Source organism: Lissotriton helveticus, chromosome 8 (assembly GCF_964261635.1).
Source record: "Lissotriton helveticus chromosome 8, aLisHel1.1, whole genome shotgun sequence".
Taxonomy (NCBI): domain Eukaryota; kingdom Metazoa; phylum Chordata; class Amphibia; order Caudata; family Salamandridae; genus Lissotriton; species Lissotriton helveticus.
Window position 1 is genome coordinate 1,021,046,852 of NC_136069.1, and position 576,716 is coordinate 1,021,623,567.

The following is a 576,716-nucleotide window of genomic DNA, read 5'->3' on the forward strand; positions in this document are numbered from 1 at the left end:
ACTTTCAAAACTCGATTTTTAATTGGTGGACTTGAATTCTCGACTAATTTGGTAACGAAAAGGTGAGGATATGACTCACTACTTGTCTTGAGGCCACTGTTGATACTAAAGCACTTTTCAAACCTAGAATAAAAATCACTAATATCTTCATCTTGTTTCTGTTTACAGGCTGAGATTGCATCCCAGTCTTCTTTTCTCGTTGTTAATAATCTGGGTAAAACTTGAATTAATAATTCTGGTAATTCTTTACATTTCTCTCCAAGACCAGTACCTGGTACACGTATCTTATCTTCTGCTTCTAGGACTGCCCAATCGATCTTTTTCTCTCCCACCTCCCATTCTTTTTCCTTTAGCTTTTCATACACCCCTGCGGGTAGCAGAACCTTTAACATTTTAATGATATCTGGGTATGTGTATTCTCCCATACAGAGCATGTCTTTTAATTCTCTATGGAACCCTGCTGGATCTTTGTCATGACAGGGAATTAATTTCTTCATTTCGAGGAGTTCCATCTTTGTGATCGGAGTGTATACAAACACTCGTTGCATTTCGCCACCCGCTCCTCTGACTGGGTGGACTTCTCGTAACGGATTCTGTCTGTCTATGTAAAATGGTTTACTTTCTGGGGGTGAGACATGAACAAAATGCGGGTTCAAGAATGTTCTATATTTATGACGTTGTTCTAAAATGACACTAATTAAATCGGTACCTAGACCTCTCCATCTATACTGGAGTAACTCGTTCAGGATATCATGTAACGGGCCTGGATCAGAATGTTGACCCTCATACAGAGTAATGAGGTGCTGAATCATATACATACCCACCAGTCGCTGCTCGGCTGGGGGCAATTTCAGAAACATTTGTGCCACTATTTCGTCTGGAAAAGTGGTAGAATCAGTAATCCATCTGACTGCTGATCGGGCTAGTTCTTGTTCATGCATAGTACTTAACTCACTATAACCGATTCGTGATTTCAGAATGTGATCGGTAGCTTGAAATACTTGTTCTAGGGAACCTTGTTCTGGTGCTGAATGATGGAAAATAGACTTGTGTTCTAGACGTAAATGGCGATCTGGAAATCTGGGTTTTCCTACATACGCTATTCTGGCAGTATTCTCGTCGTCTTCCTCTTCAGGATCAGAGATACTTTCTTTCTCGCTTACTTGTGCTGCTTTTCGCTGTTCGTGTATCCTTATTATCTCTCTACGGATTTTCTTGTACATACTTTCCATGGCACTAATGGTATTGTGCTTACCCTCGGCTATATTATCACTCCACTTTGTTAGAGTTTTCATTTCTTCCGGGTCTTTAGACGGGTAATCTTGTTCTCTTATTAGACAGTTAATTAAGAACTTTAATATCATGCGCTGAATCTCGGCTTTCCTTTGAGACATGGCATCACTAATACTTTGTGGGTCATCCCCTGTACGGATGAAACGATATATCCTGTCTAGATCTTCTTTCATATTCGGCAGGGTGACTAGATACTCGGTCACTCTCCTTACGCGTACGGAATATAAAACCATATTAAACTCGCCTGGAACTGGGTCATAGACACATTCGCCAAGGGTTTGCCTGATCTCTGCAACAGACTTATTACTCTTGGGAGTACGCTGTGATGCTTGAGCATGTAATTCGAGTGCTGATAAACGCTTGTATGGCGGCGGGGTTTGAGGAAGACCTCCTCCTGCGGCCCCTAAACTAGAATCATCAACTGATGCTTTTCGTCCTGGCAGGGTCGGTAATTGTAACGTGGGCTGGACTTGTATGGCGGGCTGACCCGGGGGAGCTGTTAAGGGCACCCCGGTGTCTGGGGGAGCAGGAATTACCTGATTTACAGGGACTGGCGGAGTGCGAACAGGATTTGCATATTCGGGGACTGTGTCGTCCAGATAGGACGAAATAAAAATATCAGCTGCGGTCGGTTTGTGACGTAGCTTGGTCGGAACTAGTGGTGGCGGAAAGTTACTGGATGCCTCCGGGGTCGCTTTTGGCAAGCCCTCAGCAAGAAGAGGATACATACCCTTAATGAGGGCATTCCTCTGTCTGTCTGATTGCTCAGTTCTAACTCGTTCACCTATCTCGATTAATTCTCTTTCTTGGGCTCGTTCTTGGGATTCTCTACTTAGTTCTGACTTTCTGATTTCTTTTTCGGTTCTTTTATGAGCTTCTTTGCGCCATAGCTCGATGGCGTCTTTCTGTGATTGTCTGGCTTTCTTTTTCCATAATGCCTCCTCTACTCGCATGATGCATTCGGCATCCCATGTACCCGATACGGGCCATCTATACTTTTCTTCTAACTGTTTGGTATACTCTACCCATAAATCTAGATACAATATGGCGCTTATGCCATGTTTCTGATACATAAAGTGACCTGGACTGTCCCTGGGCGGGACGGGAACTGCTGCTTCCAGCAGACCCTTTCTAGTTTTTAACTGACGTAACTTGGAAAATATAGGCATGACTGAACTGTAATCTAGACACAATACAATACACAATAAACACGACACTTATTTCCCATTCATACCACGACATTAAAATACATGAAGAACATTATGAATAACAGTTCGAACAGAATACCACCTGAAAATACTTGAAATTTCTCGAGAACAGAACTGACTAGAACAGAAACTAGATGCACTGCTGAAACAGTACGAAACTTACCGGTCTCATAAAGAGACACGTCAGGACCCGCATCCACCGAAGTGGACACTTCGTTTGTGGGACTGTGTACCACCAACCCACAGACCAGAGTCAATTAAATTGACCCTGTCTAGATACCACCCCAGTAACGGTACTCACCGGGCAGCAAGAACGGAAGGCCTCGGACTGGACTGGACTGCTACGACGATGACGACGAACTTCGGACTTCGGACTTCAGTTACGGGTGGACCTCCGGATACCTCGGACCTTGGACTCTTGGCTTGGGCTCTGGGCGGGACTCGCCGCGTTCCTCCACCGTCTCGTCTGGATGCTGGACCGCCTCCTCCGTCTCCTCCGTGGGCCTGAGGGATACTTGAGCAGAAATATCTGCCGGTGCGCAGAAGAGTTCCGTCACGACTGCAGAGGGTCAGGGGGTCGGCGTGGCTTCACCGACGCGTGGGGAAAGGGCAAGTCCCTATTCGGGCGCCATTATGTGGTAAATAAATAAATAATACCCTATTTTTGACTGGGCATATATCATAACAGATAGCTCAATAAATAAGAGTCAAGATTCGAGGTAGTAGGAGTTTTGCAGGTTTAATACAGCATAAGGACAGGAACAGGACAACCTGCATAGGAATAGGATGACAGGGCCCAGCAGCTGCTGGGGCTGGGTCTGGGATGAGCGCGCTAACTTTTAATAACAATACACGAGCATATATACATAGCGCAAACACATAGCATTACATTGCAGTAGGCGTAGCAGTGGGTGGAGCAGAAGGCGTGACGCGTAGCAGTCGCGAAAGATAAGAGTAAAAAGAGGTGTAACTGGGCGTATACATAGACATGTGGTGCAGACGTAACAGAATATGTCATGAATGGGCGGAAACATAGGAGGGGGCTACCTAAGGAGCCGGGACCTCTAACCTGATGGTGCGCGCAAACTGGCAATGACGTATTACTAGGAGAAGCTGGGGGCTATGAACTCTGTGCTAGGAGCAGAGACTAAAGTCTGGAGGGTCGGAGCGACATGTACCTAAACCCTATCTAGTATCTGATGTTTAGGGAACATGTTGATATAAACTAGAAGTCATGAGGGGAAAAGCTAACTGACTCTAAGACTGGAGCATGCATTTATTCTACATATAGTGCGTGATGAAGAATATTAAATGACCATTAAATGCAGTATTTCTCTAACGTGGAGCCGCATAGGCTAGACAATGACGGAAACTATTGATGCAGTTCAGTAGCTTAGGAATGCAGAGAAGGAGGACTAAACTGATAGCTGGAATCATAACATAGTCTTGGCAGACTCAGAGGCAGAGCCAAGCTGCACCGGGCACTGCGAGGCAGGAAGTAAGTGAAAGGTCGAGGATACAGGTGGGGGCTGTATCGCTCCTCAGCGAGGCTTCAGGAGACAGGAGCTGAATCTGATGTCCGGGCCCTTTTGGGGCCTAGAAACGGGGACTTTATAATGAAATAACGTGCACACTGAGAAACGTGGCAACGTAACTTTACATAGGCCTGATATTCGTAGTATTCACGAGGACTGGAAACTAGCATACTAGAGGTGGACACAACTGTAATTGCGTCATTAATCGGACATGGGGAATAACATATGCATATTGGTCATGCACACATAACATATGATGGATGACACGTAGAGACACAGAACATGGCAAAATTTACTTTTCCACACCACCATAAGCGTGGAAGGGTATACTCAGACATGAGTCCCTTGCTCACTGCTCCATCAGGATTCAAGCAAGCCGGGCCGACGACGCCTGGAATGGCAGAAACCGGTCCCCGGAAGCTTGTCTCCTTTCTGGTGAAGAATTGGCTTGGTAGTTTGGTCTGCCCTGTTCCCATGTTGCACTGGGCCAGGGACAGACTAATTTGCATATAGCCAGGTTCTGAGCTGGGATGGGGCAGTGAGCTAAATAACGGTGATGGATCAAGCCCTGAACTTTGGACTGGGTAAGAGTGGTCTGCTTAATTCAGACACTCTGTTCATCACCACCCCCTTTTCTGAATCATTTTGTCCACCATAAGCGTGGAAGGGTATACTCAGACATGAGTCCCTTGCTCACTGCTCCATCAGGATTCAAGCAAGCCGGGCCGACGACGCCTGGAATGGCAGAAACCGGTCCCCGGAAGCTTGTCTCCTTTCTGGTGAAGAATTGGCTTGGTAGTTTGGTCTGCCCTGTTCCCATGATGCACTGGGCCAGGGACAGACTAATTTGCATATAGCCAGGTTCTGAGCTGGGATGGGGCACTGAGCTAAATAACGGTGATGGATCAAGCCCTGATCTTTGGACTGGGTAAGAGTGGTCTGCTTAATTCAGACACTCTGTTCATCACCACCCCCTTTTCTGAATCATTTTGTCCACCATAAGCGTGGAAGGGTATACTCAGACATGAGTCCCTTGCTCACTGCTCCATCAGGATTCAAGCAAGCCGGGCCGACGACGCCTGGAATGGCAGAAACTGGTCCCCGGAAGCTTGTCTCCTTTCTGGTGAAGAATTGGCTTGGTAGTTTGGTCTGCCCTGTTCCCATGATGCACTGGGCCAGGGACAGACTAATTTGCATATAGCCAGGTTCTGAGCTGGGATGGGGCAGTGAGATAAATAACGGTGATGGATCAAGCCCTGATCTTTGGACTGGGTAAGAGTGGTCTGCTTAATTCAGACACTCTGTTCATCACCACCCCCTTTTCTGAATCATTTTGTCCACCATAAGCGTGGAAGGGTATACTCAGACATGAGTCCCTTGCTCACTGCTCCATCAGGATTCAAGCAAGCCGGGCCGACGACGCCTGGAATGGCAGAAACCGGTCCCCGGAAGCTTGTCTCCTTTCTGGTGAAGAATTGGCTTGGTAGTTTGGTCTGCCCTGTTCCCATGATGCACTGGGCCAGGGACAGACTAATTTGCATATAGCCAGGTTCTGAGCTGGGATGGGGCAGTGAGCTAAATAACGGTGATGGATCAAGCCCTGATCTTTGGACTGGGTAAGAGTGGTCTGCTTAATTCAGACACTCTGTTCATCACCACCCCCTTTTCTGAATCATTTTGTCCACCATAAGCGTGGAAGGGTATACTCAGACATGAGTCCCTTGCTCACTGCTCCATCAGGATTCAAGCAAGCCGGGCCGACGACACCTGGAATGGCAGAAACCGGTCCCCGGAAGCTTGTCTCCTTTCTGGTGAAGAATTGGCTTGGTAGTTTGGTCTGCCCTGTTCCCATGATGCACTGGGCCAGGGTCAGACTAATTTGCATATAGCCAGGTTCTGAGCTGGGATGGGGCAGTGAGCTAAATAACGGTGATGGATCAAGCCCTGATCTTTGGACTGGGTAAGAGTGGTCTGCTTAATTCAGACACTCTGTTCATCACCACCCCCTTTTCTGAATCATTTTGTCCACCATAAGAGTGGAAGGGTATACTCAGACATGAGTCCCTTGCTCACTGCTCCATCAGGATTCAAGCAAGCCGGGCCGACGACGCCTGGAATGGCAGAAACCGGTCCCCGGAAGCTTGTCTCCTTTCTGGTGAAGAATTGGCTTGGTAGTTTGGTCTGCCCTGTTCCCATGATGCACTGGGCCGGGGACAGACTAATTTGCATATAGCCAGGTTCTGAGCTGGGATGGGGCAGTGAGCTAAATAACGGTGATGGATCAAGCCCTGATCTTTGGACTGGGTAAGAGTGGTCTGCTTAATTCAGACACTCTGTTCATCACCACCCCCTTTTCTGAATCATTTTGTCCACCATAAGCGTGGAAGGGTATACTCAGACATGAGTCCCTTGCTCACTGCTCCATCAGGATTCAAGCAAGCCGGGCCGACGACGCCTGGAATGGCAGAAACCGGTCCCCGGAAGCTTGTCTCCTTTCTGGTGAAGAATTGGCTTGGTAGTTTGGTCTGCCCTGTTCCCATGATGCACTGGGCCAGGGACAGACTAATTTGCATATAGCCAGGTTCTGAGCTGGGATGGGGCAGTGAGCTAAATAACGGTGATGGATCAAGCCCTGATCTTTGGACTGGGTAAGAGTGGTCTGCTTAATTCAGACACTCTGTTCATCACCACCCCCTTTTCTGAATCATTTTGTCCACCATAAGCGTGGAAGGGTATACTCAGACATGAGTCCCTTACTCACTGCTCCATCAGGATTCAAGCAAGCCGGGCCGACGACGCCTGGAATGGCAGAAACCGGTCCCCGGAAGCTGGTCTCCTTTCTGGTGAAGAATTGGCTTGGTAGTTTGGTCTGCCCTGTTCCCATGATGCACTGGGCCAGGGACAGACTAATTTGCATATAGCCAGGTTCTGAGCTGGGATGGGGCAGTGAGCTAAATAACGGTGATGGATCAAGCCCTGATCTTTGGACTGGGTAAGAGTGGTCTGCTTAATTCAGACACTCTGTTCATCACCACCCCCTTTTCTGAATCATTTTGTCCACCATAAGCGTGGAAGGGTATACTCAGACATGAGTCCCTTGCTCACTGCTCCATCAGGATTCAAGCAAGCCGGGCCGACAACGCCTGGAATGGCAGAAACCGGTCCCCGGAAGCTTGTCTCCTTTCTGGTGAAGAATTGGCTTGGTAGCTTGGTCAGCCTTGTTCCCATGATGCACTGGGCCAGGGACAGATTAATTTGCATATAGCCAGGTTCTGAGCTGGGATGGGGCAGTGAGCTAAATAACGGTGATGGATCAAGCCCTGATCTTTGGACTGGGTAAGAGTGGTCTGCTTAATTCAGACACTCTGTTCATCACCACCCCCTTTTCTGAATCATTTTGTCCACCATAAGCGTGGAAGGGTATACTCAGACATGAGTCCCGTGCTCACTGCTCCATCAGGATTCAAGCAAGTCGGGCCTACGACGCCTGGAATGGCAGAAACCGGTCCCCGGAAGCTTGTCTCCTTTCTGGTGAAGAATTGGCTTGGTAGTTTGGTCTGCCCTGTTCCCATGATGCACTGGGCCAGGGACAGACTAATTTGCATATAGCCAGGTTCTGAGCTGGGATGGGGCAGTGAGCTAAATAACGGTGATGGATCAAGCCCTGATCTTTGGACTGGGTAAGAGTGGTCTGCTTAATTCAGACACTCTGTTCATCACCACCCCCTTTTCTGAATCATTTTGTCCACCATAAGCGTGGAAGGGTATACTCAGACATGAGTCCCTTGCTCACTGCTCCATCAGGATTCAAGCAAGCCGGGCCGACGACGCCTGGAATGGCAGAAACCGGTCCCCGGAAGCTTGTCTCCTTTCTGGTGAAGAATTGGCTTGGTAGTTTGGTCTGCCCTGTTCCCATGATGCACTGGGCCAGGGACAGACTAATTTGCATATAGCCAGGTTCTGAGCTGGGATGGGGCAGTGAGCTAAATAACGGTGATGGATCAAGCCCTGATCTTTGGACTGGGTAAGAGTGGTCTGCTTAATTCAGACACTCTGTTCATCACCACCCCCTTTTCTGAATCATTTTGTCCACCATAAGCGTGGAAGGGTATACTCAGACATGAGTCCCTTGCTCACTGCTCCATCAGGAGTCAAGCAAGCCGGGCCGACGACGCCTGGAATGGCAGAAACCGGTCCCCGGAAGCTTGTCTCCTTTCTGGTGAAGAATTGGCTTGGTAGTTTGGTCTGCCCTGTTCCCATGATGCACTGGGCCAGGGACAGACTAATTTGCATATAGCCAGGTTCTGAGCTGGGATGGGGCAGTGAGCTAAATAACGGTGATGGATCAAGCCCTGATCTTTGGACTGGGTAAGAGTGGTCTGCTTAATTCAGACACTCTGTTCATCACCACCCCCTTTTCTGAATCATTTTGTCCACCATAAGCGTGGAAGGGTATACTCAGACATGAGTCCCTTGCTCACTGCTCCATCAGGATTCAAGCAAGCCGGGCCGACGACGCCTGGAATGGCAGAAACCGGTCCCCGGAAGCTTGTCTCCTTTCTGGTGAAGAATTGGCTTGGTAGTTTGGTCTGCCCTGTTCCCATGATGCACTGGGCCAGGGACAGACTAATTTGCATATAGCCAGGTTCTGAGCTGGGATGGGGCAGTGAGCTAAATAACGGTGATGGATCAAGCCCTGATCTTTGGACTGGGTAAGAGTGGTCTGCTTAATTCAGACACTCTGTTCATCACCACCCCCTTTTCTGAATCATTTTGTCCACCATAAGCGTGGAAGGGTATACTCAGACATGAGTCCCTTGCTCACTGCTCCATCAGGATTCAAGCAAGCCGGGCCTACGACGCCTGGAATGGCAGAAACCGGTCCCCGGAAGCTTGTCTCCTTTCTGGTGAAGAATTGGCTTGGTAGTTTGGTCTGCCCTGTTCCCATGATGCACTGGGCCAGGGACAGACTAATTTGCATATAGCCAGGTTCTGAGCTGGGATGGGGCAGTGAGCTAAATAACGGTGATGGATCAAGCCCTGATCTTTGGACTGGGTAAGAGTGGTCTGCTTAATTCAGACACTCTGTTCATCACCACCCCCTTTTCTGAATCATTTTGTCCACCATAAGCGTGGAAGGGTATACTCAGACATGAGTCCCTTGCTCACTGCTCCATCAGGATTCAAGCAAGCCGGGCCGACGACGCCTGGAATGGCATAAACCGGTCCCCGGAAGCTTGTCTCCTTTCTGGTGAAGAATTGGCTTGGTAGTTTGGTCTGCCCTGTTCCCATGATGCACTGGGCCAGGGACAGACTAATTTGCATATAGCCAGGTTCTGAGCTGGGATGGGGCAGTGAGCTAAATAACGGTGATGGATCAAGCCCTGATCTTTGGACTGGGTAAGAGTGGTCTGCTTAATTCAGACACTCTGTTCATCACCACCCCCTTTTCTGAATCATTTTGTCCACCATAAGCGTGGAAGGGTATACTCAGACATGAGTCCCTTGCTCACTGCTCCATCAGGAGTCAAGCAAGCCGGGCCGACGACGCCTGGAATGGCAGAAACCGGTCCCCGGAAGCTTGTCTCCTTTCTGGTGAAGAATTGGCTTGGTAGTTTGGTCTGCCCTGTTCCCATGATGCACTGGGCCAGGGACAGACTAATTTGCATATAGCCAGGTTCTGAGCTGGGATGGGGCAGTGAGCTAAATAACGGTGATGGATCAAGCCCTGATCTTTGGACTGGGTAAGAGTGGTCTGCTTAATTCAGACACTCTGTTCATCACCACCCCCTTTTCTGAATCATTTTGTCCACCATAAGCGTGGAAGGGTATACTCAGACATGAGTCCCTTGCTCACTGCTCCATCAGGATTCAAGCAAGCCGGGCCGACGACGCCTGGAATGGCAGAAACCGGTCCCCGGAAGCTTGTCTCCTTTCTGGTGAAGAATTGGCTTGGTAGTTTGGTCTGCCCTGTTCCCATGATGCACTGGGCCAGGGACAGACTAATTTGCATATAGCCAGGTTCTGAGCTGGGATGGGGCAGTGAGCTAAATAACGGTGATGGATCAAGCCCTGATCTTTGGACTGGGTAAGAGTGGTCTGCTTAATTCAGACACTCTGTTCATCACCACCCCATTTTCTGAATCATTTTGTCCACCATAAGCGTGGAAGGGTATACTCAGACATGAGTCCCTTGCTCACTGCTCCATCAGGATTCAAGCAAGCCGGGCCGACGACGCCTGGAATGGCAGAAACCGGTCCCCGGATGCTGGTCTCCTTTCTGGTGAAGAATTGGCTTGGTAGTTTGGTCTGCCCCGTTCCCATGATGCACTGGGCCAGGGACAGACTAATTTGCATATAGCCAGGTTCTGAGCTGGGATGGGGCAGTGAGCTAAATAACGGTGATGGATCTAGCCCTGATCTTTGGACTGGGTAAGAGTGGTCTGCTTAATTCAGACACTCTGTTCATCACCACCCCCTTTTCTGAATCATTTTGTCCACCATAAGCGTGGAAGGGTATACTCAGACATGAGTCCCTTGCTCACTGCTCCATCAGGATTCAAGCAAGCCGGGCCGACGACGCCTGGAATGGCAGAAACCGGTCCCCGGAAGCTTGTCTCCTTTCTGGTGAAGAATTGGCTTGGTAGTTTGGTCTGCCCTGTTCCCATGATGCACTGGGCCAGGGACAGACTAATTTGCATATAGCCAGGTTCTGAGCTGGGATGGGGCAGAGAGCTAAATAACGGTGATGGATCAAGCCCTGATCTTTGGACTGGGTAAGAGTGGTCTGCTTAATTCAGACACTCTGTTCATCACCACCCCCTTTTCTGAATCATGTTCCTGACCAGGCTGTGTAATGCAGCCTGGTAGGAACACGCAACCCATCAATTAGAGGGTTTAAAGTGTGCTACTCATCTGTGAGGGTCTCAAGGCTCTGGGGTGTACAGCTCCGGTTCAGCCGAAGAGCCAGGTCTTGAGGCTCTTCCTGAAGGTGTGCAGAGTAGGGGAGTATCTGATGTTGACTGGGAGCTCGTTCCAGGATTTTGCCACGGTGTAGGAGAAGGCTCTCCCACCTGCTCTGCTTCTGCAGTGGTGCGGGGTTTCTGCCAGGGTGAGGTCGGCGGAGCGAAGGTTCCTTTTGGGTACATGGAAGGAGACTCTTTCATTGAGGTATATGGGTCCGATGTTGTGGAGGGATTTGTAGGCATGGGTGAGTAGCTTGAAGGTTACTCTCTTCTCAACGGGGAGCCAGTGGAGGTCTCGTAGGTGTTGGGTGATGTGCTCATATTGTGGGATGCCAAGTACGAGTCTGGCTTTGGTGTTCTGGATGGTCTGGAGTTTGTGTAGAAGGGATGTGTTGATTCCAGCGTAGAGGGCACTTCCGTAGTCCAGTCTGATAGTTATAAGTGCATGGGTGACGGTCTTTCTGGCTTCGGTGGGCAATTCATTTGAAGGTCTTGCGGAGGATGAAGAGGGTGTTGAAGCAGATGGAGGCGATGGTGTTGATCTGTCGGTTCATGGTGAGGGAGGAGTTGAGTATGATGCCGAAGAGCCACAATTGCTGGCTAAACAGTTAATGCGCATTTAGGGGGTGCACACCAATCCTCCCCTTCTCTGGCCAGCCCCGCCCCAAGCACCCACTGACTGCAATAGGGAAAATTAAATGATAATAACGACACATTATTATCAATTTAGTATTATTTTTGAGCAGTGGGGCGACTCTTCTTCGCCTTAACAAAGGAGCCTCCACTGGCAACCTGTTTATTTTGAAAGAGGTCATTACAGGAAGAATAAAGGGCCATATGTATCATTCAAAATTGCAATCGCGAATGCAGAAATTCTGAGAATTTCGGCGTTTTCGATAGCAATTAGGCTTAATGGTATGATTTAAAGACAAACTGCCTCGCAAAAAAGGAATCGCAGAATTTGCGATTCCTTATTTTGCGTATGCATTTAAGGAATCGCAAATTGCGATTCCTTAAATGGAATGTATGAAGCACCCATGTTGGGCGAATATGGCATACGGAATCGCAAATTACCACCAACTACAGGTTGGTGATAATTTGCAATTTCTTTCAAAAATGCAAATTTTTTGCATTTTAAAGTGGAATGTGGCGCACACACATGTCCTTAGGGAATGTATGTGCGCCACATGTGCACCCAGGGTGTTCATTTGACACCCTGGCACCCTTGAAATTGCATTCTCAATTTGCGAATCTCTAATTGAGAATCGCAAATTGAGAATGTCTTCCTATTCATTCCTATGGGCCTCTAGGCCCATAGGAATGAATGGGGAGGTGTTCCTTAATTGCGAATCGCAATTTGCAATTCACAATTAAGGAATATGTAGGCTTCGCAAAATTATTTCCAAGTCCTACATACATAGCGTTTTGCGATTCTCAAATAGCGATTCGCAAAAAATCGCTATTTGAGAATCGCAAAACCAAAGTTTCATACAAATGGCCCATAATCTCTCCATCTGTTTCTTCACATTGTGAGTTGAGTGTTTGTCAATCTGAATTACATTAATCTGATTCTAAAATAGTTTGCAACAAATTACTAAGGGTTTGATTTTGAGTTTGCCAGATGGGTTAATTTGCCACAAATAAAGCGGATATCCCACCTCCCATAATACAAGTGCCATAGAATTTAATGCCATTGTAAGAAGGTGAACAGGACAGCTATCATATTTGTGGTGGAGTAACCCGTCTACCAAACTCTAAATCAAGTCTAGAAAGCCCAATTGGTCACACACTGCTTGTCCTACCAGCGTGTTGCCCCAAAGCATTATGGTCCATGAAGTAAGCATCAGCGGGTGCGCCTCTGCCAGGGTCTTGAGCAAAAAATCACTGTCGCGTTGGCCATCCCTGGACACGTGTTTCGAGGTTGTTGCCTCTCGTCAGCAGGGAATAGGCATATATGTAGGGGTGCTGCGTAGGCTGCCAAAAAATGTTCTCAGGTCCGGTACCGCTCATGGCACGCAGGTACGTAACCCGGGCTCGTCAGCCCCACCAGCTCCAGGGAGCCTGAATATAAAAGAAAGTCCAATTGGTCGCACACTGCTTGTCCTACCAGCGTGTTGCCCCAAAGCATTATGGTCCATGAAGTAAGCATCAGCGGGTGCGCCTCTGCCAGGGTCTTGAGCAAAAAATCACTGTCGCGTGGCCATCCCTGGACACGTGTTTCGAGGTTGTTGCCTCTCATCAGCAGGGAATAGGCATATGTAGGGGTGCTGCGTAGGCTGCCAAAAAATGTTCTCAGGTCCGGTACCGCTCATGGCACGCAGGTGCGTAACCCGGGCTCGTCAGCCCCACCAGCTCCAAGGAGCCTGAATATAAAAGAAAGTCCAATTGGTCGCACACTGCTTGTCCTACCAGCGTGTTGCCCCAAAGCATTATGGTCCATGAAGTAAGCATCAGCGGGTGCGCCTCTGCCAGGGTCTTGAGCAAAAAATCACTGTCGCGTTGGCCATCCCTGGACACGTGTTTCGAGGTTGTTGCCTCTCATCAGCAGGGAATAGGCATATATGTAGGGGTGCTGCGTAGGCTGCCAAAAAATGTTCTCAGGTCCGGTACCACTCATGGCACACAGGTGCGTAACCCGGGCTCGTCAGCCCCACCAGCTCCAGGGAGCCTGAATATAAAAGAAAGTCCAATTGGTCGCACACTGCTTGTCCTACCAGCGTGTTTCCCCAAAGCATTATGGTCCATGAAGTAAGCATCAGCGGGTGCGCCTCTGCCAGGGTCTTGAGCAAAAAATCACTGTTGCGTTGGCCATCCCTGGACACGTGTTTCGAGGTTGTTGCCTCTCGTCAGCAGGGAATAGGCATATATGTAGGGGTGCTGCGTAGGCTGCCAAAAAATTTTCTCAGGTCCGGTACCGCTCATCGCACGCAGGTGCGTAACCCGGGCTCGTCAGCCCCACCAGCTCCAGGGAGCCTGAATATAAAAGAAAGTCTAATTGGTCGCACACTGCTTGCCCTACCAGCGTGTTGCCCCAAAGCATTATGGTCCATGAAGTAAGCATCAGCGGGTGCGCCTCTGCCAGGGTCTTGAGCAAAAAATCACTGTCGCGTTGGCCATCCCTGGACACGTGTTTCGAGGTTGTTGCCTCTCGTCAGCAGGGAATAGGCATATATGTAGGGGTGCTGCGTAGGCTGCCAAAAAATGTTCTCAGGTCCGGTACCGCTCATCGCACGCAGGTGCGTAACCCGGGCTCGTCAGCCCCACCAGCTCCAGGGAGCCTGAATATAAAAGAAAGTCTAATTGGTCGCACACTGCTTGCCCTACCAGCGTTTTGCCCCAAAGCATTATGGTCCATGAAGTAAGCATCAGCGGGTGCGCCTCTGCCAGGGTCTTGAGCAAAAAATCACTGTCGCGTTGGCCATCCCTGGACACGTGTTTCGAGGTTGTTGCCTCTCGTCAGCAGGGAATAGTCAAGAAAAATCAAGTCTAAACTGCTTTTTGCTGTGTTTAAATTTGCACGATAGATTTCGCTTTTATTCTGCAGGTCTACAACCATGCTATCTCTTTCATGTGAAAAAGCAAGACACTTTGGATTTATAAAGTTTGTTGAAGGGATGAGGGTGACTGTGTATTATAAGAAATAGCATACTCTCTGCCGCACGTTAAAAGGATGATGCAAGTCAGTTCGTTCCATGACCTCATAAAGGAACTTGGTTTTTGGCCTTGTTCCTCTGTACGGCTTTAAACTCCATGATGGCTTGCAATCTTCTTATAATGTACGGCACAGGGGACGTTATTCCATATACCATGCAGATACAAGGTGCCAGTGCCACAAGGGATAGATGGGTTAATATACGACAGAAAGAGATAGATAGATAGATAGATAGATAGATAGATAGATAGATAGATAGATAGATAGATAGATAGATAGATAGATAGATAGAGAGATAGATAGAGAGATAGAGAGATAGATAGATAGATAGATAGATAGATAGATAGATAGATAGATAGATAGATAGATAGATAGATAGATAGATAGATAGATAGATAGATAGATAGATAGATAGATAGATAGATAGATAGATAGATAGATATGTGAGACTTCAAGATTTTATGTCATGTGTTTCATATGGCATTGTGTACTTAACAAAAAGGAGCAACAGAGCTCACGACATGAACATTTTAATTTCAGCAGAAGCAAATCTGATTTAAGGCACTGAACACACAACAGCATTTAGTGCGTGTGGCCTGTTTGCAACAGGTTTACATAAAAAAACGGAATGTTATGGTTAGGAGGGGAATGGCAACTTTCTATTGGAACATTTCTATTACACATTCACAACATGAGCTACAGGTAAATACATCAGTTTGCCTATTATCACTCAACTTTGTTCTCCTGCCAAAACCTTGATTAGAGCCACACGTGTATCAGGGGCCTTGGGGCATCACACCGCCCTTATAAGCATGTTTTGCACTGACAGTCGGGTCTTGGCACACAGAGATGGGCGTTGTCAAAGTGACGTTTTGCAGCAGTACTCATTGCAAAGGTGCAAGCATGTGCACCGTTTCCTTTTCAGTGTGTGTTTTGAACTACACATCCTCCTACAGGTCAGGGAAAACAAATGCGTCACACACATGCTTTGAAACCTGGTGAGACTCTGTGATACGTTGCAGAGGAACCTTTCACTCTCCAAACTCTGCCTCTCGCATTTCTGATCTGGAATTCATGTTTTCTCTTATTTATGTTCTAATTAGGTACATGAATGAACATGTACAAACAGGGGCTGATTCACATATCACAGTTGCACATGTGTAAACGGCACAATTTACAAGTGAAAATTGGGAATACGTGTTCACAAAAACTATTCGTTTGCAATTGTACATCGTCTAAATTACGTCATTGCTTAAGTGGAGCATTAATTAGGAGTAAATCTGCTCTCATAGGTAGGTGAGGGCATTTCAGGATGGAATGCACTGGAATGTTAGTACACATTCACGCATTTGTTATCCTGTAGATGCTCCACATGCCCACGCCCTCACATTGGAAATGGTCAGAGATTTACAATTGTAAAGGGGTGGAATAAAACTGTTTATAGGGTGGGAGATTGAAAGGGTACACCCTACAATTGGTGGGATAGTGAAGGGCACAAGGTTTCCCCACTGGGAAAGTTGTGTTTCCGAGGAAGAAAAAAGAGGGAAAATATGTTACAAAAGCAGTTGTGATGATGCAAATGTCTTCACACACGGAATTGCAGGTTATATACAGTTATGAACCTGGAAATGCCTATATAATGGGATAAATATTGGCAATTCTCCATCGTTTCTCTGGAAACGTGCAATTGTCAAACCTACTCAAGAGCTCTCCTGGCCACATCTGAGAATTTCAGAAATGTTTAAATCTACGCCGAGATTGAATATGCTGGGTTGTCAACCACCACTTCACCTCTAGTACAGGAAGGTGTTTACACTCTTAAAGCACCTGAGTGTGTTATCTGTGCTACTTTAGAGTGTTATCCCTCTGCAAGAAGACTTCTCCAGACAGATTGTGATGACGTTTTCCTGGCTCTCGGGCAGATGAAGGCCATCCCGAGAAAACTGCTGTGCAGTTTTCAAACACCCAAGACGAGATATTTTCATCCGTCATGAAACACCTGTGCTGTTTCAGATGGCAAATGCTTTTCAAACTGAAATGAAGTCTCACTCAGAGGCACAGCTGTAGGAAATCCATGAAAGTTCAAAAGGAAGCATCAGGGAAATAGCCCCTTCCCCCGCCTCATTTATAGTTGTAGAAACCAGTCCCCGCGCAAGGTTGAGAGAGGTCAGTGTCTTGATAACTAAATTCTCACACTGGCCAAACCAGAGGTCCCTTTGAAGCCAACCTATTTCACCAAGTGCAACCTTGACTTATCTTTGGTAAATTAGTAGAAAAGGGATTGTAGGTAGCGGTGTAATGCCATGGAAAGGCATTACACCGCCACCATCGTAATATGGATGGCCTTTTCCCCCTTGTAAGCAATCGTGACAATTGCCTACCAGCGGAAAAGCGGCGGACGGTCTTTCCATCCACCACAGTACCCCAAGCCATGGTAATGTAACAGGGGTAAAAGGCCGTCCGGCGGGGTGTTTTGGCAGGCGGATCGCATCCGCCCGCCATCCTAATAGACCCCATAGTGTACACATGAAAAACAAGCAATATCATCTACCACCGTTCTATGCCCTGTTGTCAATTGCTTTTATAAATAACAAAGAGTTTTGTCGGGCAACACAATTCTAGCGCAAGAATTGTGAAAAATATTGACCAATTCAACATTAACGCCAAAGGGTCACAAAATGATCCCTTTAAAGAAAAATATCGACTTTTTTGAGAAATTAATTAAACAAACCTCTAAAATGATAAACCACAATCACGACACAAAAGCCAGTTTCTAATCAGATATGTTTTGTGTGTGAACACTGGGATTATTTCACTTTTATCATGTATATGTTTTTGTGATTTATCGTCTGTGCTTTATGTGTTATGGGCCGTTTATTATAAAAAATCAAAAAAGTGAACACATATGTATCATATGGAAGAAATATTGGATATATGACAATGATCATATCTAATTATAAACTGACTTTTGAGTCGTGATTGTGGTTTTTCATTTTCAAGGTTTGTTTGATTAATTTCTCAAAAAAGTCAATATTCTTCTTCAACCCCTTGGCTGCAGGGTGTTTTCCCCCCACTGTGCAGGGGGGGGCCGCGCGCGGAGCTGCTGTGCTGTTGACGAGCTCAGCTCATCATGAGGCACAGCGGAGCTGCCCTCGTGACGAGCTGAGCTCGTCACACCACACCCGTCTTTAGAACGTTCAGCACAGCGGGGTAATTATCCCCGCGTGCAAACGTTCCAACGGCTGTGACGAGCTCAGCTCGTCTTGAGGGCAGCTCAACCGTCACTCATGACGAGCTGAGCTCGTCAACAGCACACAAGGGGTTAAAGGGATGATTGTGACCCTTTGGCGTTAATGTTGAATGGCTAACATTTTTCACAATTCTTTTGTGCTAGAATTCTGTTACCAGACAGAACTCTTTGTAGTTTATAACTGTATAACCAGGTTCTGAGTGACACAGGGCAACCCCGTTATATTTAACTGTTCCCAATTGCAGCAAATGTTATTTCCTCGAGCAAACGACCCCACTCTCTTGACGTACGTAGCTTCACAAATATAGTTTTTTGCATCTTTGAGATCCGTCGAGCAATTGTGGGAACCAAATCAGATTTCCGTGTAGCCAAAACTAACGATCTAACCACTAATCTCGAAATTAATAGCATTTGGCGCTGCCTTATCGTCATCCCTATGGGGAAGACTGCACTGCCAAACCCTGCCCCATTCGCTTCCGGGGCAATGGCGCATTCCAATCTTTGGCTTACCTCTACAACAATACCCTGCCAAAAGTTTTTAAGACACAAACATGTAAACATCATATGCAGCCAATCCCTGTTGGCCTGGCTGCACCTAAAGCAGCTGGATCCCGACCCTGGGTACATTTTGGGGATTTTGTCTGGCATATAACACACCATTTGTTTACTGTAGAAAGCCATCCGTCTTAAATTAGCTGCAAGCACCGCCTCGTGACTTAACCGATTGTAGAACTGCCATTAGGAATTATCTAGTCAACACCCTGTCAAGCTTCTATAGATGGAAGCAAAGCCACAACCATTTCCTCCATGTTGTTAGGGTGAAGTCCCCATACCAGTTCCCTCTGCCTCGTAGTTTGGTGACAAAATACGCTTTCCCTAAATCATCCATAAATGATTTTTCCCCATCTTATATCCCAAACAAAAGGGATGTACGTCATTACGACGCACACTTTTACAACGCGTTCCATTACAACACGGTTGTAACAACGCAAGTCGTTGCAACGACTTGCGTTGGGGGGGGCGCAAATTAAAATTTTTTTATTTACTATTCCAACACCAGTCCCCGTGGATAGTAGGGAAGGTGTTGGGATAGTAAATTAAATGATTTACTATCCTTGAGCGCCCCCCAGCGCAATTCGTTGTAACAACTTTCGTTGTTATGACCGCGTCGTAATGGAACAGCGTTGTAATGGTTGCGTCGTAAACGTCGCATACCTTATAAATGCAATCCTGCACCCTTTTATACCCCAAGTGCGACCAAAGATTGCATGTGGAGATTGGTAAATGCAGCCCCCATGGAATACAATCTACAAGTTTAGCTGGTGGTGGAGCCGAGGGATGTTGTATTCACCCCAGATCATGTTAAAATGCTCCATTGTCGTTCTTGGGGTCTTGTACCTGGATGTTTTAGGTAACCTTGGAATTTTCAAAAAAAAGGGTGAAGGCCTAATTCAGATGTCTCCAGCATAAGCTCTAAGTAAAAGTTGCCTTCCCTCAAACAAGCTGAAACGACCCATTCAACCAATCTAGGAGAGCTTCCTGATAGTAGATATTTATATTAGGAAGTGTTAAACCCCCTTCCTCCAAATCGAACCGCAGTGCCTGGATCTTCACCTGAGGTTTCTTACTCTGCCCAACAAATTGCCACATTTCTGAATCTACTCCTTTAAAGAATTACTGAGGAACTTCCATCATAATATTTGAAAACAGAAAAAGCAAAAGCGGGAGAATACTCATTTTGATTAAGGCAACTCGTTCTATAATAGATATAGGGAGGTTATGCCATGACTTAAGTAATTTAACAATTAAATCAAATGTAGTATTAAAGTTAAGCACAAACAGATCATTTAGTTTAGAGGTTATATAGATCCTAAGATAACTTATAGGTGTGGTTGCAGAATAATGAGCCTGTAATTTGACCGGCAACACTACAGATGAGCAATTGAATGGTATTGCCTCTGATTTCCCATGGTTTAGCTTATAACCCCCGAATCTTGTAAATTCCTACATCTTAGAGAGGGCGCATGCTATATTGGCCTTATCGGCTGCTAAATATAACACCATATCATCTGAGAATAGTTTCAACTTCAATGCCATTACCACAGGCAGTTAGCTAGTTTGGTCCTGTCTTATTGCAAAAGTTAATGGCTCTATAAATAAAGCAAAAAATGTAGGGGAAAGAGTATAACCATGACGTATCCTGCGGCTTATAGCGATATTGCCCGCCGTTTCCCATTTATAACTATTGCCACCTTCGTATTAAAATAGAGATTCTTTGGTACCTTGAAAAATCTAGAAGGAAATGCCAACTTTGTTAAAACAGCAAAAACAATGCGCCGTTGAACCTGGTCAAATGCCTTCTCTGCATCTAGTATTATAATTGCTGCTTTAATTCTCTGTGTGTTAAGAAAAGTTGATTGCTTGTGTAAAATATTGCATATTATTTGCCATATTCCTCCCCACAAGCAACCCATTCTGGGACTGCTAACCGGTTTGCCCAAATTTTCGTACATAGTTTGCAGCCACAGTTGAGCAGGATGATAGGTCTGTAAGAGATCATATCTTGTCTGGCTTACCTTTCTTTAAAAAGCTTACAACCACCGACTCCGTGAAGGAGTCAGGGACTCCAGTTCTCTGCAGTATTTTGTTATACAGTCTAACTAGAATCCTTTTAGCTGTGGCAGAAATAGTTTGTATACTTCTGCTGGAATACCGTTGGTGCCACAAGCTTTAGTAGTAGGGGAGGACTTAACCACCTGTTCTACCTAGACCAAAGTGATAGGATTGATCATACCCAATCCCTGATGAACCGTTATCAAAGGAGTGCTAGGTTTTTCAAGCCACTTTCCACCATCTCAGGTGTCGCATGCTGGGAGTCAGAGTACAGTTTTATATAGTGTTTAAGAAAAGCATTAAGTATCTTTTGGGGTTGGGTTACCAGTCTATCTAAATCTGGATCCTGGACTTGCTTGATAGAATTGGGGTTGGACCTACTCTCGGCAGACCATACCAGGTATCTACTGATATGCTCATTTTCTTGATATCTCTTTTGCATTATCAAATTGTGGTTCAGAATCTCTTTAAAGATGAAGTGCTCCTGGAGGTTCTGCTTAGCTTGGGCCACTACTCACTTAGACTCTTTAATTGGAGACAACAAATGTGCCGATATTGCTTGATTCAAAGCAGACTGCATAAACTTGACCTTAAACTTCTCACTCTTGGCTCCACCTGGAATGCTATTGCCTCTCCCCTAAAGAAGGCCTTCAGGGCCCCCAAACTGCAAAATCAGTAGCTATATCTATATTAAGTTCTAAGAAGGCCTCCAAAGTCTGACAAATCTAGGTCACCCATTGATTGTTCACTAGTAGTGATTTATCAACCACCCATCTCGGGGTCTCATATTGATAACCTATTTGAGGAAGATTCAAAGAAATCAGTGAATGATCCGAGAATGGATTGGAAAGTATCTTTGACTGTGCCCTTTGAAATGAATAAGAAGCCAGACTAAATCAGTACGTGAAATTGATCACTTCGCCACAGAGCTACCAAAGCAAATCACGTATTAAAGCACACAAAAGCTTAATTGATTTTGGCTTATTAAATCAAGAGAGGTCTAAGGCTGTATTAGGAAGAATGTTAAAATCTCCTCCAATTACTAAAGTAACAGACTCGTCTTTTTGAAAGTTGTACAAAGACTCTAGAGTCTGTAGTGAATCCTCAGTGGGGCCATGTAATCTTACAAAATGTTAGACCCTGCTTAAAACCTTTATTCTCACCCATATCCACCTAGCGCTTGAGTCCCTAGGTACCTTTAGGATCTCACACTGCACTTCTTTGTCCACCAATACCGGAACCCCCCTAATAGCTGCACAAGAAGAAGCAGAAAAGTCATGTTGCACAAAACCAGGAACTCTCAGCGAGGGGGACCCTTTCTGTAAGGGCATCTCCTTAAGTATAATTATATGTGCACATAAAGATTTGAACCAGGCTAATATAACCCTCATCTTCATCCTATTATTAAAGCCATTCACATTGCATGAAGCTATTTTCAATTGCCTAAAAGCCATCTTTTACAATGAGCTTTACATTCCATTCTTCTTTTCTGCCACCCTCTGCTTTTCATACTGTGCTTGCTTCCATCCCTTTTATAACTATTTGTGCACACACTCTTTTTATCCCATCAACGGTTGCCTAGACCCTCCGTCTCCCCTCCTCCACTTCATAGACTACCTTAGAGTGGCATCTTCCTGGGCTAGACACCTCTGAACCACACGTACTTGATAATGGACCCTTTATTTACTCTCTATATGAACCCTTGCGTTTGTTCACAGGCAAATATCCAACACTGCAAGTTCCTCTAGTTCATTTATCTCACACTCTTTTTGATACTGCTGCTACAACAGTTCATTTGCTTGTTTCACAGAACATTTCTATTTGGAATTGACCTCCTATCAACACTTTCAATTTTCGATTGTTGGACCAGAGCCAATTGTATACCTTGCTTTTTAAAGAGGTCAATCATTGACTTAAATGCACATCTGCGTCAAGCTGCTGCTGCTGACATATCAGAGAAATTATTAAAGCGTTGCTTGTCCCCTACCTGGAAACCTTTTGACTTTATAGCCTCAGAGAGAATTCTTTCTTTACTTCAATAGTCACCGAAATTGACTAAAATGTCAGAGGGTACCTTGAATTGGATGGCTGACAAGAGGGAACTCAGTAGGCACAAATAATTGAAAAGTGTAGGAAGCTCCCGTCATACTCCACACCTAAGCGCTTCTGGAGTGGCCGCCGCAGTGTCAGGGATGGATTGGAATGGCGTCCAAGCTTGGGCTTGCAAAATAGAATTTAGGAGAAGCAATGATATTTCTCGGTGTGAGGAGAGGTGATCAGTAAGCTGCAGAACTGTTGGTATTAAGGTGAGGCGACAGTGAGATGCCTGCAGTGCAACTCGGCGAAATACTTGACTAAAATCCTAAGCTCCAAGCAGCCAAAATAGAGGGTGCTTCAGGATAGCTGGGAAACTCCAGAGGGCCACGTAGGGCTTCCCTCGGAGCACAGCAAGAGTTGGGGCATCCGTGGAAGCAGCCTGCCTAGGTGCAGGTGTAGCTTGCGGCTGCTCAACTCTCCTATGACCAAGCTTCGATATAGACGCCTGCACATGCCAGGACAATATCTCTCCTAAATAGTAATGCATTAGGAGACAGCCACAAAGGATAAGAAGAAATGTCACCCACACCTGCAGAGGCGAATTAAAAAAGGCGAAGGAGACTTTAGAATCCAGAGCCCGATGACAGACTTATGCAAGCCAGCGAAAACGGTCTGGAGAAGTAGATCGCGGATATTAGTGTTCCATCTAGCTGGCAAAGGCAAAATAGCTTTTCAAAAGCTTTCTAAAAAAACAGCCCAGTTCAATTTAGGAGGAAAAAAAATACCCCCTGGGTGTTTTTGCGCCAATGAAATGACTGGCGCCCCGGGAGATAGTGTTGAAAAGTCGTACGCCTGGCAAATCTAACTATACAAAATATGTCAGAGTGCATTAGAATCTTTCAATGGAGGGAAGTTCCAAAACCATAGACTCTGTGAACTGCCAGAACAGGGCGAGGTAGCAGTCTGATGTAAAGAATTGCTGTAGAGCATCAGCAGCGGGGTAGAGGAACCCCTGACACAACACACCATCAATGCACACAAGACAGGCCATCGTCATTAGATACCAACTAGCTCGCCGAAGTGCGGATGAGAAAGCGCAGGATGCTGCGATGGCGTGGGCAATGTTGGTTCAGGCTCTGAGGGACAGCACAATGGAGGAACTGGAGGGGGAAGAGGGTGAGGACGCACTGACCCCATTGGCACCCACTGTTGACCCGGCACTAGCACCAGACGCACACACACAGGGAAGTACATAAAACTCCTTAGTCCAACACCACGGCTACACGTTCCAGCACCAGGCATAGGCGTAGACACATGGGGGGGGAGGGACGGAACAACAGCAGGGGCATTGATATTGCTAGACAACTAATGGTTGGGGTGGGGGGGAGAAAGAAAAGATGTAAAGCAGAGGGCGGAAGAACCAATCATTCCCTGCACGAGCCAGTACACTTGGAAGTATAACGGGACCACGAGTACCGCCGCCCGACCTCCGGGATATGGGCTCAATGGCTGTGTACAATACTATGGTTGGGAACGAGATTGAAAGACTCTGGGCAAACTGTTTGTAACTGGATTGATTCATGAAGTGTGTAACTCTGCAATAAAAATTGTTTTACAAAAAAAAAAAAGACAGGCCATCGTCATCCAATCAACAAAGGGGACTTGTATCCCCCAATTCTTCTGAGCAGCATATATTTACTAGTGATCAGGTCCAGCTGCAAGAATGGGTTAACCCGGGTGTGTTGAGACCTAATGAGGATACTCATAGTTCAATTCAGCTTTCACTTATGATGGCAGGGCCTGAGATGATTTAAATAAATGAATTATTAAGGGTATCAATGGCATCAGTCATAAATACAGAGATCGGAGGTATGCTCCAGAAAATCCTAGATGAGGTGCATCAAATTCAAATTACACACAATAAAGCAAACTCCGAAGTTCAGGTTCAGCTAAGCTGCATCAATGTCAATCTGCTACAGATTAATTCTAGGTTGATAGCTGCAGAACAAGGTATCTCAGATCTGGAGGACTCCCAAAGAAACTCTGAATCTTTCACAGCAAAACCCAACTGGCAAATTCTGGCGATGCAGATAAAAATTAATGAAACGGAAAACAGATCTCTACATATGAATCTGTACTTTGTGGGGATCCCAGAAGGGCGAGAGACCAGGACATAACATTTATTGTGGATCTGGTTCATATGTGCGTCCTCCCAGGTCATAAATCTGGGTCGGAGGACTTCCAAGGCCATTTGCAATAAAAACCAGAGTGAGCTATTTCTATTTTCAAACATTCAATCCCAATCAATACATCCTTGGGCCTAATTGTGATGTCAGCGGATTTTCCTCAGCCCAAAATCATCTTGGTCAAGGGACCGACTGACACTCGGTCGGCGATCCCGGCTGACTAATTAGGATGCGACCGAACACTGCTCGGGCACACTTTGATTATTTACAATGGGAGCATGCATTCCGGCCGGAGTGCATGCTACTATTGTAAAATGCGAGGTGCAGTTCATCCCTACACCCCGTGGGGGGCACCTCAAGGTGCCTGCCACAAGTTGCACAGATCAACAGGGGGGCACCATAGGTGCCAACTTGGCCTTCAACCGAAGGCCACGCACCAAAGGGGGCCCTGCTGGGGGCAGCCAAAGTCGAGTTCCGACAGCCTTCGAAAAATTGTTGCCTGTACTTCTCATTACCCGTGTCCAGTTATTTGCTTAATCTTTGTATTTTGTGTATGCAGAATCTGAAAGGCAAGTCACCCTAAGGTCTAAAAAGGGAAAGGGGATTTCAGGGATAAGTTTCCATATCACCCATTCAATTCTAAGTGGTATGTAATCAAATATTCTCCTTTGGAACTGCTTCATAGTTGCCTCGAGTATTTAACTCTGGATTATGCCACATAACTATCCCACACTTCTACTTGGAAATCTGCAAAGACACACACTTTAAAAGCCTTGAATGTATTCTTGATTCTTTGTATACTCAAATAAGCCCCAGAAATAATTGACCTACATCCTGAAAATAGTTCATAATTTAAATAAAGTAGCATTGTAAACAAGAAGACTACATTCTTAAGAAGGCATTCATTTTTAAAGATGTCAAATGGCCAAACAATGAAATCTATGGCACATCCCGTCAGTTAATAACATTCATTTACATTTTAACAAGACTGGATACTGCTTGTCATACAGAATACCAGTGTCTCTCAGTAATCACGTGCCAAATCATTTCAACTTTCCTAATTTAAGATGCATACTCCTTTCTTGCAGTGCAGGTCATGATACATCATAAAGTTACAGTGCCCTCCCGGCATTCGATTACCACTATAATAAAGTTAACTTCTTTAGCATCGCATAGGAAACCGAATTTGATCTTGAATAGACATAAAATTGACCACAAGGGCGCCATTTCATACCCAACCTTGTCTTAAGGAACAGGAACAATACCCATCCTCTCCGTCCTTCCTTATTGCTTACAGTTTTAAGCAAGCAACTCGCCCATCAAAATTGTCCACACCATTGTATTGCAGAATCCCAATGTCTGGAAGCCTTGGTCAACCATGGTATGTGTCAGAGAAAACTCATTAGCTCTTTAAATTGAGTTTCCTTCGGAACACAGATATCGATTCCTCACAGCCAGAATTCTCTCTATACGAATGAACCTTTTTGGGCCAATTAGACCCTGGAAGATTCATGAGAATCCACCCTAACATCTCCAACTTTTATATCACCAACTGAAGCTTTCCAACTTTGATCACACCTCCCATTTTACACAACATCTATGGTGCACTAATTAGATCCCTGAGAAAACACAGTACCGAAGAATAGAAAAACAAAAAACACATGTTCTTTCTCAAATCTTTAGTCTCTCCTCTCAGGTCTCCCCATTATCCCTCTTTTTTTCACCATTCTTGGGAGACATCGCCATTACAACATAGCTGTTCAACTACCGCATTGTTACATGTCATTCGATTACATCGCAAGTCATTACAACAACTTACTGTAGGGGGTAGAAGGTGTTGGATTTACTATCCTACACCTTCCCTGCTGTTGCACGAACTAGAGTAGGAATAGTAACTTATACTGTTCCTAAGTCCAGCGCTCCCCCTATAGCAAGTCGTTGTAATGACTTGTGATGTAATCGTATGCGACGTAACAACACAGTCATTGTAACAACCATATTGTAATGGCATGCGATGTAACGCATGCATTATAACAACATATATTCCCATTCACAAACGTCATCATGCGCCACATCATTTATTTTCTGAGATGCAGCGCATCCTTTGATGAGCACACAAAAAAAAATGCATTTAATTCCCCCTAAAGACTAGGAATAATCAGACAAACCAGAGAGCAAATGTACCACCACTCCAATGAATCGCCTTCCATGTAGGCCTCAATTGCATGTCTTTGTATGAAATAGAAATTAAAAAACCTGAACAATGGTGTGTGTTTATCAGGCTTAATAGTTTCAAAGACAGACTGTATTCCATTTAACTTTACATAGTAGATGGCCCTGTTTTGTACCTCTCAACCTCCTGAAAAAGAGCCACATCCTCCTACCAACAGCAGGCTGTTGTAAAGGACGTTTTAGCAGGGTTCCTCTCCCCGCTGCTCTAAATTGTCATTCTGAGCTATCTAACCACACCATCTCACCATCATAATATGATGACTTTGGAAAAGGGTAGAATATTCAAACTCTTAAACACCTTGGTCTCTTCTGAATTACATATGGTCCATCTTTCTCCCTCCCTTTCTCTCTCTCTCTCTTACTCCCTTTATCCGTCCCCTCACTTTGCCAGATGACTTTGTCCTCAGACGGTCAGTTCTTTTGTGGCATCTTCAATCTCCTACTGGCTAGAACATATTATGTTGGGCAACATCCACTTAAAATATGAAGGCAAATTGATATCCTTAATTTCAGTGAATTGCTTTTTCATGCATCCACTATTTCGGTGGGCTGTGATATCTCCTGTAAGTCAGTGTTACGGTAAACAGGCCAAGCAGAGTGTCAATCTTTTTACATGAACTCTCTCCATCTACCGATAATTGTAACAACAATCATTACATTTTTACAAAATAATGCTTTTAATCTTGCTGAAGTCTTTTGTGAGGTTCTATCAATTTTTTATTTCAATTTATTTTTTTTATTATGATTTGGAATTCCATGGAATTCCACATAAAATACAGAATAAAAACAGCTTTTTCATACAAAGCAAAAAGATAAAAAACAATTTCACAATTACACCTATCGATACAATATAATTAGCCTCGTAAATCTGGTTTACTAAAAAACATCAGTTGTTAAGATACAAAAATTAAAACCTCATTTTCACTAAATTTCAACTGCGAGGGTAAGTAATCTAATACGTCACATTGAAGGGCAAAAGTATCATATCAATCGACTTTTAGGTTAAAAATCATCGGTTATCAGCAAAGACAAACATTTCGAAAGACAATGGATGTTAAAAAAGTTTTTTTGTTAGGAGATGAACTTATCAAGAAGAGAATCAAAAAAAGCAGCAATTATTTTCAACAGTACTAACTAAAGTGCTAATGCATTAATTAAAGTGCAAATGTTTTACTAATACTTTGTAATACAACACACATAGTTAAATAACATTCCCACAAATATGATCTGGAGCAGTAAGGGTTGAATGGTGTTATTATTTTTAACGGTCTAACAAAGTGCCAATAGTGCTTCTATAAAATACTGATGCAAAAAAATGATTACACACAATATTTTTTTTTTATATCTACAATTCACCCATACCCATTCATTTTTCTTTTAATAAACATTTAAAAATTCTTTAAAAAAGCAGAAGGTTCTATCAAAATTCACTCCTATACGTGCTCTGTCCAGCGCTACCTCAAAGGCCTAGCTCTTTGAGAAGAAACAATTTAAATACAAGAAGAAGAAAGAGATTAGAATGTGGGGTAAAGGGAAATCTGCAGCAAACAAAAGAGACAACATTCACATTTGTTTCTTCAATCCTCCAACTTATCACTCATCTGCTTAGCACCACGATCACAGGCTCTCATGAGGTCATAGCCAGTCAAATACAACTACTTCAGTCCGACTTCTATAGCATAGGTATAGCTTCTGCAGCTCTCTCGCTCCTGCCCTTTTCAAATCCCTTGCCTCCATGTTCTTTTCTGGCTTAGGTAATGTGGATTTTCTGTTAGATTTTGTTCTTGCCCATATGTTTGGTGTCTTTGGAATTGTGGTGAAGAGCCCTATTTAATCATAACATCGGGGTTTTTATCACAATTATAAAAATGTCACTTTTAAAAAGATGCAAAAACAAGAATTGATTCGACAGAATGCAAAACAATGTCATACATTCACCCCAGTACAGAGAGCTGGGCCTAAATACATCGTTTTTTTGCACTCCACACCACCCCAGGTCAGACATGGCCATATGCAAATCAGCCTTGACCCTGTGCTTCATGGGAAAAGTCCAGCCCGAACTGCCAAGCCATGTCTTTCCTGGACCGGAATCAAGCATCCAAGGACCGGTTTCTGGCTATCAGCCTTCATCAGCCTGGATAGCTTGACTCCAGTGGTGTGGAGAGCATGGGACTCACGTCTGAGCATACCCATCCCACTCGGGGTGACAAATGCAAAAACAACAATTGATGGACAGAATGCAGAACAATGTCATACATTCACCCCAGTACAGAGATCTGGGCCTAAATCCATCGTTTTTTTTGCACTCCACACCACCCCAGGTCAGACATGGCCATATGCAAATCAGCCTTGACCCTGTGCCTCATGGGAACAGTCCAGCCCGAACTGCCAAGCCATGTCTTTCCTGGACCGGAATAAAGCATCCAAGGACCAGTTTCTGGCTATCAGCCTTCATCAGCCTGGATAGCTTGACTCCAGTGGTATGGAGAGCATGGGACTCACATCTGAGCATACCCATCCCACTCGGGGTGACAAATGCAAAAACAACAATTGATGGACAGAATGCAGAACAATGTCATACATTCACCCCAGTACAGAGATCTGGGCCTAAATCCATCGTTTTTTTGCACTCCACACCACCCCAGGTCAGACATGGCCATATGCAAATCAGCCTTGACCCTGTGCCTCATGGGAACAGCCCAGCCCGAACTGCCAAGCCATGTCTTTCCTAGACCGGAATCAAGCATCCAAGGACCAGTTTCTGGCTATCAGCCTTCATCAGCCTGGATAGCTTGACTCCAGTGGTGTGGAGAGCATGGGACTGACGTCTGAGCATACCCATCCCACTCGGGTGACAAATGCAAAAATAACAATTGATGGACAGAATGCAAAACAATGTCATACATTCACCCCAGTACAGAGATCTGGGCCTAAATCCATCGATTGTTGGCACTCCACACCACCCCAGGTCAGACATGGCCATATGCAAATCAGTCTTGACCCTGTGCCTCATGGGAACAGTCCAGCCCGAACTGCCAAGCCATGTCTTTCCTGGACCGGAATCAAGCATCCAAGGACCGGTTTCTGGCTATCAGCCTTCATCAGCCTGGATAGCTTGACTCCAGTGGTGTGGAGAGCATGGGACTCACGTCTGAGCATACCCATCCCACTCGGGGTGACAAATGCAAAAACAACAATTGATGAACAGAATGCAGAACAATGTCATATATTCACCCCAGTACAGAGATCTGGGCCTAAATCCATTGTTTTAAAAAGATGACATTTTTCTACCCTTAGCCTGTTCGTGCCCATAGCCTGAACTGGGTCAAATGACTTGGTGTAACTGACGGACTTTGTGAATTCCTCCCAGACAGCCACAAAATAGTGGGATTAGGTGTGCCTGGGTGGGCCATCAGCTGGCTGGATGGGGGAGTGGAGCTGAGCACAGCCCCACTTTCAACTGAAGAGAATGTGCTCGGTCTTCAGACAAAGGCCCTAACGACTCTACCTTGTTACTCCAGTCAGCTTGGAACCAGGACAGGGGAGGCAGGAAATTCCATACATTTCAAAGTTACTGTCTAGAAGCTTTTCCCACCTTACAGATCCAGGGCACCAGGGTATAAAAGTATGACTTCAGACACTAATTCTTCAGGACAACTGTTGTTTTTGCATTTGTTACCCCGAGTGGGACTGGTATGCTCAGACGTGAGTCCCGTGCTCTCCACACCACTGGAGTCAAGCTATCCTGGCTGAAGACGGCTGCTAGACAGAAACCGGTCCTAGGATGCTTGATTCCGGTCCAAGGAAGACATGGCTTGGCAGTTCGGGCTGGACTGTTCCCATGAGGCACAGGGTCAAGGCTGATTTGCATATTGCCATGTCTGAATTGGGGTGGTGTGGTGAGCAAAAAAACGATGGATTTAGGCCCAGATCTCTGTACTGGGGTGAATGTATGACATTGTTCTGCATTCTGTCCATCAACTGTTGTTTTTGCATTTGTCACCCCGAATGGGACGGGTATGCTCAGACTTGAGTCCCGTGCTCTTCACACCACTGGAGTCACGCTATCCTGGCTGAAGACGGTTGACATTCCAATCAAGTGTTACAGTGCACACCTTTCTTTTCTTTTTATGTTCCATGTACTCACAACTAGACTGTTGAGCGTGCAGCCCGGGCTGCGTGATCCGCCCAAGTTCACGCTTCAAGTAATTTAATAGAATTGGAGCGTATTTGCGTTCCTTGCACGGGCGCACAACGTTGCTTTGATTTAACACTTATTCTCCATATTTTCAAACATTAATCCTTGTACTCTTAATTTTTTTTCGAAAGTTTCATTTATTTCCGATGGTAAATCACACGTGAGACAAAATGCGTTCAACTGCTTCTCATGCCACAGATAAGCTAATCCAAGCCTTTTTCTGGACACGCCGGAAAACATTAAACATCCTCAGAAGTGACTCATCTTATACCCAATGCATTTCAAGCTTTCTTTAGCTCTTCTTCAGGGGTTTCACTATAATTAAAAAACATAAGTCTATGAATTGTTATTCCAAACCGTTGAAACATACATAGTACATCTTTTCTAAAACAATGCTATATATATAGGATTCATGCCGAGTATTGCTACTAACCCTCACGCAGCGTTTTCCCTCTAAAATCATAACTGTATGTTACACAACAACATTGCCTTGAAGCCCTTCATATTCCTGCCCCTTAACCATCCACGTAGTTGTAAAAAAAAACTTTACAATAACTTCCCATATTCCTTTCCTTTAACCCAACTCTACGGTTCACCTCCTCTGGGTCACATACCTTCATGTTACTGTGCATCTGTGCTTCGTAATGCATCTTTCTTAGTTGCGGCACCTGCCTTCCTCATTTCCATTCCCTTTTTAAACTCGTTAAAGTGACGTGACCCCTCCTCTCTCATTAAACCAATAGTCATCAACCATCCCTCGGGCTGCTGTCAAACTGACTACATCCCCCACAATCCTGTCTTTCAAACCCACTCTCCTACAACAACTAATCCAGCACCTTCACCTCGCGGTCAAAATGACCGTTTCTAACTACCCGGTTCCCCCAAGCACATTACGTTACATAAATATGGGTTGAAATCAGTTTTTCATAGACATCTGATTTCAACCCATATTTATGTAACGTAATGTGCAGCGTACTATTTAACACCAAAGGGGAGGGCGGGGTAACTTTTTCATTGCTTGGGGGAACCGGGTAGTTAGAAACGGTCATTTTGACCGCGAGGTGAAGGTGCTGGATTAGTTGTTGTAGGAGAGTGGGTTTAAAAACACAGGATTCTGGGGGATGTAGTCAGTTTGACAGCAGCCCGAGGGATGGTTGATGACTATTGGTTTAATGAGAGAGGAGGGGTCACGTCACTTTAACGAGTTTAAAAAGGGAATGGAAATGAGGAAGGCAGGTGCCGCAACTAAGAAAGATGCATTACGAAGCACAGATGCACAGTAACATGAAGGTATGTGACCAAGAGGAGGTGAACCGTAGAGTTGGGTTAAAGGAAAGGAATATGGGAAGTTATTGTAAAGGGGTTTTTTACAACTACATGGATGGTTAAGGGGCAGGAATATGAAGGGCTTCAAGGCAATGTTGTTGTGTAACAGACAGCTATGATTTTAGAGGAAAAACGCTGCGTGAGGGTTAGTAGCAATACTCGTCATGAATCCTATATATATAACATTGATTTAGAAAAGATGTACTATGTATGTTTCAACGGTTTGGAATAACAATTCATAGACTAATGTTTTTTAATTATAGTGAAACCCCTGAAGAAGAGCTAAAGAAAGCTTGAAATGCATTGGGTATAAGATGAGTCATTTCTGAGGATGTTTAATGTTTTCCGGCGTGTCCAGAAAAAGGCTTGGATTAGCTTATCTGTGGCATGAGAAGCAGTTGAACGCATTTTGTCTCACGTGTGATTTACCATCGGAAATAAATAAAACTTTCGAAAAAAATTTAAGAGTACAAGGATTAATGTTTGAAAATATGGAGAATAAGTGTTAAATCAAAGCAACGCTGTGCGCCCGTGCAAGGAACGCAAATACGCTCCAATTCTGAAGACGGCTGATAGCCAGAAACCCGTCCTAGGATGCTTGATTCCGGTCCAAGGAAGACATGGCTTGGCAGTTCGGGCTGGGCTGTTCCCATGAGGCACAGGGTCAAGGCTGATTTGCATATGGCCATGTCTGAATTGGGGTGGTGTGGTGAGCAAAAAAACGATGGATTTAGGCCCAGATCTCTGTACTGGGGTGAATGTATGACATTGTTCTGCATTCTGTCCATCAACTGTGGTTTTTTCACTTTTAAAAAGATGGCATTTTTCTACCCTTAGCCTGTTCGTGCCCATAGCCTGAACTGGGTCAAATGACTTGGTGTAACTGACGGACTTTGTGAATTCCTCCCAGACAGTCACAAAATAGTGGGATTAGGTGTGCCTGGGTGGGCCATCAGCTGGCTGGATGGGGGAGTGGAGCTGAGCACAGCCCCACTTTAAACTGAAGAGCATGTGCTCTGTCTTCACACAAAGGGCCTAACGACCCTACCTTGTAACTCCAGTCAGCTTGGAACCAGGACAGGGAAGGCAGGAAATTCCATGCATTTCAAAGTCCCTGTCTAGAAGCTTTTCCCACCTTCCAGATCCAGGGCACCAGGGTATAAAAGTATGACTTCAGACACTAATTCTTCAGTACACTTCTGGGTCTGGGGGCACCCTGCCAGAAAGAAGGACTGCTATGATGCTACAACGACTGCCACTCTGCTGGACTGCTGCTCTAAAGAAACTGCTACCCTGATCTGCTGCCCTCTTGACTAGGGAAGAAGAACTGAACATACAACTTCATCTTAAGCATAGGCACCCAGAGTGAGGACTAGTCTGCTGAGCTCCTGAGGTGAGCCTCTGGGACATAAGAGTCTCCCAAACAGATCTTGGACTCAGCTGCAGCCAATCCGCCGTGACCCCCAAGTGGTGTCTCTCAGGTTGGGGGTGTGACTTAGTGCTGATGAAATGAGCAATGCAATCCCTTGCTCCCAAGGGACCCATAGCCACAGCCTCAATTTTGACAGAGCTGTCTTCCCCACTGTTTACCTGTGCTGGTGGGCCCCTTTGTTTGCTTGCTGCGTGCTTGCGGAGGCAGCCGGGTCCATGGATAGGCCCTGACCAGAGCCTAACAGAAAATCAAGATGGCAGCCTGCATAGCGGAGAATAGTGAGGAGGGTCAGTAGAGCGACTGAATTGTTGCCGGACCTGCACCCGCCGCCTGAGGGGCACTTAAATTGCCCAAGAGCTTCCCTTGGTGCCTGCCACTTGCTCTGTTGCCCAGCTTAGGGCAAAGTGGAGGTGAATGGAGAAACAGCCTTCGCACCTTATAGCGCTGCCTGACCTCATCCCTGGTAAAATGAGGGCATCTTGCCGGCCATTTTGTGATGCTGCTGGTGAGCAGCGGGACCCGATCATTGTGGCAGGCAGGAGCCGTGTTGCAAATGAGGCTGCGCCCTGACTGACTATTATCTGCAATGGCTCCCCATGGCCAGGAGTAATCACTCGACGGACTGCCGGTTGCAGGTGCAGCCGTACAGCACTACCTATTGTTTAATATAGCTGGGGGCCCAAACCCTGACCTGCTGAGGATCCTCCCGTGCTGGGCAGAGAGGGGACACTGTAGGTAAAGGGGACCATGGACCCCTAACAGAACACTGCTGCGGGGAAGGCTGACCTGTGCAGGCATTGTGCTCTCTCAAATAAGTGGGCTCCCCCGCCCCTGGGGCGGCATGGTGAATATTTGAAGGAGTAAAAGACCTCCTGGGGGGCCCTCCCATTGAACTGCAACCTGTGGGCCAGGTTTTGGACTTGGTAGCAGTGGAGAGAGTGATGCACTCTTCTCCCACTTTCCCATCAGGGGCAGAAATGTGGAATCTCATCAATGGGTGGCATACTCTGTAACTTTACACGGAGGTGATATGCATTCCTCCGGGGTGCCCTTGCACTCCCTCGCCTGGAGCTGCTTGACATGTGGTGATTAAAGGGAGACACACAAGCCTCGGAATGGAAGGAGGTGCTGGACAGTTATCCCAACCTGTCAGGGATGTGGAAGAGGGAGTCACTCATGCTCCCGCACCACCCTCCAGAGCCACATTGGACTCCATCCTTTTCACCATTAATGAATCCAGGGAGGCATTAGAACATAAAATCTATACCATGGTGGAAGACTTGAGTAACCTAAATTTTACTTTGGCGGTACAGAAACAAAGGGCCTCTTTTGTGGATGCCAAAAAATACCTATGCCAACTGGGCATCAAATATGGCATGCTATTTCCTGAAAATATGAAGGTGACGACAGCTATCAACACCAAGTTTTACTTGATCCTCAGGCAGTTTTGGACTGGATGGATTCATTGCTGGGGGTGGAAGCATCCCGCAGCCCTTACTGAGGGGGCCGTGCCAACCGCATTCTACCACCCCAAGCACGCCCATGAGAAGTAACTTGCCCTCGAGAGAAGAAGACCAGTGGGATCAAAAGAAGGTGGTCGAGGCTGCAGCTAATGTTGGATCGTCCAATGCCCCATCTGCTAAGGTGGGGATTGAGGGGTCCATAGACACTACACTATATACATCCTATGGAACTGAACTGCCACAAATCACAGCGAGATCAGTGGATGACCTAGGCTGAGATTGGCCTTGTGAGGCTGCTCCACCATGGGAATACACCCTTGAGACTGGAAAGGCACAGTGCTACTACTAGATGTTGTTACATGTTGGGAGAACTGAGGGGATGAGCAACTTACCCATGTGGTACATTACTGTTCTTCTAAGACCGTTCTTCTAATTTCAGCTGGCATATTGGGGCTTCTCTCCATGGAGCTGGCCTATACCCTACCAGAATTCGTCCTGTAATTTACTCTTAAATTGTTTGTTGTTCTATTTAGTTTGGATGTGAGGGTCGTTGCATCTCTGTTCTGAGGTGAGGGTAGGAAACCTACTTGCCGTGAACCAGTAACATGATGCCTGTCTATTTTACACAACTGTCTTTTTGAGGGGGGCTCATATAAGTGCCTCTGCTGCCACCCCTGGCTGATCCCATGTCACTCATTTGACTCCAGTGGCTGGATGTGGCACAGGCTATAAATTGATAACGTGAAATGTCTGGGGGGCTCAATACTATGGCTGGACACATGGGAGCTAGCACATCAGGCCGTTAGTGAATACTCCTTTCATTTCTCCTTACATGACTTAACGAATGATTAGACATCTTCCTATGCCCACCATCTGTACATACCCTAGTGACTCATTTGAGTGTTTGGCTAGAACCATATTTGATCATAACCCACCACTCCTGACATTGGCTTGGGTACCAACCCAGCCCAGTATCACGGCGCAGCAACTCAAAAATGAAAAATCTAGACAACCCAGCTTTTTGTCACACTTTAGAGGAGGAATTCGTCAATATTTCACTGAAAATGTGCAAACAGCTTCCTCTGCTTTAACGGAATGGGATGCCTTTAAAGTAGTGATCAGTGGGTAGTGCATTGCACACTCAGAATGCACAGGAATACTCCCTTAGGCAATTAGAACAAAATAGACATGAGAAAAACTAGTTGAATCAATGTCAGGAATCCTCTGTTTTGATTATCGAGAATGCATGGCCCAGGCACATGCGGAACGGGATAAGTCAGGATCTCTGTTGGCCTGGCTATCAAACCACTGGTAAGTAAGGCTAGACAGGGTATACACTATGAAGGCCTTAACACCCTTGGAGAAATACATCACATAGCATTATATGCAGATGACATGCAGCTCTTTCTCAATGATAAAAGAACTGACATTGATAGAGCCTCCCGATTCCTGGATGACTTCAGAGATCTGTCAGGCTGTGAGTAAATTGGCAAAAGAAATGCTTTATGCCCTTATGACCCATGGGTCATAAATCCATAGCCCATGAGGGACCGCGATGGGAACTTACCTTGCTCTGCTATTTGGGGTTCCAACTTTATAGACATTAACTTGATATCCTGGAAGATAACGGAAAAGCAATTGCGGCTCTTCGTGCCGGGGTGGGATTCTGAAATCTCAGTAATGGGTAGGATTGTAGTGGACACAATGATAGCCCTGCCCAGACTACTGTATTTCTTTGCTATCCTCCCCATAGTCAAACCCAAAAGTAAATTTAGAGAACTAAGCACACTGATCAGATTTGGAATAAGTGCTGGCGTAGACTGGCACTCGTGAAACTCCAGCCCACTAGCCTCAATGAAGGCCTAGTGCCCTTAGATTTTGAATCATATTACTTAGTGGCTTAGATGAAGTGAGTGACACTCTGGACAGCCTCCAGTATTCGGAGGGGGGGGGAGACGGAGGCAGGAGCATACCTACCTTCACCACATTGGCTGTTTCAGATGATCCTAGCACCCAAGAAACTTAGAGCAGGACCCGGGAGCTTGCAGTTCATGGCCAAAAACTGCTGGATACAGTACCAACAAAAAACCAAAACAGTACCTTCCTACTTACCAGAACTTCCCCTCAGTTGGAATTCGGTCCTCTTACATACAGGAGACTGACCGCAACTGATGGATTGGATGGCATGGGGCATTGAGACACTGTGTGACCGATATGCTGGAGGACAACTATAGACATTTGAGGACTTGCAACTTGTGTATGATCTACTGGCAGGACAGTTCCTGCTATATGGGACGCTTTCACCGATATTGCATAGAAAATGGGGGATGGCAATGCTGAACCAACAACGTATAAGGGATGTCATAATCTGTGAACAACCATGAGGAAGCACAAAGCTATAACAGGCCTCTATTACACACTACAGGATCTTTGGACAAATGAGGGAATGACATTGTAACTCCCATATCAGATGCAGACTGCCCACGGATCCTCATTAATTCCTCCCGGGAATCACAGAACGCCCATATCAAGTTCAATCATTTTTTCTACTTCCATAGAACATATCTCACACCAGGAATAATAAACCAATCTTTCAACTTTACCCAGACGGTGTGCCCTAGACGTGGTGAGGGGTGTGCTTACATATTACATATGGTATAGGACTGCCCATACCTCAGTGGCTTCTGGGTTGATGTATTGACATTTACTTATGACACCTCTGACCGCAATATAGAACTATCACCCTCAGTGTGACTTTTGGGCCTTGATCCAAGACCAGCCAAGTGTAAGGTAACTACCAAATGTATAGACCTTGGCAAGATATTAACCAAAAGACAAACAACTATTAACTGGAAAAACGCCAGGGGCCAACAGTTAGCGAGTTAGCATAGCAACCTCACCCGTTGGGCCGAATATGAGTACGACCCTTGTGAGTGGTGCCCAGCTGCTCGCTCCTGGTGAGAAGCAAGATGAGAACTCTGACCTCGACAGCTCCACTACACCATAGTTTACCCCGTTCACAATATCTATAGATTCCATACACTTACCCGGACCGACACAAGGCCCGACCTGCTGCCATTCCCTATAGCACCATAGGCATTGGCCAAAACGAGGCCCCCATCTGCCTTAGCACTTGTTTTACACTAGACGTTGGCTTTACAACACCACATTGGTGCTATCTCCACTGGGCAACAGCAGGATGGGGAAAATGGGAGTGGGGTTTTGAATTGTTGTTTCTCTTTCATGCATGTTATATTTAATAACGGTGCTACAACTTACAGCTGGAGGAACTAAGGCTACACAAGCAATGGTAGAAAAATGAGACACCTCGCACAGATTGTATGTTTTAATATTCCCACATGCACTGAAAATATTCGCATAGTATGAGATTGCGCTTACCATGTTTCCTATTTTTTTCCTACCACAAATTACCAATAAATTGTTTTTTGTTAAAAAAAAGTGGTGCCTTTCAGGTCTTGGACACTTGGTGAGGTTCACAGGTGCAGAAATCAAGCTTTTGGGCTCTTCATGACCGTAAATCAGCTCCAGTTGCCACCAGTGCGTCTCTTCGTACTGCAGCATCCACCGCTCATGGGGGACAGCCAATGTGAAGCACCAGCCCACCTGTCCGCGACATCCAGCTTGCTCTTCGCAACACGCAGACAGCTTCCCAAGACACTCTCCTTGCTCCTTGAGCCCTCTCCAATGCGACACTCTCCTTGCTCCTTGAGCCCTCTCCAACGCGAATGGGACTCTTGGCACAAAACTTAAGAGGGTAAAACTTCAGCGTACTAATCTGGGACTGTATCCGACCCCCACTCCATCTTGATCAGCCTGAACTTTTGACTTTGCCCAGTGCCACCATATAGCTGCAGTTGGCACTGTATGCTTTTAGGTGCTATTTTACACTTTAATCTTTAAAAATTCATAACTCCAGTTCTACTGATTGGATTTTTGTCGCTTTGGTCTTGTTTTATTTATTAAATTCAGATGTATTTTTCTAACCTGTGGGATCATTTTGTCTAGTGCTTTCACTGTTTTATTGTTTGAAGTGTTGCACAAATACTTTACACATTGCCTCTAAGTTAAGCTTGACTGCTCTGTGCCAAGCTATCAGGGGTTGAGTACAGGTTAATTTGGGGTTTGTTTGTGCCTCACCCTGACGAGGATTGAAATTGTTGCTTGACTAGGGCTCACACCACCGTAAACCAGTAACCCAATGTTTTACATGCTGGAACCAGACAAGAATAGTCTGTCACCTAGCTGCATAACATCCATCTTTTGTCCTACAATTTACTATTTGGCTCCCAGCCTTCTATGCCTTTAGAAAACATCCTCAAAACTGCAATAACAAGTAGAGCACTTAAGTATTTTCCAGCTCTTCCAACCACATGAACATGTCTGTGGGGAGGTTGGTCCCAGGTGAACATTATCCTGGCTCTCTTGAGTATAGGGATGTCAGGCATTTATATTTATGTATATGGGTTAAGAAACCTGGTGCGGGCGTGGCAAGGACACCAATGGAGCGAGACTTGTGAAACTGAGTCTCTGCTCCACTGCGACCCGTCACAGCTACTGATCCCGCCAACCGGGTCTGCTAACTGGTACTGGTTGCTTCTTATGGCGGTGGAGACGCCGCGGAACGCTTGGCCCAGGAGAAACTGCCCTACTGTGTGCAGGGCCGTAATCTCCGTGACCCCTCTCCGGCGATTCCTTCTGCCGCCATTTATCAGGTCAGTTAAAGAATCAACGCTTACCTCTCTCTGCTCTTAATGCGTTCCCTGAGCAGCATCTACTTGCAGCGTGCATCGAAGGCAGAACTCAATGGTTAGAGTCAATCACAAGTGGCAGCGATGGGTTGTCTCGCCTCCACCACCTCACTCTTCAAGCCCCAGGGCCCCAGTTAGCAGTGAGGTCCCCCTCTGTCTGTAGAGTGTCCTTCGATCTTCCCCTATCCTTGAAACACTTCCAACTCCGACCAGGATGTGACAACAAGACCCATCAGCCAAGCAACAGGGAGATCAACCATCTCAGATCCGAGGCCAGCCCAGCAAGGTATGGTTCCAGGGGTGGAAGAGACACCAATATTGTTATTTATGTCCTGGTGAGGAAAGGTCACTCTGCGCACTCTTCAGTCCCCCGGAGAGTTAACCGCAGTCCCAGGCACCCTCCCACACTCACTGCACCAGGGATCCAGGGTTGCGCGGTCCACCTTGCCACCCTCGTGACACCGGATCAAGATGCAATCACACATTCGATGTCCCAACTTAAAGTCCATGAGGTCTAGGGCCTCACCAGCAGGTCATATCCGTCTGACTTATTCCTCCTCTCTAAGGATCACGATCACAGGCCCCACAACTGAGGTCCGCTGCAGACTTCGATGACAGGCGACTCCAGAGGAGAGGGAAGCAATGGCGCAGATGTGCAGGGCTAACCAGAGGAAGTCAGTCCATTCCCGTCCCACCAGCTCTATACGGGCAGGAGCAGGCAAAGGCATTGACCAGCTTTTCTCGTGCCAGGAATCCAAAGCTGCGTCATCCACCCTGCCTAGTAGGTGATAGAGATGTAGCGAGCCGGGTACAGGGGGATCAATCAAAGGTGCCAGAAAATGTCAACTTGCCCTCCCCGAGAGCAAGAATTGATGTGCAACCTTCATCAGCGCTGCCCCCCCACTCACCGCTGAACCACTGCACAGCGTCAGCCATAGCGCGCCGGACTCAAAATGGCGGCGTGATTCATGTGGCAGATATCCGGAAAGAGATAGTGGCCTTTTTTGTAGTAAATTACATTATTTAAACTTCTGAAGCAGGTAGGTGGGACGCCTTTAAGTCTACCATATGAGGGGTTATTTCATCTATTTCAATAGCCAGACTTTGTGAATCCCGATTATTAGAGACATCCCTTTATGCAGACATTAAGACTCTAGAAAGAAAAGACCTAGTACAACTGTCTCTCCATAATAAACAACTACTTGTGGATTTACGGGGTCAGCTACGACTGCATCACACTAATAAGGCAGAGAGACACCTGCTTGCCCTTAAACAGAACTTATAAACTGGGGTACAAAGTTGGGGCATGCCTAGCATGACGTCTTCAACCTAAGACATCGAGAACACATATTGCCAAACTCAAATGCCCAGATGGTACATGGGCTATTTCGGAGCCAGATAAATGCTTGACTCTGTCGAATTTTTATAAGGAACTTTATGCGGATACACCTTGCTCCCATGAGGCAGTTACGGGATTCCTCGACTCTTGTTCTTGGGACACAATTGATTCTTATCATAGGGAACTGATGGAGGAACCCATTTCACAGGAAGAATTAGCTAGGCCCTGAAATAGCTCCAAATAGGGAAGACGCAGGGTCCTGATGGTCTTCCGGTAACATTTTATCAAATTTTTTACCCACAGCTCCGCGACCATCAATTGCAGCTTTTCAATAGTTTCTCAGATGTCTCAGGCCTCACCCCAACCATGTCCGAAGCGGAGATAGTTCTCATTCCAAAGCCAGGTAAAGATCACTCCCTGCCTACTTCTTATTGTCCCATCGCCCTTTTCAACACCATCGCCAAAATCTTCACCAAGATCCTAGCGAACTGGCTGGAACTTCACCTTCCATGCCTCATTGATACTGACCAGGTGGGGTTTATCAACCATCGCCATGGGCCAGATAACATTGGCAGGATTGCCCACCTCGTGGAAAAAGCACAGTATAGGAACATACCTGCCTGCTTGGTCTTCCTTGACGCCAAGAAAGCCTTTGATCGGGTGGATTGGGGCTTTCTCCAGGAGTTTTTATGGAAAGTAGGCTTGGGACCCGTGATGGTTTCCAGGCTGATGACCTCTTATACACACCCCACCACTCGCATTCGCCTTAACAGGCATCTCTTTGCCCCATCCCGATCTATTGCGGCACTCGACAGGGAAGCCCCCTATCCCCGTTGTTATTCGCCCTAGTAGTGGAACCTTTGCCTATCACTATTCGACACGATCCTGCAATTCAGGGCATACCTGTGTAGTCGGATGGGTACGATCATAAAATATCCCTCTTCGCAGACGACCTTCTTCTTGCTCTCTCTCTTCCCTGTCTACTTCTCTTCTTAATCTCACACTTTCCGGCTGCAGAGGTCCTGGAATTGCAAAATATTATCCAGCTGAATTGGTCTGACAAGTCGATAAGATACTTAGGTCTAGACTTGACTCCCTCACTTTCAACCTGGACTTCAGCCAAATGATGCTTCTCCTAAAGATACTATATCTATTCCGATCCCTCCCCACCCCTAAACCGCAAACTGACATTGTGTCTCTACAACAAGACTGTACTGATTTTATATGAGGAAAGTCCCATTCACGCTTCTCTAACAGGACCCTTCCGCTACCACATGACCGAGAAGGACTGACATGCCCTAATCTTTTGGAGTACTACTGGGCCTGTCACCTCCGATACATATCGGAGTGGGGTTTTTGAGAGAGCGAGAAGCTTTGGTTCCACATGGATCGAGCAGTTTCATGCAGACCTTTGTGGGATCTGGCTTGGCTCCCTCAGGGGGCATGCCTCTGTAGTGCATATATAGCTACCCCCACTAAAACAGTCCTAGAGATATGGGAAAAACTGTCAGTCTCTCATAGTTTGGCTATGTTTCCATCTCCGTACACACCTATAATCCATAATCCCATGTTCCCTCCTGCGCTGCAACCTCGAGCATTTAGTGTGTGGTCTGACGGCGAATGTCGAATTACACAAGATCTGTTCCAGGGCGGTAAACTCCTTACCTTCGATCAATGCATAACAGCTTTTCATCTTACTGAGGGGGCTCGGATGCAATATTATCAAATTCAACACTGGTTGCTTTCGCAGAAATATATCCATGGTGCAACTAGAAAACGTACTGCCTTTGAATCCTTAGTTCGCAGTTATGGGGGAGTCAAAGGGTCTGATCTCTCACACTTATACCATTTTGCAACACGCACAACAACCCTTGCCCCACACATATCAAATGCAATGGAACTTGGACCTGGGTGGGGAGATCCTCCCGGAGGTCTGGGACCAACTGTGGCAGGAAATTCCAAAAGTATTTCATAGCATTCCACAACGCGAGTCGGCATATAAACTCATGACGCAATGGTACTATACCCCAGCCCGCTTTCAACAAATGTTACCAAACTTTCACCTGACGTGCTGTTGATGTCAGGGTGCCAAAGGTGATCTCATACATATCTGATGGTCGTGTCCAAGTCTCACGGTCTTCTGGAAGAAGATCCTTAGCCACATTAAGAGCGTGGTGGGGTTTCCCATTCCCTCCTCCCCAGCAGTTAGGCTTTTAGGCACTAGACCTCTGACATTGGCTGATATGACACATACAGATTGGCATCTGATTTTACAAATGTTGGGTGCTGCCCAGCAGACTATAGCCCTATTCTGGAAGAAGTCTCAACCTCTCCCTGTAGCTACATGGTTTCTTCGCCTATGGCACCTTTTAGCCCTTGAACTACTTACTGCCCGTATCAACCACACAGACGCTACGTTCCCCCGTAATTGGCAGGCATTAATACACTACTTTTCCAGGATTGAACATTCCAGATTGGTTCCCCCTCGGCTGCGAGCTCTACAACTATTTGACAACCCTATTGAACCCTACTTTAGAGGTCGACAGCTGTAATCCCCAGGGTCACTGTTTTAGCAGAAGAGACTCTCCCTCTCTCGCCCTGAAGAGACCTCATACCCCCCTCACACTTAGGCATTTACAACGCATCTTCCCTTTCCTCCTTTCCTTTCCCTATGAGAATTTGACTTCTTCTTTTTCTAACTAAAGCTATTGTTATACTCCTGTTAATACCAAGCTCAGACTAAGGCATGCAGTTAGGAAACAGTACACGTGTATAAGACCTTATAAACATAGCCGAACACTTACTACTCGACCTATGCGATAAGAACAGCTCTTCAAATAACTCTAGTATTACTATGCATTCTACTTTGACCCTTCTTGACATGACAAGAGTTCCACAATAGCCTTGCTGAGGATCATTCCATATTGCTTTTGCTTACAGTTCAGCATTTCTTTCATTTGCAGTTTTAGATTAACGATGTATGGTGCTGACTTTGTCCTACAGATTATTGTTGATGGACTGTGCTGGTGATACTGGATTGTGTATTTAATCTTACGTGCCGTGACAAGAATGTATATCTTCAACCTGGTTGATTCTCTTTGGTTGTCATAATTTCAATATACAGATTTGAAACAAAAAAACCTGGTGCTAAAAATGTGAGCAGATGGCAGTTTGGTGCATAGTAAATACATTGTGCATAGTTAGTATGGTGCTTCTCCTATGAGCTACATTAAAATAACCACTTTGCTGGAACTTTAATTTGCAAATGTATATTTGTCACGTTCGTATCAACGTCTTAATGGAATGCTTGATATGGGCGCTTTGTAGATCTCTGAACTATTGGGTGCTCACAAATGTCTAAGTTAGTTATTGTGTGGTTTGCAAAACTGTGTATATGTGTGTGCGTTTGTGTGAGAGTTTGTATGTATATTTAAGTTTTTTATTTCTGCTTGCATGGTTTGCTAGGTGTAAGGAGGTGAAGCGTCTGTTGAAGTTCGGGCGTGTGGCTAATTATTGATATACGTTTTATCTTTGGGTATGTGCATTTATCCAAGGATCATAATTTTGTGTGGTGCCAGATTTCTGGGTTAGTTAATGTATGTTGGGGATTAGGGTATGCTTCTGACATACGCATACTCAACTTCCTTTCACATAGTTTAGGATGGGAATGAGTGTGTGTTAATGTACATGTTTGGTGGATCTATGTGTTCAACCCAAACAAATGGATTTACAAAATGCATGCAAGCATTACCATATGTGTTTTTGGGTGCTTAATATTTTGAATATGGGGTGTGAATGCATGAGCTGATATGTGTGTGTGTGGGTGTAGAATACATTAATATTTCACCCTATATACAGCCCTATGTGCACATTTACTGCACGTTTGTGTGATATCACTTTGAATTTTTGTAGGAGCAAGTGTGGGTGTTGATTTTGAACTTTTCAAGACCTGTTTGAGCCAGGATGTGTGTCTTGCATGCTTACATTTTTGTTTTTGAGGGCTTGTTTGAGGGAGGATGTGTTTCTGAGAGTGTGTTTGTGGGAGTATGTATCTGTGTGTGTATACCTTCCAAAGAAGAGAGTTTCCCAGATAAACCAGAAAGGACTGGGTATAGATAATGTAAAAAAGGGGAGTTTCCTTTCTGTGTTCTTCAGTTAATTCGTGATCATTTAGCACATAGCAGATATTCTCAATCCATTTTTACATGACATGTAGAAATATCAGGTACAATTGATTGCATATTGTTTCCATATTGTTTTTAATTGTGTATTGTAATTTTAACTAGGTCATTTCCTAATAATAAATTTGTGAGAAATGAGGAATCTATAGAGTTTTTGTACCTGATATTTCTACATTTCTACTCGCATTGCACTGCTCGACTGCTGGGTTTTGTTATTTAAAATTATTCATAGCGTTGTATCATTGCTCGACTGCTGCTGGGTATCGTAGCGCTATATCACTGCTGTTTGTGCTTTAAATTTACTCATTGCGCTCTATTGCTCGCACTGCTGTTACACATTGGGCCCCAATCTCACCCTGCTTCGCTTTGTTATTATTGCTGCCATTTTGTTGTTGTGCCGTCCCAGCCCGCCTCCACCCGCCTCCACCCCGCTCCCGCCTCCCAGCTGACCCTCCCTCGCTCCGCCCCCCCACTATCCATTTATGTCAGTACAAACTACGCGCAGCGTTCTCGCGCAGCGGACGCGCCGAAGGTGCGCCAAAGGTAAGCCCGTCTACGCCAGTCCGCGCCTGCACTGCGCCCAGCGCCAGACCCCCTGGTTCCCGCAATATACTCCCTGCCCCTCTCAGCCCTTAACCCCGGTCGCCCACCTATCTGCTACCAAGCAGCCCCAGGACACACCCATGGACCCTTCGGCTGCCACTCCTGCAAGTTCGACAGTACCAGGACCCACACCAAATCCACAATCTCCAAACAGAGCTCCAACACTAACCACCTGAAGTGCATCCTACTCAACACCCGCTCGGTCCACAGACACTCCATCGAACTCTGGAACCTACCCGACACTACATCGCCGGACGTCGCCTTCCTTACAGAAACCTGGATGAACGCCTCATCAGCTCCCGACATCGCCATAGCCATCCCGGACGGCTACAAAATCATCCGAAAGGACCGCACCAACCAAACAGGAGGAGGAATCGCCATTGTCCATAAGAACACCATCCGCGTCACGACCAGTTCCGACGATAACCTCACTACCGCCGAACACCTTCACTTCCAGATCCACACCGACCCCAAGACCACACTCAGAGGCACCCTCATCTACAGACCACCAGGACCCCGCACACAATTCAGCGAAGACATCGCAGACTTCATCAGCCCACATGCCCTCCCCTCAGAGAACTACATTCTACTGGGAGACCTCAACTTCCACCTGGAAAAGAAAAACGACAGCAACACCACCACCCTTCTGGACAACCTGGCCAACCTCGGACTCGAACAACTTGTCAATACCCCCACCCACTATGCCGGACACACGCTCGACCCAATCTTCACCTCCAGCAAGCACATCTCCTTCGATCACACCACAGCTCTCCATTGGACGGACCACAGCTGCATTCACTTCAACTACAAAAAACCACGACCCACAACCCCCCACAACCTATTCCCCGAAGAAACTGGAACAAAATTACCACCGACCACCTCTTCACATCGCTTCACCAAAACCCTCCTGCCAAATCATCCGACCCAAACGAAGCAGCCACTAACCTCACACAATGGATCACCCACAGCGCCGACGAACTAGCACCCTTGAAAAACCATCAAATCAAGCAAGGTAGCAAAAAAGCCCCCTGGTTCAACGATGACCTTAAGAAATCCAAGAAGTTCTGTCGTACCCTCGAGAAAGCCTGGAGAAAAAACCCAACCACGGACAACCTGGCCACTTTCAAGAACGCCACCCGCAAACATCACCAACTGATCCGATCCACCAAGAAATTAGCATTCAAGGATCGACTTGATAACAACGCCCAAAACAGCAAGGAACTATTCAACATCGTCAAAGAATTTACCAACCCCACCGCCAGCACCAACGACATCACCTCCTCCCAACACCTCTGCGACTCTCTGTCCTCATTCTTCCACAACAAAATCGTCGACATACATAACAGCTTTGAAAACCAGTCCGAAGACCAGCCCACTCCACCCACCTCCGAACCAAAACCGCGCTCTAACAACCTTAGCACCTGGAACCCAATCACCACTGAAGACACCATCTGCCTGATGAACTCCATCCATTCAGGATCGCCAACCGACCCATGTCCCCACCACATTTTCAACAAAGCAGATTCCATTATCGCACCCCATCTCCGCGACGTCATCAACTGCTCCTTCAACTCCGCCACCTTCCCGGAAAGCTGGAAACATGCCAAACTCAGCGCCCTTCTGAAGAAACCCACAGCAGACCACACTGAACTTAAGAACTACCGCCCCATCTCGCTCCTCCCATTTCCTGCCAAAGTCATTGAGAAAGCCGTCAACAATCAGTTCGCCGCCTTCCTTGAATCCAACAAATCCCTCGACCCCTCACAGTCCGGCTTCCGAGCCAAACACAGCACTGAGACCACCCTCATCGCAGCAACAGACGACATTCAAACTCTACTGGACAATGGAGAAACTGCCGTCCTCATCCTACTTGACCTCTCCGCAGCTTTTGACACAGTCTGTCATAGCACCCTCATACAACGCCTCAACAATGTCGGAATACAAGGAAAAGCATTAAACTGGATCATCTAGTTCCTCGCCGGAAGAACACAAAGAGTCCGCCTCCCCCCTTTCAAATCAGAGGCCACCGAAGTCATCTGCGGCGTACCACAAGGATCATCACTCAGTCCCACCCTCTTCAACATATACATGAGTCCCCTCGCATACATCGCGCGCCAACACAACCTCAACATCATCTCCTACGCAGACGACACCCAGCTGATCCTCTCACTCACCAAAAACCCAAACACCGCCAAAACCAACTTACACGAAAGAATGAAAGAAGTAGCCGAGTGGATGAAAAACAGCCGTTTAAAACTAAACTCGGACAAAACGGAAGTCCTCATCCTAGGTTCATCCCCCACTGCCTGGGATGACTCATGGTGGCCATGCCCTGGGTATCGCACCCATACCTACGGATCATGCACGCAACCTGGGCTTCATCCTGGACTCCTCCCTCTCGATGACCAGACAAGACAACGCCGTTTCATCATCATGTTTCAACATCCTACGCATGCTCAAAAAAATCTTCCGCTGGATCCCCACTGAAACAAGAAAGACGGTCACCCACGCACTAGTCACAAGCCGCCTGGATTACGGAAATACCCTTTACGCCGGAACCACAGCCAAACTACAGAAAAAACTCCAACGCATCTAAAACGCCTCAGCCAGACTCATACTGGACATCCCCCGTCAGGCTCACATTTCCGGTCACCTTAAAGACCTCCACTGGCTCCCCGTCAACAAGAGAATAACGTTCCGTCTCCTTACCCACGCACACAAAGCCCTCTATGACCTAGGACCCGAATCCCTCAACACGTGACTATCCTTTTACACACCCACCCGCCATCTACGATCGTTCAATCAAGCCCTCGCCGATATTCCGCGCATCCATAAATCCACCATGGGGGGTAGATCCTTCTCCTACTTAGCGGCCAAAACATGGAATTCTCTCCCCACCCACCTCCGCCTTACACAAAACCACCTCCCCTTCAGAAAGCAACTAAAAACTTGGATATTCGATAAGTAAAGCACCCCCCCCCCCTCCCTCAAGCGCCTTGAGACCCTCTGGGTGAGTAGTGCGCTATACAAATTTCTGAACTTGAACTTGAACTACATGTCATGTAAAAATTGATTGAGAATATCTGCTATGTGCTAAATGATCAAGAATTAACTGAAGAACACAGAAAGGAAACCCCCTTTTTTATATTATCTGTGTGTGTATATACATGCTGATGTATGTTTGGAGAAAAGTTAATCAACATAAAGTTAATCTACATGTCAAACATATTCCCATTTCCTCCTAACAGCCATCATATATATATATTTTTCCCAGATCCCCTTTTGAACTTGATTTTTTAATTTCTCCCTTCTTTATCCTAGATGTCTTCCTTGTATGCCTCCTACTTTGACATCTACTCCCTGAATGGTCTCTCATTTTCCCATGGCTCCCTGCTCTGTCCATGATTCTTTCCATGTTCTCTGTGTACTTTCTGCTGTGTATCCATATTCCCAATTGCTCAAACTTTCTTAACTGTATTGCCTGCTCTGAATTCAACTCTTTCACAGTTCTCTCTTCTGCCTCCTACTTCACACCCTCCCCATTGTAGTGTGTGGCCCACTTTGTCTAGTTCTGCATGGAAAGTTTTGGAGTGATCTATCAAGCAAGGACCGAGAAAATGTGGGGGTCTAAAAAAGTTACATTTCCCATAGTGACTTTTAACACAATTACAGCCCGTACAACCAGCATACTTGGCAGAGAGGTAGCTGTTAGTCCAGAAAGAGCCCTTGTTGATATCTGGCGTAAATATGTTCAGTAGTTGTGGAGTTATTAAAGAAAAAAACTAATTTATATATCTAGGGATGCTGACCCTCTGTGCTGAGATCTGATTGGCTGCCAACATTTCAACCAGGAAGTGTTGGAAGCCATTTTGGGACACCGAATCAGTTGAGTCCCCAAAGAACACTAGAAAAATAAAAAGAAGGAGGCAGGGACACAATACCCTCTCCCCAAAGACTTGGTAGGGCCAAAAAGCATTTTGTTCAATTTTGCCACAAGATTGCAGGTGGATCAGTGAATTTGTGGCAACGTTGAAAAAAAAAACAAGCGCAGTCTCCCATGCTTATTTCTAGTTGAGCCTCCAGGTGGCACACTTTCCGGGGGCATATATAAATATGTAGTTTGGGGAGGAGGGCTCATGGATGATGGATGATATCGGCCACGGGGACCACTACTTCCCTGGGAAAAGGCCATTACAATATGGAGGAGGGGCCCATGTGGACCCCCCCTCCTGGGCCTATTACAGCCCCAGGGACTACCCAATTACAAAAAGGGGAAGGAGGCAACAAGGGTCCCTACTCCTAGGCCATTAAATGCCTCGGGGACTACCACTTTCCATGAGCCTGGCCCTATTGTTAATGGTGCGGGGGTTGCACAACCCCCTTCTCGGGCTGTTTATGGTCCCAGGGCCCGCCACTTCCCCAGGGCAGGCCCTGCTATAAGAAAGTAGGAGGCAGCACGGCCCCCTCCTGGAACCATTAATGGCCCTGGAGATCACCAGCCCGAGGGCCAGCTCTCTATTTCCCGAGGTGCCCACCCTCTGGGAATAGTAGTTTGCTGTCACTTGGCGGGAGCTATGACTGCTTCTACCTAGTGAAAGCAAACAGTAAGTCTACTTCCAGTAGGCAGGAGCAGGAAAACTGCTCCTGCCAGCTGAGAGCAGACTTTTCATTAGTTTTCCTGCCTGCTGTCAAGTGGGCAGGAAAAAAGATGAAGGAATTGCCCCAACACACAGGGAGCAGCAGTTTTGGCTGCTCCCTGAATGAGGGATCAATGCCGGCTCCCACTGGAGGTGGGGAGCCGGCAGGGACCCCAGCATCAAGTTGCGGGGCCCTGGGGGATGAGAACCGGGGGCCAAATTCTGCTCGGGGTTGAGGGCCGCAAGACACCCCACCCCTTCCAGTAATTGGCTGGGCCTTGGGGGATGGGGTCCCCACGGCCAAAATCAGTACAGGGATGAGGGCCATGAGTTCCCCCTTCCCTTTTGTAAAAAACAAATGGCCTTAACTTACTGGCCTTGGTGAGGGAAAAGCAAGTATGTTTTCCCTGCAGTTCTACAATGAAAAACAATCTGAAATCGTTGGTGGATTGGAATGCATCACTGATCTACAAGAGAGCAATCTGTAGTTACTGTGACAAGTGGGTTCATTCTTGTCCCATCCTGGTGAAAACAGAGTATGCAAATGTGCAAATTCACCTGGGAGTTCCACCTAATTGGCCCCACCCCGTCCACCTTAGTAGTATACAAAGGTATTCCCTCCTTTTGCCAGGATGATGGACAAATTGCCAAAAGACCCACCCCAGCATGCTTTACACCGATTTTAGTGACGTGTTCTTGAACCTGAAGAATATGAGGACATCGCCACCAAACAAAGAAGCACTTACTTTATATAGTCAAGAGTAAGTACCCTTATTTGATGGAGATTCAGATCTTTGTAGTGTGATTATCTTCTCTGCAGGAGAATTCATGTTATCACAGATTTCTGGAAGAAGGCGCATGAGGAACAATCACATTGCCAAAATTAAACAAACAGAAGCTCACTGGAGACATTTCCTCCTGGTCCATTACACATCTGTAGTGCAGAGTATGCACCAGACATTTGCCCAACGAGTTAGCACGTACTAATTAACCAGTAGAAAGTGCTCTAGTTGGGTAGACACTTTGTGCAAAACTGTAGACTCTTGTTGGAAAATGGGACAGGTTCTGTTCTGTTCTGACCCAGTCACTTACACAACTACTGATATATCTATTCAGGCACTCTCACACCCACTCACAGACCCATACTGCCACTCATACACCCAATCACTGACCCATAGAGCAACTCACACACTCACTCACAGACCCATACAGCAACTCACACACCCACTCATTCACCTACACAGCCACTCAAACACCCACACTCAAAGGTTACAGTTAGAAAATACAATTTAAAAACCTTCGAAATTCACACAAAAAACAACAAAGGTTACAGGGATGTTATAGTTAGGAAATAAAATTTAAAAAAAACCTTAGAAATTCACAGAAAAAAGCAAGGGTTGCAGTAACGTTATAGGTAGGCTCAGATTTCACATGTAAACCGTAGCAATTTAGCAGTTAGAGTAACCTGAGCTAACCAAAGCTTACACCCCTGCAATGTACTGCTTAGGATCTCACAAATTACATCACTCATGACATGGTCAGTAACATCACTGATAACATCTCAAATTACATCACCGATTATATCACTGATGACATCATGCAGTAACTGTGAGTGTTTTCTGAAGGTTTACGAGTGTTAAACATATTTACTAAGCTACTAAAAAGGTTAAATTTGTATACTTTGTGTACTACTAATGAGTGATACTACTTCTAACATATATTATGTGAGTGGCTGTGGGACTGTAAATCCGTTCCCTGGCCAGAAATAAAATGTGTTGTTTGCTTGTTGGGGGGTCGTTGCAGGGTGACAGCAGGAGAGGTAAGAAAGATGGGAGGAGGGCTAGGGGTTGATGCGGTGCTAACAATTACGCGGAGGTACATTAAGGGATGATTACAAAGGTCCCGATTCACACTGGTAAACTGACACTTTTTTGTAAGCTCACTACTTTTCGGTATGCAGAAAAGGTAAACTTACACCAAAAGTCTAACATTACTAGTAGTAATTTACCTTTGTGAATGGCGTAAAGTAGTAAACTTACACAAAAGAGTATGTTTACCTTTGTGATTTGGGCCCAAGGTCTTTCACTTGGCCCTATTGAGACCAAGTGAGATGGACAAGCTGCTGTTTTCATGACATTGTCAGGTAGCTCCCTGCTGCGCCCCTGGAAGATTTGGCGCCCTGCTCACCCATGCCCAAGGCCGGCCCTGGTGGCTGGTTACTCCTGTTTCAGTATTTCTGGGTTTGAAGAAGTACTGCCCCATGTGCCAGGTCACTCCTGGTGAGGGCCACAAAGGTAGAAGTGGGACGCCATAAAAAGAATACAGAGGATGTTAGGCAAAATTTTAAGTATCAGTTTTTGGTCCATGCAGATTCACAAAGAAACAAATGGTTGCTCTTTTTCTGACAGATAGGTCACATCCCTAACTGAAGAAGAGTAAAAACAAAACCGCAACATCTGTGACCACAGTATTTAAACCTACAGATAAATGTCTGGTTTGTAGAGTGCAGAATGATCATTTGTATTGAGTCTTTTGTGCACAATGTTATAAATAAATAAATAAATAATAAAATAAATGTGGTAATTTGGCATAGCTGGAATTATAACTCGGGTCTCCAGGGGCCCCACTGATAATCCTTACCCTATAACATCCCTTTTAAGATAGTACAAGACACTGTTCCACCATGGAAACTAACAGGAAACACGTGATATGATGCACGGTCCATTTTCAGTAACAGTAAAAAAAAAAGTGCTGCAGAAAATAATAAGCATATGTTTTCAGTGTTATTAAAGCAATTTAACTGGAACTTCGGCAAAGAGATTGCAGTGAAATAATTTCCACTCGTGGAATTTTCCACAGAAAAGTGATACCCTTTGCACAGAAGCGCTATGAGCCTCTAGGATGTCTGTTATAATTAGTTTCCACACCAATAAACTACATTTTTGGAAGGAAGCATATGTAATATGCAGAAGAGCAGACCACTTTCCTTACCGCCTAATAATCTAGAGACAAAAGATACATTCAACTTGTAATAAGCTGTAAAAATATCGTGAACATTTTATTACATTGCAATTTCATGCTTTTTGTAAGGAGATGGAAATGTAGCGTGCGCTGCCATATAAGGAGAAAGTATGTTGGCGCCATGTTAGCAGGCCACAAATCATAGAGCGCACCACTAAAACACTCCATTGAAAACACAGTACCACAGCACGGTCATTTAACACCGCTGTAGGTTATTAAAAATATACCATATATTTTTTGTAACAACGCCCGTGGTATTAACTTGTCTCTGAAATGTTCTAGCTGTACAAGTACAGTCCATGTATCACACGAACGTTTTTCAACACTTAAACCAAAATTAATCATTTGTTTAGAAACAGCTTGCGAGGGAAAATCCAGGCCATTTTTTTTCAGGTGTCTGCCCCTTCAGCAACATTGCTGCTGCCTCGTTAACTTCCAGGGTGCACACATTGGGAAGGGCTGAATTTATTAATGTATTGTTCGTGATCGTTTGGAATGTTTACACACGGTTGGTGACCTCGCAGTGTTCCTTTGAGGGGAGTGAGTTTGAAGTTGCCACTATGCTTTACCTTTTATATACCTCGTTTACAGTTGTGCAAGTGAACATTTATTTATATTCGCATATATTAAGGAAAAAAATCATATTACTTACTATCTCTTCTTTGATAAAGATACAAAATAATGTATTTTAACACTACACTGCAGAGCGATATAGCTGGTGTAGACCAAGAATCAAGTTAAAGAGGCTGGATTTGCATTGTTCATGTGAAAGTGGGAGCTCCCAACAGCATGATTGATGGCTGTCCTGGTGGGATTCTCCTTCAACACGTTTTTAATCCACTGCCATCAAACAGACTTAAACAAAATAGGTGTTTGCTTGTAGAAGAGAGCACGTGCTTTATCAAAAGGTTAGCGCACTGCTGTAAATCTGCATGGCTTCTGCCCCACCAAACTAGCACTTGCCATGCTACATTTACATGTGGAAGAGTGTCAAGTGTATGACAACAAAACCTCTGACCTGGCACTTTATCCTGTTTAGGACCACTAGCTTCCAGTGATGGTAGCTCCACCCTGTTTAGTGTTTAGGACCACCATATGAGGCATGGAGCTCCTGGGCAGGACAATAGGACACTAGAAACATGCAGGAAAGACTACTTTTGCATCAGGGATATCATTTTGGTCTAGAAAATGAAACCGCATCCACAAAAGCTTTGAACAAAAACGCATATTCTGCGGGTCCCGTAAACACTATGCTCTCAGATGTGTCTTAAGCGCATCTGCATTTACACTGGAATGACTGCTAGTCTTTATACATTGTTTTTTCTCAATACGGTCTATTGTGTCAGACAATTCTTCACTCTTCTGATGTCTTCACATCTGTCTATCCCTATTACCCTGTATCTACTTAGGGCCTGATTACGAGTTTGGCGATGCGGCACCGGGTCTGCCCTGCCACCCACCGCCAAACCTGTGGTCGGGCCGTCCACCAGATTACAAGTGTTTCTCGTGCCTGGCAGGTTTTTCTTTTTTCGTTCCCACGGCAATGCCTCAGAAAATGGGCGCCACAATGGGAACTCCAAAAGCAGTTCCTGCACGACATCGACCTTAAAGTACATGCCGCGCAGGAACTAGGGTACATGCACACAGGAGGGCACATGTTGTGCTCCCTGCATGCAACCTATGGCCCTGAGACACAAGGGGGCCCTGTAGGGTCCCATTTGTTTCCTCTCCGCCACAGTTTTCACTGAGGAGGAACTGCCATGAAAACTGTGGTGGAGAGGAAACTTGTAATATGCTTGCCTCAAGACTGCTGCAACACTGCGTTCCCCGGTTACTGCGGCGGGGCAATGGCGGTCTGACTGCCCTAATTGTAATAGGGCGATTGGAAGACCGCCACGCCCACGCAAGTCTGGCAGTCCATGGACCCCCAGACTCTTAATCAAGCCCTTAGTATTCATTGACTGCCTATCATGTATTGATTTCAATGTTAATTATGTATTATTTTGTCAATCATCAACCTCTTGCTCCTCAACATCTTTCCATTTTCTCAGTCTAAATAAGCCTGCTGTTAATCTTCATTCTTTGGGACAAGGTCTTCTGTGTCAACTTTTCTTCCTTGTGCTCTAGATTATTTTTAGTTCTTACCTCTTCTAGGCTCTGTATTGACACTTGGGCTATATTCAGAAGTGTGTCTACTGCCATCTCATTTTGTGTTTAAAAAACGACTTAAGAGACATCTCCTTATTCCTGCATTTTCCCACTCATGTCATCTTGTTTATGCAGGTGGTATTTTTTTTTATTTTTTACATTTAATTGTTTTGTACTGTGTTATGATTTTTGTATAATTAGAACTTTGCATACAAGCATTTTTACATTTCATGAATAGCTAAATACATAACGAAAATGTGGTCGCCAAGGGGCAGATTCTCAGAATCTGCCCCTTTGCGACCAGTATTTTTGCATTTAGGATGCATCATCCCAAATGCAAAAATCGCAAAATGAGAATTTGCTAAATTGCGATTACTTGCATTTAAGGAATCTCAAATTGAGATTCCTTAAATGCAATGCATTAAAGTTTAACCCCTTCCACGCTCATGACGAGCTGGGCTCGTCATGAAGTAGCCTCCTCGCACGCTCATGACGAGCCCAGCTCGTCATGTTGGGTGGGATTTCCGATTTCTCAGCACAGCAGGGGAATATGCTGAGCATCCATGGGGTTAAAAAATAGCGATTTCGCTAATAGGTCACGCAAATTACCATGAAGTACAACTTCATGGTAATTTGCAAAAACTTTGAAAAATGCACTAAATTGCATTTTTCAAAGTTTCATGTTGCGCACACACATGCCCTAAGGGCATGTGTGTGCGCAGCATATGTGCACAGATCAATTTCAGGGGTGCAACAGGGTGTCCTTTGGACACCCCTGCACCCTTGAAATCGCATTCTCATTTTGCGAATCGCTAATTGCGATTCGCAAATTGAAAATTCTTCCCATTCATTCCTATGAGCCTCTAGGCCCATAGGAATGAATGGGGAGGTATTCCTTAATTGCGACTCGCAATTTGTGAATCGCAATTAAGGAATTTTAAGAAATCGCAAATTTTTAAAGTGATTTATTCTTGCATACCATTTTGCTATTCCTTATTAGCTATTCCTTATTTTTCGCTAATAAGGAATCGCAAAATGGATGCTTAATGCATCTGGGGGTAAATTAATAAATAATAAAACCGGCCCAAATAGGGACAGTGCAAAGGGAAGATGACCTATCGACCCTTCACTTGGATCCCCGGACTCTGTACTCTGGGAGGAGAGATTTTGGTGTGTTTTGGTGTAGGAAGGGGTCACACCAACATTCTTGCTAGTGGGAAATGGACTATTGCAATATCAGGCTTCTAGCGAGAGGCACTCAATAAAGAAAGTACTCTATCTACTAGGAAGGAAAACAACCAAGTACAAAACACCAACAATCCAATCTGCTAAATATGCTCAATTTACTCTCCTAGACACATGGTTTTAATTCATAGTATGATGAAAAACTGGCAGATTTAAAAATTCAGTTCTGAGGATTGGGGCACTTCTGCTGCAAGCCTGGTTACCTGTATGTGCGAACTTTGTCAAGCAGGAGAGAAAGGGATGGAAAGAGATTGCAGGTCTCTTTCCCTTTGCGGTAACCATCTGAAAATTCTCAAGCATACCATATCTGGCTGCTGTCTGTCACAGGTGCTCTCCTTTCAGTTTTGCAGTGTCTGGTCGCAGTAGAGTACCATCATTTGGGACACTGAGAGTCAATGTACGGCAGTGGTTAATTTGTGAAAATATAAGTGCAGGGGCTCTCGTCAGGGGGCAGGTTAACCAGCCCACTACTCCTATTAGCGCCGCCTATAACAGAACTAACTACTAACCATGAAACCCTATAAGTGGGGAGAGGATGTAACGGCCAGAGCCACCGACTTTGGATCTGGGGAACTAGGTTTGAGTCTCGGCGTACATTCAACGTGCTGTGATTTTGGGCAAATCGCTTAATCTCCCCGTGCCTACAAAAATGAAATCGTCCTTAACTGGTGCTCATGAAAAGTGCTCCAATGCATTGACCTTTGGGTTGTGTTCATGCTATAAACGCTGGTGTTGACGATTAAGTGCCGGTGTCGAGCACCTGGAACCACAGGCTCAAATTAAGCACTGATTCTTCTGTAGTGCATTTACTAAACCTTAGGTCATCTCAGATGCCTGTCTCCTCCCACCTGTTCAGGTGCAGGGAAGCGCCTCTAAGGACCTCGGCTCTCTATGTTGCCCCTGCCTTGACTGGCTGTGCCACGGCCAGCATTGGGGAGGGTATGCCATCCTATTGTCACCGGTAATGGACCAGATCAATGACATAATATCGATGAAAGCAATATCAGTACTCACATATATAAGAAATTACATATATGTGACAAATATTGCTTTCCTATACCTAACTACCATATCTATTTGTACCGATGTTGATAACACAAATGTCGGAATATTGTTACATTTAAATGAAGACATAAAATGTAAAAAATATTGAAACACCCAATTTAAACTCAATTAATTTCACAAAAAAATTAAGCCAAATATTATAAAATACTGTTTAAATCTATATTACTTGAAACAAAAAATTAAGTTAAACCCCCCTAAATTAACGAATCATCTAACAATGTTATATTAATTTGATAACATTAAAATAAACGTAAACGCATAAAAAATATACACTACAACACATCAAATAATTCAGAAATTAAAAATACTTGCAACTAATTTAATATAAAAACTAAACAACAATAAATTAAAACATAAACCTAAATCATACACTCAGAATAACACAATTAATATTGACATGGATTTGGCATTAAACAGAATCACTAATTAGTGTCCACCATAAAAGGCAATAACTGATTTAAAAAAAATCTAATTTAATTAATACGAACCAATAAAAGCAACACAGCAATTAAAGACATATAACTAATTAAAAATACAACATAAAAGAAGCACTACATTTTAACACTTACCACACCAAAAAGACTAAAGCTGCAAAACGACGAGAACCTGCTTGATTGTAAATAGAAAACAAAAAAACAAAAGTAGAAGAAAAAATATTGGGACCTTCAGAAGTAAGTAAACCATTTATATAAACATACTTAGAAATAACTTATTTAACACTGTAAATATACAAATAACAAACAAACACTTTTTATTTCTATGCCAAACTTTAGAAACTACAGAAAAATTACAGCACCATCAACAAACTAAAGTACCAACAATAAAATACAGCAATCGAATATCTAGAGAAAGGCACTTCTAAATATTAACTAATCCTTAAACGTAAATAAAATAAAACTAAAAGCCCTCAGCCCCCACAAACAAATGTTTAATATAAAACTAAAACAACTTTTCCCCCCAACAGAAAAGAAGCCACACGATCCACGTCAAACCATCTTACATGGAAGACAGAAAAAAAGAACTGCAATAACTATCAGGAACATTTATGTAGGTATTAAATGCAAATCGATTGCTCATAATGTTTTATGTACATGCCAAATCTAAAGTTAAATGATTACAAAGTATTTAAATATAATATTAAAATATTTTCAGACATAGGGCATGATTTAGACAGGTAACTCCGTCACTCCGTCACAACGGCGATGGATATCCCATTTGCCAAATATAAATCCCATTGGAAATAATGGGATTTATATTTCAGCGGACAGGGTATCCATCGCTGTTGTGATGGAGTAACCCGTCCACCAACATCTAAATCAGGTCCATAATGGCAGAAAGAGCAAAATGCATCACATCACAGAAAGGCAAAGAGTTACTTTCAAACATGTGTACACTTACAGCCAAGCAAGCACAAGTACTGAAAATGTCAATTGTAAATGTACAAAACATTACTTTAATGGTTGTTATAGGAGGGCTGCTACAAAAAATTATGTTGTTATTCATTTGAGAGTACACAACAACCATCCAAATATCACCAAAATAGAAGTAAGACATGTCCTACAAGCACTAGTATCGAAGAGCCCACTACTAAAGTCCTAAAAGATATACTCCCTAAAGTACCTAAACACATCACAGGTCAGCTACCAGCTATTACCACTTTGTAAAGCTTAATAGCACTAAGTAAAAAACCTCTAGTGATACTCTTCCTGTCCCTAGAAGATTTGAAGATATCCAAATTCCTGAACACATAACCACCAAACATAAGGCTCGATTAAAATGTCGGGTGGATGTTGATAGCGGTCCGCCCGACATCTAGGACATCGATCCAACAACCGGGTTATGATACCGGCGGTAGGAGCACAGCGGGTGGGGGAAAAGACCGTCTCTGATAGGCTCCAGCAGCCCTTCGGGTGGTGGTCACAGCCTAATTCCTACAACCAAGTGGGGCCTGTGGAGACAATGTCGTAGGGATTAGGATGTCAGTGTCCGACATCCATTACATGGCGGTCTGACCGCCATGGAAAGACTTTCAGAAATGAACTCTGGGGGCCCCATCCCCTGTAGGCCTCCATTATGTGGCCTGGGGGCACATGTGGTGCCCCCCCAAACATTCATTCACTGTGTGCCAGGCACCACATGGTGCCAGGCACACAGTGCATTGATGTTTAAAAACATCCCTTTTTCTATTGAGGCTTGCGCTGCGACTCTTTTCCGGGTCGCATCCTAAACTGGAGACAGATCTTCCACTAGGGGGAAACTGGAATACTCATCAACAACTACTACTATTAATTGATGACCATTGTCAAGAGGTCCAAAGAAATCAATTGCAATCTTCCCCCATGCATGCTTTGTAAGATTAGATATGTTTAATGGATGTGGGGTTGTTTTGGATGACCAGCAGTTGCAAAAATGACATGTACTTAATTCCTTTTTAACTCTTACATCAAGACGAGGAAACCACACTCAGTCCCATAGAGTTAGTTTAATAAAAACAACTCCACGATGTCCCTCATGTGCCAGTTGAACAACTTGTTGTCTTAGGCTCTAAGGTATAATAATTCTCAACCTCGTAATATTATGCTTTCTGGGTACTGGGGTAACAGAAAGTTATTCCTGCATAGTTTTGAATTTCTGGCATTCGAGGTCATCATGAAGAAAGTCAAGTATGTTTTCTCCAAGATTGATGTGTAATAATGTCTTTGAGTATTAACAAATTTCTATCAATGCTCCTGGCAGCAATAATTTTCTGCACTGATATGGCAGTAGGGATACTGGATTTTTTAATGAAGTTAACATAAGCATCAGCCACTTTAGAAGTGATGCCATGACACAGTATTGGTACACATGAGAAGCAGTCAGCAGGGGTTCTATCTTTTCTTGGACGATGCACAATTGCATAATCATACTTCTGCAGTCGTAGCCCCCACTGTTCAATGCGAGGAGACATCTTGGTTTTAGGATTGCAAAAAATGGCGACTAATGCTTGGGGGTTGGTGACAACTGTGAATTGCTTTCTATACAGGAACACATAAAAATGTGCACAGGCCCACATCATAGCGAGGAATTATTTTTCAGGTTGTGAATAAGTACATTCCATCTGGGACAAACTGCTGCTAGCATAAGCCTTAATGTGTCTCTGTGCATTAGGATGTCCGTTATGTTCGGCAAGTATGCACCTAACCCCACTGGGCTGGCATCAACAACTAACTCGGTTTGTAGTTTTGGATCAAGGTATGCCATTTCAGTGGCATTCTCAATCACATGTTTGATTTTCTTGAATCTTTATTCACATTCATGTGACCATCGAAGTGGAAAATTTTCTTTTGTGGGGCACTTCAGTGGCAGAGTCACATATGTACCTTGAACATTAACTGGCGATGCAAAGGGAGGACCACAGCATAGTTACACCTTGTGGGGAAGAAGTGGATGTACTTTATTTGGATCCGGAGTCATTCCCCCATCAGAAAACACATGGCCAAAGAACTTGAGCTTTGTTTTATCAAACTCACACTTTGATGCATTTGATTCACACTTTGATGCATTTAAACTGAGACCTGCATCTGCAAGTATACAGCACACTTGTGTCAGAACTTTATCATGTTCTTTTTGTGTGGGTGTATTATGCGACGAATGACATCCTGAAAGAGTTCTGCAGCTGATGACACTCCGAAATGTAGTCTTTTATATGTAAATAAACCAACATGAGTCGAAAAGGTAGTAATGTACCTGTAATTTTCTTCCAGTTCAAGTTAGTAATACCCTTTGTTCAAAACAAGGCGGGAAAAAACTTAGGCTCCATTCAGCTGCGTAATCATGTCAGTAATATGCAGACCTGGATGACATTCTATTTCAATCACCTTGTGAGGTTGGCCCATATCAACACAGATGCACACAGCTCCTCCACTATTTTTCTTAGGCACTACAACTATGGGTGACACCCATGGCGACGGACCAGTGGATCGTTCAGTGATGTCATGCTTTAATAGCGTCTCAAGTTCTATCTCAATAGCCTCTTGTAAATTAAACGCAATTTGACGATGTCGCTGAGCAACAGGACAGATGTCCTCATTTATGTGAAGTTTCACTTTCATTGTCTTAAGTTTTCCTAATCCATGAAACAAAAGTGGAAACAGATTAATTATCTCATGATAAGCATTGACGTTATAGTTTGCAGAAATCAGCCCGATGTCAGCAGTAGTGCTGAAACTGAGTAAACATGCATTCTATGAAGTGCCTCGCAGGATATGAATTGGTGCTTGGACTTTCGTCTTTTTATGCTTCACAGTTGCTATAAATGAACCTTGACTTTGCAGTGGCTTTGAAGCAGCCCACGTATACATTTTGGTTTTCGACTCGGTTAAAGAGGGCACTGGAGAGAGTCCATTGTACTTTTCTGCTGGCATAATGTTTACCCACACGCCACTGTCTATCAGGGGTGGTTTCTTTATATGGGCGTGGGGGCTGCGCCCCTCCGACAATTTCTGTTTTCTACTTTGTTTTAGGCAGGAAGTTTGAACGTGCCCGAGGTCGCAGAGCCAGCAGACTCGACCCAGTTTCCACTTTGTGTATAATAAAAAGAACTTTCAGTTTCAAAACAAAAATAACAAACATGAAAAGTCCCTCTGGCCCTCGCTCTATGCAAGGGTCATCAGGCAAAGTCAGGGAACTGTATGACACGCAGGTGCAATAAAGCGCATGTGCTGTGTCGCATATTATCCAGGGCTTGCCTTCTTCCAGTCCTGGCCTACTTCACCTCTTAGGACTGTAGGGCCACCCCCCTCCGTGACGTGTGCACCCTCGCTGATTGAATGCACCCTGGACGCTTTAGGTTTAAGCCCGTGCTGCCCGAGGCTGTATTTTGGGAAAATTAGTGCTGACCATACAGAAAGTTTGTGACTTCTCCTTATTTGGAGTAACAAATCGACTTAAATTCAAGATTTGTATGGTATTGTATCTTTATACCCTTTTATTTTTTGATTTTTAGGTTAGAAAAACGATTTGTACGAAAAAGACATACCATACACATTTGACATACACTTATTTAAACAACATATACTTGATCACAAAAACATCGTATATAGACAACAAAACATGAATGAAAACATATCATATATACATTCGCACAATAATTTGTGCAACAATACAAATATTCATTACTTGCAATATCGTTCTTTAAATGCAATGTATTAACAATCAGATAGAAAAAATCAGATGGAGAAAAAAATCAATATCATAAACAATGTAAATGAGACTGAAGGACTTAATCAATAATTCAGTCATTCAAGGAGCAAATTGTTCCTAGCTGTTTATCCAATGCTTGTCTCCATTTGGCCGACGCGTTTCGAACTCGCTATTTTAGTTTGCGTGTTCTCATCAGGGCTATATGACTTTTTCCTGCAGAATTAGTGCAAAATGTAAATGAAAGGGAAAATTACGTCAGAACCTTTATGTACTAACTAGCCTCATATTATCGCTCAAACATATATATTGGCTGCAAGGTTCATACCTTACAAGGGTCGTCGCAGTTTGGTGGGATTCAGTTATTTTATACGGAAGTCCCTGCCGTAGTTTCTAAAATTGAAAAAAACCAAAGGGTTGGAATCGGTACTCTGTTCCACGCGCAGGCTGTTTACCTGATGCCAAAAGAACGCACTCCTAACTCATACCTTATTCGTGTTATCCCCTCTTTTTGCTCGAAGTTCTGTAAGAATCCAACATTTTCTCAAAGGCACCCGCGAGGGTCCTGTGTGCCTGCCCGGAAAAAGAGTAATTCTTAGATCGTCCTAGTTTGCCCTGTTGCCATGTACTGTCAAAACCCTTCTATTGCAAAGCAAATGTACCTGCTCTCCCAGCTCGGAGGGGTTCGTTCTCGCTTCTTAAGGCGGAGTGCGCTCAATGTTAGTTAGAGCGGTCCGTTTCCTAAGGGAAGACAAGCGTACCGTTACATACAGCTTGTCAGTTTTATCGCATTTATGCTATTTGGACACAAAACGGGGAATTCACCTACCCAATATCTTCAGTTCAAAGCTGCAATCCTTACTCGCAGTGGCTTTCCATCAGTGCGCCATTTTGGAAGGGGGCGTGACGTTATAAACGCATCACATGATTTTCGGGAATTGTGGTATATGTAGTTCATTCCATCCGTCCCTTAAAAAGTTTGTAGTCCAGGCGATTAGAGTATACCATTTTTGGGGCATCTAAAGTCTAGAGATTTCTGACATAGAATTCAACCCAGTCTGTAGGCTGTTGAATCGCAAAATCAGATAGGCTTCTTTTTTCAGTAAGGCATCATCCACATCCTGGACTTTTTTGTATGCCCTATTGTATACAGGACTGTCCATTTAAAATCCATTTCTGAATGACCATGTTCGATAAAATGTTGAACCATGGGGGCAGACGCAACTTTATTTTTGATGCTCGATCTATGTTGTGTGATGCGAGTATTGATTTGCTGATTCGTTTTGCCAATGTACATTTACCACAACCACAGATAATTGCGTAAACCACATTTTTGGTTTTACAATTACTGAAATCCTCATTTTTTCATCTTATATTCCTGTGAAGGAATTCACTGCCCTCAATTGTTGTCTCGCACGATACACAATTTCCACATCTGTGGTGACCTTTGATCTGTTTCAGCCCCCAAGCCGACAGCAGATCATGTTTGGGTTTTTCAATCATTACATCTGCCCGAACGATCTGTTGGCCTATGCTTCGGTTTTTTTTAAAAGCAAAGATTGGTCTTGGAAATGGGCATTCCAGCTCTTCCAATAGATGCCAGTTTTTAAGTATGGTTTGTCGCACCTGATGGGTATGAGGGCCAAACGTTGTAACACAAACTATTTTTTCTAATTCGTGTTTCTCTTTGCGTTCAAGAAGGCACTCACGTGGAGTGTATCGCGCCCTCTTACGTGCATGTTTCAGTAATTTTTTGGGGTAGCCCCTAGTGATCATTTCTTCGCAAAACTTTTGAGAGTGCAGATCGTAATCATCGATCTCTGAGCAGTTTCGTATGATTCGAAGAAGCTGCCCGTAAGGTAGATTGGTCCTCAGGTTTCTTGGATGTGCACTCCGATGGTGGAGGATGGTGTTCCTGTCTGTCTTCTTCTTGAAGAGAGACGATTTAAGACAACCATCAGCACAGCTTATCTCGACATCTAAAAAGGTCATCTTTGAGTTGCTCTGCTCCATGGAGAATTTAATGTCCTGATGCTTATTGTTTAGCCAGTGGTGGAATTCTATCAATTCGGTGTGGCTCCCTTGCCACAGGAGCCACACGTCGTCAATATATCTTAGCCACTGCTTTATATGTTTTTTGTAGGGGTTGTTGTTCTCCACGAACTTGTTCTCATATTCTGCCATAAACAATATGGCCATCTCCGGCGCATAAGGACAGCCCATGGCTGTCCCCTTGATTTGTGCAAAAAACTCATAATTGAAGCGAAAATAATTTTTCTTCAATGTCAGTTCTGCAATTTCCAGAATAAATGACGTTGGGACCCTATGAGGTCTTATCCTCATATCCAGGTACAACTCCATTACCTCAAGTGCTTCACTTTGAGGGATTTGCGTGTACAGAGATGTCACGTCCATAGTGGCCATGATCTCAGTGGAAGGATTGAATTCCATACCTTCAATTTTGACCAAAAAGTCAGTGGTGTCTTGAAGATAAGACTTCACATTATTTACAAAAGGCTTCAAGAAGTAATCGACGTACTTTGAGAGTGGTTCCAAGCACGAGTCACACCCTGAGACGATTGGTCGTCCAGGGGGCTCGGCAGGATTTTTATGTATCTTGGGGAGGAAATATAACAGTGGTATGCGGGGGAATTTTTTAAGAAGGAAATCTCTCTCTTTATGTCCCACATAACCACTGTCAAATCCCATTTGGATCAAATCAGCTATTTTAGATTGTATTTCTTTGGTTGGGTCCACTGATAATTTCCTATACCAGGTTTGGTTGTTAACCTGAGATTCTCCTTCCATCAGATATTTGTCCCTAGGCCACAACACAGTTGCTCCGCCTTTGTCGGCCGGTTTGACTATACTTGTACGATCCTCACTGAGGCCTTTCAGTGCTGCCTGTTGGCCTTTACTTAAGTTCGGCTTGACAAACTTGTTATTTTTCTCAAGCTTATTTATTGAAGATAGGACCACTTGCTCGAAAGCATAGATCTGTTTTGGGATATTCTGATTAGGGATGAATGTGGACTTGTTTCTTAACCCTGTTGTTTCCTTGTCAGTTGTTGGTGGCTGATTATTGAAAGAGGCCTTTAGTCGTATTTTACGGCAAAAGGCAATCATTTCCATTTTTATTTTTGTGAAATCCGTTTGTTTATTGGGAACAAATTTCAATCCCAAGTTTAACACAGAATCTTCATCTGTTGTTAAAATTTTTGTCGACAAATTAACTATAGTCGACGGAACCGCTATGATTTGTAGGTGTTTTTCCGAGTACGCATCTCCCATGGTATTTTTTGTCTGGGTTTGCCTTGCTGGCCCTTCTCTAAAAAAGAGACCTGCTTCTTGTTGTTACTGCCTCTTGCTTCAGGGCCGGACGAGTCCAATGAGGATGATGTCTCTGAAAAGGTTTTGAACCTATTTCAGGAACGCCCTTGGTAATTATATAGGGCCCCCCTAAAGTCTGCCTGAGAGTAGTAATCGTCCTTCAAGAACGGGTATGCTTTTTCAAGGGTAAAAGATTTAGAGTCCCTTTCGTATTGGATGGTATGTCACTCAGCGAGGATGCAACTCCCAACTCGTCACAGGCTCAGTTGGGATTCAGCCTGTGATGAGTTGGGAAAGAGGGAAAGAGCGAAGGAGAGAATTCAGGAGGGAAAACCACGGTGCGTGCAACAAGTGTCAATAATGACACCTCGTCGCACATTTGAAACATATTAGTATGCTGGTGTTCGTGTTTGTCATGCTGTTACATTGGCCTGGTCAAGAAGATGAAAAGCGGGGGGCGTGGCCAAGATGGCGACGGAGTGAGACGTGAGTGAGACGTGCAACTGAGTCCCTCCGGCGCCACTTCCAGCTTAGCTTTGTTTTAGCCCCCAGAGCTGTGGAATATCGGAGCCCCCCCCTGTCTACCGTGACTACCCGGGCGGGGAGGCTTGATCCGGTGGCCGAATTTGGAGCTGTAGAGGAGCGGGAGCGGTGGTGTTCGGCCTCGTGGCTGCAGCGGTGTGAGGCCCAGCAATCCCCGGCCTCGCGTGTCTCCTGGGCTCAGCACATCACCTAAACCTAAGGACGATGACGCACCGGCGACCAAGGCGTTTATGATGGAACTGTTCGCGGCCATCAAAGAGGACATCTCTGACCTCCGTTCCCAGCTGGCTTCGGACCTTCGCGAGGTGAGGAGGTATGTGGATAGCGTCGGGGAGCGGGTGGCTACCCTGGAGGATCATGACCTGAACGTGGCGAATGACGTGCACCAACTACAGCAAGATGTGATACGCCTCACGGAACAGAACCTGGACCTCCAGGCTCATGCAGAGGACTTGGAGAATCGTTCCCGCCGGAACAACATCCGCATACGTGCTGTGCCATGGGAAGGGGAAGCTGGTGATCTAAGGGGACATGTGGAAGCGCTCTTCTTGCAGATCCTCAACGACGACGACGTGACCGCCATCAGGATGGACAGGGTTCATAGAGTTGGTCTGCCTAGACGCGGGGGGTCCTCCCCCCGATATTTTGGTCTGCGTCCACGACTTCCAGTTAAAGGAGCGCATCCTACGGAAGGCTCGAGAGACACCTTCCTTGCAATTTCGAGACCACCGCCCCCAGCTTTATCAGGACTTGGCAGCCTCGACACTCCAGAAGAGACGTGACTTTCGGCCGGTGACCACCTACCTACGTGAGCACAATGTGTCATATTACTGGGGCTACCCTTTTCGTCTCATCTTTTGATGGCAGAACAGACTAGTGCAGATGCGATCTCTTCAAGCAGCTATGGACCTCCTGGGCCTCTCGGATGCCGCCCCCGCCCCGGGAGCTGGGAGCTCCCCATCGAGGCAGAGGCGTAGGTCGCCTTCCTGGCAGAGAGTGGGGAGAGAGACGACTCTGGGGAGGCCTGACCACACGACCAGCCTGCAGGAAAGGGGTGCTGCGGTGGCGTCTGTCGCTTCTGTGACAGTACCATCCTCACAGGAGAGCTCTGGGGCAGCTTGAGCCCGGCACTGGAACTTGCCTAGCGTCGGAGGGGCCACTCTTCGTCAGGTACTGTGGGTAAATTGTACTCTTGGGAAGACACCCCAGTACGGCCCTTGGAGGGCACACCTACTGGTGCCTCCTTCCCCTCCCCAGGAGGGCAATTACATTTGTCCACACATGGGGACTTTTCTCAGTTTTGGGGGGGGTTGGATCCGGGAGGGAATGTTGTGGGTGGGGGGAGGTTGGGGGTTGGGAATGGTGACGGGGTTGCTCTAGGGAGTGGTGGTGACAGGAATGCGTGGTTTGACTTGGTTGTTGAGTTTGAATGGAGGATTCCTATCTGTTCTGTGGATTTGGGCCCCTGCATTGTGGTTAGTTCTGTACTTAGCTCTGGTGATGCTGACCTGGAAATGCTGCTATTGGCGCGGCCCGTGGTTGTGTTGGGGGAGTGGACCTGGAGGTTGCTTGGGGAGGGGGGGCGTCACGGCGAGAGGGGTTGTGAAGCCTGGAGTCGGGGGGGATTCGGGCTGAGATCCTGGGAGGTGAGAGGGAACGCATTGACGAGATGAGTGAAGTGAGAGTGATCCCGATTTGTTGCAATGACACTTAGTATTGGTACTTGGAATGTGAAAGGTCTGAACTCCCCACAAAAGCGTCAGAAGGTTTGGAAATACCTGAGTGATCATCACCTAGATGTGGTGGGCCTTCAGGAAACCCACCTGGCGCGTAAAGATGAGCTCCGCCTCCGGCACAGACACTTCCCCCTCATTTATAGGTCCTCTGCCCCCACTAAGCACAGGGGTGTGGCCCTTATGTTTCGTGCGACCCTCCACTTTCAGCCCATGGGGATGAGCTGCGACAAAGATGGCCGCTGGCTGATGGTTAAGGGGTTGATGCATAATAGGCTCTGTACTTTTGTGGTGGTGTATGTTCCCAATTCAGGACAAAATAGCTTCCTCCAAGACCTGCTGCGTAGAGTGGAGACCTTTGTTGAGGGACACTTATTTTTTCTGGGAGACTTTAATTTGATCTGGGACAAAGACCTGGATAGCTCCAGTGCTCAGAGATCTGATGCCGGCTTGTTCTCTACTGAGACGCAGCGCAGGGTGGGCGAATTTGGTTTGATTGACAGCTGGTGCTCTTTGCACCCCCAGTCCCGAGACTACACCTTCTTTTCTTCTGTCCACCACTCCTATTCCCGCCTAGACCATATCTTTTTAAGCCAGGCCCTCCGGGGCGATGTCCGCGACTCCAGCATTTTTCCGCTCTCTGTATCTGATCACAGCCTGCTAGTCCTTGGGATACGCTGGTCAGCGAAAGGGGATGGTCTGCGCAAATGGTACTTTCCAGCTGCCCTAGTTCGGGATGATACTTCCCGTACGGCACTACGGAAGGCCATTCAGGACTTCCTGACCCTCAATCCCGTCTCGGACACGTCCATCTTCAATACCTGGGATGCCTGCAAGGCTTCCCTGAGAGGCACCTGCCTCGCCCTTAACGCTAATCTTAACAAATTAAGGAGAAAGGAGCGGTAGAGCCTGGAGGCGGAGCTTGCCGCTTTGAAACGAGCGCACAAATTGAACCCCTCTCGCCTAACCCTTCGCCCGCTGACGGCGGTTAGGGGGAAGCTGAGGGCCCACTACAATAACAGGGCAGAATTCACCCTTTTGCGGCTACGGCACGTCTCGTACTCCCTAGGAAATAAAGTGGGGAGACATCTAGCTCGCCAGCTCCGAGACAAAGGAGAAAGGGACTACATCGGGGGCATCCGGGATGCGACGGGAGATCTACAACATCGGGATGGGGATAAAGCGGCCCATTTTGGCCGCTTTTATGCAGCCCTTTACAAAGGAGATGACCTCGATCCTGAAACGCAGAGGAGCTACCTTGCAGGCTTGCCATTACCCCAGGTTTCTACAGAGCAGAATGATATCTTGGCTGCCCCCATCTCCAGAGCGGAGGTGCTGGATGCTATCAAAGCCCTGAAGCTCCATAAGGCGCCGGGGCCTGACGGGTATACCTCCCTTTTTTATCAGACCTTCGCGACAGAGATCTGTGACTATTTGGTCTCCCTCTTCAACGCAATGGCGGAGACAGGTGAAACCTCTGGCTCTATGGCCGAGGCGGTGATCTCCGTCATTCCTAAATCAGGGAAGGACCCATCTAGCTGCTCCTCCTACCGGCCGATCGCCCTTCTAAACATCGATGCTAAATTATACTCCGCTATCATTGCACGTAGACTCCAAGATCTGATGCTGGTCCTCATCCACCCGGACCAGTCTGGCTTCATCGCGGGAAGACAGACCCACGATAACATGAGACGGGTGATTCACTTGATTGAAAAAGCCAGTAGATTCCACATACCAGCGGTGCTGGTGGGCCTAGATGCGGAAAAGGCCTTCGATCGCGTGGACTGGGGGTTTTTGTTCTGCACCCTGGTCGCCTTCGGGTTTTCCGACAAGTTTATCACAATGATATGGGCAAACTATAGTGCTCCCCGCTCCAGAGTGACGATTAACGGTCACCTGTCTCCCTTTTTCTCCCACTCCCGCGGTACCAGACAGGGTTGTCCCCTTTCCCCCCTACTCTTTGCGCTGAGCATAGAGCCGCTGGCGCTGGCGGTGAGGGGGCACGAGGAGATCCGGGGCTTCCCTTCACTGGGGAACAGCACAAAATTTCCCTCTTCGCGGACGACATTTTGCTATCCGTTGGAGATCCGGCTCACTCATTGCCACACGTCCAGGCGGTTTTGTCCGACTTTGAAGAGGTGGCCGGTTTCAAGGTTAACTTTGAGAAATCGTATATCCTTAATCTCACACTTCCCCCTGCTGAGAAGGAGCGAGTGCGTCTCTTAACCCCTCTGTCCTGGGCGACCTCCTCTCTCCTATACCTGGGGTTTCGGCTGACACCTACCATAGGGGGCTTGTTCTCTGCGAACTACCCCCCGCTGCTAACATCCATCCGAGCGGACCTGGACCGCTGGAAACCTAAATACATCTCGCGGCTAGGTAGAATCCATGCTCTCAAGATGGTCCTCCTCCCTAAATTTCTATACCTCTTCCAGGCCCTTCCTATTCCGCTGGATCTGGACTTCTTTCGGCGCCTCAAGACCTTGATGCTCCGCTTCATCTGGCAGAATGGGCGAGCCCGCTTTTCCATCTTTACGTTGCGACGACTGCAAGCGGAGGGGGGAGTGGGTTTCCCCGATATGCACCTGTACTATAAAGCTGCGAAACTGCGAGTCCTTGTGGAATGGTCCCAGCAACTCTCGGAAAAGCACTGGCTGCACATGGATAGGAGTGTCGCAGGTCGGTCCATCTGGGACCTGGCATGGAAACCTAAAGTGGATAGGCCCAAGAACGCTTATATCAGTACGCCCACTAGCACGGTCCTGAAAGTCTGGGACACGGTCTCTGGCGACGACCGCTGGACTACGTTCCCATCGCCCTTCACCCCTATACACTTCAACTGGCCTTCCCACCAGCGATGCAGGAGGGCCCCTTTCGACTGTGGAGGGAGGGGGGCTGTAGGGCCCTTACGCACTTGTTCCACGGTTCCGCTCCGCTTTCCTTTGCCAACTGTATGAGGGACTATGGGGTTCCGCCGTCTGAACGGTTTCACCACCTCCAGGTCCTCCACTGGGCTACCTCCACTGGGGTTGGCGACGCGGCCACAAGACCACCGTCCACATTCGAGGCCTTTCTTCTGCGCACCAACACTATGAAAGGGGCTATCTCCTTCCTCTACAAGTTGCTCCTCACAACGACTGTGTCACCCCGTCCCCGCTACATGGGTCAATGGGAGGAATTGCTCGGGAGGGACATTACGGAAGCGGAATGGTCGGGCCTTTGGCGAGACATTACGGCGCACAACCGCTCTGTGGCCCTACGAGAGGCCCATATTAAGACTCTTATGGATTGGTACTTGTACCCATCCAAGTTACATCGCATATTCCCGACCTCCTCGGATCGTTGTTGGAGGGGCTGTGGTCTGCTGGGGGACTTCTGCCACATCTGGTGGGACTGCCCGGTCATCCGCCCTTACTGGGAAGAGATCTTCTCCCATCTCAAGGACATTTTCGGCTACCCAGTCGCTGACTCAATAGAACATCTTCTGCTGGGGCTCCGGGACCCAGGTCTCGAACATCAAACGAGAGCTGACAAGCAGATTCTTTGGCTCTGTCTTGGAGCAGCCAAGCTCACCCTAGCAGCGGCCTGGAAGAAACCGGACGCCCCGGCAATTTCCCTATGGCACGCTAGACTGTGGAGATTACTGAGCGTGGAACGAGTGGCGGACATCTTTCTAGGCAACTTCAAGAATTTCATATTTCGATGGGGTCCCCTGGTCCGCTTTCTCTCCCGGGGCTTGCCCTCGGCGGTTTGCCCTTCCTCAGTGCACGCGCTTCACCTCTTTCAGTTATAACTCTGCTGTGTGAATGTATGAATGATTGCTTAGTTGTCACCACCACTTGGGGGGTGGGGTGGGAGGGAGGTTGGGCGGGGTAATGTTGTTTGGTTCTTTGTTGCGACACCTCCGGAGCAATTGGAGGCCTCTGCATTCTGTCGCGCCTGTGCCCGCCCAAATCAAACACAGCACACAGAGCTCGGCTGAGGGTAACTTTCTTTATTCCCTGCCAGGAAGCAACTGGCTTACAGGCTACTCGCTCCTCCTTTTCCTGTGTGTCCATTTCCTGTTCCTCATTGCCTGACCTGTCTGGAAGGTCAGGCATAACGACGTGACATCTCCCCCTTTTGTACAAAGAGCTGATACTACATTTCTTCGACGAGTCGCCGTGGTTTCCTCACCAGGCGTCTGGGGCGAGTCTCTCTCTCTGGTGCTTGGCTGCGTCGCTCAGGACTGGTAGTCATTCTTGGGCGTTGATGGTGTTGAATCTCTGCGTGGTCGCCTGGACTAGTGGAGTCACTCGAGGTGTGTCCAGAGGAGGAATCCTGCCTGTTCACAGGATGGTGTCTTTTGAAATGAGATATATTTCTCGTTATTTGCTTGTGATCAGCTGTGGCAGTAATCATGGTTCCTTTCCTCTTGTGAACTTGTAAGGGAAGATTCAGGTATCGGCTGTCTGCTTTCGTTCGCCGGTCTCCTCTCACTATGACCCAGTCGCCTTCGCGGATATCAGTTTCTTTGGCGTGTCGGCGATTGTCTGCATATGTTTTCATTTTCTGTTTCTTTCTCGTGTCAATATCAACAAGTGTTTCGTGGTCAACGGTAACAGTCTTTGAGTGAGGCGTGGTGCTTATCATGGGCACTCTTGTCCTCGGTGTCCTTCCCAGCATTAGTGTGGCCGGGCACTGATTCGTGGTGTTGTGAGGAGTGGTCCGGTAGGCTCTCAGTACTTCGTTCAAGGTTTGCTGGACATCTCGGCGTGTTATCTCTGCTTGTTGGATGGCTCTCTTTAATGTTCCCATGAACCTCTCCACCATGCCATTGGCTTGTGGCCACAGTGGAGTTATCTTGTGATGTTTGAAGTCGAGATGCTTCGCGAATTCCGCGAACTCATGGCCGTTGAACGGGGGCCCGTTATCGGATTTGACTCTTGCGGGAACACCCCATGCTGCAAAGATGTCATCTAGTACGGGGATGACGGCTGTTGCTCTGGTAGACGCTATCATGTGTGCAAAGGGAAATCTTGAATATTCATCCATGACAACCATGATGTACTGTCCTGATTGGAGTGGTCCAAAGAAGTCAACTGCTACTTGCTTCCACACCTCATCTGGCAATTCAGACATTTGGAGAGGTGCTGGGGGTTCTTCACGGCTCACTAGTTGGCACGTCATACAGTCTTTTAGAGTTGTCTCCACCATGGAGTCGAGAGAGGGGAACCAGACTCGTTCCCTCAGAGTCTTCTTTGTGGCATTCAGGCCCCTGTGGCCTTCATGGGCTAGATTGATGATGCCTTGGCGCAGGCTGTGAGGAATCACGATTCTTCCCCCTCGCAAAAGAAGTCCAGTGTCACTGATGGACAGTTCATCATGAACACAATGAAACGCTGTGAGGTCGTGCAAGGGAGGATCCGATCCAGGCGCAGTGTTCAATGCGTGCCGCCAGGAGTTGTTGCGAACGTGGGTCATGACTGTTTGAATCAGCGGGTCAGAAGCAGATGCATTCTGGATGGACTCCAAGGGGACTGCAGGGGGACACGCAGCATCAATGACGAAGTGGATGTAGTCGTCCGCTAGAGAGTCAGGTTTCGTGACAATCGGCAAGGGATGCCGGGACATATAATCCGCAGGGTTTTCAGCTTTGCCTGGTTTGTGGACAATTGTGTACACATAGTCTTGGAGTCTCAGACCCCATCGTTCGATGCGAGGTGGCATCTTTGCGTTGGGATTGCCAAAGATTGTGAGCAAGGCTTGATGATCAGTAATGATGGTAAAATGTTTTCCATATACGAACAGGTGAAAGTGTTCGCACGCCCACACTACAGCTAGGCTTTCCTTCTCCGGCTGGGAGTACGCCCTCTCCGTGTCCGTGAGACTACGGCTCGCGTAGGCGACTATGTGTCGTTGGTCAGAGTGTTCACGGTATTGGGCTAGAATGGCACCCAAACCCACCGGACTGGCGTCGACAGTGATTTCTGTTCTTTTATTTGTATCAAAGTATGCCAGGTTGATAGCAGACCCAACAGCTTGTTTTATTTCTGTGAAGGCTTTGGTGCACGCTCGTGACCACTCAAAGGGTTGTCCTTGACGTGTCAGTTCTCGGAGCGGGTAGCTGATGGTGGCGTAGTCACGAATGTATCGCGCGCAGTAACTTGCCATCCCCAGGAAGGAGCGGAGATCGCTTACGTCCTGTGGTGTCGGAGTGTCAGCAAGTGCGGCCACCTTGTCGGGGTCAGGCGTCATGCCTTCACTGGAGAAAGTATGTCCATAGAATTTGAGAGTGTTTTTGTGGAATTCGCACTTGTTCGCATTCAGGGTCAGGTTGGCCTGCAGCAGTGCATGGCACACTCTATCCAATGCGGTGTCATGTTCGACTTGGTCTTTTCCGAAAACGAGCAGGTCGTCGCTGTAGTTGAAGGAATTCGGGATCCCTTGTATGACCTTCCTGATGGTTTCCTGGAAGATTTCGGCGGCAGATGAAATGCCGAAATTTAGGCGCTTGTATCGGAATAGGCCTTGGTGCGTGGTGAACGTCGTGATATAACGTGACTGTTCATGGAGCTCTAGTTGGTGGTAACCTTTGTTCAGGTCGAGTTTGGAGAATATTGTGGCCCCGTTCAGTTTTGTGATCATATCACTGATGTGCGGCCCTGGGTGGCGCTCGCGCTCGATGGCGGTGTTGGGCGCTCTCATGTCCACACACAACCGGACTTTGTTGTCCTGTCCTTTCTTCGGGACCACCACCACCGGTGATACCCATGGGGTGGGTCCAGACGTGCGCTCTATGATGTCGGATTGTAACAGGTCTTGTAGCTCATCATCAACGGCTTGTTGCAGGTGGAAGGGCACTTTCCTGTGATGCTGGGCAACAGGTGTGATGTTCTCATTGATGTGGAGCTTTACTTTGAAATGGGTCAGTTTGCCCAGTCCTTTGAACAGTTTCGGGAACTTTGCCACGATGTCAGGGGCATCTTCCGTCATGTACAACAGTTCCACCAGCTTCAGTCGTTCTGCCGTTGGCAGACTGAGCAAACAGTCAGCGAAATCGGGTCCTTCCACGACGTGAACATATGCTGGAATTTTCCTATTCTTGAAGGTCAGTGTGGTATGGAATCGACCAAGGCAAGGCAGAGGTTTCCGGCACATCCACGTGAAGATGCGGACTGCCGCTGGCTCTAATTTGGGTCGATTCTTCATTTTCTGGTACTCCAGTGCACATATATAATTCAACGAGGCACCCGAGTCCAGGACAAATTTCGCTGGATGCTCTCCTATCAGGATGTCTAGCTTCGGATATCGTTTGAGTCTGTCTGGGTCGGCCACCATGCATATATATTCGTCACTGTCCTGCATCGTTGTGGATGAGTCAAACACTCTGCAGACATATGATTCACTGTCTTGTGACACTGTGGTGAGTGCCGATGAGCTGTTGGATGAGGAACGGTGAGCCTGGCGTGATCTCGTTGAGTGATGACGAGAGCGAGGCGTACTTGTGGATCGACTGTGCCGTTGGTGGGAGTATGTCGAGCGGGTGCTGGAGCCTGAGGAGTCTGATGAATGACTTTCTTTTCTCGTCACGGCTCGGGCATGGTGCCGAGTGCTAGCTCGTGGAGTGGGTGACCTTCGGGTAGATTGTCTGGCTTGGCAAGCTATCTCAAAATGATTGTCCTTACCGCACCGGTGACACCGTTGACCAATGGCCGGGCACTGCCCTGAGTGGGGGTAATCTTGGCCACATCGGTAACAGGCAGGTGCAGGTTTAGTGTGTTTTGTTTGTCATGAGTCTCGCCGGGGTGATGATCTCCGGGGGCTACGGTGGTGCTTGCTTGTTCTATGTGCACTCGACCTTGGGCGGATGCTTGTGCGCGATTGTAGTCGAAAAACCTGCTCTTTATGGTCTTTGTCTTTGTGTTCAGGCTTGTGTGTTTCCATCCGTTTGGCGTGATCTTCTGCCTGGTCGTTGATCCTTGTAAGTTCTTCGATTTGTTCTAGTGTGTAGGATTTCTTTAGGAGGCGTCTACGTAGTGATTCTGAACGGCATCCATCGATGATGCGGAGCCGTAGTGCATCTTCCGTCTTGAAATTTTCGAAGTCGCAGTGACGCGTCATCCTCTTGATGCGTGTGATGATATCGCCCATGCACTCCCCTTTTTCTTGAGACGCTAAGTTGAACACATAGCGCTCGTAATCGACATTGCGCTTGTGTAGGAATCGCCGATCAAGGGCAGCCTTCACTTCATCATACGTGGCCGTGGCAACATTGGGCATTTCTTTGATTATTTGTGCAATTTCTTGGCCAGCAAGATTCCGCAGCGCAAACAGTTTGCGCTTAGAGTCCTGTACAAGGGACCCTTCCATGTAGTCTTCAAAGTCCTCACTCCAGGTTTTCCAGGCAGGCCCCATGGTGTTTCGAGGCGTCAGCACCAGTGGCTGCGGTTGTCGCATGAATGGCGCTCCTATGGACGTAACTTGAGGCACCGTCGTCGTGTTGGGTTGCGTGGGTGCGCCTCCAGTCGAGGACGTGCTTTGAGCATCAGTGTCCGACATGGTTAGCCTGTATTCCGTTACAGTAGCTTGTAATCCCTTTTGCTGAGTGAGGGTAGTCTTTGCTTGTTTCTGCGCTCTTCGCGGTAACTTGTGGTTATTATTATCTTAGTTTTGCTGTTGGCGGCAGTCTTTGCTTGTTATCTGCACTCTTTGCTCTAGCTCGTGGGTATTATTATCTTCTTTTGCTGTTGGTGGCAGTCTATGGGCTGGTTACAGGTCTTATTAGGCCTGAGTGTGAGGTTAGAGGCGACGTTCCCGCTTATTTTCTCATTTATAGTCCTTGCCTGACTCTAAGATGGCCGCCGTGATGGAAGCGTGGGTTTACTGGGGGCTGGCGCCTGACTTAAAGATGGCCGCCATGTTCTCCGGCCCCGACAGCCTCTGACACGTGCACAGGCCGCGCTTTCACTTCTCTAGCGGCCGCAGACGCTGCGGGACTCACCCTCGTGGTCCTCTGGCCTCGGCGGTGATGGAGCGCTCGCGCTCACCTTGCTGCCGCTCTGCAGGGCTCTTCGCGTCTTCGGCGGGGGTGGAGCACTCGCGCTCGCCTCACTGTTGCTCTGCTGGGCTCCTCACTTCTTCTGCGGCGGGGCGCCGTCGCGCGAGCACTTTCTTGTGTGCTCTCCTTCACTCCGCTCCAGTGGTGAGCCAGGATGGCGCTGTAGGCGTCGGTCCGTTTCGCGCTCTTTTCTTGTGGCGCTTCTGGAGCTGCAGGCTTGTCGTTTGGGGCCGTTTCTTGGCTGGGCTGCGCGACGTTGTGTGTGGGATCGACTTATCCCACCCTCGTCGCCATTGTCGCGCCTGTGCCCGCCCAAATCAAACACAGCACACAGAGCTCGGCTGAGGGTAACTTTCTTTATTCCCTGCCAGGAAGCAACTGGCTTACAGGCTACTCGCTCCTCCTTTTCCTGTGTGTCCATTTCCTGTTCCTCATTGCCTGACCTGTCTGGAAGGTCAGGCATAACGACGTGACACATTCCTGTCCACGAGAACATTTGCTTTGATTCGGCTACCCCTTCCCTACAGGGCTTCTACTCCTACGGACTTCTGGAGGGGGATTGACTTTGGGTACCCGCCACATTTCCCTCTGAGACTGTTTTGAACTGCACTGTGGTTACTCTCTATGATGCCCTATCACTGAGTTGTGCCTCTCCACCATACCCCATTTGTGGGATGCATTGCGGGTCTGTCGCATATTTGTATTTTCTCTTGTTCTTCTCATAAAAAACAAAATACATTTTTTTTTTTTTAAAAGAAGATGAAAAGCCATTCCTTCTTCGGTGGGTGATGTTGCTGGTTTTCATGTAAAGCGCTCCAATCCTTTCAGATCGATTTAGCGCTACATAAGACCAAAAAAAAAATAGATTACTCCTCTGCCAATGTCCTGATAACTTAATTTCGTCTAGCTGGGGGCTAGTGGGGGCTGGCGGCGAGGCCTCAGGGCAGTGAATGTTGTTTGAAACTGACCGATATCCATGTCAGCCTTGCATTTTATAAAGAATGTTTGTGGTCCATGGCCTGCTGCCTGCCACAGAAAGTCTTCATTTTTTTATGCTAAATTATGGTATTGCGATAATTAATCACAAAACAAAACCCATGAAGATTTGAGTCAAGTCGATTTACAGAGGGAAGACAAGATATTCCCAGTTCGCTGTGCAGTTTATTTTCAAGCTTTGCAAAGCAGCAGCAGTTTGCTTTTTCTACTACAATTGTTCTCTACAGTCTGGCAGCTGGAATATCTCTGGAGTAGGGGAGCATCCCAGTGAGAAAGACAAAGGGATGGAAGTAGTTAAGGAGTGGGAGAAGTAGACTGTGGGAGTGATAGAGGCATAAGGCAGTTGCCTTAAGAAGTAAATGCATACACAGCAAAAAGAGAAGGGTGAGTAAGAAGTGGAGGTAAGGTGAAAAGGGATCCGAAGAAAGAACCAGAAGGGAGTTGTAGAGAGATAAGGGGAAGAGAGTTGAAGTTCTGAAAAGTGCAAGTAATCCAACTGGTTTTCCTTTGCATCCTGGTATTTGTAGTATTCATTTTTTATTTGCAAACAAGATAAGTAGGGGAATGTAAAGAAAACAGGAATAGACTAACTGCTTACACCACACTTGTGGCCATTTGAAATACCTAAAGTGAGAGATCCAATGGAAAAGAGGAGGTTGGAGACAATAGTAAGTAACTGAGTGGAAAAGGCAGTGTGAAGAAAGGAGTGAAGGCTGGAGATGAATTGGGACAAGGAGGATGAGGGAATACAGAGGATGTACCAAAAGTCAGAAAGAAGGAAAACAGAGGCAGGGGTCTGAAGTTTTGTCAGATCTGGTGCGAGGAGTTTAAATGAAATGAAAAAGTTTTTGTCTTTACATTTTGGAGTTTGTAATTTTGCATTCTAAACTTAAATTCACTTCTGAGATGGGGCAACTTGAAATTTTGAGGAAAAACGATTGGAAAAACCACTGGTAAAGGCAAGACGTAAGGACTGGGTGTGAGAGGGAACATACTGAGCAAGGAAAATGGAAGGAACGGAAAGGCATGTTGATGGAGACAAAAAGGAATGCAAAAACTAGTAGGGAGAGGCGTGGGCATATAGAGAAAGAGAGGTATAGAGGAAGGGAAGGAACAAAGAGCGTAAAGGTCACAGAAGAGGGAAGGCCCTCTCCTAAACCCTTTTCAATCACACCAGCATCAATCCCGTAACTCCTTTCTCTTTATATACCCCATGTCCATTTGTACACATCTGCTAATAACAGCCACCGAGCAGCATAGCAGAGGGATGGTTAGTGCACTACACAAAGGTAACAATATGTGTACTGCCCACATGACCCAGACATGGCCCCTCACAAAGAAAGGTATTTGTGGGGATTTATGATCAATTTCTTTTAGACAGTGTGCTAAAATATGCACTACTTTACTCCATTTAAAATATATATATATATATATATTCACAGCAGAAGATTTCCCATGAACCTCTCTTGTAGCAGTCATGCTCACTTAGTGCACTTCCTCGCACAGTATAAGTCAGGACTTGGTCTTGCGCCTCACCAATTTCAATGTTCACCAGCCGCCACTGCTGTCTATGATAAAAAGTATGGAGCACCAATTCACCTTCATTGTGATTTTGGGACAGCGCCCAAATGAATTTCGCACTTTCACTTGTCGATCTTGCTGCGACCAGCATTCTTCCTTGCAAGAACCTAATCCTACATACGCACGTTGGCCAGTGGTCAAAATTGACATCAGACACCCTTGTTCCTAACCGACGCTTGACAATGATGGTGACAAACTATGAGACGAGGAAACGGATAACAAGTAACGCTGTTCAGTTTCTACTTGCCTCAGCTGATGTAGTTACTTGGCCTTGAGGGTGTGGTTTGAACGTCTCTGGAACTTTCTGGCATCTATTTTATTTTCTCGATGTGATGCACTTGATTTTTACTTCGCTTTACAAACCGTTACAAAATGTTTCTTTTTCCCATAGCCTTTGCATATTTGTCCAATGGCGGGACATTTACCTTAATGTGGAAAGGCAAATTCATATCGAAAACACAACTTCTTTTTCTTAGAAGTTATCACTTTGTGGCCTTCTACCTTGTGTTTCGGCTTACGCGCTTATTTATTTTGGGACGTTCCGGCCTCCATGTTAGTGGCTTGTCTGACAGCTCTTTCTTCCTTTGAAGTAGCCATGAGTGCTCAGTCCAAGTGGAGTGTCTCTTTCAGCATTCGTCGTCTGAAGGAATCAGAGAGACAACCATCTATTACTCTGAGGCGCATGGCCTCTTCATCATTGAACTCATTGAACTTACAATGCTTGATGAGCAAATCAGGTCTTCCTACAAACTCATCCATCGTTTCACCAGCTTTCTACCTTTCTCGACTGAAAATGTACCTTTCATAATCGACATTTGGCATTGGATTGAACTTGGTGTCTAAAGCCTCTTTGATTTGACGGTATGTCACTTAATCACCACGTGGTATTTTCTTTATCACTTCTTTTATTCCTTCACCCGTGAAATTCTTTCGGTATTTAATGATCTTTTTATAATTTGCTTTATCTAGCCCTTCAATGAAGTTATCGAAGGATTTAATTCAGGCAGTCCATCGATCACCAATAGTCTGCTTTTTGGCAGTATTGAAGGAAGGGCATGATTTTAAGAAGTCGGCGGTGCCATATTTTGCACTCTTATCAGCAGCCATTGAAAAGCTTCACTATTCCGGCCACCACCTAAGCCTTTCAATCAGCCCTACGTGATTCACTAGATTCATTAGCACAACCCTAATGCTTCCACTTGGGTTGTGGTACCTGGGGCTGAGGTCGGATGGCTCTCTTTACTCTGGTTCTGGTAAGCATAATTGTATTCTCTATACCTCTGGTTATCACCACCTCTAATATTTCTCTGCATTTCTCTACTTATGGTCACAGTATTCTCTTGCACCTGGCTGTTGCTGCTCATTGCACTTTTATACCAGGTTCTCACTGCCTTTAGAATTCCTTTGTGTCAGAGGGTTTCAACTTTTAGCACTTCCTTGCTCTTAGTAATCACTGCTTATGATGAGTTTACTGCCCGTACTACATCATGAGGGTTCTTAAAAACATCCAATCACTTATGTCACTATTCTACGGAGTCCATCAGGGACCAGAGGGGCCCTGCTATCTCCAACATACACACTACATCCACAGATCAACTTCTTTGCAGGGATGTCTCCTCACCCTGCACAAATAGAGATATGGGTGTCACAATTACTATACAGCTTCACAGTGACATACTTACCTGGGGATCAGGGAATCCTGCTGATTATTTGTCTAAGAATCTGCAGGATGAGATCCCATCACCAAAAGAGGGAGAGGACGTAACTGAAGCTTATTTTTAAAGCATTACCAGAAGTGCCTGCCCAAGCCCTATGACAGCTGCAGAGATATTGCAAGTAATGGCTAGCGACGAGTAAACAAGCAATGTATGGTAGCACCTGAAAGACATGCATGTAGAAAGTGAGGAGACATGCCCTGCAATTTTGACACAGCCTGTCTCAGTTGTGGGGAGTATGAGAAGGTGTTTAGCATGACACTGATGCTGAGAGGTGATCGAATTGAGGTGCACCAAGGCATTGCTAAGACAAAAGGTAAGCTGAGAGAAAAAATATGGTTTCCTGGAATTAACCAGGTGATAGAGGTGACGTTCATGGGCTGCTGACCATGTCAGCTCAACAGCGAACTGGGGTGAGCCACTCTATAATAACTGAGGAGCACATTTCAGAACCCTTGATGAAAGTGAGAGCGGTTTTATGTGCATTCCAAGGTGGGCTGCAGGCCTTTATGTTGATAGACACTTGTATCAAGTTTCCAGTTGTAGAATAAATAACATCCATTGTGTTTGAGCATGTGAACCCACAACTTGAAAACATGATTGATGCTTATGGAGTGCCTAAAGAAGTCAAAGCTGATAATGACCCACAGTTCCAAGGGACAGAGTCCAGCAGCATCTGTGACAACTGTGGATACAACACTACAAAAACACACAAGCCTTGCCTAAGGCTAATGGGAAGTTGAGTGGTTTAAGAGAACACTGAAAAAGACTTTCTGCATGGGAGCTGAACAAAATGAAGATGAGGAATGGGCCATGCACAACTTCCTGAGGGGTTAGAGGAAGATGTCACACTGCACCAACTCTAGTGCTCTGGCTTTTCTGCTGTTCAGAAGAGCTGCGCGGGATACCATTCCTTATGCACTGCACTGGAGACCACATGCACTGGGCATTGAAGCCTGTCATCAAAGCAGGAGAAATTCCAATGATCCATCACTGTAAGGTTGTGTCTGAGTAACACAGTGTTGATCTGTGATTGCCACCCAAGGTGGTACTTAGTTCTGAACCTTATATGAAAATAAAACAAAACGAAAAAGTTCTGCAGCCCCCGTATTTTACTCTCGTTACCATGAATGGTAATCAGGGTAAATTGAACAATACTTAGGCCCCCATGAGGATGGCGGGCGGACTTTGCCCGCCCGCCACCCTTGCGGAAAACGGGACCGCCCGCCTTAAGGGCGGGAGTCCCGACGTTAGCATTAGGATGCACCCACCACAGTGACGGGCGCATCCCTCATTTCTAAAATTGTGGTGGGCGGTGCTCACTGCACCGCCCGCCACAATGTCAGCAATGCATGCATGCATTTGCATACACGAAGCGGCAGGCACCGCGCGGTGTCTGCTGCTTCGTGTATGCAAATGTTGGGGGGTACCACAGGTACCCCCCGTGTGCACCCCCCCACCTCTCCTTCACTCTGGGGGCCCACAGGGGGCCCTCAGAGTGAAGACCGCATGCTGCCGCCACGGAACGGCATCTGAATTGGCCCATCGTAATATGGCTGGCGGTGTCTATTAGACACCGCCACCATATTAATCCTTTTCCAACCTGGCCGCAAGGCGACCGGGGTGGAAAAGCGGACGGTCTTTCCGTCCGCCGCGGTCCCCCCCGGCATACTAATATGGCGGGGGAATTCACTTGCGGATGTCGAGCGGATTGCCCCCGCCAGGCCGGCGGTGGCTACCGCCAGCCTGGCGGGGGCAATCCGCCCGACATCCTAATGGGCCAATAAGTGCCCAAAAAGGGCTAGAGAGTATCACATTAACTGTATCTATGCTTAGGCGGATTCCAGCTGTCTGGTATGATGAAATGGATATCTTTGTAATTATCTCTTTAGAGATGGTGAACTGCGAAGTCCGGAGTTGGAATGGACTGACAATCACCAAACACCTCCCAGCCTGGACTTAAGTACTGTGGCTACGAGAAATGAAAAGAGTGTTCAACAGAGCAGGAATCACAATATCTTGCCACCCCTGGTTGTCGAAGAATCACACATCCAAAGCGAAAGGTATGAGCTGTGGCCAAACCAGGAACTCTGAGACTATGTTTGTTGAGATATTGTTTTTACATTATAAGCTGTTCCCATGTGTGTTTTTTTATATATTCCAAAGTGCGGAGGAATGTGGTGAGGCATTGCCCACTACGGTGGCATGTTCTTAACAAGCACCCTGAAGACAGGGGGTGGCCATGGGGATAAGTAAAGTAGGTTGGGACTGCTTGGGTCTCGCCGAGTTGAAGAGCAAGCAAAGCTGTGCATGTTGTTTGGTCTGGCCTATGCATGATGGTCTAGATAGGTCACATTGTAAGAGGAGCCACGCTTTTGATCCCTTGCACTACATAAGACTGAGCAGGTCAATTTGGAAATGTTTCAAATTACTCATTTGGGACTGTAATGTTGTGTGCCCTAGGCCCACATACTAGTAAATGAGGGACACATACACAGTGGGTATAGTTACTGAACAGGCCTCGAGCACGTGCATTCAGACTCTTTTATTGGCAGGGTCACCGGACCGGTGACGCATGTGTTGGATGGATGTGGGAATGGGTGTAAAGGCCAGCCCTCAAGGGAGTAGCTGGTAAACTAGTACATGATGGGACACTAGAACATGTCCAGCAGGACACTACATTCCTCCCAAAATGTATTAAAAACAAATCCAACCTGTGGGAATAAACAAAAACACACTAGACACCACTTAGTCTATCAGCTTCGAGAGGCAGTCTGCAGGACAATAGTGGACAGCTAGCATTTCTGCCCGCGCTCAAAATTAAACCTGATTCCTCTGGACACGAACACAATGGAGATGAAGTCCGGATTCCTTGACAGCCTATCAGTTGGGTCAATGTCCACTCACGCACTGTTGGTTGGTCCTGTGTGCTCTTGCAGTGATGTGGTTGGTATCAAACAGTTCAAACTTGGTGCATCAGGAGTGGAGTCCGCTGCGGATCTTACTCTTGGGGGCCCCTGGCTCTGTGAAAGCAAGTCTTGTCAGGACTGGGATGGTGTCAACGATGCTTGGGACGTCCTTCTCTGATGCCCTGGTGCCTCCCAGTCCTCTGTCGGCGGAGCAGCTTCCAGACCATCTCCAGACCATCTCTTGTGTGGGGATTCCCTTGAGGCCCATTCCAAAGGGTTGCCACAGGACCGTGTGGACTGGGCAGGGCTGCATGTGGGCTGCCTGGGACCCGCTGAAGGATTGCCGACAAAACCACAGCCAAGTCATTCACGCAACCGAAAGGGTGGATGACATATGGTCGAGGTGCTTACCAACAGGACCCAGGTGCAGGTGGGGCTAGCAGATAGTCTCTGGTCCCTCACGGTGTCAGGAGTGTCTTCTTGGTGGTTAGCAGGTGTAAGGCTCCACATTTGTGGGAAGGTGCTCTTTTGGTGGTTACAGTGATGCACATGCCTTTTTCGTCTTGCTCAATAAAGTTGGATCTGGTTCCCCGACGGATAGCTGTCCTCCCTATATCCTTCAGGAAATATGTTTGCACTGTCCAGATCCTCCTTTGCTGCTTCTCAACAATTCCCTTGCTCAAGGAACTGTCCCCAATCTATTTTTTTTTTTTTTTTAGGTGTTCAAATTGCTTTATTGATAAGAGTACATAAGGATACACAGCTTGAGGCGCCTACAACCCGGAGGCCGGCAGCAATAGTGGAGCAACATTACACAGCCTAGTAGCCGGTATCCCGGGGGCCCGGCGGCACATCACAGTAATAAAGCTTTTCACAACGCCGTCCGGTGGAGCAGGCCAAGGAAGGATATGCTGCAGTCGAACAGGTTTTGTGTGAGCAAGTAGTAAATCTCACTCCTATTTTTTGTAACGAGTAGAACCAGAACCAAGAAATAAGGAGAGAAAAAAAAGAAAAAAAAAAAAAAAAAAAAGAGAACCCCAACTTCTCAACGAGGTTACGTGTATGTGGTGGTGCATTACCGTGCGACAACAATGTATGGTAGTGGTGTAGTGTGGTGGCTCTGCTAGGCGCCAGTGCGCGGGGCGGTGAATGTCCCAGGCTCAAGGATCTAGGTCAGTGGTAGTCCGTGGGGTGACAGCGCAGAGCTCCTAGTGGTATGCAGGATAGCACTCTCCGGATGGAGGGGGGGACACCCTGTAACGCGTCTGAGGGGGAAGGTAGTCGCAGGAAGGGGAGGCTAGGGGGGCAGTACCGTGGAGGCTAGTGCCACACACTCCACGAGGAGACTGCAGGGGCATAGGGGTCACTCAAATGGAGGAAAACAGCATGTGTCTGCCATAGCCAGGCATCAATAAGGTAATCAAAAGTGTTAATGTGATTGGGAAGCGATGAACTCATCGCCCGACATCGTATCATCGTCCGAGCGTTTGAGCAGGTAGTGTACCAGCGGGTCCCAAACGTTCCTAGGTCTACTCGTGAGAGGCAATAATTCAGAAAAGGTGTTGTGTTGATCCTGGCAATATATTAGGTCGGTTAGCCAATCTTTGAACTTGGGCGCTCTGCCTCTGCTCCAGCGGCAAGCGACACGTCGCTTGGCTAGGAGGAATGCTATATCGACGAATTTTCTGCATTCCTTAGATATGTGCTTTGTGTATCCAAGGATAGCCACCAGAGGGTCCGCAGGAATCTCCTTATCCACCATCTGCGCAACAGCCTCGATGACCTGTCGCCAGTAGTCAGCAACCTGGGGGCAGGACCATGCCAAGTGGAGAAAGTCAGCGTGTTCTGCGCGACATCGTTCACAGCGGTCACTATCGGCCAGCCCGAATCTATGTTTCCGGACCGGTGTGTAGTAGACCCTCTGCAGGTATTTATAATGTATTATTTTCAACCTGCAGCTGGCAGAGATGCGGGAAGTCAATGTGCAGCAGTATTTCCATTGGTCGTCCGAGACTTCGGTGTCAAGTTCCGCTGACCAGTGCTGTCTGGCAGCAGAGACCGGTAGGGGAGCAGCTCCGCGACATTGACGGTAGAGCCCAGAGACCAAATGGGCCCCATCCTGTGATTCTAGGAGGTGGTGTAGCGGTGGTAAGGTCGCAGGTTCAGCAGGGTAATCCGGAAGGACGTCCCGCATCCCCGCGCGCAAACGAATATAGTAAAATAGCTCAAGGGGCGTGTGGGCTTGCGATTTGAAGAAAAGATCCGCTGTTTTGAAAAGTCCGTTGTGGAACAGGTCACCCCATAAGGTGATATGGAGTCTGCTACAGAGCTGACGAAACCCTAGTTCCGATAGCAAGGCAAGTTTTGGGTGATAGGCCAGAGGAAGTTCAGGAGAGTAGGGCAGCGCGCAGAGGAGCCGCCGGGCGATGCGTCGCCACGCGTCTAGGGTGCAGGAGATCGAGGTATTCGCTGTAGGGATGGAAGTCTCGGGGCAATATATCAGGCCGTTCAATGGGAGTGGGTGCGCTATCCAATCTTCCACTGCTATGTGAGGCATGAAGGGGGTAGGAGCCATCCAGTGGTAGGCAAAATGCGCCTGTGCGCACAGGTAGTACGCCTCGAAATCAGGGATGTCGAAGCCGCCTTGGTCATAAGGAAGGGTCAACGTGGACCACTTTAGCCGGGGAGATTTGCCACCCCAAAAGAGTCTGCGCAGTTCGGCGCGGAGCGTCCTGAAGAAAAAAGCGCCTGGGTAATAGGGGATATTTAGGAAAAAGTATAAAAAGCGGGGCAATATCACCATCTTTATGAGGGAGGCTCTGCCAGCCATGGAGAGTGGCATCGTAATCCATCTGTCGACGGAGGCGGCCAATTTGGTTATGGCCACTCCATAATTGGAGCGAAGTGTCTCATCTTTATCTCGTGCCACACGGATCCCCAAGTAGCGAAGATCATCTGGGCACCACATCAACGGGTAATCCAGTGGGAAAGCGCTCACCGCATCAGTAAGGGGAAAAAATTGCGATTTGGACCAGTTTATATAAACACCTGATAGTCCTCCGAAAAGGACGAATTCACGGAGTAGGGGGTTAAGGTGTAGCTCCGGGAACTTGACATATAGTGTGATGTCATCCGCATAAAGGGACACATCGATTTGCCGCTGCAAGCATTGAATCGCTCCCTCTCGGTGTAATTGGCGCAGGCGGCATGCTAGTGGTTCGACCGCAATAGCAAACAATAGGGGTGAGAACGGGCACCCCTGGCGGGTGCCTCTCGTGAGACTGATAGGTGACGATAGTTTCCCATTGATCAGTACTCTCGCTGTGGGGTCCGTGTAAAGGAGGCGCACCCAGGCCAAGAACAGTTTAGGGAATCCCATGCGTCCCAGGACCGAGAAGAGGTAGGGCCACTCGACAGAGTCGAACGCCTTGGTGGCGTCAAGGAAAACAGCCGCCACTGGGACATCAGGATGGACCGAGCGAAGCAGAGAGAAAAGGGTGCGTAGATTATGGGAAGTGGACCTGCCTGCTACGAAGCCAGATTGGTCGGGCAGGACGATTCTAGTCATTAGCAGTGAGAGTCTCGTGGCGAGAACTTTGGCAAGGATCTTCACATCACAATTTAGAAGGGAGAGTGGACGGTAGGAGTCACAGGAAGTAGGGTCCTTGCCAGGTTTCAGAAGGGAGGTGATAACCACTTCGCGCATAGATCGGGGTAACCTTCCATCAGCTAACGATTCAGTGAAGACTTCGCGAAGCACGGGTGCCATAATATCAATATAAGCTTTGTAGAATTCGGCTGGGATGCCATCGAGCCCTGGGGCCTTCCCATTCTGTAGGGACATAATAGCCTCGCGAACTTCCTCGAGTTCAAAAGGCGCCGCCAGGAACTCCCTATCGCCATCACTGAGCCAGCACAGTGCTACGTCGTTCATATAGTCAGCGTATGGAGCATCCGCTTCTGCCTTGGAAGTATATAGTGTTGAATAGTGCGTCGTGAATGCAGTCAGTATCTCATCCGATTCTCTAGTGACAGTGCCAGTCTCATCAGTAAGCTCTAATATGGTGTTGTGTTCTCGTGGCGTGCGCGTGAGTGAGGCGAGCACCTTACCAGGCCTATCCCCCTCACAGTATTTCCGGGCCACCCAGTGTTTGCCCCGGTATTTCGCCTCCCTGGCAGCCTCCTCCTCATACTTGGATAGTGTGTCCCTAAAGGCCAACTGTAGGTGTGGGTCATCATTTGCCACCATTTGGAGCTCTAGTGTTCGCAGCTCACTTTCCAATGTGGTAATGGTACGTAGAATAACCCGCAGGACCCCGTGGCTCTTAGAAATGCAGAAGCCCCTAATAGTGACTTTGAAAGCCTCCCATATGTGTTCCACTGACTCTACTGAGCCCTTGTTTCTAGGGAAGAAGTCCCTGATCTCCTCACCCAACTCCGTGCGAAAAAGCTCATCAAGGAGCGTATCTGGGCTCAGCCTCCACTGCGGTCTTGGACTATCCCACCCAGGAGTACGGAACTGCAGTCTAACAGGGCTGTGATCTGAATAGGTTCTAGGCAAATGGTCGACTTTTAACAGTTCCCTAGTGACGCCCCGGGTTACCAAAAAATAATCCAAGCGCGCCCAGGTCCCGGTGTGATGTGTAAAGTGCGTGCCCTCCCGCCCGTGGGGATGTAGCTGTCGCCAGGCGTCAAACAGCCCACCCTCTTCTATCACTCCCTCCAAAGCCTCTCTAGCTCGGGGCTTGTAAGAGTTAACACCATCTGCCCTATCTAGTGAGGGCACCAGGGCCAGATTAAAATCACCTCCCCAGATGACATGTCTCGCCCCGATTGAAACAATTTTGCCCCACAGTGTGGAAAAAAAAACAGGTGAGTCAATATTTGGTGCATACATTGAGACAAATAGATAGGTGTCATGTCCCACCCTCCCCCACAACAAAACATATCTCCCCTCTTTGTCCGCCACCTCCCCCATGTGAAGGAAAGGTATACAACTGTCCCCAATCTATTTAAGATGGCGAAAGTTGTCCCAGTTCTCAAGAAACCTAGCCTTGATCCATTAACACCTGGTAGCTACCGCCCCATCTCCTTGCTACCCTATCTAAGTAAGGTCTTAGAATCTCATGTCACCACCTGTTTTAGTTCCTTTATTGAAAAGACTCATTACGTGGACTCCCACCAGGCAGGCTTCAGACCCGAACACTCTACTGAGTCAGTTATTTTGGCAGTGAGGGATGAATTGAGAAGGGGGGCCGATCAGGGCTCCACCCAGGCCCTGGTGCTACTTGACCTGTCGGCAGCCTTCGACATGGTCGATCACCATCTTCTGATCGACCGTGTCGGTCACGCAGGGTCCAGGGTCTACCTTTGAAATGGATTACTTCCTTCCTTACCAATCACTCCCAATCAGTACGCCTGGTCAGCTTTAGGGCAGAGCAAAGAAAATTAACCTGTGGGGTCCCGCAGGGCTCTTTCCTTTCACCCCTACTTTTCAATCTATATGTGTTCCCCTTGGTTTTGGCCCTGTGTAAAAGAGAGGTTGTAGTCTTTAACTACGCTGTTGACCTTCAGTTAATATTTAACATCAACACGTCTGTATCAGTTTCCAATCTACTATAAACTTCATCAGGGATTGGATGAATACCAACCAACTTAAGTTAAACCCAGACAAAATGGAGTTGATCCTTACTGGCTGCCGGGACAATCCCTGGAATTCCAACTTTTGGCCATTGCCACTAGGAAGTCCCCCCTTCCAGTCAGCTTGGTAAAAAGTCTGGGAATTATCATCAGCCATGATTTAACGAGGAAGGCTCAGATTAGCTTGGTGGTCTCTGCGTATTCTTTCCATCTTCACAGATTTCGGAAAATCAGCAGATTCCTTTCCACCGCAGCCCTGACCCAAGTGGTTCTGGCCTTGGTTGTCTCATGTATTGACTACGCAAACTCCCTGTACGCCGGTATACAGGCCTACCAGTTGCATCGGTTTCAAATGGTCCAGAATCAGGCCGCCAGGCTCATCTTTGGTCAGCCTAAACATCGGCGTGTGAGTCCATTGCTGAAAAGCCTTCATTGGCTCCCTCTACTCCAAACCTGTCTGTTTAAGCTGGGCAGTACCATTTATAAAGCCCTCTCAGGACGCGGGCCCGTTTTCATTGACTCCAATATTCAACGATACACCCCCTCCCGTGACCTACGTTCCTCAAATAAATACTTGCTGGTCTCCCATTCTTTTAAATGTAAAAAACATGGAGGTCTTAGATACACGACCTTATCCCCCCAGTTTTGGAACTCTCTTCCCTTAGATCTGTGTTCTTCTGAACCTTACACTAAGTTCAGGAAATCACTTAAGACCTGGTTATTCACCCAGGCACACAATTGAAAATACACTTTCTATTTTGCAACCGCTGCTGTCCTCTCTTAGCGCAAAGAAACCGTCTGGTGTATGTGCGCTCTATAAATCACGTTTAACATAACATACATAACTGATTGTGTTGTTGCCATTTAACAACCTGTACGACAGATGGCGATGACTTGCATGGAGAAAGGGTGGTTGGACGGACTTGGCAGCCACATGACTCGTTGAATAGTTGGTGTTGTTCTTCTCCTTCGGCATGTGCCATTGCTAGCAGGAATGCCATTTGCTTCAAGCAGCCGGTGACAGGGGGCTGGAAGGACGCATTGTGACGCATGGGCAGATACATGGTTCGCTGATGCAGGCGTGTTACATTTGGTACTCCCGATGAGCTGTCTCCAGTGTTGTTGATGCACCCCAGAGACTGGCTTGTGTTGGTAGGTGCACTCTCAGATAGTGGTACAAGTCCTTAGTATTGTACCCTTGTTCCTTTCTTCTGCGCACCTATAGTCATCAGGGACTTCAGTGTGACAGGATTGTCACACTCTTTTCTCTGCTCTCCTTTTCATTTCTTCTTCACGATGTGGCATCTTGCCATGCTCTCTTCTACTTGCTTGCTGTGTGATGTGGCATCCGGCCACATGTCTTCTCTGCACTTGCTGCGAGGTGCTATCAGGCCACGTGGCGCCAGGTCTATTTGCAATTGTCGCTTGCCGGTCCTGTCCTGTCTGTAGGACTGGGCATCTTCTCTTCGGGTTGGTGTGGTGGCAGCTTGCCACTTGCGGTGTTGGACTCTTGTCTTGATGCAATGGGCCACTGGCATCTCCGTCTTAAGGCAGTGTGGGGAGGACACTCTCTGTATAGTCTTTGGCAAACTGCGGGCGGTGCTACTTTCCTTAGGGGCGTGCATTGCCTTTCCCACCTACTGATTCTGTACTGGTGGGCAGTGTATCAGAGAGCAGTGGGACGTCCTTCACTTCTTCTTTGCACGGGGCAGCAGGGTGTCTTGCACTTAGCATGATTCTGCATTCTTTTCTGGTGAAACTCTTCCAGTGTCAGCCTTTCTGGACGGAGGCAAGAGCTGGAAACCTCCAGCATGGACTACTCATTATCTCAGATTCTGCCGCTTTGGGGCATGCTGCCTTGTTGGCTTTGCTGGACTCTTCACAGCTTTCTTGGTTGGGGCAGCTTTGGGCTTCCTGGGGGCTCTATGCTGGGGTTTACTGTTGTTCTTCTAGGAACACGCAGCACTCTCAGCGCCATGGTGGGCTGACATGCTGGACCAAGTTACTGTTGTTGCTGGATCGGGGCAGCATGCGCTGGTGGCAGGCTGGCTGATTAGCAGGGCCTAGCAGAATTTAAAGGTTATCCTTAGGGATCGGTAGGGAGTTGCCTCCCCCTTCTCTGCTATAAAGTGCCTGCAGCAGCCAGCACCATTGTTTATTGGCCCTGCCCTGGGTTTCTGGTCAGGTATGAGGTCTCCCCAGGGACTGTAGAGAACACCAGGGGCTACACAAAACCTGAAGCCTCACTCCTTATAGTTCTTTTGTTCCTTCCTGCTGCCGCACCCTGCCTGCTGCTTCTTCACTGTCTTTCAATATACTGTTAAGACATTGCAGTTGCCTTACATGAGTTCCTAATGAGCACGGTTTTCTCTGGACAGTGCGGCGGGCAGACCACTCCAGGCAGCCTCTTCCTTGGGCTCCAAGCCTGACAACCGAGTTTACAGCCACACTTGGGTGGAGTGGGGGGCAGCAGGCCTTGAACGATTCTGGATGTGGCACTCCCCCCCTTCACGAAGCTCCCACTCTCTTCCTCCCCATGGCCGGTCTGTATGGCAGATGGGAGCCGCTCTTGCATAAGTGCCTCGCTGGGGGTTTGCATGGGTTGCTCCCTCTTTGTTGGGAGGGCACTCCTCTCACCTCTGGCCGGTACAGATGACAGTGACAGGCATGAGGGGCTATAGGTGATTTACCTAGTGTGGGGCATATCATGTCGGGGGCCCTGGCATACCTAGCTTGGATCATCCTTCACACTCTCATACTGGATGGTGGCTGATAAAGTGAGGGATAGGAGGCGAACAGTCTTCATTCTCTCCTCCTTCATGGCAGAGGGTCGCAGCTACATTCCTGGTCCTAATATACTCCTCAGGGCAGGCGATAGCGGCAGAGCTGATGCACTCCTCACCATGCATGGCGGCGAACTGCTAAGTGGGAAGGCGTGGGGGTTCAGAATCCTCATTGCCATTGTACTGTTGTGGGCCCTAGGCCCACATACTAGTAAATGATTGACACAGACACAGTGGGTATCGTTACTGAACTGAGCACATGCACGGCTCTTTTATTGCCAGAGTTTATTTATTTAGTTTTATATAGAGCAAACATGACCCTTTCGAGTATCAGAGTGCTGTACATCAGGAAACCAAAAAGGTAAACAGATAAGAGTATACAAATTTGGGAGAACAACAAAATAAATATAAGAACTTAGGCTGACATTTGTAGAGTCTGGATTTGGAATGTTCATTTAAATAATAGGTAGAGTGTCTTCATAGACCATAAGGAAGGAGTATGTAGTAAGGCCAGATAGTCTTGTGGAAGGGCGGGCCATGGAAGTGAAAGCCTGGGAAGGCAGCATCTTCAGTTGGGAAGGAATCTGGTCATTAGTAGTTGTTTAACTCTTCTTCTGAAGAGGGCAGTTGAGGGGTTGGATCTGCTCTCAGGAGGAAGTGAGTTCCAAATTTTGGGGGCAGTTCTGGAGAAGGAACGCCTGTAGGTTTTCTTTTTTTTTATTTGTAGAGCTGCAATAGAAGGGAGCCTGTGCTTCTTAAAGTTCTATTCTCAGCAGTTAGGACGAGTTTCTTGGCCAGGTACCTTGGAGTGTTGTTGTGAAGAGCTTTATGAGTCAAGCAAGGAATTTTTAGATTGGTCTTTGCCTCATAGGGTAGCAAATTCAGAGCTTCGAGGTCTGGGGTGATGTGATCGCTTTATTGTTGTTTTTTGAGTCTGTGATGAGTCGAGGCGACATGGTAAAGGTTGCCTTCAAAAGCGCCAGTTTTGGTTTTGATAGTCCCACTAAGGTAGCACTACTGTAATCTAGCTTAGAAATCACTACCGCCTGATCCACTGTCTTGAGATTTACTGTTGGAATGAAAGGTTTTAACTTCCTTAGTGAGGGCAGTTAGTGGTTGGCACCTCTGGTGGCAGTGCTGATGTGATTCTGCATAGAAAGGTGATTGTCTAGGATTATTCCTAGAGCTTTTGATAAAATTATGATGAGTTGGGTAGAATTCAAAGCTGTTAGATGGGTGAACCCATCTTTGATGTTAGGAGTGTTGTTGGGTGGAGAGATTAAGAGGAATTCAGTTTTTAAGGCTTGCAGATTGAGGAGGTTTGGAGTCAGCCAGTGTTGAGTTTTTTGTCCTCAGGGTGTTGAGGATGCAGATGTCGCCTGGAGAGGCGATTTTCAGGTAGAGTGGAGTATCTTCAGCATACATGTGGTCTGAGATGTTAGAGTTTGAGGGTTTCAGTCAAGGGTTCCATTAGCAGGTTGAACAGGCTGGGTGGGGAGAGGGAAGAGCCTTGAGGGACCCCAATTGTGACTGGCATCTGGATGGATACAGCATGGTTGACCATAACTCTTTGAGATCTGCTGTGTGAGAATAAGGAGAACCATGTTAACATGGTACCAGAGAGTCCTATCCTGCATTCTAGGTAGATCATAAGGTTCTTGTATTTGACTGTGTCAAATAATTTGGTATCATGGTGCTGGTAGGACGTATTTAAGCCCCCAGTACTGTGCAAGCCTACTATGTGTACAAGCTATCTACCACATTTTAGAAATCGTCTCTTTCACCTTGGATATTAAGCATCAACTTTAATTATGTATTGGATCCCATTAATTATGTATTGAATTGGGTCTACATTGAGCCCCCTGCTTTTTAATTTGTATTTGACTCCCCTGATCTATCTTGCAGAGTTTTTTGGGGCAAAAATTATAGCCTACGTCGACGACACCCAACTTTTGTTCACCTGGCCAGACGATAATTTGGATACCTCGGTTGTGCAGGACTGTCTTACCTCAGTCTTTCGTTGGCTGGCCCAAGCACAGCTTAAATGTAATGAGGAAAAATCGGAGGTCCTCTTCTACGGAGCCTTTCCAGATCATTTTAGTACCCTTCTCTGGCCTCGTGATTATCCCCTGTCCAAAATCCATGGGTGGCCCGGCTAGGAATTTGGGAGTCTGATTTGGGGATAATCTCAAATTTGAAGACCATATCAGAAGACTTACTGGTGTCTGCTTTGGCACCCTAAAAACCCTGAAAAGATTCTTCCCTTTGCTCCCGAGAGATGCTAGAGAGACAGTATCGCGGGCGCTCATTCTCTCCAGGTTAGATTATGCGAATGCGTTGTTCATTGGCATACCTGCCTATTTGATCAAAAGGCTGCAGGTGGTGCAGAACGCGGTCGCTAGACTCCTGTTCAACATCCCTAGGAGGTCGAGCATCCGCCCCCACCTGCATAGCCTGCATTGGCTCCCAGTGATGCAACGTATTCTGTTTAAGGCTCTTGTTCTCTCCTTTAGGGCCACCCATGAGCTTGGGCCTCAATATTTAAGAGAACGCTTTTCCCTGTACTTCCCTAACCGTGCCTTGCGATCTGCTAACCAATGCAGGATGGTCAACCCCAGATTTAGATATGCCAGGCTGGGAGGTCAGTCTATATCTGTTCTGGCGGCTAGAGCTTGGACCACCCTTCCTCTTTCGCTCCGCTCTTCCCAGAATGTTGCCATCTTTAAGAAAAACCTTAAAACTCATCTGTTTAAAGTAGCCTTTTAGCTTCCTCTCTCCCCCTCTGCACGCCTTATCCTCTGCCTACCGCGCCAGGATACTTCCGAGTAACAGAGCGCGTTACAAAACCCTTAAAATAAATAAATAAAATAAATCCCAACATAGCAGCTACCACCCACCTTTGCACCACACTTCAACCATAGAAAACGCAAAAGCCCTGACATGATGGGCATCATATTGGTCTTTAAGTGACACTTGGTTTGTCAAAAAAGTGTACATCAGGGGGTAGCTATGCAGGCCAGGGAGGCAATCCAGACCAGATAGGGTCCCGCAAGAAACCACTACCGGCGGCGGGAACACTGGAAGCACCCACCATGGGTAAAATTCTGCAAAAAGGATGTGTGATGATTGGGCACACCTTTTGAAATTACGAACCGCCCATTAGAGGAAAGAGGTTGTGGGGACCAAGGAGTTCAAAAGAAGGCATGGGCCCCCTCTTGGCTACTGCTGACCATCACCTCATCACCTTGGAATCCACCCCCCACACCAAAAGAATACGGTGTCGCAGCCAGAAGGATAGTGGAGAAGGGCAAGGGGGCGGCAGTACAGAAAGAGACCCAAGGAAAAGAGTAACATGGGTAGAAGAGCTGCTCAAACAATGTCCTTGGGATGCCTCACGACAGGGACACGAGGGAGCAGGTGACAGCGCACAATGACAGCCAGAATAGATGAGCTGCTCAGACATTGTCCTTGGGATGCCAAACGGCAGGGACATGGGGGGCAGGCGAGTGGTCAGCAAGGGTCCAGGGAAGTGGAACGCCACTTGCAGATCGGGCTGGGTCTGACGGCTGCCCACAAGGTCGGTAGCAAGGTAAGCCTAGAACTTGCAAACTCCCGAGACACCTGCAATAGGGGCCATCGCGCATGGTCTTTGCTGTCAGACAGAATGGAGATAAAGCCATTGGAACAATGTTTCGACTGATATGTGGAGCTGTAACACACACACATGGGTCTTGAATGACCAAGCAGTAAGTTGCAAAATGTATGATCCATGTTTTGAAATAAACTGCGGCCGTTATGCACCATAAAATGTTGCCCCCTGAATGATTAGAAGGGGGGATGGTGCATGGCTAGAGGGAAAGCTGTGAACTCGCATGCCTGGGAGGGGTTTTCATTTTACTTGACACCTCACAACCTGTGTGTGCTATTGCACTACATTTTCTGCTCCTGTGCATTGCAACCACTTGCAGCTAATGCAGAATAAGTGGGAAACATAACATTAGACCACATGATACTACAGGGACACTTGAAAAGGATGATTAAACTGCTCAGATTAAAAGCACATTAAAATATGCTTCCCCTCAAACACACTAAGGAGTGGGATCCCGGAAGGTTGTGCAAACTTCCTCAGCAGCAATTGAGCAACAATTATTTGTGATCCGGGCATAAACTTGGGTGGCCGTAAAAAACGCGCTCCTCGTATTCACACTTAACGGAGTTCGAAAAAAATAGATTATGTGACAGTAGTTGACGTGAAGAGAAAAGAACGGGTGGAATTGGCACGGCGGGTGCAACGTTACCAAACATTCCGACTGTCAAGGAAGCACATTGAATTTGACAGGTTTATGTTTGTTTCCCAAAGAGAAACTTGCGCGGAGGTAAAGTCTGCCGGCTGAGTACGTCGCGGGGCCGGCCAGGGAAGCCTCCCCCGCCTAGGCGCGCGGGGCGGTGACGTCACACTCCCCTCAGCAGCCTCCCCAGCAAGCGGCTGATGTCTGAAGGGAGAGCTGAGGCGTGAGAGTTGCTTGCACCGTCCGGGACTCCAGCGTCTTTCTTGCACTCCTACGACCGAAACAAGCTCCGCAGAACACCAGGGACCGGCACCGGAGTCCGCGCACTCAAAAGGCCAGACATGGGTAAGCGCAGATAAGAGTATTGTGCCCCTGTTGCAGTTTTGCCCCGGATAGAGACAGCGTTGGGTAGAAGGGGCGTGCGAGGCAGTCGATACCAGGCAAGATCCGAAAGTGCCAAAAACTTTGCAAAGAGCCCTCCTTTGACAGGGTGCTCTGCAACGAGGTGCAACGGAAGCTCTGCGGGTGTTCGCGCGCGGCAGGAGATAAAGCCACAGGTGTGCAGCATTAGCCCCGGTAATCCCAGCGGATCAGAGAGCCGCGAATAGCCCGGGGTCAAGGTGCAGGGTAGGAAACGGGGAGGTCGCACACTTGAACGCTAGGAGAGCGTCAGTGCCCCTTCTTCGCTGGCGGTGATTTGAACCCCACCGAGACACTTCCTTCTGTTTACTTTGTACTGGGAGAGTCGGGTTGAAAAGGAGTGGAGTGCAGGGAGCAGCAGAACCACTAAACCTATTTCAATATAGAATGCGCTGTCGATGAGCATCAAGCTGGAAAATCATGTCTTATTTTCCAGAGTGAAAATGAGTGGGAGTAGAACAATTATTTCGACATGTGTTGGAACGCCCATCCTTCTCGGGGCGAGATTCCATAAAAAGTTCCAAAAGGAGATGCCAAACTTTATGAGTCTCTCTGAAGAACAGACTTCCCCCATTTTAAGTAGACTGTCCAGATTGAGAGTCACGCGTTTTGAGTTTAGTGATCTGGCTGGAACTCTGACCTTTTAACCAGTGCTTTAAATGGAAATACAAAAGTGCTGGAAGAGAGTGCCTGTTTGCCCCTGAAAACTGCCGGTACTCTTCCATTAAAGTATTGCAGCAGAGCTAAAAAGCAAGGTACTCTCGCTTTCACTTTAAAGAAGTGTCGGTCCTCAGTACGGACAGCAATTCCGATGTACAGCACTACTGTTAACTAACTTGGCTGGACGCGTTGGCTTTTTTGGAACCTCCACTCTTGCACGCACCTCTGAGTTGTAATGCTACCTGAGCAACCTCCAGGCTTGCGATGCCCGCCTCTTAAAATGTTCTAGCCTAGAACAGAGAAGGAACGAGAAGTCTTCCCGGAAAACACGTCAGTGCCATCTCATTTTAAAACATGCAAGCACCCCCCCCTTCACGCCTGGGAAGTTTGGACAGAGCCTCGCCCCTTTTTAATGCTTTCATACAATTCACTTTTCTGCAACAGCAAATCACTCGTATAACCACTGTATCGCTTCCTCAGATGGCTCCCAGGTCCTTATAGGCTGAGCGTGTTTGTGCAACTGTATACCAGGTTCTCCTTTGTCCAGCCCATTCAGTCCTGCTTGAGCATTGTGAAAAGTGAGGTTCAACCATTGGTTAGTCCAGTGCTTAGGAGTATAATGTTGGAAGGTGTTTACAGCAACTCAGATCTCTTAGTCAGACGTGTCAAGTTTCACAGTTCCATTTGTGAATAGGGCATCCAATTAAGGTCTTTTTGGTATTCTGGGACTTTCAGTGCTAATTTTGTAAGGTACTAGCATGACTACAAATCCTACAGTATACAGTAAAAACCTGGAGGATGAGGTACTTGGGCATGGATTTCGAACATTTGAGAGCCTAAATTAGTGAAAGGTCCATGGGTGTGATATTTCAGGATTTAGTGGCAAACATATTTTATTATGAAATTAAACCATGTAGTTTTGTTGAGCCATGCAGGTTTCCATTTCCAGTAAGCAGCACTGGAGGGATCAGCCCCAACAGATTTCAAATAGTTTTTTCTTGTGTGTGAGAAGTTCCCCCAGTCCTGTTTTTTTCGTTGCATAGTAGTATCTATGCTCCACTGTTCATGATGGTAACAACAAAGGTGCAAAGACAAGGCATGTGTTGGGCGAACTTCTGATATCTACTTTGGGCGATTGAGATCTTTGCAGAGCCGTCTCAAATCTTAGAGACTTATATTTACCTATTCACCAATTTGAAGTATCCATGCCGTCTGGAGAAATGACTGTGCCTTTAGAAATAAAGAAGTGCATCTCAGTACCATAGCATAGCTGCTCCTTACCAACAGTTATCTTATCTTCCTAACGAGGATCAGGAGTCCTTCTGTTGACTTCCCATCATGGCCTTCTATCATCAGAGGTCTGCTTGAGATTGTTGGCGAAGAAACCAACTTTGGCATTGGGTGTGTGGCAGCAGGAGAAGAAGAACAACAAATGCCCCTCTCTTGGAGGCAATGCAGCCAATTTACACAATACCTAAATATGGTGCACAAAATCGTCACTTTCTACATTTTAAGGGATTACATGTGTCTGGAATGCTGGAACCATATACCTTGGTTGCGTTATATTATGTGCACTTTGACTGATCTTGGTAGACCTGACATTTTTTCTACCCAGACTGTATGAACAAAGCAGACATTCTGTGAGTCAAACATATTTTTTTCCCCAATGGGCTTGTGGATAGTGAAGCCTTTGTTCTGACTAAGAGTTTACTGACCCATTATATATGGTCAAAATAACAAGTAACATAGAATTTTATCTGACCTTAGATATGCCTTGTCATCTTAGAAACGTTTGACCTATTTTAGATTGACTTTGTTCCCTCCGCTTAGGTTAGGATAGCACACGATTTCTGAGCTCCCTCTATGCACATGTGACCTAGCCTCATCACTTATACTCTGCATGTCATTTTTTTGTTTTAAATATACCATATTGAGACATAATTTTATTCAGCCGCTTTTGTTGATGAATCTCAGTCAAGTGCGGCCAGCCTTAATATATATTTGCAATTTTTACCCACTCCAAATGTATGTTTTTATTTATTTTTATTTGTTTTTTTTTAATCTGGAGTTTTGAATTCGAGTCTTTGAGATGCAATGTTTTATCTGCGGTCTAAACTGAACATGTCTCCTCAAGTCATAATGAATTGTATGTTTTTACGTACATTTATAATTTGCATTGTTCAATTCGAATAAAGTGATACCTATAATATACTAGATAGGTTATATGCAATGGGAAGGACAGGATTTTAGTTTGCATGATTTAAGCCACACCCTTAGTTATATAAGCCACACCTCTTGGAAAGTATTCCTAGTTATGCTTCTTAAGCCGTGCCCCTTTTAGAGACCCCACCCCCACTTTTTCATAATAGGTGATCAACAGCCCCCCACGCAGTGTGTGTTTCCATCAGATTGTGTGAAGTTCTGTACTGACCTGATCCAGTTGCATTTTTACAGTCTCCCCAAGATATGCGTGGCACACTCCGATGTCCTTAATTTGTTGGTTATGAAGGTAGTTGGTTTCTTAGGCATTGGTGAATGCCTTTTGTCACAGTTGTGTCCTTCTTGGAAATAGGTGTTATAACCACAGATGGACACTCTCACGCCTTTCTTACACATTTTAGTAGTACTTGAGGGAGACCAGTTAGTAAGCATTCAATAATAAATTCACTAGTCAGATTCAAACAATATATTTGCATGTTTGGTTATACATCCCTAGTTGTAAAGAAGACCAGAATTATGTCAAATGTCTGGCTGCATTGAAATCTAATGTTGCAAGATATTTAATCCCCACATTCAACGGAGCTTTAGCCAGTCGTATGGGCATTGCGTTGTAGGATGTTTATTCTAGCTTACTTCATAAGGTAAAGAAGACCGTGCCTGGTGGTGGGTTAGAACAGTACTTCTCAGCCAGGTTGCAGTCTTAGTGCTTACTGTTTGCGTTTCTCTTGGTACACATTTTTGTTTCTGATTGGCACACATGCACCTTGGAAAGCATCAGACCTGTAAGTAGTAGAATCTCCCTTTCAGAGCTGACTCTACAGTCTATAAAATCAAATCAAAGTAAGTGTCTACAAGGGATTTTACTAGCAATCCAACATAATTTTAACAAATTCACAATAAGTTAGAGTCAGTTAGAAAAATCAGACTCAAAGGTGTCATACTAGACAACCAAAAGCAATGTAATTACAATGGCACAGAAAGAAGAAGAAGAGAGAAAGAAGCACACGGAAAGTCCTAGTTGTGGAAATTGAATTGATCTGATTTTGACATATACTTAAAACGCTGAGAAGGGTACAATTTAGACACAGTTAATATCAGCAGATACAGTTATGACAGAGATGTACAAATAAATTTGGGCATACAATTCATAACCCAACGTCAGTTCCAATGAATCACTAAGCAAATATTATCACAATACTAAATAAATATTGCTTAAGAAAGAAAACTTTTTCGTAGAGTTGACGTAACTGTCGACGTTTCGGTCTATGTAGCTTCAGTCCATAAGACCATCCTCAGGACAATTAGCTTTATGCAGGATATATGACCTTCTATATTGGACACAGGGGAGCACTAGTTAGACCTTGAATCAAAGTGACGCTATGAACAACCAGCAAACAGGTCACTTGTTAGATTGAGCGAACATGTGCAGAGGAGTGAAGCCAACAACCGGTCTTCCTATGTTCTTCGAAGGTACAAAAAACCCTTCGATTTATTTGTTAAAGTAGAAACACGTACAGCTAAGAATTCGGCCGTGGTGCATCGGAGCAGGTCTAACTAGTGCTCCCCTGTGTCCAATATAGAAGTTCATATATCCTGCATAAAGCTAATTGTCCTGAGGGTGGTCTTATGGACTGAAGCTACATAGACCGAAACGTCGACGGTTCCATCAACTCCACGAAAAAGTTTTCTTTCTCAAGCAATATTTATTTATTATTGTGATAATATTTGCTTAGTGATTCATTGGAGCTGACGTTTGGTTATGAATTGTATGCCCAAATTTATTTGTACATCTGTCATAACTGTATCTGCTGATATTAACTGTGTCTAAATTGTACCCTTCTCAACGTGTTAAGTATATGTCAAATCAGATAAATTCAATTTCCACAACTAGGACTTTCTGTGTGCTGTGTGTTTCTTTCTCTCTTCTTTTTTCTGTGCCATTGTAATTGCATTGCTTTTGGTTGTCTAGTAGGACACCTTTGAGTCTGATTTTTCTAACTGACTCTAAATTATTGTGAATTTGTTAAAATTATGTTGGATTGCTAGTGAAATCCCTTGTAGACACTTTTACTTTGATTTGATTTATTGCCCAAGCCTACAAGGGTACTTTGGGTCTGCCATTCTTTTGAAACATCTACAGTCTATAAGCACAGCCCTGAAGAAACCTATGTTTAAGTGAAACGCGTTGGCTGTGTGAAGTAGAAAAGAATTAAGAAGAACATTTTCAAGCCAAAACTAACTCGCCTGGTTTCTTTCCTTACATCTCGGCAAAAGATTTGGCTGTTATTATTTGGAAATTTTTGGTTGCCTCTCATTTTAATGTGTCAAAAAAATGTCCCAGCGATGAGGGCTAAAGAACGTGCGCACAGGTGTGCAATCTGGGTAATTTGTAAATCTCCTCCCACTTTGCTCAACTTCGTGTGGTCTCACCGCCACTGGGCCACTAAAAATCACACAACAACCTATACAGGAAGGAGCACACAATCACTAAGTTTTTCACAAGCAAAATGCTTTGTAATAGTTATTTTTAGCATCACAGTTCAAAAAATAGGCCTTAGAGAGTCCTTGTGTATTTCCAATTTGTTATTTTATTTAAAAAATCCAATGTTTTCAATAGAAAAATAACACAACATCCAGCTGAAGTTTAGTCCAAAATGAACATCATCAAGACTTCGTATTTCACATAGAACGCATATTCCGTAATGCCAATTTCGGATATGATCCCAGGCCCCGTGTTAAGGTCCTTATCTGTAGTCATCCGCGTTCTCTCCAGACACTGTTCAGTCCCCGGTCGGTTTGATAATTCCCACTGTCTTTGAACTGTGATGCTTAACTTAGTGATTGTGCGCACCTTTCTGTATAGGTTGTTGTGTGATCTCATTTTTATGTTATAAAATGTCTATAGTGTAAGCAATTGGCAGCAGGTCACTTGAGGTGGGCAGTGATCATTACGTGTCAAATTTGGGATCCCTTCGGGTGGTGCAGTGACTGTGTTCCCTTGTTGGCAACATTTCTTTAGCTAAAGCTAGACAGTGCCTGCTTGAAGGGCTAACGAAGCAAATCGGAGTAGCTTTGCAAGTTGGAGTGGAAAAACACATAAACCCACCTATTACCTGCCAGTAGATCTGAACTTGCGAAAGTAGGGTCCAAGTTCTCAGAGTATGGAAATGTAAGTTCAGATTCACCTTTTAAAAAAATTCAATTAAGATCCGTCAAATGTTTTATAAAATGTTTCTCATATATCACACATTAACTTCTCAGTATAAATGGATGAGTTTATTGGTTCAATTAATAAAGTTTGTTACAATAAATACAACAGCAATAGAATGAATAAAATATACATAATTACAGACAATTTAAAATAGAATAATTACTACTATGAATAATGTATAGTGCGCAGTTAACAAGGTTTACTCTGCGTGGTCTTCCAGATAGGCATATGTTCAATCATCCCATCATGTAAGAGATTATTATTAAAAATGATGTTCAAGTATTTACCAAACCGAGCTCGTTTTATCATATCGCTTGTCTTAAAACTGCTGCTTACTAATATCACTAGTGTTAAAACCGTAAACTGCTCAGTAGTACAGTCCCACACTAGGCATACTTCATTTGCACTTTCTCTCCAAAATGGTACTTTAACAGCTACTCCTTTCAGACTCCCAAGGCCATATACAGCCCTGGGGCCATCCCATGCTATCTCCCCAGGTGCCCCCTTCGGGAGCCATTAATGGTCCTGGGGAGTACCACCTACCACGGTCGGCTCTATTATCTCCCAGAGTGCCCTCCCTGGGGAGATAGATGTTTGCTTTTGCTTGGTGTGAGCTGTGACAGCTCGCATCAAGCAAGAGCAAGCACTAACTCCGCTCCCAGCAAACAGGAACTGTCAAACTGCTCCCGCTTGCTGGGAGCGAAGTTTTCATCTGTTTCCCTGCCTGCTGTCATGCGGGAAGGGAAAAAGATGAAAGATTGCTCCCGCATGCATGGAGATACAGATTTAACAGCTCCCTACCCGCAGGAGCAGTGCTGGCTCCCCCAGGAGGTGGGGAGCCTGCTGGGACCATGGGGACATTAAGGCTCACCCCACGGTCCCAATCAAAGCACACTGGGTCCCCTGGGTGGGGCCAGGGCACCGGGGTAGACGTTGCTGGGCCCCGGGGATGGGATCCCTGGGAACCAAATCGGCCCGGAGAGGGGAGGCCACGCACCCATTAAGTTTTGGCAGGAAGCACATACCTATATAAATATAGCTGGTGCCCCAATTGAAGCTCCATTTCTAAAAAGGACAAATTATCCTGACCTCCTGGCTTGACCAAGGCAAAGCAAGTGTGTTTTCTCGGCAGTTCCACATTGAAAGATGATCTTAAATGCTTCGTAGAGGTGAATACATTGTTGATCTACTGGAGCTGATCTGTAGTGACTAAGAGAAGTGGATTCTTTCTTGTCCTAACCTGGTGAGAGCAGAGTCCATGGTTCTCCTTTGAAATGATTATGACAAACAAATGTGCAAAATCACCTGAAGCTCTGTCTATTTGGCCCGCCCCATTCACCTTAGTAGTATGCAATGGTCTTCCCGCCTTTGGTCATTGACCTACAGCAAGCAGACGGATGCGGTCTTGCTGACCGCACGTAGCACTGTCGCGTTCCCATGGAATTCTATCCCTATCAAGGGATCTTTGCAAAAGCCCATAAGTGATGAGGACTGATTGGGTGGACGAAAAACAGACAATTTCTGACTTGCAGTATGGCCTCCGAGAAGGGCTAGGCACCATAGAGCAAAGCCTTAATCTATCTATTTTTATAGGTATATACGAGCAAAAAAAGGTTGTTTGTACCTGGCGTTCATTGACCTTACCAGAGCCTTTGATTCGGTAAGGCACGAGAGACTGTGGGTGATCTTAGCAGATATGGAGGTGGATCCATATATTCTAATCTTCCTGCAGTGTTTATATAGAGGAGCTTCAGCCAGTGGCAGTTATGGACAGGGTGGGGAACGTACTAGATCCTTACCCATCAGAAGAAGGGTCAGGCAGGGTTGTGTCCTGGCCCCTTTATTTTTAGATTGTATACAAATGGCCTTGGCAAAGTACTGCTTAATCAAGGTCAAGATTTCCCTGAAGCTGGTGGGCGACCAATCCCAACCCTTCTTTACGCGGACGACTCAGTTCTAATGGTGCACACGCAAAATGGCTTGCAAAAGGCCTTGGATACATTTAATGATTTTATGAAGGACTTAATGTTAAGCATTAATGTCTCTAAGACATTTATCATGAGATGTGGTAAAGGGATCCAGAGGGTGAGGGAAACTTTTCTGGATGGAAACAAGTTAGCCATCACCAAGAATTTTACTTATCTTGGCTTTCTAGTAAATCAAAAAGACACCTGGTCTCAGATGTTAAACGCAAAAAGGCTGGTGTTTACTAGAACGACAATGGTAAGTTATAACGGGGTGGGCCCCAAAACTAACCGACCTGGGTTGTATCCTCACAATTTGTACCCATACTAGAACGACAACAGCACTAGTACCCTTTGCTAAGAAACTAGGGAGGAAGCTGCCACTGGAGCTTTTGCAAATATACAAAGCAAAGTGTATCACAGCTACAATGTATGGGGCAGATGTCTGGGGTTTTGCTAATACCAACCCACTACAGCTGGTGGAGAATTCTTTTTTGCGTTATATTTTGTCAGCCCACCATCCACGCCCTCCTACAAATGCCATGAGGAGCTTGGTCTCCTTTTTATTTCAGTCCTCATCAAATTGGAACCAGTGATTATGGTATAGGATTTAGACTAAGGAGCAGACCAAGTTGAATAGAGAGATTTTAAATGATAGCAAGAGCTTGGATGGGGCCGCCAAGATCCCTTGGATTAAATATATATGTAATTTTATGAAAGTCCTAGGGTATCCGGTATACTTTGTGGACCCCGTTACTATACTGTCAGTATCGAGAAAGACAGGAAAGTTAGAGGGTCTTCAATTATTGAGTTCAATACGACTGGCAGAAGAAGTGCTAAAACCTACCGTTAGTCAGCATCAATTAATGCTTACATGTATGGGGATGGAGCCCTACTTGCTATATGTCCCAGGAATATTTGATAGGACACTTTTAACAAGATTTAGATTGGGAGTCATACATAGATTATAGTCAATTCCAACTATTAATGACTGGTCACAAACTCTGATACCCTGCCCATGTGACAAGCACTCTGAACAGTCTATGATCCACCTAGTCCTATTCTGTAAATTTTTTGTAGGGTTGAGGAAAGTCTATTTACTTCCACTTTTAAAACATTTGGGCGTAAGGCAATGTCGGCCAGCTTTTATTTGACTGCAGCTTCTGATAGATGAACACACTGCGTGGAGGATGGCCACGTTTTTAAAAAAGGCGATCCAGCTGAGGAAAAGTATGGTATTTGAGGTGTAAATTGTGGGCATTACCTCCCCTGATGGTGCTGGATCAATTTTTTTATGTGTAATTATATCAAAATCTGTTAAGCTTATAATGACATTTTTATTTGTTTTTATCGTATGTGCTTTTATGATTGGTATATTAAGAATCGAATAAAGCTTTCCTTGACTTGACTTGATGCGGACTACTTGCTGCGGATCTACTCGCATTTCCATATCGCCAGTAGACTACAAGCCACACTTTGAGTTCCTATACTGATTCCGGCTCATACCCGCCGAGGTATATCACCATCATCAGAGCTGTTTTATTCTTTGATTGCCAGCCAACACCCTCACCAGGGAACCCAGCTGGGTCTCCCTGTGAGTACTTTTCCTATATCACCATACCCACGGTTGGCCCACTCCCCTCACTCAGCTGAGCAATTGAAAGTCCAGATGTCCCTATAATTATAGGTCCTGATGAGACTCTACATTCTATAAAGTGTCGAAATGCCGTCGAAAGTAAACCACTGATTCAGCACTTACGATTGTATACAGTTGCTGTGCATTTTTGTTTAAATTCAGAAATGGTCGCTTTCTGTAGAAAGAATCCTTGAAACCTTGTCACAAGTTGTCACGTATTTTTTAGGTTCATGTTTCACTTGGGACACTATGCATAACTGCCTATTTCAGTTTATTATTTGAGTAATACATACATATGTCAACAAAACCATTGGTGTATGTGTTTTTTCTTTCTGACATCACCGCAAACCCTTGTATCGCGATTACGCACTTCTGCATCTATATATGACTATACTATTCCACAGGAACCGCTGTTTGCTTGTATTGCTTTCGACAGGATGAGGGCAGCTTACCAAAAGGCTCCCAGCGCGTTTCCCCAACTATTTTAGTGACTCGTTCTTAATGCCGAAGAATATGAGAAAACAACAATTGATGGACAGAATGCAGAACAATGTCATACATTCACCCCAGTACAGAGATCTGGGCCTAAATCCATCGTTTTTTTTCACTCCACACCACCCCAGGTCAGACATGGCCATATGCAAATCAGCCTTGACCCTGTGCCTCATGGGAACAGTCCAGCCCGAACTGCCAAGCCATGTCTTTCCTGGACCGGAATCGAGCATCCAAGGACCGGTTTCTGGCTATCAGCCTGGATAGCTTGACTCCAGTGGTGTGGAGAGCATGGGACTCACGTCTGAGCATACCCATCCCACTCGGGGTGACAAATGCAAAAACAACAATTGATGGACAGAATGCAGAACAATGTCATACATTCACCCCAGTACAGAGATCTGGGCCTAAATCCATCGTTTTATTGCACTCCACACCACCCCAGGTCAGACATGGCCATATGCAAATCAGCCTTGACCCTGTGCCTCATGGGAACAGTCCAGCCCGAACTGCCAAGCCATGTCTTTCCTGGACCGGAATCAAGCATCCAAGGACCGGTTTCTGGCTATCAGCCTTCATCAGCCTGGATAGCTTGACTCCAGTGGTGTGGAGAGCATGGGACTCACGTCTGAGCATACCCATTCCACTCGGGGGGACAAATGCAAAAACAACAATGACATTGTTCTGCATTCTGTCCATCACCTGTTGTTTTTGCATTTGTCACCCCGAGTGGGACGGGTATGCTCAGACGTGAGTCCCGTGCTCTCCATGCCACTGGAATCAAGCTATCCAGGCTGATGAGGGCTGAAAGCCCGAAACCGGTCCTTGGATGCTTGTTTCCAGTCCAGGGAGGACCTGGCTTGGCAGTTCGGGCTGGACTGTTCCCATGGGGCACAGGGTCAAGACTGATTTGCATATGGCTGGGTCCAAACTGGAATGGCATGGTGAGCAAAAAAACAATGGATTTAGGCCCGGATCTCTGTACTGGGGCGAATGTATGACATTGTTCTGCATTCTGTCCATCACCTGTTGTTTTTGCATTTGTCACCCCGAGTGGGTCGGGTATGCTCAAACGTGAGTCCTGTGCTCTCCATGCCACTGGAATCAAGCTATCCAGGCTGATGAGGGCTGAAAGCCCGAAACCGGTGCTTGGATGCTTGTTTCCAGTCCAAGGAGGACCTGGCTTGGCAGTTCGGGCTGGACTGTTCCCATGGGGCACAGGGTCAAGACTGATTTGCATATGGCTGGGTCCAAACTGGAATGGCATGGTGAGCAAAAAAACGATGGATTTAGGCCCAGATCTCTGTACTGGGGTGAATGTATGACATTGTTCTGCATTCTGTCCATCACCTGTTGTTTTTGAAGAATATGAGGTTATCTCCACCAAACAAAGAATTACTTACTTCATATAGTTAAGAAGAAGGATCTTTGTTTGGTGGAGATTTAGCTCTTTGTAGTCACGTTATCTGCTCTATAGAAGGATTCATGTTATCACAGATTTCTGGATAAAGACGCATGAGAAACAATCACATTGCCAAAACACACTCCAGGTCACTGGAGAAGTTTCCTCATGGTCCATTACGCAGCTGTAGTGTATACTATGCAGTAGTTATTTTTCCAACCATGTACCACTTACTAATTAACCAGTAGAAAGTACTCCAGTTGGGTAGACATTTTGTGCAAAGCTGTGGAGTCTTGTTGGATAAAGGGGCAAGTGTGATTTTGTTCTAGCGCAGTCCCTCACACAGATACTGATACACCCATACAGACTCTCAGACAACCAATCACACACCCATTCTGCCTCTCTCACATCTACTCATAGAACCAGTCAGTCAGTCAGACACTCACAAATCTGCTCACAGACACATACACCCACTCACAGACCCATACAGCCACACCCCCACCCACTCACCAACCTATACAGCCACTCACACACCCACTCTCAAAGATCATAGTTCGGAAATAACATTTGAAAAACCTTAACAATTCAGTAAAAAAATCCAAAGGTTAGAGGATTTGTTATAGTTAGGAAATAACATTTAAAAAGATGTGGATATTCACTGGAAAAAAGAAATATTACAGGGACGGTATAGTTACGAAATATAATTTTTTTTAAACTTAGAATTTCACTGGAAAAAAACAATGGTTACAGGGATGTTATAGTAAGGAAATAGAATATAAAAAATACTTAGAAATTCACTGAAAAAAACGAAGGTTACAGGAACCTTATAGTCAGGCTAAGATTTCACTCGTACAAAACCAATGAAATTCAACAGTTATAGTTACTGCTCGCAATACACTGCTTATGATCTCACATATTACATCACTCATGACATGGTCAGTGACATCACTGTAAGTATTTTGTTAACGTTTCTGAGACGTAAAGATATATACTAAGCTACTGCATAAGTTAAATTACTATTCTTTCTGTCAGTCTAATAAGTGATACTATTTATAACATATGTTGTGTAAGTGGCTGTATGGGTGAATAAGTGGGTGTGTGAGTAGCTGTATGGGTGAATGAGTGACTGTATTGGTGAATGAGTGGGTGTGTGAGTGGCTGTATTAGTGAGTTGGTGTGTGAGTGGCTGTATACGAATGGCTGTATTGGTGAATGAGTGGCTGCATGAGTGTCTCTGTTGGTAGGTGAGTGGTTGTGTGAGTGCCTGTATGGGTGACTGACTCGGTATGTGAATGGCTCTGTGGGTGAGTGACTTGGTGTGTAAGTGGTGTATAGGTAACTGAGAGGCTGTTTGAGTGGGTGTTTTACAAAGTGTCTGCGAGTGGATGTATAGGTGAGTGAGTGGGTGTGGGTGCTTGTATGGATGTGTGAATGTGTATGTAAGTGGTTCGTGGATGTGTGAGTGGCTGTATGGTTGAGTAAGTTGGTATGTGAGTGGCTGTATGAAGTAAGGGCTCTAAGGCACCTGGCCCAGACGGGGTTCCCATAGATCTATTTAAAAGTATTCCATCTCTGTGGGCGCCCCTTCTGGTCCAGGTGCTTAATGCCAGTTGTGCTACTGACTTCCTCCCCACCTGGGTGGAATCGGTCATTGTACCGATTTATAAAAAAGGAAATAGACAGGACCCAGCCTGCTATAGGCCCATTTCCTTACTGGATTCCTTTACTAAAATAGCGGGTAGAGTCATTCTGGACCGTCTTTTGGACTGGGCGGATGCAAACTCCGTCCTGTCCGATCTCCAGTATGGGTTTCGTTCCGGCCTGGGGACGGTAGAACAGGGACTGAATTTGATGATGCTGGTCGGGAAATACACGAGGGCTAAACAAGGTAACTTGTTTCTGGCCTTCGTGGATCTCTCGACCGCGTTTGATTGTGTGGTGCACTCTAAACTGTGGATGATATTGGAAAAATTAGGGGTTGATCTAAATATTATTTATTATCTTAAACGTTTTTACAGTAACGCGTCGGCCCGCGTTCGCTATGGCCTTAAGGGAGAGTGCACAGACCAAATACCAATCAGGAGTGGGGTCAGACAGGGCTGTGTCCTGGCCCCTTTCCTTTTTAATTTGTACATAAATGGATTGGAAGAAGCCTTGTGCAAAGACAGTTTGGATCCCCCATTTGTAGGTGGTCGCCCAATACCAGCACTTTTGTACGCTGACCACGCTGTGCTCATGTCATGTACGCAAGTGGGTTTACAGCGGGTGGTTGACAGCTTTTCCCGCTTCATGAATGAGTTAGGCCTGAAAGTCAATACTTCAAAGACTTTCACTATGTATTGTGGCAGACAAATTAAATCTAAGAGGCCAACTTTTATAGCGGGACAGAAGCTCGAATTCGCAAAACATTTTTCTTACTTGGGGATACTTTTTGCCCAAAACGAGATATGGTCTCAAGCTGTCTCTGCGAAAAAACTTGAGCTTACTAGATCAACCGCTGCTCTTAAAATCTTTTCTAGTAAATTAGGGACCAGACCCCCTGTAGAATTGATAAAAATATATAAAGCCAAATGTGTAGCAGGTGCTACCTACGGTAGTGGGGTCTGGGGTTTTGCAAACTCATTACCAATTCAGGTTCCTGAAAATTCCTTTTTAAAATATATATTGGCACTCCCCAAAAGCTCCTCCAATTTTAACTGCCATTCTGAACTGGGCCTCTGTTACATCTCAGATCTGATTAAAGTAGAGCCAGTTCTGTTATGGCACAGACGCTGGACTCAAGAGGCAACACACTTAAACAGAGCTGTTCTAACAGACATTTTGAAATTGGAAGGTGCTACCAAAATATCTTGGCTGAAGTATGTTTTTAACTTTCTGAAAGATATTGGGAGAGAGGAATACTTCACGAACCCCTTGGATATTTCAGAAATCTCACGAAAAGATTTAAAAAAGGAGTGTTTAGCCCTCTTAGAATCTCATCGGGTTGCTGTGGAGACTTTAAAACCTTCTGTCCAGCAGCACCAATTGGTTTTAGCAACTTTTAAGATTCAGCCCTATTTAATTTATGTAAATAACAATTATGAGCGTTTTTTTACTTTCACGCTTCAGATTCAATATCCTCCACAGATTGGTTAGCTTCCCTACGATTAACAACTGGACGCATGATCTACTATGTTGTCCCTGTGATAATGTCTCTCCCCAGAGTACCATTCATGTATTTTTATTTTGTAAACTATATCATGAAATGAGGAAAATTGTCCTATTGCCATTCTTAAGAGTTTGAGGATTTCGTCATTGCCGTGCGGCGATGATTAGCATGCAAATGTTAGACAATCATGTATCTGTAGCGACAACAGCTTTGTACCTAAGGAATGTGATGATCATTAGGAAACGTATGATTTCATAACTGCACTTTACAAATGCTTTTATAACTGTAACTGCACTTTAAAAATGTAATTGTCTTTGTGAATCCAATGAATTACTGTATTTTTATATATTCTCTTTTTAACTTGTATATCTGTAATTTACTTGTACTTTTATGATTGCACACAACAATCGAATAAAGATATTTTGAATTGAATTGAGTGGCTGTATGAGCAAGTGAGTGGGTGTGTCCGTTACTGTACAGGGGACTGTGTGGCTGTGTGAGTGACTGTATTGGTGTGTGAGTGATGTATGGATGAGTGGGTGTGTGATTATTTGTATGGGTCTTTGAGTGGGTATGTGTGTGGTGTGGTGTGGGTGTTTGAGAGTCTGTACAGGGTGTTGGTGGGTGTGTGAGTGGTTTTCTGGATGATGTCATTTGAGATGTCATCAGTAGTGTCACTGATTGTTCTGAGGGATGTAATATGAGGTCCATAGCAGTGTATTTCAGGGGCATAAGTTATAGTTAGCTCATTGGTTTTGTATGAGTGAAATCTGAGCCTTACTAGAACGTCCCAGTAACCTTTTGTTTTTTCAGTGAAAAAAATATATATGTTTCACTTACCTGAGATATACTTACATTTTCATTGTAAAGGTATTGCCCGTTCCGTCATATATTCGTCTGCTGGGGTCCTGCTGCATCGTTGAGATAGTACATTCTTGAAATCTGCCGACAACTTCATGTCATGGAGGCAATTTTTAAAACTTCTTTAAAGGTGCATTTGCTTATCTCGGAGTGTCAGACATAATTACCACTCTTTTGCTATAAAGTTCTTTGAAATGCCCATCGACTGCTCAGTTGTATAATGTGCATATTTCTCGAAGTAGCTATTTTCTTTTCTTTTTGTTTCACTTGTAAACTTGTAAACATGCAACTTTCAGAATTATAAGTGGATTTAGAATAGTGTTTTTTTCCTTTTTTTTTTTTTTTTTAAGTATTTTCAATTTGGCATTTACCAACTTTTTTGTAAAGGCTGAAGCCAAACAAACAAACCGTGTATATGAGTTAACGTACGCACATGCACATATAATCAATCACAAGGATCGTGTATTACTGAAAAAAATTGACAAGTACTAAAGACATTTTAAAATGGTTAAGAACGGGCCCCAAATATGAAGAAGTAAAAGTGCTGTGCATCTGTGGAAAGCAAATAATGCTGGATTTACCTCAAGTAGATGGCAAGTATGTAGTCTTTGGGTGCAGAGGGAAGGGTCCCGTGCTCAAGGAGTTGGGTGCTTGGAGAGCGGAAGGCTACACCAGGGGCTTGTGTGTCAGGTGCCTGGGTGTTTGGGTGATGTTGCCTGGTGAGTTGGGGTTTGGGATTCCTTGTAACTCAATTCTTTATTAAAACGTTTGAGGTAGAAAGAAACAGTACAGCCCCATAGGAATTTGCGAGCGGTACGATCATCTGAAGAGCTGGACTGAGGTCAGAACAAGCCCACTCAATTTAGGGAGTAAGGAAGTTACATAAACCACCTATTAAGTCGTGGTTCAAGTCGTACAACATGGGCCAGGAATAAAGAACTTGGAGACCGTGAGTAGGGCATTGAGCAGTCTCACATACACTGTCCGCTATTGATGTGAGGGAAGCTGTATTAAATCAATGTGGGCAGTGCCCTTGAGTCGGGTCGAGATAGGAGAAAGAAGGTGGGGCTCTGGTCCTCATTGCAGAGAGTGGGCATCATGGATGCTGGGGTATATGTGGAAGTAAGATGCCTTGGGCTGAGTCGGTTTCGATTTAAGAACAGAGATGTGTGGGTGGGCAGAGTGGTGTGGGGGTGAAGGGCAGGGAGAAAGACTTGTGGGTGGGGGCATGAGGAGTGGTACAGGAAAATTGGGGTGAGGAAGCTTGCAGGGCTTTGTGGGTTTGACGCCCAAGCTCCAGATAGGGCCCTTAGATGTTTCTCACGGATCCCTCCAGCCGGCCACGGAAAGTACCTGTTTTCTATATTTTCACCAACACTTTTTCTGGAAACCCTGGAAAAAAAAAATAAGTGCATGTGAAATGTAAAATGCCTTTTATTGCCATTGTTTAGTATGGGGAAGGGCCATGCTGGACTAGTCTGTGTGGGTAGCACCCTAGATAGAGCCAAATGTGGCACTCTTGGTGCTGATTGTGTGTAAAATAAGCAACATGAAGTCTCTCTTGTGTTCACAGGCTAGTCTTTGGCTGATTACATCAGAACTGTGAGTGACCTCTGAACACAAACATATCTGCCCCGGTGCTTAATTTGAGCTGCTGGTTTCCAGTAGGTACCACCAGCACTTATTTTTTCCTGTTCGGACGTTTCTCAAAGCAAAAAAGGAGAAAAACACACAAACGGGAAAGAAGGAGGAAGAGAGACAGAAAAACTTAAAAATGGAGAAAGCAGGAATCTGCAAGAGTGAGATATAGGGGCTGAGAGAGTCTGGTGGTTCATTAAACAGGCATGAGGTGGATTCAGGACTACGCAGCTAATATTGTCAGTTGCAGGCCTTTGAGCAGTGCTTTGGGCACTGGCACTCGTTATTTTACCAGTTAGGCACTGCTCTGCCCCGACCCGCCACTCCGCAGAATGGCGCATAGGTCTGCTGCTTCATGCTGGTGCCAAGTTGTTGGTGAGGGGCGGGCTAGGGGATGTGGTGTGGGGGGTTCGAGGTAAATGGGCGTGGAAGGAGGTTAGGGTTAAACCCAGGTATCTATAGAACATAAAATAACTTATTGAAAGAAGATTAAGTTGAATCCCTAGCTCGATCAAATCTTCTAAGTGCATGCCTTAATGGAGGTAGCTCCTGCTCGGCACTTCCTTCTGTAGGTTGTCTCCCTTGGCATGGTCCCAGGACAAATGCCCGTTTCACACAAGTGTGATGATTCTCCTCCCCCATGGGTAAGCCATGCAGTGAGCTAAAAATCTAATTAAATGGGCATTGGTTTGTTTTCACTCTGAAAATCAAAACTAGTGTGGAGTATGTGAGACAGTAAGAAGTGAATTCTCAAGTTACGTAAATTGTGTTATGGTAGAAGCATGGGATTGGTCGTCTTCTACTACAGTAATAAATGTGCCTGTTAAGTACATTACTTTTTAAAAAACGTTTTTGTTGCCCTGATTGATTTCACTGGTATGTCATAAATACATACAATTTCTGCAAGAGCCCCTCACTCCTGAATTCTTATTAAAAGCAATGCTTTGTATTCTGTTTCTATACACTAACACACATCAATGCAAATACCTGTCGTTGTGACAAAAGTTGTGGTGGGAGGCGGGGTGCCGAAGGTAAGACCATATGAATGTATTGTGTAATACGACAGCTGTTTGACTTTTGCTACATGCTACTCAGTCCTGGAGTCTGAAGAGCTGTAACAGAATAGCAGTGCTCGCGTAATGTTTGTGTTCACATCCTGTTGCCAGCAGGGTCCATTTTTCCAAGATTAACGCATGCTTTAGCATTTTGAGTTCTTGCCATGGAGCCGGAAAGATGCCCAGATCATGTGTGTACCAGATGTTTTTGCAAGTCACCCATGGGCCTTTGGTTGAGTGAAAGACCGCAGAGTGCAATAGTTCCTGGGACCCTTGAGACTGCAGGATTTAACGCGCATTACATATGGCCGGTTTACAGTGTACAAAAGGCAAGCATTGTTAAAATCAACTTTTCTATCTTGAGTCACACATTACATCTATTTAGTAGGTATTTCTGGTATGCTAATGAATGTATTGCATATTAACAAATATATATTCTGGGAAGAGTTCCTTCTATCAGTGGGTCTTAAATGGGAGTCCGCAATGCCTACTAGAGTATTTAGAAATTATTAGCATATTAATAAAATACATACACATAAAAAACAAAATTGAAAGTGTTGTAACACTGTAAATGTGAAGAAATTAAAAAAGGGAAGCAATATATATTAAGTTGGTATCCCTGTCCTGATTCTGGGAGCAGCACATGTACAACAGAAGTATGGGTGACTGGTATCCTCACCTGAAGCCACACTGACGTGCAGATAAAATTGAAAGCATGCATTAGGAGCTAAAAAGACAAAATGATAAGGTAGAGTCTAGTATATTGCTTCCACTTTTACAAATAAAATAGCAGTTTGAAAAGCTCCATCCTTCCCATTATATAAAAAAAAAAACTTTTTGATTTTTCACAATTTGTTTGTTAGTGAAATAAATATATCAAAATGTGGGTATTTGTTTAATGTGTAGTTGTTTCTCTATTTTTGTGTATTGTTCTGAGTTTCAAATGACGGAACTTGCTTAGGCAGTGGTCTCTTGCTTCCAGTAGTGATCTAGTGGAGGTCCACCAATGTCAAAAGGTTAAGAACCGCAGCCTTTTCTTATTACAAGACCCATACAAACTACTGTTCTATGGGACTCTCACTTGTTTGAAAGAGGAACCACACTCGCTCACTCTGTTCACCTTCCACAAAAACATATTTTTCCTTCTGCACATCATTCAACTGTATGTTATTTTTGTGGCATTAATTTTAAGAATGTGGCTATTAAAACGACCACTGGTGCATTGATTATGTTTGAGTGGGCTGTACCGTAAAATAAGTTGTTTTGTAAGTGACAACACACTGGTTACTTAACCTTGATTGCAAATAAACAATACTCTTGAACTCTGGGATAGGCAGGTTCTTATCCCTTTTTCTGTAACAGTAGAATGCAGGTTTCCTGTAATATAAGTTATCATAACCAATACAATGATGTTAGTGTTGTAATGGACCATTTATCAGCCTTGAGAAAATAGTGTGAGAGCCTTGGGGCATGAAGGGTTTGGTTTTAGATGGGTTAGAAGTGACAATTTTATTGCGATGCTCACTGGCGTACCAGTAGTTCATGCCATGCAGTAGCAGCTCCTGGAGGCAGTGTTGCGGGGGAGGGGCAGGGTAGGGGTAGGGGTAGGGGTAGGGGTAGGGTGGGGGGTAGTAAACTCTGGATTAAGGCCGAACGGAGTTCAGTAACTAAATAAATTCTTAAAACGAATTACATTGCGCTCTGCATCGCCGGTTTGGGGTTGCAGCGCACGCAATGTAATTCGTTTTATTTATTTATTCAGTTACTGAACTCCGTTCTGCCTTAATCCAGAGTTTAATACACCCCACCCTGTCCCTCCCCTGCCTCACCTCCCCGCAGCACTCCCTCCAGGAGCCGCTACTGATCCCATAGAGGTCAATTAGATCCTGCAATAATTCTTCTTACCTGTATTCAACTTCCCTCCCTAAAAATGTTTTTTGAAATATAAACATTACAAGACTTTTCATAGTCCTTAACCTACTAAAGTGATAGTGAACTTTTGGCATATTCTTTTGGACTAGAAGAAGGATTTTGAAGTTGATGAGTGTTATTTGTTCTCTGATTGAAAAAAGAATGGCTATTTGGGAGTTGTGCTTTATGTAACTGGCTTTCTCTGTGCTACTGAAGCCAGCACCTTTTAAAAGACATTTTGAGTATTTCAGACACAGTTTGTGTCTTAGTTGATTTAACATAAACTAGAGAAAGGTGCATGCTACCTACTAAGCGAAAATTGAACTTTTAAATGAAAGGCAATTACCTCGCTGAAAATCGACCAGTATTTTATTGTTAAATTAAATGAAAGGTGCAAGGACTTTATCTCCCACAATGCTATTGGGACATGAAGACAAACACCTGTAAAAATGCTTTGCTTGAGCGCACCACAATCTGTGTTTTTTGGGAAGTAGCTTGCCTTTGCAAATCTCTTTAGGAAGTGTGTAGGCAGTACACATTTAAATGCTGCCAAACCAAACTATCCCTTAGAACAAGGAGCCAACCAAAGCTCATTTGTCTGACTGCAGCTCCGTTCCAGATCTGCCAGGCAACTAGCTACCCCTGCTTGGAATTTGTATGGTCAGTCTTGAATACATCTCTTAGTTCATCTGGGGGAGACCTGTTTTGTCCAGCCCTGGGAACTGTCTGAAGACAGAATATGCCTGACCTGTTTCCTGAGATTATACATTAATTAGACCAGTTGATACTTGCCTCTAATTTGCATTATAGAATTGTCTACAGAGGCATTGGCACACACTGATTTGGCCAGAGTTTGGTATTTTGAGCATGGACAACTATGAACCTCCCTACTCTCTAACCAGTGCTCCCCTGAACTCGGAGCGCACATACTACACAGACACTGAGATACTCTGCCATTTATACCTGCTGACACACTTTGCATACCCACCCACAGCAGGCCCATAGAATATAAAGTAGATATAAAGTAGACTGTTGCCCTGCATTTAAGGGCATGTCTTTAAGGTTCCATGGGCACAGTTTATGTTGCCAGACCCCCACCTCACACAATGCTCAGACTATATATTATGGGTGTCCAAGTTAATTTTTAGTAAAAAAAACAAAACTTCACAGTCTTCTCAAAGTGTGTTAAAAAGAATTGACTGAAATCTGACCCACAAATGCCATACTTGACCAACTCTGTGAAGTTTGTCAGCTTCACCACTTCTTGAAGGCAGAATTCAAAACACAACCAATAACCACACACACAAACAGTGCAACTCACGCACAACACCAAACTTTACTGGCACAGTTTGCTACTTATAATAAGTGCAATTTATAGAGCGCACAGCTACCTCCAACTGAGGTGTCACGGCGCTGGAATGCAGATTCACAGTGAGGAGGGAAAAGGGGTGAACTACGGGATGTTAAAAAGCCAGGTTTTCAATGCTCTATTAAAGGCCGGTTCTGACTCCGTCATGTGGAGGTAGAGAGGCATAGCATTCCAGAGTGACACAGCTCTCACCGAGAATGCTCTGCCGCCTATCCTAGCCTTAAAAAGCGAGGAACCCTGTGCAGTTTCAAGTGATTAGATCTCAGAACCCGGTCCTTATGGTAGTTTTGCAGTCTATGTCTTAAGAAGCCGGCCCCGATCTCTAGAGGCTCTGTAGGCTAGGGTGAGCACCTTAAATTAAATCCTCCTATTGACAGGTAGCCAATGGAGGTTCCGCAAGTGTGGGGAACTGTGATGGCGAAACAGCACCTTCCTAATTAACCTGGCCGCCGCATTTTGTATTATTTACTGAGCTAATGCTCCATATGCGGGACAAATATAAGAAGAAGGCAACCAAAGCACGCAAAAGAAACCAAACAGTGGTAAGCAACAAGAAGGCTGTAAACTCCTTTAAATTCCTGCCATGCCCACAATAGGTCTTTGGCAACCACACAGCTTGTACTGTCTGCAAGAGACCAAAAAAGGGGAATTGTGCACTTTTCACAATCTGATAGCCTGTGAATTTCTTTTTTAGACGATACTTACTGGCGAAAAATAAGAGATGTATCTCGAAGAGACATATCCAGTCAAGGAAGATTTGTCATCTGCTGGTTTTCTCTCCCCCCTATTATGTGTTCTCGGGTATTGGCTGCAGCTGTTGCCAGATATTCTAAAAGTTCAGCTTCCCAAGGAGTTCAAGTGGGGGTCTGTGTACTTTCAAGCCACCCTGCGGATTTAAACCGTGCATATTTTCATGCAAAGCTAAGCATGCTAGTAAAGCCTTTATGCCTAGAAAACATGATAAAAAGAAGAAACGATGGATTAATGTCCTGAGGCGATAACACTGTTTCTTCATTGGTTCTCGAAGTACTTCCAGCAAAGCACGGAGTGGTCTCTGCATTTTGAGCTAAATAATCAGAAAACGTAATTTGGTTTATTTAGATTTCCAACAAACCCAATAACTGCCTCAGTTGTCACTGACTGAAAACCATGCTGCAATTATCTGTTTTGCTGAGACTGTTTTGATGCTTTTTTACTGGCAAGCATGATGAGTACCTTTCTGTAAGTGTGGATGCAGCTGTTCAGAATTAGGGCCAGTAAAGATTTGTGTGTACAGAATATGAAAACTATTTGTGCTTACACGCCACTTCATGCTTGGGAAAGTTACAGTGCGTCAGAAAACCCATAGATCATTCAGCGTTTGACTTTTTCTGTTCTTCTTCACATTCCCCTTGAATATATTCACTTTTAACTTTTAGGAAAAAAGAAGCATATACCACAGTTATATCGAGTTAGTGAAAAGTGTATTTCCCCAGGCATCAAGTTACTGAATAGTCCATTATGCTTAACAAACAAACTTTATTTGTGTGCAAGTTTTGCTGCTTAGAGGTTAAATTCAATAAAAAAAAAACCAAATAAGTTGAAGCATTCATCTGTGTGCTTGAACGCATTTTTTCTTGAATCTTCCTGAAAGGGAATCTACTATAATCAAAACAAAGACAGTTGCACAGAGCGCAGCACTATTTATTTATTTGATTCCAATCCCCATTGTAAACATTTCCCAAGGGTACCCACTCTATTTTCACAAGTCTGTGGGCTCTGGGCAAGGTGAATATGAGTTATAAACGAATACATTTTAATACAAATTTTTTTGTAATCCTAATTTTGTCATGAGCTGCATCATTTAAATAAGTAGTCGAGGCACTATGCATGCGATAAGGAATACAACATTTTCCAGCTAGCATGACAAGAATTTTAGATTCTATTAAGGACACGGAGGCGAGGATTATTCTTCTCAATTTCTTCACTACTCAAACAGCAGCCAATAAAAACACAGTAAATATGTAAAAACACTACATATCCCAAGAACCACACCTCCTTTAGCAACCAATCAAATGTGTCCTGAATTCACAAAATAGTGAGGCACCATCTTGACTGCCTCTTTCTTTGCAATAAGCAGTCTCAAAAGTCCTGTAAACAAAATAAGCAACAGTTCTGACTCTCACCGGACAGAAACTTCAAACGAGTCTTGGACGAGACAACTATCCACCAGGGACGCCAGCATCCTTGTCATGAGAAAAAGCATATTCAACTCCGTTTGGAATCCGTTCCTGAAAGTAGAAACAAGTTTGAAAACATGGAACCACCAATATGGTATCAGGGTAGGGCAAAAAACATCATACATTTAATGTATCATAAACAACATAACAGTTGTAACTGTTACCTGTCCCAACGGGTGGGATTATCCTCTTCTCCGTGTCCTTAATAGGATCTAAAATTCTTGTTGCGATAGCTGGAAGATTTGTTGTTCTATGGCAGGACCGGAGGCTCAGATTATGCTGGTTCAAAGCTGACCAACAACAACAGAAGAAACATGAGTAATGGGTTTATAATAAAATATTTTAAACATTGAGTCCGAAGACCAATCTGCAGCTTTCAAAATATCTTCTAAACGAGAGCCCATAATAAAAGCCTTAGAAGCCATAGCACCTCTAGTGGAGTGCGCACCATACACAGAAATATCAATACCAGCTTCCGCCATCACCCACTGAACCCAACGTGCCAGAGTGGGCGCTGAAACTGGGCGAAAAGGTTTCTGGATTGCCAAGAGTAACTGACCCAGCGGGTCCGATCTGTGAGCTAAAGTACGTTCTTCATACATTTTTAAGCATTTCAAAACACATAATTTCTCATTATGAGGGAAAGCAGGATACTCAACCGAACGAGACATCGTCTTAGTTCTCCCAGAGATGATGAAAGAAACCCCTTGGGGAGAGAAAACTCTTCCTCCCAAGTCTAAAGCATAAACATCAGATGCTCTTCGACAGGACATAAGACACAACAACATAGTGAGTTTTTAGCAGATAATTGCTTCGTAGATAAGTCTTTATTGTCCGGCCATGATTCTAACAAAGAAAGAATTTTTGAAATACCCATAACGTAGTGTATCTGGGTCGTGGCGGGCGGGCAAGCGATTCTGATGCCTTTCAACAACTTGCACACCAACGGGGGTGCATTCCCACTGGTCTTTCATCAATGTGATTATGTCTGGCCGATAAAGTCGACCTGAAATTATTACAGACCTATAAGACAGACCTGATTCAGCACATTCAGACAAAAAATTTAGAATTTCCTTCAAATCAGATCCCTCGGAATCCACCTGTTGTTGAAGGCAAAAACCCACCCATCGCTTCCAGGATGCAGAATATCGCCTGCGGGTGGATGGAGCCCAAGCTTGCTGTATAAACTCGGCAGCCGCAGATGAAAGGCCCTCAATTCGTTCATGTCTCCTGAGAGCGTCCAAACCATGAGGGTTAACTGATTCTGTAGGACCAGAGGATGTGGGGAGCCCACTGGGTCATGGAGCAGCATCGGGAAAACAGGCAGTTGGAATGGCAGGTTCACTGACAACTCCAATAGAGTCGGAAACCATGATTGTGTCTTCCATAATGGTGTGACTAATACTAATGACGTTGCCTGGTGCCAGACCTGAGCTGCTACTCTCGGAATCAACATGAAGGGTGGAATTCCATAATTCCTCTGGGAACCCCAGTGATGGAGAAAAGTGTCCTTTCCCAGCGCCATCGGATCCGGTCTACTGCTGTAGAAGCGGGGAAGCTGAGTATTGAGACGAGATTCAAAAAGATCTATCGGGCAAGGGCCTCAAATACCGATGATCTCTCGAAACACAGAAGGGTGGAGTCTCCAGTCGCTGAAGTCACTCAGAAACCTGGAGTTCCATTCCGCCACCTGATTGCTCTTGCCGGAAATGTATTCTGCCACAATTCTGATCTTCTGTGCCAGGCAAAAGTGCCAAAACTCCCTTGCGATATTGGCCAAAAATGTTGTTCCTAGGTGATTTATGTAGAGTACCACAGAGACATTGTCTGTCCGCAGAAGGATGCAACAATTGCTCTTCAGTGGGGAGATTGACCTGAGGGCAAACAATCTGGCTCACTACTCTAGACAGTTGATGTGCCATTTGAACTCTTCTGCGGACCACCGACCTCCAGTGGCATAATCCCCTCATCTTGCGCTCCAGCCCCATCGACTGGCATCTGACTTGACAATTGCTTTGGAAGAAGCTCCGAAAATGGCCTTGCCATTCCAGGCCTCCATGTGAGTGAGCCACCATTGCAGCTCCTCTTGCGCGTCTAGAGACAGAGCAATCGGATGGTCGTACGAGAACCTTTTCTGCAGGCGTTGTAGCGCCCTTTAATGCAGAGGCCCTGGGAAGATAGTCTGAATCGAGGACGCCAGAAGACCCACAATCTTTGCCAGGGACCTTAAGAGACCCTCTGCTTTGACAGAGTCGATCAAACCTCTCTTTGTATGGATTTGATCTTGGGGGCCAGGAGAAGCAACTGGGCATTCAACAAGTCGATTTGAAAACCTAGAAATTCTACTTTTTGGGACGGAATAGTCATGGAGTTGATCACAAATCCCAACTCTTGTAACAGAGAGACCATCCATTGTAAGGAGTGCACAGCAGTGTGGGGTCCTGTGCCAGGAGAAGCATGTCCTTGAGATAAACGATCATGCGGATGCCCATCTCTCGAAGGCGAGTGGTCACAGGCTTCAGCAGTATAGTCAAACCAAGGGAATTGAGGAAAGGCCGAAGGGAAGGGACAGGTAACGGAACTATTGCTCTTTCCACTGAAATTCAAGATATTTCTGATGGGATGGGCGAATGGGGACTGTCAGGTAAGCGTCCTTTAGGTCCAAATGGACCATACAAACCTTTTCCATTAGTAAATCTCGTAAAAGATGGATTCCTTCCATCTTGAAGTGTCTGTAGACAACAAAAAGTTTGAACTCCCTGAGGTTCAGCACAAACCTCTGTCCTCCTCTCTTCTTTTGTACCAAGAAGATGTTGCTGCAAAATCCTTCGGGAATGAAGGGTCCCACACAGATAGCCTGCTTTGCCAAAAACTCTTGAAGTTCTGAGTTTATAAAAGCTTGTTCCTGTAAGGAAAAATGGAGAGGAGTAGGGGGAATTGCCTGAAAAGGAACATCGAGTAACTCTATTTGATACCCCTGAACAGTGTGAATGATCCATGCATCTGATGTGATCTGTGTCCAATTGTACAGAAAGTGCATTAGTCTGCCCCCCAGAGGAATCCTAGGAAGGAGAGGTGGAGTTACCTGAGGATTGGGCATAGTTGTTCCTGTATCCTCTGTTGATGCCCCTTTTATACCGGCCACGGAAACCCCTGGATCTGGTGGGGTGAAAGCCTGCCTTGTCCGGTTCCTCAGTATAACCTCTTTGCGAGGAGCGAAGCCACGTTGAGGCCTTGGATTACTGTATCGGCCGGCCGAGCGTCCCCTGCCTCGACCGGCCCTGCCAGAGAGGGAATGGAATACCCTCTTGAGCGAGGACTGCGACTTATCCAATGATGCAAACGTGTTGACATATTTTTCTGCCACTGTCGGTCGGGAGCCCAATCCGAGGAGCGGGGTGCACAATAATGGAGGGATCAAAGTTGAAAGGGGAGGGTTGGACAGGGGAAAGAGGATGCTTACACTTTTTGGTGCGCTTACGTGGGCGCGTTTCTTGGGCAGAATCAGTATCGGTATCAGTGACAGTCGGGGAAATAGGGACTGTAAGGACCGGAACAGGGGAAGGGAGCAAGGGATTCGCATCATATTAATGTTCTTTGGTTTTCTGTAGCTTAGAATAAACCTGAATATGGAGCCAAGAGAGACCAGGGGAAGGAATAGGGGAGGAGTTAGGAGTGCCAGCCGGGGGGTAGTAGTGGCACCTACTAATTGGTCAAGCCAAAGAGATCTAGGCAGTAAGGCGGAGATAAGGGCTTTGTCCAATTTCTTATCGATAAAGAGTGTCCATGTAATCATCATAATAGTAGTCTTCGTCCTCTGCAGGACCATTAGCAGCTAGTTCCTCCTTATAGACCTTGCATTCCGACATTTCTGGCGAATATCTTTATATTGTCCTCCAAATCCCCAGTGGGAAGCCAACTTTTACAACCCAGGCTCAGCACTGAGAAAGGGCGCCAAGTGGGAGTTAGTGCTAGGACAGTGAGGCCAAAGAAGAAGGTACCACCCCTTGAAGAGTAGAACTAATGGGGAACTACAGGCCGCTCCTGCCTAATTCACTCACGGGGATTTCCAAAAATGATCTTTAGCAATCAGCTAAAACACTGCAATGGTTAATGCCCAGACAAATGCTCAAAAGTTGCCAAACTTGGATTAAATCGAGCCCGGTACCGGCAACTGCACTATCGAGCTGCTTCCCCTGTTGTCCTGGTCCAATGAAAGGCATCAACCAGCGGATGTGAGCGAGACTTGCCAGAGCTTTGTAGGCGTGTGCAGGCTCCCAAGAGAATCAATGCAAGCGGGCCGAGCGGGGCCGTGCATGTGACCTCACTCCGGGGGGGCGGGGAGCAGACCTGGGTAGCACGTTTGTATGCGGAGTGCACCGCTCGCAACAGCGAGCGAGTCACAAACAGCAGAATAAAGACAGCGTGTGGAATAAAAGGCTACCTAGGGGAAGCGCAACACGCGCATGAGTAAAGATGCCAAAAGGGAAATCGAGCGCGCGCGAAACGGGGTGCAAGCGCTAAACTGCTAGTGAGCAGATATGCATTCAAACATCAGTAAACATGAAATCATTTAAACTCATTTAAGATAGCATAAAAACAAGGCCAAATAACTTTAAGCCATAAGCAAAATAACGAGCCACTTATCGTGACTGCGGAGCAGCAAAGAAAGAGGCAGTCAAGATGGTGCCTCGCTATTTTGTGTATGCAGGACACGTTTGATTGGTTGATAATGGAGGTATGGTTCAAAGCCTCTTGGGATATGTAGTGTTTTTACATATTTACTGTGTTTTATTGGCTGCTGTTTGAGTAGTAAAGAAATTGGAAGCATAATCTGAACCTCCGGTCCTGCCATAGAATTAATTTTCTTTCAAGATGATAATCGCTCATGTTTGTTAACGTCTATTTTAAGCTTTTCGGAGAACACATGGAAAAAACGTGGACTGCACTGTGTATAATATACCACAACTTGTTGTCTCTCGTTTTTTTTACCTGGGTGGGTGTTTCCCTGCATACCTTTCTGGTAGACGAAAGTAGGTGTTTGTGTGCTACCAAAGGTAACTACAAATTATTTTAGATATTAGATCAATGAGAGAGTCTCTGCTATGCATTTGGGAAATAAAAATAGAACTGCGCATTCCCATATCCATTTGTCTGTAGTGCGTTTGAATCCTTGATTACCAAAAGTGTATGGTGGAGCAATCTAGCGTGGACTAGTCCTCAACAGTGTCTCCCATACTTTTAGTTCTGTTGTTCCTGTCACGAATCTGAAGGAAATCATTCGATAGATCTGTATTATGTTAATGCGTACATTTGAACGCCGTTGTGTTGGCAGTGGGCGTGTAATAAACCCTGGCAGGTCATGGATCTAACATTACAATCTGCAATATGCCATGCTAATGCCAACATTCGCCTTCAATACACTACTGCTTTGGACTCTCAAGTAGGCTAAATGAATGGGAAACAACTTGGTACACCCCATAAGGTGGCCTGCAGGCTGCCCGATTAGTTATGTCCCAAAGGGCTTTGCATTTTGTAATGCTGAGTAACTGGAACTGATGACAAGTGGCTAATGTGTGCAGGGCTGTTTGCAAAAGTAGATTGTGAGAATCTCTTAATATTTTAGCCAAGGCTGTTGATATGGCATTGTATCTTTCAATGTCTGAAGAGCAAGAATGATGCAAGGGTGTGGAACCAAAAACAGTCCATTTCCCCATGCACAAATTGCTTTGGTCCTTCTGTTTTTTCGTAAAATAATTATCGAATAAAGGTTGTGAATCAGTGATCAGTTGGAAAGAGGTGTGCAGGCGCATGTGATATTGGAACTGTAAACTGAGCAGGAGTGTTCGTCAAAAGCACAGTAATGGCTGCATAATGGTGTTGGACAAAGGTTGGTGGCAGATATTAATGAGCGATCAGGGAAACTGGTTCTAATGAACATGATTTTTCAGCTTTCAGTTTGACATGATAGTGATCGTAACTGTACACACAAATATGCACGAGTCACTAAAGTGCTTCCGTCCAGAACCCTATAGCTGGAATACTGTTGGATGCCAAAATGTATCCATATATCCCAAAACGCTGAGCAGCATTCCCCGCTATACCACCCCCCCTCCCCCCAAACAGGGTTTAGATTTCAATTCATGCCCTTTTGCATTTCACATTGAGCATTTCTTTGTTTCAACTCCTGTCTTTGAAACTTGAGGGCCGCCTCTCACGTCGGAACCATCATTTTGAGCACAACATCTTAAAATTTGAAAAGGAATTGTGTTATATTAGGACTTGTGTAGTATGTTGCTTCCACTTGTGTGACATTCTACCACTTTATAGCTCTTGCATGTATTTGACGCACGCCCAAGCTTCTGAGAACTGCTGCTTTGTCTAATGTGGTGCAAGCCGGGCTTGCATGCAAGAAAGCATTATCCATATGATGCAAGCCAGAACGCGTGCACTTGCCAGGCCTAATCTCATGCAAGCTTAAGCTTTATTTATATGGATGCCTTGACCATTTCTGACAGCCTAAGCTTGCTTTTTATTTGATAGGTCATACCATAACTGTGCAATCTATGTAAAAAGCATTGTTTTGTAGTTCGTGAAGTCCTTAGAGGTGTCCCAAACATTTTGCTACAACCTGAAGATTCATGTATGCGAGTTTGTGGTATGAGAAGGATAGAAAAACAAGTTTTCAGCTGAATAATACAAACCATTTTGGTTTTGTCTTTGGGTGTAATCGTGTGCTGCGTTGTACTTAACCAATCTGACACAAACATGAGTGGCTTGTCTGAGTCAAGATGAAATGGGTTTTGCATGCTTAGTTGCTTTGTCCGACAACATGCAAGTTGAAACCTATATGCATGGTAAAATATAGTTGCTAAGCTGGCTGCCGTCTTTGGATCTGCCTTTTGGTATTGCAGAATGATCTTGCTCAATTGGGAAAGACATAGTTTAAACAGATTGTCTTGCCCACTGTGGGGTGACATGACTATAGGGGACTTCCCAACAGGTCATAAATGTTCATTACACAGCACGATAATAAAAAGCTGGTATGACTCGTCCCCCCTGCCTGGCTTCTAGATGGCCGATTCAATGAGACCCTCTGCGATGCTCTTTCCTCCCCCAGTCTATAATCATTGATCATCGTCGGGACCTCGACCAGCCTTCACCCGTCCCTGTTTGAGCCCACCCACCAGGACCTTTACTCTGCGAACTTCCCTCGACAGCTGAGACCTAGGCATTTTGACTGATGCCCGGTGGAGCTACCTCGCGAGCTAAAGGGGAGATGGACTTTGGATTCCCTCCTTGACCATCGCCTACCCTGCCGGACTTTGGGCAAACTCTCCTGCGTCTCTCCTGACCTTATCTCCCCCTTCACCCAACTCCCACCCTTCTCCGCTCTACTCTTTCCAGCTCCTGACCTTTGTCCTCAGCTGTCCTTGCCCTTAGTCCCCCCCACCTTGTTTTTCTGTGAACTTTTTCCCTCGCCACTTGACTTAGCTATTTTGTCTGATGCTCGATGGAGTTACCTGGTTTAGCTAAAGGGGAGACTGGCCGTGAATTCCTCCTTGGACGTCACCTACCCAGTCGGTCTTTAGACAGACTTCCTTTCGTCTCTCCTGTCGTCTCTTCCCTCATCCTCCATCTTCTCACCTCCCCTTCCCCCTCCACTATTTTTTTCTCTCTTTTCGCTCCTCTCTTAATGTATTACTTATTTTTTGACAAAATGTGTAATTGTGATAATTTTCAGTTACATTGTGGAACCTAATGTAAAGCGCTCTGATACCTTCGGGTCTAGCCAGGGCTATATAAAACTTTTTAAATAAAGAAAAATAAACCTATGGACCCTGTTGAGACCTGAACGTAAGTAAATAGCTCAGTACAAATCGCAGTACAGTGATTCTGAAGCAATTTGAAGGACCAAATTTTAATTTCAATTCAGATTGTAAAATCGTCTGTGAGTTTCCTGATTCACATCAGTTGAGTAGTCCAAGGTTTGGCAATCTGAACAGAGAAAGCAATGTTGTCCGTTTGCCTGTTCCTGGACCTGATTTCAAAATGATCACGGGCAAGTTAGACCTGAGATTTCACATGGGTTTTAGGAATCAGAGCTTTTTGGAAAGACTAAGACGGCCTACCCCATTACCTGTGTTCCTGGACCTGATTTCAAAATGATCACGGGCAAGTTAGACCTGAGATTTCACATGGGTTTTAGGAATCAGAGCTTTTTGGAAAGACTAAGGCGGCCTACCCCATTACCTGTGTGATGCAGGATGCCTCAAATGAAAACTACGAATCAGTGCAGATCTTGTATGAATTTGGGATGTGGTTCCAAGATAAGAGGTGGGAAGTAACCTTGCCGCTGTATTCTGGACTCCCTTCTGAAAACTGGTATGACCTCCAGGTGTATTTGGGTAGAATTATTTAGCCTGGACAGTATGAGGGTGATTGTTGCTTTTATTGCTGGGGGAAATCAGGCGGGGGAAATGCCTTACAGTATCCTTGGATATTGGAATTAGAATGTGTTTACCAGGGTGAGTTAAAGCATTAGTGAGATCTGGATGCCAATTCTGACACCACAGTTTCTGTAGGTACTGGCCAGAGAAATTGGGCCTATAAGGTCCTTTCACCATTAAGCACATGGCTCTGCAGTTGACAGGTTCCTCCATTTGAAGACTTCCACTTTTGCTGAAATCAGTTTGTTAATGGTTGCTCACCCATTTTTCATCTGTGATAAAGCAGAGCACAGTCGACATAACAGTTGAACTAGGAGCAAAAGCAGCGGAAACCAAAGGTCTTGATGTCCCGTAGTGCTGGTCAGCTGTTGACTTAAGGTCCTACGAGATGACACAGTGAAGAATGCGTCTTGGTACTGGTTAAATAGATGGAGCAGAGGGATTTACTCTCCTGGTATACTCTGTCTCTAATGACCACTCCATTGAAAATCAAAATCATGCAGCAATTAGGAAGGCTGTAAAACATGCATTTCCCAATCTAATTTCATTAGTCTGTACTAATAGCCTAATGCTACAAAAGGGCATCATGTGAAAGTAGGTTCTCTCATTGTCAGAAAGATAACCAGTTTGACTTCTTTTGATGTGCCACTGTGCCAGAATAACTATACAAACACTAGCAATCCAATACATTTCATCCATGCTATATAGACTTTGCAGATCCTTGGTTCTTTGTCTCCTAGATGGTAGCAATCAATGTGCACACTTCTATGGCCCTCGTTTTTTAATGGTATTTCTTAAATTAATGAGTTCATTTAAACATGGCCACCCCAGATGCACATGCATTCATGATGGCCATCTTTGAATGACGTGTTTTTATACTTTAAGAAAAGCTATTCAATTCAAAGATGGCAACAACGGATGTGTGCATGTCTGCAGGGCCCATCTTTGAATTCGTTTTTTTTTTATGACAAAATGCATAAAGCAGTTGGACATGTTATGTGGACAGCCATGGTCATCAACCAAAATAGGGGTGGACTCTACTGAAAGTGTGAGGGGGTGTGGGTCAAGCTACTACAGAGAGCTTTTAATAAAGAATGGGGGCATGAAAGGGGAGTTTATACAGAAGGGTGGTGACAAAGAGAGGATGGGGAGGAGTAGGAGCAGAAAGAGTTCTGACTTCACCAGTGGAAAGTTGCAGGACCTCATAAAACAGTAGGCTCAAGATGCCCCTGGGCTGGGCAACACAAGAATGTGAATAATATCCAACAAGTGAGGAGCAGAGAAGGGAGATCGACAAGAAAGGCATCTAATCATGAGCAAAGGGCTGAAACAAACGTCCTCCGTGTTTGTATTGTTAACAATAGGTAATTGAAAACAGACAGCTAATGCTGTTTGTATGCCAGGCCTAAAAAGAAAAATATATTAGTCCATTTATTTAGACAGATCAAGTGACCTACACAAATCTTGACACTAAAGCAAATATAATGTATATTTATATCTGCAACAGTGGAACAATTCTGTACACCCGGACATCTCAGCTTGGTTATCAACAGCGAGTTGCCAATTTAAATGCAACTGGAGTAGAATGGCCATAAGTAAAAAATAACAATGTGACCTAAATGGTGTGCATTTTTTGATGTGGATCCCTATCTGTGCATAAAACATGTTTTATTGCTTTGAGGTATTTTCTTTCACTGTAGAATGTGGATTCATTTCATTTGGCCAGCTGATTGACCAAGACAAACTGTACAAAGTTTCACTGAAGTTCCATGAACGTTCTATGGACCTTGGTTTTATCAATATTTTGAATACTGAGCTTTCTAATCGTGTTTGTTTTGAGTGCTTATGCAGTGGCTTTGATTCATTTTAGAGGATTTAACTCGCATACCAGAGGACAATCCTTCAGATCCTGTAATTGGTTCAAGATAGAGTTTTCTTGCATTTATTGATACAATTTCATGATCTGCAGAGAAATTCCATCCATTCATTGCACCTTAGTTGAGTACATGCGCTCTTTATCAGCATTGCCTTAGGATATTTTAAACATTTTAAATCCCATGCAGTAATGGAATAAATGTTTGTCTCGTATAAGGAGAGCTTTAAGAGATTTGATAGTTAAGATTTCGACAATCCCTCCAAAATCAGAGCAAAATGCAGCATTGGTCCGTGAAAATAATCTGTGGTATGCGCTGTGTTGGCCTCTAAATGGTTGCTTGATCGCTTGAAAGTTCTCTCCGCGGTGTTTGTCAGCACACCCAGCTCCTATTTGGCGAGATTCACATTGGTTGCCATAACAACCAAGGATGTGTGGGAAGGTGCCATGTTATTTATGATATTTTAATTGCAAGATAAACCTTGTGGTATTTTTTGTGTGCCTTGGAACCCTTTACATCTAGGCGAGATGTTGTATAGCAAGGCCCGATTTCTTGTACCCCTGAGGGGTAAATGGAATTTATTGTACCCTAGAAAATACAACTCCCCCTGGGCTCTGAATTTATCAAGTGTGGTAAATTCCAGCTACCAGGAGATTTGTCTTGAGAGTTGCGCATAACGTGCTGATTTTGGCACTTGCAACACCAAAACATGAATGTCCTAGTAATTATTAAGCATGTTTTCACGTTACAATTTTGAAGCTTTAAGCTGCTGGATTTTAAAGGCGTGTTTGAGCAAGGAAACACAATTTTCTGAGGCACTCACAACTGGTCACAATAAAGCTATCAACTATTGGGCATGAACTTTTAACGTTTGCGACCCTTACCAATCCATACTTTTTTTTTTATTAGCATTTTCATTAGTTACAAAACAATACTACCACAGAACTAGCCAGTTTGCAGTTACATCAATGATGAGTCATGGTGTAGACTTATGTCATATGATAATACCAATATACAATAGTTGGTCACGTTATGCTTGCAATAAGAATGGTACACGTAGTTAACGTCTGTATAGGTTCGAGGGGTCTCTGACACAAAACAGAAAATTAGATCATACACAGGTATGGAAGCTGAGAGTATCAGTTGGTCCCTACAAGAGACATACAATCCTTTATATATACAACCATTTGCCCCAGCTCGCTGAAGGAAGTGAGATACAACCACCCTTACCCGCCCGATGGCTACGTAGGCTGCACAACTGCATTTCCTTCAGTTTCGGCAACTTCTGTTTGTGATTGGACCCATTGTATATAAGGTTCCCAAATGTCCTGAGGTCGGGAAGCAGGTGGCATTAGCTCCCAGAATGTTTCCAATTGTGTTTGGCCATATGCTACAGCGGCCAGCCATCCTTTAATCGATGGCGCACTTCTCCTACCCCAGTGTATCGCCACTCGTCTCTTAGCAAAAAGGAGAGGTAACGCATGCAATTTTCGTGATTTGGGTGGTGTATTTTTGACATATCCCAGTATCAATCAATCAATCAATCAATCATTGTACTTGTAGAGCGCACTACCTACCCGTGAGGGTCTCAAGGCGCTGAGGGAGGGGGTGCTGCTAGTGCTCGAAGAGCCAGGTCTTGAGGAGTCTTCTGAAGGTGAGCATGTCTTGGGTCTGTCGAAGGTGGGTAGGGAGGGTGTTCCAGGTTTTGGCAGCGAGGAAGGAGAAGGATCTGCCGCCGGAGGTCGTTTTTTGGATGCGGGGGACAGCGGAGAAGGCGAGGCTGGCGGACCCGATCTGGCGGGTGGGGGTGTAGAAACTGAGTCTGCTGTTGATGTAGGCTGGTCCAGTGTTTTGGAGTGCTTTGTGTGCGTGGGTGAGGAGCTTGAAGGTAATCCTCTAGTTGACGGGGAGCCAGTGTAGATATCTCAGGTGGGGTGTGATGTGGCTACGGCGAGGGACGTTGAGGATCAGTCGGGCAGAGGTGTTTTGGATGCGTTGCAGTCGTTGTCTGTGGTGTTTGGCCGGGATTCCTGCATAGAGTGCGTTGCCATAGTCCAGCCTGCTGCTGACGAGGGCCTCTGTCACCGTTCTTCTTGTTTCGGTAGGGATCCACTTGTAGATCCTGCGGAACATGCGGAGGGTGTTGAAACAGGAGGAGGAGACGTTGTTGACCTGCTTCGACATGGAGAGCGAGGAGTCAAGGATGATTCCTAGGTTGCGGCGTGGTTGGTGGGTGTTGGTACTGTTCCCAGCATGGTTGGCCACCAGGAGTCGTCCCAGGCTGAGGGGGTGGGCCAGAGGATGAGGACCTCCGTCTTGTCAGAGTTCAGTTTTAGTCGGCTGCTTCGCATCCATTCGGCGATGGCCTTCATTCCCTCGTGGAGGTTGGTTTTGGCGGTGTGTGGATCCTTGGTGAGGGAGAGGATGAGCTGGGCGGCATTGGCGTAGGAGATGAGGTTGTGCTGGCGGGTGACGTGTGCGAGGGGGGCCATGTAGACGTTGAACAGCGTTGGCTGAGGGATGATCCTTGGGGTACGCCGCAGATGATATCGGTGGCTTCGGATCGGAAGGGTGGGAGGAGGACGCTCTGGGTTCTGCCGGAGAGGAAGGACGTGGTCCAGTCCAGGGCCTTCTCTTGGATTCCGGCTTCTTGGAGGCGTGTCTTTAGTGTGTGGTGGCAGACCGTGTCGAAGGCGGCTGACATGTCCAGGAGGATGAGGGCTGATGTTTCACCGTTGTCTAGTTGGAGCCTGATGTTGTCTGTGGCAGCGATGAGGGCCGTCTCGGTGCTGTGGTTTCTTCTGAATCCGGACTGGGACGGGTCTAGGATGTTGTTGTCCTCGAGGTAGCTGGACAGTTGCGTGTTGAAGATTTTCTCGATGACCTTCGCCGGAAACGGGAGTAGGGCCGGAAATTCTTGAGGTCCTCGGGGTCCGCCTTGGGCTTTTTGAGGAGGGCGTTGATTTCGGCGTGCTTCCAGCTTTCCGGGAATGTAGCTGTCTCGCACAGTTCTCATGAGGGCGGGATGTCGTTGGCGCTTACCAATCCATACTTGAAGAATCTAAAGCATCTGTAAGAATTCAGTATGTTTGGGTGTGTTTTTTTCTTCTTTTCATTCTTTTTACTTTACTAAATGATTTTATAAAAACAATATACACCATATTGAGTGCATTCTTAAAAGTTGGTCACACAACAACTAAAAACGGGAATCATTCAAAAGACTAAAAGGCAACGCATTCAGAAGATCAAAATAAATTAATGAATATTTAAAGTGCAATAGGCCAATGTATACAGCACATGGGGCGGGGGTGTAGTTTATTTTCTTTCTTGGTATTAACTTACAAAGCTTAGGCCCTTCTGCACACGCTGAGCTGGAGTGACTCAAGCTTTTATCCAAGAACCTTTTGTTTTTCTTGTCAAGGTAATCTGATTGATTAGGAGTGGAGAAAGATTAAACAAATTCCCACTCTTTAAAACATTGCACACATTATTAACTGCTTTATCGGGAAATATGAACTGCAGTACTCCTGTCATGGAATTCCAGCTGGATAACAATGATTACCCTTAACCTGGATCAATGTACAATGTGCTATGTTGCTCAAAATATTTGAAACTGCTGTCTTCAGAAGTCGAGAATCACATAAAGGTCTGTGTTTTTTTTTGGTTTTTTTGCATCTCGTCTTTGGCTGTTCTGGACCTTGGACTGGCACAGAATCAGAATTGATCCGTCAGCATTGTCAAGTTGGTCTTGTGTACTATTTGTGAGTCTTTTGGTGATTGTGGCTTATGTGGATTCTCATAGTTCAGACCAGGCATACGGGACCAACCTCAAAAAATAACACATGCCTCAAGAGTAGTTGAACTAGAACTACTGCCCCAGCTGTAGCTGTAAATCTATGGGTAAATTCTAAGGTTTTCATTTGTGCATTTTGTACATTTTATTCCATATTGTCTGATTTAAAATTTACCTTCAGGTGTTGAGATGCTGCTTGTGGTATGAGTAAGCCAGGAATCGGTTGAGATATACAATTAAGCTTGGCAAGCACTTGATCGCAAGCCGAAAGTGAATAAAAAGATGCCCTACAATGAATAGGTGCAAGCCTGATCTTCAATACTCCTGCATTCAGAGTGAGTTGACATGAAGAAGAAACCACTGCAATCTTTGGTATATTCCAACAGTTTTTTTTTTTTAAAACATCTGCAATGCTGAAATTGGATTGTTCGGATGAGGTAAGCTTCCACACTTCAGTGGGGATGATGTTGGAGATACTAGAACAAGTAAGAAATATTGATGCAGGCTATATACACTATGTAGACAACCTAAGCAATCATCTGACTGTGACATGGAAATGGAACTCTGCATCTCATGGGCTGAACTTCAATGAAATTATATTTGTTTTGTACACATGCAATATTTAAATTGTCTCATTTGTGAAGTATTCAGTACTGCTCGATGCATGGCTTAAATTATACCTCTGAACATGTATATGTATAGAATGAAATGGATCAATGGTGAAAATTGTTCAGGGTGCAAAGACTGTTGGCTCATGGGCATATGATGTGAATTTGCCCTAACTTTCATGCCTACTGCGAAAAATGAGTTCATGGTGTTATTGGCTCTGTTAGGGTGCCTGCCCTGCTTAGGATTAGTTTGGAGAATTCCATGCTACCGAGGACAGTGAAAAGTCTTTATTGTTGTATTTGTTCTATGACTGCTAAGGCATCCACCTCAGAAAAGTGGACGGGGAAGCAGAGCCATATCATGGAGGAACAGGTGAAGTATTCACAAAAATTAATATACTTAGACAAATGTTATGTTGTGAATGGGGGCTCTGAGGTCTGATCCCAAGGTTTCGGCCTGGTCTTTAGTAATTGACAAATGTTTCAGAAATTAACTCGCCAACAGCACTCAAGTGTGCTTGGGGAAAGGCTGGAAGGAACAATGGCATGTAATGCCATCAACACTGTTATTGATTTCACAGTCATCCTTGACAGCACTTCAATGGTTACTGCTTGAAAATTGTGATTTTGGCCAGTAAAAAAATGAGGAAATCAGGAAAGGAAAAAGACTGGGTAGTGGCTGGACTGATGAACTCATTTGATCTTTAGCAACCAGCGAGATCATTTAAAGCAAACATGTGTTTGACTCTTGCTCTTCTACCCAAAAGTTGCCCAGCCGGATCGGAGCTAGACCTTTGGCTAGAGTAGACCTCAACCATTTTTTTTGTCTTTCCCATATAACTCCAAGAGGCTGTGAATGCTGCTTTAGTTGATGCCAGCACCCCACTTTGAATATCATTGCAGCACCCACTAGCATAAGTGCTTTTACAATTCAGAAGGTACAGTCTGATCTTCTTTCACTGCAAAGAAGACAGTGGTGGAGAGCTTCCATTAACAGCATGGCTCCTCCATGATCTCTCCACCTCTCACAGAGCTACTGGTCCCCGCTTAATAAGGTACAGAGTTATATATCCTTTCAGTCTTCAGTTTTGTAACGTTTCCATTGGTTTCTATGGCAACTACAGATACTAAGGAGAATGTTATGCTATTTTTGTTCCTCTCCATGCAGCGTAGGTGTTTTCATTTGTTGCCGCGTTTAGTGCAAGTTGTGAAGATGAATGGGAGTGTCTGCATATCAATGCTATCTGGATAATAAGTAGGCTCAATCTGTAGGAGAATCTCGACCTACCTGGAAGCCCCTAAGCAGCCCTCTGTTGAGAAGCTCCATCTCTGAAATCAAGGAAGATGTGCGTCAACCGATGCATGTCTATTGAATAGCATATAGTCGGCGCAAGTGTGTCGAAGGCTTTAAAAGTGCAACATGTTTGAAGAGAAATTTATATTAGAACACAAATAACTCGTATCTGTGACTCACTCCTATTACTCGTGACAGGTTGTTTTCTTGTGTAATTCGACTTATAAAAAAGATTTGCAAATTGGTTGTTGTTATTCTTCTTGTTTGTTTGCCATTGAAATATATATTATTCAAGCAAACTATATTATAAGAATACACATTTTTGTTTTCTGCTGTTACATAATGTAACCATTTTATTTGAAATAAGGAAATGTATCTTTGAGCAAAAATTTGAGATTAAGAAAAGAAAAAAAATATTTTTTTAAATATCGTTTGGAGATTACATTACTATTTGGTCTCGTGTTGCCTTTGGAGCTGGGTAAACTTGGCTTTTCAGATCTAGGGACATCTGGGTCCTCAGCAGAAGTACGGTTCATGGACATATAATCTTAGCTCTCTTCACTATGATGTACCTGTCTTCCCAGAAAGAGAAGGGTATTGAGACATTGTTTACATGAGCAATCCAACAAGTCAGTGGCGAGTGGAAAAGGAATGACACCACATTCATGTACAATAAGGTGTATCAGTTGAAATCTGCCTTTGTTTTGGTAACTATTCCAAATGTACTCCTCACCACTATGTCCTGAAGGCCAATACTCTTAATTTAAGTTACTACCTGGATCTCATGGGGTAGTGATGGACATCAGCATAGTATTGGAACTACAGCCATGGTGATGTCCAGACCATTTAGGTACCTCTGCTGCACTCCCTGATGGAACTTGGTGATGGTGGCTCTCATCAAGGATGGGTCCCTGTCAGCCTCTTGGCAGATGCCCCCGTGCCAGGAAAATCATTAGGGTTTCCCTTTTGCTTCCATGCCTTTTCATGTGCGGAGGAAAATAAGAATCTCAGTGATTCCATGCATGCTATTATGAGAGAGAGAGAGAGACAGATGTAGATTACTCAGAAAAGGGAGGAAACAGTGGGAAGTGGGAAAAGTGGTAGCTTCTTGGCTCCAGCTGCTTCATGAAAGTAGGATGTTATTCAATGTTTTGGTAGCTTCTTGGCTCCAGCTGCATCATGAAAATAGGATGTTATTCAATGTTTTGACCTGAATGGATTGGAGAGCCAAAGCTGTATACCAAAAAAAACATTCTCCTACCCTTGTACTTTGTTTTTTTCATGTTGGGATAAAAAGGAGATAGGTCTGGCATCATCTGAAGGTCCTAGTCACTTGATACTTTTAGAAACATGCACTGCGGTAGACTGGAAGGTTATTACAAATTTCTGCATGGCTAGTGCTGAGAATTTTGCATTTTGTACAGGCTTTAACTGTGAGCCAGTAGAGGCACCTCAAGGCTGGCCCTGCAGGTCCATAGGTGTAACTTGTGCTTGCCGGTGCAGTTGTGGACGTGCCATGCCATGCATGCTGCAGTGGATGCACAGCATTGTGGGGAAGCAAGGTTCCAGGGATTTCCCCCTAGAAGCATGGGCAGTCCTAAGTGTAACCACCTCATTGTAAGCAGAGGGGCACTAATGGAAGAATGTAGGTTATCTACCCCGCACCTCGAGACTACCATGAAGATATAGTAAGTCAGAAGAGCAGAAGGGGGGGCATAACTGACATTTTGAGTAATGGGGAAGGGAGTCTCCTTGGTAACTATAGCCAGGACTTAGTTGTTTTTTTATTTACTATACCCACCCATCTGCTCCCTGATCGCTCTTATTCACTGTGCTCCAAATTGTCCATGTCCTACTATTCGAACATGTGGAAGTTCCACCTCTAGCTTGGGTGATTGCCTGCATCTCCCCTGCTAAATCTGGGGGCAGATTCAGGTGAGGAGAGCGGCGCATAGAGGCACAAGATTTGTTGGTTTGAATTGTGGCCCTTTCTTTGCAACATCCACCCACTCCACCCTAGATTTGTGCACAGAACAGATCCCAAGTGTAGAAAAGCATGCTTTGATATCACTTTTTGAACGGTGCTCGAGGAAAGTATCAGAAAAAATCTATATCATATGCATATAGGAGAAATATAATTCATTGTGATAAATAGGCTCTGTGAATCAGCTGTTGGGGGCTTCAGCAGGCCATCTGCCTTTCTCCTCCCGTGTCCCGCCGGTAATCTCGACGGTCCCCCCGCCGCTGCAGCACCTTCCATCAGTGCAGCGCGGCCGAGGGGGGGGGGACTGCAGCTACCAGGAGCCTTAGCAGGGAAAGCTGCCACCGCCCACACCGCGCCCAGAGGCGCTTAAGTTTGGAGAGAGCCCCGGTGGAGCGGGGCTCTGTGAATCAGCTGTTGGGGGCTTCAGCAGGCAATCTGCCTTTCTCCTCCCGTGTCCCGCCGGTAATCTCGCCGGACCCCCCGCCGCTGCAGCACCTTCCATCAGTGCAGCGCGGCGAGGGGGGGACTGCAGCTACCAGGAGCCTTAGCAGGGAAAGCTGCCACCGCCCACACCGCGCCGGAGGCACTTAAGTTTGGAGAGAGCCCCCGCGTCGCGGGACCGCGCGCGGGCTAAGCCCGGGCAAAGGGCGGGCCCTCTGTGGCCCTCCGGAGGCCAGAGGAGGCCGGGACGGGCCACCCCCCTTGGTTCCCCGCGACAGAAGGAGGTAAAATAGACTCATCTATACACAGCTACTGTCGCTTCATACCCAAGGGGCACTATTATGTGAAACATTGGACATCTTAGGTGCTGTTGCCATTCTCATTACAAACCTGAGAAAAACTACCACATCATGACTTGTAAGGGGGAGCCCAAATATACAATCCCTCAGAGGGTTTCGCGCAAGGGGACACTGGACCACTATGTGAACAGGGCAACACTTCCCTCTGCTTGTGAACTAGAGAGTCCAGTACAATGCCCGTCCACCGAGAGCATACCTAGCATGAGATCTCCTCGACAGACAACAAACCTAGCAGAAATTCCATCTTGGTTAGAGGAACTAAACATTCTATGTAAATCTACGTTTGTTCCTGTGGAGGCAGGAAGTATGCGGACTAGAACCCCCAGCACTCCTACCTGCTCCACAGATAACACAAGTCCCAAGACTACTACCCCCTCCCAACCATATGTAACATTGTCGGGTACTCCCCCCTTATTTACCAGTAAAAGCTATTAGGCAACCTTTAGTGTCTCCGCAGGTTTCCTCCACTAAAAGAAAGAGAGCAGAGACTAACCACACGGGGAGCCAACCTAAACAACAAAAGCTGCACCTAAGCCCACCAACGCTCATCACTACCACCCCAAAACCCTCTAGGGTACTTGCTAACCCAGATTCTCCTGTACCCCCTATTCAGCCAACACTCTTGGCCCAGATCGCAAATATGGTTACATCCATAATATCCCCCTTGCTAGAAAAAATAAACAACTTAGGGGACAGGATGACAGGTTTAGAGGAAATGATTAAAGCCAATTCGCCACACTTAAAAAGCATGGAAGGCCTCAGCCACCCACAATCTTTTTAGTTGACGGGGAAGTGCCCAAAACAACTGCATGTTGTAACACTGTTAAAAATCACCCTGCAGTAGCGCAAATGCGAACCTCAAACACTCTGAAGGCTCTAATAAAACCCCCAAAAGCACTGAGCACCTCCCCCAGAGTAGGGTTGAATAAAGATCCCACATCCCATAAGGAGAGAGCTGTAAACCGTGGCATCACGACACAAAAAGCTAATCGTATACACTTACCGCCAGAGGCCGCTCCATTTGTGTGTATACTTTCGGGAGTGCCAGCACTCACAAATGGAAAATCGGAAAAACAAGAGGATCTAAGAAATAAGGTTGCGTTTTGGTTATCTAAAAACAGACCCCTACCTGCTAACATCGATGGTAGAATAGCAAGTGTTAAAAGGGTGGGCTGGCTGGGTCCCCTTCGTAAAGATATACCAGGTGACCTAGTTTTAGTCAACTTCAGGAACAAACACGTTGTCCAACACCTACACAACTGGCAGCCAAGAATAGGAGATGGCCCCATATCCACCTGGGATCTACGTGATTTTTACCCGAGAGCATCATTCTTCCCCCCTCTGAAACCATATGTAGTGAGTAACCGTTCCCTGGGTAGAAGTAGTCTTGTCTCAAGTGGTTATACCATTCCCACCCTCAATCGTTTTGACATAATTTCGGTCTAATTTGGATGAACTGAACAGATATGGTCCTTACCTTAAATGAAATTGTTTTCTCTTCTTTTCCAACATGTAATGAATTATCCTATTTTTTTTTTCCAATCAAATTGGATAATTTGAAATGCGTATCCATAGGGAAAACTTGTATTTTATATTGTAAAGTAAATTTTAATGCCTTGTTGTTTTATGCTTTTATGGTTATACATTCTAACCGAATAAAGTACTTGATACTGGTGATAAATAGTATGATTGAGTGTACTTTTTAGATGTAAAATAGACCCTTATGAATTTCAATGGAACCACTTCCTAGAAAGCGAATTAACACATCAAACAGTAATTGCATGCGAGAACTACTACTTTGGCTGTAGCCAAAACAGTGCTCTAGTTTAAAGAATTGGTAACAATAGTTCCGGCAAACAACTGTGCTGTCAAGCCATACTTTAAAAAAAAGTACGCTCGATAATCTTTTAATTGCTCTTAGTTTTCAGCCTTTAACATACTTCTGCCTTTGCATAAATCAGTTGTTTTTATTTTGCTAAAAATATCTGCCTCTTTTTGACACTGCAGTGATAATCACGCGCCTGCCCCTTGAGCTAGTCTGATTTGGCAACTGTTATTAAAGCAAACAGTCAGGAGTGTTTGTGTAATCCTATGATAGTTCACTAGATAATGAAATCCACCCGCTTAATATAACGCATCGAGATTCACACTTTTGAGAGAGGTGAGAGGCGCCTGTTTGCTGAATGTTTTTTTCAGCAAGTGTTCGATGAAGTAGGGGTTGTTTAGCAAGAATATTGCATTGCATCATCCTTCTGCACACTGCAGCTGCAGTGATTTCCCCTCGAGTCGCGATAAGTGGGCAATTATTCTTTTGAGTGCAGTTGTTTCCAGTAGCCTCTCGAAGAGGCTGTTTAGAATCAGCTTCAACTTTTCAGTGTTGCTTACTCTGAGGAAAATATTCAAATTACTTGTTGTCAAAGTGCCGTGGGCCATTGCATGCTGCTGTTTTTGCCTTGGTGATCCATTTTGTGAATGTACGGACGCTAACTTACTCCCCCCACCCCTAATCTTTACAGCTTCTTCCTAAATTTCCAACTGTAGAGTTAGTCTGGCAGGTTAATGATATGCTGCACACGTGGTAGGTTTAAATTCACTTTATTTAGTCTCCGGGAGAGCGCCGGGGTCATTCCCACACATCGATCCCTCTGTGTGGAAGATCGCCTCCCGCAGTCCCAGCATGCCCTGCTGCGTCACGTGAAAAGAACACTAGAGCGCTACACCACATATCTCCCCCTTTATGACACATCACAGTAAAGGAACAGTAACAACAAAAGGAAGGCAAGGAAGGGGATCCCTGACAAATGTGAGCGGCAATATCAAAGGCTCGCTGCTAATAACGGAGGTGAGGGGACAGGATATACAAGAGTAAAGATATTATGAATTCATACCGTACTCCCTGTATCTTTTGGGTAATACCACTGCTCTGCCCATGCATGTGCGTGTAGAGGGTGTTTGTGTTACTTGTGTCACCCTCATGTGTGCTCTGGTCTCACTTGTGTTTCCGTGCTGGTCACTGAATTGTGACCAGCACGGAAACACACGTGAAACCAGAGCACACATGAGGGAGACACAAGTAACACAAACACCCTCTACATGCACACGCACACGCTTGGGCAGAGAAGTGGGGTAGCAGCGGGTGGTGAGTAGTAGAGGGATGCCTTAATTTGGTCTTCAAGTAAGCACACACTGGCACTTACTGTGAGAGCACTGGGAGTTGTGGCTTCTCCTGCAGGGCGGTAGGTTGGGGGTAGCTGTGCTCAGCTCCTGTACTCAAAACCTGGATTGCAGGTCCGGTGGAGAGCAGCTGTGCCCTGGTCTTATGCTGCTGGTAGTGTCTTCTCGCCTGGATTGTCGGTTCACCACACTTGCGTGAGGCTCTGCAGTAAAGTGGCTGTGCAGGAATGAGGGCCGGCGTTGAACCAGCCTCGTGTCCCTCTGTCGCGCTCTCCCGTAAGGGGCCGTCTGCCCCGAGGTCCGTGGCCTGACCTCTCGTGCACGCGTTCGGTTCACTGGAAACAGTGTGCTGATTTCCCCCAGCCTCGTCAAAAATGTGTAGAGTTAGTCTGGCGAGGTTAATGATATGCTGCACACATAGTAGGTTTAAATTCACTTTATTTAGTCTCTGGGAGAGCGCTGGGGTCATTCCCACACATTGATACCTCTGTGTGGAAGATCGAGGCCCGCACTCCCAGCAAGCCCTGCAGCATCACGCATTAACAACACTAGAGCGCTACACCACACCAATCTTTTCGATACCAATAATTTATAACTTTTATAGCACGCTTAATACTGCAGTTCTTATGTTTGTCAGTGCGGTTAATAACCTGTGTTATAGAACCCAGTTTAATGGTGCTCAGTTTACCCACCTTGGAAGGACTGAAGGGCTGAGCTGGGCTTCCTTGCATTCAAACCGGTGTCCTGCAGGTCGCATGTTTCATCAGGAAGGGTTCAAATCACTGATCTGTTCTGCCGACCTAACAGTTAATGGTCTGCTCTCCTGCTCCAGAACAGCGAAGCCGCTCCCCCCATGTCACTTTATAGTTTCTTGTAGTTCCAATTCCTGCGTTTCCCTCTTTCCGCCCCAGTTTCCCCACTTCCCTCCTTTTAGAATCAGTCTTCCTGGGAAGAGTTTAATCTCAAAAGCGTTACAGGAACCACTGCGTTCCTGGTTAGTACACTTTAAGGGTGTCAAGCGCATGCTTCCATCTTCTAGTACCTTTACTCCGAGTGACGTGTTATGAGGAAGAGGGCCTTCTGGTAATGCCTGAAAGCAGGCATGGATGAGGACCAGAAAGTATGCCTGGCCACAGAGGCCAACTAGTAGCTCGTCTATGCTCTTTTTGCTGCCTGATGAGAATCTCACTATCGTTATTTTGGGAGAGGCAAAAAATGCTTTTCTATAACCCCTTCTCCTAACTATAGTCCTTAGCCAAAGAAAGTGGCCCACATGTGCGGACTGCAGCTTCATGTGCAGTGTTGTTTGGTTAGTGCATTTATAGGGGGTCATTGAGGCTGCACAGAGCGACCCGATGGGTAGCAGTGTGTTTGAATAGGGTACACCGCATCAGTGAGGGTGAGCGTAATGAGTGAGGTAATGAGAATACATGTGCATCACTTCTCAACACCTTACGTGTAGGAGTATGAAATCTGAAAATGTCCTAATTAAATATATCCCCACCTAGAGTGTAACTGAGCTGAGCAAACCAACAAGTCCCATTTTTAACTTGTATATTGCACACTTGACAAGGGTTATTAGCTACTTGCAATAATGTATTTGGCATTTGAAGATCTGATGCAACACATAATCAGTCATTTCTGAAAGCTCTTTGTTTTTTAAGTAGTATGTAGAAAATATTTATTTTTCAGGCAGCGTAAGAAAGCATGTATGGTTCAATTCTCTATATTCAGCTCTTGGTCACTTATGATTGAAAGCACAGTGTATGGTAGGAGTGTGTGACAGACCCTCTGGCCTTTGACATCTGCAACCTGCCCGGAAACTTAACGATCTAAAATAAAAGAGATGGTTTTAACTGCTAGTCATCTGGTCATCAAGTGTCTCGTTTATCCACTTTGTACTCCATTCTGAAAATCTCACTAGCCTTATTTTGGGAAAAGCAGACAATATGCCTTATTTGACGAACCCCCTTATCCAGCTATAGACCTTAGTGGGAGTTCCATCATGGCTTGCTGATTGTCACTTTTTGTGTGACAGTGAGCTGCCTGGCAGTGTTTGCGTAGCCCTTTGTGGTAGCCAAAGTGGGCGAAGGGGAACCAATGCCACAAATTAACTGTGGCCGGGTCCTCAGGCATTCCATGATTGGCTGTATGTTTGGTTCGATGGTGGGGGGGAAATCAATGATTTGCAGAGGATAGGCTTGCTGGCGTGTGTGACTGGTACCTCTCAACATGAAAGCGACATTTCCTCAAAGTGCTAATGTAATCAAATCATTTTGGTGAGCAGCTGTCATAAAGTGCACCAATACCAATTGGACTGAACAATTATTGGAAAAGGCATAATTTGGAGATATCTGCTTTCTTTATGAAATAAAAAAACATGCAGTCCTAAGATTTAAGTGGTTTCATGCAGTTGGTGGTTAAAGTGGTGGAGCAGACCGAGCGAGATTAACGAACTTCACAGCCACTTGGGGCCACCTGATCCCAATGCGTGGTAGTTTTAAATCTGTTGAGGTAGATCAGGGTTCTCTTCCAGTTTATGTCCCTAGCAGCCTTGATTCTCCAGCTGATGACCAGACTTAATCTGAGGACTGACCAATGCTTAATTTATGGTGGTGATTGCATGTGATGGGCACCTGCGCTCATTTTTGTGGACCAGGACATTTTTTCATAAACAGATTTTAACCCAGCGCAAGAGAGAATCAGTCCAGCAAGGGCGACAGAAGGAGGAAGAGAAAACCAAAGACAAAGCGAGGATAAAATAGAACTTCCAAGAGTGAGATACTGATGGACTTGTCGCTCTCTGCAAGGTCGTCCCCAAACTTTTTGGCTTAATTTCTCCTATTTTCAGAATTTCGCTTTTGGTGGCATTAGGACTCTGTGTACTTTCCCACTGCTTGTGTGCTCTACTTAAAACATGGTATTATTGGCTTACAGCTGATTGACATGTTGAATTTACTCTCAGGTCCCCAGTATATGGGACTATGTGTACCCCCGGGCCGGTAAATTAAATTGTACTAGTGGGCCTGCAGCACTCATTGTGCCACACATTAATGTAGCACTCTAAAACAAGTCTCTGCCTCCAGTTCAAATTTAAACTGGCATTTTGACCTGGCAAAATAAACCATTTTGTCGAGGCAAAATCATGTTTTTTAATACGTATAAGTCATCTCTAATACAGGCGCGAAACAGTGTTTTTAAGCCTTACATGTTTTGTGAGTGAAAAAGTCCTAAATTATTTTTTTTACTACCTTAATAGGTAGCCCTCTCCCATTGAATAACATTGGGTTACCTTATTACCATTGATAAGTGGTAACATTTGATTGGGGTACAAAAGGGGGTGGTGACATTTGATTGGGGGCAGGTAGGTGCATCAAATGTGGAATCAAATTAATTATAATTTAAACCCCTCTTTAATGGTAAAGTCCGATTTTAGGTTACAATTCTGAAAATGACACTTTTATAAATCTGACATTTTCTTGTCCCAACCATTTGGTGACTGTGTTCTTGGTCATATGACTGTGAGTAGCTTGGCAGTTGAATCAAATCAAATCAAATAAGCTTTATTCGATATTTCATAAAATATCATACAAGCATACAATTACAAAATAATTTAAAACAAACAATTTGATCAAATCAATAAAATAAGTAAATGGAAATGAAAAAGTGTATCGGAGAACCATTACCATTTAAAAAGCAAGATCAGAAGAACCAATCTTAGCATGATTTAAAGTTAATTAAAAAAGAAAAAATCCAAAAAAAACAGCATATTTGGGTAGGGCCTTGCAGAGATTTCCTACAATAACTATTTCCAATCACCAAAGCTGGTCCAACAAAGTTCAAAACGGCATCACACACGCGCGCAGCCGACATGGACAACAAGCAATCGCACGCTTCTCCACCACAACACGCCCCAGACGATAACCCAAAATACTCAGATTCCCCCTTGTTCACCCGCTTTATGGTAATTTGATGCTCGGGGACAAGGGTAAAAGTCATACAGGTCCCAGATACGGATGGAGCCATCGCCACGTTTGGGCTGAGTAGATCGCAAGTAGGGGGCAATGTTCCTATGTTTAAACTTAACCAAAATCAAGTCCCCTGGAACATTTTTGGGCAGAAGACCAAGCCACCCCACCCTTCTTACGCTCAGTATCCCACCGTCTAGCGCAGAAGGTAACGGTCTATTATTTTGGAGCCAAAAGATGGCTTTGTTCAGTAGGTCCTGATGCAGTTCGCGTTTTCCTGGTCTGAGTGCGGGGACCCCAGAGAGAACAGTGATGTATGGGGCTGCTTCAGGGGGTAAATCAATGCAATGCTTTCTTTTTAGTGCGATCACAGGAGCTCTATGTGGGGGGTGATCGAGATTAAGAATATCATTGCGACCACTTTGGATAGGTGGTATAACAGGGGAGTCACAAGTTTGCAGTATCGTGGGGGCATTGATCATAGACCTTTCCTGAGTGTTAGTGGGAGTAGGGCTTATAGGATTAACAGGGTTTCCGGTTTGTGGGTGTGACCGAACAATAGTTTTCTCGATCCTGCACAGTCTGTCCCCCAAATCATTAATTTTGACTACCAGTGGAGATAGAGCATTGTATATCAGTCGCTCGATTTGGGCCAGTAGGGTCGATTGTAGAGGGGATCGAGTCACAGCCTTATCCGATGGTAATGAGGCAGGGTTCGGGCCATATACAGAGGGGCTGCAGTTGTTAGATGGAGAGAGAGTTGTATTGGGGGTTGGCTGGGGATTACAAATTACTTGATCAGTGTCTCTAGTCACTATAGGAGTGATTGGTGCATCCGGGATATAGTTTGTGCCACAGAGGGCATTCAGCTCTTCCCAGATGGACATTGTAATTTGGAGATAATATCCTGGTGGCAAAAGAAGACCACTCCAAGGGATAGAGATATGAGATAAAACCTGGCTTTACCTTCTCCAAATGATGATGCCAAGTGTGGTGGCCCGTCCCGTCCTCCTCGTGCCTCTGAGGGCCACAGAGGGCCCGCCCTTTGCCCGGGCTTAGCCCCGGGCGCTGACCCGCGCGCGATCCCGCGACGCGGGGGCTCGCGCTGGCCTTATGCGCACCTCCGGGGGCGGGACAGGATGCGCGCCCTCCTTGGCGCAAGTAATGCTGGGGGATGTAGTCCCGAAACTCCGCCTCGCCGCAATGGCCGGGAGGCGGCAGGCAAACGGAGGCAGCAGGTCACCAGAAGAACCCGGTGGACGTCGGGGCCCAAGGAATGCCCTCCCAGACCTTCCAGGTCAGTGGATATTGGCAGTTGAGTATTCCTCCTTACAGTGATAAGAAGGGGGACTGGGTGTTGGTAGGATTGACCATCCTGCCAGGATGGATGGGGAGGAGCTGTTACCTGCCCTACTTACATTTCAAAGGGCTGCCTCCAGCACACTTACACAGGAACTTGAAACCAGTCTTTTGTCACCCCAGACTAATTGGATCCTTGACAGAAGAAGAGAAGAACTTTCCAGAATCAGATGTGGGGGTAGCCAAGATGTCACCCCCACTTCTACAGTTGACACCAGGTATAAATATTGGACCTCCTGAACCTTTTCAGTATACTTTTGGACCTGTGGAAGATTCAGAAGGACTGCTTGGGGCCCTGCTGACTGAAAAAGACCTCTTGAGCCCTGGACCACCAGAGTGACTCCAAAGGCTAGTTGGCTGGCTTCCTGTGTGAGCTACATGGACATAACAAGCTCCAGAGACCTTGAACCCTGTACCTGGCCTCTGCCTGGAGTGAGTTTTCATCTCCCAAGTAGTGCCCTCCAGGTCCTAGACCCTTGGTAGTGGCGTTAGAGGTACTGCTCCTGCCTAACCCTAAACCTTTAGACTTAGAAAAAGTCCAGCAAAAAGTGCCAGAAAAACTGACAATCCACTCTAGATGCATTGCTGGTCGGCTTGACTTTGTTATAGCTCCCACTATGTTCTTCTCCGCAGAAGCAAATCCTGTTAAGCGGTGCCTCTCACCGAAGGTATCCGGCCCTGTGGAGCCCTCGTTGGCTACTGCCTGCAGCTTCTTCCCACTGGAGGTTTTCGACTTCCAAAAAAAGTGACAAAGTCCAAAAATAGAAATCTACATCACAAACTCACCCAGCGGCTCCCCAACAGCGATGCAACCTTCTCTGACACCGCCGGCTGCCCTGCCCTGCCCTGCCGCTCTTTACCTTCTTAGGAACTTTTCTTCAAAAATTCTTCTACGTCCGAAAGTAAGCCGAGACTGGTACCCAATCACCTTGTGTAGCCGAACCGCACTCCATCATGGTCAGCCTTAACTTTTGAACTTTGCCTCAGTCTCCGGGACGAGATGCCCTTTTTTGGCGCTATGATTTTTTTAAATGCTATTTTACACTTAAAACTTTAAAAATATATAACTCTGGTTCTACTGATTGGGTTGGATTCAATTTGGTGCCATTTTATTGATTACAATTTACTATATTTTTTAAATTGGTTTGGTATTTTTCTTGTGCTGTGTTTTCACTTTATTGCTGTTTGAATGCTGCATAAATACTTCACACATTGAATCTGAGTTAAGCCTGACTGCTTTTGTCCCAAGGTACCAGAGGGTTAAGTACAAGTTAATTTAGTGACTTCTGTTGTTCACCCTGACAAGGGTTGGGGTTGTTGCTTGAGAAGGGTCTTCACCCTCCTCAATCAAAACCCCAATTTGATATAGATACCGAGTTGTTAAAGTGTAGGGTGGGTGAGCTAGAGTCAAGGCTAGACAGCTTGATATTTGTCAACTGTCATTCTGTAGTACAGGCAGCAGGCTCCAAAGAAAAACTTTGCATATGGGTGGAGATCTTGTGAAGATATTTATATATAATATGTCAGCACAATTAGCTCTGGGACTGCTCATACAATCTATTTCAAATATACAAGCTCCCCGCAAATTAAATAGGAAGGTGCCAAATACATGTATTAACGAACACCTAAAAACAGGAAAGAATATTCGGCAAATTGTGGTATTCTTCATCTAACATACAGTAACCTTTTTCCCTGAAGATTTCTAATGGAGCATTTTAAGATTTACTGGAAATGGGTTTTACACTGTAGCCTAACAGAATGCAGATCTGAAATGCAGGCTCATAAACACTACATTTTTTTAGAATTATCATGGTAAATTAGTTGGTCTATTTTGGGCTCTGGCCCTTGAACTGAGAGCATGAGAGAGACACTTGGAGACTTTTTAAAGCAGAAAAAAATCAATTTAATCTCGTTTGGTGTTTTCATTTCACCCTTCCCTTTTCTTTGGCGTCTTCCCACCGCTTCCCCTGCGGACAGCTGTCTTTCGAAGCAATGAAATCATGTTATCTTTAGAGTGAAATGGGTCAATTAGTTAGTCACAGTTTACCAAAATAAACATTCCAGAGTCTTTTTTTAGAGGACGGGAATATTTATTTGCGTGTAATACCTTTTTATTTCATTTGTATGTCTTTCTGCTGAAGTTTTAATATTGCAAAATAATAATAGTTTGGTTGCGCCTTTAAGTGTGTAAAACTTCACTCTCCTAGACACGCATATGCACTCAACCGCTGGACCAGACGGCGTGTAGTTTGCCCAAGCTGTGTAGCAGACCTGGGAAAGTGCTTGAGAAAATCCCAGAGGCCACATTAAAATGGTCTCGCGACTTCGTGAGGTGATTACCTAAAATTCTAGTTTGCTACAAAATGTTCCACACAACCAGCGTATTTTGTAAAAAGTTCTGACGGAAAAGGAAGTCCACTTATTTTAATTAAGGAACACTTACTTGGAGAGGGCCATAAACTGCCTGAGAGTATCCACAGCAGACGGGTAACAAATGCCTAACAACACAGCTGGATGGGAAACTCCAAGCTTTCCCTTCACAGTAGAAAGCAAACGTAAAAAAGAAATTCTTGAATATGTAATATTTTTGTGGAAAGAAACAGAGAACACCAAACACAATACTTGCAAAATAACTCCCTATGTCCCAGAATGTTTCTGTTTTAGTCAAGACGGTTCGCTTTTGGATCACCAGGCCTCTCTCGGGGAGCCTGATTCACAAACGGCCTCCACACCCACGGGGGAGTCTCCGCCCTCGGGACGGAGTCTCCCCTATGATCTCATGGCGGAGATTCAGCCTCGATGGCGGAGACTCCCCCATGACTGCGGAGGCCCTTTGCGAATCATGCCATGGGTTTTCAACAAAGATTCAATTTAGCCAACTCTCAGAAACGAGGATCGATGTATTTTTTTTCAGTCAAGGTATATAATATCCACCCTCCACCCCACCCCAACATTTTTCTGTCTCTGTAGGTGCACCCATTGACTAGGTGTAGGTGCACCCATTGAATAGGTTCACCAGTAAAGGCCCCATCCATGAGTTTTGGCTTGTGTGGCATATTTCTACAAACGTCCTTGTCTGTTAGAAACATAATTCACGTTGTATAAATACACAGGTGTGGAGGACTAAATTGTAAAATACTAATGTTAGTGGAATTGTACTGTACATTGCTTCTTATATATTTTGAGCCAATTTCAGACCTCAAGAAAATTTGTGATTGCTCTAGTAGGCTACATTGGGCTTTAAGTGGCAGCTATTTGAAACCCTGGAATTTGCTTAATGCCCACATCCTCGAGGTGAAGTCAGATCATTTGAAGCTCTTTGCTTAACAGGAAGTGGCCCCAGATAATTGTTGGTGCCTCTCTCCCCTTTTCCACTTTTATTTCAACATAATCTTATTGTTGTGTCGATTTTTCATTCCTACCTTTCCATTTTAACCTGAACAGATATCTGTAGCAAGGATGTTGCTGGGTCTAACCTGCCAGGTTCCAAAGATGTGACTTACCCTGACCATCCAGTCCTACCACCCTTTCAGAGGCACTGGCTTGCTGACAAATTCTCCATTTTCACTGTAGTGTCTTCCGAAATCATTTTTCACTAGCTCTTCGGCAAGTAGCTAGGCTGCGCATTTCCATTCAATTCGGATGCATATTAAGAGGTCTGACGAGCCCTTTATGAATGCACACATAAGCAGTTACCTGTGCACATTACACACACCGGAATATTTTCAGTGCTATTTCGAGGATGTGAATTTGGGAATTTAAGTCCTTACCAGAAAATTAGACTGAAACTGATGAATCCACTCCATATGGCTATAGGATGGGCGTAAGTTGTAGGCCAGTTCTGAAGGTATTTTAGGAATGTGAACTTATTTGGAGCACCTCTGCAGTTTTCACTTCCTGTGACACCAATTACAGTGCTGGAACTTTGTGATGTGACATCACTTCTAGTGACGTCATTGAAAATGTATTGCTAATTATTTGTGTATGGAATGACTCCTGAACAAATCCATATAAAACATTTTTCTGCCGAATTTATGAACTCTTGCAATTAGGGGCAGGCATTGTTGCTGTCTGTTTGCAGGTCAGGCACACAGACCAAAACACAGATCCTCTGTCAATGCTTGACTTTCGTAGGTGCGGATGATTCACGAGATGGAACATCTTCAGGAAAATCTTAGGGAAATGAGAGAGTCCGCACTTAAAAGTATCCCAAATCGGAAAAAACATTGAACCAACCATGAGGAAATTGGTCTCAAGTCTCTCCCCTACTCCGCAAGTAAATAGCATAGCGTCCTAAGTTCTATCACCGGTGAACTTTGAAAACAACCAGAGTCCCCCAACTTCCTTCCTTCCTCAAAAATTGTATTGCCAGTCTAGTCTGGGATGTTAGCTGATAAAATCAAGCTGTCAGCCTCCCAGCCCTCAATTTGCCCATTGACTGTCTCCGTTTCAAAGCCATAGCTCGTAACCATAGTGATGCTGCCCTAAAGAAAGCTTTAACTGCAAGAAAGACTCATTACTCAATCAGACACATATGAAAGCAAGCTACTTAAAGATGTCACAGTGCAAACCATTTAAACAAAATCCCTGGACCTGAACCTTTTCTGATACTACATTATCTCTGGAACTGTCGATTCAGAAAAGATGCCAGACTACTTCAAATCCGGATTCTTTTCTGAGCAGAAATCTTCAAGTATACCTTGTCCTAGAACCTCTTTATCTTTCTGTTTATCCTATCTGTGGACTGTGGATTATATTCCCTGTTACTTGTACATTTAAGTGTGAAGTTGAGTGCTGAACCACGCGGTGTGTTATGCTTTGGGGATTCTTTTTCCCCGTATAGAGGCATAGGGGATCACGTCTCAGGTTAATTGCATCACACTCTAGATACATTCTTACTGTCATTACTCTGTTTTGAGGAGTGCAGGACTTGCGTGCCTTGACCCTTCTTTGTGCCTTTTGTTAACCTCTAAATATTGTCTACTTCCATTCTACCTCCCTTCCACCTTTTTCAAATATATGAATTCAAGTAAACTTTTTATGGGGCATACTGGATACATTTCTGGGTTTAATACTATTTTTTTTTCCTAATGTGAACTAAAGGTGGTATTGAGAAGGTGCGAGAGAAAAGAGGCTCTTTTCTACAAATTATTCTCAAATTGATTTTCGGCAAGACCTCAGTACAGCTCTGTGCGATAGCTCTGGAACATCCATATTTAGAGCCTTTCCTTTTGACCCCGAGCATGGCCAGTAAGGTAGATCAAGCTTCGATCCTGGTTTCACTTCCTTCATTAGCGTGTTAACTAGTTCTCTTGTTTTGTCCTTTGGAATTTGTAGAGGTTACTTCTAAACACATGTTGCATCAAAAGGTTACTTAATGCTATTTTTATTTTATATTTCTTCATTTTAAATACTAACTTTTGCAGTGTTTATGCCGACTGCCACTCGCTGAAAGGCACTCAAGCTTAAACTGTTTTAAAGTCCATACGTGCTTAGTAAAACATTTTTGTACATGGCTTTACATTTTTGGGCTTTTGAAACAGGAACGTTTGGTTGAACAACACCCATTTTTAATGAGTTTTTTTAAGGTGCAAGATGCGCTTACTTGTAGCAAGGCAACTCCTGTTTTTTTGGGCTATTTTATAAGTTTTCCTCGAACAGCATGCATAACGTGGGTAGGGTGTGCATCTGAAGGTTCGACAACATATTTGTTTGTTTCATCTTGGAGCACTGCTCTGATATGAATTTCAAAAGGGGAAAAGAAATAACCATTGGCAAAGCCAATCGGTCTGGCTTGCATTTTCATTCTATACTATTGTATTTGTTTTTAACAGGCTGCTGCGGAAGACAAAACACCAAAAGGTAGCTTTTAGTATTCATTGCATCTGATTAAATGATTTTAATGTCTCGTGATTCATTGGACATTTCAGATGTAAACTATTCCCTCATGCTGCATTGCGATCTATGCAAGACCTTCATTGGAGGCAAAATGATACACCAAGCAGCCAGTAGCATAATGTGAGAGATGATTGATTACTCCTTTGGGTGTATCCAAAGCCAACCTCATTTAAATATTCAAGAACTAGCAACAATAACTAATTGGACAGTTGTGCTGTTTTCCAAGACCAATTTATTGCAAATTTAATAAGTAGTAGGAATATTATACTTACACCACCAAATGTTACCAAAACTAATATCCGATGTAAACGGTCCTATGAAAATTTGACTTTTACGGGTGACATGACTGCTTAGGAGGTTTAGCTTACTTGTAAAAATATGGCCCTTTCAGAACTGTTCTTCAGCCAAAAGCAACTTCTCAACCGCTGTAAAAATAAACCATGCTGACAGGAAGCCAAAGGAAACATTGATACAAACTTCCCTGGGTTGACGCATGCCTTGCTCTGCTGGTACACTAGGGTGACGGGACATTCATGCAGACAGATACGCTTGTTCAAGAATAAAACACAGTTTACAGTTTCTGCACAATATTTAAATATAAATACAATTCTTGTGTTTTATGACAAATCTATTGCAATCCTTGTTTGAAAATCGCACAATTCATCCTCACTAAGGTAGTTGGATACCAAAATAGATTTCAGCAAAACATATCAGATTTCGTAAAATGGCGAAGGGGTCAAATGAATTAATAATCACATCTGTGGTCTTTGATTTTCAGTCATGTGATCCCGTGTTTTCACTACAAATATAATTCCAGTCAAAAAAAACTCACCGAATATTAAAATTATCGAAATTAGAATATTAAGCTAATTAATGGGGTCAGCATAATTTTCTGTTATAGAATCTGGATCAGGATTGGGAACAAAGAAAGGGCTAAAATAAGAGTTAGATTAGACTGTGAGTGAAGGTTACGATGCAGTAAAGAGTAAAGGTCAAATTAAGGCTAGGGCTGGGGTATAGCTAACGTTATTTTCAGATTTCATAGAGATTATTCCATAGGTTGGTGTAACTTACTCATTAAAAAAAGCTTGGTGACTCGGCCCACCGTGAGAGCTAAGGTCACGGTGCCAGTAAAATAGGACACAAGTCACAAAGAAATTAGCGATCGACGTGAGTAGATCGAAGTCTGCTCTTGTCTTCGATTTATACATTTACTGTGATTCACAACCCATTTTTACACAGGTGTAAGTCCCTGTATTAGATTTTAGACAGATTTTCTCCCAGTATAGACCAACCTTTTTAGGGTTGGTGGAACAGTGTATATTTCCTGACTTTTCTTAGAGGAAAATATAATTTTCCCTTTAGTGAAACCTCTTCTACTAAATCCCTATGACATTTGGGGTTGACCTTTCCAGACTACATTCACATGCTCACATTTTGTTGATACACTTTTAACATGTGTTTGCAGGTTTAGGAAACGAATTACCTGTATGTGTATTGATTTGCAATTACAAGTTTTATGGCTCTTCATTCAACTTATGAGGTGCCAAAGTACTTTTGGTAGCGCGACACCATACAGTTCACTATGAGTAAGTGGGAATCCCATTAAGGTCCAACTCAGTAGAAATTCCCAAGGTGTTGCATGGTCACCCCATCTCAATATTATCCTTTCCCTTTCCAACACTTACTCAACTGGAAAGCCCGAATGGTGGGAAGACATTTCTACTTGTTAGTGCGTGTCTACTGAAAAAAAATCCTTATTCTCCAATTCAGGATTTCTAGTTTCGGAGCAGATATTAGTATCTTGCCCTGTGGTTGAAATTGGCTAGGACAAAAATGCCTGAGAATCAACCAAAGGTTTGGGGGAAGGCCTCACTGTGACCCCAAACCAGGCAGTCAAAATAGTTTAAAGCAGCCCCGCAGTGCCACAGTCCATAACTAAAATCGGGCTGTAGGGGCATGGTTGGGTCAAGGGAGCTCATCATATTCTTGAAAGCAGACTCCTCGCCTGCATCACACTGGGAGTGTACCACAGTGACAAAACGGCTGCTCCAGCCTGAGCTTTGTTTTTCTGATGTATGTGTCCTTGTCATCGGACAAACTCACAGGTGCTGGAAGTAGGGTGCTGCAGCACCCCCAAAATAACCATGCTGGAGTTCAGAAACTGAATGTACAATAAAGTTGCCTTTAAATTTTGTTTTAATCTTGTCACATTTGCTGTGTTCAAAGCCAGATCAAATGTGAAATTGCTCGTAATTCTATTAACATGAAGGTTGGTGTTTACTTTTCTTTCTCTGACTGCAAAGTGAGAGGATTTAGAAAAGTGAACAACCTGACATTCTTTCTAGGCGGCATGGCTTAGGAAAGGAAAGTCTGTAGGAAGTTAGTTTTTTTCTAAAGTGCAACAAAATTGAAATAACTAAATGAACTGTACAAATATTTCAAATTATATCTGCAGTTAAGAATACACAAATAAAGCACTTTTTTGTAATTCTGAAGTATGATGGAAACCAAGCTTTTAATAGGATCATGACATTTAAAGGCACTTTTCTTCATTATGTGCAAATGATAAATATTTGCTGGAACACGATTTCCCCCACATTCTCGTTGGCGCCATTGACAGTGTGCTCCAGAATTTACCACTGGCTACATACCACACCTGTACTGCTCTCCTGCTGAATGGGTGTGGCTCATTTGCTACACTTGTTCTTTGTGTGAGGCTTGGATTTTTGCACAATCCTTATGACTTCTGGTATGTAACTTTTAATTGTAGCACCCCCAGTATGAAAATTATTCCAGCACCACTGGAGGGGTGGCTTTCCAAATCCTGTTAGATATATTCTCTTTTGTTAAACGAAAAGAGGACCAAGCCACCAAAACACGGACATGTGCAAGTTGTTGCTCCGTTTACCTGCATACTAAAAAGAATTTGGAAATGACTCAAGTTTTAGTTACTTGTTTTTTAGGTTGAGCCTGGGCAGCGCATGCGCTGCTCTGCGAGGCATGCTGTATTCAGGTAGTGTCTTGAAGCTCCGCCCATATTTTTTCATTGGCTTGTATTGTAATTGCATTTATATAGCGCTTACTACCCCTGATGAGGCGTCGAATCGCTTTTCCGGCGAGTAGCATGCTATTTCAGGACCCATAGAGGATTAGTGTTGAATTAGTATAGTGAAACATGGCAGTACATTTTAAGTGGGGAATAGGTTAGTCAGTTATTTGGATTCGGAAGGATAGCAGAAGAATAGAAGAGGAAAAAAAAAAGGTTTGTTTTAATATAGCGCTTGTTACCCCTGATGGGGTGTTGAAGCACGCTACTCCGGAAACCCATAAAGGATTAGTGCTGAATTTGTATGGTGAAATATGAAAGTAATTTGAGTGGTGGATATTTGTCAGTTATTTGGAGTGAGAAGGGTAGCGGAGGGATAAAAGGGAAGAAAGGTTTGCATTCATGTAGCATCTGCTACCCCTGATGGGTGTTGAAGTGCTTTTCTGGCGAGTAGGACGCTACTCATTGTCCACTGTAAACTGTGACTGTTCATTGGTCAATAGGCTAGTAGTCCCTCCTTAGTACCGCCTTGTCTCATTTTGTAAGCTCCCATGGCGACACCCCCTGTTATGTGCGTTGTTACTCAGTAGACTTTAATTACAGCCTCCGAGCACTATTTACTCAAATAGCTATGTCCTGCCAGCTGTTGGACACGCTCTCTCCTAACACTTTATGGTTTAAATCTAAGGGGCCTGTTCTTATTCTCCTAACACTTTAAAACAAGCATTTACAATGCAATGGTTTCGCCTTTGGAAAAGTTTGACCTATTGGCATTGTAAATGACAAAATGTGTATTTATGTGTTGGTTTTGAAAACAGATAAATAAATGGCATTGTCATTTACATTGCCATTAGCTTAATCTCTCGCAAATGGCAACAGCATGGCAGGATTTTCCGTTTCTGCTCTTAAGGTCAACACCAGGTACCTTAGCCCAAAGGCGAGTGTCGTGGACAAAGTTGTGTCACAGAAGGCAGACATTTAGTCTGCCCAAAACGGAATACAACACTGACTGTATGCTCCATCTGTGCCTACCTTAATCCTCTAACTGTTCCATATTCACAGACCTCATCTGTGAGAAATCTAACACCAACAAAGCCATCAAGCTTTTCTACTCGGCCCTATGAGCGGACAGCTGTTCCCCCACCCTCCTCCTGGCGAGCAGGGCACGGAGAGCCCCCGCCCACACCCTCGAACACCCCGTCCTACAGATAGCGAGCCCCGAGAGTCTCTGACCGCCCACACGGCTACTTGTTATCTGCTGACTTTTCAGCGTCAAGATACCCATCTGGGTGAACGAGCACTTTACACAAATACATGTTATATTTGGAGACCCACCCAACTTTACATCCATTTTAAAGCCCTGGCTGACGTGTAGTATCGTCAGTCAATGTTAGTACTTTGCATATGGGGATTTTTAAATTCATACCCCACTTTATGTACCTTTTTCAACGAAAATCGCCATCAGGGTGGAAACTTTGTGTCATTAAACAAACCTGACTTTAGCCAGCGTCAGATCCCAGTAAAGTGTGGAGGGGGGCGGGGTCGAAATAAAAAAACATCAAATCATGTGTCTCCTGTTGTGACTTAGGGCCATATATTCGCCATTACATACTACACCATGAAAAAGTAATATTACACGTCCTACGTGGACGCTAGCTCACTGATTGGTCTTGTAATCCTATTCAATCAGCTCACATTTGCTGGTTTTGTGCACTTTTGGTCGCAAGCCCAGAGAGAATATTCACACGCATTAGAACAAAATTTCATATAGGAAATACCAACCCCAAAAAAATGACGTACTCACACGTTACCCGAGCCTCTGAGAGGATGACGACCAAAGGGAAACAGGAGAGAAAGCCAAAGCAGCGGACGCCGAGGAACCTCATCCTCGGATCTAGGAAGCGAACTTGGCGGGTCAAGGTATCAGCGGGAGGGGCACGGGCACACGAACAGCGGGAGGGGGGGGGCAGGAACGGGCACACGGACAGCGGGAGGGGGGCGGGAACGGACACTGAGAGGATGACGACCAAAGGGAAACAGGAGAGAAAGCCAAAGCAGCGGACGCCGAGGAACCTCATCCTCGGAGCTAGGAAGCGAACTTGGCGGGTCAAGGTATCAGCGGGAGGGGGGGCGGGGACGGGCACACGGACAGCGGGAGGGGGGGCAGGAACGGGCACACGGACAGCGGGAGGGGGGCGGGAACGAACACTGAGAGGATGACGACCAAAGGGAAACAGGAGAGAAAGCCAAAGCAGCGGACGCCGAGGAACCTCATCCTCTGAGCTAGGAAGCGAACTTGGCGGGTCAAGGTATCAGCGGGAGGGGGGGCGGGGACGGGCACACGGACAGCGGGAGGGGGCAGGAACGGGCACACGGACAGCGGGAGGGGGGGCGGGAACGGAGAGCGGGACATCGCGCAACCCACCCCTGCAAAGGACACTTCCGAAATGGTGGGGAAAAAAGCTGTAAATAAATAAACACCGCTCACCGCCGCATGACGATTGCAAAGGGGCGGGATGAGTAAAAATGGCCGGAACGCCCACGAATCTGCTCTGGCCATGACGGACAGATCTCTGTTCCAATGGCTAGCCTCCATTTATGGAGCTAGCCAATGGAACAGAGGGGCGGGACATGAGTACACATCTCTAGACATAAGCTTTCGCCTTGCACGGAAAGTCTGCTGCGCAGCCTTTCGGCGAGGCGAAACCTAAAAAATATATAGCACAAATGCATTTGCACTGTATTAGGTCTCGCATTTGCGGGAATTTAAGATATTGGCATTTTAAACATCAATGTCTTTTATTTATCTGCTTTAAAAACAACACATAAATAAAAGGTATTGTCATTTACAATGCCAATACCTCAAACTCTCGTAAATGAGACCTATTGCATTGCAAATGCTTGTTTTTAATAAACTCTGTTTCAGCCATGAAGGCCGTGGTACATTAGTGTTACACATTACAAAAACACGTGGACTTGAAGGAGGTGGAAGAGTGGCTCTCGGTTGAAAACCACCTCCAGCCCCCTCGAAGGTGCACCCATGTCTCTGTCCTTCGTTTCAGAGGTTCAACTTCTTCGTTTGTTCTGGGTGCTCAGAATGCGCCTGCGTTCCTAATGACTTTTTACGATCCTTCAACACTAGTCTCCCCAAGTTATATGAATATTTAACTCTGGAGCCTTTGCCTGTTTACAATTCTCTCCCCATCCTTCTTATGCGGCCTCCCGAACCTTGGCAAAAAATAGTAACTAGCCCAGTAAAAATGGATTGTACCCAGTGGATCCTGTTCTCAAATATATCACCGGTGGTTGAGCACTGTATAACTTTGTCAAAAAGAAGAAAAAAATGTGCATTGGGGAATACACATGTCCACAACCCCCTCCATACAACCTCCGTGTCATGAGAAAGTTTAGGGTCATATCTTTGTTTTTGGATTTCTGCTCAGGAGAGTCTAGATAAATCCGTTCTGCCTAAGGTCCAGTGTGATGGCATGGATCAGAAAAATATGAATGTGTAGAGCCGTACTCGAGAGTCCATTATTTATTTTCACATAGCCTCCTTTTCGAATAGATTGCAAAGCGTATACGTTAGAGTGGGACTATATAAACGAACTACTCTTTCTGTAGATTTTGAAATACTCTCTGACAAAGTAAGTGGCATGCCTAGATTGTACTTAGAATGTAGAGCCTGCCGAAAATGTGGCAAGAAGGCGTGCAGCAGCAATGCAGCGCTACTTCATAGCTGCCTCTGACCATCGGAGGTCCAGAGGCCTTGCTCTGAGAAGACTGAGTGATTGGTTAGAGGGTGGCTATGCACCCGAGCAAGAACGGACCTTTAGTAGTGCTGGAAGCTTCTATAGCCCATGCATTAACGATCACAAGAGCCAGCTGTTGCAACCTTTGTATAGTGTGCATGAGGCACAACATTCATTTGTTTTTTTACGGTGTTTAGTACTGCAGTTTTACTGTTTGTTGCAGTGTAAAAAGCAGGTGTCGTCATTACTCATCCGTGTCTATCAATGTACTCATTTTATTGTTCTTTGAAAGATGAAAGTCTGTGTTGGCCCTGCAGGGGTTCTAAATTGTGATCTGTAGTTTTAATGCATATCTTATCACCGAGCCCGTAGTTCAGCGTGCCATTAATGCCAAAGTCCACCTGACATTTAATGTCTTACATTAAGTTCGTGCTCCACAAGCAATGTGAATTTTATATAAATAAGCAAAATATGTTTTAAATGATTTTGGGGAATTAACTTGGGCTTAAAATACTCGTGTAGGAGACCATGTTTTTTTTAGTAAAGCCAAGCACAACATCTGACATTTACTTTTTTCTTAAACGATAGGAAGAAACATGAGAAATGTAAGTTTAGCCCTTAGCTCAATTACTGACTTATACACATAGACTTTTCCATATCAAGGGGTGGCGTCTTTAACTGCGCCTAATGTAAACTGCTTGAGTTGGCCAGATGTCTTCTCTGCCTCTTAAAATAAGCATTGACTAAGCTAATAGATTTGGCCTCTTGTCAATGGACAGTCGGGTGCTGTGTGTTTCCTCCAGCTATCCTAAACAGAAAGTTTGATAATGAAGCAACGCCTTAGGTTACAATAATATGCAAGGGGCAGGGGGCCTCTTTTACTGATCAGGATGAAGCTGCAGTTAAGCATTATCCTCAAAGAAGAGTGTTATGGGAAGGAGTCAGAAGACGACGGTTGTGTTGCAAATAATGAACTTAATAGACATACGCAGCAACTAGATACTTTTGGCAAAGGGGGAGTATTTTTGTTTCATCTTTAAGAAATCCTGTGTGTCTGTATTTTATGAACCAATAAGCTTAACATGCGATGAGGGTAAAGTAAAACAAACATGCAAAAGCTAACACATCCAAACTGTAACACTTCTAAACAAAAAGCAAATCAATCAGCAATTAAAATAATGTTGTTTCAAGAATGTACAAAAACACGGAAGAAAACCACAGGGCCCTCAATTGCAAGATACAAGTCTTGCTGAACTTGCAGACTAACAAAAGAACAACTTGAAGCCTCATCGCCATAACCAAACGGAAACACATATAGAACAGTGTAATCATCCACGAAATGACATGGCTTTGATGGTCAGGACAAGTGAGCATTTGCAAACCATAAAAATCACATGTATGTTGAAGCTCGTACAAGAATGCACTTGCCTAAAGACCATGGACCCTATGTCTGACCATCAATGCATGGCGCAAATAATTAGTCATTTGGTGCTGCAAATGATTAGTCATTTAAACACGCAGTACATCATTGCTTTGTGCCGATCTGCTGGCCTACTGCTGCTCCCACATCTCTTGTGATGACTGCACCCGCAATATTGGGGATTGAGCGTATTATTCTAGTAACTGAGTTCTCATCAGTTTTATACAATTCAGGAAACTGAATCCAGAAGCTACCACCGTTCCGGAGATGAAGCACTCAGTGACCATGCCAAGAGTTAGTATTAATAACTTGAAGAGGCCATCTAAGAAAAGTGCACTTTGAAATATCTTTTGTTTGTGTTTCCATCTGTTGCACAGAAATTGGTAGGACTTTTTTCTAGATCCCCTTCTCTATTTGATGAAAGTAAAGGTAATTCCTGCACTATCCTACAGTAGAAAAAAAGACTGGACACCATACTAGACAAGCACATCACTCGCATTTACAAAGCTCCCCTATGTCTGCCAAAGGGAGCGTCCCCGGCGCCAATAACGTTTGAGTTCAACATAGTAAAACAGCACTTGGCCAGAAGTAGTTCATTTTTAAACTTCTGTCACAGGCTTAGACCTTCTCCACAAGACTCTATGCATGGCTTAATCTGGCTTGATTTAGCAGGTGCGGGTTCCACCTTGATTTAGAAGTGATATCTCAATGCCAAACTAACTGAACTCTCACTCACTGAGCATGGGGAAAGCACTTTGCACAGCAGGCATTTCCAAAGCTCACAGCAGCAATCTCAAAACAGCTGTCAAGACTAGAGCATATGGCAGCCCTGAGCAAGCGTTCTCCCGCGTGTTCAGTAATTAACTCCTTAACTCCTACACCCCCAGTAAAAAACAGAATTACATTACCGGCACATGTTCGTTATGTATAAATTCTAGGGTAGTTGCACTTACACTGGGGGAGTAGAATTTATGGGTTCACCTCCCAACTTGGCGACGCACAGAAACCTATGATGTAATGTGCCTACTCTGTGGATAGGAAAAAGGAAACCATCATTCATATTTTATGCATCTGCCCCTCCTTACTACAGTAAATACAAATTCTCCTCTGTAGTGATTTAATTAGACTAGGAGTTCGACCTGTCGCCAGGCGTTATTTGCTATCCTGAACCTGGTTAATACCACACTGAACACTCCACCGCTACACGAGGTTGATATGGTGGCTGATGCACCCAGAAATGAAGAAATTGGGTCTGGGCGCATACAGCATATAATTGCATGTCAGGGGCACCCAGTCCGCCCTGCCTCAAAGAAAGAGTCAATAGGTCCCATGAGACCCTGGCCTGCCCTCCGGCCCACACCAGGGATAACAGTTGCGATCTCGGGCATGAAAAAAAATGTTGTGTAAGGGGATTGGCACATTCACAAACAGATAGAGGAACTTCGGCAATACAACCATTATCGTCAGCGCTATCTTCCCAGCAATGGACAAAGGTAATCTAGACCAAAGTTCAACTTTACCCTCCAACCATGTGGATGCCCTGCCAAAATTTAAGTTCCAAATCTCCTGCAGATCTTGGCTTAGCCACACCCCCAGATATTTGACTGCCTCAGCCTCCCACCGCAGTGGGAATTCAGATGTCACTATGGGAGTACCATCCGTCAGTGGGAAAATTACTGATTTCACCCAATTAATGGAGACACCCGCCTGTCCTCCAAATCTGATGAATTCTCTGAGGACGGGATCCAGATTTTCTTCTGGGTTGAGAATGTACAAGTTCACATCATCCGCATAAAGCAAAATCAAGAGGCTACATGTGCTGAAACTAATACCCCGCGCCGTATGATGCTGTCAAATTCTTGCAGCCAGGGTTTCCATGGCGATGGCAAAGAGCAGGGGCGAAAGGGGGCATCCCTGTCTTTTACTGCGCGATATTTGGAATGAGCTAGATAGCAAACCATTGACTCTGATCTGAGCCAGCGGCAGCGTATACAATAACTTTATACGATTTATAAACTGGGGGCTTAAGCCCATGCGTGCTAGTATTGTGAACAAGTACGGCCACTCAAGTGTATCAAACGCTTTTGTCGCGTCCAAAAAGATGGCCGCGGCGTGTACGTCCGGGTGAAGGTAGTGTAGCACAGAGAACAGTGTCCGCAAGTTGTTTGACGTTGACCGTCCAGGGATAAACCCAGATTGGTCCGGGAGTGCAATCATTGTAAGAAGTGGTTGCAATCTATTCGCCAACAGCTTAGCGTAGATTTTGACATCCACGTTAATCAAGGAGAGTGGCCTTGTAGGAGTCAACTTCCGTTTCTGCCTTCTCTGGTTTCAACACTGTTATGATTATGGCTTCCCTCATTGACGGTGGCAAAGCGCCCACCTCCAATGCTTCCTCAAACACAGCATGCAATCTGGGGGCCAGTTCCCCCACATATGTCTTGAAAAAAGCAGTAGTCAGGCCATCAGGCCCAGGGGCTTTATCAAGCTGTAAGCTTTTAATGACCTGGGCTACGTCTTCCACCGTGATGGGGAGGTCCATGTAAACTCTGTGTATTATTAAACCAAAGCAATGGAGTCTAAAAAGTCCTGCAGGCCCTCTGGACTTGAAACCTGGGTAGAGGTGTACAAGGATGAATAGACGTTTGAGAACTCGTTAAGGATCTCTGATTGTCCCCTAATAGTGTCTCCATTAGCGTTGTTAATCTCATGTACATATGCAGTGGATCTGGATGGACGAATCATGCCGGCCAGCGTACGGCCCGGTCAGTCGCCCTCGCCATACCTCCTTACCTCAGCATATGTGTCCAAAAATATAACCTCCCGCTGCGATTCCTCAACAAATTCCAAAAGTTTTGCCTTTCAGCCGTAACGGAGTCACTCCTAGAATAGAATTGCTTCTCTAGTTCCCTTATCTGTCCCTCCAAGGCAACAATAGTACCCCTGATGGCCTTCAACACTCCAGCCTGCCATGCAATGCATTGACCCCTTATGACGACCTTGACGGCCTCCCAGAGTGAGGCTTCAGTGTCTACCCACCCAGTATTGAGAGTAAAGTACTCAGAAATGTCAGATCGAATCTCCTCCTTGAAGGCTTCGTCCAAGAGCGCATGTGGGGGTAATCGACACGTGAAAGCACGCCGAGGCGTGTCCGGCAAGTGCAGTCTGAGCAAACAAGGGGCGTGGTCTGACAGTGAGCGGGCCAGGTGTGTCACCTCTAGCGTCCAGGTAGCAACGTCACGCGAAACTAGCCAGTAGTCTAGGCGGGACCAGGCGCTATGATGGCTTGAGATGCATGTCCCCTCCCTGAGCCCCGGATGACGAACCCGCCAGATATCCAGCAGATCCCCGTATGCCATGTCTTGTAGTGTCGCGCTGGCCTACGGATGTAAGGTCCGAGCCAAGCCCTGTCTATCAACGTCGTCATTCAGTACGGCATTAAAGTCGCCGCCCCAAATTACCGTACAGCAACCGATGGCTCGAACTCAAGACAAGAGATCTCGGAAGAACTCTGGGGAGTCCATACACAGCCACTAATACTATTGCCCTTCCGCCCAGTCTTCCATGTAGGATTATACACCTCCCCTCTGGGTCAATATATGTAGTACCTTCTCACCAGTCTACCCCTTTCCGAATTAACACCGCCACTCTCCGTGCATAATTTGAATAAATAGATGAGTGAGTTTCCCCCCCTATTGTGGCGCTGTCGGTTTGATAGTTTCACATTTAAATGCGTCTCCTACAGAAAGCATATGTCCATGTTGTGTCTAGCTAAATATGCATGGACAAGCCTGGCCTTCCTACCATCGTTCAAGCCTCTAATGTTCCATGTGAGAACATTCAATGCGCTAGCATGTGATCATTCCCAAAGCGAGTGCACCCCTCCTTTCCACCTAAATCATGCAGCTGTCTCCTAGGCCAATGAAACACTCCAAAGTACCCTGTACTGGCATGTTGGCATAGAACCAATAAACCAAACCCATACTCCCACCCGCCTCCCACTTCAACCCCCCAATCAGGTTGTAGCATACCCTTCCCAATTCTAACCTCTGAAAGCAGCAAACATAATACAGGGAAACTTCCCATGAGGGCGAGGTGAAGCCGGCGGTCTACCCTGCTTGCACAGGGTGGCCGGGAGTAATGCGGACAGGCATTCAGCAGTACCCAATAGTCATAGAGAATCAGTCATATACGTGCCCCAGGGCTGACAGACACGGACAACCAGATATGTGGAGCTAATGTATTACAGAGCACATCAAATAACCAGCTTTGTTAGGCAAAATGTAATACCTGCACATCATGCTAACATTTCAACAGGTAAGCTAAGCAGGGATCAAGGAATAAATCAATCATTGTCGCTGAGTCGGCCGTTTGAGGTTCCCCCAGCAGCACCGGTGTCCTTAGATCTCCTTCCGCCAACATGTTTGGTAAGCTTCAGAGCAGATTTCGCATCCGTAAAGTAGTAGGCAGTGCCATGGTGCGAGACCTTCAGTTTAGCTGGGTAAAGCAGGGAGTAAGGGATCTGTGCCTGCATAAGGATGCGCTTGGCTGGGAGAAACTCCCTGCATGCCGCCTGCACCGCCGGAGTAAAGTCAGGGTAAAAGGAGATAGTATTACCTTTTGTGAGTTATTTGTCCCTTCTCCCTTGCCAGGCGCAAAATGAGGTCCCTGTCTTGGTAGTTCAGTAGTTTGGCCAGGATTGGTCTTGGCGTCCCACCAATAGGAGGTGTCGTGCCCAGGGATCTGTGAGCTCTCTCGATCACGAATACTGAGGACAAGTGAAGGTCAAACAGCTCGTGCAGGAGGTCCAAAACAAAGACCTCCATTTTGGTGATAGCAGTGGTCTCCGGAATGCTGGTAATTCGGAGGTTATTTCTTCGAGACCGCGCCTCCAAATCATCGTTCTTGGCCCTAATAACCCCCAGCAGTTTATCCATATGAAGCAACTGCTCCCTGGTTTCCACCCGGAATTCATGGAATTCTGTGTGCCTATTCTCAAGACTGTCCAACCTGGTCTCGTGGGTGGTTACTTGGGTTTTCATGGAATCTAACTGCACGGTCAAGGTATCCAACTTTGTGTCGATGTTATGCAAGCTGGAGCGCATTTCCAGCATTAGTGTCCTCAAGTCTTCCCCCTGATCATCAGCCTGAGAGCTTTGATGCGATTCGCTCTGTGTGTCAGGGTCTGGGTCTGTGTGTCTAGTAGAGCGCTTATTCTCGAAGTTCAGCTTGGGCTGCTTCGTGTCCGGTTTGCCCATGTCGCCAGTAATTAGTAGTCAGCACAGAGCCCGAAACCTCCATTCCCTTATTGTTGACCACCCCCCTGTCAGCTGTAGACCAGCAGGTCAGATCCAGCTCCAAAAATTAAAGGCCCCCCTCTGTAGCCTCGCACTCTGTAGCATTTAGCCGTGCCCTGCTGGTGAGCTAGTTGCAGCAGATCAAGTGGCGGGTACCCCACAGACAGGGCCTCACTTTAGGCAGCGTCAGCATCCTATGCACTATGTTATGTTATTAACATTTTTAATGCGCACAGATGCTCCAGCGAAGGAGCGTCCTTGCGCAGGGAAAGGAGAACATAACACAACACTAAAACCAGCAACAAAAGAGGCGGGGATACTAAAACAAGAAAGAATTAAAACAAGAAGGTTTTCAGGGCCCTACGAAAAGATAATAGATCGTCCGAGAGACGGATTTCCAAGGGAAGCGCATTCCAAAGAATCGCAGCTTTCACTCGAAAAGAGCGTCCACCCATCCGGCTGAGTCTGAAGCGGGGGACAACCACAAGGGATTGACCGAGAGATCTGAGTGAACGAGTTGGAACGTAGGGAGAGATAAGTTTATTAAGAATCTCTGGTGCCGACTCTTGCAGAATTTTAAAGACCAGGCTAAGAGCCTTAAAGTGAATTCTCTTTTTTATCGGTAGCCAGTGCAAGGACCGAAGAGTGTTAGAGGTGGAACAGGTCCTAGGCAAACCGACCACCGCCCTAGCCGCTGCGTTCTTTACCCGTTGTAAACGAAGAATCTCAGCTTGGTTCGCTCCAAGAAGGAGTGAACTAGCGTAGTCCAACCGGGAAATAATCATTGCTTGGATGACCAGCTGTCTTGTTGGAGCGTCAAAAAATTTGCGCAAAGGTCTTAGGCCACGTAATACACCAAAACAGCCTGCCGCCACTCTCTTGGTATGGGTCACAAAGCTTAATGTGTGGTCAAGCCACACTCCCAAATTCCTGAGTTCCAAGACTGGTGCCGGGGCCGGCCCCAGCTCAGGTGGCCACCATCTGTCCCCCCAGTGGTCCGCATCTCTTCCAACGATCATCACCTCCGTTTTTTTCGCGTTCAGCTGGAGACAGTTGTTATTCATCCAGCTGGCCACCTCTCTCAGTCCGTTTCGGAACCTGGGGGCATCCTGCTCGGCATCCCCGCTGATCGTAACCGCTAGCTGAGTATCGTCGGCATAAGAGACCATGGTTAGGCCCCAATGCCTGGCGACCTCAGCCAGCGGCTGCACGTACAGATTGAAAAGCGTGGGACTCAGCGAGGAGCCCTGGGGAACCCTCAGGTCCAAAGGATGGTACTTGGACTGGAAAGGAGGGGTGGCAACGCAGAAGGAGCGGTCACTAAGGAAGGAGCGGAACCATTGCAGAGCCGAACCACAAATGCCAATGTCCTGTAGGCGGTGTAGAAGGATGCGATGGGAGACAGTGTCAAAGGCAGCGCTAAGGTCTAATAAAATAAGCGCTGCCGTTTGACCTGCATTCAGCACAGTCCTCAGATGCTCAACCATAGCCAGAAGGGCCGTTTCCGTGCTGTGACCAGCACGGAACCCATTCTGCATGGGATCAAGGACATTAGCTCGGGTCATATGCTCCGCGAGGGCCAGATTTACGTGGGCCTCCATGACTTTGGCCGGCCAGGGAAGCAGAGAAATAGGGCGGTAGTTCTCTGGTTTTAGAGGATCCAAAGATGGTTTTTTTAGGATCGGGGAAACCACCGCTTGCTTCCACTTGGCGGGAACAAGGCCCGAGGTCAGGGAGAGATTAATCAGTGAACACACTATCGTGCGTCCCTGAAAAGCAACATCCCTGAAAAGGGCAGATCTTAGCGGGTCTGCAGGCGAGCCAGATTTGACTCGCAGTGCCCACTTGGCGAACTCCTCATCAGAAAGAATGGGGAGAGAGTGCAGCGACGGACAGCTACTGGAGCCCCTCGAGGGGATCACAGGTAGCGTTGTACTTGGAAACGCCTGGTAGATGTTCTTAACTTTGTCCAAGAAAAAAGTGGCTAGGGTTTCGCAGTGGGAGATGGAACTATCCAACTGCGGAGCAGCTCTCTTTGCCATCAGATCTTTTATGGTTTTAAAGATGGTCTTGGTAGGGTTGAGGCTGCTACGGAATTCAGCCGCGTAGAACGCCGCCCGGGCTCTGCATATAGCTCGGTGGTAGAGCTTAACAGAAGCCAGATAAGCAGTTTTTCTGACGGCGTCATACGTCTTACGCCACTCCCTTTCTGCCCGTCTACAGGAGGCCTTCAACGCGCGAAGCGCGCCATCGTACCAGGGGCTAGCCTGCCGGGAACTGGACTTACTAGAGATGATAGGTACCAAGGCGTCCAGCGCCTTAGTAATCCAGTTACAAAACAGGTCATAGCCCGAAGAAGCATTAAGCAGAGGGCCTAAAGGCTCGACAGCCATGATGTGATGAAGGTCCTCTAGCCTAAGCTTGTTCCAATGGCGCCGGGGGATCCGCTTAGAAGAGGGAATAGTAGGGATAGCAGGAAGGGGTAGCCAGACGGACACCAAAAAGTGGTCAGACCATGCCACAGGAGCAACCGCCACAATTTGGACGTCCGATAGGTTCGTAAAAAACGGATCCAAAGTGTGACCGGCCACATGTGTAGGTTGAGAGACCAGCTGGATCAACTGCAGGGCCTCTAAGTCGGCCAGAAAACCACTGATGGCCAAAGTCTCTAACCTGTGAAAATGGAGGTTGAGGTCACCTAGTATCGAGAAATTAGCGCAGCCACTAGCCAATGTGCTCACTGCCTCCGGAAAGGCACCCCTAAAAGCAACATCGCTGCCTGGGGGGCGGTAGACAACCATCCCTGACAGCGAGAACTGGGGACTGATGGTGACCTTAAACAGCGCGCTTTCACATCCAGCAATCTGCAAGACCGTCCAGGTACACGCGAAAGCGGATTTGATAAATAAGGCGATACCTCCACCTCTAGACCGGCGATTAGATGTAAAACACGAATAGCCCGGAGGACAGGCAAGATTGACTATGGCATCATCAGTGTCCTGAAGCCAGGTTTCAGTTATGGCCAACAGGTCTGGCATCTCATCCAAGATAAGATCTGCAACGGACAAGTGGTGTTTTACCAGAGATCTGGTATTAAGATTAAGGAATCGTAGACCATGCCCCAAGCTTCCAATCGCAGGGGAAACACCAGAAAGAGCTCGAAGAGCAAGGGGGGTGGCAGGGTCGCGAATACCTACAGGCCGATCCAGCGACCACCTCTTACAGACACACTGACACGGGCCACACAGCGGATGGTATGATGCAACAGAGCAGCGCGGGAGGGAGTCCCCGATAGCTCGAAGCGAGGCACTAGAGTAAACCATCATCCTTTCACTCGAAGGGTAAGGAGAAGAGAGACCCGCGACGCCCCGCGCGTCCTTAGCGCGGACGGGCGCAGACGGGCAGACTCTGGCTCGACTCCGGCGCGAATCAGGCGCTACCGCTGTGCGTCACCGCTGCGCGGAGAAAGTGAGCTTTAAGTACCAGCTCACCTGGGCTACTGGAAAGCGCTAGAGCGCTCAGACAAATGGCGCGTGGAGGCAGAGACCACCCCCAAGATGGCGGGCAAGCGCCACGAGGAGGCTGCAAGAAGACAGCAAACTCCAAGAAGGAGTGAACTAGCGTAGTCCAACCGGGAAATAATCATTGCTTGGATGACCAGCTGTCTTGTTGGAGCGTCAAAAAATTTGCGCAAAGGTCTTAGGCCACGTAATACACCAAAACAGCCTGCCGCCACTCTCTTGGTATGGGTCACAAAGCTTAATGTGTGGTCAAGCCACACTCCCAAATTCCTGAGTTCCAAGACTGGTGCCGGGGCCGGCCCCAGCTCAGGTGGCCACCATCTGTCCCCCCAGTGGTCCGCATCTCTTCCAACGATCATCACCTCCGTTTTTTTCGCGTTCAGCTGGAGACAGTTGTTATTCATCCAGCTGGCCACCTCTCTCAGTCCGTTTCGGAACCTGGGGGCATCCTGCTCGGCATCCCCGCTGATCGTAACCGCTAGCTGAGTATCGTCGGCATAAGAGACCATGGTTAGGCCCCAATGCCTCACGAGGAGGCTGCAAGAAGACAGCAAACTCAGCGCTAAACGCGGTGAGGGCACGATTAAAGTGCAAGAATGTGGGCACAACAGTTTTATGATTAAAATCAGGGGAAAACGAAAATAAAAATACACAAATAGAAAAACGGGTTTTTAAAATGGTAATAATAAGCGCAGCACGCTTAAATGAAGACCAGCATAGCGCGCATGCAGGCACCTTTCCCATGGCCGAGCAGCAGAAGAGCTCGCCTTAAGTACCAGCTCACCTGGGCTACTGGAAAGCGCTAGAGCGCTCAGGCAAATGGCGCGTGGAGGCAGAGACCACCCCCAAGATGGCGGCCAAGCGCCACGAGGAGGCTGCAAGAAGACAGCAAACTCTGCGCTAAACGCGGTGAGGGCACGATTAAAGTGCAAGAATGTGGGCACAACAGTTTTATTATTAAAATCAGGGGAAAACGAAAATAAAAATACACAAATAGAAAAACCGGTTTTTAAAATGGTAATAATAAGCGCAGCATGCTTAAATGAAGACCAGCATAGCGCGCATGCAGGCACCTTTCCCAAGGCCGAGCAGCAGAAGAGCTCGCCTTAAGTACCAGCTCACCTGGGCTACTGGAAAGCGCTAGAGCGCTCAGGCAAATGGCGGGTGGAGGTAGAGACCACCCCCAAGATGGCGGCCAAGCGCCACGAGGAGGCTGCAAGAAGACAGCAAACTCCGCGCTAAACGCGGTGAGGGCACGATTAAAGTGCAAGAATGTGGGCACAACTGTTTTTTATGATTAAAATCAGGGGAAAACGAAAATAAAAATACACAAATAGAAAAACGGGTTTTTAAAATGGTAATAATAAGCGCAGCACGCTTAAATGAAGACCAGCATAGCGCGCATGCAGGCACCTTTCCCAAGCGGGACTGCAGCATGGGTAATAGGGCAGGCCGTGCGCAGTCTAGGCCAGAGCCCCCATCCGGTGTTTAATCCTCGCCGTCCCTACTCAACGTCACAGACATTCAGGGGTGCAAAGTGGCGTATCAATTTCCCCAACTGTGTGCCTCCTAGAGACCCCAAGTTCAGTGACTCTATCCTCCGCGATTATGCCTCAGTGTGTGTACTCAAGCCTCGATGCAGGATACTGGAGACACAGACTCACAGTGTCAGAGAAGACATGGTGGCTCCATCTACCTCAGTAGAACTGTATGCAACAAATAGCACCCAAGTTGTACTTAACTGCCCCCACTTCCATCTGCCAGGCGGGTCTTACTATCTCAGCAATCGCCTTTAGTCTCTTCATCAATGGGCCGCAGCTCCGATCCGCAAAATGGCGGTCGCGACCTCCCGAGCTCTGCACTTTCCTAGCTTCCCCGGTGAGCCGCTGCCTCCCAGTGATGCCGTTGGGCCCCTCGTACCTGTAGAGCTTGCTGTTTGGGCGGCTGCCCCCAACGATCGCCAACTCTGCCCTCCGCCGTTTCTCAGGGCGCCCCGGGCGCAGTGGGCCTCCACAGCCGCGGGCTCAATTTGCGGGTCAGCCGACCTCCACAGGGGTCCGGCTCCGATGTTCCAGCCGCCGCACAGCTCAGCCTCCAGTGCCCCAGTCAATCTATGCACTCTGCACACAAAGTAATAACCGAGTGGAAGTCGGTGTCCCCACCGCCCGTGGGTGAATTTTCACACTGCTACAACCCCTCAGAGTGCAGGATTAGGATTAGTAAGGATATTCACCCGGCCGGCGGAGCATGCTTACGAAGTGGCCATTCCGCGGCTCAGCCAGCCATGCCCCCGATCAATACCCATTCTGGTTTCATTGTTCTTTTTCCAGGCAACCACAATAGGGCATAAACGAAGAAACAACGCTGTTGGCTCAATTAATCCATCTTTGCACATATTACCCAACACCATATTCAAACTATCTCTCACACGCAATGGTACCCCCGTAACTTGTGTTTCACAGGAACACTCCCCTCTTAATCTGAAGATCTGTTCAAAACTATTCAACATCCCAATTGTTCTTTGAAAACATCTTTGTGATTCTTAAATAAGCCCTCTAACATGTCAACGTGTATATCAGGTTGATTTTCAGCAACAGTTAATATTTAATGCACACAACCAGGTATAATTATTGTATTGTACTGTAATTGCATTGATATAGCGCTTACTACCCTGATGAGGCGTCAAAGCACTTTTATAATACCTAAACAGGCCTAATGATGCCAGCCAAGAATGTCTGACCCACAATGTGAGACCTACACCTTTCCTTGCACTTCACAACCCCTGAAGCACATCCCAGTTTCAAAGAAACCCACCAGGTCCATCTTGGTGCCATTATATCCCTGAGGGTGACATCAGGTGGCAACAGTACCTCATTAATATTGTTATTCAGAACAGTATCTTTGGAAATAATAGTCATTATTGACCCAGAGTCTGTTAACAACTGAATCTTTAGATCACCCACTTTGAATGTTTCTACTGATCGTCTGATTTAGGTACATCATCTTCATGAACACAATGCAATTAATTCCTCCTATAATTCGTCATGGTCTCTTGTGTTAGCACTGTACCCTCAGAACTGGATACCTTGTACCCTTACACACAATAGCACATTTTTCATATCATCAGCTAGATTCTAGTCACAATCTTCAGTCACCAAATTCACTTTTTTGTTTTTGATATTCAAACGACACATTCTGGCAAAAAGACCAGTGACCTTACACTTATTAACCCCTTCGCTGCTTGCCCAATTCCCCTGCTGTGCTGGGGGAAGGGGGAGTGCGCACAGCGCCCCGGTGCTCATGACGAGCTCAGCTCGTCATGACCCGCGGTTCTCGTGTGCTCATGACGGGCTGAGCTCATCACGGCCACACCTGTTTCAATAGAACGCTCAGCACGGGAATTATCCCTGCGTGTGAGCGTTCTAACGGCCGTGACGAGCTCAGCTTGTCATGAGCACACAAGAACCCGGGAGGGGTTAAACTCTTTGGTGAGAGCCACACATTGCTTGAAAGAAGCAATGTGGCATTTGGTTCCTCACCTATAACACATGTTCCCAGGACTGAAGGGATTTCTCCTGTCAGTGGTTTTGTTCTTATCCATAGCCTTGTTCATATAATCCTTGTTGTCTTTAACTATTAAAATAGTATCATCTGTCTTATTAAGTTTTTTTACTGAATCCTGGATAGCGTTGGTTATGTCTACTGCTTCATCTAAGGGTGGATTATTACAGCTGAGTAATCACCCTTGTATCTTTTTGTTATGACATCTAGTTACTTGTTGATCTCTGATCAACTGATCAGTGAAATTTCCGATTTTGCCCTTAGCTGCCAGTACTCGCAATGAGGCTATATACATGTCTATAGACTCAGTGGCTGATTGTTCCCTAGAAGAAAACGTGTGTCTCCTTACAACGAAATTTGGAGGCTTTGAGAAAAATGTCTCTAACCTCTTTACCGCCTCCGTATACTTATCTAGGTCTTCATCATTCTCAAATGTATATATAGGAAGATGAACAAGTATTTACTGACCCTTTAGCCCCAAAGAGTGTTCAAGTAACCATCTGTTCCTGACTGGTTTGGATTAAAAGCATCAATAGCTCCAAGATACGCATTAAACGCTCTAAATCACTCCTTCCAAGGAATTGTGGGATCCCCTGGCGATTGCAAAAATTATGCAGGAGGTTTAATAGCCTGCATGGGCACAATTACTACAATATAGATTTGATAAAAAAAAACTAAAATTTCAGGTGCCCCAATTAATGAATTACTTGTGCCAATAGCAGTAGTTGACAACCAAGAGCATTGCCATCATGTTAGCATACAAATGACGAAAGTGTGCCTTTCACCGTAAAACATGTTTCTAAAAAAAATAAAGCATATTGAACAGGTGGCACAAATGTTGAAAACACCTCCTGAAGGTGTGCCTGTCACCGCAACACGAAACACATGAATAACACGACCACCATGTATTATCTAAACAAACAGAGTGGTAAGCGCTCTCGCCCTCTCTCCCTGGAGGTTCAAGTGATCTGGCACTGGCTTCTGGCTCGGAACCTCTACATAGTGGTAGTGCACCTTCTGGGAGAGCAGAATGTCAAAGCAGACGCCCTCAGTCGGCACTTCGAAGATCAGCCAGTCTGGGTGCTGCACGACAAGGTGGTGGCATATATTTTCCAACAGTGGGGTCGTCCATCAATAGATTTGTTTGCAGATGACAAAAACAAAAAATGCCACGCCTTCGCATCCAGATTCCACCGTCCAGGGACAAGGGGGAATGCGCTTTTGATGGATTGGTTAGAGACATTTGCTTACACCTTTCCTCCTCTGCCTCTGATTCTGAAGGTGGTGTCCAAGCTCATCAGATCCAACATGAAGATGATTCTGATAGCTCCAGACTGGCCACGGCAGTGGTGGTGGTACCCGGAGCTTCTTCAGTTATCTGTACTCCCCCACAGGAGGCTGCCGTACAGAGCGGACCTGCTGACCAAGATGGATGGGAGGATTCTCCATCCCAGCCTTCCCTCCCTGAACTTGGCAGCATGGCTCCTGAGGTCATACAATAAGGACACTTGACTCTGCCGCAGGACTGCATGCATATTCTGAAAGAGGCTAAGAGGCCCTCCACAAGAACGTCGTACGCTTTTAAGTGGAAGAGGTTCTACCTATGGTGTGTTGAAAATCATTTTGACCCTACGAAGGGGCAGGAAGATGCCATTCTTCCTTACCTTCTATATTTAGCTAAAGCGGGTTTGAAATATGCCTCTATCAGGGTTCATTTGTCAGCCATAATGGCATACAGAAAGTCACCCAGCCAACCTTCCTTTTTCCAATTGCAGGTGGTAAAGGATTTCTTACAGGGGTTGAAGAAAGTGTATCCCCGGTTCGAAAACCTTCTCTTTCCTGGGAGTTGAGTCTGGTGCTGTCTAGATTAACGGGTCCTCCTTTTGAGCCCATTCATAAAGCCTCTTTGCAGCACCTGACGTGGAAGGCCGCTTTTCTGGTAGCGATAACATCAGCGTGCAGAGTAAGTGAGATCCAAGCGCTGTGTGCAAAAGAACCCTATACTGTGTTTCCCCACAACAGGGTAGTGTTAAGGGCTCACCATGCCTTTTTGCCAAATGTTATATCTGATTTCCATATCAAACAGTCAATCTCCCTACCGTACATTTTTCCAAACCCCACGACTCCTGCGGAGAGGTTGCAACATTTCTTGGACCTCAAAAGAGTGCTTAAATTCTATCTGGAGGGTACCAAGGGCATAAGGAAATCGGATCAATTGTTTCTGAATTATGGTGCTATGAGAACAGGTTTCCCAGCCTCCAAAAGATCCATTTCAAGATGGATAGTGTCCTGTATACAATTGGCTTACCAGTTGGCGCATAAACCCTTGTTGTTGTCTCCTAGTGAAGTAGTGTGGCTCACTGGTTAGAGGCGGCAGACCCGAGAGCAGAGGACGGCCCGGGACCAGGGTTCGATTCCCGGCGCGGCAGGTTTCTGGACCAGGGTCAGCGGACTCGATAATTCTCTCGCCTCGGTGCCCACTCTGATCAGCGTTCACACTCGGCAACTCTGGGCATTAGCTTGCCTCATCTTCACTAACGGCCCCACCAGACCGCCGGGGATGCCTGGTCTCACCCTGGAGATACCCATTAAGGGACCATCTCTCAGGGAAGCCAGGAAGGGTTTCGCAGCGGTCGAAGCGCCTTGGGACCCTACGGGTAAGTAGTGCGCTATATAAATGCCTATACATTTACATACATTTATACATTCCTAAAGCACACTCCACTAGGGGAAAAGTGGCCACAGTAGCTTTCTTGCATGATGTTCCAATGTCAGAAATGTGCAAGGCTGCAACCTGGAGATCGGTTCACACTTTCACAAGGCATTATTGTCTAGAATCTGATTCCAGGGTGGATACTCAAGTGGACCAGGCCTCCTTGAGGAATCTATTCGATAGTAATCTATCTATACAGGCTTGGTTATCTGAGCTGATTGGTTAATTTACCGTTATGTTTCCTTTGCCCGCAGGTGGATGAGGTGAGGCTTGCTATTCTATTCTAGTGCTTATAACTATTGATGAGGATCCCCTAGAAGAGAAGGATTAGTTATTTACCTGTAATCCAAGTTCTCTTCCAGGGGTATCCTCATCAAAGTCATAAGCAACCCTCCCGCCTCCCCGAGCAAAGGATCATTGTGTTTTTTAATGAGGTAATGTCAACTCTTTGTGTCATGGCTTTTTGAGTCACCATAAAGAACAATTGACCTAACTGTCACCCCTGAGGTATGATGGGAAGCTGGGGGTCATGCCTGCCTTAAAGGCACAGTGCCAGTTTATCTCTATGTTGCTATGAGTTAGTTTTTTAGTCTTTTTAGACTGTTTCTGCGATGCAGCCTGGGAGCTGTATATGCTTTCAGTCCTATGTGAGAGTTTCTTCTGACTGCTAAGCATTAAAACAGATTCAAAACATATTTTGCTGTTGTTTTTCTCTGTTTCTAATGTATGCTTTTATGATATAATGGGGAGTCCTTACAGCATTATTCAGCTCTGGTGTGTATAAGGCTGCAGTTGCTTATTTTATATATAAATATGTCTATATGGAGATATGGGGCACATATATGATTGTGTTTCCGGGGTCCTGCGCATAGGCGGTAATATTCTATTGCTTATGACTTTGATGAAGATACCTCTGGAAGAGAACTAGGATTACAGGTAAGTAACTAATCCTTTGTTCCCAGGGGTTGTATGGCCCTGGGTGCAGATTAGTGAGGTTCAAACTGCAAGGCCCACCAAACCTTGATGGGGTACTGAGTTCACTTGAGGAGTCATTATCAATCATCACACATTCTGCCCAAGTCCAGCCCTGAATGTTTCTTTTTTTAGTCTTCCTAGTCACTTCCATGTTTGCATTCTGCCCCTTTTCCCCCATCATCTTGAGCCATAGCTCTCCTGGCTGTTGTGTGAGCAGTAGGGGAGCATGGGCAGTTTTGTAGAGCAAAGGGCTGGATAATATTTTGCCCAAGGTTACTGACCCGTGTCGTAACACAGCCACTGTCCTGGAATACACCAGCATCCATGTGTATAATAATTCGTAGTGACCAGGAACAGCTATTCATTCTATTTTTGGGGCTGTGGGTGCAGGAAATTTTGCCACCACGCTTAGTCGAAGCAGTGCTGCCTGTTACAACCGAGAGGGATAGTCAGTAGCTGCTTTTGCTTGATTTAATTAACAACTTGGAGAGCAGCATAATTTAATCAGTCAGTCAGAAAAATATGTATTTACATCACTTGGTCCTTAAATACATTGAAACATCCATAAATACAATCCCTTAGATCTCTATATCATCAAATAATAAAACCTAAATAAAATCCTTAATAACTACATCTTGAAATGCAGAGTATATTTCATCATTGAGGTGTCTAAAGAGTCCAGATCTATACACTTTTAGAAACTTTTTTCACTTTGAGCATAAATCTCCCAATAGCAAATGGTGTGTCCAAAGTACACATTTCCATTAACGAATTAACAGCTTGTGCACATTTCCAATACCATATTTTAGGAAAATTGGATGTAAAAAATGTTTCCGTGTGGCAAAAACTTTCAGTCTAATATGTGTAAAATATTGCATTTTGTACCTAAATTGCATATGCCTTTAATGTCAATCATGCCCCCTTTTATCCCGTTGGCATAGCAAGGATTGATTCGAATCCTTAACCTTAAAATTAAATTTCTAAGCCAACGATTGGGTATTTCATCTAAATACTGTAACTGTTGTTCATCTTGCCATGAATTAATCATAAAACACACTGATTTTTCCTCTCAAGATACTGTTGATCGTGATCTTGAGATATTTCTTTTCCCAATGCCCTAAGTTCTCTCTTAGCAACCTCAATTTGTAAATTCTGTGGACACGACTTGACTCTCATGTCCCTGCGAGCCTTTATTATAGTTTCCTTAACACCATTTTCCCACTTTAATTCACTTTGCAGTAACTCGGTTTTGCACCATTGTGATATTTTCTGCTCCACTACGCAATCCAATCGTTGCCAGAATTTTATTTGCGCCATTCGTGCCATCATATCCCATTTTTGCCCCAAACCTGGCCATTCTGTTTATGGACCACCTTGAAATGTCTTCCATTCTGACTTCCTCCAATCCCTTTTTCTCGGGTATCACCCTGTGGGGCAGATATATAGATTACATTTTTGTCATCTGGCGACATAACACTGACTGTCTGCACCAGTTTCTACATTGGCTAAATAATAATTGTTTGGCCTCACATTTACGATCACTGTTGACAAACTATCGATTGCGTTCTTAGACCTCACCATTTTCCATTCCGAAGGTGAATTACTTACCCGCCTCTACAGGAAGACCACTGAACGCAATACACTACTCAGTTATTCAAGCAACCACCCTAGAGCCCTTAGGGATTCGCTTCCTTATCCTCAATTTTTAAGAATAAGGTGTAACTGTTCCACCAAAGAGGATTATTTTAGAGAGGCAAACACCCTGTCTACGAAACTATAAGATCGAGGATACCCCAAAAAGTTTGTTCGGAATGCATCCAAAAGGGCTTGGTATTGCCCACGTGAAATTCTTCTAAGTCCCAAACCTAAAAAAGATACAGATAGGATTGCATGTGCCGCCACATTTTCACCAATCTCCTATAAAATCAGAAAATCCATACCCCAACACTGGTCAATACTAAATGTAGGTAGCCTCAACATCCAACGACCACTTTTTGCATTTCGCAAAAGTCGCAACCTCAAAGATCATTTAGTGAGAGCAGCGCTTCCCAACCCCAGTCCGTCCACCACACTTGACTCACTGTGGGGAATGGCCCCTTTGATCGGTCACTCTAAGTGTGGCTGTTGCAATGTATGTGAATTTTCTATGGAAGGCAAATCCTTCACATTCAATAACATTACTGTAAATTGCCGCACCTTTTCGAACTGTAACACCTGCAATGTTGTGTATTTGATTCATTGTCCTTGTTTAAAACTGTACATCGGCCAGACAACTCAGAAAATAAAAACAAGGATCTGCCAGTACCGAAGCAGGATTAGGTGCAAGACACCGAATGCACCCTTGGTAGAACATTTCTCCATGGCTAACCATAATGAAGATGACATCCGGTGGACAGTTATCAAAGTACTGAAACTCCAGCAAAGAGGCGGTGACATGGCCCAATTTTTGAACAGGGAGGAACTCAAATCAATAATTCTCTTTGACACCATCCGGAGCGGGCTCAATAGAAATGAGGACTGGACATCGTTATTATGAATCTCTCTTCACAATGACTCGTGACTTGTACTAATTGAACATTGATGTGAGATGTCCTAAAGCGTTACAAATCCGTTTTTAAAATAATGTACTACACATGCTGTGACTTTTGCACGCTGAATTATCCACCTTCCACTAATATGCTTACTAAGTGGTAATGACCTCATCCTACAAAATGTCCTACTTGCTTTGCTCTATTTTTGTTTTTCAAATCTAGTGATTAATGCTTACAGTGACTATTGCATGCTGCAGTCTTCGCAATCCACAATAATGTTTAAATAATATTACTAATTCATGTTGCAATTTCTAGTAAGCTTTACCAATTGTGTCTATTTCTATTCAGAGGGGTTGGTTCATAATAATGTTTTTTAATACTCCCAAACACTGCATTGTTTGAAAGTGCACTTAAGTTCAAGTTCAAGTTCAGGCATTTATAAAGCGCACTACTCACCCAGAGGGTCTCAAGGCGCTAGGGGGAGGGGATCACTGTTTATCGAATAGCCAAGTTTTCAGTTCTTTTCTGAAGGAGATGTGATTCTGAGTAAGGCGGAGGTGGGTGGGGAGTGAGTTCCAGGTCTTGGCAGCCAGGAAGGAGAAGGATCTGCCACCCATGGTGGTTTTTCGGATGCGCGGGACTGCGGCGAGGGCTTGGTTGAATGATCTTAGTTGGCGGGTGGGATAGTAGAAGGACAGTCGGGTGTTGAGGCATTCGGGTCCTAGATTATAAAGGGCCTTGTGTGCGTGGGTAAGAAGGCGGAAAGTGATTCTTTTGTTGACGGGAAGCCAGTGGAGGTTTTTTAAGTGACCGGTGATGTGTTCTTGGCGTGGGATGTCTAATATGAGTCTCGCTGATGCGTTTTGAATGCGCTGGAGCTTTGTCTGCAATTTTGTTGTAATTCCGGCGTAGAGTGTGTTGCCATAGTCCAGTCGACTTGTGACCAGTGCATGGGTGACAGTCTTTCTTGTTTCGAGGGGGATCCAGCGGAAGATCTTTTTGAGAATGCGAAGGACGTTGAAGCAGGAGGACGATACCGCGTTGACTTGTCTGGACATTGAGAGAGAGGAGTCTAGAATGAAGCCAAGGTTACGTGCATGGTCTGTGGGTGTGGGCGCTGATCCCAAAGCGGAAGGCCACCAGGAGTCGTCCCAAGCTGAGGGGGTGGATCCAAGGATGAGCACCTCCGTTTTGTCTGAGTTGAGTTTTAAGCGGCTCTGTTTCATCCATTCGGCTACTTCTTTCATACCTTCGTGAAGGTTGTTTTTGTCGGTGTTGGGGTCTTTGGTGAGGGAAAGGATTAGCTGGGTGTCGTCGGCGTAGGAGATGATGTTGAGGTTGTGTTGACGTGCGATGGAGGCGAGGGGACTCATGTAGACGTTGAAGAGGGTGGGACTGAGTGAGGAGCCTTGAGGTACGCCGCAGATGACTTCGGTGGACTTGGAGTAGAAAGGGGGGAGTCGGACTCTCTGGGTTCTTCCGGCTAGGAACGAGATGATCCAGTCCAAGGCTTTTCCTTGTATGCCGATGTTGTAGAGGCGTTGTATGAGGGTGTTGTGACAGACAGTGTCGAAGGCGGCGGAGAGGTCGAGTAGAATGAGGGCCACTGTTTCACCGTTGTCCAGGAGTGCTCGGATGTCGTCGGTCGCCGCAATGAGGGCGGTTTCGGTGCTGTGTTTGGCTCGGAAGCCGTTTTGTGAGGGATCCAGGGAGTTGTTGGATTCGAGGAAGGCTGCGAGTTGGTTGTTGACGGCTTTCTCGATGACTTTGGCCGGGAAAGGGAGGAGGGAAATGGGTCGGTAGTTTTTCAGTTCTGAGGGGTCTGCTGTTGGTTTTTTCAGAAGGGCGCTGAGTTCGGCGTGTTTCCATATTTCTGGAAAGGAGGCGGAGTTGAAGGAGCAGTTGATGACATCGCGGAGTTGGGGGGCGATGATGGAGTCAGCTTTGTTGAAGATGTAGTGGGGACAGGGGTCCGAGGGTGAGCCAGAGTGGATTGAGTTCATGAGGCGAATGGTATCTTCAGTGGTGATTGGGTTCCAGGACTTGAGGTAGTTAGTTGGAGGGGTGGGAACAGAAGGGGGTGGGGTGAGTTGGTCATTGGGAGTATTCATGAAGCTGTTGTGGATGTCGGCGATTTTGTTGTAGAAGAAGGAGGATAGCGCATCGCAGAGGTCCTGGGAGTTAGTGATGTCGTTGGATGCTGCGGGAGGGTTGGTGAATTCTTTGACGATATTGAAGAGTTCCTTGCTGTTATGGGAGTTGTTGTCGAGACGGTCCTTAAATGCTGATTTCTTGGCGGATCGAATCAGTTGGTGGTGTTTGCGGGTGGCTGTCTTGAGGGAGGCCATGTTGTCTGAGGTTGGTTCTTTTCTCCAGTTCTTCTCCAGGGTGCGGCATGTCTTCTTGGATTTTTTAAGGTCGTCATTGAACCAGGGAGCCCTTTTGCTGAATGATTTCAACTGGTGTTTTTTCAGGGGTTCTAGCTCGTCCGCACTGTTGGTGATCCATTGCCTGAGGTTTGTGGCCGCTTGGTCTGGGTCCGTTGTTAGGGTGGGAGTGTTTTGGCTGAGTGATGTGAGGAGTTGGTCGGTGGTGATATTGTTCCATTTTCTTCGGGGAATGGGTTGTGGACGGTTGTGGGTCAGGGTTGTTTTGTAGCTGAAGTGAACACAGCTGTGATCCGTCCAGTGGAGAGCTGTAGTGTGATCGAAGGAGATGTGCTTGCTGGAGGTGAAGATAGGGTCGAGCGTGTGTCCGGCTGTGTGAGTGGGGGTGTTAACAAGTTGTTTGAGTCCGAGATTGGACAGGTTGTCCAGAAGGGTGGTGGTGTTGTTGTCGAGAGTGTTGTCAAGGTGGTAGTTGAGGTCTCCTAGGAGAATGTAGTTCTCGGATGCGAGGGCGTGCGGGCTGACTTAAGTCTTTCTTAAGTCTTTCTTTCCTTTCTACACCTTCACTCACCCAATATGGCCGCTAAATCACTGTCTATTTCAATACCGTTGACACACGAGACACTCAGTTCCCGCCATCGAGCATCGGAACCACAGGCGCATCACCGCCCTCATTTCCTACGGTAAGCGTGGCTGCGTTGGCTTCTCCGTCCCCACCCCATCGCTGTATGACCACACGCCCTGTGTCTCACCCCCTCCCCACCTCTCCCTTCACAGTTCAACAGAGCCCAGTGTCGAGATTAATCACATCTCCACTCACTCGTATCTACCCGGAGTCGTGTGGTTGAAGTTGGCTCCCGGTTTTGAATACTGGACCAGCCCCATTACATTGAGACGCATGGCTAAGGTAATCCCACTGATGGGTTGGCGCATTCAGATACGCAATTTTACGGTATCCACCCTTCTGCTAACTTCGTATTCCTTTCCAATTCTAGTAGTGGCAGCCAGTCCTCCCGTCATGTCAACTTGAGCGAAACCACTTGGCTGTTCTCGGAGGCTTCTTTATTCACGATTTCTTTTTCACTCTACACGTTTTCACACAAATACCCTCTGCGTGCGATGCCAAGCTTGACCCACATTCAATTCGGCACAGTAATCATGCACCCCAACGGCCACCATCGCCATAATCACGCTACCTTTCTTTAGAAACACCACTGTGTGCGATGCCGAGCATGACCCGATCTCCGCATGTAATTAGGCGCAGTCATCTTGCGCCCCAACCGCTACCATCGCCCTTACACTCTTTTCACCGTTCTCTTTTTTCTAACGCTCAACGATATGTAACACCATATATTCTATAGGCCTTGTCACAATCATTGTTTTAATTCACACTCTCATCATATTTTTCGTCTGAATACCACAGGTTGTTCAAGTGCATGGTTTTGCTGACAAGTTTAAGCTTTGATTCTTAAAAGTTCCTTGACAGGCTCCCCTGTTTCTCTTCCTGTTTTTTTCCCTAACAGGCATTGTGGTTCTTCCCAGGCATTTAATTTTGTAGTCCTGATGATGATCCCTCTATCTAATGAGCATGGGATCGAAACGTCGTCGACAAACTAAATAGTGCCACGTTTTACCAAAGTGTATGAATAATGTGGTCACTGTTGTGGTTAGCTTGATTTATTCCCTGATTATTCCAAGCTTCCAAGCTCCAGTTGTGCCTGAAATCTTTTGTGTTTAATGTTTTTTTGTTTCCTGTCTTTTGTATCGGATGCAGGATTGCGTCCTGCTCTATTGTTGTTCTTTTCTACTTATGTTAATTTGATTGCATTGTATATTAAAAATTCGAATACATATAGCACCCACTAAGGTCTATATCCTATTTGTTTTCTGTATTTGCTCTCTAAGGACCATTGTTCTATAATATCATATCCCAATATATAATTCAAGTCTCCCTTCTTACTGCCATAATCATTGAGGCCTTTGGTAATGAAAAACATTTTTTTAAGCATTTCCCCTCTTCAACATCCCACCCATTTTTACCGCTTATATATAACAATTCCACTTGCAACTGGGGTGTTATCACGGCCATGTAAGCGTTCAGAGCAGGTCTAGCAAACATTTCTCCGTTATCTTTATTACATTTTTGCAGACTGCTAACTGAAGCAAGGGCCCTTACTCTCAATACGTCCAGATGAGTATACCATTTTAGGAATTTCTCAAACCACATCCCTAAATATATATATTAATTTACCATTTCCAACTTTGTAGATCCCAAGAACTAGCTAAATTTTGTCTTCTTTTTGCCAAAGCTCAGCACCTTAGTTTTTTCCATATTTACTACGTTTTTTGTAGCTGCAATATTTACTAAACACATTCAGCTTTCTTTGCAGACCCAGCTCTGTTTGATCCACAATTACAAGATCATCTGCGTAAAGTAAGCATACAATTCGTTTCCCATCTAGCTTAGGTCTGGCACCTCGAGCCGCACCCAGGTTAGACGTAAGTCAGAAAAGAATTGGTATACAAGTAGAGAGGTCAGGACGCACCCTTGTTTTAGCCCATTTCCAATTAAGATCTTCTGCGACAATGTCCCTTCTGTATCCAGAATAACCTGGGCCCAATTATCGCTATGTATTTTTTGGATTATGGCCAGGAGACCTAGATCAAAGCTGCCTGGAAGTCGACCTAGCAGTAGAACAAACTGCCCCTTTGCTCCATCGACTTTCGCTCGATGGACCAAAGTGAGAAACAATGATCAAATTTAGGGGCCGATTAGGATGGCGGACGGACTTTGCCCGTCCGCCATCCCTGTGGAAAACGGGACCGTCCGCCACATGGGCGGCGGTCCCGCCATGCCAATTATGATGCTCCCGCCACACTGGCAAGCACATCATGCATTTTTAACGTTGCGGCGGACGATGCTGAAAGCACCACCCTCCGCAATGTCAAAAATGCAGGCATGCATTTGCATACACAAAGCGCGCGGTGCCTGCCACTTTGTGTATGCAAATGCAGGGGGGTACCACAGGTACCCCCCATGTCCACCCTCCTCTCGCCTTCACCATGGGGGCCCTCTGGGCCCCCAAAGTAAAGACCGCATGCCTTCTTGCCACGGAAAGGCATCTGCATGAGGCCATCCTAATATGGCTGGCGGTGTCTGGAAGACACCGCCAGCCATATGAACCCTTTTCCGCCGCAAGGCGACTGGGGCGGAAAAGCGGCGGACGGTGTTTCCGTCCGCCGCGGTCGTCCCCCCCCGCCATTGTAATATGGCGGGGGGGAAATAGGTGGTGGACGGGCACGGATGGCGGACGGATCGCCACCGCTTGCATGGTGGTGGTGATCCGTCCGCCATCCTAATCGGCCCCTTAGTGTGGTCCTCCTTAAAACCTCCCTGTTGAGGAGGCACAATCTGATTTACTTCTGCCCATTTCTTAAGTCTTTTCCAGAATAATGTTTCCAAATACTTTTTCTCCCACATCCAATAGGTTAATTAACCTATAATTCTTCAGGGCCTTTATGTCTCTGTTTGTGGCTAGGTCAGATAATTGCCTCTCTCCAGTTTTCACATATCTGCCCGAGTATAACAACAAACATTTGGGAGAAGAATTCTGCCCACCAATTGGGCTGTGTCTTTATAATCGCTACCGGGAGGTTATCTGGGCCGGCTACTCGTGTCGGAGTTAATTTTGCTTTAGTTTGTTGGACATTACTTGTCGTAAAGAGGAACCTAATATCCTCCTCACTGCCTGGTCAGCATGTCATTTTCTGCCTAAGTGGTTCTACCCCTTCCCCATATATTTCTCTTAGATACCCCTCCCAAGCGTTTTAAGTTACCACACAGTTCAAAGACCCCTGTATCTTACCGCACACTTCAAAGACCCCTGTATCTTACCGTAGCCTTCATGCACTAGCTTCCAGAACCTTTTTATTTTTTTTATTCTAATGCTGCCAAAAGGTTTCCCCTGCAGCTCTCCTTATGCATTCTTTTTGGTTTCCTAATAACCATTTTATATTTTTTCCTTAACTTCTGAATTGAACACCTCTAGATCATACTTTAGCCTCAGTCTTCTTTCCCCTTTTCTTATACTCACTTTTAATTTCCGGTATTTCTCATTGAACCAGTCCTTATCTTTACTCTGCAACCTCTTCTTAATACATACTCCAGAACTGTTTTATTTTATTTCGACCCTTAGACATTGGACCAGTTGGCCGATTATATTTTCAAACCATCCTATATTTTTAATATTGGGGATACTTTCTAATATTTTACTCTTCTGGAAGGCCAATTTTTCCATATGTTCCTCTGACATGCGGGTGGTAAGATACCTAGCGTAGTCCATTTATACTGGGATAACTTTATCTCTTTGTTTTTTATTTCCTCCTGCTATTTCCAGTTTTAAGGGGAAATGATCACTCCCCTCTGCTCTTACCACCTCGAAGCTCCTAATTCAAAATTCCATGCATCCAGAAAAATATGGTCAGTAGGACATAGTTGATGGTCTATCTTGAATGTACGATTGGCTGGCTGATCTTCCTTTATCCTCCCAATATGCAGACTAAACCCATGGAGCCCAAACATTTTCCTAGGGCCATCTCTTGTGCTGCCAAATCAACCTTAAGGAAGCTGCCAGTATTCATCTTAAATGATGACAATCGCTCCTTACACAATGGATCGACACTACACGGGTCTAGTTTGTGATTAAAATCAGCAATCACAATGAGCAAATCCCTCTGAAACGTCAGTCATAGCCTCTATATCTTCTTTGAACCTTTCCAATACTAGCTTATATTCCTTCTCTCTGCCCCCCCTGCATATAGACATTAACTATGACTATTCCATCAACACTCTACAAGCCACTATCTATTTACGTTTGACTTCCATTATGAACAAGGTTACTGACACATGTTGTCATGCAGGTGTAACACAGCCAAGTCATGGTATACACCAGCGTCCATATGTATAATTACTCATGATCAGGAACAACCATTCTATTTTTGGGGGAGTCGGTGCAGAAAATGTAGCCACCACTCTTAGGGGAAACCATACTAGTGCCGCTACAGAGAGGGATAATCAGTAGCAGCTTTTGCCTGATTTAATTAACACCTTGGAGAGCAGCATAATTTAGTCACATTCTTTCAGGGGCCTAGCTTCTGATCATAGGTTGGTGGCAGAAGGTATTCATTAGGGTGGTGTGACATTTTAAATATGTAAGTATTAGCTTGTAAAAAATGTGATTATTGTTTGCCGCTTCATTACTTTAATTTCTATTATACTTGCGCTGTTTGAATATTTTTTACTCGTAGAAGACTTAGTTCAAGCAGAGTTATAACACTGGTTGTGCACTTAGCAGCTGTGTTAGCATTCATTGTATGACTTTAGAAAGTGAAGGGACAGTACATTGAACTGGTATGTCTTGGGCCTTTTGTACAGGAAGATAGACAAAGCACACAATTGTCATGCAGAAGGTCACCAAAGTTATTTTCCCATAATACTCATAATTCATGTGTGTAACATATGCAGTTGGCACCCTCAGGATCCATAACTGAACAGCCAACATTGAAAGAGACATGCAGTAGCTGATAACAATGATAAAAGAACAATCTAGTGATCCTGCCCACAGTTAGGCCATCTAAAACCACAATTAGATTATTATCTAGGTCTATCTGCCTGGTCGGTATATGTTAGAAGATATGCATACATTGTTTGGTTGGTGGGCTATCAGTTGTACTGCTAACCTCCTTTCAGGAAGCCTCTGTTTTCAGTTTTTTTGTCTGCTTTCATTGTTTGAAATATTAGCGCAGTGAAAATAGATGGTTTCAGTACTATATGTAGCCATTCCACTCATGTTTTTAGCGTAAGCATGCAAAAGCTGTTATTCTTGGCGTTCCAGCTTGCAGGAGTTGCCTTCTCATTTCGCTGAAGCTTTAATTGCACCAAGCTCTTGGAACATATATAGGGCCCTAGGGATACCCGTTGTTTTCAAGGACGCAATGCAGCCCAGCCAAGAGCCGCTGTAATGCTTCCACTGCTATAGATTCGCTTTGACCTGTTACAGAGGTGTGTACGATAGATAGTTGCAAATGTGTCGCTCAGCATAGAGGCTATCTGCACCCCGAGATAAGAGATAGAGGAATGGGACAATGCAAATGGGTACTGTGTAGCTAGCTGTGCCTGATGGGCCAGTGTGTTAGAGAGATTGAGGGCTTGAGACCTATGCAGATTTATTTTAAAACCTGATGCCCTCCTGAAAAGCTACAGCTCTCCCATGAAGGCGAGTAGGGAGTGTGTGGGGTCGTCAAGAGAAACTAGGACATCATCAGTGTACAAGCTGATAGTATGCGTGTCCCCTCCAAACCAGACTGCAATGGTTCGCGATGTAGTGTAGTTCCTATATTCCCAATAGGCTCTGCGCATTGGAATAATATATCCTGCAGCGTAGACGTAGGACTTAAGTCGACTAGGTCTCTACCGAATATATTAGACTTAATTGTGAGTGCCAGCTAGCTCAGAGGTCACTAGAAACTTTCTCGAAAGTACAAGAAGGGATTAGTCTCTGACAACCATATAACATGACAACTTTGTTTCCCTAGAATGAAATGTATCTCTAGAGTCGCGGAAACAATAGACGGCTATTACACTCAGTCAGAGGTGCATGCTTCGTTTCACCAGAGTTGCTCAGAAATAGAGAGACTGGCGTTTTCAATAAAAGTATTTATTGAACAGTCTTATTTCTTAAGCATAAGAAATGCACTGCTACAATTGAAATGCTAGTTAAGAAATGCAATTCATATAATACGAATAGTATTATAAAATAGTACCGTAAAAGCATGATATTGTTTCTAAGCCATAAACATAGAATACATAAAATGCATAAAATACATAGTGATCAAATAGTGGCTAAAAGTACTCAACTGGTGCTTCTAAAATACGCCTATCCCGGTGTACCTAACCTAAGTCTAGTATGAGGGAGGAGTAAGTGTGGTGTAGCTTAAGTCTAGTCATTTTCTGCCAAGAATCTGTTCCAAGAATTCTCTAAGGGTCTAATCAGCTCCGTACCTTGGTTTTAGAATGATAGAGGTCTTGTATCTCTCAGGACTCGATCTCCCAGCAACCCGCAAGGGTAGCCTGGAAACATCGGAGCTGGATTTCTCGGCAAGAGAAAAGACAGCGTCTTCTCAGTGCGTCAGTTGGAGGGTCGGCTTCCTTCGGCACTTGCAGCAGCAGGGCGTCGGGCAAGTAGTTAGTCGATCTGCTCCTAAACCACCGTGTGTTTGACTAGGCAAATGTAGGCATGTTTATACTTTGAAGGTGTCGAGTTTGACGTAAGATTGGACATAATATCGTCACTAGTGCCTCAGTTCCTTGAAAACTCCAGGAGTTCTTGGATAAATTAGTATTCAAGCAGGGGGGGGAAGTCCCTGACTGCTGAAGGCGGGTTTTTCCAAGAAATCGATCTGGATTCTTGGAGTTTAGTGGAAGTAGCCATGCCGTATTTGGGCTGCATAGGCTAAGACTAAATAAGGTAATGATTCCTATGCCTATATAAGGATTTGGTGAATTATACCTATATATGGGCATGAATCGGGAAAATTACACTAGGAACCTAGATTCCTACATAACAGCGGATCATCCTGAACTCACTGCCATTGGTTCCAGGTAGAGGGTGAAAAGCAGGGATGACAGTGGACACCCCTGCTGCAATTCCCCATGAAAAGGGACTGGGTCGGACATGACAATACTGACCCTCACCATCTCATGTGGTTCACTGTTGCTGTGTTATATCCAGATGCAGAATCTGCACCTGAAAATGAATTGTCTCAGGATAGCGGTGAGAGAGGGCAAGTAAACTCTATCGTAGGCCTTCTCCGCATCTACTGCCAGGACTGTAACCTCTCTTTGAGGGTATTTGGCCTTATCTATCAGGTGTAGGGTCCTCTAGATGTTGTCACCGCATTGCTGGTGAAGGACGAATTCCACCAGATCATAGTCAAGTAGCGACGGCATGAGTAGGTTAAATTGTGCAGCTAGGATACCTGTGAAGAGTTTGGCATCAACGTTTATCACTGAAATGAGGCAGTATGAGCTAAGTTGTAGTCCATCTTTCCCAGGTTATGGGATTATAGTAATGGACACCTCAAGCATGGATCGTTGAAGAATATTCATGTCCACAAAGGAGTTGAACAAACTGTTAAGTATTGGAGACAGGACCTCCCAGATAGTCTTACGGAATAAGGAGGTGAAACCATCTGGGTCAGGGGATTTCAAAGGCTTCAAGCAGGCAATGGCTGAGATGACTTCCTCTATAAAATAGGTTTATTTAATGACTCAGCCCGTTGAAGGTTCAGTTGTGTAGTGTGCGTCCCTAGTAAGTACGTTAGGCAGTCCTTGAGGTATTGGGTGTCTAAAAGGGTGTTGTATAAGTCCCAAAAGCAGGCCACAATACTGGCGTTGCCCGTCGCATATGAGCCATCGACGTCTGAAGGGCATTGATACTCTCGGCCTAGTCTGCAGCTAGGCCCTGTGCCCAACCCACCATGAGGCAGCCAACCCCATGCTGTGCACAACCCATCCCCGGGGCCATATTCAATTAAAAAGCAGAGAGGGGGCCACAATACCCCCCAACCCTATTAGGACCCAGGGATCCCATCTCCTGGGGCTGAATAGAACAAAAAAGTGAAGGGGCATGGGTCCCCCACCCTGAGTCTTTTCTCACGCCACAAGTCACGCTGTTCTCGCACCAGTAACGACTCAAGCTGTTTGAGTCGTTACTGTCACAAGAACAGCGTTTTTTGAGTAGAAAGACCACAAAATTGAATCTTAAAAAACTGATTTATGAAGCTTGCAAATTGAATTTTAAAATCGTTACCTGCTACTTTAAATTGCACTGTTGCACTGCTGCATGAACTGCTCACTTGCACTGTGTGGGAATCGAGGGGGGAACTTTTTGCCTGCATAATTTGTCCGCCATCTTGCAAGTCAGCGCTCTAGCCGCTGAGCTCCCCAGGGCTATATTAAGTCCGATGACTCAACCGTGCAGCGGACGCGGGCAATGGGCGCGCCAAGGGCAAGCCCGTCTGCGCCCGTTCGCGCACATCCGGGACCAGAACCCCTGCCTGTTTCCCATTAGGAAAATTCCGGTATAGTACAAACCAACTTAAACATCTGAACTCAACCCCAGATCCCGCTTGTCTTCATTCTATAGCTCCTGAGTGTTGGAACTATAGATTTAAATACTGCTCTTATAATTTTCAGAATCCTAGTCCTACCAACTCATATTTAGCTATACCACACCAAAGTTTTAAGCTATTTTTATTAAACTTTCGTTCCCTACCAAAACATGCTGAGGAAGTATCCCTGCCCTTATGGAGGAAAGCCCGGATGCTCTGTTCCTTACGGAAACCTGGCTAAATACAGCCGCTGATCCTGACATAGTTCAAGCTCTTCCTCCCGGTTACATAATACAGAGACTAGATCGAACTAATGGCAAAGGGGGTGGAATTGCCATCATTTTAAAGAATCACCTCATCTGTAGATTCCTGGGGAGCCATCTCTCAAACTGCGAAAACCTTCATTTCTCAATAGGATTCACACCTACGTTAACTCTCTCAGGGATCCTGATCTATCACCCCCCCCCCCCCCCTCTGGATCTATATGCCAATTCTGTAACTCAATTACAGACACAATCTCCAAACTAGCAAGTTCCACTGCTAACTTTACCATTCCTGGAGTTTTTAATATTCATTTTGATGATGTAACCTCTAAAAATGCAACCGAATTGATCTTAGATCTAGCCGCCTTACAGCTTACTCAAAAAGTTCTGTCAGCAACACACTTAAAAGGACACCTCCTAGACCCTATTTTTTCAGGTCTGAAGGAGCTATCCTGTCAAGCCCTAATACCTATTCCCTGGTCGGATCACTTCCTCATCCCCTTCTCCTGATCTCCTACCCAAGCCATTCCCCCAACCTAGTAGAGATCTAGGCCTGCTCCTGACTCTGATATGATAGTGGCCAATGAGAAATTTGGCAACTGGATTAATAACTCACTGGATTCAGTCTTTCCCAAAACAACCATCAAGCTGCATAAAGGACCTAATAAAGCGGCTTGGTATACTCCAAAGCTCCAAGAACTGAAACAAATTTGTAAAAAGCCAGAGAGAGGCTGGAGAAGGAATTTTTCCCCAGACAAGAAGCAGGAATACAAGAATGCCATCAAAACTTATAAAACAGAAATCAGAAACACCCACGCTCTCTATTATGAGAAGATCATAGCTTCTTCTGCTAACTCCTCTCGTAAAACTTTTCAAATTGTCAAGAAATTAATGAATGTTCCCTAACTCCCCGACCCCCCCGCTACCTCAGATCTACGCTGGAATGAAATGGCGGAATTTTTTCACAACAAAATTAAGAATATCTATGGATCCTTCTCTTCCACTGAAGACCCCAATCATATCTATTACCATAAGCCCTATACAGAGGACAAGGAAACTTGCCTAGAAGCCTTTCCTAAAATGGACTATAATAGTCCGTAAGCGACTGCTGGCCGAGTACAAAGCGGATCACCTAGTGACCCTGCCCCACTTAGGATTCTCAAAGAAGCAACAGAGACAGTTGGCCCGGTCATTCTAGACTTGGTTAATTCTTCCATCTTATCCGGAGTAGTCCCCCCTCCTGGAAAAAAGTTATGGTCTGGGCTCTTTTGAAGAAATATACCTGAGACCCTGACTGCTTGGCCAACTATCGTCCGATTTCCCTCCTCCCGGGAATAGGTAAAATCCTAGAGAAATATGTATATATTACACTCTCTGCCTATCTAGAATCCAACCATCTCCTCCACCCAATCCAAACAGGATTCCGCCCGGTCACGGCACAGAGACAGCTCTTTTAGCTGTCTTGGAAGAATCAAGAAAAATTCTTGATTCTGGAGGATCATCTGCCGTGATCCTTTTGGATCTGAGCGTGGCCTTCAATACGTTGAATCACCATATCTTGATTGACCGTTTCAGAAGTTTGGGTGTGTCTGGAACAGCTTTAACTTGGCTGAGGACATTCCTGGAGGGGTGATCCTTCCAGGTATTTAAAGGTGAAACCACTTCCAAGCCTTGGACCCTTTTATGTGGAGTCCCACATGGCTCTTCTTTTAGCCCAACGATTTTTAATGCCTATATGGCTCCACTGGCAGAGATCATACAGCCCAATGGAGTGAACATCGTAACATACACTGATGATACTCCACTAGTGGCTTCGCTTAACCATCCTGATCCATCCACACCCCGCCTCTGTACTTGTCGCGAAGAAGTGGCTACATGGATAAACTATTCCTATTTGAAGCTGAATGGGGATAGGACAGAGCTCATGCTCCTCGGTAACCCGTCACTATTTAGACCAATTTAGATGTGGCCGACTGCAATGGGACCAGCACCCGTTCCCAAATCAAATATAAAGAGTTTGGGGTTCTGGCTGGACTCAGACCTTACTCTTGAAGTCCAAACCAGAAAGGTAGTCGCCGTCTGCTTTAGCATGCGTATAATGCCACATAAAGTACTTCCTCTACTTCCCTTTCAAGCCAGGAAACTTGCAGTCCAAGCGCTTATTCTATCACGCTTGGACTTCAGCAATGCTCAATAACTTTATTTCGGCCACTGAGAGCCATAAAAGTACAAAATAAAAGACATACGTATGGGATAAGATAATAAATACGAGAACATTAAAAATGATAAAAATACAGATTAAAAATACAACTCTATATCACGCTAAGAATAGATTAAACATGGGTTATAGTATCGAACACAAACATCATACTAAAAGGGTGGGAGCTACTGAGTAGTGGCTGCTTTAATCAGGGTCCTACGTCTGCACCACATAGCATTCAAAAAGCGGTAAACAACAAAAAGGATGGGTGGGTGAGTGTCGTATTTAAGCACTTGAAAAGCTTGGGCACACTGGCGGAAACCAAGATTGCTACAAATTGCTAACACCCAGTAATTCCGTGCAGCCTGGTAAGCTGGACAGAAAAAGAAAACATGGATTTCATTTTCCAGGGGGGATCCACATGCAGGGCAATCTGTGCTCTTGTTAGTATCCCATTTACAAGTAAATGCCTTTAGAGGCAGAGTGCCCATCCTAAATTGCATGTATAATTTCCTGGCTAAAGCAGGGTATATCAGGTCTAAGAATTCCTGCTTTTGTATTCTGTTTTAACTTGCAGGAATTCGATGGTTAATCTTCCCCCATCGGTGCTTGCGTGTAGGGATGCTAGGTTGTGTTTCCTAAAGTGGTGTGCAAATTAACTTTGGATAGCTCCAAGCAGTTTACGTCCGGGGTTGCCCACAATTCCGGTAGGCCAATACGAATGCTAATAGACTATGTGTGTCAGCCACCGGATATTCTTCCTCTTCAGGGAGTGCCAAATATCCCTGAATTCGTTCTTATAGCACACAAGTTCGGGCACAGACCATAATCTCTTCTAGTATGCTAGGGGACGAAATGTCATTACCTCCTCAATGGGGAGTAGTCCCAAATCCAAACGGAGGGGTACGAGAGGGGTGCTCACCGGTAGGCCCAGTATGTTTCTCATAAATGTATGCTCTACCTTAGCTAGACTATTGGATTACTGATGGCCCCATAGTTCAGCCCCATATAGGGCTGCTGCTCTAGCCTGGGCGTTATAGATTTCAATTACTGGGGCTACCGGTTTGAACTCCGACTCTCTATGCAGTCTCTGGATCCCCCCACCACTTTAGTTAGCTTAACTGCAGCTTTCGCCAACTGCTAGTCCCAATCCAGGTGTTCACCCAGGGTAATACCCAGGTAATCGAAGATCTTGACTCTCTCCAGCGGGGTGCCACCCAGACAGGGATTCGGGCGTTTCTGCATCGGGGGGTTAAAAACCATGAACTTGGTTTTATCAAGGTTTATCTCCAGACCCCTGGATACACAGAAGTCGGCGAAGCCGTCCAAGGTTCGTTGAATGTCCGTTCATGTCTTGGACAACAACAGAGTGTCATCCGCGAACATCAAAGCGGGCACTCGTCCAGTGATTAACCTCGGGGCATCAATGTCTTTGACTCCGAGAAGATGGTTGATTAATTCATTGATATACAAACAGAACAAAGTTGGAGCCAGAACACAGCCCTGGCGTACCCCTTCATTTACCGGAAAGCGAGCTGACAGGTCACCTAACCTACCACACCTGACCTGCGCATAGGTACCAATATGAAGCCGCATTAGGACATTCAAGAGGTAACGAGGGAGGCCAAGTTCGGGAAGTACCCCCCACAGTTTGTTCCTAGGAACCAGGTCAAATGCTGACCGCAGGTCCACAAAGATCATGTAGAGGCTGCCACCCTCTACAATCACCATTTTCCAATAGAGGACCTGGAGTCTGAATAGCTGATCCACAGTTGATATTCCCCTTCTAAAACCAGTCTGGAAAGGTGATATAATCTCTTTCTCTTCCATCCAGCTCTGTAATCTATCTAGAATAATCCTGCCCATCAGTTTCTGGGTAACATCAATCAGGCTAATAGGCCTATAAGTGGACAGTTTGAAAGGGCAGCCTTTTTTAAAAATAGCAACTATTTCGGCACCACCCCAGGAATCAGGGGGATTCATGCCATTAAGTATGGCGTTGTAAAGGACACATAGGTAGGGGGCCCAAATTTTCAGTTGGGTCCGCAATAAATTCCCCGGTAGCTTATCTAAACCGGGCGCCTTATTTGGAACCAGCTTGAAAATAGCCCCTTCCACCTCCAGAAGAGTAATCTCCCAGGCTCCCTCCAGTCGATACTCGTGGAGGAGGTATGGGAGAGAAACTACTGGGCCATCATCAGGCGGAGAAGTGTATAGAGCCTAAAAATGGGCTTCCCAAACAGCCGCGACGATATTAGGTTCGTTGGCTTGATTGCCCGCCCTGCTTCCACAGCTGACAATTGTCCAGAAAGGATTTAGAATCCTTTGCCTTGAGTGCAATTCTAAGTTCTTCCCAGTTTCCCGCCTCCCACTCTTTCCTTTCCCTCTCAATAACCCGTTTATAGATATACCGTTAGTATGTGGTCCTTGTCTTGTCCTGTGATTTTACCGCTTGGATCAAGTCCTTTTTGGCTTTCCTGCAGTTGGCATTATACCAGGGGTGCGCCGGAGCAGTTTTAGGCCTAAAGCTTCCTACCGGATTAAAAACCTCAGCTAAATTCGGAAGGAGCCCCCGATGGATATTCAAAGGCTCATCACCGAGACATAGGTCCGGAGCATTGCCCTCCCACTTGACCATATCACTAAGATATGGCAAAGCCCTTTGATATAGGTCGGCAAGCTTTTTAGGGGATCCTAATATCTGTGGCCATTTGACCCTCCTCCTGTTGTTGGATAATAGAAGCGGAGGGTCTAGATTAAGGTGAGAGGCAGATTTCGACAGGCCCAGACTCCCTGGTTTCAATGTCAGGACCAACGGTTTATGGTCACTGTCATCCCTGGTGTGAATCTGAAAATCCTGGACCAACCCCCATGTTCTGGGTTCCACCATGATGTAATCAAGAATAGAACTATGGCCTACTCTGTTAAAAGTCATTTGTCCCGGTCTATCCGAGTGTGTCCGTCCGTTACAGGCTCTAAGGGAAGAGGAAAGAGTGAGAGAGTTTATTTGAAGAACCAGTGGAGTCCAGGCTCTGACTACCGGGATCTGTGGTTAGGGAATATGCCAGAACTGGTCCTCACCGTCAATGCCCTCTTCGATTACATTGGTGAGTGGCTCATACTGGCAGTTAAAATTGCCGCCAACTATTAGAATGGTGGCCGGGTTAAGGGTCAGGATAAACTGCCTGAGTTGGTCAATAGCGACAGACTCCTTCCCACTTGGACGTGAATAGATATTTTATCAAGGCTAATTGTCTGCTATCCGGCACAGTGAGAAGGACACACTGCACATCCAACGAGTCGGTGGTAATAGACACTGCATGGGCCCCCAAATGGGTACCTACCCAGATGCTAAGTCCCCCTGAGGGCCTGCCCCTGCCCCTCGTAGTTGCCGGAATATTAACCCCTACCGCGATACCGCGTTTTCCCGCTGTACGCGGGAATTTTAAAAATGTCTTGTTTATGACAAAGCCAGCTCGTCATCCGCGCAGCGCAGGTAACGCTGATGACGAGCTGGCTTTGTCATCAGCGCCAAAGGGGTTCAAGGTGGTAACCCCCTCCTCTGGATATCTCCCAAGGCCCATGTTTCCTGAAATAGACAAACATCATTTTCCTCCACAAAGGAGCCCCACTCTGGGCACGGCAGCTTGTTTTTAATTCCGGTCACGTTCCAAGAAAGAATTTTGATAGATTCCCTTGTCTGCCCCAGCCCTGTTTCCTTTTGGGTGATATTAGGGCATGCCTTGCCGTTATTCCCGCTTGGCAGAGGTCCCGACTCCACTAGCTCTCCTTCATGCATCCCACCCTCATCGACCAGGGAGGCTAGGGAGCTAGTGTTCACCGGCCTTTGTGATTGGGGGGGGGACTGGTTAATTCCGCTCACTCCCCAACCCTAACCCCGATATCGGGTTGCACAGAATTAGATCTATTATCACAAGCAAGCAAAACCGCTACACTCGGGGTTTGAACTATCTCCTCCAACTGACCTTCTAAAGTCCCACCCTCATCCGCCGCAAGGACTGGAATAGTAGCATCCCCCGAATTTAACAGTAGGGGAGTACCAAGTGCTGCAGTTGCCCTATGATTCTCATTGGTTCCCCCCCTACCCGTTCGCCAGGGGTTCTTAGTGAGTAATTGGCCCCGTTGGAGACCAGTTGCATTGGTAGAAGACCTAGAACTATCAGCTCCAGGACATACGTTAGATGTGCCCTTGCCTTCAGCATAAGAAAGTTGGGGGGTTAGCTGTCAGTCAAGTTGGTCCAAGACACTAAATCTATTGCACAGAGGGAGCCAGTCACTACTGGGGATGTTGAAATTATTTCCTACACGGGTGCCTTGGGGAACTCGAGTCCCATGACCCCACAGATCGAAACCTCCCCGGGAAGGAAGCCCTCTTGGAGCACTAGGGGTGGGGTAGAAATAGGTCAAAGGGAGAGATTGAATTTGCGTACCAGGGGTGGCCGAAGGCCAGTTGCATATGTGGTCCACTGCCCGTCCACTCCTGAAATTAATAACTACGCAGTCACCCTCTACACTTTTCACCCTTGTCCCTACCCAGTCCACGCGACGCGCAAAAATAATTTCGCTGGTTGTGTGCGGGGGTAGTGGTCTGTTGGAATACAACCAGTGGATGCACTTGTTCTTAAGATCTCCATAGTCTTCCCTTTTCTCCCGATCCAACGGCGGAACCCCGGCCAGGACTATTACATACGGGGCGGACTCGGTGGGGGGAGATCTAGACATTTGGGTGCTACAGCTAAGAGGTCACAGCCATTTTCCCTGGTTGATAGGGATTGAAAATTAAGCAGCCCTCTGCCCCCCTCATTCACATTGGAGTTAGCCCCACCCCGATTACTGCCTACGATGTTTTCCCTCGACTGCACCGCATGGGCCCCTCCCACCACACTTTGGGTAGTCAAACCTGCTGAATTGTTTGTTGGGGGTAACACAGGGGGATGGGAAAATACAGTGTCACTCACGTGTGGCCCAGCAATGTTGACATTTGCATCAATAGCCTGTAGAATAGCCCCCTCCCCAGAGACGACCACATATTGCTGTTCTAAACATAAAAGTCTATTTTCGATGGCAGTAAGTCTATCGTGCAGAGGGAGGCAGGACTTGGTGAGGATGTTTTCCAGTTTGGACCCGAACTCATCCCCCAGATCCATAGAACGTCCAGCTTCAGGGACCAGTTGGATCAGTGGCACTTGTTCGGTTCTTTGGTCAGTAACCGGGCTGCCATTAGTTGATGGCATTTGTCCGTCCTGTACGTTGGTGCATTTCTGATTTTTGGCTTTCCTACTATTTATGGAGGCACCAGCGTGCTTCCTTTTGGTAGTAGTCACAGAAGATTCAGGGCCAGATTTTTTGCTCGTAGAGGGCGGGTCTGCAATTTCCGGGGAAGCGAGCCCGATGTGTCAGAATTTTGAGCGGGGGTGCAATGTAGACTAAGTGCGCTATCCTCACCATCTGATAAAACCGCAGGTCTGATTTCAATTTGGGCCTAATGGAAGCCCTGGTTCCCAGCACCTGAAGGGATAATAACAGGGGGTCCCTGTAGGGTGGGCGATGGTGCCTGCGCCAAAAGTCCCAGAGATGAACGTTTATCTAAAGTCGGGTCCAGGGAAAGCCTCTTTTCGGTTATGTCAATTTGGCAGGCCAACATGGAGGATGCCCTAATGAGGAATTGATCCATGGTACCCGCAAACGACCCCCCTAGATGCGATTTTTCCCCTTTTCCTGCTTTAGAACAGCGCAGCGGGATCAGATGCTTCCCTAAGTACTTCCGGTGCAGGGAGGAGGGGCAGGGCGGTCTCTTGGCGGCCCCCGCGGCTCTCTGGGCATTGAAGTCCTCAGCTCCCGGTCAGAGGTCAGTAGCAGGTACAGGCCCAAGAAGTTAAAATACCAGCCCAACACAGGGAGGAGGGGCAGGGCGGTCTCTTGGCGGCCCCCGCGGCTCTCTGGGCGTTGAAGTCCTCCACGCCCGGTCCCGGTCAGCGGTCAGTGGCAGGTACAGGCGCAGCGTCTCCCCACTTCAGCAATGTACTTTACCTGGGTGCCCCAGAGGCAGTACTTTCTAAACGCCAAATGATTCAGAACTGTGCGGCAGGAACCCTTATGGGAATTCCCTATCGACAGTCAGCCAAACCTGCCATGAAAGCTCTACACAGGCTGCCCATTCAGGAGAGAGTCCATTTTAAAGCTCTTTGTATCACTCACATTTTGCTTGGAGGGAATGGACCCAAGATTATCTCCCCTTCAGTCAAACCCAATCAAGCCAATAGGCCTTTACGATCGGATGAACTGCACCTGGCATTTGTACCAAGGATCAAAAGAGCCAGAAGTGGAGGTCGGCTTTTCTCCTATAACGCCGCCAAGCTCTGGAATTCTCTTCCCCTTCAGCTGCGGAAACAAACCAACCATCTGACCTTTCGCAATCTGTTGAAAACCTGGCTCTTTCCCAGATAAGTTTCATAAGCTTCTTTCACTTCCCAGCGCTGGGATGCCCATGGGTAGCCATGCGCTCTATAAATGCCACTTCTATTCTATTCTATCCAGTGGACCCCATCCCCTGGGGCCAAAGCCAAAAACAATGGGGAGTGGGGCTGCGTGACCCCCTCTACAAGCCTTCTTAGGCGTTGGGACCCCATCCCTCGAACCTGTTATTAAAAAGGAGACAGAACAGAACACAAGCCTGCTCTCCGCCAGCTGGAGCGTATTACGCTTTTTCACAGGCTGGGGGCAGACTTGCATGCTTGCTCCTGTTTCGCTAGAAATTTAAAAATGCTCCCACCACGTGGGAGCAAACATATGTTTCCCTGCCCCTGGTAGCGTGGGCTGGGAAACTACTGTGTCCTGGGGTGGGCTCCCCAGGTCACAGTAACTGAGCCAGCCCCGGAGGGATGGGGTCTCCAGGGCCTTTTTAGATTCGGGGAGTGGGGCCATGTGGTCCCCGTCCCCTTCTTTAATACATCCCACCCCTGGTGGATGGGGTCCCTGGGGCATTATAAGGCACCGAAAGCGGGGCTGCTCACCCCCTTCCCAATTTACAATATGCGCCATCACTCCGAGGCCCTTACTCACCCAGAGTTTTTTTTTTTTTTAAAAAGAAGCATGAGAGACCACTCTTTTTTTCCTTTTGTTGCGTATTGCTGCAAATTTGTTGATCCTTCGGAATTTTGCTGCAAAATTTAAAAAAAACATTTTTGGCCCCTAGTGTGTCGACCTCGAGGCCTAGGGGGTCAGGGTATCCTGCCTCGTTATACATATATTTTTACCTTTTTTTTTTGTACTGAGGACTGAGTCATTAGCCCTAATATGGTTACCGCCCCATCGTTGTTGATGTGGTGGCAGCTTATCGGATCTCTCGAAGAGATGTGTAGCATCCACAGATCCTCCGCGGTATGAAATATATATTTTTAAAAAATAACATTAATTGTGAAAAACTATTGATCAGATTACACCAAATCACAAAAAGCACTCTTTCTAGACCAGGACCTAGCTTTCTGCCAAGTTTCTTGTAAATCCATTCAGTGGTTTGGGCTGTAGCTGTGTCTAAAAGAATGGCCCCTAGATGACCCAGAAACATTCCATGCGCAGACTAGTCAAAAAGCAGTTTGTAAACTTTAAAGTACTTTGAAAAGTTTTGTGGAGGTTGTCAAACGGGGCCAAAGTTATTAGCAACACAAAAAATAATTTCCAATTGGAATACGATCCTTCCTATAACTACCCAGAGGTTACATGTATATATTTATTTATTTATTTTAGGAGTTCCTGGCTGCTGCAATTTGCTACCAGGGTGCTTCTTTGATTACGTCATTACGTGTTTTATTTTAGCCGATGCTGAACAGCATCAACAAAAGAAACACTAGCAAAGTCAAATGCCAGAACTATTCTTGTTTACCAATTCATGTTTACCTTGAAGATGCCTTTACATTAAATTGCATTCCCTTTACATTTTTCCAAGAGTTTGTGTCAAAAACGACTTAGAATGTTAGTACTTGAACATATCCGAGTCACACGTAGGATTGCCATCAAATTTAAAAATGCGTTCAGAGTAAACCCTTACTTACTTCCAGTGATTTTCCAGGACAGCAAATACTTTCGGTGTTCCTGATTTCGTTGCCGCGGGTAATTGTGAGAGGCCTCGTTGAGTGTTGGGCACCATAACAACGTTTGCAGTGTTATATTCTTTTTCCAACAAAGTGTGTGTGTGTGTGTTTTTATAATGTATTCACTCTAAACTCATCTCTGCTACAGCAAATATTTAATGTAACGTTGAAAAGATAAAATAGCCTCCAAGGCTAGAAATGTTTATTGTATTTGCCCATAGCGAATTAAATCTTTAGTTTCCATAAACTGCGCACCATAATCAAATTGACCAATAATATATTCCATTTTCGAGCTGATGCTCTACTAGGGGTCTTTGGAATTAGATCTGGCAACATTCCCAGACACGTTCAACAACGAACAAGTGTTGCTTTGTGCTCTGGCACCCCACATGCCCACCCGCATCTTTGTTGCTTGTGGGGAGAGGAGGCTGACGGGAGGGGATGGGAACAAAACACAAAAGCAGCTGCGGAGAGCTAAAAGATGAAGCCAAATAATAAAGCAAAGACGACAGAAAGAAACCCGCCGCCGCAGCTGCTACTGTCATTATGAAAGAAACTCCTTATTTCAAATTTTACTAGACCTCTGCTTTTATTTCAGGGAGCATTTTTGGTCCTTTAATTATTTGAATGGCAAGGGCTACTTTCCTCCATTTTTAAGAACGCGTAGTGCCTGACGTTTGCACGCCACTCTTAACGGGTTTGAAGTGGAATGGAATATGTTGTGAGTAGATGTAAGGCCCAGGGGTCTTGTGAGTTGACCTGCTATGAGCACCCTCGGCATTTTACCCATGGCTGTCCGCAAATGCCACCCGCATAGTGTACATCAACACTAATGGTATGAGATAATCCATAAGGAACCCGTGGATTTTTTTACGGCACTCGGACACATATCTTCGCCCCAGTGATCTCTTTCCCTCCCGCATTTCATGATCAGCATTGTGGGTTCAATGGTGTAGGTGTAATAAGGAGTGCTGGGCATACAAAGGGACTACTGAGCATCCCAGAAGCTGTAGGTAGACCAAAAACAGTTCTTTCTGGTCGCAGCAGATAGGCGGCTATGCTCTTGGACCCCCACCGGCCGAAGTAGTTGGTTTCACCTTTAAAACCAAAGCAAATGAATTGAAGATGCTTGGCAATAGCTTGGGTGTTGCTAGGAAGCAGAGGCTGCAAGATGCATTGCCACATCAGAACCCGTTCTGTGGTTTTACTGTAGCGGGGAGGTGGTAAGAGTACAAAACCTGTGAGTTCAAAACCTCTTCCTCTCTTTGGCAATGGCTTACATCTGATGTTTTGTGCTGAACAAACAACAGTTCAGATGCTTCTTGAGTGGGAGCTGTCCTCCCTTTAGAAGCAAGATGCTTAAGCTATGGTGCTCTTCTTCAGAAGTGTATCCACCGACTTATTACATTTGTAAGCCTGGTCTTCTGCATTTAGTGAAATGAGAAGTGCTTATTTTTCATGTTTTCCGCTGCTCTGTGCACTGCCACAGTATTTGTGAATCTAAACATTCCTATTGGGTCAAACATTTGGGTCTCTTACAGGTTTTATAGTACAGTGGTCACGTACCTAGGCTTTCTATAGTAATAGGTTGAAGATAAAATACCTCTTTTCCTTGGGTAACCCAGAGACAGTGTGGTACATTAAGCATTAGTATAGTCCGTGAAAAATGGGCTTATTCCATTTTCAAGCCAATGATTAGATGGCTAAAGTGGTTTATGTGAAGCTATGCCCACATATCATTCAGCATGAACTGGACTGTTTTTCAGAGCTTTGGGAATTAAGTGTAGTTAAGCAATCCTAACAGTTTTGCATGGTGTCTCTAGGCCTTGGCACTTAGGAGCTTCTGGACATTTAGTGAGCTTTCAGTCGGGGTAGGGGCGGACTTTAGGCTTTGTTTATTTCAGTTATTTTTTATTTGGGGGAGGGTGATCATTTAACATAGTCCCTGCACCCAACTCACCCCTCGAATCTGCATGAAATTGGCAGATCTTTAGCATACTTAGTTTTCTGTTGGTATGCCAAGTTTTATGCATACGGATCATGGGGGAGCAAATTGGAGGGGGGTGAATAGAAAATTGATATTCAAATAAGTTTATTGCCTTATTACAGATCTGCACACCATGTGACAGATCCTCATGTTTAGCTTTCTCTTGGTTTATTGAGGTTGATGAAAATCCATCAATGTGGGGCAGAGTTAAATAGGGAAGCTAAAAAAAGAGTTAATTTCTAAAACAATTAGCACTTGTTAATGAATCCGCATGAGGTTCACAGGCTGTTATCAATTTTAGCCTGTTGTGCAGGAATCTCCGGTTTGAGGCAGATGTGACAAAGGCAGCAAAGTTAAATTGGGAGTCAAAAATTATTTCCTTTGCTAATGTCTTTGGCTTCGTATCACAATGTATGATATTTAGCAGACCCTTAGCATGTTTCGTTTACTCTTGTTGTTTGGAGTTCCATTCAAAACTATCAACAGGGGGCACAGTTCCAGGAGAACAAAAAAGTATAAATGTGTTAATACTTTGCTAACTTGCTGCAGACTGCCAACTGCACTGTGTACTTCAAACATGCTTCGCATAGGTTGGCCGTTGGGTGGAACCTGTAGCCTTGCTGGGATTTTCTTGGATTTTTAGACCCTGTTTTAAGGGGTTCAGATAGAGAATATTGGTACTTACGAGTCAAAATATACAATAGGTGCTAAAAGATTCCTTTTCCAATGACTGGGGGGGCTTATTTATAAATCTAAATATTCTGAAAGCCTTGTTTCAAGGACCATATGCAGACTAACGATCCAGATATCTCGAACGTATAACCCATTTCTAGCTCACTGACAATTTATTATTATGCTGTTGTTTGGAAAACCACAGAAAGGATTTATTGCAATCTGAACAACTGCACTTCATTGAATAAAGCTTTAGTTTCATGCTGAGTGTTCTATGATTCCATTCAAGTATTCTTCCTGTAGAAGAGATCAAATATTCTTTTGGGTGTTAAAATGGTAAGTGCGCTTTCAGCCTCCCCATTTAGAGTTATTCCTTTTTACAGGTTTGTATGAAAGTCAAATTATCACAAGTAAGCTGAGCATGGTAAGTGTCTGCCAAGTGTTGTGCAGATCTGTAAACAGCGCTAAAGTTAGTAAATGAATGACATTTTGATCCAGCCAATTTACCTTCATCCCCTCTTTTCTGTATCTGCATGAACCCTGAAATTCCTGCACTGGTTTAACAAGCTACCAGCCTGCCAAATTTCATGAACATTTAAGTAAGAGCACCAAAGTTATTAGCACATGAAATAGTTTTTGCCCCCCTAGCCTTCAACTTTGCCCCCACCCCCCCACCTTTGATGGTTCTGCTGGAAACTTGCCATATCCACACAGGACTGAACATACTAATCATCTGCCAAATTTCATGTGGAGTGCCATAGTTCTTAGCAAATGAACATTTTTACCTCTCTTTTTGAGACAAATACGGCCTCGGATGCCGATGTGGTCCGGGCTCTCCCACCTAACTACACTATTGTCAGACAAGATTGTGACAGTGGCCGGGGTGGGGGAATTGCCATTATATACAAAAATACTTATAGTTGTAGATCAACTAGGTGTCTTCTATCGGACTGTGAGAGTGTTTCCTTTGCTATTGGCTTCTCTGATACCTGTACTTTTTCAGGAATCCTTTTGTATCGCCCACCAGGAGCACATGCCAATTTCTGCAATGATCTTCCAGACATTGCTAAAAATTGCGCCAGTCTCGCGCCCAATTTTTCTATTCTTAGTGATTTCAACATTCACCTTGATGAACCCGACACCTCCCCTTCACATGATCTCATGGCAGGCCTTGAAGCTTTTCAATTGAAACAAATTGTTACTGGCCCTACCCACAAATTAGGCCATTTGCTCGACCATTTTTTTACTAATCCCGACAATATTATTTTGGCGGAGACCATTATAGTACCCTGGTCGGACCATTTTTTGTTATCCTTTGTTTGGACCCCCAAGATCTGTCACAACCTTCTATAAGGACTAAAAAATTGGGTCGTACATGGTCTAAACTTTCAGTGGAAAAATGGGCAACTAACCTTAATAACTCTACCCCTGCATTCTGCTCTAATCCTACCAGGGCGAATGCGTATTTCAATAGTTGGCTGGAGTCTTCTTTGGACCTCACCCTCCCTAAGAAAGAATTCTGCCATCGAGTTGGCTTTAATAAAAAAGCGTGGTATTCTCTCGAACTCAGACTGCTTAAACAATCATGCAAGCAGTCCGAACGGAAATGGAGGAAGGATTTTTCTGAGGCCAGTAAGTGCAATTACAGAACTGCACTTAGGCTCTATAAAAGTAAAAAAAAGTTGCCCAAGCCAGCTACTATCAGGAGAAGATTGTCTCTGCTTCCAATTCCCCTTGGGAAATTTTTTACATTTTTAAATCCCTGATTACACCTCCCGGTCCTCTTACTGAACCGGTGAATGCTCAAAAACGCTGTGATGAACTAACAAATTTTTTCGCCACAAAGGTTTTTAACATCTATTCGCTGTTTCAGCAAACTGATTCTGAAGTACAACTTCCTCCACCCGCTCAACAAGCTAGGTTGGAGGAATTTGCTCTCCTTACCCTATCCAATCTGCAGCGACTCTTGGGGAATCTTAAGTCGGGATCTCCGACCGACGCTGCGCCTCCCCCCATTCTTAAGTTGGTCTCAGAGATTGTCTCCCCAGTTATTCGGGATGTAATTAATTCCTCCCTTGTAACCGGACTGGTCCCGCCTTTATGGAAACAAGCAAGAATTAAAGCTCTACTGAAAAAAACCAATTTAGACCCTGAGGACTGGGCTAACTATCGCCCCATCTCTTTACTACCAGGTATTAGCAAACTTGCTGAAAAACATGTTCATTCCATATTAGCAGCGTTTGTGGAGAATAACAAAGGCCTACCCCCCCCCCCCCAGACTGGCTTTAGAAGCAAGCAGGGCACGACGACTGCCCTTCTTGCCGTAGTTGAAGAAGCCAGGATAATCGTGGATACCGGAGGCCGTGCTTCCATTATTTTGTTAGATCTCAGCGCAGCCTTTGACACGGTAAATCATCTTATCATGATTCAAAGAATGAGGGAGGTGGGTGTAGCAGGGACTGCCCTTAAGTGGCTGCAGTCCTTTCTCTCTGACAGATCTTTTGCGGTGTTTGAAGAGGATGTTCTTTCGAAACAGATTCCTCTGCAGTATGGCGTCCCCCAGGGATCTTCATTAAGCCCTACCATGTTCAATATCTACATGAGGTCACTTGCGGACGTTGTGCTTCCCTGGGGGGTCTAGCTGGTCACCTACGCTGATGACACCCAGCTGGTGGTGTCCCTCAGCCGACATGATACTTGTGACAAGAACCTTATATCTTGTCTGAGCAAAGTATCTGAGTGGATGGATTCATCTTTTCTTAAACTCAATGGCTCCAAGATGGAAATTATGATGCTAGGACACGCGGCCCCGATGAATTTAGATCCCTGGTGGCCTAGCTGTCTTGGCCCTCCCCCTCTACCTAAGAAACAAATTAAGAGTCTAGGCGTATGGTTGGACCCTAATCTTAGCTTCTTAGTACAATCACGTAAAGTTGCTGCTACCTGTTATGGTCTGATTAGATTGATTAGGAAGATTCTGCCTCTCCTTCCTTTTACAGCTAGACGTCTGTTGGTTCAAGCCCTTATTTTATCGCGGCTAGATTACGCACCTCAGGGAACAATTAAGATTCTGCAGATTGTTCAGAACTGTGCTGCCCGACTTTTAATGAATGTACCAAAGCGGAATTCTGCTAAGTCGGCACTCTGTCAGTTGCACTGGCTGCCAGTGCAGCAAAGGATCTGGTTTAAGGCCATGTGCACTGTTCATAAGTCCATTACCGACAACGGACCCCCTCTGATTCAGCCTATGTTGCAATTATATCAGGTCTCCTGGACTCTTAGATCTAACCATAAAAAACTTCTGACAGTCCCTAGGATTAAACGGGCACGGATGGGTGGCCGACGTTTTTCACTTCATGCGGCAACATTTTGGAACCAGCTCCCTGACTCTATTCGTATTAAACCTAACTATCTCCGATTCGGGAAACAGCTGAAAACCTTTCTTTTTCCTTGATCAGTGAAGAATGATTAGGTGTCACAAATGCGCTGGGATGCCCTTGGGTAGCCATGCGCTACATAAATGCGTATTCATTCATTCATTCATTTTATAAGTGCCCCTCTTGATGAGTCTGAACAAATTTTAATATCCAGAGTAAGCTTAAAATTCTAAACATATGCCAGATATCCTGAAAATTCGTCTAACAGCAGAAATATTATAGGCAAACCCAAAATCAGCCTTTCAAACTGTCAAGATATCTTTGAAAAATGTGTTCATACACAGAATGGAACACGTTTTGGACCGCCACTTGCACGGATTTACCCGGCGACTGATAGCGATCGGATACTACTTTGGCTGCTCAAAACTTTGAATTTTGAAGCAAATCCGGAAAATAAGCAACCTCTGCTAAAACATGCATTTGTTTATACATGATGATTAGCCTTGAGAAAGCCCTGACTATTCTTGCCACATAGGGCGAAACACGTGTCGGCTGTTCCATTCTATAAAATCTGGCTGTACAAAAAAAGCAAATGAGCGAAATGGATCTATATATTAACTGATGCAAATAAAAGAACCAACTTTACCTTAATCAGCGTGGATCTCTGTGTTGTATTTCAAGTAAGGAATCATCCTTCTGCTACTAAAAGAACGCTTAGGAAGAGAGGAACATTTGCTTACACCTTCACTTTACTGGCTCAATAAGAGGTTGGAAGGGTCCAGAGCCTCAAGCAAAAGTTCCTCCTGCAATTTTAGGAATTATTGTCCAGTACCAGGACCTCTGGACTTTTTCACTTTTTTCAGAAACGTTATACATGCTGTACCACGTTGCCTTTTTTTTATTGTGAGTTTTATGGTAATCTGTGAAACTGGGCCAAGAAATAAAGAAGGGGATCCCAAAACATTCCAGTTTTAATTCCCACTGGAGAGTTTGCACTCTGATTAAAAAAAACCCCCAAAAAAAACAGTAAAATGAAATCCATTTGAACAAGGGAGGAAACAGGTAATAAGGCTACCCGACTGTTACACTAGTACTTATCCATGTTTTTCAGTAATCTTGTAATAGACGCTCAACTGGTTGTGATCTATTTACCAAAAAATTCACACAAAAAAGGGCTGTTGAAAAAGATAACACAGGAACGTCTGTTATCTATACATATAATATTCCTACAAGTAAGTACTTGTTTCATAACAATATTACATAAAGGAATCACAATTTAATGACCACAATATTTATAATCAGTCCAACCCAAAGCATCAGGAGTTATCATTAATTATGCAATGGTGTCACGTGGTATGTGATGAAAAGCTTCTTGATTTATTTGTATTCCTTTTGCAGTATCCTGTTATCTTTTTCAGTAGGCCAAATGGAATTATGTACCACAAAAATAGAACTTTACTCAGGAAGCATGCTTTTCATTATTTGGTGTCAATCCATTCATTTGTTTTCAATAAATTTGCATTTATTTGAAAATGTGCTCAGGTTGGTCATGAATGGTTGGATCTCCTAGAAAAGTTAGAGATATCTGGACATTGGTGTCCAGATATGATCTGATCAACCAGGAATAGTCAGTCCTGATTGGCTGACCACAACCTGAACAATATGTTGCCGCAGCCAGTACAGGACTCGGGGACATAGTCCCCAGATCTTGAAATAGACTTAAACAATTATAAGAGGCTATGGTGAGCATATCCTGATTCTCCACAGGGGCTCGTTGGGTGGGATCTCTTCAAGGAACACCACCCCCATTTGACTTGCTAGACACAACATGGACAACCTGTTGTGCCACCCATTGGTCCCCATTGAAATGCATTTTAGTGAATGCATTGTTTTGAGGGTCACAAAACACAGCACATATAAAGGCTGTTAACCAATTGTATTCACTATTTAAATAATTTGCTGGTGGTGTTACTCACATTTTAGTAAGTCTGGTGAGTTTCCAAGTGAGGTGATTTTACCCTGCAAAGAATGCTTACCCTCTGCTGGGATTAGATGAATCGTATCGTGCAATAACCTCTTCTCCCTTAGCGATTTCCTGAGCTGTTTCTACAATGCTTCAGGACTTTGACACAGGCATCCTCTTCTATGCGAGGTCTTCGCCACAGCATTTTTATTATTTTAGGGGCAGAGAGATGATTGAAGTATACCTTTATCAGTAATAAATCGTGGACGATTTATACTTTGTATTCACATTTATTTGAGGCGAATATTGAGTTACTGGTTGAAAGGAGCGAGAAAGATTTAAAGTCACCTGACGACATGCAGAATGTAAACGAGTTGACTGATCACTACCTAACCTCAATTGGAAATATTGTCAATGACACCATGCCACTAAAAATGAAAAGAGTCGCAGAAAAATCAAAAAATCCTTGGTTCAATGGATCACTAAATGAGGAAAGACGCAAATTGAGAACGGCCGAAAGAAATTGGAGACGACACCCTTCCTCCCCTGAGCTAAAAGCACTCAGGACCACCAGAAGGCATTATAACAAAAGGATAATCAATTCCAAGAAAGAATATATAAGAGCAGAACTTGACAATGCCAAAAACAGACCACGAAAACTCTTCGAGATCTTAAAACAACAATCAGACAAACTGGCCAAATCGGCACTAGAACATTCAAAGACTCCCTTAAGCGGCGAGGAATTCTCCGCATTCTTCACAGAAAAGACCAAATCGCTAGAGGTAGAGCTCTCAAATGCCGCGGCTATCCTCCCGACCCAACATATGCCGACAAACGCGGCCCCTATGACAACAGAGAGGATAAAGGCGAAAAATAAAGCGAATTGGGACACATTTGAATTATATGACCAGGTCGAGATCGCTAAAATACTCTCGGAAATTAGACCGAATAACCATTATCATGACCCTTTAACCGGCAAAGTGTGTAAGAGAAATCAGTCACATCCTGGTCCCAATCTGGACCAAAATAATAAACGCGTCTCTTGCACAAGGGATCCTCCCAGACTGCCTAAAAACAGGACAAGTAGTGCCAATAATCAAAAAACCGACCGCAGACACAACAGATCCGAATAACTATCGTCCAGTAACCAACATCCCTTTATTGGCCAAACTTATTGAGAAATGCGTGCAGAGCCAATTGAATCAACACATCACCAAGTTCTCCTTACTAGACGAATGCCAATCAGGCTTTAGAGCAGGGCATAGCACGGAAACAGCGATCCTGCACATTGTCGATGATGCGCTACAAGCCCTAGACCAAAAGCAAGCCTGCCTACTGATTCTTTTAGACCTATCAGCTGCATTTGACACGGTAAATCACGAAGCATTATTGTCCAGACTACAGGACAGGATGGGATTGTCCGGAATTGTGCTGAAATGGTTTAATTCTTTCCTAAGCAACAGAACACAGCGATTCCTGGTTAACCAAACAATCTCACCCTCATGTCCTAATACAATTGGGGTCCCGCAAGGCTCAACGCTATCCCCAGATCTATTCAACCTATATGTCGAACCTCTTACAGACATTCTACGGAATTCACAGATTTCCTACCACATGTATGCAGACGACACGCAAATATACTTGAAGATTGCCAATCTTGAGGACATTGACCTAATGAATGAGACACTAAAGATGGCTCTGGAATGGTTAACGTATAACCATCTGAAACTAAATGCCCATAAAACAGAATTCTTGCTAATTTCACCACCAAGGAGCAACTCTGAAACAAAGGAATGGACCAAACGGCTGACGGCACTAAACTGCACCCCAACGCTAGTCAACTCAGCTAAATCACTAGGAATTACGTTAGATGAAAATCTCGACATGAAAGTCCATATTAATTCAATGGCGAAAAGTGCCCGCTTCCACCTGAGCTACTTCAGAAAATTAAAACCATTCATTTCGGAAGCAGATTTAAAATTGGCTATTCAATCACTAGTTATATCAAGGATCGAATATGGTTGCTCCACATTAGCCGGCCTACCAAAATCATCTACAGTACCTCTAAAAGCCTGTCTCAACGCAGCGGCAAGACTCATCACGGGGTCTAGGAAATTTGATCATATTTCTCCTCACTTGAAAGCACTAAATTGGCTACCTTACGAGGCTAGAATTCAAATGAGGATAGCATGCATTACCCACAAAGCGGTGCATTATAACACACCAAGATATCTAGCCAAGAAAATCAAGCTATCGGGAGGAAACAGACCAACCAGAAGTGCCAAGGAGTTATTGCTACGACCTGCCATCTTCCGAAAGAAAAAGTCGTATGATCGATCATTCTCTGGAGCTGCCCCTAGAGTCTGGAACTCTCTCCCCCCAAGCATCAGGAAGATTCAAAATATTGTTCAATTCAAACGGGAATTGAAAAGCCATATGTTAAGGATATACCTTGATTAGGGAAGCCAACGGAACTCTTGGTCGAATATTCTTAATCCGATGAAGGGCGGCCATCTTCATGAACGATATCATCGATGAGTGAATGTCTCCACCCACATACCTGAACTCAACTGTGTCCTCACTGCCATCTCCTACTAGATGAACCGATAATTATGTGATAGCAGAAACTATATAACCTCTACCTCTTATTTATCTGTATAGATAGGGATATAAGCTATGTCTTATCCACCTTTTACTGTTAATTGCACATGCGTTTGGAATATATATATTTATGCACCCCCCCTTAGCCATAAGTTCTTCTACCTCTTATAGGTTTTGTTCTATAATTCTATAATTGTTATTGTATTGCCAATGTGTAACCATTCTTGATGTTAAGCGCTCTGATACCCACGGGTCTTGTTCGCGCTATAGAAAACTCTATAATAATAATAATAATAATCCTATTTCTTTAAGGTGGCAGCTGCCAAATAATTAACTGGGTGTGCTCTTCTTTTTGTGATTTGAGTGCACATCATACACTGCTTTATCACTGCACTACAGCAAATGAGTCTGTTAAAAAGATTAAATGTAGCCTAGCCTCTTCCAAGTGCAGGAGGCTACAATTGATTAATAACTCCCTTCAGCCATGGTAACAGATATGCTATGAGAGATGAATAACCCAGAGGAAAAACAAACAAAAAAAATCAGCATTTGTTAAAACGGCTTTGAAGAATGGTTTGAATATTTGCTTTCAAGGTGTCTGCTACAGCTGTGCACAATTGGTGCCGGTGGTTGCAGATGATGGACACACGCAATCATTTGTAGGGACTGGGACTTATTTGTCAACATCAGACTTTGACTGTAACCAAGCGAGAGAAATAGGAAAACCATCAGAAAGGGAAGGAGGAATGAAATATAACTCCGAGAGATAAAGAGGCCTGAAGTGTAGGTTGGTGGAAGATGGAGGCACAAAATGGGATCAAAACAAGGTGACATTTGTATTCATCAACTCTTGCATTCAACAGCACAGAAGCGGGTTCCCCAACAAAAAGTTGGACCCCTGCACCTACCTTCATTCATATTATTTTTTTATAAATTGTAAGGAAGTGCCTCTTTTTGCATGATCACCCCCATGTTTTCGGACTGATGCTGCTAGTTTTTCGTAAGTGCACGGAGCCCTGCCAAACAGGCCTCAGTGCCAGTGCTCTGACCCTTTAAAGGATATTTTTCCAATTGGCTCATCCCTAATTGGCATAAGTTACCATACTTATAAGTTCCTAGTATATTGTACCAAGGGTACCCAGGACCTGTAAGTTAAAGTGTCCCTCCTGGACTTGTGCACGTTTATTGCCACCTCCAGTGTGAAAAGGCAAAACATGACTCCCGCCCACCATTACTGGCTGGCAGAGCAGTCTCGTACTGCAACTCGACTTTGCTATTTAAAGTATTGGCAAAGCTCAAACCTTTCTTTATAATTTACATAATTGACCCCTAAGACAGGCCTAACAAGCCCTAAGGCTGGGTGCTATAAATGTAAAAGTAGGATATGTGTTTTAACATGTCCTAACAGTAAAATCCCTTATTGTCATTTTTACAGTTGAAAGGCTAGTAGCCCCAGCGGCGAGCACAGGGTTACGCATTGACAACTCAGCAGTGCTAACATCTGAATGGAACTACTAAAGTTGATATTTCAAGATATCAAAATAATTGTTGCATTAAATCCAACTTGTTGCTCAAGTCGAATTTAATGTATGATTGCACAAATGGTAACTTTAGAAAGTTGCCACTATGTTGACCAAAGTTTTCCAGTGACCATTTAGGGTGGCACAAAGTTGCTGTCCTCGAGACTGCTTTCTGCTCTCCTAAGGGGAGGTCTGAACTTCTCTGAGGAAGGAATAAAAAGGACCTGCCATTGCATTGCAAGCGGTGAAATCTCCTCCTGCCAGGATGCCCAAACGCTGTGAGAGCTCAAAAGGCGAGCTTCAAAGGGGAATTGGCAGTTGAAAGTCAAATGGTGGTCACACACGAGACAGACTGCTCTTTTGTTTTAGCAAACAGGCCGGCATCTTGAACAGGGAGGGAGAAGCTGTTACCAAACCCATTTTTTCCATGGGCATATAGCGTCCAGGTAGCCACACCTCTGGAATGAGCTAAGGAGCTCCACTGTTGGGAGCATTCTTTGTTAGCAAGATGCCACCCTTCACATGAAGTTGTCACTGGGCTGGAGGGGACCCAGTAGTCCATTAGTAGTCACTGCACCCCTCAAGGGCAAGAACTGTTCATAAAAGTGGCACCCCTCTCACCTAGACCTCATATCATGTCTATACTGGAGAGAGGACCAAAGAAAGACTGCCCTGCTGTTACTAGCACAGAGAGTCTGCACCAAAGACTGGACTGCACATGCTGCACCTTAGAATAGCAAGGAGAGGACTGTTCCTGTGGTGTCATGCGCGAGGAAAAGTTGTCCTGAGCCCCAGGCAGAGTAGTTGAATCCAAGAGTCAGATGACTCCATGTTATAGCAGCATGGTCATGAAAGCTGAAGAAACCAGCCTTGACGGGTTGGTAGCGAAGATCGCCTGGTCGCCGAACTGCAGCCTGAGAGACAGAGTCCCAACCCTCAAAAGTTACACATGAGTCTGCTGGAACCGGGAGAGTTGTGAAAGTGCAGTTTAGTCACCCAGCAAGGTTATTACTGCTCGTCAAATAGAACTGCTTGTTTCTCTGTAACTGGAGACCAGTGGTAACTCGTTTTGACTGGACTTCGCCCAGACTTCAAGGCACATCGATCCCCTGCCCACAAAGTTGCCCCACTATGTTCGCGAACCAACGGGAGGCCCCAGGAAGACCTCTGACACTGGCTCACCATGCTCAGCATCCTTGAGCATCTTCGCCATCCTGCATCAGGACCACTCTATGGATTCCTATGGTGATTCACCCATAGACACAAGAACAGAACTGGAGACTGCTTTATTTGTGAGGTAACTGTTGGGCCTTATTTGTCCATCTGACTGTCTCCCTGCAGGAGTTGGTCACCACAGGAGTGCCTTTATAGCCGATTTCAAGTTACTTGTCGTGGATAACCCTAAACCACCAGTCTCAGTAGATTACAATGATTTATTGTGCTAAGTAAAAAATCTTTGATTTATTATTTCTTTAAAAATGTGTATTTCCAGAAACCTCTGGTAGATTTTTTTATATTGAGGTGGCTATTTAAAGATAAAAATATATATATTTTTTTATTAGTGGTGGATTTTTATCATGTGGAGTTTTTGTCTTATTCTGCTAGTTTACTTCTTAATGCCTTGCACTTGTTTCCTTGATAAAACCTGACTGTTCTAAGCCACAGCTACCCAGGGTTGACCTAAGTTTTTTCAAACAAAACTAACTGGACCCTTTAAAGATTTGTGACTTTATTACACAGTGAGGTCACACCACCAGACCATATACTAAACCCTTTTCATCACATGTATAAATCAGTGGGCAGAGAGTAGGGGGTGAGGAAAGTCACGCTCCCAGCTTTGTATTCTAACATGCTCAAAATGAGTCTCCTTCATTTTAAGCCATTATTTACCTTCTTAATATTCATAGTTCAAAGGAAGTCGTAGAAACTCTGTATTGAGGACAAGATAGTCCTCTTTAGGGTGACCGTGTTACTGATCAAGTTGGATGTTTAATAGTATCTTCCTAATATAGAGCTGCAGAGGGCGTTTTTTTGTGTCAGAAAGACTCTTGCCTTCCCATATCTACAGTTTTGCTCCACTGATGTGAACTTGCTCTGCTTTTTCCTAAACCACTGGTCAGTGGTTTCTCCATGGCAGGCTGCTTTGAAAGCTAATAAGGTTCTCATTATCAGCTTCTCAACTCTTGTACCAGTGACCACCACAGACGGTTGTTCAGAACTTTGCATAGTCTATGAATGTTGCACAAGTTTTTCTACTGGATGAGTATCCTGCAACGAAATGTTCTGTCTACAATGTAAAATCTTTTCTAGAGTGGGTCATTGCTAAGGAAATAGGAATGAGAATGGTTCTCGCAGATGACTAGCTTTAAGTTGAACTGGCAAGAAGAATTCGGAACTTAATGGTGGGTGAGGATAGGGAGGGAATAGGAGAAGAGGGTGCCTCCCGTGAATAATCAATGTCAATGTATTAGTGTGCTGCATTCATCCATGCTCTATATTAGAAGGCATCCTGTTAACATGGTTGTTGAAATGTATAAATAAAATATTTAGTAAAAAAAAATGCAAAATGTAAAAGTGGGTTTTGCATCTATATTTCTTTTTAGGTTTACCAATTGCGTCTTGATTAGGAAGGCGGCAGAGTCTTTTTAAAGACTTCCCAGTGTAGATGGCTTTTACTACCCTATTCTGACCACCGGTCATCTGCCTCATGACTGCTGCTGTCCACATCTTATAGTACTTTATATGATGTAAAAAGGTGCCAACTAGTTTGCCCATCTGAGAAGCTATCGGAAGTTGCATCCAACAAGTCACTTGCAAAAAAAGCACATTTTGAAGGGTTTATAGATGGTAAAGAAAGTCATAGTTAATCTTTCACTGTATTTAGATTTCATTTATCTTTGGTGACACTTTTTCTCAAAGCTTCTTGCTTCATTTAAGCAACCTGCATTCATGAACCAGAAAGAACTGTGGGAATCTGTGCTAGGTTCAGCATCTTTCCTTTTCCAGTGTATGAGGGCGGTCTACAGTTGGTTCTGCTACTGGGTATTTCGATCACTGATGATGACTCATGTTTGCATTGGTCAGTTTCTCAGTCGCTGTTTTGTCACACTGCTCCCTCACTCTAGGCAGCATCATCTCTGCTCTATTTTCTGTGCCTCGCTGCTGCTTGGTGTCCACTTTTTTTCTCAAACTGGTGCTTTAAAGTACGGCAGCTGTTGAAAAGTGAGGAAAAACATCTGGCTCTTTTTGGAAGAGACATACGAAATTCTCTGCACCAGTATCATGCAGCAGCTGTGCAGCTAAGCTGTACTTCAATGTGACAGAGTACGTCCATCATAAACGGCTTACTTGTACATGCCTTGGGAAAGTGATCCATTGGTATTCACATAATGCTCCCTTTTTTCAGGCGATTAGCTTCTCGGGCAGCAGACACATGGACTAATCTATAATTCCAGTGAGACTAGACGGCTATGTCAGTTTGCGTGTGCAGTTGTGTAAACTTTTATTATTGGCAAATATCCTGATGATCTCAATACATTGGCTCTATCTGATAACTACCCCAAATGGATGCCATCTGTCAACTATGGTTACAGATGTATTATTTCATCAGTTTCTCGAGTACACAAAAGGCATTGAAGGAATCATAGAGCTTTGAAATATTGAGCAAATCGAGCACTTTATACCATAATGCTTGGGAGAAACATTTCAAACAAGTGGGTGGTTTTAGGTAGGATAAATGGAGCAGCTGAAAAGAAAGAGAGCTGCAAGCAGCAGAATACAGGAGAAGGTGGTAGGTAGGGTGCAAGGATCAGGTGTGCTTGGTACGAAATGGTGGTGGATTGATGAAGCTAGTAGGAATTAATTAATAGAAGATGAATATCTGAGACACCTATTGGAATGGAAAATAACTTGTGGTGATCGCAGTTGGTGGGCGAAAGTTCCAAGTGCATTTGAAATTAGTTTTAAACAAAGATGATGGCTTGCCTTTTTATGGTATCTAAATTGAGTCTTTTTTTTATTCACCCAATACATTTGAAAAGTGCACATTATAAAAGAACTGCAAGAAATGTACTCTTTTCCATTTATTCGAGATGTGGGTATTGCTAATTTGTTACGTCCTTTCATGCTTGTCAGTGCTATTTCAGGGCATATATCTTGGACATCATTCTCAAAGGTCTTTGAGCTTCATAGGAACTCGTAAAAAAGATGGTTGGTAGAGTCATTATTTTTTAACTGAAGTTGTGTGTGTGGTCCACTCCTAGAAAAGGATGGACACTACATTATTTGACCATAAAGGAACAACTGTTGTTGGGCAGGTGTAAAGGTAATATTTATATATCATATTCTCAATCAAGATCTATGCTGCTTTCCACACCACGGATTATGTGACACTCCTAAAACAAATGGTCAGGATCTAAGGAACGGTTGGCATGGACCTTCACTGGTTCAATTCCTTTGTGGAAACGGGACTAACCTTGTTGCACTAATCGTGGCAAACCATATTCTACTAACACTTTCTCCCTGAAGTTAACTTGAAGAGCATTAACCAGCCACCATCATTTCACTTCTCAAATACAGAAATTTGTGTGAAAATTGTGTCCTTCTGTAACGAAACTGATGCTCATGTAAAGCGCTCTGATACCCGATATCTCTGGTCTAGTTTGCGCTATATAAAACCCCCCAAAAAATGGCGTACTCTCAGGACTTGCCATAAACAACTGAAACCCATCAAGGTAGTATTACACTGTTGTCTGACTCACTTCTTGAACCAGAAACTTTGATTACGTTATGCCAGTCTTGGCAAGCCTGGAGTGGCTATCTCTAACGGCACTTGGTACAGACAATGCAACATATATCCCTTTTAAGGCTCAGCACCTCTGAACACCTGAATGCCTGGCAAACAAAATCATCACATCAAGAAAGAGCAGGGCTTTTTAAAGCAAATTTGGATTTAGAATTCAGGGCCAACCCATACCCACCTTGCGGCCTCACTAAGCAAATGTAAAAGAGACTTAAAGAGCCACATATTGACTATTCACGAATAACACTTGAATGATACTTTAAATTGTATACTTGCTACAGCACATATCTGAAGTTATTTAATCAAAGAATGCTACAGAATAGAGAGGCACAAATTTTGCCGTAGTTTAGCAATCTACATAGGACAACACCACACTAAATTCTGCAGAACTGTTGTCTAATAGTCATTTTTGCCAAATTGTATATATTTCGTTCCCATATTTTATTAGTTTCTAGTTATGTTGTATATCATTTCCAACACGATTACCTCACGGCATAAGAAACAAAACCTGTTCCCCAACTCCTCCCACCCCCCTGATTGCTGATGTGAGTATGAATTATGCTTTTGTTAATATCAATGGTTCACATAACTAGGATCATGGGGTATTGATCCCAACACCCTTGCTGCGGACGGGCATATCTCAATTTCGTCTGGCCTCTTGTTCACCTTCCAGTCAAATCCTTGCGATACAACCACATTGTCTTCACCCTCTGTTGTGTCCCCTAATGTCCTGACATAGTGTATCAATCGTTACACCTCATCAGAGCCATCCTTCGCCTCCACATTCCGCAGTTCAATCGGCATCTGTCTCTATGCCAACAGGTCGTCTTCCAGACGTTCATCTCGTCTCATGTGCTTCATTTTAATCTCCCCAGCCACTGCCCATTTATACAGATCTCGCAACCATTCCGCATATGTGGGCGTGTGTGCACTCATCCACCTAATGGCAGTCCGTGGCTTTCCCAGCACCAAACCTAGGACTACGTTTCCTTTTAGGAGGGGCTTATTTCAGACCTGCAATGCCACAGGTGAGGCCAAATTGTGTATTTGTATGTCTTCACCACAGCTTTACTATATCATCAGTTGATAACTTCATGTTTTTGCCTTTCTGTAAAGTGCTCTGGCATCCAAGAAGAGATGCAGAACAAAGTATATGAAAACAAATCGACTTTTAACCCCTTCGCTGCTAGGCATTACCCATGCACTAAGCCTTTTTTTGGCTATTTGGGGTTGTTCACGCTTAGGCCCCTGTACCTTTTTGTCAACATAAGGTATCCTCACCAAATTTGCATCCTTTTCTTCCAACATCTTGGGGATTCTAAAGGTACCCAGGGTTTGTGGATTCCCTGGAGGGGATCGAGAAATTGGCTAAAATGTAGCTAATTTTAGTTTTTTTCTGCAAAAATAGGAAAAAGTGCTGCAGAAGAAAGCATCTTTTTTTCCCTGCAAAAGGTAGCAACAAAGTGTTTTTGATGCTAAAATCACCTTCTATCCAGCTTTCAGGAACAGGCAGAGTTTTGTCAGAAAACCAAAATTTTCTACACAGTTTTGCCATTTTACTGGGACATACCCTATTTTTCGTATTCTTTGTGCTGCTTTCAACCTCCTTCCAGTTAGAGGTAGAAATGGGTGTGAAATCAATAATGGATTCTGGAGAACAATACATTTCTGAAAAGCAGACCGCATTCTAAATTCATCAAGGGTTCATGTGTGTAGATCCTTCAAGGTTTTTTTTATAGAAATTAGCAATGTAATTACAAATTATTGAAATTGAAATTGAGATGGAAAAAACAGCCATTTGGGCTAACGTATTCACTTCTTCTAAGTATGGCAGATTTTTTAAAGCAATATACTGTATGTCCGCTAGACCCTTCTGGTTGCAGATATATATAGGATTTTTAGGTTCACCAAGAACCTGAGGTACCCAGAGCCAATAACTCAGCTGCGTCTTGCGATGGTTTTTCACTGTGCACCGGGTTTATAGAAACTCATGTAGTAAAATATAAAGAGTGAAAAATAGGTACCAAAGAAACCTATATATAATATATATATATATATATATATATATATATATATATATATATATATATATATATATATATATATATATATATATATATAACCAAAATGGCAACAAAATATAGAGATTTGAAGCAGTGGTTATTTGCACATCTCCAAAATTGTGGGTACTCATACAAGCATGTGAATTAGAGGGTATTTTTCAAAATGACTTCTTTTTTTACACATTGGCTTACATTTGGAAGGCAGAAATGCAATGAAAGTCAGTCAGTTGGTAATAACACTTTTTCTACTATGCTCTGTTCCTCTAAGTCTCCCAATAAAATTGTACCTCACTTGTGTGGGTATGCCTATTGCTTGCGACAGGAAACGCCCCAAAACGCAACGTGGACACAAACTGACCCTTATTTTGCAAAGTGCCTAGCTATGGGTTTGGGACCATCCCTTAGCCAGCATCTAGGGAAACCTAGCAAACCTGTACATTTTTAAAAACTAGACACGCAGGGGAATCCAGGATGAGGTGACTTGTGTGGCTCTCACCAGGTTCTGTTACCAAGAATCCCTTGCAAATCCCAAACTTTGTAAAAAAAAACAAAAACCGACATTTCCTCACTTTCTGTGATGGAAAGTTCTGGAATCTGCAGGTAGCCACAAACGTTCTCTCACCCAGCATTTCCCCAAGTCTCCAGATAAAAATGGTACCTGACTTATGTGGGTACAGCAAGTACCGTGACAGGCAAGGGCCCAAAACTTATTGTGGAGACATAAAAGATATCTATCACAAAATGACCTGGTTTTGCAAGGGGGGCACCAGTGTTTTTGGTCCCAAGCTTGGTGGCCATCTAGGGAAACCTACCAAACCCACACATTTCTGAAAACTAGACACCCGGGGCTGTGCAAGGAGGTGTGGCTTTCATGGATCTTCCAAAGGTTTTCTACCCACAATCCCATGCAGACCTCCAATGTAGGCCACTCACACAAGTGAAATATTATTTTACTCTGGAGACTAAGGGGAATGCTGAGTGGCAGGACATTTGTGCCGGTGCCATGATCCCAGACAGAAATGTGTAGAAAATGTGATTTTGTTTTTTAGCTAAATTTGAGGTTTGTATGGAATTCTGAGTAGGGAAAATATCTGGAGATCCACACAAGCTATCACTCTCTGAACTCCCCTGGATGTCTAGTTTTAAGAAATGTCTGGGTTTGGTAGGTTTCCCTAGACGGCCCTCGAACCCGGGACCAAAAACGTAGATGCCCCCCTTGCAAAACCAGGTTGTTTTGTGATAGATAATTTTGATGTCTCCACAATGCATTTTGGGCTCTTCCCTGCCGTTGTTACTAGGCCAACCCACACAAGTGAGGTACCATCTTTATCAGGAGAACTGAGGGAATGCTGGGTGATAGGATAGTCAGCCTGGTGATCCCACAACTTTCCCACACAGAAATGTGAGGAAAATGTGATTTGTTTTTCAGCTAAATTTGGGGGTTGAAGGGGATTCTGGGTAAGAAAACGTTGGGGGATCCACGTAAGCCACACCTCCTTGGACTCCCTCAGATGTCTAGTTTTTAGTAATGTCTGGGATTGGTAGGTTTCCCTAGATGGCCGCCGAGCCCGGGACCAAAAATGCAGGTGCACCTTGCAAGACCAGGTAGTTTTGTGATCAATAGGGGGCACTTGCATTTTAGATACCAGGTTTGGCAGCCATCTTGGATAACCTACCAATCCCAGATATTTCTAAAAACTAGACACCATTGGGAGTCCAAGGAGATGTGGCTTGCGTGGATCCTCGCAGCTAAACTCACATTTTCCTCACATTTCTGTCTGGGATTACCGTGCCGGCACAAATTACCTACTATCTAGCATAAAATGATACCTTCCTTGTGTCTCTGTGGGCCAAGGGCCTGAGACTGGGATGGGGCCAAAAACCTAGGGATTGATGGGATAGCACAGCGAGTTCTAAGCACTGTATTGTTTTTTTACATGCGTTTGTAGGCTGACTCTGCATTACACCCACACAAATGAGGTATCATTTTTATCAAGAGACCAAGGAGAACTTTGGATGGTAAGACATTTGTGCCAGCGCGTTGATCCCAGGCAGAAATGCAGGGAGAATGTGATCCTTTTCCAGCTAAATTTGAGGTATGCAGGGGATTCTGGGTAGGAAATCGTTGGGGGATCCACGCAAGACGCACCTCGCTGGACTCCTCAGGGTGTCTAGTTTTCAGAAATGTCTGGGTTTGGTAGGTTTCCCTAGATTCCCACCGAGCCCGGGACCAAAAACGCAGGTGACTCCCTAGCAAAACCAAGTCTTTTTATGATCGTTAATTTTGAAAGTCTCCACAGTATATTGTGAGCATCAGTCTGTCACGGGCTCTGGGCCTAACTACACAAGTGAGGTACTATTTTAATCGGGAGACTTGGGTGAATGCTGGGTGGGTGGAAGTTTGTGGCTCTCCGCAGATTCTTAAACTTTCCCTCATTGAAATGTGAGAAAAATGTGTTTCTTTTTACAAAGTTTGAGGTTTGCAAGTGATTCTGGGTAACGGAACCTGATGAGAGCAACAAAAGTCACCCCATTCTGACTTCTCCGGGTGTCTAGTTTAAATAAATGTACAGGCTAACTCTGCATTAGACACCCACACAAATGAGGTATCATTTTTATCGAGAGAACAAGTTTGTGGCTCCCCGCAGATTCTTAAACGTTCCCTCACTGAAATGTGAGAAAATGTGTTTGTTTTTACAAAGTTTGAGGTTTGCAAGTGATTCTGGGTAGCAGAACCTGATGAGAGCCACACAAGTCACCCCATCCTGACTTCTCCGGGTGTCTAGTTTGAATAAATGTACAGTTTTACTAGGTTTCCCTAGGTGACTGCTGAGCTAGGGTCCAAAATCCACAACTAGGCACATTGCGAGAAAAAGGTCAATTTTCAGTGGAAAAATGTGATGTGTTCCCGTTGCATTTTGGGACGTTTCCTGTTGGTTGCACTAAGCCTACCCACACAAGCAAGGTACAGTTTTTATCAGGAGACTTAGGGGAATGCTTGGTGGGTGGAAGTTTATTGCTCCCCGCAGATTCCAGATCTTCCCATCACAGAAATTTGAGGAAATGTGTTTTTTATTGACAAAGTTTGAACAAAATCCACAGCTAGACACATCGCAAGAAAAAGAGTCAATGCCTAGTGGGCTTTCTGCCGCCCTGGAGTGGGGCAGATTGAGACTATTGCCCCTATATTCCTCTTTGGGGGTCAGAAAGACTGGCAATTTTTTTTTGTGTGGGGACATTGGCATACCAATCCTGGCCAGCCCCCACCTGTACTTATATAAACAAAAATCCCTGGTGCCTAGTGGGCTTTCTGCCCCCCCACGGGGCAGATCCGGGGCTATTGCCCCCATTTGCCTCCTGGATGAGGGAAGAAAGACTGTGGTATTTTGTTCGGGGGGTAGGGGCATTCGCAGAACAGTTCTGGGCAGCCCCCACCCTTAAACTTTGAAAACAAATAATCCCACGTGAAGTCATGGAGGCAGAACCTTGAATCAGAGATGTCCTGGTCTGAGAAACTGGATATTTTATATTAGCAATTTGTCTATCCTGCTGTTGTGAAGGTGTTTGTATCTGGGCTCTTCCAGGCCCTGATCTTCTACATCTTCCTAATGTATCTACTATTCCTGAGGACTTTTGTTTGTTTGACTAGTGTTCACATAAAGATTTTTCCAGCTAGTAAAATGGGTTGAGTTTTTCGGATAGTTCCCAATTCATAGATTTCCGCCCTCCTAGTTTCTTATTAAAACGTATTATTGTAGCTGTATTGACTATGGCATTCTAGGTAGTTGCATCAAGAAGCTATGGGATGAAAGCTTAAATTGCTAGCCTTCTGCTTTGAGTTTTGGTACACTGATATCAAGAAAGTTCTTTAGCTGAACAAATCACCTCTGATTTGGTAGATCCCTTATGTGAGTACATTATACTGCTTCATTTGAAACTGGGTTCCTACCCGGCAGTTCACAAACTGTATCAGCAGGAGCGCCCTGATTAAGTATTCGTGCACTTCATCAAAGACTCCATCAATGGACAGACTTGGGTTCTTAGAACAATACTGACTAGTATCTTTACCAGGAGAACACTGAGCCTACTGGCCTAAAAGATCCAGGTGGGCAGTTAAGTGGCAGATCAAAGAGATCAGAAACTAAACGAGACTCTCATATTTGGAACGGACTTCAGCCTTTTATATGAGAGCCTGCAAAAATCTATTCAGAGATGTCTTTTCAGCGGCAACAGTAAACGGTGGCATACTGAAAGGGTTTTGATTGCTTTTGAAAGTTCTTGCTAAAGTTATTTTTTTAACAATGTTCTTATGGTATTGGGTTTTTATTTCCTTTGGACCCTGCATGGACCATCTTTCTCCGCACTATCACTGGTGAGTGTTCACATCACCTCGTCCGTCTCAGCGTGTGTTAATTTAGTAAAAAGTAAACAGAATAAGCTTTTTAGTGAGTATTTGTGAATGAGCACAGAAATGCCTTTAACCCCTTCCCTGCTGGGCACATTCCCCCGCTGTGCTATGGGGAGGGGGCATGCGCAGCGCCCAGTTACTCATGACGAGCTCAGCTCGTCATGCAGCATAGTGCTCGTGTGGTCATGATGAGCTGAGCTCGTCATGACCACAACCGTTTCTTTAGAACGTTCGCACAGCAGGGGAATTAGCCCAGCATGCAAGCGTTCTAAAGGCGATGACGAGCTGAGCTCGTCATAAGCACTGAACCACAGTGGCTCATGACGAGCTGAGCTCGTCATGAGCATGCAAGGGGTTAAGACTTCAGGTTTGTAGTTTGAACACTGATTCCTCATGGTTATATATGTTTGAGTTTGTTTATCTGATAGAGACTACTAGCCGCAGATTCCTTAACGTAGAATTATCCCCAAGCCTGAGACTGGATCCGGAAAACTTTTTTGCCACAAAATTCCTGCGCGCCGGGGGGACGGCACCACGTGACTCCGCCCTGACGTCGTCCGTGCTCGTGACGTCAGCAAGGATAGAGAAGTCCCACCCCGGCACGCCTACATCAGTTTTTTCTCTTTCCCGCGTGCAACGCGGATCCGGATTGTGTCCTGGCCTCTTTTCAGGTCTTCTATTCTCTTACACGCTTTGGCGTTAAAGTGGAACAGTGTGCAAATGCCTTCGGACTTCAAAACGTGTACCTCCTGTGAGTGTCCCATGTCGGCGACGGACCCTCACACCGTTTTGCATGTGGTGCCTGGGTGAGCACCACGACTCGGAGAGCTGCAACGCCTGCCAGCACCCTAAGTCACGGCCGGAGCGCCGGATGAAGTTGCGTTCGGTGTGCTTGTCCAGGTCGGTGTCATCCCAGCGTCCGTCCCCTACCTCGGAAGCAAGGAACCGCCGGTTTTGTCTGCGAAATCGTCTTTCACCTCGAGGGCGTGGCTCACCGGCTGGTAGGTCCTTCAGTTTACCTCCGATGCCTTGTCCTCCTCTCGTGGTGGGCTCCCCCTGGGACAGGCGCCCCCGCCGGTCGCCTTCCTACCCTCTGTTTCCTGGCGTAGAGGCGACTAGGACCCAAATGACAGCCAACGCGGCGGGACTGCAGGCTTCTTTGGCCCTCCCTCAACCTCCTGAGATGTCCGCAGATCCCTTGCCTCGCACGGGGTCTTCCGTGGAGTCGCTGGCGGCTTCGGCCTCGGCCCCGGGGCCGGACTTTTCGGCGCCAGGTCATAGGAGAGTGGTGTCGTTGAGGTGCGGTCCTTCGGGGGTTTCCCTCTTCAGCGCCTGGCGTCACTGCCTTGCCGCAAATCCCTACAGGGCTCCCTGTGGCGTCGCAGGAGACCGCCGGGACTCCGGGCTTGTCTCCGAGTCCCCCTCGGTCCTCTGAGCAGGCAGCTGCCTCACCAGAGGTCAAGCCGGCGCCGCTTTGGCGCCAGGGGCCCTTCTCCCCGGCTCCGGTGGAGGCACGGGTAGAGGCAGGGACCTGGGGTGCTTTCCCGAGTCCCCCTCAGTCCTCGGCGTGGGCGGCTGCCCTGTCTGAGGCCGAGCCGGTGACGTTTCGGCACCGAACCCTCACCGTTCTGGCATCGACCCTGCCCCACCCTCATGGTGAGCACGTGGTGGCAGGAGTCGGGCCGGTGCTACGAGTGCCCACTCTGGCGCCGCCTGACCTTGATCAGGTGCCGGGGGCGGACTCCACGGAGTCGCGCCGGCATCTGATTCTGGATTCGTCCCCTAAGGTCCCTTCTTTCTCCAGAGGTCGGCCATCGGTTGGTGTGTTCTTCCCCGGAGACAGGGCGCCGTGTTGTTGCCTTTTCACCTGCATCTTCTAGGGAGGGCTTCTCGCCGTCCCCACGGCCTAAATCCTGGAACCCTTATTTCCGTGGCTCGTGGGTGGATTTTTCCCTGGCCTCTCTGCCTTCGGGGCTCCTCAGGTTCCTCATTCATCTGTGGATCCCCCACTATTACGGGGCTGGCCGCTCCCCTCCCCTGGACATGGGGACGGGCGGCTCAGCCTGCAGCCTTGGCCCACGGAGGAATGACCTTCTCCTCCGCAGCGCCCTACAGAGGCTACTTTTGCCTTTGTTTGGGCAATCTCCACAGCCGCTATGCTGCGGTTGGGTGAATCTGTTACTCCGTTTCCTACGGACAACCTTCAGGAATCTGGTGAACGGGAGTTGTTCCTTCCCTTTGAAGCGTCACTCCACAATTCTCTTATGGGGGCGCCCTGCCACGGGTGATCCGGTGCCTCAGGCACTTCTGCATCGTCACCGCCCTCCTCTGCAGGACCCTGTTTGTCTTTCCTTCCACCCTTCTACTCAAGGCACTCTTCTGCGGAATTGTTTGCCTGTGGTGTTGTTTCTTCCATCTCTGGAGGCCCGGTGGTTGGATTCATGGGGGCGTAATGTCTTCGCTTCTTTTAGCCCTGCCTTGCGGGCGCTTAACACGTTGTGTGTCTTGACCAGGGCTACTTCCAGTCTGTGGGACTCTGTGGAGTCTCTTCTTTCTCATGTGTCTCATGAGCGTACCCATGTAGACATACCGAGCCATGTGTTGGATGGTAGGGAGTTGGCAGCATTTATTCTTCGTGCGGCTTTGGATGTCGTCGATGTTCTAGGCCGTGCTATTGCCACTTCTATGGCTCTCCGTCCCTGAGTCCCTGAGTTTCTAGTCTCTTTCGGGGGGGGGACTGGGCTCTTTCCCCTGTCCCTGTGGCTCATCCCCTGTTGGGGAGGATTGGGTGTTTTCCCTGTCCTGGTGATTGTTCCCTGTCAGGGTCTTGGGTTCGCCTGAGCTGGGGAGGTCCTCTCGCAGACCCCCCTTCCCCTTGGGTGTGACTAGGCTATCTATTCTACATTAAGAAATCTGCGGCTAGTAGTCTTTATCAGATGTACGAGTTACTTACCTTCTGTACCGATGTATTTGGTAGAGACGTTTCTAGCCGCAGATTCCTTCACGACCCGCCCTTCCTCCCCGTTCTGCGAGGGCCCTCTTGGTCTTCTGCACTCGCCTGTCTCCGGGTGGTTGTTGCCTTTTCTTACTCCCTCCTTCGGGGAGGCTCGCCTTGTTGTTGCTCCATTCTTGGATTTTATAGGCGTTTCTGTGCCCCTGCACCCTGGTCTCCAGTGTGGGGTTCGCTCGTGCTCTTCTTCCCTTTGTTGCTTGCACTTCTAACTATTGTTAGCCTTTGGGTTGAGGTACCTTGGGTGGGACTCGACCCGTATCTTTTCGAGAGACTTCTCCCTGCTGGTGTTGTCTGAGGTTGAATGGTCATTCCTCACCATTTGTATCCTCCCTTCTGTTACGCGGTTTTTCCGCACACTGTTCCGGTATTCTCACAGTTTTGTTGGTGATGGCTCCGCTATGTGGCGCGGGAAAGTTCTCAGAAGAAAACTGACGAGGCGCGCTGGGGTGGGACTTATGCATCCTCGCTGACGTCATGAGCGCGGATGACGTCAGGACGGAGTCACGTGGTGCCGTCCCCCAGGCGCGCAGGGATGCTGTGGCAAAAAAGTTTTCCGGATCCAGTCTCACGCCTGGGGATAATTCTATGTTAAGGAATCTGCTGCTAGAATTGTCTCTTCCAGATACATCTTTACCGAAGGTAAGTAACTAGTACTTTAATATCATTTAAACAACTGCAATTTTTTTGGGGCATGGCTCTAAAATAGGGGCAAGATTTAAACAATATTCATGTTTTTATTGGTTAAAAATAATAATGCTGTCCGGGTGGGATGGAGTCTGGGAGGGTTGGGGGGGATAGGAGTTGGGAAGGGGAAAGTTGAGTTATGTACATTGATCCCGATGTATTGATTATGCACATAATGATGGATTGCGTTATGGTTTATGTATGCTGGTGTCCTGCAGATACCTCTGGGGTACAGGGGTCTGCGACTTTTTTATGTGCTCTATCAATAAAAAATGTGTTTTATAAAAAATAAAAAAAATGCTGGAATGTGTTGCAGAGCGATTTTCATATTGGTGCCTTTATTGAGCATTTTTTATTTACATTGCATGATTTGAATTGGGTAACAAGACGACAGTTTTGTTTGAAATAAAGCAGCCATTTTCACTTCTTTCTTACTCTGTGCCGTCACTGGCTGCGTTTTCTTTAACACCGATTTCAAATGATTTTACTAGGTATTTTCAAATAAAAGAACACAAAAGAAACTATTACTTAACGTCAACCCACCTCCAAGTCTCTCCCATCCACCCTTTAGATCAGAATCTTTACTCAAAATAACACTGAGGGGTGGCGTTGGAGAGCCTTAGGGACTCGACAAGCTGGCACAATTATAAAAGATCATGCGCTATTTTCAAGGCACGTCTTCCCACGTGCATCATTCACGTGGTATGTGTTTGTGCGCGTGGGCGCGCGGAGATGGCTGCATCAAGACGCTCAGGCGTCGTGTTCCTCTTGCCAGCAGAGGCTGCTGTGTGATCATTTCTTTCACGTCCTGCGCCTTCCCACACCAAGCGATGCCTGCCCCTCTGCAAAGCATGCGCCTGAAAGTCACAGTCCGTCTATTACTTGCCTACGTTCAAATTGTGTACAACTTCAGAATACAACGAGTTTCCCTTGCAAGTAAAAAGTGTTTTCACACTGGTTGTCTGTCTCTAGCACTGTCCATGTCCTAATCCTAGCTTAGACTTCTTTTCAACCGGTCCAAATTTATCATCTTCATCCTCACATAACTTTATTTTCCATCATTAAGATCATAAAAGTATATACTTCAAAAATAAATAGTTAATATTTATAAAGGTCCAACAAACAAATGGCTAAAAATGTAATATTGTAAATGCTGTTTTATAAAATCACAGTTAAACAAGCATTTGCAATGCAATAGGTCTCGCATTTACGCGAGTTTGAGCTATTGACATTGCAAATGACAATGCCTTTTATTTTACTTTTCGTTTTTAAAATGTAAATAAAAGGCATTGTCCTTTGCAATGTCAATAGCTCAGACTCGCATAAATGCGAGACCTATTGCATTGCAAATGCGCGGCGCACGCTTTAGGCATCCCGCTGACTTTATTTATTTATTTCCCGCTCCACTTTTCTCGTGAAGCCCAACGCTCCATTCCTCTCCCTTCTCAACATACCCTGTTACTGCACGTGTCTGGCCAGTAACAGAGTATGTTGAGAAGGGAGAGGAATGGAGCGTTGGGCTTCACGAGAAAAGTGGAGCGGAAAATAAATAAATAAAGTCAGCGGGATGCCTAAAGCGTGCGCCGTGTTTTAAAGTAATGTAACAATTGGAGGGGGAAATAAATAAATACAAGCCGATCACCTTGCAGACCGCAGATGTTATCGGCAAGCCTGTTCCGTTTCGTTGCATCGAACATTGAAACCACAACCAGAAGGAGGCGTGCTCGCGAGAGGCTGCGGAGCACGCGCACACGTTCCAGCCAGCGACGGAGGCGTGGCGCGCCCCGCCTCCCTGTGCCGTGTCGCGCCCCGCCTCCCTGTGCCGTGTCGCGCGCCATGAATCTCTTCCCCTTTTGCTATTCACAGTGTGCGGGGGCTGTTTCTTACGCTGGGGGCCTGCAACCGCAGCCCTCAGCGATGTTAGCGGAGGCTGGCGGGGATGCGCCCCCGGTCTGGGGGAAGCTGCCGGTTTTGCTGCCACTCTCGCTCCTTCCCCTGAAGGTATGGCAGATCTCACGATGCATGGGGCGGGGGTGTGTGTCTGTGCAGGGGGGGAAGGTAGGGGGCAGCGGCGTGTGTATGCGTGCGTGTCTGTATGTGTGTGTGTGGTGGGGGGCTGCAGCGTGTGCCTGTGTAATCTGTGTGCAGGGGTGTGGGGGCTGCCTGTGTGCACATGGAAATATGAGCCACGGCGACGTGCGCGCCCACGAGATAAAATCTCCGCCAGGAGAAGCTCGTAACACTTTGCTGTACTCATTCCCCCAGAAGTGACTACATAAGTTGTCTCGCCCTAGGCAGCAAAAAGCTTCGCTTTTTGCTTTCGTCTAGGCGAGACCTAAAAAAGCATTAAGGATCAGAGCATACAACAACTCGGATCAGCAATATACAAAAATAATAGACTTCCTGCAATTTCTTACGCATTATATATAAACAATATATCTCAACTTTTGTTTCAGATAAATTGACCAGTGCAGTGTAAATATCTCGAGCATTAGGGACCATATCGAAACAAAACGTTTGGCTTCCTGAAATGTTAGGATTGCGAAAAACAAATACAAACTGTATTGGTCGTTCCATAACACTACGATAAGTTAAAACATGTAAAACACAATCATACATATTACAATATTATTGGGATGGTCCCTACACTTGCGGCAGGTGCATCTCGTGCCTCTTGTCCGCTCGGAATGAACATTTGTGGTGTAGTACATGGGCACAAGGCATGTATTCAACTTCCAGCCAGCATTTGACCCTCGCCTTCTAGACACTTAGAACTTTCTAGTGCCGGTGGTGAGCACCAAAAACTGCCAGCTCAAATCAAGCACTAGCATTAACCATAGTGCTATTAAGTATTTTGCCAAGCCAAACACAAGTACTCTGTTTTTGTTGCTTCTCAAGAATCTGAAGGTGTCTAAATACCTCCTAGAGTCCAGTTTCTTACAAAGAGGCACAATCCACTTGACCCAGAGTTGTGCTAACAAGGACAAAAGAATAGTATATGTTCCAACGATTCTATACCCTTGTGGCATGTTGGACACTGGTCCTCCATCTCGCTCTTACCTGCCATTTGGAGCTAAACGGTTTAATGGCTAGGGTGCCGTGTCTAAATTGGAGCTATATCTTGCGTGCTAGAGGTGGTACAATTTTGTCGATGGTCGCATCATAGTGTGCACAAGGTTTTGCATCAATAAAATCTAATGTTAATCTTCCTTTGCTCTATTTCACATTTTTATCTTCTGCAGATTCCCAATAATGGCCTTTGATCCTATCACTTGAAAGCAGGCTCGTTAACGTTGGGGAGGCCCAATAGTTCTCAAACCCCTGTTTCTGCTGGAGTGACTTTAAAGTTCAGAACCAGAGGATCGTCTCTACGCAGTGTGTAGCCGTAAGATCTCTTATACCTTCTCAATATGGGTCTAGGGCTGGGGTAGTCCACAGCTGGTTTCAGAAAGTAAGAAGTCTGCATTCTTTTTTGTGCGATATCTTCCCCTGTGCTAGAACTAGGTATAATGGCATGAGTGGCTTACATGGGGGAAGAGTTAATATAGACCTCAGAAACTGGTCTCCCATGATAGCTAAACTGTTAGTATTCAAACTGCCCCATAGTTCAGGGACGGACAGTACAGACCCCATTTCCTTTATTTTAATAATTTTTTAATGGCAGGGGCAACTCGTCTAGACTAAGTTCATTGAAGGATCTTGGCTATATTTGCAGTCTGTTGGATAAAGGATATGTAGGCCGTCTTAAGCGGGGAAGCCCAGCCCAGCTGAGGTTGGGTGTGAGTGATGCCTAAATAATCAAAAGCAGATACCTGGTCTAAAGAGGTGTTGCCTACTAGCACACGTCTATTACAACAGCTCACGTTTCAAATGGAGAAAAACTTATATTTGGTCCAAACCCCACTCATTGCAAAAATATTTAAAAAGGTCGAGCAATGACTGAAGCCCCTGCTGGGGCTTAGAAATTAAGATAGTATCATCTGCGAAGAGGAGGCCTGGGACCAAGTTTGGGTGCTTTATACCCATCCCTGCTTACATACTCAATAACCCTGTTGCTATAAAGATGAAACAGGGTGGGGCAAGGATGCACCCCTGTCTAACTCCCCGGTCTACCTTAAATGGCTTAGTCAACTGCCCATCCTCCCCCTATCTGGCCTGGGCACTGTTTTCAGTAAGCTGCCTTGCCAAGATGTTCAACAGGAAAGCAAGAATGCCCATATTCTCCAGCACCTTTAAGAGCTTCCCCCTCAGGACCAGGTCGAAAGCTGTGCATAAGTAAACAAAGAGCTTGCCCTTATTGATTAGCACCTGTCTCCATTAGATGCAGGAGAGCCAGAATACCTAATCTGGAGTGCCAACATTGGCTGTAATACCGGCCTGCGAATCACACAGAACCCCCTCTTCTGAAATCCATTGTTGCAGATGTACCAGCGCTTGCTTGCAAAAGATTTTTTGTATGGAATCGATCAGGCTAATAGCTCTGTATTTCTCTGGGTTTGCCGGGTCGTCCTTCTTATATACTGGTAGGATCCCCGCTAGCCTCCATGTAGTGGGAATATCCAGCCCTGAGAGGATGGCGTTGGATAAAATGTTTCTATATGAGCCCCACACTTCCGGGTTCGCCTTATAGAAGTCATTTTGCATCCCGTACGGTGCCGGAGTACAAGCAGGAATTAATCGCAGTCAGAGTCTCATTTAATGAGAATTCATGGTTACTTGAATCATCTAGAACACCCTCGTCTAGAGACACTTTATCACCATCTTCGACAACACTCCCATTTATGTACAAATAACTAAAATGAGCCACCCACTCGCCTGTTTGTACACAAAAGTCTAATTCAGTTTTGTGGCCATATAGTTTGCAGTCCTCCAAAAAGATGTATTTAACAGTCATTGCTTCGTGTAAAGACCACAAGGAATTTTCCCACTCCTTTTTTGCTCATGTTAAAACCTGCCTAGAACTAGCCTTATGCCTCATTATGTCTGAGTGGGTGTTAGTCTTTACTGCAATTAGGAGCTTGCTTTTGGCTGACCTGCATTCACAGGTATACCAGGCAGAGCTCTTGGGCCGCTTTCCCCCACTCAAGTAGGTTGGGGTCTTGCTGGTCCTTGCTAGGTCCAGGTGTGTGCACCAAATTAATGTCATTGAGTTGCAGGGGTTTCCAAACTCCATCTTCTCAGCGTGGTTGGCCACCTGGCACTGTTCCATGGTTCTGATTTGTACGTACGATGATATGTGGTTTGGTGATTCCTGTTACATCCCAGGTTAAGCAGGTTGTGTCCTCATGCCTCGAATTTTAACTTGCAGAGAGTTCCAGAGGCTGCCCACTTGAGCCGGGAAATCAGATCCTCCTGTGGATTTCATATTGTAAGGTGGTATGACGTTCCAAGGTGCGAGACTAAAGTGTAGAGTTGTGTATTGCATGTAGTGTTTACATTTTATTTGAAGGCAAAGTGTTCCTTTACCCTGGGAGACTTCTTGGGTGGATTCTCTGGGGTTAAGGCGGAAGAGGAGGCTTACTGCAGTGTACTGGATTTGTTTTATTTTGCATATGATGAAGCAGGACTGTACCAAGAGACAGGCAGTGGGCGTAGAAGCACTTTTATTGTATAGAAAGTGCTCCAAGTGACTTTCAATTACATGTATCAGTGATTGATCTGACTCCAGGTTCACATCCAGATTCCACACTTCTTTTAACGTGCCTGGTGTAGCGTCAGATTCATTTAGTCAAATGTCTGTAGGCATGTGTTTGTGCTATTGTCCACATGTCAATATCTCTGTCTTTTCAGGGTTGAGCTTTAGGGGTCTGCCCATAATTCCAGTCGTCTACAGTGCCAGAAGCAGTTGTCAATTTGTTTTTTACTTTTAGATGTCTTCTGGGCTATGTATCCAAAGGATGATTTGTGTGTCACCTGCATACTTATAGCAAGGTTATATGATCTGCTTTGGTCTGGTAAGGTAGGAAGGTACATATTGAATAGGGAAGAAATGACGATGTATCCCAGAGGAACAGCAAAATGTTGCATGTGAAGGGCATATGTGAAGGGTAGTGGGATTACCAGACATTTCCTATCGTTTAGGTAGGTGGTGATCCATTATAAAGTGTGTTACCCTATACTGAGATGGAGGAGCCTGATAAATAGTGGCTGGTGGTAGACCATGTTCAGCGAGAGGTCCAGAAGCAATAGGGCAGTCACCCTGTTGTTATCCACTGTAAACTTCAAGGCATCCCAATTGGATATGCAGGCTGACTGAGTGCCCCTACCAGGTCTTAAATCAGAGTGTTAATCTGATGACTATTTTCTGAGTACATTTCAAGAGTTTGGTCAAAACGGTTCTTTCAAATAGTTTCCTTTATATTGACTTACAGTTTCCTGATTTGGGTGGATCAATGTTTTTCTACCTAAGGAGTAGTGTGGTGTACAGATTTTCAGCTCTAGTGGGAAACGTCCCCGGTCTGGTCTAGGGACCTGTTAAGAATTTTTCTGGCTACCTCTCCTGCACATGTTTGCCAAATGATCGCCTTACATAATTTAGGCATTGCTGGATCTATTGGAGACCCTTATGGTCTGCTTGCATTGATGTTTTTATCTTTCGTTTTAAAGATGGCCAAAGAAAGGAAATGCGTGCTGTTTGTAGCAGCAGGGAACTGTTACGTGTGGGGTGTGCATAAGCTGTTTTGTCCTCACGGTATTTTTCCGTTTTGTCTATTTTGAGATGAGATCCGCTGATATTTTGCCACAAAAATATTGATCGTGGCATTTGTGAGTTTTGATACCCTGGGTTTGCGAAATTCATCAGTTCCTTTGATATGCGGTCTGCATCCATTTTGTGTGAGAGCAAGTGGCACTTTGTATTCTTCGGATAGCTGCTTTGTAGGCTGTGTTGTGCACTGTGCAGTCGAAGGCACGAAGGAGATACAGCGAGATGAGAGAAAACATGAACATGTTTAAAATAGTAAACATGAAGCAGACATCATTTTTATTTGATTTTTCTGGATGGAGAGGCCTGTACTGACTGGTCCATCTTTTCTTTCTGATCCCAGTGTTTCTTTCTGGAGGAAGAGAGGGCAGAGGAGTTGGCACTTCAAAAGAAAGTACGCCACCCAACATAAACTTCAAAGACTCAGTTTGGTGTCTGGAAATGGACTATTAGAAGAGGAGCTTGAGACCCCAATAAGTGTCAACAGTCAAGCTGCTAGATGAGCTGTGTGAGAAGTAGTAGCTCTGCAAGATTTCTGTCTGTATCCTGAACTGCAGGCCAAGGCCTACTAGTCTCCCAGCTGGGTGTGCGGACATAATGCAGAAAATCTGAGACCACCTTCACTGGAGCACCAGCGGCTGTCTGCTTGCCAAGACCAGTTTGCCCTGTGATGCAGAGGAGAGCTTAGGAATAAGTGAGGTCCAGTGGGGAATCCTGTTGAGTGTATTCCCTTAGCAAAGTGTGAGGGAATACACCAATGCTGGACCAATCAAGCCGTTGTCCCGGTGCAGGGAAAATTGGCTACTCTTATATGCCAATGAAGTTCCATCGTGAAGTCAGACGTGTTTATGCTTTGCCAAGCGGCAAAAGCAAAAAGTCTAGATGATGGACGGAATGCTGAATAATGCAAACATTCACCCCTAGTCACAGATCAAAGTTTAATCCATCGTTTTTTGCTCACCATGCCACCCCAGTTTAGACTCAGCCATTTGCTGTGCAGAATGGGTCATCGCCTGGGTGCAGTGAGGAACTGGTGACCCTGTATGCTAGGAGGGGCTGTGTGAGGAGATTGTGATGCTCAGTGGACCATAGCCTGCGTGCGAAGAAATCTGGTGACTCCGTATGCCAGGAGGGGCCACCGGGACCAAGCAAGAAATGTAACCTGGTCGAGATCGTCAGCAGAGGAGAGAGGCCACCATGGTAACCTCTATGGGCTTGCACAGTGTCTGTCCGGGGCAGGCTTTCACTTCACCCGGCCCCACCCCTTCCCCCCGCTAAACTTTTAAAGAACCAAAGAACTTGCCCAGCTGGAAGGACCCACGGAGAACCTCTGTTTACAGAGGCTGCACAACCTCGTGTGAGGAACTTGAGGTTCCAAGCACAGACTGCTTGGGGTGCATGCAAAGAACTCTCTGGAGGTGGATGCTGCAGCTTCAGTGCCCATGGAGTGGGAGCACTCTGGTCGCTGTTGCTACTATCCTGCAGGTGCAGATGGGACTGAGTTAGCCCTGGGGGAACTTGCTTGCCAGATAGTGCTTTGGTACTGAAAAACCTTTGACTTTTATACAGACTCCAGAGTGGAACTCCTGAGACTTGGACTAGTAGAGCTTCATTCGAATATCGCTTATGGGGAATGGGGTATAGCCACTACTGCTAGAGCTAGGAGGGAATGGGACTCGAGAAACCGCCTGAGAGACACTCGAGCCCTAAACTCAGGGGGCTGGGGAAATTGTTTGGGAATGTCATTTCTCCCTTTGTGGTAGTAGCCCTAAAATAAATGCTTCTATTTTTTTCATAAAAGTAAGTGTTACATGGACAAACATTGATGTTGCTGGGCATATTTTGAAGAGTGTGCCTGTGTTTACCCCCTCTATCTGCCTCCACCCTGAGAAGCCTTGGACTGCTCAACCCATGCTACTCCTGAGAGCCAAGTGCTGAAGGAGTACTTGCCCCAGTTGCTCAGGACCCGTAGTAGGCTGGACATCAGGAGTAAAAGGCTGCAGCCCCCCATTGGGTTCTGACAATGACACTTTCTAATATTATGAGATTCTGGAGTAAAGAGAGGTTAAGGTATGGCTCCCCTGTTGATAATCTTGGAGCTCGCTGTACACTTACAACCTGCATCACCTGTTAGTCTGAAGAGGAAATTAGATTTGCATACACCTAAACATACTTAAAGGCACATACAGTGCAGTAAGCACAAAGACCCCAAGAAACACTGTACAAAAGGCATGCTGGCACCTATGCACACAGGTACATTGGCATACAAGCACCTATACACAGAGAGCAACAGACAACTAATCACAGGTACAAATTGACAAAACACCTATGGCCACACAGTCATTTGTACAAATAAAGACTGCATACATATGGTTACCTACAATACACCTTTAGACTTTCATACATTCATAGATAACCAACACACAGACACATGGAATGATGAGCGGAGGACTGGATGGACGGACTGATGTGCAGGCTGGTGCATGCTGAACTAGGAAGATGACACACTCCATTTGACTCACATTAGGGTGGGTTTGGTATAGGCCTTTCTGTAGACCAGAAAACTTTGATAAGCACACTCAGTGCATGGATATTCTAAGGGCTGAGTAGACCACTCCCTCCTCTAAACAGGATATCAGTTTTCCAAATGGAGCTTATCTTGTACTCCAGATGGAGCTTTTCTTGTATATGAGAGTACAAGATAATAGTCTAAGGGGATTATTCAGTATCAATGTCCATATACTCATCCTTCTCTTTGGAATGATCACTTGTAGGGTACAATCCAGAGCATACTGCATGATCAACATTTCCCTCTTTGGTATAATAATAATATATGTAGCAATGCATCTCTGTTCTTGTGTCTCTCTTATTTAACTTATGATATACCAATGATTTAGCTTGGCACAGATCATGACTTGGTGTCCACACGGGATGGTGGCTTATTTTTTAGCTCTGGCAAGCCTTCTCCTCTGTTTCGTGATTGCATCAGCCTTAATGCAGTAGATGGAGTCCTAGATGGTTGGCTATGAAGACTGGAAGTTGCCAACTGCGATGAAGTTCCCTGATGTCTGTATCAGAGACTCGTACCTGTTCGCAGCTCCCAAACTTACTGTACCTTAACCGTGTTATAGGCTCTCTATGCTGTAGACCACCAACCTTCGAGGCAGCCTCCTCTGTCCTTCATGTGCAGACGGTTGTGTACTAACTCGCCTCCAGATATTTACCTCTCCTTACATCCGGCTCCAGCCTGGCGGATGGTTTAATTTCATGATCCGGATGGATTACTGTTCTTCTAAGGCCCCACCCATCTGCTGCTCGCCCTGTGCCTCTACGTTCCTTTGCTCTCGGCCTTGGTACCTACGATTAGACAAGATTGCATGTTGACTGTTGGCACCTTCTCCTGTGAGTGCCAACTCTGTCAGTGCACCACCACGGCGTCTGGTCAGCGTTGCTCAGACCAACCAGAGTAATCCATGTTATACTATTGATATGAACCCAGACAGAAACAAGATAAGGGCCCATATTTCATGGTTACCACTCATCTTTACATCTAGATACTTACCTCATCCCAGACAGGCAGACCTGTTTGTGATTAAGGGGTCCTTCTAAGGTTTTGGGCTTTTGGGTCACTGTATCTCCTTGACCCACCATGCACCTCCACTGTCATATATAGTATTACTTGGCAATGCTCCTCACAATGGCTGATTCTAACAATCACAAAGGATGGCAAGGGCAACCTCAAAAGAACCAAAAAATAACCACCAACCCTCTGGTTAGAGATAGCCTAACCACGCTTAAAGCTATTTTTAAAAAACTAAACACTGTACACGACATTGCTCAGAGCATAAAAACAAATCCTGATTTACTGTGGAGGTTGCTGGAATCGGAAAGGACAGTCAAGATGTCCACATCCGAATAACAAATGCAGAAAGCCAGATTAGTGCTATTGATGGCCGTAACACTGTTCACTCAAAACATATGCTGAAGTCGCACACCTTAATAGCATCCCTTACACGTTAAGTTACTGATTTGGAAGATCACCAAAGAAGAAGCAGTCATAATTTTTGGGTTCCTGAAGGCTCATAAGAAAAGGCTCCATTATTGATCCCCTTTCTCAAAGCGTGGATCCCCTCAACGCTCAACATGAACTTCATTAAAGGCTTTGAACTTGAGCGCTCCCACAGGATTTCTCCCTTCAAACCCAAGAATTCCATGTCACCACAGACAATGATCTTTAAGCCACTACGTCATCAACTCTCCAAGCTTCTTCTGTCACATATGAGGAAAGACCAAATCTGTCTAATGGCACACCAGAATCACCATCTCCCAAGACTTTTCAAGGGACACTGATCGGGAGAAAAGACTTCTGGGTCCTCGGGAAAAATCTTGTGGGCAAATTAAATAAATACTTCTTTATCGGGCCATTCAAGTTCAAGATTATCCACAAAGGCCAAACACATGTCTTCTCTGGTCCATCCAAATTAGAAACTTTCCTTGGAAACACATTTAAATCACAAATGGATGATAGTCATGCTGCTCCTTTATGGACTCCTCATTTCACCTGATTGCGTTTGTATGATTCTCCTCAGTCTGACACATATTTCTATGTATCACATGCTTAAATGGCTAATGGTGCCAGACATAACTTGAAATCCTCAAGCAAAAAAGTCAAGATTGACGTACCCTAGGAATATATGGTACAGCATGCTACCTTTCCTTTGTATATATTATTCTGTCTTTAAAAATCTCTCTTGCAGTATGATTGAGGGATCGTTTTCTAACAAGCCTTGCTGCTGCGCTGTAAGTGTCAATAACAAGGTACAAATGTTTCTCTCCGTTCTTAACTTCTGGGCTGCACACACATGGGTTCTACTTAATATTTGCCAATCTATGATGTCCCAACGTTCTGATGTATGTTCTGAATGCCCATAACACAATTCACTATTTTATATGCCAATACTTGTTGCAATATTCTAACCCCAATCTACAATACACACTTCTATTCCAACATAGTCAGATCCGCAGTACCCTTGCTATAATAGTAAGTTTGAAAATACTTTTACTGTTCTCATTGCGACATGTTTTGCTGCACTGTTTCAACATCAACTCCTTTCATCAGTTTTACTTGTTTGTAATGGTTCATACTGCACATGACTACGAGGAGTAGAGGGTTCCCTCCTCTTGTGTGGATAACCCCACGGCCTGGTCTGTTAACCTTTGTCTCTTTGGGGCTCACTCTCCTTCTTGGGGGTTAGGGGGGGTGATATTTGCTTTTTCGATATCTTATGATTTCTCTCCCCTCTTCTATTTCTTTTTCCCCTTTCCTACTCCCCCTCCTTACCATGTGGTTCCTACTTCTAGATTTACGCACCAATGCACTGAGAATTGGTCAACAGCGCCTCATATCATTCAGCTGTGTGTCATGCTTGACTATGCTCAGCGTATGTCTACCTTGAAAGTCATTTCCCTTAACACTAAAGGTCTTAACCACCATGTCAAATGTAGAAAGATTGCTAAGTATTGCCACGCATTGGGAGGGCTTGGCGTTTGTCAAAGAAACTAGGATTAGCTATGGGGGGGGATTATTTATGCGCAATGGGTTGTTCAACAACTTGTCCTGCTTGGCAGCAAGCTTGAAGGAAATGGGGATTACTTTAATCTGAAGAAACTCTGGGTTGTTGATCTTTGCCCCAGAGCAGGATAACAAAGGTCGATGGCTGATTATTTTGTATAGTTCAGTCATTATATTAAAGGCGAGTAAACATCTGTGTACCTAATAGCGATGACCTCCATTCTGGGCAGCATTAAATGCTAAATTAGCGCTTTTAATGCTTGTGTCATTGGAGGTGATTTTTATCTTCCAATTGATACTACATTGGACACCAAGCCACCTTTAAGTATGGTTCTGATTGGGCCCCCAACTCCAATAACAGCTTTTCGAGGATTGATTACCTGTTGGTAGACACTTCTCCTTGTCTTCGACCATTGAACCCATCATAGTTTAGAATCATGCTGCCATCACCATCACTTTACAGATTATCCCCTCCCATACTAAAAACTGTACATGGCGTATAAATGCTGAAATGTTTTATAGTGAATCAGAAGTACAGGACCAACATTAGAAATGACCACTTTTCATTCAAGAAAATAGTAATTCTGTATCTTCACCTATCAGCTTTTGGGACACGTTAACATGTTAATTTAGAGGCCAGATAATAAACTGCAAGGCAAGGAGAAATAAAGAAATTAAATCCTCTTTGTACAAATTAACAAAAGAGATAAAAGCAAAATACATTGTATAAAGGATTTCAAAAGGCTCTTAATTTTTAGCTACCGCCAAGCGCTGTAAATATGAATATAAGGTGATAATTAGCAAATTTGCCCACCTATGGTTTCATGCTCAGACTGGCAAAATACGGTTTTATCTACATAAAGCAGGAAAATCACTAGCAGCTTATTTGAAATTCAGAGGGAACACCACTTTAATATCAAGTATTAAAGATTGTAACCGAACTGTCAGAACAAAAACGTAGCCGATACTGAAGGTTTTCCAGAAATTCTATGCTAAATTATACACTCCTCTTTAAATACCCCTAAAGATGTCTGGTTGAAGTTTCTCCAGAGTCTCCCCATGAAATCCTTCTTGGATTCTGACAAACTCGCGCTAAATAAACCACTAGAGAAAAATATATTTTAAATGCAATCAAACTCATCCCAACTGGTAAAGCCCCGAGTCCTGATGGTGTAAGCATTAACTTTAATAAGACGTTTGCCCGCACAATCATAGATCCACTGATGTGATTCCTCAATCATTTCTTCTCATCTGGGAAGATGGCTGGCACTGCACCTGAAGCCACTATTGCAGTCATTCCAAAGGAAGGGAAAGATCATTTTGACCCTAAGAATTTCAGACGGGTCTCCCTGATAAATATGGAAACCAAAATCTATGCCATAATATTAGCTACCTGTCTATCATCCTTTAACTCTAAATTAATCCATGTTTTTTAAGCTGGTTTTGTTAAAGGTAGATTTAGCCAGTGATACCATCTGCCTGTTTTGTCATGTCATTGAAACGGCCTCCCTAGCTCAGTCACCTGCAGCGGCAGCTATAGCGATGGATGCGGAGATGGTCACATAGCTGTACCTAGAGGCTGCCTTATACAGATAAAATGTAGGTGACCTACATATTAAAATGAGCTGAGCCTCAAATAGAGATTTTGAGGCTGAGTCAGTTGCTCTGCAACTAATTTGCCTCGTGCATATGGAAAATGGTTATCATGCCAATATCAATATACTAAGTAGATATATTTATGCACATCAAAATTAGATTGAATCTATTAGATTAAATTCCGCAATATTGATGCAATGTTGACACACATTGCATTTGTTATATGAATTTTCAGTGTTCGGTTGTCCATAGATAACTGGAAAATGTATTGTCCCTAATGAAGCGACTTTCATGTCCGAAAACACATGTTGACCTCTTTCTATACTTGTAAGTAATAAAATTCAGATAATTTAATCAATCAATATTCTCGTGTCTAGGAAATCACTGGATATCATTTTCCATAAACTTATATGGAATATTGAATTACTACTTGCAGACATAAAAAAAAAAGTCTGTTTGTGTCCTATTAAAATGACCTTGGCCCTTTATACCAACCACACGATGAGAATCAGAATGAATGGTACCACATCAGCACCCTTTTTATACAACAAGGCACCTTCCCTCTTTTGTTTCGCCTGTCCATAGACCCGGTGTTAATAGTGTTAATTGAATACAACAAAATTAAAAGTCTACAAATTGGCAATTCTGTTTTTAGAACTGCAGCATATGCAGATGATGTGCTAATCGTTACAGAAGACCCTGCTGATGTCTTAACAGGTATTATTGTAAATAATATTGACACATTTTAGTGTTTTTCAGGCTATTGCTTAAACAAGAATAATACTGAAGTTTTACCCCCTAATATTCTTTGTCACCCTTCCTGTATTGGGAATTCAAACTTCCAATGGCAATCAAAGTTTATTAGATTTTTAGGTATTTGGTTTTGTGGTAATTTATCAGGATCCGTCTTGCAGACCAAACTAAAACAAAAAAAACATTTGCCAAAATTAAAGGCTTGTTGTCTACATGGTCCCCTGGTGGGGTGGATTGAAAACTTAAAAAATTATGTGGACCCGCTAGTCAATTAACTCTCTAGCATGCTGCGTGTTGTTGTCTCTGTCTTTATTTTCATCTGTTGATAAAATTACCTTTGAATTATTTACAAAAAGAAACCCAGAATTACTATTAAAAACTATGGTTGACCTTTAGAGAAGGAGGCTGTGCAATTTACCAAACTGGTTTAATTAACAGACATCATTCTTATCCGCTCGAGGTACCCGTTGGCTATGCCGATGATCCTACTAAGGTGCCCCCTGGTTCAGTTTTAAACACTATCTCTGTTACCCTTTCTCCTTATTTGCACCACTAACTGTGTCTCACCCCAGTTTCACTCATTCTAAAATCATTATTGACTACACAATTAAAGCCTTGCTAATGTTGGACCAAAAAACCCTCCTCCAAAATCAATAAATCCTATTCTGTCTCACTATGGAACAATAAAAAGACTGAATCTACAGATTCCCCCATAATTTCCCTAAATGGGCTGAGAAAGGTATCAGCCTTGGATCAGCTCTCATCTTAGAAACTGAGCCTCTATCATTAACCACTCTTCTAGAGAAATAGGACTTCTCCAACTTGGATTTCTAAAACGTTATGAAAATCAAGACAAAGATCTCCAAACTTGGTTCTCTCCTCAAAACAACTTTCTGTTCTCTCTTTAACGTTTTTTTCTGGGGGGGACATGTTGCGTCCAAGAGTTGCAGATCGTTGTGTAGCCCCACTCGTCAATCTAACCCTCCTATTTAGAGTAAAGGATCTAACTTCTTCCACAATACAAGTAAAACACCTCTTACATAAAGGCCTGTCCTAAATGTTGTTCTTATTTGTTCCAAAACAAGCTTATGCCTTCATTAATACAGACAAAAAATGTTGCCTCCCTCTTCCTCTACTGGACCGCCAACAACACTCTTCAAGTTAAAACTAATAGACTCTGCAGACTCTTGTTGGTCATGTTAACCAACACATGGTGATGCAGAACATAGGTTTTTCATATGTAAATGGTTGAAACCATATTGGGAGGAAATTGCTATCCAACTGAACAAAATCTTTAAGGCTGATATCCTACTAGATTTTCCAACGATAATGCTTGATCCACACGCATCCACAACTCCAATTGAACTTCCAGGTTTGGAACTTGCCCTCCAAGATCTACTAATAACCATTTCACTCAGTCATTCTCCTAGATCGTCAATCTGCTAATAATGTTTTGTTTCCCACATGGTGGGCCTGGTTTATCTGTCTCAGAAGCTTGCACAATGCTCTGTCAAATGATCACTGGGTATCCTACTGCTTCACAACTCATAAGGAAGACAGTTGATGCTTTCATCCACAACACACAATAGAATGTTTGTCTTTCCTGAACCTTACATTTCAGTACCCATGGCTGTGGTTATGCTATTTTTGTGTCCACTTCCTGGTCCCATGTCTTCTTTCCTCCTTGTCCTTGCTTCTCTCCTCTGCTTCCTACTATCATATTCTTTCTCTTCTCGTCCCAATATATAGGTTCCTTCAAACACAAATAAAAGTGTCCTTTTCAACAAACCTCATTTTAAATGATCTAATCTAACCCCATTTCATTCTGTGTTATAACAGAAAAGTTATTTGTTGTTCTAGTTTTTGACTGTTGAATGTCTACCTGATCTTGATATTCATGGTTTTGACTGACTATTTTTTATAGATGTTGGCTGGCTATACAGCATATTATCTTGTGTCTTTAAACAACACTATACTACTTGTTAATGTATCATGACTGTATTGCTTGTTTCATATAACTTATAAAAAACAATAACAATTTTAGAACAAAAAAAAGGTTTTGCTTGGCATGTCTGCATGTCGACTTTCTGTACTTAATTTTACTAAAGGTTATCATCAGCTGTCTTAGTCCATCCACTTCATTTAAAGCAAATATAGATTAAAACTCCCAGAAATCATGGATTTGTTCTTTTTCGTTCATGATGTTGTCAAACGTACTGATTGTTATCCTCTTGCTTAAAAGGGGTACAATGGTAATATGTAACAACTTGCATGGTGATAAGCAAAATGAGCATACCACATATTTATTTAGCTCTCATTCTTTTTCCCTGTTGACACAAAGGGTTGTTTGCAGTAAATCAATGTAATTGCATCGAGAGAGCTGGTCTGATTAGCAATTTTGAGTTGGTGCCTTAGTTTTGTGAGCCAGTGCAGTGATGCACAAACAATGTCTTACGGCAAATGGGTGCTTCCAAAATTTGTTTTCAGTGGATAGAACTATAATTGTAAATAAATTGACGAGAAAAAGAAATGAGTGTTCAACCTTCATACTAAGCAAGGCCTTCTGAACATCTGTGGCATGGATTTCATGGCATGTAATTGCATTTATATAGCTCTTACCTCCCCTGACAAGGCGTTGAAGCATTTTCTTTGGCAAGTAGCATGCTACTCTGGAACTCATAAAGGATTAGTGGTGAATTAGTATAATGAAATATGAAAGTAATTTGAGTGGTGGATATGTTAGTCAGTTATTTGGATTGAAAAGCATAGTCAAGGGATAGGAGAAGGAGGGATTTAGAAATATTTTTCTTTTTTGTTTTGGAGCTCATAGTAGTAGTAGGAGGCTTGGAATGAGTAAAAGAGAGGTGGAGGGGGAGGGGGAAGAGTCAGAGGGAAGGGTTTGGAAAGGCTTGTTTTGGGGGATCGGAATAGGAAAAGAGGTATGCGATGATGCAAGGAGGTGTATTGGAGGGAAGAGTCTAGAAAGGATTATTTTGGGGATCATAGTGGTAAGGGGTTTGGGATGAATGAGAGAGTGGTGGTAGAGGATATATTGATAGAGGTATAGGGTGTGAAATAGGGTAGTGCATTGGAAAGAGTAGTAGAAAGAGGTTTGAGAAGAGTTGAGGTAGAGGATATATTGAAAGCTGTATAGGGTGAAAGATAGGGTAGTGCATTGGATAGAATTAGGAGAAAGTATTAAATGTATAAATCCATAAGTACATGGAAGGTATATAGATGCAATAAGGAAGGTAGTGTTTGTAGATTAAAGATGCATTAAATAAACTCTGGCTTTCAAGTGGTGTTGTACTTTAAATTAATGTTATTTACTTATATATAATATTTTTGTAAATCAATAGTGAAGCAATTGTAGGTAGTTATGATAAGATGTATTTATTTATGCAGTCACTTATACATGTTAAATACATAGGATAATGTAACTATCAGTAATATGTACATTTGTTAAGCTGAACTAACGACGCGTTTCGCCTTAGGGCTTCGTCAAGTTGACGAAGCCCTAAGGCGAAACGCGTCGTTGCTGTTGGTTTCCTGATTAAATCCTTTGTGAAACCTCCCCTGAGTGTGCTACCTTCCTTTAGGATTGATTTTCCTGGGATTTTGGAGCTCATTCATATATATATATATATATATATATATATATATATATATATATATATATATATTGCTTTGTCTCTTCTCACCACAAATATCACGGCTGAAGTCATGGCACAGCAACAGGTCTGTTTATAAGAAGTTTTATTTACACACCATGTGCAAAGTTAAGCGTGCATCAAATAACGGACGGCCTACGCGTTTCGGCTACTCCTAGCCTTCCACTGGACCATAGAGTCCCTAGGTCTAGACCTCTTTTAAAGTGCTCAGTGTAAGTACCCTCTTCCCTTTCCATAGTCATCTAGACCATCAACCTTGCTCAGTTTTACCAGCTTCTAGGATCAGCCATTTCATACATATTATTTCATTTCAACATTTAAGTAAAGTACTCTAATTGTTCTAAGGAACTCAAAGAAAAATCAAATTATATACATTATTTGCATTATTCACTTTTTTGCCTCTCATGGATCAAAATAATTTTCTAGTCATGGACCAAAACCAATTTCGATTATGTTACGTTAAGTACTTTAAATCGAAATATCAAGATATTAAAATGTTAACCTTTCCTTTACTTCTCGGAAGAGCACGGGATACATCTCTATTCCTATTCAGTAACGTCATTTCTTTCCTGTTATGTATATACATTATTTACAGTTGTACCAATTTCTCCATACAGTTTGTTTGATGTTTCATAATTCTGTATATACACATTAGTACCATTTTTTAAGCTGAATTAGATAGATATTGAGAATGAATTCTTATGATTTCTGTGAAGTACAGGTTGTTACATCCACTAATTCATATCCTTATAACCCATGCATTCCATCTTATTCTATGGTTATCCATTTTGTTATTGTATTGCATCACTCATGATTGACAACTCTTTAAGCCTAAGGTGCAACAATATTTTTGCTTTGAGATCCGGCTGATAAATTTAATCTTATTGTCCAGTTCATTGCCTCATCACATCTATTTACATATATTTTACTTTTTACAATTCTCTGATTATGAATCAAGTCTCTCTTTTCCCCACTATTTCTTCCTCATTTATCTACAGGTGTACAAACAGTTCGGCATCCAAGTTATGTCCATATGGGACCTCTGTTCCCATTCCCAGTATCATTCTGGATTCAAGTTTTCGAAGTTGTATTGTTCGATCTCCACCCCTTTCTGAGACTTTACTTAATTTGATCCCTGAATATTTCAGTAAGTCTGGGTTACTCTGGTGATACTTGGCAAAATGTGTGGCAATCGGGTAGCTAGGGTCTTTGTTCTTGATTGCCCATAGATGTTGCAAAATTCTTAATTTCAATTTGTTGATCGTGCTCCCGATATATGATTTTTCACAGGGGCATTGTAGTCTATAAACCACACACTTTGATTCACATGTGATGTGATCCTTTATTTTTTCTATTTTGCCATTTTGGAGTTTGTATTCCTTGATATTCACGCCATGGTCACATGCCTTGCATTTGAAGCCCTTCCAGAATCCTGGGGCATTTAGCCAAGTTGGTTTTATTATTTCTTTTAACTCAAGATGGCTTTGTGTCAAAATATCTCCTAGAGATGAAGTTTTCCGAAAAGCAATGCTTGGATACGATGTTAAGTTACTTTTTAATGTTTCATCTAGGAGCAAGATTTTCAAATGTTTTTGTAATGCTCTTTTCATTTCTCCACTTTGGTTGTCAAAATCAATGATCAATCTTGTCACTTCAGTTTTTTGATCAATTTCATTATCGATGATGTTTTCTGTTATCTTATTTCTTGGAACGAGCAAATCCACTCTCTTTTTCACTCCCATCCTCGATTTTGCAGAGGATATCACCTCCTCCGGATAACCCCTCTCCAAAAACCGATGGCTCATTTTCTCTATTTCATCTTCTAGATCCATTTGTTCTGAGCAGTTTCTTTTTGCCCGTAGCATCTGTCCATATGGAATACTCCACTTTAGTTTCACAGGATGTCCACTGTTCGCGTGGAGGATGCTGTTACACGATGTTGGTTATATATATATAACCAACATCGTGTATATACATATATATTTATTTTAAAACATAATTATTCTACATGTTTATACAAAGCAATACACATTTAGGTACATATCTATAATACAAATAAATGCTTATATACAGAGGGATATGCTGTATATTTCTGTTTGCATGTGATGGTTATGTGGGGGAGAGCCAATTCTTGAGTAGTTTTCTGAAGATAAGTTAGTTATAAATGGATCTTATGTTCTTATGTTGGGGGTGGGGGTAAGAGTTCCATAGTTTAGCTGCTTGAACAGAAAATAATGTGCCACCCATGTTTCTTTTCTTGTATCTTGGGATTTTGAGGCACGGTGCCACTCTAGTCTATTAGTTCCATGGTAGAAGTAGTTCCATCAAGGCATATGTCTGGAGTTTATCTGCAGCTGGATGTCCCCACCATCCAGGGTGTTGCCTAAATCCTATAGGTATCTTTAACTTTTGTTCTGTATCTTCAAGGGCCTGTCCTTTTTTTTTTTTTGTCTCCTCTCACTGTCACAATTGTGAATCATGGTTGAACTCTAGCACGAGTTGTTGCGTCTGCAAGGGATTTTATTCACTTCCATCTTCAACGTGAAACATTAATTTTAATCAGATAGGTTTTGAAAACTTCTTAAGAATGATATCGCTTCCGACGACGCACGTTGTAACGGAACCCGTTGCTAATGATCATTCACAAACCAAATGCCTCGCACTGATGTTTAAGGCACCCAAAGCTTGTTCTAAATATAAAAAGGCTTAGTGTGGCAATTACTGCACTAATTGCAGGGTGTGGAATGAAAAGCCTTGTAATTTTTAGAGCTGGAAACATTAGTCTTTTCATTGTCACAATGATGCATTAATACTGTAGCAATTGCATACTTAAGAAGAGCTTCTTATTGGCACCAACAGCTTTCTGGAGCGTTTGTTTTCAAAATTATTCTACACACATATCGTGCCTTGAAACACGTTCTTCCTCCACTGTGACTGCATTGCCTCATCATATTTGTTTTTCAATATTCTCTCCATTTTCCTCCAAGTCTGTGCAGATTTAACCGTGTCTGAAAACGTAACATCTTAAACATTGAAAATGTCGGGTTGATGCAGCGTCTCTCGATTGATATCTCCTGGCTGCCAGACACAAGAAGTGGCTGAGCTTTAGGGTGAGGCTCAGGAAGATAGATTGGACAGCAGAAATTACAAATCTAGTAGTTTACTTTATACCCCACAACCAATGGCCTCATGTCTCTGTCAACAACCCCCACATCCATTCCTTGTGGCCATTTGTGGACCTGGATTTACAGCTTGTGGTTCTTCATTGTCCTCCTGTTCAACCTACCTTTTGACTGGAACCCAGTTGCTCCTTTTTCTGCGTTTGCTCAGTTCATGCAGAGTTGTTTATGTCAAGGGCCCTGTACAAAGACCAAGCCTGCCGCCCAAAAGGGAAGAGTCTATTACACTGCAATCCAGATGGCAGCAGTGACAATAGGGGAAACCTCACTCTAGAACATGGGTACTCACAAACTTTCTTTCGGGGGCCAAATTTACAGTGTGGCTTGTGGCCGAGGGCCGCACTGGTGGGGGCGAGGCCAGAGGGGGAGGGGCGGGGCTAAAGCAAAAAGAAAGCGTGTGACCATGAGGTTGCACACAGGTCCCTGATGCCTTCATCCACTGAGCCACCAGACCCAGCACACATACATCTCTCTCTCCCTCCTGCCCTCCCTCTCCCCCTCCTGCCCTTCCTCTCCCTCCTGCCCTCTCTCTCCCTCCTGCCCTCTCTCTCCCTCCTGCCCTCCCTCTCCATCTCTCTCCCTCCTGCCCTCTCTCTCCCTCCTGCCCTCCCTCTCCCTCCTGCCCTCCCTCTCCCTCCTGCCCTCCCTCTCCCTCCTGCCCTCCCTCTCCCTCCTGCCCTCCCTCTCCCTGCTGCCCTCCCTCTCCCTGCTGCCCTCCCTCTCCCTGCTGCCCTCCCTCTCCCTCTCCATCTCTCTCTACCTCCTGCCCCCTCTCTCCCTCTCCATCTCTCTCTCCCTCCTGCCCTCTCTCTCCCTCCTGCCCTCTCTCTCCCTCCTGCCATCTCTCTCCCTCCTGCCCTCTCTCTCCCTCCTGCCCTCCCTCTCCCTCATGCCCTCTCTCTCCCTCCTGCCCTCCCTCTCCCTCCTGCCCTATCTCTCCCTCCTGCCCTCCCTCTCCCTCCTGCCCTCCCTCTCCCTCCTGCCCTCCCTCTCCATCTCTCTCCCTCCTGCCCTCCCTCTCCAGCTCTCTCTCCTGCCCTCCCTCTCCCCCCTGCCCTCCCTCTCCATCTCTCTCTCCCTCCTCCCCCCTCTCTCCCTCCTGCCCTCCCTCCTGCCCTCTCTCTCCCTCCTGCCCGCCCTCTCCCTCCTGCCCTCTCTCTCCCTCTCCCTCCTGCCCTCCCTCTCCATCTCTCTCTCCCTCCTGCCCTCCCTCTCCCTCCTGCCCTCCCTCTCCCTCCTGCCCTCCCTCTCCCTCTCCCTCCTGCCCTCCCTCTCCCTCCTGCCCTCCCTCTCCATCGCTCTCTCCCTCCTGCCCTCCCTCTCCATCTCTCTCTCCCTCCTGCCCTCTCTCTCCCCCTCCTGCCCTCTCTCTCCCTCCTGCCCTCTCTCTCCCTCCTGCCCTCTCTCTCCCTCCTGCCCCCCCTCCCTCCTGCCCTCCCTCTCCATCTCTCTCTGTCTCTCCTGCCCTCCCTCTCCCTCCTGCCCTCCCTCTCACTCCTACCGTCCCTCTCCATCTCCATCTCCCTCTCCCTCCTGCCCTCCCTCTCCCTCCTGCCCTCCTTCTCCCTCCCCTTCTGTCATCTCACTGTGTGCCTGTCTGTCTGTGTCAGCCTTCAGCCCGGGCTGAGACAGCTTCCTCAGCGCGCACACAGAGACAGCCGCACCAAAGTACTTTGCAGGTCTTTAAAAGACCATTTACATATTATTGAGGCTTTGTTGTAGCCCCTTGCATCTCCACTCTGACAATAATCACTCGCCCGGGCCTACAGAGCAGAGGCTTTGTCGTATTTCACCTCTTAGCGCCCCTGCATCGGGGGAGCAGTGATTATCAGTCTCTGAGTCCTCTTAGTCAAGCGCTGCTGCGGTGGTGTTTGCTAAAACTAATTCATTCGTTTTTTAAGTACAGGTACGATTGTCTGCAAGGTACGCGGGCCGCCAAGGAAGGCTTGCCGGGCCGCTGGCGGCCCGCGGGCTGTTTATGAGTACCCCTGCTCTAGAACAATTACGTGGTGCCACAAAGCGCTACAGCCTTTGGGCATCATGTAATGCGCCCTAGCAGTCTATCTCTGTCAAGATTTTCCTTATTTGATTTTATGTATATTACAATGCAGTGCCCAAAGGAGCTAAAGAGGCCTAAGCAAACTGTTGGGAGTCTGTTAAGGTGGCATCTAGAGCTGCTTCTTCTTACACCTGTCTTAAAGCAAAATTTACAATCACCGATATTTTGGGGCATGAATGTAATGGGTCATGACGACGAACTTGAGTCTTCATCACAAGGTTGAAACAGTACACTTTAGTTACCAGTACCCTGTTAACCCTCACACATTCATTATAGATTTACCTTCGACCCTGTTCAGGGATCCTCTGCCTTTTGCCTTGGTTCATGCTATACAAATACCACATACATAAATACAAAAGGACCCCCCTGTGCAGCTGTGGTTAGTGTGCTCACCCATATGAGATGGTCACTGCATGAGAGTGGCACCCTGAGACATGCACCACTCAAGCAGATATGGGCTCTGCTCACAACACGCTGCACGGATATTGGTAGGTAGATGTCTCCTATCCGTGTAAAGGCACCCAGCAAGCTCTTGAATCCCATTAGCATGCTGCCTCATCAGCTTCCTGAAACACTTCTCTCCTCTCTCACTCTTATGTGAGGATTAATCTTAAGGACGCTCAGATGATAGTGTGCTGCTAACACAGACTGGTTCAGAGCTCATATGGTATCATTTCAAGGACTTGATTTTGAAATTGCCACCAAACTTTCTGGTTCGTAGTCCAGCTCTGCTGGAACCCACATCAGGTAACTTACCTCACTTGTGCTCTTTTAAACTCATTTCACTCTGTACTTTGTTGTTTCCCTTCAATTGTCCGTAGTAGTGAATGTGTTGACTCTTGCTCTGGAGATCAGAAAAAAAATGCCATCTGTGAAGAGCACTACTATTCACCTTAATTGTTTTGATTTATAAATTGGAAAATACATGTCTTCATTCTTTTTCAAGTTATAATATTTTAAAGCAGTACCTGTATATAAAACTGGCTAACCATACCAACACAATCGTTGGCCTCATTGGTACTGACCAGTAACTGCAGTATGTGCTTTCCTGCCTTGTTAAGAGCGTGCCCTTCCTCCAAGCCTCATCTCTTGACTGTAGGCAAATTGAGATGGACACTGCGTTATGGCATATACCGCACCAAGTGTGTATAACTTTGAAATTATTTTCTTGTTATTACAAATATTTAAATCAATTTCACATAAAAAATGAGTGATACCATATTCAAAAGAGATTCATGTCCAAAACTAGATTTCTCATCTCCTACCCAAGTGCACAGTGGTGGGTTATGTTTCAATCCCTGATTAAAAAGTCGGATTGCTCCCTGTCGTTTATTCGCTTTTAAGATCTGATGTTTCCACTTTTCTTTGTCAAACAGTGGGCGAACCGGAAATCCATGGGCACAGCTTGGGCACCAGGAGCGCCATGATCAGTGCTTTCAATAAAGTGCAAGTACAGTGCTTAGAAGGAGACCAACAACGTAGTTCTAACAAAAATTTGAGGCATACACCTGCACATTTTTTCCGAAAAAGACCCTTGAACTCCATGTTCAAAATTCACAGATCAATTCAGAACTGATAAATTTTTAGGTCAAACTAGTAGGCTCGCACAGGTAGGATGATGGACACGATGGTTAATTGGGAAGTTGGGTTTTAGCAGAGGGGCTGATGGGCTTTTCACCGTCTATGGGTATAAATGGGAGATATATCTGGAGCATGATGACAGCCATGTTATGTGGCAGCTTGCATTCGTGTTTGTGTGGTGGTCGATTCTTAACACCTAGAGTTGTAGCTTGGTAGCTGTCGTCTGGATGGTTTTAACTAAGGGGGTCTGAGTGACAGCATAGACAATGAGAGCAAAACTCATTTGTGAATAATGTCACTTTTAAGAGCTTCTTATCTAGAGTATTACGCATGTAAGGTTCGTATACATTTTTTGGCAGTTTTTTTAATAGTGCGAACCTGGTCCAAGAACATTAGAGTAGTTTAAAAAAGAACCAGATATTATGCTTTTTTAGGCACAGGAAGAATATGTGATTTGCCCAGGAAAATAGGATGTTGAGGCGAGGCTGGGTTTCATACAGGGTTCCTCATTTTTAAATTCAGCAACTCTAGTCAGCAGGCTGCATATCCTCCCCATACTTGAAGACGACACATTGTGGCCATCCTTGGCATTGTCTTGACGACTGCTGGTATAATAAGCATCTCACTAATTGTAATTATTATACATGATAGAATTGTTTAAATCTCTGGGTAAAAAAAAATAATAATTACCCGCCATATTCATGGCATATTTGGCATAATGAGTGTATCTTTGACATTATAGTGGCCATCACTGGCATGATGTGGTGGTCGCGGAATAAGGTGGCGATTTTGTGACCATCTTCGGCATTGGAGCAACCATGAGAAACTGCCCTGTTGGCCAGTGGACCACGGTCATGACTAGAACCAAACATCCTCCTTGGTAACTAGGTCAGACCAGAAAGGCAATCCGCATAGAAGCTAAGATGGCCTGACATTTCATGCATGATTGTCCTCCATTTCAGCTATCTTGCCAGCATCCCTGAAGGATAGGGTGCAGAATACTGAAGATCCTACTTTTGGCTCCGCCTACTCCAGTGCATTCAAAGGGTCTGGCTGATCCCACAGTGGCTCCTCAGCCAGGTAAGGTGTGCCCAAACATGCAGCCCAAGCACGCTGTCTCAGTCCCGTGCGTGGAGCCAAAAATCATGATGTTAACATAGTATGTGTTGAGGATTGACTGCCATGATTAGCAGGTGTCACAATTACTGCAGAATCGTCTGCATTTCAGCTGTTTGTCCTGCGCTGAACTAGTTCTTGACATTGGATGTCCCAGTCCCACCTTCCGTTCCTACTGCAGGACAGTGCATTCAAAGGGACTGCTGACCCCAGGGCGGCTCATCAGTCAGGAAGTGAGGCCAACAGGTAACCCATTGGCATATCCCAGCACTGCATGGGTAGTAGGTAGCATGTGTTTGCATGCTAAGAGCCTGGTACTGCCTGCAGCTTGCAACGTGCCCCTCACAATGCATATTAGCATTTGCATAATTTTACATAGGCTAATAAGCAGTAATGAGAGCTCGTGCATTAGGAGACTGTGTCAGGGCCGGCTCTAGGCTCATGGTGGCCCTGGGCAGGGAGCGTAGGTAGGGGGCCCGGAAGAGGGGTTCCGGGCGGGGCGGAGCGCGCAGGGCAGTAAAGAGGGGAGGGGGGTCAGGGTGTTTAGAAGTGGAACAGAGCCGGAGGCCGCCAAATCCCTGCCAGGGGCCACCACCCAAATATGTATCCATCCTCAGAGGATTAATATATTAAGGATATATATTGGCGTGGTGGCCCCTGGGGTTTGGTGGCCCTGTGCAGGTGCACAATTTGCACATGCCTAAAGCCGGCCCTGACTGTGTAGACACACCAAGTGTGCCAGAGTGAGAAGAATGCGTTTGGGTTCAGGACCTCAAAACCCTCTTGTTCCAAAAAATGTGGATCCCTGTCTGATAGGAGTAACTTTTTCGTCATTCCACTCCGATCATAGTGACCCCCGCCCACCTCATCACCCTTTGGTCAGCTCACCTCACAGTAAACAAGGAAACAATCGATGCCTCTGCCCCCGCACATGTGCAGTGTGTGTGTGCAAAAGAGGAATAGCCTTACTGGCTCTAGGTCTAAGCCCCCTGGCCCACCCCACTCTGGAAGTGGTGTAACTGAAAAAACTCTATGGTGCCAGCTGTCAGCTTGTCAGCCTGTGTGTGGCACTGTCATCCGCATAATTATAGTGGCACTGCTTATATGGCAGGGCCCGAGTGGGCCAACAATAGACTGAGCACAATGGTAATCTTAAAAATATTTGTTTCCAGGTCAATGAGGCTTTTTCCCACAAATTGGTATTCTGAGTCATTCTATGAACAGACTGCAGTTTGAGTACCAGTGTATTTATTGTATGGAAACGCGGCATAAACACTGCTCGAGCGTAGTAGAACGCCCCACATAATTTACATTTATCTACCCCAATAATGTATTGTTTAATGTTTTGTTTGTCTCCTGTTTTTTTTCCATCATCACAAAGCATATGTAGGTTTTTTCAATGTAATACTGTTTAAGCATTGATTTGTTTGTTTTATATGTTTCCCACAAATAACATACAGTCATCCTTGCCCCCGTGCCCTGCCCCAACCCCTGTTTTCCTTTGATGCGCTTGCCTGCTGGCTGGTGCCAAGTGGCGGGAAGGGAGGAAGTTTGTGGTATTATGTAATGGTACGGTATCTGAGCGCGTCTCGTGCTAAATGGGCTGAGGTTTTAGGCTCCGAGTTAGACTGTGGTTGGAAAATGTTTGCAGCTGGCATTTACATTCTGAGGATGCAGCCGGTTGTTGGGAGCTTGCTGATGGTTACAAACTTGACCCTTTCTAGAAGTGAAAAGGGAAATCGATCAAAAGGTATGGAGAAACCTGCAGCTGTGATTGATATCAGAGGCTGAATCTAGCAGATAAATGTAACTGTGTGGTGTTTTAGAGAACATCATATTAGAAAGGTTATAAGGATTGATAGGTGCCATATTAGAGGAACAGATACTTAGAGCTAGAGGTTGTTACCATAAATACTAGTCTGGGGTCAGTTGTGGGAATGTTTGACGATCCATGCACATTAGGCCCCACAAGGTCTATTTAATATATGTTAGGGAATCTTGACTATTTATTGACGACTACTACAACATCACAGTTTTAAATGTACTGTATGTTATGTATGTGCCTATGCATTATACCATATGAGATGCTGTGCTGGTTTACAAAATCACTAAAAGAAATTTTTATATATATAGGATACAGTGCACCCTGCCACCCACAATAAGATCTTCTGTGACCCTATAGAGAAACAAGGCCAAAGACAGTTTCTTTATACGGTCATGGTACTCCAAGCTGAGTTGCAATAGGAAAAATCGACAGTAGTGCTTATTATATTCCTTATAAAATCATGGACACACCATCACCCCATCCCTACAGCTAAGTAAATGCTTTGTGTCTTGCTCTGTCCTATTAAAAAGACGGTATAGTTGCAAACATGAAGAATAAAAGCTGAAGCCATTGTGAAATTAAGCAAAGCGAAAAGATTTGAGAATCAATCTGATGGAAGTCAGTTTAAAAAATGAGACGCTGTGTGCAAATAATGCAGATAGTCTTTGCTCCAGTAATGACCTTTAGTGTACATAAAATAACAAGCATGGGCAAAGGCAATAGATCTCACCATTTTGACCTATTGGTTTTGCCAATGGGTTTAGCCATGCTGTACAGCATCCTTAATGGTGTGCAACATGGCTAAACTGTTTTTTTTAAAACCTTTAATGTGTACACCTGTATTGTTTTGTAGACGCGTGCACTATGCTTGCACATGCCTACAAAATGATGGAGATGTGTTTTTTTTTCTTTTTAGTTACCTTAAAGTAAAAAACATCATATTTTCAGTTACATAATTTTTTCACTAGTGTACTCTACTAATAGCCCTCATTGGCACGATGCTAATGATGTCACTCCCGGTGGAGCTGGTGGGGATGAGGTGGGGGCAGTGGCGTTGCACAAAATCACAGCCACTGTGCAATATTAAGAGAGTGGCTGCCTACATTTTCACTAACCTGTGTACATCAGATTTGCAGAGTCCTTCAGTCAGCTTTGGGTCGAGCAAGTATACAGAGTGGTGGGACTCTGAAGAGCAGGGACTCCAAGGTACAAGTTGTGCTTTTTCATAGCTACCTCGGTACCTCCACCCTCATCTCCCTGGTGGCAGAAGATGTTGCCCCTGACTAACTAGGGAAAACGCTGCTGCAGAGGTGTCGCTGATGTAAATCCAGATTTTTAAGCTGTTGGCGTTCCGTATTTCGTGTGCTAAGCCTTTTTCTATAGTGCTGTACATTCTTGAGGACAGTAACTCTTTAAAGTGTGAGGATGTTAATGAGCCTCGGTCAGAAATGGATGTGACAGTCACTATCCAGATCCGCCTACTGTTAAGCCAGTAGTCTTCAAACTTTTTATTGTCGCCCTGCCCCCTTCGAGTAAAAAGAAAGTCATCGGGACCCCCAGAATGAAACTAACTTTTTCATAATTATTTTAGAAAACTGACCGCTCCAATTTCCTATTCCACACTCCAAAATTTGGAGTTCTGTAAAGTTCTCCCTTTAAAGTGCAATCAAGATACATATTTGCCAAGATCCTATGGGCAGCCAGGTCCTAAAGTATAAAAGTATGCACAGCGCGATTCGTTCAGAAATCGGGGTGGGGGCACATTGAGGATTATTAAGAACGCCCTCCACGACACTTACCCCAGCCAGGGGTTGGGTGACAGAGTTGGTTACAGATAGTGGCTCACTCCCTTTCTGTGTTTTTTTTTTTAAACTAAAAATATAGCACTGTTTTCGGCAGTCATGCTCCTCTGGGTCAGTGCCTGATGGCAAAACTTCCCCTATCCTGAGATCAATGTAGGCCTCCAGTGGACCCACCCACTCCAATTTACAGACCTCTTGGTTAAGCTTATGTGCTAGAATAATGTATGTTTAACTTTTTGCAGGTCTGTCCTGAAAGACATATAGTTCACACCGCAGGCGTGGATTCCGTGAAATCCACAGCGAGCCGTGTACACCCAAAGTTGTTCCTCCATGTTTTGATCAGACTGAAAGCCTGTGCCATCCCAAAACACAGGGTCATGTTGGGCATAAAGTGGCATGTGCATTTTGTCTGGTTCCTTTGCCCCAGTGGTTCTTTTTTGGAAAACATATACCTCGGTCGTTAGTTTTCTTTTGACATGGCTACATTGTCTGACCATTAATTCCGGTTTCTGCTTTTTCCATTTTCCTCACACTCTTCCTCGCGAGACTTGTCAGCAAGTGCGACTATCGACGGCCGTTTCCTCCCTCAAGAATGTGAAGTTGGCCGCGGGCAGCCCACGGTTTATGTGAGAAATGATTCGGGCACCCAGGCCCTGCTTGGCAGCAAGGCGCCACGAGGCCAGCCCTTAGACGCTGTCTCCCAGACCGTCACGTAAAGCAACCACTTAAAATGTCCGTCCGTTTATATTCCGAAGACATATTTACCGAGATTTTACGATACTAAGAGATGCTAAGACATCACGAAGAAGGCTGTAAAGAATCTGGTGAATAGAATGTTCTGGGTGACCCTGGTCCGCGCGCCATACGCGCCTGAAAGTTCTCAGAGATATAAGGCGTTGGGTCCGAATGCGCTTTTTATAGCCGCTCACAAGGCAGCATTGTGGAAAGCAGCAGCCGATGAAATCGGCTATTGTTCCGTGATTTTTGGTTTGGCAGTTGAATGCTAATGAGCTCTCTTAATATTGGCTTGCTTTTCTTAGACCGGAGAGAAAGGGGCAGCGCCTGTGTTTTTTGTGTCATGGGTTCGCTGGTACTTTATGTGGGACAAACAGCCGCCTTTGTTCTTTGCTTACCATAGTCCTAAACGTTTGGGCGGAAGAAACTAACGACTGTGTATCACCCCTTTGATTATAAAAAAAAACTGTGCACAGGATGTGCGCGCAACAGGCCGAGCTTTAAGATCTCGGTGTCCTCTTCGGGCTGCCCTGGGCCCTCACTTGAAGCGGAAATAAATGTGAAACACTCTTCAAATGTCACCATGAATGGTTCCTCCAGAGGGGGAGTTTTTGTTTTTTCGGATGTGGTCTTTTTGGGAAATGTAAAAATGGAACAAGCAATTCGCCCTTTTCCATCCTGATGACATTCCATATGAAGAGTGTTCACGCAGCTGTAAAAATAATTATAGTCTGCTGAGCAACGAGGCATGAGGTAAATTCCGATTTGACGTTTTAGGGGATTTCTTTAAGTTGTGTGGTACATATAACCGCACATTTAAGATACTTTTAGAACTACCTTCAGTAACCTCATGTAGAAACAAAGGAAGGCCTCTGAATACAGCAAAAACTGTTAGTGAAATCTAACAGGAACTGTCCGATTTGTGGGGTTTTTCGTGCCACGGCCCCCTGGCCCTCTCTTGAGCAATGCTGTAGGGAACAGGTTCATGGGACATATTGTCGAACAGAGTTTTACACAAAGTTCATTAGTTCACCCCGAAAATAGTTTTGAATCTGGTCAGTGAAAAGGTATTTGCAGAATAGGGTTTTTGCCCGCCTCTACCCACAAACTATCCTCGCCCACTCCAACCCAAAAGGGAAACAATGTTTTCTGCTTTTGGGATGCCTCAGAGAGGTATCTCAATAAGGGATTGCATGGAATTTTTCATTTTGTGCTCGAAGTGCAAGTTTGTGAGTCCGCCGTCTGTCACGTGATCAACCAGTCAATGAAACTGGCCCGAGATGCAGGTAAGTGCAAGGTGGCGCACAAGGTGGCGCAGCCGTACCAGGTCACATGTGTTCAGCTAACCAGGGGAATGATGAAGATGTCTCTGGTTGAGAGCGCGGACTTTGTTACCCATGATCCCCAGAGACATTTCCCACCTCCTTCTAGAACCTGAGCATAACCTGAACACGTTATATTGCCAGCCCACACTTCTTAGGCCAAAAGTATCTTTGGGCTTAAGCTGCTGCCTGACCAGGACCATGAGTAGGTTTGCGGTGCAGAGGTTGATGTGGTGGTCAGCAAAGAGTGCAAGAAGTACCACAGCAGAAAAAAGATAGAAAGGTAAAATAAAATTCACACAGAAGGATAGCCCACTCTAAGTCAGAGTATATACGAGTAACGTTATTTTTCCCCTTTCTTTTTTTAAAACAAAATACATTTTATTGGTTTTTCAAAACCTACATATGTAATCCAACTTCAACACAAAAAAACAACTGATGTAGTGACGTCTACTCCCACCTCCTAATCTCCCACCCTCCATGACAGTAAAACATGGCACACCAAATGTCCAGGAGAATGTCACACGCCATGGTACTCAGGACACCATACCTGTGCTTCTGTTGCCTTAGGAGTCTCATCCCCTTCTCGTTCCATGCCAGTCGGCCACTGGGTCTCCTGGCCGAGTAATGTTTTTAAATAAAGCAATTTTACTTGAGCTCAACTCATTTTTGGTTCCCTGAGTAACTGTGTGTCAAACTGGAATGTTCTCTCCCAATAAGTGCCCACGTTTGAAGCAGAATAGGGCCACACATGGTGCATAGAGCTGACACAGATTCTAACTGCAGTCACATATTCTAACTGCAGTTACAGTTTTAAATGGATTTTACAATGATGACGAGAAAGCTGTCAGCAAGCCCCTTCTGAACTCCGCTGACCCCTTCAGTCCACGAACCATGAAGTCCCAAGCACTCTCTATGGCCTCCACCTGTCTCCCCACTTTATCCAAGCATTCTGTGCTCACGTGCTCCTCCCCACAGCTCTTTAGTCAGCTGTTGTTTTAAGTTCTCTCAAAAAGCCTTCGGCCAGCTACTGCCCTGTATCTCAAGCACTTTGCTTCTCCTAAGTCCTCCTTAATCGGTGTACTCTCTCTGTATAGTAAATCATAACCTGATTAACCAGTGCCTAATATAAGCGGATGGTTGCAGTTTGGGCCCACCAGCATGCATTTTTGGGAACCAGGAATTAACTGTTGGCATTAGATTTTGGCCCAGAACGAGGGAAAGAAAGACAGAAAACAGAGGAAGAAGAGAAGGATGGGAAAACAACTACAAACGTGAGAAAGCAGGAATGAAAAAGAACCTGCAAGCGTGAAATTAAGAAGCAGAGAGTGTCTGGTGATGGAGGAAAGACTAGACCACCTATCATTATCAATATCATTGTACGAACTCTCTGCACCGATCATTGTGTCTTAGATCCTAATCTACTACACCATACATCTACTACTCCTTTCTGCCAATTACTATTCTATTGTTGTGTACAAACTACCATGTGCTCCTTCCAGGTTCAGATATTTTAATCTATTTCCACTGAAACCCTCTCCTGGATGAGCTGTGAGCAGCCCTAATCTTTTTCGCATTAGGAGACCTCAGATTTTGCTCTCCATATCCCTCAAACCTTGCACACACTCTGAGTGTGAAAATATAGGCCATGCATGAGAGATATATATTGCTTGCTTCCTTCTGCGCCTGTTGTGATCCACCATTAGTGGTTCACCTCCCAAACTCCTATTGACCATGGGTTGCCTTCTGCAGCATTAAAAACAAATTGTACTGTAGACCTCAAATAATGAGTACATAAGTAAACCGAACCAAAAAAAAGTAGACCAGGAACCTTTTCTGGACAATTCCTATATTCAGTATCGGGAAACTACTTTGGAAACCTATCGTATGCCATGATAAAATAGCCAATAATAAAAAAACATGCCAGGGCATTGTTGAAGAGGCGGTGTCTGGCATAAATTTGCATATTTGTGGTCTAAACATAGGTATCCAGGATTTAATCTTGGTCAGCCTTGTATGATGATTATGGCTGATCCCAAATCATTACTGGAGTTATGCTTGACTTGAGTATGTAAGACTGAGAGAAGAGATACTGAAGAGCTCCTTAAAACATTTTTTATTTTTATTTTGTTATGAATTTGCCACCTTTCGGCAGATAGGAGGGAATCATTCCATCAGTACTGAAAGCAAATTGCACTGAGCATACTGTTCATTGGTACAACATGGAAGGCAACCCTGTGAGTGCTAATTAAATATTTATATTGGTGACTCTCCAAAATCCATGACTGTTGTGATGTTACAGAATCTCTTGCTTTTGTGCCGCTACTTACACTGTTGTACTTGCTTTATGTCCTATTTATGTAGAAACACAGTCATATGCGTCAAAGTACAAAGTTCACAATTTGCGAAGGTAGTTTTAAATCTGTAGTGATTGATGGATCATCCCTCACAGGTACAGATTTGCAAGCTTTCTCTATTCACAAAACTCAGAAAAAGTATGCCTGGAGAGCTTCGCCATTTGCAGTTTTTTTCAGCTGTACTACGGAGTACATCTTCATTTTTTAACCTGCCATTTCTCCAGTGTGTAACTTTACACAGTGTACAATTTCAATTTGTGGAAAGACAGCCCGGTGTGCACTGTTTTTTCTTCCGCGAGGCGGAGGGGGGAATTCTTCCCCATGGAGTAACTCCTTTCCCTGCACTCCCACAAAGTTTGGAAATGTTCTGTTGCCATTATCACCCTGAAAGGAAAGTTACTCCAGCCCCATTCTAAAATAACTCTAATTCCAGGATTTGAAGTGGTTAGAGAAAAATGTGTGAATGCCAACTAACCCAACATTGTTAGTGTTAATACATTTTCAAAGCTATTCATATATATATATATATATAATTTCAATAAAAAATTTACTGAAATAAAAAAAAAGCAATTCACGCCTTGATCAATACATGAATTACTGCTCGTGTGGCGTTTATTACTGAATAATTATATGCAGTTGCAGCTTACAGTACACAGTAGTAGAACCGTCTATGACGGACGCCTCTACTTTTTTGGATAGCTGTTGGCATCAATAGAGACATTTTTGGCTGTAAACATGTTTATGGTTGTTAATGGCTTGATGAATCCGATCCAAAGTAGCCACATTTTTTGAACCATGCCATAAGTATCATTTGAGTAGATGTGTTTTCTCAAAACAATGATCAACAGTATATCCGGTGGCCGGATGTCAAATTGGGTATTTTAATGCATATCCCCAAAATTTGTGAAGGTTCTCTTTGAAGTGTAAATTACATTTTCCCCGCATATTTTCGAAAGGCCAGATCTTTTGAATGCAGGAAATAGCAGTTGCCTGAGGGCATTTCTCATACATTCAGTTAACTGCTGCAGACGTCACATGTTTCGTCCGCCGCCCTTGTGAAAATACTCCAAAGTTTCTCAGAAGAAAAACAATGGCGGACTATCATTTTGGGAAATTCCGCTTAGGGGTAAGTAACCAATCACATGAGACGTCATTGAAGTTTCATTTGTTAAATACTCTGTTCCCTAGGAGCACCTTACATATTGACGGCGATGGACTGTTACGTCCGGCAGACGCAGACAACTGATGTTCAACCAACTGCTTGGCCGCTGACTTGTTTTTGGCCGTGTATTTGACTAGGATAACGGAATCTGCTTTCCCGGACCTTCTCCTAGATGTATGAGCAAAGACCCCATCCATTCTAATGTTGAACAAAATATTTACAACGAGTCATAACTTTATTCCACAGCTCTTGCTTCCGCAGACCTTCAACTTCTTAGCGCTGCAGTTATCCTCATGTTATGACCGGTACCATTGACCAAATGGAAAGCAATGTGTCATTTAACAAGACTAAAATCCGAATATGGAAGGCAGGAGATGCTTGTAAATCAGTAAAGTTATACATTGGAACACTTCCATGTACTTAACCTTCCGCTCTGGCCTTTTGTAAATGGGGAGAAGCTTCATGATAATACATTGTGATAAAGAACATGGTTCAAAGAGTTGCAACCATAGATCCGCACGTGATCATTGCTTTTCGATGGAGGCTATTCTTTCTTCAGGCAGCCTTGAGATTAAACCAGGCCCCTTTTTTTAAATTTCATCCTTGAGGTTTATTTTTCCTTAATGCACATTGGTTAGAAGACGTAAAACGTTAAATGATTATTTTTTAAATGTATCATCCTATTTTGGTGTGAGGTCTGGAGGTTTTGCGTCCCCCGGAGAAGCTTTGCTGTGATTCCAATTAGACGTCTGGGAACCGCGAGTTACATTAATCATTCATCGGAAATGGCGCTGAAAAGAAAAGCCCATTTTTAATTCATTAGCTTTCGGTCTGAATGCATGTGCATTAGCCATGAGTAATTAGGTGCTAATTCCCTGAGGACAGCACATAGCAGACCATAATCCGAAAAGTGTATTGATTCATCTTTTTTCAGTTTAACTGGGTCAAATGAATCTTTATTTGGGCGTGTTCCTGTTCACGGGTCTCAAATGGAAACCCTTTGCGTTTCAGCATGCGCCATTCCAAATGCAAATATTTTCTTTATTCTAGAAATGTGTTTCTAAGTGAGCTCCACTGTTTCGAAATGATAGATTTTTGAATTTGATAATGTAGTATACAAAATATAAAGTCTGTATGTCGTGACTAAGTATGTTGGTTAATTGGTATTGTGTATGATTCCAGTTTTGTTTTTCTATTGAAATTGAACTTCTGGGACCAAAAACTTTTTAACAAGGTCGTTTTTGTGTCTGTTTTATTCTCAAAAGTAGACGTTTTTAGCCATTGTGAGGTTAATTCAGGCTCCATGGCATCCAATTTCTATGTAAATGGCACATCGAGTAGTATTTTATTTGTCAGTCTGTATCCAGGCAACGATGCCCTCATCTGCATCTCCCACAAGTTCAAAATAAAAGAAATCATTATAGGGTAGACCTGGTGGTATGCCCACAAATAAATCGCCATTGCGCACCCCACCTGCAGCCAATTATGAATGCCCAGACCAGCAGAGACGCATGGCGTGAGCCCTCATGCCATTATTCTAGTGTCTGGAAGTAAATCCACCAACTGTTTTAGCGCTCTACCTCATCTTTACTCCCTCGAACTTCACGTCCATTTTGTGAAACCCAAAGCATTGTGTCCAAGAAATACTCTACTTTCAGGTCTTACTCTCCTCTCCATAATAATTGATGATCGTTGTGGGACGATTACCGCTCAAATTCGGTGCTTTAAAATCCTTTATGAGGCCCATCACACATGAAGAGTTTGTGTGCATTTTTTGAAGGGTGGGTGCAATAAGGCCATATATGTTACGTATACCAGGACTTGAAATTGTGACCCCGTCCCAATTCGTTTTCTAGCAGGGCTCAGAATACTAATACCCTAAAGCCATGTGCTCATATGCATATCATGATTAGCAATGCAGGGCCTACAACACAGCCAATCATTGTGCAGCTCAAGTTGCCTAGTGTTAGTGCAGGTCCTGCATGCAGTAGACAGCTGGAACCAGGAGCCAAGCAAGAGCGCGCAGTGCAGGCAAGGTGTGGATGCCAAAGGAGGGTAAATAAAAGCAGCTACCCAATTGACTGGTGACACCTGGTTGAGACTGCTGATTGGCCTCTGCCATGACACCCTGTGAGTCCTTAAGTGCCTCCCCTGCGGTCCTGACATGGGGTTTAGAAGTGTACTTCTATTGTGGATTGGAACTTAAAGGACTAAAGTCAGAAGGTAAAATCTTTGACCACGACAAACCTGGTTGATGTGTCAGACCCACACTCTATAGTGGTCAGCGTCAAATTGCACCTAGGTTCTGGTCTACCACAAACATAGACTTTCATTGGCACTTCTTTTTGGTGTGATTCCAACTTAAAACTTTTTTTAAAGTCATATCTTCTGATCCCCTTATTGGTTTTTAGTCATTTTGGTGTAACATTGTTTAATAAAGTTTAATCATCTTTTTCTAATTTGGTTTGGGATTTTTATTGTTTTGTATTTTGACTTTATTACTGTTTGGTACTCCATAAATACTTTGCCCATTGTCTCTAAGTTAAGTCTTTCAACTTCTGCCATAGCTACAAGGGGAGGTTGAGCCCAGGTTAATTTAGGGCGTTTGAGGGTTAACCCTGGCAAGGTTTGTGACTATTCCTTGAGATGGATAGTCGTAAGTGTATAATTTGTAAAAAAAAATAACACATAAGTGCCAGGACGCTTATCAGGAGGCAACTGCATCTTACGAAACCTATTTCCCCTGCCAGTGCTGCAAATGACAGCACCAACATAACTACTTACCATCACATGAGAATTGGGCCTATTTAAGCCCTCCAAAGCCATAAGAATGGCATAGGCTTCAGGTATTAGTCATTTTAACTATATATTGAAAGAATAAATGGCTGTTGTTGTCCTCATCTGTAAATTAGATATACAGCGCCATGGTGTTCCAGATTGTCATGAGTCCCTGTGATGACCAGTGCCGGTCCCGAGCCCCGGAAACCACTGGCTCAAATTAAACACTGATAGTCACCTACCCCAAAAAGTCCAATCTCTTACAAGACCTCATGCAACTTGCCTATATTTGTTTCCCTACCAAAGCGACTGTCATTCCTGACCCTGAATTTCATAGTGCAGTTTACTAGATGACTGCTTGGGTGACTCACCTGCAGCCAATGTTACCTATACAAATTTACGTGCTGCTTCAACTATCTTTTTTATCATCACTCCTTGTGCTGCTCAAGCCCTCTGCGTTCATACGACAGGTTGATAGATTGAATAAAATTGGGCTACACTGCTTTTCTTTTCTTAAGTAATTAAGTTTATGGACCAGACTAGCCATTCCTGAGTGTCATTTCTAATCATTCGGTCCCACTACCACAGCTTATCTTCATTTTTAGTAATCCTATCACTGTGCCATCACTTCAAAGTATCGCTTTGGAATATAGTTAAACAAAGTTGTTGGCCGCAGAATTTCAAATGCGTGTATACTCTAAAATAAGTAACAGCCCAGGCTTTTTTTTCTATTGTAAATCCCATCCAGTTATTTTTGCTGAGCGAATGGTTAGCTATTTTTTATATTCTTTTGGCATGTATCTCTTTCAAAGCCACCGTGCCTAAGTTAATTTTACAAAACAAATGTAGTCAAAAAAATCTATAGGAACTATTGCTTCCATCAACTTTACATACCCAGGTTCAAGGGTATGCAGGGCTGTACCTTTTTTTGTTATGTACCCAGAGATATAAAGTCACAGTATTTATTCAGCCTCAACAGGGCCGATTTCGATTTTAATCTTTCTCAGGTATATATAAGCAGGGGCGCGCTCTACGGGGACAGAGGTACCGACGGACAGTGCGGGGCCTCCTTCCTGAGCAGCCTGCCAGGTTGAGGTGAGGCAGGGCTATTCTACTTTAGAGGATACCCTGTGTATTACCTGATAAAGAAGACACAGGAATACTGGTTTTGTATACATCCTTTATTATCTCACAATTGTAGCAGCAGCAATATTATTATAACTGGTCCTGAAGAAAGCCAAAGATACAGGGATCTGATCAAATGGCTGAAACATGTTGACCTTAATGTGACAGTGGTTATAAATCCATACCACTGCGTTGCTCTATGTTTTAACCCTGCCAGGTAGGACACCATAATAAATAGAATGTTAGTGTATCTACTCTAGGCAGTTTTAACGTCACTCTTTTCTTTCACACAGCGCTGCAACCTCATGACACCCACCATCCTCACATATGGGAATTAGTTCTCATCCTTCCAATAAAACATCTCTGAGCTCCTTCCTTAACAGCGCGAAGTCGTAGCTCCCAGTGCTGACTAGGTTTTCCCCACTGGTAAGGAGGACCCATATGATGAAGCATGTCACCCTTGGGGGAGTGAGGGTTCTAATCCTTAAGGGATGATTCCCCTTATTGACTATCACTGGTAGTTTTTTTTAGAGGATACAAGCACTCTGCATCAATAGTTATACTAATGCTCTAGATAGACCCGAGGTGACTTATGTGTTTGTGATATTCAGAATAGGGGAATTTTCACTTCGTGGTCTTTAAACTTGTTCCCTTGGACCCCTAATCCACGGTGGTTTTGTATATATATAAGCAGTGCCATTGATAAAGGTGATAGTACTGCCTCCCTTTATGAATAAAAAGAGGTAATTCAGGGTTTGCTGTTGTCTGTACAGTCTTTATTATTTTTGACATTATTGATGTGACTGCTACTGTCATTTATTGAGACTTCTTTAGTTACTTTCTATATTTCTACCAGCATATCCGGTGACCTTTTACAACACGTGTCTGTTTTTCATGCTCATAAAATGTGTTGCGGTCTAATCCCATGATAGGCTTTGTTAATATCCTGTGGCACAAGAATATTTATTGGCTAGAACCTCCATGTGGCAAGTAGAAATCTCTTAATCACAAAAGGGAGGTCCCAGGGGTATATTAAAGACTCTACCTGTTGAATGCCCTGAACAGAATTGACACCAACAAAAATCAACAGAGAGTCTACACACACTAACAAGGTACCCAAAAACAAATTACTAAGGAAAAGTTTCTCAAAAACGAGTTCCCATCAGTACACCATCGAGACCGCCCTTCATCATCTGGGATCTCTTTAGACACATATGCCTATTGCTGTAAGAGGTGAAAAACCTGCACTGGCTGTTAACAAGCCATGTACCAGGAAAAACCACAGCAATTATATAGGATGTGAAAGAAGACGTGTCTGGTGGAGTACTGAATAGCAGTGCAAAGAAAAAGTGTGTGTGAAAAGAATAAGAAAAGGGGTTCTAAAATTAGGTAGTGTTAAGGGACAACAAATTTAATAACCACCGTCACACTCCTAAATCAATAAAAACAGTGCAATAAAGTGGCGTAACAAATAACCACTTAGTAGATGTATAAGGTCGACATGTTTCTGCAGTCTAAAAGAGTCTCGAGATCTCCTGCTGCTTCCTCAGGACCAATTAGTGCTACTGCTAGGTAAGATCAAAAAGATCAAAAAATGAATAAATAAACCATATCACCTGAATAGTGTAGGTTACTGTGCAAACATCTTCCCATCCTAAATATAAGAAGAAAAAGTGTAAATGCAAATCACTGAAAATTAACAGAGAATAGCTGGGTACAGTGTGAGGTATACAAATAGCATGCAATATTATGCATACAAAAACATGTGATGCCAGTCACGTGTAAGTAATGGCCGGCACAGGGACCGTCTAAGTCAGTCACCACTCAACAAATTGTGAGTATACAACATTAGGTTCACTCACCCACTCGATGGGAAGGAAAAGCCCCACCTCACCTGGCGCGAGCTCAGGTAGATGGATGCACCGCACTACAAAGAAGATAACACAAATACAAACATTGATGTAAGTAACACCTGCTGGTACTCCCGGGCAAACCAGTCTATACATGCGCCACCTCTAGCGCCAAACAACACAAGCCAAACAGTCAACAATCTGGCCGTTTACATCTCTAGTTACAAAGAGAATGTTCAATGGAGCTGTAAGCTTCCACAACCACTCATTCAGGATTACAGCATATTCAGCGTGCTTGCAGCGTGGTTAGGCTCTCAACTGTTGTCCCTGTTGCTGCACATTCAATCGTTATCATTATTACACATGGATCTTGAGGCAGAAACGCCTATGTGTGGGAGCTATAGAGCTTACTGCTTCCACCACCACTCGTTTCTGTCCCCAGCTGTTTTAGTATGCAGACGGCGTGATTACGCTTTCTAATGCAATCCCTCCCGCTGCGCACCCAGTCAACTTCTTTCCGATTCTAAAATAGTAAGCAAATGAAGTTTTAAGAAAATGCAGGGCAGCTCACCTATCCGTCGGTACACCGGTCGTCCCTCTAAGCTCTGTCTTGGGGAGGAACCGACGCGGTGTACCGGGAGGTGTATATGTAAACAGCCTGCTTCCGCATCAGGCAGACGACGTGTACGGGCGTACACCAGACGCGGTGACGTCACCCGCAGCGCGACAAGCGCGCTGTGCCCATAGGGAAATATAGTTTTCCAGGCATTTAGCAGGCTCAGTAGTGGGTTTGAATCCCGGCCGGGATCCAGATCTCAGCCTTGTATGCTTAATATTGCATGCTATTTGTATACCTCACACTGTACCCAGCTATTCTCTGTTAATTTTCAGTGATTTGCATTTACACTTTTTCTTCTTATATTTAGGATGGGAAGATGTTTGCACAGTAACCTACACTATTCAGGTGATATGGTTTCTTTATTCATTTTTTGATCTTTTTGATCTTACCTAGCAGTAGCACTAATTGGTCCTGAGGAAGCAGCAGGAGATCTCGAGACTCTTTTAGACTGCAGAAACATGTCGACCTTATACATCTACTAAGTGGTTATTTGTTACGCCACTTTATTGCACTGTTTTTATTGATTTAGGAGTGTGACGGTGGTTATTAAATTTGTTGTCCCTTAACACTACCTAATTTTAGAACCCCTTTTCTTATTCTTTTCACACACACTTTTTCTTTGCACTGCTATTCAGTACTCCACCAGACACGTCTTCTTTCACATCCTATATAATTGCTGTGGTTTTTCCTGGTACATGGCTTGTTAACAGCCAGTGCAGGTTTTTTCACCTCTTACAGCATATGTGTCTAAAGAGATCCCAGATGATGAAGGGCGGTCTCGATGGTGTACTGATGGGAACTCGTTTTTGAGAAACTTTTCCTTAGTAATTTGTTTTTGGGTACCTTGTTAGTGTGTGTAGACTCTCTGTTGATTTTTGTTGGGGTCAAGTAGAAATCTCTGCCTATGTACTTAGGCAAACCCAATATCTGTCCCACTAATGGAGTAATAGATATGATTGCAGAGCAGACCTGGAAAGGAGGAGCATATCGATTGAAGGCCATTCTTCTGATTTAACCATGCAGTTCATTCACAAATTGCTCTGTGCAGAATCATTCCCACAACATCAGCCCCCTCCCCCCGCCTCCCCACTTTAGTTTGTGGCTGCCCGGCGTCAGGTGAACTCTTGGCACTGAACTTCGAGACACATCACCGGTTTTCATTTTCCTGCGAAAATTGCGCCTATAAACATCATGTGGATTTATTCATTATTTTAGGCATTTTTAATCTGCTCACGGTGTCCCACACGGCAACCCTGGAGACCTATTGTGAGGGAAAATATAAATCACTAGCATGTTGAGGATTTCATTACATGATACTTCTGTTTCTTTTGTGCAGCCCTCGGTTTGTTGTGTTTTTTTAATTGACTCTTTGTGATTTACTGTGCACAAGATCTATTGGCGCAATGAAGCCAAAAGTAATTGTGCTCCATATTGCAGTTCATGCGACACTGAGCACCGCAGGGAGCTGTAAATAATTCAGGGCCACCAGCCACTGTGATTTAAAGGCCTGCTAAGCATGTATTCAGCTGAGACCGAATTGACTCGAGGGGTTGAGGGTCGCCATTTGAAGTATTCTTTCTTCAGATGGGAGATTGGTTCACAAATGCTGAACCTGGAGGGTTCTGTTCAATAAAACATGTTCTGCAATCTTTCTGTAGCCTCCGTTTTGAAGCATCCGGGTATCCTTGGTTTGAGCTTGTGTTTTCTTTGGATGTCTGCAGAGCTTAACCCCTTGGCTGCGGGGCTGTTTCCCCCCCCCCGCTGCGCTGTGGGGCGGGGGGTGCGCACAGCGCCACGGTGCTCATGGCGCTCCGGTGCTCATGACAAGCTGAGCTCGTCATGACCGCGCCTGTTTAATGGAATGCTCAGCACAGCAGAGGAATCAGCCCAGCATGCGAGCGTTCCATCAAACGGGCGCGGTCATGACGAGCTGAGCTCGTCATGAGCACCGGATCGCTGTGGCTCATGACGAGCTGAGCTTGTCATGAGCACAGGAGGGGTTAACTAGTGGTTGAAGTTGGTGGGCACTGGCCCTCATTTGGGACTGTCATTTTTTATCGTTAGATTTTGAACCGGAGCAAAAGAGGGCGACAGAAAGGGAAGGAAGAAGATGGTTGAGAAAACAGTGAAAATGGGAACAGGGAGGGATGAAAAAGGACCTGTATAGGGGTGTGGTAAATGGCGGTGCAGGGTAGCCAATAGTAAAGGGAAAACAGGATAAGGTTTATTTGCAAGTTAGAAGTCTCAGGGTACAGGTAGAAGATGGTATAATAAGGAAGCCGGGAGGCCCCCAGAGGGAGCAGGATCCTTGCTGCTCAGCCCACGCATTCCAACTGACAATCACTCAAACCGTGCACACATCAGCATTCTGTTTCCTCACACTGGCTGAGACTCAGAGGATATATACCTAAGGAGCGAGTGCATGGCATAGACATGAAGATTCTTCAAGGGGATTTGAGGTTATTTAGTTTACTGATCTTGGAGACGCCCTGCATTTCAAAATGTATCTGTTAATTCATGAGGGGTGTGATATGTTAGGCCGAAATGCTTCTTGAGCTGTGTTTCTGTTCAGAGAGGACAATGCCTAGCAAAGTTCAAGTTGGGTTGGGCCTTTTTTGATGCAGGGTCAAGACTGATTGGCATATGTTTGTTCTCTGTCTGTAATGGCAAACATGAGTGCAAAAACCATGGCATGGTATGCACCCCGGGTGCTGACCAATGATTCAGCTTGATTTATTCAATTTCATCCATTGTAAACTCTCTTATGTCTGTGCTTCTAGTACCTCTGTCTCTATTTCTTTTGTTAAGTCAATTACAAATATTCAAAATATTCTATATTTTACTCCCAGGTAGTCAAGCAGCATTAGAAAGTTCTGATTGACATCCCTTATTTAGAGGGCCACTAGAATTATGCCACAGTAGAAGGGCAAATTATACAGCATAATTGACTACATTATGCTAAAAGAAAAGGCAACTTATGTGCCGCAAATGTGGGAGTTCTCTGGCAGTATTATTACTCTGTTTTGTCATTTTTACATACGCTAATGCTCTCTGGGCAAATGTTTTACCTTATTAGTACCAATTTAACACTTGATTACAGCAATTGGCAACAGAAAGATGATCAGTTAGTATTTAGAAATGGTCTGCCACTTTGCAGCACCAGCGGTGGTGCTTTATAAACTTTTTGGTCTGTTATACCTCGAAACTATTTTGTTGATATATGTAAATTTTGCTGCAGAAGGAGGATTGAGGTAAGTGTGGTGAATCAGAAATAATGGAAAAAGTGATATGGCTTCAGAATTGTGTAATTCCAGTGGCTTTCTTAACAACGTATTCTACTCTACTGGGGTTCTTGGTGCTGCTCTCAAAAACTAACTAGTCAAACAGAATAATCTTCAGCTTTTTCCTGAATCTGATCAGTGTGGGTGCAAGCATGATACACAGTGTACCAGAGTTCCAAATATTAAGGCCTGCACTGAAAAGGATCCTCTGCTCAGGTAGTCCATGGAATTCAGGGACCAGCAAGAGGGGTTAAGCCTGGCTTTCACAGTGGCCAAAAGTTGCTCTGTAGGTCATTGATGCTGACGTAGCAAGGATTTTAGTAGTACACTGTTAAAAGTTAGGCTGAAAACCGTCAACATTATCGGCGCCCTCTTGCTCTCCTTAAACCTTTTGTGCGCGTAAAACAGCCGCCATTTTGGACACCATGGCTTCCCTGCTCTCGCCGAGAGCCAGCGCGTCTCTCTCTCTCTCTCTCCTAACTTCGCTGGCAACCCCCCTGCTTGCACCTGCCTTGAGTCATAAACCCCTCTTCGGCGCTGCTCTGCCCCAGGCCCTCATCCTGTTCCCAGCGCGACACCTCCCTGCTTCCCCTTTCATGATCTCCGGCCCTTTTGATGCAAACCCCTTTTCCCCGTGTGCCCGTTTGTCTTCCCCGTTCCCAGGCCGACACCTAGCTCTGCCGATACCAATCCCTTGCCCCTCCCCATACAATAGAAAGCTTCCCTCCTCAAAGGACCCCCGAGATGATCAAAGCCCCCATCCCACGAGATCCGATCGAAACCCACACACTCCGTGAATCGACGGAATATCCAGCTGCGCGATGATCATCACCTGTTGTGAACGGGGCGGGGACTTCCACTGTAACCTTGCGTGGGAACGGGCTGGGAAAGGGGGGATTCTGAGGATGTCTTTCCGTACTTCAAAGTATCAACGAGAATGTGTTACATGCAATAAACAGATAAACGTGTGTATAAGAGGCCAGGCCTCAGGGATGCAGTTAGAGCACCTCAGAACGATACCTTCTGTCCGTTTTCGTTGTGTTCTCCTCCGGAGCGAATAAAAACCTTGTTTCCTGCCTTCCAGTCTCCAGCGCCTGCCTCTTCAATAGTTTAACTTCTTTGTAGGTTCAAGAGGCGACATCGCCGGGCAATAATTAAGGATCTTATATTCTGGTTGGTAGTGCCCCCCAGTTTGTATTTTTCTACAATTGGCGTCCCAAGCGTGGGGCCCATCAGCGACCTATGGATCCAGTGGGAGAGGTCCTGACGACAAAGTGAACGACTGCAACGATCGGGAACGCGTCTGTCCGATAGACCCTCGTCTGACAGCCGATCATCCGAACTTCACTGGTTCCGAACAGACCTCTCTCGAGTGATCTACGGTCCTGACTGGGAACCATCAGGAGTGCCGCGAGGATAACGAAGAAGAGAGGACGATCGGGCGCTGGATTCGGAAGTCAGGAAACTGTCCATGCGGTCCGGGTAAGGTCGTGTTACCACGACAAATTGCGAAAAAATTGCTTGATTGCTTGTTTGTTAAATACTAGTATTGCTCTTTTTGTTTATTTGGAGATTCACTGTCTGCAAACGGAGAAACAACAGGCTCTCTCTTTGCAAGCAGTGGAGGATAGGTAGGGCAGACAACCGTGCTTATTTTTCTCCCCCACTCAATAATCACCTGAAACTGAGCTGTTGTTCACAAACTATTGTTTCCTGGAGATTCCCTGTCTGCAAACAGGGAAGAGACCACCCTTTTTGCAGATAGTGAAAAGGGTAGGTAACGCAGATCTTTGCGGACCTACTCATTCTCCCCATTGTTATTTGTCGGTCTTTTGTTATCTTGATCTATGAGGGATTCACTGTCTGCAAACGGAGAAACAAAGGTCTCTCTCTTTGCAAGCAGTGGAGGATAGGTAGGGTAGCAGCCGTGCTTATTTTTTCTCCCCCCACCCTATAATTGCTTGAAACTGAACTGTTGTTCGCAAAATTATTGTTTCCTGGAGATTCCCTGTCTGCAAACAGGGAAGAGACCACCCTTTTTGCAGATAGTGAAAAAGGTAGGTAACGCAGATCTTTGCGGACCTACTCATTCTCCCCATTGTTATTTATTGGTCTTTGGTTATTATGATCCATGAGGTATTCACTGCCTGCAAACAACGTAGAATAGAAATATTCTGTCTAGTCTTTGCACCTAGTGATAAGATAGGCAGTGCTGACTTTTTAGTCCCTCGTTACGAGCCGTCATGTCTGTCTTCTCCCCACTGATTAGTAGCCTGTTTAGCCCGGACCGCTTATTAGAGATGGACCATCCAGCCCCACTGGAAGGCACCCCTAATAAGGACATGTTCATGAAGCATGGATTGACCGCTATTGCCTATAGTAAACTATGGCATAAATATACAAAACAGGGTCAAGAAAGTCAATGGCCCCTGATAGGATCCTTCGATGATGATAAAATAAAAACGCTAGAAACTGCCCTAGGTAAAAACAAGACAACACCTACTATGCTTGATAGCTTCGGCATGTGGCGAAAAGAAACTGAACAGCGTAAAAAGAAAACTGAGAGTAGGTTGGAAAAAGAGCTGCAAAAAGCAGCCCACCTAGCTGCTCAGAAACTAAAAAAGGAGATAGAGGAAAGAGAGAAAGCTAAACAGAAACTAGAAAGGGAAACGCCAAGCCAGTGTCCGGTTAGAACCCCCTCCATGCTCTACCCTGATTTACCCTCGAAACGACAAGCCAATGAGGACCTGCTGTTAGGTCCCCCTATCATCTACATGCCCCCTCCATATGCCCCTTCTCAACCCTTGGCGCAGCACGCGCCACCCCCAGGTACAAACGAAGGTACCGCCACAGCGTCGGCCCCAATGGCCTCTGTGCCAGCCGAACCCCTTGTATTAAAACCCGCATCAACGACAACGTTAGACGAGCATGAGACTCGAGGGGCTGGCCTTGCAAGAACAAACAGGCTAGACAAAGATGAGCGAGCGGGGATCGACAAAATAGCAAGGACACTGGTAGAAAGGAAGGATGATGAAGAGTACATCACAGATATGTTCAGCTCGTATACAGGGAGTCACAGACGACATTTTACCGTACGACTGTGTTATCATGTCTTGAATGCATACGAGGACCGATATCGAGACAAAGGTCCCGAGAGCCTAAGGACTCTGTACCGGAAGGTCGATATCGGGGATGAGGGCGAGTGTGATGTGTCGGACCTCCTTACGCGTACGCTTGAGGTTTTCCGCCACCTCACTGAACAAAAGCCGGGAGCTAAATCCGCGGCCCCCGTAGTGACCGAACCACCAACCGAGCAATCTAACACCATGATGCCGATACGTGAGGCTGCCCCTTACTGGGTTCCCCCTCGAGGTACAGGGACTCACGATGATGCAAACAACCAAGATGCAAAGGGAAGGGTAGTATACAACTGGGTCTACCAGCCATGGGACCGGCAAGAGATACTGACATTCCGGAAATCTCTACCCGACCTACGTAAAAACCCCACTGCCTTCTATACTGAATTGGGTACAGCCCTGGGTTCAACTATCATGACCCTGGCTGACATCGACTTGTTCTTTGGGTTATGTCTACCAGCTGATGTGTGGAAGCAAATCCGGAAAGTCGACCACCTTGAGCTGTTCGGACATACCTGGTCACAACTCGATGACTTGGACAAACAACGGGGACCAGGACAAAAGCCGTTGAAATCCATTCTAGACCTCCCAGATAAAATTGTAGAGAAATTAAAAACCCTAATCCCAGAAAAGAAAGTGGACTGGTCGATAGTAACAGCCTGTCGCCAAAAACCCCAGGAGGATGTATCGGAATACTTCTCCCGGTTTGAAACGGTGTTCTCCGATTACAGCGGCCAGGACATGACCACTGCAACCGGACACCATCTGTTTGTCCAGAATTATGTTAAGGGCCTATCATTGGACATCTCCCAGAAACTACAGGCCAGCGAGAGTAGTTGGGCAGCCTCCAAACCTACGGCGATTCTCCAAATGGCCCAATATTATGAGCATCAGAAAAATGAAAACGATAGGGCGACAGAGAAAAAGAAGAAAGACTTAAAAGAGAGGGTGATGATTGCCAAACTGCAAGGGGTGACTATAGGACGAGACCAATACCGGGGAAACTACCAGACAAACGTCCCTAAGACTGCATTTCCCCAGGACCGCACTCTGACTCCCTACAGTGGACGCACAGACCTTAGAGATGACCAGTGCGCTTTCTGCAAAGGGACTGGCCATTGGAAATCCCAGTGCCCAGTTCTCCTGGAAATGATCAGGAACAGAGACCCCAGGGATGTAGCAAACGGACCGAGACCTAAGGGACCACAACGAGGGCCCCCAAATGACGCGACTAATGACAGATCAAGCAGACCGAATACGTTCGATCGACCCAGACAGAACCAATATCAGCAATCTGACTATGACGACACTCACACCTTTGCATAGGACAGCCAAGGGCGAGGGAGGGATCCAGTCGAGCTCTATGTTGACCAGCAGGGCCCTTATGTCACTGCTAAGGTCCTGGGTACCAAGTCTCCATTTCTGGTAGACACTGGCGCAACACGTAGTGCGTTATCTAAACGACTGATTCCAAGGGCACCCTTGTCTGGCTCACTCATAACATCGACAGGTTTCGATGGAACGCCCTCCACCAACCCTTTGTCTGCCCCGATTCTCTTTGACGTAGAAAACAACACCACCGACACCACGTTCTTGCTTTCCTCCAATAGCCCTGACGCCATTATGGGACTTGACTTACTGAAACACTTCCGAGCGACGATTAGGTGTTCTCAAGATGGAGTTCGAGTGTTTCTTTACGACAACCCCGTTCTGCTTAAACATTGTTCCCCCCGACACATGTTTTCCATCACCGACGTCGACGCGTCCCTGCTTGACACCCTACCTCCGTATCTGTGGGCCAAAGCGGATTCGGACGTAGGGCGTATGTTAATTGACCCAGTGCACATTACTGTCCGACCAGACGCAACACTCCCAAAACTCCCACAATATCGGATATCGCCAGAGGGCGAGAAGGCATTGGTAATGATTATCCAGTCACTGATAGACGCAGGAGTGGTAGAGGAAGTGGTTAGCAACGTTTGCAACAGCCCTATCTTGCCCATTATCAAGAAGCAGGGAGAGGGAGATGAGAAAGCATACCGTTTCATCATCGACCTCCGAGAGATCAACAAAGTGGTGGTACCCCAGTACCCTGTGGTCTCAGACATCACCACCATCCTGACCTTGATTCCATCCACTGCCACCACCTTTTCCGTCATCGACCTCAAGAACGCATTCTTCTCCATCCCCATCCACCCAGACAGCCGATATCTCTTCGGCTTTACCCTAAAATCCCGCTCATATAGGTTTTGCCGAGCCCCTCAAGGCTACACGGAGAGCCCTAGCATCTACAGCCAGGCCCTCAAAAGGCAACTAGACCAAGTCCGGTTACCCGACGGGGTGGTGTTGGTACAATATGTCGATGACATCCTTTTGGCAGCCGACACCACCCCTCTAGCGGTTACCGCCACCATTCAACTCTTGCACTTCCTTGCGGAAAATGGCCACAAGGTCTCCAAGAAGAAGTTGTAATTCTGCCTACCCCAGGTCACTTACCTAGGCCACCTTCTGTCCAAAGATGGAAGGAAACTCACCCCTGATCGAATCCAGACCATTCTAGACACCCCTGTCCCTAAAACCCAGAAGCAGGTTCGCTCCCTATTAGGCCTCACCTCCTTCTGCCGACAATGGTTGCCAAACTTCAGCCTCGTTGTAAAACCACTGCTCTCTCTCCTAAACAAAGACGTCCCTTTCCCACTCCCTTGGACTCCTGAGTGTCAAACCTCCTTCACAGAACTACGAGATGCCCTTTGCTCAGCCCCTGTCCTGGGTACCCCTGATTACAGAAAGCCCTTCTCCCTTTACACTCACGAAAGGGAGGGGTGCGCTTTATCTGTCCTGACCCAGGCCATCGGTCCTAAGCAACGACCGTGCGCTTACTTCTCTGCCACTCTTGACCCTGTCGCCAGAGCCTTGCCTGCCTGCCTTCGAGCTGTAGCTGCTGCTGCAGTCTCTATCCGACAGAGTGAGGGGATTGTACTCTCGAATTCCCTCACGGTACTGGTACCCCATGCAGTCGACACCCTCCTGAACCAAACCAAGACGCAACATCTGACGAGTGCACGACTGACTGGATACGAACTAACCTTGCTTGCCCCCCATATCACCCTGAAAAGATGCACCACACTGAACCCAGCAACTCTGTTACCCTTGCCAGAGAACGACCCCAATGTGCACCCCGTACATGACTGCGTGACTCTTACGGACGAACAGACCAGGAGTAGGGTCGATCTCAGAGACACAGCTTTCCCTGACCCCGACGGGGAGTTGTGGGTGGACGGTTCTTGCATCAAACTCTCCGATGGTACCACTTCCGCTGACTATGCAGTCACCACGGCTCGAACTGTAGTAGAAACAGCCCGCATCACCCAGCGATCTGCCCAGGCAGCGGAACTGATTGCTTTGACGAGAGCCTGCATCCTGGCAACAGGAACCACGGCGAACATTTACACCGACAGCCAGTATGCCTTCGGGGTGGTTCACCATTTTGGGCTCCTCTGGAGGGAGAGAGGATACTTGACCTCACACGGCACACCCATTTTGCACGGGGATTTAGTCTCCGCCTTAATCGAAGCTGTCCTCCTCCCCAACAAACTTGCCGTTATCAAATGTCAGGCACACAAGAAGGTGACAGACATTATTGGACAGGGAAATGCACTAGCCGACATCACCGCCCGAACGACAGCTGAAAATAGAACGACAACACGTATGTACGTGACCAGGTCACAAGCAGAAAACTGGACTGACGCCAAGGACACAATTAGAGACATACAAACGGCTAGCACACAACACGAATTGACTGAATGGGCACGGGTGGGATTGAAAGACGATGAAGGCTGCTGGCGGACAAAAGACACGAACAGATGGTTGCTACCTGATTCATACTTGATTCCCATATTAACCATGGCACACTCCCCTGCCCACATAGGATCAGCCCCCATGATCGAACTTGTCTCCAGGGTTTGGCACAATGACAAGGTCCCAGATTCCGCCAAACGCCTGGTCCAACAATGCTTAATATGCCTGCAACACAACCCCGGGAAGGGAACTGTAGTACCCCGGGGGGGATTTGGGGTCCCAAACCACCCATTTGAAGTCCTGCAGATGGACTACATCCAACTAGACAGATGCCAAGGCCTGAAATATGTACTTGTCGTGGTGTGCGCATTTAGCAAATGGGTGGAAGCATATCCAACCCGTGACAACACCGCTATGGCCACTGCAAAGGTCCTGTTAAAGGAGTTTTTCCCCCGTTATGGCCTCTGTCGTGTTTTATGGAGTGATAATGGCCCCCACTTTGTAGCCAACGTTATCCAGCTCATCCTAAATGGGCTGGGTATCAAACAGAAATTCCACGCAGTCTTCCACCCTCAATCTGCTGGGCTTGTCGAACGACACAACGCCACACTAAAGCTTAAACTGGCCAAAATAGTGGCTACGACGGGCCTGAAATGGCCAGACGCCCTCCCATTGGCATTGCTATCGATGCGCTCTACCCCCACCCGACATCACTTAACCCCTTATGAAGTTGTCTTCGGTCGACCCATGAGCGTCTGGTCGGCCCCGAAACCAACGTCCATTCATGACGTTCCGGACGTCCTAATGTCTGATTATCTGTACAAATTGACTGAAACTTTGTCTGTCCTTCATCAGCAGGTGCAGCAGGCCATCCCCGATGCTTCCAGGGGTCCGGGTCACGCCATCCAGCCGGGGGACTTCGTGCTAATCCGAAACTTTCAGCGATCAAAGAGTTTGGAACCCCGGTGGACGGGCCCCTGGCAAGTGCTGATCACCACTCGGACCGCACTTCGAGTGGAGGGGAAGAAACACTGGCTGCACGCCCATCACTGCAAAAAGGTCTCTCCAACCCTGGCCACGACAGACACCGTCAACACCCAAGAAGAGCTCCTGAACCAGGACCGACCATTGTTGAACTGCGATCCTGACACAGAGACACTTGAACTTTCAAAACATCCTGACCCCACTGTGCCATCTCGAGAAGGGTATTTCCTGCGTCGAAAGGAGGGAGCTTCGGCTAAGTAGGCCACGGACTAGGTTAAAGAATCTCAGAACGGTGACCCAAACTACCAAGGGTTACCTGGAGAGAAGCTAAAACTAAGTCTGTGGTCCTGCCCACTACCGAGCACCTTGAAGACGAAGATGATGGAAGCGCCAGATAAGAAGATGATGGAAGCGCCAAACAAGAAGCCGACTGAGACAACAGGAAATACCCACTACAGAAATCCGAGGACAGACAGACTCCATAGCTCAAAGACAATTGCACTCTTCATCGTAATCCTCCTCTGTTTTCTCCTCATGACTACGCTCTGGATTATGGAAGAACACGCACCTGCTCACGAAACATTTCTAACCACTGCTCAGCCTACCACCATGAAGGAACATTATCTAATTTCGCTCTCTCCTCAACTAAGAGAGAGGCGAAAGGAGTTTTGGAACAACTCTTTCGTGCAGCTACTTCACCAGCACAATCTTGCCACCAACGCCACCAACTGCTGGATCTGTGGGTTGCTACCCCACGCCACTGGACATTCAATACCATTCATCCCTTCACCCTTCTCCGTCCACGGCTCCTGCCTTGCCTGGCTGATCCTCCTGCAAGAGAGCTATACGGGAAATGCCACCTCCAGCAGAACTGCAGCACATCCTTCTCATGGGGCCGGGCGAAACAAGACAAAGACACACTTCTGCCCGCTGACCCCCAGCGACTCAATACAAATGGACATTCCGGCCAAAGAACGAATCGAAATGCAGGTGTTCAACAATCCAACCAGACCCACCTTCTCCTATCTGCGGAAACGAACGGCTGCCACTCTGACTGTGGCCCTGACGGTCATCAACGTCACAGGCCACATGTGTGTAGAAGGACTTGGGACACAGCTGGTGGGTCACAGCGCTTGCCGCTTTACCAGAACTTTGGACTCCACGGATCCACCTTCCTTTGTGTCATCCCCAAACATGTATTTCATCTGTGGCACGAAGGCCTACACCTGGCTCCCCAAAGGCTGGGGGGGCACTTGCTACATCTCCTTCGTCCTTCCTCCAACTTATGTGGCCCCAGCGAATCACCACAGACAAAAACGAGCAAAAGACGTTGAGCAAGCCGACTCAACAGGAGCACAGTTCCTCGATGCTATGAAAGGACTCGTCCCCCTCTGGGGCCCGATGGCAAACAGCCGTGCCATCCGGCATTTGACTCAGGCAGTCGAGACAACCATGAACATCACAGCGGGCATCTTTGCCAACAACACTGCCGAGCTCCAAGCTGTCCGTTTGGTGGCTCTTCAGAACCGCCTCGTTCTAGATGTGGTTCTGGCGGACCGTGGAGGAGCATGCCGCATTATTGGGGCCAGCTGTTGTACATACATACCGGACAACTCACCCTCAGTGTACAAAGCCATCGAACATCTTCACAGACTCTCATCGGAAGTTCACCAAGAGCAAGAAGAATGGTCGCTTGGTGGTTGGTTCTGGGACACCGTCAAAAGCTGGGGCTGGAGACTGCTCACCATTATCCTGATTCCCGTAGTTGTAATATGTGGCCTATGCTTAGGAATTCAATGTTTGCCACCTATGTGTTCTTTATGTGCGAGTTGTATTTTTCCCAAAACTGTGGACATTGGAAGCGAACATATGAGGGCATTGTATGATACCGAAGTTAGGAATTTGATGAAAATTGACATTGAGTAAGCAAGTTGGCTAGATATGTTGAAAAGGGAGGACTGTTAAAAGTTAGGCTGAAAACCGTCAACATTATCGGCGCCCTCTTGCTCTCCTTAAACCTTTTGTGCGCGTAAAACAGCCGCCATTTTGGACACCATGGCTTCCCTGCTCTCGCCGAGAGCCAGCGCGTCTCTCTCTCTCTCTCTCCTAACTTCGCTGGCAACCCCCCTGCTTGCACCTGCCTTGAGTCATAAACCCCTCTTCGGCGCTGCTCTGCCCCAGGCCCTCATCCTGTTCCCAGCGCGACACCTCCCTGCTTCCCCTTTCATGATCTCCGGCCCTTTTGATGCAAACCCCTTTTCCCCGTGTGCCCGTTTGTCTTCCCCGTTCCCAGGCCGACACCTAGCTCTGCCGATACCAATCCCTTGCCCCTCCCCATACAATAGAAAGCTTCCCTCCTCAAAGGACCCCCGAGATGATCAAAGCCCCCATCCCACGAGATCCGATCGAAACCCACACACTCCGTGAATCGACGGAATATCCAGCTGCGCGATGATCATCACCTGTTGTGAACGGGGCGGGGACTTCCACTGTAACCTTGCGTGGGAACGGGCTGGGAAAGGGGGGATTCTGAGGATGTCTTTCCGTACTTCAAAGTATCAACGAGAATGTGTTACATGCAATAAACAGATAAACGTGTGTATAAGAGGCCAGGCCTCAGGGATGCAGTTAGAGCACCTCAGAACGATACCTTCTGTCCGTTTTCGTTGTGTTCTCCTCCGGAGCGAATAAAAACCTTGTTTCCTGCCTTCCAGTCTCCAGCGCCTGCCTCTTCAATAGTTTAACTTCTTTGTGGGTTCAAGAGGCGACATCGCCGGGCAATAATTAAGGATCTTATATTCTGGTTGGTAGTGCCCCCCAGTTTGTATTTTTCTACAATACAGCAGAGGGCCTTACAGTGGTGCATGTAGGAGTTTATTGGTGCCCTAACCACTAAAGACTGTTTTTAGGCCTAGCATGATAATACAGCTGTCGGCCTGATCTATTGTTAACATTTCTTTAAAATATACATAGAATAGACTTTGTCTGCACAAATCAGCATTTCTCTCTCACCCTATGCAATTTGATGTTTTGTGTATCGTTCTGACACCTTTATAGTTCTTGCATTACAGTGCACAAGGGACTATTTTATGGCGTAAAAGTATCCTGAATTGCCACATATTAAGTTTCTTTATCACATAGATGTGTTTTGTATATAAACGAATCATTTTTGTTGTGATTTTTTATTGCTGCAGGCCATTTCAAATTATTTTAGTCAGGACTCGAACTACATGCAAAACCTTTTGGCTTTACCAAGGATTGTTTACTCTCCAGTAATGTCTTGGAACGACCCAAGACAGAGTGCATAGTGGAATTTTTTGTCATTTGCTGACTAAAAACACTTGCAAGGTTTCTCAGCGGCACTGCACATGTCAAAATAAGTATGTTATGACAAGTAGAATGCGGATCAGAAAAGCCTGAGGATGAACGGTATTTCTGCCTGCTAATCCGGAGCACTTCTAGGAATTAGAATTCAGTATTAAATAAGATATTGGGTTGCCTAAATGGGACTGGGCGCACAGGCAGTTTATTTAAAACCACGTGCCAAAAATGTTGTAAGTATAGCGCCGTTGGCACCACTTATGTTACATCTGTCATCAGAGGCTCTCCAGTCTGGCACTTACGTGGATTCTGTCCTCCACTTAGTCAGTCTGAAATGTCCTTGGAAGTAATGAATGAGATGGGTCAGCATCCTCTGGAATGGCGTCGAGCTGGAAAAATTTTAAGGGAACATCAGGATTAAAATTTCTAGAATATTTAAATATATAGCAGGCACCTCGTTAAAATATATTTAGCAAAGAATTGTGTTTAGATTGTGGTAGGCTTCAGAGAAGATGGATACCCATTCACTCAAGATAATTGCCTGATGCAGGCCGCGCTGAAGTAGAATGAAAGAGTGCAGTAACACATACCATATGGACCAGCAGACGCAGACAACCGCGCTGGTGACAGGTTTCTAATAAACATGCATTCGGCGCCCTGTTTTCTTCTGAAGCAGTTTACCCTGTATGTGCCACCATCACAACACAGTTGCTTTTTAATTTTACTTTGTTCTCTCTATGGATTGTATTTGTTTTTTACACGGCCTCTCTATTTTTTCCCAAGTAGCTCCTCATTATTTTTATGTAAAGAAATACAGATAACTCACCCAGTACAGACACACCAAGTAATAGCATAGTCATATTGTCAGTCAGTACTAATGGTAAGATCTCAATAAGTGTCCCTCACTGGGCGAATACTCACAGAATATCACTGATACCCAACCCATGAGCAACAGAAAAAGGTTACAGTCAGCAGAAAACCCTCCTTATCATTGTATACATCATTAACAGGAAACACCACAGTTCCAAGCGATCATTCAGGTGGGGTAAAAGGACTACATGGTATCCGTTTGGAATGCGCAGAACAGAGCAGCAATAACTAAGAAACAGAAGAAAGAAACATGAAAAGTCTGTGAAAGGGTACCTCATAGGATACCAAGCGCAGATGTGTGGGAGTATCAAGCATCAGGAAATGGATGCCAGGGAGACAAACTGTCTGATTGACCGGTTAATCGGTTCCAGGGAGGAGCAGGAAAATGAGAAAGGGTGGGTGGCACCGGGAATGTGGAAACAGAAGCGGCGATGCCGGCGGGAGTATTGTGAGTGGTTATTAAGTCATGGGTCCTCACCCGGTATTCAAGAACTAGGGTCAATGTCATCACTCAAGGGGGTAGTGCCATCTTAATGCATGGGTACTTCACTATCCCCTCGGTTTTGGCCGAAACTTTGGTCAGGTATGTGTCTTATGTGTCCAAAGGTAGCGCCCCTGCATTAAGTGAAGAGGGACCTCCATATTGCTGTTTCGGCAGTAGCCCGTTTAAGGAGATATTTCAACTAGCCGATTTCCAAGTCATTTCTATGCGGCGCTTCAAGAGTACGAATGCTAAGTCGAAGAATCAAACAACATATTTGTTCCTATGTATAACGGGTTGCACTACAAAGTGTGTTCCATGACGTCCAACAAGGCCTCCCCCCACAACTGAGCAATCTCCGGGTAGGCCCAGTCTATATGATAAGTCTGCCTCATTACTTAGGTAGCGGGGCATCTCAGGCGGACTCCCCGCACGATACGATGTCGGTGGAGTGGGGTCAAGTAAGTCTGATGGACATAATTAAATTGTGAATATTTTATGCGGGAGTTCCTAGATTTATCCTGCACTTGCTCCAGTACCTGATCCCATTATTTGTCTGTCAGTGCCCGTCCGATGGACTGAGCCCATTTGTCTAGAAACCCTTTTGGCGGGGCATTCGGAGATCTAACATTCCACCATAGAGCAGCACAAATGAGTGTTTTCCAGAACCTTGCTCCAGTAACATCTTTAAAACCAGAGAATGGGTGGTTCAGTACGATCCCGTCCCCTTGTGGCCCCAATGGCCGCCACCATGCATTGTAGTTCCAGAATTGACCCTCTGGTACATCACACCTGTCCCATAAGTCTGGGAAGGGCATCAGTAGTATATGTTCATGCTCATAGAGGGATGTATGACGGTACAACGCGTACCGTCACAACGCATCCCTTTACCACGCATCCCTTACAACGCAAGTCGTTACCACGACTTGCGTTGGGGGTGCGGATTTCGAATAGTTTAATTTACTATTCTAACACCAGTCCCTGTGGACCCTAGGGAAGGTGTTGGGATAGTAAATTAACTATTTTTTAATCCTTTAGCGCCCTCCAGCACAAGTCGTGGTAACGACTTGCGTTGTAAGGGATGCGTGCTAAAGGTACTGCGTTGTGAAAACATCGTGGTAAACGATGTTTACCTCATAGAGATCCCCAGCATGGTGGCACCCGCTTATGTTCACGATCCTGCACCATGATTGTCTGCAGTGCTGCGAAACGCTGGGAGTACCCACAGTGGCATGGAGGAAGCGTACGGGACTGGGCTGCCTGGAGCAGGTGTCCCACTCCTGATTGTTATACACCCTATCTAGGACTCATGAGCCAGCCCAGGATATCCTGCTCAGCCAAGCCTTGAATTACGCCCGCCCGCTCAGTAGTGGGATCTATCCCAAGCCACCACATAAGCCACTGCAATTGGATGGTTGCGTATTACGTTTCATAGTGTGGTGTGCCTAAGCCCCCGCCCCCCCTCTCCAGCAGAGCAAACAACTTCTGCAGTGCAACTCTTATCCTATAGGATGCCCAGATTAGGGCAGTAAGAAACGAGTTTAAGTCCCTGAAGACGGCTAGAGACAGGGATAACGGTAAGGCAGAGAAGTCGTACAGCAACCTGAGCAATACTAGCATCTTTGCTATGGACACTCTGCCCACTGGAGGCAGATAACTCCAAAATGGCAGCGAGTGGCTTGCTTCACCCAGGGTCCTATCTAGGTTATCGTCCACTAGGTCCCGTTCTGCATGGTAAATGTGCACTCTGAGATAATGGAATGAATCAAAATGCCACAGCAGACGGGAGTGGTGAGGATTCCTGCATCTCTCCATAGGTATACCCTGAAGGGGGATATGCAGAACTTGGATGCAGGGGCCGGTCCTGAAACCTTCCAGAGCATGCATCACTCTGGGCAAGTCACAACGAAAATCCAGAAGGCATATCAACACCTCATCTATGTAAAGTGAAATGATTTCCCATGTATTACCACTTCATATTACCCATTGTGGTCCCCACCACCGGAAGAGGCCTACCAGCCACTCAAGGGCTAGGGTGAAAAGAAGGGGGAGGGCAGACGCACCTCCTGGGTGCCCCTATAGAATGCAAAGGAGACTGCGAGGTCCTATTAGTGTGCACTCTAGAGATCGGATCCTTATATAAGAGATCCATCCACCTCATTTTCTCCTGTCTTAGTCCCACGCACTTCAGTTCTCCCCGGAGGCAAGGTCAATCCAGGGAGTCAAAGGCCTTCTCAATATCCAATGAAAAGGCCACCCCGGGTGGGAGCTTGCACACCTGTCCTTTTAGTAAACACAACACTCAGCAGAGATTAACAAATGTGTTCCTCTCCTGTATGAAGCCAATCTAGTCTGGGTGCACTAAGACAGTCATAAGAGGTAGAAGGCATTTTTACGCCATATTCTGTTGTTATGCAAAAGACCACTCATGACCACCCCTCTGTCAGATGCTGTGTCTTTGTTAAGTGCAAAGTACTATAAAACGTGTGCCAACTGTCTCCCGATGCACTTTGTCCTGAAGCCCATGTGTAGGCAACCTCCACATGGGTATCTGAGTCTGACGTCTACCCCAACTCAATACAAGTATGCGGGGATTATGATCAGATAGTGTGTGACCTAGATATTCTGCCGATCTAATCGTGGGAAGCAGCTCGGGGTTGCCCAGTAGGAGGTAAATTCACGTGTGAAGCTGATGGATCGGCGATAAATTAGAGTATCTTGAGTGTAGCATTGCAGACAGCACCAGATATCTTGTAGTCGACCATGTAGCAGTCAATCTGCCAAAGAGTGTGCAATTTTACTCGCTGTGCACCTTATAGTGGAGGAATGGACGGGTCAAGGGGTCAAGATGAATGTTGTGCACACAATTAAAGTTCTCCACTCCCCTCCCCCACCCCTAAAAGGCTCAGGGCTTGTACATTGTGAAGTAGTGTAGGCAGAAGACTGTCAATGAAACAAGATTGTCCCGAGTTAGATGAATAAAGCGCCACTAGGGAGATGGGTGTGCCATCTAGCTGTCCCTCTATAACCACGTGTTGCATGACGCTACAGGTGCTGCAACTCTACGGATGTCATATGTGTTTCCTGGAGATTGGCAATGTAAATATGCGTTGGGTATGAGAACCCCTGGTGGCAATGCTAAGGAGTTCACAATCTCCGCACGTTCCAGGATAAGCTATTGTATGTAGGGAGAGACAGCAACCCATGACGCCATCGTCAAATCATTGAGGCCACCTGCAGAACCCACCCACAGCCCCACTCCCCTGCCCTCCCAAGCAGCCCACCCCCAATCAATCACAGACAAGAAAAAGAAATAGAAAAACACAAATACGTAAACAGCAGCCTCAAACCCCTCCCCAGGTGTAGACCGCAACAAGCCCTTGACCAAGAACAAACCGTCAGACAACATTAGGCAAACCAAGTTCACCAAGGCTGTGAGAGCAGTAGTACCAGGAGGAATGCGAACATTCACAACCTGATCCATCCTCCAAGTTTAGTCTACAGGACACCCCTTAACCTACAGGGCACGACAAGCGAAGCCCCAATGAACACATCCAAAGAATATATAGCCCTCGCTCAGAACACCAGTTCAGCAATCATAGGGTAGGGCTGGGCCAGCTCGCAGTTCGGGAGGGATGTCCATCAGAGCGCACGTCTGAGCCCCTTCCAATGAGGACATAGATCAGGCACGGAAGGTCATGGCATGGCTATGTCAGGATTCCAGCTCTGCCACAGCCTTTTCCCTCCCAGCCTTCTCTTCCGTCAGCATTCTTTGGAGGAGGGGGGACTATTGCACCGCCGCCGACAAGGGGACTACCACTTCTCACCAGTGTTCGCCATATCACATGGCGGCAGCCACACCCCTTTTAATTCCAGCCTCTCCCAGGCCTCAGCCGGGGATAAGAAGACATGGGCAGTGTCCAAATCCAAGGCCAGCAACTTGGCCATGGATGTCATATGTATTTCCTGGAGATTGGCAATGTAAATATGCGTTAGGTATGAGTACCCCTGGTGGCAATGCTAAGTAGTTCACAATCTCCGCACGTTCCAGGATAAGATATTGTATGTAGGGAGAGACAGCAACCCATGACGCCATCGTCAAATCATTGAGGCCCCCTGCAGAACCCACCCACAGCCCCACTCCCCTGCCCTCCCAAGCAGCCCACCCCAATCAATCACAGACAAGAAAAAGAAATAGAAAAACACAAATACGTAAACAGCAGCCTCAACCCCCCTCCCCAGGTGTAGACCGCAACAAGCCCTTGACCAAGAACAAACCGTCAGACAACATTAGGCAAACCAAGTCCACCAAGGCTGTGAGAGCAGTAGTACCAGGAGAAATGCGAAGATTAACAACCGGATCCATCCTCCAAGTTTAGTCTACAGGAGACCCTTTAATCTACAGGGCACGACTAGCGAAGCCCCAATGAACACATCAAGAACATTGTGGAGCAACAAGTCCTCCAGGAATAGGAATAGGAATAGGTTCATGTTAGGGCTCTCCGGAAGCCCCACTATACAAATATTATTGCGTCTCGATCTGCCCTTGGCATCATTTGCATGGCTGTGCAATAAAGTTACCTCTACCTGAAGGGTCTTCAATTGAGGTTGCATGTCTGACAAAAAATATTTGATTACCAGATTAGGGGTATTTACTTGTGACTTCTTGAAGCATCACCATCCTAACCAATTAAATTTTTTTTTTTTTAAATTTCGGTATTAAAACTGTGCTGCTGTCCCTTCATGGCCTTGGTGGAACAGAAAAGTACATTTAGAAAAATGAAAACATTGGGCTACAACAGAAAGTGCACAAGCTTATATCTAACAATGTTGAGAATTGTGAATTGTAATGATAGTTTAACTTTTTTTTAACAGGACAGTGAAACATCTTCACAGAAGAAAATCTCACAAGGATGATGACGCATATTGCATTCTATTTCCAGTGCATACAGTTTGGTAAAGCCTAAATGCATTCTCGTGGAGAGCTGGGAAACCACTAGGGCGAAAATTCCAGTAAAGAAACGAAACACTCGTATATCTGTCAAACTGCATGTAGACTGCCCTTAAACACGGACATGACGCAAGAGTGACCAGTTACTCATATGACACTCGTTTTCCTCTGTTAGGACGAGGAACATCCACTCCTATCGTTATAGAAATAACTTTTCTCCTAGACAGTGGCAACATTGAGATACATAAATGTTCTAGAGAGCTCAGACAGGAAGCCTACTCAGAACGATGGCATGCACAAACACAGAAACACACTAACAAAGGAGTATCGGTCTTGTCATTATTGATGGGGCTATCTAGAGCCCCCAGGTGGAGAGCTCCTGAGGTGTTGCTTGTAACTCGATACCCTTCCACTGGCTGTGAAATGGGAAGTATTTACAATCCATTAGGTGTACGGAGCTTCTGTGCCTCGGCGTGGCACACAATCGCTAAAATCAATATTACAGATAACAATTTTGTTCACAATTCTTTGTAACTATTAATTTCGTTTTAGAGCAACAATTATTTCCGTTTTTTTAGCTTCAACCATTGGTCATACAAGAAAATCCTTGAAAACCTGGCTCTTTTAAATTTGTATCTCTGCTAATTTTACTCTGACCTGTGTAGGATGCAACAACGCCTGGAGACCCTCTCATGGGCGATTCGTTTGTGCTTAACAAATATCAGTGATAATAACTTGCCAAATATCAAGGCTGCCTACACTCGACTCCACCTCATGCCTCTTTCTGCTCCACACTACATTACCTCTCTTTTGTCTGACTCTTGCAGGAGTGGTCCATCTGTACGGGCAGAGGGGCCCGCCCCCTACCTTTTTCGAGGCAAAAAGAGTGTCTGTCAAGCTGAACAAATGACAGCCTAAGAGACATACTTCTTGCTCAGGTCAGGCAGCCAATAGCCTGAGCTGAATTTTGCCAGGCTGAGGATTTCACAGCCCTGTGGGTGAGATTTCGGCCTGGCCAAAGTGCCTTGAGGCCCTCCCCATTGTGACAAGAGGGAGCATCACTGATTGCCCCGACCTAGGCACTCCAGTTTCAAGCCCTGAAGTGCCATGGGCCAATTGTCATTGAGTGAAACAGTGTCACAGAGGGGGGTGCGGTCAGCAGTCTCAGTGACCCCATCCAACTATGTGACGATGTTAGGACTTCTGCCTTCCCTCATTTTTTATGGACTCTTTCAAGCCTGTTGAACACTCCCCAATATTTATTAAATATAATAATTAGTTAAAGCAAAAAAAAATTCAGTTTCTAGAAAACGCACATTGCCATAGTATCCCCTGGCATTGAAGTGAACTACTTTGTGTGCATATGTGCTCCTTGTGAAATAACAGAATGACTTTACTCTCAATTCAGTTGGCCAAAAGACTGAAGTGGGCATACCTATCTTCCCATGCTGTATGCTGCAGTGGGCAGGAGAAATATGTGAAAGACAGAACAGGCCCATTGACTAGGAGGGCTAGCTCAAAACCCCTATATCAAACATGTAATGTTAGTAAAATGAAAAAACCTTCACTGACAACTGACTTAAAAATTACCTCCACCTGCAATAAAAGTATGCTGTTTCAAATATGAAAAACTGGTATATTTTGCTAACCAGAATATGGCATCTATGCCACAGGCTACAAAGTTGATGACCAGCAAAACATTCTTACAACCACAAGCGAGTTCCACTATCTCATCAGCAGGGGAGGATGGTGACTTTGGATTGTGAGATTGTCCTGTTTAGAGTCCTGGAAGACTGGCAATGGGAGTTTAAATTGAGACACCCAAGTCTACTGATTGTGCATCAGTTTTTACCAAAGCTACTTGCCTTAAAAAAAGCCTGTGTTTCTTTTTTGGGAGGTTATGAATGATAATGAGATATGATTGGTTTCATCTGTAGAATTGAGTGGATTTTTTCTGCGCCCTAAAATATTGATGTTGAGTAACGACACCTCCATAATGTCATTACTTCTTTCGAAAGACATCACCCTTGATATGCTGCAAACATGGAAACACACATTTGTGGTTGTTAAATATCTTTGAGAAACAGTAACTTTTACATTTACACTATGTATACGGCCTTATGCTGAGCTTTCATTTAGAATGATACATGAAAATATACAAAAAAGTGGTGGATGGAATGCTTGAGTTAAGATCAGCCAGTGGCTGATTTATACCTAACTAGGGGAAAACCGTTCCTGGGTTGCTTGTGTTCTGGTTCAGAGAGGACCTGCCCTGGCAGTTTGGGCTGGACTGTTTCCATTGGAGCAGGGTCAAGACTGATTGTATATAGCTGGGGTCAAACTGAGGTGGCATGGGGAGCAAAATAGTAATGGACTGGGATGCGCGACCCCAACTATTTACCAGCAGCTGAGATCAATTCAAGCATTCTATCCATCACATTTTGTGTACTATGGAGACCTTTTTTAAATTTTTTTTAGAGACATCCAAGCTAATATAAGGTATTCCTCGGAGGACATTTTCATAGTCACATCTTCTGTTTGTATTGGTATTATCGAGTTAAAAAAAAACTTTTGGAGGACCAAAGAACTGGGGGTCTGCAGATGATTAGTGGACTATTCGTTCTTAACTCCGTCATCAGAGAATTGAAATAGTACATTCCTCTGAAGGATTGCAAAAAAACACACACACACATTGCAACCAGATGACAGTGCTAGGTTGCATTCCTGGTGCCGGGATGCCAGCTCATTTCGAAGTCCTGCTAGTTATTTATGCAGAGCGAGCTGAAGCGTCTTCCTGGTGGTGTGTTCGCATTCGGTGTGATTTGTGTTTTTGTCTGTTAAAACTCGCCTTACTGGCCAGAGGTTTTGTAATTTAAGGGGATGGTAGCGATTCTGTATGCTCTAGAGGGAAAGGTCCAGTCAGGCATGAGTATCTAAGCCTGATGAATGAGCAGCTGAAGTGCTTTAGCCAACTGTGCATCTCTTGCTGTTAGTATTGAGGGTTCTGGATGCTGTCTCATGTCACTATCCCCTGCTGTGTAATGTCTCAGAATGTGTTTGCCTTCAAGTTGATCACGGTCATGGTGACCTCCATTTTGAAATGCGTTCTGTCTAAACCTAAAAGTCTGTTCGTAAAACTTGAACAATGCAAGGCGTTGGATATTTCAAAGTATTTATTTTTTAATTTTATATAGGTTGCACAAGCCTGGGTGGTTTTGGAGCTCTTTACAATAGCACTGTGTTGGGAGTTAACGTGGGGCCATCAACAACAAGAATAGTGACATTTTGATTGCAAGAACATTGCAACATGGATGTTGTTTCACCAAAATGGCAGGTATAGAGGAAGTGACTTCATACACTCTTTGACCATGCTATTGTCACAGGGTTAACCTTGTTTTTTGGGGCGGTGGAAGTAGATGGGCTGGGAGTGGACGCTACACACTATAAACATGGCGTTTAGAGTCGTGCTTGCTTTTTTTCTTCCTGCATCTGCCTCCATGAACTCTGAGACCAGGGATAGCAAGGGTACTAGGGGTGCCAAAGGGAAAGCAGGGCTAGCAGCTGCCTACCCTAGGGACCTCTAGTTGATGTCCACGAATTACAATACAAATACATATAAGTGAGAGGGAAATATGTGCACTATATGTATACGGTTCAGTGAGGAGTAGAAATAGTGATGAGGGATTACCCCTGCTCATTCGAGGAGGTACCTGAAAACAAGACCAAACAGAGCTACTAGGACATATCAAAGAGATAGAGGAATAAGGACAACACTGGGGAATGGGGGAAAGGCAGTGATAGAGAACGACAAAGTAGGAAGACTTAAAGTGACGATGCATGGGAATGTTTGTTACAGAGAAGTTTACATTCTATTTAATTGAGTAATTCAGAGAGCTGGAAGAATGGAGTTCCAGTTCTTGAGAGTACAACCAGTACAAAGGTTGAGTCATGGTGCAATGTCTCTTAAATAAAGGAGGAACAAAGGCAGGAGTGTGTGAGTTTCTTTCTCAACTGCACTGGCTTCCAGTGCAACAAAGAATCTGGTTTAAGGCTATGTGCACTGTGCATAAGTCAATCACCGGTAATGGCCCCCCGGCGATCGTGCCTATGCTGAAACCCTATCAAGCTCCAAGGACACTGAGATCAAATAACAAAAATCTTCTGACGGTTCCCAGGATTCGTCAGTCACGCAAGGATGGCCGATGCTTCGCCCTTCATGCTGCAAACTTGTGGAATCGACTCCCCAATTCCATCCGCCTGGAACCTAACCATCTCTTTTTTTAGGAACCTGCTGAAGACCCCTCTCTTTCCTTGAGTAGTGGCAATGTTCTCTAGCTCTAAATGCGCTGGGATGCCCTAGGGTAGCCATGCGCTATAGAAATGCGTATTCATTCAATAGAGAGCGCAGCGCAGCCAGGATAATACGTTTTTTATAGATAATTCAAAAGCCGTATTTGTGCATAAGGTAGGCAATTTTGAAAATGTACCTTGCTTCTATACGTTTTCCATTTGAGTGTGCTGAGGACTCTAGGATGTGGTTGCATCGTTTATTTCTAAGGACCAAGTGTGTCATAATCTCATGTATTGTATTTATATAGTGCTTTCTTACTCCATGCTGCTAATTTAAGCACCCCCAATTCTGTTATTTAAATCAAGGTGCTTCGATCTGAATTTTAGATTCCAGACTTTTCTTGAATATGATTTAAACATTCTAGACTGCATATTCTAATGGCTTGAACACTAGAACACTTACAGTGGGTTATTCAGCGCCACAGATATTTTTCCGCCTAGGTACATGTGGGACATTATGATTTTTCAGATATCTAGAAACAAATGCACCAGATCAGGATCTTTGCGTCCCATTGCTCATTTTGTACACATTGGTCTTTGGTACAGCCCTTTATAAAGTTTTCCTCATAAGAAACTGTACCCATCTACTAATGATACTCTGCCTACTATTTTTTAATTAATCATATTAATTGGATTCTTGTACAGCTCTAAATCTCTGAAGTTTCAAATCTTTAATAAGGGTGTTGTTGGTGCCCAGATCACCGGTGCTTAAATTATCATCATCAGCCTCTATTTAAGGCTTCCTGATTCCCTTATTAATCCGTTGTCCAGAATGCGGTTGCACGTACCATTTTAAGACTACCTTCCTGACCTCTCTCCTTAGAAAGCTTCCCTGACTTCCGGTCGTTTATAAATGCTTGGTTTGTAAGACTTTGCAAATGACTTTCTGATAATCCAGAAGATTGGCCCTCTTTATCCTTTACATATGTTCACTTCTTAGCCTAAAGGCACCTGAAGATTGCTAAATGCTCATTTGTTGGCCAGAAGATGCAGGATGGAAGGATGCTCTTGTTCACCTCTGGCTGCAAAATAATGGAATTCTATCCCTACTGATCTTAGATCTCTTTCATCTTTGACTATGTTTAGGAAAAAACTAAAAATCTGGCTTTTCCGCTCCCTTAATTCTGCTAACTTGTCATAACAGTGTTCATTGTGTACTGTTTCAATACCTTTTATGGAGGGGATAACAGAGCCCTTTAAGTATCTCATAACATGATATTGGAAGGGCAAAGGGCTTAGTTGGTGAGCATTCGGAGCTGCAGTCTTGACTTGACAAATCTGCTGGCAAGCACTCAACACACTTAGCTGTCTACTAGTTTACAGGGTGTGTTATGGTTTTCCAGAGAGCTATGTTAAATGGAGGGTAAAAGACGTTCTCGTGGAAAGGGAACGGAACATTGTGGCTCTCTGTTGAAAGTTACTCTCAACTGACACTTGCCATGCTCGAGAGAAAAGCGAGGTCTTGTATTTAGGAGATCTGTATCACCCTCAAGTTACAGGTATGGCCCAATGGCACTCGTTTGTGGGGACCAGCACTTATTTTCCTCTAAAGACTGATTTAGCACAAGGGAGAGTGGAACACAAAAGGAGGTCGTGGAAGACAGAAAAACAGTGACAAAAGGAGAAAGCAGGGATGATAAAAAACTGCTAGAATGAGATAGAGGCTGGGAGTGTCTGGTGGGGATCAAAAAGGCATGAGATGGAATAAAGACTGTACACCCTCGGTGTTCGTCAATCTGACATCATTCCAAAGTGCTGGCTGCAGGCTTCTGCCCTGTTCCCATGATGCACTGGGCCAGGGACAGACTAATTTGCATACAGCCAGGTTCTGAAACTGGGATGGTGCAATGAGCTAAAAAACGGTGTTGGATCTAGCCCTGATCTCTTGACTGGGTGAGAGTACTCTGCTTAATTCAGAGACTCTGTCCATCACCACCCCTTGTTGTAAATAAGGCTGCAGGCTTCTGAGCACGACTATGAGCCCTGGCACGTATTCAATTACAAATTAAGCACTGCAAACATACCGGTAAATTGCATTGATCTTTCATATCATGGTTAAGGGGGGGAATTGTTAAAACGTTTTAATTCCAATTAGGTGCTTATTTTGTTTTTAGAGCTGACCTATACTGCTAGCACCTAAAGACCAGCTATGTTATTAACAGCTTCTGTAACACGTTCCTGGAAATATCTAATTTGGCTTGAACTAGTGTATTGAGAATAGAATTAAAAAGACACTGATAGAGATGGCTGTGATAAAGTGGGTTTTTCACCAGGCCCAACCATTAATTAAGTATTCTACACAGGCATAGCTCTGAGTAGAAGGTTCCTTGTCTACATCTCTGTCACATTTCTATGTTTAGGTTATAGTTTCTTTGGATATTTTTTTTTTACTTTTGTTTTGAGGGAAAAGCAATACATGCATGAAAGATAATGAGAAAGAAATTGAGTTTCATCACTTAAGACTTAAATTGATCTTTTTATTTGTAACTGAAAGTCTAATTTGTGCATTAAATACTTGACTTTAACACAAATGTCCCGATAGCTTGATCACACAGTAAAGAACGCTAAGAAAACAAAAGAGCTGTTAAGGTCACCAAGGAATTGGCCATGGACTGTTTATCACAGAACAATAAAAAAACGTTGTAAGAAATTGGATTCTTCTTACTGATGAGAATAGGGCATCATTACGAGGTCCCCATAGTTTAACCCGATAAGTCCGAGCCCCCCTGACTCCTCGAGCTACTGATACTGGAGACATCTATAATTCCACGGAGGGGCGACACATAATTGCTATCAGGGAAAATGAACCCGATTCTCCTGTTATTTTCCCCTTTCTCCCTGGAGTTTAACCTGGATAAACTGGATCTGTGGTGTTCCTACAAATTCCTTAATTGCAATGGGGCTATTAACTCTTGTTACCAGTCACCTAGGATTTACTGGGGCGTGCATTATGATGTCCCCAGGCATCATTTGCAATATCATCTCAGAAATGTGATCACGGAAGGCTATTTGTAAGAGCAGTGCTTTGGAACCTATGGTTGGAATATAAAACGTAAGATGACGAGGACAAAACCCGGTATGACAGCTCGACTTTCAAGAACCTTGAGGCTTTGGTGTAATGTTCTCCTTATCTAACCACCCTGTCCGGTTTGGGTTGAACTCCTCAAACAGAAGCAGGGACTTGGCATGCAGGGGCAGCTCTAACTTGTATGTATAATCCTCAACGTGACTGTTTGTAAAGCCTACAAATTGACCAACGTACACAAATCTATCCATTACAATTGAGTGTAGAAGGAAAATGAGAGAGAAACTAACAACCTTGGACAAAGATGGTGTTGTGTATTAGACCCAAACAGCACTGTACTACACGTTTGATGATTGGGCCAAGTGCAATAAATTAAAAAACTATTGTTCTAGATGGAGTCAAATTAATATGCCTGAAAGTGTTTTGATTATATAAAAATGCATCTATGATTTTGTTGTAACTCTATGAACAAAGTTCACAATTAAATATTTTTCCTTACTAAGCGATATGACAAATACAGTGACATTCTTAACACAAATTTTCTTCTGTGTAATACCAAAGTAGCATAAGCCAGAGCAGTTTCTCTGCAACCAGGCTGAGCTGGCGCCCTCATCAGGTGGCCCTTTATCCTGCTTCTATGCTTGTCAGGGAAGCTACGCCATGGTAGATGGATAGCATATGCACTCGGGTGATATTGGTAGACCAAGCCCAGTGTCTGCCATGCTGAGCATACTGGAGTTGTGCTCCCTGTCTTCTGCTGATCCTGCTACTTCTATAAATACTAAGTTGGGCACGAAGTCTGTTGTACCTTCACTGCTTGCCGGTATGCACTCTGGACACTGTATATGACCGGTTACCCTGGCAGCAGGTCATTCCGTCTCCTTTACCCAAGCACTCCTCCCAGGCTCCTTTCTGTCCCAGATGTCTGCTTGTGTTAATACCTGTTTCAATCTTACGTCAGAAATAGTAATAGAAGATGCTTAGTATGGGAGACATTCATTGATGTGCAAGCTTTTGCTCTAACATAGTGAAAAGTATGCCTTGGTAAATACAAACTATGCTTGATTGCACCAGTAGACAGCAGTGAGATAGACTATTACACACCATTGGTATATGGAATTATGGCTACATCAGAATGTCCATGATGGAGAAAGTGGAATTAGCATAATGGTGGAAACCTCTATGGAGTGTGACTCATAGTGGAGTGGGATATAGAAAGGGAGTTCCACAAATGATCAGACAGAAGTGGCATAGTCGTTAATGTTAAGGAGGAGTATGGGTTTGGACTTCCTGTTTCAGGGGGTAGTAGACTTCACACCAATGGTTATTTATTCACATAAGCGGAAGCTGTTGCAGTACTCTTCGCCTCCCTTCCTGCCACCAACTATCTCCACACCACCGTATTCTCTCTGCTCCCAGCTTGTTGCAATCCTACATTTTAGGATGCCACAGCTAGTCCACAGTTGTGATGAATGGGATTAAAGGGGCCATCCAGTTTAGAGAAAAAGTGGTTCTTTGCACAGTCCTGCATCCCTAACAGACATTAAAATAGGCATTTTAAAATGTCAACTGAGGTTTTGAATTGTACTGTGACATCATTCACTGGATGGCCGCTTTAAATTAATGCAAATGGGGCACGGAAAGACCCTGCCATGATTATATGGAGTTAGGGATGGGGTATGTGTAAGGCAGGGAAGGGAGGTGGGTCAGTCATGGGTGGACAGTGTGAGTATTTGACAAAACACAGTGACAGTATTCCAGTCAGAAAGTGGGACAGAAAGTGTAGAACCCGCCTCCCAGGATTTGATTGGTGTATTGATTGCATTAGGTTTGATGTTGTTAAAAAAGCCACACTGATATGACCATTATCCAGCCATTCCATATCTCATAGGAATGCTGCCGGTTAATATGGGTTTTTGTTTGGTGGGGGTAGATGGGGAATGTATGCTGGGCTGGTAGGTTAAAAAAATGAAGGAACTTATTTAGAGTTTGTCAGACTGGGTAGTTTGTCACAAACATTGTGGATGTCTCTGCTGCTGTATTGCAAATGCACTAAAGCGTATGGGACTTGTAATATACCGGACAAGATGTCTGCCACGTTTTGCTGGAATAGCCCATCCTCCAAAATCTAAATAAAGCCCTACGTTTAAAAAGCATTGTAGGAGCTCCTTACAGCTCGGCTGCAGGCTCGCGACACCCGCTTTACGAAAGTGTGGCAACCTCTGGTGCAATATTTATGCAAAGTAGAGCATGCGCGACATATGCCCCCTAAACTGCGGGCGCTGCGTCTGGTGGAGGATGCGGTGGTCCCTCACATGCCGAATGGACCCCTGCCATAGCGGTTCTAGAGACTGGGGTGTGCCCTGGGATAAGCGCAGCTGCTACCTCACAGGATCTGAGGTGACGCTCGTACCCCCTTAGGCCCTCTCGCTTCTACTGTCTAACCTTTCTTTTTCACTTCTTTCCTCTGTCTCTTCTATACTCTGCTTCTCGTTCAGACAATATGTTATGGTTTGGACCCGCATGGTCCTATGGTTCTATTAGTTCTGGTTCCTTGAATTTCTAAGGCCCTTGAGGCCGAGCTATAATTGGAAGTGACTACCCAGAGTACTCTGTGTGCTATCCTACGCGGCCGGCCCTTTTTGGGTTGTAGGCTTACTGCTGTGTATGCAGTTTCCATGACCGTGTGTTTCTACTCTGTTACCCTACATTGTGTTTGACGCGGCCGGCCCGGACAGGGTTGTAGGCTTACCACTGTGTACATGTCACTCTTCGGCTTACACCCCTTTGCAGGGGTGGAATAAACAGAATTGAATATAAAAAAAGCATTGTAGAGTAGATCTGAGTAACGTCAAATCGTGCAGCATACGAGAAACTAAAAGAAACTCTTGCAGTGCAACAGCTGTACTTTTGAATCGTCTTGAAAGTTCTATAACCACTGCGATTATAACTGTTTTGTGAGAAACGTATGACTTTGCAAGTTTACAGACATGTGGTGACCGTGTAGCATCTGGTACTGTTGTGGAGAATTGCGTAACGCTTAACCTGTGTATACGTGACCAATTATTCTTGTGACAAATTCTAGAAAATCACCCTGGAGCGCTTCCCTTTAAAATATTGCTGGATGGTAAGATGGTATCAGAGGGAGTGGGGGGGTTTAACATCTAAGAGTAACAGAGAATAGAATTCCACACCTTCCCTCCAATATGTCAAGGCAGTGAAGCACTATTATAAATCCCAGTGCAAAGATAGGCACATTGCTTTATGTTAGAAAGTATACATTTCTCCCTTGACTCGGAAGAAGTGGACTAACGCCCTTGTAAATAATGCATGTTCTACGGTTGAAAAACGTTGTTCTACTAAGAGTCTGAGCTCAGTCTCCTGAATTGGTGGAGTCTTGATTTGATTTTATTAAACTGTTCGATGAATTAAAATCATTACAGTAAAAAAATAAAAAAAAATAAAAAATTAGAACCCCACCCACCCTTTCCACCCCCCTTCCTGGTGCCTCCTGTGAAAAGCAAAAAAACAAAAACATTCCAACAGTCAATCTTATGTTGCAGGGACCTTTTAGCTTTCTTGGTGGAGTCTACCAGTGAATAAACCTCTCGCATGATAAATATGGGATCTTAAAGGCCTGCACCTGTAACACAGCATGCAGTTTCTTAGCACTTAGTAAGACTCTCCCAGCTCGAGACATCTTCTGCACCAAGATGCTCTTTCCTTCTTCAATCAGGCTTCCGGTCTCACGACCTTCCTTTAACCTTTTGGTCAGATTAGCAGCTTCGTTATTCAGCTATTGCTTTGATTGGAAGTGCAGTATGCATAGGAAATGCAAAGCTTTGTATTATCATAGGTTCCCTCCAACACGCCCCTCGCCCATCCAACTGTACCATGATTTCAATAGGCTGTGTAGCTTTGTCTGACAATTTTCATCGGATCTGTTCCAAAGTGTCGGGCTGTCTCAGAGTTTACACGTTTATACATACCTAGATGACATATTGCACAGAAAATCATACACAAAGTACCTCTATATTCTTAACTGGAAGCTCCAGTTCTAACCACATTGTCCGCCAGTGATTATAATGACGAGTTATTGCTAATGCCATTTTGATGCATTTTATGCATCTGCATGCTATGGTAACACAAGATTTGAGGGTGTTTCCTCCAGAGCATCTTACCTCTCCGGTAATGGTTCAAGGAGACGATTACAAAAACAAGCATTCCTTTTAGAGGACACTGGGTCCAGGGGCGGCTCTAAGCTCATGGCGGCTCTGGGCAGGGAGCGTAGGTAGGGGGCCCCGGAAGAGGGGGTCTGGGTGGGGCAGAGGCCCCCGGAGCTTAGGAACCAGGAGGAACGCAGGCGCGGAGACCAGTGAAGAGGGGGGGGGACCGGGGTCAGGGTGTTTGGAAGTGGAACAGAGCCGCAGGCTGCCAAATCCCTGCCAGGGGTTGCCACGCAATTATGTACCCATCCTCAGAGGATTATTATATTAAGGATATATATTGGCGTGGAGGCCCCGTGGGGTTTGGTGGTCCTTTGCAGGTGCACAGCTTGCACATGCCTAAGGCCGCCCCTGCTGGGTCACCCTATATTAGTCTGCGTCCTGATGGTGTAAGATTTTCACCTGTTCCCGAGGCTTGGTTTGCAGTTTGAGTTCCACCAGTGCAGTGAAAACACAGACCCTAAGGCCCAACTGAGGTTTGTTGCTTTTAGAATATGTTGTTATTCACTAGGTGTGAGTGTGCATTGGAATGTGGGATTTGGGGGTAAAAGGAATGTGCGCTCAGCATTCTGGATAAGGTACTGAGAGAGGTGGAGGTATTGACTTAGGTTTTTGAATTGTTTATTAATCTCTGTTGGATCAATTTCTCCTGCTTCGTGTTTGTGTCTTCATGTGATACACTCTTCTTTCACAGGACCAAGCTCTGCTACTTTCATTTAATTTGACGGGTCATTTCCGGTTTGCTTTATGTGAAAGATATTACAGGTTAATTTCTCTCCCTTCTTCCAGGGACGAAAGAGTGAAACTCATTCAGCTAACCAGATATGGTCACTCCCATGTTCAAGTATTCAAGACTTGTTACTGTGCTGGACACAATAGTATCGATTTTCAGAAGCTGAGGGCCATATTTCTGACTGAAAATGTGTACTGTTTGTTCCTATTGAGCCATAGTCAGAGTCAATTTAAGCAAGAGTACCTAGTGTGTAAAAAAAACAAAAAACAATGGAGAAACTGCAAAGTGAGACGGTGGACTGGAGTTGTCCGAACAGGTTGATGTTCATTGTTGAGTACATTGGGCAGATTGAAGTACAACTAGGCAAATTGGATAACTTGACAAACCAAAGTGTCCCACAAATCAATGCCAAGCCCTCTGTTGTTTCAGACCCTTTTCAAGGGTGATATGTCTATTCCTGAACATCTTCACCACAATCAAAGATTCAGGTTGCAAATAAGTCACTAGAATTTGGACTCTCCAGGACCAAAATCCATAGACTACTTTTCCTTGGATTAACTGAGTACTGGGTAGTCAGTAGGAGTGTGTGAGTATGGATGTAGCATGATCACACCTAAACAAATAAAAGTCCATGAAGTTGCAGCCTCAATGATGGCCGACGAAAGTGCCATGTGCCACAAAAGGCATTTCTTTTCGTTTCATAGATTTTGCATTCCTGTAATTCTTGTCCTGAATTTCTCACCACATATTTGAAGCTTGTGTTAGAGAAAGGAATCAGCACATGTTTAGTTTTATTTTTGTAAACATCTGTCCTGCAGCACTTTCCAGCATCCAAACATTCCTGGACACTAATGACTTTCGGATGATCCAAGAGTTCCATTAGCCCTTTTGATTCTGTGGGTCTGGATATGGAACTGCAGCAGGGCATGGTTTGCTAGTCCTAACTGAGCAATTATCGTTATTGGGCGAAGTTCATTTTTAGGTCTCGGCTGTAGACCGCACTTGCGCTGTCTAGAAGAGACATGCTATATCTTCTTTGTGGGCTTTAGCTACCCATAAACTTCACATTTGCTGACTCCATCATCGCTCTACTATTTTTTCTCCCCATTTGTCCATGGTATGCATTTGTCATGCCTCTTCCTGTGTTTACCCCTCCCCCAGAGCAGGGACCAAGAACACTATTCTTCCACTGTCCCTCATTTTATTACCATTTTAGGAACTTTTTTCTTGGTTTACAAGCCCTTCTCAGGAGCACTGGTGTTTTCATTCTCTCCGGACACAATTTTTTTTGCTTATCCCATCCCGCTTTTCATTCGCTCCGAGTGCCATATCACGTCCCTATTATTTTCTTGGTTTACAAGCCCACCTCAGGAACGCTGCTGTGTTCATTTGCAGCAAGCTCTGTTTTTTTTCTCTCATCCTGCTATTCATTTACTTCGAGCACCATATCACTTCCCCCTTCATACATGTGTTCCTTCGGATTTGAAATCTCTATACAAATTTGTACAAAATAAATCTTTTAAAACACATAATGGCGACTTTAATTTGCTTTATTTCAAATTACGATAATTATATTATTTTCTGTATACATAAACATTGTTCTATTTTGCCTTAGCTGTAAAAAATGAACACATTCTCAATCTAGATGTCCTGTTTGACTCATGACATCTGCAATCGTCAGGTCGAGTGGGCGTTTGCCATGCTGTTGTAACCCTTTTGAAGGGTATGTTGCAGACTCCAAGATCACGCTAGGTGCATCATAAACTCATACAGCAGGTTAGATGATTGTACCATTCAGAGGAGGGCAGTAACGGGTGACTGTTCATTAGGTGAGAGAGAGGGCGGTTCCAGTCAGTGTTGATGTCACTACTGACCAACATTCTAGAAAGTTCTGGACTAGAGGGCGAAAGCAGAGCCCAGCCTTTAAAACCTTGGAATCCAGCCTTTACAACCTGTGTTAAAAGTTGTCTATACAAGATAAGGATATCTCCTAACAACTTTTTTGGAAGCTGGAATAGAAACAAAACTTCACAACTTCTGTTCCTTGATTAGACATGATTTGATCAGAAACTGAAGTGTATAGTTTAAAAGGCATTCTGGACAGAACACCAATTCTCAGTGTTTTCAACGTGTTCAGCATTTTTTTATTTAATAGCATTAAATGATTCGGACCAAACTTGGTTTTCAGGGGCAGAGTGCTATGTGGCGAAAAGCGAGAAAACACTACATGCAAAGAGGTTACCTGTTTATGATGGTTTCGCTGTGGTTGGTTCTTTTCCCACCTCTCGTCTCCCTGTGGCTCCCTCCCATGGGTGCTTTATTCCAGCTTCTTCTTGTTTACACTTTCAGCTAAAAACGTTTTGAAGGTTCCACGTTTAATGGCAGCCCAAGTAAAAATACCACTCGTCCGTTGCGGCATGCAAAATTATTTTAATTATTATAACGTGTTTGCTGGCCTTTCTCCGCAGCCTGCATACTAATTGGTTGATTCCCCACCGCGGGTCCCCTTTCGCCGTCTCTGTAATTAGGCACTCCCATTGCCCAGACCCAATGGCTATGCCAATGCTTGTTCTGTTAGGGGCTACATCAGACTGTACAAGAATCTTTTGTCAGGACAGACACAAGCAACTGCTACCAAGTTGTTTTTGTATATTGTCATGTGGTCAGTACCGTTGGAATTGTGTGATTCTGTGCCTATAGCATTGCCTATGTGACAGGACGCCAGGTATTTGTCACATAATAAACCATTTGCTACATTAAATGCTATCAACAAAAAGTGCAACACTTCATAACTAGGACTGATCAAAAGTTACAAACAGTTCTGAGTGGGACTCAGAATTTAGCTTAAGCAGGCCCCTAAATTTCGCTAAATGTTGCCTTCAGTGAGTAATACAGGTTAAACATCTACAGCTCTAAATCAGAAATGTATGTCAAGTGTTAATATCCCTAAAGCGACAGGTATGAGCTTTTCTGGTTAGTGTAAAACAAAACTCCATTAGGGAACCAAAACCAGAAAGGCAGATACATGTACAATATGATGAAGAGGGTTCTGTATTCGTTTTTATTTTAATTTAGTACTGATTGTTGCAAGATTTAATTTGTTTCATAAGAGCACAATTATCTGGCACCCCTTTTACAAGCTTATACCGGGCATAAGCCGTAGTCCTCTAAAGGTGTTCTTAAGTGCGTTCTTACATTACCCCACATATCACCCTAACTCGTGTAGAGAGGGTGTGTAAATAAACATTGCCTGAGTGCTACGGGGCACCGGACGTAGTTGATGTAGTAGTAAATTTAGATAGAAATTGGTGCGGCACGACAGTGGACTTTGTGGCACGTAATGTGTGAGGAGAGAGATTGTAGGGCAAAATAGGTGGGAAAAGACCTAGCAAGTGTCAAAGTGTGGGAAGGGGGAAGAGAGAGCAAAAGACAAAAGAAAACAATAATAATCATGCAAGTCACTATATATATTTTTTATCTGCACAGAGTTTGCATGTTCATGTAGACCAAGATAAAAAGTTTAACTGATGGTTCAGTGGATCATTAGGTTAGTCTGCTGTTGAGCCTAGTGGAAAAAAAGATTCCGATTTTGAAATTTTCTTTGAGCTCACTTGTGACAAGCAGTAATTGTCACACAGCTGATTGCTGCGGGGGCTCTGTGACATTTATGGGTCATAATGAACATAAGGAAGATGGTTTGCTACTTAGACTTCTTGGCTCCTGGCCAGGACCGGACTGGCCATAACGGGCACCGGGCATTTTCCAGCAGGCCCGAAGGGTGGGGACCGGTTTTGTTTCTGAGGGCCAGGTTTGCAGCAGTGTTGCAATATCAGCCATATGTACCAAAAGCGGGAGCAGTGCTTCTCACTAGCATACGCTCCTGGGGCCCATAGAGCCCGTTGCCAGGGCTGGTTGCAGTTCCTATTCTGGCCGTGCTCCTACCCATTAGAGCTCCAGACAGGAAAGGAAATCCACCATGCTCAGGGCCGGACTGGCTGTAACGGGTACCGGGCAATCCCCTGGTGCGCCGCATGGGTGGGGGGCGGTTTTGGGCCCCTGGGGGCCGTTTTTGTTATGCTCTATTACAGCCCTAGTTTAGGGCAGCTCTATTGGAAGCGGCAGAGAAAAGGTAGCAATTTTAACCGTTTGCCTAATTCTGAAAAAAATATAATAATTCAAACTTAGGGGGTTTGTACAGATATCGCAATGCCCTGCAAATATTGCATTTATCAGAGTTGCCACACTTAAGGTAAAAAAGTATAGCTTTATTGAATTTTAGAGGTGAAATGCACGACATTACATTGCTGATGTTATTCACGTTTCTGATTGTGAGGTAACTTTATAAATGGTTTTGGTCTAGAACGGTGTTGATGTTTTGAACAAGTGCTTCACATACAGGCACTTCAAGAACATACGTTTTTGAAAATGTGAGAATTTAAGAGTGAGAGGCGTGCTTTGCATATACAAGTCTTGTGTGCCTGCACCTGCTAGTGGTGAACATCCACTCCCTGAAGCTTCTAGCCAATCAACTTACACCCAGCCACCACAAATGTGTCCCTCACCCAGTACGGGTCTTAGTTCTGCAGGCCACTATGATCCATTTCCAGAGCCCTCGTGACATTAAATCCGGTATTTGTAAAGCGCAAACTACTCAACCCTAAGGGTCTCAAGGCGCTGGAGGTGGCCGGGGAGATTAAATGAGCTATTGGCCCAGTGTCACATGGTGCTGAGCTGCTACCGGTGCCGGGGATCGGACCATGAGCCCTATGCTCTGGAGTCAGCTGCCGTAGCTGCTGCGCCACACCTTTCTACACCTCACCTTACCTCACATTTGTCTGCTGGTTTCAGAAGGAGCTCTGCCCTAGAGTGCCCCGGAAACAAGGGGTGCTGCTGAAACATCTCCGGCTCAGAGTTTTCTGGCTGCAAAAGTCATCTTGTTGGGATGAGAATAAAGGATTGCAGTAAAAAGTGATCTTCTTAGTTTCACCACTTTCTCTTGCCCCTTACCTGGCTGATCTTGGAAGCAAACTTGTCCAATTAAATGTTACTTGGGTTTCTAGACCTGCAGGTTTCATTCATCAAATACTCGTAACTTGTGATGGAGGACCATTGTTATTCTTGTTCAAACAGAGCTACTGAGTTTCCCAGGTCTGTGCGCGAATAGCTCATCCTGTCCAGTTTTTGTACAATCTGGGATTTGTATTCTTTTTTTTCTATCGGAATAAGTAAGATTACAAATACCAGAATTCAAAATAAAACGGGACTGTATGTGTTACTCGTAGGTGGAACTGTAAAACCTGAGAGTTCTCTACACATATTGCTTCCTGTGAAAAGAAGGCCGTCTACTTTAGACATTTCTCAAAAATCTCCAGGGGAATACACTGTAATTAACCCTCCATAGTTCTTGAAGTTTGAATAAAGGGAAGGGTGGGGAGAAGGGCTCATCTATCTTAGCCGGCAGGCTATTGAGTTCATGGCTCTGTGCCTAAATCTCTCTCATCCTTGTTTCTTCCAAACGACTTAGTTAGATTTCTGAAAGGCCTTCCATGCCTTAAGGTCACGCAAATGCACTCCCAGGTTGTGGCAGAACAGCTATTGCAAAATGATCCTTCTGGGTTACACGTGGGCAGTTCGATTTGGCTCTGAGATTCTCATCCATACTTTAGCCTGTTAGGCAGGCCTGGGCAGGGCAGGCCTGGCTGTCTTCTAGGGGGCTTTGTTGCTTTGATTCTTTTTAAGTTTTAAAAGTAAAGTTTATTAAGTAGGAAAAGGGGAAAGAACCAAACAGCAGGTTCTCAATATAATATAATAACAATGTACTGAAAACATTTGAATAATTGTGTGCTTTGGTTCTAAGCAGTGCTCCATACGAAGGTCTGTCTTTAGTCATTACTTCTACGTTTTGACCGGGTGCTTTGATTTCACTTCATGTAGTTTTGTTATGATTCTGACTTAATCCTGTGTAGTCTACTGTTTACATGTCTATGACTGATACCTAATCAAAGGGAAGAGTGTGATCCCTCAGTATATGATACTTCATTTATTCACACTTTTACTCTTGAAGTGTCCATCAACTTTTCTTTCTTTTCTGTCACTTATTGCCTCTTGTCGGCCTACGCTGATCCCATGTTTCCACGCAACTACTGGGCGTGGTTGTTTACTTGCTTAAATGTGATTTTCAGTGTACCCTGAAATTGTACAGCATGTGTGCTCCTACCATCCTCACATTTAAAAAAAAAAAGATACACACTTCACGGTACTGGATCAGTGTGTTAAATACACTTGCCGGCCTCTCTCAAGAAGAGGCCATTGCTCAATATCATGATGCTTCTATGTATCCCAGTCGAAGACCGTCCGGGGAAATCCCTGGCCATACTCTCGACCATGGGGTAAGGCTTGCACTAAAAGTGCCAGCCTGCGCCAGCCAAAGAACTCTTATTCAAGCAGAAGCAAGACCATACCATGCTAGTCTTTGTATCTTTCCTAATAGGCAAGATTGAGGGTCCTGGGTTTTTATTATAGTTGCGTTTTTATACCAATTTCTGTCATAATGGCATCGCATCACATTCTCATTCTTAAGTAGTCACAGGTCACACAAGTACGGATCAGTGTGGAGCTCGGGTGTGGCCCTCCATAGGAGCATTTTTGAATTTTCAGACATAATGGATCAAAATAAAAGACTGGCACACACTTTACTTCTTTCACGTCATCCCTGATTACTATATGAGTAATAATTATCATATCAATATCCCTGCCTTACTCTTTGTGAACGTGTGAGTTTGGTGGCCAATGGTGTTTGGTTTCTTACACGTCCCCTCTTTTTTCCTAAGTTCCATGGTGCTGATCTCCAAACCTGCTAGCAAGCGAATAGGACATCTTACTACTGTATGGTTGGGCCAATTCAAAGTTGACTGCTTCCTGTGTTACAGGCTGCTACCTTCAAGATGGTGGCTGCAACTTCAATCATATGACCTTATGGCTGTGCTCTGAGTTTTTCCACATTGGCCTTGCTTTCTTTAAACAGGACTACTTCTCACTGGAATTCGCTGATATGAACAGTACTGTAATGTAACCACTCCATGATCATTAAGTCCATTTGAATTTAAATGAATTTGTGGCTAGCAGTGTTTCTATGATGTGCGAGAGAACATGAGTTTACTTGCACCCCAACTGTACAAAGTTGGAAAACACCTATCGCTGTGGTGGAGAGTGCACAACGTGGGACAACACACAAACGTGGCCCGTGTTAATTGCCAGAGCCAGGCCAAGGCAGATGCGTTAATTTTGAAAAGAAGGGCAACACCTACTGGCAAAATAATACAATACAACTCAGTAAATGATGTCCCATAGCTAAGTGCATGTATTCACTATATCACAAGATGGCCTGCATGTTTACAGCTTCTCGTGTAGTGAAACCTTTTAATTTTTTCTAAAGGGTGTCAAAAATGACTGTATTTCAGAACACCATTTGCTAAATGCATGATGCTCGAAAATACTCTGTTTGCATCTAATGTTTACTGCAGAGTGCGAGAATTATTCATCCGTATGCTCATTATCCACCTTTGCCTCTGTTGATGTTGTCGACTTAGGTTCAACGAACGTATCTACTACTAGAGTGCATAGGCTACAGTGAAACCCTGCCTCCTCAATAATCAAGGGGGATCCAGTGGTCTAGTTGTTCCCTTAGGTGCTGTTTTTTCGAGGCACTGTTGAGGCCCTGCAGCTTACATTATGTGTTATGCAAGTCTGAAGAGATTTCCCAGCTGAGCCAACTGAAGACTAGTGACAGAGATAGCTGCCCCCTGTATTCTATCCTTGTAAACATTGGGGCAGATTTACAAGCCCCTTGCGCCACTTTTGCGTCACTTTTCCCATGTCAAAAATGACGCAAAAGTGGCGCAAGGGGCTTGTAAATCTGCCCCATTGTCTTTAGCACATCGTGTTTATGCGCAAACAGGCTGTAAGAGCACTGGGCTAAGCAACATTATGCATGGTTAAGCACATTTTCAATATCAATGCAATTCTATGCACATTTTCAATAGCAGTGCAATGCTATGCACATTTTCAATATCACCCTAGCCCCCTCAAAAAGTCAGGGCAAAAAACATTCATTATATATTTAAATTATTTACCTCCATTACTGCAAAGACCAATGTATTCTGGAGCGGATTGATGTGGTGTATGGTTTTTGTTAACGGCTCTTGCACCCTGGAAGGGTCTCTAAACGTTATCTAATGTTTATTGGGATCACAGGGGCACCTGACTCACCATTGACTTTAAATTCCATTCATTCTACTGTGCCTGATTAACCACGATGAAAAGAAGGAACTACAAGTTGAAGTGAAATCTACTAAACACATTTCTCCATTATGAATTCCACAGTCAAGGAAATCTCTTTTCTCAATGCACAGGGCCTTGAAGTGAGTTATGAACTGGGTGCCAGTGCAGAGAGCCTGGGCTTGTTGATTTGAGGTTATAGATTTGTTCAGCTTCAGTTATTATCTAGAAACAGCATTCTGAATCTTTTGAAGCTGGTTACTGCTTTGACTATAAGTACCAGTTAAGAAACATCACCAAAATGTCTTCATGTGGATACAATTACACTCACTGCAGCAACATGGTGGAGAAAGATCAAGGATTGCAGTATTCAGTTAAGGAATTCCAGCTAATGGAAGCATTACTTGGTGACATCCAACACTTGAGCTTTGCTGGTCAGCTCAGGGTCCGTTAAATTTGCCGATTATTCAGTACTGCAGGAGGTTCAGGGCACGAACCGGTGCATCTCAGCCACAGGACAGATCTTTAGTGTGGGCAGCCTGCTGACATGAATAGACACTTGGATTAAGATTGAGTCTGCTTAAAATGGGGAACTGATATCCACCTGCTGACAGGTGTGGGGGCTGGTTTCTTAACCTTGAAACCTGTTAGTTATTGTAAGCAGGCTTGAAGAGTTAGACACTAAATGGGTGCAGCAAAGGTAAACACGTCAGTAAATATTTAACAAGATTAGTGAGTCAGCACATTCCTGGGAATCTATTTGGGGAGGACGGACTCAAAGAGAGGTCTCGCTTTACACTGCGAGTAGTTAATGGGGAAAGAGGCCCCTAATGTGTGGCCCCACAATTGGATACCTCTTCACCTAGACCTTAGAGAAAGCGTGACTAGCTGGTGGTGCGAAAGGCTGCTGAAAGAGACAGCATTGAGGCCACCACCTCCAAATTAATGGCATTTATCACTAAAAGGACAAGGCCATTTCTGCTCATGGTGTAAAACCAGCAGAATCTAGGACCAGAATACCATGACACTTAGTTAATTGTAGTGGTTGTCAGACTAATGTGCTTTCCACTAACTGCGGAGGAAAAGCAAGAAAAGAGAAGGGTCAGAAAATTGATGGGCCTGGAAGACCCCATAGGCCAGGAAGAGTCAAGGAGCGAGACTGCGCATTTTGCTTCTTATTTTCCGTAAACTCGAATGGTATTACCCCTAGATTTTTTTATGTACATTACGGATATGCTTGAAGGTCTACTGAGTTTAACAACAGTATCTTAGAAATATCTGAAGTAGTTAAAACACTGTAGGTTAACAAACTCTGGGCAACTCCGGCTGTGACAGAAAAGACGTCAATAGTTGAAGGTTTTGAAGACCATGGATGGGCTGTATTCCTAAGCAATGGGCAATGTAATCGAGCCTAATTGTTCCTTTTTAGGTAGAGCCTGGGCTGCGCATGCACTGCTGTGAGGCATGCAGTTGTAGAGTATGGCTTTGGAGCTCCGCCCACTCTCCACCCATAGTTTACATTGGCTTGTGTCACTGTCCTTCGTAAACTCCCGCTTCCGAGTCGTTATTAGGCATTAGTCCCTCCTTAGTACCGCCTTGTCTGCATTAGTAATCTCCCATGGCGACTGGCCCTTTCACTTCTGTTGCAACATAGTATGTCTTATTTAGTCTCTAAGCACTATTTTCTTTAACGAGTTTCTCCTACTGCAGGCTCCCCGTGCCAGCTTTCACTGTCAAGCAGCCCCGACAATGGCGCCCGCTTCTTTGATGTGAAAAAGGTCTGGCATTTACAAGAGTTTGAGCTATTGGCATTGTAAATGACAATAGCTTAAACTCTCGTCAATGCGAGACCTATTGCACCGCAAATGCTTGTTTTCTAGTGGCCTGTCCCTGTGTCAAATGCTTGTTTTCTAGTGGCCTGTCCCTGTGTCAAATGCGTGTTTTCTAGTGGCCTGTCCCCTGTGTCAAATGCGTGTTTTCTAGTGGCCTGTCCCCTGTGTCAAATGCGTGTTTTCTAGTGGCCTGTCCCAGTGTTGGTTGCCGTTAGCTCTCGTGTTTTCCTCCTCGCGCCTAGCCTGGCGCATGTGCTCCTTCGCCTCAGTGTGAGTCCCCGCTCCTCCCTCTCACGCGCACAGGTGGCTCGCTGGGCGCGCGCTCTCTCCCGCGGCAGCTTCTGGGAGCAGCGCCACGGCCACGGTGGGTGGATGTTTGAAGGGATTGGCAGGCTGCGAGTGCCAGACGCTTGTTTGAAATCTGTACGGGAATAGCACCTTCTTTAATTGCATGTACATCACATTCTGGCACCAAAATCGAGTCTTGGTATTTCAAAACGTAATTTGTTTCATGTCTTCTGCTCAGCAAACCTTATTTCGAAGGACGCCAAGCAGTGCTTAACGTCAGTATTTATTTATATAAGTTTATTGGCGAAAATGTGAACTCTGTTACATTTGAGCATTGCTCAGAAAGGAATTGACCAGGAGAATGTAATGTTCAGTTAACAATAAAGTTAGTAACACTTTGGTGCAGATATTTTTTTTCCGAACGTGGGTGAGGGTTATTGTAAAAGAATTAGTGTACTCTATTATGGATATAAATATTTGGTTGCATGTGTTACTATTATATATTAGTCCTGCACAGCAAAGCAGAAGTTGTGGAATGGGCTTAAAATGTGTCCTGTGTGCGCTTGTTTCGCGATGCCATTTTGGATTACATCAGTTCTCTGTGAGTAATCACCGGGAAAAAACTGAGCTCCTCCGGCGGCTAAAATCTCCCGAAAATCATGGGAAATTAGGCTAGCATATTAGATATAAGTCTGTGAGTAATTCCTTGTATATTGAAATTTAATGTTAGTGCTTTTCTAAACAAATAGTTGCAGGGCCAAATGTTTTACTAATTGGCTTGTGTGGCCGGTTCACTATCATATTTCTTAGCTAGGAAATATGGTATTTCATATTTTTAGGTTACTAATTGCAAGGTCTTATCTAGCAGTTGCTCATTTGTAAGGTTACCACTGGAATATACTTGACAATTTGGTATGCTTAGGCCCCTAAGTGTAGGAGCTGCTAATACACTGCAGGCATGTTCAACCCTGGGTAGATCTGTTGAAACAGTGTCGCACTTGCTGTCAAGCACATACCCTACAAACCTTTTGCACAGCCTAACTAGTTCATCTTTACATTTTGGGCAAATTCAAGACATATTGAGAGAAAGAGAGAGTTCCACCCATCAGACTTCGACAGTCCAACCTGACTGCATATGGCAATGATCGGCACACTGGTCAATGGAATATCATTCTGTTACCTGACCTATCGGGATATTCCTGGCTAGGGCATAAGTCAGAAGGTCTGCTTCTCTTGTGTATACTCTTTTACTTTAATGAGCTCTGCTCGCTGAAGTGATTATCATCAGACCACTCCACTTGGTTCATTTCAAGAATTATGATTTGTGTTCTTCGAATTCAGTGATGAATTTCCTTGTGTCAGTTTTTTTTTCCCTTCAGCCTCCTAACGAATAAGAGACAAAACACATCCTCTTGCAGAGATCCTTGACCCGACAATGCAGGAAGGCCCTTCTTTTAGGATCTTCTCCATTGGTGTTTTCCACACTGTTGCACCTAGGCCGACCTTCCCTTTAACACACCCATATTGTACAAGGAAGAACCATTTATTGTATCAATGCCCATTTCACTTATTTCAGTAAAATCTGAGGCTTAAGACTGAAGCCCAATATTTTATCTTTGCCTCAAGCCCCCCAACCCACCATCCTCGGTGCCTTGCCACACGCTCCCCTCCTATAGCTTTGCCCTCCTTTAGAGCATATGGCCAGTGCTTCTCTGATAGTCTCTCACAAACTTTGCTGCTTACTGTTGCAACGTCACGGCAGTAACTAACCATATTCAGAACGCGGTGTTCATACTTGTGGCTCTCAGTGAGCAGCATACATAATGTAATTTATATTTATTTAAATGCGCATAAAGCAGAATTTAGTTTAAAAAAAATGCATTACATAAGTTTATCAGAAGAGTTTTGGTTTTGTGGGAAAAAAAAGAACACGCTGAGACCACTTGAAAACTAGTAGGTATTGATTAAGCAAAAATACGCAAATCAGAGCTTTGCCTCACCAACCAATTAAACATTTAATGCTAACCCCTCTCTAAATTTCCCCAACTTTTATATGTTCTTTTCACATAGGCGGTTGAAGTGACATACATGTGACAGAAACCTAAACTTTAGGTGTTCATCCAAGGGACTTGGTTTCTTTTGAGCTGAGCGAAAAAGCACCTTGAAAAGACATACAAGAGTGGAAACATTAGGCGTTGAGCTAGCTTAATTGAGAATCCTGGCTTCATAGTGCCAGGCATGAAAATACACCCTCCCCAAATGTTCCCAACTATACGTTTTCTTCACATACGCAGTTGAAGCGCCATCCATGTGATCGAAACCAAAACTTTAGGTAATGGTACAGGTGCATAGGTTTCTTGTGAGAAGAGCGAAAAGGGACCTTGAAAAGAGCAGATGTGTCAGATACTGAGCTATCTTAATTGAGAATCCTGGCCTCATAGTGCCAAGCATGGAAATGAGGCCCACAATGTCAAGGGCAAGAGAACTAACTCCACCATGTAAGTGTACTATAGACCTACAATGTAGCTGCAGGTTACTCAGTATGGCAGTTAGAAAATTATTAAATCATTAGAAAACTTCAAAACAAGTTCACAGGTGAGTATATAAAAATGGGGGTTGGATATGGTGGATAGTGCTTGATGACCAAAAGAGGACATTACATATTTTTATCATATGTACACTTATACAAAAGTAGCAGTAGCTTTTTTTTTTATAAATAAGGCAATCATAGTGATTGTGTGAATTTCAAGTGGAACTGAGTGCCACCATAGTGATCTCGGTAATTGAAAATCACAGAAATTAAAAGCTTGACATGGAAATTTGGTTGTAACTATGAGATTTGTGTTGGCTCAGCATAGGTTGTGAGAAAGCCCACACAACTCAGGATTACTGAGAGTTTGTGGAAAATTGTTTATGGTTGTGAAGACTAGGAGCAATATCTTGTATAATGCTCTGTCTTTAGCCGTCAGTGTGATACGTTGACTGTACAAGACATCGGTGTGTATTTGATGAGAATGAAAAAACATTTTGTAGTGAAATTTTGAATTTTATCTGATGGTATAAAACATGAGGCCTACCAGGAGAAAGTTACAGGACTTAAGCTTGCACAGAACAAGTGAAGGGATGAATGTCTTGGTTGGTGGGGGACATATTCAAGTGTATTTTCTGGATATACAGTCATTTGAATCTGACTGCTGTGGCAGTCTTAGTTAAGAAGGTGTCCACGTTCATTGAAAGGCATAATTGTCCCCCTAGGTTTCTGTGTTTTGATGTCTGTTGGGAATTGGGTAGGGAAGGTTGACAGGGAATACAGTTCATTGGAAGAATGGATTTTGATGAATTTAACATTAATGAGCAAACCGCAAACCAGTAGGTGAGGCATTTTGAGATCTGTGTCTGAATGCAAGAAGTGACAATCAAAATTGGGTGAAAGATTAGGGTATTGTCTACATAGAGATGCAAGAAAAAAAAACAAAGTAAGTGATAGTATTACAAAATAGACGAAGAGTTGAGTTAAAAAGGGGACCCAGAACTGATCCTTGCGGGACACTGACTGGGTTGTATGCGTAGAGAACGCGGAGCAGAAAGAGTCTAAGAAGGATCAGAGAGAGAGGATGAGAACTATTTGAGAAGTCAAGTCAAGTCAAGTCACAGAATTTATATAGCGCACTACATACCCAGAGGGTCTCAAGGCGCTAAGGGAGGGGAGAAGGATTACTTGTCAAATATCCATGTTTTAAGTTGCTTTCTGAATGCTAGGTGGTTCTGGGTAAGGCGAAGGTAAGTGGGGAGTGAGTTCCATGTTTTAGCTGCCAGGTATGAGAAGGATCTGCCTCCCATGGTGGTCTTGTTGATGCGAGGTACGGTGGCGAGGGCTTGGCTGGAAGAACGTAGTTGGCGGGAGGGGGTGTAGAAGGACAGTCGTGAGTTGAGGCATTCTGGTCCGATGTTGTAGAGTGATTTGTGTGCGTGGGTTAGCAGTCGGAAAGTGATTCTCTTATTGACGGGTAGCCAGTGGAGGTCTTTCAGATGACCAGAGATGTGTTCGTTACGCGGGATGTCTAATATGATCCTGGCTGAGGCGTTTTGGATTCGTTGGAGTTTCTTCTGGAGTTTAGCGGTAGTACCTGCGTAGAGGGTGTTTCCGTAGTCCAGTCTGCTCGTGACCAGAGCATGGGTGACTGTTTTTCTGGTTTCGGTGGGGATCCAGCGAAAAGTTTTTTTGAGCATGCGAAGAATGTTGAAGCAGGATGAGGATACGGCGCTGACTTGTCTGTTCATTGAAAGTGAAGAATCCAGGATAACGCCTAGGTTCCGTGCGTGGTCTGTCGGGATGGGTGCTTTTCCAAGGGCTTCCGGCCACCAAGAGTCGTCCCATGCCGAGGGGGATGTACCTAGGATGAGGACTTCTGTTTTATCTGAGTTCAGTTTCAGACGGCTGTGTTTCATCCATTCGGCAACTTCTTTCATTCCTTCATGTAGGTTAGTTTTGGCGGTGCTGGGGTCATTGGTGAGAGAAAGGATCAGTTGAGTGTCATCCGCGTAAGAGATGATGTTGAGGTTGTGTTGGCGAGCGATGGCCGCGAGGGGGCTCATGTATACGTTGAAGAGGGTGGGACTGAGTGAGGATCCTTGTGGTACGCCGCAGATGACTTCAGTGGCCTCGGACTTGAATGGTGGAAGGCGGACTCTCTGGGTTCTTCCGGTGAGGAACGAGGTGATCCATTCCAGTGCTTTTCCTTGGATTGATCATCATCACCCAGAGGTTTGTTAGGGTGTCTAGTAAAGTGATCAGCGGCTTCAAAAGTTGCTGAGAGTTTGAGGAGTATGAAAACAGATGTTAGGGGGTTTTGGTGGACCGAGATTATCAAGTTGGATGCCTGGGTGAGGGTTTATTTCTGCAAAGCGCAGATCCCTCGATCCTGTTTCAAATGGTCGTAGCAGGTTGACAGCAGTGATGGAGTGGGTAAGAAGATTTAAGAAATAGCAGCTCAAGAATAATGTAGAAGAATGGAAGTAAAGAAACCAGGCGCTAGCTAGGGAGGAAGTATTAAAAAAAATTTAAAGGGATATTGGCTATTGATTTTCTAGTCCATCATGTTTCTACATGGAGGATATATGCTTGTATTGAAATAGTGATTAAAGGAAGATGTCATGCAGTCTAGTGCATGCAAGGATGCGGATTGAGATTTGATGATTTGAGGGCTGAAGGGTTCAGAATATGCTCATGAAGCATGGGCAGCTGGGAGAATGGGAATTAATTCAGTGGGGGGGTGAGAGGGGAGGGAGCATGGCTGTAAGGTTTGGAATTGTGTGAGACGTGAAGGAAGATAGAGGTGGGTTTTAGAGTTCTGGCAAACTTGATTCTGACGTGGGAGATATTTAAACAGAAGAACAGGCAAGGTTATCAGTTGAGAGGCTGGAATTTGTGATACGTGTGCATGCAAGTTTTTTTTTTTTCTCTTTTTACATTTCTGTTGAGAGGAACTCTAATCCAGAATTTTGGCACATCAGATTTAGCTGGAGCCAGTTGCTGTTGGTGCACAGTTGTGTAGAATGGGAAGCAACCTGTTCTTGCCTTGTTAATAAACAAAGCAGTGTGGTAATTCACATTTTCTACTACATCTGCTTTTGCACTGGGTTAATGTAGTGGTTTACATTATTTTAAGATGTATACATTCCATCCTCCTTGTCTTTCCCTTCCCTGAGCTTTCGCTTCGTTGCGTTTCTGTGCACCCTCGTATGCAGTTGATCAAATATTATTGCGTTGAAGCTAGGGTGGCAGTTTGTGGGTGGCAAAGCATCATGTGTGGAAACGTTCCCTCTCCGGAATAAGGCCGTTGTGCGCCTTACGTCTTGGATCCTGGCATCACTAAAGGTAGGGGCAAAATGTTGCTGAGACCAAGTAGAGTGATTCATTGTTACTCTGATCTGTCACAAATCCTTATCGTTGCAGTGCTCCATCTCTGTTGCTAGGAGACGCAAGACTGCGCATGTGGATGGCTAAGGCACGAGTGATGCCATAAGAGTTAAGGCCCAACAACGCTTGATTATAATGCATACGTGGGCGGCAGTTACAGTTGATGAATACGAGTGACATCCATGAAATATTAACTCTTGATACACCTGAATTCTTCCCCAAATTGAGAGTCCTGATGGTTCTTTTTTCCTTGCAAGCTTCACTTTTCTGATATTTTTGATACAGTTGATCTCACCTCATCTGTTAAATTGGTAAGTGTCGGCCTGAGTTTAAATGTTGGAGGTGGTGTTTTGGCATTCAAAGTACTATTGAAAGCCCCTCTTAAAAGCAGGGCCAAATTATGAGTCAGGTTGACTAAATTATGTGGTGTGAAAATGAAAATTATGTGGCATGATGCAGCAGAGTTTGTGATTGTACCGTTTCATTATTTTGTCATTTTTAGGCAGATTAATGCTGTCTAGGGAAAGTTTTCTCCTCATTAGTACTTGCTTAGCACCCAAAGACCCATTCAGCAACAGATATGTGACCAGTCAATCTTTGAGAAGAGCCTTGCACTGCGTGGTGACCCGTGCAAACGAAATTGAGTAACTTTTGATCCATTTGATGCAAAAACTATTTTTTTGTTACAATCTGCAGATTATGCAGCAGATGACGGATTGTGTGGCAGATGCACCAATTCCATAATTATTTGGATTCAAATTCACTTAATTCCAGTGGCCCTGCTTAGAAGCAAGGTCGAGTAGTCGTTGGGAAATGACACCCTCTACAGCCTTTGAAGTATTGTATTAGCACAAAATTGAGTTCAAAGCTGACTTTAATTAACTTAATCTAAAACTCATTTTTTAATACCGCAAAACGTTGTATGTGATGCTGTGTGAGGAACGAAGCCGCAGTCTTAATTCGTGAAGAACGTTTCAAATGTTGAGGCATTTGCGTTTCGTTTGTAAACTTGTGTGGGGTTCATTTTAACGTTGCTGTCTCCTCAACTCTGCTGTAAATGCGTAGTCCAGCTCATGGCGGATTAATGCCCCCATTGTGCACAGACGAAATATGCTAATGCCGGGCGCATTTCCCATCAGACGCCCTTTTTCCTTGTGTCATAGCTGAGAGATATGAATGATTATAGAAGAGTGGAGAATAGAGGGGCCTGTATTATGAGAAGGCTGAGGTTTGTTATTATGCAGCCAGCCCTTGGATGAATAGGGCTGAGGCGTTCACTCACCCATGAAGACCCGCGGCCTGCTGGCTGCTCCGAGACGGGTCGGTTCTCATGGGTTCCCTCCGCTTTCCCAACAGGCCGCAGCTTTCTTCCGCCGATTCCCCTCGCAGTGCTTAATTTGTAAAATATTAAGTGCAGGTGCTCACATTTTGTAGGAGGCCACACTGACTTCCCCCCAGCTCAACCCACTTCCTCACTGGCTCCACCCACTTACTCTATTGGCTCCACCCACATCCTCAACTGGCACTGCTGAAAGCCAGATGTAATACCTGGTCTGAATTCCTACCTTGGTAATACAATGGTTGACTTGAAACATGTGTTGGTTTTCCAAGCTCCTTGTGAAGGACATCTTTAATAAAATCAAGGCAAAACCACAAAAGAGACTGGATGTTATGACTTTTGGAACTGAAGATAATGAACTTTTTCTGACCGTGAGAGGCCAGACTCTAAAGTAACGCTGAAATGACTAGTTCTACTTCTGTTGCATTTTGTGTCTCCCCAAGCTTGATTTTCAAATAACATTCTAAACTGCTAAACTATTTGTAAAAGACAGTGCGACACCTTACACACTTCTCAATTATTTTGTTCTCAGAACTTGGGGAATTCGACCACTGATATATGTACATTTTGTTGCCAAAGGATATATGACACTGTAGAGCTCAGTGGTACAAGACCACTATGAAGGCATCTATCACATTAAGAATATATTGGACTCTGCTAGATGCACAACATGCACCTCTGGCATATGCACGACCTGTAACTGATTTATGCACATCATTCAGACATGTAACCTGCCCAATATGGACATCTGAAACCTCTTAATATATGCATATATAAGGTCTCCAAAATTTGCATATATCATAGGCTTGTGTAAAATGCAATCTCTCAGGTATGTCTATAGTATACAATGCGGACCCTTCGGATATGCACGGTATGTAATACTGTGGTATCTGAAAATTACAATGTGCAGACGACTTAAATAGGGTATATAATGTAGGTTTGCAAACTTCACAGTCAGAAATGTCCTCCTGTGCAGTTTTCTGTTTGGACCACTCAACCTGCACTCATACAGCCACACCTCTCACCCTGCACTCATATAGACAGGCTGCTCACCTGCAGTCAAACAGGCACACTGCTCACCCTGCAGTCATACAGGCACTCTGCTCACCCTGCAGTCATACAGGCACACTGCTCACCCTGCAGTCATACAGGCACACTGCTCACCCTGCAGTCATACAGGCACACTTCTCACCCTGCACTCATACAGGCACACTTGCTCACCCTACACTCATAAAGAAACACCGCTCACCCTGCACTCATACAGGAACACCGCTCACCCTGCACTCATACAGGAACACCGCTCACCCTGCACTCATACAGGAACACTGCTCACCCTGCACTCATACAGGCACAGCGCTTGCCGTGCACTCATACAGGCATACCCTGCACTCGTACAGGCACAGTGCTCTCCCTGCACACGTACAGGCACACCGCTCACCCTGCACTCATACAGGCACACCGCTTACCCTGCACAGTCATCCCGCACTCATGCAGGCACACTTGATCACCCTGCACTCATACAGGAACACCGCTCACCTTGCACTCATACAGGAACACCGCTCACCCTGCACTCATACAGGAACACCGCTCACCCTGCACTCATACAGGCACATGTTCACCCTGCACTCATACAGGCACACTGATCACCCTGCACTCATTCAGGACACCGCTCACCCTGCACACGTACAGGCACACCGCTCACCCTGCACTCATATAGGCACACTGCTTACCCTGCACAGTCACCCCGCACTCATACAGGCACACCAGTCACCCTGCACTCATGCAGGCACACTTGCTCACCCTGCACTCATGCAGGCACACTGCTCACCCTGCACTCATACAGGCACACCGCTCGCCCTGCACTCATACAGGCACACCCTGCACTCGTACAGGCACAGTGCTCTCCCTGCACACGTACAGGCACAGTGCTCACCCTGCACTCTTACAGGTGCACCACTCACCCTTTACTCATACATGCACACAGGTCACCCTGCGCAGCACTTACCATGCACTCATACAGGTACAGTGCTCAAGGCACTCAACCAGGCAAAACAGTCACCCTGCACTCATAAATAAAGAAAATGGAAAGACTTAAAGCACACACAGCAATCTGTAGAATCGTAGATATGCATGACCACACATTAACTCCCTTTAGTACCTTTAGAGGAACACTGTCTTTCTGAAAACAGAACTTTTAAGGTTGAAACTGTTAATGCGCTGAGAGTCTAACAAAGAACCCTCCATGTTCCTATTTCCAGCAGCTTTGATTAATCTGCCCGCCCGGCCTCTCTTCATTGCAGTGGGTAATAAAGACGGGAAGCAGGTCTGGACACTTCTAGGGGTCATTGCTGCCTTTAAAGTGTCTGTAGTCTGTACAGAGTAGCAATGCAGTTGAAATATGTACACTCGACATGGGAGAGTGGGCATCTTTGTTAACTGCAAAATTGTGACTTTCCTTATTGAAATCTATGTAAAATGCCCAAGACGAAATTGAATATCTCCTAATGTAATGCAAACTTCTCTTTAAATGTGCAGGGAGGCCAGGAGCATTGTTAGACCATCTTCGATGGCATCTGCATTCCAAACTCAAAAAAATGGCAACACGCTGTTTACACTTTACAGCATTACTGCTGCTATTATCACATACCTAATGCAGATGTCCTTCTCTCACATGAGACAGTCAATCCTGCCAATGGCGACGTGCAGGCTGGGGCTTCAGCCTGGCTCCAATCTACAAAGATACTACAGCTCCAAAGGAGTAGGGATTTGGCAACGCTGATAGGTCTGCAATCCTGCTGCTCGAGGCAATAGTGGTGACAAAAGCAATGCACGGCCATGCTGAGTTGCTAACAAAATGATCTGCACCCATTACTTCTCTCACGTGGGCCAACTAACAAATACCCTGTGGGCCCCTGCTCCAGCCCCTGCTCTTTGAAGGAAAAGCGTTCCCGAACTGCATGGGGTGGGGTAGGGATTCACACGTTTACTACAAATCGACCCTGCCTCGGTTGTCTCTGGTGCTGTGGGTCCCGCCCCAGGCTAAAAGACTTGACCGCAGGCGCGCTAGCGGTTTTCTCGCTGCGTTTTAAAAAAAAGCCGCGTTACATGACGAGCTCAGCTCGTCATGAGCGTACGAGCGCCGTCGCTCATGACGAGCTGAGCTCATCATGAGCGCGGAAGTGGTTAATGGACCTTAGGAAACAAATGGAAAGGGGCGACCACTCGGTCCCCCCGAACGTATGGTGGAGTACCCCGATCCCCCCGGGAAACCGTTTTGGGCGGGAGGCGTGGCTTGGCTGGTATGCCCGTAGTGGCGTAGCCGGGGCGCGCCTTTTTCCCGCCCAGAAAGGGTTGTCCTAGACACCTACACCGTTCGAACCGCCCCGTAGGCGTGTTGGGGAAGGTCCACGCCCTCCCGAAGAAGGATAAAAGGAGCATCTTGCCAAGGAAGCATCCTCTTGTTCCTGTGCTTGGAAGCTGCACCTCCTCGTTGCTCGTGAGCCCGAGACGGAACAAGGAGCCAATTTTGAGAACTTGTAATTTTTTGTGTTTCTCTTTCAGTGAGTCCGAAGCTTTGGATCCAGGACCTCGTGTGAATACCCGCGATACGATGCCTGGCAAGAGGGTCGGAAAGAAAGTTGGGACTGAACAACTGCTTCGCACGCTGGTGAAAGATATGGCGGACATGAAGAAGCAGATGGCGGCAATGAATGGTAGACCGAAGAAGACCATCGGGCCAGCATTGCCGGGAATAGTCCCTGCCGGGAGAGGTAAAAGGGTCAGGAGTAGGGCGGCAGGTCGGGAGGCCCCGGTTCTTGAGTCGCCACCGGCGAGCCTGGTCGGTCCAGTGGGGGCCCCAGTTCCGATCCCGAACGCAGGACAGCCGATCCCTGTGGTAGTTATGCCCGTAAGTGAGGGGGATATGCCTCCCGAACTGGCCGCTCAGTTGGCGGCATGGTTGGGCAAAAACAACGAGAGTGCTCCGGCACCAAGAGACACGGCGGCAGAGGCCAAATTGATAATGGAGCAGTTGCGGCAATCGAGAGATGCTGCGAAGGCACCTTGTCCTCTTGTTTCCCCGCAGGTTCCCTCGGAAAAACCGGCACCGGTCGTTGGAACAACAGCTGCAACAGATACGGCTCCTGGTTCTGGTAAGCAGCCGTTGCCGATAGCAGGGGAGGGGTCGTTGCCCTCTAGGAGGGAAAAAATTGTTCAGCATATCCCGATGGATGTGAAAGAGAGGATTTGGGCCGATAAATATGTGAACATGTTTTCGTTGTTGACCGATCACTATGAGATAGAACACGTTAAAAATCAGAAGGAGTTGTTGCATCCGAGTGTATGGCGTGCAAAAATGGCGGGTTTCAGGGTGGAGGAAACAATCGCTAATTGGGCCAGGGCATTCGGTATGTTTACTGCAATCATGGGGGAACGTAGGCCGGAAGTATTGTCAGAATTGGCCTGTTATCAGACACGTATTATGGAATTTTTTGAAGCATATGAAGGTAATCAATGGATGGGTTATGATAACAAATTTCCTAAGGCCAAGGAGCACGACTCATCCCTGACGTGGGATTGTTTCGACTCCATTTCCTGGCAGAAGCAAGTTATGCCGAACACGGCGAGGTCGTCGTCTTTTGGCGGGAATGGCGCAGAGCCTCCCCGCCAGTACTTGGCGGCGCCCTTTCGGGCAGGCGCCAATGGGGATCAGCACAACAAGAATAATGGGAACTCAGGTAAAAAAAGGGGTGTGTTGGAGCTTTAACAGAGGCAAGTGCACTAGGCCACAAGGAACATGCAAGTTCAGGTATGAGTGTGCAGGGTGTGGACAGTCTTCACACCCCGAGAGTTCGTGCAGAGCAAAGAGTGGTGAGACGGGAGGTAGTGGGGGGGCCAAACAGGTCTAACATCGCCCGAGGGGCACAGTTACCCACTCCTGTTGACATCATGGCATTGATCCCTTGGCTGAACCGATACCCAGACCATGTCTCTGCTGGGGTGTTGCGAGACGGTTTCTCATATGGTTTCCGCATCCCGGCGGGGGGTTTACAGGGGGAAGCACAGTGTAAGAATCAACTATCTGTGCAACAAAACATGGCGGTGGTGCAGGCAAAAATTGCAAAAGAGGTGTCCCGAGGTCGGGTTGCAGGGCCGTATGTGCACCCGCCTGTAGTGAATTTTGTATGTTCACCGTTGGGAGTAGTCCCCAAGAAGGACCCAGGTGAGTTTCGGTTGATCCATAATTTGTCTGCTCCTAGGGGTCTTTCGGTGAACGATGCGATTGACCCGGGACTGTGTTCGGTGCGGTACGCATCCTTTGATGAGGCCGTCTCCATGTTGAATCGCCTAGGGCCCGGAGCGCTGATGGCTAAATCAGATATTGAGTCAGCGTTCCGGTTGCTCCCGGTACATCCACAGGATCAGCGCCTCTTAGGTTTTGTGTTCCAAGGACGTTATTATATGGATAAATGTATGCCGATGGGTTGCTCCATTTCTTGTGCATATTATGAGAAATTCAGTACCTTTTTGCAATGGGCGTTCACTAGAGCCACGGGCCTCACACAGGTAATGCACTACCCTGATGATTTTCTGTTTCTGGGGGCAGCCGGGGGCACGGAATGTGAACAGGCTTTGATGGAATTCTGTAATCTCATGAAAAGTTTTGGTGTGCCATTGGCACCGGGTAAGACAGTGGGGCCATCTACGTCTCTCGAGTTTCTCTGAATTGAGCTCGATTCAGTAGAGGGGTGCTTCCGTCTGCCCAGGGAGAAGGTAATGAAGTTTAAGGCCGCACTAGAAGTATGCATTGGCGAGAGAAAAGTAACTCTCCATCAGCTGCAACAGGTTGTGGGTCAGCTTAACTTTGCCCTCAGAGTAATACCGATGGCCCGCCCCTTTTCCCGCTCTATCGCACAAGCCATGGTGGGTCTCAAGGAAGGACACCACCGCACAAGACTGTCAGCCGAGGTTCGCCAGGACATGCGCATATGGTTGGCATTTCTGGTGGATTTCAACGGTCGTGTCGTGTGGAACAAGCCAGCAGTTTCCTCCGAGGAGCTGGGGTTGTGGACCAACTCGGCAGGGAGTGTGGGTTTTGGCGCCATATTTGGTGAGAAATGGTCGGCACAAACATGGCCGGCGTGGTGGCACGATAGTGGGCTCACAGGTAACATCGGGTTCCTCGAGCTGTTCCCCATTCTGGTGGCCTTGAAAACATGGCCGGAGGGGTTGCATGATCGTGCTGTGGTGTTCTGGTCTGATAATATGACTGTGGTTGAATGTATCAATAATCAGGCAGCACGCTGCAAATGGATTTTGAGATTGCTGAAAGAAATTGTCCTGCTATGTATGAGATTAAATGTCCACTTTAGGGCAAGACACGTGCCGGGGGTACTGAACCAGGCAGCTGATGCACTCTCTCGTTCCCATATGCAGGCCTTCAGGGGTTTTCTGCCCTCAGCGGACTTGGTGGCGGCACCATTTCCCGAAGCTCTCTGGTCTCTCGGTGCCCCGGATTACAAAACCTCGTGGGAGAGAGTTTAGCACCCAGGACAAGGAAGGCATATGAAGGAGCGTTCCGTTCATATTGGGCATTTTTGGGTTCAACGGGGGGGGGTGCATTGGGGACAGGAGGAGTCTGTTCTGCAATTTCTGGTAGCACTACATCAGGCAGGCCGATCACTGGCATATATGTGAGATAACAATCCCAGGCATACAGTATCAAAGAGTGGCACAATAGACAAATGGCAAACACACAACCAATTCAATATGAAAAAATATACATGTTTAATATGGTACAGACATATAATAAAAATCAATACATTGATCCTAATTGATAAAATAACATTGTATTAATACATATGTAGTCACAATAAAAATTAATATATAAGAAGTTGACGGTTTCCTGTCGACGCGTTTCGACATACACACTATGCCTTCATCAGGACTGTAACCATCATTATTCTGTGAGAAAAAAGGATTTATAAAAATATTTTATTCCATAGTTCATTGAATCTATAGCGGAATAATTGAATTAGTAGTCAGATTTGCCAAAAAACATTCTATTGCCACTTAATTGGTTCAACCAACTGATATACTGCTTCTTAGTGTAAAACATTAACAAAGGAGAAGTACCTATGCCCAAAGAAACTATTCAAACAAGAAGAGACATGGATACAAAATGCATATTAATATCAATTAAATACATGTACCAGAATATAAGCATTGGTTGATTATAATTCTCTCTTGTTCGTATAAATACCTAGCCTTAATCCATTGATGTAGAATTATTAAAAGATAAAAGCTGCTTCATAAGTCAATGACCTAAGTAATTTAGTAATTACCAAACTACATGAAAATGCAATAGAAGAGTTGTTGCATAGAGGTTAAAGCATAAAGAGTAAAGAAAAGTAAAAGGAAGGATTATGGACCTATGTGCAGTTTTGGAACCAAGAATGCTGTCCATAAGGGGTGCTCAAGAATAAGAAGTCTAGTTAATACCTTCAAAACGAATGCCCATACATTAGGAAAAAGATTTAGGACTGATTCTCAAGTTAAAAGATTATTTTTCTCTCAGCCCATTCTATAAAAATATAGCACAGATAAGGGCCTTACTGTAAGGTGAATGTATAGTCACAAATGGTCTTACCTCATATTAAAAAGGATTTTTCATATGATGAACATATAATTAGTGTATATACAAAAATAGCGGAGCGGAGTTCACACTATCAAAGTTAGTCTCATGGACATCTACGGAAGAAAAAAGTAGCAATTAAGGGCCATAACTATTGCATTAATTAATCTTTAAAGAAAAACTGACCCTGATTCATATCTATTGCAAGTGTATAATCTTTTATATATATATAAATCAATTGCCTCATAGATGTTTATAAAAAACGATATAGTTCCCTATTTAATAAAGCACCTATACGTTTACACTAGTATTAAGCAAATATCTGCTATCAAAGTTTTAGGCAGCATTCTAATTTTATTTAAAGGGTGGCCTCTCTTACCAATATTTTCAATTTATATTTTATTGATGTGGGGGGAGAAGCAGAAAGGCGATATCTTCAGGTTGGCGATATAATTACCCTCGAAGGATTCTACAGAGATAAAAAATATATAAAACGATATGGGGTCACTAACCCACACAGAATAGTGCACATTTATCATGGGATTTAAAGGCATCTCTGCTTACCTAAAAAGGGACAGCCTGCAACGTTGTTGTTAATACATATCACTGGAACATTCCAGCTCAAACGACTCCTCGTTCACTCTAAGTATAAAGGGTCTGCGCAAGATGTCGTTACGCACACAAAAGATTTGCGCAAGATATTCCTGGGTGAAAACAACAAAGAAAACGGCTCAGCTATAAACAAGCCGTAATTTAAATAGGTCACAGCGAGCAGAATATCAAGCTCACGTCCTTACCAAATATATCGCGCAAACCAGGATCTGTCACTGCCGGTAACAAATCTGTTGCTTTTCCGCAGCAGCTGTCCCTTACTGTCTGCACTTCTAGATATTTAGAGCAAAACAAAGCAAACAGAGAACAGTCGTGTCATTATCTATGCAGAAACAAGGCTACTGCATTTCTAAAAGTTCAACGTAGGGCGCGGGCGGGGGTAACAAACTTACCGGTCATAGCATGAAGATGCGGCTTATACCCGTCACTCGATTCTGCTTCCCAAGTAAATGGACTCGCGCTCATTTTTCGGAATCCTTTTATAAAAGAAGGATTTCTATTGGTTGACCTCCTTTAACTGAGGTTTGTTAAAGGAGAAGGACCCTATATTGCTCGGATCCATGGCCATGAGGACGATTGTAGATGTAAACACGTGTACCCACCAAAATTATTCATTTTGTGCGGCTAAAGTCATTAAAGAGGTTTTATTCTGACAGCAGGGAGAGCAATATATTAAGAGAAAAGGATATTCTTAAACTTATTTTATCCACAGTTGGTACATACAGATAGACTAGGATACATTACAGATCGTGTCTAGGTTTTCATTCTATTTATCACGCAAAATTTAAAGCTATTATTAACACGTAATAAATGATATAACCAAGATAGGAAAATTAACCAACCAAGCAACAAAACCGCATAATATGTACTTTCTGGACTACACCCAACTTAAATTACAGAATAGCATTTTCCCACGGCAAGTCGTTATTCAATCCATGGGTAAAGGTTTTAAGAGAGAATATCCAGAAGACCTCCCTCTTCTTTCGTATCTTTTCGCCACCCTTGGCATTGGGCATATCAATCTTTTCCAAAATGCGCCATCTCATATCTGATGGTGAATGTTGGAAATCCACAAAGTGGGCAACCAAAGGGGCCGTTAGTTTACGGGTTTTTATAGCTGACCTATGCTCGGTTAACCTAACTTTCACTGATCTGGATGTCTCACCCACGTATCCCATATTGCATGGGCATACGATCAAATAGATTATATTGCAGGTGTTACAAGTCCAGAAATCATTGGCCTTAATGTCATAGTCATTCAATTTAAAGGTTTCTCCTGGTATAATGCCGTCACATGACTTACAAGACCCACATCTAGAGGTACCTTTTATGGGATTGGATCCCTGCATAGACTTTTGTACAAAGGGGCGATCACTGGACATTCCAGAGTGTCTTGATCTTACTACAAGATCCTTTAAATTCTTATTTCTCCGATGCGCAAACATCGTTTTTTTCAGTTTGGGCTTCAATGGCTCAATGTTCAAAAGGTGCCAATTGGCATTTATTATCTGCCTTACTGTTGCATTCAAAGTGGAGTGCTTCGTAATGCAGACCAGTTTGGGTGCCTGAACATCCTTATTAGATCTCAACAGAGCCTCACGATCATAGTATCGCGCTCGTTTGTATGCTTCACGCACAAGGCGGTGAGGATATCCTCTATCAAGGAATTTTTGCTTCATTTTTACAGATTGGATATCATAATCCTTGATGTTTGTGCAGTTTCTCCTCACCCTAAGAAACTGCGAGAAGGGGATACCATCTTTCTGATTCCTAGGGTGGAAACTTGTAAAATGAAGCAAGGTATTTCTGGATGTGGGCTTTGAATAAAGGTCCACTTCCAATTTGCTGGAATTATTTCTAATATATATATCAAGGAATTCAACTTGACTCTCATTTATATGCGCTGTAAAATGCAAATTCTCTTCAGCGAGGTTGATCCACTCCAGAAAATCTCTCAGAGTCTGTTCCCCATTGGTCCAAACGAGAAAAATATCATCGATGAACCTGTACCAATGGGAAACAGACTCAAAGAAAGGGGCCATCTCATTCTGAATGTTGTGCGATTCAAACCGAGCCATATATATATTTGCTATTGACGGAGCCATGGCTGCCCCCATGCCGATCACTGGCAACAGCCAACAGGCACAGGGCCGCCATTGCCTTCATGGCACAGGCGCATGGCATCCAGGACCCCACATCGTCCTTTCTCGTGAAAAGAGCGTTGCGTGGGTGGCAACGCCTTGAGGGTCGGAGAGTGGATGGAAGGCACCCGATAGATCTGGCTAGGTTGTCCCTGTTAATGTCCGTACTCCCTGCGACTTGTTCATCTCAATCAGAGACGGTGCTGTTCCGGGCCGCTTTTGCATTAGCTTTCCATGGGGCTATGCGGGTGAGCGAGCTGGTAGCAAGGAATAAGTGGGATACGGGGGGAGGTCTGTGTCGAGACCACATTCAGATCAAGGGTGACACATTGGTGGTCACAATAGCCAGTTCCAAGACCGATCAGGAAGCCATCGGGGACAGTGTGATAGTCCAGCGGATCCCGGAGTCTCCCATGTGCCCGGTAAAATGCATGGAGGAGTATTTAGCGCAGAGGGCGGCATCATGGGGGGGGAGTTTGTTGAGACACACCGATGCCACCCCACTGACGAGGTTTCAGTTTCAGCGGGTGTTATCAATGGCAATCGCGTCAGCGGGCTTGGACCCGAGCGATTTTGGGACCCATTCCTTCCGGATAGGGGCTGCTACGGAGGCTACAGCCAGGGGTCTGAGTGTTGAAAAAGTGAAACAATTGGGGCGTTGGTCCTCGAATTGCTATAAGAGGTATGTGCGGTTGCACATGTTGTGAAGCCTATGTCATGCACTCACGCTTCTTGTTTTCTGTTTGATTTTCAGTTGCACGAGCAGGCCTTGCGGGGCGGTCAGTGCTGTTGACCCGACACCTGGGGACCAGCGGTCAAAGTTCACCGGCTGGAGAAAGAGTGGTGTGGGTGGTTGGCCACTCATACGTGAGGCGCGCCGCGGATGTATTCAAAGCAGGTGACATGATTCACGTTGCGGGGGAATACGGGTACAGGGTGACCTTCCACGGAAGGGGCGGGCTCTGTATTGACCAGTTTCAAGGTTTTATGGAGGATTTGTTAGGGCGGACAAGGTCACCGCCGTCTGTAATCATAGTACATCTTGGGGGCAATGATTTGGTGACCATTGGTCGACGAGTACTTCTCGAGTTAATCTTGGCCTCAGTAAGCTGGTTGGCAAGGAGGGTTCCGGGGTGCACGATCGCATGGTCACACATGATTCCTCGGAAGGTGTGGCGGGGGGCCCTCTCTGTGTCAGCTTTGAATCACTCGGTAAAGAAGGTTAATAGCAAATTAGGTAGACTGTTTCGCACAGAGAAATTGCATTGTGTACCACATGGATGTATTCGGGGGGATCATAGTATCTGGAGGATGGGGTACATTTGTCCCGGGAGGGAAATGTCTTACTCATAGGGGACTTCCTAGCTTGGTTAAAAAGTTTGAGTAGCCATGACCTATAGCGCCGGGATGCCCCAGGGTAGCTGTGCGCTATATAAGTTTTTTAATAATATATAAGTTTTTTTAATAATGACCTATAGTAGGAGTTTTTGGGGGGTCCGGATAGCCGGTCAACTATCCGGCCTGTGGCGGTAAGGTCATGATCGGTGAGCAGTAATTGGAAGATCCCTAGAGGTGGGGCGCCACCCAATATGGATGGGAGCACCCGGGGTGAGGCGGCCATTGGCCCCTCACACGGGGAGGCGGTACCTCTAAGGATGGGGACGCCGAAAGGGAAGGCGGTCATCGGCCCCTCCCTGGGGAGGAGGGGCTACGGGCCCCTCCTGGGAATTTCCCGGGGCCAGGACATCCGCGACGGCGGATGTGGTAAGCAGTGTGGGGTGGGAGGGGGGTCTACGCTACCTTCTAGACACCTCACACGAGTCCTCGGACGACCACCAAGATGGCGCCGAGTAAATATGGGGCCCCCGTTAAGACAAGGGAAATTGGAAGTTGGCACAGAGGTACAGTCCTCTGTGCACCCGCCCCTCACAAGTGAGGGGGGAGTTATGGTATTAGGGATCTGACACCGGTTACGACCTTGCCGTTGGCCCGTAATGCTAGGATGTACAATTTGATTTTGAGAAAATGCATCGTAATGTGTAAATGAAATTGTACATGATATGAAACTGTTAATTTAATGTTTTAATTTTTGTTTCATATTTTAATAAATACGGCCGGTGAGGGTAACTCCCTCACCGCCTTCCAAAAGCTCAAGAACCGTTTCCGTCTTCCCATTCTTGGGGATTGTGTTGGGAGGGGGTGACGGGTATCCCGCCCATATGGAAAGGGGCGACCACTCGGTCCCCCCGAACGTATGGTGGAGTACCCCGATCCCCCCGGGAAACCGTTTTGGGCGGGAGGCGTGGCTTGGCTGGTATGCCTGTAGTGGCGTAGCCGGGGCGCGCCTTTTTCCCGCCCAGGAAGGGTTGTCCTAGACACCTACACCGTTCGAACCGCCCCGTAGGCGTGTTGGGGAAGGTCCACGCCCTCCCGAAGAAGGATAAAAGGAGCATCTTGCCAAGGAAGCATCCTCTTGTTCCTGTGCTTGGAAGCTGCACCTCCTCGTTGCTCGTGAGCCCGAGACGGAACAAGGAGCCAATTTTGACCCACCCACCAGCCCCTGATGACAGCGATTTGTATTGCAATAAAGTCAATTGACATGGATATTATCTCTTCTCAGGTTGTTTCAAAAAAGTTGGGATGGTTGTAATATGACAATAAAATGGTTGTTCTTTTCTGGTGAGGTATCACAGCTAAGTGTAAAACGGTTATGGCATAATTGGAGGTTGATGTTTTAAAATGCCCAGTATAACTGTTATTCTCTTTAGTTTAAAAACTGTCGTATTTATTTTCTGGTCGGGCGGTAAGGTCATGATCGGTGAGCAGTAATTGGAAGATCCCTAGAGGTGGGGCGCCACCCAATATGGATGGGAGCGCCCGGGGTGAGGCGGCCATTGGCCCCTCACACGGGGAGGCGGTACCCTCTAAGGATGGGGACGCCGAAAGGGAAGGCGGTCATCGGCCCCTCCCTGGGGAGGAGGGGCTACGGGCCCCTCCTGGGAATTTCCCGGGGCCAGGACATCCGCGACGGCGGATGTGGTAAGCAGTGTGGGGTGGGAGGGGGGTCTACGCTACCTTCTAGACACCTCACACGAGTCCTCGGACGACCACCAAGATGGCGCCGAGTAAATATGGGGCCCCCGTTAAGACAAGGGAAATTGGAAGTTGGCACAGAGGTACAGTCCTCTGTGCACCCGCCCCTCACAAGTGAGGGGGGAGTTATGGTATTAGGGATCTGACACCGGTTACGACCTTGCCGTTGGCCCGTAATGCTAGGATGTACAATTTGATTTTGAGAAAATGCATCGTAATGTGTAAATGAAATTGTACATGATATGAAACTGTTAATTTAATGTTTTAATTTTTGTTTCATATTTTAATAAATACGGCCGGTGAGGGTAACTCCCTCACCGCCTTCCAAAAGCTCAAGAACCGTTTCCGTCTTCCCATTCTTGGGGATTGTTTTGGGAGGGGGTGACGGGTATCCCGCCCATATACACGGGCATTGTAAAATGCCGCTCCCACCATCCTGATGATGCAACACTGCCTTGTACCTCCGGGTTCACACATGGGCAGCTGCATTGTGAATTTACTTTCACAGTGCTTAAACAGGAGTTTCAGGTTACGTACTGCCTGAAACAGCTTGTGGGTTTTTCTTTTGTTTACTGTACTCTCTTAACAGCAATCGCCTCAGGTAAACCCGGCCCTGAGAAATAAGTGCTGGTGCTTAACACAGGAAAGCAACGGCACAAATTAAGCATTGCCTCGCTTTGAAATCTGGGCCCGCCACTCTCACGTCTGAGGCGGACAGCAGTGTCACTTATGTTGTTAGAAAAGAGGCCGTTGCAACGGTGACCTGGGACAAATTGCTTCATGGGAGCCATGTTGTGCCTTAGTGATGACCGTGCAATTCATTACCTCAGAAGCACAGGGAAATTCCGCATCATCATGACATTTATATAACATATTATTTACCGCGGAAGGTACCTTGACGCAACTGTGAGTGATGCCGCAGTGGTTCACTAGACATTTATTGTGCTACGTGACGGCGTTGCAAAGCAGTTTTTGAGGGGAGGGGTTTCAGGAAGAGGGGAAGTCTTTTCCCATGCAGCATATTTTCAAACCTGCTGGAAGAGCTTGATCTGAAGCCACCATGGTCAGACAGCGACAATAATGGTCCTGGGTACCAAAATAAAAGTGTCCCTCATTAGCGACCCATATAACAAAAAAAAGTGTCCCACATTTGCAAATCAGAACAGTTTTGAACTTGTAAAGAAACACTGTACATATATTTTGCAAGGAATGTTTGTGGTAATATCTGCAAAATCAACAGTAACAAGCTTTTGCAATGCAATAGGTCATGCATTTGCGAGAGTTTAAGCTATTGGCATTGTAAATGACAATGTCTTATATTTATCTGTTTTGATAATTAACACATAAATAAAAGGCATTGATATTTACAATGGCAATAGCTTGAACTCTTGTAAATGCGAGACCTATTTCACTTCAAAGAATCATCCGCCCTTGTCCCAGGCTGCTTGGAAAGTGAAAGCGTGGATGGCGCGCAGAATGTTGCAGGAAAGCATGTCATGCCTGCAGCAGGAGAGACTCATTAAAGAAAATAGTGCATTGTGTTTAACAACAGAAGTAAAAGGGCCAGTCCTCATAGGAGGTTACAAATGAAGACAAGACAGCACTAAGGAGGGACTACCAAGCCTATTAACGAATCAGAAGCCAGCATTTACAAAGGACAATGACACAAGCCAATAAAAAATGTGGGCGGAGAGTGGGCAGAGCTTCAATTCCATATTTGAATACAGCATGCCTCACTCATGCCTACCAGAGCAGCGCATGCGCTGCCCAGCTGCGACCTAAAAAAAGGTAGCCCCAGGCCTCAGCCCTACTCTTTATGATTCTCTTATCAGCCTTATCTCCTTCCTGAGATGCGCCTGGCGTCTATTCCTTGTGACCTCTCTCTGAGTCAAGGAGCACCCTTTGAAGTGTACTGGAGAGAATGGCTCTCCCTTCTCCAGTGTGTCCCACCCAACTTACAGGAATTTCAGCAATTCACAAATCTGGGGATTCCTCTACCTCCTCTTCTCATGGTTCTCCATTCAGTTCTGAAGGAATCTTCATTATGCAGTAGAATCCACTGGCTGCCTTTTCTCATTTATACTATACCTATGGGGGGATGGAATTTATTTGGTGGGCTGTACACATTTCTACTCTATTTCGAGTTAGATCCCAAAATCCTCCAAACTCAAAATAACTCCCTTAGCGAATTACCCTTGCTGTTAAAACATTTTTTTTAAATGACTTCCTCTGAAAATCGGATCTTATGTAATATGTTGGACACTTTGACATTGGAATGTTTCCCAGTGATAAACACATTCATGTAAAATACGTATATACATCTCTTATCAGTTTAAAGGTGCATACAGCTGGTTAGAAACGCATGACTCATTGAAATGTTTTTGTTGTTCTGGCCTGACTAGAAGTACTAGATAGGCTGCAGCTTGTCAGTTTTGACAGTGTACTCTAGGCTACCCATCACTGCAGGTCACTGGGTTAGGAAATGCACTTGTTCATTAAGCATATTCACTGGACGCTTGCTCTGGTCGAACATTGCCTGTGCAGACCAGTGAGGTGGAATCAGTGGGTATCCTCTCCCAATTTACTGCAACAATCTGTGAAAACTGCATTGTCTTGAAACGTGTCTTTGTGCCTAGAACTGCCAAATTACCTTTGCGCCCACCGCGACTGTGCAGAGCGCTGTTTCTGAATCCGTCATTTCTAAGCCTTCGATGGCCCCTGGGTGCTAATGAAAGAACCACCAGCTCTTCAGCTGTCATTGTTTATTGCGCCCAGAGGCTCCATTCACCAGGGACTTTGTAAAACGCCGAAAGGGACCTTTCCGCACACATGCCCAGAATTTAAATAGATGCGGGGCTTTAGTTAACAAAGAGATATTGAAAGTTCGGCCTCGGCTCAAGCCTCCTTAGTCTGGGGCAGAAAAGTGAGTCAATTGTGAAGTCTCGAGTTGTTGTGGTACTAGCTGGTTTCTGTCCGCCCTATTTCCAAAGAGGTCTTGTAGAATTGCAAATTTTTTGAGTTTCTAGCAAAATAAATTGGAATTGCGTTTTATACTTTTTGCTTCCCCAAAATTGTTGTAGGGCACTCTACACATGACAGAAGTGCATGGTGACGTGAAACGCTTTCTTTACTGTTTCCTTTACTCCAACCAAGAGGCCAAAAGATAGTTTACTTACAAGTTGACGCTGCTGAACATTTTTAATCCTCATAATGGGAGGTACGGTGTGAAAATATGGAAATTTCACACTCTCATGTTGACTTCAATTAGAGTTCGAAAATTATTAGTGGAGAATGTTGAAGAGAGTTAACATTTCTGCAAAAATAGTCTCTCCGTGAAGGAAGCATAGTTGTCCAGTTTCCTCTGCCCTGACCTTCTATGTAAAAAAAAAATTAAGTTATCTGTAGGAGCTTAAAGTATGTTTTCTTGTTTGTCCTGATACTTAGCTCAGATTGAGCGAGGTCAATTTTCAAGCAAATTTGAGCATGTAAGTGAAAGGTATGTGGGCCTTGCTCCTGCACACCATAGATTTTGATACAGAGAATTGAGCTCTGCGGAATTGTATGGGCAGAGATGACTGGTTCATCCTCAGTATGGTTCAGTAGGAGGGAAAATGGGCGGTCTCAAAAGTATACTGTGGAGGTGGTTGTAACTTTAAGAGTATTGGCAATTACTTTTCGCACACCTCCTAGCTTACACCATCTTAGTGGCTGTAACTGGTCTGGTGCAATGAGCGATGTAGTAAATGCCCCAATTTTCTAAGGTGTTTCGATATGGAGTTCTTAACAATAGACAAATCTAAGCCAAAAAAAGGGAAAAATAGCAGGCAGCTTATTGTATTCCTATTATTTCTGATTTTCCACTCTGCACACAATCCACATTGATAGGCTTAGAGCTGACGAGCCTATGGCAGGGAAACTATGAAGTTAGTTCCTCCTGGCTTATGCCTGTCACTTTTGTGAATAACTAAAAATGTGCAAGCTAGGTTTATTCATTTTGCTAACTAAAATGATTGTCAGATTCGAAAATGTATATTCAGCCATTGGATTTCAGATAAGTGGTAGGGTCTACCTTGTCTGATGCTCCAAATACAGAAGAATTAAAAGAAAGGCCAATGCAGAAACAAGCATTGGAAAAGCTAATACGTCTCTTCTGTGCAAGAGCTATTGACTTTGGCAATGCGTTTTAGCCATTATGGACACCAATGTGGCTGCTGTTCAGCATGGCTAAAAGTTAGTGCCATGGGGTGGGGTAGATTGAGGTAGAATGGAATGGGGTTGGTTGTTAGAGTGGAGTGAGGTAGACTGGCATAGAGTAGAGGGGGCTAAAATGGACGAGGTGAATTAGGGAAGATTGAAGTGTAGATTCGCATGGCATATTGGAGTGAGTCAATTGGGGTGGAGTGGGGTCGATCGTGGTGGAGTGGGGGAGACCATGGTGGAGTGGGGTCAATTCTGGTGGAGTGGGATCGATTGGGGTGGAGTGGTGTAGATTGGGGTAGATTGGTAAAGTGAAGTGGGATATATTGGGGTAGATTGGAGTGATGTGGGGCAAATTGGGGAAGGGTGGGTGGATTAGGGTACACTGGAGGTGGGTAGATTGGAGTGGAGTGGTGGGGTAGATAGGGTGGATTATGGTAGGGTAGAATGGGATGTAGGGGTAGATTAATGTAGTTTGGAGTATTAAAGATTTGAGTGTAGTGCGATAAATTGGGGAGAGGGGTAGATTGGAATGGAGTAGATTGGGGTAGATTGGATTAGAGTAGATTTGGGTAGATCAGAGTGGGGTAGATTGGAGTGGGCTGTAGTGGAGTGGGATAGGTCGGGGGACAGTGGAGTGGGGTAGGTTGGATGAGTGGAGTGGGGGTAGATTGGGGTGGAGTAGATTGGAGTGGAGAGGAGTAGATTAGGGCGGGTCTGGGTAGATTGGAGGGGGATAGATTGGGTGGATCATGGTAGGGTAGATTAAAGTGGAGTGGGGTACAGTGGAGTGGGGTAGATTGGAGTGGGGTAGAATGGAAAGGAGTGGGGTGGCATAGAGTGGAAAGGCGTGGAGTAGCGTAGTGTGGAGAATGCATGGTGTGGATGCACACTGCCATTACAGACAACACATTTTCTATTGAAATGACTATTACATTTGCACCAAAATACAATGTTACTTCACACAAATGATATTATGTGCAAATATCATCATCTAGTGTATTGATGTGTTTCGATCATATTCAAATATTTGTTTCCACCAAACTTAATTACAAAAAAATGTGCTTCTGTTGTACTCTTTCTGATATATTCTGAAACATCAGCACCGTTTTTTTTGTGCACTAGAAAATAAAATCCTACCACATGGATACTCAACAGGATTGTCACTTAAATTTTCTCACTTTGAATTCAGAGAAAGAAAAGTAAACACCAAGCTCCTTTAGAAGAGAACACATTTTGGGCAACGGGAGGGGCAAACTCAAGATGGACAGCCTAAAGCAAATCAGCAATAGAAAGCCCAAAAATGTGAGGTACAAATCACAAAGCCGATGGCAAGCAACTAGTAGAATGCATTCCTAGGTCAGCTTTCTGAATGTCCCCAAGATGTCTTTAGCAAACCTGACACCTATGCTGTCTGGTAGGTTTAGGCCTAATAAACAAATGGCAGAAGATGTAGTGGGCACATTTAGCAAGGATGAACAGATCATAAGAGTGAGGGTCGTTTTGACCTTACAAAGATGATTGGGCTACCAGTGTTGATCGTAGGAAGCTAGTGCTAGGCAGTGTCAGTGAAATATTTTTTTCCTGTGTTTTATCTCTCATTAAATGGTGGGCCATTGTGTTCTGAATCTACTCCTGGTCTGGCAGAGTGGTTGCACTAATTTATAAGGCCATTGTTTAGTGCAGGACGGTAATCGCCAAGTTGTACTTCTCTTTTTAGTGCCGGATCTTGGAAATTAAATCTTTGAATACTTCCTCCGTCAAACGTGATGTCATCTATCATCCTCCTGCTAACAACATGACCTTCAATAAGAAGAAAGTAGAGCACATTAATTAGCAACTTGTCCTCTCTAATACAAACACCTTGCAGCTTTCATCTTTCAATAGTGTTATTCAAAGTAGGCCTGAGTGGAACTAGCAGAATTTCACGCAGTGGAATCACGTGGAGTTGCATAAAAACTTCTTAAGATTCCACGGAGTTCCGCCAACTGGCAGAAAATACACATCACACTGCTGAAGCTCCAAATAGCACACAGCAAAGTGAAGAAAAAGTACCTCCCAAAATTGTGCAACTATTTCCCTTAGAAAAAAACTGAAAAGGTCACCTACAATCAAATTGAAAAATTTAAGAAAAAACAAAGAAGTAAAAATACTGGTGCATTTCCTCCATCCAACAACAAGCTTATCAAAAAGTTCTATAACTTACTTCATTTTTCAACGACCTTAAAATCCAATGGTGTGTGTGTGTATGTATGTATGTATGTGTATATATATATATATATATATATCGGGGATTGCAGACCAGGAGAGTGATTCTTTCCTCCAAATGAAAAGTGACCAAGGGATGGAAAAAGCAGTGGGAGGATCCTTCTGGGCAAAAAAAAGGAAGTTGGAGTCTCTGTGGCACTTCCTTCCTGTTAAAAAAAAAAATGTATAAAGGAAAAAATATATATATGAACCATCCATTCTGGTAGAATACCTACTCCAAAAAGTATTTTCAAGTTGATTTTGCTACCGCTCGAGTAGAAAATCTACTCTAGAAGCAGCCCTCTAACTGTGACTGCCTGCATTCGTAAATCTCGCCAAAAGTCCTCCTAGCGACCTGAAATTGCGCTTCGGGACACTAAATATTGCTCTCACTAACAACCAGCTCGCATTCTGAAGCCTCGCGTTGTTCCACTTTTCATCGCATTGGGTGAACAGGAAAATAACTCCCCCACACAGCAATTGGCCGATTTGGACGGGAGCTCCGCATTAGAAGAGTAACACATGGTCACCAAAATTCTCCAGTTACGCTTGCACAATTAAAATTCTGCCCAGTACTAATTTAAATAACACTCTAGATAAACAACACTGCCGCAAGACTACCCATATCAGAGGTTCTGTTCTGAACCCTATAAGACTTGAAGGCTGGCTTGTTTACTTCTAAAAACTCATGCACCGTGGATTGATCTGATCATCTTCTTACACCTTTCTTGATGGTTCTTGCACACAACAAATATTTTAACAAATCTTAAAAGGACAAGCATGGTTTTCTATGAATAACCTACATATCGCTCCCTATGAAAATGTAAATGTCTAATAATTTTGCAGCACATGCTTCAACTAACCTCTGTCTGACCCAAAGAAAATGTTAATATCTCCTCCACCATATTGGTTGGATTTTTGTCTGAAAAATGTCAACAGCTTAAATCCTCTCAATAGCAAAAGAAAACAATCCAAGCCTTCTGCTCCTTGGTGCTCTAACGATCTATTCAAGCAAAGAAAATCTTTGAGTGTTGGATAACGAGTGGAGATGATCACCTTCCTCTTCCAATCTGGGTCACCATAGGGCAGTCAGAGGACTGTATAAAGAAACATTTTCAATGCTTAGGTGGCCCTCTGGAAATCTCTTGTCAATAATTCCTCCAAACAATTTCTTTATGTAGTCAGACTGGGGAACAACAATCCTCCCTCTTTTAGATTAGAAGATCCTTCTGCCAAATCAGAAAAAATTTGGTAAGTATTATCATCTGAAAGTCCGATGCATTAAACATTTGTAGCTTCCCGGCTCATAGAAGAACCTAAATGTTTAAGTTAATCCAAGGTGAAGTGGCACAATTTTAATTAAATTATGGAAGATTTTTTCTAAAGGTGAAACTTCTAATCATTTCATAAACCCAGTTCCTTGGAATATTGATAAAACACATATCTTACCAGCTGTGGCCTTATTTGACCAACTAAAGAATCTCTCTCTTTACAAGGAGTGTTTCCTTATTGCCTTAAAATGTGCAAGTCACTCCTCTACCTGAAAAAACTTTCCACGAACCTGAGGGATCTAAATAACTTCCATCCTTTCTCAGGTCTTTAAATAACTTTGGAAAAGAAAGGAAGTTGCGTTGCAGCTGGATTTATTCAACACATCTCTGATCATGCCCCGGTTACTTACCGGTAATCTTCATTACTCCGAGAATAGTCTTCCTCGCCACATGACTAACAAAGTGAGCTTCAGCTCCACACCAGAACCCTCCAAAGCAAAAAAGTCCGCCTCACATGCATCCCATCTCTTCCCAATATGGCCGACCCATTACACCCTTGACCTCTATAAGAGGCCCACCCCATCAGCCTGAAACTACCAAGCATAAACATGAAGTGGATAGCCAGACAAGGAGGGAGGGATGGGAACTCATGTGGCGAGGAAGACTATACTAAGTAATGAAGATTACTGGTGAGTAACCGGAGCATTACCTCCTCGTTAGTCTTCTTCGCCACATGACTAACAAAGTGAGCACATACCAAAGCCAAGCGGCTTCATGGAAACACATAAGAAACCAACGGACCAGAATGGGACGCCCAGGAATGAGGGCAAACCCAACAGACCAGACGAGTGGAAGAACCACCCAAGAGAGAGGCAACCATGAGCAGGAAGAACCTGCCCCGGACAGAAAGACACCGGGAAGGCCGAAAACCTGGACCCTGAGACATGAAGTGCCATCAGAAACACCGCCCCAACCAAAGGCCGAAGGAGGACAGAGAAGGCACGGAACCAGACCGCACGGAGCCAAACTACTGAACGGATTTACACCATTTAACAAAAAGCACAATCTGCGAACCGAACTCTACCTCTCTGCCAAATTTGGTGTAAATCCGTTCAGCCGTTCGGGCTGTAGCCCTGGCTAAAGGTCCCTATGGAAAATTGCATGGGGAAAACACGTTTTGGGACCCCCTTTTTTCTCGGCCCCCACTCGACGAATCACCCCCAACTTTCGTGGAAGGAGCGGAGCCGAGCAGGTCATTTTCTTGGAGAAATTCACGAAGATTCGTCCACTAGCACCAAAGTTATTCCAAATAGAATGTTGCGGTTTCTAGATATATATATATATATATATATATATATATATATATATATATATATTTTATTTTTTATTTATTTTTTCTCAGGAACTACTGGAGGGATTTACACCATTTAAGCAAAAGCGTGATCTGCGAATCAGACTCTACCATTTTGCCAAATTTCTTGTAATTCCGTTCAGCAGTTGGGGCTGTAGCCGTGTCTAATCGTCCTACGGAAAATAACATAGGGAAAACACATTTTGGGACCCCCCTTTTTTCTCAGGCCCCACTTGACAAATCCCCCCCCAAAACTTTCAGGGAAAAAGCGGAGCAGAGCGGGACATCTTCTTTGAGAAATTCGTGAAGATTCATCAACCGGCGCCAAAGTTAGTCCCAATAGAATGTTGCAGATTTCCTATGGAAACTAGGTCTTAACTATATCTACCTACTGGCGATCGCCAGTAGGTAATATATATATATATATATATATCTCAAGCCCAAGTTACGGAATAATTATTGGGACCACAATTCGTTAAAAATGATTTTTTTAAATGTGTGCAAAGGTCCAACTTATTCATAAAATCCACAAAACCCCCAACTAAAGTGCCCAGTGCATTGGGAGTGCGGCCCATCAGGACCGCATCATCTGCGAACAGTAGGGCGGGGAGCATTTTACCATTGATCATGGGGACATCCTTAGTCAATTTGGACAGATCGTTATTCAGCTCGTTGATGTATAATATGAAAAGCAGAGGTACCAGAACACAACCCTGCCTGACCCCTCTGCCAATCACACGATGTTCCCTGATACTGCTCCGTTGCTGCTGATCCTCACCTTAGCTCCCAAGTCCTTATGTAAGTAGGCCATAAAATATACTAGAGCCTCATCCAGCCGTAGTTTAACCCCTTGGCTGTGGGGTGTTTCCCCCCCGCTGTGCCGGGGGGGGCACGCGCGGCGCCGCTGTGCTGTTGACGAGCTCGTCTCGTCATGAGGCACAGCGGAGCTGCCCTCGTGACGAGCTGAGCTCATCACACCACACCCGTTTTTAGAACGTTCGGCACAGCGGGGAAAATATCCCCGCGTGCGAACGTTCCAACGGCTGTGAAGAGCTCAGCTCGTCATGAGGGCAGCTCAACCGTCCCTCATGACGAGCTGAGCTTGTCACCAGCACACAAGGGGTTAAGAGACATTGCCAAAGACGCGATCTATTTACAAAATCGAATGCTGAGGCAAAATCTATAAAGGCCAGGTAGATTGAGGACTGACGAGCTATGGTTTATTTACCAATTATCAGATTTAAGTTAAGGCATTGCTCGACAGTACCCAATCTACTTCTGAAACCCAACTGACATTTATGTAAAATACATTCATCCTCAGCCCAACTCTGATTTTATTAAATAAAACCCGCCCTAGTATCTTCAGTGTGTTGTCGATCAAGGAGATCGGCCTGTAGCAACTGGGGTTAGACTGATCTCCCTTTTTAAAGATATATATTTTTTTCTTCTGTAAATTCTCCTTCTTGGTCATATTTGTGCTATATGAAATATTTTTAAATAAACTACAATTTTCAAGGCAAAATCACAAGGAGACCGAGGAAAAAGGCCATAGCAATAATTTAAGCAGGGAAAAATACTGTGTAACTCGTGAAAGGAAAGATGAGCTTTAGAGCAGCCCTGGCCTGATTGAGCATTATTGATTACCCATGAAAGGCTCGTACTGTTATTGAGCACAACTCCAGCATATTTGATCCGCACCCTTTGCAGCATGACACATTGCTCCACTGTTCTCTATCATTACATGGACCTTAAAATATTTTAGCCGAACCCTAAATTGTAATTGTTAACCCTGAGTACTTTGGAGAGGCAGTTGTGTATATGTTGGACTTTTTGCTGACGGGCTTGGAGTACCGTGGCATATAATAATATGAATTCTGATGGTATTTTATTGTCTGTCGTGTCATTGTTGCTAGTCTGCTAACAAGAGAACCATGTTGGGCTTTTTGTCCTGGAACTGTATTTAAGACAGGCGTTATTTTACCTGGCATAGGATTTTCGATTGACGTTTTTCCAGTGTTCTGTAGAGCAGCAGGTCTATTTTTAAAAGGCGTGGAGGCACACAATATACAACAAACTATATTTACACTCGAACGTTCATACATTAATTCATTTTCGTCCTAAGTTGTATGTATCCATCAATGTTTAAAAGCGTGATTTATTTAAAACTGTACAACCAAAATCTTGAAACGAGTTATATTCCTCATCCAACAAGTGATTTTCAATCAAAGATAAGTCCAGATACACATTTCAGTAATGTGCTATTAAACGTGCATGTATCTGGCGTCAAAGTATGCGGGAGGAATGGACAAAGGTAAAAATAACCAATCAGTGTTTTAGACGCATCTAAAAGGAATGCAGGTCGTTGATGCTTTTCCTGTGTCATAAACGTATTTGGCTTCCATGAGCACAGGGTCTTGCATTTGGTACTCCTTTTCTCACAAACACGTGGATGATTGACTCCTGTGGAAATGGTGCGACTCCAGTAGAAATGGTGTGCTTCTCACCGTGGCAGATTGATATATTGGAATATTTCATTAGTGTCCAATCAGAAAACTACCTGTAAAAGTGTTCATTTTTAGCAAATATATTCGAAAACGTGAAAAATACACCATTTGGTTTCAATAACTCTAAAATGCTAAGTTTGCATTTAACAGGGTCATTACAGGTTGCAATTTGTATTCCTTTTTGGCCCCTCTGTGACCTTGCCACTGCCCTTGAAGTCTGGGTTTCTGAGATATCAGGACTGTGCCAATGATGGGAATAAATCGGGCCTTTCTAAGAACCAGTTTAACTCTTGTATGTCCTGGCCCTTCCCCCGGAAGCATCTTATTCATTGGTGAGGGGCTAGGGAAGGACAGCTCCTCCTCTTCCTGCCATCACAACATCACACCCAGAAGAAGGCGAGAAAAAGGAAAAGTGAACTAAGGAGGAGCTACACATCCTAACTCCCCCCCAGGTGGATGATTGCCCACTCGGGGTCTCCAGCTGTCTACCTTGCACCTGCCCCCTGTTCCTTGAATAATGGGTGTAGGAAAGAGGCCATTCTTGACAGGGCCACCCCCACTTTTTGCCTGGTATTCGATTCAATTTTGACAGAAATTGCACTGGGTTCCTGCTATCCAGGTCCCTGGTCCCACATCTTCCCTAAAATTGTACAATTGTTCCCCTGATTTGCAATACCGTTGGCAACCCTGTAGATCCCTAGTAAATGGTACCCCAGGTACCTAGGACAGGGGTACTGAAGAGAGTACCTAAGGTCTGCAGCATGTTATGTGCCACCCTAAAGGACCCCTCACGTAACTCATGTAGACTGCCATTGCAGGCTGTGTGAAACACAACATGGCACACATTCCTGTGTGCCATGCCTGAAGACACTTTATACAGTATAGACAAGTCACCCCTACAGCAGGCCTTACAGCCCTGAGGCAGGGTGCAGCATACTACATGTTTGGATATATCTGCATGAGCAGATACGCCCCTGTGCTGGCTAGTTCAATTACTGCCAGTACAAGTGATCAGGGAAGCCATTTTAAATACGTGTGCTGGAAACTGGTGGAAAACACGTTCCCCAGTTACATGATGGCATCACTGAAACCTGATTCCAGTGATGGATTTATTAATACATGCTCCAAGATGGCACCTTTAAGGTGCCCCCTGAAAACCTACCAACTGCTAATGCACTGATTGACTGGTCTGACTAGCCTTCCACCATAGACAAGTTTCTGACCCCCGGTGGTGAGGGCCCACGCTCTTAGGAGGTCAGGAGCAAAGCCTCCTCCTGTAGAGGGTGTTGTATATCCCCTACAGGATGACCTACAAATTACCATTCCGAGGCAAGGCGCTTCAAAGAGCCTCTCGCCTTTAGTATACGAATCAGGCTTCCCTCAGAGGTGATGCCACCCCCCTGACCAAGGCCCATTTGGCACCTGAACAGGCAAAATTAGTAGTCAGAGAGGCATGTTCACCCTCAAGCTAGTACCACCCCTAAATTGGGCTACCTGATGTGGACACATACATTTAAAGTCTGCCATCTTTGTGATGCCCAAAGCAGGAACTCTGGGACAGGGTTATACCCACTTTCCACAAGAAGAGGTCATATAGGGGGCGTAGTGATCTCAGTGTTAGGTAGCCTATTGGCTACTACCCAACACTCCCCTAAATCTAGTATTTAGGGGGCCTTCGCACCAGGAAATCATATACTGCCGACATGAAAGAAAAAGAGGGATTCTGAAGGGCTGCAAGAGCAGAGGATCAGCAACTGACTTGGCGCCAACCCTACTGGCCTGTCTGCTGTCCCTGGCAATTGTGCCAAGGACAACTTATCCTGCAGCTGCCTATGCTTCCAAAAGCCTAAGAGGACTTCCAACTTTCACCAAAGACCCAGGAACTCGTGGAGTAGCAGAGCTACACCTCTACATCCTGCTGGCGCCCCAAAAGAACCTGCAAGGACTCCGGACCACCAAAAACTCGACACCAGAAAACACCACTGCATTCGTGCCCCCTAGCCTGAGTTTAAGTGGGCCAATGGTGCCAATGTGGTCCCCAGACCCTCCAGAGAAGAAGCCCACTTTGGGTTTACCAACAGTGGACTTCCTGACATTGTCTGAAGCCTCTTTCTGCAAGGCTCCTCTACTGTGAGTGTTTCAGTTAACAAAATCCCAATGCCTCAGGACACCGCTGCACACGGCCGCTCTAGCCAGAGGAGAAGAGGACCAAGGTGTCCCCATATCCCCGAGCATCGTGTGACCTGATCCCGCTTGATGGTTCAGCCGGACAGGTCCCGCAGCCGCAGCTTGCTGCCTCTTTTTGACCAGAGTGATCCCCATTGACTTCATCAGGGCACCGGACGCTGTTTTGAACCTCTGCACCGGCCGCCCCAGTGCTGCCCTCGATGACCTAATGGTGCTGCCTTGGATCCTGCCCCTTAGTCACCTTAATTCCGGACAATTGGTCATGTAAGTCACTGTAAAGTACTTGCTTGCAGTAGATGTCTTTCCTCCATGTGTTAACATTACCATTCCAGAAATTGCACTATCGATTCTTTTTAAACTGTAAATATTTCTAACTCAAAACTTACTTACGTGATTGTGATGATCTTCATGCTTACATGTATATAAAAATACATGTTATTTTTATAAATTGGTGTGGATCTCCTTATTGAGTTGTGTGCATCATTTATTAACTGTGTGCATGCAGCAGATGTCTAACACGCCTCTCTGATAAGCCTTAGGCTGCTCCACCACACTACCCCCTGAGAGAACACTTTGGGATTGCTAGAGCAAGCACCTGTCCACTTATAAGGGATACCTGGACTCTGCACAGTATAACTCTTTTTGTTCTACTATATAAAGAGCCAGCTTCCTGCAATAGGGACACAGACCTTTCTGGTGGGTAAATGGCCACAGTTTATCAACATCCTAAATCATAAATCATCATGAATTATCGATCATTAATATGAGCCACACATCATGCATCTCTTTAAACATTCAACTTGGTAATAGCATCTCCATCAAAGATCCTAAATCACTTGAAGTCCATCTCTGATTGTGTTACTTAATCACCATAAGTCCTCTAGATAACAATTCTGACATCACAGCACTTTGCTCAGATGCCCATTGGTGTTGGGTGCTAATGGCCTCTACTTCCGATGCCCTGCTTAGGTGGCCCTCTGACCTTGCCTGGGCTGCAAGTGCTGTGTCTGCCTGGCACTGACCCTTTTGTTGGTCGTTCGCTCGCTCTCCAGTGTCCCTGCCATGAGGCATCCCAAGGACCCTGCTCAAGTGGCTTTTCTGCCAACCTACTTTGCTATTCTTGGCAGTTGTGGGTGCTGTCTCCGCCACTCTGCCAGCGGTTCTACGACTGTTATCCGCTCCCCACCATTTTCTCCCTACGAACCGCACTGAAACCTAATACTATCTTAACTGCTCAAGCAGTCCCACAATGTTCAACCGGAACATATCCATTCCTACTATGGATAGGTGGACCCCATTCCGTTGCCTGGGGTCTTGAGGGTAATGAGAGCATTCCTGATGAATCCCCAGTCGTGATTCCTACATTACTTACTCATAGAGATGTTAAGCTTCCTCCTGGACCTCTCAACTGCCTTATGGTCATATGACCTCCTCCATTCAAAGCGTACCATCAGCTCCAACCAGACTACCTCCGACGGGAGGACCAACCTTGACACTTTAGTGAGGTCTACCTTCATAACCTCTAGAAGTTGTCTCTGCTTTGGGTCAGCTAAGATGTTGCTCCCCAGGTGAATCAAAAACGTGCCGGTCCTGTCCATCGTTTGTAAAGCCCTCCGCACCGTTGACAGAAGCTGGGACCACCTCATCCCAGACCTGCCCAGCCAGACTAGAGTCTTGTTGTGCGCCCAAATCCCCCAGTATTTCTTCTGTGGAGCTGCCCATCACTATGCCCTTGTAACATAGTGCATCCAGAGAGTCAGCCTCCCTTCAGGGGCCCTTTCAACAAAAAGACACACGACATGGTCATGGTATACATCCTAAAGGCTCTAGATGACCACCTGCCAATCCGTGTTATGGGCTTGTTACCCAGGCCGTGGTCTGCCGTGGCCTTCTCTGAATGTATGCCTGTGTTAGGCACACCGGGCAGCACTCTTGGTCTCCGAGGCAGTCCAGGCACGTGAGTTTTGCCTTTTCCTTCTTGATCATTTTTTGATCTCCTAAGCGTCAGCACCCTGTTACTCTCCCCCAGTTGAACGTCCTTGAGCTGTAAGCATGCAGTGCCTGGGTTGATCTTAGATGGGGGTCACTAGTTTACTGGCCTTGTATGCTCTGAAAAAAAGCAGTACGTATGCAGCCCAAAACAGGCCGTCCTCATCTGTTGTCACACATCCGTTGGACAGGACCTGCAATAATGTCCTTAGTTTGGTGAAATCAATAGGTTGATTGGGTTCTTTCCACTTGGTTTGTATATGCCCCACCCTTGCATTGCTGCTCGGCAGTAAAAGGAGCCTGTATGGTGAGTTCCTCTGTGCAAATTTGAGAAATAGGCGACTGCACAAAGATGCACTTGGGACTATTATTTGCTTTTCGCATTCGAAAATGCCCACTATATGAATTTCTCGACCTCCCAGCTTGATGCGTCGTCATGCCCGTTTGCACCTGATACCCTGTGGAACTGAGCCCAGCACTTAGGGTAGTTGTTCATTGTCTTAGGAGCTAGCGCCTGCTCCACCAATGCTGTTGGGTCAGAGCTTAGGTCCCACAACCCTGCCACGATGAACATAATTTCCTGTACTGCCGGCAGTACCAGCTGTCTAAACCTCTTCCACTGAAAGGGAGAAAGAGCATCCGCGACAGTTATCACTATCCGACTCATGCCTGGCTGTATCGCTATATTCGCATTCAGCTGACTAGGTGACACAACAGGCCCAACACCCTAGGGCAACGCTGTGTTCTGGGATTAAGGGCCTGTACCACTGCATGGTTGTCAGACCATAGCGTAATCTGTCTATTTACGATTCTATCCTTCCACACTGAGAAAGCTACCACTATGGGAAAGTGCTCGAGTAGTGTGATGATCTTGGTCAGCTACCTCTCGTGCCAGGAAGCGGGCATCTGTGCTGTGCACCAGGAGTCCAGACTATGGCCCAAAAGCCTTCTCCCCCCGCCACATCCATGAACAGGTCCAACTACTTGCATGACGCAAAGGACTTCCACCACACCAGTGTTCTATTGAACCCCAAGAGGAAGGTGGCCCATTTCTGCAAATCCTTTTTCACTCCGTGTGTCAGTCTTACCCTGTGGAGTTTCTTGCTAAGCCACTTTGCTAGCCATGCCAGGCCCTGGGCGAATGTTCCCACTGCAGGGATCACCCTACTAGCGAAGTGCAGTTTTACCAGCAACTTATGGATCTCGCCAAAGGGTGCTTTCATTTTGGCTCGAAGACCCTCAGTTGTGTTTTTCATATCCATTCCATTCGGAAGTTGCAGTCTGCAAACTCCATCCTCTAAGTCTCACTCTATACCTAGGACTGTTAAGCTGGTGGTAAAGCCCTCCATTTTGATGTGTGCCAGAGGCACACCTAGTTTATCTGCAAATGCGAAGAACTGACCCAGTAGGGTACTGCTTTGCGTGGTGCTTGAGTCTCCAATCAAGAGGAAATTATCCAGGTAGTGCAAACGTTTTGGCTTTGCAAATCCTTGTTTTTTATGGAACAAGTCACATCTTAGTCACTGTCGTGTCTTAGCTACATACTGGCATTTTTTTTTTTTTTTTTACAGGCAGAGGTTGGGGGTGATAGTCTTATGTGCAGAAAAAGCACTCCACATACGTCCAATCTTTGTAAGGTGGACTTGAGAGAGGGTTTGAAGGTGTAAAACCTGCACTCCATCACAGTCTGCCTTAAATCATGCATAGGTCCCAGTCCACTGCAACCAGATCACCACGGTTGGCCCTAAATGCTTTTTTGGTGCTATTTTAATTTAAACTTTAAAAATTCATATCTGTGGTTCCCATTTTTGGATTTTTGTTGCCTTGGTGTAATTTTATTCATTAACTTATTCTCTATTTTTATAAATGAGGGTCAGAGTTTTATACATGCAAACATTTTAGGAGAAGCCTGAATGGGGTTGCTTGGTATTCCCATTCAGAGGAGACCTGTCTTGGCAGTTCGGGCTGGACTCTTCCTATTGGAGCAGTACCAAGGCTGATTTGCACATGCCTGATTGCTCTCTGAGATGGCATTGTTGGCAAAAACCGACGAACTGAAATGCACCCGAGTAATCGCCAGCAGGGCCAGCTTTAGGGCAGTGCAACTGGTGCGGCTGCACTGGGCACTGACCTGGAAGGGGAGGGGGGCACTGAACTCAGACAGGGCACTGTGTTTAGCAATAACTTGAGATTTAAAAGCACCTGCTGCAGACTTCCTTGTGCATCCAGCTTTCAGACAGCAATAGAAATGTCAAGATAACTCCTGTGATTAATGTTCCTGCTAGAGAGAGAGATCAGACTTTTGTCTGGTGGCAGTTTTGACTCGCCACAAAGTAGCACACCTGGATAATTGGCCTGCTGCAAAGAACAGATCTGTATTTTATATGGATAGCTGAGCGGATTAGTAAAGCCAGACTTTACCAGCTATTTAAATCAAATGTATTTGAGAGAGGGTCAGTGGAGATATGAGGGACGCTTTTGCTGGGTGGTAGTGAGGAAATGTGAGGAGGTCATATAGGGTGGTTCTAAAAAAGATTGTCGCACCGGGCGCCGCCACCAGAGCTAAAGCCAGTCCTGATCATCAGTGTGGCGGATATATCTTCAAGCAATCCAACATCTTTTTTGTTTTCTTCAATGCGACGCCCACCAATGGAGGAACAGCAGGGAACCTTTTCAGACTGACACACGGTGGGAGTTGTGTGGATGGGTCTCTGGTACCTGGAGCAGAAGAAGGCTCCCTCAACGAGGACTGAGTATGGCTTTTATGTGGGCAACGGGATGTCTGCTTGAGGTGCCCACACCTCACCTTAGTAAGGACTGGGGTTAGTAAATTGATGAGGTGGTAAAGCCTTTGACTACTGGTAAGGTTACTACTCAACATGGTCTAGGGGTTTAGCATTAACTGTGGATGATCGGAGGACTAACGCGTGGATTCTTACCGCTCGTTAGTTTCCACCAGCATCTTACTGGTGAACAACATTTACGGTATTACTGTAGCATGAAATCAATATCTAGTCCCTGTATATTAATCGAAACAGTGTAATGTCTTGCACAATTTTCCTGAAAATTCCCTTATCACTGTATGCTCGGTAACCGCTGTCACCACAAGACACAATGTTGTGAGTGCAAATGTGCTGTAGACGTGCGCTTTTTAAAGGCCTCCTAGCACAGCAGCCCCGGTTGGGTGTTGTGTGCCCGGCCGGATTGTCCACAGCAGCTTCCAAAGCTGAAGACGGTGCGGCCGAAATCGTGTATTCCGCGCGGCGGCGGCGGCGGGAGCAGAGGGCACGCGGGATAAAGCGGCGCGCGAGGCTTGAATAGCAGGGTCCCATGGGAAAGCGAGCCCCGCGATTGTGCGCTGACATGCTCTCTGCTTAGAGATGGCACACGGGGGGTCCGGTCCCAGCGCTGACTCATGTCACCAGGGGAGGGGGCTCCTTTCATCCCCGCACACATCCCCCTCGTGATGTCACCCCGCTATTCTCGAGTGTGGGAGAAAAGATTAGCATTCGCTGGGAGCATTGGGAAGGGACGGCAGCGCGAGCACAAGGCGGGGGGGACGTGGTGAGGCAGCAGCGCCCCTGACACAAACGGCCACAGAGGGGCCATTTTCTAACCCAGACCCCGCGTGACGTATGGCTCCGCGCTTCCTGCCAGGAACCCCGGCGCAGCAGTGAAGGGACGGAGATTGAAGCTGACAAGACTCGTGCATCTTGGAAAGGGCTGCGACATGCTGTAGCGGAGAACAGAGGCTCCCTCCCTCAAGGCGGCTGAGAAACAAGACCGGAAGGGGGCGAGAGCAGAGAAAGGAAAAAAAAAAACAAGAAAGAGAAGAAAGTGTTTGTTGGGGGAGAGCATTTTTGGTGGATGGGATGAAGCCAGCCATGGAAACTGCAGCCGAGGAAGTCACTGAACAGGGCCAGGAGAAAAAAGGTATCCGACATATTGTAGCTGTTAGCAACCGTTGCTTGCGCCGTGCATGGCTGCCTCGTGCAGCTTTCCAATACTTTAATAAGTAAAGATGAACAAATGGGTGGGGAAAAACCCAGTAAGGATGTGAGCACATTTTACATTGGATGACTGACTATAGGGGATTATTTCACTTGAACTGTGAATGTGTGAAGATCGCACGAGTCTAGAATGATCACAGAAGCTCTGCATGCGTTTGTGGTTTTATTGTCTCGACCCCCTGGGGGGCAGCCTTTTGCTCGCCCGCATTAGCGTACGATGAGAATGGCAGGTTGGAGGGTTTCAGTTATGCTTGTCTGAGGTGATTGATTGCTCGACAGTTTCTCACAGGGGTGATTTCAGCTCTGGTGGGATTGCCAGGTTTCGGGTATGTTCGCAGGAAGACACCCCGTCAACCGAGCAGGTGGCACCGTCTGTCCAACGAGGACATTAAGCCTCTTTAAACCAACATATTGAACCTGTTCACCGTGGCCCCAGAGCAGCCTGCGTGACAGCCAGCCGAAGCCTCGGAGGAAAGATTGCATCTTTCCTGCGAAGCCCTGGCGCTGGGCAGCGACTGCATCTTAATCTGGAGGTTTTGCAAGGCTGCCCGCAGATGGCCGTGATTATCTTTCTGCAATATAAACTTAACTCCCTCATAAAATAGGGCAGCTGAGGAGATGCAACCTTTAATGAAATGGCTTAGCGCTGGTTATTCCGTAAAGTGTTTGCCAAGTAGTTTGATCTGTAGGCTACAAATAACGCGGCTTCCCACGTTTTATTTTCCATTAGGACTGGAATAGCGCAACCTATGTGTTTAGTGCCACGAAGGCACAGTAATGCTAGAATGTGCGCTATGTGCAGACGCAGATAACACAACATCCATCAACTTAAATGTATAAGGTTGGCTAGTGGGCTGGAGTTAAAATATAACATATATGCACTTTATCATCGCCCAAATATATAATAAAATAGCGTGTCGGAGCCAGTCACTCTTCTTTCATGGAATGTTATTGTTTAAAAGCCAGGGTACAGACGCAGGAAAAAGACCAGTTTGGAGAAGGGGGAGGGGTACAGTGGTGTAGCAAGGGTGTCATGACCCTAATGCAAGCTAGAGAAGGCTCCTTGACCCCTGAGGGGAGCAAAGGATGGGCATAATGTGGCGACAGGTGGCCCCTTACACTCATATCCCCACTCTACGTGCTGCACAAGCGATGGCAACGCCCATGGTGGGGCATAATAACATCGTATCTTGCTCGGATCAAGTAGGTTGCATTATTTTAAAATGAATTGATACACGTGATGATGTTTTTGGATATCATTATTGCACAAATACATTGACTTCAAAGCCTTTGATACTTGGGGTTGGCATTAAACATGTTTTTTTGCCTTTGATTCGCACAAGCAATGCCATGCAGTGAAATATTGATTTTCTACTATGTAATGTGTATCATGTTCCTACAATACAATTTTGGGGTTCTGATATTTAGAAGCCACCTGGCCTGTGACAAGAGTGCTCACTGGTTTATTTTATATTGGATTTCTTGTTTGACGCTCAAAATGCTCTGCAGCGGGAGAGGCAGTGCACATAGCCAAAGGGTCTTTGGTTAGAGTACCCGAGGTGAGATGGGGAAACAGTGGGATTAAAACTAAACCCTTCTGCACATGGCGGGCAGGCATAGATTAGTGACACGCCCAAGCATCAGCCATCCAGGGGCCCTTGGGACCTAAGAAGCCAGAAACATGTGGGTTTTCAAACGGAATATCAGGCAGTCCGGGTGGGAGGGGTTCCAGGAAATACAACAATTTGTGAAGATAAGACCCCCCTCACCACCAAAACCTTTATTTTTTACCTGGGTGCACAGATAGTTTGTTAAGAACGCAGTGGATCGGAAACATCTGATCAGCTAATATTTCCAGAACTTATGGAAATATTTCATGGAAGTTAAATTCTCATCAAAGATGTCTTGTATCCACTGCTCTTTGTGCAGTAACGGTACCCAAACAAGCAACGCACACATTTAGGGGAGTTCGTGTTTATAGACATATGTATAATACATATTGGTGTGACATGCATCTGTATATTTGTTAATCAAAGCATCCCTACTAGCATCTACTTGATATATGTGCAATGTCGGTGGTAAATATAGTAAGTGCCTTCAAACAATGCCAAGCCTAGCGACCATTTTACTTGTGCATAATTATCTGAGTAACCTTGGAAACTGTGCTTGATGCACAAGGAATCAAACAGAAAGACCTAGAAAAATAAAATGCAGTTTTACAATAAGCTTGTCCCAAAATATTCCTGTTCACTCATGTGCCCTTTGTGTACCTTACTTAACCCCTATTTAGAACAAAGTAACAGATTCGATGCACACTGTTTACTGGTATCAGGTAAATAGTGATGTATTTTTCTCCTAGGAATTTGGCTTAGCCTCTTGGTTCTGTCGTGAGCGGGGAGCAGAATAGCTTCAACATACCTTTTATTCCTTACGGCTGGAGTTTTTGTTTAATGCTCTTCAGATCAAAAGGTTGATCTGTATTGCTTTCGAGGTGTACATTAAATATTTAGAAATTGCCTTCAGCAGACAGGACGAGAGCCAGCTGTTCATTTTGAAGTATCCCCAGAAGGGGGACTGTGTATCCTAACCTAGATATTAAATCGGTTTTCCCTAGTAATTAGGTCAATTCACATCAGTAGCCTTAAGTAAACTCTGATTCCAGTGTCTTGTAAATCTACACTTGGCGTAAGGGCACGTTGCCGGCATTCATGATGGAGGATTTGTGTATCTCTACAAGCACTAGCCTGTAATTCGGAGGCATTACATTCAATCACAATCCAAGGATTGTCGAGGCGGATTAACTGGGATAGAATAAATTTACAAAATCAAATGCCATTTTTCATTATTAGTGAGGAGAACATGCAAGTTGTGCTGGACGAATTAAAGACAAAGCGTTTTCATGTTTGGGCATGGATGTTACGATTTTGATTTTTCCTGAGAAAATTATTGCTGGGGTAAATATGAATAGAAAGGAATAACACATTTAATAGAACAATAGCATATTTCTGCAAAGTGACAGGAAATTAACGGTAATGTGGGGTGGATACACAGTACAATTCAGTCATTACAAGCTACAGATAAATTACATTTAAGACTTGAATTGTATATCCAAATAATTTCCCAACATGTTGGTTGTTCTTTGGATATATCACTCACTTTAACGGTTGTTAATAAGATGACTGAAAAAATGTATCAATCCCAGCATCCACCAATAGGAATCTAGAGTGTGATACTCTTACATTAGCAATTTTAGTTGAAAAAAACATGAATGAAGTTGATTTAAAAAAACTACTTTTTTTCTGGCTCAACAGAAAACATTCTGTGTGAAAGTATATGGCAGTAGATTGGAGAGAAAGGAGAAAATGTACCTGAAGATATTGCAAATATCGGTGACATGTTTTGCACTTGTGGTGTTCCTCATACAGGCAGGCTGAGGAGGCAAATTCAATCAAACCACAAACACGTACTGGTTGTTTTCCTACAAAAGGTTTGTTGTTGTAGGTGGAGATCAGCGAAAGAGATTTTGTGATCCAAATAAATCTTAGCAGCCTGTTGGGCCTATGGGCGGTTATCGGTCACATGAACTAATTGCAAGACTTTCCTCCGCAGTAATTATTGCCTAAGGAAATTGAGAACAGTGGTCTTGTGACTGCACCCTGCCATTTTGTTTTCCTACATTGTTAATAGGTAGGCGGCACACAACTAGAGGGCATCGCTTTTTTTTTTAGCTTAATAGTTGTCTCCACACAGCCATTATTTGTGTAACACAATAGAAGCCAGGGACTCCTGTTTGTTGGGACAATAGACATACTTATTCTCATCTTACTTTGCTAAATACCTATATGTTTGGTCAAACAGGAACCGCATAGTAACACCCATCTCTCTCTTCAGTACCATTTAAAAGAGCTGATCGCAGGCTAAACCTATTTTTTTCTTTGATTTTTCTATTGCTGGTGCATTTGTGTGTATGGTAGATAGACTTGCTATGTATGTTCACGAAAAAGTTTTTGTAATATTCTGGATCCACTCAGTGTATCTCCTTAACCCAGTCACTAGCAAACAAACACAGTTATGCAACTCCATTTTGAGTATCTTTGATTGTAAGGTGAATATTAATGTGACAATGTACAAATCTAATCCTAACAAACTCGCAGTGAGTGAGGGCCATCAGCATGGCAACAAGGACAACAGCAGTGTTCATCACCTCTACCCGCTATTCCCAACAGCTAATATACTGATTGTAAAAAGTTAAACCTGTTGCAACCACAACAGTAGTGGGTTGCTCCAGCTCATCACATGCCACGCCTATCCCCAGAAAACAACTCTTACTGATAGTTTAGTCCGCTAAACAATTCAAAACCATTGTCTTAATTCATAAATTCCTCCAATTACACTCACAGTTATCTTGAAAGTAAAATCCAACTCCACAACTGTACTCTCACATCAACGCCCCCTTGCAAGGCGGTGGCTTCCAATATGCAAAGTGGAGACAATTGGCACACATTTTGGGTAGCAGAGCAAAGATTATGGATGATTTACTCCATACTTTTAATCCTGCCGGCAAAACTGCTGCATCTGTTACCGATGCTGTTATAATGAGGATTCATGTTTATCACAGAGTAGGTATATTGAGTAAATTAGAAGAACCATACCTGGGCTAAATGTCACTTAGCTCAGACCAGCTCTCTCTGTAAACAGCCATTCAGAAGTCATCTGGTGAAATAACGTTCCAAGACATCATCAAAAGACTAACCTGGCTGATCACCACACTGAGTTGACACTTTCCTGCTCCCTCAAAAGAAAGGTTTTCACTGCTTTTCTAAACAACAGCAGATTAGTCATCAATCTAATTATTTTAATCAGTAAGTTTCATTGTCTGGGGCCAAGACCAAGAATTTCTGATCACCTCTCCACTGATAAGTTTCACACTAATAGGATTAAATAATTAATGGAGGAAGATGGACACAAATCGTTTGCCATGGTTACAGGTGAGCAAAGCCATAAACCGTACTTGAACGAAAAACAGAACTGTTTGAACAGCTCACGCTTTGTGATAGAAAGATAGAGCAAGCATATGGCTGGTTATGGTATTTGTTAATGCCTGTGACCCCACCCTAGTAAGGATGGCTGGTAACTTCTTTCGTTGGCTGTAGAAGATTTTATAAAGAACTTGCGCTAAAGTTTCTTGAATTCAATCTTTCCATCAAAATAGTGAGTGCAACACTGTCTTATCTTTTTCTGATATCAGGCATAGCCTTGTCATTTAAAACTACATCAGTCCATGGATTAGTATCTGGCTCCACATAAATTCAGTAATTTCTTATGTTGTGCATTGGGATTTGAGAATTTGAGCTCTCAAGTTAAGGACTGGACCCAAATGGCATTAGGAGATTAACTTCAAACCTTGTAGTTGAAAGGTCTGCAGTACCATGGGAGGCTTCAATGTAGGACAGGGTTCCTTAAGCCTAGAACCAGATAGGGATGTCTGTAATGGATCTCCTGTTTGCAGCTAACCTGGAGCTCAACCTCATTTTTAGTGTTTCTATGAAAGTGCTAGCTTGTTTACAACTCGCAACTAGCAGCTGGGTCTCCATTACTGAGGCATGACGTGAGTAAAGGTGGCGCTGTCCAACCACCATCAGTTGACCCTGCATGTGTTTATATATTTGTATTTAGTAAAAGGGTTTTATCCCATGTTATTTGCAGAACCCTTATGACATTATCTCCAGTAACTCATTAGTCTGCAGAAATGAGGAGATTTGGACATTTACCTCCACCTCTTGTGCCTTTACCTTGGGAGGGAGACTGGAGATCAGTCTATAGAGTGGCTAAATATCCGGGTCATTGTTTGTTTTCAGGAGCAATGTGGTTATTGCATGTTTGAGTTTAAGAGACTTAATCATCGAAGATACTGATAAGGTCTGTGGTGGTGGGAGACAGCATATTAAGGTTAATATTTGTCATTTCATTATTAAAGTTGTTTTTAGGATGGAACTTCTTCATGAAGGCTAAAGGGACATCGTCCCTATTCGCTGGTCTTGCTGGTATGAACTCCAATAATACTGCTTTTTGCACTGGTTTTATAGGAACAGTGACTGCGACAAGTGAGGCTTTAGATGAAATGTTTACCCTTATTGAGTTCGTTTTATTTTTGATAGGCATTAAGCTGTTGCTTAGAAAAACCTACTTTAGTTGGAGGAATTTGTGTAGTGTGTAGGTATTGACTATTTGTAAAGTCAAAATAGTTCTGATGAATATCCTGATGGAAGCATGTTTGTAGACCCAAAATGTATGTTATACAGCATGCTCGGGCTGTTATAAATGGGGGGGGTCCCTAGTTGGCTAAGGAATGTACCTTGTCCAAGTAGGAACCCTTGCTTCTAGTCAGGATAAGGAAGTTACACACTTTCGATAATCTCAGCGTACCCCTTTGGTAGCTTGGCACGAGCCGACAGGCTTATCCCAAATACAATGTGTCAAGTATTTGCTCCCAGACACACAGTAACACAGTGAAAATGCTACAACTGGACACCACACTAGTTTATAAATAAAGTATCTTTATCTAAACCAAACAAGACCAAGACAACAAAAATCCAATGTACACAATTCAAAATAGGACTGTAAAAAGGTTTCAAGCAATTCTGTCCATGGAAAACTATGGATTTGTAACTTTACACAAAGTACCTTCAGATGCGTCAAAATTCACACGGCCAAACAGCTGCAGATAAGATAAGCGTCGAAAAACACCGCATTTGGTCAGTTCCTGAGTCCTTGGTGAGCCGATGAGACCGTTCTGCTGCACGCAGTAGAGGTGATGCGTCAAATCCGGACTGTAAGGAGATGTGATGCGTTAATTCCGAGATGGACCTGCAGCACAAGTGTGATGCGTGGAACTCTGGACAAGCTGGAGGTCGAGGTGGCAGCGCAAACAGGCACTTTGTCGATTTCTTCAGCTGCAGTCCCACGATGCGTCGGTTCATTCAGCCACACAGTAGGGCCTGCATTGGAGTCGGTGATCTTAGACTTTAGAGATTGGTGCACAGGACTCGGCATGTGGTGGATTTTTCAGGTGCTGGGAGGCGCTGCGTTGATTCTTCAGCTTCACGCCCATGGAGCATGGAAATTTCTCCAGCTCGGTGGTCATGCATCTGAAAAATAGGCGCAGGAAGGGCGATGCATCGATGTTCTTGGTTTCTTAAAGCTTTTTCAGCTCCCAGCAAGAGGAACAACCTCCAGAGGCCCAGAATGGGAACAGGCACCTCCTGGCAGGTCAGAACTCCCAGCAGTGGAGTTCAAGGAAGCTGGTGGTGAAGTCTTTGTGTCCCTGAGATTTCAGAACAGGAGACCATCACACATACGCCCTTGGAGATTCTTCACAAGCAGTTTCACAGTAAAGTTCCAGTCTCTGTCCTCTCTGTGGCAGCAGCTGCAACTGCAGGCCAACCCAGCAAAGCAACACACAGCAAAGGGGCAGTACTGCTCCTTTCAGCTCTTTAGGTCTTCTCCTTGGCAAAGGTTCCTCTTGATTCCAGAAGTAATCTAAAGTTCTGGGGGTTTAGGTCTACTACTTATAACCCACTTTCCTTTTGAAGTCCTTGTTTCAAAAGTCTCTGAATTTGGTAAGACCAGTTATGCCCTCCCTGGTCTAGCTTCACAACAGGAGGTGGAGACCGTATTGTGCGGAGCAGACACAGCCTATTCAGGTGCCAGTGAAAAATATGAGTCATCTAGGTAAGGCAGGGCACACCTTAACCCCCCTTGTGACTGTCTAAAGTGAATGCACATCCCCAGCTCATGTCACGCTAAAACCACAGTGAATACACAAGCAGGCAGAGGCACATAGGATGGTTTAACAAGAAAACGCCCACTTTCTAAAAGTGATATTTTCAAACACACAATTTAAAAAAACCTTTACTAAAAGATGCATTATTAAATATTGAGCTCAGAGAGCCTAAACTCCAAATTTCTAGCTGTTTCCAATTGAAAGTTACACATGTAAACTGTTACAGTTCAGCTCCAATGATAGCCTATCGGACAGAAAGCATTTCAACAGTAAAAAACTATCAGGACATGTAAAACATACCAATAATGTCCTACCTTCCACATACACTGCAACCTGCCCAAGGGGGTACCTTGGGCCTACCTGAGTGGTGCTTTACGTATAAGAAAAGGGAAGGTTAGAACCTGGCAAGTGAGAGCACTTACCAGGTCGACATGCAAGTCTAAGACTGCGCATGCAGTCACTGCAGTGGCAGGGCTGAGACACATTTGAAAGGGTACTGGTGTGGGTGGCACAATTGGTGCTGCAGGCCCACTAGTAGCATTAGCTTTACAGGCCCTGGCACCCTCAGTGCACTTTGCGTGTGACTTACCAGTAAATCAGATATGCCTATCATGGATAATCAATCATAATCACAATTTGCACATGGAGCTCTTGCACTTTGACACTGATTAGCAGTGGCAAAGTGCCCAAAGCTTCTAACCCAGCAAAAACGAAATCCAATACACAGTACAAAATGCAAAAAGTAGAGGCAAAAAGTCAGCGGAAACCACGGCAAGGTTGCCAAGTCTAACAGTCTGACATCAAGAATTGGCCGAGCATGATGGCAGAGGTCTAATTTCTTGTTCCAGTAAGTTCTGTTTTAAAAAAATATTTGTATTGATTTTCAAAGAAACCGGCAAATAATAACTGACAATTTCATCACAGTATCACATATAAGGGGCACATCGAGCAAATAACAGTGTGTATGTCCATGCTGGTAATTAACTAGAGTGTGAACCATGAATGGGGGTTCAGCTGTTGACGTGGCTGGAGCACATGCCATGGAAGAGATAGCAATGCTCGTGGAAACGATGTAGCCACTCGTAAAGCACTGGGGTGCTGAAGCATTCATTATGAGCAGATCCAAAATATAACACTGCAATCAAACAACGAAAGGAAAAAACAATACAGAACAGTGTCTCGCCACCTTGAGTTCTTTGGAAAATAAACCAATACATTTACGGTCATTGTATTTTCAGCTTAGTGGTCTCCTCAGAGACAAGCTATTGAGCCTACAGACTTTCATCAACTGGAAAGTCAGGCAAAGCATTGATCATATAAAATTTCTAAATTCACTCTGCCTATCTGTTAACAAAGTATATGCTTAAATGTGTGCTCACCTTGTGAACACCCAATGCTTTGGGGCTTTATTAAATGTGTTGGAGATTAAAACAAAATCTATCCCTATTATAAAACTCACATCCCTGTTTGTCTTTTGATTCCATTATGAAAGCTCAACAAACCAAAATTAGTCCACAAATCCATATGATAGAATCTCTTACCCTCGGAAGACACTTAACTCCTCTTAGCTTGTGGTAACCAGTGTTGAAAGGTGCCTATGCTGATGAAACACAAGCTTGTCTCTTTAGAGAAGATTGAGTTAGAGTGTCATTCTATCCTGAGCATTAGTTTGCCATTTTTTTATTTTTATTTCTTATTTCAAGGCTGTGTGATACTGCTTCCTCATCGGTTATGTCTAATTGTTTGAAATAGTACTTGCTGCCAGCCTCATGACATCTTAGCTTTGCCAGTACCTAGCATTTTTTTTATTGTATATAATCCTGGCAACTACCATAGGCAATTCTTAAAGCCATTCTAGGACCGGTATCTTTCTATTAAGTGGTTACCTATCAACGCTCACAGTATTGATTCTAAATCAAGGGTGGAAGCATGTTGTGATCAAGTTATATTCAGGGTGTAGTTCCTCCCTCTGCTCTTCTGTCACTCGCAGTTCTTTTCTGATCCTTTGTATCATTGATGTACATTTGATAGGAAGGAGCAATTGACTTGTCCAGTAATGTTAACCTTCTCCATTAAAATTTCTCAATATGCATTTACAACACATTAGCACCCCATCAGTTATATACTTTGACTGGCTCATATGATCCTCTCTTTTGTTTGGAGAATATCTTCTATTAGTGGCTCGAAGCTGCTACAAAGCATAAGGGCAGTCTGGTTAGAAGGGACGACTTATTACTTTATTTTATCCTTTTAAAAGTTAGGAATAATTTATATTGCCCAGATCCATAGAGTGGAGTGGAGGTAAAGATAACTTCATTCTGGGCAAGAAACCAGCCCATACACCAGTGAATTTCCTCTTTGTGTATCATACATCGCTTTCCTGTGACACAATACATTCATTTAGCCATTTTCATTACAACTATAAAGGCAAGCAGAATCCAGCCGGTGGCTGTGTGATACACAGATAAGTAAATCTTTGCTCAAGTTACACGATAGATGTTTTAGTGGCGTAGATATAGTGAAATTACTATGACTTGAAATATTTCAAAATGGATACTTGCGCCTGCTGAAGAGAGCTCTTTTTAAAAACAAATATAAATCTGTTAAATGCTCAGAGGCTAAATAATGTTTCTGCAACACTACACATCTAGTATTGTTTGAGAAATCATTGGTTATTCCTTCTGTGCTATCCCTTTAAACAATATCACTTTTAGTGTCTTTTGAATTTTATTCGGAGTGGATATCCACAACGTTCCCTTACAGATAATCATGGGAATGCTATTGTCTGAAAGGCGGCCTCCAGAATGAGACAAGTAATATCTCTGTTTTTGAGGCTAAGACACACAGGCTTATTCAAAAGACCCCGCTTGATTGTTGCCACCGTTTACAGGTGGAAGTGGCATGTGATGTTTCGTCCATGAAATGCCTATCCAGCCCCATTCGCTCCACAGGGACACTAGTAAACCAGCATTGCAAAGAATGTGAGGCAATTAGATGTAAGCTTCCCTTTTCAAAATGCCTTAAAACCCAAGGGGTGTTTGGTCGCTGGCCAGCTGGCTCTAACCCCCATGTCTTTGGCGGATATTGGAATTATCGCCTCACTTTAAAGACCTCAAAACGTTTATTCTCCTGATTGCCTCAAAGTAGCCCAGGTCCAAGCTCTCATCTTCCCTCCGCCCCAAACTATTCCAAATGGACTACCATGCCAAAACTTGTCCATAACTCGCCCTTTTGTGATTAATTTTGTCAATGAGTCCTTTTTCAGTTGAATGCTGTGCAGTGAAACAGAACGGAGGTTAATGATGCCCAGGACGCCCTGTGACATTCTGCCAGCTTCTAAGTTCAAGGCTCTAATAGGGCTGGATCTAATTACTCAACGAATCTCTTGACTAAATTTGTTCTACATGGTGAGCTTGCCCTTCAAACTGTGAATGCCCAAAATCGCCGCCCTGAGTTCCATTTGCATCGTTGGTAAACTCAACGTTCTCCAGGCCTGGTCAGCAGGCCCAGCTACAGAGCTACTTTTGCCAACCCACTTCCACCATTGAAATTACAAAACCAAACCTCAACAAGTTTGACATGACCGTAGGGGTTTTATAAAAGTGATTACTGTCAAATGTAAGCGCTAAGTGAGAAAACTTCAGGGCAAGAAAAGTTAGTTTCACATGCTTTGAATAAGTGGCAAGTTATTTGATGAAAAAGGCTAAACAGTTCCTGCCAGGAGGCGTTAAGCGTGAGAGCTCAAAACCTCACACCAGTTGAAATCCAAGATTGGCAGACATGGCCACCTAAGTGGGTCCAGAGCTGCACTCTGACATTGGGTGTCCAAAGCCTTGCTTGCTAATCCTTTATTCACAGTACAGACAGTGGCTACCTTCAACAGTTGCGGAAGTGGAAATTCACCCAACATAAATCACAGCCACAGCACACAATGAAAGTATCCATTCATGCCAGCCCACTCCACTAAATGCGTGCTACCAGAGCACATGACATGCTTGTGACTGATGAGCCAAACATGTCATTTACTAAAACTTTCTAATAAGTTTATTTCTTCCTTCTAAGAAGACATCGTTTTCGTTTAGTGAATCAGTCCGTAAAAAAAAAAGAAAAAGATCTCGCTCATAACCATCTTGGTCTGTGTTCACTAAGTTGGGGGACAATGTTATACAGCTATAGTAAGCAAATACAAGTTTGTTAAAGAAAACATGAATTAAAGTGGCAAGGCGCTACGCTACGTTTTGTGGTTGTCTGAAAGGCCTACCGAAGTTAATCTTTGATGCTAACTTGCCACACACTGCATTTACTAGACCCATCAACCAAAGCAGGTAGCCCAACGTTGCAGAGCAAATTTCTTGCACAAGTCTGCGGTGTTAGAATTAGATGCAACAATTTCTGCCTAGCCAAAATTAATAGAAGCAAGCAGTTTCTGGTGCATTTTTTTTTAAGTACCATACTTTGGCCTTTGCATTTAAATACCCCACCTGAAAATATTTTGTTGAGGGGACAGTACGTTTCGAATGCATACTTGCAATTAAAAATGCTCTCCAATGGTGTTTTCCATCTCACATGTGGTGCCTTGCATTATTTCATAGCTGTCTGTTGACTTTGTCAGTGGCATCACCAATGACCGGTGACGTGCTGAATAAAAAGATATACAGCATCAACAAAGCAAACTTCAACTATAGTTTGCTGATGAAGACATTTTCAATTCTGCTTCAGACTAAGTAATTTAGCATTTTCATCTCTGCTGTAGTTTCTTGTGAGTCGTAAGAATGAAAAAGAATTTGCGCTTTTGCTTTAAAAAAAATCATTTTGTCTCATTATTCTGTGACATTAATTTACAAAAGAAAAGTGTCGCTCTCCGCGAGTTTGGTTAAGTACACTACCAATCTGGAGAGGCCAGGCGACGGCTCTGCCCTTGGAATGTAGTAAGCAATCTCAGCTGAGAGATGTGCCAGTGTCTATTGACTCAAGAACCTCAATTATTCAGAAAATGGGGATAGTATGAGGTCTTTGACTGTGTTTGTGGTACACCCTGTATCCCCTTGTTGAGGCATTTGTCAGCGTGGACTGCCTTAACAGGTTACAAAAGCCAACAACTCCTTTTTAGCTCCAAGAGCGGGTCCTCGGGAGCGGAGCAGCGTCGCCCCCACCTGCTGCAAGAGCAGCAGGCAAACACAAATAAATAAAATTGCATGTCAAAGCCATTTCATTTATTTGCCACTGCACCGGCTCATGCTGTGTACAGTGCAAGAGTGGGGACGGGGCTATTGCTGCAAATGCAGGATGAGTACACTGGTCTACAGTGCGCATGTCGGATTTTCCAGCCGTCTTGCGACAGCCAGCTCACCATGATCCATCCCCACCAAATGAGGATTCCTGCCGCAGGCCCCCAGCCTGAAATTGAGCACTGGGTGAGATTGCTTCCACCAATCCTGGAGCTGCTTTTATGATGAAAACATGAGAGGTGCTCCAGCATTGGTTGGAGTTGTGTTCCACAAGAAGGAAGAACGTCCTTCATTTTCCTGTTTGTGGACAGGAAAGAGAAGTGCAGCACCGGTCGTGCTCCCGAATTTATGGTGTCTTCCGCCTTTGCACCTCACCATTATTTATTTTAGTTAGCCGCCACTGATAGGCTCCTTTAAGAATTCCAAAGAAAAACCAAAGGTGATGATGGACGGAGCGTTGACAATACAAACACTCACCCCCAGTCAACTGATCTGGGTTTAATCCATCACCGTTCTTTAGCTCACTCCGCCACCCCAGTTCAGACATGGCTATATGCAAATCAGTCTGACCCTGTGCCTTCTGGGAACAGTCCAGCCCGAACTGCCAAGCCATGTCTTCCCTGGACCGGAATCAAGCTTCCCAGGACCGGTTTCTGGCATTACAGCCGTCTTCAGCCGGGCTTGCTTGACTCCAGTGGCAAAGTGAGCAAGGGACTCACGTCTGAGCATACCCTGCCAACTTAGGGCGAACAAAGAAAAAACAAAGGTGATGATGGACGGAGCGTTGACAATACAAACACTCACCCCCAGTCAACTGATCTGGGTTTAATCCATCACCGTTCTTTAGCTCACTCCGCCACCCCAGTTCAGACATGGCTATATGCAAATCAGTCTGACCCTGTGCCTTCTGGGAACAGTCCAGCCCGAACTGCCAAGCCATGTCTTCCCTGGACCGGAATCAAGCTTCCCAGGACCGGTTTCTGGCATTACAGCCGTCTTCAGCCGGGCTTGCTTGACTCCAGTGGCAAAGTGAGCAAGGGACTCACGTCTGAGCATACCCTGCCAACTTAGGGCGAACAAAGAAAAACCAAAGGTGATGATGGACGGAGCGTTGACAATACAAACACTCACCCCCAGTCAACTGATCTGGGTTTAATCCATCACCGTTCTTTAGCTCACTCCGCCACCCCAGTTCAGACATGGCTATATGCAAATCAGTCTGACCCTGTGCCTTCTGGGAACAGTCCAGCCCGAACTGCCAAGCCATGTCTTCCCTGGACCGGAATCAAGCTTGCCAGGACCGGTTTCTGGCATTACAGCCGTCTTCAGCCGGGCTTGCTTGACTCCAGTGGCAAAGTGAGCAAGGGGCTCACGTCTGAGCATACCCTGCCAACTTAGGGCGAACAAAGAAAAACCAAAGGTGATGATGGACGGAGCGTTGACAGTACAAACACCCCCAGTCAACTGATCTGGGTTGAATCCATCACCGTTCTTTAGCTCACTCCGCCACCCCAGTTCAGACATGGCTATATGCAAATCAGTCTGACCCTGTGCCTTCTGGGAACAGTCCAGCCCGAACTGCCAAGCCATGTCTTCCCTGGACCGGAATCAAGCTTCCCAGGACCGGTTTCTGGCATTACAGCCGTCTTCAGCCGGGCTTGCTTGACTCCAGTGGCAAAGTGAGCAAGGGACTCACGTCTGAGCATACCCTGCCAACTTAGGGCGAACAAAGATGCTTGTTTCCGGTCCAGGGAAGACATGGCTTGGCAGTTCGGGCTGGACTGTTCCCATAAGGCACAGGGTCAGACTGATTTGCATATAGCCATGTCTGAACTGGGGTGGCTGAGTGAACTAAAGAATGGTGATGGATTAAACCCAGATCAGTTGACTGGGGGTGAGTGTTTGATTTGTTGAAACGCTCCGTCCATCATCCCCTTTTGTATCCCTTTAACAATTCCCTCATCGGCTGCCAATGTGTTGTACATAAACGGCACTCCCAAAGTTGTAGCCTGCTTGGTCTATCCAGAACTGCTATAAAGACTGGTAATACACAAAAAGCAGTGGCTTTCGAACTCTCCCATATGTGACCGCTGTAGACTGACTCTGTTTGAACATGAGTGCAGTTTCCCATTCCAGATCTGGTCTACTGCAAGGCCCTTGGTATCCCTATGTTAAATACAGACAGAGCAGCCATCCACAGATGAGAACCTCTTGCATTTAGAACAGACTCTATATACAGAACATAAGGAGAAATCAGATCCGCAATCCAAGGCCCAGTCTCCTTCGTTCAGTCTTCAGACTAGCTTTTATGGCTCTAGTTCAATGGTATCTTTCGTGGATAGTGGTGTTAGTACTCTTTCAGTGAGCTGTTATAGGCTTGAGCTGCATAAGCATCCTGAACTCATCATTTTTTGTCCATTGGGGGAAAAAACTGTGTTTTATGATTCTCGAGCAGAAGTTGGGAGAGACAGTTCACATTAACCCTTCTAACAATGGCGGCTACCAGCTTCGGCGCGTGGAGCGGTGGGTAGATCAGTGGTTTTTTTCATAAAATAAAAACAGTTAAGCAGTAAATAAAATGAAAATGCACTTAACATGTTTGCTGCTGCGTCCTTCTTCCATCGGGACTCCAGAGCCCCAGCTAACACTCAACCAAATCTGGCGATGCCCTTGTGCTGTTAACCAGTGTCAGAGCAGCAATAGGATTGGTGGGAGAAGCCTATATCAGTGCTCACAAGAGCACTGAAGGCTTTTTCTTTTCTCTAACTCAGCTGTCTTACGATAGCTGGGTTAGAGTTTTAAAGTGTGCATGTGTGGCCGGCCAAACAGACCTGTGCCTTTTAAATAAGTGCAAAGGCAGCCCACACTCCTCCCTTATGCTGCTGTCAATCAGTAGGCCCCGCCCTGGCCTGACACACAGTTCAGGGCGGGGTGAGGAAAAATAAAATGGTAATGAAATTAATTACCATTTTATTTTTCATCTCTGGGTGCATTTTAGGGGGCGACATTACTGTACTATAACGGAGAAGTTGCCCCGCCTTCGAATTGGGTGAAAAGAAGACAATTTTATTGTGGGATCAAAACAAGATGAATGCCACCCATTCTCTTTACACGTTCAAAAGTGCAGTATACGTGTGTACATGATTGTAGTGCACCTTTCAGCCCAAATGACCAGATATACACGTACACAAGACATTTTACGTTTTTATTTTAAGTGGCATTTTGATATAATATTCTCTGTAGCACTTATTTGCATTGCTGTGAAGCTGCAAGGTATTGATTGGCATGTAGCATAAAACCAGCCTATTACTGCTCCTCATCGAGTCCCAGAGGGGAACAAGTGGCAAGTATGACAGACGCCTGAATTAAATTCACATGAGCAAGCCCGTTCCGCCTGTCCAGTTGGCTAATTATTGGTGTGAAGCTTATTAGATACGAGGAGAATCGTCTGAACATTTCTAATTGCCCACTCACATCCAGGAATTGCAAGTTATTACTTGCACAGTTTTCCACAGAGATGAAAAAAGCGACGCCCTCCAGGTAAAAATAGAAATTTGCAATCAAATGCACCACCTCACAAAATGAATCGTATTTCAGTGCCAAAGTTGATTACATCATAGTTAGTGGTTTCTCACCTTTATTTCTTCTGGAATATTCGTTTATGACGTCCTGTGTGAGGGATACATTTTAAAATGGGGGCGTTGTTTGGGGGAGGATTGCACCACATCAAAAACTATATAAAAAATGAAATCTTAATCTTTTCTGAGCACAAAAACTTTTTTTTAAAAGCGCGATAATACAGACAGTACTGAAAAGAGACTCATCGGCCTCTCTTTTAACGTGTACATCTTTGAGAAATCTGGAGCTGTCCTAACAGCCGGCAGTAATTATCTCACCCTGCTTGGTTCAGACATTTTTAAAATAGATGGGAAAATATTATTGTGGCAAAACTACATGTTTTGTCATCAAGGTTGTCTGTGGGACTTGAGGCTGGGAGGCAAGGGGGGGGGGGGGTGTATAGACCAAAAAACCTGAGCTGAAATGACTGCTGCGAGAGAAACTGTCTTTCTGGAAATAAAATTCGAATGTGTCCCGGCACCTGCGCCGCAGACCATTGTGCGTGTGACGTAGCAACAGCTGCTTCCTGTTCATTTCCTGCTCGCGCTTGGCACCGATTGAGGTCTGCATGGGAGAGGGTTAAATGCATTATCGGGTGATGACCGTTAAGCTAGTTTATTCATTGGTAACCGTACCACTTTGTGAACAATAATATCAGTATAAAAGCATTGAACCGCTGGAGGAGGCTGACCTTTTACCACCTAAAATTGGCAGTGCCCACCAGACCCGAGCTGGAACTTGGCAGGTACCACTGGATGCACGGCAGCTCAAAGACGCAGCAGTATCTTCAGAAGCCAGCAGTCAGGGAGGCTGAGGGCCCCTTGGGGGTGCAAGGTAAATACCCGGCCACGCCAAGGGCTCCTGGATGACTCGATTCACGTGCTTCTTCACAGCCACTAATTCCAGAAGCCCTTGTCTAGATCTAATATAGCGTTTTGTTAGCCAATTAACCCGTGTGGTGGCAGGTGGATGCCTGAAGCCGCTTTGTGTTGTCTTGTCTACGAGCGTTTATTCATGGAATGTTTCATTTTATTTTTTCAATATTGTATCATTAAAGTGATGTATTTGACAACAACGCCATTTGTGTAACAACATGCAGGTAGGGGGGATCCCTTTTACCAGGAAAGTCTAGAATTCCAGTGCAATTTCTGCATTACTCAAGAGGATTCTGGCTACACTTGAATTTCCTGACAGCACCCAGTGCATTCTGATCTCAGATGAGCCTGCTGGTAGCATTTCGTGTCGTGGGTTTAAACAGAGGTGGTGTTACTGTATTAAGCAGCTTTAAAGGTATTACAATAATTCCCTCGTGTGTATTTGAAAATAAAGTGAAACTGCCTTGAGTTGCCCCTGCACTTTTCTGTCTGAAATTCCACAAAAATAGATATCCTGGCGCAAATGTGTAACATCATTATGGCGTCTTTTGACGTACGTTCTATGGAGTATCTAATCACAGTCCCTTCTGATCTAATAGGTCCATGATTGTTCTTATGTCCTCGAGGTAAAGTGCATCCCTTTTCCCGTTGTAGTGGTAATTCCTCATTCCACGCTTCCGCAGAAATGGAGGACATGCTGGGCTGCCATTTTCGAATGCTATTTAATGGTACTGCAATTGTGGCCTCCTAAATAAACTAACATCCTGTGTGACAAAATAGGCAATATCAATTTGGCTGTGCTCTTCAACCAGTCTCTTTGCAAAGTAACCATGTATTTAACTTTCTTCAGTCCTTTATGGTACCTATACAATTGCTCAGGTTCTTTTGGAGGGTGAGCTGGAAGGAAAAGCTTACTTTGGCAAGGGCACTACAACGGACCTAGTCGTAACACCCTCCGCAGTGAAGCGACGAGATCTCATTCACATTACATTGTTTATGGTCTTCCTGCAGACCTGTAGTGATGAAGTTCCTGCTACAGTGAACCTTCTGGACATCTGCATCTACTTATCCATACGAACAAACTGTGTACAAGCTCTTCCTTTATGGAGTAGGCAAGCTGCCAGTTAATAATTCTCTGAGGGCGACTAGGAAGTTATTGTGTTTTGACTGAATACGTTTTTATTACACTTAAACAGACCCTATGAGAGAGAGAAAGGCATTTTTCTATAGTCCCTACCCAGTAGTGCGCTGTATGCGTTAAGGTCGACTTGAAAGTGGTTTAAGGAACTTTTCTACAACCCCTTCCCCCCCCTCCCCCCCCGCCACTCTAGGAGCCTGAATGTGAAAATAGGTGTTTTTGAGGCTAACTATTTGCAGAAGAGAAGTTTTTGGATGGTATCCTTACCCTTGAATAAGACATCCTTGAGCCATGCTGGTCAGCATGGTGCATACCTACTCAGATCTTCACATACCAAGATCATGGGTCAGACACATTACTTCAGAACAAAAGGTTATTATGACCTTATCTCAGTTATAAACTGGGATCTGCTGATATTGGCTCTGGACCCTTCCTGTTTCTTAGCAAAGTTCTAGTACCACCACTTTCAGCAGTCTGTTTTTCCCCTACTGACAACTAAGGAAAAGGTGCTAGAGGTTGTATTACTATAGACAAAGAAATTGCACCTCCTTTGTGGCATATTCCTGATCCATACAGCCAGTGAAAGGTTTATTCATAGAACCTACAGACCAAAGCAAGAATTATTGACTGCCTTTCAAAATCGTATCTATTATATCTGCTCTCGAGGGAAGTGCAGCAAAGGTTCCCCATTAGTCAGAAAGACTTCCTTGCTCAAATCTCCCTTTCTGGAAACAGTTTGAGTGGCCCCTCACTCATGCAATAATCACTTACCCTCAACTCCAGCAGTCTAACCACATCTTATAAATAGGTACACAAGCTATCTCTAAACAATTTCCCACTGCTACTTTCCCTGCCACCTGGCATCTGCAAACGCAGTGCTGTTCTTCAGTCCTAGAAAGAGATTGAAATTTTCCCACAAAGGAAATTGTCAGATGATAGATCTATTGAGAAAAATACTTGGCATCACTATTACTCATGAACCTTTAGTTTATGTGCAGCAAAGTATGGCGATCAATCCATATACACTCAATGAGGTCCCTCAAACAACGCACATGCGTAATTTTCCATCAGATTTGCGTGCCAGTACAATCAAGCTGAGCCATTTGGATGAGTCTATTGGCTCAATCACCTCAGCATTGCATAAACGGTCAAGTTAGTCCTTCAGTTGTTCTCACACTGCTAGCGGAACATTCCCAAAAGTGCCTTACCTCTCTCTACTACACACACTTTCCTCTCTTCACCACTTTTAAGAATCAGGAACCACTCAAATGTGATTTTATGCATAGTTTATTCAGATATCCCAATCTGTACATGCAAACCCTGGCAGGTTCCTCTCAGTGTGAAGTTCTGTTGGGCCATGGAATATCCAGCCCATTCTAGAACTTCCGCAGTAAAGCCAAGTACCAGGTGACAGAAGTCATGTCAAACGTTACATCTGAAAACATAACATCAGACTCTGAGGGAATAGTTTGCACTATCAGGGAGCAGTGGACAGGCTGCCTTTGCAAGGACAATTAAAGTGTCTTATTAAAGCTGTCTTGTAGTAGAAAAGAAAATATAGGCTATACTGAATCATGACATTAATAAGATCAGAAGCGTTCAAGAGTGTTAGACTGAAATAGGAGCTGTGAGTCCAAATAGAAATAGTCCTTCCTGTATGTCTGTTTCCTGGACTAGCCTACATGTAAGAAAAGTCTAACCAAGCCCACACCTCGGAGTAATAATTTCGACATTCCAGTATAGGACAAAATAAGTGCCATGATTCTGGAGCATGACCTCTTGCAGAGCTCTCAAGTTTCTCTGTATGGGCAGGTCATCCAGTGAGGATTTTTCTTTGCATTCCATTGCCTCTGTTAATGTTTATCTCTCCTATAATTAAGAACTGCAAGCATCAGAAGGAAAAGAAAATTCTGAACTCTAGCTCGATGAGCTAATGACATCATAGTTTTGAGAAACTTAAAATCGTTCTATCGTCATCTTGTTAGTGGATGGTGTTCATATACGTAGCTAGATATCTTGTGTAGGAGTCAACAGCGATCAAGCTTGAAGTTCCGGTCACTGCCCATGCCATAAAAAGCTCACATTGACTGCCTACTTGTGACTAAGTGAACACAATTTTCGTTTCATCTCCCTCCCAAGACTGTAGTTATGCCTGGGACACAAACTAAAATATTAGGTATTGAACTCCCAGTCAAGAGTACATTCCTGATGTAGACACCATTGAAATCACCAGAAAACTGAAAGCTCTGCATGTAATCGTTAGAAAACCTAGACTCGTTCATAGAGAGCACTCTACTTCTTGGCTGCTCAATTGAGAGCTGCATTCCTTCTCATCAACTCTGATTGTGCTCAAAGTGGTGAAAAAAAAGAGTACCAAAAGTGGCTACTGGGAAGCTCAGATTATGGAATTAAAAACCTGAGTACAACCACTAAACTGGTTAGATTATATTTACAGGTTATGTTAACATTTTCCATCATCAAATGAGTGGTTATTTATTTCAGAAGTATAAGTGGTGTGAGTCAGTTTTCGCCTAACAAAATGATTTTAGATGTGTAATTTATAAATATTGGAAGTTTTGTCATTTCTGCATGTTTTGCGATTGTTTAAAACCATGCACAGCCATTTTGTATACTGTTGATCTGGAAATAAACTGATAGATGTAAAGATACAAATGCATCTTGGTCAGAGCATTGTTCTTTTCCGAGTCAACTCAGTAATTTGATTAATGTAAAAAAGCAAACAATACTCTGATTTTTATGTTAACACTATGTACTAAAAAGCTGGGATACTTCTCTATATATTAGGCCTACTCCTAAGATAATAAACTTATACTAAAATAATACCGTTGACCATTTGTGTATTGCTTTAGAGTATGCATTTCATTCTGTACTTGAACCCCACTTATTCACTTGTTCACGAGTAAAAATATGGGTTGTGCATGCTTGTCTGTGCACTGTTTGTAGTGCCGTGCACGGATTTTCTTGCTAGTGACCACAAGTGTTTGTTAGGTCAATATGGACAACTACTTTATATAAAACATTCTGATACGAGTTATCTTTCCAGGGTTTTATCTAGCATAAAGGTGAAATGGGCGTTCCCAAAATGACTCCTCTCTTCACGTGCCTGGGGTAGGGGTGCTTATTTGACGGGACTTTAATGGTTAGGTTAAGGGGCGGAACATTTAGTGGTGTGCATTGAATTGTCAATAGTTTGATCCATGTGCAGTATCAATTTTGAAATCCATATTATTCCTGTGTACAGACTGCTGCGTGAGTATGCAAAATATACTGTGACTTAATAACTACGATGGTGGATATAACATTTCAAACTTAATTATAATTGAAATAAATGAGTACTTCGCAATTGCTTTGATTGACTTCGTCAGGAAATCCCTGGTTAGGGTGAGCCCAGTGGAGCAACATGTCAAAGCACTTTTACAGACCTGCAAAAAGGCAATATTTTGTTCAATCGCCACAATTTATTTATACACTAGTGATTTCATTATAAGCTCCAATGTATTTCAAACCATGTGGCAGAATCCCCCCCAAATTTTGTCTTCACTGCTTTTTCTTTGGTTGGGTAGTAGCTGCCGTTATAGTCAGGGAGTGTAGGTCAATGGAGAGCACCTCATGGAAGAAAGGCATTTTGGGCTATTACAGTGTAGTGGTAGGTAATCTGTGCACTTCGCGCGGTGCGCTGCGCGATGCGCACGCGGGTGGAGTTTACTTCTGAAATAAAGTACTTAAAGGATCCTTTGGAGAATATGGATTCATTCTTTTCTACATACAGTTATTCTATTTTGCCCATGGGGTTTACCTTATCATTGATACACTTCATCGAAACATGCTGTACCTCCCATCTGTGCATGAGGCTTCAGAAGACATTGTAATAGATCTAATTTTTGAGCCCTCTAGCAGCAGGCTCGCAAAGCTGTCTTAGTACCGGACCATTAGGCTAGGATCCAACTTCCTGTGCAGGAATGTAACTGGGTGAGTGTTAGGCAGCTGCCTTGCGCTTGAGAGGGTTTGCAGATGATTCTAGAGAGTAGCACAGCACCACAGTTATCGCAAGCCTGAATTCCCATGAACTGTTGTGCATGCTATGGTGGCAAGTGGATGTGGTCTCAAGTTCAGGGTGCCACAGGCTGTATCTTCGTCTCTGAAATATTATTTAATGCCGGTGTTGGGTTTTATCAGCTGTGGTAAGAGGGAGTCCAAATATATCAAATGAAACCCTTCCCATCACATAAAAATATCAAGTCCAGATAGTATTTTTCAGCTGTGCTGTATTTTAGTCTTGAAAAATGAAAACTAGAAATTTGTTGGAAAATGACGTTTAGAGTCTGTAAAAGAGTGAACCTTTCGTCCAAGGTCGTTGTATTAATTTAAAACCAGGCCAAAAGTGAATGGAAATAATTGCAATTTTAGGTAATGTTGGTAGCCTGTTTGAAAAAGAATCGTTTGACAGTCTCACGCCTACTTGGCAGGTGGAGGCCTCATGGAAATCCATAATACTTGGCCCTGTGTGTGCTGTCTGGTCACTGAAGCAAAACCTACAGCAGGCACTGACCTTTGTCTGCCATGTCACGGGTGTCCCATATGAAGAGGATGAAAAGGTACCATGGAGAACTGCAGGGTGGTGCTTGGGGAGTGAAGGTTATAGCGCTCTAAACTTTTCCAATTTATTTTAGATTCTCGCTAGTAAAGACTACTCCTCTTCGTGTTAGCAGCCGGCGTTTCTTATTATAATCCAAAATCTCTAGTATCTGATCCGGGTTTCTTCCTATGCCGTGTCTGAAATAATTGAATATCCGTTCCTGTTCTTTTTCTTTTTTTTTTTCATTCTACTAAGTGAGGCCTTTTTTTGTAAGGTTTCGTTGTCCGGTTAATAGTATGCATTCCCAGCAGAATCCTTTCCATCCGTGTTTGGAGCTGGCTGTCCTTCTGAGAGCCTCAAAATGTGTAGCCAGGATCACAGGCAGCTCCAGGCAGAGCATCGGGCTGTTATTAACGTGACTCCATGGCAACTGCTCTTCACAAGCACAAGGACAAAAATGTTTCTATTCAGCTGGGCTGCACAAAGGGGTTGTGGCGATGGGTTAGACAAAATGTCCATTGAGAGATGGACATATTGATGTGTTTTTCTCGAGTATAGTTTCTTTTTAAACTTTTACAACATGTTTTGGGGGGCATGGCGGTTGGGAAGCCAACCTGCTAGCGGTATGCAAACACGGAGCACTGCAAGTACGACTTCCATGATGATTTCTATCATGAAGAGGAGAAAGGGGCTGTCTTCAGGGCTGTCACAATGAGTATACATTTATAAAAAAAAAAAAAGATTTTTATTCCCTGTGAAACGCAGCCGTCACTGTGACCAAGGAGTGGTTTAAGTTGGTTTGGAGCACCATGAGAATTTGCAGATGTATTATCCTAAATTCATTCCTATAGGAGACAAGGAAACTACCGATTATCATTATTTGTGTTTTTTTATTTAGAGATGTTCAACGTAGCCCTCCCTAAGCAGCAGGTTCTCTGCACCTGGACACCCTCAAGGGTGCTTAGCCACACTTTAAAAGGCCTGTTTGATTAAGTGATTGATTGTTTTTTTCGGCTTACAATAATCAATATTGGTTGAAGGAAACGAGTTAAGGTAATGGTAACTCATGGTCAAGTGTTGGTATTAAAGACCATAGTGGGAGACATATATGGTGATGTTTATTTATTGCGGTTTGATGTCCTGTGTCTGATAAGGTCTGTATTTAGTAGAAATTTGTAACTAAGTGATTTTTGTTGTATGAAGAGCCTAGCAATCACTGCAAACGGAGAGAATCTCTTAAAGTTTGCATTTGAAACTTTTTATCTACAGGAAACTTATGGGTATTATGACCTGGTTGTCATCTTTAAGATGACATATCACATCTAGTACTGGAAATAGACATTGCCGTTACATCCCTCCGATCTTGAGAGCTACCGTGTGTGGTTGCAACACAGAATCTTCAATTTACAGCGATAACATTGCTCTTAACATTACACCATGAGTTTCAGTAGTTTTGGAGTTCACTGATGGCATCTTCGAGTGCAACACATTATAGTTTGGTGAGCAGAGGTTCATTAAGTTCATTCACACATGATTTTTTTTAAACCTGAAAATATACTATTATAAAGACAGAAGGGTTGAGTGAATTGGACCATCTCTTCTTGCTTATAAGGCTTTCAGGATAACAAACATTTTTGTCACGAAGCAATAAAACCACCATGTCGCACACCATTCAAAAATCTAGAGTAGTGTATAATACCAAATTTACAGTAAGAATCATTCTATTCAGAAACCCACTAATTTAGAGGACTAATAATCCTGTTTCGTCTAGCATTAAATTGTATTTGCAGTTAGCACTTCGGGTAAGATAAGAAAATACACCTGTTGTCAAAGTATTGCAGAATATTGCACAATATTTCATTTATAATGCCTACATGGAGGTGTGTCAAAAACCAGCACTTCAAAAAGCTAAACTTCGAATGTGCTGTCTTTTGATAAGGTGTACTGATGTGAAGAAAGATAGCCAGCTGATCCTATTATCATAACTTTTTTTCTGTACTTTCATTAGCTCCACAGTGTTTGTCACACCATAGGTGCTGTGTTAATGTGTCCATCTTTGCTGATGGTGTAAAAATTCTGCATGATAGTTCAGGGCTAGCTGAGCAATGGCAAAGTTAATAGGTGTTGCATTGACTATCAGCCTTTTGGAATAGCCAGTGCTTGTTAAATCATGGGTTTTGCAAACAATTATAGTTATGGAAGCTGCTGGGCCCCCATCAACGTAAAAAAATATATATATTGGCTAAACGCAAAAAACAATTTGATCTAAAAAAATATGCATTTCCATAACAGCCGCTGGAACTGCTTAGGGTGTGAACGTGCTCCTTGTAAGGACTGAATGGCCATCACTAACAGGGAAATTAGCCAGTGGGTGAAATTGGCTTATACATGGCCCCATGCTGTAGTGGGTGCAAGAAAAAATTGACTGACCTATTATTAGACCAATGGATGAAAAGCACTGGCTGAAAGGCCCTATATTATGCATATCATGTTAGAAAAACTAGATGGTCTCAGCCAATGCCTAACAGAAAAGGGAATGCAAAGCAGCATTAAAACAAGCATTGGCATAGCCAATTGGTCTCGCTTTTGGGACCTTATAAGTATTTAGTTATGCAGCACAATATCCTTGGTGCAACAATATCAACTGTTGCATGGCTAAACACTTATAAGGTCCCAAAGGCGAGACCTATTGGCTATGCCAATGCTTGTTTTAATTGTGGTTATTAGTAATTTCAGGAAGTTGATGGCTTTGAAAATAACATCACTTTTCTAGTCTTGTTCCACGCTGGGCATTGTCCAGAATCTTGCGGCTTTAGTAATAAGGGGGCTGATAGACGTGTTTGAATTTGGTGAATTTGGTGCTTAGGAAAAGGGAACTGGTACAGCTGTAGTCTGTATGGACACTGCAATGTATATGATGTAATTATATTGACTTTGGGGAGGCCGGTATTTGTAAGTGGTTTGGAGAAAATGAGCTCTGTTAAGCTGTTAAATTCTAATTGCACGTGTTTAGGGCCATTTAGTCCTCTGTGTTGTGTGTCAAATGGTGAGGGACCATAAGAAGAAGAAAGATAAGGCTATTGGCAAAGCATACCATAGATTTAAATTGGAACAGCATCAGTTCTAAAAGATGGCCGCCAAGCAATACCACCAGGCAACCAATCAGCAGAGGTCCCAGTGCGAACAGTCCGCAGCTCACCGTTCTAAGAAGGCGGGTGTTATGGTTGCGTGGTGACTGTGACAGTACTGAGTGTTTTCCATTTTGGAAGCAATTGTGATTCAGTACCCAATGGACATAGAAAAGCTACGAAAAATTTAGTCCAGCCCTCTACTCTTGCTTATAAGCAAGTCTTTTATTGGGGCAACGACGCAACTAAGTTACTAAGCTGTTTCCCAAAAGAATTATGACGTATCCACGGTAAATAATTTGAATTTTATTTGCAATAGAAACATGTATGACTGTATTTAAAAAGTGACTTTAGAAATTGAGAAATCTCAGCAAATGATCCTATTCGAAGCGCTGGTTAACCCTCTTCACAAAAGGCATACTACTGCGGTCGGTTTCATGATTTTTCCCTCAATTTGTATTTTTCAGTATTTCAAGCCTGTTTCAGAAATCTGCTTCGATTTGCTCAAATATCGGCAGGGCATTCGAAGAGAAGTGTTGGAACTCATGCCAATCTCTTCGTTCCTTATTCCTAAATCAAGGCCATGGCCGCATATTAAACCACTATCCTCCGTTCTTGAGCCCTTAATTAGCCAGAGTGATCTCTAGACAGTAACAGTAGAGTATGGTCACGTGACAGGATCTGCCCTGCTTTCAGAATGACAAAAGAAGGGGAGGGCTCTCGTGAGGTAGTGTGTGCATCCTTTTTACATGATGGCGGTAGACGTCGGGATGCGTGTGGAGTTGGACTAAAAGGCAAACAGAAGGGGAGCCACCGCCAACCTTGTCCCTGCGAGAGCTGAAGGTCTGCTTGCTGGGGGTGAGTTATAATAGACAACAAAGGTCCTTAATTTAGCAAAATGCATACAGGGCAATTAATGCATTATAGACAACAATGTGTGCTATAAGCAAAACTTGTCCAGCCGGTCAATGATTTAATCAATGTAAATGATTTGGCAAAATAAGGTGAACAATTATACAGTGGGATACAATCCTGTATCAAGTACATATAACACAAGGTGGACAAACCAAAATTAACATAAAAGGGAAATTGGAAGGCAATTCTAAAACTAAGGCGGCGCTGGTAATGAGTTAGAGTTTAACCAAGCTGACCACATTGCCTGATTGTTAACCATAACCCTGTGGGGAAAATAGCAAGGGGAAAAAAAAAAAAACAATATTTTAGAGTACGAACCTGCAACGTGAAACAATTGCTTAATGTGACGATCTTCCATCCGTGTGTGAATAGTGTATAGTGCCACTCAGCCATCACAACCATGTGTATATTGTGACAAGACAGTGAGTCAGAGTACTAGGGCTAGTGTGGGGTGATTATTTTAAGTGACTGTGGTGTTGTGAATTAAGCAAGGAGGGTAGGCAGTTAAAGGAAGAGAGGAGGTTCTCACGTTCCAAGTGCAAGAGTAAAGAAGGGGTCGGGGCAGACAACCAATGGGTTGTTGTCCGGGCGGTGTGCAATTCTCCTTGTATCCTGTGGAGAATGAGCACGGTTAGCGCACGGTGGAGAAGGGCGCAAGGAATCAACACGGTAAGGATGGATGATGTTGATATATCACAGGGTTATGGTTAACAATCCGGCAATGTACCTATAGTCCTGATGATGATCCTTTATTTTGTATAGGATCGAAACGCCGTCGACAATTTATGTAGTTTCACGCTAGTTTTCCATTGTGTTACCCAACTGTGTTTACTACTTGTGGTCAGCTTGGTTAAACTCTAACTCATTACCAGCGCCCCCTTGGTTTTAGAATTGCCTGCCAGTTTCCCTTTTATGTTAATTTTGGTTTGTCCACCTTGTGTTATATGTACTTCATACAGGATTGTATCCCACTGTATAATTGTTCACCTTATTTTGCTAAATCATTTACATTGATTAAATCATTGTCCAGCTGGACAAGTTTTGCTTATAGCACACATTGTTGTCTATAATTCATTAATTGCCCCATATGCATTTTGCTAAATTAAGGACCTTTGTTGTCTATTATAACTGTTACCCCTGGTCCTTGATTACCTAGTGGGTTCCCTTGTTGCCTTATAACTGCTGGGGGTGAGTGGCAGCAAGGTTTCAGGGACAGATGTGGTCATTTGCGCAGGAGGGCAGTATTTGTAGTACCTTTAAGAAGGAACTTGAGGTGTTAAGTAGAACAGGGCGGTGGTGTTATTGCCTAGCTATATGTGATGCATTAGCAGTAAACTGGATTGCCAAACCCTGAGGGGAGTGGGTGTAGGTTTTTGTTGCTCAAATTGCTCAAATTAAAGTGTCTCTTAAAATCCACTAGAATGGCAGAATGATTTTTATTTCCTGAAGGAAATTTGTTTTTTTCGGATGAACATTTAAAATGTTAGTCGAACTCTCCGAACAAGGGTGTTGTGAGCACTTTTACGGTGGAGGGGATTTAGAGTTGGCAAGAGTTAAGTTTTCTTATGTGTGCCGTTTCAAATAACTTTTATTTACGGATGACTTTCCCGTTGTTTGTGTGAAGAGTGTCACTTTCCTCAACCTGATTAATTAATTGATGTCTGTGTAGAAACGTAGTCAAATATTTACGATACAAGGTTCTCGAGTGACTCAGGATGTGACGCGGCCGAGAAAGTGAAAGTGATCGCGATCGCTGGCTGTAAGGGTGCACGTGAGCGATGCAGTGCTGGAAGGGAGGCAGATGACGGCTGCGTGCGTGCACTCGCGGGTAACCGCAAGCTTGAGGCCAGCAAAAGCGTCTGGTAGCAATTTGAAAACCCAAATACTAAATTTCTCACAGGGCAGCGCATGCGCTGGCTCGGGCGAGACCTTTAAAATGAGCAGATCAGTGATAATTGAGGTTTGAAGTGGATATATACACAATGAACGTAAGCTACAATAATGCACAAATCACTTATAAACTGAATGGGGTGCTAGAGGAACTAGAAAAGGATGTTGTGTGAAAGAAGTCTTTAAGTGGTCCTTGACTGTAAGTTTATCTTGAGTGCATTGTGAGAAGTCAGCTTGTGCTGGTTCTTGTAACCTGTCCATGGTAATTTCTATGAAGGTGAAACTTAATAAAAATGAGATCACGAGGACGCAGGCTGAAAATTGAAGCTATATCTGCAGTTAGAGGATCTGAAGGCTTGTTGCAAGAGAGACCCAACATCATGATTGGGGAATAGGGTGACTCACATTCTGAGATATCTGGGATATACGGAGCCTGATCTGGTTTAAAAGCAAGCAGAATTAGAATTTGGTTGTGAGAAGTGGGTCACAAGTTGGCAGCGATAAGCAGTGTCGCAGCATGGTCAACTCCGATGAGAGACATGGAGAAATTGGCAGTGGAGAACAGGGAAGGAGAAGGAGGGTCTCGGTTCTGATGAAGCGAAAGGAAGAATCCATAACATGACAGTGGGGGACTCGATAAATAGGGTATTTATTTTTCCTTCCATTGAAGATTGCTCATTTGATCCCAGCCACCTATTACTAACCATCTCTCTGTTTTTTACCGCTCGACTGATAAATTGTCAATGGTGCAGCACCTCATTTGAAATGACTGTTGTAGGAATGATAAGAGGGTTGTCTGGAAATACTCATTCTCGTTTCTATGAACCCCAGAAGGTAATTTAGGACCAGAAACGTATTGTGGCATGAATGAAGAGCACATCCACCCTGGGTGCAAATGTATAAGGACAGCACACTGTTTTTGTGTGACTGCCAGAAGAGTAAAGCAGGAATTTTCTTACTGAAGTTGGCACGTGGGCAAGCCACCTCAATGTAAAACCATCCAGGATATATGCGCACCAGGGATTATCGAACCAGGAATGATAACCACGATCTGGATGTTGATTTATGGCACAGCTTTAACCGGTGCTTGGTCGCCACCAGAATCAGCCCCAGACACCTAATGATTTAGAACCAGCTTTGAATTCTAGAGGGCAAGAGTAAAAAGGCCCACTTTGTGCAGGTGGAAGATCCAAAAAGAGAGAAATATGGTATGGCTTGGCCAGACTGGAGGTAAAAGGAAGTAGAGAATGGCCAATCATGAACATGTCTCTCATTCATAAAACACCCCTCACTGTCCTCTTTCCCTACACCCTCAAGCCATCTGGTACCATATTACAAATAGGGATATCTGGGTGAGTCCATGGGAACCCCTTTAACCTTTTTAGAGGGTTGCCCCCAGGCTCACTGACAGTGAGCCACCTTTTTGTAGTGCACTCTGACTGCGCCTCCTAAAGGCCTGTTTGTCTCTGCACCAGCATATATTTGCTTGCGTGGTCAAAGAAGCAAAGAGATTCTCTCATTTGAAAGTGGCCACACCGCCAATAAATGAGTGAATACCCTCTTATTATAACACTAGTGCAAATTGTGCGTCACCACTATCCGTATTACAGAAAGGGCCTCACAAGCAGTTGAGACCTCTTCTGTAATGACATTCTGCTCATTGGGAGCACAAAGTGGGCACAAATGCACTTTGCGCCACTGTGCTCAATGTCTAATATAGCCCCTGATGAACACGTCTTCATGGTGGATAGCCAAATGGATTGACATTGAGTCAACTTGAATCTTGACATTGGTGCATGTACAGGGACACAGAGTGGAAGGAACACTGGATTATATGATGGTCTTTAGCAAAGTACAGGATGGTCTGTTTGAGGATATATCGTGGTCACTTAAGGGCTACGTAGGTGGGGTGAGAAATGGAAAGGTCTGTTAGAGCAGTTTGTGACCTTGTAAGTCACTGTCTGACAGACTACTGAATAGCATAGAAAGGGTGGCTACAGAAACCTCTGCCACAAACCTTAGGATAAATGTAGTATGTTCAGTTCAAAATTTGGCACAGTAAATGATAAAGGATAAACCTGAATTGCTAAAACTCAAATGATTGGATACCGAGTTAATTGCAAGGATTTGAATTTTGAAGAGAAGGTTGCGATGAATATGAATAAGTGCCACTGTCTTCCTTAGGTGAAAGGGAGGCTAAGAGGTAATTTGATTATCTTGTGCGATTACATTCATGAATCACATCTGATGGTCATAAACAACATAGTAGACTAACCCTTAAACCAGCGATGCGGGCCGAAGCAAACACAAAGAAAGTTTACAAGAGCAAATGTACTTAACTCAATGCCTTAACATGTGCGGAAATACAGACTCATTTGAGTCCTCCTGGGAAACTGTAGCAGACTCTTATTCAGAGGGGTGCCCCAGCAGTTCTTGGTGAATTATTAAACAGTCCGGAAATTAGTTTTAACGCGAGATCTATGCCCCTCAGGAGCACATTTTCAACTTTATTCCTTTATCCCGGCAAGTTTTGTGAAACAAATACATCATTGTTGAGATGAATCTAAATATTCAAATAAATTTAAATAAAAAACATGCAGCGGTTTTGTGAAACGTTTTGTGGGAAAGTCAGGCTAACATGAATAGGTCAACACTCTAGGTAAATATGATGGAGCTGAGGGTGAAGCTCAGTATCATAAACTTTCTAAGAGAACTCCACCTGGAAGTAACAGTAAGTGTCAGGTGTGGTTCAGCAGGGTAAATGACAGACATTGTTAAATTCGATCAATGTGTGCACATAGGGTGTGTATTAGTCCCCTTTTTTCTTTATATGTCATCGGCCTAGAAAAACATTTACAGAAACATAGAGCTGATTGCCCATGGTTGGCAAACGTAGTATATCTGCCTTAATCTATGCCAATGAAACTGTTTTATTAGCGTGAAGTGCGATTGGACTGTACTGTTTATATTAGATTTGTTTTGTGACTTGGCGTCGTTTAGATTTGCTGGTAAATCAATACAAAACGCATATAATAATTTTTGGATCCCGAACAAGAGAAAACATCATTTTTTAGTTCTCGCCTATGCAGCGCATACCCGCTGTCCCTTCGATACCTTCTGTATCTGCAATATGGGCTTTGAGCACCACCCATCTTTTTGATTGATGAACATTTATAAAGCTAGGTGTTGCCCAGGCATCACATACGGGGCTGGTGTCTGGGGATTTTGTCATCAATAGGACCTGGAAAAGGTAGAGAATGGTTTTGTGAAAAGGTTGCTAGCTGTCCCCAAGTCCACCAGCAACGTTATATGCAATTCAGAAACTAGACTAGGGTAGGTATGTGACTCGGTGAGGCTCCAAACTTTTACAATGGCTGAAAATTTGGTCTAAGAAAGAAACTATAAACCGTACTATCCTAGATGACTGTTTGGAAATGGAAGATAGTTCAAACATTCAGTGGATTGCATACATACGTAAGATCTGAAACTGGCTGGATCTAGATGAGCTGTTTTTGAATCCCTGTGTTTTTTTCTTCCAGCTTTTGTAGACAATTGAAAACATTATTTTTAGTGAAATGCCTACAGTTCGTTGCTGCACATGCTGAAATCTGCATTGTTGTGGTATTGAGCCTTATTTTACCTCGGTTGGAAACCTACACCATAGGTTCTTTCTTATCAGACTATGTCTTAATACTGTCACTTTCCTTTTAGCATAGCTGAGGCAGGACACATTTGCTGGCAATTTTCCTGTTTGCCCACGTGATGGACATTCTTCACAAAGTACAATATCCTTTTTTTATAAATATTATTCTTCACTAAGGAAAGTGCTTATTTTACCCCTCCCGAGGAAAGTGAACTGTAGACAGTGCTGGGCTGCCATGGAGTTTTTACTAACATTACCATCTATAGAAATATGTTTTGCGATTTCAGCTGATATACAGCGATCTAAACGCCTGTGTTCCGCAGCAGTTATATGAATTGTCACTTCTGTTTGTTTTTAGCCATTACTGACATCTTTTTAATTGATCATACATGACAATGGATTTGAATTTGCCTTGTACGTATTTTATGTGATTTTATTGTATTCTTTATCTTTTATGGTCACTGAATGACCGAATTTAGAAAGATTGAATGATTTATTCAACCAAGATTTTAAAAATCAAGAACAAAAAAAGGTATACAGATGTAAGGAATTGCCAAAGGACAATGTGCTCCGAGTAATTAAGGTGAAGGTAAACGTGTGTACGTGCCTCAAATGTACAGCTGCCAAATCATGAATTTCAACATACTAAGGAAAGTGCACCAAATTTGTATCATGGACATTTGTTTGCAGGGACTTCATGAGGTCAATAAGGAACCAATTGGTATCATAGATTCATTTTCAAAAGTGCTGACAACATAGTTAGTCAGGAAAAGTATTTTTATTAGATTTCTCATGGCAGGAGTGAGCATTTATATCAAGTTATCGGTGAGCGGTTGTCTACTTTCTATACACAGACAGATGATATTACATCTGCCTTACCGGTTTCCAAGTCTTGTGCATTGTGCTGGGAGGGGAACCCCTGTAAGGGAGCCCTCTGCATCTCTTGTTGGCTCCCCAGCCTTGACTAATGATCGACAGACATGAGTATGCACCATCCCACCTCACCAGAATTGGGGTGGAGAAGAATCAAGGGATCAGCTGAGATGTCCCATCTTCTCCACCACAAGCACCTAGAGTAAATAAATGTTCCCCGGGAGCCTGATTTTCCCCACCACTGAGTAAAATGCGAAAATAGCATCACCCTGCAGGATTGAAAATAAAATATACTGAGAGGGACATAAAGCTGTTTTACCCCAGAGCCAGCCCCTATGCCAAACTCGTATGCACAGAGGTCTGTGTATTTCATTTTTTTTCAAGCTATACAGATCTAAAATGGCGCCAGAGATCTGTGACTTTAGTTAGCTTCTTGAGATTCATGAATCCTGCTCAAATCCACAGAACACATGGAGCCAAAATGGTGGTTCATGAGGCGAATACAACTTTGTATGTACCCTTCTGGGACCCCCTTGTCTGCCCTTGGGTTTGGGTGTGCTTTGTATGCCCTTTGCACCTCCAACATTTGTTTTCTACAGTGTGGAATCCACAGGCATTCATGTATTTCTCGCATCCTGTAATGGCTGTCGAAATAACGCTTTTCCGTTGTGGTCAGTCATTTCGTTTACCAGGATCCACAGATCTTCTAGATGTGCAGATCCTTCATGGAACCAAGGAAAACAGGTGCCCTCATCCGGTTGGCATAATTTAATTTTCAGAGTTTATTTACAGTTCCAAAATAGTATCCCCCCTCCCACAACCAGATGTAAAGAGATCACATTTTTGTCACCTCATTTAACCTCTAGTTTCATTAGGGAGGGTATGGGAGGAGATGGGTGTTTGCAATAAATGATGAACTAAGTGTCATTAAATCCCAAAAAGATTGAGAGTTGGACCAGGCCCCTTAACTTTATCCTTATTTCGTGAAAATCCATCCAGAGGTTTTTGCTGTAGATGCAAAATTGTTTCACTACGTGAATTAACATTGGGTTTAGCCCTTCTCTTCCCTTTCTATAACTTATTCAGCCCGAAAGATGTCTATAAAATTCTTAGGGATCGAGCAAATGTGGCTGAATCTAACTTTTGTGTAGGTTAAAGCAAATTTATCGAATGGCAACAAAATTATTTAATATGCATTTCATAACTAAGTATTATATATGAGGCTCCCTGTGTTCCGTCGTTACTGATTTTTACAGGTAAATACAGACAGAATAACATTTATTTTCTTGTCTGTATTTATTTTTAAATGTGGATAACAACGAAAATTGGGTGCATTTTGAGTGATTCTAAATACACTTTGCCATGGCTACCAGGCCAATAACTGTGTGGATTGTGGGCGGAGCGGGTGTTGAGCAGGATGCACTTCAGGTGGTTGCTGCTGGTGTTCGACTTGGCGGTGCAGGTCCGGTAGCAGGTGAATCGGCAGGCTTGGCAGGCGAAGGGTCCGTGGGTACGTCTCGAGGTGGCTCGGTAGGAGGCAGGGTTCTGGCCGGCATTGAGTGCGTAGAGAGTGGCGGCGTCGTAGGTCCGTCGGGTAGTCTTGCCACGGCGGGGGCCAGGGGTTCCGGCACTGGGCGCGGTCCAGGCGCGGACGGGCGCAGACGAGCTTGCCTTTGGCGCGCCTTCGGCGCACAAACAGCGCGCCCGCTGTGCGTGACCGCTGAGCGTCTGCGCGGTCTCCATTTATGGCTAAGTGGGAGGGAGGAGCAGCTGGGAGGCGGGAGCGGGGAGGACACAAAAAAGGGGCGTGGCCGCGAGGACGACGGTGGAAAACGGAGAGCGGGGCAGACACAACAATCACCTAAAAGCACAACAGTTATTCACAAAAACAAGTACAAAATGCAGAGATAACAGAAAAATAAATATAACACATCTGGGGGACAGTGTAGAGAGGCGGCAGCTAGGGAGGCAGGCTGAGGGCGAAACGAGGCTGCGAGCAGCAGCTAGGGCACACGAGGGGGCCCACACAGCTGGGGGCCGTGCGGCGCGGGGGTGTCCTGAGAACAGGCTGTTGTACTAGGAGAACTTGGACTATGTTGCAGGAGTGGAGCATTATTTTATTTATTTATTTTTATTTTAGGAGTTTTCTATAGCTCTGGCCAGACCCGAGGGTATCGGAGCGCTTCACATCAGGATAGGTAGAAGTCAAATACAGAGTCAACTAGTAAAATACACACAAAGATAAGCGTTCAGATAGTCCACAGGCGATGAGGGCTGAGGTGTGACGCTGAGCAATAGGGTTCAGGGGATCGGAGGTCCTCGTTGAGGTAGAACGGTCAGGGAGAATTCTTGCTGACTCAGCAAAGTATTATCCTGAGAGATTCTCCTGGTGGTGTAGACCCCATGTGATGGGGAGGATAGAGGGGATGAGGTAGGTTGCGGGTGTTCGGTCTGAAGGCTGCCATGTTAGAGCTTGAGAGTTACTTAATTGGGTTTGGGAAGGCACGGTTGAGGTAGAGGGCTTTTAGGCGGCTTTTGAACTTTGGAAAGGTGGGAATAGTTCTGATGTCCACGGGGATGGCGTTCCCGATTTTTGGAGCATTTCCTGCAAAGGAGCGGGTTGCCGTTTTCAGTTTGCGTGTTTTGAGGGGGATGAGAAGGAGTGAGTTGGAGCTTCTGAGACTTCTAGATTGGCCGGCTTTCTTGAGTTTAGAGACTAGGTATTCTGGTTTCCCTGTGTGCAAGGCTTTGTGGGTCAGGCAGGCCGTTCTGAAGCTGGCCCGCATTTCTACTGGGAGCCATTTTAGTTCTCTGAGCATTGACTGCCAGTCCTCATGGGGAGGCTTTGTTCAGATCAGAAACCTCATCAAGGGGTGTAGGGACTCTGCTTGTAGGCTGTCCGTCTTCATGTAGGTCTTGCGCTGATGCATGCAGACCAGTTGGGTTCTTGGTGAGCTGTCTACTGCTGCTTGTCAATTACTCAGTGGCCACTGTTTGTCAATGAAGTGCTTGGGGGAATCCAGGACTGGGTGTCAACTGCCTGAACCTACCACGGTTCCATCCATCACAGCCAAATTAAAAAACACAAACATTTGGCGAGGCCAATACAGATCCACACCAGATTCTCTGAATAACCCCAGAGTATGCAAATGATGTATGTTAAGATTAATTGTATGTAAATGTATCGTTTGCGCAAATACTCAAAATCTGTCTTAGACCTGGTTGTCTTTGATGGAGTAATGTGACTCTGTCACACAACAACACAGAGCCAATAGCCATTCATGTGGCACTGTGTCATTCCTTTACAGTATTAAGCACATCCAGGGCACCACAAGGCCTACAAAACTGTTCAAAGTCACATGATAACAATGTAATCATAATTCTGCATACAATGTGTTCAGTACTACACACATCCCAGCTTTAAACCCATCATCTCTGAATCTCAGAAGCCAACACCAAAACGACATCAGTACCCTCTAGCTACGCTAATAACCCAGAGACCCTGACACCATATTGTCAGGCTACCGACACTGCACCACTGGCCAGTCAGAGAGCAACCCGTCGTACTTCAGCAGCACTGAACACTCAAGACCTACTGATGGCAGATTGTCACTCTCTTAACTGCACTAAACACGGGCAGACAAATTAGGTAACCTTTAGCACTCAGTCCAACTTTTACACCGCCCTTCCATGCCGTCATCACTGCGCCAAGGGCCACAGGGATTCTAATATGTTGCTCTCCAGCAGCACAGTTAAATTAGCACTGTGCACTAGACACACAACACTGCTTTCTCATTCACCCATCACAGCCCCAAGCACCTTTCATATGACCACTTGTCACTCTACAGTAGCAGTAAATAGAGCTAGATCACAAACCTAACTTCTCCAGCTGTGTCAGTGATATCAAGGCTCTGAGAGTGCACTTTAGAAGACTCACTCCTGCAACTCCATTCAAAACTTTATTTCAGCTATAAGCCGTAAAAGAGCAATAAAGCACAGTATAAACATTAAAATCAAACGAACCTATACCAAAAAAAGCGATAAAACCTACTTAGATTAAACATGCATCATTAAATATTTGATAACATTGATGCAGCCAAAATATTTCATAAACTCAGTTAAAAAAAATCAGTAAAAAGAGTCACAGAGGAAAACAAGCAACCCCGTTATGTGCAGTAAGGCTCATTTCACATAGCTTCAAAGAAATGCAACCGCACACGAGTGCTGAGAGTGCACAACAGGAGAGGTAACATACCAAAACTTGTGTTTTCCACAATAAAAGATATTGGCAAACAGCATGTGTGTCTGTGGTCCTTTAAAAAGATAGGTTGAGGTGCAGAAGATGCAACATGTTGTGGTAGAGAAAGGTGGCGGGGTGAAAAAGATTTGCCCACTGGTCATGGTCGATGGTCGCCAGCTGCCACCTCTCCTCCAGCCTCTCTGTTTTCCTGGCTCCCGGAAGCACCCCAGCGCACAGATGCCCCTAGCCAATCATGACGTGCGTCATTATTGGTCTGAGCGGCCTCCTTCGGCACGCAGACAGGGAGTGGGAACCTGTGGATTTTCTTTACCCAGGTTATGCAATACAGCCGGGTGGAGATCATGCTAAGGGCTCAAGATGGCCAAAGTGTCAAGCACACTTATGGTTTACCAACCACTCCTCCATGCGACGCGAGCCAGGCCCCGCACTAACCTGGCCCCATAGTAAAAATAAAATGATGATAATAACAGAACGTTATCATTTTATTTTCCTTTGCAGTGGTCAGAGAGCAGTGGGGTGACAGCCGCCGCTGGTAGAGGCGTTCCCACACACAGCGCACCACATACTGTCTTCCACCACTGCGGCAACACAGTGCAGTCTCTGCTGCTCATTTATGAGGGATGTGTGACACTTTGTATCTCCCCCTCCTCCAACCCTTCCAGTGGGATAGGGAACAACGAACCCAGCCTATGGGCGTCATAACGCTTGGGCAGTGCAAGGGCTTCATTACCCGACCCATACCTCTAAACCCATGACTGGTTATAATGGAGCTGCCATCTTTGGCAGCAGTGACGTCTTCATTAAAACCTTCAGATACGGGAGCACTTACTTTGACTCGGGCTGGCGTGGCAGTGAAATCGGCCGCGTGGGATTGCATTGGGGTTTAGAGGATGTTGCATCAAACGCATCCGTCCTGGTACCCAGACACCTGCCCCGGCCCGTGGATGGAGTGCACAGCAGCAGCCCGGGTGTTTCTCTGGTTACAGAGACATCCCTCTTGCTCCACTCAGCGGGACTGATATGCTGGAACCTGATCGTCTGAAACGCAGGTAATGAAAGATAATTGGCAAACGTCTGCAAAGCTGAGAGCTTATTGATTGCCCCTATCACCTTAACGCCGTTTTTGTCCTATTTATTAGACTCTAATCTATATTCCCAAACCCATCTTGTCTTGTTTGTCGGCACTAATGAACCGTAGGGGGTGGGGGCGGAGGCCCTGAGGGATGTGACAGCTGTAGCAGCGCCGTCTGCCCGTGGAGGGCCCCAGCAGAGCATCGTCTCCGGCGCATTCCTCCCGCCGCACCATAGCCACAGGCCCAGGTTTTATTCCTCCTTGAAGCGGAGGCTTGGTGTGACGAATGAGAAAAGATAACGCGGTGAAGCGATTAACCATCCGGAACACATGGCGGCTGTCAGTGATTACTCTCGTGTGTTGAGAGAGGCTGCAGGTGAACACATTGAACGTTTGCGATGCTCGCTACGCCCAGCGGGAGCCTTGGATTTCCCGATCTGCCTTTGATAATATCGCAGCTGGACCGGTTTATTATAAAAGTGTCCCTAACGCACATCGAATGCGACTATAAGGCTACTGCGCGCGTCTAGGCGTGGGTGACATTTAGCCCGAGGTCAATAAATATCTGTGAGATTATGGGACATTTAGATGCCCCATCATTTTGCGTGACGTAACTGCGTGCATCTTTCTCAAACATGCTAACTTTGTTGCGCCCGGGCTGCGTCTCCACCCGCTTTGCCTCTTGGGCTGTGGACCTTTTGGCCACTGGGTGGCGCTTTGTGCTATATAATGTTACCAAGGGCCTTGAACTATGACGTGAGAAGTGCGCCGTATCATTTGTACCTCAGAATGTCTCCTGCAGTCCGTCAAATGCAGTGCATGGTATGGTGCTGGTTACTGTTAGGCGGACTTTGAGATTTTAACTACGTTGGGTGATCCGTGGTATAGACAGAATTCTCTTCTTGGTGTTTTTACGTCTTGGAATAGGGGCTTCTACTAGGATATGGCTTCTCCTTCTCTGCTCGCTGTTTTTACCACACATCATCACCAGGGTTCAATGAGAATAAGCATTTGCAATGCAATAAGTCTCGAAATTGATCAGTTTCAAGAGTAAAAAGCGATGAGGGGTGAAGCGCAAAAGATTTGTGAACTGTTATATGATGATTTGTTATCCAGTGGTGATGCAGAAGGACGCAGAATGTGAGATTTCTGTGAAAAGTCCAGAGTTTCTTTGCTAAGAATCCAGTCACTGAATTCCGCCAAAGGTTGGCTGTAGGACAAAAAACAGCACTGCCCTGGATTAATGCAGTGAATCAGACTAAGAAACTAAAGGCTGAGGGAGTCAATATCATCCCCTAAGGGACCAAAATAGAAATCTCATGCCCAGACTTGTTCAGTAATCCTAGATTGTGGCTTCTGCCATTGTCAAATTGTAGTTTGCAACCCAATATCAGGAACCAAAAATAGAGAATGTCCTGAAGTAGCAATGGCAATGATGAGAGACCGAAATCAGAAGCCAAATAGAGGCCTGGCAGAACATTAACCTATAAATGCTTCATAAACTGAGCAATAAAACATGTGATATTCTATTCTGGGTGAAAAATGAAAACCCGCACTGGGATGATTTGTAGAGTCAAGTTGACTCCATTAAAGAGCACAGATCACTATGTATGATCGATCAAGAGATCATTAATTGTGGGGAGATCAATCGGTCTGACACCCCGAGATCTTTTCTGGGGCTAAGAATAAATTGGAAACATATTAAAACTGTTTCTTAGCTCCATAAATTTCTGTCCTAGAAAGATTGACATTTATACAGGATGTAGGGTTATCCCCGAGGCACCTCTGTCCGGTCAATAAGGGTTATTAATGTGTTCAACCGAAGGTGGAATCATCTTTTCACCTTGTCACTCTAGTCCTCTGGGATTAATAATCTGTTCCGTCTCGGAATATTACACCACATTATTTGGTACATCCATGTTTTTCTTTCAGGAAAGCTTTATGTCTTCCCTTTTCCTCTTGGACACGGTTTAACCCTTCCACTATTTGGAATTTCATTGTCACTCCCCATGATTGAATTCATTCCTATTGCACTGTACAATTTTAAGGAAATTCGATGTAGATTTTAGTTTTCCCTACTTGTTTGAGGCACCAAAATCTCATAGTCGGAGAGTTAAAGTATACTACCAATGCCGTAAAAAACGTTAAATAAAACGTGACCGCATTGGGAATGCAATCCGAGCTTACTGTGATCATTTGAATTTTTTTTGTAATTCCCACCATCCTTTGAGCTATTTCGGAGGGAGCTGACATTCTATTGCCATCAATCATTTTCATATGAATGTTACAATACGGAAACAACAAAAGGACAGCATAGTTACAGTAAAGTAAAATGTAGGTATATTGTTACAAACCCTACAACAATCCCTATGATGCTGAACATCCTGTGATTCTGGGCAAATCACTTAACCCCTTCGGTGCTCATGACTGCTCCACGCCGTCATGAGTCACGGTAGACGTGTGCTCATGACCACGTGGAGCCGTCACGCCACTGCCGCTCCTCCCACGCAGCACTAATTCCGCGCCTGTGCGGGAGAATTAATGAGTGGACGGGGTTGTGACGGCACCACGCCGTCATGAGAACACGCCACCCGTGAGGCATGACTGAGTGGAGCCGTCATGAGTGCCGAAGTGCCACGCCCACCTCTTAGCCCCCCCCGTGCCGGAACTCGCGGCGCAGGGAAGGGGTTAATCTACCCGTGCCTAACAAGAAAATGAATGTGTCCTCATGTAATGCAACTGGTGCTATGTAAAGAGCTCCGATACCCGCTTCGGGTCAAGCTCGCGCTATATAAAACTCTGAGAAGAAAAAAAAATACAAGTTCACTAGGAAATCTCACAGAAGTAGATGTTGATTTGCACTTTCTCATTCAAGTAATGAAATAACCTTCACTCCCCCCAAGAGCCCCCTCACACCTTCACTTCAAGCTGACACTACCTATACACAACTTTACTATAGAGGGGGCTGTGGTAGGTTGCTTCACTATTGAGCGGAGATGGGGCACTGGGTGTAGGTAATATTACTTGGGTACTTTTATTGGTAAGTAAATCCAGGATATTTTTTGTTTTTGTAATGTGCATGTGTATCTGAGTTAAAAGTTAAGTTCAGATCAAAATGATTCTTAAAACATAGCAGCAGATAGAATATTTACATTGTAAATGTACCCATTCCTACGTCTAGAAATTCTTAATAAACATTTTGGCGAATAACCATCCGATATATTGAAAGTGCTATGTCTTTATCACATCTCAGCATTCAAGCTTGCTCAGTGTACTTTACTTTAGCAAAAACAACAAGTTTTGTATTTGCTAGGTTGAAAAATTGATGGCTGCTTTAGCTTTGGGTTAGTTATAGTTGTATAGACCAGTAAAATTTACGGTGTGTAGGAAGGTTTTCTTGTGGCAATGCATGGAAGGTGATCCACACTCGTCGTACTTAATACAGCTCGTATCTTAGTGATCCAAGGCAATAGAACTACTGCAGATAAGTAAGATACAAGCCGAAATATTCTGTCCGGGAGCCGTGTTTGGGTTCTGAAACATGTGGTGGAAAAAGTTGTAGCACGTCACCAGGGAATTTTCTAATTTAAAACCAGTGCTTATTTTGTAGCTGAATCCAGGAAAAACACGGGTAGCGACCCTTTGTGGTGGAGCAGTGCAATTTATGGGCACCTTTTTAAGCTTAAAGTGTCTTACAATGCTCCACTGAGGTTCACAAATGGTAATTGGTGTCAGCAGGGCTATATATCATTTTAAAGAAATTATACGCAGTAGTGGTACTGAGCAGAGTAATGTTCAAAGACCACATCCTGTGCCAGCATGGCATGGTTGAAAACCATGCTAGACGAGGACTGGGCCCAAGACATGGTAATAGCCCTGAGCCCAAAGTACATTTTATTTTTACTGATGCTCCCAATGGTTAATTGACATAGGAGGAAATCGAAAAAACCTGGTGAAATGTATTTTTTCCCCCAAACAGTGCTTACGCCCAGCTTGGTTTCTCATACTGGTAGAAGCCATTAATTGAGAAAATGTATAAGGAAACCTGTTTGATGTAAAAGGTTTGGAAGGACCAGTTGCTAAATGCATGGATATTTGTATTCATCGCCTCTGTGTTTTTTACTGCACTGATATTAACATTAACTATTCCCAGTAGCTTTTAAATCCAGCTGTAATTATTTTCCCCTGGCAGGGACCAGATTGTCTGATAATCTAGTGGAGTGTGAATTTCTGCAAAGTTTTCACTTACCGCTAGCAGTAATTCTTTTGTAATGTGGTCCTTGGTCTCTTGGGAGGTGATGTAAAATGCCACTACTGACAGAAATCCGTTCTGCTGCATTTTGTCCTGTGAGATGTTTCCAGTGGATGTCACGCCTAATAGTGGGATACAGCGGTGACGGGAACCTGCAAATAGGGCTCAGTATCTCTCACCACTTATTGAAAAGGGTCAGCAGTCCCACTCTCTGCCAGAGCTGGCTTATGCATCTGATTGTAGTAGAGAATATAGAGGGCACAGCATCGAATAGTCATGTTAGACCTGGTTTTCTTAGCATGGTTTCCCCTAACTTTTTCCTTCAGACCTCCTTTTTGTGCTAGCCTTAGGGCTCTGCACACTTTACCCCTTCTAACCAGTGCTAAGGTGATTGTGCTCTCTGCTTAAAACATGGTAACATTGGCTAATACCCAATTGGCATATTCAATTTGCTTGTTATTCCCTAGTAAAGCGCACTTCATGTGCCCAGAGCCTATAAATTAATTGCTACTAGTGGGCCCGCAGAGTGCTACCCACTTAAGAAGCCCTTTAAACATGTCTCAGGCCTGCCACTGCAGAGGCTGTCTTTGCAATTTTAAACTGCCATTTCGATGTGTCAAAATAACCCTTTTGCCAGACCCAAACCTTTCTCTTTTAATACATATGTCACCCCAGGCTACACCCTGGATAGCCCAAGGGCAGGGCACAGTTAAAGTTTTACTTGTCCTGGTTGTGAAAACCCCCTAAATTCGTTTTTCACTACTGCAAGGCATAATAATATTGAAGTTGCCAATTACATCTTATAAGTGTAATTTCTAACTAGGAAGAAATAAGTGGTACATGTTTGATGTCTCTAGAATCCTAATGGAAAATCCTAACTTATGGTGATGTCAGACTTTAAATTGCGATACTGAAAATGGCCCTTTTAGAAAACTGTTATTTTCTTGCCTTAGCCATATGGTGCCAGCAGCCTGTCTCTGATCACATGACTGGGTGTAGTTTGTAGTTGAGCTTTGTGTATTCCTCCTAGGCAGCCACACACACTGGGAGCTTAGGGGTGACTGGATGTGTTATCACTGATAGGATGGGAAGGAGGAGCTGGGTCCCGCCTGTGGAGTATTTATTTATCTCTTGCATAATGTTACCCAGCAGAGGTAATAGTAAAAAAATAAGTTATAATAAAATCATTTTATTATATTTTTATTTTTCACTGAGCCAGCCGAGTTACAGGGCGGGTCTAGGCCATCCTAGGATTCAGGGAGGAGGAATGAAGGGCATTGCTAAGTGTGCATGCTTGTTTGGCCGGCCGTTTTAGGATGGCCAAACCGACATGCCTACTTAGCATATCTTCAACCCAAGCTGTGGTGCACAGCCAAGTAGAGAGCAGACACAGGCTCCCAGGCCCCGTCTGAGCACCAAACCAGGCTGCTCAGACCAATCCCAGCACTTCTCTCATGCTGGTTAATAGTCTTTCCAGCATGAGAGTTGCATCGGGATTGGCATCTGGGAGCCTGCGCTGTGTGTACTAGTCGTTGATCGGGAGAGTAGTAAAGCAGAAGACGCAGCGTCCAGTAAGTGATATTTTATGTTTTTTAATTTTTTCCTTTTTATTTTAGTATTCCCTCTGCACTGCCTCCCTACCACATTGCATTGGGAGAGGCTGCCACTGCATAATGCTATTGCCTGTTTGAATACATTCTTCTGCCTCTACTCAACTGTTTGCATTGAACTGCATATCCATCTGTGTTCGTTCCTGCTGGCTTTTTCCCTTGTGTCTTGCTCTTATGTTCTTTAGCTATTAAATTCAGACATATGGGTTGCCAATGTGTTGTTCATTTCTGTATATGCAATGCTTGGTAGCAGGTTATTCACAAAGGGAAACATAGTGTTTTAAATATTTTTATGTTAAATTTGTAAAAAAAATATTAGTACCATAACCTCCACTGAGGAATGTACAGAAAAGTGTAGCTAAAATAATTAAGGGGCCAGTCAGACTCTCCACAAAATATAGCCTGCCTTCGCAATTAAATGTCACCTTAATATCAATCGCGGTTCTAGATATTCATGGTTTTATTAATTGTTATCAAAATAAACACCCCCAAAGTCGTGAAATGCTAGCCCGTCTGCTGTGCTCTTGTCATCAATGAGTCTGCCTTCCTGGATAATCACCAGATGGAGCAAATAAGCTGGAATATGGCAGCGATACAACAATTAAAGATTAAATGTTTGTCGCAACCGCCAAAACCTTCACAATATGTGCTTCGAGGACTTCATGCAGCGGGTACATTGGCAGCGCCGAAGCGAATATCAGTGTTAATACAAACTTAAAACAGTTTGATTTGAATTAGGAAATAGGTTCAGAAGCGTGGGCACAAAAAGGACAACCATGGTCCTACATGTCAGAATAAGAGCTATTGTTTCTTTTACTTCGATTTTCTCTATATTATTATATGGAGCAACTCAACATGGAATTGCTGCCACTTTTATGTGTTCTCTACATTCTTGCCTTCTGCATCATGCATGACATGATGAACCTTTAGGGACAGATGTACTGTTCCCAATTTCAAACCTGGATGTGCAATTTACAAACAGACTCGTTTGCGAATGGAAATGCAACTTGCTGTGCGACCTGTGAATTAATAGGTTGCATCCTACATTTACGGAGGGTGGTAAAATGATCTGCCCAAAGAATATTAAGAAAGCAGGTTACAATGTGCACCCCCAGGGTGACTGACTGCAAATGCAAAAAAAAGGTAGGTTGCAAGGAACAGCAGATCCCCGCCCCTAAGTTTGGTTTACAAAATAGGAAACTTTAAGAAAAAAAAGCTTGTGTCAGGGACATTTATTGTTGCATGTTTTTTCTCCCGTTTATAAAGACATCTCCCTCCAACAAGATTCCTGTAGGTAAAGCTATCCCAAAGGGACAGGCATCCTTTGCAAATCAGTAAAGACCTCAACTTGCGGTCGGTAAGTGATCAGTGGTGTGTGGCAACAGTCACAGCTCACTAATATATCTCTAAAGAAATCTCCAAGAATAGGGCAAGGCAAAAAGGTAGCTGTAGAGTGAAGGATAAAGAAAAATAACAGTTGAGGGAGATGGGGATTTCACTTGGATTAAAAAGGAATGAAGAAAAGAGGGCAGGCTTGAAAGTAGGAGATATGGGTCACACTGAAGTCATCTGAAAAAGGGTATTTTAATCTCAGATCAGCATCCTCTCCCATATGCTCTAATCCTTGATCGTTATTCTCAGTTTTAGGTTGGATCCGTTGGCCCTAAATTGGGATGAGATAAAGCGTTTGATTTTAATTAACTACTGCTCCCTTCCATAAGCTCACTTACATTGATCATTGAATACCTGCAAAAGAGCAAGAAAACAAGAATACACAAAGTAAAAAAGCAGTATGTCAAGCTTTATATGATAATCTAAAAGTTGACCTGTTATTTGCTTGATCCACCAAACACCACTTTCTAAAGCTGGAACACCCCCTCAGGCCCTGCTGAGCTAGGCTTACTGTGACGCCATGAGTTACGCTGGATGTTGTCCGAAATCTCCCAGCACCTACTAAAGGTGGTAGGGGTATATGAAATTGCAAAATGGTTTTCTGCGAAAATGTTTTCAAACTTAAAAAAAAATAATGCAAGAGTGAAATTACGTTTTTTGGTATCTCCCATGACTTTTGTGTGCGAGGCCAGACCTCGTATAAAAAGTCATTTGAGGCACTGCAGATTCGAGAAGACAATGATATCCGGCAAGACATCAGCACAAACCAGTCCGCTGCGTGCAAATATGAAGTAAAATTGCATAATGAGTATTCATGCAACTTTTGATATTAAATTTTCAATTTTCACAAATGTCGCCTATATATTTAAAATTTGGCCAAGTCTAATAATAACCCAGAGCCAGTCCAGTTAGAATGACTTTATCCATGCATGAATCCAGGCAGTAGTTGTCTGGTATCTGATTATAAAAGGGTTAAGTGGCCGGCGAGTCCTGACCAGAGTCATTATCACCACCCAATCCCGTTATTACCAAATTAGTACTGAAGTAGTCTCATTACAGCAACGTGCTGTTTAGTGAAATGGTAAACCAACTGCTCGACTGCCAGTATTTCCGTGCTGCCAATTTGCATGTTTTCGTTTCTGTTACACCCAGGGACATTTAGAATGCAAATTGAGTGCTCTGACAGAGTTACAGCAGCAATTATTGTTATTGTGATTAATATGCAGGAGCAAAACATGTGCCTGGTAATTCACCACTAACAGAATCCCTTCAAGATATACGCAATTGAATGCCACCGTCTGCAGAATTTCAAGCACGCTCATTGAGGAAATGTAATTGTGGCCCATTCTTGCGAGTAGTTTAATAGCTTTTGATCCAGTTTGTGCGCCCCGAAACGCAGTAGTGGTATGTATCCTGGACACCTAATATTTAGAATATACCCAAACTAACCAGCATGATCAAATTAAACTCAACTTTGATGGTTCCTAATCTTATAACCTTGATTTGGATGTTTTCTTGAACGGGTCTGAATTTTAATTGAAGCAATGTTTCTTCCTAGGTTGTTTTGAGTGCTGTATCAAGTGCCTGGGTGGCGTGCCCTATGCTTCGTTGGTGGCCACCATCCTCTGCTTCTCCGGGGTTGCGCTGTTCTGTGGCTGTGGCCATGTGGCTCTCACCGGGACGGTAACCATCCTTGAGCAGCACTTCTCCTCAAACACTGCGGACCATGCCTTGCTCAATGAAGTGTAAGTGTACATTTGCTACTTGTACCAAAAAAGAGTAATTTGTTTGCTGTTGTAGAATGTCAGAGGAAGAGAAAAAATGGAGTACATGCCATTCCTGCATAGTTGAAGGCAGATTTTATAGATCTACTGGTATTATCTGACACTTGTAAGACAAACCACAAAAAAAGGTGTAAGCTGAAGGCTGGTTTGCAGGGAGAGAATCAGCACACAGGAATGCCTCACTTTCCCAATCGTTTATCAAACTCTTTACACAAAAACTACCTATTTTGTCCCTGAGATTGTAGGTGATTTGCATCGTCTGCACTTATTTTTAGAGCTCAGGACTTATATTATAGCCTTATAGCCCGCCGTAGAGGGCTATACCGGCTATTTTGGCTTGGGCCTTTAACAAGGGAGAGGGACTTTAATAACCGGTATAGCCCCGCTACGAAGGGCTATAAGGCTATTAGAACATTCTGCCACTAGAGGGCAGAATGTTCTAACAAAAAAGAACAAAGCCTTATGGGAGCGTGAGGGGATTGGAATTCCCTCAGGCTCCCTGAAGCCTTTGTTCACAGCCCTGTGAACAAAGAAACATTGGAATGTTGGATCTCCAGGCTTATACCAGCCATTATAAGCCCAGAGCACTCCATTGTTTTCAATGGAGCTTCCAACATTCCAATGTTCTAATTCATCATCAAGACTGAACCACAGCAAGAGAGAGAAAGCCATACAAGGGGAAAAGGGCATAGAAAGCAAGGTAAAAACAACCTGGAAGAGTGAGATAACAAGGCAGGAAGTGCATGGTGGTGGAAGAAAGAAGCATGAGGATGAATCCAGACTAGGCAGTCTTGGCACTCTGGAATGGGCAGCACTAACTAAGGGCAAAATGTTACATATTTATTTGATTCTTGTTGATTGCATTGTATTAACACATTGAGCACAACGGAAAAAAGGATAAGGAATATGTTGTGGTATCATGAAGCAAGATGTTGTTTAAACATAGCACATGGTTTGATAAATAAACCGAAATACATATGGTCCAACCTTATAAGTCTTGGTCCGCCTTTACCGTTTCAACCTGAATGATGGCCCAAGTCAATAAGAACAGCATCTCTCTCTTCAGATGGATTGAGTCATTGTTGGTTTGAAGCATGTTGTATCCACATAGACCCAGAGTCAACCATGTAGACTTGCCAACAGTCAAAGTCTGTCCTTGGTCGGAGCCCACCTATAGGCAGCAGGTTGTGGTTGACCCTTTCTGAAGCAGCAAATGCCAATGACTTCTGAAAATATAACCTGAACCTCTAAAACGTGGTTACGAGCTCAGATTGCTAACAATACGTTTGTGATAAACACATAAAGCAAGAAATAGCAGTGACTATATCAGAATTGGGTTGAACTGAAAAAAGAAAACGTTAATACCATTTTGCTTGAATTTTTGCATGTGATTGTTTAGAGGTGTGCGTTTATGTACATTGATGTGAACTCTGTAACTTTAATTCTATCTGTAGTCTAAACCAAACGTCAGCAGAACAGGAGACGAACACCTAGTATAATAATTATGCACCACCTGCATCCCTCCATTCCATAAAGACCATAGAGACTAGATTATAATGCAACAAAGATGGCGTTCTAGTAAGTCACACGTGAGTTGGACTTCTAAACCTAAATTTGGTTCTTTTATCTCAAAGGTGTCCATTTAGGTAAAGGAGGGCCAAATACAGCCACATGTTCAGGAGAAACGCTAAAGTGTTTCCTTTTAGATCAATTGCATGTAAATTCATCTTATATAGATGCATTGAAAATATTACATAGATCTAGCCCTCTTGGAACTAGGCGGGACACCCAAGGATCTCTAGGCAAGCTTCCGTTTGTTTGTCTTTTTAAAATCAAAGCCCAAGTGACCTGATTTACTTGGCATAATTTATTAATTCCTTCGCTCAAACTTGGACGACTCAAATCAGCCAGCCAGTAAGTGGTATTGTTATATTTCTTTCTTTATATAAATAATATAAAGGCCAAGCAACATTTTTTTTTAGGATTGTTGTTTCTATAGATAGTGTCAAAATATAGTTATAAAGTTCGAAGATATTATTTTGATTTTACGAAGGCATGAATTCACCAGATCACTTCATTTGCAAATAAACAAGGTACGAGTCAAGTCCTGGCTTTGGAAAAAAAACAAGAGTGTGAGGCTTCCAATATTTATATTCAGGGCTGTCTTTTTTAATTGGTTTAAGAACCAAACCATCTTTCCTTAAGGGACCCCCTGCCCTTAAGGGAAATCGTTAATTTGTAGCTGGAATTCCACAATAGAAAAAAGTGCAGAGCTGCTGTGTGCCCTTAGCCATGGCAGGAGGTTTGATTAAGTTGCACGTGCCTGGCCAGCTGGTGGCGATGAAAACCTATAGCCTAGGCGTCAAGCAGTGCCCAACAGTGGAGGCTGGCATGTACCAAGGGAGGTGGGGCTGGTGGCACGGATAAAAAAATAAAATAATAAAATACACTTACCTTCCTGCACTACGCAACATCCTCCCCGATTGGTCTTCTGTCTTCGAGCCACGCTCCAAAGCGGGACCGAGCAAACTCCCCTAACCAATCCTGGCGCTGCTCTCACCAGCCTGAGAAAAGCACCAGGATTAAAGGAAGCAGGCTCTCTCAGCACACTTAAGAACACTGGAGGCCTGCACTTTCTCTAACCCAGCTGTGTTAGACAGCGGAGTTAAAGAGGTTTAAAATATGCATGTCTGGCCAGCCATCGCAAGATGGCCAGCCAAAGAGACAAGCGATTTCAAAACTTAAGCACACAGCTCCCAGCTGCCACTCAGCAGCAATGAATCCACACCATCCTGACATTCGGGCATATGTTTTCCACGAGCCCCTATCGCCACCACAACATCACTTTTTCCGACATAGGTGCTTAGCCTTATTTACAAGGCAGTGTTAAGCCACTTAACGTGGCTTAACGCTGCCTAGTAAATAATCCACCCTTTCACGCTAAGGTTAGCGTGAAAGGGGTGGGCAGTGGGTGTTGCGGTGGGTGTTCCTCTGCAACACCCATTGATTTTAACGCTGCCCCCATGTACAAGGGCAGTGTACATAGGAGGCAGCGCCAAAATTAAGACCAGGGATAACCTGGTCTTAACCTGGTCTTAACTTGGTGAAACGAGAAGAAATGCATTAATTCCCCACGTTTTTGCTTTTCCCAATGTGTGCTGCTTTGTGCAGCATACATGGAAAAAGCAAACTGGCATGGTTTGTTCATGTACAGGAAGGTCCCCCTTCCTGCACATAAACAGTCTGTAAAAAAAATAAATGCCATTTTGTGACTTTCATGTGTCCTGCATGAAGCAGTATACACAAAAGTGACAAAATGGCATTTTGGGATTGTTTAGTGCAGGAAGGGACACCTTCCTACACATAAACAATCCTCTGCTGCACGCAGGCACCCTTGCACTATGGTGCAAGGGTGCCTGCGTTGGCGTTATACTGCTGAGTGTAGCGCAAGTGCAGGAGGAAATGCAAGGCTGCACCATATCCTTGTAAATATGGTGCAGCCTTGCGTTTCAGTAGTGGCGGAGTGAGGCGTTAAGCCATAATGGCTAGCGCCTCACTCGGCCACTTCCTCGTACATATGCCCCTCAGTTCGGGACAGGTCGGTTGCTAAAAAATAAAATGGTAATAAATAAACTTTATTACCATTTTATTTTTCAGCTCAAGCTTTTCTTTGTTGTGCGCCGCTCCTCCGCTCAAATGGAGGAGCCGCCCCTGTGCCCAATACCTCCTTCCACTAACTAGTAGCATCCTCCACCACTGTGCTGATAAGCGTGCTCACCTTCCTGGCTCACCAGGGGCCTGTCCGTGAGATGCCACTGTCGGAGTTACAAGCACACAGAGCCGCCTACATGGCCGAAGGAGTCGGGAAAGAGGAATACTAGTCACATGGCATCTTGATTGGATGTGCTGTAGATACCAGCTGTGTGACAACTTCAAATGGCCTTAAGAATATCAATCTGGAGACCACTGGTGAAGAGTGCCTTCTTACTGAGCAGTGCAGCTTGAGCGCGACGTACACTGACAGGACACGTTCAACGTGGCGCCACTCTTCAAACCTCGAGTTTGTAGTTCGGATCATTGATGCCTTCAACATCCTTCTGCCAGAAGAGGAACTATATTGGAAACGAACACATAAATGAATTGTTATTTTTAACTTCTTGGTGTCATGTCTGTGTACTTTGATTATAGAAACATTATTTTCGTTCCACATAAATCCAATTCAATTTGTAATTGCAAAGTATCATTGGAAATAAAAAAGTGCGTCGGTAATGTAGGGGTAGGCATGACGGGTGCCTTCCTGAGAGGAGGAAAGGGGTGCGAGATCTCTCCTGTTTATGCCAGTGTTGAATCCCTCTTCTCCCAGGATATACTGATAAAAAATCTTTCTTTTCTTCATGAAATGAAGTCGGTTTTGTTCTGTTTTTCTAGAATCCAGTTGATGCAGTATGTCATTTATGGGATTGCCTCGTTCTTCTTCTTGTATGGGATCATTCTGTTGGCGGAAGGCTTTTATACCACCAGTGCTGTGAAAGAGCTGCACAGTGAGTTCAAAACCACTGCCTGCGGGAGATGCATCAGCGGAATGGTGAGTTGTGGTTCTTTCTTCAGTAGAACATCGCTTACGTTTAGATGACCAAAGCAGTAGTCAACCAATCAGGATTTATGAAGCGCGGCTAATCACCCGAAAGGGTATCCAAGCACTTGCAGTCTAGATACCTTGGTGAATTCATCATAAAAATATCAAAGGAAGGATGTGTGATATGTTGCAGTTGGTTGGCGCTCCGAGGTAGCCTTATCAGTGTTAGGAGGCTCCTGGGACACCTCCTGCCTGAGGGTGCCAGGCTTAGACTCTAGAGTGCATCCTGACCTCTTGTTTGGGAATTGATGTACAGAAATAAGGGGCCTCCAGGTGATTTTAGGGCTTCTGTTTCCCGCCCCATATGAGTTCTGTATGAGCAGCTCAATTTGATCAGGTGTCTATACACCGACTTGAGAAAGAGGGCAGAGCTCTTAGCAGGGAATTTTGAAAAAGGAAGATGACCACAGACCCATGCACCACACACAATTATGTAAATCAACTCTCTTTTTATTATTTGTTTTTGTACGGTCGTAACCTTGAGCAACTGTGCCAGAGCACTAGATAATCATTACAGGAGAAAACAAGGTCAAGAACATAGAGCACGGAAAGTAGTCTAACAGGCAACCCATGTAGGAAATAATCATACCAGGAGACAAATGTACTGGCAGGCTGAAAGGACAAGCATTTGCAAGGCAATAGGTCTCACATTTGCGAGAGTTTAAGCTATTGGCATTGTAAATGACAATGCCTTTTATTTATCTGCTTTGATAATTAACACATAAATAAAAGGCATTGTCATTTACAATTCCAAAAGCTCAAACTCTTTTAAATGCGAGACCTATTTCACTTCAAAGAAGCGTCCATTGTCCCGGGCTGCTTGGAATGTAAAAGTGCGCATGGCACGCTTTATGTTGCAGTTAAGCATGTCGTGCCTGCTGTAGGAGAAATTCATTAGAGAAAATAGTGCTTAAAGACTAAATAAGATGTACTGTTTTAGAACAGAAGTAAAAGGGCCAGTCCTCATGAAAGGTTACAAATGAAGACAAGGCGGTACTAAGGAGGGACTAACAAGTCTATTAACGAATCAGAAGCCAGCATTTATGAAGGACAATGACACAAGCCAATGAAAAAAATGGGCGGAGATTGGACGGGGCTTCAAGTCCATACTCCTATACAGCATGCCTAGCAGAGCACCGTGTGCGCTGCCCAGGCTCGACCTAAAAAAGCAGGGGTTCACTCTTGAAGTGGATCAGTCAGTCTTGTTTACTGCGTGTTTTAACTTAAGGGTTCAAAGGATCAAAAAGCAGGTTTCTAGGCGGTGGCATTTCAGGCTCAATTTGAATAATGTACAGGCAGGAACCGTGTGTATCTTGGGTGATAGAGAATTCTAGTGACGCTGAAGAAAGTGTGTTTTACATTTGAGCTTTTCTTGGAAAGGTAAGGTATAGCAATGACTTCCAATGTAGGTCTTTGCTTCATCCGTTTAGGGTCAGTTTACTTGCCAAATATTTTGGGGTGTCCGTAAGTAGTACCAAGAAGCTGATGTAGTCAGTCATTTATGTGCTGTGTGTCTCTAAGGGCAGCCGGTTGAGTAATGTCAGGAGTGAAGTGATAGGGTCAGATTTCCTTGAATCGGATATGACTGCGAGTGGAGTGCAGGGCTGCTCATGGTGTAGCAAGTCAGGTGTTAGGGAAACCTGTATTACTCGTTACATTCTGGAATAAACCGTGGTTAGGGTTAGCATCTTCACGTCTGGTCTTGGAAGAAGGTATCTGACATTGAGTACGAGTCTGAGTTAGTGATTGACGTTCCTTGCTACTGTCTTTATGACTGTTGAGACAAAATGACAGAGTGATTTTACCACAGCAGAGACTTTAGGGACGACCTCCATTGTGATGTTGGTGTTAAATGCAGCCATAAGGTAAATTGCAGTTTTATGTGTTGGACAGAACAAGGAATTCTTTTTTTTTTCTGGTAGCTGAGCTTTGATTTCATATTTTTCATTCAGATTTGTATTTCAATATGCAGGCTGTTAGGGTGAGAGGCTGTTTGAACAGTCCATTTTCACATGCAACTGCGTATTGGAGAAAGGAGTCAAAGGAGTTTGTTGAGCGGTCAAATGTTACGAATAACTGACGGTTGAGGTGGTGAGCTTTCAAGCTGAGTGCCCAGTTGTCGCTTATTGAAATCGGTTTGAGAGCTGGAACTAAAGGCAGCTCATAACAATGTCCTTATTGCTCATGTGCTCTAATAAGAATCATGACGATGTGACGGATAGTTTGTTTGTTGCAGGCAGTTTGTTAGCGCCATGTTACCTGTAAGGTGAATGCAGCACTTTATAAATGCCTATTAATAATAATAATTTACTGATGTCAAGATCGATTGCTTCAGACTCTGAAGAAAGATTGAGTATCTCTGGTATACATATAGTAAGGAAGTGAAGGTCAGCAAGCTGTCATTGGGGTTGGTGGCAACATCCTGCCTGAGAAAAATGATTTCAGTGGAAAAATAGCTAGAAAACTCTTCACACCAGGTATGTCATGAAGCTGTGAGGAGGAACTGGAAGACTGTAATTTGAAGATGCTGAAATGTTCTGTACTACGGTTTCTGGTCCGATTTTTAGTTTGCATTTAAGAAAAATGCGTTTAGCTTGATATGGAATATTATAGGTACACCTTGTGGTCTTGTTGTATGGGGGTGCGCTCAGTTCTTCTGAGAAATTACCTTTGTATGATTACTTGAGAGGAGTTACCAGCTGGAGGTTTTCTGCATGATTGTTTAGTTTGTTTACTCCAAAGACTGTATTTCTTAATGCAGTCACTTCAGTCCAAATGGTGGGCAGGTTACAGGCCCTATGAGCTTGGCCCTTATTCACTGTATTTTACTCTGACAACTTGTCCTTCGTACCTGCCCAATGTTTCTGCCTAAGGCTGTATCTGCCTTCCACATGGCCAGTCTATAAGAGTACCAGCTTTCGTTCCGCGTCCTCACCTTACCAAGGAAGAGAAGACATAGCACAGACTGGACCCCGGGAATGCTGCTTTCTACTGCATAGAATGTTCAAGGCAGGATCTGGTGGAGGATCAGCTTCTGGGCTCCCCTGAAACCAAGAAAGGCACAGCAGCGACCGAGTGTACTACCTCATGTTGGGTCACACTCTTTTTTAAATATCTGTTCTGTCTTGGACCAGACGAGCTCCCAAGTTTCCATTTGTGGACACACTGCAAGGACCATAGTGGCTTTTACTGCACTTACCCGTGGCACTACAGTGGCTATAGTTTGCGGGGTGGCAACTGCATACTTTTACTGTATATGCTGATTGATGGCTCAGGCGGGCAGTGGTAGATGTTTCACCAGGGCTGAGTTTCAGAAGATTCTTAGCTAATCAGCACTACCCCTTAAGGCGAGGAATCTGGAGGAAGAAATATCTATTAGTAGAAAAGGTTATATGCCTCTGAAAACAAAATGTCTCGTGGATACTATATTTTCATGAACATTGTCCATCACCCTTCCTTCTCCTCTTGTGAGACAGTGCTGGTATTATCATCTCTAGGTATATAAAGAATCTTTGCGGTCATTGTCACAGTCCATAATCTCTCTCGGTTCACTCTGTAATTGTTGGCTGGGTGCAGAAAATATGTGAGGAACTGAGGCAATCATGCCAGATGGTGCCGTAGTTGGTCCAATGTTGTCACATCCTGGGAACATAGAGCAGTGACTGGAGTTGCATGACGCAGATAGTAGTACCAGGGAGCTATTGCTCGGTAAAAACACTTTCCAGATCCTGTCTGGTGCCTGCATGATATCCATAAGGCGCAGAATCTGTGAGAAGATGCATTATCCTTCAGAAATATCTTTACTGACTTTAAGTAACTTTTCCCTTATTATTTATGGCACCAGATCTTATACTGTGAGTGTTTCAGGTTGTTTTGTTAAGGCAATCTTGGTGAGTCCATCTTGTTAAATAATTTAAGAGGTGTATCTTTCGGGGCGTATTGTTACTGTGAGGGATATTTGGATCTTGCTCTAGGTTTAGGTACATGGTGTCATGGGTGGAATATTTTGGGGAAAACATGTGGTGTCAGTTAGATTATAAACCTCCATCGCACTGATTTGGTTAACATGGGTCACATGTGTGTGAACATCAGGGTGAGATACCAATGCATCATCCTTTTAGATTGGTGATAGAAAGGTGAAATAATGAATTACGTCACAGAATATCATAAAATGTATTCATCTCAAGTTCTGCGAATGGTGAACTTCAAACATGTATTACTCTACTTACTAGAGAGGAAATGAGGGTGGTTAGGCACGTTTTTACACATTTGCCTTGTCTGGTGGTCAGGTTGGAATTTACTCCCATAATCTAGTACTGCTAATTTATACCCCATAAAACCTCCCACAAATTGCATTCGGAAAAGTTACACAATGCTGAAGCATGCTGGCAATCTTGACACAAGAGTTGTCATGAGGCAATGCAAAAAAAACCCTGCTGAGCACACAGGGCTGATGAAGAGGATGCCCTGTACATTAAGAGTGAAGTACGGATGGCGATTCCTGCACACAAGAAACTGTGTACAAACATTGATGTCACCAGATGAAAACAAGGATGGTCAATCAGTTCTCCATGGTAGTGGGAAGGATTGCAGTGGCAACAGCAACCACTTGGTCAATGGAGAGGCAGGGGTCGGGGCAGGCCCAGTGGTGTGGCAGCTGGCTGCAGCAAATGGACACAGTCTCTAAGGTGACAGGACCACCTGGTGATTCGGTTTGGAGCCAAAAACCATGTTATCTTTGATAAAAGGTAATGTAGCTCTTTGAAAATTATCATTAACCCTAAAAGTTAACTGGCAGCAAACATTGCTCACTAGAGGAAGCAACAGAAAAATAGCCCTTATAAACAGATTAAATCAGATCCTGAACATTTATCTGAATCACAAATTGTGGATTTACAGTTTTGATGCCAGTCCTACTCTCTGGCTCTCTCCCAGCCATAGATCCTTGCAGTCATAGGTTGTAACAAACCAGAAGAGCTTGCAGTTTGTGAAGCAGTAGCTAATGGTGAGTAGGATGAACCTAAGAATGACTGACACTAGATTGAGTGGCAGATGTGTCAGTGGCCTCCCAGCGTCAGTGGTGTGCAGTGGATGTGACAGACTGTCCAGAAAAGTAGCATCAACTTGTAAAGAGTTCACTTCTGAGAAGAGTAACCAGGGAGCAGACCTTCGCTGTCAGTATGCCACCAAGGCTCATCAGAAGACTCTTTAAGCACTTCCTTCTTAGGATCACTGACGGTACTACCCAGCCAATTTTTCATTGATTAATGGAAACTACATCCAGTGGATAATGTTGTTTCTCTTGGAGAAGGCCCACCCCGCCGTGGACTGCAACTGTGAAGTCCAGAAGTAGTCTAACACCTCTACGATTGTTATAGTGATTACTCAGGCTAAAGGCACAAAGGTAGTTCGGTAGTCCCCCAGATGAGGAGTCTGTCCTGCCAGACTCTGGAGTTCCAACCTCCTAAAGAGTTAATGAAGCTTAATGCAGCTCTCCCTTAATTCCTCCCAGGCATGGCCTGGGACATACCCACAAACCCTGCTGCCCGGCTAAAGAGGGGAAGGAACAAAGAATTAGGTTCCTAGAAATAACCCGTGCTCACCGAGCAAACATCAGTCTGGCAGGAGGCCCTTTACCCTCCTTTACCTCTAATGTATGAGGTGTCCTATGTGGTCTTGATGCTGGAACATTCTGGGTTGCTGGTAGGGATTGTAAGGTAGCCTTCGACCTATCCTGGTGAGTGCAGCTCACTGAAGTGCCACTTCCCGGCTCACTATCACAAATACCCTGGTGTCAGGAGGCTGATAGATGGAATATCAGGGAGGCGGTGAGACCTCTCAGTGTTGGATGGACCCCGTGTGAGTCTTTGGCACAGAACGCCACCTACTCCAGCCATCACAGCATGTGTAGCTCAGACCCGCGATGTTGGTGCAGTAGGCACCACTACTAGCAGAATCGCAGAGAGGGAGAGCCTGCTCACTCCATCACTGAGAAGCTGCATCTCTGTACAGCCCTGTGGTGACCGCGCCACAAGGGCCACTCACAACAGCTGGACAGCGCCCATGAAGACTGTGGTAATTTCAAGAGGAGTTGGTGCTCCCTATGCAACATGTGCACCCCTTGTAGCGGCAAAGCAAATACAGATTCTGGTCAGGGACTCCATCATATGTAGCAAAGTACATTCAAGAATGAAAAACCAAACTGTGTTCATTGACGAACTAGGGCAAAGAATGGTTTATCAATGTTAATCTTTACATGACCATTGTTTGACCATGCTTTTGAGGACACCGTTAAACACAGCTCCTCCTGTGCTGCTCTAGCAATACAGGAAGCCCAGATATTGAGGCAACTGTGTTCCTGCCCCACGGAAATCCACACTCCCTTGCTTCCCTTTAATATTTTACTTCTATTTTGCCGTTTTATCAAACATTTCAATTGAGTAAGAAATCTCAATGCAAAAGCCATTTCAAGCGCGTGGGTGAGGCGTTGTTGGTTTCAAATGCATTGTAGAAGTATTTGTTTAACATATGTCGTGATGCGTCATGCTGGAACAACTTATTACAGTGTATGTCCAATAGCTCTTCCTAAGCTCGTAGTCCGCTTTTAAATTGAGATAACACCAGTTGTTAATGACAATCACTTGTTCAAAAGTAACAAAAAAATTTTTTATATTCCTTTTGTTGTCAATGAATTGAATTGTGTTGAATGGGCATGTCATCACATCGTGTTATTAGCTGTGCTATGTAAGTGTGCTATAACTCTTCTCTGGCACGTAGGAAAGAGAAATATTTAGTGCTTGTTGTGTAAAAACTATGTGCATAGATATGTTCTTTACTTCATATGATCGCAATCATACTGATTCCAAAATTTCAAAGCGGCTTACTTAAATATGCCTTGCATGACGTAATAATGCCAACAGGTGCTATTTTAAATTTTTACGGTTTATAATATAATCTAGATTTTCCTATTTTCCTGAAGGAAAGTCTTAATTTTATTAAAGACATGGAGGCTAATATTATGGTTATGTTTTCTTAACCTGCTTTATTTAAATAGCAGCAGTCCAGACTATGGAAAAAAACGACTAGTCCCATGAGGCTTAGCAGCAAAAGCCAATGGGAATAGAACTGTAGTTCAACTGAATAACTAACCAGTGCTCAAGACCGCCTATAATGCCTAACTTGACTGTGAAGAATCATCTTTTCTTAAGCAATAATTCATGCAGAAGTATGGAACAAAGGTAAAATTAGAAAAACAAGAGAAACTGCCAGAACAAATGTGAATATTTTCTGAATAATGTCCAGCAATCTGGAACCTGAAGGGAAGATCCCCCGAAGAGGTTTGTACATGGGAGGGAAGAGTCCTGGGAATGAGCAGGCTGGTTTTATTGATGTCAAAAGATGCAGATGAAAACGTATGCAGTTGTACTTGTTGTAGAGACGGGCACAGCAGGGTGGGAAAAAAGCATTGTTAATACATATGTTGAAGTGGGATACCGAGGCTATTATTATGCTTATTTAAAGCATATTTATCACCACCAAAGAAGTAGTATGAACAGGTTTGCAATAAAAAGTGTGACATTTGTTATCATTTGAATAATCAACTGATCTCAGAATGTCCTCTAAACGGGAACCCACCCAATAGACTTTGGATGCTATGGCCCCCTTGAGAAATGAATCCCAGCATAGGACTTAACCCACCTAACCCAGCAGGCAAGGGTACGGAAAACAAATGGGTTATGAGTTTTTTTTTTTTAAGGAAATGAGGAGTTGAGTGGTGGAGGACGTTCTCAGGTGGTTAATTTGTTGTTCATAAATTTTCAGAAAGTTACCCATGCAGAGTTGAGGATGATTAGGAAAGAAAGGGTAAAACATAGAAGTTAAATCTGTTTTTGTGCATTTCCTTATGTTAGAAACCACACCCAAAGGAGTAAAATGGCAATAAGAAATTGTAGTGTAGTTCCTATATTCCCAAAAGGCTCTGCGCATTGGAATAATATATCCTATAGAATTGACGTAGGACTTATGTCTACTGGGTCTCTATCAAATATATTAGACTTAATTGTGAGTTCCAGCTAGCTCAGAGGTCACTAGAAACTTTCTCGAATAAACAAGAAGGGATTAGTTTCTGACAACCGCATGACAACTTTGTTTCCCCAAGATAAAACGTATCATCAGTGTCGTGGAAACAATAGATAGATATTTCACTCAGTCAATCGTGCATGCTTCGTTTCACCAGAGGTGCAGAGAAAATAGAGAGACTGGCGTTTTCCATAAAAAGTAGTTATTGAACAGTCTTATTTCTCATGCAGAAGAATAGAACTGCTCCAATCGTAATACTGGCTGTAAAGTATAATGCGTACAGCAAGAAGAGTATTATGAATTAATACTGTAATAGCATGGTATGGTTTCTAAGCCATAAAATACATAGAATACATACATTAAATAAATAAGGACTAAAAGTACTCAACTGGTGCTTCTAAAATACGCCTACCCGATGTACCTAACCTAGGTCTAGTACGAGGGAAGAAGTAAGTGAGGTGTAGCATAGGTTTAGTATTCTTTTTGCCAAGAATCTATCCAAGATTTCTCTTAGGGTCTAATCAGCTCCGTACCTTGGTTTAGAATAAAGGAGGTCTGGTATCTCTCTGTCTCAGGACTCAATTTCCCAATAACCCGCAAGGTTAGCTTGGAAACACTGGAGCCGGATTTCTCGGCAAGAGAAAAGACAGCGTCTCTCTCAGTGCGCCTGCTGGAGGGTCGGCTTCCTTTGGCACTTGCTGCAGCGAGATGCGTCTGGCAAGTAGACAGTCGAACTGATCCAAACCACTGTGTTTGCTAGGGCAAGTGTGGGCATATTTATACCTTGAAGGTGCTGAGTTTGACGTAAAGTTAGACATAATAACGTCATCAAAGAGTCTCAGTTCTTTGAAAACTCCATGAGTTCTTGGAAAATCAATATTCAAACAAGGGGAAGTCCCTGACTGCTGAAGGCGAGTTTTCCAAGAAATCGTTGTGGATTTTCGGGAACTAGTGGAAGTAGCCATGCCGTATTTGGACTGCATGAGCTATGTATAATTATGGTTATGATTTCTATGCCTATATAAGGATAGGGTGATTTATACCTATATAAGGGCATGAATCGGGAAAATTACACACGGGTCCTAAAATCCTGTACAACAAAATGTCCAGTGCTTTGATATCAGAAAGGCGTTTGATAAAAGTGAAGCATACCAACATCGCTAATTTCACGGATAACATTTTAAGAGAGAGAAGCATTTTCTGGTCAATTTATGAACATTAGTAACTTCAAATTAACATCCCATAATTGACTTATTTTAGAAGAGGAAAATTACAAAATCTTACTCCCTTTAATAGATGACAAACCAGAGGATGTTCCCCCACTGTCTTTCCGTTGATCCGTGGATGGTTTGTTGAGATTGCAGTTCTTTAGATGTTGACCGTATGGCAATTCTTGCCTCCACTAGCTAGAGAGGCAAAGAAATTGACTATGAATGTGACATCTGCTGAAAAGAGATTAGCAGATTTTCCCACACTCCAGCTTTCCCATATTGACCAGGCTGATCTGTAAGCTTTGGTAGTTCCTGGAGTCCAGAGTTTTCTGATGTATTCTGCTGCCGAAATGTCTGGATTAAATTGAGCAGTCCCGCTACCTTCCATGGGGAAATCTATTGCAAGTTCCAGGAGGTGAGGATACCATACCTGATATTGGCAAAAGGGAACGATGAGAACTAGAACAACTCCCTGTTGTCTGACCAGGGCCAAGACTTTGCTGATCTTGAGGAAGGGAGGAAATGCATAATTGATGTTCTGGGACCAATCCTGGAGAAACGGATCCATTTCCAAATCTAACAGGTCCCCAAAGAAGCTGAAAATTAAGTCTGGATGCATGAGATTTATATGTAGGGGCCGCATTTGAGGTAAAGAAAGTACAAAATAGAGGGATGCAGTTTCCAGTCTCTGGACTCATGAAGATACTGTGAATGCCAATCGGCGACAGTGTTGAGGGTGCCTGGAAGGTATTCAAACTGAGATCTTGTGACTGAGAAAGAACTCCCAAATATTTTTCACTAGTTCTGCATAAGGTTTATACCTTGTACAGCTGAGGTGACTGATGTATCTTACAGCGGTAAGGTTGTCCATGCGGAGGAGAATTAAACACTTTACTTTGTTTATTTGCAAAACTTTGGATTGCAAAGGACCCTGCCAGCATCTCTAAACAATGTATGTACAGTTTTGATTCCTGCACAGACCATGTGCCTCCAGTCGAGATCCGACCACGCCGGGCACACCAGCCTTTCAGGCTTGCAACTGATTCTAAGAGAAGAACTGGGACCAAGGGAAAGATTGTTCTGCCTTTCAAGGCATCCAAATGGTCGATCCACCATTGTAGTCCCATGTGGGATTTGGGATCGAACTGTACTATGTCGGAAAAAGAAAGACTTTGTCGAAGATGACAGATTTTGAATCTCTGGAGAGCTCAATAATGAAGAGGGCCTGGAAAAATGGCCTGAATACACGAGGATAGAATACATCTTGCTAAAATTCACTACGTGACTCCGCCAGTTGAAGTAGCCCAAGGGTCTTTTTCAATGACCATTTCCCTGCCTGGGTTTGTTCATTTGCAGAGTAAATAAAGGTTCGAGGATTGTGAGCTGTAGATCACATGCTTTGCATACTCCTGCCATCTAGTGTTGGGTCTGGATGTTTGCAAGTTGTTTTTCTTCGAAGAAGTCTTTCCAGTCACGAGGTAGGTGACTCCTCTTTTCAGTGATAGTGCGCATGAGCATCAACTCCATTGTTGGGCTGTTTTTTCCCGCTATCGGGTTCGGACGTTAATTGCGGTGTTCCGGTTCAACACCGTTTCCCCTCGATGCGCAATCCACTACCCTCTACGGTATTGTTATTCGATCACGTGTTCCATTCTCCGTGTATCGTATCGATCGGAAACTTCATGGAAGGCCATTGGGCCTAGCTGCGTCGGGTTAGCCCTCAGTCGATGGAATGGACTCCATTTAAATTCTGTCCCGGGTGCCGCGACAAGTATCCGCCCACCGACTTGCACGAAGTGTGCAACTTGTGTCTGTCCCAGGTACACAACGAACAGGACTGCGATGCGGGCTGATCTTTTTGATCCAAGAAGACACTTCGTGACCATCGGGCTCTGTGTCACTTATGCACCAGCAATATAGCTGCTCCACTGTGGATCTCTTTGGAGAAGATTCCGACCACAAAGTCTTCCTCACACAAGGAGCCGAGAAAGAAGAACACATCTCCGTGTCCAAAGTCGATTCCGACATGGAAGAAGATGTTCCGCAGGGTCAGCGTACCGTGAATACTGATACTCACTCCCCTGCCCGAAATTATGTCTAAGAAAAAGGCTCCGGTCCCTCCTCCGCCTTCAGGCCAAGGTCGGTACCGAGATCACGTTTCAAATGCCCAGCCTTCTGGCTCTGCACTAAAACGCACACCAAAGCCTTCCGGCTCTGGACCGAATTGGTCCCATTCAGGCACCGAACCGAAACGTTCGGCGTCAAAATCCAAACACGCCCTCGTGACTATCACTTCGGCACTGAAACCTAAATCTTCGGATCTGAACAGCTCGGCATCTAAACCTTTGGGACCGAAAATTCTGGCACCGAAGGAAAAAATAGCTCCTCCTCCATCCAAGAAATAGCTCCTCCTCCATCCAAGGAGCCTGGTTTCGGCGTCCCGCCTTCCAACACAGACCCAAAACCGTAAGAACTTGTTATTAATCCTAAAAATGGACGCTTTCATGCAAAATTGCCAATTAAACACAAGCCAGAAACTGAGGAAGCTTACCACATTCCCCTTAAAAAGAAAAATGTCAGTACTATTCATATTCCTCCTCCTCCTCTTACACCTCCTTCCCCATTTGACCCAAATTTGCTAATTACACCTACAAATTCACCACAACCACAGTCACCTGACCACCAGGATGATTGGGATGGGGATGCACCAGATGACAATAGTCCTGATCCATGGACTGACTACAATACAGATCCTAACACTGATAGTGACCCAGATCTATACCCTTCAAAACCCTCTCCACATGACGACAATGTATGGTACATAGAATTAATAAATAGGGCTGCTCAATATCACGGGGTTCAGCTTCACAAAGAGGCTCCTGAAGAGGAGTTTCTCTTTGAGACTTTAAGTTCTACTCAAAAAACAATTCATACACTGCCCATGCTTAAGGGTATGCTTAAACACGCAGACAACATTTTTAAGGACCCAGTACGTGCGAGAATTCTAACACCAAGGGTAGATAGGAAATATAAACCCATACCTACAGACCTCGTCTACATCAAAGGTCAAGTTCCCTTAGACTCCCTAGTGATTTCTAATGCTTGCAAAAGGGCAAACTCACACAAACAACAGTAGATGCCCCTCCTCCTGATAAGGAATCCAAACTTATAGATGCCTCTGGCAAAAGAGTAGCTGCACAGGCAGCCAATTGCTGGCGTATTGCCAACACCCAGGCTCTTTTAGCGAGCTATGACAGGGCTCACTATGACGAATTAGAACAATTGCTCCAGTTTTTGCCAGATGAACAGAAAACTGAGGCGCATGACTTAATTCAGGAAGGGAAACTCATTTCCAGCAATAACATTAGGTACGCTTTAGACTCAGCTGACACTGCTACTCGCGCTGTTAACACCAGTGTTCTTTTAACAAGGCACGCCTGGCTCAGAATTTCAGGCTTCAAACCCAAAGTACAGGCCTCTATTTTAAACCTACCCTTTGATAAGGAACACCTATTTGGACCCGTGGTAGACACTTCTTTAGAGAAAATGAAGAAAGACACAGATGTCGCAAAATCCATGGGAGCATTGCATCCCCATCCAATCGGGGTTCCTTTCGCCGCTCCTTCTACAGGGGGGGGTTCAAAAGTTATATCCACAGACAACACCTTTAATTCATATAGAGGCACAAATCAATCACCCTCTTCAAGAGGTTACTTTAGAGGATTATTTCAAGGCAATAATGGCGAGGGAAGAGGTAAAGATAACACACCCCGTACTTCTCCTGCAGCAAACAAACAGTGACTTGCCTCCACTACCCCGATCATTCCACACCTGTCGGGGGACGTCTCTCTCAATTTTTTCCCATCTGAAATACAATAGCTTCAGACAAATGGGTCCTAGAAATTATCCAATTTGGTTATTGCCTCGGAGCTTACCAACAATCCCCCAAACATTCCTCCACAATCGCACAAAATGTCACCAGAGCATCTGCACCTTCTCAAACAAGAGGTTCACTCTCTACCGCAAAAGGGAGCTACAGAGCCCGTACCATTACAGTATCAAGGGTCCGGCGTATACTCCCTATACTTTCTCATACCCAAAAAGGACAGCTCTCTCAGGCCTATACTAGACATTAGAGACCTAAATCTTTATATTCAATTAGGTCATTTTCACATGGTGACACTTCAACAAGTGCTCCCGCTCCTTCAACAAGGCGACTTTCTGTCTACTTTAGACTTAAAGTACGCATACTTCCATATTCCAATACACCTGCTCACCGCAAATATCTCAGATTTGTGGTAGCAGGACACCATTACCAGTTCAAAGTGCTTCCATTCAGAGTCACCACTGCTCCCAGAGTATTCACCGAGTGCTAACAGCAGACTCATCGCTCACTGGCTGGGGAGCTCATCTCCAAACTCACACAATTCAAGGTCTGTGGAGTCAGAAGCAAAAGCAACTTCACATAAATCATCTAGAGCTGCTAGCAGTATTTCTAGTGCTCAAAGCCTTCCAGACTCACCTTGTAGGCAAGCTGTCCTGATACGCACCAACAACATGACAGACATGTACTACATACCGAAACTTGGAGGGACACACTCTCTCCAACTGTCACACCTTGCGCAAGCCATTTGGAGGTGGGCCATACATCACAAAATGTATCTCCTAGCGGAACACCTCTCAGGAATAAACAGTCAGACCGCAGATCTGCTGAGCAGGCAAAGACAACAGATTCACAAGTGGGAACTTCACCCTCAAGTTCTCCTCCAGTTCTTTCAAATCTGGGATGTCCCAAACATAGATCTGTTTGCCACACACCAAACCGCAAAATGCCCAAGCATTTTTACTCCAGGTATCCACACCCAGTGTCCAGAGACAATGCACTATGGATGGAACTGGTCAGGGATATTTGCCTACGCTGTTCTGCCTCTCCCACTCATTCCACTAGTGGTTCGGAAACTCAGGCAAACATCCCTCAGGCTAATCCTATTCGCTCCCACATGGGCTCGTCACCCCAGGTTCACTACCCTGTTGGAAGTCTCAGTAGTTCCTCAAAAACTACATCTCACATCCAGTCTCCTCACGCGGAACCATGGAGAGATAAAACATCCAGATCCGAAAAATCTCAACCTTGCGATCTGGCACCTGAAATCATAGTTTGGTTATCTGATTCTTCCACCAGACTGTATGAATATCATTAAAGAGGCCATAAGACCTACTACAAGAGCCTGCTATGCAGAAAAATGGAAGCGGTTTGTTATACATTGTATCAACAACCATATCAACCCCTTAGATGCTTCAGTTCAACATTATTTTTTATTTACTTCATTTACAGCAGACTGGTTTAGCGTACACAACTATCCGCTTACATCTCGATGCAATAGCTGCAAACCTTCAAAATAGACAGCATCTATCCCTTTTCAGAGTACCTGTTATCGATGCTTTCATGGAGGGACTCAAAAGAGTTACTCCACCAAGACTTCCACCAGCTCCAGCGTGGAACCTTAATATTGTCCTTACCAGACTAATGGGTCCACCCTTTGAGTCATTGCATAAATGTGAACTGCAATTTCTCCCCTAGAAAATTGCTTTCCTCATTACTATTACTTCACTGAGGAGAGTGGGTGAGCTTCAGGCATTGACAATAGAATAACCAATTTTTCAAATCCACTATTGTGTAGATGTGTTAGCCAGACAACAAGCTAATGTAGGCCAGGCAGTTCTTCGTACACTTTTTCAAACAACTGCAACAGCTACAGGTTACCCACCGCTTTGGGAGATTACGGCTGTATAGTCTATGCAAAGCATGTGATCTACAGCTCACATGCCTCGAACGGAAAATGCTACTTACCCAGTAAGCATCTGATCTTGACATGTAGAGGTGTAGATTCACATGCGCCCACCCACCTCCCCTGGTATCTTTACCTGTTGCAGTATTATCTTACTCAAATACATACTCATGGACATCTCTAGGGTACTCTTCTCACTCCATTCTCACCCTCTGCGGGAAAACAATCTAACAATGGAGTCGATGCCCATGAGCACTATCAACGAAAGGAGGAGTCACCTACCTTGTGACTGGAAAGACATCTTAAAAGAAAAACAACTTGCAAACATCCAGACCCAATACTAGATGGCAGGAGTATGCAAAGCATGTGAATCTACAGCTCTAAATGCCAAGAACAGATGCTGTCTCGGTAAGTAGCATTTTCCTTCTTTTCACAAAACGGGAAGGTAGAAGTTCTTCCGTTGAAAAGGTCAAAGATTTTATAAATATGCACCTATGTTGGAAGACTGTAACCGCAATATATAATTTGGGTGAGACTACCCTTCATGTTTTTGCAAGCTAAAGTGATGCCCAAAAACCACACAGTGAATTTGTAACTCTTTTTTGTCTTTCTTTCCTCAGTTTGTTTTCCTTACCTACGTGCTCGGAGTGGCCTGGCTTGGAGTCTTTGGCTTCTCTGCAGTGCCTGTCTTCATGTTTTACAACATGTGGTCATCTTGTGAGGTCATCAGATCTTTGCAGACAAACGTCACAACTTCAGCAGACCAGATCTGTGTCGACATCCGACAATATGGTACGTAGGACTTTCTGTTGGCTCCGAAATTGGACAATCCACTTGCAGTAGAGTGTGTTGGTGTCCTAACTGACAAAATTCCTCGTAAATTACTCTGCTGTGTCATGGAGAATTCTGGGCTGGATGTTGACAAATTGGATTTTGCAAGCTTTTAATACAAGTTTACCACGTACATATTTAGGCAGGGCTGCCTTTTCACAAAGTAGACATCATTGTGACCAGCTACGACTTCACTGCGACAGATGGCATCTTCGCGTTGTAAGTTTCTAGGACGTACTACAGTAATTACTATCTCTAGAGCTGCTTTCTTCGCTTCATTACCACCCTCATGTCTCTGGAGTCAAGGACAGACCGGCCCCTGTGCAGCAAGAGTCAGACTGACCCATAAGACGGGCAGGACCACCAAAGAGAAAAGTGATCCACTTTCACAAATCTTGTTTCACAACTTTGCTTTACACTTTATTACTGCAACTTCTGAGCAGTGTACTATTGGGAAAATGTAAGGCAAGTAGTGTATTTGAAAATGTTTCGGCCTGTGACAATAGGCAAAACTTGATATCATTTTAAGATCACCCTTAAGGTTATCGGGATTATCTAATAAAGGAGTTTTGGGATGAATCTGTGTCATATTTTACATTTAAAGACCCATCAATGGCCTCGCCCGGACCTAAGGTATACATGCGTATATGTCACCAGCCTTCTTGCCTCTATGTGGGCTTCCAGTGAACTACAGCCAATCATCATTAAGAAAACCAGCTTGCCTTACCTTGAAGTTGGTAGAAAAAGCAGCCCATACAGGCCTTTTAAGCCAGCCTGTCGGGCTAGTCTAACAGGCGCACAATCTGCATAAGAAACATCCATGCATGTTCTTGCTCCTGTACACTTCTCCGTTGTGTAAAGAGATTAGGGAGGAGTAGGGAACAGACTAATGTCAGGAAGGTAACAGGTTAGGCAGTGTCAGTTAACGTCCTGCTTCACTCCTCCAAATATGCTCATTTTGGCAGGCTAGCTGACATTAATACCTGTGCATCCGGAGGGATTCATTGTCGGGCCTTCTTCCACTGCCCATTGCTCCTACTACACATGGACTTCTATAACAAGACCAGAGATGAAGGTGCAGACTAACGTGGTTTTATTTCACTTTGACGGAGGAGGAAAAGCATTGAGAGAGGACCAATGCAGGAAATTTTTTGAATTAGTTGGGGTGGTAAGAGGATGTGAAGTAGCACAGTAGCTGGCCCAATAGATCACTGTAGTGCTGTCTTCCTTTCCTACTTTGGCTTACATCAGTTCCCCCAGTGAACATTCCATTACATGACTGGTATGTTGAGAGATGAAACCAACAACCGTATCTGTCAGTTTTATTTAGAGCCTCCTCAATATCTGGCTTTGTGATTATTCAGTTTGGCTACAAGAGACTGTCAAAGGGACCATGGGTAGACTGCACCAAACTGAGCCTCAAGAGGACTAATGCTATCATCCAGCGTCAAAAATAGCTTAAATCACAAGAAAAAAGCATCTGGAGTCAGCTATTGCTCACAGGTGATGACATACACAGTATAGCCCAGTGCCTGTTGAACTAATGCAGTGAGTTGGAGTACTCAAGTCAGCAGCTGGCACATTCAGGGAATGATGCCCTACGGGTGGGGATCTAAATGACTTCTGTCTGGTAAGGAACATGCAACATGTGGTAAAGTTACCTAATCCACCTGTGCAAAGCAAAACATAACACTGACAAAAATGCAATTGGCATTGGAAGGAACATGTAGAGGACCACCCCTTGAAAGAGAGACCGTGCATGTTACCTATGAAAAGAGCATAAAGGTCCAGGGATTTGTTATCCACTAACGACACAAACGGTGCCAAAGTGGAAAGAAAGCAAAACAAATGTCTATTCAAAAAGTTGACACTTATTAGTAAAAGACGAAGCAAACAATATTTTTCACTTCATTAGTATTGTTGGTTGTGAAGCCAACTTGCAAACCAGAAGCAATACAAGTTCAAGAGCTCTCCTTCTCCATGAAGATAGTGAATGCACCTTAACTATAGGGACCCACCAATCACATGGAAAAGTGGTAGAATGTTCTTCACATGCTTAGGGGCCTTTTATGGCAGTGACTTCAGGGAAATGAGAAAATAGACCTTACGTATGTCTTTAGGAGCAGAAATGCAAAGGACCTTTAGAGTCCACAAGAAGGGGTTGATGAGCAAGATACTGAATTTTGTGGAACTGTTGAAGCATCCAAAGATTAGAACAGTATTATACAAACTAAGTTAATGTCACAATGGTCAGATGTACATTCTGTACCCAGCTACGACCTAAGGGTGAAAGTATATACCATTTCATGGATAGTCGAAGAGATAGTCGCCATGCGTGAATTTATAGACCTGACTGACTAAATAAGGAATCAATGAATTGTGCATTGTAAAGATAAAAATTGTAACGGCTTTTCCCAAGTAGAAACCAAACACACTATCAATCAATCACAGTAGCTAAGTTGCAGGGAGAGTCACTGAAGTGTATGAATGAACTGGGCACAAAGGTAGATCTGAGCAGCAGTGAACGCGCTTTGAAAAATGGAAGAAGGACTTATGAAGACGAAAAAGACAAACTGAATGAAGGTTATGAAGAAAGACAAGAAGACAGAGAAAAGGCATGGCATCTTGTTAAAAAAACAGGTGTAGTTGCCCCTTCCCCTAGCATGCAGCAGTTCATGCTCTGTTTAAAAAAGAAAATTTGATAAAAAAATGTTGTTACGGCGTGCAAGAACGAAAGTAAGAGTTACAATGCTGCTGTATATGTCGAAGAAGACCATACAAATTTGTAGGCATTGAAAGCATGGATGGAGAAGACTTTAAATGTGTTAAGTAAAACACCCGATGTAAGGTAGCAATTGGTGATTCAGAGATATACTTAAGGGTGGAGTCTAGCAGACGTTACACCATTGTACCCAAGTCTGTGCTCAGTGAAGCAGTGGCAGCCGGTACTTATAGCAGGGAGGGGGCAGATGTGACACAAATGCACACATAAACACTAATCTCACCTATGCATTTTTTTCTTCACATGCACACACACATATCCATTCACAACACTCTCTCCCATATATTCATGCATGCACACACCAAACAAAAACAAATCACACTTGCCTGCACAGCTCTGCCTCGGAGGTCCCAGGAGGGTTGGGACTGCTGCCTTCCCTCATTGGACGACCTTAAGTCCGCCAATGAGGGAAGGCAGCACTCTGTGACGAGGTGTCAGTGATTGGCACTCAGCCATGGGCACTTTAGGGCTTAGTCACTGAAGTGTATTAATGAACTGGGCACAAAGGTAGATCTGAGCAGCAGTGAACGCGCTTTGAAAAATGGAAGAAGGACTTATGAAGACAAAAAAGACGAACTGAATGAAGGGTATGAAGAAAGACTAGAAGACAGAGAAAAGGCATGGCACCTTGTTAAAAAACAGGTGTAGTAGCCCCTCCCTTAGGTCACATAAGAAAAGGGTAGGGGGAAAGCTCTATGTGCTGTCTTGTTGGGCCATATGAGAGACACACATGCCAGTCAAAGACTCGTGCAATTTTTTTCAGGAGGCTGGCAGAATGCTATGCAGAATCTGTGGGCTCATTCAGCACTATGACAGAACCATTATGTTGCTGGCTTAAAAAGGGTTACGCCAGTGTGAGGTGAAAATAAAATCAAAAAGAAACACTCATACTGGTGAAATAATGCATACAGGAAGCACCCTGATTGTGCAATTCAGTATTGCCAAATAGACAATTGTTCGAGTGGATGATTTTGGATATGATTGGGGGTGAATCTCATTAGCCCAGTATAACAAGCATTTGCAATGCAATAGTTCTCGCATTTGCGAGACTTTAAGCTATTGGCATTGTAAATGACAATGCCTTTTATTGATCTGTTTTGATAATTAACAAATAAATAATGCATTTTATCACTTACAATGCCAATAACTCAAACTCTTGTAAATGCAAGACCTATTCCACTTCTAAGAAGCGGTCGCCATTGTCCCGGGCTGCTTGGAAAGTGAAAGCGTGCATGGCGCGCTGAATGTTGCAGGAACGCATGTTGTGCCTGCAATAGGAGAAACTCGTTAAAGAAAATAGTACTTACAGACTAAATAAGACATACTGTGTAACAACAGAATTAAAAGCGCCAGTCCTCATGGGAGGTTACAAATGAAGACAAGGCGGCACTAAGGAAGGACAAACAAGCCTATTAACGAGTTAGAAGCCAGCATTTACAAGACAATGAGACAAGCGAATGAAAAATATGGGCGGAGAGTAGGCGGAGCTTCAAATCCATACGCGAATACAGCATGCCTCCCAGAGCAGCGCTTGCGCTGCCCAGGCTTGACCTAAAAAAGAATAGAGAAGCAATAGGTTTGAAGGGACTTAGACACTGAAACGACATATGCAGTAATAGAAAGAGAATCACTAGCCTGTTTTGGACAACAACATATTTTAGGACATATCTGTGGGGGTGACGGTTTACCATGACAAGAGATGGCTCCATAAACCTTTTTTGAACATGTTGAAGCCATATTGAGCTGACAATGTTACACCAAGAGTAGTGAGCCCAATGTCAAGACTAAAGGGGTACAAAAACCAGATCAAATGCTTACCCAGGTGAAAATTTATTTAGTTGACTGTTCTTCACAATTACTAGGGATATTAATGGAGACTGATGAAACAGAAGGAAACCATGAGGCAGTGGTGGCAAACGTGGGTTAACTGGGTCCCCTGGCGTACAATAACAAAGGGTGAATGGGTTCTCGAACTAGGTAAGAATGCTCAGTGCTGTCATAACTAAAACTGACCAAGAATGGCATCCCAAGAATAACACAGAGACAATGTTGCAAGCCTTTAGTCATTGATTTAAGTCATCCTTGCAAGAGGGCATTCCATTGAGGGTTTGTAGGTTAGTTGTGCTGTTATCCCTTGTGATATCCATTACACATGAATTCTATTTAGGGAAAGCCTTACCTAAGAAAAGGCTTTAGGTAGTACACTGATCACCTGGAATGGAGGCAGAGGATAAGAAATGAGTGGAGAGATGTGAATATTTACCATAATTAATACATAGTATATTCTTGTACCGCTCCAATGACCAAAGCATCAAAGCCAGATAAAGCATCAAAACAGTTTGTGTGGACTATATGGGGCTAGTATATACCCTACCCATTCACCATCATTATATGATAGTAATGGTGGGCCTCAAAAGTAAGTGGCTAAGAATTAAATCCATGCAGGGGCTCACAACCAGAAATACCATTTCATTAACTCCTTCGATGCTGATGATGGAACCGCTCCGTCATCAGCTGCGGTGGCGCTGTGCTGATGACGGAGCGGTTCCGTCATGGCCCGCTCGGCACGCCTGCGCGGCGCGGATTCCGTGCCTGCGCTGAGCGTTCTATTGAGCGGGGCGGGCCATGACGGAACCGCTCCGTCATCAGCATAGCTCAACCGAGGCTGGTGACGGAGCTGTTCCGTCACCAGCATGCGGCCGCCGCATTTCCGCCCCGCCCCCTTAGCGGAGTTAATAGGTGAGGAGTTGGGGAGGGAAGAACTGTCTCCGATATTAATAAACATTTGCTTTCAGTTCATGTCTTGGTACTAGGCCCTAGAGAAACTCCCCTTTTTTCACAAGGCAATGAACAAACCAAGAGGATGGACAGAGTAGATAGTAAAATGGGTTATTCAAATGGCTGTGGCCTTTACGGTATGTGTAAATGTTATTGTTCAAGAAAAGGTGAATATGCAAAGATTAGCAGTCAGTAAAACAGCAGGTTATTTGCTGCTTTATCTCGTAGGATAAAAAGCCCTTAACAAATTACAGCCATGGTGGATGTATCTGACTGAGATACAGGTGTTAAGAAGGGTGAAATGGATAATGTTAAAAACAAAAGGAAGGAACAAGGACAATGCAATAGTCTACAATAAATGGAAAAGAACTAGGAGTATAACATATAGGACGGTGGCATAAGAAGTGTAAAACCCTAGTCAACCAATCTTTTTGGCTTGAATAAGTATGTTCTGCCAAGACGAGCATGCAGCACTTGAACCTGAGCTCAGTTACAGAGAGACCGAAATTGGAACATCTCAAAATGTAAGGGCATAACAAGATTGACATGGTTAATGTGTTTGCTGAGCTTTGGATATTACTATAATGTGCATATGGTCTCCCTGACTAAAAGCTTTGTCTGAATGTTTGTGGGGGCTGGAGACCTTTTAGGGAGGACACTTTGTTTTTACTGCTTTAATATTTCAAATAGAAAGGATAAAAGTAGTATTTATGTGTGTTACAGTTTTAATAACTTGCAAAAACTTTCAATAAAATGAATTGAATTGATACATTTGTACATGTTACAAAATTATGCTAGACTATTCACTTTACCACCCTGCAAGACCAAAAATCTTAATGCCCGATATCTGGCTGCCAGTTGACCTTTGAGTAAACGATAATGGTATGTGTGAAGAATAAGAAGGGAACCCAGTCTCGTGGGTTGGGGGGGGGGGGTAGGCTGTACCTCTGTGCAATACTGCCACACTTCTCAAAATAATATCAAGATCAGCATTTATCCAGTGGCCATTACTCCCATGAGTACGTGGGTTTTCTGAGGAGTCACTCTGAACTGAGATCTGTGGTTGTAGCAATGGAGGTTAGAAGACAATCGTGTGTGTGAAACCAGCATGGATCCCTGGTGAACCTCTTTTCTGATTCTCCTGCACCTTTGGTAGAGCAGTGGTCACCATCGGATCTGTCCTCCGAGCATAATGCAGCGGGTCACTTCTTGAGGCCACACACAAACTGAGTAACAGCAAGTGTGCAGCCTGTCAGTGTGTCATGGTTTGTCATGGCTTGGAGCGTCTAGGTAACCCCTGTTCGGGTTGCAATTTTATTGTGAGACACACAGATTGAACTGGCCTGGCATCAAGGGGAGCTACTGAAGGTGCCACTGTTCAATCTTTTGATAGCTATTGTGGGCACATTCAGCACTGTATTGCTGGATATGGTACCTTTGGACATATTGCAGTGGAGTTGTAGATCAGTTGCACTAGCTGTGTCATTGTATGTGAGATGTGTGGCACTCCCAGAGTATATTTGCCATAGCCTGGTGATCTGAGATCTTTCTTTGTCTCATTAGAAGAGACACGTGCAGGGAGATTGCAATCTGGGTAGAGGACCAGTTGGCAACTTGGTCCATCGCTTATAAGCATTTTCATCATCCTGTGCTCTCAAATGCTATTTGGGTCACTAACTAAATGGACCTTAAAAACCTGATAGATAGTGGGGTGAAGGTCTGCCAGGGCCAACATGGTACCAGGTCTGAATTAGTGGGCATTCCTAACCCAATAAATTCATGCATTAAATTTGACAGGATGGCCCAAGACGAGAAGGCCATTACGATGGACACCATGATTTTATTTGGGACTGTAAAGCATCAAATGGATCGCCTTTCAAATATGAATCTGACACCATAAATACTTGACTATATAAATTTCAGAAAAAAATAATTACTTTTGACAATTTGATCACCCTTCAAGATTACATTAGTAGCCGCAATCTGCAAGAGTACCAGCAGTGATCATCTCTGTGCATCAGGTAGGGTTGCCAGTAGTAACATAAAGTCTTTGTCAATTTGGAATTCGTTTATATAGGCAATACATAACAGCTATAGCTGCAATGCTCAATGCACCAATGTAATAATATTAGAAATAAGCCTCCCAAATTCCACTTGAAACATCACAAAGCTTTAAAAGTATTCTGGAAATCCATCATTTTTTCTCCAAACAACATCTTATGAGTTATGAAAAAGCACACATTTTCGTCTCAAATAAACACTTTACAAATTTGGTATGAATATATTAATTCAGCCAAGCAAAAGCTTCTAATTTAGTAGGCTGCACTGCACACACAGAGTTACTCAGAGGTAGATGGAGAGCTACCAGTAGCAGAAGCCTGGTTAATATGTGACTTGTGATACAGATACACTTGTAAATAAAGTATGATTGGAATCATGACTGAGTACAGTATATTTTCTCAAAATGGGAAATGTGTCAATGGCGTGACTGAAAAATGGTCATATTTGAAATGGAGGGTGTAAGGTTCCCTTCAGAAATCTTACCCAGTGGACGGTGAGCATGGAAATTGAGTGAACAGGTCTGGTACTTCTCCTTTACATCATTGGCCAAAGGTTTAGAGATAGCTACTCTCTGAAGACTTCAAGGCCACCATTGACAGCACGGTAACACCAAAAGTATGGGGTTTTAAGAGATTTCTTCTTCAGAAGTTTGAGTATGGAAAGGTAAATTGAAACACTCCGAATGAGAACTGTTTCAGAGCGAATTGTCTAGATACCCCTGGTGAACAAGATAAAGCTTTTATTTGATGCACTAAATCAACTGGGTAGGGATGATTATAATTTCTAGTGAAACTGTATAACAATTGTGGCAACATTACTAGAACTCTTGTTTAGTAAATAAGCAAAAATAGAAAGGAGGGCCATCAAGTCATTTTTGGGGGTTAGTGGGAATTTTATTTTAGATCAATTCAGGATTAATTATAAATTTGAGGCATTTTACAGTTGTACTCACAACAGTTGTGTGTGTGGACTTCAAGCAGGTATAGGAGTTAGTGGAGGAAATAGGGCCTTCTGTATACTCGGATGAAACACTGCATTAGCACTTAGAAGTATCAGATCTTATATAGGCTGTACAGTTATCTGGCCGTGGCAAGGCACTGTGAGTGGATGAGCTGCCAGTCTAATTTTACATCGTGTGTATTTAGTTTTCTAACCCAAGATTACGTCCAGTGTATGCAAAAGTCTTCTTGGTTTGTATGATCTCTGAATTATTTGGGAGACTGCAAGTGTTCTGCTGCCCTATGTAAAGAACGGATGTATGAGGTTACAACGCATACTTTTACAACGCCTACCTTTACAACGAATTTTTTACACCGCAACATCCATTACAACGCATGCCATTACAACGCATGCCATTACAACGAATTCTTTGAAACTACCTTTACAACGCATTCCACTACAACGCATACTACATTTACAACGCATTACATTACATTGCATGTAAGGTAAGTGTTGGATAGTGTAGGGGTAAAAATTACTATTCTAACTCCAGTGGGTGCAACAGTAGGGTAAGTGTTGGATGGTAAGTTATGCGTTGTAATGGTATGCGTTGTAATGACTGCGTTGTAATGGCATGCGTTGTAGTGGTGTGCGTTGTAGTGTCATGCGTTGTAATGACTGCGTTGTAAATGCATGCGTTGTAATGGATTTTGCGTTGTAAAAGTTTCGTTGTAATGGTAGTGCGTTGTAAAAGTTGCGTTGTAAAGGTTGTATACCGTAAAGAACAATTTATTGAAATGTAGGTCTTCCTATCTGCTCTCCAGGAACAAAGTAGGTAATAAGATATTACGTACAAGTTTAGACTACTTAACATGATAGTCGTTCTAGATAACAAATATCATGATTAGTTGCATTCATCAGCAGAACACAGCCTTGAATACGAGGCAATTGGCTTTTCCTTAAGGAAAGTCCTAAAGCAGACGAATCCACCCTACACACTTGAGGCCCTTATCGCATTTGAGAGTGTGAAATTGCAGTGTTTCAATATTGCAGTCCTAAAGAGCAATTCATTGCAAGGGTATATTTAATGTATGCCAAAGTGAAAGCATGAGAATAGCAAAACAAGTTTGACCAGTTTGCTAGGGGCACTAGGCACAGCTCTCCAGTGTCTGCTCTCTTAAGTTCCCTTTCACTTTAGTGTTAACTTTGAATCTTTTACTGATAAAGTACATAATATATTCTTGCAAGATCTGGTAGGAGATTGTCAAAAAAGCACATAGCTGTTGTGTTCAGATGACACTCTGTTTCGTATTTGTGATGCCAGATTAGCATTCACCCAAATTTTAATATTGGTTAACTAGTTTGTGTTGCACCATGTTTGCAACATAATCAGTGTAAATAAATCCCCTCTTCCTTAGTAGGGACTGGGGCGTCTGCCTTGTTTGAGCTTCCACATATGGTATCTGATAGACCCTTGGGATACCTGGCATTGGAGTTAGTCCATACGCAACAGAGGAATTTTCTGAAATGGAATATCCACTAGTTTGAACAATGGAGAAAACACTTACTGGATGAAATGTACTATCTTGTCAATGTGTTGGATAACCTTGACCAAAATGATCTGCAGTGTAAGCGTGTGCCGTTTCAGACACCATCTTTCAAAGGGTTCAGTTACTAAACACTTGAATATTGTGGGCCTGTGGCATAGGCAGCTTCAAAGATGTCAAAGCGATAAAGGGTCTTGTGCTGTCCGATTTTGAAACTTGCTACGCAGTGGTGGGTATACAGTCTTCTTTATTTTGGCTTGCTGAATGGCCTCATGACCATATTTCCACATAAGCTGAGATACTAATATCTCCAACTGGTCTGTGTGTCGTATCAGTGTTTGTCAGTGTGATTGGCTCAACCATTGCCTAAATAAGCTCAGGTGCAGAGGTTATGAGTTAATCTCACATTGATTACCCCTTTGCTTTTTGAATGGTTGTGGTCAGCAAGTCATTCACCAGTGATCTTCAGATAGATGTGTGTCGAGGGTTGCATCCCAGGATTCGAAGAAATCCAAGTGATTAGTGGAAAACAATCATATCCGACTTGCACTGGCACTGCAGAAAGGTGTAGGTGATGGTGGGAGGCATTGAGGAGGGATTCTCAAGTGCTTCCTCTTAATGTGAACTTATGGGCATTGGTAAATGGTGGGAGAGTTAGATCAGGGCCTGTTTTGATGTACACATTTTTTTAAAAATCCATATTGTAGTGGTGTCATTAGTTTTAGGTTTTGGGTTTAAAAACAAAAAAGTGCACGGTCTCCTGAAAGACAGCAAGGTGACCACCTAATTTGCTGTGCTTTGAAAAGAACTGCAGTGATGATGGGTCCAGATCACCGCTAGGCTGGCGGGGATCTCTAGATGTGGCAGACGGTAGTCGGTAAGGTTGGCGGACGTAAGGCCCTGCACTACTCTGATGGACGGCAATACGCCGGCCACTATTTAAATGAGGCCCTTAATGTTTAATTGATTGCTCTTGTTTTTGTTTTGTATTTTACTTAATTGTTACACATAATGTAAAGTATTTTAGAGTATAAATATCTCTTGTGCCATGTTGTCCTTTGAACGGATTTGTACAAAGCTTATTGATGTATTCACACACCACAGGAGATGTTCGTAATGGTTGATTATTGTTGTAAAAACAATAAGGCATTTAAAAAAAATGGAGACCCAATTTATTTCGCGTAAGAAAAAAATCTGGGATGTAGAATATGTTTTAAATCTTGAAAAAGTAACACAGGATAAGGAGATGGAAGGCGTAGGGCAAGAAATAGCTCGTTTACTTCATGTTTGTTACCTGGCTGGTGCTCACACACGCTGTTTGCCATTCCGCGCGCAGGATGGAGTTGCTGTTGCGCACATGGTGGCACGTGGGAGAGGAGAGTATCGAACCGTCTGTCGGTTGGCAGCGCGGAGCTCCGCGAGGATAGGAAGCCCGCGCTCCAGGAGGCGCCTTGTTTTGCAGGGGGCCTCCTGTCAGTGCATGAAGCGGCAGCGCCGAGGCATGTGTGGGTGCAGGCCGAGGGAACACAGATGGCGGGTGGGAGGAGACGCCGAAAAACTGAAGCGGAATCAAAGACGCCAGCTCACCGCCTTGTTCTCTTTCCACTGCAGGCATCATCCCGTGGAACGCTGTCCCCGGCAGGGCGTGCGGCGCGGCCTTGGAGAACATCTGCAACACAAATGAGGTACCCGGGATCAAACATGTGGCGCAGCCTTTTGTTCTATTGCCTTGAGAGTGTCTGTGCAAAACTGCAGAAAAGAAATACACTCGAACCAGTTTCAACTATGGAAGTGAACAACACCACACACACAATTCTGCCGAGCAATGGCCATGCGTATTAATTAACAGAGAAATCCCTTAACAAGGCCAGGCTTTGAATGATGCTACAATAGGTATAAAAAAATTAAGCAGCCGTTTCCAAACAAAGTAACATTCTGGAGTGCCTGTTGGAGATTGTTAGAGATGCAGGGCTCGGTAAAGACAACTGTGTGTTTTTTCTAAACTTTTTTCCCATACACAGCGATTTGGTGCAAATTTTCGGCCTCACCCCTCAAGCTCGCAATTCTTAACAGCTGACACAATCCCCTAACAAAGCATCATAATTCTCTTTACTGACCACGCACGTCCACAGATTCAATCAGACAGTGTCGGAAACCCCAGGAAAGACACCCCGAGTTATTGAGGAGCACTTTGATGCTATACAAATAGCCGAAAACCTTCCCAAAACAAACACAATGATTTGGACCTACAGAAGCTCTGTGTATTTGTACTTGCACCGCCACTCTAACTTACCTTTTCTACTCTCTCATGGATGAACTGCCACGCCCTTCAATATACTGCTGTCCTCCTGCGCCTGAACAAAAGATGTCTTCCTTTGCACCGTAAATGCCTGCTGAAGCAGTGTAAAGGATTAGGTGTGCCTGCCACAGATGTACAGTTCTAATAGGAAGCCAGGATTGAACACCTGGAATAGGGCAAATAGAAAAAATTGAGCCAAGGAGACAAAAGCGGGACTAGATGCATGGTACACACCCACCACGTTCTCCTTTTAAGTTGAAGAGTTCACATGCAGGGATATTGCAATCAGGGTAGAGGAACAGTTGGCGACTTGGCCCATCGCTTATCAGCATTTTGATCATCCTGTGCATCCAAATGCTATACTAGTATATAGTGTTCCATGCTAAGAAATCGGACCAGCAGAGGAATCAGTGTGGGCACCATACTAGTGATGTTTTTTGGGCTTCAAGATTAATTAGACCAGCAGCATTCAAATTGCCAATGAAGAACAGGGAAGGTATTGCATATATTTTGAAGCAACATACCAGATCCAAACTTGGAATCTGGTGTAGTGGAGGGACACATCAAAGTTCTTCACAAAGTATTGTGCACATCATGTCATATGACAAACAGGCAAACTTAGCTTAGAAAGCGGGCCTCAACAAAGGGAAGGAAGTAGGCACGAACAGGTAGGCGAATGAATAACTGGCACAGATTTGCAAAGTAAGAGAGGATAATGGAAAGTAGTGAGCTTGGTGAAAATACACCCAATTCTAAAAATGACAGCTAAATACTAATGAAAAAGGGTATTGCAGTGATCAAATGAAGAAGGGTTAAGCAGAATGATGTTCAACCCAAATGAATGTGGTTCCTCGTTGTTAGTATTGCCCAAAAGAATATGTGGATGAAAAACATTAAATCGCTTCAATGAGGCCCAATCCAAGGATACATGAACATTCAGTATTCTGCACCAGAAATGGCCTTTAAGAGTGTTCTTGTAGCTTTGGTGGTCTTATCACTTTGTGACACTCTTCCGGATCATAACATTGCATTCTAGTTTTTTTTGTTCATATTTAACCCTTTACTCTACTTTCTTTTATTAGAGCCCCCTAAAATCAAAACATCAAATCCTCCCTTTGCCCAGATTGGTGAGGAGGGAGAGATCGAGAAAACATGAGAACGGGAATGTACACACGCTTTGCCTTTTCTTTAATTGACCTATCAATTTCAGGCTGCTACATTAGTATATAGACTCCATTGGTCTAGGATTAGGCCATCTACACCTTGCTAGCAACATTTTAATCACTCCTCACTAGCCTGCTCTTTACTAGCCAACCTTAAACAACACTTGGTGCAAGTGCTGAAATCAGGCATGCTTTTGTCAAAAAGCTAATCGAGCTTAATTCAAGAATCCTGAAGATGACCAGGATTCCAGCTACAGTGCATTGTCCAGTTGTGTTTATCCCTCCCCTTACCACGTCCTCCAAGCCCCTAGCCACAAAGGCTCTGTGAGGGAACTCCTGCGTGAATGGTGTCCTTGTTTATAAATGTGCAAATTCTGTGAATGAGGACCTATTGTTTTTAAAAAAAGTTTTAAATTGTAAATATGTATGTGCAATCTTTTATGTTTCTTCCAAGAGTCGAATAAAGTATTTTCTGATCTGATCTGATTTGGGGTCTTTGGGGTGGTTTCCATATTTTGTCAGTGGTAGTTACCCATATGATCAATAAGAGCTATATTTGCCTACACTAGATAGGAGTCTAAACATAAAAGCAGACTTTTTTTCCTTCATGATTGCTCTGGACATTCACAATTTCAGTTTCACTGTAAACTTTCTAAAATTCTCTCTAATATCTCTAGTGCGATCCAGTATATGGGCACTATCCTGGATACCTATTAGAAACCATAGGCTGCCTTTCTTGATCCAGAAAGTGTTCCATCCATCAAAGACACTATTGTCCACATTCAGAGTTGGTTGGTAATGAGAAAACCCTCAGATTCCAGAAAAATTTCCAAATCTGCAGGATAAACAGTGCGGGGTGGAATGGTGCTTTCTCTGACATCGGGACATTATGGCAAAGGAAATTTCACAGATGGACTCTCATTCTGATTCATCACTTCTCCAGAAATCACCGGATTTTCTATCACTAAGCATTTGGTTGCCAGGCCCAATGTATATTGCATGTCTGCCAGCTTGTTAAAAATGACAATGGTGTTGTTGGTCTACAAACCTAACTCTTAAGTCTCCAACACCTTTTCATTTTTCCTTAGGCAGCTTGTTATGCTGTTCATAACTATTACAATTTCTGGGCATAGACTTCAGAGATTTTCTGTCCTCATTTGTTTACTTGCCCCTGCATCTTTAACACGTTTCTACACCCTACATGGTTCTGAGACATTTTGTGAATAGTTTTCTGCCCCTCCTCCCAAAAATGCCTATGAAATGTATTTTGTACATTTTGTATATAGTTACATTCTTTATTTGTGTTTTCTTTATGATCCCATACTATTATGAAATACTTATGTTCATTTGTATTTCTTATCTAGTTTTATATGTCCTATCACCTGTTCATTGTGGCCTGTGCTGGAGCTGGTGCCACCGTAATTGCACTGGTGAGTATCAATGCTTGAAGTACAACCATAATTAAAGTAATTTTCTGCTCCTATAGGCGAACAGATAATTGTCACATTTTACAATTTAATTTTCTGGAAAGAACGCACTTGATTAATGTTTTTTATGATCACAAAAGAAAGTAAGTGGGAACTTTTGTGTAAAATTGCAATTTGTTTCCATGCGTCTCAAAACCAGATCAGTCTCAGAAACTTACAACCTGAGACATGTTTGCAAAGTTGATGTCTTCACAGTTGATTGCTGTTATTGGTGTTCATGCATGCAAAATACACAGTACTGTTCAATGTCCATCCTGTGTCGCTGCATGAGTCTGTCTTTGGTTACTTAAATTTGGTTCTACTATTATTATTTAGTTGCAAATTCAATATAAAGGTGTTAAGGGTGCTTGATTAAGCACCAAAAGAACTTGTTGTGCTCTTTGTAAATGGTTAAAACTTCTTTTGGAGCTTTTTAATCAACTAGAAACTTAACAGGGTCACTGGGTCCTTTTTAGTTCTTTCAATCTGTGGGCTTCACGCCCATGCTTTTCTACTAGACATTTCATGTGTACTAGGTCTTTCTAGAGTTAATATTCATTGACCGGCTTCCCTTTAATGCAAATAGTGACCTCAACAAGAAAAATTATTTTGACATCAGTCACACTTGCATCTGCCATTACAAAATTCCCTTTCCTAGGGTCAGTTAGCTACAGAGGCAGGGGGTAATTTGATCCACCACTTCCTTGCTATGAAATAGCACCTCTCTCCTGAGATTGGTGCCCCCCTGGGAAGGTTTAGGGTACAATAATGACAACACCGGTTTTGACTTGTATACACAGTCCCACAAATGACCCTAATTTAATCCCCTTTATTATAATTAAGGTGATTTCCAATCAATAAATTCCCTCATTGGTGTTGCTCCCTCAACAGAGAATCCTCCGGACTCAGTCCCCGATGAGCGTAGCCCCCTCACCGCACAAACCATTCCCTATTTTGGGCCAAGCCCATTATGCTGGCAGGCTTTTCATTATATCAGTTACTCCGTTATTTTTCTTCCTTACATATATTAAAAGACTGATAAGTACGTCTGGGTGAAATGTACATTTTTTTGCCATCTGAAATAAGTGTATTTTATGGTGGATATTAATGTATTATGTGAAATTCACTTGGGTGGCCATCTCCTTGAAAGTTTCAAGCAATGCATGCCCTTGTATATCATACAGATTTCGCATGAGATACCTGCTCAGCGTACTTTCCTTGCGGATTTAGTTTATGAAATAGTATGATATTGATATCTATAAGGGATATACCATCATCACACAACACATTTTGAAACCAATTAAGAAAGAACAGAAAGATAAAATAAACTTTAAAAATATTGAAAATGCTGTATGTAACATTCAGCAGCAGTATGCGGAACAAGGACATAACTTACAGTTCCTAAAGTAACAAGGGACACAAGCTGCTTAAGCATATGTCAGTTTTCACAGTTACCACGAGACATTTTCTACTCCATAAAGCGTAAGCAGGAGAAAAATAAATTGAGCAGAATACTTGACACCCAATAATCGGGATTTATGTGGGATTGTGGAGAGTTAATTTCACCCAGGCCTACTACTAAGACACTTCTGTAACTAGACTGTCAATTGTTGCAGTGCACAGAATTTGTCATCCTTTAGAGAATGTTGCAAGCTCATCTCCTAAATGTGTACACCAGGTGTCTTCAACCAGTCGAGCATGAGCTACCAGTAGGTCCCAGACACCTTCAGAGTAGCTCCCAGCCTTGATTTCATTTTTAAATAAGTGCAGGGTTACATTTTCCTTTTAAAGTTAAGGAAAGGATGTGTTTATTTTACATTATTACGAAGCTGCAGGTAGCAGGTTCTGATAATGAACAGTGCTCAGTCATATTTAGGACCCAGGCTGGGGCATAGAGGTGAAGAACTGAAGCACTGAGAACTTTTAAACAAAAGTTCTTGTCAACTCAATTTTGGAGCGTGAGAACAAAATGATGTTTCTGAATGCTTTTAAATGGGAGAAAATTAAAATGAAAAGTGGCCTTAATGATTAAGTTAGCTCTTCATTTAAATGTTGTATTGTGTTGGCCATATGTATAACTGAAAAATACAGTAATTATTTTTAAGTGGGAGGAATTTGAAGTGCAGAAAAACGTTCCATACTTGAACATTTGGTAGGCCATTTTTCTGCACGTTAAAGTTCTCCCATTTAAAATCTAATAGTGTATGTTTGTTATGGGGAAAGGTATGTCCTGTGCCTCAAGTACATACAACACAGGCTCTGTCACCACGCACATATATCCCATTCTGCACACATGTTCATACATCCCCAAACACAACACTCACTGACACACGTCAGGCCTGTCATACTGCCCCTAGCCAAAGTATTTTTCTCAAACCATAGTACCTGGCTCTATGGATATGAGCCTTAAAGTCAATTAAGCTGGGCATAGGGATGTCTGGTAAGAATGCACAAGTTCTTTAGCCATCAGTAGCTCACAGTGATTTTTGTTGATCAGAAGTAGCTCCAACTATTGAAATGGTTGGAGACCCCTGGCTTACACCATTATTTTGCGAATTAAATTTCTGAATTTGCTGTTTCATTTAATTGGCAAAATAAACCATGGCATGGATTTGTCTATTTTCAGTCATGCTTTTTTACTGTATTATGTCCAGTGAGAGATAATGTGAGCATATGTTGAGATAAAATAATGTTTCGTAAAAATTATGCCTGAACCTCTTTCTTACTGCGCCTTCTGGCTTAGTTACATTTTACCTCTGATTATTGCTTCTTTTTAAAGGCTTAAATGGTTGTGATCCCTTACAAGGGCACAGAACAATTTGACATCAGTAGGCAAATTCTGCCACATCTGGTCAATTCTAAACTCTCAGTATCCCACGAAGTGAGAACATCTCTCAAGTATATGCTAGTAAAGTCATGATAAAATAATAGCTCAATGTTGCGGGTCTGTCGGATACTTTTTATTTGTACTCAACATGGTAAGCTCAGTTTCAAAAACTTCAAATGCCCATAACTGGCGATATTAAGAGTCTTAAAATAGTTGCTTCTTGAAAACAAATTAAACAGTTTAAAGTTTTATCGATTGACATGAACCTGGATAGGGGTTGTCAGTGAATTAAAAGTTTCATGTCTTTTAAGAGCTCCACAACCCATGATTTTTAAAAAATGTTATCTGACAGTACTCCAAGGATGGTTCAGCCTTTAGCTCATTGTTTCTTACTTGCCTTTGTATTTTATTCTCTTCCACCAGCTGATCTACATGATGGCTACCACATATAACTATGCGGTTTTGAAGTTTAAGAGTCGGGAAGATTGCTGCACTAAATTCTAAATTGTATAAGCCCAACAAAGAGCTTTAATGTGTGCATTCTGTGTAGCCTGAACTACCACTCACACCCTGGACTAAAACACTTACTAGCTTTGAGATTTTTGTCTTTATTTTTGCTCATAATTTGTAAATAGTTTTGTTGAGCCTCCTTTGGCATATTAGTGTAATAAAATGACATTTTTGTATGTGAACCATGACGTGCTAGAGGTCTGGCTATTTCTCGCTGCAGTGAGAATTCAGTTATTATACCAATAATGTTGATGAGTTGTGGTAAAAAGCAAATTGCATTTTTGTGTTTGCAATTGTTTGGTTTGGCTGTTTATTACAAAAACATTTTTTTTCATTTTTTTCCATCCACTGATTTTGTGGTAGTTGGTATCTTATTTTAGTTTTTGAAGGGAGATTATGAGATAAATAATTCCAGGTATTCTGGGAAATTAATTTTATCTGCACATTCTGGCAGTGTGACGTTTTGAAGTACCTTCCAATGGTCTGTCAACATTTATTATTAAATGGTTCTGAACTTTATGCCCTTGTTACAGCTTCAGCTGTAGTTATATTGTGCCTTGAATCACTAAGTGTAATGCACTTGCATCTCTTTAGATAAGTATGGCTTATGCCAGTGAACTCCTCAGAGTGCTAATTATATTTTTGTTATATACTCAGATATCTGCATACAGAATGTCTGTTTTAGATATATAGAAGACTGAAAGGCCCTTTGAAGGGAATTGGAAATTTCCCTCTAGTTTAGCGTGTAAACAATCATTTTATTTTCATATAACTTGATTAAAAAATGACACTGCCAACACCACCTGGCCTGGATGTATATCTTTATTCTGTCCAGAGATAACTGATTTCTTAATAGCCAGATCTCAATATGTAAGTATGTTATTTGTGGCCGTAAGTTTGTGTTTAGAACTAGGTTTTTTGCACAGAGAGGGAGCGGCAACAGGTGTGGGGTAGGTCCTTTTGGAACTGTGATATGAAAAATGAGCAGAGATGGAAGGAACTGGACAGAGAGTAGAGCTATTATTACTGCACAGCCAACAACAAATAAATCTAAATATGCTAAATGTTTACTCACAGTCTGGCAATAGTGGATTTTTGTAAATCCTAACTGCGATACTCAACTTGAACATTGTTAACAGACTACTCGCATTAGTCGTCAGCTGGTCTTTTATTTTGACCACTGCTTGTAATTATTGAGTTGTCTCATAGCATTTTGGGAACTTTAGTTAACTTTTCACTGTTTATATAAATTACAACTATATATATAAAATGTTAGTCGTTTTGGGATACATTTCTTTAACCTGTCTTGTTAAAACATAACACATTCAAAGAAGTAGTATTTTCTTATGTATCTCCATTTTGGACTACAGGCCACACCATGAAATCATGCAAAAAAACTTTCTTTTGTTTGCGCTGCTCACCTCTCTTCCCTTTTCATTTTAGCTGATGTTTACTGTGGTACATTTGTCATCCTTACTTGTTTATACTAACATTTTCCAGCTTCCCTAATTAGGCAAAACACCACAGGAAAATGCATGTTTGAACCTATATAGACAATTAATCAGCATATGGGACATGTAATCATAGTTTACCTCATAGTCCAGAAGAATAACCATGCCATCTCCTTTTCTGTGTTTGTTATTGAACACTTCCTATTAATCTGACTAGCTTGCTTGCTTTGCCTCTTGACATGCTCACTAGCCATCATGCTCACCCTTCTTTTCCAGATCCACTTCCTCATGATTCTGTCTTCTAACTGGGCCTACTTAAAGGATGCAAGCAAAATGCAGGCCTACCAGGATATCAAATCTAAAGAAGAGCAAGAGCTCCAAGATATCCAGACGCGGTCTAAAGAGCAACTCAACTCATACACATAAAATGGTTGTAAGAAAAATGTAAGCAGATGCATTTGTATTTCTGTAAAATGAACAATCAGTCGCCCTGCAGCAAAGAGCTGTGTTGAGAAAATGGATAAAGAAGTCTAAAGACTTAACTTACAAGTTAAGCCTAGTTTGAAGAATAATCGCCCAATGGATAACTGGTGACTTTTTTCCATTCTGCATCAGGTAATACATAATGGTGAGGATTTCCACCAAAACCTCTTAAAGGCAGCACTTAATATGTTTCTTGTACTAGAACATGGAAAATTGAGTTGCCAGTGCTCAAAATGTTGGGCATAAAAATTATGGGCTGTCAGCGTCCATTAATCTAATAAAGATTGTCCAGAAACATCACGTTTTGAAAAGTAATTTATATTCTACTGTCACTTCAGATTGATCAGCATTTTATAAAGTGTTACAAGTCAAAAATTATTCTGGTTTAAAATGTCCAAAAAATCAAGTGATATAATTTGGAACTTATATCTGCAATCTTATAACTAAAATATGTTTGCTCTGTTCACTTTCAAAATATATTGTACAGGAAGAGTTATAAACTTGCTTTCCTACAATTTTTTTTGTTTATAAATGGCTATATAGTACAGTAAATTAAAAAAAAGGAACCTACTCCCGAAAATAGCTACAAAGCCATGGTTTGTGTTCCAGAAACTTTCAGTGAGATCTGTTTATTAGTGATTGTTAGAAATGATGTGCTGTTTTTCAATAAATGTTAATTTTTAAAATAAAAGGTGACTCGGTGCTTTGAAGATGAGTTAGTATTAATTTCTTTCTTTAAGTACAAATCAAGTTGAAAGTTGTACACTTGTGGTTAAATTAGTTCTGACATTTGCATTTCTGGGATAATAAAGCTTCTTTAAAATGTTTGTTGAGGTGTATTGAAAAATGTATATTGTATGTTTCTCCAGAAAAAAAAGAAACCACTTAATTACTGGTCTACAAGTATTGCTTTTAAAGTGTGGACAGATGTTGTTCAGGTATCTTAAAATGTATTATATTTGAAATGTGCTTAGTACTTGCCTAAAACTTTAAAGATAGAAATACATTTATAAAATTCAATTATGACAGAGTAGCCTAGTTCTTTGTTTACCTGTTGCATGAATTATACTAGTTCAACAACAGTGCAAGGGTAATTGTTCAAACTAGTGTTCTTATGGGCAAAAGAGGCAGTGTCTCAAAGCCTACATATTTTCTAATTCTATTTAGCCATTACTGGGAGTTTCTGTTGGAGTTATGTTTAATTTGTCTAATATTTTTATGTAAAAAGCATTACATTTTGCTATATGTATACATTTTTGTAACCTAACCGTGATTCAATATTTTCTATCAGTGCCAAGGGCTTCCTGTAGTTACATACAAGTGTTACAATAAATATTTGTAGATAATAAACAATGCTTTTGTGTATGCTTCTGCGCAAAAATAATTCCTAGGCTCTGCCAACAATGAAATGATTGTAGATTGATTGTTTTCTCTGAATTTGGAGTTTTAATGACTTGCCATCACTGCCAAGCATTCTCCCAGTCAGCATTTTCCCAAATGGGATGGGTATACATCATATGGATTGCATTTGAAGCAAAAAATGAACTTTTCTTTTTTATCAGTCCTTGATAACATAATGTTCGAGGCATGTGAGCTGTAGATCACATGCTTTGCATACTCCTGCCATCTAGTGTTGGGTCCGGATGTTTATAGTTTGTTTTTCTTCGAAGAAGTCTTTTCCGGTCGCGAGGTAGGTGACTCCTCCTTTCGGTGATAGTGCGCATGGGCATCGACTCCATTGTTAGATTGTTTTTTTCCGCCATCGGTTTCGGACGTAAATTGATGGGCTCCGGTTCAACACCGTTTCTTCGGTTTCTCTCGGTGCGCAAGATACTCATCCTCGATGGTATTGTTTTCAATTGCGTATTCCATTCTCCGTATATCGTATTTCCTTCTAAAAACCCTCTTTCGATCGGGAAGCTCGTGGAAGGCCGTCGGGCCTAACCACGTCGGTCTGCCTCGCAGTCTATGGAACAGACTCGATTCAAATTCTGCCCTCGGTGCCACGCAAAGTTTCTGCATACCGACTCAAATGAAGTGTGCAACCTGTGCTGGCCTCCGGAGCACAGAGAACAGGACTGCGACTCGTGCAAGGTGTTCCGCTCCAAGAAGGCGCTTCACAACTGCTGGGCTCACCGTCGCAACATGCAGAGCCAACACGTAAGTTCCATTCCGGACCTCTTTGGATAGGATTCGGAACAAGAAGCCAGAGACGTCATGGGAGCCAAAAAAGAACAGGATCCCATGTCCATCTCCGACTCTGGCTCCGAGGGGGATAACGAAATCCCGCAAGGGCAGCGTACCGTGATTAGAGATCCTCCCTTGCTCCAAAGTCCACCTCAGTCCAAGAAGAAGGCTCCGGTCCAACCCCACCTCCAGGCCATGGTCGGCACCGAGAACATGTTTCCTATTCCCTGCTCTCCAGCTCGGCTCCAAAACACACCCAAAAGCCTTCTGGCTCCAAGACAAGTTGCCCGAAAATGGGCTCCGAAACCTTCAGGATTGAAGTTGAAGCCAGGCTATGGCCTGCCCCCTTCGACGCCAAAAATACTTTCGGATCCGAAATCAGGATCCAAAACCTCAGCAACAAAACCAGTTGCACCGAAACTTTCGGCACCGAAACAACCAGACGTGCCGATTCCATCTCAAGAACAACATTTTGATGCTCAGCCTACCGAACCAGATCTGAAACCGAGACAGTTGTACATCCATCCAACTACTGGACATAACACCACAAAAGTGACCCTTAAGAGGAAACCTGACACAGAGGAGACCTACCACATTCCTACAAGAGGAAGAATGTCGGGACTAATCCTTCTTTACGTCACCTTCCATCCCCTTCTTCTCCTCAGCCTCAATCTTTAATGATTTCACCTGAGCACTCACCACCACATACACATGAAGATCAGGACGATGAGGATGAGATTGGAGATGGAGATTGGGCTGGGGCTGGGGACAATGCACCATTACTCCCAGACCCATCATCAGATTATAATACCAACTCTCTCACAGGAAATGATCCTGACCTGTACCCTACCAAGCCCTCTCCACCGGACGACAGCATAGGTTGCATAGAACTGCTGGGTAGAGCTGCCAACTACTATGGTGTACAGCTGCACAAAGAATCCTTTGAAGAGGATTTCCTTTCTGAAACCCTCAGCAGCACACACAAGTCATCCCACACACTCCCCATGCTCAAGGGTATGATCAGGCACGTTGATGACATATTTAATGTCCCCATCAGGGCCCGTATCCTTACCCCAGGGTAGATAAAAAGTACAAGCCAGCACCATCTGACCCAGCGTACATAACAGGACAATTACCATTCGACTTCCTAGTAGTGTCCAGCGCACTTAAAAGGGCAACTCCCAAACTACAGGAGATGCGCCACCCTCAGATAAAGAATCTAAGCTCATTGACGCTTCAGGGAAAAGGGTAGCCTCTCGGGCAGCAAACTTCTGGTGCATCTCTAACACGCAAGCGCTGCTCACAAGGTATGACAGGGCACATTATGGTGAGATGGAGCGGTTGCTCTTAATTCTGCTCTATAAAAATTAATTTAAAGTGCACGACTTAGTGAGGGAGGGACAGCTCATTTCAAATAATGCAATCAGGTGTTCCCTAGATGCTGCAGACACTGCTGCTAGAGCTGTAAACACCAGCGTCCTTTTAAGAAGGCGCGCCTGGCTACGTATCTCATGTTACAAACCTTTGGTTCAGACTTCCATATAAAGCACACCTTTTAACAAAGAACACCTCTTTGGCCTGGTGGTAGATTCCTCACTGGAAAAAATGAAGAAAGACACTGAAGTGGCCAAATCCATGGGAGCCCTTCAGCTAACACAAGCACGTGGTTCCTTTCGGCGCTCCTTCTACCGCGGAGAGTCCAAAAATACTTCTTCAGAGACCACCACTATGTACAAGGGCAACAACCAACCTCTAAGAGTTACTTCAGAGGGGGTTACAGAGGCAACAATGGCAAAGGTAGAGGTAGAGGATCAAATACACGCACCTCACCCTCCAGCACAAAGCAGTGACTTCCCTACACTCCCCCGACCATTTAATACCTGTTGGGGGGCGACTTTCAGATTTCCTACCACTCTGGCAGTCCATAACAACAGACAGGTGGGTACTGGAAATTATCCGTTCTGGTTACTGCCTGGAGTTCACCAACAATCCTTCAAACATTCCCCCAAGGTCACACAAACCCTCACCAGATCACCTAAACCTCCTCAAACAAGAGGTCCAGTCTTTCCTTTTAAAAGGGGCTATAGAGCCTGTACCACCACAACACCATGAGTCGGGCGTCTACTCCTTTTACTTTCTAATACCCAAAAAGGACAGTTCTCTCAGACCAATATTGGACCTCAGAGAACTAAATCTTTACATACAGTCAGACCATTTTCACATGGTAACACTTCAACAAGTATTACCACTTCTGCAAGAGGGCGACTTTCTGTCTACGCTAGAATTAAAGGACACCTATTTCCTTATTTCAATCCATCCTGCTCAGCGCAAATTTCTCAGATTGTGATCTGTGTTACCTGTTCAAGGTACTACAGTTCGGAGTCACCACTGCCCCCAGAGTCTTCACAAAGTGTCTTTTTGTAGTCGCTGCTCTCCTGAGAAGACAACACATCCATGTCTTCCCGTACGTGGACGACTGACTCATCAAAGCCAGTACGTATCCAAAATGTCTCCAGCACACTCAGAACAATTCAGTTACTACATCAACTGGGGTTTACAGTCAATGTGCTAAAATCACATCTCCAGCCTGCCAATACTCAAAACTACCTAGGAGCCACCTTAAATATCCATAAGAATCGGGCCTTTCCCAACACAGCCAGAATTCGCAACATTCAGGCTTTAGTTCTCCAGTTTCAATCCAATCACTCGCTTCCAGCTCAGGTGTATATGCAACTACTAGGAATGATGGCATCTTGCATCCTGATCTATGCCCACGCCAGGCTGCACATGCGTCCCCTTCAGGAATGCTGAGTCAGTGGAACCAATCACAGGGTCTGTTAACCGATCTAGTGTTAGTAAGCAGCCGTACTCATCACTCTCAGCAGTGGAGGAACCCACAAAATGTATCAAAAGGATGGCCCTTCATAAACCCAGTTCCACAGACAATACTAACAGCAGACACGTCCCTCACTGGCTGGGGAGCTCATCTTCAGCACCACACAGCGCATGGCCTATGGAGCCAACAGCAAAAGTTGCTCCACATCAACCATCTAGAACTGCTTGCAATCTTTCAAGCTCTCAAGGCATTTCAAACTCATCTGGTTGGCAAAACTGTCTTAGTTCGTAGCTACAACATGACAGCCATGTATTACATACTAAAGCAGGGGGAGGGGACACACTCTCTCCAACTGTTCCACTTAGCCCAAGACATCTGGAGGTGGGCCATTTACCACAAAAAGTATCTCCTAGCGTAACACCTCCCAGGAGTGAACAACCAGATTGCAGACCTCCTCGGCAGACAGAGGCAGCAAATACATGAATGGGAACTCCACCCTCAGGTTCTCCTCCCATACTTCCAAAGTTGGGGAGTCCCTCAGATAGATCTATTTGCCACACAAACGCAAAATGCCAAAGCTTCATCTCCAGGTACCCACACCCGCTCTCCAAGGTCAATGCACTATGGATGAACTGGTCAGAGATAGTTGCCTATGCTTTTCCACCTCTCCCATTCATTCCATTAGTGGTTCGGAAGCTCAGGCAAATATCCCTGACACTGATCCTAGGGGCTCCGACATGGCCCTGTCAACCATGGTTCACAATTCTGTTGGAGCGGTTTCTGGCCCAGCATCAAAAGCTGCACCTAACATCCAGTCTCCTCACACAGAGCCAGGGTGAAATCAGACACCCAGATCCCAAACAACTGAACCTCGTGATCTGGCTTCTGAAGTCATAGAGTTTGGTTATCTGAACCTTCCATCAGACTGCATGACCATCATCAGGGAGGCCAGAACGCCTACAATACGTGCCTGTTACGCAGCAGCTAAATGGAAATGCTTTGTTATTTATTACAATAACAATCACATCAACCCTCTTGATGCTTCCATACAAAACATCATCTGCTATCTGTTACACTTGCAGCAGTCAGGATTGGCTTACACCTCCATCCGGCTACATCTTGCTGCAATAGCTGCGTAGCTACAAAATATGCAACATTGATCGCTTTTCAGAGTGCCCATAATTAAAGCTTTCATAGAAGAACTTAAAAGAGTCATACCACCAAGACTCCCACCTGCCCCAGTGTGGAATCTTAACAACGTCCTCACAAGATTAATGGGCCCACCCTTTGAACCCATGTATAAATGCGAGCCACAGCTTCTCTCTTGAAAACAGCTTTCCTCATTGCAATCACTTCACTGAGGAGAGTGGGTGAACTTCAGGCACTAACCATAGAAGAACCTTTTTTCCAACTGCACAGAGACGAAGGGGTTCTTCATACAAACCCAACATTTCTACCTAAGGGTGTATCTGCATTTCACATAAATCCGTCAGTAGAATTACCTGTATTCTTCCCTCAACCTGATTCTGTTGGAAAACGAGCTCTACACACCTTAGATGTCAGAAGAGCACTTTTATATTACATCGACAGAACAAAATCATTTCATAAAACTAAACAACTTTTTGTTGCTTTTGTATCACCCCCAAGGGCAATCCTATCTCCAAATGAGGTATTGCAAGGTGGATTGTTAAATGCATTCAAACTTCTTATGCAAAAGCAAAAAGAACTCCCTAGAGCGCATTCCACTAGCAAGTTAGGGGCTACTATGGCTTTCTTGGTTGACATTTGCAAAGCTGCAACATGGTCTACACCGCAGACATTCACCAAACACTATTGTGTAGATGTGTTAGCGAGACAACAAGCTAATGTGGGCCAAGCAGTACTTAAAACACTATTTCAGACAACTCCAGTAGCTACAGGTTAGCCACCGCTGTGGGAGAATACTGCTACATAGTCTAGGCAAAGCATGTGATCTACAGCTCACATGCCTCGAACGGATAATATTACTTACCCAATAAACATCTGTTCTTGGCATGTACAGCTGTAGATTCACATGCGCCCACCCGCCTCCCTGGGTACCTGTAGCTGCTGCAATTCTCTCTTTAGTATACATATATACGCATGGTCATCTCTATTCTACTCCTGCTTACTCCATTCTCACCCTCTGTGGGAAATCCATCTAACAATGGAGTTGATGCCCATGCGCACCATCACCGAAAGGAGGAGTCACCTATCTTGTGACTGGAAAAGACTTCTTCGAAAAAAAAACAAAGTGCAAACATCCGGTCCCAACACTAGATGGCAGGAGTATGCAAAGCATGTTAATCTACAGCAATACATGCTAAGAACAGATGTTTATGGGTAAGTAACATTATCGTTTGTCCTAAATATTGAAAGGTTGGAAATGTGTAATTTGAAAGCAATTGCTATTTCCATCTTATATAAGAACTGCAGCTATGAAAAACTCTATGGGGACCATTAGAATTAATTAAATTAATGCCTTGCACAACGGTTCTTTTCAGATCATTTTAGTTAGGGAAAACAGACAAGAAGTACCCCATAAAATGTAAAAGATACATGGAATTTTAGCAGGAATAAGAACACAGTAGAGCCTGTAGACTGCCTCCTCTGAATTCTGGTTTAAGCTGCCTCGAGATGTTGCAGGCTAAGCTAGAATAAATGTAATCTCCAAAAACCAATATATTCATTCACATGCTAACTCATTGTGGAGCTTTATAGTATCGTCGTATGCATGCCACTAGGGCTTGGAATAAACTAAAGATATAGATTTTATGACCACTAAAAGCAAATTGAATTTGAAGTGAACGACCTTATCGTTTTTTTCAGTAAATCCTATTATTCTGCTTCTGGCAGACTAATTTGAAATATTCTGGCAGTATCCTTAACATCATCTCTGAAGCAAATTGTGTGATTCAAATTACTCAGATACATATATAGAAGGTACAGCCCAGGCAACAGTGTAATATGTTCCTGTAATTCAATCAAGCGGTTCTTGTGACAACATAAATCATAAAACCAAAGCAAATGGTTTCGAAATGTCACCTAAAACCTTATAATACAACATAGTAACATATCAGCCATATGGGGTTTTCTCTTTTACATGTTAATTGTGGTATAGGCATCATAAATGCAATATTTTTTCCAAATAAGAGGGTTTATTGAAAATTGTAAGTGAAATAGGGAAGTATATTGTTTGATTGTATACAGTGAAACGAAAAGTGTTTAGTTATGTTTGAGACAAAACATTTTCTTCACTCTGTAGAAGTCCCATTTTTTAAGCTACTGCCATGAATGTAGCACTAACTATGGGCACTGATTGCAGTTAGAATATTTTGCTTTCATAAATAGCTGATAGGCAATGGTTAAGCTCAGAGATTGTTTAACCTGCTCCTTCAATATTTAGTTATTAAAGGGCTCTCATTCAATCACTTTTTTTTATTGGGTGCCATATTCCCGACGCCTAATTCTTGTGATTTTCCTCTCAATGCAGGGATTTTACCCTTGTGTTCTGGTTATGTTTAAACACCTTTTTTATCATTACTGTACCCGAAAAAGCAGCATGGTGACACGTGTTTTAAGTTTTCTGCAAAGAATGGTACCGTTTTAGATCCCCTAACACTTTTACCAAGCTCAGAGCCAGTTTACCAACTAGAGAAAGGGAACCTGGTTGTCTGTAACCCTTTAACCACTTGCGCATTATATGAAGATGGTACTTTCTGGCTAACTATCAGTCCTGTGAGACTACAGGATTATTTGTTAGAGAGATGGACACACACAAGAATCCACACTATTGTAATTTAAGATTATATTAATATCAGTGTCCCAATCTAGTGCAGATAATATGAATTGATGCAACTATAAAAACAAACAATATAGTGGCAATGAAAGCAGTTAATAAACAATATATTAAAAAGTATGACAGTGTTTCAAATATTTAATGCATTGAACGATGAAACCAGCCTTTGTTAAACAACCCCTCCCTTCTAAGCATATTTTAGCTTCAACAAGCAAAAATATGCATTCTCTGAGAAGGTTGCCGTCTGTCTAAGCTGTGGTGTTCCCAAGTGAGCTGGTAATGCCGTGCTGGCTCTGAGAAGTCGAGGCTCTGGAGATGTTTGCAACTTCCCTCACGCGACTAGACTCCCATGGCGAAAGCGAAACATTTTCACTGAATTCGGTATCACATTAGAAATCACAGCGTTACATATGTAAGAATATTTTATGCACTATCAAACTATACTAAAGTAAATGTTACACATCATAAAATGTTCACTCATTTCCATAAATATATGCAAGCAGTGGGAGTACATAAGAAGAAAGCTCAAAGATTTAGTCAGTGGCATAAACTGTAAATACAGATCTGCTGAGTACAACACGTTATTCATTAACCCCTTCCACGCTGATGACGAGCTGGGCTCGTCATGAGGTAGCCTCCTGCTACGCTGATGACGAGCCCAGCTCGTCACGTAACATGCGCTTTTAAAAATCTCCGCGTACGAGCGGAATTCCGCACGCACGCATGCGGTTAACACAATAGAGTGAAGCGTATCTCAAAGCTTCACCTCTTGTAAATCATTTATACATATATATATATATATATATTGCAAAAAAACAAATGTTAAAGTGAAGTTATAGTTAGCATTGGTTATAACACCTAAATTTATGTTTAAAAAAAGTAAATCATCAGTAATGTAATTTGATATGTCTTCAGTGATATCATCAGAGATGTCCTTAAACAGGGCATGAGTGATGTCATCTATAATGCCAGCAGCAGTGCATGACAGGAGAACACGTTTTGATTAACTCGCTAGTGAATTTCAGAAGTTTTAGGTTTTGTTTAAGGATTTTTTTTTATATAACCATACCTGCATTTTAAATGTTGTTTTTTTCATTAAATTTCTGAGTTAAAAAAAAATAATGTTCAAATGTGGTAACCATAGCTAACTAGAGGTTTAATTTAATATTAGGTTTTTTCCCGTGAATTTCTAGGGTATTTTATCATACTCTGCATGCATCTTTGCTTTGAACCTCAGCACCTGCTTATGGCTAACCCCTGCAGCACATAGACTTTGGTTGTTCGCAGCTGGGATTAGTAACAAGCCCTTCTCTCAATCCACAGGCCTGCACCCAACATGGTTGTGCTCAGTTTACCACCCCCCCCCACAGTGCATGACTGTCCGCTGTGCACAGCGAGGTTGGTCACAGAGCTTGGCCTACCTGTGTGCCAAGCCTGACATGGGCACCCAACCACTGAAAGCCCTGTGCCAAACCCACTGCCACCAATGTGCCCCGTGTGTCCAAACCCCAGTGCGCACAGCTAAAGACAATGCACAGTAGGTATTGTTCACAGCAGGGCCTGGCCTACAACCACAGTCTGTGTCTATACCTCTGCAGGTAGCAAACCGCTCTTGCACTCAGCCAAGGTTTACATTCTACTTTCCTGTCAAGTTTGTTGGAATTCTGATCAGATGTGCTTTTGCATCGAGGAGCAAAGATAGCTGGAGGAGTGAAAATTGGAAATGTCACTTTTGGGGTTTCCCATTTTTTCGGCCCCTGCTTACTGGATCTACATTAAACTTGACAAGTGGATTTTTTTTACTGGAGAATTATTAAGAAAACAAAAAATGTTATTTGTATGGAAACGCTGACCTAATCATAACTACAGCCTCTGTTACATATAGAACCACAGTGCAGTTGCGGTTCAGAGGCATTTTCAATTGATGAGACATTTTAGTGTTTATTTTTCATATAACTTTTGACCCCATAGTCCGATCAGCCCCAAAAGTGGCATTCACTTGGCTCAGTCAGGTAAGGTTCCTTTAGCTCATTTTTGTGTAGATTAATTTAAGTGAAACATATATTTTCCCATTTTTTGCTCCCATAGGGACCTTTGCTTGCAACTATAACTTAAACTCAAGTACACATTTACACCAAACTTGGGACGAAGTTTACTCGGATCGTCTGTTTTTATTAGTTTGATGTAAAATTAGTGCGAAGTTTTTAAGATAAAAGCATTTACACAAGATGCCAGGTAAGCTTCAAAGGGTTAACACTATTGTATATTTCTTCTGTTTTATGTCGCGATTCTCGTGTCCATACAGTCTCATTTGAGTTTGTTAACAAATGTGATGGAGTGGAGAAGGGCTCTACATAATTGTTTTTGCCATCTTGAAAATCACAAATCTATTCCGAATCGCAAACTTGTTTTTTTTCTTTTTTGCACTGTGGAGGAAGAGAATCCACCGCAATGGGGGTGCCCCATGAGAGGTGTTGTACCCCAGAGGAGAGGTTGGAGGCCCAGAGGCATGGAAACATTGAGTACCACACCTGGGGGAAAAAAGTAGAAAACTGTGTACAATGAGTTCATGAGTCAAAACACCATTGTGCAAGCTGTAATTTTAGGTAGTGGATTTGTCTGCCAAGCGTGGTGTGAGCACAGTGAGGGTAGCAATTGTGGCTAGTGTGGTTCAGGCCCTGCGGCCAATCCCTGCTCCGCACAGCTAAATGCTGTGTGCAATGCGAGTTGGCTGCCCAAGGAGGGTTTGGGTGCAGTTCCGGCGAAAGGCAAGTTTCTGCAGCCCATCCCTTAAGACCATGCTCAGCAGGGGTTGGGAACAAAATGTAATATGAAAGTTCTTGAAAAGCACCAAAAAAAACTAAGTTAAATTCAGTTATATTTCTGTACTAAATGTGTTAAAACATTGAAATTCACAAGTTATAGTTCATGGCAACGTCGCCTACCATACTCAAAACAAGCATTTGCCAATGGCACAGGAACAAAGGCAGTCTAGCAAGAGTAATGCATGGCGGATGACTTTAGACATGGCATGCGTTGTTTGCATCATGAACCATGTAGGAGGGTGGATACCTGACTATGGTTACCCCAGATTTTTTGCCTAGTGTTTAGCTGGTTTTCGACTTAGTTGGCCTGGGATCCTGCTAATCAGGGTCCCAGGCTATCTGCTCTCTCTTTAAATGGACTCCATGTACCCTAGGTACATCACCAATTTGGTACTGGACACCTTGTCAGCCCCTGTACCATGCACTATAGGTGCTCAGGGCATAGGTGCATCCAAGGCCTACCAGGGGCTGCAGCATATCTTTTGCCACCCCTGGCTGGTACTTAAATCGACACAACTGGCTGATCACTCAGCTGGGGCAAGGTGGTGTAATCACCCCTTGCTTAGATATAGTATACCTATATCTAAACCTATATCTGGACAAATATATACCTATAAGTCACTCCTATGGCAGGCCTTAACAATCCTGGAGGCAGAGTGCTTGGTTTTATGTGAGATGGTGCTCTAGCATGAGCCGAGCCTGTCTGCAGAGGTCGGAACCATTTCCGTATAGCTGTTCCAGTGATACTGCCATACCATATACTCTTAAGTGCATTATAATCCTCGCGGTTATTGCTAACTTTGGTTTGGCTTTATCAAAACATGTTGTGTTTGGTGTCATACACTTTGGAATACTACCCCCTCGCCAGTTCTGGCGACGGGGGTAGCATTCTACCCTTCTAGAGGGAGAAGACATGTTACTTTACTGAAAACGCGGTTAATCCTAACCAGAGCCTCAGCATCACAAAATGGATGCTGCTGCCCCGACACAAGTCTGACCTCCTGCTGCTGACCGAAACTTGGGAGAGGACGCCTGGACAAAGGGTTTCCTGTCACAGGGAGGTGTCACACCACCCCAGACAAGAGGTTGAAATAAACTAGACACTGCCTGGGGCGCACAAGGTGTCCCCAAGCAAATGCCAGCCAAACCAGTTCTGGGGCACTCCAGCCCCAGTCTTGGCGCGAAGCTGGACAAAGGGAAAGGGGTGTAACCACCCCCTTCCTGGGTCCCACCCATAGGAGGGACCTAGCAGGTAACCCAGCCCCTTGATTTGGAATAAAGGTAGGAGCTGGGCTGATGCACATCAGATTATCCTGACTGAAACTTATGAAACTAAACTCTGGACCCTTCGACATCCTACTCGACGTAGAAGACTAAAGAATCTCCCCTATGGTCAAGGAGTGACCACCCTGTGCAAACAGGCACCATCCAGCACCTCGACGTTTGCTTTGTTGCAGTTCCTGCCGGAACTCGAGCGACAGAGATCGACAAGACCAGCGTGCCTGCCTTCTAACAGCCCGATCCACAGTCCCTGCAAAGCTGAGATCCGTGGAGGCGACCTGAAGCGTGGGAGCGGCCATCTTGGAAGAACTACGAAGCGCTGACCGTGCAGCTCCCGAGGCTCCCTCGAAGCTGTGCATTGGAGTTCGAGAATCTCCAACCCCGAGCAGCTTTTGCACCGAAGCTCACCCCTCTACACTCGCTGAGTGCTGCGTGGGGCCCTTTTGCATTTTCCTGCTCGACGCGTTGGTCCGGTCGCTTGCCCGTTGGCTAGTGGCCCCTGTACCGACGAACCTAAGAATTTACACCGCTGGTCTGGTTGCTCCAGACTGGCCCTCGCTCCCCTGAAAAGGAGCACCCGCTCTGACCTTGCTGGTCCGAGTAAGAAGCGATCTTCGAATCCTGCGTGGGTTGCCCTTGCCAAGGCTTGTTAACTCCAATCCGGAAGCCGACACCGCCGACAGCGAGAGCCTTCGTGGGACAGCTCGTGATCCACTCCAGGACATCCTCGGTGCCCCAGAGTCCACGTGGCAGCGGAGACAAGCTTCGCGACAAGCACCTGATTGCGCCTGACATCACCTGGTTCCTTCCTGGTCACTGGCTAGTGACCCAGACTCTGTCCCCTCTGCTTTCAGGTACTCTACATCTTCGATCCACCCTTGGATCACACCGGACACTTCTCTTCTGGACGCCTGCAGCATCTTCATCTCCAGGCACCATAGATCTGCGTGACGAAACCCGACACATCTTTGCACCTGTGCACCCGCTTCCTGTGGGTGAGGTAACTCTTGAACGCCGGTGCTCCTGTAGTGGTTTACACCTCTAGTGTCTAAGTCTAAAGATTTGTCCTTCTAGTCCAGTCGGAAGACTCTTAAAACTGTAACTCGATAACTTTTACGCACCATTGACTTTGCATTGGTGCATGCGTGTTCTTTCTGCACTGCACCCGAATCCCGCACGCTACTCCCGTCCTAACTGCTGTTAGTTCAGTGTAGTCCCAGCGATTCCCAAGGCCCCAGGCCTTACCACTGATTGATTAGTGATACTTATACCACTTTTTTGATGTATGGTTTGAGTGGCCACCGGCCCTATCCATAATTGTGCAACTTTCATGTTATATTGTGCTTTTGTTTAAACGCTTGTGCTTCATTGCTCATAAAGAGTAGTGGGATTATTCTGAGAATAAATGCATATATGTTTATAATATATAACTTGTGTGGTGTTCTTTCATTTGATATTACAGGATTGCATATGGTAAAACAGCTGGCTTCACATGCCCTCCTGAGTTAAGCCTTTAAGGCTGCTTAGTCCATGCTGCCTCTAGGATAGCTTGTCTTTAAGGTTGACTTAAAACCATCACTATAAGGGATTGTTTGGACTGATACAAGGTGCCCACGGAACTGTGGACATCATATACCAGGCCAACTTCTCACAAACCATAACTAGCAAACTTGAGTAGCTTTACCTGTTTCATCCAGATCCATAGCTTATTTTTTACTGTACTTGTGTCAGTGATATATGTGCCTATTACACAGGAGCTGTTGCCACTATGTAGTTATGGTTCAGCTTCACTTTCTGTTGAAAAAGTAGTTGTGAAATGCCTATAACTTTTGACTTGTGGACAGGTTTGCACCAAATTTGGCTGACGCTTGGTGCAGTCTTCTACGGATCTCCATGCAAATCTTCGTATTGATCCACGCAGAGTAAAAAAACAACACTTGCATTTCTCTGTGGCCATGCCCATAGGAATCGAGAACATGAATCAGTCGCTATCAATATATACTTATATCGGCTAACAGAATTTATCGGGCTGATATGGTCCAAATAAATTACACGGAACAGGATGTTGGAGACTGAGAGGAGTTGGCACAGGTCTCTTAACATAGTTTCTATGTATATGAACAAGGCCTCCAGAAGCGTTGCTCTATATTTGCTATGGTACCTTTAACCCCAGAATGAGCGGATGCCAATCCCTTATGTGCTTCCCCTGAATAAGCTAAATCTGGACAGCTTATTAGGAATTACCCTGAGTGCCACTCCTGGTATAGTAACCACAGAAATGTCTAAATTAGGGGTGTAGCAATATTTAGGAGGAAAGCCCACAGGAGGCTTTCTAACTTGTTTCGTTGCATATATTGTGAGTAATATATCTGTATTGATCTACATCTGAGATCTGGTTAAGGCTGCTACTCTGACAGTCTGAATTACAGCTAAGTCAGCCGCCCAGTTCCCTCTGGCATAAATCCATCACTCCGAGAGCCCAAAGTGTGGCTCAGATTGACCAATGGAAGCTTATCTGGTAAGATAGCTACCTTTCGCCAGAGCTGTTCATTCTTAATAGGTTTCTCCTTGAATATGTTCAAACACCAGTGTTACAAGTAAACCTTGTGACCTTGCACACCGTAGGGTCAATCGGACACAAGTGTGGTAACTCACTGGCAGCCTTCAGTAATGCAAGTACCAGGGCATGACGTTCTGCATGTTGCACAGTGCTTTCATCTAAGATTTTAATGTGGGTGTGCTGCAGAGGGATTTCACTGTCTTTCTTACACCTTGCACTGCTGCGCAGGCTGTGTAGTACGTAAATATTGTTCCTTCTGCTGGTTAAGCAGATCCATCCATACAGAACACACACTGATCAGACTCTATGATTAAGGCATTTGGAGTTGGAGTGACTTTCTGTTCATATTGGAAAAAACCCTGTGTATGAAGATTGGTACAATGCATGAACTTTACATTCTTTGCACTCAAAGAAGAGGCCCACTGCACCCATCTCTGGTGTGCAGCACAAGCATTAGCAATGCTCACTTTAGTGTCTGTCTCTAGTGCCAGTACGTGAAAAAACACAATCATGAGTTTTTCCTGCGCCAAAGGGTGCGCCTTCAATATAGCTGTCTGCAGAGCTGTAAGAACTTTTTCAATGGAAGCAAAAAGTGAGACTTGTATGCTACAGGAACAGTCTTCATTCATTGCAGGTGACATACGTTTAACCTGACTCATTTGGTAAGACTCCAGCACTAGGTTGATCTTACTGTCCTCGTTTGTAAATATTTTGTCTCTAGCATATCTGCTTCCTGAACACTCAAAATATCAGTGTGGTTGTTTGTCTACTGTTTTGTTGTAAGTGTGAGAGATATCAAGTCATACAAGGGATTTTACTCACTCCGCATTGTGAGGCAAGTAAGTTTGCCGAAAGTTAAGAAATCCCAGCCGGGATTGTTACTACTTCTGTATATCAGGAGGCTGCAAGGTAGCACACTTTTGAAGTAAATCAGATGCCAAGCCCTTGCCCTCAGTGGATACCTCGTGTCTGAGGAAGGTGACCCTAAGGTAGGTAATCTGCAAGTTTTTAAAGTTAATCTTGAAAACGTGATGTTATTGTTGTTACTTTTCTGTCCATCCTAGTTAGGTGCACGTCTAAATTATCATCCGTGAGATAGACATCATCAATGTTTGACAATATCTAGAGATCTGGTTGTAACATCTCCATGATGCGCGCTGAAAAGAAGCCAGGAATCTTCATATAGTGCACAGTCAAATATCAAAATGAGAACTACACCCCGTCAAACTAAAAGTGGTTCGATACTCCCTTTCAGAGCTATGATTTGACTAAAACTTTCGACAAGGTTCAAGGTGGTTGTCATCAAACCCATGCTGTACACGTTTTGCACTGCATATGTGAATTTAATTTCCGATAGTCTAACACTGTCCTATAGGATCTGTCTGGTTTGGCGACAGGAAAAAGGAGTGTGTTCATTGGTAAAAGAAAAGGCACTATTGTGCCCTTATATTGGATTCATCTAAAATTGCTTTTTATACCACCCTTTGCTTCTGTCTTTTAAGGGAAATGCACTTGAGGTTCACTGTGTAAAGGAATAATATGAGGAATAGAGTGCTTATCCCACCCTACATGATTTCTGTATATGGCTGGAGCCTGTCTTACAGCCCATCCACTGGTGCAAATTTCCCTGATGTCTTTAGGTGCTATGGGAGAAAAACTATCCTAATTAATTCCACCACCCCGGGGAGCTTCCCTAAGAAATACTGAAGGCCAATCATCATCTAGTATGTCATAATCCTTAAATAAATGCGACCAGAAGACTGCTTTAATAATTACATGGTATATCTGTGTTTCCAAATTATAAACCCTATTACGAGGATTTAATGTTTATCTGAAATCTCACCTTGTATGAACTCATCAGTTGGACTCTCCACCAGAATCCTCTGAAGCACTATTGTGACTTCTGCTGCACTGTCTAAAAGCGCTCTTCCCAAAATCTTGTTTTGCAGGAGTATCCATAGCAGTATCTGCATGTTTCTTAGAAAGTCCTGCTACCTTCTTCTTAACTGGAGTCTAGGAATCCAACCCTTTCTCTTCCCTCTATATGCTGACTTGTGTCTCCTCTCCTATTTCACCATTACCGCAATACTCGTTCTTTCTTCGGTACTTGGATCGACTCCCTCTTTCTGCTTGTTTACCATCCTTGTCCTAAAAAGAACATCAATCAAAGACATTTATAGAGCGCACTACTCACCCGGAGGGTCTCAAGGCGCTAGGGGGGGGAGGGGGGGGGGGGGGGGGGGAGCTGCTACTGCTCGAACAGCCAGGTCTTGAGCTTCTTCCTGAAGGAGAGGTGGTCCTGGGTCAGGCGGAGGTGGGTCGGAAGGGAGTTCCAGGTCTTGGCGGCCAGGTAGGAGAAGGACCTTCCTCCTGTTGTCGCTCTTCGGATGCGGGGGATGGCGGCGAGGGCGTGGTTGGTCGATCGGAGGTGGCGTTTGGGAGCGTAGAAGTTGAGGCGGCTGTTGAGGTATCCTGGGCCTTGGTTGTGTAGGGCTTTGTGTGCGTGGGTGAGGAGCTGGAAGGTGATTCTTTTGTTGATCGGGAGCCAGTGCAGGTCTCTCAGGTGTCTGGAGATGTGGCTTTGTCTGGGGACGTCGAGGATGAGTCTCGCCGAGGCGTTCTGGATACGCTGGAGTCTCTTCTGGAGCTTGGCGGTGGTTCCGGCGTAGAGGGCGTTGCCGTAGTCCAGACGGCTGGTGACGAGGGCCTGGGTGACCGTCTTCCTGGTCTCGGTGGGGATCCACCGGAAGATCTTACGTAGCATGCGCAGGATGTTGAAACAGGACGAGGAGACGGCGTTGACTTGTCTGGTCATGGAGAGGGAGGAGTCCAGGATGAAGCCCAGGTTGCGTGCGTGGTCTGTCGGTTTGGGTGCGGTGCCCAGGGCGGGGGGCCACCAGGAGTCGTCCCAGGCGGAGGGCGAGGAGCCCAGGATGAGGACTTCCGTCTTGTCTGAGTTCAGTTTCAGGCGGCTGGTTGTCATCCACTCGGCTACGTCTTTCATCCCTTCGTGAAGGTTGGCTCTGGCGGGGTCGTTGGTGAGGGAGAGAATCAGCTGGGTGTCGTCGGCGTAGGAGATGATGTTGAGGTTGTGTTGGCGTGCGATGGCCGCGAGGGGGCTCATGTAGACGTTGAAGAGGGTGGGGCTCAGCGAGGATCCTTGAGGGACGCCGCAGATGACTCCGGTGGCCTCTGACTTGTACGGTGGTAGACGGACTCTCTGTGTTCTTCCGTCGAGGAAGGAGATGATCCATTCCAGTGCCTTCTCATGGATTCCGACGTTGCTGAGGCGCAGCACTAGGGTGCGGTGGCAGACAGTGTCGAAAGCCGCGGAGAGGTCTAGGAGGATGAGGGCTGCTGTTTCTCCGTTGTCCATCAGGGCTCGGATGTCATCAGTGGCAGCGATGAGGGCGGTCTCGGTGCTGTGGTTGGCTCGGAAGCCAGACTGTGAGGGGTCGAGGGATCCATTCGTCTCGAGGAAGGTGGCCAGCTGTTTGTTGACGATCTTCTCGATGACTTTGGCTGGAAACGGGAGGAGCGAGATGGGGCGGTAATTCTTGAGTTCGGTGGGGTCCGCTGTAGGTTTCTTGAGTAGGGCGCTGAGTTCGGCGTGCTTCCAGCTCTCCGGGAAGGTGGCGGTGTCGAAGGAGGTGTTGATGATGTCCCGCAGGTGGGGTGCGATGACAGCGTCGGCCTTGTTGAAGACGTGGGGAGGGCAGGGGTCGGTTGGAGATCCGGAGTGGATGGAGTTCATCATGCGGACGGTGTCTTCGGTGCTGATCGGAGTCCAGGCGCGGAGGGTGGTGGTGGGGGGCGGTGGTTCGGTCGTGGCGTGCGTCGGTTGAGTGCTGAAGCTGTTGTGTATGTCCGCGATCTTGTTGTGGAAGTAGGAGGCGAGGGAATTGCAGAGGTCTTGCGAAGGGGTGATGTTGTTGTTTACGGCGTTGGGGTTGGAGAGCTCTTTCACGATGTTGAAGAGTTCCTTGCAGTTGTGTGCGTTGTTGTCCAGCCGGTCCTTGAATGCAGTTTTCTTGGTGTCGCGGATCAGTTGGTGGTGCTTCCGGGTGGCAAGCTTGAGGGTGGTCATGTTGTCCGGAGTTGGTTCCCTTCTCCAGTCTTTCTCGAGGGCTCGGCAGTTCTTCTTGGAGCTCATGAGTTCGTCGGTGAACCATGGGGCCTTCTTGCTTCCAGGTCTGTTGGGCGGGGTCCTCAGTGGGGCGAGTTCGTCCGTGCAGTTGCTGATCCACTTCGTGAGGTTGTCGGCGGCCTGGCTGGGGTTCGCTGAGCTGGCGGGAGGGTGCTGGCTCAGGGAAGCGGCGAGCTGGTCGGCTGTGATCTTGTTCCAGCTTCTTCGAGCAACCTGTTGCTGGTGGTGGTGGATCGTCGTTCTTCTGAAGGTGAAGTGGACGCAGCTGTGGTCCGTCCAGTGGAGTCCGGTGGTGTGGCTGAAGGTGATGTCTTTGCTGGATGAGAAGACGGCGTCGAGTGTGTGTCCGGCGAGGTGGGTGGGGGTGGACACCAGCTGCTTGAGACCGAGGTTGGCGAGGTTGTCGAGCAGGGTGATGGTGTTGCGGTCGTTGTTGTTCTCCAGGTGGAAGTTGATGTCCCCCAGGAGGATGTAGTCGGCGGAGGGGAGGGCGTGCGGGCTGATGAAGTCGGCGATGTCCTCGCTGAATTGTGTGCGTGGTCCCGGGGGTCGGTAGATCAGGGTGCCTCTGAGGGTGGTTTTGGGGTTCGTGTGGATCTGGAAGTGCAGGTGTTCGGCGGTTGTCAGGGTGTCGTCGGTGTTGGTCTTGATGCGGATGGTGTCCCTGTAGATGATGGCGAGGCCTCCTCCAGTCTGGTTGTCGCGGTCTCTTCGGGTGATCTTGTAACCCTCTGGGATGGGGATGGCGATGTCTGGCGCTGAGGAGTCGTTCATCCAGGTTTCCGTGAGGAAGGCGACGTCAGGGGCTGTGGTGTCGAGCAGGTTCCAGAGCTCGACGGCGTGTCTGTGGACGGAGCGGGTGTTGATCAGGATGCACTTCAGGTGGGTGGTGCTGGTGTTCGGCTTGGTGGGTGCTGGTGTGGCGTGGGTCCGGTTGCAGGTGAGCTTACAGGAGTGGCAGCTGAAGGATCCGTGGGTGCGTCTCGGTGTGGCTCGGTAGCAGCCCGGGGTTCGGCCGGTGTTGAGTGCGTTGAGTTCGGTGGCGTCGTAGGTCCGGCGGGTCGGCTTTCGTCGGTGGGGGCCAGGGGTCCTGGCACTGGGCGCGGTCCAGGCGCGGACGGGCGCAGACGGGCTTACCTTTGGCGCACCTTCGGCGCTCATTCAGTGCTCCCGCTGCGCGCGTCCGCTGCGCGGTCGCTCTGGGGGCGTCATAAGAAGGGAGCCAGTAGGGAGGGTCTGCGGGGAGGCGGGAGCGGGCCGACCAATCGGCTGGCAGGGGGGCGGGGCCGCGGGCTGGCAGCGGCGGGAAAATGGGAGGCCGAGGCTCGGAGGGCGGCCCTGCGGCGACTGGGGCAGCGTCAGCGGCGAGGATCAGGTGCAGCGGGCAGCAGGTAGGCAGAGGGGGCGACCAGGCCAGAGGCGCAGTGGTCGCTCCCTTGGAAGGGTCTGGGTCCCCTTAAGAAGGGAGCCGGTAGGGAGGGTCTGCGGGGAGGCGGGAGCGGGCCGACCAACCAATCGGCTGGCGGGGGGGCGGGGCCGCGGGCTGGCAGCGGCGGGAAAACGGGAGGCCGAGGCTCGGAGGGCGGCCCTGCGGCGACTGGGGCAGCGTCAGCGGCGAGGATCAGGTGCAGCGGGCAGCAGGTAGGCAGGTAGGCAGAGGGGGCGACCAGGCCAGAGGCGCAGTGGTCGCTCCCTTGGAAAGGTCTGGGTCCCCTTAAGAAGGGAGCCGGTAGGGAGGGTCTGCGGGGAGGCGGGAGCGGGCCGACCAATCGGCTGGCGGGGGGGCGGGGCCGCGGGCTGGCAGCGGTGGGAAAACGGGAGGCCGAGGCTCGGAGGGCGGCCCTGCGGCGACTGGGGCAGCGTCAGCGGCGAGGATCAGGTGCAGCAGGTAGGCAGAGGGGGCGACCAGGCCAGAGGCGCAGTGAGACAGATATCCGAATACTGATATCATTTTATCAGGGGCCCCTTAAATTATAACCACCTCTGCTAGGTTGCCGAAATATAGCTGATCTAGTCCGTCTTTACTATCTATCCCTCAGTTTCTTCCTACCTTACATTGCAGATTTCTCTTCAACAGAACCCTCAATGTCACTTTTAGGTTTTAAATGTGGCTTAACAGCTCATAACCCCAAGGTATCACAACCCACAGAAGTGTCAACGTCCAGAATTATTTTTGTTCACCGTTTATGATCTGGACTGGAACTGCTTCCAGCCTCTGGCATATGGCTAGAACCGAAGCTTCTCTCCTAATGTTGCTCCGGATGATTGAGGAAACAGAAATTAAGTTAATGGGGAACTTTTCTACAAAGTCTAGCGCTGGTGCTACTTATTTCAGTACCTCCGGGAGAACTGCCAATGAAGGCATGTGTATTAGTGTAAATGCATGCAAATATGCTCCCTCAGGTGTTGCATTCCTCTTCAGCTAGCACCCCCCCAAGAAGAAGACACATAGTCAATATTTTGTTTGTTTTGGGGTGTAGTGTGCAGAGACCGTTAACAACTAGTTGGACTTGCGAGCAGTCATGAAGGCAATCTCATCGCGCTTCATGGCATCCTTTTCCTGATAGTGTTTATAGTTTGTGGATTAATGGATTGTGTCTAAGAAAGGGAGAGACTTCGAGCGCATCAAGGTCTAGCATACGTGCTCCAAATAATCTAATAAATGTATGTGGGGTATGCAGGTCCTATAGAAAAATGAGTGTCTATGTGGGTCAACAACTATTCTGTAGCATACACACTGGGCATGACCCTGCACAAATCAAATGCCCTCTCACACCTGGATAGGTGTCATGCTTCATCATAGGACGGTGTAGACTGGTGTTGAGGTTTGAAGGTGTGAGGTTAAAAATAAGGAAAGAGGTACTTCTTAGGAGAAACTTTAATGAACAAGTTCTCTTACCTATATTAAAAAGGTTTGGTGCTATCTATTAGATTTTAGATATCTAAGATCCACTTTCCCTATTTTTATCCTCACACTGCAACATCAATCTACTCAAACCCCCAATTTATCAAACGACAGACAAGAAGATCTCCGGCAAAGAGCCCCCATTGCGGGTGCCTGGCAAGTATTGCAGCACCGGCCGGACGAGTAGCAAATGCCCTATGATGAAGCATCAGCAAAACAAACAAGATGATGGACAGAATGTTGCTGGTTTCTGGCTATCCGCCAGGATAGCTTGACTCCAGTGGTGCAGTGAGCACGGGACCCACGTCTGGGCATACCCTTCCTACATAGGGTGAACAGCAAAACAAACAAGATGATGGACAGAATGTTGCACAATGGCAAAACATTCACCCCCAGTCACAGATCTGGGTTTAATCCATCGTTATTTTGCTCACCAAGCCACCCCAGTTTAGACATGGCCTATGATGAAGCATGACACCTATCCAGGTGTGTGAGGGCATTTGATTCTTGCTGGGTCATGCCCACTGTGTACCCTACAGAATAGTCATTGACCCACATAGACACTGATTTTTCTTTAGGAACTGCATAACCCACATACATTTATTAGATTAATGGATTGTTCCTGTCCCTGAACTACTGGACCTGCCGCAAGAGCAGGTCTAGAGTTTATGGTACACAGTATAAACTGAACAAGTCTCCTATATAAGGCAATTGTGTAATTGAGGACCCGTACAACATCAGCTGGTGCTAATGTGCCAGGACAAGGAATAGGTGTGTAGCTAGCTAGTACTGGCCATGGAGCCCCCATTGCTTAAGCGATCCAACACACAGACATGTGTGTGTGTACTATAACCTGCCAGCAAACCAGTTTCGGGGTTCCTGGCAAGGGATTTCCAGATCCTGGTATGCCATGTACTGTACACGCGGTGCTATAAGCTTGAAACTGCCCTGAGGTGACATCCATAGCCTCAAACTCCACCCATGAGTAAAATATCTCAAAGGCATATGCTGCGTGAACGGGAAACAACCTTTACAACGCAACTTTTACAACGCACTACTATTACAACGAAACTTTTACAACGCAAAAACTTTTACAACGCATACCATTACAACGCATGTTTTTACAACGCAAGTACTTTTACAACGCATGCCATTACAACGTAAGTATTGGTAAGTATATAATTATATTTAATATTTTATATGTTTGGTTTTTTTTTACGTTTTCAGTTTTTGGGTAAAGGGGTATTTTTAGGGTTTAGGGTCAGTTTTCAGTTTTTGGGTAAAGGGGTATTTTTAGGGTTCAGGGTCAGTTTTCAGTTTTTGGGTTAAGGGGTATTTTTAGGGTTCAGGGTCAGTTTTCAGTTTTTGGGTAAAGGGGTATTTTTAGGGTTTAGGGTCAGTTTTCAGTTTTTGGGTAAAGGGGTATTTTTAGGGTTCAGGGTCAGTTTTCAGTTTTTGGGTAAAGGGGTATTTTTAGGGTTCAGGGTCAGTTTTCAGTTTTTGGGTACAGGGGTATTTTTAGGGTTCAGGGTCAGTTTTCAGTTTTTGGGGTACAGGGGTATTTTTAGGGTTCAGGGACAGTTTTCAGTTTTTGGGGTACAGGGGTATTTTTAGGGTTCAGGGACAGTTTTGGGTTTTTGGGGTACAGGGGTATTTTTAGGGTTCTGGGTTAATTTGGGTTTTTGGGGTACAGGGGTACAGGGTAAAAAAAATTAAATTAATTACATTAAATTAAATTAAATTATATTAATTACAATTAATTTAAAAAAACATGCGTTGTAATGGTATGCGTTGTAAAAGGTTTTGCGTTGTAAAAAATTCGTTGTAACGGTATGCGTTGTAAAAGTATGCATTGTAACGTCATACATCCGCGTGAACAGCTGCTACAAAAGTAACTTACCCCACATTGGGGGCACCTCAAAGTTCGAGATGTTGAGTAACTGCTTCCAGGTAATTTGGTTCAATCACAGTAGAGGTCGCTATGTAAACAAATGAATTCAAGTAAATTTGATTAAAAGAATTAGAAAAGGCCACAAATGGGGATTTACATTTTAAAACTCAAGCTTGACGAACTTACGGCAATAGCTACTCCCTTATTTCCTGTAGGAGGTAACCATGATTATTACGGACAATATGGATGTAATACTTATTCATTTGTGGATGTTTATTAAAGGAAACTACTCAAGGTTTCCAAAAATCCAGGCCCAGCATTGGGTGCCAATATTGCATAAGCTAACACTCTGGCTTAACTCTACAATGCTCGTTTTCACATCCAAGGGTGACACGAGTAAACTTAGTTCAATGCACCAACGCTTGAATGTGAAAGAGAGAAAATTGTAGCACCACTGAACCTTATCCAGTACATAGTTGAAATAGTGTCAGTGCTTTTGAGTTGCTAACAGTCCCTATACAGGGTTCCAGGGACACCGCAGTGATTGGAAAGAAACCTATTTAGTTCTTTACAAAATCACACACAAACTGTGCCAAGAAAAATACACTTTAAATAAAAAGCGTTGATTACAACAGTATCATCCTGTTGCTTATTACATGTAAAATAACCACAAGGAATATAATTAAAGCAGCACAAATGCATGTTCCAAACAACAAGAATAAAATCAACATTTCTACCATATTTGACATGCCATTAAACTTCCTAAAACCTACTTCTATGCGCTACACTAGGAGCGCATGGAGTAGCATAGCTTGCTTCTAGAGTTTCTTAGGGGGAATCAGTACATTGCATAACTGCTTACAAAAATGCACAGTAGTTATCATAAATCAGGGAGCAGTGTTCCCTGCGAAAGATAAACTCATGTCCCATCATCTCTTCTCCCAAACCAGGCTTACTATTAGCTTTGAGCAGAAAGTGTGATGTGGCAGCTTCTCTGGCAGTTGAGATCTTTTCAGGCAGTATCTTGTGCGATAATCTGGTACGAAGTACCTCTCCTACCAAGTAGTCCATTGTTGGGCCTTTCATGCTGTATCTTATCGTAATTTCTGACATACCTACCTATGTGCATCAAGAAGCTAGTCTTGGAAACATTTTTATAAGAAAATAAGGTAAAACCACATCAATTTAGACTACACCGTTTATGTTCCTATTCTTGTTGAAATAGATATACAAGGCACTTGTCCCAGACTGATGTTGCATCTGATGTCTTATCAGTGTCCTTGTCTGCGCATCATATGTCTTACTGGTGTCATTGTCTGAGTGACTTGATACTTTCAAAGGTTCCTGGAAAGATAAGAACAGATGACATCTGGGTCAAATGCAGACATGTCAATGATTCTACAAAAATAGAGAAAATTGAGTCTCAGCCTGCTCAAGATGGAGTCAAAACGTATGGTCTTTGCATCACAAGGATGGCTCTATGCCCAACCCCTCTGCAAACAGATTAAGGTGGTTCACAACGGGGATTTGTCGCCCAGAGTGGGTCTGTGCAGTGCCGCACTTGTAGCCAGGATGACAAGAGTTGGAAAAGACATACAGCATAAAAAAATCCCCAAAAATTTACTGAGAAAACATAGCTAAAAACAAAGTTATGGTTCTTGTCCAAAGATCAAAACCACAGAAATGTGGAATTCATGGTTACCAGCACACACATCATACTTCACATGTGCTGACAGTCATACTCAAAATATGAGCCTCATTTATGAGTTTTTGCCGTATTGCAGCGCAGCAGGCCTTCCTGTCGAGCTGCCCTACGGAAAAAAGAAAAGGGCGGGAATGCACTGTATCTACCAGATACAGCACATTCCTGTCCTTTTCCCCCTCCTCTGGCACACAATGGGCTGCCGAGCGCCAACGCAGGCACCTTTGCATCATGGTGCAAGGATGCCTCTGTTGCGGGATGATTCTTTTTGTGCAGGAAGGGAAAACTTCACAAGAGGCTGTTATAATCTCTGTATATTTCTTTCCTGTTGCTTTTCAAATGTGTTTTACTGTTGCTTGGATGTTTATAGAATTTAGAATGCCTTCCAGTTCAGTTTACTTCTGCTGAACCTTGAGGCAAGACATTGGATGTTGTGCTGCATTAAAGGCACTATATTTGTATATTTCTACTGGTGTCTGGATCCATTATTCAACAATTTTTGCGATGAGTGGAGAAGTCCAGGAGCCCTTTCATCTACTTGGAGCAGCACAGGCGCCGAGGCTACTTCTGGACTGGAGTCATATACCTTTCATCTAAATCGATGTGCAATTTCCAGAGTTCACGTGTAATCTCCTGTGTGGCGGCCTTTTAACACACTAAGAGGAGTGTGCGTGGCTGGGCAAGTACAGGTGAAACTAACTTTACTTTTATTCTTTTTTTGATTTACTGTATTGCGGGCGTTGGGAGCCTCGCACGCTGCTACAGGAAACTTTTGCATCTTTTGATGCAGCAACGCTCTTCCTGGTCCGCGGCGACTTTGATTCCAAGCATCAGCTGTGGTGCGAGCCGATCGCTCGCGTTCTGTGGCAGCAACGTTCTTGGTTCCACGGCGACTTTGATTTCAAGCGTCCGCTGTGGTGCGAGCTGATCGCTCGTGTCCTGTCACGGAGAAGCGAGAAGCTTTGAATGCACGCATAACATGTTTTGACGCGCAGCAGCAGCAGCATCATACGCTGCCAGTGGTCCATTTGTTGCACTTTTATTGGGAGATGTGAGCTGTGCTCCCATTGGGCTTTCAAGCTTTTTCTTCATTTTCTTCAGTATTCAAGTGTTTTCTTTAACCACCCCTCGTATATTCAAATATGTTTCTCCTTTAATTACATAGTGTTGGGCCACTGGTCGTTATGAGCCTTTGAGAAGTTAGAGACTCCTATTTAAAGGTGATTAGTTGCAGAGGGAAGTCGGTTCCGGAACTAAGAGGCACAGTTGACTGTTTCGGAATATACCTGGTACTTTTGGAACATTTTCACTGCATTATTCAACATTAGTGTTTGGGTTCACACACATATATATATATATATTTATTTATTTTGTTTTATATTCTGTTGTGTGAATCTATGCAATTTGATCCTCCAAGAAAGTTCTTACCCAACAAAGGAGAACCAACAATGCCTTGGGTGAGGTGGAAAGAGAAATTTACAACTTACATGTCTGCTATTGATGGCCAAAGAATGGCGGCTGAGAGGAAAAAAAGCATACTATTACACTGTTTGGGATCTGAGGGCCAAGTTGTTTTTTAGGAGTCTACCACAAGTAGAACAGAAAGATTTGGATGTGTATAAGGAAGCACTACTTAGGATGGAACTTAGATTTAAACCAACTACCAGCATTGCGTTAAATAGGTTCACATTTTACACCAGGGCATCCTTTGATGAGTTTTTGACTGCATTACGTGGCCTTTCTATGTCATGTAATTTTGACAAATGACAGACAAAATGATACGAGATCAAATTGCAGTTCATTAAAGAGCAAGAAAATACAGGAACAGTTATGGGTAGTAGGAGATCCTAAATTACAAGATGCTATTGCGAAGGCGTTTGAACAGTCTGAAAAATGGGTGTGTAGTTGGGAAGAAAGATCCTGGTAATGAGGGAGTATGTGCTATTAACTACAATGAAGGAAATTTGTGTGCGTTAACTAAAGGACATGACTATAAAAAACGAAGGCAGAAATACCACTTGTTACAGGTGTGGTAGTTTTAATCACATTGCTTCTTTTGCCCATAGTCCTGCAATTGGGAAGGAATGTGTGAAATGTGGTTGCGTTGGACATTTTGCACGTGTGTGCAGAGACATGAGAAGAAGAAACAATGGTACTACTAATCGGAGAGGAAAAGTTTCCTCCATAGCTGAAATAAATGGAGTGTGAAACTAAAGGAATTGTTTTATCAATAAATGATACCAGTCTGGAAGAAACAGGAGGCAAAGATCCACCCAAAGGTCCAACAAAATGCATCGTCAAAGTTCTTGGTGAGCAGTTAGAGCTCATGGCTGACTCCGGGTCTCCATGGACCAATATTACAAAGGAATATTTTATGGAAAAGTTTGGAAAATGTTTATATTTGGATTAATTAAAACTGTCTGAAATTATTGCAGAAACGTTTGATGGCACAGCAATTGATGTTCTTGGTTACCATAATGTTGTACTAGACTTCAAAGGTAGAAAAGCGAATGTTAAACTTTACATAGCTGTAAAAGGTGTGAATGTGCTTGGGTAGAGGGATCAGCAGAGACTAGGAATCCTACTAAACCCCAGGAACAGTGAACCAGTCCTTATCATATCAGACAAATGTTGTGAGGAAACCATTATTGATCAGTTTCCTAAAGTTTTCTCTGACAAACTTGGCAAACTAAGTGTTTTTCCCCATGAGATAAAAATAAAGAGAGGGACAATCCCTGTGAGACAAAAAATTAAGGAACATCCCCATCAACATCAGACAATAATTGAAAACTGTGTTAGAGGACCTGGTCAAAGAAAACATAATTGAAGAGGTAGAGTCTTCATAATGGGTTTCTCCCATAGTTTTGGCCAGGAAAGGGAATCAATCTTTGAGGCTGTGTGTGGATTTAAGAGCTTTAAATGCTAATGTGAAAGCCGATTGCCACCCACTTCCCAATATAAATGAGGTTGTGAGCATGTTAGAAGGAGCTGCTGTGTTTTCCACTCTGAATCTTATATCCACCTATCACCAGATATAATTGACAGATACTTCTAGACATTGTACTGCCTTTATTACACCATTGGGTCTATACCAATTCAAGAGGATGCCTTTTGGTTTAATATCAGTAGCATCAGTTTTTCAAAGGGCCATGTCCCACATTTTTAAAGATTATGATACCTTTACAAAATGTTTCCAAGATGACATACTTATATTTTTAAAAGATCATCAAGAGCATTTCACTCATCTGGAGCAGGTCTGCAAAAGATTGGAGGACCATAGGTCGACATTAAAGAAAATCAAGTGCAAATTATTCCGCACTTCTGTGGAATATTTGGGGCACACTTTGTCGGGAGAAAGTGTTGTTCCCAGAAAATTGTTGGTTGATGCTATAGTGAAAGTTCCTGCACCAGACTCTAGAGAGAAGTTACAGTCATTTGCAGGAATGTGCGAATATTATAGTACGTTTATTAAGGATTTTACAACATAGATGGAACCTTTGCGTATGCTGAGCAGGAAGGATGTAAAGTTTGAGTGGTCTGACAAACAAGAATATGCATTTCAGCATATCAAAAATGATATTCTAGAGGCGCCTGCTCTTAAAACATTTTGTATGGATAAGGAATGTATAATTACTGTAGATGCCATCATGTATGGTTTATGAAGTGTGTTGTCTCAGAAGTGTGGAAAAGAAGAATGGAATGTAGCATTTGCATTTAGGACACTTAATGAAGCGGAGAGGAAATATGCAGTGATTGAAAAGGAATTACTTGGTTGTGTGTGGGCCATCGAACATCACAGTAATTATGTTTGGGGAAGTCATTTTTTACTTAGGACTGAACACAAACCACTTGTTCATATTCTGTCACCAGGTGGCAGTAGGAATGCCACTGCTCGTATTGCCACGTTGATGTCTAGACTACAGGAGTATAGTTTTAAAGTAGAGTATGTACCTGGAAAGAATAATGTCATTGCAGATTTTTTTTCTCCAGATTTTTATTTATTTATTTTATTTTATTTTTGTGTTTTATAGAGCGCGAACATGACCCGTGAGGGTATCAGATCGCTTTACACGGTATACATTGTTGAACAAACAAAATGATTAAGGTGATGTTGAAGAAGGAATGTTGGACAAAGTTCACAAAGACATTATTGCCACCATTAGTGATGTTGTTGAGGAAGCTTTTGTAGGTATTGATGAAAAAACGTGGTCTGGCAATTGCAAGGAAGATGAATTATGGAACAAGGTAAAAGATTATGTTTTGACAGGTTTGCCTAGGAAAGATCTTTTATTTCCTGAAGAATTACCTTTCCTTAAGGTTCTTGATGAATTGGAATTAGAAGGAGACTTACTATTTAAGAGTGGTAAATGTATACCTCCTTTGGGAATGCAGGAGATTATTCTTCAATTAGCACATAAACAACACTTTGGCATGTCTTCTATGAAAAGATTAGTTAGGGCACATTTTTGGTGGCCTGGTTTAGACAGGATGGTTGATCGAGTTGTGAGAGAAGGTGGAGATTGTGTGAATAGTGAGAGAGGTCTCAAGAGTGATTCCTGCACCTTTAAAACATGTGGATTGGCCGAAACTTCCTTGGCAGAAAGTAGCCATGGATATCTATGGAGCTTTCTATTCTTTGCCACAAGATGCAAGATTTGCTCTTGTGGTTATTGACTATCATTCGAAGTGACCTGAGGTGCAATTTGTAAGTCATACCACCACTGATGTGGTATTAGAGTTTCTTAAGGAAATGTTTGCGAGGGAAGGGTACCCTGAAGTACTCATTACTGACAATGGGGTTCAGTTTAAATCCAAAGAGATGCAAGATTTTCTGGTGCATTGTAATATTTGCCATCTGACCACTGCCTTATATGAACCTCAAGGGAATGGTCAGGTAGAGAGATTTAATTGATTCTTGAAAGAATGGATAAGTGCTGCATGTAAGTGTGGTGCTGGATGGAAAAGCACTTTAAGGGAAAGAATTTGGATGTATCGTACTACACCTCACACCATCACGGAGGTGAGTCCTTTCAAGTTGCTCAAAGACAGGAATCCTACCACTAGATTATGTCCTTGGTGGTTCTCGAAAAGATGGGAAAAGAAATGTCATGATTATGATGTGCAACAAGTGGGCAAAAGGGTGGCCATCAGACAAAACAAAATGAAAGAATGGTATCATAACAAATGGAAAGTCAAAAGTCCCAATTTTTGTGTTTGAGATTGTGTTAAAATCCGTTTGCCTGGGATTATTTCCAAAGGTATGCCTAGATTTGGAAAACCCATTAGAGTAGTAAAAGTGAATTTGAACAGCGTGGCTACACAGGATGGTAAAGTTTGAAATGTTAGGCGTTTTGCTAAATGCAATTTTTTCAAAAATGTTAATGTGCATTTAAACCATTCCCATGAACAGGATGGAGAATTTCTCGATGAAGTAGAAATCTGTGATCACACAAGCCAGGTTGACCCAACTGAGTCTATATTTGTATATTTCTACTAGTGTCTGGATCCATTATTCAGCAGAGGCTCTGTCCGCTTTCTATGTGTGTTGCAGAAAGCAGCACACATGGAAAAAGGAAAAACGAGGAGCAATAAAGATATTTTCCTCATTGTGCCTCCTTACGCCTTGGGAGGCCTACGTTTTTGGCGCTGCCTCAGAGTTATGATTTCTCATAAATCAAGGGCAGTGTCAAAAAGCCATGGATGTTGCTTGGAACGCCTGTAGCAACACCTATTACACGACTCTTTAATGCAGGAAACTGCTATAAAGGGAACAATATTTATTAGGCAGCATTAAGCCCAAAAAAGTGGCTTAGTGCTGCCTGGTAAATATGGAGCAGGCTCCTGCGCCACCTGAGCGTCACAAAAAGTGACGCGATACAGGGGACCTATAAAAAAAGCCCCCAATATGCTAACAGTAGCATTACAAAAAGAAGCTAGCAATAGAAGAACAAGCCAGGCCTCACAAGTTATGACCTGTAAAGGAGGGCACAATGTCGTTAAAGTATTTATTTTCCAGAGCAAAACTTTTTTTGTGCTTGAAATAGCTCTAAAAACAATGTAAACAGCACTTTACGTTATTTAGAGACAAAGGAGTCTTGAAATGGACGATAAATAGGCTTTCCCATGGTTTTTGATGCAAAGCCGTAGCTACTAAAATTGGTAAAAAAAGGCTTTTAAGCCAAAAAATCATGCCTCCTTGAGGCAAGCATGAACAAAGAGAAATGTTTTTATTTCTGATTACTTTTCTCACATTGCCTGTTTATATTGCCTGTGTGCTGCATTCTACAGCAAAAAATCCATATGCGAAAAATTTTAAGGTTTGTTTAAGCATGTTATTTTGTACTGGAAGTGTGCCCTTCCACTAAAAAAACCTATGCTCGACATTGTGTACACAACTTTACTATGGTGTGCTCGCCGGCCTCTTGTATGCCAACACTGGTTGTAGTACTGTATTGTGGTGTTTTTCTTTTTGTAAATGTGGCCCTATATATGTTCAAAAACCACAGATAATCTTTTGTGAGCACTAGATGTTGAGTTCATATGCTGATGTGGGGCAAACATAATAGGGTGCTGACATCAATATGCAAATATCAAGGGGTCACAAGCATGTAAAATATAACCTACCACAAAGTAGGCATGGGCACAGGCTATGTACAACCTTTTGTTTTATGGAATGTGATGTTTGCAATAAATTTGTATAAGGTTCCACTTAAAACACACAGAGCTAAACATCTGCACCAGGTCACAAAGCTGGCATATCTATATGAATCTTGATGTAGGTTAAACTAACACCCTGCCAATGCTAGAAGTTGGTGCGAAAAGGAATCTGGGATTCAGAGTGGTTAATGTAAAGCAATGCATTACACACACTGAGCATTGAAGGCAAAAACCTACTTGTTAATAATGTTTGCAAACAACACAATAAGTGCCTCCATGGAATCGCAAACCCAGTGCTGAACATCTACATGAAATCCTGAATGGGTGAATTCTACATCTGGCTGAAGTGGACACTACACATGGACATTGCAGGGAATGTGAATATCGAGAACAGTAAATAAAAGGCACTACACCAAATATTAGTTACTATATATCAGCAGACTGCAGATGCTATAGACCTATTCAGCCCAGTGGGAGCAAGGGCTATGCACTGGTAATGATACAAGTTGGTGCAATATAATGTTCAGAGACGTATGCCATTGCCCACTATATGACTAACAAATCACGAAAAAGTTACATTAGCATACTAGGGAAGTACTAAACATCCACATGGAGACAGATCAAGTGCTTGGTAACTGGTGGGACACATAAATGAATGACAACCCTATAACACCTACCCTAAACAAGGTACACGCTATGCTGTCTTACTATACAAAGTAGCATCAACAAATGTTCATGAATAGTAGCTGCAACACAGACTGTGTTGGATTATCAAAAATCTACAACATAGAGCAAGTTACACGGAGGATGGAGCCAGTAGCAGCGAACACAAAGGGTGTTAAAATCATGGTGCAGTTCAATTCAAGCCCTTGGTGGAGGCAGAAAGATACACTAAACAGTCAGCAGAATTCAAAGGAGAGATTAATATTCCACTGGGCTGAGCCAAAGTGTGAATGACAAAGGGGTATATTTACTATTATGTCTCGCAGCACAGTGCCCAAAGTTGCTGTGTTGCGTTGCATGAGATGGAGAGAGCAAGGAAGTGTCATATATACAGAGATATGACACTGTCTTGCTCTCTCCCGAGCACTGGTACACAATCAGTTTGCCAGCGCCATCCACACTCCTTTGCATCTTAGTGCAAAAGTATCTGCGCAGAGTCTGGCATAGGTTATGTAATGGAATGTTATCCATCCAATTCAAAATACTATGGCCCTGATTTCGACTTTGGCGCAGTGGAGACGGTACAATGCTGCCTCCACTGTGACAAAGCTGCGCAAGCAACACCGACCGTATTATAACAAAAAAATGTGTAACTAGTGATACGGTCGACGATCCTTTGCTATTCCTATGGCAGTGCCAGGAAAACAGGCACCGCAAATTGAACAGCAAAAAATTTCCAGCAAAGCATGGAAGTCAATGCCGTGCTGGAACTTTGCGAGGGTATATACAGGGGGGCATATGTTGTGCACACCTGAATGTATCACCATAGATGGGGAGGCCCTGTAGGGAACCCTTTGTTCCTGCACCACCAGCCTTTTTATGGCGGGCTCCTCTCTGAAAAGGCAGACGGTCCAGGAACTCATTATATGCTGAGTGGGACTGCGCCAGTCCCCGCTCAGCATATAGCGTTGTGGTGCTCCTACACCACCGCCAGGCAACAACTGTTCCCTGGCCAAGGTCACGGTCCACCACTGTAACGACTTTAGGAGTCGTAATAGAGCTGACGATGGTCCGCCACCATGAGTCTGGCCAGACTCGAAATCAGGCCCTATCCTTTAACATAACCTTTAAACTTTTCGTACTTTTCATGTGTGCTGCACAGTGCAGCACTCATGCAAAGTTGGAAAAGATTTGAGAAATAAATGCATTTCTCTTCGATAGCATCAATGTCAAAATAGCGTTATTTGTTATGCAAATCCCTTGCTACTTTGTTCTAGTAGCTAGGGTGTTGCATTTAAAACCATGAGTGGTTGCGTGGAAATGCCCATATACCATCCATGGAATGCTCCCTTATTGCAAAGCAATGCAGAACAATTGAGGTGTAAGCAAAGAAGCACATTTCCAACTAACCAGAATAAGTGTTCAAAAATCAACAAACAGTTTTACTCTCTACACACTAATCCACTACATGATTATTGATTCAGCCCCTTCTGATCTAATTTCATCTGGAGACTAGTTACATAAAGAACAGTAAACCATTGTAATATTGTGTGCAAGGAGAAGATCTTTGGGGAAATTCTATGTTAGTCAGCCCATGTTAGAGAATCGTATTCCAGAACAGTGTCATTCAGAAATAAACAAACATGACTTGCTTGACTACATGCAGCAGAAATAATAAATTGTGATCGTGACATCCAATTTGGACAAGATGGAGTCGAGGCCTAGCTGAGGCCTAAAAAGCATAAACCGGGTAAATTAACTTTAACAGGTCATTGCAAAATCGTTTCAAAGGCAACAGTATCATATTAGTCTACACATGAGATTTCAAGTGCAGATTATTTACTCTGCATGCTATTAATAATGCACATTCTTGATTAATACGTAAAAGCTCCCAAAATTTCCCTCCTCTGTTACTTCTTTCACACCAAAACCCCTCAACTAGTTATGATACAGTCTGCTTCACTTTCTGACTCTGTTTCGATTCTTTCAACATCTTGAGTTGATTATATACTCGCCATCTGGTATCTACCATCTTCAATTCGCGCCTTTTCCTATTTGACAACATCTTTTTCTTCTTACACCCATATTTTAAAAATATGAATTCAGAAATTGCGAACAAGAGAAACAGAGCAATTGCACAAATTAAGACAATAATCACAGGTGTTAATATGGCCCCTAGCATGCCGTCACCCAAGAACCACTCACTAACTTTACTAAAAACATTTACAATCTCACCAATCCAGGAACCTACTCATTCCGATAAACCATACTCTTCAAAAGATTTTACTTGTTGAGAAACATTAGTAACGTTGTTAACATGAGTCTCAATGGATCCATGACAAAGTTGTTGTAATCAATAAAGTTCACCAACATATTGTTTTAAAAGTATCATTTACCACAATATTGTGTTCCCATACTTATAACATTGAGTACCAATATATCACAAAAAATATAATTGTTATTAATATTGTCCATACAAACATACCAAAATATTGTTTTTTAATGTGTTTAAACTAGTAAATGTTAAATATTTTAATATATACAATAATATAATGTAAAATAAATAAACGTCGCTAATGTTTAATCTAATACAAATATATATATATATATATATATATATATATATATATACCTATAGAAACAAGCACATGTTTGTATATATATATATATATATATATATATATATATATATATTGTAGCATAATAAGTACACATTTTTCCTTTTTAAATTATTTTTTTTATATTTTACTTTTATTACTATGAAAATCATATATATATATTTGTATATTTTCTCTTTTTTATTAACGGTGTGATTGACTACCTAGACAAAGATGGATCGGCCGCCCCAAAGGTAGGGGGGTGAAGAGTACTAGCCCTACTCTTCGCGGATGATACTCTTTTAATCACCAAATCCCCCTTTGGTTTGCAAAAACTACTGAATAATTTTACTAATTATGGCCTGGTACTAAATGAGGCAAAAACCAAATATAAGATTTTTTTTTTTGGGGGGGGAACCCTAAGCAACCCAACAGGCTGATGTATGTAAGAGCTAACCCCCTCAAACAAGTTTTTACATTTGATTATTTGGGTGCCCACCTAACTTCAAATTTAAGTTGGGCACCACAAATTGAAAAGCCCAATTATCATTAATTCAACAAACTGCCCACCTAGGCAAGATACATAACAAAACAGTGTCCAGGAGAGTGGCCCCAGTGTTAGAAACTATGGGGCACTGGAAACACCAACTCCCTTCCTTGGGTAGAAAATAGGGTAATACGATCAATGCTAAATCTCCCCACTAGCACTCCTCAGGCCCCCTTGTTATATTAAACATATTTAAACTTCACAGAAACACACAGTCAGTGGATGATGTCATCAGTGATGTCATTTGAGATGTCATCAGTGATGTCACTGACCATGTCATGAGTGATGTAATATGTGACGTCATCAGCAGTGCATTGCGGGGCGTGAGTTATAGTTAGCAGAACTAACCATAACTGAGGAATTTATATGGTTTTGTACAAGTGAAATGTCCAGCTAACTATGACACCCCTGAAACCTATGTTTTTTTTCAGTGAATTTCTAAGGTTTTTAAATGCTAATTTCTAACTATAATGTACCTGAAACATATGTGTTTTTTAAATGCTAGTTTCCTTACTATGCCTATAGAGGTAGGACATGTGAAGAAAAAGAAAAAACGCACAGAAAGAAGCAAAAGAAATGCAGAAAGAAGCAACAGAAGTCCACAAAGATGCAGAGAAGTGCAGGAAGAAGCAAGACGTGCAGAAAGAACCAACAGAGGAGCAGAAAGAGGCCTTGTTCCAAAATCATCCTGTTCCCACAACTTTTTCAGACGGGTACTGGTGACTCTGACTAACCAGGCCTAGAGCCAGTGCTATGCTAAAAGACACTTTATAATACAGTGAAAACACCTACATACACTAGGGAACACTATGCGGTGGGGTACCCTGTGATTAGCATGACCTCCTCTGTAAGGCCCTAGTACATAATAGGGTAGGAGGATTAAAACGACCTCTTAAAATGCGCTACGGGGTGCTTTTGCACAGTGGTGAAAAGAAGAGTGGAGCCTGAGGTGACGTGTGCAAACACACCCTATGGCCATTTTAAGTTGGGAGATTAAGGCCCCTTGAATCATGACGGTCCCTGGGGTTCAACTAGCCAACTAGGTACCACCAGTAAGCGCCACAGAGCTGCGTTGCAGAGAGGTGTGAAAAGGGGCATGGCCTTGCCCACCTCTCTGCAACAAAGCTTTGTGGCGCTTACTGGAGGTACCTGGTGGGGTTGTTGGCCCCCAGGTACCCTCAGAATTGAAGAGGAATTACTTCCCCAACTTAAAACACACCACAGGGTGTGTTTGCACACGTCACCTCAGGCCCCGCCCCATCCCTTCACCACTGTGCAAACGTGCCCAGTGGCACGTTTTAAGTTGGGGGATAAAGTCCCCTTGAATCCTGAGGGTCCCTGGGGTCCAACTAGCCCACCAGGTACCTCCAGTAAGCGCCACAGAGCTGCATTGCGCCCTCTGAACACCTCTCTGCAACGCAGCTGCCTGGCGTATACTGGAGGTTCCTGGTGGGCTAGTTGACCCCTAGTATTCAAGGGGAATTAGTTCCCCATCCTACAACGCGCCAGGGGGGCGCTTTTGCAGAGTGCTGCAGGGAGGGAGCAGGGCCTCCGTCGAGATGCAGGTCTTTTTATTTTAAGAAGGGGAGCTGTGTGGCTCCCTTCCTTTCCTATTTTGTTGGCCCTAGGGACCCCATCCGCCAGGGCTTGACCCCTATTTTATTTTATTTTAAATGGAAGGGGGCCACGTGGCCCCCCACCTGAGGCCATATTCGGCCCCGGGGACCCCATCCCCCGGGGCATGGCAAGTGTTTTTTAAAAATAATAATTGGAGAGGGGCTGTGTGGCCCCCCCACCTCAGGCCATTTGTGGCCCAAGGACCCCACCCCCGGGGCCGGCCTTTGCGTGTTTAAAAACATTAATGGGGAAGGGGGCTGCATGGCCCCCCCTCCCGGGACAATCATTGCCCCGGGGACCCCATCCCCGGGGCCTGGCCTCTCATTGGGGACCGTGGGGGTCCCCAATTCCCCTACTGTCCCGCCGGTTCCCCGCCTCCTGCGGGAGCCGGCATTGCTTTTCCACATGGGGCACTGCTGACATGCAGCTCCCCGTGTGGAAAAGGAACCTGCTCTCTCTTCCAAAAACCAAACCAGAGTTTGCAATGACAGGGCGGGAGCCGCAAGGCTCCCGCCCTGTCATTGCAAACAGCAGTGTCCTGGGGTGGGCACCCTGTGACACTGCTGGAGCCAGCCCTGGGGGGGTGTCAGTCCCCAGGGTCATCCCTGGCTCCAGGAGGGGGGCCGTGCGACCCCCCTCCAATCTATGACACAGCCCTGGGGAGGTGGTGGTCCCTGGGATCCATAACGGACCCCCAAATTTGTATATTAGTGCCCCGGGGAGGTAGTGGTCCCTGGGGTGTGTGGGGGGGTTTGAGCCCCCCCACATAGGTAAAAAAAAATTTTTTAAAAGAAGCCCCAGGGGTGGCGGTCCCCGGGCCTGCAGAGGGGGCATATAATTGAGAGCCCGGGGTGGCGGTCCTCAGGCCTTGGGGGGCCTTAGAGGCTCCTCAAACTATAATAAAAAAAAAAGCCCCGGGTGTGGCGGTCCCCGGGGCTGCAGGGAGGCCATGTGCCCCTGCAAATATTTATACAAAACCTCAGGGGTGGCGGTCCCGGGGCAGTGTGGGGGGGACTCGGGCCCCCCCACACTTGTTTTTTACTGACCCCGGGACCTGGCCCACCCGGGGGCTTCAATTAAATGAAGCGCGGGAGCCCAACGTGAATTCGGCCATTTAAAAATAAATACATGTTTTTTTGGGCCCTGGCGGTCCTTGTGGGACCCCCTGAGCAGGCCTAGGGGATCAGGGTGTTTCTACCCTGCCCCTTTTCCTCATTTTGCGCGTTCTACCGAGGCACAAGACAGCAGCCAATTAGAATGCAGCTCGTGATCGGCAGGGTACGCGGATCTTCTGTGTCTCTATATATCAAAACTTTTATTTTTTGATTTTCTCACCAACTACTAAACGGATTTACACCATTTAAGAAAAGAAGTTATTTCTGAACCAAGCACTACCTTTGTGCCAAATTTGGTGTAATTCCGCTCAGCAGTTCGAGCTGTAGCCGTGTCTAAAGTTTCCTATGAGAAATGCATTTTTCAACCTTTTTTTTTTCATTTCTCAGGAACTGCTGAACGGATTTACACCATTTAAAAAAAGAGTTCTTTCTGAAACAAGGGCTACCTTTTTGCCAAATTTGGTGTAAATCCGTTCAGCAGTTCGGGTTGTAGCTGTGTCTAAAGTTTCCTATGGGAATTAACATGGAGAAAACACGTTTTGGGACCCTCCTTTTCTCTCAGCCCCCACTTGCCGAATCACCCCAAAACTTTTAAGATAGGATCTGACTGGAGCGCCCCACTAGTTTTTGAAAAGTTTGCGAAGATTCGTCAACTGGCGCCAAAGTTATTGGGAAAAGAAAAAATACTTTTTGAATAGAAATATGGTCCTAACTATAACTACCTACTGGCGAATGCCAGAAGGGGAGATATATAAAAAAAAAAATATATATATATATATATATATATATATATATTCACTGAAAAAACCATAGGTTATAGACCATATATAGTTAGAAATTAGCATTTACAAAATCTTATTTTGCTCACACAAAACCATTGAAATTCGCATATATAGTTAGTTGCACTAACTATATATCGCGCACCCGCAATCCACTGCTGATCATGTCACATATTACATCATTCATGACATGGTCAGTGACATCACTGATGACATCACTGATGACATCTCAAATGACATCACTGATGACATCACTGATGACACACATTTATTCACTCACTCATACAGTCAGTCATGCACCTACTAAATCCTTCATCCAGACACTTATACATCCACTCATTCTTCAATATGTAAGACATATTTTAACTTTACAGAAACATACAGTCACTGGATGTTGCCATCAGTGATGTCATCAGTGATGTCATTTGAGATGTCATCAGTGATGTCATCAGTGATGTCACTGACCATGTCATGAATGATGTAATATGTGACATGATCAGCAGTGGATTGCGGGTGCGCGATATATAGTTAGTGCAACTAACTATATATGCGAATTTCAATGGTTTTGTGTGAGTAAAATAAGGTTTTGTAAATGCTAATTCCTAACTATATATGGTCTATAACCTATGGTTTTTTCAGTGAATTTTCAAGGTTTTGTAAATGCTAATTCCTAACTATATATGGTCTATAACCTATGGTTTTTTCAGGGAATTTCCATGTTTTTTTAATAGCAAATATCAAAAGCTGTAAAATGTATTCTTCTTTTAAAGGAAAAATATATTTTATATGTATTTAATATAATTTTTTTATGTATATAAATTTTTGGAGGGAACGGATTTATCAACTATCATGCTGAAGAAGAGTGTGGGGAAAAAAAACCAAAGAGGAGGACTAAGAGGAAAGAACAATCAGTTCAAAAATACAATTGCTTTAAAGCATGAAGAGCTTTTCCACACATTTACATTTAAATAACCCATATAAGAACATACAAAATATCTACAGAGGAGACGGTGTACATTGAATTTTAGACTCTTCATTGGTACCTACATGTTGGTACTTACATCACCGAAAAACCAAAGGTGGTGATGGACGGAGCGTTGACAATACAAACACTCACCCCCAGTCAACTGATCTGGGTTTAATCCATCACCGTTCTTTAGCTCACTCCGCCACCCCAGTTCAGACATGGCCATATGCAAATCAGTCTGACTCTGTGCCTCATGGGAACAGTCCAGCCCGAACTGCCAAGCCATGTCTTCCCTGGACCGGAATCAAGCTTCCCAGGACCGGTTTCTGGCATTACAGCCGTCTTCAGCCGGGCTTGCTTGACTCCAGTGGCAAAGTGAGCAAGGGACTCACGTCTGAGCATACCCTGCCAACTTAGGGCGAACAAAGAAAAACCAAAGGTGGTGATGGACGGAGCGTTGACAATACAAACACTCACCCCCAGTCAACTGATCTGGGTTTAATCCATCACCGTTCTTTAGCTCACTCCGCCACCCCAGTTCAGACATGGCCATATGCAAATCAGTCTGACTCTGTGCCTCATGGGAACAGTCCAGCCCGAACTGCCAAGCCATGTCTTCCCTGGACCGGAATCAAGCTTCCCAGGACCGGTTTCTGGCATTACAGCCGTCTTCAGCCGGGCTTGCTTGACTCCAGTGGCAAAGTGAGCAAGGGACTCACGTCTGAGCATACCCTGCCAACTTAGGGCGAACAAAGAAAAACCAAAGGTGGTGATGGACGGAGCGTTGACAATACAAACACTCACCCCCAGTCAACTGATCTGGGTTTAATCCATCACCGTTCTTTAGCTCACTCCGCCACCCCAGTTCAGACATGGCCATATGCAAATCAGTCTGACTCTGTGCCTCATGGGAACAGTCCAGCCCGAACTGCCAAGCCATGTCTTCCCTGGACCGGAATCAAGCTTCCCAGGACCGGTTTCTGGCATTACAGCCGTCTTCAGCCGGGCTTGCTTGACTCCAGTGGCAAAGTGAGCAAGGGACTCACGTCTGAGCATACCCTGCCAACTTAGGGCGAACAAAGAAAAACCAAAGGTGGTGATGGACGGAGCGTTGACAATACAAACACTCACCCCCAGTCAACTGATCTGGGTTTAATCCATCACCGTTCTTTAGCTCACTCCGCCACCCCAGTTCAGACATGGCCATATGCAAATCAGTCTGACTCTGTGCCTCATGGGAACAGTCCAGCCCGAACTGCCAAGCCATGTCTTCCCTGGACCGGAATCAAGCTTCCCAGGACCGGTTTCTGGCATTACAGCCGTCTTCAGCCGGGCTTGCTTGACTCCAGTGGCAAAGTGAGCAAGGGACTCACGTCTGAGCATACCCTGCCAACTTAGGGCGAACAAAGAAAAACCAAAGGTGGTGATGGACGGAGCGTTGACAATACAAACACTCAGTCCATCACTTGTTGTTTTTGCAATTGCCGCCCTAAGTGCGCTGGGGATGCCCAGACGTGGGTCCCAGGCACTCCACACCACTTGGAGTCAAGCTAGCCGGGCTGAAGAGAGGTGTTACCTCGAAACCGGTCCGGTCCTCGGATGCTTGATTCTGTTCTGGGAAGGACATGGCCTTTGTAGTTCGGACTGGACTGTTCCCATGGGGCAACAGGGTCAGAGCTGATTTGCATATCGCCATTGTCTAACCCAGGGTGGTGTGGAGTGCAAAAAAACGATGGATTTGGGCCCAGATCTTTTGACTGGGGGAGTGTGTGACATTGATCCACACTCAGTCCATCACTTGTTGTTTTTGCAATTGCCGCCCTAAGTGCGCTGGGGATGCCCAGACGTGGGTCCCAGGCACTCCACACCACTTGGAGTCAAGCTAGCCGGGCTGAAGAGAGGTGTTACCTCGAAACCGGTCCGGTCCTCGGATGCTTGATTCTGTTCTGGGAAGGACATGGCCTTTGTAGTTCGGACTGGACTGTTCCCATGGGGCAACAGGGTCAGAGCTGATTTGCATATCGCCATTGTCTAACCCAGGGTGGTGTGGAGTGCAAAAAAACGATGGATTTGGGCCCAGATCTTTTGACTGGGGGAGTGTGTGACATTGATCCACACTCAGTCCATCACTTGTTGTTTTTGCAATTGCCGCCCTAAGTGCGCTGGGGATGCCCAGACGTGGGTCCCAGGCACTCCACACCACTTGGAGTCAAGCTAGCCGGGCTGAAGAGAGGTGTTACCTCGAAACCGGTCCGGTCCTCGGATGCTTGATTCTGTTCTGGGAAGGACATGGCCTTTGTAGTTCGGACTGGACTGTTCCCATGGGGCAACAGGGTCAGAGCTGATTTGCATATCGCCATTGTCTAACCCAGGGTGGTGTGGAGTGCAAAAAAACGATGGATTTGGGCCCAGATCTTTTGACTGGGGGAGTGTGTGACATTGATCCACACTCAGTCCATCACTTGTTGTTTTTGCAATTGCCGCCCTAAGTGCGCTGGGGATGCCCAGACGTGTTTCCCAGGCACTCCACACCACTTGGAGTCAAGCTAGCCGGGCTGAAGAGAGGTGTTACCTCGAAACCGGTCCGGTCCTCGGATGCTTGATTCTGTTCTGGGAAGGACATGGCCTTTGTAGTTCGGACTGGACTGTTCCCATGGGGCAACAGGGTCAGAGCTGATTTGCATATCGCCATTGTCTAACCCTGGGTGGTGTGGAGTGCAAAAAAACGATGGATTTGGGCCCAGATCTTTTGACTGGGGGAGTGTGTGACATTGATCCACACTCAGTCCATCACTTGTTGTTTTTGCAATTGCCGCCCTAAGTGCGCTGGGGATGCCCAGACGTGGGTCCCAGGCACTCCACACCACTTGGAGTCAAGCTAGCCGGGCTGAAGAGAGGTGTTACCTCGAAACCGGTCCGGTCCTCGGATGCTTGATTCTGTTCTGGGAAGGACATGGCCTTTGTAGTTCGGACTGGACTGTTCCCATGGGGCAACAGGGTCAGAGCTGATTTGCATATCGCCATTGTCTAACCCAGGGTGGTGTGGAGTGCAAAAAAACGATGGATTTGGGCCCAGATCTTTTGACTGGGGGAGTGTGTGACATTGATCCACACTCAGTCCATCACTTGTTGTTTTTGCAATTGCCGCCCTAAGTGCGCTGGGGATGCCCAGACGTGGGTCCCAGGCACTCCACACCACTTGGAGTCAAGCTAGCCGGGCTGAAGAGAGGTGTTACCTCGAAACCGGTCCGGTCCTCGGATGCTTGATTCTGTTCTGGGAAGGACATGGCCTTTGTAGTTCGGACTGGACTGTTCCCATGGGGCAACAGGGTCAGAGCTGATTTGCATATCGCCATTGTCTAACCCAGGGTGGTGTGGAGTGCAAAAAAACGATGGATTTGGGCCCAGATCTTTTGACTGGGGGAGTGTGTGACATTGATCCACACTCAGTCCATCACTTGTTGTTTTTGCAATTGCCGCCCTAAGTGCGCTGGGGATGCCCAGACGTGGGTCCCAGGCACTCCACACCACTTGGAGTCAAGCTAGCCGGGCTGAAGAGAGGTGTTACCTCGAAACCGGTCCGGTCCTCGGATGCTTGATTCGGTTCTGGGAAGGACATGGCCTTTGTAGTTCGGACTGGACTGTTCCCATGGGGCAACAGGGTCAGAGCTGATTTGCATATCGCCATTGTCTAACCCAGGGTGGTGTGGAGTGCAAAAAAACGATGGATTTGGGCCCAGATCTTTTGACTGGGGGAGTGTGTGACATTGATCCACACTCAGTCCATCACTTGTTGTTTTTGCTGGTACTTACATCACCCACACAACACAACAGCTCTATTCAGAGCTACCCTACCTCAAAGCACTCTAAAATATTATTTTAATATTTCCCTTGGTTTTCCCCTCGTTACGCTTTCCGGAACGCTACCCGGTGCGCGGACCGGGCGCTAACCGTGCGAAAATTTGAAAAAAAAAGGTTTTTTTTTTTAACATATATGGGCCTCCTCAGCCACCCTCAGAAAACCTAGGGGGTCTATACCCATTCCCAACATTGTTTATCCTCCATCTTGTGACTAAATTCGTCCGAAACACAAGATGGCGGACTCCCGTTACGCTACCGGTGAGCTACCCGGTTCGCGTACCGGGTAGCGCTTCCACCGCGAAAAAAAAAAAAAAAAATTATTTAATTTTTTTGCCCCGCGGGGCCTTTAATAGCCCCCACATCAATCCTAGGGGGTCAGGAGGGGTCTACCTTGCCCCCTTTCATTCATTTCCCCCTTCGTTTATTTCCACCTCTTGTCTCTCGATCCTACCGAGAGACAAGATGGCGGCCGCTCCGGACTGTTTAGAATGTTGACAGTCACCGGAGAGCCAATCCGCTTCTCCTCGCGAAGTTCCGTTACGCGTCTGGTACGCGAACCGGGGCGCTAACCGGGACGCTGTCACAGATATATATTTTTTTTAAACTTTAATTTCTCAAAATCCACTGGAGCACATATCTTGAGACCTAGCAAAGGCACATCGGGCAAACAGTCTCTACAATTTTGCCAAGTTTCATAGAAATCCATTCAGCCGTTCGAGCTAAAAGTGAGTCTAACCGCCCTATGGAAAACTCAATGTTAAAAACACGTTTTGGGACCCCCCTTTTATCTCGGCCCCCGCTTGACGAAACCCCCCCCCCAACTTTCAGGGGACGCTCAGAAACAAAATGTGCCCTTTTCCTGAAAATTTCAGCCAATTCCGTCCATCAACGCCGAAGTTATTCAACATAGGATTTTCAGAAATCCCTATTCAAAGAAATCCTAACTATATATACCTACTGGCGACCGCCAGTAGGAGATGGAGATGGAGATGGAGATAGATATATATATATATATATATATATATATATATATATATATATATATATATATATATATATATATATATATATATATATATATATATATATATATATATATATATATATATATATATATATATATATATATATATATATATATATATATATATATATATATATATATATATATATATATATATATATATATATATATACTCCGAGTTAACGTGTGGGCATAGCCTTCTGGGAGACGTAGTCCACACCATATGGAAACCCCAGTGGGTACGTTGCCCCTAGTACCAAATGTCCAACAATAATGGTGCCCCTTCTCAAGTCCCCTTGTCCTGCTTTGTTGCTGTGTACTAGGGGCAACGTACCCACTGGGGTTTCCATATGGTGTGGACTACGTCTCCCAGAAGGCTATGCAGCCACGTCCAACCGGGCGGGAGGCGTTTAAGAGCAGAAGCACCAGCAAAACGTTTCCCCCTGCACTTTCCTTAAGCCACTGATGAAGAGAGCAACTCGAAACGCGTTTGGCTTTATTTTGGTATGATTTCGCCCTTCAAAGAATCCTTTTGTTGGCATGCTGTTCTTCAAAGAATAAAATCTGGTGCACACAACGTGGTCTCACCTGGCTCTTTCCGAAGTTGGGACTGTGAGCTTTGGATATATATATATATATATATATATATATGAAACATAGAAGAAGGTTACGACTGAAACGCGTCTGTTTGCTGGGTGCTGTGTTTGTTTCACAATAAACGATTCAAACGGCCCCCGCGAGTGCTTTATTCCTGTGGAGGACTGTCCACTTTTGGAGTTGGGAGCGGTAATTGATTAGCGAGTGCACCCTCGCTTGTCAGCACCCGCCTGCGAGTGCCGCGCATTAAGGTGCGTGGAGAGCGGCAATATATATATATATATATTACCTACTGGCGGTCGCCAGTAGGTATATATAGTTAGGACCTAGTTTCCGTAGGAAATCCGCAACATTCTATTGGGAATAACTTTAGCGCCGGGTGATGGATCTTTGTGAATTTCTCATAGAAGATGGCCCTCTCCGCTCCTCTCCTTCCCTGAAAGTTTTGGGGGGATTCGTGAAGTAGGGGCTGAGAAAAAAGGGGGGTCCCAAAACGTGTTTTCCCCATGTTATTTTCCATAGGACGATTAGACACGGCTACAGCCCGAACGGCTGAACGGAATTACTAGAAATTTGGAAAAATGGTAGACTCTGATTCACAGATCGCCCTTTTGTTTAAATGGTGTAAATCCCTCCAGTAGTTGTTGAGAAAATCACATTTGAAAAAATGTATATATCGATAAGCGCGCACCGTGCGAGCACCCCGCGATTTTTGAAAAAACAACAACTTTTTTCGGGCCTTGGGTGTCTTTGTGGGACCCCCTGAGCAGGCCTAGAGGGTCAGGGTGCTTCTACCCTGCCCCCTTTTTGAGTTCTACATGTTTGTTTTTCTGCTTTCGTGTGCCTCAGTCTACCAAGGCACAGGATGGCTGCCAACAATTTCTGTTTTGGAGTGTTGACAGACAGTGGCAGCCAATCAGCATGCCTTCCCGAGAAAGCTGCATGCTCATTGGCTGTCAACACTTCAAACCAGGAAGTGATGGCATCCATCTTGTGCTCGGCAGACCGAGGCACAAGAAAGCAGAAAAACAAAACGTGTAGAACTCAAAAAGAGGGCAGGGTAGAAGCACCCTGACCCCCTAAGCCTGCTCAGGGGGACCCGCAGGGACCCCCAAGACAAACAAAAAATGTTTTTTTTCAAAAATCGCGGGGTACGCGCACTGTGCGCTCACCCCAAAAAATTGGGGGGAGCCTTGGGGGTCCTTGTGGGACCCCCTGAGCAGGCCTAGGGGGTCAGGGTGCTTCTACCCTGCCCCCTTTTTGAGTTCTAAAACTTTCAGAGCAGGAGATGCATGCTCATTGGCTTTCAACACTTCAAACCAGGAAGTGTTGGCAGCCATCTTGTGCTCGGTAGACCGAGGCACAAGAAAGCAGGAAAACAAACGTGCAGAACACAAAAAGGGGGCAGGGTAGAAACACCCTGACCCCTTAGGCCTGCCCAGGTTGTCCCACAAGGACCCTCAAGGCCCAACATTTATTTTGTTAAAAACCCGTTTTTTTATTTTTTAAAATAACCCCCGGGGGGACAAAATCGCGGGGGCACAGTGATAAAGAAGTGTGGGGGGGCCCAATCCCCCCTACACTGCCCCAGGGAAAAGCAACGCAGCCCCCTGGCGCATAATGGAGGCTCATGGTGGGCTAGTTGGCCCCCAGGGACCCCCAGTATGCAAGGGAACTTAATCTCCCAATTTAGAACTCTCTACAGGGTGTGTTTGCACAGTTTAAGTTGGGGAATTAATTCCTGCTCAATACAGAGGTTCCCTAGAGGGAACTAGTCCAACAGGTATCTCCAGTAAGCGCCATGGAGCTGCGCTGCACAGTGTTGCAAAAAGGGGGCGTGCCCTCTGAACACCTGCCTGCAAAAATGTAGTAAATCAGTATAAAAAAAAATAACAATTAATACATTTAAAAATTGTCATTTAAAAAACCTTCGAAATTCAAAGTAAAAACCATAGGTTTCAGGCCTGATATAGTTAGGAATTAGCATTTAAAAAACCATTGAAATTCACTGAAAAAACCATAGGTTTCAGGCCTTATATAGTTAGGAATTAGCATTTAAAAAACCTTTGAAATTCACTGAAAAAAACGTAGGTTTCAGGCCTTATATAGTTAGGAATTAGCATTTAAAAAACTTGCAAATTCACTGAAAAAAACCATAGGTTTTAGGGGTGTTATAGTTAGCTGGACATTTCACTCATACAAAACCATTGAAATTGCTCCTATATAGTATAGTTAGTTGTACTAACTATATTTCGCGCACCCGCAATCCACTGCTGATGATGTCACATATTACATAATTCATGACATGGTCAGTGACATCACTGATGACATCTCAATGACATCTCTGATGACATCACTGATTACATTATCCACGTGACAATCACATACACCTTTTCATACACTACTAAAATCTTTCATCACTCTGTAAAATACAGAGTATCATATTTGAATCCATTGACACAGCAATACAATTATCTAAAAACCCACTCAGTGATTCCTAGATGTATACACACATCTAATCACTTACCTGTAGATTCACTCATACATGCTGCCAATGAACAATAGAACACTATCAAAAATACTTATACACCTATATCGACATTACACACCAGCACACAACCTATTCACATATGAAGTTATCCTACTCACTTATGCAAACAATGGATCATACTTACATACTTACTTAGCTACACACTTATACAAACACCACCTCATCTATTCATTTAGATAGTAAGTCATACTTAGTGTATTATAAAATCATTATTACAAGTATACAGTTATCCATACAGTCACTCACACAATCATTGAGTCTTATGTATACTTATTTATATACAACAACTGACACATAAACTGCCTTTTATTTTTCTAGTTTGTTGGACATGTACCATTGAGAAATATATTTGCTCATCACCACACCCATAAAGATATTCACTCACCCAAACAACTGTTAGAACATGTAGTTTTAACTTCATATGTCTATTGAATCAACTATTCACACATCTTTGGGCAGTCACACACCCCCACCGAACCACACACACATTCACTCTCCCATACAAATACTCAGTTAACGAATCAATAACTAATATAGACTTTTACATAGCTAGTAACCAACTGGAGAACCAGTTTACACAACAACTGACAAAGTGATACAGATATTCACACAGTTTAGTCACTATCCACTATATTTAGTGAGACACTATAAATTGTTAAAGTAAACAGTCAATTACACTGCTACTAAATCCTCCATCCAAATATTTATTTTTATATATCCACTCATTCTTCAATGCAAATTGCTATATATAATGCATATTTAAATAACGAAGCAAACCACATTCACTGGATGATGTCATCAGTGATGTCATCAGTGATGTCACTGACCATGTCATGAATGATGTAATATGTGACATCATCAGCAGTGGATTGCGGGTGCGCGAAATATAGTTAGTACAACTAACTATATAGGAGCAATTTCAATGGTTTTGCATGAGTGAAATGTCCAGCTAACTATAACACCCCTAAAACTTATAGGGGCAAATTTACAAGCCCCTTGCGCCACCCGTACGTCACTTTTCCAATGTTAAAAATGACGCAAAAGTGGCGCAAGAGGCTTGTAAATATGCTCCATAGTTTGTTGAGTGAATTTCAAAGGTTTTTTAAATGCTAATTCCTAACTATATAAGGCCTGAAACCTATGGTTTTTTCAGTGAATATATAGGTAGGTAGATAGATAGATAGATAGATATATTATATATATAATCCGGACCCTAAAATGCTACAGGAATGGGCTGATAACAATTTACTAGCCTCAAGAAATATGCTGCACATTTTGATTAAATATGCTCAATCTGACAGAGAGACCTTGCTGGTGGAAGTAGAACGGATCAATGGGCTACTAGAAGCCACGGGGGAAACTGATCTGATCGCTAAAAGCAGGAAGGAAATCGAGACCCGTTTGAAGAAGTATGAGGAATCGATTCAGGAGCGGAAAATCCAAAAATTCGCGAGTGACCAACGTGACTATGGGACAGGGCGCATTTTTACTTTTGCCCGCAAGTATGACTCCTATAAACGCAAAGCCATGTCTGGACAACAAAAAAATGGGCTGGTAGCGGGACAGCTGGCTAATGTTAACAACGAGGCCACAAGTTCGGACAATGCATCTCTCACTTCCAATAGTGAATCTGATGATAGCAGATCAGTAGTCTCCACGGATGCCTGCGATTTGATAGATTTCTCCGTAGTAGATGAGCTGAATTTTGTCAGCGAGGACCGGAGGTATTCCCTGCGCCTCCGCAATCCTCAACAACTACAACAAAGCAGAGCAGCAGCCAAAAACGCCGCAACAGGAGGCGCAATTCCAAAGCGAGGCGCAGCGCGGGGCAATTCCCGGAGAAACTGGAACAAACCCCAATGAGGCAACAAAACACGGTAATCAACTTGACGGACCTCGTCTTGTCTAAAGCAGAGGAGCAACTTTTGTCATTAGGCCTCTCTTTTTGCCCGAAGACTAATTTTTCCTACACTCAGGCACGCATAGACGTTTTTAAATTCATCAGGAAGATCAAATTGATTAAATACTTTCAATTACACTCCAAGCTTGATGATCCAGCAAGCATCAGTAGTAGTACACACACAGAATCAACTACTGCTTCATTGCAAGTAAGAAATCTTGGGGGCCTTCAAACACTCCTCTCTTTGGCCCACGATGACAACGAGGATGAAACGCCAACTGTGAGTCAAGTTGTCCCGGTCAATAAATCAATTTCCAGTCCTTTTTGTAGTAAGTCTACTTTCCTACCTCTCATGCCGAAGGACGCGGTCGACGTCTTTAGTGACCGAGTTATATCTGAACTGAAACAATTTAACAGAACAACTTTAGGGAAGAAAAAACAATATAACCACAATAACGAACAATATTGGTTATTGATAAAGAAAATTCAAAGTGACCATTCAGTGATTGTCAAAAACGCTGACAAGGGTGGCAACACGGTGCTATGGGCCAAAGTGGATGATATCCAGGAAGCAAAAAGACAATTAGATGATCCCCATTGCTACACCAAAACCACCAAATTTGCAATGCTAAAAAGCAATGACGTGACTAGAAAAAAGATCCATCAATGGCAAAGACAAAGTCTCGTCACTAAAGAAGAGGCCAAATTTCTCAGCGTCACATATCCTGTCACTCCTGTTTTCTATCTTCTTCCCAAAGTACACAAATGCATCACTCCTGTCCCTGGTCGTCCTATTATTTTGGCACGGGGGAGTATAAATGAAAATCTTTCTAAGTACATTGATTATTTTCTCCAACCTCACATGTCTTCCCTACCTTCTTATCTCAAAGACACTACAGACTTTCTGGTTAAAATCAAACAAGTTAATTGGTGTTCTGATTTCTGTTTTTTGGTGATGGACATAGAATCACTGTACACGAGCATTGATCATTCCCAAGGTTTGGAGGCAGCAAAATACTATTTAGATTCTCGCAATGCCAGTTTGCGCAACCATAACATCATGTTGTTAGAAATGATTAACATCTGTTTAACTAACAATTACTTTCAATTTGAAAACGAGTTTTTCCATCAGGAACGGGGTGTTGCCATGGGTTCGTGCTTCTCCCCCAGCTACTCATGTTTACATGTTGGCTGGTGGGAGGAGCACATGCTAGGCAAAACTCACAGCCAGTGGCTTTCACATCTAGCCCACTACTGGCGTTTTATAGACGATATTTGCATTATATGGAAGGGTTCACCAGTTGAGGCCCAGCAATTCGTCAACGAAATTAACATCAATAGTCGTAATCTGAAATTTACTGCTGCCATTTCACTAAACTCGGCTGAGTTTTTAGATGTTCTAATGTACATTGATCAGGGCAGGCTCCACACCAAGCTTCACAGGAAAACAATTGCGGGCAATGCAATCTTGCATGCCCAGAGTGCCCATCCTTCCCACACAATTAACAGCATACCGTTTGGTGAATTTGTTCGAATCAAAAGGATCTGTAGTGACTCTATCACAGCAGACCAGTGCCTGAAGGAATCCACTAGGAGATTTCAAGAACGTGGTTACAGTCCTGAACTTTTGCAACGTGCTCTCTCGAAAGTATCTTTACTTTCGAGGGATCAATTGCTGGCTCCTAAAATTGTAACCGTTCCTGAGGAAAATGATACCAAGTCAGTCCGTCTCATCACCACCTATTGCTCACAACAACGCAAATTGAGACGCATCATTAACTCGGAAGGGCCTATCATTCTGACGGATGTTATTTTAGGCCCCATTTTACCACAGAAACCGGCGATCACATTCAGGAGGGGCCCCTCCATGAAAGACGCCTTAGATCGGTCCCAACCTTAAATAACATCGAAACGAACTTGGTTAGCTAAGACAGGTTTCTTTAAATGCACGTCTTGTCGTGCGTGTACATTTGCGGTAAATGGGACGCATTACAAGTCAGCATTTAATGACAAACTAATTCCGATTACAGAATATTTGACATGCCGCAGTGACCACGTAATTTACCAACTAAAGTGTACTTGCAATCTCGCCTGTATTGGCAGCACCAAACTACCAGCTAATCAACGTATTCTGCAGCATATACGTGCAATTGTTAATTCCGACAGCAATTACCCGGTGGCTCGCCACTTTAAGGCTGTTCATGACAACAAACTAAAAGATTTGCACTACACACTCCTAGGATCAGTTCCCAACCCCGGACGGGGGGAAGACAGAGATAAACTCCTCAGACAAAAAGAAACTTATTTCATCTTATTGCTCGATTCCACGGCACCAAATGGTTTAAATGTAATTGATGAATTGCATAATTATTTATGAGTTGGATTTTGTGCTTTTGAGTATATTAAGAAAGGTGGACCTCAAATCTATCTAATTTAGCAGACGATGATTTGACAATTCATTGGTTCAATGCTATTTGAAATGAATGATGCTGATTTTCAATTCATGTGCTTCATCCTAAACCGTTAAATATGATATATCGTTTATAATTGTAGTTTTTTTCACCCTTATCACATTAACACTTTTTATTTCAGTGGGCATACTAGAATCATGTTTCATGTTGGCTTAACATAGTGGTCTCAAGGATTTTTCGAACCTTCTTTAAAATTAGAGTTGGGTCCATTATTTAATTATTGTTATTTCTGCAATTCTTGGCTATTGAGCTCGCTGCATGATACACCAAACTGGTATTATACTTGTGAAGATATCAGGCGATGCTTTAGAATTTTATTCTTAGATATGAATTTCGACTATTTAGTCATTATTTTGTACTCGATTGTGGAAATATTAAAAAGAAATTGTGAATCATATGTCCCAACTTCAAATGATGCTTAAGAGCACTATGCTCATATTGTCTTGAAATGCGTTCTTTTGACCTTGTTTTGAACTAAGCACATTATTTTTATAATGCCGACCCTTTCTTACATCCTGGACTCAAGCACTATGCTATAACTTGAGAAACATGGTATTGATAAATTAATGTTATGCCTATTGATTTCGTTTTGCTTTTAATCCTGTTTTTTACGGGTGATTGAGCTCTGTATGCACTATTTAATGTTACACCTACTTTGGGCGCGTCATGTGACCAAGCTCCTCCCATGGAGCGAAACGCATCTAGGAGAGCACTCGCTCTGCACTTTTGCAATTAAAATTCCACTGCCTGTATCTGATGGTGTGTTGGTGATTTACTTTTGAGCCAAATCCATTTATTTTGAGAGGAGGTCCGCGCCTGCTGAGTTGCCGCTTCAAAAGCGGCCAGGAGTTCTGTTTGATATATATATATATATATATATATATATATATATATATATATATATATATATATATATATATTCGTAACTCCAGCTGGTCCATGTTGTCAGGCGATGCAGTGCACTTAGGGGCTGTTTACAAGTTTGGTGGTCCATAGGTCACCGAACCCGTGGTGGCAGTCCATGAACCGTCAGACTTGCAGTCCACCTGCTGTATTTTGAGTTTGGAGGTTGGACCGCCACTCGACCCCTGCAGCCGCCGAGGATCCTGGATCCTGTGGCAGTGGCGCATCGGTCAGGCTGAGTAATATGCTGGCACGATATTACGAATTGTCTCACCGGCAGCCTTCCATGGTGGTGAGAAGCCATGGAAAGGCTGCTGGTGAGACAACAAAGGAGGTCCTAACAGGGCCCCCTTGTGCCTCTAGGCCTGGCGGTGCATGCAGAGGGGCACATATTGTGCCCCCTGTAGATTTGCACCCAAGTTTATGTATGGTGCAGCTTGCACCACATGGTGAATGCTGCGCCAGGCCGGAACGTACTGCTGCGGTGTCACTGCGGTGCCTGTCTGAGGATCACTTATGGGCATTTAGATGGGCACTGCTGCAGCACCGCCCAGCCGCCAAGGATTTTAATTGTAATTCGGCAGGCGGTGAGAATGCAGCTTTGGTGGTCCTCCCACGAGGCGCTTGCATGGCAGCCCACAGGAGGATGGCTAAATTCATAACAGGCATTTATTGTTCTGTGGTGGTGCAATACTCCCATGGCTGGGCTCGCCGCTTCAATGTCACCCAACTCCATTACTGATTTGACAGAAAAATGAGTCGCAGTCACGTTTCAAGATGTAATCTCTTTTTTTTCATCAAAACAGAGTGCCCAATTCACAAAGGTATTCTGAGACTTTACGACTTCTTTTAGTCACAGAGGTCATTTATGAGTCGTATCTTTACGTTCGCAGTCGGGCCGGAATCTCTGGCTTGGGCGTTATTCTCCGGCTTGACCCGGATGAAGTGTAATCAATGGGCCAGAATGCAATTTTTACAAAAAGGAACATTCGGAACGGGTGATAAATGGTACACAACAACAACTTTTTTGGGGCCTTGGGTGTCTTTGTGGGACCCCCTGAGCAGGCCTAGAGGGTCAGGGTGCTTCTACCCTGCCCCCTTTTTGAGTTCTACACGTTTGTTTTTCTGCTTTCCTGTGCCTCAGTCTACCGAGGCACAGGATGGCTGCCAACAATTTCTGTTTTGGAGTGTTGACAGACAGTGGCAGCCAATCAGCATGCCTTCCCGAGAAAGCTGCATGCTCATTGGCTGTCAACACTTCAAACCAGGAAGTGATGGCATCCATCTTGTGCTCGGCAGACCGAGGCACAAGAAAGCAGAAAAACAAACGTGTAGAACTCAAAAAGGGGGCAGGGTAGAAGCACCCTGACCCCCTAAGCCTGCTCAGGGGGTCCCGCAGGGACCCCCAAGACAAACAAAAAATGTTTTTGTCAAAAATCGCGGGTTACGCGCACCGTGCGCGCACCCCGCGATTTACCCCTCCCCCCAAAAAGAGCCTTGGGGGTCCTTGTGGGACCCCCTGAGCAGGCCTAGGGGGTCAGGGTGCTTCTACCCTGCCCCCTTTTTGGGGGAAGTGTTGGCAGCCATCTTGTGCTCGGTAGACCGAGGCACAAGAAAGCAGGAAAACAAACGTGCAGAACACAAAAAGGGGGCAGGGTAGAAACACCCTGACCCCCTAGGCATGACCAGGTGGTCCCACAAGGACCCTCAAGGCCCAACATTTTTTTTGTTAAAAACCCGTTTTTTAATTTTTTTAAATAACCCCCGGGGGGACAAAATCGCGGGGGCACAGTGATAAAGAAGTGTGGGGGGGCCCAATCCCCCCCTACACTGCCCCAGGGAAAAGCAACGCAGCCCCCTGGCGCATAATGGAGGCTCATGGTGGGCTAGTTGGCCCCCAGGGACCCCCAGTATGCAAGGGAACTTAATCTCCCAATTTAGAACACTCTAAAGGGTGTGTTTGCACAGTTTAAGTTGGGGAATTAATTCCTGTTCAATCCAGAGGTTCCCTAGAGGGAACTATTCCAACAGGTATCTCCAGTAAGCGCCATGGAGCTGCGCTGCACAGTGTTGCAAAAAGGGGGCGGGCCCTCTGAACACCTGCCTGCAAAAATGTAGTAAATCAGTATAAAAAAAATAACAATTAATACATTTAAAAATTGTAATTTAAAAAACCATCGAAATTCAATGTAAAAACCATAGGTTTCAGGCCTGATATAGTTAGGAATTAGCATTTAAAAAACCATTGAAATTCACTGAAAAAACCATAGGTTTCAGGCCTTATATAGTTAGGAATTAGCATTTAAAAACCTTTGAAATTCACTGAAAAAAACGTAGGTTTCAGGCCTTATATAGTTAGGAATTAGCATTTAAAAAACTTGCAAATTCACTGAAAAAAACCATAGGTTTTAGGGGTGTTATAGTTAGCTGGACATTTCACTCATACAAAACCATTGCAATTGCTCCTATATAGTATAGTTAGTTGTACTAACTATATTTCGCGGACCCGCAATCCACTGCTGATGATGTCACATATTACATAATTCATGACATGGTCAGTGACATCACTGATGACATCTCAAATGACATCACTGATGACATCACTGATTACATCATCCACGTGACAATCACATACACCTTTTCATACACTACTAAAATCTTTCATCACTCTGTAAAATACAGAGTATCATATTTGAATTCATTGACACAGCAATACAATTATCTAAAAACCCACTCAGTGATTCCTAGATGTATACACACATCTAATCACTTACCTGTAGATTCACTCATACATGCTGCCAATGAACAATAGAGCACTATCAAAAATACTTATACACCTATATCGACATTACACACCAGCACACAACCTATACACATATGAAGTTGTCCTACTCACTTATGCAAACAATGGATCATACTTACATACTTACTTAGCTACACACTTATACAAACACCACTTCATCTATTCATTTAGATAGTAAGTCATACTTAGTGTATTATAAAATCATTATTACAAGTATACAGTTATCCACACAGTCACTCACACAATCATTGAGTCTTATGTATACTTATTTATATACAACAACTGACACATAAACTGCCTTTTATTTTTCTAGTTTGTTGGACTTGTACCATTGAGAAATATATTTGCTCATCACCACACCCATAAAGATATTCACTCACCAAAACAACTGTTAGAACATGTAGTTTTAACTTCATATGTCTACTGAATCAACTATTCACACATCTTTGGGCAGTCACACACCCCCACCGAACCACACACACATTCACTCTCCCATACAAATACTCAGTTAACTAATCAATAACTAATATAGACTTTTACATAGCTAGTAACCAACTGGAGAACCAGTTTACACAACAACTGACAAAGTGATACAGATATTCACACAGTTTAGTCACTATCCACTATATTTAGTGAGACACTATAAATTGTTAAAGTAAACAGTCAATTACACTGCTACTAAATCCTCCATCCAAATATTTATTTTTATATATCCACTCATTCTTCAATGCAAATTGCTATATATATAATGCATATTTAAATAACGAAGCAAACCACATTCACTGGATGATGTCATCAGTGATGTCATTTGAGATGTCATCAGTGATGTCACTGACCATGTTATGAATGATGTAATATGTGACATCATCAGCAGTGGATTGCGGGTGCACGAAATATAGTTAGTACAACTAACTATATAGGAGCAATGTCAATGGTTTTGCATGAGTGAAATGTCCAGCTAACTATAACACCCCTAAAACTTATAGGGGCAAATTTACAAGCCCCTTGCACCACCCGTACGTCACTTTTCCAATGTTAAAAATGACGCAAAAGTGGCGCAAGAGGCTTGTAAATATGCTCCATAGTTTTTTGAGTGAATTTCAAAGGTTTTTTAAATGCTAATTCCTAACTATATAAGGCCTGAAACCTATGGTTTTTTCAGTGAATATATAGGTAGGTAGATAGATAGATAGATAGATAGATATATTATATATATAATCCGGACCCTAAAATGCTACAGGAATGGGCTGATAACAATTTACTAGCCTCAAGAAATATGCTGCACATTTTGATTAAATATGCTCAATCTGACAGAGAGACCTTGCTGGTGGAAGTAGAACGGATCAATGGGCTACTAGAAGCCACGGGGGAAACTGATCTGATCGCTAAAAGCAGGAAGGAAATCGAGACCCGTTTGAAGAAGTATGAGGAATCGATTCAGGAGCGGAAAATCCAAAAATTCGCGAGGGACCAACGTGACTATGCGACAGGTCGCATTTTTACTTTTGCCCGCAAGTATGACTCCTATAAACGCAAAGCCATGTCTGGACAACAAAAAAACGGGCAGGTAGCGGGACAGCTGGCTAATGTTAACAACGAGGCCACAAGTTCGGACAATGCATCTCTCACTTCCAATAGTGAATCTGATGATAGCAGATCAGTAGTCTCCACGGATGCCTGCGATTTGACAGATTTCTCCGTAGTAGATGAGCTGAATTTTGTCAGTGCGGACCGGAGGTATTCCCTGCGCCTCCGCAATCCTCAACAACTACAACAAAGCAGAGCAGCAGCCAAAAACGCCGCAACAGGTGGCGCAATCCCAAAGCGAGGCGCAGCGCGGGGCAATTCCCGGAGAAACTGGAACAAACCCCAATGAGGCAACAAAACACGGTAATCAACTTGACGGACCTCGTCTTGTCTAAAGCAGAGGAGCAACTTTTGTCATTAGGCCTCTCTTTTTGCCCGAAGACTAATTTTTCCTACACTCAGGCACCCATAGACGTTTTTAAATTCATCAGGAAGATCAAATTGATTAAATACTTTCAATTACACTCCAAGCCTGATGATCCAGCAAGCATCAATAGTAGTACACACACAGAATCAACTACTGCTTCATTGCAAGTAAGAAATCTGGGGGGCCTTCAAACACTCCTCTCTTTGGCCCACGATGACAACGAGGATGAAACGCCAACTGTGAGTCAAGTTGTCCAGGTCAATAAATCAATTTCCAGTCCTTTTTGTAGTAAGTCTACTTTCCTACCTCTCATGCCGAAGGACGCGGTCGACGTCTCTAGTGACCGAGTTATATCTGAACTGAAACAACTTAACAGAACAACTTTAGGGAAGAAAAAACAATATAACCACAATAACGAACAATATTGGTTATTGATAAAGAAAATTCAAAGTGACCATTCAGTGATTGTCAAAAACGCTGACAAGGGTGGCAACACGGTGCTATGGGCCAAAGTGGATTATATCCAGGAAGCAAAAAGACAATTAGATGATCCCCATTGCTACACCAAAACCACCAAATTTGCAATGCTAAAAAGCAATGACGTGACTAGAAAAAAGATCCATCAATGGCAAAGACAAAGTCTCGTCACCAAAGAAGAGGCCAAATTTCTCAGCGTCACATATCCTGTCACTCCTGTTTTCTATCTTCTTCCCAAAGTACACAAATGCATCACTCCTGTCCCTGGTCATCCTATTATTTTGGTACGGGGGAGTATAAATGAAAATCTTTCTAAGTACATTGATTATTTTCTCCAACCTCACATGTCTTCCCTCCCTTCTTATCTCAAAGACACTACAGACTTTCTGGTTAAAATCAAACAAGTTAATTGGTGTTCTGATTTCTGTTTTTTGGTGATGGACATAGAATCACTGTACACGAGCATTGATCATTCCCAAGGTTTGGAGGCAGCAAAATACTATTTAGATTCTCGCAATGCCAGTTTGCGCAACCATAACATCATGTTGTTAGAAATGATTAACATCTGTTTAACTAACAATTACTTTCAATTTGAAAACGAGTTTTTCCATCAGGAACGGGGTGTTGCCATGGGTTCGTGCTTCTCCCCCAGCTACTCATGTTTACATGTTGGCTGGTGGGAGGAGCACATGCTAGGCAAATCTCACAGCCAGTGGCTTTCACATCTAGCCCACTACTGGCGTTTTATAGACGATATTTGCATTATATGGAAGGGTTCACCAGTTGAGGCCCAGCAATTCGTCAACGAAATTAACATCAATAGTCGTAATCTGAAATTTACTGCTGCCATTTCACTAAACTCGGCTGAGTTTTTAGATGTTCTAATGTACATTGATCAGGGCAGGCTCCACACCAAGCTTCACAGGAAAACAATTGCAGGCAATGCAATCTTGCATGCCCAGAGTGCCCATCCTTCCCACACAATTAACAGCATACCGTTTGGTGAATTTGTTCGAATCAAAAGGATCTGTAGTGACTCTATCACAGCAGACCAGTGCCTGAAGGAATCCACTAGGAGATTTCAAGAACGTGGTTACAGTCCTGAACTTTTGCAACGTGCTCTCTCGAAAGTATCTTTACTTTCGAGGGATCAATTGCTGGCTCCTAAAATTGTAACCGTTCCTGAGGAAAATGATACCAAGTCAGTCCGTCTCATCACCACCTATTGCTCACAACAACGCAAATTGAGACGCATCATTAACTCGGAATGGCCAATCATTCTGACGGATGTTATTTTAGGCCCCATTTTACCACAGAAACCGGCGATCACATTCAGGAGGGCCCCCTCCATGAAAGACGCCTTGGATCGGTCCCAACCTTGAATAACATCGAAACGAACTTGGTTAGCTAAGACAAGTTTCTTTAAATGCACGTCTTGTCGTGCGTGTACATTTGCGGTAAATGGGACGCATTACAAGTCGGCATTTAATGACAAACTAATTCCGATTACAGAATATTTGACATGCCGCAGTGACCACGTAATTTACCAACTAAAGTATACTTGCAATCTCGCCTGTATTGGCAGCACCAAACTACCAGCTAAACAACGTATTCTGCAGCATATACGTACAATTGTTAATTCCGACAGCAATTACCCGTTGGCTCGCCACTTTAAGGCTGTTCATGACAACAAACTAAGAGATTTGCACTGCACACTCCTAGGATCAGTTCCCAACCACGGACGGGGGGGAAGACAGAGATAAACTCCTCAGACAAAAAGAAACTTATTTCATCTTATTGCTCGATTCCAAGGCACCAAGGGCCATATGTAGGTGGCCAAATACCGGTCGGTAACGGCCGATTTCGGCCGTTACCGACCAGTATTTTGATTTTCTGATGTAGGTGGCCAAAATATTATTGATTCTGTATATTTACCGAATCGGTAAATTTACCGAATCTGTAAATTACCGATTCGGTATATGTACAGAATCGGTAATATGGGATGTAGGTGGCACTGGAAACAGTGCCACAGGCCCATAGGAATTCGTTATTTACCATGAAATATTATGGCATGGTAAATAACGAATTCCTGTGTACATGCACATCTGTGCATGTACACCTGTGCCATGTGGCACACAGACATGCCCTAAGGGCATGTATGTGTGTCACATGGCATAAAAGCCAGAAACAGGGGTGCAACAGGGTGTCAAAGTGACACCCTGTCCCCCTTGTAAAATCGGGTATTTTACCGATTCGGTAATTACCGATTCGGTATTTGCTATTGAATCCTATGGGCTTCAAGGCCCATAGGAATCAATGGTAAATACCGATTCTTACCGATTCGGTAATTGTTAAGGAATAATTACCTACATTGCATTTACCGAATGGTAAATACCGAATCGGTAAAATTCGGTATTTACGATTCGGTAAATGCAATTTACCTACATATGGCCCCAAATGGTTTAAATGTAATTGATGAATTGCATAATTATTTATGAGTTGGATTTTGTGCTTTTGAGTATATTAAGAAAGGTGGACCTCAAATCTATCTAATTTAGCAGACGATTATTTGACAATTCATTGGTTCAATGCTATTTGAAATGAATGATGCTGATTTTCAATTCATGTGCTTCATCCTAAACCGTTAAATATGATATATTGTTTATAATTGTAGTTTTTTTCACCCTTATCACATTAACACTTTTTATTTCAGTGGGCATACTAGAATCATGTTTCATGGTTGGCTTAACATAGTGGTCTCAAGGATTTTTCGAACCTTCTTTAAAATTAGAGTTGGGTCCATTATTTAATTATTGTTATTTCTGCAATTCTTGGCTATTGAGCTCGCTGCATGATACACCAAACTGGTATTATACTTGTGAAGATATCAGGCGATGCTTTAGAATTTTATTCTTAGATATGAATTTAGACTATTTAGTCATTATTTTGTACTCGATTGTGGAAATATTCAAAAGAAATTGTGAATCATATGTCCCAACTTCAAATGATGCTTAAGAGCACTATGCTCATATTGTCTTGGAATGCGTTCTTTTGACCTTGTTTTGAACTAAGCACATTATTTTTATAATGCCAACCCTTTCTTACATCCTGGACTCAAGCACTATGCTATAACTTGAGAAACATGGTATTGATGAATTAATGTTATGCCTATTGATTTCGTTTTGCTTTTAATCCTGTTTTTTACGGGTGATTGACCTCTGTATGCACTATTTAATGTTACACCTACTTTGGGCGCGTCATGTGACCAAGCTCCTCCCATGGAGCAAAACGCGTCTAGGAGAGCACTCGCTCTGCACTTTTGCAATTAAAATTCCACTGCCTGTATCTGATGGTGTGATGGTGATTTACTTTTGAGCCAAATCCATTTATTTTGAGAGGAGGTCTGCGCCTGCTGAGTTGCCGCTTCGAAAGCGGCCAGGAGTTCTGTTTGATATATATATATATATATATATATATATATATATATATATATTCACTGAAAAAACCATAGGTTATAGACCATATATAGTTAGGAATTAGCATTTACAAAACCTTGAAAATTCACTGAAAAAACCATAGGTTATACACCATATATAGTTAGGAATTAGCATTTACAAAACCTTATTTTACTCACACAAAAGCATTGAAATTCCATATATAGTTAGTTGCACTAACTATATATCGCGCACCCGCAATCCACTGCTGATGATGTCACATATTACATCATTCATGACATGGTCAGTGACATCACTGATGACATCACTGATGACATCATCCAGTGACTGTGTGTTTCTGTAAAGTTTAAATATGTTTTACATACTGAAGAATGAGTGGATGTATAAGTGTCTGAATGAAGGTTTTAGTAGGTGCGTGATTGACTGTATGAGTGAGTGATTAAATGCGTTTTACTGAATGCATGGGTTAGTGACTAAACTGTCTGAAAGTGTGCATCAGTATGTCTGTTGTTGTGCAAGCTGCTGCATGTGTTGATCAGTAGCTATATGAGTGGCTATATGGGTTATTGATCGGTTGCCCAAGTATTTGTATGGGAGACTGAGTGTGTGTGTGGCTGGCTGGGAGGTGTGTGACTCTGTGCAGATCAATGTGTACTTTTATTAGTGATTGTATAAGAGAGTAAGTATGTGTTAGTATATGTTTGAAAATGTAAGGTGCTCTATGTTTAACTGTATAGATGAGAAAATGGAAGTGTGATTGATTCTTTACAGGACTGACTAGGTGTGTGAGTAACTCCATGGATGAGTGGCAGAGTGTGAGTGTCTGTATAGGTGTATGAGTGCATATGATAGTGTTGTAAAAATGAGTGATTGTATGTATGAATGATTTTATGGGTGAATGAGTGAATGTGTGTATAGACGTAGGAATCAGTGAGTGCGTATGTAGTAACTAGTATTGGTGTGTCAATGGTTTCAAAAATTATACTCTGTATTTAACACTGGGTGTAACAGAGGTTATATTAGAGTGTGAGGAGATGCATTGTATTGTCACATGAATGATATCATCAGTAATGTGATCATTGATGTCAAATGAGATGTCATCAGTGATGTCATCAGTGATGTCATTTGAGATGTCATCAGTGATGTCATCAGTGATGTCACTGACCATGTCATGAATGATGTAATATGTGACATCATCAGCAGTGGATTGCGGGTGCGCGATATATAGTTAGTGCAACTAACTATATATGGAATTTCAATGGTTTTGTGTGAGTAAAATAAGGTTTTGTAAATGCTAATTCCTAACTATATATGGCGTATAACCTATGGTTTTTTCAGTGAATTTTCAAGGTTTTGTAAATGCTAATTCCTAACTACATATGGTCTATAACCTATGGTTTTTTCAGTGAATTTCAATGGTTTTTTTAATAGCAAATATCAAAAGCTTTAAAATTTATTCTTCTTTAAATCGAAAAATATGTTTTATATGTTTTTAATTCAATTTTTTTATGTATTTTTTTTGTATTTTTTTTTTGTTTCGCTCCCGGTCCGCGAACCGGGTAGCTTCCCGTTAGCTCAATTTGCTGCCGCAACCCGGTCCGTGAACCGGTAAACGTTCCGTTTGCGCAACTGACGCGTTCGAACACAACATCGTGACGCGTCGCGTAAGCGCGACGTATCGCGTTGCCGCGTAATGCGTCTTATGACGCGCCGCATTAGCGCACCCGGAAGTGCTCCGGAGCGCGAACCGAGGCGCGAAGCGCAGCTCCCCGGAAGCGATCCGGGGTGCGTCGCGTAAGCGCGACGTATCGCGTTGTCGCGTAATGCGTCATATGACGCGCCGCGTTAGTGCACCCGGAAATGTGCTCCGGTGCGCGAAGCGAGGCACGAAGCGCAGCTTCCCGGAAGCGATTCGGGGCGCGGCGCGGAGCGCGTAACGTAAGCATAACAGGTCATGTGACTTGTTAATAAAACTTTTCATTGGTTCATTTCACTTTTGGTTTCCTAATGATGTAAGGCTAGGTCATGTGACCTAAAAATAACACTTTTCATTGGTTTAGAACTATTTTTTTTCCTAAATGATGAAAACCCCTCCTTGTTTCCTCACTCTGACTTTCAACTTTGTGAGAGGAAGACCTTTTTTGATTACTTAGAAATGGCAAGTCTTGTAGCTGCAGCTGGTGCACCCCCACCACCACCACCACCTCCTAGGAAGAGAGGACCACCTCCTCAGGTTATGGTTCAGCAAGAGTAGGAAGAAGAGGAAGAAGAGGAAGAGGAGCAAGAGAGGCAGTTTTTGCCTGAAGAGCCTAGGAGGTCCCATGTCAAGGAAAATTTCATCTGGCAATTTTTCAAATATCCCCGGGGCCAAAAAAAAGTAAATGCCCGCTATGTTACTTGCCTTATCTGCAAAAAAGATCTGTCCAGAGGGACAGATAAGAAATATAGCTATGGCAATTACACCATGCATCGCCATATGGATAGGTGGCACCCTATTAATTATAGTGTTGCGCAGGTACGTGACCTGCACGATAACCCCCGTCCTGTGGCCAGTACATCAAATCAAGAGGCAGTGACGGGACCAGATGCGAGGGAGATGGTCCCAAATATCCAGCTGAAGTTTGGGGAACTGAAATTTGTGTGCATTTATTGTGAAAAATTGATTTGCTACAGGGAGAGTAGCGTAAATGTAATCAATACAGCTGTTATTATTATTATTGGGACATTTGTAAAGCGCTGCGTTACGCGTTACAATCACAATTGTCCAAAACGCCCCAGAAAATAAATTATCTTTTTTTTTGTTGCTCCTGTTGAGCCCTTTATAATGAATCATTTTCATTTCCCCCCCCCCCAAAAAAACAAAAAAAATATAAAACCGTTCAAAAAATACAAAAAAAGTAAAAAAATGGTCAGAAAAATAATAAAAAAAATATAAAACAACAAAAACAAAAAAAAAAGTTCTTTTCAGAACTACCTCCCCTTTATAAAAAATTGCTAGAATGTTTAGCACTCTGGCAACCTCTCTTTCTTTTGATTCGCTTCCCGGTTCGCGCGCCGGTACGCGAACCGGAAGCGAACCAGAACAAAAATAAAAAATAAAAAAGAAGAGTAAGTATAAGGGAAGGAAACAGAGAGTAATGTTAAAAGAAAGACAGCTAGAGGGAGTAACACAGAGATACTGCTTAATAGATCTATTTAACGAAGAAAAGATGTAAGAGGGTATAATTGTGAAAAACAAAATAGATAAGGAAGTAAAAGAAAAAAATGAGAGTAGAAGAATAATAAACAAGAGTTTCTTAGAGAATGTGAGTGAATGTTCAAATTAAGAAGAAAAACAGTAAAGGATGTGGAATGAGAGGTAGGGATAGAACCGGACTAAAAGAACAATCCTGAGGGAAAGTGTTAAGAAAACAGTGAGCGAAAGTAAATAGGAATAAAACAAGATGTATGATAGTGACTAAGGTTAAAACATGTGGAATAACAGAGAGAAAAAACAGAAAGCAGAAAAGAAGAAGTGACAGAAAAGGAATAATGGAAACAGCAAAGAAATGTAAATAACATAGGGGCATATTATCAACACAGGCGATAAAATTATCGCTGCTTTTATCGGCAGAAAACTGCAACTAAAGCCGCCTTTGAGGCAGTTTTCTGCCGATAAAAGCAGCGATAATTTTATCGCCTGTGTTGATAATATGCCCCTTAGTGTGTTTGAACTACAGGGAGAAAGCATAATGAACAAGTAGTGAAAGAGTGATGAGTCAGAGATAGTGAGAGTAATAGAGACGGAGTGAGTGAACAGGAGTGAGGAACTATGAGAACAGAGGGACTGAGAAAAGGAGTGGAAGGAGTAGAATAAGTAAGTAATAGAAAAAGGAATGAGGGAAGTAGCAAAGGCAGGAAACTGACGGTTAAAGAAATGAAGCAGTGGAACTAATAGAAGTTAAATGTGATAGAAATGTAACGAAAAGAGTGCAAAACACTTACCTTATAATTGTCGTTAACTAAGTCACTTGTTATTTTTATACTTTCAATCTGTGAAAGAAACAACAAAAATTTGAAAAATATTAAAACATGTATTTAAAAATTAGAAAAGACAAGGGAAAAGATTGACAATCATCCAATTTTACAAAGAAATAAAGTTAGAGATAAACATGCAGTAAAAAAAGAGAAAGAAACGGTGATAGACAGTCAGAGACAAAAAGAAATTGAAATAGAGTAAATTATTAAGAGAAAAAAAAGGAAGATACTTTCAGTGACAGAAAAGAAGGATAGAAGAGAAAACTAAATTGAAGTTGTGTAAGCTAGTAAAAGAAAGTGAGTAAGGTAAACTATATAAGGAAAGGGTGAATAAGGAAAACAGAGTGAGGGAGAGAGGAGACAGAGGAAGTGAAGGAAAGAGTGTCAGATACAGACTGAGTGAGGCATCTACACAATGTGATTCGTAATGTTAGGAAACACAGGTAATGTAATTGAAAAACGTGCAATTTTTTTTGCTCATTCCACAATCACATCACCTGTGTTTCCTTTGCTTAGGTATCTCATTGTGCAGAAGTAGTCTAGCATATGAAATAGTACGCAGAAGGTGAGCACTGTATGCAACAACTTTGACACTTACAGAAGCCTCAGCTTCTCCATGCCCCCTACACAGTCCTAAATATATACATTTTAAACTGACGGTATCTTGTTGCAGATGAAGTGACGCCTATCTTGCAACATGGTGCATCTTTTGCACTGCTGCTGCGTCACAAAAGTGACGCAACAGCGGCGCAAAAGAGGCGCACGACCATCATAAATCTGCCCCTAACATTTTAAATGATTGTTTCAGGATGCCGATAAGGTGTGGCCTATCCAGAGATTTGTTTGAGGTGAGGCCTACTCAGAGTTACAGAATAAATGTAGGCTTGTTGAAGAGTACAGAGGAGATAATACATGTGCAGGCCTGACAACGAAGTGAGTCATGTGCACTGCACTCTTGAACAAAGGCCAGACCTCCTCTGTCTCCCTGGACAGGCCTAAACCTCATCTGCACAATGTGATTCGTAATGTTAGAAAACACAGTTGATGTAATTGAAAAACGTGCATTTTTTTTCCTCATTTCACAATCACATCACCTGTGTTTCCTTTGCTTAGGTATCTCATTGTGCAGATGTAGTCTAGCATATGAAAGAGTACGCAGAAGGTGAGCACTGTATGCAACAACTTTGACACTTACAGAAGCCTCAGCTTCTCCATGCCCCCTACACAGTCCTAAATATATACATTTTAAACTGACGGTATCTTGTTGCAGATGAAGTGAGGCCTATCTTGCAACATGTTGCATCTTTTGCACTGCTGCTGCGTCACAAAAGTGACGCAACAGCTGCGCAAAAGAGGCGCACGGCCATCATAAATCTGCCCCTAACATTTTAAATGATTGTTTCCAGATGGCGATAAGGTGTGGCCTATCCAGAGATTTGTTTGAGGTGAGTCCTACTCAGGGTTACAGATGAAATTTAAGTTGTTGAAGAGTACAGAGGAGATAATACATGTGCAGGCCTACCAACGAAGATAGTCATGTCCACTGCACTCTTGAACAAACGTCAGACCTCCTCTGTCTCCCTGGACAGGCCTAAACCTCATCTACACAATGTGATTCGTAATGTTAGGAAACACAGGTGATATAATTGAAAAACGTGCAAATATTTTTGCTCATTTAACAATCACATCACCTGTATTTCCTCAGCTTAGGTATCTCTTTGTGCAGATGTAGTCTAGCATATTCAAGAGTACGTAGAAGGTGAGCACTGTATGCAACAGAGCAATGTACATTACTCACCTCCCTTGACACTTACAGAAGCCTCAGTTTCTCCATGCCTCCTACACAGTTCTAAATGTATATCATAAATACAAAAAGTACAGAATTAATTATACATGTTAAATGGTTTATTTTTGCTGTTCTCAGAATGTATCAAATTTCACTAAAAACAGTGAGTTGAAGGTATTCATCATATAACAGCGGGGAAAAAAAAACACAATCAAAATGATTGTGTTTAAAAAACCCGTATAACATATCCAATCAGAAATCAGAACTCCTCAAAAGTAACTTACTTTCCATGACGTCGAAGGATGTCCTATGAACAGCTTATACTCTGTTGTGCTGCTATTATTTTCTGCCCGCCACTTTCTGAAAGAAAAGCTCCATCGTTTTGACAAATATGTTACATACAATCAATGACTTCTCGCTCTCTACCGCACATTTCCTCAAGGCCAAATCGTGTAAGAGCCATTTATAACTCTTGGAATTCTTCTAAGCAAATCCCGTCATTTTCTTTTTCCGCAACTTTCAGAAAGAAAACGTTCAAGATCACTTTCACAATCCTGTACTAGTAATATCTCACCCTTCTTGCTCACTCATGTTCCACATTTCCTATGACATTGATACTGCTTACTATGAGGCACACTAACACTATCTCTATGACTACTACAATTATTTAATTCTCTACATCACTTTTAATCACAACGCACTTTAAAACAGTATATAAAATTATATCAACTCCTAGAATCATTATAGGCCAGTTACCTACCCAAAATTCTCTCTTCTGAAAACAGAAAGTAAAAATATTTTTAAGTCAAAAAGCAACATTGTTTCATAGTCATTTTTTCCAGGAACTACTTAAAACTCAAAAATAACTTTTGACTCTGTACTACACTTATCCTCAAGGCCAAATAGTGTAGGAGCCATAATAACCTCTTGAAATTCCTCAGAGAAAATCCCGAGATTCCTACCCTAAAATTTTGGTTGTAAAAACACCAGGTAAGAATTTTTAAGGTCAAAAGGCAATCTTTTTTTGAAATTTAAAACAGAATCATTGCAGAATGACCAGCCGTTTCCAGACTTCAAATAAGCTGTGTAATGTCCTGATATTGTTGAAGGACCGTCATGATATATAATTGCTGCAGTTACAAAAGTCCTTCCTGATATTGACAACTGCGAAGCCACAACATTTTTAATTAAAGTTGTCAATTTTGTTCCATCAGGCCTACATCGTTGGAACATTAAAATGACATACTGGCCATATGTTCGTATAAATAATGTGGACAGCATTGCAGACTTACATTGGCTACACTCCATGTTTTGATCGGCTGCTTTTACTAGCTTATTAAAGGACACTGATTTACTGTCTGGCAAAGTTAAATATATAAATCTTTCTGAGTCTACACTAGTAGTACTTGATACCCTACAGTTCTAGCAGTCATGCTGCCATTGATAAGAAAGGCCAAACAGATGATCTACATCTACACCTTCATCTTGCAATACATCAAGCATATACATTAAAAACTCCTGACAATCTTGCTGAATATTTTGAGAGAATTGCTTTTGACCTGAACATTTGTTTAACAGATTTCCAATTTCAGACACACTTTCTATTTTTGTTCTATCAGTTCTACATTTCTCTAACACAGAATTCAACAAGCAGCAAAAACTTTGATCCAAATTGATCACAATCTGTTCTTTTAAAGTTTCTAGAGAAAAGATAACATTAACCACTACATTAGCATAGCAGTTGACACCAGAACTATTTTCAAATTGAAAACCAACAACATCTTCAACAGAATCCTTTTTCTTTCTGCTTATAATTTCAGGTTCATCGACTTTTCGTCTTTTTGCTACAACCTCTCTATTATTGGTCACATTTCTTCGTTTCCGGCCTACCACACGTTTCTCAAACAAAGGATATTGTGGCAAATGTGGCGCATACTCTCTTCTTGCCCTATTATATTCCTTAACACAATCTAGATCCCCACAAATGTTTGTGACATCACACTCAATCAAGTACAATCCCGATAAAATTCTGACTCGTGACAATGCCACATATGCCATACCCTCCTTGAACACAGAACTGCCAATATTCACCAATGCACTGTCTACACTTAAACCTTGCGATTTATGGATTGTCACCGCATATGCCAAGTAAACAGGAAACTGCTTACGGCAAACATATAAGTCTTTTACAAGCAAAAACCTAGCAGAGCGACGACCAATTAGCTGTACTTCCTCAATGCCATCAAATTTAATTTTTAAAAATTCAATTCCATCTCTATTTCTGTATTTCTCAAAATCAACAACATTACCCATTGATCCATTTACCAGACCTCTTTCAACATGTAAATTCCTTCTCAAAATGATACGGCAATTTAAGCACACATTCAGAGTCTTTTCAAAACCAGCAGTTTTAGATATAGTCTTCTCTAATGAATCCAATTTAGATTTCAAATTCTCAGACAAAATAATTGTTGCTCCCATATGCTCTATTCTGTCAATAGCTTCCAGTTTCACAATCTCTTGGTTTTCTAAATTCAACATTTTGTTGTTGAAGATGGCACATTCTGCAAGAGTTGGCATCAAACATATTCCAGATTTCTTCTCAGTAATTTTCCGAAAAATATTCTCTGGCACAACGTCTTCTTCTGGATACAAATTTGACAGTAATCGTGCATGTAAAGCTTCTTTCCCATGCTCGGTCACTTTTCCGATTCTAACATCTTGTAGAATATTCTTATAATCTTCATCCTTCGCTTGACGCATATTTTCACGCAGTTCAGCATAATTGAAGTTTAACCATATATTAACGTTGCCAATGCTCCCTAGGCACTTCCTGGTATCTTCATGTGTAAGTAGTTTAAAAACTGGTTGTCCTTTCACTGGTGTCAGTTGCAGAAGATCACCGAAAACAATGATGTGTTTGCCACCAAATAACACATCGTACTCTGTTTTGAGAACTTCTTGCATTCTCAAATGCACAAAGGCAAGCATGACATTGGAAACCATGCTTACTTCGTCAATGATAAGAAGTTTCATTTTCCTCAAGACTCTTGAAACTTCACAACAAGCATCTCCAGATAACTTGTGGTATTGTAATTTGTTATCATGCTCCACTGGCAGCATCAGTAGACGATGCAAAGTAATAGCTTTAATATTATGTGCTGCCAGTCCAGTTGGAGCGGTGACAACACAAGACAGCGATGACTCAGTCCTTTTCTGCAAATAACATGAAATTGCTTTAATGAGGAAACTTTTTCCAGTTCCCGCTTCTCCACTCACGTACAGTCGGACAGGCTTCAACGACGTACATGAGCACTCTTTCTTCTCATGACTTAATCCATGATCAATTTGGTTGGTTACTTCGTCATATATTTTCCTCTGCTCAACGTTGAGTTGTCTTTCCAAGTCTTCTAAGTTAACCGCATCCTCCTGAGCATGTGCCATGGCTCTTTCCACTTCAATCATGGCAGTGGCAGCTTCATTTTCGATAACTGGTCCTCCTAGTGGATCCTGACTCAATGAAACAGAACTCTGACTGTCCTGAGAACTGTCTCTAGCAATCTCGGCTGCAATCGTTGCTTCCTGCTCGATTTCCGCATTCAACATTTCTAGATATTTGGGAAAAACAGTACATTCTATGGTCTCCTTGGCGGCATTGAAAGAGTCTTCATAACAGAGGAAATCTCCAAGCAGTTCCTCTTCTGCACGCCAAGGCTTGAAAAGTTGCAAAAGAGCTAAATAGAAAAACTATTTTCTTACAGGAGATTCGCCACTCAATTTTCGATGGTTTACCAATTGGCATTTTCTTTGCTTGACCAGACATCCCTCACTTCCAATTACAGCATACACTCCTTTATCAATATCTTCTTTGATGTTCCTCTTGAATATGTAATTTTTTAGAACCTCATACAGACAAACATTCTCGAGGTGACTGCTTCTATTTGGATAATATGTATCCAACATGTTGGTCTTCAAAATATCGGTACTGTTTGGCTCCTTTTCCGCCAAATACTCAATTTCCCGCACAGGTTTCAGAACTCGATTACGCGTTGCAGCAAGACCAAGACTCGCCCAAATGATACTCCTAGATTTGGCATAGAGACTTGCTGAAGATAACCGGTCAGAACATTCGTGAGCTCCGATTTCTCGATGCGACAACATCTTCAGACTGAAACTGTACAACTTCTTACTGAGGCTCTTTTCATGGGAAATGTCCTCCCACATATCCTTCAATTCTGTCTTTTCTTTTTTGGTGATGTAAGATGTCACATACCGAGCCACAGCCATACAGTTATCAGCCACAAACTGTATATCCATGTTAGCATTCCACATAGACAAAATCACTGGGTTGTAGTCGTTGATGTACTTGGACTCTTCGTTCCTTTTCAAATTGTATGTATTTTTGGGTGATTTCCTCGTCACATTATGTCGCAGCGAAGACATCAAACTATTCACTCTTCCTTTAGAAATCACCGGTCGTGGAAAGCCGAAACGACATTTTGTGTAGAACTTGTCCTTGTTTCTGAATTTACGACGACAGTACTTTCCACAACGATGGCTTTGGAAGCGTAAAACTTGTTCTCTTAGGCTTTTGTCTTCCTTTGTCTTTGGAACAGCACATGTAGAATACTGTTCTATGAAACTCATCACTAAGTCATCCGGATCTGTTCCAAATTTGGGTGCATCTTTGATCCATAGCAGCATATGTATATGAGGAGCACCTCTTGCTTGGTACTCCTTTCTCCAGAAGAAATCCAACACCTCTCCAAGAGGTGGATTTTTCTTGTTCATGATGAAAGACATCATAGCTTCAAATCTATGATTGAAGTACCTGCATACATTCACTGGATCCAAAGAGCACAGTTCTCCGGGTGTCTTGAATTCGATATTTTCAATGTTTCCATTTGCCTCTCGTAGAAATTCAAGTAAGTCTTCCCAGCCATACTCGGCACAGCTGAGAGTGAGGAACCATGTGAGAGTTCCTAAGTTCCTCAGCATACATTTTAAATCACCATGACAACGGTACCAGTACTCATTAGTACCACGCTGACACGCCATGAGATTAATCAGGTGAGATTCCAAAATACTGTCTTGCACATTGACTTTATCCATAAAGTCCCTTGCCGAGATATTTTGCATCTGTACACCACTTTTCAAAATGTGGTTCACTGCATATGACAGTCCAGACGGATCACTTTCAAACAGTAGATGAAACAAATAGGGAATGCATTGACGAAACCTAGGATCTTCTGCATACAATCGTAAAGTCCGGTATTCAGAAGCAGGAATTTGATGAGGTCGCTCATCATATCTTCCTCCTTGACCTGTTGGAAATAGCTGTGGGAAACACCGAGCTTCCAAACTTTCCTCCCAAACACTAATGGGACTCCCTTTGGCTTGTTTAATTTGAAACAACTCAATAGCATTCCCCATGACTTCCTTGGAATGCAAATGATGAACACTATAATGTTCATATATTTCTTCATTTTTTGAGGCTTCTACTTTCTCAATTTGTCCAGCACACAAATCGCTGTCCTCTTCTTCACTTACTTCCTCTTCTGCAACACATACATTCTTGTAGTGCTGATTGTTTTTCATCAAATACAATGTTGCCTTTTTGACTTTCCTAACATCCACTAAATCTTGCCTGATTTTTCTACTCTTTGTCGGAACCCCGTTAACTAAGATAACCAGAGGTTCCTCTTCCACTTTCTCTACTCCAATTGTATTAATGTTTTTCTTCAAATCTAGAGGCAAATAAACAACTCTTCCCTTTAATCCTCTCTGTAAATCTGATGGAGGCAATTTCCCAGTCTTTGGCTCCATTCGTACAATAGCTTGAAAGGGATGGACACTTTGAATCAAAATAGATTCATAAGTATTTAAATCCTTCAATTCAGAAGGAATGTCAACCAATTCCAGATTATTATGAACCGCTCTAGCAGGCATCCGGTTTTGATTTAATTTGCTACAACAATAAGTACACACACGTAGATCCGATCCCAAATCAAAACAATTTTCTACCATCAAGTATATTGCGAAATCCTTCCATTCACTATTATTTTCCCTTTCACTTTTTGCATATAAATCCACTAACTTAGTCTGATTCTTATAATAATAGCGTCGACAACACACACAAGTGAAATTAGGCCTCTCACTTGATTTCACCTGAAACGTGGCAATTTCCTTCTGAAAATTATCTGTACTGGAAATCTGTACACTCTCTTCCACATTACCTTCTTCTTCTGGGTCAATTTCAACATTCTCCTCTTTACTTGCAAAGTAACAAAACTCAATTTCTCCACAAATATTCTTCACATCTACTTCTGAACCATGCAAAAGAGCAGTGCATAATTGTTTAAGCATAATTGCTGGACTCCTAGCATAATACAACATTCTAACTAATTTCCTCACTTTATTATGATGCACTGCTAGCATCCTGAAATGATGAAAAACACTCTGGCATACTCTCCTGGAAAGACAAACCAATGAATGACCATGCAAACCTGTCACTTCTCTCACTCTGCAAGGATCTAATTCTTGCAACAACTTCATTTTCTGTTTCAAACTTTTCTTATTAAATGTCCGTAGAAAATCACAAAGCAAATTGATGGAATCCTGTCGCACACTGCAAATACTACTACACTTCCAGGTATACACTGGTCCCTTAGGACGTTTTCCTAAAACCTCATTACCTAACACCTCTTCTGCCTCTGTTGTCACAAGTTTTTCTTTTTCAACCGGACAACCATCTTTCACCTCATATGCTCGACCACTGGTGTCAACTGCATGCACCAAATCATTATCCTGGAAATAACTCTCCTCATTAAAAAATGCCTCACAACTTGAACTATGCATCCATTCTCCTGAAAAAACTTCACAAAAATTACTACGATTAACTGTCCTCTTCCATCTACTATTTGATTTGAAATCATAAATTGCCTTGTTTAGTTTCCTAATTCTATTGATTATCAAAATAAATAACGTTCGCTTAATTTCGAATGCCTGATCAATAATTTTCTCAATATTTTTCTTTCTTTTATAAGAAGCCACTTTCTGTTGACCTTTCTTAATATTTTTTAACAAATTGCCAATTATCCTGTTGCGGAACATTCGTCTACGAATGTCCCTAAACTGATTTTTCCTTCTACTACCATGCACAGAGTTATCTCCTGCTCTAGCAGTAACATTTTTGATTGGCCTTTCCTTTCCGTTTAAATTGGCTCTCTTTTTCTGGACTAAAACATGTTCTGTAGTGATACTTTTTTTTCTGTAAATGTTTCTTATGAATGATTTCGTTGTCTTACCCGGAGCTTTCTTGGTGACTTGACGAGTTTTTATTGTAGAGGACTGCTGCAAGCATTTAGTAAGCTGCTGTGTTTGACGTTTTGTAGCCTTTTTCCTCCTGTCCTTCGAAGGCATCGTATAATTTTGAAATGATCTGCAGTTGAATCTGTGGTAAAATATAATAAAAAATGTTATTAACCACTATTAACATACAGTAAATCAATAACAGTCGTCAAAAAATTAACACACTAGTTGTCAATTCTACATACAATAATTTTTAGTGCATTGGCAAATTTAAAACTCACAAATAGTAGCAAAGAAATGGAATGCTTCTACATTTGACCTGTGCTCTTTTATATGTGAATCTGAACTAATTTTATTAGCATATTTCACTATTTTATTAAAGACACTTCACACAAGCTGTTTTTGAAGTTGTATTTAATTTTAAATGAAACGGTTTACATGGTTACTTTTCATTTCCAGTAACTTTTAAAAACGCAGGTTTCATGTGGCACAGGACTTTACAGCGTGACACATCTGCCTAGATGCATCAAGTTGTAAATATGTCGCCCCATAGCGCATCTTTTGCGCCACTGCTGCGTCACAAAAGTGACGCAACAGCGGCGCAAAAGAGGCACACGGCCATCATAAATCTGCCCCCAACATTTTAAATGAATGATTCAGGATGCCGATAAGGTGTGGCCTATCCAGAGGTTTGTTTGAGGTGAGTCCTACTCAGGGTTGCAGATGAAATTTAGAAATAAATAAATATATTTATTCAACCACATTCATGGGGAAGTGACTTAAAATGCCCTAACACACATGAAAGCGTATTTTTAAGGCCCTTGCACCATTTTTGCATCACTTTTAACATGGCTATGTAACTCAAAGAAACAAAATCTAAATTTGCCAAGCACACATGGGGGCGTATTTACAAGGACCTTGCACCACGGGGAAATGACAAATTAAAATGGGGAAAATAACGTCAAAGTGACTCAAAGGCCTTGTAAATATGTCCCAAGCAGCCTATGAAACTCTAGCAGTACATTTCAAGAAACCTAATTGACTTCAAGAAACGTTTTTAAACACATGAAGTAAACTAATTATTCACCCACATTCATGGGGAAGTGAGTTAAAATGCCCTAACACACATGAAAGCGTATTTTAAGTGCCTTGCACCATTTTTGCGTCACTTTTAACATGGCTATGTAACTCAAAGAAACAAAATCTAAATTTGCCAAGGACACATGGGGGCGTATTTACAAGGACCTTGCACCACAAGAAAATGACAAATTAAAATTGGGAAAATAACGTCAAAGTGACTCAAAGGCCTTGTAAATATGCCCCAGGCAGCCTATGAAACTCTAGCAGTACATATCAAGAAACCTAATTGACTTCAAAAAACGTTTTTAAACACATCAAATAAACCAATTATTTTCCCACATTCATGAGGAAGTGACTTAAAATGCCCTAACACACATGAAAGCGTATTTTTAAGGCCCTTGCACCATTTTTGCATCACTTTTAATATGGCTATGTAACTCAAAGAAACAAAGTCTAAATTTGCCAAGCACACATGGGGGCGTATTTACAAGGACTTTGCACCACGGGGAAATGTCTTAAATTAAAATGGGGAAAATAACATCAAAGTGACTCAAAGACCTTGTAAATATGCCTCAAGCAGCCTATGAAACTCTAGCAGTACATATCAAGAAACCTAATTGATTTCAAAAAACGTTTTTAAACACATCAAGTAAATCACTTATTTACCCACATTCATGGGGAAGTGACTTAAAATGCCCTAACACACATGAAAGCGTATTTTTAAGGCCCTTCCACCACTTTTGCGTCACTTTTAACATGGCTATGTAACTCAAAGAAACCAAATCTATTTGTAAAACACTTGACACAAAGCAACATTTTAAATACACAACTTTCTTCATAATTTTCTCCTTAAAGCATACTATTCTCTATTTAAATTAAATGAATCTTTTCTCACCTTAGCAAATACTTTTTGAGTTTTAAAACAGTCTCAGACACACACCAATTTGTCTTTAGCAGAGCAAAGGGTATGCATTCCAGAGGCTGCAACCAACAAAGGCACAGAAATGCTGTAATTCATCACACATATCTCTCATGTCACCCAATCAAAACTCTTCCCTCACTTTTTTCAAATCAACACCCTTCCCCCTTCTGCCCTTTCTGCCTTTTTTTCATAGCAACCACCTCCTGAAAGACCTCTGATGTTTGCAAGTTCACACAACAATGTTTCAATTGAACTCTGAACTCTCAGTACACCTGCGTATCCAGTGCAATCTTTCATAAAATTATTTTTTCTTGACCATTCAAATTACATCTTTCAAAGAACTCATCCATGCACCCTAACTTTCTGTTTTCAGCAATCAAAATCCACCAATCACTGCTACTGAATCATTAGCACACAAACTCCACCATTTTTTTCATTACAAACTCCTACTGTTTCAACTGCCATTTCATACCCACACTTCATCTGACTGCAGCAGAACCTCCTCTCACCATGTTTTCTGTCTGGATTGTTGGACATAGTTACATCCACTGGGCTCAAAGGTATGCTGATAACAGAAATTTACACAACCTCAATTTACAAAATGTGGAAATCAAGTGGATTGGCCACAGAGGATTAAGATGTCACCAATTGATACCATTGGTGAAAACCTTTTTGCATTTGCCAAAACCTGACCTGTTAATTGTGCACTGTGGAGGAAATGACTTGGTCACTTTGACTGGGGTAGGTCTGGAAATGCTTTTAAAGGACACCTTTGACCAATTGATGGCACTTTCTCCTCAAACTGCCTTGGTATATTCAAATATATGCCAAAGACAGAAATGGAGGTGGTCGAACCAATTTTGTCCACAAATTTAGAAATCGAGGAAGCATGTAAATAAGTCTGTTTCAGCTTACATGAGAGACCATGGAATGGGCTCCATGTACAACAATAACTTGCGTTACTACATGCAAGATATCTACAGAGGAGATGGAGTTCACTTCTCAGATGAGGGGAACAGAATTTTCATCCTGAATTTAAGACTATGTATTGGTACCTACTTATAAGTACCTAAATCTACCACAGACCCAAAAGCTCTTTTCAGAGCTACCTTAACTATGATTACTCTTTTAAAATTTCAAATGTACCTTTTTTCACAAATTTTCACTTTTGTTCGCTTCCCGGTTCGCTACCCAGTTCGCGTACCGGCAGCTAACCTCGCGAAAAATTCAATTTTTTTTTCTTTTTCGACATATATGAGCCTCCTCAAACACCCTTAGAAAACCTAGGGGGTCAGGATACGTCTCCTGTGCCCCCTTATACCCTTTCCCAACATTCTTTATCCTCCATTTTGTGTCTAAATTCATCTGAAACACAAGTTACGCTATCGGTTAGCTTCCCGGTCCGCGAACCGGGGCACGCCTCTACCGCGAAAAAACGGAAATTTTTATTTTTTTAATTTTTTACCCCGCGGGAACTTTTATTGCCCCCTCATCAATCCTAGGGGGTCAGGAGGGGTCTACCTTGCCCCCTTTCATTAATTTCCCCTTTCGTTTTTCTTCACCTCTTGTCTCTCGATCCTACCGAGAGACAAGATGGCGGCCGCTCCGGACTGTTTAGAATGTTGACAGACACCGGAGAGCCAATCAGCTTTGCTTCGCGAAGTTCCGTTACGCGTCAGGTACGCGAACCGGGGCGCTAACCGGAGCGCTGTTACAGATATATATATTTTTTTTAACGTTAATTTATCAAAATCCACTGGAGCACATATATTGAGACCTAGCAAAGGCACATCGGGCAAACAATGTCTACAATTTTGCCAAGTTTCGTGGAAATCCATTCAGCCGTTCGAGCTAAAAGTGAGTCCAACCGCCCTATGGAAAATTGCATGGGAAAAACGCGTTTTGGGACCCCCTTTTTTCTCGACCCCCCCTTGACGAAACCCTCCAAATTTTCAGGGGCTGCTCAGAAACAAAATGTTCCATTTTCCTGAAAATTTCAGCCAATTCTGTCCTCAAACGCTAAAGTTATTCGACATAGAATTTTCAAAAATCCCATAGGGAAAAAATCCTAACTATATATACCTACTGGCGACCGCCAGTAGGTAATATATATATACATATATATATATATACATATATATATATATATATATATATATATATATATATATATATATATATATTCCGTTTCACAATGCCCAAAGCTTTAGGTCGCACTCACCATCCGTGAACTTCCATTCATTTAGGCTGCAACACAGAACACAGATGCAAGAGTTCAATAACAAGCCTAACGCGTTTCCGACATTCCATATGTCCTTGATCACAGGCTTGAGTAAACATCAAATGAAAAAATGGCAGAAGACTCGGGAAAGATATCACAAGTGTCTTTAATTGCCCACACGTGGGGCCACATGACGTATCCTCAGAGCTTTCTGGGATCCGTAGTCCTTCATATACGTGCCAAAGTTCGTAATAAAACTTGCATGTTTGCTCAAAAAATTAGTAATTTCATAAAGCCATCAGTGAGCTCCTCGTGCATTTAGACTGTGTTGCACATATAGTAGTTTGCCATAACAGATGGTCCGGTCGCGGGCTCTCCTCGTGAAAAGCCCACCAGTCTGCTTGCATTATAGCGTTGGTGCGAACCCCACGGCTGGACTGCCATGCAATTATTCCGTTTCACAATGCCCAAAGCTTTAGGTCGCACTCACCATCCGTGAACTTCCATTCATTTAGGCTGCAACACAGAACACAGATGCAAGAGTTCAATAACAAGCCTAACGCGTTTCCGACATTCCATATGTCCTTGATCACAGGCTTGAGTAAACATCAAATGAAAAAATGGCAGGAGACTCGGGAAAGATATCACAAGTGTCTTTAATTGCCCAAACGTGGGGCCACATGACGTATCCTCAGAGCTTTCTGGGATCCGTAGTCCTTCATATACGTGCCAAAGTTCGTAATAAAACTTGCATGTTTGCTCAAAAAATTAGTAATTTCATAAAGCCATCAGTGAGCTCCTCGTGCATTTAGACTGTGTTGCACATATAGTAGTTTGCCATAACAGATGGTCCGGTCGCGGGCTCTCCTCGTGAAAAGCCCACCAGTCTGCTTGCATTATAGCGTTGGTGCGAACCCCACGGCTGGACTGCCGTGCAATTATTCCGTTTCACAATGCCCAAAGCTTTAGGTCGCACTCACCATCCGTGAACTTCCATTCATTTAGGCTGCAACACAGAACACAGATGCAAGAGTTCAATAACAAGCCTAACGCGTTTCCGACATTCCATATGTCCTTGATCACAGGCTTGAGTAAACATCAAATGAAAAAATGGCAGGAGACTCGGGAAAGATATCACAAGTGTCTTTAATTGCCCACACGTGGGGCCACATGACGTATCCTCAGAGCTTTCTGTGATCCGTAGTCCTTCATATACGTGCCAAAATTCGTAATAAAACTTGCATGTTTGCTCAAAAAATTAGTAATTTCATAAAGCCATCAGTGAGCTCCTCGTGCATTTAGACTGTGTTGCACATATAGTAGTTTGCCATAACAGATGGTCCGGTCGCGGGCTCTCCTCGTGAAAGCCCACCAGTCTGCTTGCATTATAGCGTTGGTGCGAACCCCACGGCTGGACTGCCGTGCAATTATTCCGTTTCACAATGCCCAAAGCTTTAGGTCGCACTCACCATCCGTGAACTTCCATTCATTTAGGCTGCAACACAGAACACAGATGCAAGAGTTCAATAACAAGCCTAACGCGTTTCCGACATTCCATATGTCCTTGATCACAGGCTTGAGTAAACATCAAATGAAAAAATGGCAGGAGACTCGGGAAAGATATCACAAGTGTCTTTAATTGCCCACACGTGGGGCCACATGACGTATCCTCAGAGCTTTCTGGGATCCGTAGTCCTTCATATACGTGCCAAAGTTCGTAATAAAACTTGCATGTTTGCTCAAAAAATTAGTAATTTCATAAAGCCATCAGTGAGCTCCTCGTGCATTTAGACTGTGTTGCACATATAGTAGTTTGCCATAACAGATGGTCCGGTCGCGGGCTCTCCTCGTGAAAAGCCCACCAGTCTGCTTGCATTATAGCGTTGGTGCGAACCCCACGGCTGGACTGCCGTGCAATTATTCCGTTTCACAATGCCCAAAGCTTTAGGTCGCACTCACCATCCGTGAACTTCCATTCATTTAGGCTTCAACACAGAACACAGATGCAAGAGTTCAATAACAAGCCTAACGCGTTTCCGACATTCCATATGTCCTTGATCACAGGCTTGAGTAAACATCAAATGAAAAAATGGCAGGAGACTCGGGAAAGATATCACAAGTGTCTTTAATTGCCCACACGTGGGGCCACATGACGTATCCTCAGAGCTTTCTGGGATCCGTAGTCCTTCATATACGTGCCAAAGTTCGTAATAAAACTTGCATGTTTGCTCAAAAAATTAGTAATTTCATAAAGCCATCAGTGAGCTCCTCGTGCATTTAGACTGTGTTGCACATATAGTAGTTTGCCATAACAGATGGTCCGGTCGCGGGCTCTCCTCGTGAAAAGCCCACCAGTCTGCTTGCATTATAGCGTTGGTGCGAACCCCACGGCTGGACTGCCGTGCAATTATTCCGTTTCACAATGCCCAAAGCTTTAGGTCGCACTCACCATCCGTGAACTTCCATTCATTTAGGCTGCAACACAGAACACAGATGCAAGAGTTCAATAACAAGCCTAACGCGTTTCCGACATTCCATATGTCCTTGATCACAGGCTTGAGTAAACATCAAATGAAAAAATGGCAGGAGACTCGGGAAAGATATCACAAGTGTCTTTAATTGCCCACACGTGGGGCCACATGACGTATCCTCAGAGCTTTCTGGGATCCGTAGTCCTTCATATACGTGCCAAAGTTCGTAATAAAACTTGCATGTTTGCTAAAAAAAATTGTAATTTCATAAAGCCATCAGTGAGCTCCTCGTGCATTTAGACTGTGTTGCACATATAGTAGTTTGCCATAACAGATGGTCCGGTCGCGGGCTCTCCTCGTGAAAAGCCCACCAGTCTGCTTGCATTATAGCGTTGGTGCGAACCCCACGGCTGGACTGCCGTGCAATTATTCCGTTTCACAATGCCCAAAGCTTTAGGTTGCACTCACCATCCGTGAACTTCCATTCATTTAGGCTGCAACACAGAACACAGATGCAAGAGTTCAATAACAAGCCTAACGCGTTTCCGACATTCCATATGTCCTTGATCACAGGCTTGAGTAAACATCAAATGAAAAAATGGCAGGAGACTCGGGAAAGATATCACAAGTGTCTTTAATTGCCCACACGTGGGGCCACATGACGTATCCTCAGAGCTTTCTGGGATCCGTAGTCCTTCATATACGTGCCAAAGTTCGTAATAAAACTTGCATGTTTGCTCAAAAATTAGTAATTTCATAAAGCCATCAGTGAGCTCCTCGTGCATTTAGACTGTGTTGCACATATAGTAGTTTGCCATAACAGATGGTCCGGTCGCGGGCTCTCCTCGTGAAAAGCCTACCAGTCTGCTTGCATTATAGCGTTGATGCGAACCCCACGGCTGGACTGCCGTGCAATTATTCCGTTTCACAATGCCCAAAGCTTTAGGTCGCACTACTAATTTTTTGAGCAAACATGCAAGTTTTATTACGAACTTTGGCACGTATATGAAGGACTACGGATCCCAGAAAGCTCTGAGGAGACGTCATGTGGCCCCACGTGTGGGCAATTAAAGACACTTGTGATATCTTTCCCGAGTCTCCTGCCATTTTTTCATTTGATGTTTACTCAAGCCTGTGATCAAGGACATATGGAATGTCGGAAACGCGTTAGGCTTGTTATTGAACTCTTGCATCTGTGTTCTGTGTTGCAGCCTAAATGAATGGAAGTTCACGGATGGTGAGTGCAACCTAAAGCTTTGGGCATTGTGAAACGGAATAATTGCACGGCAGTCCAGCCGTGGGGTTCGCACCAACGCTATATTGCAAGCAGACTGGTGGGCTTTTCACGAGGAGAGCCCGCGACCGGACCATCTGTTATGGCAAACTACTATATGTGCAACACAGTCTAAATGCACGAGGAGCTCACTGATGGCTTTATGAAATTACTAATTTTTTGAGCAATCATGCAAGTTTTATTACGAACTTTGGCACGTATATGAAGGACTACGGATCCCAGAAAGCTCTGAGGAAACGTCATGTGGCCCCACGTGTGGGCAATTAAAGACACTTGTGATATCTTTCCCGAGTCTCCTGCCATTTTTTCATTTGATGTTTACTCAAGCCTGTGATCAAGGACATATGGAATGTCGGAAACGCGTTAGGCTTGTTATTGAACTCTTGCATCTGTGTTCTGTGTTGCAGCCTAAATGAATGGAAGTTCACGGATGGTGAGTGCGACCTAAAGCTTTGGGCATTGTGAAACGGAATATATATATATATATATATATATATATATATATATATATATATATATATATATATATATTACCTACTGGCGGTCGCCAGTAGGTATATATAGTTAGGATTTTTTCCCTATGGGATTTTTGAAAATTCTATGTGTAATAACTTTGGCGTTTGAGGACGGAATTGGCTGAAATTTTCAGGAAAATGGCACATTTTGTTTCTGAGCAGCCCCTGAAAATTGGGTGGGGGTTCGTCCAGGGGGGGTCGAGAAAAAAGGGGGTCCCAAAACGTGTTTTTAACATTGAGTTTTCCATAGGGCGGTTGGCCTCACTTTTAGCCCGAACGGCTGAATGGATTTGCACGAAACTTGGCAAAATTGTAGGGACTGGTAGCCCGATGTGCCTTTTGTAGGTCTCAATATATGTGCTCCAGTGGATTTTGAGAAATTAACGTTTAAAAAAAGATATATATCTGTAACAGCGGACCGGGCAGCGCCCAGGTTCGCGGACCTTACGCGTAACGGAACTTCGCGTAGCGAAGCTGATTGGTTCTCCGGTGTCTGTCAACATTCTAAACAGTCCGGAGCGGCCGCCATCTTGTCTCTCGGTAGGATTGAGAGACAAAAGGAGGCCAAAACAAAGGGGGAAATAACCATAAGGGGGCATAGTAGATCCTCCCTGACCCCCTAGGTTTAATGTGGAGGTTTTAAAAGGGCCCCGCGGGTCAAAAAAAAATAATTTTTTTTTTGTTTTTTTTGCGTGGGTAGCGCCCGGTCCGCGAACCGGGAAGCGTTCTGGGCAGCGTACTGCAATGAAAAATGAATGATAGACTTTTTCAAATACTGTATGTTAATTGATTGTTGGTTTTGTTGATTATTTTTTAATTTTTTTATTTTTTAAGCAATTATTTATTATTGTGATTGTGTTTCAAAATTTAATAACATTTCTAACATTTCACTGTCTGAAATGTCGTCATTTTCATTGAACATAGCTTGTAATCTATGAGGGTGTAAAATGTCCTCATTTTGAAGGAGGTCATCCACTGCTTGCACACATTGCAGTAGTTCTTGGTCCCAAGTTTCATCCATAAATTCTATATAATTTGGATCAATTAATTCTTGGCTGCTCTCTTGCAGGACAATTTGAAATGAAACTTTCTGTTCGCCTTCCATGTTGCCTGAAATTTGGATAAAAAAAATATATATTAGTAGAGATAGGGCACTGTTGGGATTAATTTTAGATAGGCATTTTTTATCAGTGAATTTATCTTTGGGCAGTGTATAGTATCAGAGTGGAAGTAGGAATATAAAAAAGTGTATGTGATTTAACGTAAGTAAATTCATAATTATAAAAGAGAAGCCTAACTCCATCCATAACTATAACAGAGAAGTCTATCTAAATCTATAACTACTACAGAGGGATAGTATATAACTATCAGAAAAAGTTTACCATATTAACTGATAGTGCACAATATAGTTCAGTTTTTAAAATAACAACTTACCTTTAGAAAGAAGTTGAAGTGATTAGTGAAAATCCAATTGAAATGTACACCAGGAAGTAGTAGTCAAAATGGCTGTGTTTCATTCTCTTCTTTTATATATATTCAGGTACATAACCAATCAAATGTCAGGTAAAAAAAGTAGAAAATGAAAGTAACATTTTAATTGGTTGTCAATTCCAACACTTCAGATGTGTTTTGAGAAGTAATTTACCTCAGGGTATTAAGAGAGGTCTACAGGCTAAATGGCTAAATGGAATTCCAATCAAATTTGTGAAAATGGTAGGGATTGGTATGTAGTATGAGCTAATCTATATTTGGTGAAATTGTCTCCAGTGGTTTTTCTGTAAACTACTTTCCCACCTTTTTTGATGGTGCGCTTCCCAGGGAGCGACCCGGTACGCGAACTGTTGAGCGCCCCGGTTCGCGAACCTTAAGCGTTACGGGAGTCCACCATTTTGTGTTTCGGTCGAATTAAGATACAAAATGGAGGGCAAATAATGTTCAGAATGGGTAGAAGGGGGCCCGGTAGACTTATCTTGACCCCCTAGGTTTTGTGAGGGTGGCTGAGGAGGCTTATATGTGCGAAAAAAAAACATTTTTTTGAAAAATTTCGCGAGGTTAGCTCCCGGTTCGCGTACCGGGTAGCGCCCCGGGGAGCGTACTTTGTTGAAAATTAGTGAAAAAAGTTAGAGTAAAATAATAATTGTGAGTGATCAGATGTAGGGTAGCTCTGAGAAGAGCTTTTGGGTTTATGGTACATTTAGGTACTTATAAGTAGGTACCAATGCACAGTCTTAAATTCAGAGGGAAAATTCTGTTGCCCTCATCTGAGAAGTGAACTCCATCTCCTCTGTAGATATCTTGCATGTAGTAACGCAAGTTATTGTTGTACATGGAGCCCATTCCATGGTCTCTCATGTAAGCTGAAACAGATTTGTTTACATGCTTCCTCGACTTCTCAATTTGTGGACAAAATTGGTTTGACCACCTCCATTTCTGTCTTTGGCATATATTTGAATATACCAAGGCAATCTGAGGAAAAAGTGCCATCAATTGCTCAAAGGTGTCCTTTAAAAGCATTTCCAGACCTACCCCAGTCAAAGTGCCCAAATCATTACCTCCACAGTGCACAATTAACAGGTCAGGTTTGGGCAAATGCATAAAGGTTTTCACCACTGGTATCAATTGGTGACATTTTAATCCTCTGTGGCCAAACCACTTAATTTCCACATCTTGTATTTATTTATTTATTTATTTATAGAGTTTTGTATAGCGCGGACAAGACCCGTGGGTATCAGAGCGCTTAACAGGGAAAGAATAACATGTAGGCATTATAGTAACAGTAAATAACAAAAAAACATAGTTATGAGGTAGAAGGTAATGTACTATATATACACATATTAGATATATATTTCCTAATATCTGTGCAATTAGCATTCGGTGATGAACTAGACTTAGCTTGTGTCATGGTAGTAGTCCGAGCATGGAGAGGTAGAGTTATAAGGAATTACAGTGCATATCAAGGATAATATGGATAAATAAATATGGTGAGGTAATGGTTATATAGATTATGACTGTGAGATAGAGTTATAAGATCACAGGTATATGAGGTAGCAGAAACGGGACAAGCCTCGGCTTGACCATGAAAAACAGTCAGTTGTCAGCAATCGATTTTCCAGTTTTATGAAGAGGACCGCCCTCTAGTCGCGTAAATGATCATCCCCGTAATCTGTCGGATTCTCTATGTAGGGTATTTACTCATCAAATGCAACTTCAGTTCCCGTTTGAATGATACTGTGTTTTGAATTTTCCTGATGTTTGGAGGTAGTGAGTTCCAGATTCTGGGGGCAGCTCCGGAGAAAGCTCTGTTGTAGGTCTTTATCTTGTGGAAAAAGGCAGGTCGTAATAGGAAGTCTTTTGCACTTCTAGTTGGCCTGTTACCTCCTGATAGCTTAAGTTTCTTAGCTAGGTATCTAGGCATGTTGTAATGAACCGCTTTATGTGTAATACAGGCTATCTTCATTTGAATTCTGGACTCATAAGGTAGCCAGTTTAGTGCTTTCAGGTGAGGAGTTATGTGGTCGAATTTCTTCGTTCCGGAGATGAGTCTAGCCGCAGCGTTGAGGCAGGCTTTTAGTGGGGCTGTGGAAGTTTTCGGAAGGACAGCTAATGTGGTGCATCCGTATTCGATCCTCGAGATAACTAGAGATTGGATAGCCAGTTTTAGATCCGTTGCTGAGATAAAGGGTTTCATTTTTCTTAGGTAATTTAAGTGGAAGCGGGCGCTCTTAGCCATTGAGTTAATGTGTTCTTTCATGTTGAGGTTTTCATCTAGCGTGATTCCTAGTGATTTGGCTGAATTAACTAGGGTCGGGGTGCAATTTAGCGCCGTCACCAGTTTAGTCCATTCCTTAACTTCAGATTGGCTCCTTGTCGGTGAGATTAGCAGGAATTCTGTTTTCTGGGCGTTTAGTTTCAGATGGTTAATTGTTAACCATCGCAAGGATTCCTTTAGTGTCTGGTTTATTCGGTCAATGTCCTCAAGGGAGGCGATCTTCATGTAAATTTGCGTGTCATCTGCATACATATGATAGGAAATCTGTGATTTTTGGAGGATCTCTGTGAGAGGTTCTACATACAAGTTGAATAGATCAGGGGATAACGTTGAGCCTTGAGGAACCCCGATTGTATTGGGGCTTGGGGAAGAGATTGCTTGGTTAACCTGGAATCGCTGGGTCCTGTTCTTTAGAAAAGAACAGAACCATTTCAGTACGTTTCCGGATACGCCCATCCTGTCTTGAAGCCTGGTCATTAGTACTTCGTGCTTTACCGTGTCAAATGCTGCTGACAGGTCGAGAAGAATCAGTAGGCATGTTTGATTTCGGTCTAGGGCCTGTAGGGCGTCATCGACAATATGTAGAATCGCCGTTCAGTACTGTGCCCTGTTCTGAAGCCAGATTGGCAATCATCAAGAAGCGAGAACTTTGCGATGTGTTGGCTTAATTGGCCCTGCACACATTTCTCAATGAGTTTGGCCAGTAGAGGGATGTTAGTCACTGGTCGATAATTATTTGGATCTGTTGCATCGGCTGTCGGTTTTTTGATGATGGACACTACCTGACCTGTTTTTAGGCAGTCAGGGAGGCTCCCTTGTGCCAGAGAGGCATTTATTATCTCAGTCCAGATTGGAATTAGAGTGTGGCTGATTTCTTTTACACATTTTCCCGGTAGAGGGTCTTGATAGTGGTTGTTTGGTCTGACTTCCATCAGCGTTTTGTAAATTGAGGTTAGGTAATTTTCTGTTCTCAGCATACCTGTGAGCCCAGTGGATATAACTATGTCCAACAATCCAGACAGAAAACATGGTGAGAGAAGGTTCTGCTGCAGTCAGATGAAGTGTGGCAATGAAATGGCAGTTGAAAAAATGAGAGTTTAAAATGAAAAAAACTGTGGAGTTTCTGTGTTAATGAAGCAGTAACAGTGATTGGTGGATTTTGATTGCTGAAAACAGAAAGTTAGGGTGCATGGATGAGTTCTTTGAAAGATGTATTTTGAGTGGTCAAGAAATAATCATTAAATGAAAGATTGCACTGGATATGCAGGTGCACTGAGAGTTCAGAGTTCAATTGAAACATTGTTGTGTGAACTTGCAAACACCAGAGGTCTTCCAAGAGGTGGTTGCTATGCAGAAAAGGCATGAAATGGCAGAGGGGGAAGGGTTTTCATTTGAAAAAAAGTGAGGGAAGAGTTTTGATTGGGTGACATGAGAGATATGTGTGAAGAATTACAGCATTTCTGTGCTTTTGATAGCTGCAGACTCTGGAGTGCATACCTTTTGCTCTGCTGAAGACAAATTGGTGTGTTTCTGAGACTGTTTTCAAACTCAAAGTATTTGCTAAGGTGAGAAAATATTTCTTTAATTTAGATAGAGAATAGTGTGCTTTAAGGAGAAAATTATGAAGAAAGTTGTGTTTTTCAAATGTTGCTTTGTCTCAAGTGTTTTACAAATAGATTTTGTTTCTTTGAGAAAATGTAATTGGAGAAAATGTGAAGTATTAGTACTGACAGGGTGTTTTTCTGCATAGGAGCTGTGGAGTCTTTTCAAATTATGACTTGAGAATCGTTTTTGAGGAAAATGAATGGTTATAATATAATAATGGTGTATGCTTCTTTATAATGCAATTGAATGTCTCTGATGTTATTTTTCCCATTTTAATGTAAGACCTTTCTCTGTGGCGCAAATTGCTTGTAAATATGTTCCCACCTGTGCATGGTAAATTTAGATTTTGAATGTTTGTGTTACATAGCCATGTTAAAAGTGATACAAACATGCTGCAAAGGCAATCAAAAAACGCTTTTATGTGTCTTAAGGACATTTTAAGTAATTTTCCCATGTGCAGTGTTTTGAAATTCTGATTTGAAAATCGTTTTTGGGGAAAAGGAATTGTTTTTAAATTTATGACAAGGACATAATGGTGTATGCTTTTTTATAAGGTAATTGACTGTCTCTGATGTTATTTTTCCCATTTTAATGTAAGACCTTTCTCTGTGGCGCAAATTGCTTGTAAATATGCTCCCACCTGTGCATGGCAAATTTAGATTTTGAATGTTTGTGTTAAATAGCCATGTTAAAAGTGACCCAACCATGCTGGAAAGGCAATCAAAAAACACTTTCATGTGTCTTAAGGACATTTTAAGTCTTTTCCTCATGTGCAGTGTTTTCAAATTATGATTTGAAAATCGTTTTTGGGGAAAAGGAATGGTTTGTAAATTTATGACAAGGATATAATGGTGTATGCTTCTTTATAAGGCATTTCTGTGTCTCTGATGTCATTTTTCCCATATTATATTAAAAGACCTTTCTCCGTGGGGCACATTCATTGTAAATATGGTCACACTTGTGCATGTTAATTTTGGTTTTTACTGTTTGAGTTACATAACCATGTTAAAAGTGACCCAAAAAAATTGCAAAAGCTTTCAAAAAACACTTTCATGTGTCTTAAGGACATTTTAAGTAATTTCCCTGTGGGCAGTGTTTTCAAATTAAGAATTGAAAATCGTTTTTGAGGTAATGGAATGTTGTTAAAATTTATGTGTGCCATATGGCCCCAAATTTCTTTTTCAGGGGTGCAGCAGGGTGTTCTTGAGACACCCATGCACCTTTGGAAAAATTCCTAATTTGCGATGAGCTAATTGCTAATCGCAAATTGCACCTTCATTCATATGGGCATCCTGGCCCATGGAAATGAATGGGTAATTTGCAATTAGCAATTTGCTCATCGCAAATTTGGAATGGTAAAGAATCGCTATTTATTCCTTAAAATCTGCTATTTTGGAAATGCAAAATAGTTATATGATACATATGCCGGTTGATGTCTAACAAGATAAGAAGCTTAGGGATACATTTATGATGACTGGCGCAATGAAGTGGACATTACTTACTTCATTGGTAGAGCTTTACATGTATTATGTCCTCTGTATTCTTCATCAAGCGTAACTTTAATCTGCAATCCTGAGTAGGTCTCACCTTAAACAAACCTCTGGATAGGGCACACCTTATCGTCATCATGAATTAATCATTTAAAATGCTAGGGACAGATTTATGATAGGTGTATGCCTCTTTTGCGCCACTTACAAAACACTGTCCACGGGGAAATGACTTAAAATGTGCTTAAGACACATGAATGTGTTTTTTTAAAGCGTTTGCAATTTTTTTGGGTCACTTTTAACATGGCTATGTGACTCAAACAGTCAAAATCTAAATTCACCATGCACAGGTGGGAGCATATTTACAAGGAATGTGCTCCATGGGGAAAGGTCTTATAATGTAATATGGGAAAAATGACATCAGAGACAGTGAAATGCCTTATAGAGAAGCATACACCATTATGTCCTTGTCATAAATTTGCAAACCATTCCTTTTCCCCAAAAACGATTTTCAAATCATAATTTGAAAACACTGCACATGTGGAAATGACTTAAAATGTCCTTAATTCAAAATTTGCTATTCCTTATTTTGCGATTGCACTGAAGGATTTGCAAATTTTGCGATTCCTTAAATGCAATGTATCAAACAAAAAATATGTAAAAAATGACATTAAGGATTTGGAAACTACCACCAACTTCTAGTTTGTGGTAATTTGCGAATTCTTTTAAAAAACCATTTTTTTCCAAAAAACAAAAGGTGCCATATGACGCCAATACATGTCCTTAGGGCATGTATGTGCGCCATATGCCCCCAAATTTCTTTTTCAGGGGTGCAGCAGTGTGTTCTTGAGATACCCCTGCACCCTTGAAAAAATTCCTAATTTGCGATGAGCTAATTGCTAATCGCAAATTGCACCTTCATTCCTATGAGCCTCCTAGCCCATGGAAATGAATGGGTAATTTGCAATTAGCAATTTGCTCATTGCAAATTAGAAATGGTAAAGAATTGCTATTTATTCCTTAAAATTCGCTATTTAGGAAATGCAAAATAGTTTGATGGTACATATGGTGGTTCATCTGTAACAAGATAAGAAGTTTAGGGATACATTTATGATGACTGGCGAAATAAAGTGCACATTACTTACTTCAGTGGTAGGCCTTTACATGTATTATCTCCTCTGTATTCTTCATCAAGCGTAACTTTAATCTGCAATCCTGAGTAGGGCTCACCTTAAACAAACCTCTGGATAGGCCACACCTTATTGTCATCCTGGATTAATCATTTAAAATGCTAGGGACAGATTTATGATAGGTGTATGCCTCTTTTGCGCCACTGTGCGTCACTTTTATGATGCAGCGGCGGTGCAAAAGATTTGCTATGAGGCGACAAAATTACAAATTGATGCATTTAGGCAGATATGTCATGGTGTAAAAAAAACGTACCACATGAAACCGATGCAGCAGTGATGCAAAAGATGCACCATGTTGCAAGACAGGCCTCACTTGGGGCCATATGTATCAAGCTAATTAGCATTCGCAAAGATCAAAATTCAGCGAATTTCGGCCTTTGCGAATGCTAATTAGACAAATGGTATGTATCAAACAAGTTTGATGCAAAATAAGGAATAGCAAAATTTGCTATTCCTTATTTTGCGATTGCACTGAAGGATTTGCAAATTTTGCGATTACTTAAATGCAATGTATCAAACAAAAAATATGTAAAAAATGACATTAAGGATTTGGAAACTACCACCAACTTCTAGTTGGTGGTAATTTGTGAATTCTTTTCAAAAAGCTTTTTTTCCAAAAAACAAAAGGTGCCACATGACGCCAATACATGCCCTTAGGGCATGTATGTGTGCCTTATGCCCCCAAATTTCTTTTTCAGGGGTGCAGCAGGGTGTTCTTGAGACACCCCTGCACCCTTGGAAAAATTGCTACTTTGTGATGAGCTAATTGCTAATCGCAAATTGCACCTTCATTCCTATGAGCCTCCTAGCCCATGGAAATGAATGGGTAATTTGCAATTAGCAATTTGCTCATTGCAAATTAGGAATGGTAAAGAATTGCTATTTATTCCTTAAAATTCGCTATTTAGGAAATGCAAAATAGTTTGATGGTACATATGGCGGTTCATCTGTAACAAGATAAGAAGGTTAGGGATACATTTATGATGACTGGCGCAATAAAGTGGACATTACTTACTTCATTGGTAGGCCTTTACATGTATTATCTCCTCTGTATTCTTTATCAAGTGTAACTTTAATCTGCAATCCTGAGTAGGCCTCACCATAAACAAACCTCTGGATAGGCCACACCTTATCGTCATCCTGGATTAATCATTTAAAATGGTAGAGACAGATTTATGATAGGTGTATGTCTCTTTTGCGCCACTGTGCGTCAGTTTTATGATGCAGTGGCGGTGCAAAAGATTTGCTATGAGGCGAGAAAATTACAAATTGATGCATTTAGGCAGATGTGTCATGGTGTAAAAAAAACGTGCCACATGAAACCGATGCAGCAGTGATGCAAAAGATGCACCATGTTGCAAGACAGGCCTCACTTGGGGTCATATGTATCAAGCTAATTACCATTCGCAAAGATCAAAATTCGGCAAATTTCAGCCTTTGCGAATGCTAATTAGACAAATGGTATGTATCAAACAAGTTTGATGCAAAATAAGGAATAGCAAAATTTGCTATTCCTTATTTTGCGATTGCACTGAAGGATTTGCAAATTTTGCGATTACTTAAATGCAATGTATCAAACTAAAAATATGTAAAAAATGACATTAAGGATTTGGAAACTACCACCAACTTCTAGTTGGTGGTAATTTGCGAATTCTTTTCAAAAAGCATGTTTTTAAAAAAAAACAAAAGGTGCCACATGACGCCAATACATGCCCTTAGGGCATGTATGTGCGCCATATGCCCCCAAATTTCTTTTTCAGGGGTGCAGCAGGGTGTTCTTGAGACACCCATGCACCCTTGGAAAAATTCCTAATTTGCGATGAGCTAATTGCTAATCGCAAATTGCACCTTCATTCCTATGAGCCTCCTAGCCCATGGAAATGAATGGGTAATTTGCAATTAGCAATTTGCTCATTGCAAATTAGGAATGGTAAAGAATTGCTATTTATTCCTTAAAATTCGCTATTTAGGAAATGCAAAATAGTTTGATGGTACATATGGCGGTTCATCTGTAACAAGATAAGAAGCTTAGGGATAGATTTATGATGACTGGCGCATCACCAGGGATGTGCCAGTCATCCTGCGCCGCTGTTCCGCCACCCATGGTGTGCTGCATTTACAATGCGGCGCAGCATGGGGCAAAAATGGCACAGATGCGTGACGTATCTGTGCTGTAAAGGTAACGCATTGCTGGAGTTGTATCGCAAGTGCGATGCAGCTCAAGCAAGGCTCAGGGGTGCCCCATCTCCACAATGTTGCGTCAAGACCTATGCCTGCTTAAAGCAGGCGCAGGGTTTTGACGCAGCTTTCTCCTATCTGATTGTAAATACGGCACACCATGGGTGGCAGAGCAGCGGTGCACGTTAACTGGTGCATGCCTGGGGATGTGCCATTTACCATAAATCTGCCCCTTTACATTTAAGTATGTGCAGGGGACACAGAGTTGGTGAGGCTTATCCAAGGTTAAGAAGAGATGAGTCCTGTTCACTGAAAAATTAGACATAGGCTTCACCTGCTCAGCATCGCTGGACATGGCTAAATAATAGCTGCAAAATGTTACTCTTGTTAAACAATTTTACTATTATAATCTCTGAGATTTGTCTCTTACTCTGCAACATCTCATTGTTGTTATCTTTCTTTAAAGATAAAGACAACATCAACATGAGCGACAATCTGCAATCAGTTGATTTTGACCTCATCATTGAACTTGTAATTGAAACATCAGTGGATGTTGATCCCTTGGATAATTTAAATCCTGAGGATGAAGAAGAGCGTGATGAGGATGCAGATTTGTCCGAATTATATGACATAGGGTGGGAAGCTGACCTGCTTGAGCCTATGGAACTATAAACATTTATTTTTAAAATTTATAATAAATAAAAAGTAAAAGTGTAAACCGTTTAATTTAAAAATAAAGACACCTTCAAAAACAGGTTATGTGTAGTGTCTTCAATAAAATATTAAAATATGCTCATAAAATTAGATCAGATTCACATATAAAATAGCACAGGTAACATGAATATAAATTCCATTTCTTTTCTGCTATTTCTGTATTGTAAATTTGCCAAGGACTAAAAAATCTTCTATTTAAAATGTCAAGTAGTGTGTTAAGTTTTTGATCACTGTTATTGATTTACTGTTTGGTAATAGTGGTTAATAACATTTTTTAATATATTTTACCACAGATTCAACTGCAGATCATTTCAACATTGACCATGCCAACGAAAGAAAGAGAGAGAAAGGCTGCAAAACGTCAAAGACAGCAGGCCAATCAAAAGAAGCAGCAGTCCTCTAACAAAAAGATTTGTCAAGTCACGAAGAAAGCACCGGGTAAGAGTACAAAAACATTCATAAGAAATATGTGTAGTAAAAAAAATATTACTACAGAAAATGTTTCAGTCCATAAAAAGAGAAGCAATTCAAATGGAAAGGAAAGGCCAATCAAAAATGTTACTGCTAGAGCAAGAGATAACTCTGTGCATGATAGTAGAAGGACGATTCAGAAAAGGGGGTGGTGATGAACAGAGTGTCTGAATTAAGCAGACCACTCTTACCCAGTCCAAAGATCAGGGCTTGATCCATCACCGTTATTTATCTCACTGCCCCATCAACAGAAAGTGGTTTTTTATAAGAGAAAAAAAAAGTTGAGAAAGTTATTGATCAGGCATTTGAAATTAAACGTAAGTTATTTATTTTGATAAGCAATAGAATTAGGAAGCTAAACAAGGCAATTTATGATTTCAAAAGAAATAGTAGATGGAAGAGAATAGTTAATCGTAGTAATTTTTGTGAAGTTTTTTCTGGAGAATGGATGCATAGTTCAAGCTGTGAGGCATTTTTTAATGAGGAGAGTTATTTCCAGGATAATGATTTGGTGCATGCAGTTGACACCAGTGGTCGTGCTTATGAAGTGAAAGATGGTTGTCCAGTTGAAAAAGAAAAACTTGTGACAACAGAGGCAGAAGAGGTGTTAGGTAATGAGGTTTTAGGAAGACGTGCTAAGGGTCCTGTGTACACCTGGAAGTGTAGTAGTATTTGTAGTGTGCGACAGGATTCCATCAATTTGTTTTGTGATTGTGTACGGTCATTTAATAAGAAAAGTTTGAAGCAGAAAATAAGGTTGTTGCAAGAATTAGATCCTTGCAGAGTGAGAGAAGTGACAGGTTTGCATGGTCATTCACTGGCTTGTCTTTCCAGGAGAGTATGCCAGAGTGTTTTTCATCATTTCAGGATGCTAGCAGTGCATCATAATAAAGTGAGGAAATTAGTTAGAATGTTGTATTATGCTAAGAGTCCAGCAATTATGCTTAAACAATTATGTGCTGCTCTTTTGCATGGTTCTGAAATAGATGTGAAGAATATATGTGAAGAAATTGAGTTTTCTTACTTTGGAAGTAAAGAGGAGAATGTTGAAATTGACGAAGAAGAAGCGGGTAATGTGGAAGATAGTGTACAGGTTTCCAGTACAGATAATTTCCAGAGGGAATTTGTCACATTTCAGGTCAAATCAAGTGAGAGGCCAAATTTCACTTGTGTGTGTTGTCGACGCACTTATTATAAGAATCAGACTAAGTTAGTGGATTTATATGCAAAAAGTGAAAGGGAAAATAATAGTGAATGGAAGGATTTCGCAACATACTTGATGGTAGAAAATTGTTTTGATTTGGGATTGGATCAACGTGTGTGTACTTATTGTTGTTGCAAATTAAATCAAAACCAGATGCCTGCTAGAGCAGTTCATAATAATCTGGAATTGGTTGAGATTCCTTCTGAATTGAAGGATTTAAATACTTATGAATCTATTTTGATTCAAAGTATCCATCCCTTTCAGGCTATTGTAAGAATGGAGCCAAAGACAGGGCAATTGCCTCCATCAGATTTACAGAGAGGATTAAAGGGAAGAGTTGTTTATTTGCCTCTAGATTTGAAGAAAAACATTAACACAATTGGAGTAGAAAAAGTGGAAGAGGAACCTCTGGTTATCTTAGTTAATGGGGTTCCGACAAAGAATAAGAAAATATGGCAAGATTTAGTAGATGTTAGGAAAGTTAAAAAGGCAACATTGTATTTGAAAAAAAAATAATAAATACTATAAGAATGTATATGTTGCAGAAGAGGAAGTAAGTGAGGAAGAGGATAGCGATTTGTGTGCTGGTCAAATTGAGAAAGTAGAACCCTCTACTAGTGAAGAAATATATGAACATTATAGTGTTCATCCTTTGCATTCCAAGGAAGTCATGGGGAATGCTATTGAGTTGTTTCAAATGAAACAAGCCAAAGGGAGTCCCATTAGTGTTTGGGAGGAAAGTTTGGAAGCTCGGTGTTTCCCATAGCTTTTTCCAACAGGTCAAGGAGGATGATATGATGAGCGACCTCATCAAATTCCTGCTTCTGAATACCGGACTTTGCGATTGTATGCAGGAGATGCTAGGTTTCGACAATGCATTCCTTATTTGTTTCATCTCCTGTTTGAAAGCGATCTGTCTGGACTGTCATATGCAGTGAACCACATCTTGAAAAGTGGTATACACATGCAAAACATCTCGGCAAGTGACTTTATGGATAAAGTCAATGTCCAAGACAGTATTTTGGATTCTCACCTGATTAATCTCATGGCGTGTCAGCGTGGTACTAATGAGTACTGGTACCGTCGTCATGGTGATTTAAAATGTATGCTGAGGAACTTAGGTACTCCCACATGGTTCCTCACTCTGAGCTGTGCCGAGTATGGCTGGGAAGACTTACTTGAATTTCTACGAGAGGCAAATGCTAACGTAGATAACATCGAATTCAAGACACCCGGAGAACTGTGCTCTTTGGATCCAGTCAATGTATGTAGGTACTTCAATCATAGATTTGAAGCTATGATGTCTTTCATCATGAATAAGAAGAATCCACCTCTTGGAGAGGTGTTGGATTTCTTCTGGAGAAAGGAGTACCAAGCAAGAGGTGCTCCTCATATACATATGTTGCTGTGGATCAAGGATGCACCTAAATTTGGAACGGATCCAGAAGACTCAGTGATGAGTTTCATCCAACAGTATTCTACATGTGCTGTTCCAAACGCAAAGGAGAAGAAAAGCCTAAGAGAAAAAGTTCTGCGTTTCCAAAGCCATCGATGTGGAAAGTACTGCCGTCGTAAATTCCGAAACAAGGACAAGTTCTACACCAAATGTCGTTTCGGCTTTCCACGACCGGTGATTTCTAAAGGAAGAGTAAACAGTTTGATGTCTTCGCTGCGACATAATGTGATGAAGAAATCACCTAAAAACACATACAATTTGAAGAGGAACGAAGAGTCCAAGTACATCAACGACTACAACCCGGTGATTTTGTCCATGTGGAATGCTAACATGGATATACAGTTTGTGGCTGATAACTGTATGGCTGTGGCTCGGTATGTGACATCTTACATCACCAAAAAGAGAAGACAGAATTGAAGGATATGTGGGAGGACATTTCCCATGAAAAGAGCCTCAGCAAGAAGTTGTACAGTTTCAGTCTGAAGATGTTGTTGCATCGAGAAATCGGAGCGTACGAATGCTCTGACCGGTTGTCTTCAGCAAGTCTCTATGCCAAGTCCAGGAGTATCGTTTGGGCGAGTCTTGGTCTTGCTGCAACGCGTAATCGAGTTCTGAAACCTGTGCGGGAAATTGAGTATTTGGCGGAAAAGGAGCCAAACAGTACCGACATTTTGAAGACCAACATGTTGGATACATATTATCCAAATAGAAGCAGTCACCTCGACAATGTTTGTCTGTATGAGGTTCTTCAAAATTACATATTCAAGAGGAACATCAAAGAAGATACTGAGAAAGGAGTGTATGCTGTAATAGGAAGTGAGGGATGTCTGGTCAAGCAAAGAAAATGCCACTTGGTAAACCATCGAAAATTGAGTGGCGAATCTCCTGAAAAAAAGGAGTTTTTCTATTTAGCACTTTTGCAACTTTTCAAGCCTTGGCGTGCAGAAGAGGAACTGCTTGGAGATTTCCTCTGTTACGAAGACTCTTTCAATGCTGCCAAGGAGACCATAGAATGTCCTGCTTTTCCCAAATATGTAGAAATGTTGAATGCGGAAATTGAGCAGGAAGCAACGATTGCAGCCGAGATTGCCAGAGACAGTTCTCAGGACAGTCAGAGTTCTGCTTCATTGAGTCAGGATCCACTAGGAGGACCTGCTATCGAAAATGAAGCTGCCACTGCTATGAATGAAGTGGAAAGAGCCATGGCACATGCTCAGGAGGATGCGGTTAACTTAGAAGAGTTGGAAAGACAACTCAACGTTGAGCAGAGGAAAATATATGACGAAGTTACCATGCAAATTGATCATGGATTAAGTCATGACAAGAAAGAGTGCTCATGTACGTCGTTGAAGCCTGTCCGACTGTACGTGAGTGGAGAAGCGGGAACTGGAAAAAGTTTCCTCATTAAAGCAATTTCATGCTATTTGCAGGAAAGGACAGAGTCATCGCTGTCTTGTGTTGTCACCGCTCCAACTGGACTGGCAGCACATAACATTAAAGGGATTACTTTACATCGTTTACTGATGCTGCCAGTGGAGCATGACAACAAATTACAATCTCACAAGCTATCTGGAGATGCTTGTTTTGAAGTTTCAAGAATCTTGAGGAAAATGAAACTTCTTATCATTGACGAAGTAAGCATGGTTTCCAATGTCATGCTTGCCTTTGTGCATTTGAGAATGCAAGAAGTTCTCAAAACAGAGTATGATGTGTTATTTGGTGGCAAACACATCATTGTTTTCGGAGATCTTTTGCAGCTGACACCAGTGAAAGGGCAACCTGTGTTCAAAATGCTCACGCATGAAGATACCAGGAAGTGCCTAGGCAGCATTGGCAACGTCAATATATGGTTAAACTTCAATTATGCTGAACTGCATGAAAATATGCGTCAGGCGAAGGATGAAGTTTACAAGACTATTCTACAAGATGTTAGAATTGGAAAAGTGACCGAGCATGGGAAAGAAGCTTTACATGCACGATTACTGTCAAATTTATATCCAGAACAAGATGTTGTGCCTGAGAATATTTTTCAGAAAATTACTGATAAGAAATCTGGAATATGTTTGATGCCAACTCTTGCAGAATGTGCCAAATTCAACAACAAAATGTTGCATTTAGAAAAGCAAGAGATTGTGAAACTGGAAGCTATTGACAGAGTAGAGCATATGGGATCAACAATTATTTTGTCTGAGAATCTGAAAACAAAATTGGATTCATTAGAGAAGAGTATATCTAAAACTGCAGGTTTTGAAAAGACTCTGAATGTGTGCTTGAACTGCCGTATAATTTTAAGAAGGAATTTACATGTTGAAAGAGGTCTGGTAAATGGATCAATGGGTAATGTTGTTGATTTTGTAAAATACAGAAATAGAGATGGAATTGAATTTTTAAAAATTAAATTTGATGGCATTGAGGAAGTACAGCTAATTGGTCGTTGCTCTGCTAGATTTTTGCTTGTAAAAGACTTATATGTTCGCCGTAAGCAGTTTCCTGTTTGCTTGGCATATGCGGTGACAATCCATAAATCGCAAGGTTTAAGTGTAGACTGTGCATTGGTGAATATTGGCAGTTCTGTGTTCAAGGAGGGTATGGCATATGTGGCATTGTCACGAGTTAGAACTTTATCGGGATTGTACTTGATTGAGTGTGATGTCACAAACATTTGTGCGGATCTAGATTGTGTTAAGGAATACAATAGGTTAAGAAGAGAGTATGCGCCACATTTGCCTCAGTATCCTTTGTTTGAGAAACGTGTGGTAGGCCGGAAACGAAGAAATGTGACCAATACTGGGGAGGTTGTAGCAAAAAGACGAAAAGTCGATGAACCTAAAATTACAAGCAGAAACAAAAAGGATTCTGTTGAAGTTGTTGTTGGTTTTCAATTTGAAAACAGTTCTGGTGTCAACTGCTATGCTAATGTAGTGGTTAATGTTTTGTTTTCTCTAGAAAATGTAAAAGAAGAGATTGTGGTCAATTCTGATCAAAGATTTTGCAGTTTGTTAAATTCTGTGTTAGAGAAATGTAGCACTGATAGAACAAACATAGAAAGTGTGTCTGAAATTCGAAATCTGTTAGACAGATGTTCAGGCCAAACACAATTCTCTCAAAATATTCAGCAAGATTGTCAGGAGTTTTTAATGTATATGCTTGATGTATTGCATGCTGAAGGTGTAGATGTAGATCAGCTGTTTGGGCTTTCTTATCAATGGCAGCATGACTGCGAGAACTGTATGGTATCAAGTACTACTAGTGTAGACTCAGAAAGATTTATATATTTAACTTTGCCAGACAGTAAATCAGTCTCCTTTAATAAGCTAGTAAAAGCAGCTGATCACAACATGGAGTGTAGCCAATGTAAATCTGAAATGATGTCCACATTATTTATACGAACATATGGCCAGTATGTCATTTTAATGTTCCAACGATGTAGGCCTGATGGAACAAAATTGACAACTTTAATTAAAATTTTTGTAGCTTCGCAGTTGTCAATATCAGGAAGGACTTTTGTAACTGCAGCAATTATATATCATGACGGCCCTTCAATAACATCAGGACATTACACAGCTTATTTGAAGTCTAGAAATGGCTGGTCATTCTGCAATGATTCTGTTTTAATTTTCAAAAAAACATTGCCGTATGACCTTAAAAACTCTTACCTGGTGTTTTTAAAACCAAAATTTTAGGGAAATAATCTCGGGATGTGCTCTGTGGAATTTCAAGAAGTTCTAATGGCTCCTACACAATTTGGCCTTGAGGATAAGTGTAGTTCAGAGACATAACTTCTAACCATAAGACTGGACGTCATGGAGAAATAAGTGCACTTTGAATGAGTTCAGAAAAACTATTTCTTTTTATAAGCTAATTCAAGCAGCCAATCAAAACATGGAGTAGAGGGAATGTAAGTCTGCAATGCTGTCTACTGTTTTATATTGCTTTGTGATTAAAAGTGATGTAGAGAATTAAATAATTGTAGTAGTCATAGAGGTAGTGTAAGTCTGCTTCATAGTAAGCAGTATCAGTGTCATAGGAAATGTAGAACATGACTGAGCAAGAAGGGGAAGATATTACTAGTCCAGGATTGTGAAAATGATCTTCAACATTTTAATTCTGAAAGTTGCAGAAATGCCAAATGACGGGATTGGCTTACAAGAAATCCAAGAGTTATAAATGGCTCTGACAAGATTTGGCCTTGTGGAAACTTGTGGTAGAGAGCAAGAAGTCATTTATTGCATGTAACATGTTTTTAAAAACGATGGAGATTTTCTTTCAGAAAGTGGCGGGCTGAAAGTAATAACAGCACAACAGAGTGTAAGCTGTTCATAGGACATCCTTTGACGTCATGGAAAGTAAGTTAACTTTAAGGAGTTCTGAATTCTGATTTGTTATGTTGTATGGGTTTTTTAAACACAATCATTTTGATTGTGGTTGTTTTTCCCCGCTGTTATATGATGAATACCTTCAAGTCACTGTTTTTAGTGAATTTTGATACATTCTGAGAACAGCAAAAATAAACCATTTAACATGTATAATTAATTCTGTACTGTTTGCATTTATGATGTATATGTAGAACTGTGTAGGAGGCATGGAGAAGGTGAGGCTTCTGTAAGTGTCAAAGTTGTTGCATGCAGTGCTGCACTTCTGCGTATTCTTTCATATGCTGGACTACATCTGCACAATGAGATACCTAAGCAAAGGAAACACAAGTGATGTGATTGTGAAATGAGCAAAATAAATTGCACGTATTTCATTTACATCACCTGTGTTTCCTATCATTACGAATCACATTGTGCAGATCAAGTTTAGGTCTGTCCAGGGAAACATAGGAGGTTTGGACTTTGTTCAAGAGTGCAGTGGACATGACTCACTTCATTGGTAGACCTTCACATGTATTATGTCCTCTATTCTCTTCAACAACTCGAAATTTCATCTGCAACCCTGAGTAGGCCTCACCTCAAACAAACCTCTGGATAGGACACATCTTATTGGCATCCTGAAGCAATCATTTAAAATTTTAGTGTCTTGCGACACTTTTCTGAGACAACAGCAATGCAAAAGATGCACCATGTTTTAAGATAGGCCTCACTTCATCTGCATCAAGATACTGTTAGTTTAAAATGTATATCTTTAGGACTGTGTAGGGGGCCTGGAGAAGCAGAAGCTTCTGTAAGTGTCAAAGTTGTTGAAAAACTGTTTGTCCTTCAATCTTTTCCCTTGTCTTTTGTAATTTTTAAATACATGTTTTAATATTTTTCAAATGTTTGTTCTCTCTTTCACAGATTGAAAGTATAAAAACAAAAAGTGAGTAATTTAACGACAATTATAAGGTAAATGTTTTGTACTCTTTTCGTTACATTTCTATCACATTTAACTTCTATTAGTTCCACTGCTTCATTTCTTTAACCCTCAGTTTCCTGCCTTTGCTACTTCCCTCATTCCTTTCTCTATTACCTACTTACTCAACTCCTTCCACTCTTTTTCTCAGTCCCTCTCTTCTCATAGTTCCTCACTCTTGTTCACTCACTCCGTCTCTATTACTCTTAGTGTCTTTGACTGATCACTGTATCACTATTTGTTCATAATGCTTTCTCTGTGTAGTTGAAGCACACTAAGGGGCATATTATGAACACAGCCAATAAAATTATTGCTCTTTTTATTGGCAGAAAACTGGTGCAAAAGTGGTTTTAGCGGCAGTTTTCTGCCGCAAAAGCAGCTTTAGCGACACATTTCTGCCAATAAAAGCTGCAAAACTTTTATTGCATATGTTGATGATATGGCTCTATGTTACTTACATTTCTTTGCTGTTTCAATTAATCTTTTTCTGTTATTTTTTGTTTTCTGTTTTCTATTTTTTCTCTCTGTTATTCTTCATGTTTTAATCTTATTTTGAACATTCACTCACATTCTCCAAGAAACTCTTCTTTGTTAATGTTATACTCTCTTTTTTTTCTTTCACTTCGTTATCTATTTTGTTTTTCACAATTATACCCTCTTCCGTCTTTTCTTCGGTAAATAGATCTATTAAACAGTATCTCTTCTTTACTCCCTATAGCTGTCTTTCTTTTAACATCACTGTCTGTTTACTTTCCTTATACTTACTCTTTTAAAAAAAAAAAAATTTTTGGGTTAGCTCCCGGTCCGCGTACCGGGAAGCTAACCGGGAAGCGAACCAAAAGAAATAGAGCTTGCCAGAGTGCTAAACATTCTAGCAATTTTTTAATAACGGGGAGGTAGTTCTGAAAAGAACTTTTTTTTAAATATTTTTGTTGTTTCATATTTTTTTTTCTTTTTTGAACATTATTTGTTTTTTTTGTATTTTTTGAACACTTATTTGTTTTTTTTGTTTTTTTTCAAAGGGAAAGAACAGAAAGAGGCATTGAAAAAGGCTCAACAGGAGCAAAAAAAAAAATTACAACTTGCTGCGTTTGGAGCATCGGTGTTTCTCGAAAGCCAAATTAATTAATTTCAGACTCATGTTTGCGCATGAAATTAAAGTGCCACAATATAAGCATGTCAGCTTCATATGGACACATTTTTTTTGAATATTTGGCACTGTTTCGTTGGCCTCTCCAACTGTGAGAGAGATATCAGTAGATGTTCTTGTCACCGAAGTTGGGGGGTTCTGTTGTAGTTCACGCATCTCTGCACGACTATAGTTGATTGGATGCCACCTCTGCATATGTCGGTGCATCGTGTGATTTCCATTACTGTATTTTTTTATTAGTGCCCCGGGATAACTTATCTTGGCAGATAAGGCACGTAGCATGGCGTGCATTGACTTTTTTCTCTCCTGGTGGAATGGAAAAAAATTGCCAGATAAAGCAAACTTTGCGATGAGATACCCGGGGTAACTCTTTGACAAATCGTGGTCCCTCTTCTTCCTCTCCGTCTTGTTCTTCCTCTTCCTCCTCTGTGTCTCCAATAAACTGTGCAGGTGGTCCTCTCTTCCTATGAGGAGGTGGTGGTGGTGGTGGTGGGGGTGCAGAAGCTGAAGCTACTATTGAAGCCATTTTTTAATCAGAGCAAATGATCAGGTCTTCCTTTCTCAAAGTTGAAAGTCAGAGTGAGAAAAAAGGTGGGGGCTTTCATCATTTGGGAAAAAAAATAGTTCTAAACCAATGAAAAGTGTTATTTTTAGGTCACCTGACCTAGCCTTACATCATTATGAAACCAAAAGTGAAATGAACCAATGAAAAGTTTTATTAACAAGTCACATGACCTCTCACGCTCATGTTACGCGCTGCGGAACGCGCCCCGGTTAGCTTCCGGGTCGCTGCGCTTCGCGCCTCGGTCCGCGCCCCGGGGCACTTCCGGGTGCGCTAACGCGGTACGTCACAAGACGCATTACGCGGCAACGCGATACGTCGCGCTTTCGCGATGCGCCGCGGATCGCTTCCAGGGAGCTGCGTTTCGCGCCTCGGTCCGCGCCCCGGGGCACTTCCGGGTGCGCTAACGCGGTACGTCACAAGACGCATTACGCGGCAACGCGATACCGTCACTATGTTGATTTCTTACCGGTTCGCGGACCGGGTCGCGGCATCAATTTGAGCTAACGGAAAGCTTTCCGGTTCGCGGACCGGGAGCGAAACAAAAAAAAATATTTAAACAAAATTATTAATAAACATATAAAATATATTTTTGGATTTAAAGAAGAATACATTTTACAGATATAGATATTAGCTTTTAAAAAACCAATGAAATTCACTGAAAAAACCATAGGTTATAGACCATATATAGTTAGGAATTAGCATTTACAAAACCTTGAAAATTCACTGAAAAAACCATAGGTTATACACCATATATAGTTAGGAATTAGCATTTAAAAAACCTTATTTTACTCACACAAAACCAATGAAATTCCATATATAGTTAGTTGTACTAACTATATATCGCGCACCCGCAATCCACTGCTGATCATGTCACATATTACATCATTCATGACATGGTCAGTGACATCACTGATGACATCACTGATGACATCTCAAATGACATCACTGATGACATCACTGATGACATCTCAAATGACATCACTGATGACATCACTGATGACATCTCATTTGACATTACTGATCACATCACTGATGACATCATTCATGTGATAATACGATGAACCTCTTCAGACTCTAATATAACCTTAGATACACTCAGTGTAAACAGACACTCACAGACTGTCACTCATCCATGGAGTTACTTACACACCTAGTCAGTCATGCAAAGAATCAATCACACCTCCATTTTCACAACTATACAGTTATACACACCTTACTTATTCAAACATATACTAAAACATATTTACTCACTTATACAATCCTGGATACAAGTTCACAATGATCCATACAGCCACTCACACATTCACTGGCTCTTATGCACAGTTATTTATATATGTCAACTCTCACATGTACTGTATTTTACATATGTACTTACTTTGACATGTAGCACTGAGATATCTATTCACTCACCAATACAGTCATGCACACAGTCAACCGCCCATCCAGCTGTTTCCACATTCACTTTTGAACCCATACATCTATGCACAGAGTCATACACCTCCCAGCCACCCACACACACACTCAGTCTCCCATACAAATGCTTGGGCAACCAATCAATAACCCATATAGTTACTCATATAGCTACTGATCAACACATGCAGCAGTTTACAGAAGAACAGACATAATGATGCACAAATTAAGAAAGTTTAGTCACTAACCCATGCACTCAGTGAGACACATTTAACCACTCACTCATACAGTCAGTCATGCACCTACTAAATCCTTCATCCAGACACTTATACATCCACTCATTCTTAAATATGTAAGACATATTTTAACTTTACAGAAAAATACAGTCACTGGATGTTGTCATCAGTGATGTCATCAGTGATGTCATTTGAGATGTCATCAGTGATGTCATCAGTGATGTCATTTGAGATGTCATCAGTGATGTCATCAGTGATGTCACTGACCATGTCATGAATGATGTAATATGTGACATGATCAGCAGTGGATTGCGGGTGCGCGATATATAGTTAGTACAACTAACTATATATGGAATTTCATTGGTTTTGTGTGAGTAAAATAAGGTTTTTTAAATGCTAATTCCTAACTATATATGGTGTATAACCTATGGTTTTTTCAGTGAATTTTCAAGGTTTTGTAAATGCTAATTCCTAACTATATATGGTCTATAACCTATGGTTTTTTCAGTGAATATATATATATTCACTGAAAAAACCATAGGTTATAGACCATATATAGTTAGGAATTAGCATTTAAAAAACCTTATTTTACTCACACAAAACCATTGAAATTCCATATATAGTTAGTTGCACTAACTATATATCGCGCACCCGTAATCCACTGCTGATGATGTCACATATTACATCATTCATGACATGGTCAGTGACATCACTGATGACATCACTGATGACATCTCAAATGACATCACTGATGACAACATCCAGTGATTATGTGTTTCTGTAAAGTTTAAATATGTTTTACATATTGAAGAATGAGTGGATGTATAAGTGTCTGAATGAAGGTTTTAGTAGGTGCGTGATTGACTGTATGAGTGAGTGATTAAATGCGTCTTACTAAATGCACGGGTTAGTGACTAAACTGTCTGAAAGTGTGCATCAGCATGTCTGTTGTTGTGCAAGCTGCTGCATGTGTTGATCAGTAGCTATATAAGTAGCTATATGGGTTATTGATTGGTTGCACAAGTATTTGTATGGGAGACTGAGTGTGTGTATGACTGGCTGGGAGGTGTGTGACTCTGTGCAGATCAATGTGTACTTGTATCAGTGATTCTATAAGAGAGTAAGTATGTGTTAGTATATGTTTTAAAATGTAAGGTACTCTATGTTTAACTGTGTAGATTAGAAAATGGAACTGTGATTGATTCTTTACAGGACTGACTAGGTGTGTGAGTAACTCCATGGATGAGTGGCAGAGTGTGAGTGTCTGTATAGGTGTATGAGTGCATATGATAGTGTTGTAAAGATGAGTGATTGTATGTATGAATGATTGTATGGGTGAATGAGTGAATGTGTGTGTAGACGTAGGAATCAGTGAGTGGGTATGTAGTAACTAGTATTGGTGTGTCAATGGTTTCAAAAATTATACTCTGTATTTAACACTGGGTGTAACAGAGGTTATATTAAAGTGTGAGGAGATGCATTGTATTGTCACATTAATGATATCATCATTGATGTGACCATTGATGTCAAATGAGATATCATCAGTGATGTCATTTGAGATGTCATCAGTGATGTCATCAGTGATGTCACTGACCATGTCATGAATGATGTAATATGTGACATCATCAGCAGTGGATTACGGGTGCGCGATATATAGTTAGTGCAACTAACTATATATGGAATTTCAATGGTTTTGTGTGAGTAAAATAAGGTTTTTTAAATGCTAATTCCTAACTATATATGGTCTATAACCTATGGTTTTTTCAGTGAATTTTCAAGGTTTTGTAAATGCTAATTCCTAACTATATATGGTCTATAACCTATGGTTTTTTCTGTGAATTTCATTGGTTTTTTAACAGCTAATATCTGTAGCTGTAAAATGTATTCTTCTTTAAATCCAAAAATATATTTTATATGTTTATGAATAATTTTTTTTTTTAAATATTTTTTTTTCTTCGTTCCCGCTTCGCGAATCGGGAAGCTTCCCGTTAGCTGACCTTGATGCCGCGAAATAGACCGCGAGCCGGTAAACGTTTCTTTACCGCAACTGCCGCGTTAGAAAACAACATCGTGCCGCCTCCCGTCCGCATGACGTTTCGCGTTGTCGCGTGATACGTCATATGACGTGCTACGTTAGCGAACTCGTACGCTTACCGAGTCGCAAAGCACAGGTTTCTGGAAGCAAACCGGGAGGCCCTGCAAAGCGCGTAACGTAAACACAGCAGGTCATGTGACTTGGTAATAACACTTTTCATTGGTTCATTTCACTTTCGGTTTCCTAATGATGTAAGACTAGGTCATATGATCTAAAATGAACACTTTTCATTGGTTGAGAACTATTTTTTTTCCCAAATGGTGAAAATCCCTCCTTCTTTCCTCACTCTGACTTTCATCATTGTGAGAGAAAGACCCTTTGTTACCAGTGAGCAATGGCTTCTTTACTAGCTTCAGCTGGTGCTTCCCCACCACCTCCACCACATCCAAGGAAGAGTGGACCACCTGCTAAAGTTATAATTCAGCAAGAAGAGGAAGAAGAGGAACAGGACGACCTAGATAATCTCCCTATTATGGCCAGAAGATCTGTTGTACCGGAAGTAACGGGACCAGAGGGCAGGGAGATGGTGCCAAATATACAAACGAGATTTCGTGAAGTAAAACAAGTCTGCGTACATTGCAGTGGAATCATTTGCTACGCAGAAAGTAGCATCACTCTGATCAACAGAGCTATTAACAATCATGCTCATGTTTGTCCGAAACTCCCCAAACAATAAATTCTTTTTTTTGTTTTCTTCCTCCTGTTGAGCCCTTTACAATGAATCGTTTTCGTTGCCCCCTCCGAAAAAAAACCAAAAAAAATATAAAACTGTTCAGAAAAATTCAAAAAAAGTAAAAAAATGTTCAGAAAAATAATAAAAAAAATATAAAACAACAAAAACAATTTAAAAAAAAGTTCTTTTCAGAACTACCTCCCCGTTATAAAAAAATTGGTACAATATTTGCAACTGTGCCAACCTCTATTTCTCTTAGTTCGCTTCCCAGTTCGCTCCCCGGTACGCGAACCGGAAGCGAACCAAAAAATTTTTTTTATAAAAAAGAACAGTAAGTATAAGGGAAGGAAACAGACAGTTATGTTAAAAGAAAGACAGCTATAGGGGAGTAAACTAGAGATACTATTACCCGTAATCCACTGCTGATGATGTCACATATTACATCATTCATGACATGCTCAGTGACATCATCAGCAGAGGATTGCGGGTAACAGTATCCCTAGTTTATTCCCTATAGCTGTGTTTCTTTTAACATAACTGTCTGTTTCCTTCCCTTATACTTACTGTTCTTTTAAAAAAAATTTTTTTAGATCTGTCAGAAACAGTGAAAGTAATGAAATATAAAAGACTACGTAGAATATGAGCACTGTATGCAACAACTTTGACACTGACAGAAGCCTCACCTTCTCCATGCCTCCTACACAGTTCTACATGTACATCATAAATGCAAACAGAACAGAATTAATTATACATGTTAAATGGTTTATTTTTGCTGTTCTCAGAATGTATCAAATTTCACTAAAACAGTGACTTGAAGGTATTCATCATATAACAGCGGGGAAAAAAAAACACAATCAAAATGATTGTGTTTAAAAAACCCATACATTACAAATCAGAATTCAGAACTCCTTAAAGTTAACTTACTTTCCATGACGGCCAAGGATGTCCTATGAACAGCTTACACTCTGTTGTGCTGTTATTACTTTCAACCCGCCACTTTCTGAAAGAAAACCTCCATCGTTTTCAAAAACATGTTACATACAATAAATGACTTCTCGCTCTCTACCACACGATTCCACAAGGCCAAATCGTGTCAGAGCCATGTATAACTCTTGGATTTCTTGTAAGCCAATCCCGTCTTTTCGCATTTCCGCAACTTTCAGAATTAAAATGTTGAAGATCATTTACACAATCCTGGACTAGTAATATCTTCCCCTTCTTGCTCAATCATGTTCTACATTTCCTATCACACTGATACTGCTTACTATGAAGCAGACTTACACTACCTTTATGACTAGTACAATTATTTAATTCTCTACATCACTTTTAATCACAAAGCAATGTAAAACAGTAGACAGCATTGCAGACTTACATTCCCTCTACTCCATGTTTTGATTCGCTGCTTCAATTAGCTTATAAAAAGAAATAGTTTTTCTGAACTCATTCACAGTGCACGTATTTCTCAATAACGTCCAGTGTTATGGTAAAAAGTTATGTCTCTGTACTACACTTATCCTCAAGGCCAAATAGTGTAGGAGCCATGAGAACTTCTTGAAATTCCTCAGAGCACATCCCGAGATTCTTTCCCTAAAATTTTGGTTTTAAAAACACCAGGTAAGAGTTTTTAAGGTCATATGGCAATTTTTTTTTGAAAATTAAAACAGAATCATTGCAGAATGACCAGCCATTTCTACACTTTAAATAAGCTGTATAATGTCCTGATGTTATTGAAGGACCATCATGATATATAATTGCTACAGTTACAAAAGTCCTTCCTGATATTGACAACTGTGAAGCCACAAAATTTTTAATTAAAGTTGTCAATTTTGTTCCATCAGGCCTACATCGTTGGAACATTAAAATGACATACTGGCCATATGTTCGTATAAATAAAGTGGACATCATTTCAGATTTACATTGGCTACACTCCATGTTGTGATCAGCGGCTTTTACTAGCTTATTAAAAGAGACTGATTTACTGTCTGGCAAAGTTAAATATATAAATCTTTCTGAGTCTACACTAGTAGTAGCTGATACCCTACAGTTCTCGCAGTCATGCTGCCATTGATAAGAAAGCCCAAACAGGTGATCTACATCTACACCTTCATCATGCAATACATCAAGCATATACATTAAAAACTCCTGACAATCTTGCTGACTATTTTGAGAGAATTGTGTTTGGCCTGAACATCTGTCTAACAGATTTCGAATTTCAGACACACTTTCTATGTTTGTTCTATCAGTGCTACATTTCTCTAACACAGAATTTAACAAACTGCAAAATCTTTGATCCGAATTGACCACAATCTGTTCTTTTAAAGTTTCTAGAGAAAAGACAACATTAACCACTACATTAGCATAGCAGTTGACACCAGAACTGTTTTCAAATTGAAAACCAACAACATCTTCAACAGAATCCTTTTTGTTTCTGCTTATAATTTCAGGTTCATCAACTTTTCGTCTTTTTGCTACAACCTCCCCAGTATTGGTCACATTTCTTCGTTTCCGGCCTACCACACGTTTCTCAAACAAAGGATACTGAGGCAAATGTGGCGCATACTCTCTTCTCAACCTATTGTATTCCTTAACACAATCTAGATCCGCACAAATGTTTGTGACATCACACTCAATCAAGTACAATCCCGATAAAGTCCTAACTCGTGACAATGCCACATATGCCATACCCTCCTTGAACACAGAACTGCCAATATTCACCAATGCACAGTCTACACTTAAACCTTGCGATTTATGGATTGTCACCGCATATGCCAAGCAAACAGGAAACTGCTTACGACGAACATATAATTCTTTTACAAGCAAAAATCTAGCAGAACAACGAGCAATTAGCTGTACTTCCTCAATGCCATCAAATTTAATTTTTAAAAATTCAATTCCATCTCTATTTCTGTATTTCACAAAATCAACAACATTACCCATTGATCCATTTACCAGACCTCTTTCAACATGTAAATTCCTTCTTAAAATTATACGGCAGTTCAAGCACACATTCAGAGTCTTTTCAAAACCCGCAGTTTTAGATATACTCTTCTCTAATGAATCCAATTTTGTTTTCAGATTCTCAGACAAAATAATTGTTGATCCCATATGCTCTACTCTGTCAATAGCTTCCAATTTCACAATCTCTTGCTTTTCTAAATGCAACATTTTGTTGTTGAATTTGGCACATTCTGCAAGAGTTGGCATCAAACATATTCCAGATTTTTTCTCAGTAACTTTCTGAAAAATATTCTCAGGCACAACATCTTCGTCTGGATATAAATTTGTCAGTAATCGTGCATGTAAAGCTTCTTTCCCATGCTCGGTCACTTTTCCAATTCTAACATCTTGTAGAATAGTCTTGTAAACTTCATCCTTTGCCTGACGCATATTTTCATGCAGTTCAGCATAATTGAAGTTTAACCATATATTGACGTTGCCAATACTCCCTAAGCACTTCCTGGTATCTTCATGCGTGAGCATTTTGAACACAGGTTGCCCTTTCACTGGTGTCAGCTGCAGAAGATCTCCAAAAACAATGATGTGTTTGCCACCAAATAACACATCATACTCTGTTTTGAGAACTTCTTGCATTCTCAAATGCACAAAGGCAAGCATAACATTGGAAACCATGCTTACTTCGTCAATGATAAGAAGTTTCATTTTCCTCAAGACTCTTGAAACTTCAAAACAAGCATCTCCAGATAGCTTGTGATATTCTAATTTGTTGTCATGCTCCACTGGCAGCATCAGTAAACGATGTAAAGTAATCCCTTTAATGTTATGTGCTGCCAGTCCAGTTGGAGCGGTGACAACACAAGACAGCGATGACTCTGTCCTTTCCTGCAAATAACATGAAATTGCTTTAATAAGGAAACTTTTTCCAGTTCCCGCTTCTCCACTCACGTACAGTCGGACAGGCTTCAACGACGTACATGAGCACTCTTTCTTATCATGACTTAATCCATGATCAATTTGCATGGTAAGTTCGTCATATATTTTCCTCTGCTCAACGTTGAGTTGTCTTTCCAACTCTTCTAAGTTAACCGCATCCTCCTGAGCATGTGCCATGGCTCTTTCCACTTCATTCATAGCAGTGGCAGCTTCATTTTCGATAAGAGGTCCTCCTAGTGGATCCTGACTCAATGAAGCAGAACTCTGACTGTCCTGAGAACTGTCTCTGGCAATCTCGGCTGCAATCGTTGCTTCCTGCTCAATTTCCACATTCAACATTTCTACATATTTGGGAAAAGCAGGACATTCTATGGTCTCCTTGGCAGCATTGAAAGAGTCTTCGTAACAGAGGAAATCTCCAAGCAGTTCCTCTTCTGCACGCCAAGGCTTAAAAAGTTGCAAAAGTGCTAAATAGAAAAACTCCTTTTTTTCAGGAGATTCGCCACTCAATTTTCGATGGTTTATCAAGTGGCATTTTCTTTGCTTGACCAGACATCCCTCACTTCCTATTACAGCATACACTCCTTTCTCAGTATCTTCTTTGATGTTCCTCTTGAATATGTAATTTTGCAGAACCTCATACAGACAAACATTCTCGAGGTGACTGCTTCGATTTGGATAATATGTATCCAACATGTTGCTCTTCAAAATGTCGGTACTGTTTGGCTCCTTTTCCGCCAAATACTCAATTTCCCGCACAGGTTTCAGAACTCGATTACGCGTTGCAGCAAGACCAACACTCGCCCAAACGATACTCCTGGACTTGGCATAGAGACTTGCTGAAGACAACCGGTCAGAACATTCGTAAGCTCCGATTTCTCGATGCGACAACATCTTCAGACTGAAACTGTACAACTTCTTGCTGAGGCTCTTTTCATGGGAAATGTCCTCCCACATATCCTTCAATTCTGTCTTCTCTTTTTTGGTGATGTAAGATGTCACATACCTAGCCACAGCCATACAGTTATCAGCCACAAACTGTATATCCATGTTAGCATTCCACATGGACAAAATCACCGGGTTGTAGTCGTTGATGTACTTAGACTCTTCGTTCCTCTTCAAATTGTATGTGTTTTTAGGTGATTTCTTCATCACATTATGTCGCAGCGAAGACATCAAACTGTTCACTCTTCCTTTAGAAATCACCGATCGTGGAAAGCCGAAACGACATTTGGTGTAGAACTTGTCTTTGTTCCGGAATTTACGACGACATTACTTTCCACATCGATGGCTTTGGAAACGTAGAACTTTTTCTCTTAGGCTTTTTTTCTCCTTTGCGTTTGGAACAGCACACGTAGAATACTGTTCTATGAAACTCATCACTGAGTCGTCTGCATCCGTTCCAAATTTAGGTGCATCCTTGATCCACAGCAACATATGTATATGAGGAGCACCTCTTGCTTGGTACTCCTTCCTCCAGAAGAAATCCAACACCTCTCCAAGAGGTGGATTCTTCTTATTCATGATGAAAGACATCATACCTTCAAATCTATGATTGAAGTACCTACATACATTGACTGGATCCAAAGAGCACAGTTCTCCGGGTGTCTTGAATTCGATGTTTTCTACGTTAGCATTTGCCTCTCGTAGAAATTCAAGTAAGTCTTCCCAGCCATACTCAGCACAACTCAAAGTGAGGAACCATGTGGGAGTTCCTAAGTTCCTCAGCATACATTTTAAATCACCATGACGACGGTACCAGTACTCATTAGTACCACGCTGACACGCCATGAGATTAATCAGGTGAGAATCCAAAATACTGTCTTGGACATTGACTTTATCCATAAAGTCACTTGCCGAGATGTTTTGCATGTGTATACCACTTTTCAAGATGTGGTTCACTGCATATGACAGTCCAGACAGATCGCTTTCAAACAGGAGATGAAACAAATAAGGAATGCATTGTCGAAACCTAGGATCTCCTGCATACAATCGCAAAGTCCGGTATTCAGAAGCAGGAATTTGATGAGGTCGCTCATCATATCTTCCTCCCTGACCTGTTGGAAAAAGCTGTGGGAAACACCGAGCTTCCAAACTTTCCTCCCAAACACTAATGGGACTCCCTTTCGCTTGTTTCATTTGAAACAACTCAATAGCATTCCCCATGACTTCCTTGGAATGCAAAGGATGAACACTATAATGTTCATATATTTCTTCACTAGTACAGGGTTCTACTTTCTCAATTTGACCAGCACACAAATCGCTATCCTCTTCCTCACTTACTTCCTCTTCTGCAACATATACATTTTTATAGTATTTATTATATTTTTTCAAATACAATGTTGCCCTTTTGACTTTCCTAACATCTACTAAATCTTGCCATATTTTCTTATTCTTTGTCGGAACCCCATTAACTAAGATAACCAGAGGTTCCTCTTCCACTTTTTCTACTCCAATTGTGTTAATGTTTTTCTTCAAATCTAGAGGCAAATAAACAACTCTTCCCTTTAATCCTCTCTGTAAATCTGATGGAGGCAATTTCCCTGTCTTTGGCTCCATTCTTACAATAGCCTGAAAGGGATGGATACTTTGAATCAAAATAGATTCATAAGTATTTAAATCCTTCAATTCAGAAGGAATTTCAACCAATTCCAGATTATTATGAACTGCTCTAGCAGGCATCTGGTTTTGATTTAATTTGTTACAACAATAAGTACACACACGTTGATCCAATCCCAAATCAAAACAATTTTCTACCATCAAGTATGTTGTAAAATCCTTCCATTCACTATTATTTTCCCTTTCACTTTTTCCATATAAATCCACTAACTTAGTCTGATTCTTATAATAAGTGCGTCGACAACACACACAAGTGAAATTTGGCCTCTCACTTGATTTCACCTCAAACGTCGCAATTTCCCTCTGGAAATTATCTGTACTGGAAACCTGTACACTATCTTCCACATTACTCTCTTCTTCTTGGTCAATTTCAACATTCTCCTCTTTACTTCCAAAGTAACAAAACTCAATTTCTTCACATATATTCTTCACATCTATTTCAGAACCATACAAAAGAGCAGCGCATAATTGTTTTAGCATAATTGCTGGACTCTTAGCATAATACAACATTCTAACTAATTTCCTCACTTTATTATGATGCACCGCTAGCATCCTGAAATGATGAAAAACACTCTGGCATACTCTCCTGGAAAGACAAGCCAGTGAATGACCATGCAAACCTATCACTTCTCTCACTCTGCAAGGATCTAATTCTTGCAACAACTTCATTTTCTGCTTCAAACTTTTCTTACTAAATGACCGTATAAAATCACAAAGCAAATTGATGGAATCCTGTCGTACACTGCAAATACTACTACACTTCCAGGTGTACACAGGACCCTTAGGACGTCTCCCTAAAACCTCATTACCTAACACCTCTTCTATCTCTGTTCTCACAAGTTTTTCTTTTTCAACTGGACAACCATCTTTCACTTCATAAGCTCGACCACTGGTGTCAACTGCATGCACCAAATCATTATCCTGGAAATAACTCTCCTCATTAAAAAATGCCTCAGAGCTTGAACTATGCATCCATTCTCCAGAAAAAACTTCACAAAAATTACTACGATTAACTATTCTCTTCCATCTACTATTTCTTTTGAAATCATAAATTACCTTGTTTAGCTTCCTAATTCTATTGATTGTCAAAATAAATAACTTACGTTTAAATTCAAATGCCTGATCAATAACTTTCTCAACTATTTTTTTTCTCTTATAAAAAACCACTTTCTGCTGACCTTTCTTAATATTTTTTAACAAATTCCCAATTATCCTGTTGCGGAACATTCGTTTACGAATATCCCTAAACTGTTGTTTCCTTCTACTTTCATGCATAGAGTTATCTCTTACTCTAGCAGTAACATTTCTCATTGGCCTTTCCTTACCATTTGAATTCGGTCTCCTTTTCTGGAGTGAAACATTTTCTGTAGTAATATTTTTTTTACTACACATATTTCTTATGACTGTTTTTCGACTCTTACCCGGTGCTTTCTTGGTGACTTGACAAATCTTTTTGTTAGAGGACTGCTGCAATATTCCATGCTCCTGCTGTCTTTGACGTTTTCCAGCCTTTCTTACTCTTTCTTTGCTAGGCATCCTAAAATCTTGAAATAATGTGCAGTTGAATCTGTGGTAAAATATAATAAAAAATGTTATTAACCACTATTACCCAACAGTAAATTAATAACAGTCATCAAAAACTTAACACACTACTTAAGTATATAATATACTGAAGCCTATCTCCAATTTTTCACTGAACAGGACTCATCTCTTCTTAACCTTGGATAAACCTCACCTACTCTGTGTCCCCTGCACATAATTAAATGTAAAGGGACAGATTTATATTAACTAGCACATCCCCAGGGATGCACCAGTTAACGTGCACCGCTGCTCTGCCACCCACAGTGTGCCGCATTTACAATCAGATAGGACAAAGCTACATCAAAACCCTGCGCCTGCTTGAAGCAGGCATAGATCTTGACGCAGGTAGGCTGAAAGCTAAAGCAACAACTAAGTGTCGTGTGCAGAAGTTACAAAAAAGGAAAAATGGCGTTTAAACCAGTAATGAGACCATGCTAACGTAATACAGAGTAAAAATATCCAGGATCTACATCAGTTTGGGGTTCACGAACCTGGCAGGTACAAGGCACTGAGGCTTTCCACCGTGCATGTCTCATCCCAAAACATATGTTGTTTGTGAATGAAACAATTTCCCAGACCAAATGCTTTGGATTGGCTACTTCTAAAAAATTAAACACCCCTACTATCCCGGAGTTAGAGGAATACGATGGTTGGAGTAATTTTACTCGTTGTCTATTAAAGATTTACAGGCCCTACTCCGTAATTCTTCCTTTAACATTTCCAGTATAAATCCAAAAGGTTGACTGCTTTGGCAACGTGCCTTATCCACGGTTTAATAACGCTGCCTTTTGCTTTATATAAGTTTTCAAATTGTATGAAATATATACCAATAGGTCGTTATTAACCTTTAGGTAGTGGTTTTCTTCATCAAGTCTGGTCGCTTCCATACACATACAGATTTTCAAAGATGATCAAGAACTTTATCTGAATGGAGAGGAATGCACTGAGACGCCAGATCATTCACTAATGTGTAGGCACAGACAGTTACACGGTTCATGCAACAAACACCGACCAAATATGGCTTGCGTGTTGCAAGGCACGCCAGTTCCTGCTATCATCCCCACGTTCAAGTTCTTGGAAAATGGTAGTTATTTGATGCTCAATAATGAAGATTGTTCTGGGTTAATTAAAAGTATTCATTTTATCGTAACAGTAAATGAACGGGTTATTTGCTGCAGAAATGTTCTATTTCCTCCCACACATGAACATAGGGAGTTTTCAATCTGGCCACAAATACCAACCTTGGGAGCACATTTCAACAGCATGGCAAGAATAAGAGCTCTTTTGTCTCAGAGAGAGGTGGCCTTGAGTTCGGCCCGTGAAACTTTCGTGCTTCACATAGCGAACACCCGTACAGAGGTGCAGACCCTTTTAAATACAGATTCGACTTTGCATTTCAGCAAGATTACCCATTCATTTCCATGCAGCAGGAGGCCCATAGGAATGAAGGTGCAATTTGCGATTAGCAATTACCTCATCGCAAATTACGAATTTTTCCGACGGTGCAGGGGTATCTCAAGAACACCCTGCTGCACCCCTGAAAAAAAAATTTGGGGTCATATGGCGCACATAAATTTTGAAAACATTCCTTTACCTCAAAAACGATTTTCAACTCATAATTTGAAAACACTGCACATGGGGAAATGACTTAAAATGTCCTTAAGACACATAAAAGCATTTTTTGATTGCCTTTGCAGCATGTTTCAGTCACCTTTAACATGCCTATGTAACGGAAACATTCAAAATCTAAATTTGCCATGCACAGGTGGGAGCATATTTACAAGCAATTTGCTCCACAGACAAACTTCTTACATTGAAATGGGAAAAATAACATCAGAGACTCTCAATTACCTTATAAAGAAGCAGACACCATTATGTCCTTCTCATCAATATTAAAACCATTGCTTTTTCTCAAAAACGATTTACAAGTCATAATTTGAAAACACTCCACAGCTCCTATGCACATAAAAACCCTGTCAGTACTAATACTTCACATTTTCTCCAATTACAATTTCTCAAAGAAACAAAATCTATTTGTGAAACACTTGAGACAAAGCAACATTTGAAAAACACAACTTTCTTCATAATTTTCTCCTTAAAGCACACTATTTTCTATCTAAATTAAAGAAATTTTTTCTCACCTTAGCAAATACTTTGAGTTTCAAAACAGTCTCAGAAACACACCAATTTGTCTTCAGCAGAGCAAAAGGTATGCACTCCAGAGTCTGCAGCTATCAAAAGCACAGAAATGCTGTAATTCCTCACACAGATCTCTCATGTCACCCAATCAAAACTCTTCCCTCACTTTTTTTCAAAGCAAAACCCTTCCCCCCTCTGCCCCCTCTCTGCTTTTTCTGCATAGCAACCACCTCTTGCAAGACCTCTCACACAACAATGTTGCAATTGAACTCTGAACTCTCAGTGCACCTGCATATCCAAAGCATTCTTTCATTTAATGATTTTTTCTTCGCCACTCAAAATACATCTTTCAACGAACTCATCCATGCACACTAACTTTCTGTTTTCAGCAATCAAAATCCACCAATCACTCTTACTGCTTCATTAACACAGAAACTCCTCAGTTTTTTTCATTTTACACTCTCATTTTTTCAACTGCCATTTCATTGCCACACTTCATCTGACTGCAGGAGAACCTTCTCTCGCCATGTTTTCTGTCTGGATTGTTGGACATAGCTACATCTATTGGGCTCAAAGGTACGCTGAAAACAGGAATTTACCTAACCTCAATTTACAAGATGTGGAAATTAAGTGGTTTGGCCACAGAGGATTAAAATGTCACCAATTGATACCATTGGTGAAAACCTTTATGCATTTGCCAAAACCTGACCTGTTAATTGTGCACTGTGGAGGTAATGATTTGGGCACTTTGACTGGGGTAGGTCTGGAAATGCTTTTAAAGGACACCTTTGAGCAATTGATGGCACTTTTTCCTCAGACTGCCTTGGTATATTCAAATATATGCCAAAGACAGAAATGGAGGTGGTCGAACCAATTTTGTCCACAAATTGAGAAATCGAGGAAGCATGTAAACAAATCTGTTTCAGCTTACATGAGAGACCATGGAATGGGCTCCCTGTACAACAATAACTTGCGTTACTACATGCAAGATATCTACAGAGGAGATGGAGTTCACTTCTCAGATGAGGGCAACAGAGTTTTCACTCTGAATTTAAGAATGTGCATTGGTACCTACTTATAAGTACCTAAATGTACCATAAACCCAAAAGCTCTTCTCAGAGCTACCCTACATCTGATCACTCACAATTATTATTGTACTCTAACTTTTTTCACTAATTTTCAAGAAAGTACGCTCCCCAGAACGCTTCCCGGTTCGCGAACCGAGCGCACTCCACGCAAAAAAACTAAAAAAACGGTATATATTTTTTTGCCCTGCGAGAACCTTTCAAAGCCTCCACATCAAACCTAGGGGGTCAGGGACGATCTACTATGCCCCCTTATGGTCATTTGCCCCTTCGCTTTGGCCTCCTCTTGTCTCTCGATCCTACCGAGAGACAAGATGGCGGCCGCTACGGACTGTTTGGAATGTTTACAGACGCCGAAAAACCAATCAGCTTCGCAAACCTCCGTAACGCGAAAAGTACGCGAAGCGGAGCGCTGTTACAGATATATATCTTTTTTTGAACGTTAATTTCTCAAAATCCACTGGAGCACATATATTGAGACCTAGCAAAGGCACATCGGGCTACCAGTCCCTACAATTTTGCCAAGTTTCGTGCAAATCCATTCAGCCGTTCGATTATTATTATTATTATTTTTTTTGCCCCGCGGGGCCCTTTTAAAACCTCCACATCAAACCTAGGGGGTCAGCGAGGATCTACTATTCCCCCTTATGGTCATTTGCCCCTTCGCTTTCGCCTCCTCTTGTCTCTCGATCCTACCGAGAGACAAGATGGCGGCCGCTACGGACTGTTTGGAATGTTGACAGACGCCGGAGAACCAATCAGCTTCGCTTCACAAAGCTCCGTTGCGCGAAAAGTCCGCGAACCAGACCGCTGCCTGGTCCGCGCTTACAGATATATATCTTTTTTTAAACGTTAATTTCTCAAAATCCACTGGAGCACATATATTGAGACCTACAAAAGGCACATCGGGCTACCAGTCCCTACAATTTTGCCAAGTTTCGTGCAAATCCATTCAGCCGTTCGGGCTAAAAGTGAGGCCAACCGCCCTATGGAAATTAACATGGGAAAAACGCGTTTTGGGACCCCCCTTTTTTCTCGGCCCCCCCTTGACGAACCCCCCCCAAATTTTCAAAGGCTGCTCAGAAACAAAATGTGCCATTTTCCTGAAAATTTCAGCCAATTCCGTCCACAAACGGCAAAGTTATTAGACATAGAATTTTCAAAAAACCCATAGAGAAAAAATCCTAACTATATATACCTACTGGCGACCGCCAGTAGGTAATATACATATATACATATATATATATAATCGTAACTTCAGCTGGTCCATGTTGTCAGGCGATGCAGTGCACTTAGGGGCTGTTTACAAGTTTGGTGGTCCATAGGTCACCGAACCCATGGTGGCAGTCCATGAACCGTCAGACTTGCAGTCCACCTGCTGTATTTTGAGTTTGGAGGTTGGACGGCCACTGGACCCCTGCAGCCGCTGAGGATCCTGGATCCTGTGGCAGTGGCGCATCGGTCAGGCTGAGTAATATGCTGGCACCATATTACGAATTGTCTCACAGGCAACCTTCCATGGTGGTGAGAAGCCATGGAAAGGCTGCTGGTGAGACAACAAAGGAGGTCCTAACAGGGCCCCCTTGTGCCTCTGGGCCTGTAGATTTGCACCCAAGTTTATGTATGGTGCAGCTTGCACCACATGGTGAATGCTGCACCAGGCCGGAACGTACTGCTGCGGTGTCACTGCGGTGCCTGTCTGAGGATCACTTATGGGCATTTAGATGGGCACTGCTGCAGCACCCCCCACCCGCCAAGGATTTTAATTGTAATTCGGCAGGCGGTGAGAATGCAGCTTTGGTGGTCCTCCCACGAGGCGCTTGCATGGCAGCCCACAGGAGGATGGCTAAATTCATAATCAGGCATTTATTGTTCTGTGGTGGTGCAATACTCCCATGCTGGGCTCGCCGCTTCAATGTCACCCAACTCCATTACTGATGTGACAGAAAAATGAGTCGCAGTCACGTTTCAAGATGTAATCTCTTTTTTTTCATCAAAACAGAGTGCCCAATTCGCAAAGGTATTCTGAGACTTTACGACTTCTTTTAGTCACAGAGGTCATTTATGAGTCGTATCTTTACGTTCGCAGTCGGGCTGGAATCTCTGGCTTGGGCGTTATTCTCCGGCTTGGCCCGGATGAAGTGTAATCAATGGGCCAGAATGCAATTTTTACAAAAAGGAACATTAGGAACAGGTGATAAATGGTACAGGAAGTCCCAAAAATCAGTTTGGGCAGCGAAAAGGGTGGTACATCATATCCCAGAAAAGTTTGCTCCTTTGCATCATGGTACACGAAGTCCACAATTTGCGCTCCCCTCCAGTCACTGCACTTGTTAGGAAAAGTGTTGGACTTCGGCGAGGTTATTTTCACTATTCCTACTCCAGTCAATGCACTTGCTCTTGCGAGTTATAAATGATGGACCCTTTTGGCTCCTGATAGACTCTGTACAACTGTGACTTACGTGTGAGAGCAGAATGCACTGAAGGCTGGATTAAAATAAAGATGTCTAATACTAAGCTCTGTTTATGGTGTAGTCATTTGCGGGTACCCAGGATGGAAAGGACACTACAACTTGCGATGCGTTAGGGGATAAGTAACCCAGAGATCGACAATGCTCTCCCAAAGAATTTGCTGTGGTCCAAGCAAACTGCTCATGGGTGCGACATGTGTTACAGTCAAAGTACGGAACCATCGCTTAATGCATGTGGTGTCACAGTACCTATCCAGCCACTGTAGAGCAGTTGAAAACAACAAAAGACTGAAGGACACAAAGTGATGTATACCTTCAAATAGAAGTTGTGTTTTAGATGTGGAATTTAATTTCCACACCAAGGTAAACGTCCAGTTCTGGACAGATATATCAATGCTGTTTGAGAAGAATCATTTTGTGATGGTTTGCAAAGCAAAGGAAAAAGCAAGGGCGTCACGGCATAAAGGCAAAATGACTGCCAGAATGTTCCAGAAGCAACTTTTGGCGCAAACCCACAAGGCCAAGCGTCAATATCAGTTAAGACAAAACAACACTGTATGAAGTCGATCAGCATCTAAGTCATTGTGTTCTTCTGTATCAGTATCAAGTGAAAGTGAGGAAAATGATTGTGCCATTTCGATGTTTACATCAGAAAAGTGTGTACATGTTGGTTTGGCCGCATGTGAAGAAAAATGGCAGGCACAAAAAGATTGACGTACCAAAGTCATTCAAACATTGTCAGAAGATTACACTGAAAGTAAATGATTGTTCGATACCTTTCATTATTGACAGTGGTGAATCGATAAACATTATGTCTGAGGAGAAATACAATGAACTAATTACATTTCCACACCTTCCGTCATCGAAAACCAAAGTATATGCATAGGCTGCATCAACACCGTTAAAACATCATAGTTCATTTGTAGCGACAATGAAACACAATAAAACAAAAGTGTAAGCACCCATACATGTGCTTATGCGGTCTACTCAGTTTCAGCACAGCCACTGATATGGGACTGATTTCTGTGAATTACTACGTGGATGCTCACCACAAAATAGTAAGTCAGTTCCCTTCAATATTTCATGGTTTGGGAAAACTTAAAACTATGAAAGTAAAGTTACATATTAATGAAAACATCTGTCCTGTTGCTCAGAGACATAGACAAATTGCTGTTAATTTGCAATAAGCTGTTGAAAAAGCCCTTGAAGCGTTACTTAAGCATGATATCATTGAACCTTCAACTGGTCCTATGCCATGGGCTTCTGCCATGGTAGTAGTGCCTAAAAGAACAGTGAAGGAGCTGTATGCGTATGTGTTGACATGCGTCAGGGCAACAAAGAAACTGAACGAGAACAACTTCCAAGTCCACACATTTCTGACATGATAACACAATTAAATAGTCCAAAGGTCTTCTCTTGCCTTAATTTAAATAAAGGCTATCAGTTTGAACTTGAAGAAGAATACAGGTACATTACCACCTTTTCTACACATGTTAGTCTTCAATACAAAAGACTAAGGGCCTCATTTATGAAAAGTGACGCATCGCTGCATGAAAACAGCGATTCGTCACTTTTCTTTGCGCCCTCCTTGTGACACCAATGATGCGTCATATTTACAGTATGACGCATCATGTCGCAAGGAGTTACAGATACGTCAGTATTTCTGACGTATCTGTAGGCGCAAAAGTGACGCATTGCTGGAGTGTGTCACAAAAGTGACGCAACTCCAGCAATGTGTCTTTTCACATGGGGCAACCCCCATGTGAAAGGGCCTGCGTCAGTCTTACGCCTGCTGTGAGGCAGGCGTAAGATTTTGATGCATTGGAGTCCTAGAAGTGGCACAGTGAAATCTTATAGATTTCACTGCGTCACTTCCATGCCCCTTTCTTGCGTCAAAACGCCCCCCTTGCATACATTATACCTGGTGCAGGTATAATGTGGCGCAGGGGTTTACAAAGTGACGCATCTACCTAGATGTGTCACTTTGTAAATATGGCGCAACAAGGCGCATTCTTACGCCACTGGTGCGTCACAAAAAGTGACGCACCAGCGGTGTAAAAGTCACGCACGGCCTCATAAATGAGGCACCTAAGTTTTGGTGTGTCATCCACTTTAGAACTGTTTAACGACGCACTTCAAAGTATCAGGCATCTTGTCATGAATGCGTTCAATTATAGTGATGACATAGTTGTTTTCAGAGCTACCCAAAAAGAACACGATGAAGCTCTTACACACGTATGTCATTTACTTGCTTAAGCAGGTTTGACTTAGAAATGTCTTGACTTAGAATATCTTAGACAGGTTTTGCATTAGATGACCACAACCATAATGGCCTCAATTCACTCCAGAGCTCTGCCTGGATCACGCCTTCAACCTTGGACACAAAGAAATCAGCAGCGCATCCATCACCATGGTCGCCTTCTCCAAAGTATGTAAACATGCAGAGGTCAGACTCCTCCTGAAGAAACCCTTTGCTGACCACATCAAACAAAAAAATTACTGATCCATCTCACTGCTCCCATTCCCCGACAAAGTCCTTGAGAAAGCCATCAATCACCAGCTCACCGAACACCTAGAAAGGAACAAACTACTCAACACCTCCCAGTTCGTCCTCCACGCCAACCACAGGATCGAGACCACCCTGATAGCAGCAACCAACAACATCAGATCCCTCCTCAACCGAGGTGAAACAGCAGCCCTGATCCTCCTCTACCTCTCAATGGCGTTTGACACCAAATCTCACCACACTCTCATCAGAAGACTCCACCATGTCGGCATCCAAGGAGATGCCGTCAAATGGATCACATCCTTCCTCACAGGACGCACCCAGTGAATTTGCCTACTGGTCTTCACCTCCGATCCCAGGACCATCATCTTTAGCATCCCCCAATGATCATCTCTCAGCCCCACCTTGTTCAACACCTGCATGACACCACTGGCCAACATCTCCCGATCCCTTGGACTCAACATCATCTCCTCTGCAGACGACACCCAACTCATCCTCTCACGGAAGACCCAACACCACCAGAACAAACTTCCGAAACTCCGTGATGAGCGTCACCAGCTGGATGAGGACCAACTACCTAAAGCTCAACACGGAGAAGGTGGAAGTGCTAATTGTCAGGAAAAGCCCCTCACTGTGGAACAACACCTGATGTCCCCCGAGCTTGGACCTGCACCCACTATCACGTACCACGCCTGCAACCTCAGAACCATCATGGAGAGCAAACTTACTATTAAACGACAGGTCAGTGCAATGCCCGTCCTCCTGCTTTCACATCCATCCGTAAGATCTGTGGCTCAATCCCCATCAACACCAGCAAAACAGTCACACAAGCCCTCATCACCAGCCGGCTGGACAATGGAAACGCACTCTATGCCGGCACCACCACCTAACTCCTCAAGAGACTCCAGACCAACAGAACACAGCTGCCACACTCATCCACAACCTCCTCAAACTGACACACATCAGCCCCACCTCAGGAACCTCCACTGGTTCCCTGTCCAGAAGAGACTCAAGTTCAAGATGCTGACCCACGCCAATAAACTTCTCCACACCATTGTCCAGCCTACATCAACCAGCGTCTGAACTTCCACTAGATAACTGCACTCTGCCTCCTTCGCCCTCGCTCATGTTCCCTTCATCCGTTGGAGCACCAGCGGAGGTCATTATTTCCCCTACCTTGCTGCCAAGTCCTGGAATGACCTCCACCTACGAGCAGCACCCTCACTGATTGACTTCAGAAAAAGACTTGAGACCTGGCTCTTCGACTAGAGACTTCCGAGACTTCAACGCCTGAATACTCCCAAGGGTGATTAGCCGCGCTCTACAAATACGGTTTCATTCAGTGATTGATTTGAATGCAAACAAAAGTGAGTTCAATAAGACAGATCTAAAATTCTTTGGTGTATCTTTCCTGATGGGGGTATGACACTGGTTCCTGCTAAAGTACAAGCACTGTCAAATGCTGATTCCCCCACAAGAGGTTTCCATAGTGCGTTGATTTCTTGGCATGGACATACAAGTCTTTACCACTGTAAGTGCTCTGTTGAGCTCATCATGCTGCCCATTGGAGCTGGGCTCATGACGAGCTGGACTCGTCATGACTCTGCCCACTCCAATAGAACGCCCGCATGGGCGTGGAATTCACTGCGCGTGGGAGTGCCGCGGCCGTTATGACGAAACCAGCTTGTCGTGAGCACAGCTCCACTGTGCCTCATGACGAGCTGGGCTCGTCAAAAGCATCCATGGGGTTAAGAAAATCAAACAAGCCCTTGAGAATTCTACTGAAATGGCATGCTTCAATCCGAAGCTTCATACAGAGGTTATTGTTGACGCTAGCCTAGTTGGGTTAGGTGCTATCCTTGCACAGCACAGCAGACACCCGAATGATCAAAGGCAGAAGGATCTTACTCGCAACCTAAAAAAGTAAGCTAGGCTGTTTATGGGCTTGTGAACATTTCCATGTATTCATGTATTCCTGTATGGAAACCGTTTTACGCTGGTAAATGAACATCAAGCTTTACTGTATCTATTTGGCAATCTAAAGGCCAAAATGCCTCCTGGCATTGAACTATAGAGACTACGTTTACAAGAATATAATCACACCATTGTGCATTGACCAGGGAAAAACCCGGCTAACTACTTTTCCAGAGTGCCTATACAAGGTCATGGTACTCCATCCAAAACGGATGAGGCATATATTGACTTCATTGCGGACTGCTCTGACCCTAACAACTTCCGGCCCATCTCCAACATCCCTACTCTGGCTAAGCTCTTGTGTGTACAGAAACAACTCTGCAATCACACAGAAATGTTTCAACTACTCAATCAATTCCAATCAGGTTTCCATCAAGATCACAGCATAGAATCAGCCCTTACTCATATTGTAGATGGCATATTAAAAAGCTGAACAAGAACCAATCATGCCTTCTAATATTGTGTGATTTATCTGCTGCCTTTGACACCCTCAAACGTGACACCCTAATAAAACTACTGGAAGAAAGAATAGGCTTATCAGGGGCAGTATTACAATGATTTGCTTCTTTCCTCCAAAACAGATCCTTAAGAGTCAAAATGAATCAATCTCTTTCTAAGCCACAAGCGATAACTCTTGGTGTTCCTAAAGGATCCACTCTCTCCCTCATTCTCTTTAACTTATTCCTGGAACCACTAGCAAACCATCTAAAATCAGCTAACATCCACTACCATATGTATGCAGATGACACCCAGCTATATCTCAAAAGTTTCTTTCCAGATGACATTATATCCCTCAACTCCATCCTACAAAATACACCGCTCTGGCTCACGGTTAATCACCTCAAACTCAACGCTGATAAAACTGATTTTCTTCTCATCTCTCCACCAAATAACAACATCAAGATTGATCTGTGGCTGAATTATCTTACAGCCCTCAAATGCTTGCCCCACATCATAGACTCTGCCAGATCCTTCGGTATTACATTAGACAAACACCTAATTATGCAGGATCAAATTAATGCTGCCACCAAAGGAGCAAATTACCAACTAAGCATTCTGCGGAAATTGGAACCATACCTGCCACATGAAGATCTAAAGCTAGCAGTCCAAGCCCTAGTCTTACCCAGATTGGATTACGGTAGTGCCACACTATGTGGCCTACCTAAATACAAACTAGCACCACTAAGAGCCTCTCTCAATGCAGCAGCAAGACTTGTCATCGGAACTAAAGGAAATGCACACATCTCACCAGCCCTAAAACCCTTAGGTTGGCAACCATATGAAGCAAGAATCCAACTGGAAATTGCCTGCATGACGCACAAAGCGTTACACTTCAACACCCCAAGTTACCTGGCCCAAAAGCTGGAAAAATCAGGGGGCAGCAGATCCTCACGAAGTGCCCTCACCTTGTTGCTGAAATCCCAACTAACCCTCAAAAAGAAAACTGGGGCTAGAGCATTCTCGACTGTCGTGCCCAAGATTTGGAACTCTTTACCGCCGGACCTTCGCCCACTGTCCTCCACCTACGCCTTCAAAAGAGAAGTTAAATCATACCTACTGACTAAGGGGCGTATTTATGAGCCCATACGTCACTTTTGCGCTGTCGGTGCGTCACTTTTTGTGACGCACCAGCAGCGTACAAAATGTGTCTTGTTGCACCATGTTTACAAATTGACGCATCTAGGTAGACGCGTCACTTTGTAAACCCCTACGCCAGATTACACCTGTGCCAAGTATGATGTATTCAGGGGTGGAGTTCCGACGCAAGTAAGGGTCATAGAAGTGACGCAGTGAAATCTATAAGATTTCACTGTGTCACTTCTAGGACGCAAATGCATCAATATCCTATGCCTGCCTCATGGC

At 44.0% G+C, this 576,716-nt stretch overlaps 1 protein-coding gene across 6 annotated transcripts; it reads left to right on the top strand.

The window, feature by feature from the left end:
- Positions 1-98,337: 98,337 nt before the first annotated feature.
- Positions 98,338-447,174, top strand: GPM6B (glycoprotein M6B). 6 transcript variants are annotated; one of them, XM_078657855.1, is made up of 8 exons: positions 357,145-357,359; positions 374,780-374,899; positions 405,270-405,456; positions 409,924-410,080; positions 425,831-426,002; positions 437,760-437,833; positions 440,975-441,040; positions 446,141-446,441. In XM_078657855.1, the coding sequence occupies exons 1-8, from the start codon at positions 357,299-357,301 to the stop codon at positions 446,288-446,290; spliced, it is 987 nt and encodes a 328-aa protein (XP_078513981.1). In that variant the 5' UTR covers positions 357,145-357,298; the 3' UTR covers positions 446,291-446,441. The 6 variants fall into 6 exon arrangements, with proteins under 6 accessions (XP_078513978.1, XP_078513980.1, XP_078513981.1 ...); XM_078657850.1 differs by having other exon boundaries at positions 357,165-357,359; positions 444,327-447,174; XM_078657852.1 differs by lacking the exons at positions 357,145-357,359; positions 374,780-374,899 and adding an exon at positions 98,338-98,480 and having other exon boundaries at positions 446,141-447,174.
- The last annotated feature ends 129,542 nt before the right edge of the window (positions 447,175-576,716 follow it).

Coding starts and splice junctions, on each gene's coding strand:
- GPM6B (XM_078657855.1), top strand. CDS start 357,299: ATGAAGCCAGCCATGGAAACTGCAGCCGAGGAAGTCACTGAACAGGGC. Junction 374,900..405,269: donor GGGCCCCTTGGGGGTGCAAG/GTAAATACCCGG, acceptor GTTTCTTCCTAG/GTTGTTTTGAGTGCTGTATC. Junction 405,457..409,923: donor CATGCCTTGCTCAATGAAGT/GTAAGTGTACAT, acceptor CTGTTTTTCTAG/AATCCAGTTGATGCAGTATG.